Source organism: Sparus aurata, chromosome 24 (genome assembly GCF_900880675.1).
Source record: "Sparus aurata chromosome 24, fSpaAur1.1, whole genome shotgun sequence".
NCBI classification, from domain to species: domain Eukaryota; kingdom Metazoa; phylum Chordata; class Actinopteri; order Spariformes; family Sparidae; genus Sparus; species Sparus aurata.
In genome coordinates, this window is record NC_044210.1 from 13,877,181 (window position 1) to 14,309,183 (window position 432,003).

The 432,003-nt window shown below is 43.5% G+C and overlaps 13 protein-coding genes, 1 long non-coding RNA gene and 1 pseudogene across 22 annotated transcripts; 1 reads left to right on the forward strand and 14 right to left on the reverse strand.

Moving 5' to 3' along the window:
• Positions 1 to 78,196: 78,196 nt before the first annotated feature.
• On the reverse strand, positions 78,197 to 83,344 carry LOC115576992 (transmembrane protein 182-like). The gene is made up of 5 exons (XM_030409729.1): positions 82,922 to 83,344; positions 81,214 to 81,310; positions 80,998 to 81,126; positions 80,789 to 80,926; positions 78,197 to 78,758 (listed from the first exon to the last, which is right to left on the reverse strand). The coding sequence occupies exons 1-5, from the start codon at positions 83,096 to 83,098 to the stop codon at positions 78,490 to 78,492; spliced, it is 810 nt and encodes a 269-aa protein (XP_030265589.1). The 5' UTR covers positions 83,099 to 83,344; the 3' UTR covers positions 78,197 to 78,489.
• An 84-nt stretch (positions 83,345 to 83,428) lies between these two features.
• On the reverse strand, positions 83,429 to 90,656 carry LOC115576991 (actin-related protein 3). Its single transcript, XM_030409728.1, has 12 exons — positions 90,457 to 90,656; positions 89,963 to 90,018; positions 89,032 to 89,156; positions 88,829 to 88,939; positions 88,406 to 88,501; positions 87,979 to 88,086; positions 87,751 to 87,894; positions 86,401 to 86,574; positions 86,212 to 86,304; positions 85,995 to 86,120; positions 85,511 to 85,594; positions 83,429 to 85,223 (listed from the first exon to the last, which is right to left on the reverse strand). The coding sequence occupies exons 1-12, from the start codon at positions 90,498 to 90,500 to the stop codon at positions 85,128 to 85,130; spliced, it is 1,257 nt and encodes a 418-aa protein (XP_030265588.1). The 5' UTR covers positions 90,501 to 90,656; the 3' UTR covers positions 83,429 to 85,127.
• A 5,464-nt stretch (positions 90,657 to 96,120) lies between these two features.
• On the reverse strand, positions 96,121 to 104,968 carry LOC115576993 (ly6/PLAUR domain-containing protein 1-like). Its single transcript, XM_030409731.1, has 4 exons — positions 104,660 to 104,968; positions 101,562 to 101,696; positions 98,529 to 98,799; positions 96,121 to 97,409 (listed from the first exon to the last, which is right to left on the reverse strand). Exons 1-3 carry the CDS (start codon positions 104,706 to 104,708, stop codon positions 98,555 to 98,557), a joined length of 429 nt encoding a protein of 142 aa, XP_030265591.1. The 5' UTR covers positions 104,709 to 104,968; the 3' UTR covers positions 96,121 to 97,409; positions 98,529 to 98,554.
• A 1,060-nt stretch (positions 104,969 to 106,028) lies between these two features.
• LOC115577099 (nck-associated protein 5-like) lies at positions 106,029 to 260,179 on the reverse strand. 5 transcript variants are annotated; one of them, XM_030409905.1, is made up of 20 exons: positions 260,049 to 260,179; positions 249,549 to 249,651; positions 207,054 to 207,127; positions 178,413 to 178,476; positions 165,074 to 165,207; positions 150,303 to 150,393; positions 146,057 to 146,236; positions 141,974 to 142,042; positions 139,291 to 139,329; positions 139,073 to 139,192; positions 131,971 to 132,075; positions 130,887 to 131,075; positions 126,579 to 130,153; positions 125,843 to 125,948; positions 124,676 to 124,763; positions 119,538 to 119,858; positions 117,900 to 117,985; positions 117,657 to 117,786; positions 117,391 to 117,566; positions 106,029 to 108,830 (listed from the first exon to the last, which is right to left on the reverse strand). In XM_030409905.1, exons 1-20 carry the CDS (start codon positions 260,177 to 260,179, stop codon positions 108,528 to 108,530), a joined length of 6,084 nt encoding a protein of 2,027 aa, XP_030265765.1. In that variant the 3' UTR covers positions 106,029 to 108,527. The 5 variants fall into 5 exon arrangements, with proteins under 5 accessions (XP_030265765.1, XP_030265766.1, XP_030265767.1 ...); XM_030409906.1 differs by lacking the exons at positions 249,549 to 249,651; positions 260,049 to 260,179 and adding an exon at positions 232,864 to 233,069; XM_030409907.1 differs by lacking the exons at positions 207,054 to 207,127; positions 249,549 to 249,651; positions 260,049 to 260,179 and adding an exon at positions 193,882 to 194,316.
• A 7,870-nt stretch (positions 260,180 to 268,049) lies between these two features.
• LOC115577296 (glycerol-3-phosphate dehydrogenase 1-like protein) lies at positions 268,050 to 275,641 on the reverse strand. Its single transcript, XM_030410294.1, has 8 exons — positions 275,170 to 275,641; positions 272,539 to 272,716; positions 272,007 to 272,147; positions 270,957 to 271,095; positions 270,662 to 270,774; positions 270,349 to 270,582; positions 270,129 to 270,235; positions 268,050 to 268,618 (listed from the first exon to the last, which is right to left on the reverse strand). The coding sequence occupies exons 1-8, from the start codon at positions 275,427 to 275,429 to the stop codon at positions 268,522 to 268,524; spliced, it is 1,269 nt and encodes a 422-aa protein (XP_030266154.1). The 5' UTR covers positions 275,430 to 275,641; the 3' UTR covers positions 268,050 to 268,521.
• A 1,092-nt stretch (positions 275,642 to 276,733) lies between these two features.
• On the forward strand, positions 276,734 to 288,786 carry LOC115577104 (oxysterol-binding protein-related protein 11). Of its 2 annotated transcripts, XM_030409917.1 has the most exons (14): positions 276,734 to 277,169; positions 277,486 to 277,554; positions 277,745 to 277,920; positions 278,148 to 278,227; positions 278,606 to 278,677; positions 279,269 to 279,457; positions 280,601 to 280,799; positions 281,613 to 281,758; positions 281,905 to 282,045; positions 283,481 to 283,940; positions 284,298 to 284,484; positions 284,565 to 284,747; positions 284,867 to 285,020; positions 285,468 to 288,786. In XM_030409917.1, exons 1-14 carry the CDS (start codon positions 277,054 to 277,056, stop codon positions 285,522 to 285,524), a joined length of 2,229 nt encoding a protein of 742 aa, XP_030265777.1. In that variant the 5' UTR covers positions 276,734 to 277,053; the 3' UTR covers positions 285,525 to 288,786. The 2 variants fall into 2 exon arrangements, with proteins under 2 accessions (XP_030265777.1, XP_030265778.1); XM_030409918.1 differs by lacking the exon at positions 278,606 to 278,677.
• A 3,848-nt stretch (positions 288,787 to 292,634) lies between these two features.
• LOC115577125 (high-affinity choline transporter 1-like) lies at positions 292,635 to 301,134 on the reverse strand. Of its 2 annotated transcripts, XM_030409954.1 has the most exons (8): positions 300,794 to 301,134; positions 300,445 to 300,558; positions 295,127 to 295,282; positions 294,888 to 295,036; positions 294,659 to 294,802; positions 293,879 to 294,032; positions 293,571 to 293,785; positions 292,635 to 293,490 (listed from the first exon to the last, which is right to left on the reverse strand). In XM_030409954.1, the coding sequence occupies exons 1-8, from the start codon at positions 301,080 to 301,082 to the stop codon at positions 292,951 to 292,953; spliced, it is 1,761 nt and encodes a 586-aa protein (XP_030265814.1). In that variant the 5' UTR covers positions 301,083 to 301,134; the 3' UTR covers positions 292,635 to 292,950. The 2 variants fall into 2 exon arrangements, with proteins under 2 accessions (XP_030265814.1, XP_030265815.1); XM_030409955.1 differs by lacking the exon at positions 295,127 to 295,282.
• Positions 301,135 to 301,661: 527 nt separating this feature from the next.
• On the reverse strand, positions 301,662 to 323,693 carry LOC115577124 (high-affinity choline transporter 1-like). Of its 2 annotated transcripts, XM_030409952.1 has the most exons (9): positions 322,973 to 323,693; positions 321,389 to 321,502; positions 305,908 to 306,021; positions 305,231 to 305,386; positions 304,998 to 305,146; positions 304,769 to 304,912; positions 302,804 to 302,957; positions 302,504 to 302,718; positions 301,662 to 302,423 (listed from the first exon to the last, which is right to left on the reverse strand). In XM_030409952.1, exons 1-9 carry the CDS (start codon positions 323,253 to 323,255, stop codon positions 301,911 to 301,913), a joined length of 1,842 nt encoding a protein of 613 aa, XP_030265812.1. In that variant the 5' UTR covers positions 323,256 to 323,693; the 3' UTR covers positions 301,662 to 301,910. The 2 variants fall into 2 exon arrangements, with proteins under 2 accessions (XP_030265812.1, XP_030265813.1); XM_030409953.1 differs by lacking the exons at positions 301,662 to 302,423; positions 302,504 to 302,718; positions 302,804 to 302,957; ... (2 more) ...; positions 305,231 to 305,386; positions 305,908 to 306,021 and adding exons at positions 306,785 to 310,827; positions 310,908 to 311,122; positions 311,253 to 311,406; ... (1 more) ...; positions 317,212 to 317,360; positions 317,451 to 317,606 and having other exon boundaries at positions 322,973 to 323,690.
• A 711-nt stretch (positions 323,694 to 324,404) lies between these two features.
• LOC115577127 (high affinity choline transporter 1-like) lies at positions 324,405 to 328,678 on the reverse strand. Its single transcript, XM_030409956.1, has 8 exons — positions 328,279 to 328,678; positions 327,113 to 327,226; positions 326,595 to 326,750; positions 326,339 to 326,487; positions 326,110 to 326,253; positions 325,552 to 325,705; positions 325,264 to 325,478; positions 324,405 to 325,183 (listed from the first exon to the last, which is right to left on the reverse strand). Exons 1-8 carry the CDS (start codon positions 328,460 to 328,462, stop codon positions 324,671 to 324,673), a joined length of 1,629 nt encoding a protein of 542 aa, XP_030265816.1. The 5' UTR covers positions 328,463 to 328,678; the 3' UTR covers positions 324,405 to 324,670.
• Positions 328,679 to 338,491: 9,813 nt separating this feature from the next.
• Positions 338,492 to 344,838, reverse strand: LOC115576774 (zinc finger protein 525-like). The gene is made up of 2 exons (XM_030409335.1): positions 344,333 to 344,838; positions 338,492 to 340,407 (listed from the first exon to the last, which is right to left on the reverse strand). The coding sequence occupies exons 1-2, from the start codon at positions 344,541 to 344,543 to the stop codon at positions 339,716 to 339,718; spliced, it is 903 nt and encodes a 300-aa protein (XP_030265195.1). The 5' UTR covers positions 344,544 to 344,838; the 3' UTR covers positions 338,492 to 339,715.
• Positions 344,839 to 350,864: 6,026 nt separating this feature from the next.
• On the reverse strand, positions 350,865 to 355,951 carry LOC115576775 (protein NLRC3-like; the record flags this gene model as incomplete). The annotated part of the gene is made up of 2 exons (XM_030409336.1): positions 350,865 to 350,922; positions 354,198 to 355,951. A coding segment is annotated over one exon (1,488 nt), but the record flags the coding sequence as incomplete, so codon positions are not given.
• A 15,051-nt stretch (positions 355,952 to 371,002) lies between these two features.
• LOC115576500 (NLR family CARD domain-containing protein 3-like) lies at positions 371,003 to 372,763 on the reverse strand (the record flags this gene model as incomplete). Its single annotated transcript, XM_030409044.1, has 1 exon — positions 371,003 to 372,763. A coding segment is annotated over one exon (1,761 nt), but the record flags the coding sequence as incomplete, so codon positions are not given.
• Positions 372,764 to 392,010: 19,247 nt separating this feature from the next.
• Positions 392,011 to 394,189, reverse strand: LOC115576766 (protein NLRC3-like; the record flags this gene model as incomplete). The annotated part of the gene is made up of 3 exons (XM_030409329.1): positions 392,011 to 392,095; positions 392,376 to 392,856; positions 392,959 to 394,189. Coding segments are annotated over 3 exons (1,797 nt in total), but the record flags the coding sequence as incomplete, so codon positions are not given.
• Positions 394,190 to 396,454: 2,265 nt separating this feature from the next.
• On the reverse strand, positions 396,455 to 400,715 carry LOC115576767 (uncharacterized). Of its 2 annotated transcripts, none has more exons than XR_003982939.1 (4): positions 400,648 to 400,715; positions 399,758 to 399,857; positions 398,878 to 398,978; positions 396,455 to 396,482 (listed from the first exon to the last, which is right to left on the reverse strand). It is a non-coding gene; the product is annotated as an uncharacterized LOC115576767 (long non-coding RNA). The 2 variants fall into 2 exon arrangements; XR_003982938.1 differs by having other exon boundaries at positions 398,878 to 399,002.
• An 11,193-nt stretch (positions 400,716 to 411,908) lies between these two features.
• Positions 411,909 to 432,003, reverse strand: part of LOC115576502 (NACHT, LRR and PYD domains-containing protein 3-like) — a 28,721-nt pseudogene continuing 8,626 nt past the window's right edge.

Consider the following 432,003-nt stretch of genomic DNA (forward strand, 5'->3'; position numbering starts at 1 on the left):
TAATTAATAGATGATTCAACCTTTTTCTAACTTTATAAATTGTTTACAAAACATCAGTTTCGACTTCATGATAAACATTTGCTTGAAAAAACTATTTATAAAGTATGTAATTGATAGTTGACAGTTAAATAACTATTAACTATAGATTAATTAACTATTAATTAAGCATTTATTAATGATGGTCATTATAAAGCATCTCTTGTTCTTACTTTCCACAGTAATACCTACATTTTCACCCTTGTGTAACCTTCTTTGGCGATACTGTGCTGCTACAACAGAAGGGGAGTGTATGAAAGACAGCGAGACAGAGAGGGAGGAAGGACCCACCTCCTCTCCACCTCCCCTCCACCTCCTGCTTCACCTCAGGTCTTCGGAAAAAAAGGAGCTGAAACCTTACGCCATCGTCCTCTACGAAACAAAAAGCAGCCGAGCGAGGGGCACGAGAGGAGACGTCGGAGGAGAGGGGATGGGACCGGGTGAACGGCGGGGAGAGATTAAGCCGGGGCGGGTTCAGATTGTCGACGCGACCCCTGTGTTTTCTCTCCTTAGCCCCTTCGCCATCAGCTGCCCTCGCCGCGGCGGCGAGCAGATGTGGCGAACGCACTGCGACCCAGCCCCGCCTCCGAGTCTCTTAAAGCGTCTGATCCGCATCTTAGGGAAAATATAATGTATTCCAAAAAAATAATATGACACAAAGGGATGATAAATAGCAGGATGAGGCCTGTAATAAGCTAAAGGGGTGATGTGGATAAGTCGGAGATGTGGAGACCCGGGCCTATATGTCGCTCCTCTGCCCGCCCGGGATCTCTAATCCTGGGCTTTGAGAGAGGGGGATGCAAGGGGAAGGGGCTGAGGTTGAAGTTAGTGTAAGATGCATTAGTGTCTTCTACACATGTGCGCCCTAATCCCTGCTCTCCAGCTTTTTCTGAGCTGCTTTTGTATTTCATTTTTTTTCTCCCTCGCACTAACCCCCTCCCCGCCGTCCTCCATCCTCTTTTCTCTCCTGCGCTCCCTCTTTCCTCTCCCTCTCTTGACCAGTTAAATCCCGGCGGGGCCCGGCCCGAGTGACAGGCCCCATTCAGCGGTGTGCTGGGGGTGACAGCTGGTGAGAGGCCCGTGTGAAAGAGCGTCGCCCCCACGATGCCTCCGACACCCCTCCTCTTACCGTACGCGACGAAGGCTGCAGAGAACGGCCGGGGCAGCAGCTGAGCCGTCGCTGCCTCGTCATCCCCCCTCGTGTCCTTTTCCCCCCGTTAAGTCTCTTTGGACGTTCCCATAACGGCCCCGTCGAGGGGGAAACAGGTAGTTGCCGTTTTTAAGTGTCAATCTGTGATGTGACTTCGGGTCGTGGTGACATCTTTGGCGCCTCGCGTTAGAAATCAACTGTCAGTCAAACCACACGAGCGAGCTCCTGCAGGTTTCTGGTCGGCTGTTGCTGCGATCTCAAACATTAAGCAATGAAATTTACCTCACTTGTTGCAGTGTGATGAGCAGCTTTTGATGGCTAATATTAGAAAAAACCTTGGTCAACCTTTATAGCCAAAACTACTAAGTGACATCGATGATTTGATGACTCTTTTTCTGTTGTTTTTCTATGTGTTAGCATTTACATTTGTCTCCATATGTTTAACAAAATCTACTTTATGATACTTTAACTACAAAGTGGCACACAAAACAGACAATTTTCTTGGAATAGCGCTTTTATATTTCAAAATAAAATCAGTAAATGTGTGTTTTTTTACAATTTGGATCTCATTATCTGGTATAACAACACTGTGCTCTGAGAGTTTAGCATTATAGTCGTCGCCATCTTGTTTTCTTGCCCATTTTTTAATGAAACTATGGCACTCAGGAGGATTGAATCTGACTGTGAGCCCAAAACGACTTATCGATCGTCAATCTTTCTCTAAATGTGACCTTATTTTACAAATTTAACATTGTGTTGAATTGAAGAAGACCTGAAACTAACGATTGAGACCATTAACTCAACAGAAAACTGTTTCCTGAGGTAATAAATCAAGTGAGAAGCAGGGTCATTTTCTCATAAGCTTACATAAAATTGGACTTCTTTTTGAAACCAGTGGTGAAAGAATGCAAGTTTAAGGCACTTCTGCATTGGCTTCACTTTTCAGACTCAGAATCTTTTCTAAACATTTTAAACAGTCAGACGCTTTTTCAGTATTTGCAAACATTTTACCAGATCACATCCGTTAACTTCAACCAATCAGTTTGAATCTTTACTGTTTTGGCTGAAAATGCCAAACTTTTCTTTTGGTGATCGGATTGTTTCATTTAAAAAATACGAAGGGAAACACGATATTATGTTGCTGAGATCACTTCTGTGTCTACAGCAGGCTGGTGGGTGGACCTACGTAACGTTACATTACCGTTAAAATAATTAAAAAGAAGTCAAGTCGACGAGGGACAAACAGCAGTCATCTGTGATAAAATCGTGTTTTCGACCTGTTCAACCACTCCAACATCCTCACTTGATCAACTTCTCGCTTCTTCTACTACATCACATGACTTTGACGGCTGATCAGAACATCATTCTAGAGCTTTGTCACTGGAAATTATGCTATAACGTCATCATAGTGTGAAGCAAGAAACCTTCCCATCATCATTCAGATCTCACTTTCTAAAACTTGAGGATTCTCAAACGTTTCGCTCACAACAAAAAGATCTCTTCACGATGGACTCGAGCCGTTTTCTTGCAGTGAGAAACACATGGAATCTGCGTGAGAATCTGCCTTATCGTCAGCTGGAAATGAAAACAGCTTGTATTTGAACCGAAACTGTGCTCAGAAACAAAAAAGGGAAAAAAAAGCAGCTTTCCGCCGCAGGGTGTGCAGGTGTGCTCACTTTTGGTAACACCGGAGCACCAAAACACATTTATTTGTGTAGAAATGTCAAGGATTGTGACTCTCCCCCGTCATCCCGCGCTAACCTGCGACAATTTGAACTTGCTTGCCGGATTTTTCAACGAGGCTCCACAGTATCCAGCTACTTGATCCGGCTGCCCTCCCTAAAGTACAGTAGTTGGTCCGCTCTCAGCACGCCTCTCTAGTCAGTTCAGTTCATTAACAAGGGGGGAGCTTGTGCTGCTCGGAGGCCTGTGCCGCGGCATTGTGAGTGTGTGTTTGAGTGAGCGCTGACGAGATAGACCTACAGGAGTGTGTGTGTGTGTGTGTGTGTGTGTGTGTGTGTGTGTGTGTGTGTGTGTGTGTGTGTGTGAGGCCCGTCTGGTGCTGCCCTCATGTCGCCCATGACAGCATGTTCTCTCTCTGCCCCCAGCTTGCTCGCGTTGCCTCGTGTCCATCAATCTGTGAGTGCGCCCTCACCTGCACCTGTTTGTGTGTGTGTGTGCATTACTTATTTTATGTGTGTGTGTGTGTGTTTCCTCCCACATTTCGACTTGTGTGTGTGTGTGTGTGTGTGTTTCCCTGCCCGCCTGCCTAACGAGGGTCCCTAGTCCATATGTGACTTCCTCATTAACGGGCCCACATGACAGGGACAGAGGCGCTGGCCGCTGGCCCAGAGTAGGGCTGACACCGCCGGACCCCCAGACGCCAGCGGGACCGAGTGTGTGTGTGTGTGTGTGTGTGTGTGTGTGTGCTCGGCCACAGATGCCCTAACCATGTGGCCCCCTGTTCTCTCTTCCAGTTAGGACCACTAATTACAGGCTGGATCTCTCCCCTCCACCTCCCTCCATCCCTTCCTCTCCCATTCTCTTTTTGTCAGTTTTTTTTGGTTTTTTTTGATGTGATAATGGCGTCATCGGGTCGTAATTGGCCCGGCTCGGATTGATAGTAATTGATAGGAGCGGTGCTGTTTTTTTTTTTTTTTTTGAGCGAGTTTGTTGAAAGTGTCGGGAAAGATGGGGATATTTTGTCGGCGCGACGAGGGCTAATAAACAGAAGCTGGAAGTAAGGAGGAAAAAAAACAAAAGTTCGACAGGAGCAGGTTGTGAGCAAAACGGCAGACAAACTAGTAGCACAACAGTTTGAACAGTCGACGCTGGCAGAGCGGCGCCAGGCAGCCCGCCATCGGAGATGATTGACAGCCTGTCACGGAGACAGAGAGAGAGAGCGACTCGCTTTCCGGGACTTCAAGTCAACTTTCGCAAACAGCGCTCCGCCTGCCATACCTGGCAGAGGCACAATTGGATAACAAGCGGGGCTGTTTGCGCTGCCGGTGCCACATTCAGTGGGAATCACGGGCGAGAACAAATAATGTCAGCGAGAGCGAGGGTTGTTTTTTTTTTGTTGTTTTTTTTTTTTCCTTTTTTCCGTTGGTGCAGTTAGTGGTCACAGGGAGTGTTTTTCCCATCATGCTGAGCTGCAAGAGAAGGAAAACAAACATGTGTTGACACCTCCACCAAGACAACACGGCTTGAAACTAAGATTATTATGATCAGCGAAGGACAGCGGCTCTTTGTTTACACTGTAATGGGCTTTATTTTCTCCAGAGTAAAGCTGTTTTAAGGATATAATAGATTTGCTCCTTGAACAAGACCTCTTTGACGTGGGCCGTGGTGGAAGACTGTATTTACATCCTTTACATAAAGCAGAAGCAGACAAACTCCTAGTTCTTCCTTTTGGTTTGACTGTCGTGAGAACAGCGTTAGCAACATGGCTAAAGCTAACAGCCTGGCTCCCAATTAGACCTAGAAACCCTGATCTCAGAGCTGCGTGCTGGGTACCAGGTTCAATAGAAGGAAAACCTCAATGTAAGTAGATGTTAGAGCCACCTGAATGGACTGGCAGAATAAAGGACCAAAGTTAAGAGCATATGTGCATAAAAGCAGGAGTTTGGCCCTTTTTTTAAGGTGCAAACTGTATGAAGGAACATTTTTATATCTACAAAGAGTATTTCCATTGTTCAATTCATCCATGAAAATTCAAAAAACACTAGAAATTATGCAGGAAACTTACAAAGCTTGGCCGCCGTGGAGAAAAAACTCAAACGTCTACTGAAGCTTTCGCTCCACTGAAGAGAAGACGAGGACATCAGATTCTGATGGAAACCTGGCTGCCGTTGAGGACTGGTACTCTTTCTTCCGCCAATGAAGCTGGCAAACTCAGAAGAGGAGGAGGGACTTTAGAGATGTATGTGATGTGGCAGAAAAGTAAAGGAAATTGAGTCCTAATCCCTTTTCTTCTTATTCTTCTTCTTCTTCTTCTTCGTCGTCGTCTCTTCCCTCAGTCTTCACCGGCGCTCATAAAACTGATCTGCTCTCCACAGAAGTCATCGAAATGGATCGCCATCGCCTGTAAAGTCGTGTTACTTGTACACAGATCGATGAGATGGTTCAAGGTTTACTCTCACATCGAAGAGGCCGAGCCGCTTTAACCACAAGCCATCACAGCCCAGCTGCATGCAGATGTTCCTTCTGCTGATGCATGACAGAAACACCATTTCGAGGATTCCCCACGCTCAAACGAGTACAAGAGAGAAGTTAGCGGCGTGAGCAGCCCTGCGTGACCCGTGGTCAGGAGACCCGTGTCCTGGAAGGATGTCTGACAACCACCAGCTGCTCCTCGACCTCCTGATCTCCAGGTCTACGACTACTGTGGCTGTCTGGTTCACACCTGTAACTCTTCTCACTTACAGATATGATCATTTCAGGGTCACGGCAACATCATCAGGGCGTTGATTTCTGTCAAAAGTTGGTTTTAAAGGTCAAGTCTCGCCGCCAGTTTGTTGTTTTCAATCAGATCTTTGCCTCTTTGCAAAGATAACACGTTCATATTTTATCTCCGTAAAGAAAGGAAGTGTAAAAACATAAAAATAACTCCAATATCTCCATAAATACAATGCGTGATTATTCACATTGTCACAGAGAAAATGCGCAGCAATCATTAAGATACTGTTTATAATTTGCGGCAGTGCTACTGTTCAGGGTTTAGCTGTTAATTACTATGTACATTTAGGACTTGAAACTCTCTGAGAGGAGGCTGATTGTGTCGCGCAGCTATTTAAACGCACGTGTTAATTGCTCAGATTGTTGGTCCGAGATTCTTTCTGTTTACTTCACAATAATTACCTGTCAGGCAAACGTTCGGGCCCCAGGGGCAGTTTAACGTCCTCGGCAGATATCATTTTTCCCCTAAGCGGGTCTTAAACTGCCTCCTGGTGTTAAAATGAATCGCCCCCGGGCCAGACACAGGGGTTGACCCCAGACAGCCGTTTGACCTCTGACCTTCCAATTGTTAGGTTGCCTCTGCAGGGTAAACAGAGACAGAAGGCTGCCTGTCTGTGGAGCTAATGGTCCGTCTGTCTGTTAGCGTATATTCAGATTGTGCTAGCGTCAGTTACAAATGTGATATTTTCAAGTTCAAGACCGTTTACAAAACCATATGTTGTTGTTCTTTTAAGAATTAATTGGAGAAAGATTCATATCAGTGATTTGATTAATTAAATACATTAAGGTAAAGTATAGAAGTGTATAAATATTCGAAATGTATGATTTATATAATGTCAAGTATTTAAATAAAAGTACACATCATATTTTTTACATAGTTGTGTTTCTTACAGCTCCGCTTCAGACTATAACATTTTAACTATATTGATTATTTTGTGTATATTAATTCAGCAAGATACATTATTTTATTATGTCTGAGGGTGTCTTGTTAACATCTAGCCCAAGTTAGCATGTTAAGCTAACTGTGGTTCCTTTAAGTTATGTTGTTCCAGAGACTAATGAGCACCTTCATGGCCAAAGTATCAGAAAGTTGAGTTCATCAAAATCATACTTAAAGGGCATATGTGGAAAAACAACATCCACTGATGTCACTGAGTGGTGAAGTTGCATTGTGGGTAATGTAGGCGACAGGTTTTTGAAAAGGAAGAAAGATGCGTGAAGTCTAAAGGCCAACGTTTCGGGTTCTGCTGCATCAATTTTGATCATTTGTTTCTTTGCTAGATCAGTGAACCACTTTTCATAAACGTGTCGCCTACGTTACCCACAATGCAACTTAGTCACTGAGTCACATCATTGGTAAAAATGTACCAGATTACGTGCAGCTTTCTCTGGAGCCACAAAAGACTTTATACTTTTTTTAATTTTTTTATTTATTTTTTTACATATTGGGCTGAACTCAGAGAGAACTGTGAACAGCTGTAAATGTATAAAATTGGTGGAGTTGCCCTTTAAGTGATATAATTTAAAGAACCACACACAATGATTTTAATGTGAAACTCCTTTCTTGTCACACCATCCAGCAAATATAGCAACACAGCGATTTACAGTCATGTACTCATGTGGACAGACGTGGTAACTTGTGTCTAACAGTTTATCGACCTGCCCATTTGTCTGCCAGTCAAACGTCTGTCTGTCTGTCAGACAACAAGCCTCACAGATAAAGAGAAAACTTGCTCTCAGCTGATCTCGGCACTCTCAGGAGGAGCAGTCCTCTTCTGACACCGCCACAGATAAGAACGAGATTTCTCTTTTTTCAGTGATCGAGTGCCGGAAGCGAGCGGCTAAACGAGGGGCGGCTGCAGACCGGTCACGAGGTGCAGCTTCAGGCCCAACAAACCTTTGTCCTCTCTCAAAGCCATGTCATTTCTTCACCATGATTGCCCTCTCCAGACATCTTGTGGCCCTGATCTGAATGATTCAACCCCCCTCCGCTATCTCAATCCCTAAAAAAAACTCGCCCTGCGGTGTTTAGGTTAAAGAAATCAAGTGAAAGGAGGAAATTAATTTTGGTTTAACTCATTTCACCTTTGAATGTGCCCCCGGGCAGCCGGGAGGCAACGAGGAGTGAGGTTGGATGTGATAACAGCTATCTGCTGGCTGCTTATAGTCTGCAGTGCTTTCTCCCCCACAATGCACTGCCACGAGGACTGTTCAGGGGTCAGTAGAGATACAATTAATGTCTGTGCCCTTGTATTAAAACACTGGGTGGGGTGTCCCAACAAGGCGACCCATTTGTCAATGACAATGAAAGTCTGTTGTATAAACACTTTCTCCACATTTTTATACAGGTTATGACAGACGTGTGTTTATGATTTTGCCGACAACAAACTTCACAAGACCATCATAATGCACATTTCTGCGAAAGATGATCCACCAAATATCTTATTCTGACCTTAACCGAGCAATGCTGGACTACAAATTATATCTGTGATTTAGTCCTGTCCATTATTGGTTGGCTTAAACATGTTTTGGGTCATGAAGCTAGCTTTAATGCTTACATTATCTTAATTCTAAGCCAAGCTAGCGTTGTGGCTCTGAGGACGGTAATCATGGACGGTTAACTGAACAGACCTACTGGGAACTGGGCCAGGGGTCCAATGTGTCAGGTGGCAGGTGTCTCTTTGAAGTGACTCTAAACAAAAAGTCGATCAGACAACTACAGAGAGACACAAAACAACTACAAAGGGACCTCAAAGAGACACAAAATGACCTTGAAGTGACGCGAACGGACCACAAAGAGGCACATAGGGACAACACAGAGACACAAAAGCACCACACAGAGACAGAAAAGAACTTCAAAGACACACAAAACTACAAGGAGACATAACAGGACCTCAAAGAGACACTAAAGGACCTCAAAGAGACACAAAACAACTACAAAGAGACACAAAAGGACCTCAAAGAGACACAAAACAACTACAAAGAGACACAAAAGGACCTCAAAGAGACACAAAACAACTACATTGAAAATGAGGAATCCATGATGGCAGTGTCAGCCAGCGTTTTCATGAGACCAAACTGTTGGATGGATTGACTTGACATTTAGTAAAGACCTTCATGGTCTTCATGGCCATAACGTCCAAAATTATAGATCTCAGGTAAGGTCTTCAAGACCTGGACTCTCTTGATCTCTGACCTTCCAGCTGTTCTTTGATGATGCCTTCCTAGGACGGCGTCTGACTCCTTGGAAAATACTGTGTGTTGTGTCTTAAACATTTGAGAGTTGAGCTCTTTGTGATTGGCTCCTTTGTGCCCATGCATTATAGCACATTTGCATTAAGATGATTCATCTCCCTCGTAGCCTCACTTCGCGTTAAACTTGTTGCCACGTGCCAATGAACGGAGCCACCACTTGGAAATGACTTCCTGTCTCCATTGGATTTATAGTATCCTAGCAGATGTGAACATCTGGCCGCACAGGAGCTCGCCGTGCTGCATCTATGCCGTTTCTCTGGCAGACTATTTATTTCATTGTGTTCGTTGCTGCGTCTACATTAGTGGACATGAGTGAGAGTTGAGTAAATGAAAAGAAAAGGATCGACTGATAGGATCTGGGGAAAAGAAGCTGGAGGTTGTTAAAAGTAATGAATCTATACCTGTGTCTCTGCAGCCATTGTGGCGTATAATTGCCACGGTGTTCTTCGGTGGCTGAGAAATGCCAAAGAGGGCGTCTCAAACAAAACACCTGCCCCTGCTGTTATTTGACTACAATATTTCCTCCCTGACAATCCCACGTCTCAGCCCTTTCACAGGCTTTCCCCCCGCTAAGGGTCCGCCTGAAGAAAAACATTTTTTTTTTTTTTCTTATAGAACGAGGGACCCACTCGGGAGACAAAAGGGTAAAGTGCTGACGTTATTACGTGCCCGTGATGTTAATTAAAGCAAATGAAAAGCGTTCTGAGATGTTTCACAGATACCAAACAATAAGCTTTTGTGTTAAAAGAGAAACGTGTAACGCCGTATTGGGGTTTTGCGTCGGACATCCCTCTTCAATAATAAGCTTTACAATGAAATGTCACTTTTTCCACGAGGATTCGAGGTCCTGTGTTGACGGGTTTATGTGAGGTGAAGCGTTTCGCTGTTTCATTTTATTGCCTTTGCTTGTCATTTAAGCATTTTTTGTTGCCGGGACCGTATATCACACTCCTCTATGCTTTGTTGTCATTTAAGTCTCTGTTATCCAATTTGGCTTTGTCTTTGCCTGTCATCTCTTTTTTTGAAGGAGATGATGCGAAGATGCTTTTTTTTCTCTCTCTCTAAGGCCCCTTTGGGTTTGTTTTTATTTCATGTCAAGAAAATTTATATTTGTGATGCGCTTTATCAGCGAGCATGTAAATACTGTAAGCCAATCCCGGGGTTCGCCTTCATGTGTTTGGGTTTTGTCGGGTGGATGTCAGGCATGCGTTCTGTCAGTTTCCATCTTGTTGTCACCAGCAGGATGAATGCATTTAAAAAGACTAAAACTACGCTCAACAAGAAGCCGTTCACAGAAGTCCTGAACTTCCTTTCACCTTTTTTTTTTGAGACACTGCAGTAAAAAACCAAAAGGTGGAAATCTGTTTCTCTAATGATTAGTAATGTTTCGATGGTGATTCAGGACGGCGTAAAGGCATTCTGACTCGCTCCCGCTGTTGATGAATCCATTTGCTGGCATCAATGGGGACATTATCATCTCAAACAATGGAAACTTCATGAGTGTACCAGTTAAACAGTGTCATATTCATTCGTCATTTTTCCCCGCATGCAGAGGAATCGCCAGATTTGTGTCTCTCACAAGATTGCAGGGCCGTAACTGTGATATATATTGGAGGGGGGAACATGCCCCACCCCCCAACATATAGAAAGAAAAATATTAAGAAAAAATGCTTTTGTTTATTTTACAATATCAGGAAGTGATTTTTTAGATTTGGAAATTGAACCCCATGGCATAATTAGTTCCCTCCAATGTTGACTTATGTGTTTACGTACGGTTAAAACAACATTTATTTGTCTTGTTAGCCATGCTAGCTTGAGCTTTGGAATGGCAAAGTAGGTCTGTTGGTCCAAATATAAGAGAGAAATATCTGAACAACTATTGGACTCCATTAAACATTAAACCTCAATGACTTTCCTGACCTGGCATGTCCTCCAGCGGGCCAATGTGGTCCCTCAGAAAAATATTTTGTTTACACAACTTGAAATTAAATTAATTGGTTACATTAGAATCATTTCACTTCAATACCATTTTTATCCAGATTAGGAAGGACAACTAGTGCCACCAGAGAATTATGTTCTGTTATCAATACTATCACTGTTTTTCATGGACAATGGTTGAGAAGAAAAGTGCTGAGAGAACGTTAGCATGCTGACGTTAGCATCTGGCTCACAAAAATGAAGGCACGGCTTGTTTTTACATTGATGAATCATCCAAATATCTGTGTGAATGCGTAATTTTGTTTTCAAGACAAACTCTACAGTATCTGTGTGTAAAGCTCTCAAATATAATCTCTTCTCTCTCCAGGAATACGTTTCCATCCGTCATTGTTGGTGGTGTTTCATGTCATCACGAGTCTCCAGTTTGTTCTTTATTGATATTATTTTGTCTACCTGATGTATCACAGTACAAAGACTGTATGGATCCAGTCGTGCCTTTGATATGACAGTGATGCAAATAAAATGACGGCCTGAATTTGACAAGAAACTGCACGGAGCTTTTGCTTCCCTGAAAACAGAACTGGGCCAGTTTAGATAGCAAGTAATCATTAGCATTTTTCTTTTAGCCAAACAATATGATTTCCTCTCAATTGTGACAACTTTTCTGTATAGTTAACAAAGAAAGCACACCTTATTCATAAGTTATGATTTGACCAGACTCTCACCCTTTTTTTTCCTTTTCAATCCAGGTCTGCTAACTGCCTCTCTAACAAGCTAAAAGCACAAACTGTATCAGCACGAGGATGATGGACAGTAATGGCAGCTTCCAGCCTCGCAGTTACAGGTTGAAAAAAATACTCATATTCATCTGCTAACAGTGCTCAAACTCCCTTTTGTTCCCCGTGGGTTGAATTTCTGAGGTTTCGAAAATGTGCGTGCGCCTAATTACTACCTTAAAAAATGAGTATTTCACCCACACAATATCCTCTGCGACTCTTTAAAAGAAAGGGGCTGCCGTGAGCACGGAGTGAACAATCACTGAAAATCATTGCCTGGAAATAGACGTATTACAAAACACACAAGTGCCCACCAGGAAAATGATCAATCTCGTCCTGTGAACCAGAGGCGATGTGCACCCACCAGAAATGGAAGATGTGAATAAAAACAGACATTAGCTGACTTAGAAACGCAGGATACGGAGGTGGATGGATCAGCCAAAGCGCCGACCTTGACTCAACTCCGGAGTCGTGCAAAGGAGTTTTTTGAGTTAATTTTACACTTTGACTGAAAATATTTATTATTCAACACAAGATAGCCCTCACCGAATGCTTTAGTTTTGATCTAACCTCAACCGACTTCTGCATTTCTCTATCGCATCAAAACAAAGTTTTCACACCGTGTTCCACCTCCTCAATCTTCTCTCCATGTAGAACCATTATGACCAACAATAAATACAGAAGCGTAGGCCAGCTCTATTCAGCTGAGGTTTTCCTAGCACTCGCACTCGCGCTCGATTCGCTGTCGTCAAATTCAGTTTTAACAGACAGACACACTTTTCTTCCTGATATTTCGATTGTTTTTGAACCTTTCACTTCACCTCCACTTGATATCTCGCCATCACAGTTTAGCTTTAGACTTTAGTTGAGTTTTAGATGACGTGTAACACTAACGTAAATAACAAAACCTCATTTAAATGACATTTTTGTTGAAGTATCTTAATTCGAGGAGAGCTCACACTTTTTAACTTTTGGGGTTTATCTTCACTCCTATTAATTAACCTGACTGCAACAGTGATTAACTGAGTTGACCTCTATTGCTGGTTAATATTGACCGCCTACATGAGCTGGAGGGGAAAATATACTTAACTTCATGAGCATAATGTTTTTAGTGAGAGCTGATCTGAATTCAAACACAAAGTTGGTGCTAACATATCTCGCTAGTTTCGAATTTATGTACAGAAAAGTAATCAGGCGAATAAATACCAAACAGCCGGCGACTTTTTAGAGTACAAGAAACTCAAATTCTGGAGAGTTGAAAAAACTGTTTGTTATTTAAACTTTCAGGATAAAAATGTGCTTCTCAAGCTGCAGTAACGAGCCACAGAGGTGCCAAAATCCACTGTTATGTACCGTAGCTCTCTATGGGTGACGGCCATGGTGGCTCTGTCCAGTATTTTTACAGTCAGTGGGTCAAACTCACACAGTTATGATCACACCATGATCATAGGCACAAAGATAAACAGACGGGGGTGATGTCTTAATGTGTTTTATTAATGTTCCTTCTGCCTTTTCTGCCTCTCTGTTATAGAGACAAGCAACTTAACCTCAGGGCTCAGAATAATGTAAGTGCACAAAATAAAGAGCGAAAGTCAAGTCGTTTGTAGACATTTTAATACAGAAGTCTTACTTATTCTATCTTTTAGTGTGTGCTCATTTTCTCACGAACAAGCAGTTGTGTTTCATGGCGCTGCTCGTTTCTGATTCGGGCTACTTATCCGCGCTAAAACTTGCCCAGGCGAGCTCCCACAAGCGAGTTAAAGAAGAATCATGAAAGCAAGGGAACTCTGACAGGGAACATAAGTGGTCCAGACCTGGATGAAGCTGCAGGAGGTGGTGAACGCTTCATCGAACACACTCCCTAACTCCCTTTGTTTTCTCTAGAGGGAGAGAGGTGGGAATGCATTTTCCTTTCATAGGAAAAACAACATAAAAACTGTTTTCTTTTCCCCCTCTAACTCCGTGCCTTTACCCCTTTAGGACGCTGCAGGTAAACAAAATTTGTGCTGTTTACTTGGTCGCAGTCGCCGGGGTGCTTGTCAGCGGTGGCTCCGGCTTCTTGCAGCAGCATCAGGTACATCTGAGTGGTCTGCAGGATCTGAGGCATCGGGGAGGCGAGGAAGACGAGGGAGGAGGGGGCGAGAGGAGAAATCGATGCAAGGCTCTTTTAGGCTCAGTTCCCCGGCTGTGCAGCTGCTAGCAATTACCTGAGAGGGAGAGGAAAGACTGTGAAGTAACCCAGCGCTGAAGGCCTCTCCTCGGCTCACACCCCGAGGCTCTCTAATTACTCCAGCAAACGCCTGAATATCTGTCAGAACCAATCAGGAGGCGGCCAGGAAACAGGAGCATGGCGAGGCATTCGTTTGTTTGCGTGGCAAACACTCGCCAGGTACTTAGCACCGAATCAATGTTTGATTTATTAATGCGTGTACGCGGGTCAGAGAGCGACGCTTTTATTATGACAATCCTCCCTCTCGCAACTTAAAGCTGCGGAAAATAGAATTATTGGTGCAATTGCTTTCTTTTTTTTTTTCCTTTGCAGAAGTTATGCTTGTTTCTTAAAGGAGCAGTTCACCCAAAAGTGAAACCTTTGTCTTCTACTTACCACCGATGGAAAGACAGTTGGAGTTTCATGGTTTACAAAATGTTTCTGGAGTTGCAGCATTCTCCCAAACAACTGAAGTTGATGGGGACCAAAAAAACACAAGACTCCATACAGCTTGTCTGGTGTCATCCCTGAGATTTGTTAATTACATCCGTGGTCAGGCTTGTGCATCCATTTCAGGTGGGGTGCTCGCTAACTTCTTTAGCAGTGAAGATTTCCACTTCAATACATGTCATTAATAGCGTTTTCTCAAATCATTTGGGATCTACTAGCGTCGTGTGACATCAGACGAGCTGTATCGTGCCTCAAAATACTACTGCTTGAGAGTAACAGGAGTAAAAGCTGATTTTTTCACTAACTACATGCGTATAAAATGGTCCATCAGAAGTGTTAGCTGGAAAAACAGCCGATACAAAGAGCAAAATGCATAAAACAACCTAAACCTGCACAGTTTCCATGTTCAGGCCTTAGAAGACTAATAAGAACAATATATTGCTGGATTGGAAATCTCATTGGCTACATGATGCACCAATCATCTGGAGGCTGGTGTTTAAGTTGCTCAGGAGAGAGAAGAAAGAAAAGTGAATTGGTCACTTTTTTATACATCCCTTACGGGCTGTTGTAGGCTCTTGGGCGGGCATAGAGGCTGTGCGAGTGGTTCTTCGAAATCACGAAAAAGCATCTGAATGCTGCAACACTGTTTTGCTGCGACACTCCAGAAATATTTTGTGGACGCAATAAACTCGGGTACATAACGTGTGAATTGTTCCTTTAGGTTTGAAGTCTCGAGCACAGCAAAAGTGAAAAGTTAGGAAGGAGCTGTTGGCGAAGGGCAAAAAGTGAAGTGTGAAACAAACTTCAAGAGGTGCATCTTCGAGATGATAATCCTCACTCCTGCCTCCTATCCCCCTCTCGACTCTCCTCTCCTCCCCCTTTATCCTCCCTTTCTTCATCTTCTCCGCAGGATTGGCTTTGGAGTGCGGCCATCCCCCCTCCGTGCCATATGCTCGGTGCCGCTCGTCTTTTTTAGAACCACTTTGTCACTCTCCCCAGTTTGAAGGTAGACTTTGAAAGTGATGTCGCGGGATGCAAAACACCGAGGGAAGGTGGGCCAGCACCAGACAATGATTAATACTGCTTTCAGCCATCTCCTTGAAGGGAACCGAGGCATCATTGCATCGCAGTAGTATTACTTTGGCTGAGAAGAGACAGGAGGAGGTGGGGGGGACGAGAAAGCAGCGCCATAATTCTTTGAATCACCATATACGGATGTTTTTTAATTAAAATGTTTAGTGGAAAACACATTATTCACAACCTTGAATTGCACAGGCGAAAGTTATACTTTATGCATCGGAGGGGGGAAAGTGTTGAGAGTTTGTCACATTCACAGAGAGCTTCATCTTGATTTCCGTGCTGTTCCTCCAAGGTTGAGCAGGTTGTTTTTTGCGCCTTCCGTTCAAAGTTTTAAAACGTGATAAATGATACGAGTTTGTGGAAAAAACTTTCGACGTTTGAGAAGTGGGGAACAAACGTCTGGGATTCTGGAGGAGTTTGTTGGGGAATTTTCCAAGTGTGCCTCTGCATAAACGGACTCCGGATGAAGTCGGCAGCGTGGAGGACATGTGGCGGAGTCTCCACCGCAAAAGGCCCTGGTTGCATCGACAGCGAGGCCAGAGATCATGTGTTCTTAGTGGCTCGCTAATTTGTGAGTCAGCCTCCTTTAAAGAGGCCTAATTAAGAGCAATGAGACCTAATGATGCAGGTCTGTTGAGGGCGCCCTGTGATTCACAGCTCCTGTGGGAGATGGGGAAAGTGTTGGTCGGCTTTCCTAAGGGACTGAACTTAAATATATAAGTGTGTTGGGGCACATTTAGTTGGTCAAGTAAGTTCCCACCTCTCAAGTTTTTCCAACTGATTTCGTAGTTTGCTTTCGTTCCACGAGGCAGTGGTGGCATGAACTGTGATCGCAGGTAAAATGTTGAGAAATCTGTAAATCAGGGACTTTATTTTGAAAAGACTAACCACAGGTGATCCTGGTCAGGTGATTGGCGCTGCACCTGGCAAACAATACACCCCCAAACAAGAAATAATATTTATTTATACTGCAGTAACATGGAATAAAATACCCAAGAAAAGAGGAGATAACTTTACTTTTTTGACCAACTTGTATCGACTTGTGGCTGCTCAATTTCTACATATCATATCTTTAAGTAAAGGATCTGAGTACCTCCACCAGCCAAATGGAGAAATTGAAGCTGAATGATCCAGTAAACTCTTTCCTGTCCAGATCTCCTTGCTATAACTGTGGGCCTCTTCCTCTAGATAACAAGCGGTATTCACACTAAAGTGATGTTATAAAGTAGAACGTAACAGGAAGCCGGATAATCAATGTGGTTACCAAAAGGAAAGCAGCTGTAATTGCCCTTTAACCCCTCTTCCAACGAGAAAAGAAGACGCGGTTACCAATTTAGCACCGCGGCTGCCTACTTTAGGGAGAAATATGTGAGATAATGTTAAAACGAGTGCTGAGTAACGCGTAATGACTGCGGTGGAGACACAGAAACAAAGGAAGTGCTCTCACTTAGTCATGACTCATTCTCCCTCTCTCATCCTCCACACACACACACACACACACACACACACATACCTACACACACACACACACACACACACTCAATAAAACTACTGTTCTTTTCATACAGCAATTTATCCGAACAAATTAGAGGCTGCGAGTATCCCACAGATGAAATCTCAGTTAGCAGCTACCATGCAAATTACAGCAACGCAGTCCATACTCCATTACACATATCATTATAAACCCCTGGCCCACTTCAAAACCCCTGCTACCAATAATCAATCTTACCATGTTGGGGAATAAAATGCAAAGCACTGAATTAACAAGCAGGCGTGACAGGCTGATTATTGATTTAATGTCAGCGGCTGGCTGGCACATACATCTCTGAGGCACGGCACACTATTAAAACGTCCTAACTAGGGTAATTGCATTAGACACCTTTTTATACCACTTTGTGCAGCTAATCGGCATGTAATAAGGAGAGAGGAGAGACGGGAGCCGAGCGATTCGCTGAGTCAGTGGACCCGTGATGTCATGTCTGAAGGTGGAGGCAAATAAAAGGAAGCGAGGGAAGATTGTGAAGAAGTTGACAGGAGGAGGAACAGGGACGCTTCCTACTTTGAAGAGGAAAAAAACAGGTGGCATTAACTTGGAGACAGCGACTACCAAAATGACATAAACCCATTTCCAAAACGTCGTGACCAACCAGATGTTTGTCATATGGTCGTAGTTTGTTCAGGTTTAAGCAACAAAACTACTTTTTGAGGTTTAAGGGAATAAAGGGATTTGTTTAGGTTTTAGGAACAAAAAATAATTGGATAGGGAACAAAATTACTCTGCAAGGTTCAGGGAATAAAAGTACTTGATTATGTTTTGGGAACATAACTACTTTGTGCAGTTTAGGGAACAAAACTACTTGGTTATTTTTAGGGAACAGAATTCCTTAGTAAGGTTTAGGGAACAACATTCCGTGGTGAGGTTTTGGGAATATAACTACTTTGTGCAGTTTAGGGAACCAAAGTACCCTGTGAATTTTAGGGAACAAAATTACTTGGTAAGGTTTAGGAAACAAAACTATTTGATGCTGTTTAGGGAACAAAACTACTTGGTTATGGGGAACAAAAGTACCTGGTGAAGTTTAGGGAACAAAATTGCTCTGTGATGTTAAGAAAACAAAGGTACGTGGTTATGTTCAGGGAACAAAACTTCTTGGTTGGGTTTAAGAGAACATATTTGGCCAGGTTTTGGGAACATAACTACTTTGTGCAGTTTAGGGAACACAACTACTTGGTTATTTTTAGGGAACACAATTCCTTAGTAAGGTTTAGGGAACAAAACTACTTGGTTATGTTTTTGGGAACATAACTATTTTGTGCAGTTTAGCGAACAAAACTACCCGATGAGGTTGAGGGAACAAGCTAGCTCTAATAAACAGATGAGAATTGCAGCTTTCAATCATTCAGGCCAGTTCGCTAAAAAAAAAAATCAAGCATCTTTCCCTAAATGTCAAACGTTTGCTTTTATAATTCTACACTTGCAGATTTATTTCTGTATTTTTTTTCCCCTCTTTGATGTTTAATAAATCTTCTCTGGTTATGATTGCATGGACTGAAACAGAAGAGGACTGAACCTCATCCTTATGCATACTGTCCTGCAGCAACAAGTACAGTATTTGCCTCCCGGGGGTTTTGAAATATCCTTCAAACTGGGTTGTTTGACCGCGTTCCAGGGCCTGGACCACTTCCTGTTGTTTCCCTGAATGAAGATGTGAAACTTCATTACGGACCCCCCAACGAGGCCCCGTGAGGGGGAGATGGAGGGAGAAAGGAGAGGAGAGGAGGGGGGGAGGGTGGCCAGGTGCCAGGTGCTCCCTGTGACGGGACACCCCACCAACCACGGAGACACGGGTCAGGGGGCACGGGGGGGGGAGCGGTGCTCGGGGAGGGCACACGCTCCAAGCAGCGGGGCGGCCGGAGCTTTGGCATGAATTACCCGCCCGCTGAGCCGCTGCTTTGGGGATGCTGGAGGAGAGGTCACGTATCCAGTGGCCCTCAAACGCACACACAGGCTCTCTCAGCAACAACAACACGGCTCTGTGTGCGGCCAGCTAGTCACAACAGCTATTCTGCATTTAGCACAAACACGAGAACACACACACACACACACACGAGCACACACTCGGAGAGGATGAATTAGGTCGGCTTCGGTGGTCAAACAGGACGGCTCCGGCCGCAGCAGGGCACTAAACACAAATTATTCTCACCAGAATGCTTTTAATATCAAAGAGGGGGAGAGACAATCAGCGGCTGGACCTCGTCCACTCAGACCGTCCCACAGCTCAGTGTGCAGCCACAGAAGGCACCTTGTCCAACCTGGACACAACCAGCAGACATGCATACAGTACGCTGCTCTGTGCTCAAGGTTAGGCTCCTTCTTGTTAAGTAAGGAACTGTAGTTTTATAAAGAGGCTGTGGTCTGCAGCTAGAGGCCCAGTCCGGAGGTTCCAGCCGTGTGACACAAACCATTTTAAGTGTTATGATGAAAATGTAAGAGCGTCTGTGCAGAGATATGACAAAGTTTATGATCAAATTTGAAATATTTAGTATGTATTTTATGTAATACTAATGGTATATGATCAAAGTATTTGCAGGATTTCTTATGCTTGAGGTAATAATGCAGTAAATTCATAATTTTTTATGATAAAGTTGAGCACTTTTAACATCACATCCCACCAATATAACAATATGTGCATGAAAAACCTTTAAAAAACATTCCTTTTAATGGTGACGTCCCGCCTGTTTGTCCTGTTTCTGAAGCTAGATCCTATAAAAATGCTGATTTCAAACATTCGTCTGACCTCATTAAAACCCGACATGGCTGAAACTTCTGCCAAAAAGTCATCAACAGACAAAGAACTGTAGTTTGTGTTGTCCTACAGAGCGATGATGGCGGCCAGAGAGAGCAAACGTATGTAACCAAACCCAAGACGAAATCCACTGTATGTATCAATGTTGTACACCTCTGTTAGTGTCCTCGTGATAAAATAGTGTTGAGTTTGTATTTTGAGTCTACAGGATCCATACCGGACCTTGATTGGCCGATCCAGCTGCTTTAATCACGATGATGCTGAGCAGCTGATTGCTGTCGAGGTGAAGAGTTAAAAAGCTGCAACAATTTTCTCAATTCTTCATGATTTGAACCCAGTTTTGATGCGTTTACTGGAATTAAACTCGACCTTGGGCGCTCAAGGCTTTAGGTTTCACCCACTCGACTAAAGTAAATCTATAAAGGGAATCTAAAATTCTCCTCCTGAAGTCAAACAGCGAGATAAAAGTTTTGACCTTTGTTGTGATTCTGTGAAAGCACATTAAGCAGCTTTTGCTGAGTAATAACAGAGGATCTCTGAACCTCCTCCTCAGCCCGACGCTGCTGCTGCTGCTAAACCAGAGGTTTGTTTTTGCCAACAGTACGTGACGATCCCACTCTTGTTGGAGGAGGACCGGAGAGAACGACGGCCGACCGGGCCTCGCTGTTTAGCGCTAAACAGAACCGAAGGTCTGCCTCCAGCCGCAGACCCTGGATCAGCGCCTCCATCATCTCACAACCTGTGAGAGCGACTCATTCATTCAGTCCTCTCCTACACACCTCCGGGACCTCAACAACACCTCGCAGCGTAATTAATCAAACACTCCACACCCCCGCGTAAACACACACATGTGTAATGATCGCCGGCGAGGACGAAAAAGTTAGACGAGTTTGCGATTCCTTCCCGAAAAGGTGGAGGGACGTCACATGCACAGCAGTCACATGCGATCCCTTTTTGACATCTAATCACGGCAGACGTCAACGACGCCGGCCTTGTTAGTGCCGTAATGAAAACTGAATCAGTCTCACACGGATTAATTTGTAAAAGAGGGATAATTAAGACAAAAGGTCCTGCGTCAGGCAAGACGAATCACAAAGACAACAACGTGTGATGCGCGACAGTTTCTCCGAGTCCTCCCGCGGTGATGCAGGCCTGTCCTTTGTGTCAGGACTAGTCGCTCTCTGGCATTAATCAGGAGCGTCGTCCTATCTTATTAGGCTGAGCTGGGAGATGATAGGGAGGCTGCAGGTCTTTAATCAAGGTTAGAATAATCTGTGATGGTAGCTGATTATAAACCTGATCATCAGCAACATATTGTCACCTCCTAATCATCCAAATAAACAGAGAGCGACCTGCCCACGGCCCGGAATAAATTACAAGCGCTCACAACGAGTCGCATACGCGAAGACAATTACGTAAATGCAGACTTTTAGAACACACACGTGCGCACTCGGATAGGTGATCTGCCGCACGCAGCACTTTATTCTCTCACATCAAATGCTTTTAATGCAAATACCACTTTTGAAACGTCTTGGCTCTCAGCGACGGAGAAGTGAATACATCGCGGCGAAGGAGCCGCAGCTTGAAAGACATCCATCAAGACAGCAGATAAACAATGAAACGTCCCCTTTCTCAAGTCGATGATAACCTCAACTTCTTTCTAATCTACTTTCATGTGCTTTGTCTCCCTTTTCTTTTCTTTTTTTTTTTATTTACTCCCACTCTTTTATTTCACCTCTCCAGGGGTGAGTCTCTCCCATCTCCGTTCTCTCCTCCCCTCCCTTCCCACCGAAGCTCATTACCTCGGGACCGAGCCGCGGCTGCTTTTCAACACAGCGGAATTATAACACGACCGGCGACGGCACTCGTTAGCAGCCTTGTCAATCATCCGGCGGCGGGCAGGGGGAGAAGCAATCGGCGCCGGGGTCAGCGATGAAGATGTTCATTCTCTATTCATCCATCACATCTTCCGGGAAATCAATTTACAGCGCATCAGCGTCACAGTGCCTTCGACAACAGCGGTGATATGAAAGAGGAGGGAAACAACTTCTGAGGAGAGTGGTAGATTCGTTTAGATACAATCTAATAAACGTCACTCATCTTGGGGTTTTTTTTCTCTTGCGTCACCCCCGGGTTAGCTGAATCCGTCCTCCTCCAATCTGCTAATAACTTTTCTATATATTTTGAAAGAAGTAGCTAAGCTTTAATAGCTACCAAAAGCTAGTAATCAACATGTGAGTTTCTAAAACCTCGTTCCTTCACTTCCCCCCCCCAGGTCCCCCATTTTTACTTATGTATTCTCTTTGGGAGGTGGCAGGTGACGAGGCAGACATTCGGGGATGTCGCCGTCGCTCACGTTAATGTAGTTGTTCCTTTCCCGCAGATGTCAGCTGCATGGTTCATTAATGGCGTTTGGTTTTCGAGAAAAAACCTCGAAGAGAAAGAGGATGAAAGACAGTGGAGATGGAAGGGACGCGGCGGCGGCGACGGGGAAGTAATTGGCACCGCGAATGAACCCTGGTCGGCGTTCGTCGAATGCAGATGAAAAACGCCTTTGAGCGGCGATTCCGTGCTGGACATGGCGGCTTTGAGGAAACTTGAAGTGCTGGGGTTGAGGGGTAGTCAAGTAGAGGGAAGTGACGGAGCAAGAGAAGGAGGGCGGAGTGGCACGGAAAGCATGGATGGGTGTGTGTTTGCCAGGAGTGCATATTTGTGTGTGTGTGTGAGCCTCCATTCCAGGAGATGTCATGCTGTTTGAGCAAACGGTTCTCCGTTAAGGCCATCCACCGCCTGCTGCCGGTGCCGCCGCCCCTCCTGGACGCCAACCTCGCGCCAACGCCGCCAACACCTCGGCCGCCAATGCCAGGAGCCCGCCTGCCCCCTCGTCTCAGCAGAGCAGATGTCACTCAATTGCCCTCCACCTCCCCCTGAAAAACCTCGCCGCCACCACCACCATCGCAACCCACCCCCTCCGCCACCCTAACAGGCAGCCGGTGCCGCCGTGCCAAGCAGGCGACACCCGACGTGTGAAGAGAGAGGGCGTCGTCGGCAGGACGGCATCAGGCAGGAGCGCTCAGCGTGGGAGCGATTTTCTTTTTTTCGCACTCCCCCCCTTCGCCTCCCACTCACCCATCTCTCCCTAACACATGCGCTGTCTCTTCCTTACCCCCGTTTTGTCTCCCCCCGCCCTCTTCCTGCAAAAAAAAAAAAAAAAAAAAGAGACACACTTTCCCCTCTTTCTCCCGAGATGACACCCCCTGCAGGCCTTTGGAATATTCTAATTCTGTTTCCTAACTCTTATTATGTGTGGAGTGTGTGACATGTGAATTGTAATTAGTCGCTCTGGGGTGAGCAGAGAGCGAAACCCCCCCACCTACCAAAAAAAAAAAAAAGACAGAACCAAAAAGGGGAAAAACACCGGAGGGCGAATAATACCCCATCCAATTTTAACCCCCAAGTCACCACCTTGTGCTCCTGTCGCGCCTTTGATTTCCTGACATAGGTGTAGACGCACTCCCTCAGCCCTTCAGCGCTCTTTGTTTCCCCTCCCGGCGCCGATCCAAGTCCGTTCACCTCCCTTAAGATCCACACGGTACAGCAGTGGAAGGACTGCCGCCGAGGATCTTATCTGCGAGGGGAGGCCTGTATCAATAACCCCGCAGCCTCCGCTCCTCCACTACAAAGGGCCCGGGCGACAGGGGCTAGCTGTAGGGATGGGAGATAATGGTACTGAGGTGGTGCTTAAATCTCAGCGAACCACGGCAGCTCAAGTAATTAGTGGATGGGATCCATACTGGGGGCGCTAAGCAGAGCTAATGCTACCCTGGGCTCTGCTGCTGGAGCAAAATTAGCAGTATGGGAATGTGTGGAGCTATCGCGCGGATTACCGTGCCTCGCTAGCTGCTCCGTTTCTGCCCCTCCATCGCCATCGCCATCCCCATCGCCATCTCTCTGATAGACAACCTCCAACATCCCAGCAGAAAGAAGGGGGAAAACAGGGGGGGCGGCGAAGAAAAGGGGATTGTAATTTCACAGCAGTGTCAGAAGAGCCAGCCGAGGCCCTGTCTTTCCATTGAGGCTTCATTAGGGCGAACAATGGACTTCCCTGCCATCTAATTAGACGAGGTTAATGAGGAGAGGAGGGCCGCGGCGGATCCCCACCGTGCACGCTGTGTCGCGGGCGGGGAGGGGGGGGTGGAGGTGGTCAAGAGGGCCCGAGGGCACGAAGGGAGGGTCACCTCGGAGCTACACGTTATTTCATATTCGACGAGGAAACAAGGTGCGGCGTCGAGGCTAAAAACTCTGCTCCTGAACTTCATCGATCCCCGAGGTTGATAACAAACTAAATATTTTTCTATTACCTCGATTCGAGTCAGAACTCCACCGCGACGCTAATACATTTTCTCAGCGTCGGAGGGAAGAATTAGAAAATGGCTGCAATAAAGTGAAGGCAGCAGACGAAAAGCAATTATTTGTAATGCCTCACGATAAGTTTTGAGGTGCGATTCATCACGGCGAGAGTGGCAGAGACCTTTAAGAAGCTGATATTAGTAGGTGAGCCGCAGCGATCGCTTTAAATCTCATTAGATGCTTCTTTGATAAAACACCAGTTTCGAGGCTTTTTGCTTGATTTCACTCTGCAAGACTTTCTTTTTTAATCATTATTTTTGTGCCTGTACCTTTAAGTGAACCCTTTAAGACTTGGCTCGTTGTTGTCAGCCAGTCATTAAAAGGCTGCTCGCTGCATCCTCCATCCCACTGGCTATTGAAATTCATGGGTCAAAAGGAGCAGCTTACTAAAATGTTGTCAAGACACAGAAAACTGGTGGTTATGAAATGGAGCATTTTCGCTAATTTCTTTGTATTTTCTATGGTTAATAAAATCACAATACACACACTGTTTGAGTCCACATGACATATAAGCAGAAAATGCATCATTAATTTGTATGATCATGCTGTTCAGAGTCAAGCTGCCAAGATTTTACTGTACTCGAAGAGCAACTTTTTTGTTTTTTCAACCCTATTTTTCCATGTTTTTGTGTCTTAGTGACCTTTTGAGACAACTATTGTGTGCCGTGCAGCCACAAAATGGGCTGCAATGTATTCCCTTCATCGGAGTATGTCCACTAAATGTGCTCAGAAAGTTAATCTAAAGTGTTAACATTATGGAAAAAGGATTTGTAAAGAAATAGACCTTTTTGGTTAAGGACAAAGACTCAGCAACAGCAAGAAAAAGATGCCAAATCGTTCTCACTCCATTCACAAAAACACACATTTTATCATCTTCAAACACACTTCATTCAAACTCAACTTTTACATCTACTTCTGGAACTTAAAAGTTTATTTTGATAATTTTGCACAAGTAAATGTTTGAATACATGATTTTTATACAATAAAAAAAGTAGTTCTGCACGGCGGTACTGGACCCAAGTACTTTATCTGCCACTGTCAATACACAGCCAAGTGTTTATAGGCTTTCTTTGTCAATGTCTTTGAAAAATCTAGTGGTGGTTATATTGGTACACCGCTGTCTGCAGGTCTCATCACTTGCTTCTGCTTCTTTTCTTTTCCTTTCGTCTCTGTCTTTTAACTTTTCTGCCAGGTGCTTGGGGGTCCCTCCCGTCGGCCCACACCATTGGTCCTTTGCGCCATTCACTGAAGCCCAACTGGTGATTGCCAGTGTCTGTAACATACTAAAGGAGATCTCCAGGTGCAGGTCATCAACCAATCAAATGGGGTGAGGGGGAGTGCAGACAAACCAATTAATAATAAAACCATGCAATCAAAACAACCTCATGCAAATTAAATAAAAATACAGCACGCAACAATATAAAATACAGAAAGCAGGTCACTTCTGCCCCTTGACAGTTACATTGATTCAGTCACGACAGACCTTTTGGCTTAATATTAATTGTCAAAGCAATCCATAAATTGATACATGCAGACTGTAAATGTGGGAAAGAAGGATTTGTGCATTTGAATAAATGATGTACAAATCCAACCTAACTCCTCAACACTGAGAAAAGAAAATCCCCCATTTTTCTACTTTGGATTCCAGATTACAGGTTTTATGTTAATCATCCCTTACTTTCGTTTTTTAATCACTTGTGCACACAAACAGGTGAGAAGAACAAATCCTGAGAGGCTTATAAAGCATCACACCCAAAGACAATAAGAAATTAAGATGATAAACAAACTAGAATCAGCTCGTTAACAACGGAGTTAGAAAAACCTCAACAACAACAACAACAGCGCTGGCTCTCCTCGCCTCGCAACGCGCAGCACGTGATGTCGCTCGCCATTAAGAATGCAGCTAATTAATCAGTTAGGTGTGAGCGAGACGGGAAGAGGTGCCTGCGCGAATTCGCCATTAGAGATGTGACAGACGAGGGAATAGGTTTATGTATAGATGGCGACAGTTAACAAGCTCGTGTTGAGAAACAGCAAAGAGTTGTACTTTGGTAACACGAGGCTCTGTCAAAGAAACAGCTGGCATTTAATGTATGGCAGGAAGACGGTGAGAGGCAAGCTGTAACATCAAGTAAAGGGGATGTTGTTTGGTTTGGGGATCTAAACAGGAAGTCATAATATAGACATTATCTACTTACGCTGACGCTGATTAAAAGTCTTGGAAGTTTTCTCTGCCGCAAAACAGATCAACAAGCTCTCAAATTAATGGAAATGTTGAAAATGTCTTGTCTTGATGATCTGTCCCTTTAAGCGGATCCACACCAAAAGTTAATGGGGTCTATTTTGGACCGAGATCCATCCTCCATCCAATTTTTGTGGAAATCTGTTTAGAAGTTTTTGTGTTATCCTGGTAACAAACCAACAAATGACTTGACAAGGTTGAAAACATAACCTCCTTGGTGTAGGTAACAACCAAAAAAAAAAGTGTAGCGTGTAGCGTTACCTAGTTCTCAGAAACCCAAATGTACCTAATTAGCGTGCACCCAAAGACGTGTTCAATTGAGGAACTAGGAGGCTCTGGAGGACTTGGATTGCACAAGGCGAGCTGAATGGAGCCTTTCAGGTGTTACCTTCACCAAGGAGATGATTTTTTCCCCCCATGGTTGGTTGGTTTGTTACCAGGATCACACAAAATCTACTGAATAGGTTTCCATGAAACTTGGATGGAGGATGGGTTTCAATCCAGAGTAGACCCCACTAGCTTTTGGTGTGGATCCAGATAAAAAGATCCAGGAATGTTGGTTTCCTCTGCAAAGAAGGTGATGTTTTCAAACCATGTCCATTGCATTGGTTGGTTGGTTTTTTACCAGGACTACGCAAAAACTACCAAACAGTTTTCCACGAAACATGGGTGGAAGATGGATCTCGGCCCAAAACAAAACCCAATAAATGTAATTTCGACATTTTTCAGTATATAATGCATGATATGATTTAGTTGATATTTTACGAGACTTGATTGGGCCTTTGTGGAGGTATTTGCTCTACAGAGTGTTATTCTAGATTTCTACCCTTAAAAACAAGTCCCCACCTACTTCAGACGGTTTTGCTGTGACGCTCCAGAAGTTTTTTGTGGAAAACAGAACTACCCAACTTTGAATTGGCATGGGGGGTACGTAGATAACGACTGATTTATCATTTTGGGTGAACTGTACAAGCCTTTTAAAACCATATTTTCATGTATTCATTTTACAATTTTCCGTCCTCTGTCGGATACATTTCTTAACACAGAACAATTTACCGTTTCCCCACCACGAAACAGGCCTATTATGATGATTTGCAAGAGTTCCGAGGTAGCACCTGCTGAAAGCTTAAGCTAGCAGTGTGGCTCTCCACCACATGGATGTGATTTTTGCGAGCTGGGGAGGCAAAAACAATGTTATCTCTGTACATTAGCGATACCAAGAGATTACCCCTGCCGCCGTACAGCCTGTGGTCTAGTTTGGACACACAGGCACTAACAGATTAAGGTAATTTCTAGTAATGTGTGGGTCATGGTGTGAGGTGTAATGACCGTAATCACAGTTGCTGTTAGGCTGATTTCACATAGATTTTATGTGGCCATTGTCACCAGAAAGCCATTTTATTTTACTACAACTAGATAGATAGATAACTCCCCCCCCCCTTGCCTATATTCTCCAGTTTAAACAGCCTCAGTCTTTTCATTTCCCCATAGAAATGACGCCGCCGAAACTGACATGCGCGAGCAAAATGTTAATCAAACAAAACCCATTTCTCCTCAACAGCTAAAGCAAACAAACGGGCCCTCAACTTTCCCATTCAAGTCAAAATGACAGCGTAACACAACACAACGGCGGCGAACGCGGCGCTTCTTTATTCAGGGAACGTCAGCCGCGCGCTATTCTGTTGAAAATATCAACTTCAGATGTTGAGGGGAGGAAAAAAAGACGGGCGTTTTGTCTGCCTTTGTTGGTTTGGGCTTGATATGCCGCGTGAGCCTTTCAAGCCATTTGTTAGACTCAATTTCTTCCTCTGTTACATCTGCAGATTACGTTTCAAGCAAACAACCGGCAACATGAAGGCAGCAGACGCGCTATTATGGTGAGAGGATGACAACTTGCATAGGTATAGAGCACGAGGAGAGAGGAGGAAATACAAGAAAAGGGGTGAAAAAAAGAGAAGAGTTGATGTAAAGAAGGCCAGGGAGATTGGAAAGAGGCGGAGATAGAAGTGATGAGATACTACAGTGATGGGATGTATGCGTGTGTGTGTTGTAAATGCTTGCATGCAGGTTATGCAAATAAAAAGCGCTTTGATTCTCCGGCCTTAAACATAGAACATCTCCCTTCTTGTCGTTCTCTTTTCTTGAAGTCTTCCTCTTGGTTTTCAGCCCCGCTGCTTTAGTTTCGCTCATGAAACATCACAGGTAAGTGTTTCAGCTCAACTTGAAACTTGGTTTTAACGTAAAAAATCATATCTGGTGCTGCGTATGCGTCCATAGAGCTAGCAACATTAGCTGGATTTTTGAAAAGAAGAAGAAAAACGAGAACAAAGCTATGCAAACATGGAAACTTTTACAAAAAACAATACTTTTATTATTAGCTTGTGAAGTACAAACATGCTAAAACGTTAGCTTGCAAATGCAGTTACATTTCCTGTCTCGTTTAAGCTCCTTGTCAATCTAGCAACAACAGGTTTTAAGATTAAAGAAACATGCACCAATGACAGACAAAGTAGACATGTTAACTATGTTCGCTAGTTAGACTAGCTAATCTTCTACGTTCAGAGTAGCCACGTACTTCGTGAGCTATGAAAGTCAAGTTGTTAGCTAGTGTGCTTACTAGATGCAAGATGCAAAAATGGCGCCCATTACGACCAATGAGAATTGCTCGCCTAGTGCACACGCCCAAAACAATTTTCTGGCTTCTGCGTTTCCTTCCTTGTTATGCGGTTCATTAAATATGCAAAGGGGAGTTTCCCCCTGCTGGCCCCGCCCACGAGTTCCTGCTCAGCCCATAGACTTTATATTGTGATAACGTCATGGAATTTTAAATAACTTTTCTCGACTTATACATACATATTTTACAGCGATTGGCCACCATGTTGATCTAAACATGCCTGCTTCAAATGAGCTAAAATGCTAGCTTGCTATCAATTTACCAGTGAGAGTGGAAGATTTCACAAGTGTGACATTTCACTCCAAGTCAAGACATCAAAACTAAATGCAAGCCTAGTTTCAATCAACCTCAGTCTTCCTTATGTGGTTCTTCAACATGTGGCCTGAACAACTGTACATCTTTGCTTTCAGATTAAATATGGTACAACAGCTTGGATTCTCTTTTTGCTCTCGTATGTGTTTTAAGAGAAACTGCCATCTTAAGTCACATATATCAATTTACAATTCAAGCATTTCAATTCAAGACACCAAAACTGAAGAACAGTTTGACCACTTCAGAACGCCAATGATAATGTGAGGAACAACACTTTCATATAACGATAACTGTGGCATTTGTCTGCTTCTTTTGCGTTCTACCTTATTTCGACCATTTTATCAATGCAGTTTTGAATGGGTCGACTGACTTAGCCTCTGTGGTGTCATTCCTGTCTCGTATCTTCAATTGGTGTGTTTCTGCACCATATTTTAATCAAATATTCTGTTTCTTTTTAATCACAAATAAACAAATAAACTAAAGCTCGAATGTGAACTTGTCACCCTGGTCTTTGCTCGAGCCTAATTGGAATAACTGGGGGGTCAAAACACAACCTCACCTAATTAAGAATCAGACAGTCGCGGTGGTGTGATCCCACCTGGGGTGATGCATTTCGTCTGAGCCGTGTTGTTTTGCTACCCTCGCAATCATGTAAGGAAAAACCCTCCATCCCAGCAGAAAGTGAAATCCTGTTCCATATTCCGCAGCTCTACATGCTACGAGTGTGTACACTTCAATAAGGAGGATCACTTGCCACAGAACGGTACACTGCTGACGAGCCCTGTGTTTCCTTCTTCACAAGGCTCCACGGCAGCACACTGCTTTAACCTAGATCGCCATCTAGTGATCGTTTTCAGTACGACTCCTCCGAACGCCAACCTCACACACACATGTTTATGCTGTACCAGATCGAAGAATCTCAGCAGGACGTCCATCAGGGATTTTAGGATTTTTTATTTTTTTTGCTCTAAGTGTGTACTGACGGCAAAATTGCAGAAATGGTCTCTGACATGTTGCACACATGAAATCTGTTTTCCAACAGTGTGTTTATATGATCATCTCATCGTGGAAAGTTAGGGTTAGACTCAATGTTCAGACGGAGGATCAATACGTTCTCGCTGCTTCTTGCTGACAGTTAAATTGCTAATTTCCAGAAGTGGTTTTCTCGGAAATGAACAATGGACACATTAGATGCAAATGTGAGATTTGTCTGCTTCCCGGTGGCTTGTTTTTTTTGGGTAGTGTTTTTGTTTCATGTTATATTCATGGGTTCACCTTATTTTTGGCGTTTTGTTAATACAGTTTTGAATAGAGCCGGATACTGTAGCTTGCATCACACTGTCGATGCAATTTTGTACTGACCACATACTGTAGCTCATTTTTAGCGCTGTGTCATGCTGTCACTGTCTTGTATCGGACGAATGATGAATTTCATTGATACAACCTTATTTTTTTGTTGTTTTGTTAAAGCAGTTTTGAATTGACCAGATACTGTAGCTTCTATCTCATATTTGCAAAATGTTCAAGACTTCAGAAACACAATCTTAATTCTGCTCTGTTGTCAATGCACTTTTGAACAGATCACACACTGTATAACCTAGTTTTTGTCTTTTGTTCAAGGCAGTTTTGAATAACTTTTGTAAACTTTCGTCGTCTCTATCTTGTATCTCTAAAAATGTTGAGTTTTTACGTAGGACAAATTAAGTTTAGGTTTTTATCAGTGGAGTTCTGAACAGACCAGATACTTGTAGCTTTCTGTCAGAGCTCATCCTGCCATCACCGTCTTGTACTTCTGTCTGCAAAAGCCAAAAACAAGGTTGCATTTCTTAACTTCTAATTAAGAAATAAATCCTTGTTTTTGGCTTTTTGTCAGTGCAATTTTGAACTGACCACTTTCTGTAGCTGTTTTTTTGCAGCTGTATCATGTCTTGTGTCTGCAAAACGTTTTTAGATTCCAAGAGAACAACCTTATTTTTGGCTTTTGGTCAATGCAGTCTTGAACTGGCCAGATACGGCTGCTCTTTGTTGTTTTATCACGCCGTCGCTGTCTCGTACTTTGTCTGCAAAAAGCCAAAAACAAGATTGTATTTCTTAAATTCTAATTAGGAAATACAACCTTTGTTTTTGGCTTTTTGTCAATGCAATTTTGAAGGGTCCAGATAACTGTTGTTGCTGTTTCTCTTCACTGTTTTGTGTCTCCCAAAAAAATTAATTCAGGATTCCAGAAACACAACCTTATTTTTGGCTTTTGGTCAATGCAATTTTGAACTGGAGAGATACGACTGCTCTTTGTTGTTTTATCACGCCGTCACTGTCTCGTACTTTGTCTGCAGAAAGCCAAAAACAAGATTGTATTTCTTAAAATCTAATCAAGAAATACAACCTTGTTTGTGGCTTTTTTTGTTGAATGAACCAAATCACTTGCTGTTTGTCTTGTATTTCCAAAAATATTCAACATTTAAGAAATACAACTGAATCTTTGTTTTTGTGGCAATGCAATTTTGAACTGACCTCATGCTGTAGATGGTTTTTGTTGTTGCATCATGTCATCACTGTCTTGTGTTTGCAAAACATTTAAAATTGTAGATATACAACCTAATTTTTGGCTTGTTGTCCATGGACCAGCTAACTTGTGGTTTCCATTCAGAAACACAACTTAGTTTTTGTTGTTTTTTTCAATGCAGTTTGGAACTGACCGCCAACATCAGTCAGTGTTGTTGTTTGATGATAAAGTTCCTGTCTTGTATCTGTAAGTTGTTAAAGATTTTAGAATTAATTAATTTTGTATTTTTTTCAATGCAGTTCTTAATGGACCATCACATTTGTTTTTGGTGTGTTGTCTCTATTTTGTGGCTCCAAAATTACTGATGATTTGAGAAATGCAGACTTTTTTTGGGGGGAGGGGGGCTCTTTGCCAATGCAGTTCTGAACTGACCACACACTGTAGTTTGTGTTAAGTGCTGTATCTTATCATGACTGTCTCGTATCTGCAAACTACGTATAACCTAATTTTTATCCTTTTTTCAGTGCACTTTTGAATGGACAAATAACTGCATCTTGTTTTTGCTGTTGCTTAATTTCATTTTATCCTCATCAAAAATGTTTGAGATGTGCAGAAACACGTTTTTTTATTAACTCAATTGAAAAGCTTTCCTTTAAAATTGAAGTGGAAACATGCCAATCAAGAAAAATCAAGGTCGATGTCAGTGGCTTTTTCCTCGACATGTTTTATGTATATGTGTTTATGCATATAGTAGATGTTCGCCCGAGTGTACGTATATATGCCTCAACTGTATTTATGCGCATACCTCCGCGTGTGTGTGCATGTGAAGCGTGAGTGTGTGCAGAGGCCCGTGCGCCTCACCTCTCTATAATGAAATCATGCGGGTCAGTGAGGCCGGCGAGGCTCGGGCAGGTCACCCAACAGATCGGAACTAAGCTGCTTTGACCCGGCCTGGTACCGCATGCCAAACACACTCACACACACACACAAACACACACACACACACCGTGCACACTGCTTACAGCACAATGGAGCCACTGTACGGGAGGAGAGGGGTGTGTGGCGGTGATTTTCAACAGCGAACACGACTCTTGTTTTTATTTTTTGCTCCTAAACTAATAAAAACATATCAGAGGAGGTGTCTTTAAAAGTAAATTGGGGAAATTAAATCAAGCGATCAAAGCGGCCGTCGTCTGTGAACACCGGAATGCTACCGCTACGATTACAGCGCAGCAAGTTTGCGTTTGAGCGGGGTTATTACGGAGAAAAAAGCTTTAATCATTTTTCTTCTTCTATTAGCGGCGGCTCGTATCGCCCAGGGACTTCCATTAGAATTAAATTAAACAGTGGAAATGTAAATATTGACAACATATGCATAATTATTTATTCCACAAGCAACAAGATCAGGAAAATTATTGCTACAGTGTCGCTGTTAATACGAAAACAGAAACATTTGCATTCGCCGGCAATAAAAATGCAAAACACATTACAGAGCAAATAATATTAATAATAATAATGGCAATAATAACAATAATCATAATAATAGGAGACAATGCAGCCCGGAGACAAATGGCTACATTTAAGGGGGAAATTAAATACAGTAAATCCAGCGAGTGTATAATTAAAGGACGAACACGCCGTCCACCTGCGACCTTTCATCCCCAGGGGTCAAAGGTCAACCCCCTCCGAGGGGAAGCTGCCCCTCCGTCTGGGAGGATAATCAATTACCAGAGGACTGATCTTCGCCGTCTTGTCCCCGCTCGTTCCCTCTCCTTCAGATCAACGAGGTGTCCCGTCCCCCCCACCACACACCCGCCCGCCATAAATTTGAATGTAAAACAAGCTCAACCAGCACAGGGTTAAACACGTAATTAGCCACGACAAGTGAATATGAGGAACAGACTTAGTCAGGAAGGGGAGCTATGGTAATGCGAGCGAGCGAGCCCTGCGAGGCATCGAGACGGGACGTGGGGAAAGGGGAGGGCGCGCGAGGAAGATTTCACATGCAGATATTAGAAATGCAATTGTCTCCTGCATACGGGCGTCGGTCTGGAAATTGACTTTTTCATTATTCAGTTAGTACAATAATTAAATATTCGATGCCCTGGGTTGGTGAAGCTACTGAACCACACGGAGGATATTTAACCGGGCCTGACAGATGTTTTAAATAATGTTTATTTATCGATACTAATAAAAACTGCCCTAAACTGTCGCTCTCCTGTGACCTGCCTCGGATCTCTCCGGGCTCCCGCGTCAGCAGAAAGAAGAAACAAACTTACAGATGTCGGGAAAGTTTTGTCAGATTCTTTTTTTTTTTTTCCTCTTTCTGGAAAAGTCCCCTTAAAACGCGTCAACTCACGCGATTGGCTGATCCGACTTCCGGTGATTCAAACAGGAAAATCAGAGGGAAGCTCCTCGGCGGCCTCGTTTCTGTCCGACGACCCAAATGTATAAATTAATAAATGAATACGTGAACAAACACCAAATAAATATCCACACAAGACGAGTTAATACATAAACACGCGGCCATATTTATTCATAATCTCCATAGCAACACATGCGGCACATCAGAGCACGGGGGGGGGGAGAAAATAACATTATACAATAATTAGACTTCCATCGCCCATTACCAAATATGAAATATTCTATGTATTTACATCTGAAAATGTCAATCCCGTTCAATATCACTGCCGTGATTTGCAAGTCAGAAGACGCATCAAGGGAGAGGATAAAAAGGCAAAACAGGAAAGAGGATCCGCTTCTTTTACAAGTCGGGTCAGGACAAGGCGAGCGCAAAAAAGGTGTAGCAGAGGAGAAAGAACCAACGGGGGAACGCTAGACCATCGCTCGTGGGCGGGTGAGTACTCTCGTCTGTTATGTTACAGAAACACACATCTATATCTGCATGCGCTTTTCACATGATTCCTGGAACTGGGAAAGACTTTGAACTGCCATGTGCGACCGCCGGGGTCAAGCTTTATTCCCGATCTCAACCCCGGAGTGAACGGCGTCCAAACACGGCAGGAACAATGCGCTTTTTTCCCCCCTTCTTGGATCTTTTTTGGAGCCCATTTGCATTGGCAACAGGTAGGGCTCAATGGGGGCCCCCCGGTTTTGGAAATTCATCTGGTCCTTCACATCAGAGATCTCCGAGCGGGGGCTTCAACGAGGGAAGGTGGGGGTAAAGTGTTGGAGTGCTTTTTTTGTTGACGGGCTCCCAACAACTTATAGTGATCCTTCATCGCCCGCGTTTGATGGACATCTGAGCACCACTTGTGAAAGCGTGGGGGATGGTGAGGAGAGGGTGGCATGAGCGGGAGGGGATGGGTGGTGGTGGTGGTGGTGGTTGGGGGGTGGGTGGGTGCACGGGGTGTCAACGCGGGGACTGATGGAGTGTGCGCTAAAGCACTGTATTGAAAAAAATAAACAAATCAGAAACAATTAAGTGTGAACTCTCATGGAATATTCATAGGCGAGCAGCCTTTGCGTGACAAGCCATCACGCCACCTCCAGTCCATTTTTTTTTTTCTTTTTTTTTTTTTTTTCATTCCTCCTCTCCGTGTCCTGCACACATGGAGATGTGCCTGCCACTTAAATCAAATTAGTCATTAGCAAATTGAATCAACAATTAGAGCAAAAAGAGCTACATGGCATTAGCGTCAGTTCAGTCATGTTTGTCAACCTATCAGAGCAACCTCTGGAGTAGTTCTGTCCCGCGGTCCAACTCCTCTCCGGTGCGTTCAAAGTCAAGGCAGTAGCTCAGGGCACGAGGGCCCCTCGGCCCCTTTTCTGCCACGGTCACCTAGCATCACAACTCGAGCACGCTTGTTGTTGTTTTTCCCCTTTTTTTTGTCCGTCCGCCAGCTCTTTGATGGATCCGGTGGCTGCCCTGATCGCCCCTCTTTCCCTGCGTCCTCTGGATTATTCGTATCGACGTTTCTCACTCCTCTCCAGCCGCCGCTTTTAGTTAGAGGCTGTCAAAAACATTGCTGGCGGAAATGGAAGTATCCTCATTATGCAAATGCCGGGGCTCCACTGATGGCATGTTCTGTTTTATAAATTGCATCCCCCCCTTGTCAGGAGTCAAATTGTATTTGAGCAACTTCAGAGAAATTGTCACAAGATTTCAATTTGGCTCGCCCGCGATGCCACCATCAATTTAGTCAGAACAAATATAGACATGTTTCTTTACAAACATGATTGGTGCTGTTTGTGGGAACAGTCGACACAATCATATATTATTATTATTATATAAGTGTGAGGGAAGAGCGAGGAAAAAAGTTTGGCAGTTGAATACATTCATTTGGGATGCAGATTTTTTAATAAAATATGATAAGCAGCGACAGTTAGTGTATATTTTTAAATGGATTTTCTGCTCGCAAACTCTCCCCGAAGAAGAGTTGACAGGGCGTCCCTCGGAGGAGGCATTAATAATCATGTCCCATTAGAGGTAACAAGGAAACACATTTAGAAGTGATCCTCTGAAAACAGACGCATGAATGAATAACTGGATAATTGTAAGTTTGTTATCTGATTTGTAAATTTCTACATTTTTCAATCCCTCGCTCGGATCAGGACCACTTCAGGGCTCATCAATAAAAACGTAATCAGAACTGTAAAGTTTTTGGGAGTAAGCTACTTTTTCCTCAAAGATGTAACTTATTTAAACTACTTTTTATTCATCACATGAAGTGGAAACCTTCCTCTTTTTTTAATCTTTTTAATCTTCAAGAGCAAAAAGCGGGTCTTTAAAAACTTGATCAATGCGGCAACCTTGGTCGTGTATCAGAGCATATTGCTGAGCCGGCAGATTTGGAACTTTATTAAAAAAAAAAACAAATATCAGGTTGAGGGACGTCGCACTGCTGCCTCGGCAAAAACAGTCACGTCAGCACGGGTCAATAGAAATCTATTTTACAGGAAGTGATTTCAAAACAAGTTTCCTCCCCGAGAGCCGTCGAGGGAGTCGACTCCGCCGCGTTACGCCGTTTATCTGTTTTTGCGGCAGTCTTGAGGGTCTCAAACCCGGCTGACTCTCTCTGTCTGCTTCACTTACAGGCCTCTATCAAAGCGAGAGCGCAGCAAAGTGACATCAACAAAACAACGCCGGCCTCCGTCCTCCTCCATCCTCCATCCTCATCCCTCCGTCGTCGTTACAACGAGTGGGAAACGGGAAAACATGACAGCAACAAAAACAAAACAAAAAATGGCTACAACTGTAGACAAGCCAACCGCAAGAAGAAGAAGAAGAAGTAGAAGAAGGAAAGAAAGCGAGAAAAAACGTCAGGGTCGATTTTAATATTCATGAATTTTTCCTACCAGCTCAGTTCAGCAGTTTCGATTAAGCATTAATTAGGAGCCAGAGGGGAAACCAAACAAAAATAAGGAGCTGAATGACTAATGAAGGTGGTGCAGGGATGTGGGTAGACTGCCACGCCACTAATGGTTTGGTGTTATGGGTGCTACATGGGCAGGAGTGCCAGCGGTGTGGGCGGCTAGACGCACCTCTGCCCACACCAGAGATCACACTCTGCAGCGGGGAGAGAAAAAAACACACACACCACTCCGGCCGAGGAAGAATAACATCGCTCGCCTCCAAACACTGAGCCGCTCTCTCTCGAAAAACCTCCCAACTCCAATTTGAGGAGGAGGCGGAGGAGGAGTGGGTTGTAGACACTTCCTCCGGGTGATGGGAAATTCCTCCAACCTCTGGATTCATAAAATGTTTTCCTTCGAAACCGCACAAGCCGGGGTTGAAATTGTTATATCCCCCTTTCCTCCTCTCTCTCTTTATTTGCAGATATGAGGTTTCTGTAGACACATGCGGTGAAAGTGTGAATAGCTGAATGCATATGAGGCCGTCGCTTCAGACTGTGTCGAGTTATTAGTTAAAAAAGTTACGAAAGGGTCAAAAATGTTACATCTAAAGTCATTTTTGGACAAAGCGTCTGCAGAGAGGTTATTTTTAGGTTCATGTTGAACAGTTTATGCAGAAAAAAACATTGTTTCTGTGATATCTACCATGGTTCTGTTCCTGGAAAGCAACAGATCGATATTTTAAACACTTCATATACAGCAGAGTCAACTTTTAATCCATAATTCATGTAAGGAGAGGAAAAGAAGTCAGAAATTCTCTGATTCCAGCTACTTAAATGTGAATAATATCTTGTTTTCTTTCCTCCGATGAGACATTGAACTCAATATCTTTGGGTTGTGGACAAAACAAGACGTTTGCAGAAACACTCATCAACATTTGCCGACATTTTAATGACCATACAACTAAGAGATTAATCGTGGAAGCCCTAAATGAGAGTAAAGTCCTTTTAGCACATTTAAAAACAACCTTTTCACCAACTTCTGCCTTAAATTTTCGTCACTCCTGTTTGGTATTTATTTGTTATTAGAGCCTTACAATATATAGTGATACTTTTAGTCTATATCGTGATACACAATGTTTATCTAGATATTTAAAAAATCTTTCCAAAAGCACTTCATAAACAAATATCACAGTATTTCTGACCAAACACCTCGATAACCAATATTGCAGGGATGAATACTGGTACTTAACACAATGGTATTTTTGATGAATGATCATCAGCAATGCAGATTTAATGGCTAAATCGTTAAAGACACATATTAAAATAAGTGCAACTGTTTGGTCAGTGCAGAAAATGACATGAAAACTTCCAAAAGTCAATTACATAATCTCATATCGTGATAATATTGATATATTGTCCAGTCAAATTCATTATGTTGTCATATTATAATGGAAATTCATTCCATTGTATTTGCTGATGATTATTTTGGACACTGGCACATTGTTGCCTGTAGAATCAAACTTATTTTTATTATTTATACTCTTTATATCAACACATTGTGGAGGGTATGTGTCCCCCTGAATATATTTATTGTAATAATTACAGCCCTGGTTGTACAGGATGACTTATATTGTATGTAAGTATGGTGAGTAAAATAGTGCAGCATCATTCAAAAGACCAAAACACATAGATTAATCCAAATTATGTTAAGTTTGACTGTTTATTAAATTATACTTTATACATTCATTACAGGGTAACAGATGAAGTCCTTTCCATATCATTCACACTGAAAACACCACAGGAAAACACATAATTTGTATATAAATTACAATAATTTTGTTAATAAGAAGCCATTGAAACCCTCCTGGCAGATTATATGATACATGAGTAAATGTTAAACTATCTCACATAGAGTCAAAAAGCTCATAAATTAATATTATTTAGTATTTTTTTAAATTAAAAATGCTTAATAATCTGCATTTCCATCAACTTCTGTTTCATCACATTATATACAGTGATAATAAAAACATGAAATTACATCACAGCTGTATTTGTCATGATTTAAACATAAAGCAAAAAAACTGCCCTTAGCTTTATTTAACACGTCAGCAGCAGCGTGAGGCTTAATTATCAGTGTACTTCATGCATTCACAACAACACAATGTATATGTATGACTGTTGAATCTATTTGTCAAATATGAATAAACAGCATAAATATGAATCTGGCATAACATTTTCATTCATTATTGTCATGGCTTCCCAAAATGTCAACCAGGGCACATATTTACATCCTATAAATATTTCTACCTCAATTATTCAGGCGCTCATTTCCCTAAAAACATCCAGTTAAGAGCAACAAAATATTATTTTCTTATCGGGTTTTATTTTTATTGGCGCTTTTTTTTATGAAAAATGCTGAGGTGAAGAGAGAGAAAAGAAATAAATAATCCCCCTCAGGAACAGAAGAAAAAAAAAAAAGGTTATCTTTTCTTTTATCTGTTTGAGGAAGGGCTTTGCCGTCTCCTCTCCCAGTAAAACAAGGATAAAGGGAACAGGGAAAAAAATAAATGATATTGTTACAGAGGTATTATCCTTAAGCCGGCCCATGATATTTGAATTGTATTGGTGAATTGTAATCAGGTATTTTAGCTTAGCGGCGCTGGTCTCCGTGTTGAACGCCTACCATCTGGTATTGGACGCCGGTGTGACAGACAGAGGGCTGGAGATGGAGAGGGGGGAGGCGGAGGAGGAGGTGGAGGAGGTGGGTGGATGGATGGAGGGGGGAGTCTGAGAGAGAGGAAGCCGTTATCCAACTGAAAAGCCGGCCGACTTTAGTTTCCCAATCTCTAAATCTACACATTGTAATGTAAGTCCACAGACAGGAAGCCCCAGAGCAAACAGTGTTTGTATGACCAGATATAGGCTGGAGATCCCTTCCAATCATGGGGAGAGAAGTTGGCGACAGCAGGGCTTTGTCAGCTCCGGGTAAAGAAAAGGAAAAAGGAGCAGAGATAGTGTTGAAATTATTGGGATTGTTCGCACTTTTTTTTAGCATTTTGTGTTCGGGATGTTCTCGGATATAGTTAGAATAAATAAAAGCGTGATGTTGGGAAAGGAGGAGTGATTAAATAAGGTTAAAAAAAGTATTTCAAACGGCTGGTTTAACGTTTTAAGGGCACTTTAAGAGTGAAAAACTGCTGTTAGGACGTCGACATACAACTTTGAGAATATGCATCATGTGAGTAAATGTACATTTATATTAAAACAGGTATTAAAAGTAGATTTTGAGGCTTTATTGGTGTAGATTTCATGATAAATGCACAATTAATCCAACCAGGAAAAGAGAATTTAGGGACTTTTTCCTTCTTCATATTCCAACTTTTATATTTAACTTTCCGATTTGTGAGACAAGGATAAAGTTTAACCTTTGAGAAAAGAAAAACACAAACTTTTGCAGCTACTTTGACACTTCTCCAAAAATATGTCCATCAAACTAAAACATCTCTTTCAAATGAAAGCGTTCTTATTACGTTTTAAAATGCTTCTGCACTTTATTCTGTGCTTCGTTTATTTATTTATTTGGTTTTAAAGACATGATCGCGTTTCACCAGAACACAAATTAAATGTATTTTTACAGACAACTTTAAAAAATCTTTAAAATCTTAGACAACAGACTTTTACAATTGCACCTGAACTTACCATCTGCAAAATCCGCAAAATCCTGCAACACTGTCACACAACTTTAAACACAACATCTTAATTGAACAACAAGTTACATGAGTGCAGAAGAGGAGTTTTACTGTAAATCCACACACATATACATGAACCCTTCAGAGAGAGAGGGGACAGAGAGGCCCGTCTGTACCGGGGGCCCGGCTGGTTTGACCCTCGTGACCCCGGCCTGTTTCCGTTGACGACGGCGGCTCGCGGGTCTCTGCCAGCTGAATCATCGCCTCATCCTCGGACTTCAGCCAAGCGGCTCGAGTGGCCCTTCAACCGGCTTCACTCGCTGCTTTTCAGAGTGCCGAGGATTTCGTTGTCATAAACTGCAGAATTTCCCTACAAAGGCACAAATTCCTCTGGATTTCCCTCAGCCTGGTGTTGATGCTACATCTGCGCTCGCGTCATATGAGCATCTTTATCTGGTCAGCGGAGGTCAAACACGAAGAATAACACTGATTATCAGCAACAGCTCGGGGTGAGCGCCCCGACAATTAACAAAAGGAAGTGTGCGTGTGTGTGTGTGTGTGTGCGGTCGGGTGGAGGTGGAACGGGAGGGGGGGGTGAAGTTTTTCTTTTCTTTTTCTGCCTCGCCACCTATCACAATTCATTACTACAAATTAGGGTTCAATAAAATTGCTATTCAGAGATAATTAGGAGTTGCGGTGGCGGGGTCGGGGAGGAGGAGGGAGGCAGGGAGGGAGGGGGTGCTGGAGGGTCGGAGGAAGGGTGAGATAGGAGGCATGGGGGGAGGTAGGGAGGGAGGGAGTTGCTTTCCACATGTCATCGTGACCCGAACCAACAAACTGAGGGTCTGCAGCTGGGGCAAGTGAAGTGAGACCCTGATCCGCCACCGAACTCCCCCCTTTTACCTCCCTCCCTGCAGAAGACCAGCACACAAAAAGACTCACCCGCTTTCCTCCCCCCCTCCTTCCCTCTCACCTGCTGAGTTGGGAGCTGCTCCAAATTAAACAAATTATTTCAGGCCCTCTCTCTTTCAAAAAAAAAAAAAGTGGAGCAACGGCTCACCGACAAACACAGTGGTCCCACATAAGGACGGCGGCTAATAAGGTTGTGTGTGTGTGTGTGTGTGTGTGTGTGTGTGTGTGTTAGAGTGTATAAGTGGCTGTCTGAGTGCGAGGCGAGCGCCGGGGTTACGGCTGCATACGTGCACTAAGCTGAAGAAGGTTTGTCTTTCATTAATTAACACTTTCCCCCGATAGCACAAGCTACCCATCTTCGCATTCGAGAAGGAGTGAAATATTTGTCGGGGGTGACAGAATTCGCCTGAGAGCAGTTATATTTAATTAAGACGCAGCGCTCCGCATTTCTTCTGCATCAACATTATTATTCTTATTCACCTTTAATTATTCAAATGTAACATTTCGTTGGTCATTTTTGGCGTTCAGGCAGCGATTTCCTGACAAAAAGAACTATTTTGAATTGTTTTTTCGCTGTAAAGCCGCCAGACAAAAAGTAAAAACACACAAGCGCTTTTTCTATAAATAATTAATGGACCCTCTGATGAAAAATATCTAAGTGCATCATTGAATCAGTGCAAAGCGCTACTTTAGCGTGCCACTTTCTCAATGTTCCTACCCTCTTCTCAAGATCGTCCTCTTCAGTCAACAACTCTTTGTTTGAGCCACCAACAATACGATATGTTCAAGATTCAAGTGAATTATTTGCAATCAAAATTTAAAAAAAAGTCTTGTGCTCTCGAGTGAACAAGAGACAGAGTTTAAAGTTTAGGACAAATTAGCTTAATTTCAGGAGCAGATAAGCATGTTTTTAGTTTACCGACTGATTCATTAAAATATTGATCCAACTTGTAACCACTTTACGGCCTCTTCATATTAGAGTTTTTACACTCGAGAGCTGAAAGGAATTAGTCTAAAATGAGATAATTAGCATGACACCGAGAGCAGATTAGCTAAATTTTAAAGAAGTAGCATTAAAACAGACTTTTCTCATCTAAAGCTGAAAGATGTTGGAAGAGGTGTTTGATATTTTGCACATACAAACTCGTAAATCCCTAAGAACTATGCTAGGCTACATGTTTAGCTACAATAATTAGTAGTATAGTATACAGTATATCAGATTTACATTTACACGTTTAGCATTTTAACTTCTCTATAACATATTAACTTAATTTTTTGCTCTAAAAAACTCACTTTAATCAACAGTAAAGAAGAGAAACAAACGTTAGCTGGAAAGTTTAAAACAATAACAGTGAATCGCCTGTATTGAACAACATTTCACCTTCCTAGATATATATTTTTTTAATAGAAGAAAACAATAAAAGGGCCAAAGGTTTGACATTTTAGCAAAACATAGAGAATGTCTAGCTTAAAAAATTAAGCTAACTTTAGCTTCAAATTACATGCATGTAAAATAGCATGTAACCACTTCAAGGTGAAGTATTGATTAAAAAATAATCAGGTAAAATCAAGCAGATAATTTTAAATATATAGCCTTTTCTCATTTTAGCTTAGCATTGAGAAGAGTTATGCTAGGTTAAATGTTTAGCTGCAACAGTTACAGGTATATTTTATTGATATTCATTAGTTTACAGACACCCACGTAATGAAATTTCAGTAAACTTTAGTATTTAGCTCGACATTAAAAGCTTTATAGCTTTAAAAACACTTTATTCAACAGGACAGCAGAAAAGCATTAGTTTGAATTAAAAAAGGGAATCTCTTATATTAGAAAAATGATAAATTCCTAAAAATTGAAGGTTTGATGTCATGATATTGAGGGTACCATGTTTTTAGCTTTACAACTGAAGCTATATTTGGATTAAAATTGTACATACATGTTGTTTTTACAAATTTGTTTACTCATTTTGAACCTTGCCTGAAAAATAAGTGGCAGAAACATCAGTTTATTTTGAATATATAGGCCAGAAGTGGAGCTGTGCGTTTATCACAATGGGAGGGTACAAAGACCCCGATCAAAAGGACGCACAAACATCATGGATCGTCACTTTCACAACTTTTGCTTGGTTCACTTTGAAGCCGCTTTGGCTGCTGTTTCTGACATTCAGCTGCTCGGCTGAACCTGTCAACTTTAACTCTACTTGTTCTCTCTTATGGCTGTTTGTGCCCTGCGTTCTCCTCCTCCTCCTCCTCCTCCTCCTCTCCTGCTCCCGTCTCCTCCAGCTGTCTGCGTGCGACTCTGGCTGCGGCCCCAGCGCCACTGCAGGGGCCGTGTGAACCGGCCAGTCCGGTCACCTCGCATCAGTGTCGGGCTGGAATGTGCCGTGGCCCTGGCCCTGGCTGGGGACACCACTCTGGGGGCTGGGAGCGAGGGGGGGTTGCGGTGGTGGTGGTGGTGGTTGGTGGCTGAGCAGGTGCTCGGTCGGGGGAACGGGGGGATGATATAATGTTGATGTCACGTCCCCAGCCATCCATTGTGGTTGGGGGGGACATGGACACCAAGGGACACAGAGAGCCTGTGGGTGTGCCTCTCTAGAGGTCACCAAGCCAGATCGGAATCACACTGTGAGCCTTTACTTATTAAGTGGCTTTCTGTGCACCCAATGGTTCGCCAGCGCTACACGACAACCAAGCCTGTTCCCTCGCACATAAAGACCCCGGTAAAGAGACACCGGCGTGCTATTGAGACAGCCACTCCGCCGTTGTGTTCGTCCCTGCTACTACCAGCCGCTCGCGAACAAATATGGCACATGATACCGGAGGTGTAGCGTTCCTTCCCCCTTTCTCTTCTCCACTCCTTGTTGAAAGAAGTCCTTTACACACCAAACAAGAGCATCGCAGACTCTCTGATCAGCAATTATGCACTTTAGAGGTATTAAATACTGCTGAGGGGGGGACAGGGGGCCTCCAGGGACCACCGGCAGTCCGTAAATACACTTCTCGGCGCGGAAATGAAAGGAAGCGACCTGCCATTTGTAGACATTATTCATGCATTAAGTGTAACGTCTGGGTAAAACAATTATGCCGCATATATTTCAGCGTTATTTACTTGCTATGTCTTGTCTCGGCGTGTGTGCGCAGAGGATGACAACCCTCCAAAGTTATTTGCCTTATTTGCTCCGTATCTATATTTATCACCGGCGCAGGTCGGAGGTCGCCGCCGTTTCTAAGTGGTGAACTGGCACAAAAGATTATCATCAATTAATATGCCATAATAACAGAGTTCACTTTCATATCCCGAGTTTGCATTTGTCTTTTTTTCTTTTTTTTTTTCTTTTAAAGTGATCTGGTTTGGCAATCTCGCCCGCCTCTTCTGTAATATATGCTAATGCGAGTGAAAAAACACTCTGGATTGTCTCTGAGGAATAAGAATCCATATTGGGATTCATACCACCAACATATTCCGTTTTTTTGGCGTGGAGGAGAAGTTCTCCAGCAGCCAGGGTGTCTCACCGACTCCACATGTACTCTTTTCACATTGTTTCCCCAAAGTTGTCTCTGTAAACGGAGCCTGGTGTGGAGCCAGAGAGCCCATTATTCAAACCGGGGTCCTGACACCAGTTTGTGTCTGAATTACATTAACTTGTGCGTAACTCGACTTCAGTTGCGAGAAGGAATTGTTAATGTTCGCTCCGAACTCAGCGGGGCCTTTTGCCAGCACTGGCTCCCTCACAGTGTCCTTTGATAATGTTTTTCCATGTAGTTTAATTCATTCGCCAGGCTGCACAAGAAAGATATCAGATGTTAGAACGAGAAAGAGCACGAAGGAGGAGAAACTGCATGTAGAACATGAACCTTTAATTAATACAGTAAGATTTATAGAAGCTACGAATGAACTGAAGCTGCATTTTCACATTATTTAAGATTAAATAAATACACCATGCTAACCGTTAGCCACGTTAGGGCCACCAAAACCATTTCTGTTTCTGCCCTTTTTGCAAGCAGTTGGTTTCAGCTAGCAAACCCATCATCTCAACCAGTTTATCATGAACAAAAAACAATGGGAAAGTACTTATACTGACACGATTTTAAAATGGTAGTTCAGGTATTTCTTTCAGGTCGGTTTCTGGCAAATGTGGCATTTTTTCTACCTTTATCCTGGAGCGATCTTCAGGCCAAACTTAAACTTGAGACCCTTATTTTTTTATTAATTGAAATGTAGAATAATGAAGTGGAAAGCTGCAGTCGCTTCACACATGCCTAAATATTAATGCCTTGTCTTGCCTGACTGATACTGGATTTTTGGGACCGATGGCAACACCGATATTAGGAAGTGAAAGATTTTGAAAGAATTTGTTCATCAATAAATTTTTTTTTTTTACAGCTATTGCTCAATTTTGTGGTTGACAAACACTTGTGACAAAGATTTGTACATAATGGAGGCCGGATTTGTTCCAGTCTAACAATATACTTGTACTGAAACTGTACATTTCACTGGACAATAAATCATAAACTACTCTAAGCATCCTTTTCTGCATTATTTTCTCTAAAAAAAGAAATTATATAATATCTTATCTATATATATGAATATATTGCAGGCATGGAGCAACAGCCAGATGTCACTTTCAAACAGTTCCCACATGTGGAAATTCAATCCACTTGTGAAAAAAGCCAATTACATATGAACGCAAGTAATTGACATGTGAAAATTTAAAAAAATAACGTGATACATTTTAATTCATATGTGAAAAAAATGCCAGTCACATCACATTTGACATTTTCTTTATTTTGACATGTTGGAAGTTTTTGTTTGTTCGGATGAAAATATTAAATTCACATTAGAAAGCATCATTCCACATGTAAAAAATGCAAAAAAGGCTAATTTTAGTGGTATTAAGATCTTTTTTCGTCAGTAAAAGTTGCAAAGCTTCAATCTGGAAACACTCTTTTGCAGGTTAAAGGACTGTCAGCTGGTGTTTAGATCTTTAAGAGGTCCGCTTTGTAAGAAAGTTGATTTTTGAGTTTCATTCCAAACTTGGAATATCGAAGCTTTGGATTTCCAAACTCGTCAAAATACTGAAGTTTGGGGTTTTTCCGAAAGCATCCGTATTTGTCAAGTTTGGAATGAGACTGAAAACATCAAGTTTCTTACAAAATGGACCTTTAAGGTTGACTTGATGTCAGACACTGAAATTGGTAGATGACCTTTTTAGGCAGCCATCTCAGAATCTTTGACGAGTTTGATTCTGTGTAAACAGAAGTAAACACTCATGTTTTGCTTCCTTACAAAGACAAAGTCTCCGCAGACTTTCCTCACTTCTAGTCAGTAACAACTTGACAAAAATAACTACTCTGACGTTAAACAAACTCCTGTCCTAGATCAAGAAACTATAGCTGTTGAGCGGGCGAGGCCTCTCCGAAGTGCACTCGGCAGTTAGTGCACTCCAGCTGCACGGTAGCTGAAGCACCCTGGGCGAGAGGGCTTAAAGGACGGCGTGAGTGACGCAGCGCCTCGGCGCGAGGGGCGCTGAGGAGAGGGGAAGTGACAGGAGACAGTTGCTACACACTGTGTCAGGCTGGCAGTGTCACACCTGGCAGCTGTCAATCACCGCGCTCCCGAACACCTCGCTCCCTGATATCGCCGGAGCCGCTGCCAAACATGCCTTGAGTGGTGTCATCCATCCACACATGAGCACTGGCTCACTCCGACTGCACTCATCCTGTCACTGCAAGTCAGAGACAGAGGGGGGGGAGAGAGGAAGAGGGGAGAGAGGAAGAGGGGAGAGGGAGGGAAGCATCCATCTATTTACATATGGAAAGGTCACAAATAGCCTGCAGGCACTGTGCTAATTAGAGAATGTGGCAAAAAAAAAAAACTCCAAAGATAAATTGAAAGACAAAAATGGAGAGTTATCTAAGTATGGTGGCGTAATGAAAGTGGGGATAAGGTGAATGAAAGGAGAAAGGAGGTGGGTGAAGCTTGCAAAAGAACATTCTGACAAAAAAAAGAAACAGTAGAAACACGGAATAAAAAGAGACGTTTGAATCGGGAACTGCGGCATCATCCTCGAAGCGTCTGCACGCACTTGGTTGCAAACGTCGAGACGAGGAGGACGGTTAGAACGGACCTCCTGTGCTCCCGCCGGTGTAGCTTTAGCTTGGTTAGCACAGGTCTCCACCAGCAGACATTCACCATATGATGGTGTTCAGATGACCGGGCGTGTGTGATCTCCCTTAGCCAGATAAGCGAATCAACCTTTATAATTCATTGTGACAAGCTGACAGGCAAAATGAGTGTAAAATTTTATACTTACATGAATTTTTGTGTCAGATCGCCGTCTGTGCACTTGTTTTTCTGCCTGGCCATAGCCGAGGGCTCCTTTCTCCGCGGGCGCTTCACGGACTTTGTTTCCAGGCCTTCAGACACATCGCCCTTCGCCCTAGTGAATTTGCTGATTAATTTTGGATGCTCCCCTTAATTAACACCCCAAAGGAAAGTGTAGATTTCCGAGCCCGCCTTTGCTGCAGAACAAACAAAAATGAGAGAGTCTGAAGAAGGATGACCTCGGGGAGACAGACGTGCTGATGTCCAAAATGACATTACAGGAGCAATGTGAAGGCCCCGTGACGCCGGGCCTAGACCTGGACATGGGCGATGCCTCAGGAGCTCCCAGGCCTTTTAATCAGCGGCTGGAAACGAGCTCCCTATTAGTCTCATTTCATTTGCTTTAGCGTCGGTAGAGAAGCAGGCCTTGCATGATGCCACCCGACGCTTGAAACATGCTGTTCTTGTGCCAGTGCTGGTGCCGCCTCCGGCCCACGGTCATTAATTGGTGCCACTCTCTTACTTCCAGTGAAATTGGCAGATGACGGACAGGGGGCGAAATAAAAATTTGATTTCGCTCTCTTTTTTTTTCGCCCTCTTCCCAACATCAGAGTGGATTTCACTAATTGGGTTGAATGGCGCCCATCTCGTCTTGTGACAGCCACGCAGGATGCATGAGAAGCTGCGGGCAGCTTGGAGAGCTCTCACCCTGCCATGCCAGCTCAGAAGACATGCCGGCAGGAGGAGGAGGAGGAGGAGGAGGTGGAGGGTGGTGGCGGTGGTGGTGGTGGTGATGGTGCTGGGGCGAAGTTTGCAAAAGACACGCTGAGACAAAAGAGCACAGCCTGAGATCGCACGCTCACTTTTCGGGGACCTTGAACAAACGAACTTGCACTTTGTCTCGCTGAGGGCAAGAGGATACGCACATCATCGCTCAACCAGAAGGTAGCAAATCAGCTCGCGAGAACAGTGGGGGTAAGGTCCTCGGAGACTTCCTCTGCCTCCTTGGCCTCTGCATAGTCAGTACATCACTTTCAATGGGTAATAAAAGGTTGAACCGAACACAAATAGCAATGTGGAGGAATGGGAATGTGCAGGGAATACTAATGATGGCTCAAATCGACCACAGAGTCGTCTTAGTGGGCAAAAACTCTCTTTTGAACGTTGAAATCTGCAGTTATTCCTCGTGTTTTGGACACGTAGAGCTTTGTTTTTCACCGTGACTTCTGAGCTCCCTGACGCCTCGTGGATTTTCATTCGGACCGCACAGAGGGAGGCGGAAATTTACCAACAAACTGAATGAAATGCGAATTAAATACTTACATAACTGCAGACTAATACAGTGTCCAATTAGGGCCATTAAAAGCACATCCAATACGCCTGCCTCCAGTAAAACAGACATGGATGTTTGAGCAGGTCGTCTCAGCTCCGCACCAGACAATTGTCCACTTTGTGTTCACGGGGATTCAGGGAGGGGTGGGGGGGAGAAAAAAAAAAAGCAGAATTCCCATTACAAAAGGACAAGAAGTGCAGGTGTAATTGGGATATTTGGGAGTGTCTGGTTTCAGGGCCCATCGGAGCTGCGGTGAAATGAAGCCTGTAAGACTAGAGCGTCTGACTGGCAGGAGTAGCTGCCCTCTTGCTCGCCTCTGCTCTCTTTCCCCCCCTCGTCTCGCTTTGACTGTACTCTCCTTCCTCTTCCCCAACTTGCTTATACTCTGCTTTCCTCTCCTCACATTCTTTTGCTTTCTTTCGTATCATCATTTCAATTTACAGGACGTGACACTCGGCTCGGCAGCCCCCCCTCCTCCTCCAACCCGGCAATGATAGCAGCTTGATCGGGCAGGTATAGGTAACAAATGAGATCAATTAACGTGTCCAAGAGGGGCACCTACCCCAGAGTCCGGTTGCACTAAACGATCTCCTCATCTTTTGTTTCCCTCCACGGGATTCCATTTGCAGCCTCATCACTTTCCCGGCACCCGAACAACGGAGACGATTGTTCCACCCAACCCTTAATGGAGAGGGCCCAAGAAAGCCTGGCCTCTTACCCTGGCAGCCTATGTATCTTTACTATCAGGACTCCGACTCGGGAGAGGGGCAACCTCGCCGAAATTAATCCTCGCCCCCCACCGCTAACCCACCGACTGCCTCGGCCTCCCCACCTTTCTCTCAACTTCATAGGACATCAACGAGCTCGATTTGTAGCAAATTTGTTTCTCGGGCTCGCTTTAATTGAATGACTTTGGCACTAACAAGGAGCTGATTGAGCTCAATAACGGCGAGGCAGAAATGCCAGAGCCGAGGCCATGGGTCGGTTTTCTCTTTATAGAAACAGTCATTACCTACTCAGACCTATGCTGATAGAAAGTGGAGTGAAGTTTTGTCGTCTACAAAATCTTTCTGGAGCTTCAGAGCAAAAGGGCGTAGATGCAATATGTAAGAATTGTTCTCCTGTCAAATTCAAATACAAACGGGCAAGATGCAATGCAGGGTTTGACCACAGGTACAATACAGAGGGGATTTACAGCTGCTCCAACTGGGCTTCTTACTCCAGTGGCAACGATGACATGATGTGGGGAAGGAAGCAAAGGCACAAACCTCTGAGAACTGAAATATACTAACTACACAAGGCCCGTCCCACAAAGTGTTAGGAGGGGGCTAGGCTAGCTGCTTAGCATGCTAACTTCATTAGATATCTCTATATATTTTAGCTTAAGAAAGGAGTAAATAACCCCAAGATCTAGGATATCAGGGCCTCCAAAGACTTTGATTACACCTGGCTTGCTCTCACATTTTAAAATATTACTGTAGCTGTTAATCTAAACTAGCTTGACCATGGGTGTAAAAAACAATCTGAGATCTCAAGGTGGAACCATTTTATAGTTGTTTTAACTTTTAAAACAAATCCCATTCTACTTCAGTCATTAAGGAGAATGCTTTAACACTGTGTTACTATGAAGCTCAAAACTTGTTGAGGTGAGTAGATAACCACAGAATTTTCATTCGTAGGTAAACTGTTCGTTGAAATATACACTCGAGATTGCACAGATCTCAGTGGGAAGACAGATGTGAGGAGAAGACATGTTTGAAACAGGAAATGAATGTTGTCTTGCAGGTGTATCATATGCATCTGTGACTGCTGGGAAATAAACAGGGAGCAGGAATGAGATGTCAAATCAGTCTTCCGATAGATGCCCTACTTAACTTGCCCATCAGTTATCGTCCGTTTACACCTTTCTGTCTCATCAGGTTTTACCATCATTTTGCGCTTCCCCCCCCCCTCGATGTTCAGCATCCTCTTTTGAAACCTCGCCGTTGACAAATTGACGGCCACTTTTCGCAGAAATTTCATTTCACCTAATATTACAACCTGCTTGATGGAGAGATGGGATAACTGAGTGAAGGTCTGCCGAGAAAAATCACCAGAGCAGACGCAGAAATAGGGGCAATTATCATGAGTTAGAGAGACGGGCGAGCCAGTGATGGCAACCATCGAACCCTCTGAGCGTTCGTTTAAATCTGCTTGATGAATGTGATGTGCTCTCCACATCCACACCCCCCCTCCTCCCTCCTCCCTTCTCCCTTCTCCCTTCAGTCTGTCCACAGCAGGATTGTTTACTATAACCTTGTAATCAACCTGGCTTGGTTGACAGCTCACCATTACCCCCTGATAACAGGTCTGCTGCAATTTGGCCTCGCTAAAGAAAATATATATATTAAAAAGAAGGAAAAAAAAACAACCACACTCTCAGGAAACTGCTCAGGGCCCCTTTCTGATGCCTTATTGATAGAGCGCCGGCCCTGTTATCTTTGTGCGTAATTTGTTTTCAAGAACTGTGATTTACATTTCAGTGGGATTACACCTTTTAATGCTACACGCCAGCGAGAAGTGGGCAGCCGTTGAATACTCCACATCTCCACCGCAGGAGGAGGAGGAGGAGGTGGAGGAGGAGGTGGTGGTGGGGATGGAGATGGAGATGGAGAGGAGGAAGGGGGGGGTTCAAACGATGCATTTCCAAGTCCTCAAGTGGAGAGGATTACAATTACAATTAAAAATCAAAAGGCCTGCGTGTCCATCAAACGGCTGCCCATAACCCTTTGTGTACCTACTGCCAAATAATTGTGGCTAGTGGAGGGTTGGCAGATGCAAAACGCTTTCCAGGCTTAATTGTGGTGTATTACCGGAGCTTGTTCATCGGGATATTATGCAATAAGTGTTATTTCAGGCAAGAATGCAGGTTTTCTAAATGGCATGCTAATGCGGCTCCCTTGGCAGCATGTTAAAGAAAATCCATGCATCACCATTAAAACAACAGCGGGGGCCAGTGGCAAAGTTCAATCATCTTGTTTTGGATATCGCCTTGATGTAGTACAACAAGTTCAGCTCCACTCCAGCTGCCACGGACAACTTACACAGGTAATATCTGAAAAGAAAACAGCTGATGCAGCAATCGAACAAGATTTATTTGGATAACATTAACAGCAGGGGCAGAAACAAGGACCATGAAAGGAAACATGGACTTTTCTTGCTCCTTTCTTAAAAAGAAAAACTCCTACTCTTCACGAACATATTTTTGGGCCAGTAAACTACTTTTTACTGTGTCACATTTGCTAATTTTGGTAGCCAAACACAAAAAGAGGCAGCATTCAGTGACAATACCTGGCCAAAATTTTTAAAACCTTACGTGATAAAGTGTTTGCTTTGTTTACCTCCAGAAAAAACAGAGCTCTCTACTTTCAAAATCCTATTCTCACCTTCACTAGCATCTTGGTAAGCTGCACATACTGTTGGTTAAAATGTAGTTAGCTAGCTAACGTTAGCTATGTTAATTCTACATGTCTAATGCTAATCTTTGGTGTTAGTAAAAGCCATAAAAGTGTCTTTTAGCTAGTGGTCTGTTGGGGTCAATGCTAATGTTACTTTCATGATTTATGAGGAATTTAAGTTTGTTTTTGTCGATTCTAGTGACCCGTTTGGAGGCCATGACACATATTAGCCTTTGTTTCAGTGCTGTGCCGTACCACCAGACGTCGGAGCAGCTTGTATTCATCCTCTGAATGTTATGACTGTCTAAACTGGTGACAGGCATGAAAAATAACTATATTAACAATGTAGAAATATCCAATCTGGCCTTGTTTGCTGATGTATGTCAAATGGAGGAAACTGAGACTGTTTCATAACCAGTTAAAAACTCCCTGTAGTACGTTTAAAATAAAAAAACATATTAAAACAAAAAGTAACCTGTATTTTGACTCATGTATCAACCATGTACTGTTTTACTTTTACTTGAGGAGGTTTCTCAAATGATGATTTTTTTAATGGGAGAAGTCATTTTTACATAAGAAACATCAAAAAGGAAATAACAAAATATACTGCTAGACAGTGAGATAATAGAAATTTGAGACATGGTAAGTAAACAGGTTAAAAACTCAATACATGCTTTATTTACCAGGCCTGCTGATTTTCTGCATTGGACGTGAATCTTCGTCATGCAGATCTTCAGTTTGCAGAGTCAGAAATAGTGCTCGACTTCTGGAAGTTGGTCGAAAATAGTCGCGAAATACGGGTCTTTGAATTTCCGCTGGTGGTTCTGCTGAATGTGCCCTGCTTTTTTTCTCTACTTCCACCAACACTCTGCGCGGCGCCAGCACACACCACCCCCTTACACGCATTCCTAATCATGTGCATTATTTCAGTAATTCAGATCACAACATTTTACATAATTCTTTGTTTATTCATTTTCTCAGACAGTCAGTGAAATTATGTAAAACAAGCTCTCAATGGCACTCGGTGTGTGTAATAGAATGCAGATTTCCATGTTATTCTAACACGTTTGCTTACTTGGAGGCAAAGTGTCCCATTTAAATGAGAATTACACTTAAATGTCACATGGGTTTATCTAAATTTATAAACAGTGCATTTATTATATTAAATTCGGTGAATCCTAAACTTGGATTTTCGTGGAGCTAGACTGAGAGACGTGCTCCGAGGGTTATGACTTACTAATGCCTATTTAAATTGTAAACGCTTCCTTCCTTTTCTGTTTTATTTACCCACTGTTCTCTTCCCCCAAGATGACATGGCACCTGAAGAATTGCCCTTTGAATTTTTTTTTTTTCCCCAGCGAGGCTGCCATCGAGACCGAGAGAGAAACATCATTTGCTTTTGTTAAATTAATTCACTCATTAGCTGGCAGTTTGAAACCTGCAGCTCCTTGAAAAAAGAAAAAGGTGGCTGAGATAATACCATTTCTGCCATTCAGGGTGGCCCCGCTGTCTCCTGATAGCCGGCAATCTATTGCCTAATAATTTTCTGGCCAAATTATAACACAGGAATCCTCATTCAGCGAGGTAAAAAAAAAAGAAAAAAGAAAGAAAGTGTGAATTGTGAATGCAGCGGTGAATGGAGCCCCTCAAACGTTGTCGCTCAGAATGGCAGCAAAACAAGGAGATTATAGGGGAGAGGGAAACTCGTTTACCTCATCAGTGGCCTTTGTACGCCTTGAGTCAGCTTTCTGAGGGGGAAGACGTTTGAACTCAATCATCGCCGGCACAAAGTAGTCCCTCTACATCATCAATCAACACCATTAGAATCCATTTGGATATTAAAAGTGTTGAAAACATCGCAGAATTAAGACGAATTCTAAATGTTTTGGCATTTATTTGACTTAAAATGAGACATTTTACCAGCTACAAAGATAAATGTTCGTATAATTGTCACAAATGCACAAGCGAGTCCCCCCCCGTCCTCCTCCGTGCGCCTCCCCTCCTATTGCATAAACCCACCGAGGAGGATTGTTTCCATATGGGACGGCGATATAATAGCAATAGGGTACATTAGATCCCTTCCATACAGATGTTCACCTCAATTTCTGCAGCAGTTGGGTCCATCTGTGTTTAACTGTGAGCTGCTTAGCGCACGCCTGTGCGGAGGGAGGCATATCAAGCATATGGACATTTTACAAAAGGTTACCCTGCATAAATTATGGCTGAATGGCAATCTGTTGAGGAGAGGTGGCTCAGTGCGAGCACGAGGTGGTTCGGAGTTTAAATGGAGAATAAAGGCATCAGCAGCCGACAGGAAATGACAACTGTTTGTCCCAAAATAAGATAATTTAGTTTGTTTTTCTTTTCATGTTGACCAAAAGCATCTGGGAGTGTTGCAATTACAACAGTTTGTGTACTTATCTTCAATATTTTAGATGCCAAGTGTTAAACAATCCCAACAAATACAGTAATTTGAATATTACGTCCTCACATATTTTGAAGAATTGGTTTTTAAATTAAATTAAGATTGTGCTGTTAAAAACAGCAACATTGAATTAAAAAACAAGCCTAAGAAAAAAATATTTGCCACACACTCGTTTACTTTTATCCTTTTATCACTCGCCAAATATTCAGTGGATCAAAATGTTTTGAATCAGAAGTGTTAAATCTTAAAATCAAATAACTTTTCATTATTATTTTGCACCCACAACTTGCTGATATTTAATCAGAGGATCAATGTGCTCAGGCGACTCCTGCACAGCAGGCCGGGGCTTTAGATTTTTATCACGTCTTAGAGTGACATCTAGTGGCTGTTTATCACATGACACCAGAACAACACATGTAGTCCACAGCACACTGCAGCCATGCTCAGATCAGAGGTGTATTTTTATAGATTTGTTTGTCTTTTTTTTGCTCAATAACTTTAATTTCTGTGGCAAACTCTACCAAATTTTGAGTTCCCTTAAATCTTCTGCTTTTAATGGCATCAAAGACCTGGCAAGAACGTGAAAGTTGCATATATTCCTGATAAAATCATCATCCCTGCAACCATTTCCTACTTTCTTTATGCTTTAATCAAAACAATTCCATGGTAGCATTTCATACTTTCTACTCTTATTGTTTTTCCTGTTTGCACCGTCTCCTTCAAACAGCTGCAGAGTTTCCTTGTTGCACAGCACTCAAGATTTTGAGCAAGGCATATTTGCCACCCATCTGTTTCTTTACCCTTACTTACTGCATCTCGTAATCGATCACAAATACCCTGTAAAATCTCACGATCGCTGCACCTAACGGTCCTGCTGACCGCCCTTGCGCACATCCATGACACTTCTACAGTAATACATTCAGCCTAATCTGCCTATGTTTGCTCTCATCTGCGAGTTACCTTCATCGCTGTGTGGGTGGTCAAGATTGATTAACAATAACAGCAGCTGACGACGCAGGAATAATTCACCAAAAAACAAAAAGCGTCTGTGAATCAAGACGAGATGCAAAGAGAGAGACAGGAGGAGGAGGAACGGACGCTTCCTGTCGGCTGATTGAAGCTTTGTAACGCAGATCGGGGCAGACGAGGTTCAAAGGCGAATGACCGTCCCGGCGACAACAACACACGGTTTTGTTTCGTGACGTCCGGCAGCTTTGATGTGGGCCACTTCTTCTGCTTTGATACAAGAGGTCACTGCGGCCGGTCGAGAGGGCTCACCGGACACAACAGGCCTCGAGGAAGAAGACAAGACCTGGACACTGGAGCGCTGAAGTGGCAGAGATTCATATTCATGCAAACATCAAGCATGTACAGTTGCTGTGGAGATAATGGAGTGCTATCAGGTGTAACATCGTCTTCTGGGCGCCATGTTGGAGGTCTCAAGCCAATGCAGTTTAACCAAGAGGCCTCCAGTTGTGCTAATCAGGAAGTGCCAAGCACTGACAGTTTCTTTACTTGTACAACTGAGAGACGGCATCATCAAGCATTGCTTCTGGTAAGTTTTGTACAAATTTAACATTCACGTCTTGTACACAGATAATATAGAAGTAATGTGGAAGGCTGGAGGCTCTTCGTTGGCTTTAATATAAGTTTAGCTGCTAAATATGCTTGTTGGCAACTTAGCGAGGAAACAAGCACAAAGAATCAACTAAGTAACTTAGGAATAACTTTTCCTGAACCTTTATTTGGCTGCAAACTCTCGTATTTCAGAGTAGAGGCTTATTAAGAAGACAAGATTCAAGAATTGGAACCAAGTTTTATTGGACCCAAGAAACAGTTTTCACAATAGGCATTCTTCATGGGGAAAGGGATGGAAAGGTCAATCTTTCAATACAGTTTTTAATAAAAGTATGTATGAAAATACTCCTATAATACAGTTTTTAGACGCTGGTGAAGGTAGATTAAAGGCAGCAGATGGTACTTGGAGGTAGCTAACTATGTAAAGGGTTTACTAACAGTAGGTGTAAAAGAGATGCTGGAACCAGCTGTTTGAGGAAAACAGGCAGAAACTACAAGATATCGAGATGCTACTACTGTCAATGTACTTTTGCCAAAAGCTTCATTACATATTCTTTTTCATAGTACTAGCCATCTGTAAAATTTCAAGTACTACATCTTGTGTAACAGTTGGTGGTGAAAGATTGGTGGGAAAAATGACTTGTATTGATTCATCTTGGCTTTGTAAGGCGCAGTAGGCGATCCCGGTGAAAGGTAGGGCCAGGTCTTCGTATTTGATGACGTGCAAGAGACTCAACAATAATTTTTTCTCCAGAATCAAGAAACTGCAACTTCAAGCCAACAAGGACAAATACGTAAAACGTCCAATTTGTAGGAATTCACAAATCGAGGCTTTGATGGTGAACGGCCTGACCTACTATCAAAAAGTGTCAGTATATGATGAGGGAATCAGATTAGAAAATCGGCTTTCTTACAAATTGAGTACGTTGATCGTTTTCTCAACTTAAGTCGAACCTCAGATTATGAATGATGTTGCTTTCATTTCTCTGTTGTCTGCCTCGCCCTACAGTAGACATCCAAACTCAAGGTACTATTGTAAGCAGGTAACCCTTTCCTAAAGCATTCACAGGTGATATGTATAGATCCAAGTTGAGTGATGGCAGAGCAACCTATTCAGGTTAAGCGATAAAGACTCAGGAAGATGGATGTTCCTGGTGTTACAGTTCCTTATGTTCAGCCTCATAAATACATCTATGGCAGAACTTTCTGCTTACAACCAGTGACACCCAGTCGAACGCTCACTTTAGTTTTGTTGCAGGGAGGTAACGGCCCTTAACTCACCCTTCCAACATCTTTTCATGGCCCACTCTTTTGTTCTTCAACATAAAAGGAGAAGGCTCTACATGGAGAGGCAGCGAGACACTTTGAATAACATGCTGATCAATAAAGACCATCTAGCACGGAGATAATGTTGGAGAATTTAGAGCACGGCTCGTTGAAGTGTCATCGATAGTGCTCGCAGTGAGAAAGGGTTCGTGCTGTAGGTCATCCTCTACCACGGTTCATTTGACCACGTAAGAGCGAAGGTGCAGGCCAGAGATATAAATGTTTTCTTTGATGGGGTTCAAAGCTTGGTAGGAACTTCAGGATGAGTGAATTGTCTTGTAAGTGGAAGGTTGATGGTTTGGATCTCGAACCAGTGGTAGAGATTTGGTGGGAAAAGTGAACATTAGAGCCTTTAGGAAGGTGCTTGACCCCCAGTTGCTCCTCTGAAGTTGCTCAACAGCAGATGGCTGGAGGTACAGGGCGACCAACCCTCTTGGCAGGTTAAAACAAATATTAGATTGTCTGGATGATAAGGAAGTTGCCAATGTAACTTTAATTTCACACATTTTTGTTGTTTCTCCTCACAAAAAATATTGGTGAGGGGTTTTAGCTATGTAATTTATTGACATAAATCTATCACGCAAAAGTAGGACTGGGAATCTGAAATGTGTCTACGTTTAGTAAGTTTAGTTTCCAATCGGAAAATCCAATCCAAGAGGAAATGCCCAAGACTGGACAAATGCCATGTGACGTCTAAGAAGTACAGCTCAGTAAACAGACCAACAAATTCTTGTAGTTTTACTTTCAATCTAAAAGTCGGATCTGAGTTTGCAGGCCTCACAGAGTGTCTACTGACGACGAGGTCTGCTGAGTATGGAGGATATCAGCATTATCGCTGCTCCTTTCACTCTCCCCATGATGAGCTGTGCTGCCGAGTGTGTTGTTGCCTAATTCCCTCTAACTACAGCCCTGTGTAATCACATACCCCAATTAACCACCTCGGCTCCCCGTTTCCTGCATCGTGCACGCCGCCCCGTCTTCTCGCCACACCGCGTAATTAGCTTTCATCTGAAAATGAAAAGAAAGGAGCACCTCAGCAATTGTGCAGCCACTCTCTCTTTCTCCCCGTCTCTCCCCATCTCTCCAGCACTCTACTCCTCATATCATAATGGCCTGCAATTTCAATCAGATGGATTTTTATCGCTGACACTAAGAAGAATTGGCCCTCATCCTAGTCCCTCCTTCCACCAGCCCCCAAACAAGCAACCCGCCTCATTTGATGGCTTCTGCTTGTGAGACAGCTATCAAGAAGAGTCCTTGTTGTGACTGGGAGGTCTTAGTTTGATATTTACAAAGGCTTTAATTCCCCTTTGTGGAAGTGTGTGGCATAATAGAAGGATCAGGTTCGACATGTTCCAGCAAGGTGGAGCGCTAATTAATTTACATCCACCTGAATGGGAAAAGGACAAAATAAATCCATTGGAGACTTTTGGTTTTAATCATTTTGTTAGTTGTATTTAGATGTGAGATTTTCTGCTTCGGAAATGTCCTTAACACGTCGGTGCTGTGAATCTTTAAATACGTGCTAATCTTTTAGGTTGCATGTGCCATTTACTTGCCAGGGATCTGGCTTAATTTTCTTCCATGAGCCAGCTGGTAGCATTATTTTCTATTACGAAACACTCATTGATATCAATCCCTAGAAGGATATTCAAACATTGAGTGTGACTGAAACTATGCACGTTGAATTTGGTGGTATACTTTAAACCAAAAGTGCACCTTCACCTAAATGGTCAGCGTTCTCTCCAAAGCTAATAAAACCTGCTATCAAAAAGGTTCCCCTCCTGAACTGCAACTCAAGTTTTTCTGAATTTACATGTTGATTTCACCTCCAAAGGTTATATTAGATTTCCACCTCTGCATTCAGATATAATAAGGTAGGTATAGAATAAGGTTAGAGATGGTACCAGGTGACGCATACTACTCATACATACTGATGTACCGAAGTAGTGGAAGAAATTAGAAGTTTTTCATGCGCTTATTCTTGATTTCTCCTTTGCAACCCACCTGAAGACATTGGCATGTCAGGTATCATCTACATTTGTCATCAGATCACATTAGCATCATGGGTGAAACTCATTCATACTTTGTGAAATTCAAGCAAATCCTAATTTTTTTTCAGCCAAGTAGCCTAGTATTATTGTTACATTTCCCCAGAAAGCAAAACCTGAAGGACAGAGGTGGCATGTTGGGAAACTAACAAAACAATGTAAAAGTCACAAAAAGGGTCAAAGCAAACGGGTCCCTTGGTGTCTAAAAGGTGACGGTGGGAATAAAAAAAACACAGCCACCAAAAACCAAAGGTGAAGTGGGAATCACTGGTCAGGGGGAAAGCAATGTGTATGGAAACATCCCTTTCACAGCAGAAAACACAGAAAGCTAACTGATATGTTCACGTAGAGGACAAAAGGACCACTAAAGTTGGGAGCCATTAATACAGGGTCAGTAGCCAGGAGTGCCTTTGCTTCATCAAATTCAATCTAGCACCAGAAAGGGGATCTTGGGGCTGGTCAAAAGACTAAATGTATCACTGTTTTAACAGCAACAGTGCAAAGACGTAGGTCAAAGATGGAACAATTTGTCCATTAAAACACACTGCAAGGAAGTTATTCCTAAATTTGCCATTTGCATGGGCTTCATAAGAAATAAGTGAGAGAAGAAGTGAAGATTTGCAGAGTTGGTGTGTGTGACATCATATTAGGGGTTCAAGTAAGCAGAAAGGCTCAAAAGTAAGATGTGGATAGCACACATTGCTGTTTTCATACCCAATTCCCAGTTTCTCACCAAACTATATTCACTTTCAGGCCTATTTTCAGTTCAGTTTACCTTTGTTGGGCTTTTCACATCATCTAATCGCGTGAAATAGTGTTTTTATATAAAGTTTATCACCCTGTAAGACAGACACTCCGGCTCAGTGTTAGTGAGAAAATTCCCTGCAGATGTAAAGAGAGATGATATCATTAAGAACTTATCAGCAGCGTGAATACTCCTCACAGGTACAGCTGTAATGTGACACGAACACCACACTTCGGTGTCACCAGGAACAGTTCCAGCCGGGTGAATCATTGTTCAGTCATACAAGTGAGCAGCCTGTTAATGATACAGCCCTGACATTTAACATATAATAAAGTGTTTCATCCAGATCTCCTTCCGAGTCGATTTGCAGGTGGAACGAACCCCGAGACCTTTTAGTTCGGAAAACATGGCGAAGGCTGTCTGAATTCCTGGTTCTTGCTGCTCTTCTTCTTCTTGGCTCATTCTCTCTGCCTCCACACACCATCATCCCCCCCTCCTCCTTCGCCTCTCAGCCTGTTTGTTCTCTTATCTCTCCTTGTCCCGAACGAATCGATGAGGCGCTCGTTAGCTCAGGGATGTTCATCGGCGAGTGCTTGCTCGGAGAAGAGATTGGCCTAGAACAGTGTAAGAAATGTGTGGATGGGGCGAACAGAGGCGTACTGTGCACTGGAACACAGTCAGCAGCCCTGGATGGATGAATACCTGCAGAAGAGGAGGATCTTTCCTTTTCCAGGGTCACCTGCTGTCAAATTAGGCTAGGTCTTTAGCTCTATTAGCATGATGTTTTACACTTGGCATACCTACGTAAGTTGCCATCAGTGTCATACGTGAGCTGCATCTCCATTGCTCTCTTATCCCAGAAAATAATTGAAAACATTTTATTTTTGTGTTTTTTTGGTTTTTTTTAACCTTCCCAAACAAAGATTTTTCACAAAAGCAACAAATTGGACCACACCCTTTACTGAACAAAGAGTTGACTCTTTGGTCCGGACTGTGGTCAGGGGTTGGTTTCTCACCTGTAACTTTGGTTTCTCCAAATGTGAAGTCTTAAAGTCAAGACCAGCTAGGTGTAAAAAGGCTGGAAGACTATACAGCTACACTTGCAGCTCAGAGTTTTTAGCTAAATGCTAACGTTATCATGCTAAAATTCTCAACAGTTTAGTTTATTTGTATGGCCTAAGTACCTCAAAGTACAGCTCAGCTCAAAAGCATGAACTTGCAAACTCTGACCTGATGATGGTGCTGGATTAACAATCGGGGTCAACAGAGTTGACTGAATTTCTGAACCAAGGGTCGGGGAAATCTTTTAAGTCCTTTCACTTCAACCCAAGAAGCAATGTAATGACCTAAGTCGTTCTGAGTGATCCTATGAAGACCACGACCGTCTGGACAGCCATCCATGTCATAATGAGACCACGAAGGGTTTTCCTCACATTTCTCTTTAAGTCTTAACTTCCTGTTGAAGAAGAAAATGGTGGCTGTACTTGTACATGATGAAGCAGTTTTGTCACATTTCATTAAAACAATGTTTTTTTCCACTTGCTCGCCATTTCACACGAGTGGATCTGGCTCGCAGGCTTTTCATACTAACTAAATATCGCTTCATCAACGGTGGCGGGGGGGGAGCAAAAGACGCGCGAGGCAGCCGGAGCATGAATATGTATCTGGAGTTGAGGGGGAAGAAGAAGTGTTTATATACTCATTTGTTATTTCAACACAATTTCCACTGAATAATGTTTCCATTTGGGTAGATAATAACATCCACAAACTTTCCTACAAGTACGGAGCTGATCTCTGTGGCCGCAGTGATCAAGAGCAGACATGGACAGATAGACACGAGTATGCCAACACATCCCAACACAGCTCCTGATGTCTGCAACAGAATGAAAAACAATGCGGGGTAAACACATTTATGCAATTGATACGCTCTTTCAGTTTCAATAGATTGTGTTCGCCGAGCAGTGCATTCATTTTTCATTAGTGCTTCTCTCTTGTCACATAATTTATACAGTGGCTTGCACAGAGACAAAAAAAAACACTTTTGGAGAGTGAAAATCTATTTACAAGGTGTGTGTGGGAGGTGTGTGATCTTGTGTCGTTAGCCTTTGATATCATTCAATCACCACTGAGTAAGTGGGATGCACATGGAAAGGAGGGCCTTTTGTTCCCCTTATCTTTTAAGTCCGTCCAAATCTGACATTTTTTGGGCATTCGGAGAGGTGCGGAACAGCTGGTCGCCTCGTACATCTCCGTCAGTGCGCTTCTTATTGATGCGCGGCTCTGTTTGGCGACTCAACCTTTGTACAGCGCAAACAAGATTACATCTGAGGTGGGAGTGATTTAAGATTAGCACTCCTACCTTAATTTGGTGAAAGCTGACCTTGGTGTAAGAAAAAAAAAAAAAACAGGAATTGGTGAGGCGTCCTCTTTTTATTTGTAAGACAAAAGAAACTGACGATCGTATAGATCACACGAGCGAGATCACCACTGCTTGGCAGCTCCGAATGGCAACCATTTCCAAAGTGTGTGGATACCCGAACATGCATTCATTTGCGATTCCCTAACATCTGGTTCCAAGCCCATGGGCATTAACATGCTGCTCTAACTGCCTCCATTCTTTTGCGAAGGCTTTCCATAAAATTTAAGACGGAGGCATTTGCTCCCATTCACTGGTGGACGTCACATGTTTTGAAAAAAAAGCCTGCAAAAAGTGCCCCTTTGGATTCTCCTATAGATAAAAATCAATAATCTTGCTATCTAAAGTGCCCTTCCAGTGGAGAAAACCCAATGAATAGCTATCTAAGGTGCCCTTCCAGTGGAGAAAACCCAATGAATTGCTATCTAAAGTGCCCCTCCAGCGGAGTGGAGAAAACCCAATGAATTGCTATCTAAAGTGCCCTTCCAGTGGAGAAAACCCAATGAATAGCTATCTAAGGTGCCCTTCCAGTGGAGAAAACCCAATGAATTGCTATCTAAAGTGCCCTTCCAGTGGAGAAAACCCAATGAATAGCTATCTAAGGTGCCCTTCCAGTGGAGTGGAGAAAACCCAATGAATTGCTATCTAAGGTGCCCTTCCAGTGGAGAAAACCTGATGAACTGCTACCTAAGGTGCCCTTCCTGTGGAGAAAACCTGATAAAGTGCCCTTTCTGCAAGCTGGTGCCCTGTCCACCACTGCATCCATGTAACCTTTGACTGAAAACAACTGCAACAGACACTTAATCAAAAGAAGAAGCATCCACATGTTGTAGAACAGTGGTTCTCAAACGTATTTACATCGAAGACCCCTAAACTGACACGAATGAGAAGACAGAAGCCCTTTTGATCAGATTTTTGTGGCAGGGTCCTCCATCTAAAAAATGATTTTTTGCTTTTAGGGGTTCCTCAGCCCGTAGCCTTTACGTCCCAATGAGGTCAGACATTTTTTCTTGGCTAAAGCTGAAGCTTTACGACTGTGAAACCTCCATGAATCAAAAAATGAAAACAGAATGACACTAATGGCTGTATTACAGAAACCCGTGACCAAGGTCTGCCCAGAGTTTCCATCAAGTTTGATTTCTTCTTGGAGGCCACACTCCGCTACAGTAAACACCTAGTCTGGGCCTGCAGCCAGCATCATGGCAGGCAGCAGACCCTCGAATCAACACCGTGTTGGCATCAGAGCGACGGCGACCCCTCTTGCCTCCGAGGTTTGCATACAGAGGAAGGGCTTATCCTCTTAATAAATAAACCTGGAACCTAAAATCACAGGAACACAGGAGGGATCATTGCCGCACTGCTCTGCACTCCTCTCCGTCAGAGAGGGATTATCCCTTTCACTTAGTGCGCACGCCGCTAATTTCTCCTGCCAGGTTCAACTCCCAGAATGCACCAGGGAGATTGGCTGTCTCTGCTTCTTTTCTTTCTCTTCTCTCCTCGTTGCCAGTCCTTCGCGCTCTCTCCTCCCCTCCATACCTGGCTCCCTGACTTGTTTTATCTCTCCTCTGCTGGTGGGAACACAAACCCTGGTGTTTCTTTCTCCTCATCCTCTTCTTTGATGATGTTTTTACGAATTCACTTGGCAGGCTACAGAGCGTTTATTCCTGGGACCCGGGGCTGCACGCGTGCGCCTGAAAACAAGATTAAGGTGCATACCGCTGGTAAAACAGGTGTTGTCAGAGTCTTAACAGGTTGAATTTTCTGGGGTTTTTTTCTGATGCAATCCTCATTTTACGCCTCATAAGACAACTGACGCCGATATTTAGCACCAATGAGATTGAGCAGAAGTTTTTGTTCACAGATACATTTAATCATTGGCGTCTTCTCATGATAAGTCAGCCAGGATACGGCAAGGAGAAGGCCGGCTGAACTAATTCCAATTGAAACGTCTGGATAAATACCAACAAACATCAGTTATTTACTGATTTAATGTTTGTGAAATGCATCTGCGGCACCAGTTTTCCTTGTGCATGTGCAGTACACTGCTTAGATTTACAGTAATGTGTTCTGATGTTCGGTATTTTAGTAGGCTTACTGCCATTCCCATTTTTATGTTACTTTTCAGCCATAATGTTAGCTCAAACGATGACGACGCTTACAGCAGCTTTAAGGAAATGGGTTGATACTGCAATATGCTTATTTGCTCCATGCAGTGGAATATTTAGTGACTCTCTTCCGGAGGTTAAAGCGACAGGCGGCGCCCCGCTACCTTGAATAAGTGTGTCAAGACATGGTGTGCGTGCAGAGAAAGTAGTGGGTCTCGGACCAAACTAAATATTCCGCCGCGTGTCCCATCGACCCCAAGGCACTATGGGATATTACAGTGCATTACTGTCCAGGAAGGCGCCATCCAACCATCCGACCGCAACCACACGCAGATCCTTCATCCGGTGTGTCATCACTGCTGACTCGGCCTATAGGCTAAGACAAAACATATATTCACACCAGCGGGTTTACCTCTCAGGTTCAGGTGTATGTTTGTATCCGCCATGTGTTTACTCAGCTCAGTCTCTCACCTCCAGCTAATTCTCACACCCCGCTGATGAATTCCATACAGCGGCACGTCGGGCTGTAAATCGTATAAGCCAGAGAATATACAGGAGGTAACACGGTTTTCATGCCTGCTCAGCAACTTTAGCTCGGAAGCAGATTGTAAAAGGTTGGGTGCAGATGTTTGACAATCCACACGAACACCACGGGAATCTTTCTCTCCGTTTTGTGTAATTACTTGATTTGTAATCAGGGCTAAAGCTAGCATGGAGGACACTGGAAATGTCGAAAAATCCCTTCAAGTAGAAATTATATTGGGCGTGAATTCATCAAATGGCCGACAAACAGGAGTCCAAATGGACGTTAATGTTCCTTTGCATCTTCGGTAGGTTTAAACAGGTACATTTTTGCAAAGAAGTTTACCATACGGTCATAAATGTAGCAACAGGGATCATTTTAATCGAGATTACAGCTTCAAAAAAAGCCATCATTGCAGGTTGAAGTATTTTGGGGTGGCACTGTGACGAAGGCGTTGAAATCAAAATGTAATAATAAGTTCATTAAATTATATCAGATTAAAAGTTTGTGGCAATTAAGACCACACAGATTAAACATTTATAACATTGTATGCAAGAGATTTTACGTGAGCAGCATTTACATTTTTAATTTTGAGAAACACGTGAAAAATCCAAAGACACATTTCAGAGACTTACATTTTAATTGTCCGATCAAAGTATTTTCGGACTCATGACCTCAATATATTTCTAAAACCCAGCCTGTAATTATGGTGGCACTGAGGATCACAACACAATTATTGTGTTTTTGACCCTCAAAGCCACCGTACGTCATCAAAAATCCAGGCTCGTCGCATTTAGACCTGCTTTTTCGCGATACACTTGATTTCTGAAATGACAGGAGTGAATTAAATGATGCCGTTTCTGGCCACTTCCTCTCGGTGTCACCCACGGATGACCTGGCTTTCTTCCCCCCCCCCCTTCACAAGAAGCTTCCTCCCCTATGTGCCCCCCCTTCTCTCCCTTTTTGTAAACCTCGGTACGTGAACGCAGCAGGCATCACAAGCGCCGCCGCCACCGCCCGTTATCCCGTCTCCCTGGCTCACCTCGGCGGCTGCTGCTGCTGCTGCTGCTGAGCTGTTTGTTTAGGAATCTGGGCCCGAAAATTGTATTCCATCGACCATGCTCGCTATCAACACACAATTATCTGGGTTAATCATGTGGAACTGTGGCAAATTCACCTGGGGCTCAGGAACTAATGACATTCGCGTCTGGCCCTGCTTTAGTGAAATGGCCCCAGCACCTGCAGCAGGAACACGGAGATTGCCAAAGAAAATTTGGTCTCATTTCGTCCTCCTCGACGCCTCCCCCTCCTCCCGCAACCCCTCCCCGCCCCTCACCCACTTCCTCCCTCGCCCTTCCCCCTTTCCAATCTCTCTGTCTCTCTTCCCATTTCCATCCCACTTTGCCCTCAAATTTGTAAATCTTTTGATTCCTCCTCTCCTCCTCCATTTTTTTTTTTTCCTTTTTTTATACATTTTTTTGTTTCTCTCGCACCTTCTTCTCCCGGCGCAAGAAGGGACTCCCACAGTCGCACCCAATCACGACGTCAGGGGGCGAAAGTCAATCTTCACGCCTCTTGTATAATCACTATATTTCCAGCTTCGCTACCTGTGTAACACCTGAACAGTAGACGGTGGAAACTGAGGAGGTGACACCGAAAGACGAAGATGATATCTCGCGACGAATTTGTGACTCCGGTTCCGGACAGACAGCGACTTGTGTTCTCGCTGTATAATTAAGAAAGTGATTGAGTGCAGTCAGCGGGGTGTTGATGCTCTTTTCTCGATCACACTTTCTCTCCCTTGCTCTCTTTGTCTTCCTCTCCGTCGCGCACACACTCAATCATACTCGGGCGGCGGAGTCATTTCCACCAACTTAGGGGAAGTAGAGGACCTCAATGCTCATAATTATACATCAATACAAACATATGTTTCCCAATCACAGATACCATCCATGTGTGAAATGGGTGTCACACCGTTGGAGGTCTCATTATTTGTGAAGTGTGCGCGTGTCTCAACACTTTGGCGACCACCCACACCGGTCACAGCGACTATGTAATATACCTCCTCTGCTGAGGGCTTTTGCATGCCAAGCGTACCGCGCATCGGATTGTATTTCCAACGGTTATTCGTTTGGCGCGAGGTGCGAAACAATCCTCCCCTTCTCGTCGGTCATCGTGGGATGGATTTATGATTGCACCGGACAGCAGTAGATGAGCTGTTCTCGTTGGGTTTCACACCTCGCGTGGTCCTCGGTTGTCTTTCGGTGAGAAATAAAATGACAATTGTTGTGGTGCTATCACGCGGCGCTTGCCTCGCTGCCCACTGCAGTCACACTTTGAGGCGTCGACGGCGTAAAGAGCAGTCGGCCTGACTCAAAGGACGCCGACTCCCGAGCTCTCCCACTGGGTGATTACAGCACATTTGCTCTTGCTTCCGGACACAGTCATCGCCATTTCTCATCAGAGTTGCTGGGAGGTCAGCACTGAGCTTGCTGAGGACTCGACCACGCTTCTTTTAAAACTGCGTGGTCAAAAGATTTGCATCCAAAAATACAGACTTTCTGGCGTCAAGAATGGACAATTCTTTGTCCGAGTTTGAAGTAACAGTACAGCCTCGGGGCCCTAAAGCACTCTGCGATGGTGTGTTTTAATTTGGGTGGTGGTAAATGAGAATTTTTCAGGAATCGGCACCATAGGACTGGCCCCGAATGACTGAAAATGTGTTCAGACAGAACACAAGGTGAATTTTAGAGGCAGAACAATTGCAAATAAAAGTTAAATGGAAAGACAGGAGTTGGTGCGAAATTCGCCCGGGGACAGATTGAGCGAAGACGTGACAACATAAAGTTGAAGAATGTTTCAACCTGAGTGAAGAATATGTACTCGTCCAGGGGCTAAATGAATCTACTTCAGAAATGTAAAGAGTGGGGGGAAAAAAGGAGGGAGACTAACAGAAAAAGCTGGAGTTTTTCTGGTCAGTTGAGGTCGGTGAGAGGCCACTGGAACACTCACAGAAGCAAACTTCTCCTGAACACTCACAGTCCAGCTGTCTTACAGCTAATCAAACCAAGAATCTAACGAGTGTGGACCTTGAAGTAGCACTAGGTCGCACTTGGTACCACTTGAGAATCCAGGTCTTGTTGAGGAGTCAGTTTAAATTTGACCTTAGATGGCAGATACCTTCTATTTTTAACCAATCAGATAATAATCTTGAACTGCAGGTGCCTCCTATTGTGTTAAACTAAACTTCCGATTCATGAACCGCTTTTGGTCGGACCAGAAAAACACAAACATGGGAGAAGTCATCCTTTCAGATGTGTTCAACAACCTGAGAGTGTCTTTTTCAGCCCAAAAAAACATGTTTTTCCGAAACTTAATCAAGTATTTTTGTTCCCTAAACTCTATCCAACAGTGTCAGAACAGGATACAAAACCCAGTCTACTGTACGCAACCCACTCAGCCACAAAAGCTCGCTCCAGGGTCGGCTTTCAAACGCTGTTTTGCGAGTTGAAATGATGCTCCAGGACCAGCGCCGATCCCTGTTAGGTTGTTTCCAGAGCTGAGGTTTAAGTAGCCATCTTGCTTCCTTCTCCTCACTTATGAGTTTTGCAAATGCGCAGTAGGCCAAGAAGTCTAATCTGGTATCTTCACCACACAAATAGGCAAGAGGTCTACTTAATATATATCTCTGCCAACCTTGAATGAATGTCTGGCTCATCTACAAATCCAGCCCGAATGATCTGTAGTTGACTTTGACTTGGTGCCCCACCTTTACCATACCACCAGCTCATGTATCTATCCTTAGACTGGAGTTTTGCTTTCTTATTCCCCACTTAAGAGCATCTAAAATAAAAAGCACAGCTGCCTCATTGAGCTTTAAATATCCCCGTCTGCACTGGGTGTTTGCGCCCAGACACATTTTTTTCTGCGCGCCGTGAATTACATTCTGGGCCACGATTGTGAGGCTAATTGAAAAATGTTCACCCAAAATAATCAAATTTAAAGCTTAAGAATGCACTCGAGCCCACATAAGAAGACACACACACACATATAAACACAGGGGGAGCTCGTCTTGTTGCTCCGGAGTCCGTGACATGGTTTAACAGTCTCACAGGATCCATAAAACGCCCCCGAAGGCTTCATATAATCTCTCCTTTTTTTCCCCCTGCTTAATAGGAGATAATACAAGTGCGCACCCTGATGAATCAATATGCAACAGCAGCTTTAGTTTGATAATTAATACCAGTGTCGGAAATAGATTTGTGATTTGGCAGGGCAGGTTCTGATATGACTCTGGTCTCTCTTTCCTCTCTCCTCGTCGGCAGCCAAAGTCCCCGTTCCACTCTGTATCCACATCCCATTGACATAATCTCATTCAGCTTCTTCTTCTTCTTTTTTTTTTTTTTTTTTATTTCAATAGCGCTAATTCTTTGACTAAAGCCTGTTATCTCATTAAAGGCCCCGCGATGGGATTCGATGGCATCCTGACATCTGTATTCATTCCCCTCGAAATTAGTCCTGACACAAATTTAATGAAAAAACACTCAGAACAGTGGAGATTAGACGTCATGCCAAGTGTCACAGACGGGAGGGGAACGAGGAACAGAGGGGGGAGAAAGAAAAAAAATCATCTATTTAGTTTTGGTTACATTTTTGGAAGGGGTGGATTAGCGCTGTTCCTTTAGCGCCACCGCTCAGGTCTGCTGGCCTACCTCTTTCCCGCTTGTTTTGACTCCTTTCCACTCAATCCATAAGTCGGATTGAGATATTGAGGAGTGCGCCGACTTTCCCCGACACTCGAGCGCTAATTCAATATCAAACGCTCTTAAGGTAAAGCAATGGCGAGGCGAGACAAAGAGGAGCAGCCCTGGCCTTTAGTAGATAAACCCATGCGCCCGACGAAGTGAGGAAGTGGATTCCCTCTCCGATCGGCAACCACCTTACTTCCCCTCCTCCTTCTCCTCCTCCTCCCCCTCCCCCCTCCTGCGCCATCACCCTCGTCAAAAGCCTGTGTCGGTTGCGGCGCTGATAATTCCCTCTGTTTGGGGGGAGAAAAAAAAAAAAAAGGAGATGAAAGCGTTCATGGATGAAAGAAACTTGGATTTAATCTTTCTCGCCGTCTTTCGCTCCCTCTTCCAGTACACGGTGTTGATCGTTTTCTACGGGAGGAATGAGGAAGAGGCAGAGAAGGAAATAGATGGGGAAATAGAAAGCCCATTTGGAGGGCCCAGGTTGAGGCAAGGTTGTGGACCGGTTCAATAGAATCAGTTTACCCTTCCCAGTGTACACACGGTGACCTGATGGAATAGTGGCCCCGGAGAGGAGAAGGGGCCGAAGATAAAGAAAAGCCATCGTTTTTCCCTCCTGTGCCTCATTTGGCCCCCGCCACGATAAGGCCTTCAGCTCTCAGGTATCTGTAGTCACAAGGTAAGAGGCCTGTCATAAAGCAGAGATAGAGAGACTACAAAGTGGACTGTGAGGAGGAAGGGGAGGCAGCGTAGACAGGCTGTAAGAGGGGATATTAACTCATCATGTGAAATAAGACAAAGAATTAAGCGCTCAAATTGAATGCAGCTGATGTCACACATTTAGAAAGACATGTCGGGTCTAAGATCCACTCAGAAGCTACTTTTTAATACCTTACATGTATGTTACAGCTGTAACTGGCAGGGATTTAATGTAAAAATGCAGCAATCTTATCCAGTTCAATCAGCAAGTGATGCTAAGGAGTGAAGCTGCTGTCACAATAGTGTGATGATCGTAGAAGCCGGTTGCGTTAGCTTAGTTTGCGGACTTGAGACTTGTATTTCTTAACGTAGATAAAGCATATAAGACTACTTCACAAATTTAAGACAGTAGCAGGCAGCATTTGGTACATCTTGACATAATCTGGCGCTGCTTTTTTACATTTTTGGTGGTCTAGACAGCCCATCCTCGCCAGAACAAATGAGCAAATAGATCGACTGTGCAAGAAGCTTAGGAAGACCCACATTTAAGTTTATTGGGGCTGGGGTCAGCAAAGGTGGAGGTGAAATGATGGAGTGTAAACAGCGACAAAGTCAGCTAAAGGAGGAGGATCGGGTGAATGAAACGGCCGAACAAATAAAGACATCACAGTATCTGAAGTAACTTAAGTTTCATGAGTAACATTTTTATTCTAAACCAAACCACTTTCATTTCCTAAACCCAACCAGGTAGTTTTAGTGCCTACCAAACCACAACTGTAGGATGAATGTCTGGTAAAGCTGCTGCTGGTATGCTTCAACGGTCATGTTGTCTTTGGAGTCTTTGCCAATCGATCGATACGAGAATGGGTTGGATCTAGATGCAGGGTTGATGCTTTACGACAATCATTTATGGCTGCTGCTGTGGTGCAGTTGGGTAAAGATTGTGGTTATAATTAAATAAACAACAGTTATGATTGAACTAAGATAGGCTGATGAAAACATGGGTTATAGATATATGACTGGACGCAAATTCCCGTCTCTTGCCCAAAAATCAAATGTGCCAACAACCATCCACCACTCCAATTTCTCTTATTTGGGCTGGTGGAGGCCAAGAGACTTTCCATGGTATACCTCAGGGCACCAACTTACAATATGATGCTGAACTGACCCCATGTTCAGTTTACTGTCTTGTCTTTTCAGGCTTCAATTCTTCTAATCATAATACAACAATTTTTAAACATAACTGCAGAAAACCTCTACTGTACTCTGAGGGTCAGGGAGCACAGTGCCAGGCCACGGACCTCATTATCCACCACTGACTGGCCTGAATAGATTAAATGGAAGTCTGGGAAAAGGCCAAAGACAGACAGGAGAGGAGGGGAAAAGAAAATGGTATGAGGAGGATCTGTCAGCGCAGACATGGGAAATGGAATCACCTGTGACTGGAAATGATTTTAATGAAGAGGAGAGAATGGGGCAAATTACAGCAAAGATCAAGTAAAGAGTATAAAGAAGCTCTTATTCTTTGCCCTTACACCCCGAGAACAGACTCCGTCATAATAGAATTCATTACACAAGTTTCTTCCTCTCCAAAATTGCTCATTTAGATATTGACCTGCAGTAATTTGAAACTTTCGCATGAAGACTATAGGTTACACATTCGTAGTCTTGTTCCAAAATTAAATTCTGATATCGGCCGAAACGAAATGACACGTCTGAGGGCCGTCTTAGACCGTTTTGTTGAATTGTTGTAAAAAAGCACATCATCGGCCCGAGGGCACCAGCATCCTTCCAGGAGGGGTGCAAGGCAAGGCGGTAGAGGAGGTGTGGGGGTGTTGGATTTTATAGCCCGCAGCTCCCCAGTCCCACTTTGCCAGCCGGGGCAAGGAGAGCCCATATGGCAGCCAAGCGTGGCTCTGGCCAGCTCAGGCTCATATGTATGGAAAACAAGGTCTGGAGAGGGAAGTCACAGGGGGTCATGCTAGTCAGAGAGGCAGCCCGAGGTCCTGGTGCAGGTTAGAAGGTCTTGGTTCGGGAGAAGAGGCTAATTTCTTCTACTTGGCTGAGCAAAGGCCTGAATAATTGCGCCCCCTGGGTTGGCCTCTGGGTAATGTGGAGGTAGTGCAGAGTGTTCCAGCGTGGAGAGCGAACAGGGGGAGGTTCAGGGAAGGCGATGGGATCATAGAAAAGCTTGTGTCCAGCTTTTAATGGCTGCTTGTTATATTTGTTTTTTATATTATGAAAGTAGAATATTCCAAACACAGTATTGTTTCAGCGTTACGCTACATCGTGAGGTTGATTCAGTGACATTATGCATACATTAACCTCGTGCTATTTATAGTGCTGATGCTCAAAGAAAAAAATATGCAACTCAAATTCAGAATATCTGGAAATCTGTGACGCTGACAGATTCAAATTTAGAAACAAAAATGGATTGTAAAGACTTACCTTTTACATTAGCTCCATGAGTTGGCTGTAATTGTTCTGGCTTGTTTGTTTATCGCCTCAACCTGACTTGTTTCATATAAAATCTTGTGAAAGGGGTCTTAAATGTGTATGTACTTAGGATACCATGCTAAAATACTGAGGCTAAAGCTACGTACATGTCCCAGGCAAAATTTAGCCTCACAAACTTAGCTAATTAACCAACAAACGTGGTGGAAATAAAGAAATATTATTATTCTTGTATTGTAGTATTAGTCCTAATTCTAGTATATATTCTGTCACCAGCAACCTCACAAATGAATGCTAACCCACTGTCTTAGAAGTATTTAGCTAGCAGGAGATGCTAATTGCACTCTTTTTGCGGCCGTTTTTGGTTATGTGACGAAAAAGAAAACACCCTGGGAACTGTGTAAATGCTGAGGATCAAAAACCTCCAAACAAAAGTTACATCTAAAGAATTAAATTAAACTTTATGTCCTGAAAGGCGTAAAAGAGATGAGTTTGGGCGTCTCAAGTTGCTTCCTCAGACGTCTTTGTTGCCCCCGTAGTAATTGCAGTGGACATTTCCATCTACGGAGGACAAAGGCCCGGTGTGATGATGTGATGTAAAGGACTATAGTGATGGTGGAGAGCGTGTACATATATATAAGTGCGTGTGAGTCCGAGCGCTGACAGCTACAACAGCACCACATCCTCTCCTGGACCCGAGTAATGAATCTGCCACGATCCCGCTCTCAAAGATTGAAACCAAGGGATATGACCGGATCTCCTCGTATTCATTAGAAAATAAAGATCGCCCCTTTTAAACCCCACCGACTGCGGCGGACGTTGGCGGCAGCGAGCAGCGTGAAGAGGGAGAGGAGGTGACAGATGTTTAAACGCGGTGATGGCCGGGGGAAGCGAATGTGACATGCTCAGGTGTAATTATACTCACCTAGTTCACAGCGGAGATTAAGAAGAGAAGGGATGGAGAGGCACGGGAGCGTCAGACATGAAAGAATATTGAAAGACTCGCTGACGAGCAGTGTCAACTCTCTTTCTCCCTGTCCTCCCCTCCCCTTCTCTTCCTTTTGTCACTATCATCGCAAGGTCTCACTTCTGTTTGCCTTTTCCAATTATCAAGGTGTGACTGTGGGCCTCCACCACCCCCTCCCCCGTCTAATATAATGTTAACTATACTGAACTTGAAGAGAAAAAAAAAATCTTTTTCTTTTGTTTGTAAGGAAAATTTTGCACAAGTTGAATTAATTATCACTTACAAATTTCTCCCCCCTGGTTCCATCCTCTTTAGGCCCCTAATCTGATGCCAACACTGCAACTTTTTTTATGCTTTGCTGTATTGTTGTCCGACATCACTGTAAAGCATCTGGATGAAGTGATTTAATGAGGTTGGAGAGAAACTCCGAGCACCATCCTGAGCCAACACTGCCCTCTGGTGGCTGATCTGTCTTTTACACGCACTCCGAGATGTCCCTGAAGTGGCCGCCCTGTCAGAAAATGGATTATGACAGTCTAATTTATTATTATCTCCGTCCCTCTGACCCAATATCTCAGAGCTTCAACCTGATGTCGTAATGACAGGCAGGCCTGGTCACACTCAATCTACTCAATCCTTCAAAGCGTACGCAGCAGCAGCAGCCAGGCAGGCCTCTCCTCGCCACTTTTGTCACAGTTGATTTATCAATTATAATAAAAGCAGAGCGGGAGCGTTGGAGTATTAATCACAATGGGATCTGTTAAATCGATTAGAAAAATCTTTTATAATGACCAGCTTCAAATTAAGGGACTGCAATCATCCTCGCTGAGGGGAGTAATCAGGAAGATCCACATGTGTGAGTTTGATCTTTGGTTGTTTCTGCACAGTTTGAATGTCTGACTGTCAATCATCCTGTGACCGCGGTTATCTTTTTTTGTCTCTGGCTGTCTTTTTAAATCAGAGTCAGCTCAGCTGATGCCAGATATGTGTACTTACTGACGCTTTAAATAAAAGAAAACCTCCATTTGTTTCAAGTGTATTCTTCCCGGCGCTGATTCTTCCATAAAACTGGTTACAGATGGAATTTATTAGAGCAAAATTTACATTTATATGCAGATGATACAAGGGGAAAACCCAAACGCAGACACACACACGGGAGGCAGGAAAAAGGGGAACAAAAAGCTTTATTAACAAAAGATGAAGTACAAACAAATCCAAATGACCAGGGGAACCGGAACAACCAAAAATGGGTCAAAAAAAGAACAAAAACCAAAGTAGCTAAAAGCTAAACTAAGTGCAAAAATGAATGAAAAACCAGAAACATTACAGGGCAAGACATGAGGAGACACTGGAGCAGCATGCCGGGTGGCAAAAGAGCACAGAACAAAGACCATATAAACAGGGACACTGACGAGGGGATCAGGAACAGGTGAGGTGAGTGAGGAGGGAAGAGGACAGGTGAGGTAATGAAGGGGAAAACACAGAGAGGGGAAAACACACAGTAGAAACTAAAAATCAAGAAGAGACACACAAGGGCAAGGTTACAATATAAAACCAGAAATAAAACAATAACACCCAGGATCATGACATACTACTTTGAGCTAGTGGCCTATGCAGTAATGGTAGTAACCAATTAGCAGAAGTAGTAAGTCCATGTTGTAAAAATACTCCAAGTAACGTAACAAGTATAAGTCCTGGACGGTGGCCAAACTAGTAAAAAGGCCCATTGTGAATTTTCTAAATAAATTAGAATAAGTCTTCTGCATGCTTCTCAAAATTTGCACTATATGTACAGTCACATCCGTGTTTAATCACCAAGTGTCGCTGTCATGCACTGCTCGACCTATAAAATGAGAAACTGTTTTTATTTTTTCACAAAAGTGAAGGGGAAGGGTGTTTAATTTGCCAAGAATTGGTTGCAGTGATGAAAAGAGGAAGAAAAGAAAGAAGAAGAATCATCACTGACAAAAGAACGCGAGCAGAAGGTCAAACGACTGACGGCGAGGATGTTATCTCAAGATGACTTTATGTCCTACGTAGAGGACGTCATGCATTATTCTGAAACCCGAAAGAGAAACACGCTTTGATTGTATGCTGAACAATACAAACACATGTGATGTATGACTTTCATATACAGGGTGCCACTCAAACGCTCCGACAGCCAGGTATTCCGAAACAGGTGGCGAGGGATCCAAATGTTGACGCAGTCCTTCTGATTTTCACATCTCATAGTTCATTTGAAATGCCAGTTGCTTCCTTGTGTACGACAAACAGGCTTCGATTGTATCTTAAATGATAAAAAAAAGACGTCTGATGTTCGACTTTTGTGAGATGATTTGAGGGTATGTGCGAGATGTCATGCCATCGTTGTTGTGGCAAATGATCCAAACCATCCACAAGTTTTTTTTTGCTTTTTTTATTTGAGATACCAGTCGCCGCCCCTCTATATAAAAACAAATATGCTTTGATCACATCTTAAACAATACAAACACTTCGGTAACACTTTCTGTGAAGCCCATTCTTATAACGCATTATGATGCGATCATAATACGGTTATAATGAGGTTATAATGATTTATAATTGATGTTATAATTACTTATACATGTTCATGATGTGTTATAATAACAATTATAAACAGATTATAATGTTTTTTTATACTGTTTTATAAGGGTCCAACCATCATAATGTATCATAAAGTATTCTAACTAATCTCTCATGAACGCATTATAATCACTATTATTATACTTTATAACGTGATTATAATTTATTGTAAGTGTTATGTCAAATAATGGCCGTATGAGAGTGCATAATGCTTAAACAGTGGTTATAAACCATTATAAACGGTCATTGGATGCCACCAGAGTGTCCTCACTTTACCTAAAGCATCCAATGACCGCTTACAATGGTTTATGACCACTGTTTAAGCATTATACACTCTCATACGGCCATTATTTGACATAACACTTACAATAAATTATAATCACGTTATAAAGTATAATAATAGTGATTATAATGCGTTCATGAGAGATTAGTTAGAATACTTTATGAAACATTATGATGGTTGAACCCTTATAAAACATTATTTAAAAAACATTATAATCTGTTTATAATTGTTATTATAACACATCATGAACATGTATAAGTAATTATAACACCAATTATAAATCATTATAACCTCATTATAACCGTATTATGATCGCATCATAATGCGTTATAAGAGTGGGCTTCACTTCGAATGTACGACTTTCATAAGATGATATTAAGGGTATGTACAGGGGGCCGTGCCATTTTTATTCCGAAACCCTGATTGTCTGGAAAATGTCCCTTTGCCTCAAAAAAATTTTTTTCGACAACCCAGCTTCCCAATAACGGAAGGCCATTGCTTGGAAGGGTTTCAGAATAATGGACAGTGTTGTAATGGACTATGTTCATTTTATTTTGGTACATATTTACTTTTGCTACGTGCTTGTACCGCTTCTAAAAAACCAGGAGCTAACTGAAGTCTGAAGACGAGGAAAGAAGGCTCTTGATCCTTAAAAAGAACATTTAAGTAGGACATGAACACATTTTGTCAGCTGTGGTTTTTGTCTCTAATACAATCTCCATCCTTGATTCAGTGGTAACCTTGTAGAAAACAGTCAGATATCAGACGTGGGAAGTTCAGAAATCATGTCTCTTTTTTCCAGCTGTATCCTCTGAGAGCTCCGGCCGACGAGGATGAACAGCAGGCCGGCCAGCAGGCAGAAGAAGACGGCGACCGGAGCCATGAGGAATGAAGGGCCGTGCTGGATGCTCAGGTGGTAGGAGGGGCAACCAGAGACTCTCTGCTGTTGGGCATACTGCTCCAGAGTGTCCAAGACCAGGATCCACATCAGATACATCACCACCACTGCCAGCAAGCACAGACCTGAGAAAGGTAGCGACGTGTCAGGTTTAGTCCTTTTGTGAGATACTGCATTAGGTGGCAAACGATCCAAACCATCCAGAGGCTGGTGGAGTTTATTTGCTTTTTACATCACAGTTGCTGCTTTCTGTATAAAAACAGACTTTGATTGTATCTTAAATGAAAGGTATGTTAACTCTTCTGCATAAATACACTGTATTAAAAGAACAATCAGAGTTTTATGTAAGTATTTGACAGTATGACGTGATTTATTTGGCAGTTTTTCTGTTAAATAATGCGCAAAATGTCATAAATAAACTTTTATCCGCCATTAAAACTGTTATTCAAACCGTCACTCTGTTTTTGGGTGTCTTTTTTTTTTTATCAGCACACAATTTAAAAGACCCGAGTTAGCTAGCAGCTATTTTGCATCTGCTGCCACCGACCGGGCAGGTAGAGCTCAGGTCAGGTACACAGCAGGTGAGCAGGTTTTCTTTGCGGCTTGGATCCAACCAACAATGTAAAATCAATACTAGTATGAAAGATTTACACATGGCGGGATAACAAGATGTTATCCAGGTTCAGACACACACGCAGCTGCAAAATTAGCCTTTGTAAGTAACTGGACGTTAATCTCCGTGTACAGTACAAGTTATTATATTTGCAGAAGATGTTAATAAAGACAGAACTTCACACCTGAGCCTCGAACGTAATTCATCTGGGCTCATTTTGCAATCCTCCTTGTACATAGAGAATAACTGGAGGCACATGTTGGCCCACAGATAACGCTCCCTCTGTGTGGATATTAAGCAAGACGTCTTGATTTATGGCGAGAGGCAGCCATCGCATTCTGATGGTTTGGCAGCGGTGACGCAGCAGATGCTGAGGATCTGCTGAGTCTGAACGTATTGATTAAGGACGACGACGGGCTAGCAGTGTTCTGAGGTCGGATTCCAGACTTGGCGAACGATTACTGTCAACTGTGTTGTCTTTGTTTAACACTGCCGGTCGCTTGTGGAATATAAACTCTGGGGAGGGTTCAGCCAAGAAGAACTTTAGCGACACCGATGGAAATTTTGAACTTGGGGACTTTGTTTTTATATTTAAGAGTCATAGTCTCTAAAAGAAAACCTAGACATCGATATAACATAAATACACGAAGATAAACATATCTAAAACAATATAATATCTCAAAATAAGATTCAGTGTCTTTACATGAATAAAAAATACATTTGCTTCTGAAGGAATATTTATTAATTAGATTTTTGAGGTCATATTAATAACCTCCTTCCAAAACCTACTTTCACAGCAGCTTTGCATTTATAACAGGTATCAGGAATGTAATTCAGGAAAGATGTTATTACAAAGAGAAGAGTAATCCAACTTTATTTGAAGGAAAAACTGTCAAAAGAAACTGCCATTTAGAGACGTTTAGATTCCTTTTTGTTTTGTGTTTTGAACCCTTTAAAACCCGCTGATAACTTTATTCTAAACCATAGTGAAGGCATGTCATGAGACATCTGCAGCCACTCTGGAGCAAATCAAAAACAGATCACAGTGTCCAATATTTGGTTTCATCAGTCTGAACAAACAAGTATTTCGAGTTCAAAAAAGCATGACAGGAATTTGAAACTCCTGGCAGAGAGGACTCGTCGTTTCCATTTCATTCCATCTCACTCTCATCGACAAGCCTCTTCTAAATTCATTTCAAGAGCCAAATAGGCTTTGGTCAGGGGGAGTCCTGGCTACATAAATGACATTATAGCTGAACAAAAGTGTGCAAATCTTCTTTACAAATAACTGATATACACTGTGGATTAAACTTGAGACACTGGGTGAGACTGATAAACAACACCTGCTGCTCATGTGCTCAGCTGTGAGTAGCAACAGCTAAAGAGCCAAACGACCAAACCAAACCTCAGTCAAATTAACGTCGATTTAAGACAAAACAAACAAAATCAACACAAATCAAGCTTTTTATCACTTTTTTTGTTGTTTGCTGATGTATAAATTTGATTTTTAAAAATTCAGCATGAAAACAATTTTGAACTTACCGCCACAAAGCTGAAGGACCCCACCCACTTTAAAGAGCTTGTGATTGGCCAGCGGGCTGGCGCAGGCGACCACGCATCCCCCGACGACGATGGCCACCAAGCCTGCGACGAGGAAGAAGCTCCAGAAGGTTCTATAAACTGAGAAAACGAGCCTTCGTGAAATATCATGGAATTAAATCAAATCGTTTATAGCAGAAAATAATACCAACCAATGGCAGAGCTGTGTTCATACGGTCCTGTTGGTAAACCACGCGGCTCCGCAAATAATCGCACCGGATCATTGACAGGAAACGGGAAGAGGAGGGCGGCCTGGCAGAGCTTCGGCGGCGGCTGTGTTGCTGGAGGGAAAAGAGCCACTTATGATGATGTTTTTTGTCCGTGTGTGCCAAAGTTGGCATATAAATCTGCAAAATGGCGGCTCTTACAGATCCAGAGGTCCCACAGAGAGTATTCAGCCGAGGTGCTCATGAAGGAGCAGCGCCAGTACAGCCCCTCGTGGAAGATCCTCACACTTTCTACGACCTGATCGATCAGAAAACCCCAAAATGTGATCTGAAATGTCCTGTTTTTTGACGTTTTCTTGTGATAAATGTGGAGAATATGTCCCTGTGTTACAGCCTGGAGTCATTAAACACTCGTATAATATGTTGAACATAATAGAAGCCAGACTCGACAGGTGTCTGAGCGTCCACAGCCGGCCGCAGAACTACAACAGCAGACCGACAGAATGTGCAGCCGTCAATTGTCTGTAAACAGATTGACGGCGTTGACGGCGAGCTGCAGCCGGAGAGGGATTCTACGCCGACCGCGTGCACGACTGGAATAAGAGTCGGTCGTCATCGACAGGGGAAGTTACTGCACGTTCTTGCACTGACAGGTCAGTTTAGTCTTTTGTTTCTTTTTTTTATTAAACCTAAAATCCAAAATAATTCAAGTTAAAAGTCCATCTTTAGTCCCAGAAACAATCCCAGTATTACAAGATTTTGCTCCTTCATGGAAAACAAAACAAAGTATGTTTATTTTTATATACTTCATGTGACGTGCACAGACTTTTTGAAGGGCAGGGGCGAAAAGAAGGGCACTTTAGCGCACGTTTTGGCTCCCAAGAGGGCACTTTAGCATGAGATTTGGCTCCCAAGAGGGCAGTTTATCATGTTTTAACCAGCCAAGGGGGCAGTTTAGTGTGTGTGCCAACCAAGAGGGCACGTTGGCACGCTTTTTTGGCTCCCAAGAGGGCACTTTAGCGCACGTTTGTCAACAATTGGGCCACGAGGGGGGGCGACTACATAAGTATTTGCCTTGATATACACTTAAAAGTAGCACAAATGTTACGTCCCGTCTCAGAATAAGAAGTATTATTGGATCAGATGTGTTCCCCGAAGATCAACGATGTTCCATCATCTCGTGATCTCCAGGATAAGAGTCAAGGAGTCTCTGCAGTGGCTCCATGTTGACATTTGACATGGAAAAGAATAATATATGTTCTTTATCACCATCACTGTTTTAGGCCCACATTAGTTGTATCAAGCTAATGATCCTCAGTTAATATCAGCGCGTTTTACGCTCAGGCTCGAGGAGTCGATCGCTGTGTGTGGCTGAGGATAAAAAAAATGTACAATTCATTCACAGCGAAATGGACTAGAATAAAACATAAACTGTCCTGTTTTTATTTTTTAATCTAGCTTCTGCTATGTCTTTTATTTATTATCAAATGAAGCCACATTTTTATTTCGCACATTTTCACATTCACTCAAGTTGGTCTGCATGTGTAGTTCTGCATCCCTCCTCAGGTTCTGTTTACTGTAGGGTTAGTTATTTTATTTCTGCACCAAAACACGACATCACTGAACTGGAAATGCAAAGTTCGACTCCCTGCCGCTGTGAACACAAGCAGCAGAGTTGCCACATGATGTGAAAATAGAAATGATTCCTCATTAAGGCCCATTAATGATCTTGATAGGCCGCTTTTTCTGTCTTTATATCTTTTCTACTTGCCGTTTTTTGTTACGCACCAACAACACACGTTCTAATTCTCACTTTTTTCTCACTCTTATGACCCTTTTTTTTGGTTTAAATCTTTTTGAAAAGATCCACTAACACAAACTCTCCCCCAGCGTTCGGTTTTTAAAGTACCTGCCCGCTGCTGTTCCCTCCTCCTCCTCCTGCGTGGCCTTCCACCGGCCGGCTGCAGGACTCGACGGCCAGCAGCCAGTACTCGGTCCCGCAGGAGAGCAGCGTGAACAGAAATCCCAACGCTCCGAAGAACAGCGCCAGGAAGAGGAGCACCTTCAGCCTGTCAGCGGGAGACATCTCTCAGCCTGATCGAAACCTCTATCGCTGCATTTTAAAATCGACTTCGGACAGGTTTTATTCCTCTCTCTGCTCTCTGCGGCGTTTCATGTTCAAACACATTCCAAATATTCTGATATAGGCATTTCCTCTATTGACCAACAGGAGCTTCTGGAGGGAGCTTCTCTGTGACTTGTGACCTAGTTTAATGAAAATGAACCCTCGACCGTGGATACAGTTACAGGAGGAGAGTCACTCACACAGAAATAGCACGGAGGCAAAACCACAAACTGTAATCACGCCATACCTTTTGAACAGTTGAAGAACAGAAGTCACTGAGAACTGTAGAAATATCTCCTTGGCATTTATTGGAATGCCAGCATTGAAATCCAGATTTGGTACAGTACAAGGCTATCCAGTAAGAACTGAGATCTAGGCAACAGTGATGGTCCAACAACAGTCATTCAAAACTGCATGTTCATATATTAATACGACTTCTTTTTTTCTTTCTTTTTTTTTTCAAAACAGGTTGTTCAAGAGATGATTAATACCGATACAAAAAAAAATAAAGAACAAAGTCAAAGGAAAAAGCACAAAGCCCGGTCGCCAGGGAAACGTCGGAGCTGCACATTTCTGCTCAGTCTGTACCACATCGTGTTCTGATTTCATGTGTATGTACAGCTGGACACAGATGGATCACGTCTTTTTGACAGGCCGTGTGTGTGCCAACAACACCATATTTTTAGAGAGGAGTCAGGAAAATTACTGGTCATCTTTGTGCCAACAACACCGACTATTTTTAGCGAGGCGTCAGGAAAATTACTGGTCATCCTTTGTGCCAACTACACTGACTATTTTTAGCGAGGAGTCAGGAAAATTACTGGCAATCTTCATGCCAACAAAACTACTTATTTGTATCGAGACGCTCGGACGTTTATGGACAGGTACTTTTAATTAGGCGGGAAATTTTCCTGCCGTTTTCGTAGCGACATTACTGGTATTTTTTATAACGAGACGCCGGGACATTTTCTAGCGTCTTTGTGGCAACAAAACAAGGTATTTCTGGTGTGACATTGCAACATTTTCCAGCTGTTTGTGGCGACAAATCCAGATTCTTATAAGGAGGCTTGTGGAAATTTTCCAGCCGTCCTTATGGGAACAAAACTGATCTTTTCCTGACCACAGCCAACTGGTTTTTATGCCTTTACCACAACATAAAACAAAAAAAAGTGAAATTGTATGTGATGTTAACGCACATCGGTGACGCACAACGTCGACATTTACCCTGGCGACCGGGTTCAGTCACAATGCAGAAGAAGAAAAGCCGACTCGTCTCAGTGACGCCTGGGGGGGAAAATTACTCGATGAGCAGATTAATAACAATTGAGGATTTTTTCTTTAATAATCTGAGGTCAAGTATTTCTTCCAGGTACTGAGGGACATTTTAAAAATAAGAGACACAAAAAAAAAAAGGAAACAGAAGAGGATCAGGAATGGTCAGTACGTCTGGTGATTGTTGGTTTTCTGTATGTTTGCACCTGTTTGATGACGCGTGTGGAGAATGATCTGTCGTCCTGCTTCCTGAAACAACCATCGTGTTTTTTCTTTCTTTTTTTTTTTTAGAGTATATATAACATATCGCAAGAACCCAACCCATATACACAGAGAGGTGCATTTATACAGGACTCATGTTGATTAATTACATATTACAACCCTGTGAGGATATTATAAGTACATATACGAGGCACGCAGAAATGAAAGATTTACCACCTATTATTAACCTACTCGCAGTAAACATTTTATGTGAGGATCCTTTGGGCTGAGTCACCTCTTTCCTCTAATTAGTGAGGACGCTGCCGCTCTTTTGGCAGTTTGTTTGGTCCACTGTCGCTTCGATCCGAATCAACAGGTCTGTCGGAGCATCCGTGCAAAGGCTCATGGGACTTCCACAGCATGTGAGGTCTTGCGGTCGCGTCCTCCCGTTTTTTTTTGTTTTGTTTTGTTTTTTTCCCTCCTCGGCCTCCGCTGAACGCGCTCCGCCCCCGACGTCTTAAGACATGACGCCGAATACGGGGTTGTGGCGGCAGATGCTCGGCCCGATCTCCTCGTAGTCTTTCTTGGTGTGGCACACTTGGTAAAACTCAGGCTGGGGGAAAAAAAATAAACAGAAACGAAAGAATGAATCAGCGATAGAAACGTGCGAGTGTTTTACTGCGTTCAGTCAACACAAAATTGGGAAAAGTTTTACAAGTATGGGTCTAAAAAAATTGAAAAACTGGAGATTGTTTGTTTGTTTCTGATCAATTTTCTTTCATTCACAAGTTTCTTTTCTTTTTCTTTTATTTGCTGATGTCAAAAACAGACATAAAAAAAGCTGCAGGAGGGGCGATTACGCGTCATTAGAGGCGCTGAAAACATTGTTTTTATACTCACAGTAGACGCCAGCATTGATCCTCCGAACCAGACGGCGTACCTCTGCATGTGATGAGTGATGACCTGCACGTCGATGGGTTTGGGCTGCAGAAGAAGAAAAAGGATACGTTAGTCGATAAAAACACAAAAACCAAAAACTACTTCCTGTTGAAGTTTTGGGAAGAAAAGAGATCAAGACAATGTTTGTACCGACTGAACATTCAGACTTTGTTCTTTGCTGACAGCTTCATAAAACACTCATCCAAGTACTTTTTTAGGGTGGCATGTAAAGATTACTTTCATTATTGATTAATTGAGTAACTGTTTGGTCTAAAATGTGTCTTCAAATGACTTCTTTTGTTCAACCAGCAGTCCAAAACCCAACAACTCTTCACGAACTGCACAACAACAATTGCTTGATCGACTTATCGCTGCAGCTCTCGTTCCTCTACGTACTTTTATTTGATTTCCCCAACATTTTTAAAAAAAAGTTTTCTTTCCTCACCTTCAACTTGCCGCCGCTCAGCTCTTCGCTCATTTTCAGCCGTGCGTCCACGGTCCTCTTCAGGTCCCTCTGCAGCCGCCTGCCGAAGTCCCTGAACATGGTGGAGCCTCCGGAGAGCACGATGTTCTGAAACACAAAGAGGAGGTACATGTAGACCAGAACAGACTAACGGTCACACTAACTGGAGCAGCAGAAGTTCTGCCGTGTGGTTCTGTACCTTGTACAGCGGACGTCTGACATCGATGGGGCAGTTCTGGATGACTTCGTCCACCACCTCCGAGATGGGCTGGGTGAAGTCTGGGTTGGCGAACTGGACGAGAATAAGACTTATTTTAAGAATTGCTCATTTTAAAAGCCACGTCGTTTCTTCACGAACACTTTATCTCAACGCTTTGTGTGTTTCTACCTCAGGGTGGAAGAAGATCTCCGGCCCCAGGAAGCGCTCGTAGCCGACATCGATGGTGAACTCCTTCTTGGAGATGGAGTTGATGCCCGTGTACTGTTTGATCCACTTGGAGCCGTCTGTGTCGTACTTGTTGAACTCCTTCACGAGGTCGGGGCAGACGTAGCTGAACCGCTCCTAAAAATACAACAACAAGAAATTAAAATCAAACCAAAATGCGAAACTCTGGCTGGAGCTGAACATCTTTCCATTTTCAACTTGAACTGAACACAGTGATGCTGTTTGTTTCTGTAGCTGCGCTGACCTCTAGTGGTCAGGCCAAGTGTTGCACGACACTGACAGAGGAGCACCAACACAACCAGCATCATCGGTTAGTTGTACCACTTCCTTTTGTTCAGATCCTCTTTCCGCACGACTAAAAGCACAAGAACGTAGTCGACCACAACACAGCTGCTGTGATGTCACAGACGAAGCTGCATCAGGTGAGTAGGTAAGTTCACCAACGTCTCGACTGGTACAAGGCAGCACCGAATGTCTTCATCTCATTATTTACATTCGTAGCTCCTATCAATCCAAATAAAATTATTAGTCATCAGCATTTTGAAAATGCTTCCAAACTGCTGATGTCTTCCAGATCTTTCTGCAGCTGCTGATGATTCAGAACGTACTTCTTTATTTTTGTAAGCTTGCTTCCACGAGCAGAAAGAGTGACGTCAGATCGAATGTTCAACTGGGCAGTGCTGATTAAACCTGAACTAGGAGCCTGTTCATTGTCTGCTTCTCCTCTAAATGTTCAGAAACATATTTTAGTGTTTTGTTTACAGCTGTATTCTGTAGTTTCTCTCATTATCTGGCTGTCTTACAGTTTCCGGTTTAAAAATGGACTCCGAACCAAAACCGAGCAGCCCGACTCGCAGGACTTCACCCGTCAGCGGGAGTGTTTATTGGTCAGATGTCCAGAAATATTAGTGTCTTTCTTCACAGTTTCATACAAGGGCCATCTCATAATGTATTCAAGTAATTTAGTGGAACAGCACTGGAGCTGAAATAGATCTTTCTGTTGTTGTGGTTATATAAATGTGATTTATGATGCTGTAACACTGCTGCCAGATTCTTTTTGTGTTCTGTGAGCAGGAGAGAAAACTGTTTATTGAGAGCAGGGAAAATTTAGTTTGAGATATAAATATGGACTGATGGAGAATATATAGTTTTGAATTTTGGAAATAATGACATCTGTTGTTGTTTAGTTAATTTGACTTTTGGACTTTGAAATACTCTGTAGTTATGGGAAACGTTTGGTTCACAAGAGCCTGAAACGAAAAAATGTCAAATAAATACATAAGGAGCACCGACCTTGACCGCTTTAGCCGTCTCCAGCGACTGCTCCGGAGGAATCCCCACCTCTCGTTCCCTCAGCAGCTGTTGGGTGAAGTAGGTGATGTCTCGACCGGCGATGGGGATGTGCTTGATGCAGCTGCCGATGACGTAGCCTTCAGCCTGGAACACAAACACGTTAAGTTTTGTGAGAACAAGGAAGGAGCGGGACAACAATCCCAAAATAAAAAAATTCTGAACACTTACCACGGGGATGACGTGCGTGACTCCATCCCCGCTGTCGATGACGGTTCCCGTCAGCGTCCGCTCTCCGACCTGTCTGGATGTCCAGGAGGCAGCCAGCGCCAGGACAGCCTGAGGGAGGAAGTCAGATTGTTATATAAAGAAAACATGTACAGGCAGCAATTACTCAGAATTGCTCTAGATTTTAAAAATACGAATGACGACACCGTACAGGAATCAAGTCGAGGAGGATATTTTAAAACAGACGTGAAACTTTAAAAAGAAGAAGTGAATCTTCACGTTTCCTCATAAAACCTCTGAATAACATCAACGTCTCAGTCAAACTGTCAAATCTGATCCACAAGTCTCAAATGTGTTTTGTGTCGCTGTTGTGAGTGTTGCAGTTTTATGACTTGTCGACGGACTGAAGCGTTGATTTCAGGCGCTGTACCTGAACAGCGATGTAGAGACCGGGGACGTTGAAGGACTCGAACATGATCTCCGCTGTGTACTCTCGGTTCTCTGGTGTGTTGAGAGGAGGCTCCGTCTGGAGAGAGACACAACACACTGATGTGAACACAGTGACGACTTTGAGCTGAACTCTAAACATTATCAGTCTGGTAATATGTAATATTTAATTTCAGTCCTTGTTTCTATTGATCACATCCTGTTTTGTGAAACAGGAACCGATGAAGCAGAAGACTTCCTTATATGTGCACAATGTTAAATAACAGAGTTTAATACATGCTTCAGTCTCTTAACTGCATTCTTAGTACTTATACAACATCATCTGGCTTAAACAGGACAATTAGATGAAAGAATAAAATAAATGAACAGTCTATAACTCTGATAATGTACCCAGCTCTGGTCTTACCAAAAGAAAGTAATGGTCTTCAGGTTCTGCCCGCAGATACTTGAAGATGATCTGCTCCATAAATCTCTCCATCAGGTCCCAGTCCTCCACTATCCCGTGACGGATTGGCCACTGGAAGACGAAGAGGGAAAACTGAAGTCAGTCTCTCTCCAATGAAGTCTAAAATCAGACAAAGCAACAACAGGCTCGGGCTTCTTGTTTACCTTTGTTGAATACGAAGGTTTGTCGATGGCTTCGTCCCCGATGAAGAAGTCCAGGTCATCGACGCCCCTCATCATCCTGCGCTGGGCCTGGTCTCCAACCTTGGCCGATTCTTTGATTGCGATACCTGGAGATGATCAGAAATGTAAAAATGTTTCAAAAGCCTCAGACTCTCGGTACTTTCTGCTTTCCCAACCCTGTCTGACACTCAAATAGGATTATTCCAATGACATTAACACTGTTAGAAATGCCTCCTATACTGCCTAAAATGCTTGATCAGGTTTTTGGGAGTACATGTGACGATCCACTTCTGACACCAAGGAAATTATGTATTAGAAAACAAAAGAAATACATCTTTTAAATCAGGTGACAAATGTGTTAGTTAAGATTTTGATTTAGGTCATTCATTTCCTTTAACAGCTGGTCACTGTAGTTTAGAGCAAATCTTGGAAAAAACTAGGAATAAACCAATAAAAAAAGATGTTTTTTCTCTTCAGTAAAACTATTAAACCTCATGTACAACAGCTCGTTGTATCTTCAATTACACTTATATATGGCTGTTGTTGATTTTGTGACAGTATCGTCATAACAGGTCACCAGCCTTATTTTTAAACATGTAAACTATCAAGTCAAGTGTGGATCTCACTGGACCGTGTTGTAAAAGGAAATCGACCTGAAACTGTCATCTTGTGGCGGATCGTGGAGGAAGTTTCCTCATTCGATGGCTACTTTGCAACGCAAATGTTGAAATTAAAAACACAGTTATCAACGTTTAATAATAGCATTTTAACATGATTTCAATCATTTTATAACTGTATTACACATTTCTATCGATATTATTGTTATTATTACACATGTATACACACTTATACTCGATTTATAATAAATCATAAGGGACCAAATGCATGTTCTGGACATTTTGTATCTACTTACATGATGGTATGATGAACTGTGGTTCTGTATTTCCTGCATAACCAAGCTTTGTGTACCTAAAACGGGAACAAAATCATGATAAACGTCAAGTTAAAGATGCTTCACTTGCAAAAAAGTGTTTACTGGAAAATACAGAAGCAGGTTAATTGAGCAGCAGACCAAATAATCTGGATTAAAAGATCCCTGCAGTAGGGATCGTCCAGGAAGTAACATTAGCATGTCTAGCTAGCAGCAGCTAACTGCAATGATAAAGCAGAATTGAGCTAAAAAACACACAAATTAAGCCACTCAGGTGCGTTGTTGCGCTAATTTAAAGCATTAATCCTCGTTTTATAGAGAATATGAGGATAAAAGAGCGAGGGAGATGTGGCTAAGTAGCGTTAGCGTCAGGCTAAACAGCCAGACGGGGCGTTAGCTGGAAGTTTGACAGCCGCTTATGTGGTCAATGAAAGCCAGGCTAACGCTAACTAGCATCCTTTTCTTTCGTCACTCACCCCGTGCCACAGTCGACAACACAAGCCGGTAGCCGACCAGCCATGCTTGCTCTCCGTTAGTCTATCTGCAGGGGAAGATATCAGCCGCCCGATACGAAGGGATGTGTCAGTGGGAACTGATTTAAATCGCCGCAGCCTGAATGAAAAGCAGCCACGGCCGATTCAGGAGCGCTTCCGGGTTCGGTGGAATTTCTTCTAGTGCGGAGTCAGCAGCTTCACGCGCGCAATACTGACCCCTGCTGGACGGAGACTGTCACTGCACCCAGAGACAATTCATCACTTTTAAACATTAAAAATAAGATACATAAAACATATTATTGTTTGATAATGAGGGCTGAACTATTCTTAGTAAATTACCCTTTATTTCTATCCTTCATTTTGTTTTTTGCTTTATACCAGTGTGCAATAAATAACGACAGAACAAGGTTAAACATATGAAATATAAAGGATTAAAGGGGCACTATGTAGTTTTGGAGGAGAAATTCAAACCTGGAATATTAGCAAGGTAATAATATATATTTCTTTTTTTGCCTAACTGACTAAACAAGCTGGACTCAGAGGGAAACACAATGTCTCGTTCATATATGTATTCAATCATAATATATATGAAACAGAGTCAAATCCCTTCTATGTGTTTACATATTTTGTCAATAAAGCCAATCCTGATTCCGAAATTCAAATTTTCATCTATGTTATTTTACAAATTCCCCTTTGTCAGAAATAATGACGTGAGCAGATGTTTTCTTCCATTGAGCAAAAGATAGTAACCAACCTCATCTCGCCCTGCAGACTCCACCAGATGACACCCATGATTCAAGTGCCATCGAAGGCCAGACGAAATGCACCCTGCCCTCCATGACTGCACGCAGGACCACTGATAAAGACGATATATGAGCATGAAGGAGCTCCGGGGCTTCATTCTGGCTTCACCATATTAGAACGGATCCCAGGGCCTGAGAACATTGGCCGTTTGTCCTGTGGCGTACTCATCAGTCACACAAGAGGCTTTTCACCACAGCTACTCTCTCAGAAAAGCCCTTGGCTCTGCTGCTCCTGATAGAAACAGTCCTCGAATCCTCGCTGTGGAGCGAGGACGCTTGATGGAGACTCTCCGTCAAGAACTGGAGATGAAACTATTTATTCCAACATTGTCAGAGCTGCAGCAAGGATTCGCCAGGAGAAGGACTTTTCTTGGACCTTGGCGTCTTTTATCCTTTTCTTTTTAGTTGAGCTGGGCAAAAACATCTCATGATTATAAAACACCACAATCGGTCTCAACTCTACAAACTGGTGAGTCACGGTATGAAAAACTTTTATAGAGGCTCTTATCTTTGAGAGTTTACAAAGAGAAATTGGGAGATAAAGCAAGAGAAAGATGTTGAGTGGGTTACTTAAAGTTCAAGAACATGACAATAATATAACAGAGATTACAAAAATTGCATTTCATCTTATCTCGGCCCGTTCCAGACCGCTGAATCCCCACCCACTGCTCAGATCCTTGAAACGATTACAACGGCCTGGTTTTGCACTCATTCAAGTGAGACTGTAACTTTTGCGAGATAAAGTAACACCGCAGTCTTTTCGCAATTCAACAGCTTTGTTCTTAAGCAATAAAACTCAACTGTGTGCCGTTTAATACGCTCAGAGACTTCCCTACTACAGCCTCACTTGATCTGGTATGACCATTAGCTTGTGGTGGCTAATGTTAGCTATGTTTGGCTGTATTGCGGTGTAACTGACAATTCACTACATTTTATTATCATGAACTATCACCTTGTAATTGTCATTTGTGGGTTTGTAACTATGTCACAGAAAAAGGCTTCATAATTTCCTTTAACGTCCGTTTTCTTGGTTGAAAACAGTCAAGCCAATAGCTTTGTAAGCAGGATTAAAAATAGGGACACCTTTTAGCTACAGAGTGAGACATTTTAGCCTCATTTCAATCTTTGGTGAGAGTTGCACATGCACATGACTGAACAGGGCAGGATGTTCATGCCAAGCGAGGTAGTGTGATCTAAAATAACGTCGCTTCGGCAGTAGCAGCTGCATGTCTGCGGACTTATAATAATAGTCCTTGAGTCTGGGACTGTTAAATGGTGACTAGTTTTTAGCTATGTAACATACATTGTTTGACTCTTACTTGCTACTGTCAGGCTGCCACACTGTTTGTCTTAATAACCAATAAAATCTTAAAAACAACATTGACAAGTGTGGTTTTTCTTGCCCATAAGGCTGTTTTAAAATATTTTTAAGGCCCTGAATACCTCAGCTGTCTCTTTCTCTGTCATCACATAATCCCTGAGTGCTATACATCCCTGCGAGTCTCTGTTTTGAATACTAGAGGGCACCAGCGCTCTCGTTTTTTAAAGAAACAACAGTGAGCCTTGCAGGAACCATGGAGAGCCAGTCACTTACTTTAATAACACAGAAAACATGACGATACATAAGATTGGCAACCCCTCTTCCACCGACTCAGTCTTTCTGCCTCCTTCATCCATTAAAACATCCATCCTGGAATGGAAGAAGTGAGTTTTACAAGCTGCTTCTCTTGTATTTCCTTCAAAAATACAATGTATGTTCAGCTTGTTAACGTTCCCACCACTGTAGATTAACCCCCCCCCCTCCCCACCTCCGCACCGCTGTAACTTTATAATTGTGTTTACTCGTCTTTATTGGCACTACTCACCGGAATGAAGATTTGTGTTGGGGCACTAAAGTGGATTGGAGCGAAAGTAAAGTCTGGTGAAGTATCGGGGTTGACTGCTAAGTCATCAGATTTAGGTTACTGTTAAAGCTTTCCAATGTAATATATGTAATTTGATTGAATTTCACTTTACTTCAGCCATTTAATCAATAGCAGAAACAGGCCTATTGATGCCTGGGTTAATACGCTTGATTCATGAGTAATTAATACATGTAATAAACGAGATTTGATGCATTTAGCAATGATTCATTGTATCTTTACATGATGTACAGCAGCTGAACTAAAAGTAATTGACTCTCTGGAGGTTTTTTGATCTCGCTGTCACCCTGTTAGTCGAGCGATCTGGACCTCAAACACTTCCCGCCCACACCAGAACAGATCATTTCCCCCCTCATTTCCAATAGCCTACACAGTAAACAAAGTAGATGAGTTGAGGTCCCTCATCAACTGAAGTATTTCCACCGCCCGAGCCCTAATATGACTCTGTTTGCGCGCACGTCATTAGAGCGAGGCAGAGGTGGGCCTTATTATTTTTAATAATCTCCTCTTTTTGCTGCTTCTTAATCCCGGGAGCTCTGCAGTCGGCACTTCCCCTCTGTGCTCGTCAGTCCTGACTCCTTCCTCCTCCTCCTCCTCCTCCTCCTCCTGTGCTCAGACTTAATGATGCTCTGTCATACCGGCTCGGCCTCACACCACAGGAGTCATTTGGCTGCTAATAGACCCAAAGTTTAAACTGCAATCAACTGAACTGAGCTTTTAAAAAGCACCAAAGTCGACTGGTATCGCTGTGTTGATGAGGTGATTTGTCTCTGCAGTGGTTGAAGCCTGTTTATCATCTCTCTCGGCGAAAATGATTGTTAGTTTTTGACTGTCTCCAGCGGGAGCTGCTCTTTTGTGTCTCTAACAATGCACCGCTGCATTGTTAGGCACATAATTGAAAAACGGTTACTTGGAGACACTCCCAAGTCCATCACCATGGCCACACAACTGGACTGACAGGTTTTGTCTCGCTTTTTAGAATTAATCCAGTTTTATCTGTTGTGTTTTTCACAACACCCGGAAATGAAAATTCAGTCGCTATCTACCCTCCCCCATGACTGTGGAAAGTCGGATGAAGTTATGTAGGCCACTTAACATTTCTGGAGCTTTACAGCAAAACAGCGTCGCAGGAGTCTCCTGAACAGCTAATCTGTGTAATCCAATTCTCTGGAAGCCCTGAGATCCAAAATGTATCTGTAAAGACGTTATTTACATCTGTTTTAAGACCATATCCTCACTGTTCCTAATCAAAAGTTGGCTGGTTTATTGGTTGGTTGGTTTGTTGTCTGATTGGTTGGTTGGTTTTGTTTGTTGGTTGATTTATTGGTTGGTTTGTTGTCTGATTGGTTGGTTGGTTTTGTTTGTTGGTTGATTTATTGGTTGGTTAGTTGTTTGATGGGTTTGTTGGTTGGTTGATTGATTGGTTGGTTGGTTGGTTGGTTGATTGATTAATTGGTTGGTTAGTGAGAACCATTTGATTCACATCGTAGATCTCAGGATCTTAAATGATGGTTAAGAATTTATGGTTGGTTTGAAATGCAGAGTGATAGAGTTCGATTTGACTCTAGTGAATTCAAGGGGAATGTTATGCCTTGGCGGAGGTGTGCACTCTACTGAGTGCCATTCTAGTTTTCTGTTGTTTTGTATGTTTTAAATTCCTCATCTACCTCCTCCAGAAAAGGCTTTGTGGACCACAAACCTACCTCATTTTCCGTGGGTGAGAAGATAATAGCTGTTTTTTTTAAAAGTGCACATTTCTCATATCTCATCTTTTGCTAAATTACCTGACTTTCACTGGAATCCGATGTTTGTCGCTTCAAGACAAAAGCAGCCGTTGTAAGACGAGTGTAATACAGAGTGGATTACGTCGGCTGCTCGTTCTGACAAAACCTTTAATCCTCTGTTTCATATAAAGCTTTTGTCACCTTCAGAACAGCCTGGTGACGACAGTATTTTAGTAATAGATGATAGACGGGAGCCTCAAACAGTAGACCAAAAAAACTCTGCAGTGAATCATGCAGGCACGACGCAGTGTATAAATATGTGCATACACAAAATAATCAATAGATGAGTAATCAAGTGACGGTAGCATGCTGAAATGTAGTTAATTTAATAAAAAACACTGGTTCCACATCATCCTCAGCCTGGCTGCGTGAAGGTTAAAAGCACAGAGAGAGCATTCAGGCTCAGATACCCGCCCAGGGACCACCGGCAGTGGTGGATTTTATCTCCCAGAGAGTCAAATAAAGTCATCCCCTCCCTCCGAAACCCCCCAAAGTTCATGCATTGTGTCTCTGAGGTGAGGTGAATGCTAAGCTTCACGTGGAGGTGAAAATGCTGCAGCTTCTTCCTTTTGCCCAGTATGATAATGTGTCTGGTGATTTGAACACTGTTCCAATTTTTATAATGACGCAAAAGGTTTTTCTTAATCAACAGGGGAACCCCGTTTTTACTCGGTAGATTTTACTGGTCCTAGATTTCCCTTTAATTTCCTAGAAAAGGACTTTTACGTGGGTCGGTTCCTTGAAAGAACCCAATTTGCTACTAATTACTGTACAGGGACTACGGAGCTATGTTCATTGGGATACTTACAATTAATTACTTCTAATTAATTTGCTAGCATAACCTTCTTATGTTTCGAGTTATTCAGAGCACAGCAAGTCAGAAAAGCATGCTGGAAAATGTGATACGAACCTTTATAAAGCCTCCGTCAGTCATTGAGAAGGCGAGGAAAGTTATAGGAAGTGATAGCCAGGCGTCTCTGGTTCACGTTGCGTCAAGACAATTGTTTTCAAGACGTAACATCGTTCTGACGTTGCGTGTTGTTTGTAGCTGAACTACGCAACATCACACAAAACACGACATCGCTACATAATGCTGCTTTAACATTTAAAGCTCTGAAGACTCAGCCACGCGACAGCTCGACTTTTCTGCAACATTTATTTACATCACACATCAGCAGAATACAGCGTCACTCTTCACAGAAGACCAGTCAAAAAGCTGCCGTGAACATTGATCGGATGGACCGTCTCTTCTTCTTTTTTTCCAATCACACGATGCTCTGCAACACGTCTTATACTATTGATCAACATACAACATTGTAGTAATCGCGGAAAACAATGTCGAGTGGAGCCTCGGCGCACTTTCGTGGCATCTTACCTCGTTGGAACGTCTGCATTGTTGGTGTCTACAGCACATTCACTACATGTAAATATAATACTGTACAGACACAGAAAGAAAATCATAAATAAGTCATTTGGAGGGGAATATTGACCGACAGTTTTCACAAATAAGATCCGAACAGTGGGTCCAAATTTCTTTTCATTGGTTACAAAATGCAGTATTTGGTTTAGAGCATTGGATACATGCAACACTAGCTATGATTTGGGCGTTAACGTCCTTTAAAAATGTGAACTTAAAAGGAAAATATGGCTGATATCACCCTGAAGCGTTTCTCAAGTGAGAGTTCATTTGTGCTTTTTCTCTTATTCCTATACACAGATTTCACAAAGGAATACATGAGTTAATTGATGTCTAATTAATATATCTTTCATAACTTTGATATCCGATGATCAAGGATGAAGAAGCAACAACACAAACTGGCTTTTTCAAAAACAATTTTAACATCTTTCCAAGTAGTAAAACGTCAATTTATACCGTGCGGCAGTGGGAAAATATGCTTATGTGCGATTGATGATGTGCTGCAAGAAACGTCACAACCCTTTAACTTCTTGTTTCCTTCCTCACCGTAACACATCGACGATAAAAGAGTATTTTTAGGTTCAAAATCAAGTAAAAATCTGAGCATTCAGAGCAACGACAGCAAGAAAGAGAACTGACTGTGCTGTTTTTTTTTTAAAACCATCGAACAAAAGCCCACAAAATAAAAGCTCAACAGTGACTTCCAGCAGCACCTTTCACAGCGTGTAACAACCAGAAAATAACTTCCTCACAAAAAAAAAAACGCTCCACTTCACACAAAAAAAGCAAAGAAATCATGGTGCGTCCGTCTCTGGAAACGAGAGCGATAAATGATTCAGAAAGCTCCGTCTGCGTCTCCAGTTTTCCAGAGTGGTTCCGAGTGGTTCCGGTGTCGCATCGATAAGAATAACAGTTTGTTTTTTAAGACGCTGAGACGACACAGAGTCAGTGTGGTGTCCAAATCTGCTCCTTCAGTGCATCCCAGTGAGATCCGAGCTCCGAGGTGAACCTGTGAGAAAAAGAGGACAACAGTGTCACTGGAGGTACGATAAAGTGCACTGAGATGTCCAGAAATACACGTTTGTGTCCTTTTCCAGGCTCGCCAAAGTAACGTTGACTCCCCACTGTTACACCCAACTGTTGTTATCGAACATCTCACCCCAAAAGGACACTACTCTGCTTCTTTAACGACCTTTCTCCGACTGAATTTGGATTCTGGCTGCAGGAAATAAAACATTTAATGAGTGGCGAGGACCGGCTCGAGTCGGTCGGCCCTCTGGTTCATCACGAAGGTGTTGGACGGGGTTGAGGTCAAGGGTCTGTGCAGGCCAGTCAAATTCTTCTACAGCAGCATGAAGAAAAAAAACATTTCTTTACCGACCGTTGAACCAGGAAAGAGACAAAGTTGGTATGATTGTTTGCACGTCTGTCCTTGGAGGATCTCGTTACCTTCAGACGTTGGAAGCTAGCTGCTTCCACCTGTTTACAGTCTTTGTGCTAAGCTAAGCCGACTGTGTCCCGATGTTCTCCTTATTTTTAAAGGTCCGATTTATGAGATAGTTGATTATCGAGTCTCATTAACAACTTGTCAAATACTGACGTGTTGGGTCGGTGGCCGGCCAGACCGACCAATCCAAGGCGCCAGTATCTGACCTTTAACGAACGTTAATAGTCGTACCAATCTTAAACTCATCAAACCCCATCAGACCGTGATCGAGTGCGTCTCCCAAAATGTCAAATATCTGTTTTAATTTGAATCAAAGTCGCTCGTCCAAAGGTGTTTTTAAGGACACAGTGTGATGAGGGCAAAGCTTCAGATGTTAAAAAACGAGCTAACCTAAGCTCTTGGCTCTGAACTCTCTGAACATTACTCATCATTACTGCTGGCACGCAGCTACCTCGATTTTGTTTTTGGCACCCAGTTTCCAGCAAACAACTTTTTTGTGTTTAGCTGAAGTTGCGAGGACGACCTGAATCGATTTGACTCCTGTTTCCTGCTGCCAAAAAAATCTTTAAACTTGCAGAATTAGGCCTTTTGACTTCAGGTTACGAGCCTTAATTCAGCTGTGCGGTGTAGCGCGAACTGAAAAAAACACAAAGGCGACCTAAGGGGGGAAATGAAATGTACACTGAGGCGCGATGGGATCCTCCAGTCTACGTCAGTGGGAGGAGCGTCAGCAGCGGCAGGAAGAAGGTCAGGGAGAGGCGACGGCGGCTCATCTGTAGGCTCGACATCGCCGCCGAGGGCACGGGGCGCTTCCTCCTGGGCCCGTTGCAGAGCGGCGTGTTGCAGCAGGAGATGCAGACCGAGTTCAGCCGGCCCGTGCAGAACTGCTGGTAACCGGAGGAGGCAATGAGGCAAGCCCCGGAGGAGGCGCAGGACTTCCGATAATGTATCCCTGCACAAACAGACAAACAGTGTTCTGAATATTTGTCCAGACGGAGCACGATCCGTTATTGGCCGGGCAAAACATAACATCATATCTTCCCCCTGCTGTAATTGGATTGCCTGGATTGAAGATGTAACTTATAAGAGTCTTCCCTTTTTGCGATGCTGCAGCATTTTTTTATTGCACTATGCTGCTACGGAGCTATTGGCTTTCTGTCTGCTCTTATTAAGTCACGTTCGTCAGCGCGGCATGTGTTGCTACGATCTGTACGCTCGTACGACGGAGGAGAACTCGACTCTTTATTGCCCTCCAGAGCTGCCGACTCTTTTATCAAGTGATGTTTCTTCATCTGGTCGAGAAATAGACTGCCGTTTTTATGTAATGTAGGTATTTTATCATTTATACGTCGTTCTGATTGTGTTATTTATCTTGGTTTCTGCTGTTGTCTGCAAATGAAATTTCCCCTCACTGGACAGGAAAGGTTTGATTTAATCAAATTCAGATGAATTCGGCCTGCTGTAGGCAAAACGTTACATTATCTGCCGCTGCTTTTTATTGATGAAGAAGGAGAAGAAATGCACAGCAGACAATTTTTTTTCCCCTCGCTTTCAGAAGTCTACAGAAACCTTCAGCACTCAAAAGCATAAAATTAGCCAAAACTGCGGTGCAGATTCAATTTCTTACTCGAAGGACGTCTCAAAAAAAGCCACCGCTGCAGGTATTAAACCTCCAGTAACAAGTCGAACCATCAGGAGAAACTGTTTTATATCCTCAAGTTGTTTAGTTGCTCCAGAGTTTAAGGTAAGTGGCTGCAAACATCTCTGCCTCACTGGAAGTCTGACGATTTTAAAAAATATCCAATTTTGTGGCAAGAACAAAAACCGACAAAGGCCCGACTTCTCACTTCTAAACAGAAGCCATTGATCTTGCTTTCTGAAATGATTTGATAAGTTGTAGCTAGCCAGCAAGCTAATTCAGCTAATGTAAGTTTAATGACTCGCCAGCAGTTCAAAACACTGTCCTGGGCTGACTTTCTAAAGTTTGACTCATTTAAAACAGAAGTCTTATATGCACCTGATGGCTACACAGCTACATGGTGTCATGCTAACAACCGAGGCAAAAGGGTTGTCCCGTTTCATTTCGGGAGAGTTACACCATTACTTCTTGTAACTTTATTTAGAGGGGCGAGAGGGCACTGGAAAACAAGGGTAAAGGGCATAAACTGGAAATGGGATTGAGCCTTATGGGATTGGTCAACATAGCCTTCCAGTAGAGGATATATCACCACCTGTTGCTTTGGCGTGTGATTGACAGCCTGTGTTTGCTTTTTCATACCGCTGGGGTGGATGGGATTGTTTTTCGCCCGTTTACTAGGTCCAGGTCTAGGACTAGGTCTCGGATTAGGTCTAGGATTGGCTTCCAACGCAGCAGATACTTGTAAATGGGCCTTTTTTTAAATTTAATATGACCTTTAGTTAGCCAAACATGCTAATGATTGCAGCTGATGAACACACAGTTAAATCCAGTCCTGAAACTGTTGCTCTTGGGGTTTTTTTTGGTTTTGAAAATGACAAAAAAAAGAAAAAAAAAACACTCCCCAAACTCTAAACGCTCTCCGGCACCCTAAAGGCTGAACCATTTTATTATCTGTAACGCAGTGCAAAACTAATCTAATGCTGTGTCAGATGCAGCTGAGGGGAGAGTCTATCCTCTTTGACGAATGAGCCGAATAAAGTGGTCCAGCGAGATAATGTTTGCCGGAGCTTTCTGGAGCGACACAACAACAACGCGCCGCCGACATGACTCATATAAAAACGCTAGCATCGAAAAACAGTGCAGGGGTTTTGCATTTGTTTGGTTTTTAAAGCGTAGGTCGTGGAAAAAACTGATGTGTTAACACAGTCTGATGCTCTGTCTGCAAAAAAAAACAACAAAAAAACGATGCTTTCTGTTACGCAGCGGGTCTTTTTTCCACACATCAATCAATGCTTCGCTTTTTGTCTTTGAGGCCGAGGAACGGAACAAAACAACAGATAACAACGTCTATTACTCTGAAAATCACAGGAGACTGTTCTGACCCGTCCAGTCTCTCGCTGGGTCGGTCACGCCGAAGATTAAAAGGCGTCTGGAGGGAACATCCCGTCTGATTTATACGTTGTTTATGACGGCCGCTCTCGGCAAAGAATCATCTCAAAGTGTATTTTTTCCAAACAGACAGCACTGAAGCGTCAGTATTTATGCTAATTTTCTGCTACTGTTGGACTTCAAGTACATTTCTGGTACTTTGTGGATTTAATTTATGCCTACCCTCATCGGAATAGCAATGAAATCAAGCTTATTGCTCGCAGGTCTCGTAGCTTCCAAGCGCCGTCTCCGGTTTCCAGACAGTCACCTTTCTCCCACGGATAAACAGGAGCTCGGATGCTTTTGGCTGACCCTGGCCGGGTATTTACACCCTCGACTATAAATCCTCACCACCTCTCGATCCGATCACGGATTATAAGAAACCTTGAGAGCCTGTACCTCCGCCAAGGATATACCTAAATCTAGATCTGTATCAGCACCAAAATACCTTTGAGATGATTGTCGCCGAATGTGCTCATATATCCAGATTTGTTCCCCAAAAACCAATCATTTGCTTCTTGGCCCATGGCCTCAACCATCCACCAAACTTGATTGAAATCTTTCAGGTTTTTCAGCAGCAGGAACAGTGTTGTTGGGAATAAACAGAAGGGAAAGCGAGGCGGTGAGAGCCACAGTTGTAAACTCACCATCGGGTTTGACCAGCACCTCCTTCTGGCACATGTCCTGTACGTTGACGGTGCAGTTGACAATGAACTCCGGCGTGGAGCAGTCATTTTGCTTCATCTCCTCGCACTGGTAGCACTGGATCTGAAGGGCATCCCCTGCGCCGAGCAGAAGAGAAAAGAGATGAATACCCGAGATAATCAACCAATCCTTCACTGTTTAAGACAAGATTGTGGTTCAAACTGCGATACATCTGTTGTTTGTCAAAATTTCACAGAATTGAAGCATAAATGGTTGTTTTGTGCAAAGATTACAGCTGAAAGGTTTATGTTTGCCAGACACCACGTATACATGCACGTCTTAGAGATGCTGGTCCGAGGAATATGGGTTGTGCTGGGAGCGTTTACTAATATGGAAGACTTGCCAACGTCAAGGAATAATAAGACATTTTAAAAGATCTACTCATTCGCTTTCTTGCTGAGATTTAGATGTAAAGGTCAATACCACTCTCTTCTGTGTGCAATAAATACTGTTTGAGCTACACAACAACGACCAGTTAGCTTAGCTTAGCTTAGCTTAGCACAAAGTCTGCAAGCATGAGAAAAAAGCTGGCCTGGCTCAGAAGATGAAACTAACAGCAGCTCCAAAGCTCACTAAGACGTTTTAACTAGTCGGTTTAATCTGTGCAAAAATGGAAGAAAAAGAGTAAGCTAGCAACGGGTTAGCAAAGCTATCCTAGCTAAGCTAACCTGCTGCTGGCTTACCCTGCACACTTGAGAGTGGCGCCGATCTTCCCGAATGTGAGCAACACGTTAACTCTAATAAATGTTTCATGAGTTTACAAAAGATCGCAGTGTCATTGGTTCAACACACGCTAGCTTTGTATTTCTGTTTCTGAAGAATGACGGGAAAAAGCTGGTTTGAGTTAAAATAGCGTCACTCCAAATGTTCTGATACTAACATACTCATATGCGTAACTTAGGTTACATAATTATGTCATTAATGTAGCTATATTCAAGCAAACTGTGATCTTTTCCTGAACCTAGCCAAGGCGTTTTGGCCGTTGTCGCCAACAGACGTACTTCTAAACTGTTAACAAGTGTGAACTTCTGACTGTCTGTGAGATTACGGTGATGGCTTGGTTAAAAAAGCATGATAATTAAAGATAAAACTGACGAAAAATCAACTTTCTTACAAGATAGACCTTTAAAATGGAGAACCTGAGGATCTGAATCCCTCCAGCTTCTACGTACACACTTGATTTCCTCTGCACTAGAGTTCAATGTCACCTAAACTCCTTTTCTTTCCTTTTCCTTCCGTCTTCCGTCAAGATTTTACCTTTGATGGTGTTGCGGCTCCAAACAAAAACTAATGGCTCTCGAGTGCTCGCCGGGTCTGAATGACTTCACAAAGATCACAAGCAGCTCCTTCGCCTGAAGTCTAATCTCAGAGGCTGTTTCTGCTGTTTTTATCGGCCGTCTCATGCGCGTCAGCGGAGAGGTTATAGATTTTGCACATGGAGGTGAGAGCGCGCTTTGAATTCCCTTTCAACTCCAGTTTTTGTAGGTGATAAAGCTGCGTTTACATCACAAACAGGCGGTCAGAGGGGCTTGAGATTGCCCTCGTGGATTCTCTCCCCATCAGATAATAAAAATGGGATCGTCGGACTGTGACCGCATCAAGTTTCATCTCTTAAAAGCTGCCCGGATGAGCTTTTCTTGTTGCCTGAGGCCTCGTCATTGATGCACCAATGTCCGTTAAACTGGGCATTGGTGCAAAACCGTGCAGGAACCAAGATTTGAGAGCTAAAATGGAGGACGTAGAGTGGAAATTAGTGTCACGGTTGGTTAAACTGACATCTTAGTGCCACTTTTCTTGCTTTGCAGGATGTCTGCGACATATCAGCACCATTTATCAATTTATTGAGAGGCTCACAATCACTTCTTTGTTGATTTTAATTACAGAAGTCAGTGTTAATTGGCACTCTGGATTGTTTTATGCCACCTGCCAGGTTCACCTCTAACAGATATCATCATCATGAGGAGGAGGCACTCAATCAAAAACTTCCCCCCTCAATCGGAAGACGCCTGCCCTTTCTTTCTTTCTTTCTTCCTTTCTTTCCCCAACATCCCACCGAGCCATCCGTCCCTTCTGACATATATTAGTGGGGTAATTATTGAAATGGCACAGAGCATTAATCTCAAACTCCAACAGCGGCATCATCTGATAAAGGTCCGAGTATATAACATCACAAACCTCCCCCTCCGGCATAATTACTTTAAAGCAAGCCAACACCTGAGACGTCCATCCATCACCTGGAAGGAGAGTGATAACAGGGGAAGTTTCTTATTTTTGGGTGGGAGAATATCCGTCAGACTGGAGGGTGAAATCCGGCTTATCAGTGGGAGAAAATTGCCTTAAATCTGTTTTTTTTTTTTTTTTTTTTTTCCACAACAGAGGTGGATGATAAGGAAGCAGCACCAGCGTCCTCACAACCACATTTACTAAAAATAACTGCAGGCACTGAAAACAACAAAGTGAGCGTCCTTATTCCTCAAACCAGGGTCCATAAAATGGGGGCAGCATCTTCAATCGTCCATCCAAAGCAAACACATCTATCAAAGAAGTGGAAGCAAACAGGGAACAGAAGAGCGCAAGTTTACGCGCACGGCACCGCTCGCTCCATCGGCGCGTAAAACCAGCGCCAAACGAGGAAAAACGCGACATTTTCTTGATTTCTTCCCTGAATATTTACATGTTGCTCGTGTTTTTCCAAACGCGTGTAAACTCCAACAGTGGGTTTTTGTCTTGTATTCGGCACGAACCTCACACACGCAGAGGAATTTCGTCCCCTAAATGCAACAGCTATGTTTTGGCATCAAAATAAAGTCGTTAACATTTTTTGGAACAGTATATAAAGAGATAAATGTATTTAAAATATCTGTATCATGGATGGAATACTTAAAAAATCATCCTAAAAATGCGTAATAGTGGCGTTTTCCCTCTGTTGCGCACGGATCTGAATAGAAAGGATGTCAGAAAATTAGAGTAAATCATAATTAATACACTTCTTTTTCGGTGCTGGAAGCGCTTCCCACAGTCTCTCCAACTCTCACCCTACCTGCGTCGAGAAGGACTCCGAATAAAGTCGCAAAAACCAGAAGACGCATTCTCTCCCAAAAGACGCTCGGAGGGGAAACATCCGACCAAAAGGAACTTCAGACGGGGACATGGAGGACGAGCCGCCGCGGAGGAGGAAGCCCGACAGACGCGGATCCGCTGCTCATCCTGTCAGCTCGCAAAGCTCCGCAAAGTGAAGGACCCTCTCTCTCTCTCCTCTCTCTCTCCTCTCTCTCCTCTTCTTCCTCTGGCAGCGCGACTGGAGACGAACCAGGAGCGCAGAAATGATAAAGCGCACCACGTGACGGCGGCTCAGAGGTGATGTTTTTATAATCTCGCTCAGTTTGTCTTCATGCGCCGAACACAGAGAGAGAGTTTACACAGTTTTGGGGGGATGTTCTCGTTTTTTGATGGGCTAGATTTTAATCATATTTCTGTAATGTGACTGGAAAAAGTCGCCGAATTCAAATAAACACCACGTCACTTATATTCATTTCAATATCTTGTTATTTTAGAGCTTTCTTTTGCATTTTCTTATAAAATACTTTAAAAAATGAAAGGAGTTTGGTGCGTCTGCGCGCAACGGGTTGACATTTACAGTGATTCCTGATTAAATTCTGCAAAGAATTGAGTTTCATGGTACTTTTTCACTCACGATGATCCACTTCAACACTTTATAAATCATCTGGACAGATTTGAAAAAAAAATACATTTGCAAATATTGACATTTTGATGGCGTTGTATCAACATTTTTCCTTTTTGAAGAAGATTTGAGCACATTTTGGGGAGTCTTTTGGATTATTTCATTTTCTTAATACTTTTTCGTGTATTTAATGTTTTTTACGGTTAATTATTCACATTTTCCTGCAATAATGCCCCAGTAATCGTGCATTTTATTCACTTTCATGGTCATTTAAGTGCTTATGCGCTCATCTAAACTGTATTATATACTCATTACTGCCTATTTCGGCAATTATTTCCTCTATTTGTCGTCCTCTAACATCGTAAACACAATAAAAACTCGACTTTTAACATAGCCTGCTTGTTTAAACGTGATCAATACTCTAAAAAGCTTATTGCTGTATGTAAAGGCGGGCAGAGAGAGAATCCATCCGAGCGTGCCTGAACTAATTGCGTTTATTTATACGCACATAATTACCCATCAAGGGACTAATGGTTATAAATCCCTCCGGAGAGGAGCGGAGCCTCGGAGCGGACAGTCCCCGGCTCCGAGCTCCTCACTCCGGCTGTGACAGACTGCGAGTGGGAAGCGGTGATTACGCGCGGCGCCCTCCGGGGTTGGAGAAGATTTCGGGTCCAAACACAGGAGGAGAAATAATGAATAAATAAAAACAACACGCAGCTTGAGCTCAGTTTGAAATAGGAAATAGTTTCTCATATTTATTTAGGAAATAGTTACATAAAATATAGCATTAAAGTCTGGTGTAACAGACAAAATTGCACACAGTAATAATAATAATAATAATAACAATAACATTAATAATAATAATAATAATAATAATTACCAAAGTAACACTGCTGGTAACCATTTTTCTCTTTACAAAGGAACCAGAAACATTTAAGGAGAGAGGTGAAGCATGACAGTCACACTACAGTCTGACAGTACAAAATGTGGGTATAAATACTGGACATCTAGAAAAATACACAAGTCCTCTTCAGACTCTCTTCATACAATATTAACAAGTTTCATAGAAAAAAAACTGAAAACACACAGTCGGCTCTGTTGATTAGCACCAGCTGGTCGGACTCCAGATAGAGATTTTGGCATTAACTTCACCTAAAAAGTTCAAATATGTCTTTAAAATAAAGTGATAAAATATTTTAGTATTAGCTCTTATCGATCAAAATAAAGATTTTTTTTTATTATTTTCTATTTTTTCTAAACAAGAACCCATAAAGGAACAAAAAAAGATACATGCCATGTTCAAACAGTAGACTTAAAAACCTTGGTTGAATGATTGACAAACAATCTTTTTTTCTTTTTTCTTTTTTCTCATTTGCATATATCAATCAGCAATGCCCCGTTCTGATATTAACTTATAGCGGTTTCTATTTACAACGTAATGTACAACTATGAAAAGGAACAACTTGAGGTTTTTGGAGAGTTCAGGTACGCTACGCTACATGAGACTAGAAACTGAGACTGTTTGGATTCTGGAGTTGTTTTTTTGCATCAGGAACTCAAAAACAACAAAATATTATTGAGTGTTATTCGTATATGTCAACACGTTTTGTTTTTTTTCCTGATGGCTGCATCTGAAAATCTTACAATCTACATTAGTCCAGTATGTTCCCTGAGCTACCAACAATGACACTGAAAGGAAAATCATCATTATTAGTTAATGTACCACGTGGAAACTTAATATGCTTTGCTTCAGCTGACACCGCAAGCTAATCTGCCGCTAAGGATAGAGTTTTGTTAGCAAATCGTTTGATAATTTCCGCGCCATTCAAAGACGTTTCTTTCACAAATTTTGTGTTTCGTTTGCATAACTGCTCAAAATAACGAGACAAAGACGAGATTGGCAGCAGTTTTTTTTACAAAAAAAACGTAAATCCTGTCGTGATTTGTGATGTTCTTGCGAAAAATATTGCTTCAAAAACAAAAAGGTAGACAAAGATGAACCAGGTGTGTTACATGAGCAACTTCAACGGGCAACATACATAGCAGCAGACATAAAAAAAACAACACCTTAGGTTTTAAATCTAGTTTCCTAGCAAACAGGAATGCAATCAAAGCAACAGTTTCGTTGCAGCTACACACCAACGTTGCCCTCCCAGAAGACGTCCCGCTTATCACTGCTTGAATAATCGTTCACTTTACACTCCTTACAAACTTTGTACAGTATTTCTTACAGTGCAATGATAAGAAGTTCCCCGGCATAGGGGGAAAAAGATAACTAAGAATTGCAATTTCGACAACGTTGAGTATTGCTGTCCAGTCCACCGCATCCAGAGTCAAAGTAAGTAAAGTCCTGGTTTGGTGTTCGGGTTGAGGTTTTTTTAATCCTCGTGTCTCCGGCTCCACTAAGTGCTTCGTGTTGAATGTAGCGAGGGGCAGGGCTCCACGTGTTGAGGCAGGGCTGTAGTCTGGACCACGGTAGTCCAGGCTGATTAGGACAAAGTCAAGCTCAAATCAAGACCAGACCAAAGCAAAAACTAATGCTTACAGGGTTCTTACAGGTGCAAAACTCAATTTGGAGTTGTTGTTGAGTCTCATTCCCAGGTTGGCAATTAGGCTACCACTACTGTCGGTTGGCGCCCAGGTCTGGATCACCAACGGAAAGTGTTATTTGTCAGTATTTGACAAACTACCAATCTAAAGCATTGGTATCTGATGGACTACTGACCCAAAACCTTGGCATTTAATTAACAGTCAGTGGAACAAGAAGCACCAGTACTTGAGGAATGACCCATCCAAAGTGTCCGTATCTGATGAGCCGCCAACCCAAAGCTAAGGTATTTGTTAAACCACCAACCCAACCAACCCAAAGCCTCAAATACCATCAGTATTTGACGAATAATCAATCCAAAACTTCAATATCTGATTAGACACCAACCCAACGCGTTTGTATTTGACAAACCATCAACCAGAAGTGTCCCTATGTTGCAACCTGGGAATGAGACTAAACAATCAACCAGAATCGCTTTGTGCACCTTTAAGGTTCAACAAAATCAACCTGGAAATCCACTCCAACGCCCTGGTGAACCCTTCAACATCCAAACAAAAGAAAAGGAGCATTGAAAAGGGAAAGAAAGACTTGGTAAGGGTCAAGAACTTGACCTGTTGACAGAGTCAGACTTCAGACATCCACGGGACTACAGCCCTGCCTTCTTACTCATTGCCCCTATACGTCATTTGAGCCCTGACTGGTGCAGGAGGAGAAGCTGTCGTACAGCGAGTCACTGAGGGAGCCCACGGGATCCACCCCAGGCTTGCTCGAGAAGCTGGAGGAGGAGGGCTCGTCCACCTTGCAGCAGTCCTCGCCACTCTTCCCCGCGTCTGCGTGGCAGTCACCTCTGCGGCTGTCCGGGTACAGGCTGCCGCTGCTGGAGCTGCTGTGATTCAGCTTGTTCAGGGACTCCAAGGAGAAGTCGAGGGAGCCCGACTGGTTTGCGCTGACGGGCGTCTTCTCCATGGGAATCTCCTTCTGCAGAGAGACAAAAAAAAAATGAGCAAAGATCAATACAGAGCACCATCGTATGTACATTTATTGGAAAGAAGTACGCTGCACTGTAAACGGTTGCATTTTGTTGATCACAAACTCATGTTAGTCCAAACTCATTTCTGCTGCTTTGACAGATACAAAATGCCAAGCACAGAAGGAAGTCTAACACAGCGCAGTGCAACTCATCTGGTTTGCAGTGTAGTGCTGCAAAGCAATAAGACTGACGCCGCCTGAGAGCACGACAGTGATCTATATTGAGATTTTTATCACGCTCAAGGACCAAATGTATGTCTTGGGTGTTGGCAGGCATGCATCTCTGGGCATCTGGGCTCACCCACTCCTCCTGTTTTATTAACTGGGCTGTATGATACTTTCTTTTTTCCCTGTTCGGCCTGTGGTCGCCTGCTTTATGAATTAGCATAGCGGGGAATATGTTTCTCAGTGGAAATGCTGCGTCGAAAGCTGCTATCTGTTAACATCCCTCAATTAGCAGGAGTGGTGTCATCGTGAATGCAGGGTGACTCAGAGTCGTGGCACTTTAGAAGATATTAGAGTTGGAAAATGTTATTATTGTAGGTCTTATCACTCGACTGGATCGAGTTTTCATATCTTAGCCTGTTGGCCTTTAGGCAACTCAGCAGTGATTAGACTCGACAACAAAAGTGCAAATGCTGCCGTTAACCGGCTGGTTCTTTGCTACTTTATGCTTTAATTCATTGCAGCATGACTCTACGGCACATCACTGCTGACGACCTCCGAGTCAAACCCCGTCTACGGGAAAACAAAACAACACATAAAGCTAAAAATAGTTGTTTATGATGTGCCAAGTCCGTCAGTATTCTACGTGAATACGACCGTATGTCTCAAAAGGCATTTTAGGGAGTACAATCAGTATGAAAACCCTCCTTTGAGGCTGTAAACAAGATTCTCTGCATGGCTGCATTTTCCTCCCAGCGACCCAGCCTGAGAGAGCAGTTATCTACAAACGTGTTTTTTTAGAGGAGTAAGTACACAGAGGAATAGCTGGAGGGTCGGCGCAACCCAGAGGGACGCTCCAAACCAGGACCATTTAGTATTTTGCTGCGAGGTGTATCTCCCCTCAGACTCGAACCCAGAACTGCTCCACAAATGAGGCAAAAAACACATAAACTGCATCAGTGAAATTGTCTGGAGTGCTGCGATAGTGGTGAAAATGGCCAGCAGGTATTTTCTCAAGAATTGTCGTTTTGGTCATGCCGAACTGATTGACATGCTAGTGTGCCAGAAGAGGTAATAGTTACACTTCTTTGCTACCAACGTTAAACGGGTTCAGGTCTGGTTCATAAATTTAATGTTGAACCATTCGGAGCATTTCCACCAAAAAGGAATTGGTTCGGACCCTGAAAAGTTGGGTCCCAGTTGGAAAACAAAAAAATCAGATCTTTCCTTGACCTGCAGTGCGATCTATAGTGGTCATGTCACAATCTACAGGTGGGAAAGAGAGGATGGAGAAGGCAAAAGTGAAAAGGTCGTTTGAGGTCTTGAGCTCCACAGCAACTGTTTACAATTCGGTTGTGCAACTTCCTCTATTGACGACACATCTTACATTGCAATGGTTCTGCTCAAAATTGCAGGAAATGAGGGCGGGTTCGTCAGGTGGCACCAAGGTTCAAAGACTCTTGAGCAGAACCATATCAAGGACCAGAGTTAATTGGGTGGGAAGGGGGTTTTAGAAGGAGTCTCTGCAGTTTGGGGTCCATACAACCCTCATACTAACCTACATCGGGACAAATGCCCTCAGTAAGTTTCTTTAGAGATCCCAGTTGTGCCAACTCATTAAAAACTGATGTTCTGAGATGGCTGCTAACCCGACCTATGATCCTAAATCGCAGTATTAAGGAGTTGGGAATGAGACTCAAAAATCTACTGTCTTGCAAATTGGACCTTCGACACGAGATATAATTTAGAAAATACCAGCCATGGTGTGTTGACACCTTTGCAGCTGTATCCCCAACTCTGAATCACAACTCAAACACTGACGGAATGGTTTTTTCCAACAGTTAGACTTTTCTGCATTACAGTGCCTTTATGTAGTGTCAGAAAAATCAGAACTATTAGTCCCTGTGAACAACCCCTTTGAATCGGAAAAACAACTTGGAACATTGGCAAAAAAACTCAGTAGACAACTTGTCGACTTCGACATCAGAAACAGCGGATGACAGTAAATGTTTGGTTAATGTTGAAAATTGTTTTTTCTAACTATATTCTAGCGTTAAGCCTGATAAGAGGTTGGGTAAAGCAATGTTTTAGCGATCCTTAAATATGCAATATTCTCCGTCTAGTTTAACGCATTTCAGAAATCGCGCTGTGATGTAATTTTCCCTAACTTGCTGTAACTTTCCTGCACTTCCTGCTTTCTACGGGTTCTACGAAACCAAGCATCCAGCTGTATGTTGGGTTGTATGTCAGGCTGCATGTGTGGGTGAAGGGGGAGTAAAAACAATAGTGATTGTTCTCGGTGCTGCTCCTCAAAGGGCCTGAAGCCTTGTTGGTTTCCTCCGCTTCCTGCTCGTTAATTGCATTCACCTGCCAGCCCAGGTGTAAACTATTCTGTGATTCAGGCAGCAGCAGGACTCGGAGGCCAGATAGTATGAGAGCTGTAGTTTCTGCACCGTAAGAGCAAGACGTGATGTCTGAAAACAAGTGCACAAAATTCTAGTATATTTTACAGTTTCAAAGGGAATGTGTGAATCTTTGAGGTACCAATCAAGCGGGGAGAGATTCATGTAGATCTGTCCGCAGGTGTGAAAGCAAAGGGCGAGTTTTCATAATTTACATTCTCTTCAAAACTTCAGAGCTGAGACCATAAAGAGAAGTACTAATAATCTCATAACCAGTGCGTCAGATTCAACCTTCCACCCTAAAATCCCACTAAACCCAATTAATGCGCGCTGATGTGACCTCAGTCGGCACAAGCACAATAAATATATCAAGAAGACGGATTCAGAAGAAAAGTTGAAGGAAGAAACGCCGCCGAAGGTGACACCTGTCTCGTGCGAGAACTCAAACTAAGCGCAGGTGTTGAATGCAGATTAGACTTGTTGGGTTTTATTTCAACGCCCACGCTTCACTGTTTTATGTCACATCATTGTCAGCCGTGGAAATTGACGTTTTATGGCCTCGGGAAGGAGGAAGAGCTCATGACGTGATGGGGATCAGTGATTAGCAGAGTGCCGTGACAGTGAAGAAGAGTCTTCAGCTCCTCTAGACTCTCTCAGCCAACTCCCCCCCTCCTCCCCCCCACCTCCCGCCTCTATATCTCATTTTGTTCGGAAACAAGGAGAAAGAAAGGGAGCGGCTGTCTTATCGCTGATTGGATTTGATTTTGGAGGAACACAATTACCAGCGGATCGAACCTTTTTTCCCGGCTCAGGACTCTGTACCACCTGCGGGCGCAGCCAAAATGATGCTCTGCACGAATAACGGAGGCTGCAGGCGGACGTCTCAGTGAGAGCTTCCCACTTGCAAAACACGAGGGGCCAAATCGACAATTGGTTCTGCATCGCATGTCAGTAATGGGGTGTCCAAACTCGAAGTCAGTAGACCTGCTCACTACAATAGCTCACAGAAAAAGTCTTTTGTTGTGACTTGAAGAAGACATTTTCTCCTTTCTCCTTATATCTTGTGTATTTTTCTCTCCATACTGTTTTTTGTGTGTTTTTTATATCATTGTGTACGTACGAGCTAGTTAGCCATCGGTTGTAGTCTTTACGGTGTCAAACCAACCAGGACTTTGACATAGATCGTGCTTATTATCTGTTCATCCTCCGAAACAAAATGATCAGCTCCTGTGGCTTTTGATCAGATTTTGTTCAGGGGATTCAAACCCAAGGAAGAAATTATTACTGGCCAAAGATTAAAGGTAGAGAAGACGATCTGAAGGAATATTTGATAACCGTTGTCCGGAATCGCCTTCCCTACCTTTACACTTAATAGAAACGAGCTTGAACTTGAGGTACAGGCCTCATGAACATCTTGTACTTTGTGTTTAAAGAAGTTTCCATAGATGTCAAAGTGAAGCTCGGGATACTATTGAAAAAGTAACATTGCTGCTGACATAAAGTTATACAATCTGAATCTCAGTTGCCGGACACGTCATTCGCACTGTGGCCTTTATTTTCCCTGATTCTGAATTTACTTTACGATGGGTAGAAACACCTGTCATCGCCGTGTGGATAATTTGATTCTGTTTCTGGCTGTATTCCTTCTGACTCCCGCTCATGCTGGCTGGAAAATCCTATAACTCTGACAGCAACTCACGAGGAGCGCATATTCCCACTGTTGATACCTATTTGTACACCGGTATCGTCCGGCAGCCCCATTTCAAATTACGTGTCAACTGAATTTCCCTCTACCATCGCTACGTAATCATCGCTCAGGGTAACAAGCTGCTCCACGCTCGGGGGGGGGGGGGGGAGATGCCGCGCATGCTGATTTGTTTGCAAACACCCAGGAATCCCTCAAACTTCGCCAACGCTTTCGCCTTGGCATACGTTCTGTGTCACTTTCCCGCAGCAATTTACTTCACCTTCGATGCAGACAAAAGGAAGGAAATGGGGGAAGAAAGAAAAGAGCGAGTGAGCGGGAAAAAGGTTAGAAAAGTTAGCTCGAGAAGGAAAACAAAGAGAAGGACAGGGGGGAAACTGTTTTAGAACAAAAGCAAGAGAAGTCATCTGAGGAGAACAGACGGAGGGAGTTGTAAGGGGGAGACGGGAATAGAGAGAGGCAAAAGTGAAAGGAAGACGAGGAGAGACACGAGGAGGAAAGAGAGACTCGGAGGAAGGAGAGGATAGGAGGAGAAGGGGGCGGGCGCCGCCGTTAGCAGGACTGTCAGGTGCTGTCAGGATGATGAATGGGAGGCCAGCGCGGGCTGTGAGGGCTCTGATGGGAGCCGCTGAGCTTTACATCACTCTCCTGAGTGTTTGTGAAAGGTTATTAAAGGCGCTTAAATCACCGGGCTCTGACACAGGCCCGCTACCAGCCGCCAAACTTCCCCAAACCGCCGCCAATGACAACGGAAAGCTCCCCGACAAAAGCAAGGTGACCACGTAGGTACGGACGTGCGCCGAGCGGGTCGAGGAGGTGATGGCACGCAGATGGATTGTCTTTTTCAAAGGAATAATGTAGGGTAAACGGGTTCAGCAGCAGTCATCCATCATTACGGCTGCTTAACAGCTCAGGAATAAGGTTAGTGTCAACATTTATATCATCTTTGGCTTAGAATGAAGGGATAATACCTGTTTCCAACAGGGAAGACCCTGCAGAAATCTCTTTATCAGGTCTTTTTGGCTTGAATAAAGTCTTCAAAGTCTTATTTTCCTACAAATGGTGAATAAGTCTGCCGATGCAGGAGGAAGTTTCAGGCATTCCTGAAGTTCCATGTGACAGCAGGAAGCTCTCCTATTCTTGTTAGAAGATACAGACGCTGTACATTCAAACAATCGAACACAAATTTTCCTGAAGTAAGCTTATTTCCTTGTTGATTGCTTGCTGGTCATGGCCAAGTCCATGATATTACATCTCGGCAAGGCCCAAAAAAGGACTTTTGCTGTTGATTATACAGGCTGTTTTAATTCTGTCAATACAGCATGAACTGTTGATGAAGTACTTTTCATGTTGCCTCGTGGATGTGTCCATTTCGATGTAGGGTAGACATTAAGGTTGTCACGAAACAAGGTAGTTGAGGTACTTTTAATTAGACTGAATGTGGCTATTGTATCGTTTTATACACATGGACTGGAAATAGCATATAAAAGAGTACAGGATAAGTAAAAGTTATTCCCATTACTGAATTTTTTCAATTTTCCTTGATGTTATACTTCAACTCCACCACATTTTAGAGGCAACTATTGCACTTTTTTTACACTGCATTTATTTGGCTACTTTAGTGACTCGTTACTTTGCGGATGACATGCTGCTGTTCTTTTACTTGTACTTTTGATGTCAGATACTTTAAGACTTTTACTGAAGAACTATATGAATAAGTATTATTTGACATGATATCTATAGTTTTACTCAAGAATGACGTTTGGATACTTTCAAGAACACTGATTGTTTTGTTTCTTTAATGTCGTTGAGCAACAGTATAAAGAATCATAAAAACTAAATGCTGAAGTATAAACACCTCCAAGCGGTTTGAGTTAATGTGCTTCCCATCACTCGTACCCCGGGCTGCTGTTTTGACACGACAGGATGATGCCAGGTTGTTTTGGGACTTCAACTCTTGACCGCTCATCTCTGCTTCAGACCTCCCGGCGAGCGCTGTAAGCCTCCCCGCCGCCCCCCTCAGAAACGTAGCCTACCGCATCCAATTAAATGACAGACAGGTTTGAGGATGAGACAAACACAGCTTTGTTGCTCTCTTGCATGTCAGCTAATGGAGCTGTGCTTGCAGCTCGGTTGCACAGCGGTGCCACACGGAAGCGTCCCGCCTCTCCGCCGGGAGTCGAGAGGAAAAATCTCTTTTTCACTCTCGCTTCCAGTTCAAGTGCGAGCGCTCAACTTTGCATTGCAAAGACGAGACTCTGCCGCATACGATAATGGAATAAATAGCTGAAATACTCTTTCCGCTGGCGGAGGTCAGACGGAAGAGTCAGCCAAAGAAAACTACACATTGGGTTTGGAGGAATTCAGTCTCGCACGAGTGTTGCTCAAGGACACTTTAGCAGTGCTGTTTACGTGATGAGTCACTTTCTGCCGCCAAACATCAAGCTGCATTTGCCATTTTCTTGTCGATAATGAAAGATAATGGTGACTTGCATTTTTACACATGCAGAGTGGCTGGGATGGGGTAAAACTAAATATTAATGCATAATGGTGCTTATAAAAGCCGAGGCAGTAAGCACATTCCACTTTGCAGTTCAAATTCTGCATAATTATTCTAATTTATGGGCGTAAATGCTTTCAAATAGTCTAAATCTGATTCTGATGTCGAGTTCCAGGACGCCAGAGGTCAAGAATATAAAACAACACCGAATAAATTCAGATTTTTCCTCCCGTCTCATACACAAGAGTCTTTTGAGCTCGTGTTGACTCAGATCCTTTTTTTTTTCTTTTTTTCAAAATATGGATTTTGGTGTCAGGGCGGGTGTCGGGGTGTAAGAGAGGAGAGTTCGGCTGTCCCGCAGAGCCGGGGCCGCGCTCGCTGGAGGCCATTTCACGGTCTCTGATCCTCATTTGTCATTCAGCAGTGTTAAATACTAATAGGCAAATACCCGCTGACACGAGAGGGCAAGGCGATCGAAAGCAATTACGCGTCCTTTTCTATGAAAATCTGCAAACAATTCCATCGGTGGAAAATAAAAATCTTGGGAGTTTAGCGAGTCGGTTCGCGCCGCGGGAAGTGTTTCGAAGGTAAAGTTGACATTGCAGCTTGACAGGAAGCCGCCCTGACCATCTGAAAAGTCTCCTTGCCAAAGTCAGTGACATCCAGGAAAAAAATATTCATCTTCCAGCGAGGAAAGAAGAATTATGCAGACCCTGTGACAGCGTGTCTCCCTTCACACCTGGGAGCTGCATCGCTTTGTATTCGTTCGAACTGCCTCCATTTGGCCTCGTGAAACCAGGAGATTGATTTATTCTACAACAGTCAGCACGGAGCCACCTCATTATCTGCTTCAAACGGTATATTGAGGCACATCGAGTGAGTGTAAAATAACAAAAACTTGGAGTATATTGCATAAAAATGTCCTCTTTCTTACAGTTAACAAGAGTCTCTCAACTCTATAAGGGATGTGAGCGACTGGTCAGCTAGTCAATTAAAGGTTTCTAGCCTCAAAAAATTTAATGTATTTTTATAAAGCTTCTATGCCCGCCCATGAGCCTACAACAACCAATGAGCAATCTCCTGAGCCGCTTCCACTCCAGCCCGTGGACGACTGATGCATCATGTTGCCAATTCAACTTCAAATCCAGCAAACTATAACTCATATCATATATTTTAAAGATTATTGCCAGTGTATTTTTTATGCATTTAGGCTGTTCTTCCACCTAAGCGCGTGTTTTTCTACTATTTTTTACGCATCAAATTGGTGTAAATAGGGAAATAAAGATTCATAGAGAGATTCTGTCCCTGTTTCTCTGCAGCATGGGATTCTTGAGATCACAAAATGGCATTTTTTTGCCAGGCGCCCGGATATTTCCTCAGAAAAACATGTGTTTCATGTTTATTTTCGGTGATGTTGTCTTACTGAACTTCCATCCATGTAAGATTATAATGTGGATCTACTGAATTGTCACTTTAACGTGAAGTGTTTCTTAAAATTGTGCTCTTTTTCTGTTCTTCTACTTGATAGTTGGCGCTTCTAATTTTAGACTTCTCTTTTAATGTCAGGGAAATTAGTCATTGGGAACATCCATCTTCTGAGTAAGTGAGTAAGTATCACTGCCTGCGCAGGTTCCTGGATGTCATACGAGGGTGTGATGAGCAATAAAATGCTTTATAGGAATCACCAGCGTGCCTGTAAAGCGTCTTTACAGCTGTTATAGCTCTTTTAGTACTCACACTTAGTCTATCTCCTGCCGTGCTGTCGAGGGATGACTCTTTGTGCAACAAGTTGTACTGGGAGATCCTCCTGCTGTCCTTCTCCAGATGCGTGAACACATCATGTTGGTAGTAGTCCATGATTGACAAGGATTTCTCCACGCTGCTCCTCTTCAGGGTCTCCTCGTTCCGGTCGACTGCGGGACGGAGGATTTTTGTTAGTGAAGGAAATAAGGGGGGAAAAGAAACGAACGGAAAGGAGAGAAAAATGGTGGCTTTCAACGCACCTGAGTCGCGCTTCTTGGCTCGGTGGGTCAGGGTCCTTTGCGGCGAGCCCAAAGTGCTTCCGGTTTCCTCGAGCTCAGTCTCAGTGTCGCTGCTGCTGCCCGAGTACGTGCACACTTGCAGGGCTCTTTCCTGTTCATCGTTAAAAAAGGAAAAACTCTTTAAAATATAAACAAAACACCATTTGGCAACATTTTAAGAGCTGTTAATAAGTCGGTTAATATAATGTAATGTGCATGACTTACACCGGGCATCTCTGTTTTTTTCTCGCTGTCCTTGGAGGTGTTGCTGCGAGGAGCGCCGAGACTCAACCTTTTTGTCCTGATTGCATCTAGAGGTCAAAAAAGAAGGCGAAACTGAAAATGAGTCGAACGGCGAACAACGGGGAACACATCCGTCTTGTATTCACCGTCCGACCACCTAATGTGATGCACATAGACGGCGGAGAGAGGAAAAACATCATTTGAATTCTTCTGAAGTGACAATCTCTCACATCCGTTCGAGCGCAGCCAATCCAACTGCCTACACACACGCTATCATTTTCTGCCTATACGACTGGACTCGCACAATATCCGAGCTATCAAACATTAATGGCGTCCACCGTGCGATTGTTCCCGGCCATGACTCCTGGCAGCTCGGCTATAACAGCCTTCAGTTGGCCCCTGAATGACGAAGCGCCGCTTTATTATCAGTCTGCACGCTGCTGCCTCGGACCGGCGCCAGTTTAATTGTCTTTCAACATTCAGCCGCATTACAATAACGGGCAGCTTTTGGCCGACGCTGAAAAATCTGCGTGGAGATCATAAAAAGTCCTCTCGCCTTCTTCCTCTCGCCTATTAGGAGGCAAACAATGTGACAGATGCTGCTCCATTTTTCTGGCATCTGTAAGCTTCGTGATTCTATGTAGTAACGACGGGCCAAAGAGGAAAAGGCAAACCATATGATAAAGATGCACAGAATTGGCTCAACAGGAGCGGCTCCGTGACTCAAACTGCTGCCTCTGCAGTGCCGACACGGCACCGAGGTGAAATGGATGCACTCTAATGTCCTGTAAGCATAAATCCCCGTGTGTGATCGCTCATCCCCGCGTTTTATTGTAGCTTTAATCAGCCATCTGATTGCGTCCTACCCACCACGTTTCTGCTGTGCATCGCGGCGAACGCGGAGGCAGGCGGCGCTTTATGATCTATGGCTGTGTTGACAGGCTTATCTAATTGCATTTGTTAGTTTTTCCTCGGGGCAATGGCGAGTATGAGTTTCTAAAAAGGACACAGACTCCTTTGTCATCTCAGCTGAGTATCAGATGTCAGCGTTGATGCATTAGCTCCAGAATTAGCTGAACAAACAAGGTTCTTCTTTTAATCAGAGCGTAATAAAGCAAACAACTCGCCCTCCTCGTCTGGAGCCCTCGAGCGCTCTCGAGGAAAAGTGTGTTAACATAAAGTATAGCGACACCCGATATTTCACTAAGCTCTTGAAAGGCTGTCGGAGGCTTTCAAGGCTTGGCGCTCATAATAGATGCTTTCACAGACATTTCAATCTACCTCTCTTTGTTTGGCCCTGATTGAGAAAAGCAATTAGAAAAGCAAAGACGTCCTTCTTCCACATGTCGCGCCATATGGTTGGAGTTCGTAACGTAAAGTAATCGCACAGGGCAGACAGCACAATTCACGTTTCCTGCAGCACCTGGTATAACTCAAACCCTAACCCTAACCCTAACCCTGGGGTTGCAGCAGTATACCAGTTTCAAGGTGGTCAAATTCTGCAGTTCTAATATATGTGAATTAATTAGCTTGTGTTATTACTCTGAACCTAAACCTTAACCTGAACCTTTAAAGAAGAAGCCAGGCAACACATTAAATGTAAAGAAGCTGTCGACTTACCTGAAGTTGCGAATTTGGGCAGCCGGCTCTGAATGTCTTGTGCGTTGTTGCTGCCGGTCACACTTGGGTCGGACAGGGAGTGACCCATGCCTATAGGGGCATGCAGGCGGGTTTTTGGGAGGGAAGGCACTTTCACATCAGGTTGTGAGGGGTCTGGGTGGGAACAGGGAGGCTCCCGATTGAGCTCGGAGGAGCCGGCGGTCACCCCATCGGGGCTGGATTCAGATTTAGGGATGTGGCGACCGCTGGCCCGGGTGACGGAATCGGGGAGGGGGAAGGTGCCGATCCCGCTGTCCAGGGTTCTCATCTGACAGCTGGAGCCTAAAGTGACAAGGGAGAGGAGTGTGACGTCTGGGAGAAGCTGGGAACAACGATCAAGGAAGAGAAAGGAGGGCTTGGATTCACATGCATGGGAAAGGGTTGTGAGTAAAGAGGGCATCTGTGGCAGGTTCAGTAACACATGGCCGGTAGGAAAAGAGAGAAAAGACGGCATTTTATTTGATGTAGTTGTGTCTTAGGGGAAGAAATTATCATTGTTCTAATGTAGAAGTGCCGGCGGCTCCATCCTCAGCCCAGTGTTCCTTGTTTCAGCAATCACAGATGCACAATCAAAACACGATATGACAACCAGAGAGGACCTGCTGCCAGCATTCCTGAACAAAACACACGATTGAGTTACAACCCGAGAGCACGTTTGTCAGATTCATCAGAGTGCACGCTGGGTTGCAATCAGGAGAAATGATGGCAAGTAGCAACAGATGGACGTCGTTTGGAAGCCACAGTTTGCGAGGCCTTGACTCAGGCTGCAACAGATGGACGGCCATTCAGCTCGGCCCAGGTCCTTGTAACTCTGGCCGCTAATCGCCAACAGTTATACACTAATTATGTGCGGTTTGCAACTTTGTGCTGTGATGGAATTTATAATTTTTCATTTTTCACATTGCATCTTCTATTGTTGGCCTTGGAGAGGATGAATCATCAGCCCTCTCCGCTCTCGCTCTCTCTCAAAACACTGGTGAGTGAAGGCTCTGGCATGTTTCGTAGTTTGCCGAGACGGATCAATATTGACAGGCTCTGCTTCTCAACTGTATATCCCCGTCTCGATGGGATGCAGCCATGTACATTTTCTTCTGTGAATAAAAGCTTTCTCTGAATACTGTTGGGCATTTCTTTTGACTGAAGAGGAAGGGTAAGGGGCACACTTTCAGAATCGGCTTAAAGCCTCAGAACATTTCCTCGTGGGTCTGAAGCTAAAACTATTGATCCATTTTCTCTTTGGATTGCCTTTTCTCAGAGTGTCATTAGCAATTCACTCAAGTAACAACAAGCCTTCTGCTATGAATGTCAAAACTATGTCAATAAATTCACAAATGGGGGAATTTAAGGAAGGTTTTTATTTGTGTTTGAGAGTTCGTGTTTACTTAAACTTTCTATCTGACTTGCTTCTGACTTTCAACACCATGAAGTGCGTACAGAACCTGTGAAAATGAGTCCCCGCGTGTTCTGATGTACACATACACCCCGTGCATCGGACAGATGGCCTGTTACTTGTACACATATCTGCTGTGAGTCACATGAGGACAGCTGCTGCGAAGGGATTAAAAGTCGGATCGAGAAATCCTGATCAAAGTTTGAAAACTGCACTATGTGGTCGACATACAAAGAATGAAGAACTTCTGAATTGTAATGTATCTTTTACTAATATCTCCTCCTACTACTGTCATTTTTATGTATTAAGTTGGTTTACAATATTACTATTTGTGTAGAGAACTTATTTTGATAATTTCACCATGACATTCTCAGAAGTACAACTAGGTTGCTGGGAAGGGAAATTGATTAGCTTCAATCATGGTTAATTAATTTGTTGATAACTACGAACTGCTCGTTCCACCATGGCAGCGAAGATACATGAATGAAAGAGCTGATTGTCACTCGGAACTGGGAGCGCTTGCAATTCTCCAAGGGCTGTCCTGGGGGGGGTGGAAATCAGCAACATAAGGAAAACAAACGTACCCAACAACACCGAGAGAAAATATGTCTCCCGTCTCGTAAGGAGTTGGCGAGAACTTAGCAACAGACTGCACAGGACAATTGATTTTATGAAACCCCCCCATTTTGGTCATTTTGATCAGTGGAAGTTTATGTATTTAAGGGATGTAATTGATCCAGGAATGGACACAAATTAACACTTAACAACCACCTCAAAGGTAGGAGGTCGCCATTTTTTTCCTTACCATGGAGCCAAAATGTAATAAATTATTCTTCTGTTCTTGTTAAAGTGTTTGAACTGACTTTGACTGACTTGTGGAGAATTTCAGCAATCCTACCACGTACAACCATGTTGACAAAAGTTTCAACATTTAGATCGCAATGAGCCGTTTTGAACTAGCAACAGGTTCCCAACATACTCGCGAGTCTGACTAAGCTGAGAAACACTTAGTTACATGTTGGTAACGCATTATTATACGTAGTAACTGTAGTCATATTATGTGTTATATTGCCCCCAGCACCCAACCTGAATACTTATTTGTGAGAGTGTGAGAGAGAAAGGCAGAGAGAGCCATAGATTACAAAGCTGTATAATTGAATGCCAAGCCTGGCAGTTCAAAATGCCCTCTATAACCAAACCATAACAAGGTCCACAGTAATTCTACCCAGAGGCAACAACAACTGGACATAATCTAGTTTTCCATGAGCTCCCTATCACTTCTGTATACAACCTCCAGGGTTTGAGGGGAGAAAGTGTTTCTCTTGGCACCTCCATAGTGTGAAATGGGCTCTATGTAGTGAGGAGGTGTCGATCGGAAAAGAAGGAGTCGTCACTAAAGACCATTATCTCATTAAGGATGAGCCATCGGATTAAAAGGGAATGACACTGATTGTATAGTTTGGTAATCGTATGTCATTAGAGAGAAGATCCAACATATCTCAGCCATTTTTCAGAGCCAAGGCTTGAAAGTGAGTTTTGAAACATCAGCACCAGGTGAAGTAATGGCAGAATCACTGGTATTGATCAACACTGCCATCAAACCCTCGCAGATATATTAGGGTCATTCTGTGCTATGGGCCGGTCAATTTATTGTCCCTTTATAAGAAAAAACACCGCCTCGAGGGAAGTTCTTCTAATATCAAACAACTGACCAGTGCAGAGTGAACTTCAAAATCCACGTTCATAACTTGAGGAATGGATTTTGCTCAAGCTGCTCGCATCATAAACTGGCTGGATGTAAACTATTTATATGATTGATGTGTTTGTCTGGCATTAGGCCGGTGAATGCTGCAGTTTGGAGGAACGTGACATTAAAGCAGCGCTGAGCAGCAACAGCAGCTGAAACCTTTATGAAATATTTAATTCACACTGTCTGGGAGTGCTTAGCTGGCAGAATATAAAAAGCCGGCGTGTTAATGAGAATACAGAAACAATTAGGCACTTTATTTTTGGCCATCAGGAGCTCATTTCCACACTCCGTGTAAAGTGACTCAAGCCAAGACTGTTTGAGTGAAGTTGAGAAACCCCTTCCTGGTTCTATAGAGATTATTTCCACCAATGCTTCGCCCTGCCAAAATACATCAACTTTAATTATTTATAAGAACTTGCTGTTGGGAAGTCAGAGTTCATTTAAATTCATTACCATCATCACCATGCATATACTGTGGATAAAAAACTGTGCCAACTATGAGGCTAAACCATACTTTTAGAGCCAGTTAGCGAGAATAAACTATGTCAAGTAGAAATGTCAGATACAATCAGGGAACATCAGCAACACATTCAAGTAGAGGGCTGAAACTAATGATTATTACTGATGGTTATTTTTTCGATAAATCGTCCGAAAATTGTGAAAAATGCCCAAACTGACATCCTCAAATGTCTTTCTATATCCACAATGCAAAGATATTCAATTTACTGTAATGGAGGAGTAAAGAAACCAGAAAAAAATCAAAGAATCTCACGTAGATTGATGATCAAAATGGATGCTCATTCATTTAATTGCTGACAAATAATCTATAAATCACTGCAGTTCTAATTAAAGAAAAAGGATACCTATTAGATTAGAACTATACATATCACCCGAGTAGCTGCTAACTGCTGCTAACTGTAACTGCTGTTAGCTAGTAAGCTGAGTTAAGGGTGCAGTTAGCGGTCGTATTAGCTGACTCTGGTGTTGTTTACTATCGGACTATCATCTCTTGAGGTACAAACCTTGCTACCGGGGGGCTAGGTGGTTAGCATGCTAACTTCAATGTCATTTCTGTCTTATGTCATATTTTTAACACGTTGCACACCAAGTAAAATCTGGAAAAATAGCTTATGGTCAGTAGAAAACCTTGTTCAGTGAACCTTTGTTCAATTTCGGAACAAATGTCATATTTTTAAAGCCAGGACGCTGCTGCAAGCTATAAACAAATGGCACTTTTTTTCCACAGACCTTCCAGCTAATCTCACTTCACACTTTATTCATCTTGTTGTATTGCAGGAGGTGAGTAATAACCACCTTCGAGATGGATCACTGATGCAATTTCTGAAACTGAATGACAGCTGAGTGACAATCACGCTGCACTCCACATCGTGTCGACATCAGTCCCACCCAATTCTTCCCCCAGTGAATTTACATTCTACAATGTAAGTTTGTCGCACTGCGATGATAACAATCATCATCCCGTCGCACAAAGTGTTTGATGCATCCTTTTTTTTCTCCTCTTCCTTAGCCGCTCAGGCATTGTAAAATATCAGCCGGTTGCACATCAATCACCTGACTAGACTGTCAGCGTGTTGTTCGCAGCCGCTGCTATTTCCCCACAGTAATGGCGAGTCTGGCAGTGAGGAGAATTAGTTGGCGAAGGAATTGAGTTGTCAATCACATCAGGAAATCACAACTGTAAAATGTGTTAATGCTCTGCTGCGCTGGCTGATTCGTGATGGTTAGTGACAGCTTTTACACTCGCAAATATGAAACTCAGTGGCTTAAAACAGACAACATGAACTTTTGGCACAGTGAACGTAGCGGAGCAAATCAGGTAAAAAGGAGTATTTCATCTCATTTTCATGGGATTTACCCAGAGAGTCTTGTGATTTTCGAGGGATTTCTCAGTTTTTTGTGAAACGACCCTCAAGGACTGACAGTTAAACATAAGCTTACCTATCAGGTGGTCTTGACAAACTGTGTCTTGGATGCGTCCCTCCTCTTTTTCAGCCCTCATGTTGATCTTCTGAGTCAGTAGAAGGGTCTGGAATATTAACAAACAGTGCATGTTGGTGATACAAACATCAGAAAGCAGCTAAAATACACCACGACACATAAAAACTACCATTATATAGAGTTTCAGAAAATCCAAATGGACCTCTTGCCCTGTGCAAGGTGTTCCATTATGTAAAATGTATCTATTTATAAAGCTCAAGGCAATTTCCAGACTACAAGAGAAAGCAGAAAAGGGACAATTTATTGCTGCCAGATTCATGTGTTTTCTGGCTGTTCAGATGAAAAGCAAGTGTCTAAAAAAGTTTTGTTCAAAAAGAATTGAGGCTATTGTCAGACCTTCCTGTCTTACTTTAATTGGGTTATTTAAAAAAAAAAATGGTTTTGGGGTGGTTCAAGCGCAGGAGCTTGTAGGTCATGAAGTGTCCCTCTTTTGTTGTATTTCTGTGGGGAGCAGATAGAGAGAAAGCTCGGAGGATGGTATTAAATGGCCCCTTTGTCAAATTGAGTGCCTGCGATAAGGGGCTCCTCCATGTTATCAAAATTCCACATCGTCTGGATTAAATTTCCTACATTATGCTGTGAGACTCTCTTTTTGTAACCCTCTCCCTCCATTCTGCCCCGTGCTCTATTTTCATTGCTCTCTCAAGCACTCAGCCCCGCCATCATTTTTTGGGTCTTTTGACTGACAGATAATAAAGAATAAATCCACAAGGTCATAATTTTTTGCCTTTCGCTTACAAAGTGCGCGGGTATGATTTGAAGAACGGCGGTGGCTGAGAGGGAAGCCTAATTCAAGTTACATGCATGGCCTGGTGGCTGCCTCTGTGCTGGGATATGGTTTTAAAAAATCTTCAGCCTTCTGGAAACAACAACAACAACAACATGAGCCCGGGCAGATAATGAAAAAGTAGGCGATGAATAGTAGGCTGAGTCAGAACACAATGCGAATCAATAGCAAAGCCTTAAGGGGATATGATGCTGAAGAGGCGGCGGGCTCTGGGATGTGTTTGTGAGCGTGCACATGTATTGTGTAAGTGTGAAAACCTGTGGGAAAGTGCGCGTATGTGTGCGTGCCAACATAAATCAGTGTTGTAAGTGCGGACTTACAGCAGTATCGGAACAGATCTCCATATCTCCCTTCATTTCGCCGTGTTTCTTGGGTGTGGAGATCCCAGGCGGCGATGCAGCAACACCGTTGCCCTTCACAGCGTTCCTGCGAGAAAATGAGATTTGATCTGTTTTTACGTCTGTGTGCCGATCTCCTCCTTTATCAACTCGCCAGGTAGAAAGTGAGCCTACTGATAAATTGCATTGACCTGCTCTTTTCGCTTCACAGATGCGAATGCACATGCAACGTATATACACATGCGCCCGAAACACACACACACATGAAAATGCCATCAAATGTTTAACGGCCTCGATGAAGCGCTCCCTTTCAAGTGATTGCAGTTACTCTGGATAAAAATCTGTCAGCTGTGATTTGGAGTGGCAAATCACTGAAGTGTGGGGTATGAAATGCGGAGCTCTGCTGTCTTAAAGATACTTTACTGTGAGCGCGCTGACTGTGTGTCTGGATGCTGGTCCAAGAAGTGCTTATGCTCACTGGAGTGGAGTCATAACTCAAACAGACAGCTGCTGTTTGTGCTGTTTATTTATCAGTTTCACTGAGGCTTAAAGCAGTGATGGCTCATGTTTAATTTAATAGAACAGCCAATTTGTTTCAGTGTCGATTCACTTGATAGAAATACAAATCTGAGGAGGTTCAGTGACAGGATGTAATCAGCATAGCATCGGATCAATTAAAGACAATTTATTCTTGATGACAAAGATGTTGTTCACCCACCTGCCGAGAAGCTCTTTCACGAACTGGTCTTTGCCGATAAAGGTGGTTGTACAGTGGATCTGACTGGCAATCTGACCCATCTGATTGTTGCAGTGGTCCATGATGGAGCTCAGCTTGTTGTTCACCTCAGACAGATTCTGCACCTCCGGACTGTCTTTCTGCTGGTTATCAATTTTCTTCTTGTCCTTCTTCTTGTCGGCCTTGATCTGTTTGCCTCCGAGCACCGATCCGATCTTCAGCTCTTTCTTCTCTTCCTTTCCCTTGGGAGACTCTACTTTCTTACCACTCAGGGCTGGGAGTTTGCTCTTACGGAGGCCGAACCAGTTTGCCAGAGAGGGGCCTGTTTTCTGTTTGGTCTCGATGGATGCAACTTTCTCCTGCTCTTGACATTTCTGTAAATTCTCTTCGATTCCCATCATGACTTTCTCCTCAATAGTGCAGCCTGTTGGGCTCATCTTTTTCTCATCCATATCTGGGGCTTTGTTTGGCGAGTCTGTCAGAGTTTTGACCTCTCTGCTAAAGTCTGGCTCATTTGGGGGCACAACTCCTGTCTCCCGTACTTGGTTTTGTGAACTGTAGACATAGGACGGAGGCTGAAACTGTGGATGAGATGCAACCTTTGCTGGCTTACGGATGTTGCTTAAACCAGTCCTATCACTGATGGGTAAGCTTCGCACCTCTTTATGAGAAGGTGAGGTGACTGCCTCCACCTTGGTCATGCCCAGTGACCCCTCAACTTTGGAGCCAGATTTAGAAGTCCTCTCAGGGAGAATGTTGTGACTATTTGACCCAGTCATACCACCATAGAGGCTAAGCCTAGTCCTGGGGGAATGAACAGGGCTTTCAGGCAACCCAACACTAGGTACCTCCAAGGAACTCTGTCTTGACAAAGAGTTCCCCCTTTCACCAGAGTTGGTGATGATCTGAGTTCGGATTTTCCCCGGTCCTTCTACAACATTGATGCTGGGTTTCTCAATGTAGTTGGTACTGAAACTCTGGCTGCGTGCTTTGGCCCCATTCATCCCCAAAGCCGGCTTCAGATGAGGTTTGGTCGTAACGGATATGGATCGAGAGAAAAGTTGACTACTCCTTTTTCCTTTCTCGCAAGCATCCCCCACATCAGCTGGAACTTCCTCTTCAAGTAACCGACACTGGACCTCACCTTTACCCTCTTTAATGGACATATTGGGTGACTCAATGCACACTGGCAGCAAGTTCTCACATTGGATAGAAGCATTAGATGTCACAGTTTCCCTCGAGACTGAGTTGATATGATCTTTCTCTTGCTTGCCTGGAATAGAGGGACTATTTTTATGGCTCGGGGGAGATTTTAAAAATGCTTTAAAACCCATTGGGATGCGAGTCTTTGAGGCTTTTTCTGCTGAATTTGGGGACATGACGGCCGAGCTGGGTGGGCTGACTACAGTTTTACCATTTTGTGGTTCAGTTTTATCTTGAGGGCTGTCCTGAATTGATATAGGTAAACTAATAGAGGCTTTCTGCACTGTGTGATGGACATTTTCTTGTGCTGATCCTCTTTTACTTGCAAAAGAGTTCTGAAGCGAGGACCCTCTGAGGGCACTGTAGGGAGGAGGGACATTCTTTGAGCTTTTAGGTGCATTTTCAGTTTCTGGAGCACACCCTGAGTTTGCAGAAGGGAGGTAGTCTTTTGTGGTCATCCTCTTGGGAGTGCCTTTAGTAGGTGTCTGAGTCGTGGCAGGGGACTTTTGAAGGTGCTGACCGGTTTTGTCAACCAGTTTCTGAGGTGCAAGTGCAGTCCCGTAGCCTGCATCCAAGTCTAAACAGTCTTTGTCCTTGATGGGAAGTGTAGATTGCATATTTGGTAAAAGTGAGGTGTGGTAACTTGGGGGAGGGCCCCTCACAGTGGTTGGTGTGGATGGTTGAGCCACCCATGTTTTATGTGCTTGAGGAGAGCCTTCGTAATTTGGTCTGATCAGTAAGGAGGTGGTGCGGCCAGGGGGAGGGGGAGGGGATGGGGACCTGAGTTTATTTTTGCTGGTTTCACAGTGTTTGTCTCTAGTTGGCTGTTCGCCATTGTCAGCATACTCTAGGTGCCTCCTTGCGAGGTGTGGGGAACCAGAGGAGGAGCCCTTAGTCCATTCAGCCCTGCTGGGGAGCTTGGAATTTACTGCCTTTGGGCTCTGTGTTTTGATGAACTTGGATATTTTGACTGTAGGAGAGGAGGGGGATTTCTCCTGACCAGAGGGCCCTGAGTTCCCACTGTTACTTGGTTCAGTGGTGGTGGCCTTAGACACTCTCAGTGGGGATGCTGAAGGTTTGTTACGACCAGGAATCTTTGAACCATTGGACTTAGGACCAGCAGGATCATTCATGGGAGGGATGGAATGACCTTTACTAGATCGGCTGCTTGGTGGTTTGATTAGTTTCCTCTGTGGAGTCAACTGCATTGACAGCCTCTCAGCACTGCCTTCCCTGCTGTTGCTTGCATTGCTAGTCCTAATCTGACAGTCAGACAGCTTCTCTGGAGATTCAAGAACACTGTAGGTTCTCAGGTTTGCTGATTTTTGCCTCGTGGGCCGGTCTTGGGGCACCAGTTGCGCATAATTGGCAACTACCTTGCTACCTTGAATATCATGTCGAGACACTGCTTCTGCTGCGACCTTCTGAGCACAAAGTTCAATAGGCTCTCCTTCTGCATCAAATATCGTCAAAATGCTCTCCTCGGACTGAGTAGACTTGGCCACCTTTGGCTCTTTAATTAGGCTGAAAGGCCTTGGCCTCCCATCTGCAGATTGAGTCCGTCCCTGGTCCCTTCGCAGCCACTGTTGTGTGAGCAGCTTGGCAGCATCTCTTGACAGTCTCTTAGAGTCCCTCTCTGCTTGCTCTGCTGCCTGGCTAATGGACATTCGGATGTCACTGGACTCAGAGTTGAGTTCCTCTGGATCATCCACGTCGGAGAGGTGATTAGGTACCTCTGGGTCAGGAGGCTTGAAGTGCAGCTTGGATGGTTTACTAAAAGCTGATGTCCGACCTCCCTCAGGTAGAAAACTGTTAATGAAACTTAACAGTTCTTCAGGACGCTCTTTCGAATCAGATGGCTGTTTGATAGCCACAAGACCTGAGCTACCATCACCTCCACCTCCACCTCCACTCTCCTGTATCCCATCCCAGCTACACAAACTGTCCGAGATGCTTTTGGAGAGTCTCCTACAGTAAAACCAGTTGTCCTTGGTGGGGATATTATCTCCATGACCCGATTGTGCCAATTCGTCATCAGCATCATCAGAATCATAGGTAAACCTCCTTCCCCCAACAGTTCTGCCCACATGGGTAGGTTTGGACACCCCTTTACTGGTAGTCTTGATACCCAGGGAGTAGATGCCCTCATTGGAGTTCATGCAGTCTTTGTAGCCTGACTTGGAGACCTTGGAAGAAGCAGAGTGGCTTCTGTGTTTCCTTCTCTGAAGCTTCCTCAGTCCCTCCAGTATGTGGCTTTCCTTGCGCCTCGTGGGCTGCTGCTCCTCCAGGGCGGCACAGATGTTACTCGGGGCTGACGAACCCAAACTCAGCCTCTTCTCCCAGGTCAGAGATGACTACAGGGCAAAAAGAAAGACAATTCTGAATTTGTCATGGATCCTTCATAAAGGCTTCAACCAAGTTTAATGCCCCTCCCAACAATCAGATGAGAAATCTGGTGCAGGATATTGGCAGGTACTGATGTTCTCTATGTTCTGGTACTGATGTTCAAGTTGTCTGACCAAGTGAGGGGTAAACAGATCAAGACTTAACTCTCCGGAACTGCTTGCAGATTTATTGGCACATATTTTTATATTCACAATCTAAAATCTGGACCCAATAACAACTTTGAACAGCTGGCAGTGCTGCCAAGCAACGATCAACACATCTCCTGTTTAGCCCTCTGCTTTTTTTTCAGTGTTAATAATATCCTGTGTTTTGTGATGTGCCATTACATTCAAACCTTGTAATGTGAGCATGAAGACGCATCCTGATGCGTGATGAAACCAGTTTTAACCTTTTAAACTCCTGTAGTCTGAGGCAGGCTTAATTATATACTTCTGATTCTGTTTCATCAGGCGTTTTCATCCAACCATCATCCTTGAATAATAAAACCCTTTTGTTAAATGATCTTAAGGGTCCTCACCTCCATTTGGGAGTCATAATCAGCAGTCTAACAGTAAGATGAGGGTTTAATTAGGGTCTCAAAAGAAATACAAGCAATAATCTAATAGGGATCTTGATGAGCTACTGTAACACTAAGTACTGTTTTTTAAATTACTGTCAATATAAAGTAAGGTTGGGGTTTACCATTTTCCCACAGGAGCGTCCATCATTCCAGGTATACGAGCCGCTGGAGAATTCGCTGCATGCACTTGACAGCGACAACTCACTACTGCTGCAGCTGCTGCGTGGGTATACAGGAGCTGGCACCGTCAGACTCAGCTGGCTCAGACACTTGGCGACAGGGAGACCTGCCTTTCCATTCAACTGAACCTCCTACGGGATAGAAAAGAGACATGACATTATAGTGGAATGCCTTGTAGAGCATTGTTTATACTGTTATATAGCGGTTTCTGAGGTGGGGAACTTGCTTTTAAGAAAACCGTGAGTCTTCTTCTTATTGAATCAAGACTTTCATATGCCTTAGAGAGTATTTGGTGTGTGAGCTGTTGGGTACTGTTGCATACCTAATTGTTATCTCGCTGTTGATTTTGTGATGAAAGATATTGAACAAACACTTGACAGACCGATCAAATATCTTGGGAAAGTTGACTAAAATGCCAACGTGCTGCACTTTTAAAAACATCAATCCAATTTTCATGTGCAGCCGACAAAACACAGCAGATGTTTCTCTGTTTAGCATCTCGCTGCAAATTGGAGACATACAAATCACTTATCGTTTAAAAAGTCATTGTATACCAGATACAAAATGTTTCAGATATATTCATGTCACAGGTTCTATTTTGCTAATCTCATAATTCTCTTATGAAAACCACCTTGGCTTCATTATTTCATTTTCTGCCTCTTCTTCCATTTATCAGGCAGCATTCTCAGGGGGTAAAGGGGTAAAAGAATGGAGCGAACTCATTTTCGGCGCTTAATGCATAATACATAAGATGACTAATGTACCACAGTGTCCTATGGAGTCGCTTTTACTGACGGCGAGTCTCAATCGATGGATTTCTGGTAATATGACAAGGATTTATTCCTATTAGTGCCAAGTGATACTGCCAGCTCTTCCTGCCGAGAGCAGAGGAGGGGTCACGGCTTCAGATAGTAAGGTCTGTATTTTAATATCTTGTAATGATTTCTTGAAGGGGTCGAGGTTATACTACCTGGACGATTCATATGTTTGAGCGAAAAAAAAAATAAAGTTTCCCATTAAGCTTACATTGGATGGCGACTCGGTGTTCCTGGAAAGCAAGAAGGCCTTGCTTCTCTCCGGCTCCAGGAGCAAATCGGCCGCAGATAAATCTATGATCCGAGAGTGGAGTTTCTGAAAGACAAAAGGAAGGACACGCTAGAGTCAATTTTGAGTTTGAAGAAATGAAAATGAGCCTTGGTGTGTGAGATTGAAACAGCAGAATGGTAGGGTGATATTTTTTCCTTTCTCAATTTATGAATGGTTTGTGGGGCACATAATGCAAAAGTCTTCTTTTAGCACCTCATCAATATCATTTTTATTCAAATTTCATGCATGAAATATTTTCTCAACAATAACTGATCCCGTCCAAATTGTCAAAAGTATCAATACCTTTACACCTTTGTGATTCCAAATGTTTAAAACAACACCATATCTACATTAGATAGTACCGAAAGCAGTGAAGATTCAAAAGCCAGATTTTCAACCCAAGACTGCACAGACATTAATATTATTAACACCTCCTAGGCAATTATGTTTTCACCTGTGTCCATTTGTTACCACAGTTACACAAATACTACTGAACAAATTTCCACCACACTTGGGAGGAGGATGGTTCGCCGCCCAGAATAGACCCTATTAACTCGCAGTGTGGATAAAGAGACAGATCCAGGAATGTTTTCTCACTGTCTTTAACATCTTTTTATGACATTTTCCTGAATTTCTCATTGAATAATACATGCATGTTGATGAAAACAAATCAGGCATATTTAGGTGGCTGTTGTCTATGAGGGAGTACTATTAAAAATCTGGATATCTGGATAAATATCAAATGTGTTGGTATGTGATCAGTGACCATTTGTGTACCAGCACAGAATTATATATATTTTTTTCATGTATGGAAAGAGGTCCCAGTATTGTTTATTTAAACTAGAATTGTATCAATGTTCCTGGTAAATCCCTGAAAGTATAGAAAGGAATACAAATACATTGTAAATGAATAATTTAAAATGTGAATTTGTTTTCCAACATTGCAAGAAGCTGTACAGTAAATGTTGAGCCTGAGCGATATTACTGAGTGTCCATCAAATTCCCTCCACCGGCGCCGCTCGGAGCCCCGATTCATCCTCCTCGCTCAAAGTCATTAATGTCATCGGCCGGAAAAAAAACTAATGTGAATAGGAAATAATTGCATCAGGGAGTAAGGGATTCCTTTGATTTTTTCCTTTTTTTCTTATTCATACGCTCGACTGCAGTCTCTTCTGTTATTTAACTCTTGCGCTTAAGAGAGACGGATACAAAACCAAATACATTTCCACGCATTAATCTCGGAACTTAATTACACCAAGGTTCCCTGCGCTCAAATTAACTTAAACTGGAAATATGCTGAAACAAAACACTTGATCTCAGGCAGCATTTCCTGCCAAGGGTAAAACTAATGCTCACTCGGGGAGTATATGTATATACATATGTGTGTGTTTCTGCGCTCTGATATATTTCGGCCTAATGCCATTAAAACGTGCTCTTCTACCTGCAGTGGGAGGAAATCTATCAGGAAAATTGCATGTTATAAAAGTGAAAGTCACCTTCAGCAAATGGAGACCGAGCTTTAAAAACTAAACTTGCCATAAACATTTTAAAATAAAGATTCATCCTCACTTTTATTGCACTCCATAAAACTCTCTTGCCGGCAGTTTCTATTGACTTTTTCTGTGTTGTGAAAGATTTCAAACGGCTCCTAATGATACCAGAACTTAACTGCTTCTTTTGTCTCTCAAGAACAAACAACCTGCATCACGTCGCCTGTGGCCAAAACACAGTCGTCCCACGTTTTCCTTTTTTCTCTTTTTTGTACCTCTTCGACTTTCAGCAAAACAACCACAAGAAAAGCTTCTTTTTGCATTAGTGTGAGCTTGTGAATAAGCTTTCAAAGAGACTGGCTTTTTCACCTTCTCTGACTAGGTGGTAATGGTGCCATGGAAACAGATCCGCGCGCTCTTTCAATGCCGTTTCAGCACAGAAATAAGGAAAAGTATTCTTAACTATTTTTAGGATCCATGCAACATAAAGCACAACATCACTCTGTGCTTTGATTTGACTGTTTAACTGCAGACAGTTTCTTATTTTTGAATGTTTTGAACTCGCATAGAAATGTGAGGCTGGACGACTGCCATGTTCAGCACCAGATGGCTTGTCATCCCACCCTCAAAGTCATGAAATTGAAATTGGTGCAGCTCCGATGCGGCAGCGCCCGAGCAGCCTCCCCGCTGTCCACGAGGGGATGGGAGTGGCTGAGGTGTCACGGGAGGCTCTGATCTTATCGTAGGGTGCTCGATTTCACCTCCTCAGCATCCTCATCAAGGATTCAGTCAATAGTGTCACGGGGTCGTGGGCGAAGATATGCAAAGGAAACTGTAGATGACGACGCCGTGTGTACAGTTCTTGAACTTTCTGAGGTTCAAGGCCAAGATGTTCTTGCGAAATACCAATTAATGCATGCAAATTTGACCTTAGTTAACATCTGGAATGATTACGTTAACCTATTCCAAATCCTAGCCCAAAGTAAATTCAAAGCTGTTGTTGGGTACGGGCATGGTTTCCGGCTCCTTTGAAAGGTTATGAGCTGATTTTTTTTTTCCCCACAATCTCCCAGAAGCTCTGTAAGTGCTTCCGTCATTGATCTATAGGGGTATGAGTACACTGAAATATTAATATATTTCATTTTTCTCGCCTGAATTTTTAATGCAAAAATATGACCTGTCACTGCCCCTATTAGCCTGAAAACACAACGGCTCCACATCGCATAGTCTTACACGGTCCAAGCTCAAATTTAATAACAACATTACTGAAAATGCACATTTAATACTTTGTTTTTCTGGGGAAATATTCAGGCATCTGGCAAAAATAAATCAATAAATCATTTTTATGGCTTTAAAATCTGTAATAAACTGTGTATATCGGGGTATTTTTAAATCTCATTGGTACAAGATCACTTGCTGGCTGTTGTAGGCTCTAGGAAGGGCATATAAGCGCTGATATGCTAAAATGAGCTTCAATTTACTGGCAGCCACCTCAAGGTCTCCTGTGTTGAGGGATAATGGCGTTACTGAGACAGTGGTTTGTTTTGTTGATGTACCTTCATAATGTGTTTTTATCTTAAAATGGTTTACATGAATGGAACCATGATAATCAAAGCTTGTAACGATGCGCGGCACGTCTACGCTTCACTTGAGGCGATTCTCTATTCCCCTAGCCGACTCTTCACCCTGGAAGCCAATGGAAGAAGTTTCATGTGTCACACTGACGGGAAAAAAAAAAAAAAACGGAGCCTTCTTGCTTTTGTGCTTCTTGTTTTTGCCTTGACAGTGGTCATATTTCAAGATAATGAACATCGGCCCAGAATAGCAGCAATAGGCAGCCTCCAAACATATACATCAGTATTGGCACCCGCTGTCAAAAACCCCATCGGGTTGAGCGGTACAGCGACACACAGGCACACAAACAACAGCAGGTAGACAAACCGTCAGGACAGACAGACTCCCGCATGCTCATAAACTTGTGATCTATATGTCGGTCTCATAACAAAGGCTTTTCCCAAAGCTCCAACTATAGCAGGAAATGAAAGCCAGCCGTAATACGACACGAATCGGGTGAGAAATAAGGAGTTCTACTTAAAAAAAAGCAGCCGTTTAGCATCTCAGAAGCTCCACTCTGCAAATGTCACAAGTGAAATTAATTTACCACCGTCCCGGAGAAGTGGCATCATTTGTTTAAATTTGCTGGGGAAACTTTTAGCCGAAGGCAGCAGCCCATTTGACTACACGCGGTACAAAAACTGCACGAGCCGTAATGAGATCACGGCGCTCATGCTGTGTCCTTCCTGAGATCGCTCAGCATTCGTCCCAGATCGCCCTCAATTGCCACTTGCCTGTCATATTTGATAAGCAGCATAAGTGGATGGGACTACACGCCAGTTATCTCCCCTTGGCTTGCCACATGGTTTGAGAAAACAACCATCATTTTCTTTATTTTTTTTGCAGGAACGTAAAATCGAACCAATCTGGCTGAGGGCGCTGAAGGTGTAGTCGCCATCAAAAGCATGATGGTTCTTTATCAGAGAAACTCAAGAGGCCCACTGGGAACAGCAGCACGCTTAATTACTGATAAGCAAAAAGGTCCAAGGGAGCTGGATGTGAAACTGTACACTCATATGGGTGATTAAGTCTCCCGCTGTTTGAGCCTCGAGGAGGTTTACCAGAAATGAACACTCACACTTGTTATTTTCATATTTTCGCAAGAGATTCTGCCGGGATGGTTTAATCAGTGGGATGTGAAATCTTAAACCGTTAGTGTGTTTGGTTTTTTAATGTGTGAGGAGGCATAATTTAGTAAAAGGAGAAAAATAATACACATATCACATTCAGTCTCCATGATAGATACCTGATTACTTTATGATACATAATGCCAATGAACGATTCTTGTTTCTTTTTAGGTAAATATGATCTGTGCATGAAAATACACATTTATTTTTCGCCCTGCAAATATGTCAATTAAAAAATGTTGTTCTGTGAAACGTAAATGTATAGAGATCATTTAATTAAAAAAAATTATAATTGTAAACGTGAATTGTAAAGATTCTTTTTTTTAATTTTCCTTCCTAATCATTACATTGACACCACAAATATAAAATAATCATTTGGAGAAAAGCCAGAGCTAGCAGTCAGTTAGCTTAGCGTAAGCACCATGCCTGAAAACAGAGGGAAACGTCTAGCTCGGCTCAGTTGAAAGGTGACAGAAGTTTATTAAGAGCGACTCTAAAGCTCACTAATGCATATTTTTTAGTCTCAATTGTTTAATCTGATGAGCACCTGAATTGTTTAAAAACTTGCTGGATGTGGTTGGTCCATTTTGTTACTTTTGGACAGAGCGAAGCTCGTTGTTTTCTACTGTTATCAGTGCTAAGCTAATGTAACTAGCTTGTGTTGGTAGCTTCATGTAATTATCACGTACACTGGAGAGCAATATTGACTATCTCTCTCTACTGCTTTAATAAATATGTTGCTTTTCGGTTTTTATATGTTTTTATGTATTCTTTTATTTGTCAGCTACACAGTTAGCTAGTTAGCTAAATTAATAGATGTCTTTATGATGAATGCTTCTGTTTTTCGTATAGATGGATGGATGGATGGATAGATAGATGTCTTACTGATGTATGCTACTGTATTTTGTTAGCTACCTATTTAGCTACTTAGCGAGAAAGATACATTTATGCTGTGTGCTACTGGTTTATTTGTTGGCATGTTAGTTAGATAGTTAGTTAGTTAAGTAGTTAGCTCAATAGCTTGATAGTTTGATAAAGAGACAGATAAAACAACAATCTATCTGAATTGCATGTTGCCAGAAGTTCGAGCCCCCTGTGATGAGGATGAATAAATTTGTTTTTTAGCAGCTCATCCCACAGACGACTACAGCTCATAATGGATGCACAAAACATCCGGAGCAGCAGTTGATCACATTATGACTAATTCTCACACTGAATCACCAGTTTGACGGTGAGAATGACATCATTAAGTGATGAGCAGACAGCCAAGTCTTTTTTTTTCCCAGTAGGGGAAAACCTCCACGTTTAAAAGCATGTTTATTTTATTGTATTTTTTGCAGTTCAAGTACACACACACACACACACACACACACACACACACACACACACACTCACAGCCTGGAGTCAACACCAAATCACCTGATATAATATAATCCGAGCAGTTTGTTTTCAGCTGATTCTTATGAAAGGAAAAACACATTACACTGAGTCTGGCCTTTAATTCGCATCTCGGGCTAGATTGCACCTCTTGGTCCCCACAGTGGTATCATCAATATCCCTCTTCAAGCCTTTTATATTGCAGTCTCACTTCACAATGTTCCTGCCGGTCCAGTAACAGCACTGGAAGTAGCCTGAACCTGACAGAGATCTTTACAACACACCTACAGCCATATTATTTCTCTTCCCTCCACCTCTTTTTTTGTCTTACTGCATTTATCCACCACTTCTGCGTCTTCTTACTCTGCCTTTAGTTTTTCACTTCTACCTCCCCGTCGCTTCACAGCTATCTCATCTTTCTCCATTTTCGTCCTTCCCTTCTTATCTACCCTTGCTTGCCTCCTCTCTTTTCATGCTCCTCTCCTCCCCGTCTGGATGGACTGACAGCTCCCCTTTCCCCTCCTCCTTTCTCTCCTGGCAGCTTGCTATTTTCATATTGACAGCGAGGAGTCCCTGCGGCAATTTGCACAATTATGTGAAACCCTACTTTCCAAAACTGACCTTATTGCCTCGCAATGCTTATATCACTGTTGACAATAGACGTGTAAAGCATACAGCAGGCAGGTCTGTCTGCCTCATGATTACGCCTGCAAAAAAAAAAAAAAAAATCTCGCTGGAATGTGCACACAGACATCTTTCAGTAAATTGGTGTTTTCTAAGGGACGAAAAAATGAACTGAGGCAATTTTCAGCCACTCCACATGAGAGAATGTCGAGTTTGTGGAGAGTGTAAGTACAGTGCTCGTCGTCTGATGGTTACAGAAGAGAGACAAGATGGCTGCTTGTTTAAATCCACAGTTTTTGTTGGATGTGAAGGAGAAAAGTCATCTTTTCACGCAGCAGATTATGGCTCGAGTGCTTCAAACATCTCCCAGATACCCCCTTTTTTGCCAACGTGAACCAAGTGCTAGTATCGCCTGGTTTGGTTTGGGCCAAAAAACCTCCTGGTTAGGTGAGCTTCTGTCACTAAAGACACGGCTGGGAGAATACTTGACGTCTCGTTAAAAATATTAAGCAGTCTCATGCTTACTTATGTGGAAACGTTGTCTTGAACAGTGGTCTCTGGCTTCAAAATACGGTTTGTGTAATCTAAAGGGTTTGGGTTCAGGTTGTTGGAGCGAGTGAGTGTCGTCTTTGCATTAAACTGTGCACGGTAATAAGATGCAAAGTCCCAGCCGATACCACAAATGACCCTCCGAGTTCTTTAGGCTGTATTTTTCGGATACAGTATTTCTGTTACTGCCCGAGTGACTCTCCTCGCTTCGCCGAGGTCGGTCACAGCTTCCAGGTGTGAGCATCTGAGTGGGCGGCGTACCTGTAGAAGCAGGTCCGAGGCGGGCTTGATCCGCTGTTGGAACAAAACGCTCAGCGCCCGATTCTGCTGCTCGAGGTCAAACACTCGAGTCCGCAGCTTCAGACACTCCTCCCTCAGGTCCTGCAGGTGTGGAAGCAACACGGGAGGGCGTCAGGAACATCTTATAAATGCAAGATTTCACAGGTTGGATAAAAAAAAGTCGTCAGAAACAAACAAACCTTCTGGGTGAGAAGCGCCTGCACAACTTGATTGGCAACCTAAATGAGAAAGAGAGACAGAACAAGGTGTCATTGAAGGTAATTTGGCGATTTTAGCAGAGCGATACGGTCTTCTTGATCCCGTATGACCCTCACAGGCCCCTGTAGGCCTCCTTTACGCTGCTAATGCTGCACTTTCTCACCCAATTTACACATACGATGAGATAATATGAGCTCAACTGAGCAAAATAGCTCAATATATTCCTTAAAGTGTCCCTTGTACACTTGTCTAAGTCTCTTTTAATGTTCAACACTCTCTTCCTAATGGTGGTATTGACAGCGCCGGGCTGAAGCAGAGGTTTTGGTCTCACAGCGGCTAACACTCCAGACCACAACGCCGATGGAGAAGCGGCTCCGATTACCGCTCATTGATTGCTCATTAATACCTTGTGAGGCCACATCGACTCCTTTTGAGTGCTCTCGCTCTCGTTTATTGAATGCGGAGAGACTGGGAGTAAATATGGTGAAATGGAACCGCGGCTCCTCAGAAGATCTCTTGTAAGCAACCGAGTGATCAGACAAAACCTGGGCCGGCTCTGACTCAAGTAATTAAACTACAAATGAGCCCGACAACACAGTAAAATCCAGCCAGGCAGCCGGTGCAACATAAAAAAAATATGATCCCTTCTGTTGCTGAGCAAACTTTAGGCTTTTGGCTGTTGTTTTTGTGCCGGCGTCAGAGGGGCACACATCATCAAAACAGGATCATTACCAAACCCTCGCTTCACAAAAAGTCAACCTCGTAGGGGAAACAGTTGACAAGTAAACACAACAAAGCCGAGTTGCGCCATTTTAATGAGGGCAGGGAAGCAGAATGGAGGCGAGGACTGCGAACTCTAACACTCTAACATCTCCGCTTCTCTCCCTCCTTGTCCTCTTTCATCCCCCCGTCTTCTCATGCCCGTCTTTCCTGCCCTCCAGCACATCTGCTCAGCCTGTTGGTTCCAGGACAAATTGGGCAACTTGTCCCTGCTGGACAAACTTCCCCCTGCAGCAGCTCTTCCCCCTCTTCCTCGCCTCCCTCTCCTCCCTCCTGGAGTGATTCAGCAGGCAGGGCACAGCCAAGAGCCGGGCTGGTTTATTCCCCTCATGTGGCTCCCTAAACAGCACTTATCAAGCTCTCACAAATAACCAGAGGGCACACAAGTGCCATTGTTATGTAAACCGTTACTTCAGCAACACCAGTTCACATCAGGCAGAGGATATTTAACAGCCCTGACTGTTTATGACAAAGTGAATGCAGAATGATAAAATGCATTCGAATGTAGGTGAAAAAACAACCTGTCTGCCATCGCTGCTTTTATACGAGCATCGACAAAAGACCTCCTGACATTAAGACTCCGAATCAAAAAAGTTTTAACTTGAATCAGACTTTATTGAGCCGAATGTCAGTTTAGCATAGCACACGCTCTTTATCAAAGTGAGAGATGAGAGAGTCCTAATTAAATGTTTATAGGTGTGAATCGCCTACACATCCCTGAATCAAAGCTGGAACTCGTTGTCCTCTCACCTGTAGCTATATTTATCGTTCTAAATTGCTTTGTTGCATCTAAAGATGCAGATTTCCTTCTGCGTAGCAATACGGGAAGAAAATAGTTCCTACACGAAACTGCTGACGAACCAGGTCATGATTTCTGGAAGAAGACGTTTTTGGATGCCATCTACTTTTATTACATTCATTATATAACACTTTATACTATGATCCTTGTAGTAAGCTTTATATAACCGGTGATAAGGCCCTTAAGTAGCTTATGAGCATGAATAATGCTAATAATAGCACAATAACCATGTTAGGTTATAAGCTGTAGGGGGTTTGAGGGTGGATGAGGGGGGACGCCATCTTCTCCACCGCCCTTATATCACTAATACGGTCTTATCCATATCTGAATTCAGACCTATAACTGATTGTTAAAGGTTAAAAAAAGAAGGTCAAGGTTTGTTTATTGTCATTTTACAACACCAGGGTTGCAAAAGTGTCTCACAGTCTGAGGAAAGAAGCTGCTGTCGTCTGCTGATCTGGCACCTGATACTTCTGTTTTATTGTGAATTATTATATTTTGACGAATCATTTCTATCCCAACCAGCGCAGCTTCTCTTTTCTAGCAAGTTTATTCTTCCATCATTAACACTTATATAGTCTTATTAATGTTAATAAGGACCTTCAGACTTATAAAAGCCTCATTAAAAGGACCTCAATATAAGATATTTCTTGAAACTTGGCAGCTCACACCAAAACCTAAAATCTTAATGAGTAACACCCCTTCAGCTTGAAGGTTAAATACGTGATTTGATTATAGGGTGAACTGTGCCTTTAAATATACACAAATCAACCTGTGGCCAGGCAACAGGTTGGGGGGGGGGGTCACAGCAATCTTGCCCCCGGGTCATTAAAGGCATTAATCCGGCCATGCTCTTAAAATGTAGTTCAGGTAAACCTCTGAAAACACAATGTTCTTTTGCAGGACCTCATTAAAACCTTAATCTTAAACTCAACAACAGTACACATTCTGGCTGCATGAGTCGAAAACAAACTCAACAAACAAACTCTCTGAGTTTTCAAGGTAAGTAAAACACCCGGCGAGTTGAGCGGCGCCCTTGTACGTGCCCCCGGAGTGAGACGAGATAAACAAAGTCCGGAACTCACCTCATCCAGACAGCGCTCGTACTGTTCCCTCTGGCTCTCGTTCTCCAAGGCCAAGGTAGAGTTCCGCTCCTGCGAAGAACACACAGACACACACTCGGCGTTAGTGCTCCACGAACCCTCGCAGTGACTTTGGTTTACATTCGGAGACGGAGGCAGCAATCAAAGCCGAGCCGAAAGCAGAGAGGAGACTCCACAAAGGTCATATGTCAACGCTGAACCAGGAAGGCCGATATAAATTTACAAAGAACCACAAAGAGAAAGGTCAAGAGGACGGGAGTTATGATGCTGAACTTTGGGGCGGCAGCTAGCCATTTGGAGTTCGGACCTAATAAGAATATCTCCTTCACTTGCCAAGCGATGAGGCCGGGCCCTATTGATCTCTGGGAGTTTCCAATTTGTCAGAGGCAGGCAGCATATTAGGAGCTGTCAGTCGGCCTCGCTTCTCTCGCCCTCTGCCCTTTAGTAGAAACTACCAATCCCTTGATGAAAACATGGGAAACATAATTACAACCCAAAACATTCCAATCATGCCATCTACCAAGAAACACGGACTAATTAAAGCCTGGACGAAGACGATCTGGGTTATGGGTGCAAATGTAATGAACGACTAATTAAAGAAAGCTCCCTTATTGTGGAGTTCCTATCATTAGACATGTCAATTACCATTATGTATAATTAAAACTTCCCACGGACCATATTCCTGTCATGAATTGTATGAAAAAAATCAATATGAAGTCTATTTTTCTTGCACGGCAGCGACTGAAAGGCATCGCTTTTTAATATTTGCTGATTCAGTCGGCGCTTCACCTACACAGCAGCTCTTTTCCTCTCAGAGAAGAAGTGATATTAAGTTACCAGACGAAACTTAAGTGGTACTTTGTTACTTCAACCCTAAGATCAGTTTTATTGCTGCTTTATTGTTCAGTGACACAGAAGCCTTTAACGATTTTTATTTCCTTTTCTTTTTTTCCCCATTAAGAGCCTTTTTTCTCCATCGTCCTTTGAGGAGACTCCTTGACATAAATTGCTCTCTTGGCTGACAAATGCTGCAGTTCAGTTCAGAGGCATATTTATTAATTTCAATGGATTTTGTCTTTGGTTTACTATAAAAGATTGAACGGGAAATGTTAAGGAGAAACCTTAAAAATGTCTTTTTTGGTATCAAGACTAGAACATAAAAAACAAATTGTATTATAAACCTTTAAGTTTCTCTCTGATATCTACTGAGACTTGCTGTAAAATAGGTTCGGCCCGTCACTGGCAAAATTGAAGGTGAAGATGATGAACAGCTGATGAAAGCGGACGGTCGAGAAATTGATTTTAAACCCGCCCACTCAAACCATGCTATTGTATTCTGAGACCCCTCAGTGTTTCTGTCTGAGCTGGTGTACGACATCACTGATCGATTGATCCTTTTTTTATTCACTATACCACATTGGGTAATGGCTAACTGAGTTATGTAAGCAGTCCAACAGAATGGCAGGATTGCAAAAAACTAAACCGGCATGATGATTCATTAACATGTGATAATGTTTTGCTTGTAAAGGATGGTATCAAATATGCCCAAAAAGTTCATTTCCTCAAAAATGTGAGGTTGTTAATTCCAACATGGATGTCCAACATGGATAGTATAAGAAGAACTGAAAAACAAAGTTATTACTTTCTTGTTGTTGAGATTTTGCCCAATGATGTGTCGTTGTGTAAAGGACCTACTTAACGTTCAACGTCCAGCAACAAATTGCTGCACTCGTCTACTAAAATGATATCCGGTTTGCCGTCTACCGTCTTCCTGAATCCATGTGAATGCAGCACTCAAGCTACATCACTAATTTTTACAAAGGAAATATAAAAAGATATCAAACATCTATTTGTCTGTTCACCCAAAAACATCTTGTTCTCTATCTGAACAATTTGCTTCACCGGCAAGCTGCTGCTACTTTGTTGTTGGTGCTGCTCAGGAAGCACAATATGGGTTTATCTGAGCTTTGTGTTGGAAAAACATGTCTGGGCAGATTGAGGTGTAGTATGGGGGCTAGTAAACAAAAAATAAAATATGTTGTAAGCTAAGGGAGCCTGGAGAGAAGGGTGTAAACATTTTTAAAAAATATAGACTTATGAGGTATAACTGCAGTAGAAACCTACAATTTTACTATATGTACTTCAAATGATACAAAAGGGTTCACTTCCTGCGACTAGTTTACACAATCCGAGCCTCAGATTTATCACGTTGCCCCTTTGATCCTCAGTGGACTCACAGGTTATATTAGCAACTTATGTTCTCATCACGGAACAAGTAAGATGAGCAGTGGGCATTTCTCCCACAGTCTGGCTGTATTCATTTAAGCCCCAGTTACAGACCACAGTGCGTGCCTGCCAAGTTAATGAACAGTATCACTTGAGCTGGAGAAATAAGAGCTGGGCAGTGCTTACTTAGTGTCAGTGAAGCTTATTCACGACGCGGGGCTGTGATGTATTGCCTCTGCTTTGTTCTGGCTGCTTCGCCCGGCGGTGCATCCATCACCGGCGCGGCAGAACGGAATAAAATGGCAGATAACTTTTGATAAAGCCATTTAAAATGTAATGTTTAGCCGATGTGCTTCATCAGAGGGATCGCCGGGACAGGTTGACCATACTTCCTGCCAGTCTCGGAAGATAACTTACAGCTGAGGAGCAACAGGCAATTACCTGCCACTTTGCTGTAATTAGGGTCTAGTTTCTATCAGGGAGGGTTTAGTGTAACTTTGGCAAAGAAAGACAGAATACTCCTGTTCTTCCTCCTGTTTTCTTTTTTTATGTGTTCTCTGAAAGACTTTAGTCCCTTGCTAGACAGCCTCTTGAATACTGGCATTAAATGCTGTCTGAGAAAAAATACATCGTTCAGCACTGAAATGACTAACAGAAATGAAGTGAATAACATCTACGCTCACCTTCACCCACCCAAGAACCATTGTTGACCGCAAAGACAGCCACCATGGCAACAGCACTCCTTGAAGGCAGTGGCCCCTCCAGCAGGACACTAAGCCCTGACACACTGGAAGAACTGCTCAGGAATGGCCCGAGGAACGTAATAACGAGCCCAACATGTTGACCCAGATCCTAATCCAACTGAGCATCCGTGGGGCATGCCAGGACAAATACCACCCATGGAGGCCCCATCTTGCAAGCCACAGGTATCAAAGGATCTGGTGCCAGACAACCAGGGACACCCTGAGAAGCCCTGTGCCCATGCTTTGATGGATCAGAAACAAGTGGGATCCATTGTGGTACATCCATGAAGATCAGCCTTGTCATGACAAGTCCCACAGATGCTTGATCAGATTGGGATCTGGGAAATTCGCTGGTCGGGTCAATACCTTGAGCCCTTTGTTACGACCCTTGAACCATTCTTGAGCAGTTCTTGCGGTGTGTGGTGGCGCTTTGTCCTGCTGGGGGGGGCCACTATCATCAGGGCCACCGTTGCCATGAGGCAGTGCAAGTCAAGGGGCATCTATGTGAATGCCAGGACCCAAGGTTGTGGCTTATTGTTGTATAAAGGCCTTGAGAGGAGGCAAAGACTGTATGTCCTTCCAACACATCAACATCAAGACCATGGAGTCACTTAGGAATGGGTATGTGAGACATGTGGCCTAATTCAATTAAATCTGAGTGCATTAATTGCTGAAGAGATCTGAGAGGATGTGTCCAGTGGCTTAAGTAAAAAAAAAAAAAAGAAGAAAAAACAATAATTATGGATCACTGTTGCTGCGCTCGGTTGTTGCTTGGGGCTCGTGGCGGAGTGCAGCTCAAATCCCTGAGCGCAGAGGAAAACAAACCGAAGCCGGAGTAAAGCCTGAGGCCCCCGCGGCGGCTCTCATAGGATGACTCTGCTCTCCAAACGAAGAAGGCTGGAGAATTTGATGAGCTGTCATGCTTTCAGACACAAGCGAGCAAGGACTCTGACAACTGGCAGACAGGCCAGCCACAGAGGATAGCCAGGGGTGGCTGGAAGTGTGGATGGAGAGGCAGGAGTGGAGAAGAACAAAGCCGAAAAGAAAGAAAGAGAGAAAACAAAGCGGTATGAAAGAAAAAAAGAAAAGTTGTTACCTCCAAGGCCTTGAGGCGCTCCAGAAGGGGCTTGGTTTTGTCTTTGTCCTCTTCTGCTTGGCTGGCATCAGGATCGGCGTTCGGTGGCGGCCCGGTGTCTGGCTCCGTCTGAGTCGCCGGCGGGGAGCCGTTCTCTTCGGGGCCATCGTGCTGCTTCTGCACTTCCTCAGAGAGTTTATCCTGTCGCACAGACAACGAGACGAGGTTAGAGGGAGATAGAGGAAGAGAAAGGAAGGAGAAAATTTGGCAAGTGAACACCCGAGCAGATGGGAAGAAGGCGCTCAAACGTGAGGTATGACAAATGTTTCGGGGCAGGACGGAACCGTGAAAGACAAGAATCAGAGGGAAGGAGAAAGCGAGAGGGGAGAGACGTAAGGGGAGAGGATCAGATGGGCAGACGGGACGACCGGGAGGTAGCCTCGACAACAGAGCCCCAAAACATCCCCTAATCCCTAATCATGTTTCGCTTGTTTTCCAAAGACTGGCAGTGACCTTGAGGGCTCTTGTCTCGTCTGTATCATCTGGATCCTACTCCATCTCTCTCTCTCTGCCGCCTTTGAAAGTCTCTCTCAGTCTCTCTGCCAGTTATCTTTCCCACCATCTCTGTTCTCTTGTGATTTTTTTTTTTTTTTGTCTTCCTGCCATGTGAGATAATTAACTACTAGTAATAATTAGCTCCTAATTAGGCACTGTCTGGTTAGCACCAAACGGCAAAAAGCAACAACAATGAACTCTCCGTCACACTCATGAGATTATTCATCTTTTTCAAGTAATCTTTGAAGCATCAAAGTATGTACCTACTCACTGAATATCTATTCACCGCACCAACATGTAGTTAATGAATCCTCTGAGCTAGAACAATTGATAATTTATGATGTTTTTTTAAAGCTAAAATGCCAAACATTTACTTGTTCCAGCTTCTCAATGGAGAAGATTTGCTGTTTTTCTGAAGCAATATCAGACAAAAGGGTGTGCTTTACATTCATTATTGGCAAAAATGTAAATGAAAAAAACAAAAATGTCTTGAAATATTGGAATTAAATCGAAGCAATTTTGCTGGTTTTATCTCCTGAAGAAGGAAAACAATCCATTAAAAAACAGGAAAAGACAAAAACAGGAAAGGAAATATCAAATTTTAGTCGCAAAAACCATATTTTCCGTATGTCCTTCCCCGTAAACTATCTTGCAACGCCCTCAACTTTATCTCATGGCCCCTTCAAGGAATCCTGACCATCTCTGGACTGAAGAGATAACTAGTACAACAAACATATTTCTCATCCTCTTAAATGTCAAATGCAGAAAATATAAAAAAAAAAAAAACACTTCTCCCAGCTGGACTGTGTTATTCCACTCTAATAAAACAGGAATTATTGTTCCCTATTTCTGCAAACACAGTCCAACTGAATTTGACCCTGTCATTATAGTGTGATATATATCACCTTGCACACGCATTACATTTGTCACTTCGGACTGAGCTTTGACAGATAATTGACAAACCTGAAGATACCTATGGTTAATGTGCTGGACATAGTTGAGGTAAGCAGCACTAATGGATTGGCTGCATCTTTTTAAATATCCAAATGCAGCAGAGAACGGCTCTTTCTCTCGCCTCAACGAGAATTAAAAACGATGTCCTTCAGAGCAGCTTGATCCAATCTCCTCCAAACATTTATTAGGTTTTCAATCTTGCTTGATTCCATCAGACAATTGTCTAGGATGCAATACTTTAAAGTCACCGTTTCGAAATGTGCTTTTTCTTTGCCTGGCGCTAGCCTGTGCAGTCTGCAGGATGCGCTTCGAGAGGCTGCTCATAAGACGGCGTTAAAGGGCTCGGTAATAATCTCCGAGGAGAGAGTCTGGAGTGGGAGAGGGGAGGGAACCTTGTCCCTCATGCTGCCCTTTAAAGTTATTGAGTTTGTCGGCTGAATACACAGAATACGGCTGCAGCAGGAGCACATCACTGCGTAGGAATGAAGGGTGTTCGGTAATACAGCGACTGGGGATATCATAATAACCCTCCGAGTCGGCTCTATTTGACAATGTTCGTCCACTGCTGAACACAAGGAGGCGAGTATGTCCAGAGTGGTAAATACAAGCTCTACAACTGAGAAGAAATAAACTCCTGAGCACAATCTCACGCAACTGTATGTTGTTATGTAAGGAATCAACACCGTATTTATATGAAGTCCAATGCCTCTTTTCCATCTAGCTCTGTGTGCACACCCGTCAACCCGAAGTTCATTAATTCCTCTGGGAATCTCTGGGAACTTCGAGGGTAAGTTACATGCTAAGCAGAGGTGTTGTTAGTTTAGCATGTTAGCATGCTAATACTTGCCAATTAGCCCCAAAAGAACACTTTATGGAACTTTGGAGTTAAAGTGTGAGGTTTCATCAGCTTACAATCTCAAAAAAGTTAAAATAAAATCCTGTCCTTTATCTCCCAAGACCACCAAACAATCTGTGGTTGCAGCTTCTCAAATGTGAGAATTTGCCGCTTTTCTCTGTTTTGTAACATTTCAATATTTCTGTCAGACAAAACAAGCAATCTGTAGATGCCACCTTTATCTTGTTTTATCCTGTTTGTTCTTGTTTTCTGCCACTGCTGGTCTCTGAGAGTTATCGAACATAACGTCACCTTTCACATTTTTCCCGACGATTGACTAAAAAACTGGAAAAGTTTCAATCATTTTCACTGTGTTGTCGAATTAGTTGGGATTGGACTCAGGTGTAAATATTTACTGTACGCAACCACTTATAATTCCTATTTGTATCGCCCTGTTTCTCTCAACATAATCCATTTTTGTTGTTGAACCCTCGAGAGGGATTACTCTGTGTGCGCTGATAACATTATTTGCATTTTTGACACATTGTATTAGTTTCACGGAGACTTCACGAGTCATATTTTAATTTTTACAGCTTCCGCAACTCCAGACAATTTGCATATCTGTCTATTATCATGTTTCACAGTCTTCTCGTACTCACTGGAAAGTAAGCCGTAAGAAAGTGACATTTAATCTCAGAGTGCTCGTTTTTTTTTTTTTCCTTTCTTTTTTTATATTCTGCACCCTTTTTTATTTTTTCTGCATCTATTTCCGTCTTTTATTCCCTGCGAGGAGCTTGTGCAGTCATTTATACAGACTCTCTTTATTGCACACTTGCTGAATTACTGATGGCCTTTTCGTCTCCCCCTCCCCCCCCCGAGGCACCGTGCTCTTGTTTCAGCCGCCGGGTGCCGAAGACAATGAAACCCTCGCTGATTAACGGACTACCAAAGTTATCATGCGCTTTGAAAAGGAAGTGCACCGCAGATCGTCGGCACATTTTTCAAGCGTTTTCACAAAGTCTACAAAGGAATTCATCGAACATAGTTGGAAGCAAAAGAGCTCTCGGTAAAAAAGAAACATCACACTGATGGTAAACAGACTGAGGCAACAGCATGTCAGCGCTTCAACACCATGTAAACATCTCGAGCGCCAAATTGTGAAGTGCGACCCCGGAGGTGACCCTGCGCTTCGGAAATATGTGGTATTGCTTTTTCTTTTTCTGCCTCTCCGCTCAATCCCAGCGGCCATTTTTTCAGTTATGTAACAGGGACGGCAATGAAGGCTTTCACCTTGGTGCAGTCTGGCTTTATTTCTGCACTGTGGATCTCTGAAGCTGAAAAACAAGCATCGCTGCAAGAAGATTACCAGCGTGTTATCGGGGAATCTACGGACACAGTTGTCATCTGTCATAATTAAATAACTTTTTGACTGATTAATTAACTTTAACTTGCCTTTTCTCACGACATTCCCCAACATTTTCATCACATAAGCTGTGCTTTCACTGATATTTTTAGGCTTGTCTGAGGGGGTTTTCTGCTTCCGCTTGATGGTAGATGAGAACACCTTTTCCACGGGAGAAGAAAAAGCGGAAGGTATTTCCGACGGCGGCGTCTTTCCAGACATTCCCATAACGCGCCAGCAAATCCCTGAAGACCTCCCTTTGTCATTCTCGCTTAGATGATAACTAGATTTGCTTCTTGTTCTTCTCTTTTTCGGTTTACTGGCAGGAGGGAAATAACTGGTTTTGATTCACGTTCGCAACCTCTACTTCGTCTTCTCTGTTTATCACAGCCTTGGTAACCCTAGTTTGATTTCCGATTCTCCCCTGTGAACTTCTCCTCAAATTTTCCTGATAACTTGATGGAAACATGGCTGCTGAATGACTACAGGAAGAGTGAAACCCTCACGGGATGTCAGTCTACCTTGTAGGCCTTCATGATGTCCACCGTGTCCACGGCAGTCTGCTCCAGGACACTCTGATTCTGCAGCAGCGACCGCACCGTCTCTTCCATCCTGCACACAGAAAACATATCACGGTCAGTTCAACATGAAAAATGGAGGTCAAGGGTGAACAAAACCGATACAACACAGGTTGAATCATGCAGGAATCATTGTGGCCCTTTTTCTGCTCACGCTAATTAGAAAATAAGTGGTCTCAACTCTTCTTCTTCTTTTGGCTTGATGTTGCATTTTATGAGCATCCATGGAAAAATCTAAAGTAGCCAGAACTGCCCTCAAGAAGAAATGTACGATGGCGATTGGGGTGCCTTGTCCTCGTTTTAATCATTTTAACCACAGTCATGATCATTCCCCTGAAACGAGTTCTGAAGCTCAACCAAACCAAAACTTAACCCTAACCCTAACCCAAAACCACAGAGTTGGACAAACAGCGTTATTCGTCATTGGGTTAGGAGGGCAAGCCTTCAGATAGTAGAAATAAATCTTTGTATTATCCTCAAGAAACCGGAACGTTGTTTCTTTAAAGACTTTGCTGTTTAGCCTGCAGCAGTTAAAGGCAGCCAGAGCTCCTCGGGCACGTCGCTCCGAGGTGTAGCAACACTCAAGCCAAGGTCCAAACGTGCCTTGGTTTTAATCTCGACTGTCGAGAAGCCGAAATGAACCCGCTCCAGGACCCGCAGGGTGATATCAGGTTAAAATGTCTAAAATGAGGTGATGCCAGAGCCATCAGCCGCTCGTAAGTGACAAGTCGACTCCAAGGTACCACTGTAAACACCTGAAATGAGATCCATTTTCAAGCTGTTTTACACTTTTATGAGATGTTTGTTGTTTGAAATGGATCATTGCATCCCTCAATTGTGATTTTTTTTCACGCTTTTCCATCAGCATGCGCGCACGAAACAAACACAAATTGTCCCCACATTGGAAATGAAAAAGAGAGCCGGCGCCAGAGACACAAGATGGATGAGTGGTATTCTTTTGGGCCGAATCCCAAATTCAGCTCGGGGAAAAAAAACACTTTTTTTTCTTTCGTCAAATGACTAGATTGGGTACAAAATGTGCAAACGCGGTACTTACTGACTTATTGTGTGTGATTTTGTGGGCGTGTGTGTGTGTGCGACCCGCCGCATGTGTTTCAGATGATGGCTTGAATTAAGTGCAATCACAGCAGCAAACAGCCAGCGAGTGACCTTGACCTTCAGGGCCCCCGGTCTGCTCGAAACAATCTTCTGTTTTTGCGGCGCGAACACTGCGAGCTGCATGCAAAACAGGTGCCAAAGAGCGCGGGCGAAAAAATGCCTCCGCCGATTTCCATCCGAGTGAGAGCCACATGCCATCTTTATCCATCGAGCTGCAGGGAGAACTCTGACCCGACGTGTGTTCCCTTTAAGGCTACCGCAGCGCCCAGATAAGCTGCGTAAGACGATCTCGGGCCCCGCGGCCGGGGGATCATGTACAACGGAAATGATGAGATAAAAGTGACATTCGGGAGCGAGCGGCGGATGGAAAGTGACAGCCAGGCAGCGTTAGAGAGGAGCAATCTTGACAAAAGAAGGGCTTTGACAGCGTCAGGTGGGAATCATCTGACAGTCTCCCTTTACTGGTTTCATTCACAGAACAAAAGGCACCCTTACGTAACAAATCATGGTTTAAAATGGTAATTTCAGCGGGATTCACACCGCCTGTCTTACACCGTTTGCATTTTGAATACTATCGCTTGAGGCTACAGGGGGTTGTGCAATAGCTTCGTGGCGTTCTTCTTTGTGTTGTGAACAGCTACAGTATGTACTTTACTTTTTTTAATGTTATTTATTTTCTGTTATTACAACTATGGAGGCAGCTTTGTGTGCAGTTTTGAACGTGCCCACCAGCCGGTTAGCTTAGCTCAGCTTAGCATAAAGACTTGAATTCCATCTCAATCTAACAGGCAGCAGAATCTGCCACCCAGCACCTGTAAAGCTCATTAAATCAACATCTTGTATCTTGTTTGTTTAATCCTTTAAAAAAAAGAAAAAAAAAACAGATGCAAATGCTGAAAGCCAAAGAAGTTTTCAGCCGTTACTTAGTGATTCTGTGTTATTTTCACGGTGCATAAAATATCCGACTTAGAGAAAACACATTTTTCAGTGTGTGAATGAAAGAATTTGACTTTCACACAAACTTTGACGTGCATACGTTTCCTACATGCTTTGTTATATAATAACGTCCTGGTCCGTCTCCGCCGATCCACCCCTGACTGGTGCATGGCAGCGGGTGAGAATGAGCGCAGGCAGGGCAGCAGAGGACGGTGCTAGCCACACCATCTGTCCAGGCTGAGCTACAAAGCCGGCTGTAATCAGGCCAGTAGCTGCTGACTGAACAGTCGTCGAGGAAGGCAGGCAGGCAGGCGGGCTGGCTGGTGGCGGATTGCTCCAGTTCCTGCTTTAAATGCTGGCCTTAATCAGCACAACCTATAGAGCAAAGAGGACGTGACAGAGACAGCTTTGGAGTCCGGAGACGCTGACACCGGGGTCAAGGACTGTCAGACGGGCATGATCAGCATGGCAAGCAGGGCTGCTTGTTGGTCTGAGGGGATTTTGGGAAGGTGACCAGCTGCAGATACAGACACAGTGTGTGTGTGTGTGCTTCTTGTGTGTTAGCATGACACTCACACAGCTGAGCATCTATTTATATGAAAATAAAAGGTGTTGTTTTACAAGTTACAAGTTGTTTTAATGTCAATAGGGCGCAGACACCACCAGAGTAACTGCTAACTGCTGCTAACTGTAGCAGTTAGCTCAGTTAGCTGTGCAGCTAGCAGTCAGGACTGGGAGCTCCTGGAGCAGGGGAATGTTATTGCTAACACGGCTAGCACGGGAGCTTAGGACAAAAATGAGCTAATATTAGTTAGTATATTAGTTATAGCAAATTTTTGAACATTTTCTCTTTAAGTAAGATATAACGTGTTGATCAGCGAGATTTAGAGATTCAACAAGGAAGATTTTGTTAGCTCTGGACAGGAACAGGCTAGCTGTTTCCCCTTGTTTCTAGTCTTTATGCTGGGCTAAACTAACTGCCTGCTGGATGAGACTGGTCATGGAAATGTTGGCCAAGTCATAGAAACACCTGATGAGTTTTATAATTAGCAATACCTGCCTCGTATTCTCTGAGTCAAAACATGTCAGTTTATCTCTGATTCAGCTTCCCACAAACATACCATGGACTTCCACTATATATACATATATATATATATATATATATATATATATATATATATATATATATACATATATATATATATATATATATATATATATACATATATACATATATATATATATATATATATATATATATATATATATATATATATATATATTTATATATATAATCCGTCTAGTCATTTATTATTTTAATTTTTATGCAAATGCTGCAGTTATAAAACTAAACCTGAAATGAGAAAACAGCAGAATTATCATTAGGCGAAGCCAACAGATGGAGCAGAAATGATTCTAACGTGAGATGAATGAAAACGTGCCAAATGAGCCCGGCAACAAATCAATGTAAAATTAAACGAATGGTATCAGCGTTTGCTTCTTTTTTTGTTCTTTGCAGCCGTACACGCATAACTTCCCAGGGAAAGCTTCTCAGCATTCTCGCTACGACTGCGAAGACCTCAGCGACCTTCACATTATGCACTTTGATGCCTCGGCCTGCCAGCTTCCTTAAGATGGGAGCGGGGGGTGGGGGGGGGGGGGATCTGGATGTGGTGCCACAGCTGAGGCCGTTCACCTGAAAGAAACCCTTTGTGTTTGCCTTTCAAAGTTTCCTGTCGGTGACGGCACAGATGTGCGGCATCTCGCTGGACGGACTCTAACCGAAGGACTTTGAAGTTTAGAGGTGGTGCTAAGGGACAAACAAAGTTGGTCCATCTGGAAGTAAGATTTCTTCTATTCTGGACTCCCTGTCTTTATGCTGTGCAGAGTATTTTTAGACCTGGAACCATCAGGAAACCTTCAAGCACAAGACTGAGGAATGCGCCAGTAAAGTCTTAAACACCAGATTGGGCCCAAACTACTAGTTATCGTCTAATTTTCTTTGCCGACTCGTGCAGAGCCGCGACACAAATAAGAAAGCTTTGGACAATTACCCGGCAGTAATCACTATCGATGTTGCGCTGATTGCGAACACCAACAAAAGCGCTTGTGATGCCTCTCAACAGAACTTCTCCTCAATCAGAGCAGCAGCGATTCATCCGAAAAAGCGGAGCTCATTACGAAGAAATGCGACTCCTAAAAAAGTGTATTTAAATAATTAAATGTGTGTTTGCAAAGCAGTAAATCCTCCCCGGGAGGAGTGTCCGGCAGAAACATCCCGTGAAATAAAGAGCGTAATTTGTCATTACTGTAAATTCAGCCTGTTTATACGTGAGAGAGAGTTTGCTAAATGCTGATGATGGATGGAATATAACTCCCATATGACAGGGCATTACTTTACATAAAAAACACAGTCCTGCTCCGTGAGATAGTGCGATTAATCTCAAAGTGCTTGCCAGCGACCTATTGAAAACGTCACTGAGGGAAAGGAAGGACGAATGTGAGTGTGTGTGTGTGTTTTGAAGAGGCGTCTGTGGAGGCGCAAGCAAATTCTGACTCCGCTGACCCTCGAGCCGCGCCAGCTGAATTTCAAACGCGGCGTTCGTCAGCAGTCCAGGAAATACAATTAAGGGTCCAATCAATTTTCAGCCTGAGGTCTGACGATCCTCAGGCCAACACACACACACACACACACCCTCTTCTCCCTCACACATGATCGCGGCGCTGTCAAGGGTTTTGATGAGAAGGCGAGCCGCAGAGGTGAACAAACTGATGCATCATCAGAACACGCCGGGGCAATTAGAGGTGAAATGTGCCGCGTCGCCTCGCGCTGACAAACTTGCGGTTTACACATGAAAAACTTCCCCGCTCTTCCTCTTCTTTCGCTGTCAAAAGGCACAATGACACCCGAGACTTCAAACGAAGGAGCGTTTTATTCAGGAAGTCTTTCTGTTCATTGAAACTCTGGTGGCTTTACACAGCTCTAACCTTCAATGACAAATTCCTTCACACACCTGAAAATGATCAAAGGACTCTGAACCTCTCTGAAAAGCCGACACAAACTTACCCCATCTTGAGTTTCTCTTCACTCTTCACGCCGCCGCTCCTCCGGAAAAAAGCCAGAAACACGGCGCAGACATCCCTGAGCTCCATGTGCAGAGACATCCGAACGCACACCCACCACCTCCCGTCTCTCCCGGCACTATAACGTGACCCAGACACTATCACTGCAATGTGGGTCTCTGAGCTAAAATAGGCCATGCAGTCATCATATAAGCCTGAGTGGTTTTCGTTCAATCGGCGGACAGCACGGTCAGTCCCGCGGCCGGGTTACCGAGTCAGCCTCGCAGCAGATCTCCTGCTCTCATTTTTCCTCCTGCCTTGTCTCCAGTGTGTCATTACCCGACACTGGCCCTGTGCAAAGACAGTGATCTGGCAGGCAAAGACTTTCCCATATGTCCCACGTTAAGCCCTCTCTGAGGGAGAAGAGCCCCCGCTGAGACGCAAGCAGGCCGGTAGCATCGGATCAGAAGGGAATCAGGGATGGACGGGCAGGGATGAGGCACTACTAAAGACAGGGATCCCCCTGTTTTGTCAGCCAGCATGTGTGTGTACGTGTGTGGTGATTAAGAGGCTTTGGCTTCACTAAAATCAACACCTTCCGTGCAAGGAGCGGCTAACGCCGAGGCGGCATGCCAGGGCGAGAGATTTCTCATATCTCGAGCTAGTTGTTCGAACTTCTTCTCCTCAAATGTGCCACTTATCATTAGATGCTCGTGTGTTTATTTTAGTAATCGCTCTCCTGCCAACGGCCGCCCGCGTCGCTGCATGTTTCACAGCTCGGACCGGGCAGGAGTTGTTAATCCCCCCTGCCACGATCGGATATTTGGGCTGCCAGCATTCCTTGGCAGAAGCGACTTAGCTTGCTTTCAAAATGTTGCATTCTTCTTCTGTTTTATCACAGAAACAAATCTTGACACTCAATAACAACATCATAAAACCCATGGAAACTTCGGCGGGCAGCCGCAGAAAACACAGATCACAAGCGGAGCGTTAACATCCAGTAGGGATATTAAGATCAGGGTGAAAGAACTGGACAAAAACAAACTACTTGACACAGTGCGAGAGATCAGCTGAGATGCTTCAGCGTCTCGTTGTCTCGTCTCGGCACACACTCTCACTTTATCAGCACTGTCAGAGCCTCAGGTTGTCCGAGACCCCCCTAATCAGATTTGACCGGTGAGCGATTGGAAAATCCCACGGCTGCTGAAGTGATCGGGAGAACAATCACCTGGTTGTGCGGCTGAATCGAGGCCAGCGGGGCAACTCGTGTAACCGCTGCAATCGACTCCAGCAATCGCCTTACGCGACCTCGCCGAGGCCTCGCAGAACTGTCCGCTTCGGCCCGAGAATATTCCATTCTTCTACTCGGAATCACTTATGTACGCCCACCGGATGATTGCCTAGCTTAACCTAATGCTAAGCCACTCTTATCCTCTTAGGGCTGTTTTGCAGAAAACATGCAAGGAGACCCTTTCTTAGGCGTGACCCAGATGAAGGCGAGGGGAACTGAACTGGACCCCTTTGGTTAAAGGTTTGGTCGGGTTTAGAGCCGTGCGGACAGTTAAAAGTCACGAACATCAGTCATGCGTGTTACAGCGGGGTAGCGTTACAAAGGTTCTCGCCCTTCTGACCGCTCGCTCTCTCTGGCAACCTTTTAACCTTATCAACAAGAGACACATGCCACTGAGGAAGAGATCAAGAGGCCAAAGTGTTTAGTATGCCCTGGAAGTCATATTTCATTCAAATATTTGTCGGCCCACTGCTGTGAGGACGATCATTTTTTTCAGTTGTTTTTCTCTTAACTTCAAATAACCCTAACCCTGAACCCTGAATTCCTAGCTGCAAATATCAGAAATGCATTAAAACGGGAAAACTCTCTTGTTAAATCGGCTTCTGTTTTTTTTTTTTTTTTCCAGGATCACACAAAAGATTTACCAGAAAATCCAACTGGATGCAATCGAGGACTAGTCCGTAAAGAGCGTAAATTAAAAGAGAGACATATGGAGGGAACCAGATTTAGGTTGCTTCCTCTTTCATCCCTCCAGCCGTACATTTGGAAGGATTTAGAGCGCAAATTCACGATGGCTGTCCCACATGTTCAACCCCTGGCTGAAAGGAAGCAGTTTTGCAATGAGGAAGCCATTGGTGCTCAAAAAAAAAGAAAGGATCTCGCTGTGGAGTCTTTCCTTGTGTCTCCCCAGTGGGTAACAAGGCATGTGTGTTCCACATGTGAGGCAGAGATAAAGACCGAGGAAGACGTCCCAGTGGGAAAACCTCAGTCACGATGACAGCTAAGCTTTTCACCTACACCGGGAGACTCGGCGGCTCCGAACGTGGGGTCATTTGGGAACTGGGTAGACGGTGTAGGAAGTTGTTAAGATAGAGAGTTAGTGCCGGTGATACAGAAGCTTAAACTTGATTTTGATACCTAAGTACATCTAATATAAAATACTTTGACATTTTACTCAAGAAGTATTCATATGGCTGACATTCTCGTTCACTGGGGTAATATTTTAACACAATATCTTTACTCAAGTATGACTTTTGGTTACCTTTTACAACTCTGGCTTCAAGTGCCTGGATTTTGAGGCATCCATCTCTGAGATTTTTTGCCTCAACCCCAGTACAAAAGGACCTGTTTTAAAGCGTTTTAAAAGAGTCAACAGCAATATCTATTTTCAGAAAGTGTCTCAGGCTCTTTGAACAATCTGCAGAAGACACTGTGAAAGGTTTTCAAAGTGACTTTTTCTCAAAGATGGTTCCAATTAAAGATATTCCTACTGAGGGTTGAGAGTTTTCCAAAGTGAAAAATGGGACTGAGATGACACTTTCAACACTGCAAAAGGTTCTGTGCTCAGCAAGATTTAGAAATCTTAGATTGTTGATGATTCATGGTATGTTATTGATCATGGGTGTGTATTCTATAGCTCGATTAGTCAGGAAATCTTGTAAATGAGTATGTTTCTGTTAAATGAAGTTATATTAGAGTGGATTTCACGTCTGATCGGCAGTAATTTGATAGAAAAACAGCATTTTCACCCATTGAAATTGATCAAACTTCTTATTTCTAGACTAAACCAACTTATTTCAAGATTTCTTGGACAAGCAGTAAGTCATTTTCTCCTCAATTTCAGCGTTAGTTTCTTTTATTTTATCTTTTCCTTTTTCTGCAGTGAAGAAGTAGATACATTTTCTGTTCAGATGACCTAATAAAACTCTGTCAGCTTATACAACTGTATGCTGTGTATATGTGTCAACCAGAGCAGCTGCCAGACAACCAAATCTATACTGCAACCATGGGGTCAGTTTGAATTACATGCTGTTTGGCTCCGGGCTACAATCTGTGAACACCAGCTCCACAAGCCAGAGAGAACAGGCGAGCTATCATGATGTGAGGATGGATGCCCTACTTCTGCAAAAGCTTGTAATCTGACCTCTTTCGCGGTGCTTATAAACATCATAACCAGCATGTTTAATCCAAGGCGGAAGTTGTCGCATACAAGTGCTCGTGATTGTCTGACATAGTTCGAATGAAGTCATCGGTCGCGGTTTGACACACAAACCCGCCGTGGTTTTAAAAAGTGGGGTGGATTGGTACCAAAGCTCTCTGATGGGCTGGTAATTTAGCACAAGTGATAGAGTAGAACAACCCAAATTAAGTTCAATCAGACGTAATTCCCTAGAAGTTAAAAAGAGCGGCTGAAATGAACCAATAAATCCTCTAAATATGAGGTGCTCCCCAAAATAGTCCAGACACCTATTATCTATTTAACAGCCCTCCTCCCCATTGGGCAGGAGCAAGGAAGTGACTTCAAAAAGACTGACCCCCCCTCCATCCTCTTAATGACCCCAGATGTGTCGTCTTGAACAGGGGCCTGATTCATCCGGCTAAACCCTGCAGCCGCCAAAGGCATGCAGGGGGGCCCATTACGAATGCACCAAATTAAAACGCTCGGCCCGGGCGTGGCTGGGCGCTTGGATGATTAGAAGAGAGGGCATTGATCTGCAAACATAGTGCAATCACTCAGCTCTCCCTCTCTGAGTGTATTAGCCTCTGCAGGTCCAGCTGTGCAGCAGTGCTAATGAGAGTACCACATGAATGCACCCGGGACCGAACTTTTCTCCGCGGACCGTGGAGGGATTTCACCCTGCGCGTGACTGTCTAAACAACGCCATTCTTGCCTGTTTACATCATCCCCCTCTGTGCACACACACACACATGTGTTCTCACACGCCGAGGGAATACGCCGTGAAGCTGTAAATCTGCAGGCACCAGTCATCGTCTGCTGTTGTTGTTAGTCTAGCCGTAAGTCTCCCATATCCTGCCGCGAAGAGGGCCCTTCAAGACGGCAATGATTCAAAGTCAAGTGGAGCGGTCTGGGCTGTAAACGCCTTGCCTTTGCTGATGAGCGCACGTGTGATCTGGGCAACTGGATTTATTTCCAAACTATCTTCAGCGAAACCCCAAAAGCCTTGAAGAAAACAAAACAAAGACAGATAAACCCTAACGGCACCTAGATCGTACCTGAGCTTCTGTGCACGCTGAGATGAGCGTGTGAGGAGACTTATGAGCAGCAGCAAACAAAAGGCCTCTCCTTTTCCCTTTCTGGAAGGGTCTAATCTCCATTTACAGGCAGAGGAACGACTACAATAAAGACTTTAAGAGGATAAGGATGGTGAGCAAAACAAGACGCCGCGGAGTGGAACCAAACAAAATCGCCTCAGAAAGACTGAAAGGATGTCAAGAGTTCTGATCGTTACCTGAAGACCGCATCCTTCATCTTTAGAGCGCCCAGTCGGCCCCATGTTCCTGTCGGCTCACCAGTCATCCTTACACAGGAAGGGGAGGGGATGTGGACAAGGCCTCGGAGCGTCCTCGCTGGGTAGATGTTCGAATTCACTCATTTGTTGAAGGGCGAGCCAACAGAGTCCCCCATCTTTCCCTGTCCAGTCCTGCCTCTTAAATGTCTTGCCCATATGGAGTTGTGGGACGTCCAGGGTGGGCCAAGGAGGCTGTTGGGTTGTGGGCTGGAGTCTCCCCACTAATCCGCTGGGAGTTTAATGACGGCAGGCCATGCTAGTGGTGGTGAAGCCCTGGGGGGTTGACCCAAGTCAGGAGGGGCTGTGCATGTGACCCATACCATGCAGGCTAAGAGGTAGTTGGGGGAAGGGGTGTATGAGCATGTGTGCGTACACCTAAATGGTCACTTGAGGAATGCAGACTTGCTGATGTCAGCCGGCAAAGTGAGCATTTTACTGGGAGAAAGTAGAAAAAGGGAAGGCAGTTTTCGGCGATTCGTGCCTTACATTCATCCCCTGCCAAAGAGCAAAAGCGTTACAAGGGCGTTTAACAAATAAAAGCTGTAAAAAAAGAATCCCCCGGTGTTCGTCTGGCTCCAGGAGTGTCTGATCTTTCCTCTTTGCAGTGGATATGCCTGTTTGTTCATGTGCGTGTGATCCCATAGAAGTGCGACTCTAACAAGCGGCTCATTACTTTTGTCTGGTATCATCACAGAACACCTCTGTCTCCCGGTTCAACACATCAAACAACCATCAATGGTGCTCGGTTAAATCCGACTGGACCCTATTTTTGGCAAATCCATTTAAACACCCTCGTTTAAATTCTGTTTGATATCTCCGCTATCGCATTTTGGACCGGCTTCATCATCCAAATCGGTGCGGCTGTTACTGGCCTGATTTCACCGCCGTCGTCATGATTCAAAGCACAGGCTCAATTAATTAGCTATACGCAAATCAATTGTTGCCTGGGGTCACACAGATCCCAGTCTATTTAAAAGATTGGATGTCCACTTAACATGATTTGCGGGTGTTATCTCCAAAGACACATTGATGAAGTGAGGCTTCTATTCCCCTAATGCGCAACAAATAAGCTTAAATCAATTGGGAGATATGGATGAAGTCTCGCAGCGGAGGCTCGAATGATTGCCGTCCGTTGGTCGACAGGAAGCGCACACATACAGTACGGAGTGCAAAGGTTCATGGGAAGCCTTCCCAGTCACCCAATGACCGAGTTTCTTTTGCTGCTTTTTTTTTTTTTTCACCAGCTTGTAAGTCCCTAATTAAAGTGACCTCGCTGATGTCCCATCTGCCACCGAGTGCTGGCTGCAGTGGAAGCATGCTAATCCACTGTGGGGTCAGGTAAACACACTCCTCACACACACTCTGCTTGGCGCACTCGCTCATTCAGGCACTCAGCGACGTTTTAAACAAAGATTAAGACTTTGACAGTGAGACCGAAATCCTGTTAGCTTGTTTGTGTGGAGGTGGAGGCAGATATCTTTGCAGGCCCGTGTGAGGAAAGCAGCCGAACCTGGCGTTCCCCCGAGGAGGCGCAAAAACCATTGACGAGGCGGCGCGCGGAAATTACAGCAATCCAGCATGATGACAATGAGCGACGCTGCTGGAATGACAACGGCCGAGTCCCCCCGCACCCCTTTTTCGATAAGCACTTTTTGAGCACATAATGGAATCTTTGTCTATATTGCAGCGCCGCAGTCTCGGTTGCGGCCGATGAGAACCATCTATCTGGCGCGACCCCTGCTATGGCGACAAATTCATCCGTCTCCGTGGGGAGCTGTGCAGGACCCAATCATGGATAAGCTTTATATATTTCACACCTAATAGAATCGCAGTACATTCTCTTGCTCTGGCTGCCCCCCCCCCCATCACCGATACTCCCACCCACTCAAAGACTCTTACAGGAGGAGGGGGAGTGCAGTAATTCCCCACAAATATTATCACTTATTCTTGGCAACGTGTGCTGCGAGCCTGTTATGTCTACGAACAGGTCAGACAGGCAGATACTTGTGTCGAACCGCCGAAGGGAAGACGTGGACAGGTGCAACCAGCTGTGCAAGAATTATAAAATTGGCTCAGACAGGTTTACACAAGATTTATTGGTGATTTATATACCTCGGACTGAATAGGAAGTCATGCGATACCTGCTTGAAACTACCCCTGAACCATCACTTCAAAGGTCATATCTGCTACTGACGTATTGAAGAGGGCAAGCAGCTAAAGGAGCCTTCAGCAAGACTCTTAGCACCTGAGGTAAAAGATGAGCTGCTCTCAGCTGTAAAAGCTCTTCTAGGATCGGTCCTGCACAAGTGCGACAAACGGAATTGCTTTTATAAAAGGAATGAAAGTTAAAGGCAATGTCCTGCTTCATAGTTCGATTCAGGGTTATCGACTGAATACAACACCGTGTCCTTATACAACCATGAAACCTACATAAGGTGAAAGGTGGCTGAAGAGAGTTCGCCAGAGAGCTGAAAGTTTCTGATGAGAAAAAAACACACCACCTCTACTAGCTGTCGGCTGTACTGTCTGTTATTTCTGGTAGAAAAACATCCAAAGTTCACAGTATAAAGTGCGTTACGAGAAGTTATCTTGGCAAACTTGCCAACCCACTTTGTATTGAAGTTATTAAAGGTGCAATATGTGAGAATTTGAGTTGAAAACATTTAAAAAATTACCCAAATGATCACAAAAAATGTAAAGAAATAACAGTTTTGACATTATGAGAAATATCTACTGACGTTAGCATGCTAATCAGCTAGCCCCAGCTTGTCCTGGTCAAGAGCTCCTGTGTTAGCCCCTGACAGTGAGCAACAGTTAGCAACAGTTAGCGGTTACTCTGGTGATATCCTACCCACTGTTTGTTCTGGGCCTGAATTCGACATGTGGCCAATAGCGGTTTTCGGTCAGCTGTTTTTTTCATTTTAAATCTTCAATGACGTGCAAAGCTAAAAGCATTAGCATGCACAATGTCTTAAATAGATGCATAATCTCAACCTTGCGAAGAGCTTTATTTCTTTTAAAATCATTGTGGGCTTTAGAGACTTGGATTACGCCTGACGAGCTGTATGGATCTTTCTTTTCAGCTGTTTAGGAGAATGCTGCAACACTGACTTGCTGTGGAGCTCCAGAAATGTTTTGCGGACTACACAGATGTGTCCTTTAACCCCTTGAGGTAAAAAGCTAAGTCACACTATGAAAAAGCCTCTTTTTTTGTTTGTATCTGGATGAGTGCGACAAACAAAATTGCTTTCATAAAATACATGGTTGGGAACATAAGCGAGAATCACCGCTGTGTTAAATTCAGAAGGCATCAGCGGGACATTTTCAAATGTGTGATAAATCTTCAGAATGGCTCTTAAATATTTTATTCTTCCCCCGGCGGCAACTCCGCCCTCGTCTACTCTATAACACTGGGACCGTTAAAACGTACAGGATTTTCTCCACCAACTTAATGAGAAGATAAGCAGTTAATGTGAAATCCTCTGGACTCTCTTCTTCGCCTTTTTTTTTTTTTTTTTTGATAAGTAAAGCACTGAATGCCTATCGCCTAATTAAGGCATCAACTCGTCCCCAGCTCTTCATTTTTTTCTTCCTCTTTTTTTGCCGTCACACCTCAGCGGCTGCGAGGTGGAAGACGAGCTCAGGGAAGAGAGGCTACGAAAGTTATGACAAGAGCGTTTTGTTTGAGCACTTCACGCTTCAGAAGTTCTCAACGGTGACGTATCAACCCATCATTTTTGCTGATGACGTCGTGAAACGGCGAGAGCGGGGGACGCCATATTGATTCCAAAAGGTTATAAAAGACAAAAGACGCTGATTGCAGGAAATTGCCGCCAAAAATCGATTACTGTCATTGAGAAGAGATGAAAGTTCCAGCAACTTTCGAGAAAAAAAGAAAAAAAGCCAGTTTTTCATATGTCTGCTCCACGTTGGACACGAAATGTCAAAGTGTTTATTAGATTGATATATTTCCATGGATTTTCGGGGGCATTTTTTAACCTTTACTCGACGGCTGAGAGTAGAAAGATGACAGGAAATGTGGCGACAGGAAGGTGGAAAATGATGACATGGCTTTTTTTCTAGGTTCTAGCAGATAATGTTCAGCATGGCGGCTCATGCTGTGGCCTGATATGAATATCTGGCTTTTTTCCAGCGATATACAGTCATTAAAACTGACTTAAATATCCTTTTTTGCTGTTCATGATGAGTAACCTCATATACGAAGGCCAGTTTAAAGCAGGATGAATAAAGTCTGAATAAAGCCAGTGAATAATTAACATGAAGACAACTATTTCCTGTGTATAGCTTCTAAAATGATCTCGGCTGTAGTGTAGGGAAACGGCCAGGAAGCATCTGAGGTCATCTTTTTAAAAGCTTTAACGCACTGCCGATACATTCACTCCATTTCTATTCCCACGTATGCAGCAGTGGAAGAAGTCAGGAAACGATTACCTTAGATAACCAAGTAAAGACGTGAGAAGTCTATCTGCTAATTTTGTGCTTTCCTCCATATTTTCAAAGTAAAGTCTCTATTTATTCTTTACATGTTCTTGTTCTAGTTGGCTAAGAGCAGAGTAGGTCTTTTCCCAGCACATACTGGATGACGCCGTCCTCAATATCATATCAGAAGCACAGCAATGAGCCTTCCACCTCTATCGATTTGGCTCAGGAGTTAATCGTATCAAGGTTGACAAACAGGATCTCAGGGTCACTGCGGTCCTTCAATAAAGTCAATGAAGTCGGACTCGCTCTCGACCTTCGGGCCCTTTTCTTACCTGGAGAATTGCTGCTGCAGTGAGACCATCTGCGCCCGTCCCAGCTCGGACTCCTCGGTCACTTCCCGGAGACGCTTCTCGCTCTCCAGTCGCAAACGTCGCTCTTCCTCTAGCTCGTGGATCAGCTTTTCTCGCTGTGGACGAGAAAAATATGTGAAGGTCATCTCTCGGTGGTGTGTTGAGCCTAAGGGGCTCAAAAGATCATCCCGAAAGTCATGTGTCATGTGCCATGTTTATAGTCTTTAAGCACAAGTAGGATTCCATTTTTACTGCTGACCCGACCTCTGACCCTCTTTGGAGAAAGTTAAGTGTTTCACAGGTCACCTGGATTAAAACAAACAACCTCCCTGTCATATTTCTCACACTTTAGGGTTGATGGGCAACAGAATAATAAGGGCATGATGACATTTAAGCCTCCAGATTGTCTCTGGAGTTTGCTGTTTTCTTTGACATGTTCATAACGAACCTCCTCTTCCTTCTGTTGCCATGACAGAAAAGTTCCCCGCTAAATGTCAGACAACACATCCCGGCCTCCATCTCTTCCGCGCGCTCTGCTTTTCATTTTAGGCACATCAAGTGCGCATATTCACGGCATCAAGGTCCTCGAGCCTTCACACTTCACACTACTTTCATCCAGAAACAGAAAAAAAAAACGTTCACAGTTGGAAAGCAGCGATCCATGTTCTCTTCCCCCACAAACAGACTCTGCTCTGTTCTTGCATGTTTGATTTATTTCCACAGGGCTGCGGCTCAGGAACTGTGCGAAAAGGAAAGGTGTTTTGTGAGTGAAAATGCCCCGATAACTTTTGATATATTTTGAGTTCAGAGGAGTTCATATATCTTTAAAACTACTGTAAGGCGCAAAATCAAAGCTCTATAACTTCCAACAGCATCGTAGAGGGAAAGCCTCGTCATCCTCGCCTTTTGTTCCTTTCCAGATGTTGTATATGTGGCGACAAAAGTCAGGACATCTCCAGCTGTGTTTGTGGTGACCAAAACAGGCATCTTAAGCTAAAACAAGATCTCTTCCTAACCCTAACCAAGTGTTTTTGTGCCTAAACCTAACCAGACCATCGCGAGAACCCGGGACAAGTTCCAGTCATGTTTGTGGAGGCAAATACTAAGATTGTCCAGCTGTGATTGCGGCCACAGAGTCAGGTGCTTTTAATGAGACCTCAGGACAATTTCTAGATATGACTGGTGAGACAAAACCTAGATATTTTAGAAAGAAAGTCAGGAAATCTCCAGCAGCGATTATAGAGACAAAACCAGGTGTTTTTATGGAGAACGAAGGACAATATCCAGTCGTATTTGTGGTGACTAAAACTAGATATTCTTGATGGGAAGTCGGGACGAGTCCAGCTGAGTTTATGGTGACCAAAACAGGCATCTTAAGCTAAAACAAGATCTCTTCCTAACCCTAACCAAGTGTTTTTGTGCCTAAACCTAACCAGACCATCGCGAGAACTGGTGAGTTCCGGTCATGTTTGTGGAGACAAAAACTAAGATTGTCCAGCTGTGATATTTTAGAAAGAAAGTCAGGAAATATCCAGCAGCGATTATAGAGACAAAACCAGGTGTTTTTATTGATAACTAAGGACAACATCCAGTCGTATTTGTGGTGACAAAAACTAGATATTCTTGATGGGAAGTCGGGACGAGTCCAGCTGTGTTTGTGGTGACACAAATTGGGTGTTTGCAGTGAGAATTTGGGACAATCTCTAGCGCAAACAGATATTTTAAAACATAACAGGATCTTTTTTTTTTTGACCCCGACATCAACGTAAAGAAATATAAAACTTCAACAGGCTTAGGGTTGCATCACCAACACTTACTTGTCATTGGGTTCTAATAATCAAAACCTGTTTTAAAGCCAAGAATTATGGATTTCTCCTCTGCAGCTCGGTTTAGTGTGAGGTGTAACACGATCCTCCTCATAAGGAACTTTCAAAGCGTGTCTCCTCAGATCACAGCCATTTTTTTTTGCTTCTATCCTTTTTTTCCACCAGAGACAATCCCAAAACCAAAGCTCCTTTTTTTCACTCTTTAATTGGATTCTTTCTCTGTCTGACGGCCTCAGCCATCTGCTCCCAAAAGAGAAGAACCCGCTCTCGCCTCAAACCCGACTTCAAAGGGCCGCGGCCCCTGCGACGGCACGCGCTGCCTCCTTCCTTGAGAGGGGCCGAGTTTGGCACCGCGAGCGAGTTTCAGTAACAAAGTTGCGGAGGAGCTTTGAGCGAGGATTTCAGCTGACGGAGCAAACGATCATTCCCTGAGCCGCTCTGCACGAAGCCCGGCTCTTCTCGCCTCTGACAATTTATGACAAAGCAATTGGCTCCATTTATTATATTTTTGAGCTGAAAGTTTAAGTGATCAACCATCTGTCAGTATCTTGTCAGCTGGAAATACTGTAAAGTAACTGGAAATGGGTTGGCGGCGTGGGAGGCGAACTGGGAGGAGAAATTGGAAGAAAATGCTGAGTAAGAGATTTGAATTTGAAGCGCGCTTCCTGTCGGCTCTCCAAAAGAAGAAAAACGCTGAAGTGTTGAGTCATTAGGGCTCCAACTCTGTCTGCACACAAGTCAGTCTCAGGCTGTGAATTCAGGAGAGGATTATCCTGTCAGTCCTCGGTAAAAGATTAACATCATCTGCCTTGAAGGGTGCGATTTATTAGATTTGTTTATGTACAGAACGTGTCCGTCCGGACCGGAGGAGAAGTCTGAGACGCCAATTGAGAGTTCATGTCGTTTTTCCGACTCTGCGGCTCGTCTTTAAGCCTCCCTGCCCGTGTTGAGCAGCGATCACGGCTCGGTGGAAGATGGTGAGGTGCTTTTTCACAGGCAAGCATTATGAGGACATCTAGTGGCGCGACTGAATAATGGATCGATCAGGACGAAACCTCCTCAGGATGATCAGTAATGATTTAAAGCAACACTACATGATTAAACTGAGTACAAATATCCAAACAACTGCCTAGAAATCGCTGAAGACTTTGCAAAATTGCCAGTTTTACATGTCGTGTCTGTGCCACATTTTAACTGGGTGAGTCTGTCGGGGGGGGGGAGGAGAGAGAGAATATTAAAACCGAGTCACCATTAAAACCAGTTCTGGTCCCCGCTGCGACCATAAATCCACGGCTACTATGCGCCGCGGCTCTTTTACACAACGGGGAGGCTCCTCCTGTCAGGAGTAATGGCGGCTGTAAATCCAGCCCTTACAGGAGCGTAAAGCAGCGCTTCACCCTTTGCCAAGAGCCGGACCTATATATCTGGAGCGAAACCAACGACTCTCTGGCTCTTCTTTGAGGGGGGAAAAAATGGGCCAAGACGCGAAGGAACACGAAAAAGGAGGTCATCCCTGAAAAACCTAAATATTTACTTGGCAAAGTGAAAAGAAAAAAGGATGGAAACATGGCAGCAGAAAGCCCTCATATTTAGCTACATTTCAAACCAGCACAAAGGGCTTTTTCTTCGCCGCGCCGCATGTATTAATGCATACAGTATTGTTGAGCGAGTTTGGCCTGGTTTCCCACAAAAGCACGGTAGCTTTAGTCCTGATTTTTGTTGGCCAAACTCGCGCCCCAGGCATAAACCACGAGCACTATGTGTCTGCTGACAGAGTCCTGCCAACAACCTCAATAACAACGCAGGATTTACAACCGACGTCGCAGTAAAAAAAAAAGCAAAAAAAAAAAAAGCTCTCTATTGCTTTTGTTCGATATATAATTTCAGCAATTTTAACAAGGCCTGAAGCCATTAAATCAAACATTACCATATCTTTATGTGGCCAGAAAGCTGGAGCAATACATTACAGCGTTTCTCAGCTGAAATGTTTATTGTCTGCACCGACTTCACAGCTCTTTTTTTTTTCTCTTTGTGCTAATTGAAAGCATATTCTTTCAAAGAAAAGCTGCAGCTGCAAACGCAACAACGCAACAACACGCCTTGGGCAAACGTCCTGGGAAGATGTCTCAAAGTCAGACGCGATGAAAACACGCTTGGCAACTTTGTGTGAGAACATTTAATCCACCGACTGAGGACGTAATCCTCTCGCTTGACTGTCATTCACTGGCTGGCAGGACCGAGGATGGTGGATGGTGGATGGTGGATGCACTACCCCTGTTTCTCCTGTGGAGGGCAACGTTTTCCTGGAATAAAACTCCCAAACAAAGCCAGCTCTGACAACAATACACACCGTTTGGGGGGGGGGGGGGAAGCAATATCAAATGGAATAGGACGAGTAATCTATAAAATGGCCCAGGCTTGAGTTTTATACCGGTCTTCCGAGCCATATATCTGAAAGGAACCCAGATTGGGTGTTTCGGGATTAAACGTGACCTCTGTCGCAGGAGCGCTTGTTTCATTTCCTGCTTGATAACAGAAAAAACTGGATCCATCTAGATATGACAGAATTTATCACCGACATGTAAAGCTCAGGAATGAATGGACTGGGAGATGTTATTGATTTCAACACAGTAAACGCAGAGAAATAAATAAATAAGTACAGCTGTAATGCGGCTCAGTGCTTCCTCTCTATTTCCTCTCTATCATCTAGGAGTTGCAGTGGAGGCCCTGCCTCTGTAATTGGACAGCATTAGATGGTAATGGTATTCATCCGAGCTGAATTACTCGAAGACTCGAACCCCCCTGATACCCTCCAAGATCCACAGAGGACTCTAAATTAATTAGAGACCTCTGCCTCTCCTTGTTGTGCAGCCCGCAATCCCAGCTCCCATAAAAGAAAAAGCTGCGGCACAGTGTTATCAGGTTAAGTGCATGTGTGTGCTGTCCATCTGCAACTGTATATACACACATATATATATATGTGTGTGTTCATGCAGGGTTTGGGGTACAGTTCGGGGGGCTCAATAATCTCTTCATTACACAGAACCCCCCCCCCCTCGGTGGCAGCTCTTTGCCTAATCAAAGGGCCGGGAGCTGGATCTCTGGCTCGCTGCTAAAGCAAACATCAGGGACACAATACACCGCGCAGGTTCCTCATTCATAAATAAAACATGCCACTTGGCTGTTTGTGTGCGCGGGTGTGTTTGCTCGTCAGCAGGCCTGAATTCAAATGAAAGTGTAACGCGAGGAGGAGGAGGATTTGGCCGCATGGCACATAAAAATGCACCTCGAAGCGCAAGGTCACAAAAAGAAAAACCAAACGCTGCCACCAAGAGAGAGTCGCGTTTGAGCCACGTGTCATTGAGAGTTTTTCAAGGATATCACACTGTTGATGGTCGGCTTTGGCTTTTTGAGTTTGAATCATGTCGGGGTGAGAATAAATGCAGCACACTGCACATGTAGAAGTCCTACAGCTCAATAATAAAGGACTAAAAGACCAAAACTGTTGCCTTAGAAAGATACACAGAGCATCTTTAACATTATTAATGATCACATTTATTGCTGAGAAACTTGTTTTCAGTTCACAGGCTGCTTAATGAAAGACAAACACATATTTATTTATTAAGTAACATACCTATTATGTCATTACTAAACCTGCAGCTGCAAACACTATAATTAATTGTTAATACTTGCATATTAAAGGATTTATGAAGCCAAATAAGGTATTTGTTGTTCTCGCTTAAGATCCGGTAGCTTAAAAGGTAATTCCACCAATCTTCTAGTAAATCTGAGAAATTACCTCCAGTGATGCAATTTTAGTGGCTAAGTTGCATTGTGGGTAATGTAGGCACCAGGTTTTGTGTGTAAAAAATGAGACACTATCTCTTGTTCTGCTGTTTTGTGGACTTTCCTTTCAAAACATGGCGCCTACATTACCCACAATGCAACTGACATGACATCATTGCAGGCAATTTATCTTATTACATGAAGCTATGAAAGGCTTTAAACTACCTATTTTTTCACATTTGCAGTAGAGCTCCCCAAATCCTTTAAACACACTGTAATGTGTAAAATTGGTAGACTTACCCTTTAAGTATTATTAACTGTTTATGCTACATGAAAATAATAATTTTCACTTTATATCCATTAGCTGCAAACAGTTAATTAGCGCATAGTTAATGGTTAGTTAATGCTACTAATCATATGCAACAAAAAAGCTAAGTAAAAGTTTAACAAAGGGTGTAAAAGGTAAGTTCGTTAAATTCAAATGAATGTATCATGTTATTGTAAATATGGCTTAGTCATCTATGAACTGTAACAAGTTTCTTATAAGTGCATATAATGTCTCACAATCCAACAACAAACATCTTCAAGATGCTATTATTATATATATACACATAAATATTGTCCTCTTAATATATAATAGTGTTAAAAAGCATCTTATAAAGATGTATATGGGCTTCATTACCCACTAAAACGTTAACTTGCATGTAAATTAAATGTAATTCAACGTATGTTTTTGGATATAATATTAATGATGGTCTACATTGTTCCACGCCTGACAAAGAGCTCTGCACATAATGGAAACAAAGGGGGATGTATGTGTTTCTTTATGGGGAAAATCTTCCGGGAACATATGTTTTTGCGAGATGACTTGTTATAGAAACATTGTTTTAGTTTAAACAGTGTTTTTATTCACTGAAAAAAAAAAAAAAAAAAGTCTGCGTCCCCCAGGGCTCCATCAATTCAATTATCATGGAGAGCCACTACATTAGAGTGTACCACTTCTCCCTCAGACAGCCGCGGGCACTATAGCAAATAATACACACACCCCAGGAATATGCTAAATCATATGAGTGGCCCATTTATCATTGCCAAGGGAGCTCCCCCCACCACCAACCCACGCACTCCCGAGTCATTCAGTCACACAAATACACTCCGGAGAGTGGGTGAAAGAGACGGTGTGGAGATGCGATTTGGGCCTGGCTGTCAGCGCTTGTCAGACGGTGAATGTGCTGAGCGCTTTGGGGGACCCCATCTCGGCCCTCGCCCCTGTCCGTGGCTGATAAGGCCAATCTGCAGAGACGGCACCTGAGTCCCCCCTCGGTCCCCAAACCTCCACGCTGTCACGCATCCTCCAAACAGCTGTCAGAAACACTCTATGAGGGTCCCTCAGCGGTGGATCTACACAAGGACCGAAACCTTTCTCACAGTCTTTTTAAAAGCTGGGAGCCCCTTAAAACCCGTCTTTATCTGCTGCAGGCACCCTACAAAAGATGTCAGTCCTGAAGGTGCTTCAATTGGTAGTTCAAACAGTAATAAATCACTGTCACATAAACAACGATACCTTGATCTAATTACAGCAAAACTAATTAAACCCTGATTACGCCAAGTGGAGGCTCCAACTCAGAATTAACACCGCCAACAATTTACACTCCCTGTGCGCCTTCGTTTTCTCGTCCAACTTGGGAAAAGCTTTGGCTCAGTTTTCTACAGGAAGAATATTAGTTGTCTTTGTGTTATACGTTGGACATGAATCCAAGAAGATTTCTAATAAAAATCTGACCCAGTTTACCAAAAGATGAAGAGTAAAGGCTGCCAATCGTCTATCAAGCGATGGAGCTCGTTACTTTAAACAGTGTTAATTAGCAGGGCAATTGTATTTAAACCATAAAATACAAACCTTTAAAACTGTATTTATATTGAAATCTTAGAACAGTTGAAGCAACCTGCAGCGAGCCATGCAATATTTAAACAATGTTTCGGTCTGGTTCAGGTATATTTACACAACTTAAACATTTGGTTAAGGTTGGGGCACAATTATAGCTGTGGAAAATAAACTTTAAGGTCGGAGAGCTAAAACAATGACGGTTAGGGTTAAAGATGATGTTTAAACTCATCCGCTGGGTCACCAATTGCTTTTGTAGACGAGTATTTTGGGCTATCGTGTATCACTTTCACATTTGCGGTTCTTTTCAGTCCTAAAAGCTTCTTCTTCTGTTTATGGGTTAGATGGTTTGGTTGGTAAAAAGTTAAACATTCATGCAGGTCTGAGACGGGATGTAAACCTAGTCCGCACCACGGTCGCCAACAACTCTAACTTCTAACCACAAACGTAGAAGGTCAAACTATTTGCTGACGATTGTCATTTGTTCTCAAGCGATATGGAAATAATCCATCAGGACACTGGATTGTATCCTCACTCAACTGTACCTTTATCAAGATGTTCTCAAAGGATGTGAAGCAGGAGAAAAGATGGAGTGATTCACCACCAAATGACTTTATAAAACCTGGCATTCAGTCCTCTCGGGTAGCCAATTTCAAAAGTACATTTTTCTTGATGCAGTGGTACAAACAGTGTCACATATAATCTTGCAGACTGTAGCACATGAGAAATCTGTTTTCATGGACAGAAATAGCTGATTCCTATCTTGGCTCCAGGCCCCTTTTTTTGCCATACTGTGCCACCCGCTCCCCCCATTTTTATATTCACAGCAGCTCTTATCTTAACTTCATTTTCTACATGAAATACTCTGGAGGGATCTGATTTTTTTAAATAACACAATTAAGCCCAAGTTCAAGCAAAAAAAAAGCTTCCCTTTATCTTCCGTGTGTAGACTTCACTCGGGCGGCGAACAAATCAACGGGATCTGCTGTATGTTTCGAGGCTCGGATATCAGAGAGCGTCCGCAAAAACCCAAAGAAAAATAAAGCCAGTTTCTCTCAAAGCCAGATCGTTTATTTTCACATGTTGTTTAGACAGCCGTTTCCAGTGGTCATAATCTTACCCAACAGTTTTAAATGCCTCTTTAATGGAGAGCCCAGCCCCCTCAGCGGTGCGGGCGGCGCTGCCTTTACGAGCCTCCATGCGCCCTTCTGTTTTCTCCCCTCTGACAGGAAACCCAGCATCCTGCCCCTGACGGACTTAGATTGCACTTCAGAGTGGCATCAAACGATAGCTGGAGACAGACAGCGGCCCTGCCCTGCACCACGCCTCTGGGTTCAGGGTGTGAAGAATTCCAGAGAAAACCTACAGCAGCGACGGCCGTGAATGAGCGGTTTGACTCGAGACAGACAGGGCAGGCTTGTTGGAAAGAAACTGAATAAACGGTGACCTGTGCTCTGTTGAACACTTAACGGGGAACTCCAGTGTTGTTCTTGCAGGAGCCTTCAAGATCGCGCTTTGCGGAGCAGGCCAAAAGCACCATGTCCAAACCCTAACGGTGGTCTTGGACGGGTACATCTAGACCGTATCGCTTCAAACCAACAACAAATGCATCTTGTGTGGCCATTTTTGCGGTGAAATACTACGCAAGTGCTGATTCCCCTGCAAATTAATCAAAGGGGATCTATAACAAAAGAGTGTTGTGCTCCTTCACTGCCAGTAGCCGTCGTGTTTCACAACAGGAGACCCAATTAAAACACATGCTCGTCTGTAAACTGCGCTGTTAATGCTGTTTCATTTACACTCAAGTGTGCAAGCGAGACCTGAGGCTTACAATTGCAGCACTGTGTACTCAATCATAAAGATGCCTTTCACATTCTTCGCCCCGGTAGTAATGGTGCAGAGTAACACGTCCCCAGCGCAGAACCGCGATTGGGTGGCACCGCCGCGTCCTCTGATCCCGTTTCACAGAAGACACTAATGGCTGTATAGAAGGAGGCATCAGATTCAGAGGCGGGGCGGAGAGACTTCAAAAGTCCGAGGCTGTTTTAATCTCTCGAGGTTGGTCCCTTGGCAGGAGAAGATGGGGGTTGGGAAAGTGGGCATGGAAGAAGCGGGCGTCGGGGTGAAGGGGATCTGCAGGGCACACAGGCTGGCTGGTGAGCAGTTCCCACTGCACACCGCCAGCACTTTTGACAATTATCTCCTTGATGCAGCAGTCTCTTTCTCATTTCTATTGAAGGACCGTGCCCGAGCTTCGAAGCCTCCCAGGAATGCCGGAGAGAGAGAGTGCAAGGGGACTCCAACGGGGATAATCCCAATTTCAAATGGAGCTTAGTGATATCCCCCCTCCTCCCTTTCTTCCTCCAACCTCCCCTCACCCTCCTCCTGTCTGGCACAGATAACTCATCCTCCTCTCCGTCTCTTAACTCCGCGCATGTGCAGACTGCAGCTCACACACCCCTCTAAAGTAATAATTAGCATGTCATGCACTCGCGTGAGGCCGTTTGGTAGTGTCTCGCGGTGCGGCGTGTTTTTTCTGAAGTCAGAGGATGCGAGGTTAGTGTTACAGGATGAGGCGCTGACACACTGAGGTCTAACCTTGAGGTGCGGACACACGGCGCTGCATTACGTTACTGAAGAGAGTAAGAACGTGACCTCGGCGGTACCACAAATCAAGAGCAATCAAGCAAATCAAGTGTCACAGGATCCTTTCAGGCTGATGTAAACACTGTCAGTGGAGCGGAGGTGCAGACAAACAACTGCAACAACACCGTTTTGTTACGGCACTTCCTCATTCAGCTATTTGACAGCTGCTATCTTGTTTCTAGCTGTCCGGCGTTATTTATGACATACGGAGTCTGGCTGCAGGCTACTTCTTTCTGACCACCAGAGAAGATAAATGAACCCATAAAGCGCAGCACGAGTGCAGCTTGACCTGCTGTCAGTCAGTGGGATAGACATTTAAGTTTCGATTTTTCTTTTCACGCGTCTTGTTTCATTTATAATTCAGTCAGTAGCGTCGGTTTGATGGTCAGTATTACTGTTTTTGACAGTTTCTCGGACAGGAAACAAAGTGATTCGATAAAATGTGTGCCTAAAAGTGTTTCCACTCACTGTAAAGGGTCTAATCTGCAGATATAAATTGGCCGATAAGGCACAGAAACCTATAAAGTGAGAGATTTAAAATGGAATTTGGCAGAAAGGCTCCTCATAGAAAAGAATTGCCTGATTCCCATTCAAAAAAGTATTCATATTTCTTTGATAATCAGTAAATGTAGAGCCCAATTTGGTGAAAAGGTTAAACGTTGCCTGTGATTTTCTTACGCGATACATTCGCAATGTTTCTGTCCCTCCAGGAAAATTCACATCACCTAACGTCACCCCAACACGGTGCAAACATTCAAAGAAAGAGTTTATTTACTCAAACCTGAGAGAGGCGATTGGATTAAGCGATTTCATGGCTTGTTAGAGACAAAGATTTTCCTATTGAACGGATCGTAAAAAGGTTTACACCATCGCCTCTCAACCCCATTCAGTCGGGTTGGATCGGGCCAGAGTCTTCCAACTGAGGTGGTTCCAGCTAGCGGGAACACAAAAATGGGCAAAAACTACAAAGCTTCATTTTCTTTTCCTTCGCTGCGCATCAAGTGAACCAAACTGCAGGTGTGAAAGTGAGTTTAACTGATCAGATTAGATACGTTTATTCCAACAATGCAACGTGCGTCACTGGATACACCTCTGGCTGCTCACATGACGCTCTGATGGTCATGCAGTGATACGTAGGGGTTTGTTGGACGATGCACGCATTCCATTCCATTTGTGGCAATCAATACTGGACCTTTGTGTCCTATACAGACATCCATAACTGGGCCGACGGTATCGGAAGAGTCACAGAGAGTTCACAGAGTCGATTGCGGTAAACTACTTTTGGAAAGTACATGCATTTATCTCTTTTCTACTCTGAGCTATTCAATGTTTACATTCATGAATGGATGCAAATCAAATGCATTAAACTAATTTTCCGCAAGAGGAACCAATCACACGGTAGATTCCCTTCTCCGTAAAGCCCCAGCACGCTGTTTAGTATGTCTCTGGTCCACTGCATGAAGCTAAAATTAGCTTCAGTGACAGTAAGATTCTGCTGTGCTGAAGCGCCCTTGAGCAACAACTGGCAACTGGCTGAACCCTTGCCTTCCGACCCAGTGATCCCACCGTGCGGGGAGAAGCTGGGAGGGAAAACAAGCGCTCCTCCTTCAGGGATCAATAGCGGGAGAATCACAGGAGAGCAGTGTGAAAATCTCGTCTTGTATCAGCCCTTGTGTGCTGTTGCTTTAGGCCGGCTGCCATAAAGGGAATCAGAGGCGTCACTGGGGTGCAGTCGAACAGCTGGGCCTGCGGTTAGAGCCTCTGCTCGGAGGCTGCAATCAGCTGAGCTCCGCTTGGTCACGTGGTTTTTCACTTTCTGACCTCCCCGTAGACACACATGGCCGCTGTGTGCACACGGAGGCAAATATGCAAACAGAAACACAGATATACAGTATGTTTATATATATATATATATATATATATATATATGTATATATGTATGTATGTATGTATGCAGATCTCCACCTCCTCTTGGCTTCTTTCTCTCTGCTTACACAAGTTCTCTTAATAGAAGAAGAGAAAGCTCAGTATCAGCAATTTCCAGGAAAGCTTAGCACAATGCAGTGTTGACGGATTAAGCCACAGCTGCCGCTTTGTAATGTTACACAACCTGACCGGGCACCTGAACACAACGCTGAAGTTTATTCAAACGATAATCTTTGTTTTTCTGAGCTGAAAATGTTTCTTCAAAGAACAGATGATCGAAAATATACAAAGATGACAATGAGCGCTCTGATTCTTTGTCATTGTTCATTTGAGTAAATGCTGATGTCACATGTGATGGCTGCGGAAAAATGACACAACCCGCACGTAGATTGTTTCTTTATAAAACCTCTCACTGCGCTACTCGGTCTGCGGGACTGGATTTTTCCCACAAAACCAAATTGGAAAAAAGGAAGCAAGACCAAAACGGGGGAAGTGGAATGGTCGCTGACCCCAGATAACGGAGAAATAACTGGAATAACTGTGAGAACTCTACACTGCAAAAGAAATGTACAACAGACGGGCTTTCACTCAATGGATAATGCTCCATTGAGTGAAAGGACGGACTTTCACTCAATGGAGAGCGCTCCGTTGTTGTGTCTATGCCTGTTCCCTCGCTGATATGTGCTCCTCCTTCCCGACGTGACTTGATATCAAGGCTTCTTGGTCAAATTGTGACAGTAGCCATGTTGCTAACCTTAACCCCTGTATTGTTTGGTATTGCATCTTATGGCTAAAAAATACCTGCTTAGGAGTGCTTTTCCAGCATTTTTCCTTGTTTCATGGATGACTTAGGGGCATGTATTTAGTGAAGGGTATGTTTTAGGTCTTTCAATTTTAAAAGGAGCTATTTTACATCATTTTAGACAAGAATAACTGCCATATTTATGGACAAAGAGTTGGAAAAGCAGCTTTAATGACAAAACTTGTTAAATACGTCTAATGAACTAGACGTTTTAGATTTGGGAAAAGTAATTTATAGTTCTTTTTCTTAAAATGGTCATGAAAAACAGATTTTCTCCTGAATTGTCTTCTTCAAGATCGACCGATGAGGTGCTGAGACACTAAAGATGGACTTTGGAGGCTTGGCAGCGCTTGACAGTGTGTGTGGGTGTGTGTGTGTGTGTGAAGTGTGCATACTGTGGCTCGTTCGGCTTTGCACAGATTATAGGGGACGGGTAGCTCCACTGTATTTTACCATTGTTCCTTCGCTCTTGCTCCGTGCGACTTCCCTCTGCAGGCGAGCCACGGCCAGCTTTTCCCTAAACAGAGGAAGGAAGAGAGAAAATGAGGGTGAGTCAACGTGTGATCATCGCTAAGTGGGTGACACAGGCGGTCGGGTCAGAATCCAGAAACTAACACCAATATTTTTGCATTCAACCGGCACCGTAATGTTTAGTTTTTCTGTTTTCAAGCCAGCATTTTCCCCCCAAAATGTCCCTGAATCAACCAACGCTTCTTTCTCCCTGCTGACTCTGTCTTTATGGGGAGAAAAAAAACCCACACAAGCCTGCCAGCAAATCAGCAGATGACACACACACACACACACACCAACACGGCGAGGAGATGGGGTCGTCCGCTAACCACGCAAAAAAACAGAGAGCTCGCAGTTCTGTCCGGACAGAAATAGCTCAGAGGAAACAAAAAGCAGGGCATCCTCACTCATAACAGACTCTCCCTCACACACAAACACACACACGTGAAACAGGCTAAACAAAGAAATTGACTGTGCACGTCCAATCCCTTTTCCCACGTGAGGGCATTCCAGACTTTAATGGGATAAATCTTGGCACACTAGCACGGATAATAAAGAAGCTTGTTTTACGGCGTCTCCTGAGGAATCACAACAACTGAAGCACAACTGAAGCCCTGCTGCTCCAGGAGACGAGACGTATGCGCTTGGCTTTTGAAAGCTTGACAGCCTGCAAGTGGTGTTTTTTTCTTTTCTTTTTTTTCATCTGAAAGCGCAACACAAGTGTTGAGGAGGAAAACACCTCCGCTGGCAGAGAAACATGTGCTTGAACCTCCAAAAATCCCTGATATTTAATGTGAAACACTGCTTTTAAAAAGATGTAAATAAAGTGCTCATTTACTGGTTCTCAAGATGAGGGTCGGGGCCCCGAAGAGGGTCGCGAGTTCATGTCCAGGGGTCGCGAAAAGGTTGAGAACCACTGCTCTAAATGTTGTTTTACACCAGTCAACACAGAGGCACTGATGCCCTTACAAACAGTCAGGAATGCTAATGAAGATGCTAATTAAGCTAATTCATGCATTAATTAGCAAGTAGGTTGAGTATGTTTTCGGTCCCAAAGGACATATATCTTGGACCCAGGTGTTTTTCACAAGCTTCTTCAAATAAAACCAAGAATACGAGCTGCACTTATTAAACAATTAGTCGATCGAAAGAAAAAAGCAACATTATGTAGAAATCGTTGTCAGTGTCATGAGTACAAATCCCAGGTTTTTGTAACAAAATGATCACATGTAATATCAGATAAGCCAAGAAGCTGACAACAGCAGCAGTTAGCGGTTACTTTAGCAACAAGTAAAGCTTTCTGTCTATCGGGAAAGTCAAATAGTACAAATATAGGCTGTCGGGTTGCAGAGTAGAATTGACAGCTTTACTGTTACGGTGAAGCATCAAAATCATTCTGAAGTTGTAACTTTAAGGTCAAACAGTCAAATAATGTTGTTTTTCTTTGTCTTTTAGGACAGTAAATGCAGAGTCTATGTACAAATATTGACAAAAAAGTGCAAAAGTCATCAACAACAGTAGAAGAATAAAAGCACATAAGAATAAAATCAGGACATCTGGTGTGTATGACACATGCAACTGAAGTTTTCCCCTCACTGTATTGTTCTTGACTCTCTTTGTTCAACAACAATACACCACACACACACTCAAAACCACCTAATATGGCACCATGGGACCTAATAAAGGAGTGTGGACAGCAGACAGCCACAAGTAATCACAATCACCTGCACATTTCTCACATTTCTTTAGCTGGAGCAGACACCCAAAGCACCCGTCTTCTCGTCGCTTTTGACAAGACATCATTGTTTCTGAGCGGCTTACCTGCCGGGAAAAACCCTTGGTGATTAAGAAGTTCAGCTGGGGATGTATGTTTGACGGATGATTCGAGCGTCTGGACTGAGCTACGAGCTAACGCCGCTGCCGATGGCATCCATTCCAAACCCCCGGGGACCAGGCGAAGCCGAGCCTGGCACGCCGATTGTGAAACTCACAGGGTGACAAATCCAGGAGGCAGTCGAGCAAAGTGCCGAGGCTGTGAGACAAGGAGGTGTGTTTGGGTGTGTGTTTGCATTAGTGCGTTTAGGCTCATGTGGGAAAGTTTGTGTGGTTGTGCGTTCGTAAACGTGGGTGTGGGGACGCGCATTCATTCAGGTGAAGGTGTTTTTATGTGTGCGACTGCTCGTAAATACAAGCAAAAGAGCCTGTGTGAGAGAGTGTTGCAGCACACCTGAGGCCGACTAACACGCTCATGTTCCAGTTACACAATGTGTCTCTTCCTATTACAACATGCCGTGTGCTTCAAACCATTACACCACCTTCAGAAAAAAAAAAAAGAAACCCGTCTCTGGAAGTCCTCAGCGCAGATATTGTTTTGTTAAACAGGACCGACCTGGCATTCCTCTAGTCTGTGTTATGGCTGAGCGTCGGCCCTGTAAGGGGTTAAGTTTCAGGCCACTTATGCACAGGCATGTTCCAGGAGCGACGGAGCATGAGCCAACTGCGCCCGGAGAAAATCAGCGCCAAATATAGAGCAATTTGACATTCTGTGTGTTAAACATAATTATAGTAACTGGCACGAGCGGCAGTCACAACAGTGCTCGAGTGAAAATGTGCAACGTTCGGTGTGGAATTATATCATATTTGATTCAGAACCTTGTGATGAGCGTTACTCAACTGGTAGTAAGTCCTCACAAGACGCTTCTTGACATTAATAAGAGGAGATGAGCATTAAAAATAGCATCATAAACACATATTGTGTGATTTAAAGACATTTTTAAGCAGTAACGAGACACTTTATGGACCTCTAAAGTTTTCTGAGTTGCTCATACTGTAATTACAGTAATAGTTTGTTGTTTTCTGAGCTTTTTGTTGCTTTATTTATCTGGTGATGCGAAGGGGTTTTACAGATCCAGTTTTAAGCCTCCCAGGCTTTTTTTCCCTGATATTTAAGATTTAAAATCTGGATGATTACACCGGTACTTTCCGAGCTGGACCACAAAAACCAATAAGAGATGTATCCCAGAGCAGATGACGGTGCTGCCTGCTAATGCTACTGTTGAGGGAAACTTAAAAATCTCCTTCTACTTTTGTTTTTTCCTCACTGCATCGCGTTCGCCATCTTTATTACATCTGCGTCCCCAATGAGTGATCACATGTGAGCCCAGCTTCAGTCAGCAGAGTCATGGAGACAGAGCACTGAAGCCACGCCCCCACTGCTGCACTGTTTATTAAATATGAATATATATGAATATGAAATATATCACTTGTCCAAATCACACCAAATTTGACACTGCACTTTCTTTGGACCTCATTAACAAGCCTGCCAAGTGTATAGTCTATTAGATGAATGGTTCTCAAGATATGTGCGTCACAAACCAACAGGCGGACAGATTCCTTGTTTTATAGGTAGCCTATGAATTGTTAACAAGCTTCTTAACCATAAATGTGTTTATTATACTATACTTAACACTAAAATAGGCTTTTTAATGTTAATAAGCATCTTGTAAGGACTTATATTGGCCTTATTACTTATTAACCAATCTTACTACAAGGATTACAAGTTTTAGCCTCACATTCTTGCCATAATCTCATGTACAGTTTTGTCCTTGCTTGTCCTTATGACCAGGGTCTTTGTCTGCCTCTTGCTGCATTAACTTGTGATTCACAGCAACACTGAAGTAAATTTTAAATGTGTGTTTAAGAGAACTGTTGCCAGCTGCCTGCTAGATTGGACTCCCCCTCCTCCTGCCGCCTGCCGGTAAGGCCTCGGGTGCTACCAGGTGATTCCAGGTCACTGGGAACCGCTGGAGGTCCACGTCGACACCGCTCACGATCGGCTGCTGGAATTCACACAGCCGAGCTTTATGTTGAGGCTCGGAGAGGAAGAAAAACAGCAGCGGAGGAGGAGGAATGTATACGCGGTCAACTGTCAGCTTGTGCTTTCATCACATGCTCGGATGTACAGGATGAAGGCGAAGACTGTGGCCTGAAATAATTCCTGTTTAGTCACGGTGTAGTGTGAAATATATACAGCCTATAGAGCCCGCAGATACACTCCACAGTGGAGGCATTTCCTCTTCTTTGTCCCTTTAAAGTTTAACTCTGCTTTATATCTCAGCTGGTGTCTTATCTTTGTATCTTCTGCTTGTAATAACATTTCACTTACTTAGTTAATTGCTGAGATCTAAAAATGAAGCAAAAAAGAAATCTGACAGGTTTTCCTTCAGCAATCAGGGGTTATTACAGTCATTACGGTCGTGCTTACGTCTGATTTTACTTCCAAATAAAGTTTATGTAACGCTGAAAAGCTAAACTCTTACTCGCCCGGTAAGACTTTGTTATTTCACTAATTACTCTGGTGAGTGCAGTGTTTTCACAACCATTAGAAACAATGGCCATAACTCCAAAAATACGACTGGATTTGTAACAAATGATGAGGCGTTCAACAACGCTCATGTGGTTCTGACCCTTTTTTGTGGAACTTGTATATTTTAACAAACTTTGTAAGAGCGACGGCTTCAGATAAACGTCTTGACACGACAGCCTTGGGGTTGGCTCAGTCTGACTGCTTTGATAGGCCGGGTTTACACAGCTGGGAAAAGTTTACCACAATCAAATATCTCGATTTGATTGGGATTGAAGTGACGGAACGGAATACGTCACTCTAAACACAGAATATAGAGGTTTACAGATGATGTTCATGTATTCGTCTATTTCATTTCCAAATTTCTATCAAACATGCTGTACTTTCCTGAAGCTACAGGTCTCTCAATCAAAACAACAACCAAAGATGGAGTTTGATGACGTTGTGAAGCAGCGTGGGACCATGGGAGTCTTCATTACTGAGCAACCACTGTTCAAATTAGACAGTCTGAGGTGAGCAAAGGGCATCAGGAGGTGCTGAGAGCTGTTAGCTGTTAGCCATTAACGCTAGCTCAGCGTGTTTTCAGGTTAGGATTCCTCTGGTGTCAAATAGTTTTAACCAAAAGGCAAATCATCCCCAGAGATCTCATTCTCTCCCAAACAAACACACAGTAATTAAAAACCAGTGGAAACACTGAATACAGCAGTTTTGTGTTAAAAACAAGTGTTTCTCCAATGCTAACCAACGCTAATGTTAGCTTGAGCGAATTATCCAAGGGCTAAAATCCTTTATCCGGTAAAAAGATGAGTTAAAACCAACAATAAATCTACAAAGTGACGTAACATGACCTGTAAGAAAGTCAGGGATACAAGATGAGAGCTCCACAGTGAGAAGATTCATCAATCAGTGGACTGAAATGTCTAATTGCTGGTTTCAGGACTTTGTTTTCAGACTGTTGCTGAGACAAAAGTCTTTGTTCTTTTAGTTCAGCGAGTTAAACATGAACATAGCCTGACTTGGTACCCCTGCTTGCACCCAAACAGAAGTCTTCCTCTCGTATTCTCAGCTGACACCGTCTGCTGTCCACCCACACACACTTTGCACACCTCAAACATCACCTGCCTTCCTTTCAGATGCGTCTCCAGCAGCATCAAAAGCTCCACATGCCCACCTCTCAGATAAGACAAGACAGCAGTGATCGTGACACCAGCCTCGTCGCGACGCAAATCAACCCTGTTTCCTACACTCACGCTGTGTAAACCCCCGACTGTTTGCTCCAGAGCGTCGCGGTGGCGGCGGTGGCATGCAAGGACACGATCTGTCAGAGGCCGAGGATCAATCACGCCGGGAGCGCCCGCCAACCTGAGCTGACTCGTCGGACGGCTTTGAACTGCATTGTGGGAGGCAGACGTTTAGCTGTGTTTTCATCACTGTTATCACGGCTCCTCCATACAGGTGCTTTAATCCATTGTACATTGTTTGCTGTTAAGCGCATAATGAAAGAGAAAAAAAAAGTGCTGTCTGTTGCATTTCGGTTTCCTATTCGCCTCGCAGTGCTGCACACCATCTTATTATCAGCTGTGGTTAATCTCTCCTCTGCACAGAACGATGTTAACAGATTAAACGCCACATAATGCCGCAGCGCTTACTCACACTGACACGACTGCAGACATCAGGAAGTATAAAAGATGCATAAATGTAAACCGTATTCCTAATATTGTCATCGTGGCTTACGGCGAGCTAAACATTTCAATCGTCCTGAGCCACAAATGTACACAGACCGGCCGGGAGGGATGCATAAATGTTTGGATGAGCGCAGCGCTGCCATGCATTTATGTATTAGCGTCTGCACTCCTGCTGGGTTAAGAGCCCTGATACGCACGCAATCCCCGTGGCACACATAGGGCATCCTGTTCAGAGAGACTCTGGATACATGCTTTGGCTCCAACTCCGGACCGGTCATTCCCATCCTTAATCCTCCTACGGCTCGTGGTTATGTAACCGCCTGCACCGGTCCAAAATTTCACCCCAGCTCCCCCGGTGTCGGGACAATGAGCTTATCGAGGCGTTTGATAAGTTATAACATCCAACCAGGGCTGACAGGAAAACAGAGTTACAACTGCCAGGAGGTGGAAGTCGAGATGGGAACAAACGGTGTTGCCAACCTGAGGCTTTAAAAATGTCTGTGTTTGTATTTTTAGATCAAAAACAGAGCTTTTTATGGAAGAATAATCATAAACATTCTAAATAAATGTGACATATATTGATTTTCCTTGTTTATATCGTTCCTGTATTTAATTACATTTGTATTGATTTCTTTTTCTTAATCAAATTTGCTCATTTATTACCCCCACCGAGGAAGTTATGTTGTGTTTGTGTGTTTTTGTTGGTTTGTAATCAGGATAAAACCTAAAGTGATGAACAGTCTTCCACGGAACTTGGATGGAGGATGCGTCTCGACCCAGAATAGACCCCTTAAACTTTTGGTGTGAATCAGGATAAAGGGACGGATCCAGGACTTTTTTTTACCCCCACTGTTTTTAACATTGCCAGGTAGAGCATAACGCATTTTGGTGGATAATAGTAATGAATTCATACAAATTGACGCAGATCCCCACCCAAAAAAGATCTGGGTCTAGAGGATTAAGATATGTTCTAATTGATATTAGATTAGGGTTGATCATATTAAAGGGCACTGTTGGGCCTGTCGTAGGTTAGGGGTATGAATTAATGCCTACATTCATTTTTAATATTGTTTTTTTTGTGCATTTAATCACATAATTATTTATTTATTTGATAATTTATTTATACCTAATTTTGACAGTTTTGATCCTCCATATTTTTCACCTGGCAACATTCCAATTTCGCTAATTTCTCGGGGTTCCCACCCGGTTTTATCCTTGATTTCAATCTCTTTTTAAAACACACATTGTGTCCCATCCAGTAATCCACGTATTCATAACACACTCGGCCTCATCAGAGTGATGTTTCCTCGAGGCTTTAATGAGCCTTTCTGCAGTCAAATACCAAGATGGCATCGAAATCAGCTTCAGCCCTCAGTGTAAACACTTTCATCTGCTTCAAGCGTCTGAGGGGCGGGGCTCGCACATCTGTGACCGTTCAATTGGTCCCAATGCATTAGGCAGGTCCAATCAATCACCAAGACACGCCATCGTGGGTGCCGAACGTCGGCCTGACCCGCGTCTGTTCCCACCACCTCTCTCGCAGCTGGTTCCTGACCCTCCCGTCTCCGTCCGCGGACCCCGGAAAAAACAGGAGCCACATGTCAGCACAACCACCCACCCAGCCATCCACCCATCCATCCATCCAGCCAGGCAGGCACACTGAGCCTTACCTCACCACGGCAGACCATCAATTATTGACGAGGTGAAATGTGATGAGGTTCTGCTGCGAGCACACAAAGAACACACGCCTTTTTTCATGCTGCCATGTGGCCTTGAAATTTCTTCACTGCGCCGAGGAGGGACATTTCTGAACAGGATGTTTTCTTTCTTTATGCTTCGAAGAAAATGAGTCCGATTCTGTTCTTAGAAAAAATAACAAAACAAGGATGTTCATGAAGATTTTCCTGTGAACAGTAGAGCAGATTTGCACCAGAATGACTCACACAACAACCATCCAAACACCCTGACATAACTTCACCCTCACTTATAATAACTCCGAGTGTAAGACGTTGTTATCGGACTGTGTTTGGACACGTGCGCGCCGCAATGAATCACACAGTCGAAAGAGTCGAGATGGTCACGATTAGCGAGATTTCTCCAAAGTCAACATGTCGAGCGAGTTTGTTTGTGCGCTTTGTGCGATAGCATCGAGCCCTCCGGGGCATCAGCTCTGGAAATGTTAATTGTGGTGAAACTTAATTGCAACAGGCAACCTTATTGCACTTTTGATTGATGGATCTGATTCGTCCTTGCGTGTAAACAACTTCAGGGAGTTCGTCTCTGCAGAAAATCAGACCCGAGGGCGATGATTTAAACGCCGAAGATGAGATCAAAATGCATCTCCCAAAAACTTCTGAAGCAGCGAAAAATCAAGACGTGAGGAATCCTCCGAGACTCCTCCTGAGCTCTGAGGAATGCTCTCGCCAAGCGTGGATTACCCCTGCCTGACTGTCTGTCTCCCTAAATGTTTTCTTACTCTGCGAGCGGGGCCTGACCTCAATTGTTTCCGAGCCACAGACGCATTCCTGTCCGGACGAAAAAAACGAAACATCGCGGATGAGCAGATGTGCTTTAAAAATGGCCGCGGCACCCGCTCGCCGAGGGGAGGGAGGGGGTTTTTACTCGCCGCAATGAAGACGAGGCTAGACGTGAGAAACACACAAGGGGGCAACTCTCAGACCCACGCCTGAGCACACATGTACAAACACACTGGAGAAGATGTGCAAGGACATGCAAACACACTCACGCTCAAATTTTGAATCTTTTATGCCCAAATCATAAAAGAGAGATGAGTCCAAACTGAAGAGACGCGCTGTTGTTTGACCCCGACAACCGCAGGTGTCTCGGAGAAGGGAGGATGTCTTGATGCGGAGCAAGTTTCCTCCCATAAAAACACCTTCAGACATACCTTTGCTTTGAAACGGAGCTCATCATAAGGCATTCCCAGCCGCACGCTCGCATTCTGACAGGTAATAATCCCGCGCCTGTGTGTGTTTAAGTTTTTTCCAGCGATGGTTGTCTCGCTTGACTCACGCGCGCCGAGACATAATTGAGTTTAAGTAAAGCATCCATCCACGCCGGACTACAATTACCTCGTGATTTAGGACTTTACCTGCGCTTTGTGAGGTGCCATGCAGACAGGCTAAACAAAGGGAAGCCAAGAAGGCCCTACATGCAAACATCTACGCACGGGAGGATGCTAACGCCAGGGTGAGCTCGGAATGAATGATGTGTCATCCAACTGCGTCTAAAGGCAGATGACTTTGCATCTATTGCAGACGTAAAGGCGGCAGGAAAAGGCTGTCCTGCCGAAGAGAAGACAGTAAATGAACTGTTTCTGGGTTTTGGACTGTTGGTTGGACAAATCATGCGTCCGTTTTAGTCTCTGCAAACTTATTTTTGGTGCGTAAGGATTCATATAATCCAGTTGTTAAGTTGCAAAAAGACCCCCCAGATTCCGACATCGGTGAGGTGCTGGAGGAGAAGGTTTCTGATGCTGTTTCGGTAAGAAGACAAGCAGTTCGTATGAAGCGTACTGACACCTTTATGAGCGCCTGTAGATCACGGAGCTTTTGGGTCTGGCGCTGGTACAAGGAAGTATTCCGATATCGTTGTGTCGGCCAGTGTGCACACGTCTTTGGTTACAATCCCTCAAATTCAGCCATCAAACACGCGTGACAAAGATATGTAACGGTAAACTTCACTGATTCGTTTATTAATTGATTCTAAACGCCATCTTTTAAGCATTGCTGTCTCTAAAAGGAGCGTTGACAATGTCCAGTGGTGAAACAGCACACATACTTCAGCTAAGTCACACGTTCCGTCCATTGTTCTGCGCTTCACACCCTGGCGTGCCTCGGCTCAGGTAATTGGAGAGCAGGGACTCGCATTTTACTACTGTACCGAAACACTGGAAGGTTCTGCTGACTCATGCAAAGGCTGAAGGGTGTTTTACGCCGGGCTGTCAACACATCGTTTTCAGACGGGGCAGGCAAACAGTAGCCCTTTAGAGAGGCAGACAAATGGCCCGGTTCGCACACAATAGACACAAAGGTACGGTAAATAGAAGCACTCGAACCGCGGGGCTGACATCTCTACTGCTGCCCATTAAAGGGTGCGTGGGTGTTGGAGAGCACGAGTTGCCGGGCAGCTTTCTTTCACAGACGCCGTTGCATCACTAGATTTAAGATTCCCCTCATAATGTCCAGTCCAAACTACTCTACATGCTGGTGTCTTGGTCCCAGTCACCCTCTGGTCCAAGTTCTTCCAGTTGTCACAAGAACATCGCCATAGCGCTCCAGCTCTGGCGCTCAGGCACGCCGTTAATAAAGTCATTAAAAAGGTTTGTAAAGACCAAATGGCTCGAGGAGCACAACGAGAGAGGTGTTTGGAAAAGACTTTTACGGCACGGAGGTGAAGCTTCTCCAGCAGCATCCCTCTCCGTTTCCTTTCCAGCTGCGCCAACACCTCCAGCCGCTGGCCCGGTGTCCTGCAACGTCTCTCCCGCTATTATCCCGTGATTTACAGCCAAGATAGCGGGGAGCTGAAGGTTGTTGACATTCCCCGCCCCGAACAACCTCAAATACACTGACACTGACCTGCTTTTCCAACCTCGTAAAACGTCCCGCTCCGTTTAAAGCATCACCGTGACGAGGACGGAAATATGAAACAAGAGGAGAAGGCTTCCAAAGAGGGCTCAGGCTGCTTTGATCTAAAAACTTGTGACATGCATGCGACCGTGAAAGTGTGTCAGCAGGGGAGGCGGGTGTAGAGTAAACAAGGACAACACCATATTATCTTGTAAACTGTTGGCGTGCACGGCTATGACCTAAAAAACAAATCCAATTTGAGGATTTTTTTCTTTCCCCCACGAAAAGCTGAAACTCCTGTGAGTTTTCTAAGGGATAGAAACGGGAGATACAAACAAAAGCTTTCATGGCGAGGGGAAACAAAAGTATTTTGTTTGCAAGCCGAGACACTAAAACTGGCGTTAGATAAGGAGAAATAGTGTTTCAAGCCTGAGCTACGGTGGCCTTGAAGTGCAAATCACAAAAAAAGGGAAGAGAAAAACACGACAACAAATCCAATCCAATCAGCGACAACCCTTGTCGATAGAACAAATTAGCCTTATCAAGTTAATGAGAAGTTGACGTGATTCCTGCTTTATGGTTTTGTTTTCTGTTTTGCCGTCAGGGTCACTTGATTCCAAACTTTTCTGTTGTTTTCCGATGTGACTCTTATTTCACAGCCGCTGCCCTGAAGTGCCCTTCACGATGACAAATACGAAAACACAGAAGCAAAAATCAAATTAACAAAACAGTAAGCACAAGAACAAATCGTAAATCTCAACGACAATTTGGACAACGAAACAACAAGTAGCAGTTGCCGTACAGTACGTCCCGTCCGACCAGCAGTGATGCTTGTTGATCGAACATTGAGGTCAGATGTTAATGTCGTTGTGTTTTGTTATTTGCCTTCATACTTAAGTTGTCATAGTTCCAGATTTTTTGTTTTCTCTATTGCTAACTTGATTTCTATCCGTTGTCAGAGGAAAACAACACAAAGAACTGAAAAATCAAATGAACAAGAGAGAAAACACAACAGGAAATAACAACAACACAACAAATTTGAAATCACAGCAACCTGATCAAAGATCAATGCCGACTGGACGGTGTCTGTTTTCTTTGGTTTCGCCGTTGTGTCTTGCACACCATGGCCACCATACGAGCGCCGACTGAAAGCCCAATGACCCACGAGTCCTCGCACCTTGGTGAACTCACATGGAGCGTGTTCATCCGTTTAGAAAACCACAAAAATGCTCCGTCTCTAATGACATCACTTAGCAGTCAGTGAGGGTGTCTGGGCAAAGCTTTGTCTCCGGGCAAAACAGTCAGTGCACGCAGTAAGCCATTGATAGCTACCAAATAAAAAGCCTTTTATTGGTTATAAATCGTATCGGACCATTAAACTTTATGTTTTTCCCTGAGTGACATTACTCTAAGTTAAGCCAACAGGAGACACGGAGAGAAAAAGCCATCTGATAGTCGAGAACTTCTTAACATTCAGACTTGAGCGGGAATGCAGCATGTTTCTCTCTGCAGCCTGGCAAACCGTCAGAAACCTTTACAGAGCAATTTTCGTTTTTTTTTTTTTCTTTTTCAGATGATGTATTTGCAAAAACAGGTTCATACCAGCCCGAAAGAGCTCTGCGGGGCTGTTTTTAGAGTTCCCACGTGCTGTTCGTGGGGGAAGATAAATGTAGAGCAGGCTAAGGGGAGGAATGCATTCAAAGCACCCTTAATTGAGCTGGATGGCCTGCAGTCACAGAGGCAGAGTCTCAACAAGGCTCGGGCTGGCGAGATCCTGAGATGTGCCTCACACGTACACATCATTAAACCGGCTGCTTTGGCTCACGGCTCCACGGTACCAATGCACATTTCAGAGACAGTGGGAATTATATGGGAAAGTTGTCTGGAAGGAGGCCCCCCCACCACCACCAACCCAACCCTCCTTCAAAATGAAAGTCCCCTGGCTGTCAATGAAGGGGAAGTGCTCCCATGCTGAGGCCCACTGGGCCGGCCATTGAACAGGGGAACATTCCTCAGTAATTCAGTTTGACCTGAACCCAATATGCCGGCTGAGGGTCAGCGAATACAGGAGGGGGGGACGGACGGGGAGGGGGGGAAAGTTGGGAAAATCGGATGTGGAGGAGTGAGAGGCAAAGTGACGGGCAACAGTTGGAGGGGTTAAAGGGAGTTTGATCTGCTGGAGGGGTCTTAATTTTGTTGACTGGGCATCCGAAATGTCCCATTACACACTTCCTGTCCAAACTGGTGAACTTCTCGCATCCCATCTCTTCGGAGCTTACGACCACATGTAGGCCATGTGAGACTTTAGCCAACTCCTGCCATAATGTGGCCCCGTCTCGTGACTTTTAAATCAAAACTAGGACACATCATGTAGTAATGCAACGTGTTGGTAGGACAAGAGTGAGGCAGCCCCGAGGGGAGGGCGGGGGGAAAGTAATAATGTGGGAGAAATGGCTGCAACCGCAGCGTGGTCGGGATGGAGAGAATTACAGTTTTAATTCTATAAAATCAAATCCCTCCACTTGGCAATCCTCTTATCCAGTAATCCCCAGGTAGGTTTCAGGGGGCAGCAGGCTCAAACTGCCCAGTGCAGCAACACATCTGCCCTGGTGGCGGGGATGATATCACCGGCTGCTGCTCTGCTCCCAATAAAGGCTTTAAATGGACACCAGAAGCAGAAACGCGACCAAATGGCCAAACTGTAGGCTTTGGTAAGTATCCAGTCCAAAAACACGAAGGATAAAGGCTGTCTACAGTAACAGATTTATTTGTAGTATCTTTATTTATTTATCTATACACAGTAGATGACAGATTCAAAGTCGCAAGGAAGAGGAATTTCCCCTAAAGTCGTGGATTTAATTGACCAAAACACTACGACTCAAAGACTAATAGGTCACATGCTTGTTGTTCATGACACAACATTGGATCCGGTTCTGTTCTAGTTTGTGCAAATGTTGAACATGTTCAACCAGTGCGTACCTCCGCGAAAGGCCAAACATTCCCCTTTAATTCAATCAAGGCTAATCCAATATCAAACTCGATGGCCCTGTATGACTGACCCTTTAATGTTTAAACCACTCATAACTGCTTAACGATAATTTAAGCTCATCGGATCTATGTTAATCAAATTGCCCTCACTCACCAGCCGCCTAAACATGCCTCGCGTACGTATTTAATCTAGATCCACGCATCATTCCGTGAGAAATTAATGACAATGTGGCCAAACAACCGATGTTAAAGAATGCCGGATCCGTCCCTAATCTGGATCCACGCCAAAAGTTACCGGGGGTCTATTCTGGGTCGAGACCCCATCGTTTCTGTGCAATTCTGCTGACAAACCAACAAAACTACAATATTCTTGTTTGTTGTGCCACCGCTGATGACTCGATTACACAGCAACAAGGTTCAAGGAACCCAGAAGGACAATTTGATTTCAAGGCGGTTTTGTTGTGCAAGACCAGACTATCTTGAGGGAGTGTCTCTGTTTTGAGCCAACATCACTGTTCACCTTGCAATATGCATGAGCGTCTCGTAGCTTAGGGCACTTACAACGGCAATAATGGGAGTTCCAGGACTACTGTACTGCTGTTAAACATTTCAGGTTAAAGGAAGGTCAGTCCAGTTATAACTGTTGTCTTTCTCTATGTCTTTCTTGTTAGATTTGTAGATGAGTGCTTGGGAACATTACTTTCTTCCCCTCTTATTCGACTATAGTTGCATTCCAGATCGGCCAACATCCATCGGCGTCTCCAGCCATAAAGCATCCACTACATGGCAGATGCTATTTTTTGCCCTCGTGTGGGGAAGCACCAGTTCCCAGGGCATAAAAAAAAACACAAAACCTCAAAAAAGACAGAGAATGGCATTTCTCCCTGGCACTTTGACAGTACCAGAAAAGAGAGCGATGATACCTCCCGTGCTCTCCCATGCTCCCATTCTCATGTTCCCTTTGCAGTTCTGTTTTTAGAGATAACAAATCCGGCTAAAAATACAAAGCCAGTGTCCAGAATCCCACGTTTGGCATCACTGGCGCGCTCTCTGCCAGCATCCTCGCCTCCTTCTCTGTTCACTGTAATATAGCTGAGTGCGAGGAAAAGACCTCCTGACCTGCTGTGACTTTGACATATGGACACTGGTGCTGCAGCACTTCACGCCCCATTAATAAGAAGCTGCGGAGTTCATAACAGAGAGGCTGCATCCCCGTAATCCATATTCTCCAGCATTCAGCCAGATCCGCACCCAGTTCAAAACCAGTCATTTCAGCGTGGGATTACTGGGCCGGCTAGAAAAATCTTAATCTGCCTGAGAGAGAGAAAGAAAAAGGAGCAGTGGGAGGAAAAAACATTCCTGCACACACAAATCCCCTGCAACGCTCGATTGTTTTACCTCTGCTTGAACGACGGGTATCCGTTTCCTTCTGTTATCAATCAGAATCAAAGTGGTTTATGCAGCGCCCCGGCCCCGTGCGGTTACCACTAGCAACAGGACACGCGAATCCCCCCTTACAACTGGCTAATCGGGCTCAGCGCAAAGCAGGCATCATCCCCCTGCACATGTGTACGGATCTGCTGTCTGAATTATGCCCCCTTCTCTTGGGGTAATTGCAGCTCTTTAAGGAGGAAAAAAACCACAGAGCCCTCTTGAGCAAAAGCTGACAACAGAGAAGTGCATGAACAGATACCCGGACAATGTACATCCACCAGCAAGACAAATGCAAAGGACATAATACAGGGTTTTTTTTGCGGCGTGCATGCCGATGAACGTCCGCTTCTTACCCTGGTGGAGATGCAGCATCCTGGTGCATTCAGAGGACACACATGGTAATCCACCAGCACGCTTCCCTCCTGCTCTGCAGCCGCTACCCACTGATCCCGCAGACGATAAAGTTTACATCCACAATGCAGCACTGCCGACTCCACGCTTCTCCCTGCCTGCCTTCCTCTCTCTCTCTCTCTCTACTTGACTGAGACCGAACTGCCTCTCTTCTCCTCTCTGCGCCCTCAAGCACTCACAACCCTTGCCTCCTTCTCCTTCTCCTCGTTGCTTCTGTCCTCTACCCTCCCTGTCTCTCTCAATCTGGCAACATGCGTTGACTCTCCCGACACTCTCGCTCTCCTCTTCCTTCACGCTACATACGCTCTCCCTCTGCGCTGTGCTTTCTCTAACCAGCACACACGCTCACAGGCTCTTCTGTGTGCCTCCCTCCCGCCCACCCCGCCTCCAGGCTTTATCTCTCCTCAGAATATTTCTCTGCTCACTCTGTCTCTGCTTCTATCTCTTTCGTCTGTCTCTCCAGCTCCCTGACTGCGTCCCTCCTCCTCGGGCTTTGCAGGACGTTTAACATGTGTTCAGGGAGACGGCTGCGCCGCTGCCTCTTGTGGAGGTGGCTCTTTCCTCAGGGGAGGAGAGGCGAGGTTGGGGTGGGGGTTTGCAGGCAGGAGGAGGAGGAGTTTTTGGGGTGACAACAGAGTCGAGGGGGGTTTAACTCCAACAAGGGGACGTGAGCAGGCAAGAGGCAAGAGGCTTGGGATGTTTCTACTAACTGGGCTCTTCTGGCACAAAGACAGAGGCAGAAAAGGTGGCAAAGAAGACACAGAGACAACAGAAGACAAGGTTGAAAGAGAGGCATCTGGCAAAAAGAAAGACAAGGAGTACCGCGACAATAAAGATCTCAGTAAGCTTAAAATGAACAGGGTATGATGCGTCGTCCAGCCGATGAGGGGATGTGAACCAGCAAGAGGCACCCGGCTCAGGATGTTCCACTAACTGGGCTCCTTTGGTGCAAACACAGAGGTAGAAACTAGAGACTAGAAGTGTTCGAAGAGCACAAAGCAAAAAAGACTACGAGTACCTCAACGATAAAAGTCTCAGTAAGCTTTAAACTAACAAGGTAAGATGTGTCGTTTAGCCTCGCTTGAAGGTAAGAGTGTTTGGAAGGGCGACCCTCGAAGTCAGGGCAAAGAGTAACCAAGAGGGGCGAGACGTGAGAGCAGAAGTTAACATACAAAGAAAAGTTTGGATCCTGCACGAACTGGCCAATCAGTGCGTAAAGGGACTGGGCTTGTTGGATTGCCCATTTTGGAAAGTTAACAAAAACGGCCGCATCATCCGAAGACATTTCGAAGGGCGACCCTTAAAGGTCATGAAGGGGAGCAAGGCGTTAAAGCAGAAGTTCAGATCCTGATCCAACCAGGCTTGGAAAGTTAGTAAAAATGGCGTATTCTGCAGAGAGGTGTGGGGATCGGGGCTTTCAGGCGCTGTTAGATAACGTGTCATGCATTTTCTTTGAAGGTAAAGTTTGACAACATTCCGAGACCCAACAAGACAATCTCCAGTTGATGTATCTGAAAGCACCGGCTGCACAATTTTAATCTGAAGAGCTATCGGGAAAACAACGCCAAGAAAGAAAGGGAGAGCACTGACAACAGATAGATCGGGACAACCGAGGAAGAGATCAAGATCAAGGGAGCGAAGGAAAGAATATGAAAGCAAGACGGGAGGGGGGGAGAAAAAAAAAAGGGCTGAGAAAGAAAGAGAGAGAAGTGCTTGGGTCTGCCCGGGCCGAGTGGTGGACCAGGCTCCAGCCCATCTGCCGCAATCACAATCAGTCTCAGCTGAATGGCTGTGACAAACTGCAGCCTGGAGCCCGCAACCTCAACCAGGCAGGACGCCTGCGAGGGCCCAGGGAGATGAGAAGGGGGGATGAAGAGGCAGAAGAGGAGGAGGGGGACACCCTCTATTGTCTGCTCCCCAATAGGACCAGTGCGAGAGGGGGGCGGGCACCGGAGGGGTGAAAGGGGGAATTAAAAGGGTCTCGGTGACAGGAGCTCAGTTAAAGAGGGGAAGAGAAAGGACCGGGCTGACTTAGAGCCGGGGCCATCGCTGCCACTTTGCCCCGCATTCACTGTCACTAATGTCCTAAATGAACAATGACACTAACCATGTGAGAAAATTAGTTTGTGGAGAGTGGAAGGAGGCGGGTGAGGAGGGGGGGGGGGGGGGGGGGGGGGGAGGCTGGAAAACTTCACATTGAGGGAAGATAAACATGTGGCGATGAGTCGTCACATGCAGGGTTCGGAGCTTGATTATTTCATGGTGGAAAATCAGGCATCATCAGCCAGCAGCGATCGTAAAAAAAAAGGAAAAAATTGACACGTCCCGTCACGTCTCTCGTTATCAGATGTCCCCGTGAAGCTGGCTGTCCTCATAAAAACCCGGGAAGATTCATGACGGCAGATTATTGCGTATATGGCCGACGTGTCACGCAGAGGGGGTAATTGTGTTTATCATAAGCGCAGCTGTCTCGCAGGCAAATCTGAACGCAGGGCGAGCGTGATTCGATTCTAAGAGCAGGTGGTCACCAATTAGACACCATTGTCCCATTTGGGTAAAAAAAGACAAATGGAGGGCTGAGTCAGCACAAGCACATACATATGTGACATAATCAAGAAATATTGAAGGCGATGTTGCGTTCTAATTCGATCAAGAGCGCCAGGCGAACCGCTGAGCGATGGCCCTCGTCTGCAGGGCGCTGAATGGTCAACAGAGTCCGGAAGTAGTGGCGTTTAGCGTCCAAGACAAAAACTCTATTTTAAGTCCCTATTTCCTGCTTTTTAATTGTTTGTTTAGCTTCGTTTCTTCCATTTTAGCTGCTTAACGAGAATCTCAGGGTGAATACGTGTATATAGGCTCTAGGACCATAATTACGCCCATTAATTCCATTTTTATGTGCTTATATAGGTGATTCTGTGTCTGTATTTGTAATTTTCATGCACCTATGAGCGTGTGCAAGGGTGTGTGTGTGTGTGCGTGTGTGTGTGTGTGTGTGTGTGTCGGCCCTGTGCGCTGAGTGATCTGCTGAGCTCATTAAGGCGCTGCTTATTGCTCTGCCAGGGGTGTCAGTGACAGATTCCACTGTTTGGAAACACTCGGCCGCCCACACAGCCAGCCTGGCTCCACCACTGTCACACACACACACACACACACACACACACACACACACTTAGGCTAGGTTAGCATTCCACAGGGAGGGGGGGTTGGGGGGAGACAGGACGGTGCTGGGACAGTGGCTCGAAGGGACGGCGGGTCGATATGGATTTGTAATGGGGTGCAGGGTGGTCTGAGGGGAAGGGGATGCTCGTGGTTGTGGTTGCATGCGAGTGAGCGCACGTTCACGTGCACACAAAGGGAACGTGTGAGTGTAAGCACCTTTGAACTGCAGCGCAGGGCGGCCGGGGTTAAAGGGATGCTGGCGGTTGTGGTCGTATGTGTGCAGCGGTTGAAGAAGTATTTCGATCCTTTACTGAAGGGAGGGTAGCAATTCAACAATGTTGAAGTGCTGTTAGAAGTACAGATCCTGTCACTTTATGTACGTTGTAGTGTTGGGATGTGGTCGGTTTGTAGAGAGTATTTTAAAGAGAGATTTCTCTCAGAGCTCTTGGAGTGGAATTTCACTTTTTCACTTTTGCTTTTTTGCATCATGGGGCTACTGATGACGAGGTGTCTGGCAGAAAAGTAAAATGTTACTGACTTCCTCCAATGCCGTGGATTGGCCAATCAAATCCAGGCGAGTGCTCATTTCTGGTACCATGGAATGAGTCTAAAGTTTTCCTTGTAATCAACAAAATAATTGAGAAAATGTCTCCTTGAAATGTTGCACATTTTTACCTCTGACATTCATAAGCATTGGGTTAAGAAAACAGTATCTGCAGTGGACGATCACTGACAATAGCATCTTTTAACCTCTATCTATCCAACCTGACCAGCTGGACCACGCCAGGAGGAGATGACACGAGGCAGGATAAGAGCTGTACTAATCCAGCTCCTGGCTAATGTAATCAAATGCATGAATGAGACTAAGGCTGGCCAAGCGACAGGAAATCAGAGACTGTTTTGCTGTGCAACCACATCTTTACACAGACCTGTCTCCATCACATCTTTACACAGACCTGTCTTCACAGCATTTTTACAGAGACCCAGAGATATATTATCTAATTGGGAGTTCAAAGCTTGAATTTCCTCACAGTGTCTCTTCGGGCTAAAAATATCCAAAAAGTGCTAATTCTGAAAGAAGGCCCCTTTCGGAGTGTTAAATTATTGATGCGCTAACACGCAGGCAGCATCTCATCCAGATGGAGCTGAATTTAAACCGTTTTATGCTGTAATCGGTTGCAATTTATCGTATGTTTTAACTCAAGCCAAGGTTGCTCGAAAGTTTCCTCAAGTATGAGTAAATGTACTTGTTACATTGTGTATGTGAATGTACAAACATCCCGTCAGTGGAAGGTCCAGGGCTCCAGCCATCAGCCACACTTTGACTCCGAGACATTAATCCCCTGCAGCTTGATCACAGATGAGTGACCACAAGCAGTCTGGGGGGGTGGGAGTCCAGGACGCGTCACTTGAGCTCATTACCCGACCCCGGTCCGCCGTCTAGGTGTGTGTTCCAGGACAGACATTAGTCACACAGGGGGAGGAGAATAAAAACTTTGTTTCCTTCCCGTCCCTCCTGCACCGCAAAGACGATTAGCATGTACGCGGTGTTTAAGCTTAGACATGCTTCTGAGAACAGCTATTTAACGTCTGATACAACGGAGGAAAAGGAACGGGTGTCAAACCATTTGGAAGCACATCAGAGGTACTACGGGTGGTTACAATCCATCAAGGAGATGTTTAGCTGTCAACATGGCTAGACTCTGTTTGGGGGGATGGGGGGGGGAGGTGTTTTCTCTATCAGGACGAGCAAAGGAAATGCCGAGCTGTAGACAGGCAGCGTGTTTGTTTACCCAACACAAGCCCACTCAGGATCTACACCGCTCAGAACTGCTAACGCCCAGACAGATGCGAATCACATGACGGGTCACGCTGAACTACAAAGAGCCCCTCCTGAGACTGTGTGTGTGTATGTGTGTGTGACTGTCAATATGTGTGTCGTTCAACTTCTGTGTGGCAAGACGAAGTGTGTAATACAATGAAAGCGATAATGCACCTCCGTCATGTTTCATTAGGCAGTGGGGGGGAGGGGGGGATGGGGGCGGAACGACTGGCGGGATGGTGGTCCAGCGAGACTTCATCAGCCGGGGCGAGATTTTTTATTTTTTTTTCCTCCTCGTGCAACTCAGGAAACGCTTCGAGACTGGAATGAGCAGGATTAATGCTGATGGAGTTAATCTCCAATTAATCTTCCGCAAATCTTAAAGAATGACTTAAACATTCCTCGTGTGATTATGGTAAACAAGCGGGGCCATTATGCCGGGGCTAATTTAGTGGCATCCTTCTCGCTCACACTGGTGGCACTGTTGGTTTTAGCAGTAACACATTTTTACAGCAACAAAAGCCTTTTGTTTCCCGTCACAAGGAGGCCCTTCTTTATGGTGTTCCTCTCATTTAACTGCTACATTGGAAATGGAAAATGTGGTGTATTGACCGATAGATGCTGACATTTGTTTACAATCGTTGAGTTAGCTAAAGTTAGCTACCTATAGTGTTGCAAAATCAATGTGTTATGAGTTCATTCCTTTTTTTGCACCATTAAGCTACCAAATATCCCTTAAATAAGACTTGGTTGCGTACGTACAGTGTTTAGACGAATAGCGACCGAAATTTGTTTAAAATGCTAATCGTGTTGCAAGTTTATTTGTTTGAATGTGTCTTTTTTTAAAAGGGTTAGGGCCATATAGCAATCAAGCAGAATATAACAACCGATACATGCTGACACTTGTTTGAAAGAGTTACCTTAGTTCAAACTCGATGTGGTCGTAGTCCACTGACTTTTGAATACAGAAAAAATAATAAGACCGTTGTAAAACCCTCTTGTGTTTTGCTAAAGAGCAACCAAGCTCATCCACAACCCTGATAAATGGACCGGACCTTCCAATAAACATGCTTACACTGACTGCAGTGTCTCAAAACCAATGTGTTTAGATGTGTTTTTGTTTGACGTGTTTGAAGTAAAAAATCAGATTTGAGAAATCATCGCACCATCAAGAGACTCGTATGACATCGAGGCTGAAATGTTATGAATTTCGCACGTTTTCACCCCTTCCTGTTTGCTCAGAGAGATGAGAGGATGTTTTTTTCGGAGGTGCCCTGAGATGGAGGTAAATAGCGTGGATGCAACCACTGTGACTTCAACCAGCCAAAACCACACAGGATCTGTCAACAATCCAAACCACACAGGATCTATCAACAATGAGAAACCACACAGGTTCTGTCGCTGCTTCTTATCTTAATGTGGGGATGTTTTCCAAAGTGCTGCGCTGCACATATTTTAGTCAAAATAACCGCACGCTTTCATGAGCACAAAAGGAGTGTCCTCGCACATTCTCCCGAGGCTGATCTTGATAGTAAAACCTTTTTCATTGCACAATGGAGAGGAACTCAACTGAAGTTAATAGACCTGAATGTTGTGCAAACCGTCATTTAACGAAACGTAGAAAACCGACAGTGCCAGAGTGACAGAAATCAGATAAAAACTGTAATATTCTGAGACAATGCCCAATTAAAAGTGCTTTTCTCACAGCACAACGCACTCAAATTAGTGTCTGAGAACTCACTTATACAAACAACAGAAGTAATTAGCCATTATGCAAGAGTCAGCTCTTAAACACAGCTAATTGCTTCGAGGAATGCAGATAATTCCCCCTATTCAATCCAAAAGCCAAGAATACGTGTCATAAGTCCAATAAAGCACAACACATCCATGTTGTGAAACCACTACATCCCAACAAAATGTGTTTATTATGGCACTGTATCTGCAGGGAAAGGTGAGGTCCATTATGCTAAGTATAGAATTTTCAGAATAAGTGCAGCAGACAGCTGCTTAGCGTTATACTTAACCTTGAATGCATCAGGAAATAAACCTAAGGCTTATGGTGAATGATATGTGGAGACGGAGGCAGTGCAGGGTGGGGTGGGGGGGGGGGTGCAGGCGTAGCATATCATTCCTTAAGTACTCACCGTGCATGGGAATGCAGCACTGCGAGCAGCTATGAAAACGACCTTGAGGGGGCATCAATAAAAAGCTTCATTAACCCATTCGATTAACCTTTTCCTTCTCATAAGCTCCATAAAAGCGATGCATGTATTTCAGCCAGGCTCCGACTCAAATACATGAATCAGGGACAAGAGCGCCTGGCGTTTTACAGGACTCTGGAGACGACTGTGACCAAAGCCAGACAGACTTAGTCAATCTTTACTGAGACAAACTAGCAACAGGGCACCAGCGGTATCACCTCCTTAACTAATTGCGTCGGGGAGTTCCCAGTAACGCAGCTGGAAAATGTCCTTATATCTGTTTAAAAACGTACAGTGGTTTCATGCTCGCAAATGTTGTTTCGATCAGTGGTCTTTCGCTTGTCAGTTAGTTCCCCTCATCTGGTTAAAAAAAACGTTTATTTTTGGCTACAAATAGTTTTGATGTCTCATCATGAATATCCAGTGGTTTCATGCTTACAAATGTTGAAACGCCATTTTGAACAATGGTCTATCGCTCGCCACACGTCTCACCTCATCTTGTTAAAAGTACCAGGGTTCTGGCTGCAAATTGTCTTGAAGTCTGGTTTAAAATAAACAGTGGTCTCATGCTTTCATGATTCATATCCGTGTGAGTCTCAGTGTCTCGTCTAGAATATCTCCTCTCAGTTTTGCTGCCAGTCTCAAACAGTGGTCTCAGGCTTACCAGACGTCTCACATCATCTTTTTAAAAGTGCTTGGTTTTGCGAATTGTCCTGATGTCTCATCAGCAACGTTCATCGCTATTGCCACAAGCACAGCAGGAAAATGTCCCAGTGTCTTGCTTAAAATATCCAATTGTTTCACGCTTACAAACAGCGGTCTCTCGCTTGCCAGCCTCCTTGCCTCATCTGATTCAAAAATACCTGGTTTTCGGCTGCAAACTGTCCTGACATCTCATCAAAAATACACAGTTCGAACGGTTTCATGCTCGCACGTGTTGTAACGCAATTTTGAACAGCGGTCTCTCACTTGCCAACCAACTCTCCTCGACTCCTTTTCCTTAGCTGTCACGCTATTGCCATTCCCTCCTCCTGGAAATAAACCAGAGTTGAACATATCTGTGTTTTGCAGAAACTTCCTTTGACATAATTAACTTTTATTCCAGCCTTCAGGGTTCCTCCGCCAACAAACCTTCATCATGCATTTGTTATTGTTCAAAAAACCTGAGGAATATCTTGAGGAAACACGCAAACTGATTTTTCAAAAAGTGTGTTTACCAAATTCCTCCAGTGCCTGAAGGGTCCACTGAAGGTTTCATGGATCGACTTATTCCTCCACTGACTGCTCCTTTGAGATATTTCGGATTCTGGACTCCTGGGCCGTAAAGTGACCTCTAATGGATGGATTAGGCTCAGTCATTCACTTCAGAGGGCACACAAATATACTTCGGGAGTGCATTAGATCTCTTTGGAGCTTAGCGTGATCAAATTATTGCATTAGGCCGGTCAACTTATCCAATTAAAGTTGTAAAATGCATGGCTCCCGCCAAAGCGAGACGGCAGATCCTTGGGGCGTTGGACGGTTTGCGGGAGGCTGAACCCTATCCACCTCCTCATCGACAGAACAGGCCTCGCCACATACTTCAGCCGAGGATTACAGCCTTTCATCTCGCGCAGACTGCCGGCAGCACACAGGCGTCTTTGAGGCCAGATATGCCTTGTAGTAACATCAGCAAGGTCCACATTTGAAAAGCTGTTTCCCAGCTTTGTGCGCCTGTGGTCTTTCTTTCTCTCATGTGTAAACTCACACATTTTCTCTGGCGCTTTTAACCTTGACGTCCTCATCGGACTGCAAGGACATTTTCCTTTATTAATGTCTTCTAATTGATTTAAATGAAGGGAACAATCAAAGTGTTTTTGATTGTTAGACTTCAGTGACTTCAAGGGGCTTAAACAATTTGGAATGAGCTAATTAAAATGACAGAAAGGAGACAGAAACAGCAGTTTCAGTCTGTGTTCGATAGCTGCTCTCAAATCCTTAATCCACATTCCCAAATCCAGCAGTGTCCGAGCAGACAAGGGCAAATGGGAATAAATGTTGAGCGGTAACGGGACCAAAATGGTCAATTTTCAATTCCGCCCACAGGCAAATTCACTTACACAAAGAAAGTCCTATTACCTATAATCCCTCCGCTGAACGCACATCTGATCTGACCTCCACTTTCTATGCCGTCTCTCGACCCACCATTGCTCTATGAACATGACAAATAGCTTATTGATCAGCAGATGTCGTCGCTAATGACCTTTCGGCTCGAGCTGCAGCTGCAACCTGTCCTAAGCTCCATGGATCTCCAGCTGAGTCCTCCGCCTCCCCCATCCCCACCTTCCAGTCACTCCATGCGAGGGCGCCCCCCTCTTTGCCCGCCGGCCACCCTCCTCATCCCTCCTCGTTCCTTCCTTGTCCTCCAAGGTGTGGAAGGGGTCACAGACAAACGCCATCTGCTCCAACAGGCAGAAAATGGCAGGTGAGGCCGGCTTCGGGCCATGTGACCTGATGCCGGCCGTGTTCGACCCACTAAAAAAACAAGGTCAGGGGAAGATTCGCAGGGGGGGGAAGCAAACACCAGCTCAGCACAGTGACAATTCATGAGAGGAAGAGAAAAAAAAAAATCTAATCTACATTGTTTTAATCCACAGGGAAGATTACACAGTCACGGTGCCTTGACACAGCAGCTTGTCAGAAAGAGGTCATGCAAACTCACTCCCCGCCCGTCATGCTTTTTAACACGGCGGAGCGTCCATATGTCCCTCCTACACATGTCTGTCACTCAGCAGAAGTCTTTAATAAACTCCATTTTACCCCGACAGCGCCTCGCCACATCTCAAGGCTGCCGCTGACGACACTGGAAACAATTAAGACCACATTTGATCCAATTTAATGAGAGAGCACTGCGAGCAACTGGAAACCCAGGGTCAGCGTCCTACTGTACGTCGCATCGAGATGTTGCCAAATTTGGATCTGCTCCATCTGATGTTGACACTGTGCCGCGGCGCTTTTGTTTCCGTCTGTCAAGGACGTGGTCACATTGAATGGAGGGAGCAGGAAAGCCCGGCTAGCGTCCCACTGGGGTTTTGTGCTCCGTCGAGCAATGATGCTGCGACTGAGCGCAAGAGCCTGAGTGTCGGTGGATACAGCAGATGCTTCTGACACCAAAAACAAGCTGAATCTTTGGATCATCTGTTCATGTTATCATAAATCTACACCTTTCTCACCACCTGTAGGCTCTGAGATGTTACATTTGATAGTGGTTATAGCGTGTTTATGGTCCAAAAATGAAAGAGCGTCATAAAAATCTTCCTGTCATATGATTACCAATGTGTCACGATGGCATTTTCAAGATCTTTTGGGTGTTTTTGGCTCCTGTTTATCATTTAAAGCTTAATGTTCTTCTGAAGGAACACTCTGTCCTGTTGTGTGTTTAGCTCTATTAGCTGTTTCCCTTCTCTTACAGCTAGACTAGCTCTCCTCCCGCTGAATCCAACATGAATTTCTAGTTCACAATGTAGCATTATCAGGGGAAAAACAGTCCAGGGAAGGTTCTGTTCGTCCCAGACACATTTCCTATTGTCTCCAGGACAACAGGATGCCATTAGTATTTAGTCCTGCCGCTCAGTCTGAAGGACTGTGAATATGTATTGCTCAAAAGGAAGGCCTAGATTCCTTTACGTCTCAGAATTTCCTTTTTTAAGGGAACAAAAATCTGCACCACAACAAAAGAGACTGCAAAATTAGTTCATATTCATTTGACACGACGACAGTCCAGTTTAAAAAGAACTCATAATTGTCAGATGTGTGTACTCCGCCAGTGTGAAACTACCCTATAATATGGTACAATGAGGGAAATGAATGCAGCGGGTCAGCGGGTCATGAAGAAGGGATGCAGAGAACTAGAGGAATGTAAAGGCGTCTCTTTCTCCTCTTGACGGATTGATGGGCCCCATATTCTGATGGGTGGAGGCAGACAACTATTGCGTCGTGAGATGCGGCCTAATAAGGGGGTAGGAGGCGTTTTTTTCAACGTGAGGTCTGTGTTTTAGCCGAACAAAAGCCTTTGTGAAGTCATTCATCACTGTCGACTCTCTGAATCAAGACGAAATGGGTACAAATCCGCCCTGGTGGTGTGTTGTTTCTAAAAACTGTGTTGAATATGTGGAGGTTTCTCTCCAATTGGCTCGAGGGGCTGCACCTCAACCGTGCAGAAGTTCTTGTAGTAGCATGTATCCTGAACCACAAACCCTGCAGCATGTGATCGACTCTTATCTGATCCTCGTTTTGTTTTTTTTTTAAAAGGATGCACTTGAAAAGGCAAATCCTGCTTCAAGTTTGAAGTCAGTTTACACAATACAGCCTCTCTGTGGGTGTTCCACTGAAGTTAGTCCAGCTTTCATAATGACAGGGTACTCTCCGGTCCACATGGCTTATTAAAGAGTTGGTTAGAGTCTTGTATATTAGAAAATCAACTCAATGAAAGGTTGAGCGCTGTCCGAAGGTAACGTAACAACACCTCAGATCTACCAGGGCTTAGTTGGTATTACAGAGGCAACCTCTGCCTTTACAAACTTACATGTCTCTCTGCCATTGTCATTTGTTTCTTTAAACCAATCAAAGATCACAAAGTGAACCTTGGTATTAAAATTGCTAAATAAATACAGCAGGAAAGGTGACAGCTGCTAGCTTGTGTAGGCTCGTAACGTTAGCGTCAAGGTTAAGGCGCTATATGTGAGAATTAAAAACAAAATTAAAGGTGCAACATATAAAAACTGACCATCTTTCCAAATCAGAACAAATATTACGCAGCATATCGCTTGAGGAAGCGCTAACTGTTGGTTTCTGTAGCTGCTGTTAGCTCAGTTAGCCGTGTAGCTAGTGGTCCTTAGCTAACCCTGCCTGGACTGGGATTGTTGGCAAATGCTGGCACGCTAACTACAACCTGTAACTCACTGTTGCCTCCTGAAGGACAAAGTGCCATCACGACACAGGACAGGGTGAGGCTAGCTGGTTAGCATGCTAACTTCAGTCGACACCTTTGTCTGCGTCTTTGACATGATGTTGTCAAATTCTGTATATTTTTGAAAATGACATAGCGGTCAGCAATTCACCAAATGTAAAACATCGAGTGGGATCATAGTTAAGATATCATACCAGTCCCTTGGAGTCAGTACAAGTTCATGGCTTTGAAACCACTTCTGGTCCAAACGGGGGTCAGTCCCCACAAAGACATTTGGCTCTTTCTCAGTGGCTGTTAGGTCACTCTGGGTGTCACCAAAGATGACTCCCCAGTCTTATAAAGAGGGGTGGGGATGACATAGACGAGAGGGTCATTCCTTTACACATCACTTCCTTTATTAAGGGGCTGCCCTGGCCTAGTAAAGGGGATGGTCAGTGGTCATCCATCCCCCCCAGCCACCCACCCTGAGACCCCTTTCCCCCCTGTGTCCAACCCCCAGCCCTTCTCTGCTCACTCAGGGGGAAAATTACTTTGAGCCGGGGGAATACAGCTCCATTGAGATGGAGAGAGGGCCGTACAAAAGAGGGTGAAGTTTAAAAAATTGTCTCTCCTTTCTATGGGGGCAGTGCATCGCGGCAAGGGCGAGGACGATAGGAGCACGGAGGGGACAAGGTCATTAGATTGGCATCTCCATAAGCTCTCCATTTCCCATTGTTAGGGCAAATCTGCAGCAACGGACCTCCATGAGAAATGCCCCCAGTCAACCCCACACTGGGACCAGAGTCTTTGTCTGCCGCTTTTTTAGTGTTGCTTCCAACACAAAAAGCATTTCTCAAGAACAGCGTACAAAGCTTGTCTCGCACTCAAAACCAAACAACATTGTTCTGCTGCCTCTGGTTGGGGAATGGATTGCAGGCAGCTGTTGATACCCCGAGGCAATAAAACATCTGCCCAAAAAAAAAAAGCCTTAAGAGCCGCTCTTACCTTCGGACATTACGCCGCTCCTCCTCGAGCTGTTTGAGGAGCTCGTCGATGCATTTGTTGGCGTCCATGTATTCCTGCCAAGGAGAGATGGGAAAAGCCAAAAGTAAACAATGGAGTCAGTGTGCAAACGCTTACACTGAATACAGGTTAATTGGAAACACGGGCAGACTTTAAAGGAACAGTTCGCCCAGAAATAAAAAAGTTTAGTCACTGTCTACTCCCACTAGACAGTCTGGTAGGGTTTTGTGGTATACTAAACATTTCTGGAACTTCACAGCAAAACTGTTGACGCTAAACAACTGTAGTAGTTGCGGATGTAAAATAATAGACTAAATGTCTTCATAAACTTCGTCGAGCATAATCAAAGTCTACAGAAGCCTCAAGATCTTACATTGACTTAAAAAGACTTTATTTACAACCTTGTTGGTCTATGTGCTAATACCTTCTATTACAATCAATTTGGGGCCATTTTCTGGATCTGTTTGGTTGTTTTTCACCCTTTCTAAGCCAAAAACTTCACTTTAGCTAAGCTAAAAACGTTAGCATGTCTAAAATGCATACAACTGGAAAAATCTTGAAAATTACTCAATATGGCTCATCTGGTGTAACCCCTGAGATCTCAAATTGATTTGAAAAGACAATATTTACACTCTCGACACACTGCATGCTAACATTTTTAGCTTGGCAGCTACAGTGAAGATTCTAAATGATGTCTTTTTACATAAGTTTGGGATCTTGGGGCTGCCTGAGACTTGAATTATGCCGGGCTAACGGTCTGGAGCGATTTTGTGTCTTTTCTTTGCTTGTTTTTTAGCCTTTCAAAACAAGTCTCCATCCACTTCAGCTGTTTAGGCGAACGCCGCAACACAGTTTTGCAGTGAAGCTCCAGAAATGTTTTGTGGACTACGGAACTTCATCTGCCCTCAATCGGCATTGGACGTGACTGAAATTTCATTTTTGGATTGACCGTTCCTTTAATAACAAACATCCGTCGATCTAAAGCGGTCACGGGACGCTGTAAAAATCACGACTTGACTTCGTATTTCCTCCATAAACATGTGAAGAACAGCGACGCGGAACAGAAGCACCTCCCAGAAGGTGCGATTAATCAGCTCAGCCTCTCGTTTCTGTCTCTCTCCCCGCTGTGTGTAACTCCAGAAGCACCTCTGGGTAACTTCTAACGGCTGGCCCAGAAGCGAGCCCAGCTGTGTAATGTCAGCTGGGGAATAGCCCCGCGCTCACAAAACGTGCGCTACTGAGTTACAGCACGGTAGAAATGAGCTAAGGTTTAAGAGCAGGATGGAAAAAACAGATGTCAGGATTTCTTGGCGATGCGGCCTAATGATTTGCCTCTTAGTGGTCCGACTACATAAAGAAGAGGAGGAGGGGAGCGCGACTGTAAGAAATAGGCCACATAGGCACCATACTTCAACCATCTGGGTTTTCAGACATCCGCGGTCTACCTACAGAACATAACGGAGCCAGTCGTGACTCGACGCTGTCAGATCGGTGTGGTCGAGGGTTCAAGACTAATTAATTAGATGTAAGCTTGACAGCTCGTGACGCATCTCCTGGGTAAACGCTTATCTCAGTGGGACAGATGCTCTCCATTGATTTCTAGACACTCCAGTCATGTGCTCACACGGTGTAATTAAATAATGGGGATTCCCATGAAGAGGTCAGCAGGCCAGGAATCTCAGTCAGGGGGGAAAACGTATCTGTAAGATGTTTATGAAGTGAGCTCTGTTTAAAGCACAAATACAGTCTTTAGCTTTACCACGACTGCAGCTCATGAATTCTACCAGCAGACCATTTATTTGGTTTTGCTATAATTGTGACCTCATTTTCTCTTTGGAAGTAATTTCTGTGAGTCAGTATTATGAGATAAAAAGGCAAAGTGATAAGGGGAGAAAGTCATTAAAAATCATAGGATGGAAAGCTGACATTTTGGAAGATAAAAATGCATAATAATGACATTAAAAGTCATAAATGAGGTAAAAAGTTCTGCTCTCACAATTCTGAGATAGAATTTGAAATTGCAGACTTAAAAAATTGTAATTTTGAAATACAAAGTCCAAAGTCAGAATTTGGAGATTAAAAATCAAAATTACAAAATTTAAAAAATCAGAATTATGAGATTAAATGTCATATCTATGAAAGAAAAGACAAAAGTTTGGAGATTAAAATCCAAATTATCAGATTTAAAGTCACAATTCTGAGTTAAAAAGTCATAATTTTGAAAAAACAAAGTAGAAATTATGAGATAAAATTCCTGTTCATCACAGAATTATGCGATAAAAGGTCAAATTTCTCATAATTTCATCTTTTTGTCACGTGCCGTTTGATTTCTTTTCTCTTCCAGTGGCAGAGATAAGCTTCCATACAGTTGTTTAATTATTCACTGCATGGCAAAAATAATAATACATTTTTTAAAAAGCCCGGGAGTGAAACACAAACAGATTCTTTTGAAAAAGAACTTTTGGCACCGTGGGGACTCGAACAACAAGCACCGTGCACAAACTTTTTTTCGGAGGGCCCCCTGCTGCTGACGCCATGAAAAAACCGGGGAAAAAGAAAAAATAGCACCAGAGTCTGTGACTTTGTTACAATGAGACATCAAAAGAACGCATATTTCTTGGTAAACAACACTGCGAGTCTGCATCGGGCGGATTAAAAATAACATGTTGCCACATACGCAGCCAAAAACAGCCTCCCAACACAAAAATGATCCAGATTTTGATCCCGTTCTGACCTCTGTTTAACCCTCCTCCAGGGCCTGACCAGACTTTAGCTTCTCCTGCTATCACTGCATGGGCTTTTTTTAACCTGTGGCCTCGACAGTAAACTCACATTAGTCCAGATGTTCAGAAACACATGCTGCAGCTCTAAAATACAGTAAGTGCGGTTGTTTTGTCTCCCCAGCTCCTCCTAGGCGGGGGGGGGGCGCTTCCCCCTCGCCGCTGCCTCTGAAGCAATTATCGCGCTTAATCTCACATCTGAGACGGCCACTCGAAGACACTCATCACCGGCCAGCTTGCCTCGCTGCCAGCAGAACATGGCACGGGCCCAGGCGTCCTGCAGAGTCGCCAGTCAAGGGCACTCTGGGTGACCATTAGGGGGAAATCGGGCCGATGCCAAAGCGCGACAACAGATCGATGCCGCACAGCGTGGCGCCGCATTTTCCAATTTCACCATTTTCCCACAAAAAAGCCGGCGAAGCACCATCAGCCCCTCGTCTTTTCATCATGTCGCTCATCACTGTCCTCATTAATTTTGACTTAACTGGTGTGACAAATCTTTCGTGTTTGGAAAGCAACCAATTACAGTGTTTAAGCAGCAGCAGCAGCAGCAGTGCCGGAGCCATCTGCACGACTGGGAGCGCCGCAGCACGCAGCCGGGACGCCAATCACACCCCGAGCTGAAAGGCCATTAGCGCCGAGCTAAGTTCACAAAGTTGGATTTACTGTTGGCCCAAACAGCAGCTGATCGATAGCAGCAAACCAGACGGATGATCATGATCGCATCGGCTTGTGAACTTGTTCGAACCGAGTGGGCGGGTGAGGTGAAGCTGGGGAATGTGCTTTGTAGGATATCAGAGACGCTGGAACAACAACAAGTGTATTATTAAAGGAACAGTTCAACCACAAATTGAAAATCAGTCGTCATGTTCTCACATTCAAGTCGGCAAAACAGTTACAGAGTGTCGCAGCAAAACAGGCTTGTAGCATTTTCTAAAAAAGGAAAAAAAAACAACCAAAACAAAAAGATTACATGTCTCTGTACAGCTTGTCTGCTGTATTCCACGTCCAGAAGTGACAAGATCCAAAATTGATGTGAAAAAGATGCTATTTACTCTCTCGATCCACGTCAGGCGCTTTTTAGCTAAGACGCTACGGTAACAATTTCAGCTGAAAGAGCATCTTTTAAATTCTTTCAACTCCGGATTTTAAACTTAAAAGAACAACAAAAAAGAAAACAGAAAAATACTCCACAGGCCAACGTCCAAATTTCTGGGAGACCTGAATCCAAAATCTTCCCTGTAGCTGCTACGCTAAAAGCGTTAGCATGTGCTACGTGAACATTTGGGGATTTTCTGGGACTTGGATTACACCAGATGAGTTATATTGAATAATCTTATGTTTTTGTTTTTTTATCAGTTGAACCCACTTCAGACACGCTAACGCTTTTTTAGCTTAGCAGCAATGAAGATGTTGGCTCAGAAAATCCATTCGGGACCATTTGGGAAGTTTGTTGCTGGTAAGGTCCAGGATCAGAAATCAGAAAACACAGGTGTAGCATGAGAGAAACCATCTACTCAAGAAAAATGTGTGACTTCTCTTCCCAAACAGACCGTCTGGGGGTGAAACACCCGTCTCCCAAAGACCATTAGCAACGCGATCCCATAATGACCGCGGCCGCTGCACAAAGGGGAACCTTCTTCGTGAAAGCCCCATGTCAGGGGGAAATATTTACAGGCCACATCAAACGTGAAGTAAAGCTGCCTGAGTCCGTGTTGTCATCGCGCAGACCCCTTTCCTAATGACAGGGCACTGAAATAATCCTTGGCTGCACATGAAGGAATGCGGAGAATGCGGCGTGCTTGTTGTCATGTGAAATGGGGAGGGTATTTAAAGCAGGAGATTTAAAGCATGACTCACGTACGCAACGCCGCGTGTTATATCTCCAGCCAGGCATTATTCCTGACGGTTTTACGGCGTGAGTGAAAGCTGCACCGTTTCCCACGAGGCCCATGCAGGTACTCACGTGTAGACTGAGGGAAAGAAAACAAGGTGGATTTACCGACCGGAGACTTTATCGGAGGCATATTTCTGCAACTGCAGCACAGCCGACGATTCCTCACAGCGGTTAAAAACGTCCTGAGCGCCGTAAGCTCATAAGGAGGGCGTAATCACCTCTCAAGTACACTAAATCATGAAGAGGGTTTGAAAAGTCTCTCCTTGACAGCAAGACGACAGAGTACACTTTGAGTGAGGTGCGCTGCTGACCGACTGCAACGTGTCATTTTCACATTAAAAGCGCAGTTTGTAATTTCTGCAGTCAGAACAATGACAACAGAATACGCAAGAAAGTTTTGTCATCGTTATTTTTATAATCTGTTATTGTGTTGCTCGTGTTCTGTGGCTGTTGAAGGAGCAAGGGACCATGGGAATTGTGTTCTTTAGAGATTTTTTCATCTCTAAAAGCTACTTCTGCTCCTATTGGTTGATGAGACGACCAATATTTGCAATTTTTTTAATCCCTCATGGATACAAAGGCAATAAGGACCAGTAGCTGCACGGCTAACTGAGCTAACAAGCGAACAGCAACTACGGTAAGCAGCAGGCAGTAAACAAAAAGTGAGAAGCGTGGGATCATGGGAGATGTCGTCTTTATTTTTAAACAACTACCATTGCTGATGAGAATCTATCAACGTGAATCGAGCAGAAATGTGTTCAAGTTTCTTTCACGATACATTTTATCACATTCGCAGATTTCCTCCCTCGCTATCCGACCATTTCCAGGAAGTTAAAGCGACAGGCGAGCAATTGAAACGCACCGTAACTTTACGAGTAAAAGGATTTATTTGGGCTTGAACACTGTTGGAAACATTTGTGATTTTATAAGAACAAAAAACAATACATTTTTTACAAATGTCTGGTCGTTATTTAGACATTTTAAAGCAGAAACGTTACATATCATATCTTTAATGACGGATTGTCAGAACATAATTTCATATCTTGCATTAATATCCTAATTTTCACCACTCATATGTTTTTTTTCCCCCCAATAAATGTAATTTCTAGGTTGCGATAATCTCTAAAACTGTAATAAAAGCTAAAATCTCAACACAAACCACATTTTTTGGAAGAGATTCTCTGTATTTTCCGCTTCATCTGACCCGTCCTGCTCTCCACCAGCTCCCCCATAGGAGAAAAATAACCAGTTGTGTGAGATTAAACACACTTTTGGGCCCCTGAAATTGTGATTTCAAGGTGTAAAGGTTCAAAGGGAGGTTACTCATGGTACGTATTTAGCTGCAGATAGAAACTAAATTCAATTTAAATCCACTATCGGAACGCGATATAGATTTCTGCTCTCATGATCTGAGCGGGAGGCTCATCTCGAGTTAACCCTGCAGGTAATGTGTTTGCCGACGTTCCTGCTCTGCGACCGCGGGTTCTCAGCGGTGTTGATCCGGCCGTGTTTACTCATGTGTGTGAGAGCGTTTGATAAGGACGGGCTCTCGGCGGCTGCCGAGGGGAAGCCGCCCTCCCCGCCTCGCGCTCAGCTTGACTCCCCCACATCACCATCCAGGCCGCCTCCAACTGCTCGTACTGCCTTTATGAAATTTTTAAAACACGAGCGCCGTTCACCCCGCTGTTCTGGCACTGAGGAGCAAGACGGCGGGGGGAAAAAAAGGGAAACGGAGAAAAATATCCACACAAACATTGCAAACTGACTGACGGACTGACACAAAACCGAACGCAATCTGTTTAAGATTAACAGTCCAGATTTCTCAGTCGTAAAAGAACATCAGATGCATTATTCATCCATATGAGCCTCGCTCGCACGCTCTGCTCTTTCACACATTCTTGGAGATTAGCAGGGACGGAATCGCATCCTAGACAAGCGTCTGGTTCTGATATAGACGTCGGGGAAAACAAACAAACCTAAAGCCAGATAAAACTCCGACCCGCGCTGCTCTGGAGGTCACGGTGCGTTTTTCTACTTGAAGTCCGCTCCCTCCGCCTACCTCGATGCGTCTACAGATCAGAGGCCGGCGTTCGGGAGATAAGACACCTTTTTTCTCCGGAGCGCTCTGGGAATGAGACCCCGCCAAAGACGAGGTCACAACCTCTACCCTCTTCATCCCCGCATCCCAACCTATCTCCCGCTGATGACATGCCAGCTCGGCCTCTGGGACTCCCCCCCAAAAAAGAAAATGTAAAAATCAACTCTGATCCTCCCGTGCTGCAGGTTTTGACAGAAAGGGGAGCTCCCGCGTGAGCTACGGCGAGTCAAAGGTTACGCCAATAGAATGTAAGATTTCATTCTGGGTGTGTTTTTACGGCCCACACTTGAGAATGAGTTATGACAGCGGCTTGTCAAGGTGTGGGGAGATACGGCACATCCGATACGGCTGTCGGTCTTGGACTCCCGCCAAAGATACTCTCCTGCCGAAGTTTATGTGTCCATCGTTAGCAAAGATGTAAACATAGCAAATTTAATCAACGGAAAGCCCTACTCCTGCGCGCCGGTATAATTCAAGATGACTGTGATGCTATCGGGGCAGGGGTAATGAACTAATCAGTATGACTAATGGTCTCTGGGAGCAGATTTCTAGAAACAGGTCTCCGTATCAGCCGGCTTCGGTTAAATTCATTAGTCTTATCAGCGTGTTTCGAAGGCTCGGAGCTCGTTACTCACATCCCAACGGGCCCACGGTGTCAAAGCTTGGGCCCGGCCACCAGACCGCTGATAGCTCGCCCGATAGCCCTGCCTTTTATCAGCGGACAGGAGGCAGCTACTCAGGCTAATACGAGGGGGAAAAAAAAGAATAAGATACGGAGATCTGTGCCCCGTCAGCGTGATCCGTAGAAAATATGATTTGTTGTCGGGGATTGGATGTGATTATATCACGCTGCGGCTGTGTAATGAAGGACGTCTGCTTCCTCTGACGCGACGATTTGATGAATCCGTAGAGGAAATTGTTGACTGACAGGTTCTAGTGAAGACAGAGCGATGGGAAGAGGCGAGTTCACGACCTCGACTCTCCTCCGCTCCGTTATGTTTCACAGTCTACATGTGTTCTTGTCCTTACAATCTGAATCTTTTGAATTTTGTCCATCTGGTTCGTTCACTACTGCCATGTCCTCCTTTCTTGGAAACCGACCTCTTCTCTTCTTCGCTTATTTCATGCAGAAATCTCATATATCATGTCTTTAAACCGAGTGTTTTAGTTGCCTTTCCCGTTGTTTATCCGCCACAACCGCGATCTCTCTGCAGATATCGACTATTATCTCTCAAATCTATCTTGAAGATCGAGCTCTCACTGCCTCACAGCTACTGTAATGAGCCGACACTTAGTAAATGATGCTGAGCTGAGCACTATACTGCTTAATTGTTCCTCAAACCTCGCTGACCGTGAGGTTTTTTGGAGGCTCGCACAGAAGCCTCATTGAGTCGAGGACATCGGTGTAACAAATGCCTCCAGTGAGCAGGATATTCTTCATCTGCCTACCTGCCCCCCGAACGCAGGAGTGTCGGGGAATATGGATTACTCGAGATACAAAAGGGAGCCTGTTCATCATCAGGGTGAGTTTCAGCAGTGTTGGGTTATCTGATGTTCTTCCTCCAGCAGCACCTACGGGCACGACCCAGCCCAAACATCAACACCTCGCCAACCGTCAGGAATCCAAATCCCCGCAGATTATCTTTTCCAAACATTAAGATACGTCCAACGCTCGAATAACCACCATCCCTTCCTCCGTCCGCTCAGGCTCCTCCTCCGCTCTCCGTGGGGTTGGACAGAGCGGGCCATTCATGCCTGTTGGGAACAGTAGCAAAGCTGTTCGCGGCGCAAATCTCACAGGGGAGAGTTGAAAAAGTAGCTGACGAATGAAATACATGGGATGTGACACGGCCGTTCGTCCACTTCCACAGAGCGAACCTGTGTGGAGGAGTGGGTGCCGGCCGATGGGAGCGCACGTATGGGCAGTTTCTTGGGGGGGGTTTGTGTGTTTTTACTGAATCTTTAAATAAAGACAAGTCACGTTCGTTTTTAGCCAACCAGGCGAGGCAGGAGGTTCAGTTTTCAAAATAAAAGCCCCGACAAATGTACAATGAACAGAAGAGAATATGCAGTGTGCCTTGTAGTTCTTTACCTGCTTCATTTTGACATTTTTTTTGATAAATCCGTGTTTATAAGTCCATCCTGGTCCCGGCCGACCCGACGTTTAATCACAAATCATCTGTATTTGACAGGCTGGGAATGAGATGGTAGATCTTTAAGCCCTCAGATCAGCTTCATGACCGTTGCAATCTTGGTTTCTTTGAGTCAGGAGAGACTATATCTGGACGAGAGGGTGGAGAATATCCTGAGTGGATCTGACTTAGTAACTTGCTATCATAAGGTAGCCACGCCCTAAAGAATACCCAGCTTTATCGTCTATTTTGCTCTGGATGGGACCTTAATTCACAAACTGAGTGTCATGTTGTGTTAAAGAAGACTTAAAACAAGAGATTGAGACCATAAAGTCATCTGTACAATGTTTACTGAGATACCAAATCGAGTGAGAAGTAGGGTCGTTTTCTCATAAGCTTGCATACAATCAGACTTCATTTTGCAACCAGTGATGAAAACCACTGAAATTCACAGTTAGAGCAAGAGGTCGGCATACATTAACTTTAGTATTTCTCTTGAACACAAATACCACTAACAGTTTTTCCATTTTTGATATCTGTCCCCGTCTCTGTTCCCTTTGTCTCCACAGTCTCTCCGCCCTCCTCTTTTGCTTTTTTAGCCTCATTTTCAGAATCTGCAAAAACACACATCAGGGAGGAGCGCTCGAGGAATGCTGCTTTTAGGAATAAAAACAAACAGGCAGTGTGTCAGCGCTGGTACCGATGTTTCCAGACAGGATGGGAATCTAGGAAACAGAGGACGTACAGGGGGTAGTCTGCCGCCCAAAATTTAACAAGCCTGGGGGCTGCTGGGTTTTTATTATCATCTGGGGGCCAATATTCAGCCAGGTGTACTTGGAGTGGGAGGGAGAGTGGCGATGACAGGAATGAAAAAAGGAAACCTGGACCTGGCAACCCACAGGAGCACAGGGGGAAAATAGAGAGGGGCTGCTGTCGGAGAGCGAGAGAGAGAGAAAGCCAGAGAGGATCAGAGAGGTTAGAGAGACGAAAGCAACAAAGAGAGGGGAAGACATCCAGAATTGGAAAGAGGATAAATCCTCAGCTGGTGCTGACAGACAAAAAAACAGGGAGGATGAAAGGGAAAGACGGGTGATTCTGACTCCACGGCGTACAATATAATCGCCCAAAACAAAGTAGAGGATTTATTCCAACACTTGTTACGACAATTACACCAAAAACACACAGATGCTGTTGTTGACTTCTTGTGGATTTTCCGTGATGCTGAATTGATTTGTGTCGGAGCTCCAGACTGGTGCGATCCAACTGCACGACTCACCAGCGAGAGTGGTGAACACAATCTGTTTAACCTGCAGCTGAGATGGAAAATGACCCTGTTTGGTTGATGAATTCTGGCTCCCGAAACAAAGAGTTGACCAGCGGAAGTGAAAAGCTCTTGACAACTGACCCATCCACTCCAACAATGACAACTATAACACATAACCAAGTCCTTTTATCTCATCAGAAACTGACGTTTTGGGCTTCCGAACTCGTCAAATACTGGCGCTTTTGGGTTTCCTTGTATTTGACGAAGTTTCAAATGAAACTCAAAAATCAACTTTCTTACGAAGTGGACCTTTAACTTAACCTACCTTGACTAGTGGTTACAGACTTTCTACCCAGTGAACTCAAGAACAAAACAAAGCTTTGGCTGATCACTACCATTTAGGAAAACAGTAAGTCTACATTTACCCAATCATCATATCCAGTTTCATGTTGAAATTCTAGCATTTAAATGACTGTCAGTCCTTCCTGGCCCTGAATCTTGGTTTTCCTCTGAGCCCAAAGACAAACCCTCCAGAACCCATCCCCCCCTCCTTTAACATATCAACAATGTAGCCCCAAAAGCAGGACTGGATTCATTCCCGTCGGTAGAATTCACGACAGCCGCTATAATCACTTACACTGTAGACGTCAACAATATCTGGAACACATTGTCGATGATGTCAACGGCTCGAGCCAAACATCGCCGAAGGAAAGAGCTCAGACACAAAGAGCATGAGAGCCTGAGAGAAACTCTTCGGAAAGTGACAGGGGAAGGGGCAGATCAGAGCGGCGGGCTGATGCTAAACAGATGTTGGTTGGTTTCACAGGGGGAAGCCGGGCTTCTGTTTATGCAGGCTTTGACAGACAGGCGCCGCACCTAACCGAGCCACAGCGCAGCGCCGAAGCGAGAGTGGAGCGAGGGGCCGATCAAGTAGCACCGACTGTGTTCCTTCACGGGAAATTAGGCACATTATGGATCGAGCAAAAAGCCCTCAAGAGGATCCATTCAGCATTATCTGCACCATCCAGCGCTTCTCGCCTCTTCTCATTACAGTTTGATGGTGTGCTTTGTGTCGTCATGTCGGCCAGCGCTTACAGTACGCTTGAGTTCTTTGGTTTCGTCAATGGTGCTTTCTTCAAACCCAGAATTATACTCACATAGGAGATCATCATCGTCAGACCTGGTGTCACCATCCGTCGTGAGTGAGCTGATCACAAGTGGACAGCTCTAAGTACAGATGTGTCTTTCCTGCCAGATGACTTTCATTTCAACAGATCTAACTTTCAAACTAGTAAACGCAACATCACCAGACTCCCTTTACAAATCGTTCAATTTTGAAAGTCGGTGTGAGGAGAAACTCTGCGAACTGGTTACAGCATATTCTAAATCATTTGTGCCTTCTTGTAAATTCGGCAATACATTAAGTTGTTTATTTCCTTGTTAAAGGTGTCTGAAATTCATCTAGCCTGCACCATATAGCAGCTGTCTACACTTGCTGTTTCAACCTTCTTCACCAACACTCCATTTATGAAAGAAAACACCATTTTATTGATGGAAAACATGTCAGATTTTATAAACACAGTAAACTGTGACCAATACAGGCGCCTTGTTTGTCACATGTGGAGAAACTCCCCAGACTCCCTTAAAAAAACAATTAATTTTATGAGTTGTTGAGTTAGGACAAACTTTATAAATGTTGTTAAACACATTCTCCGACAAATTCTTAATTGTTTTAGCCTTCTTGTGAATTCGGCATTAAAGGCAAGACATTACATTTTTTCTTTGTCGCAGCACTGCCGTACCAGCCTGTCTGCCTCCGTGTCTAAAGTGCGTCTTACATGCCAACATTTCCACTAAATGTATGAAAGAAGACAACATGTCATTGATGGTAAACGTGTCAGCTTTACAAATACAGGAAACTAACCAATATAAGCTAATTATGTGTCGCATGTGGAGAAAGTCCCCAGACTCCCTTTAAAAAATGCTTAATTTTGTGATTTGTTGCATTAGGCGAAGCTTTACAAACATTATGAAACGCTGTCTTTGACAAATCCTTACTTATTTGGGTCTTCTTGTAAATTCAGCATTGAATGCAATACAAAAAATGTAACTGTGAACTTGCAGACTCAGATCATTCAGGACAGATGTTGTTAACAGGTCTGAACAGGGCCATATTCTAGAAACGAATGCCAAAAAAAGCTAGAAAATACCTGAAACGACCCCCAGAGCGATCTTGTTTCATGACCCTGACTGATGAATCCAAGTGAAATCAAAAGAAATATAAGAAAAAGAAGAAAGAAAACATTACCAAATCTGCTAAAGTTCAGCTGTGAGGACAAGCAAGGTAACATCCCAGGTAATTCATCAGAATCCACAAACACAATAAACTCTATTCCAGTCTCCTGACCTCCAAGCGTGTGTTTTCACAGAGATATTTCTTTCCCGGGACGCTCTGTCAGAATCCCTGACATTTCACGTGCAATAGCTTCAGGCCTCAGCTTTATCACCGCTTCTCCTCTGTTTAATCCAGAGGCTGATTTATTGACGAAGCCTGTCGGTTGAGCCAGGTGCCGGGCAGATGTTTGAGGCAAAGCGTGGAGGCATTCCTGCTCGAGAAAAAAAGCATTAACGTCAGTTTCTGATTTTCTGTACTCTCCGTCTTCTTGCCTCGGGGATGGGGAATGGAGATTTCCACCCTCAGGCGTGCGTGGAACCATAACCGGAGGGGGGAAATGGTAATGTGACAAGAGGACTGGATGTTTGTTTGCGCTGCTGTCATCTCCACACCCACCTGTGCCACTCATCCTTATCAGATCCGCATTTCCTATCCAGCCTGACAGTGACGGAGAGCGGATCGAGGCTCAGTGAGGTGATTTCTCTTTTTAAACGAGGGCGGGGGGAAGATGTGGTGGGGGAATAATAATGCAAAAAGAGATGGGTTGTGGTGACTTTTGACCTCTACTGCAGGACTCAGTGCCACGATTATTCCCGTGGTCATGAATTATTTCTTGGGAGGTGGAAGGGGATATCGCGGCGCATCTTTTCCAGACTGTGGGGGTGGCTCAGCTGTAGCTTCAGGGTTAGCAAAACAGACTTGTGGCCAAAAGGTTGCCTGTTTGAATCTGAAGGCTAACTACACAATATTTGCGTGGGGGTGTGAATGAGTAATGCACACGCTTCCCTGAAAAGACATGTGCCCCTGACCAGCGTGGTCAACCCGCGGAGCTGCCCATTAGCCTACGTTACACGGCTGCTGCAGCCGAGCCGTGGGTGGTGTAAATCTAGGTAACTCCAACCCCCCAGGCATCGCTGTAAATAAGAATGTCCTCGGTGAACTCGCCTTGTTAAATAATACATGTCGAACAATGCCTTGCTTGGTGCCTGTTCACTGAAGCATCAATCTTTCACTGTCAGGGTTTGACAGAAGCGATGCGGTGAACATCAGACGATCACAAGTTCAGAGGTTTGGAATTCCAATAGAAGTCCATCATTTTCCACAAGTTATTACGCCAACGTGAACTTCTCATCAACAACGGCGCTTCTTTAGCAATCAAGACAACAACTCCCATGATCCCATGCTACTTTGCAGCGCCATCAGACTACAACCTGTCGGGGTCAGTGTAACCAAATTACAAAAACTCGTATCATAAACCTTAGCCCTGTAGTTTACTTTAATCAAGCTAGGCAGTATAATCCGATATACAGTTATCTGGGTATTTAGCAGCTAGATGCTCCACTGTGTTCACTAGCACATGGCTACTGGTAATACAGACCTCTCTGCTTTGTCTATATTTCCTAAAAACCATCACACTTGTCTTGGGTGGCTCAAAGCCAAGGATTTGAGGAGGTGCCTCTCTAAATACTGTGAGGGGAACTTGTTTTGGTGGAACATTTGCACTTGGGGGTTCAAGCCTTGGTACGAAAATGGCTCAATACCAGTAAGAGAAAAGGAAACAACTGCTAGCTTCTTTTCGTTTGTACCATTAGCAACCAACTTGTGGGTGTGGGTTGCTTGCTTGGAGGATATTGTTATTTCCTGTAGAAACAGGGTTTTTTTTTAAAAAAAGCTACTAGACGGATAGCAAAATGCTATTACTAGTAAATGCTCTTAAAATGCTGATTTAATTAGTGGGCCGGTGGCGGCCTTTTATCTGCAGCCTACTTCTGGTTGCTCAGACTAGCTAAAAAACAGCTGCCAGCTGCCAGTGGAAATACCAAAACAAAGAGCTAAAAGAAGCTAAAAGTCACGCAAGAGCTTCGTAGAGTCACAAAGCATCAAGTTTGTCCTATAAAACAGTTTTTTACATGTGCGGGTTTTCAGAAAAGTGGAAACTTGAGCTCAATTTCTTGCTCTCTTTTGCAGCCAACACCATGTCTCCATCTTTTTGAAAACCAATTACTGACAGTAGAAGCCTCAAAGCATTCCCTACATGAAATACTGTACTTTCTTCTTTAAGCCAAAAAAAGCACTGTACTGTACTTTCTCCCGTGCATTAGCATATTAGCGGACAATCATTTGGTAAAAACGTGACGCTGCCACCATTTACAGAGGGACCGCAAAGCTCTCAGGAAGTTTTTTTGTTCTTGTATTTCAGCTCCAACATCAGGGGCAGTGATTTTGGCTTGAAGAGATCATCCACACCCTACTTTAGCTGCATCCATTTCATGGATTAATGCGAACAAAGACCTCTCAGTGCAGTCGGCTCACCGCACTCCGTCAAGTGATCTGAGAGAGGAGTGAGAGTCCAGTAATTCAGCCGCATAAAATATTTAAATCGACCGTCATCGACTTTTGAAAGGCATTATTGGAGCATATTTCAGCCGGGGCTTTTTACAGTCATCCAGGTTGGGGAGGAATTTCAATATGAGGTCTGGGGCCAACCGCACACTGTATTTACACAGTTAATGGCACTAAATCCTTCTTATCATCGCGAGTGGAGGCTTTATTTTTAGCAACCATATTTGTTTTATTTCTTCCAGATGGGAAGCTGGCGAGGAATTTGACATCAGCGCTGCTGCTTCTCCTTAAACCTCTCAGACGGGGTGACATCAGCGCACTCGGGTACTTGGATACTTATGAATTAATTAAATTTCCACTGACATTCCTCACAGGATCCTGAATCAGATTTAATTTGTTTGTGGATTTAATATCCTGAGACAGTTTCTGATATTTTAGGATCAGAATGTGATAGTTCCGCTACTGTGGGAAAATGTCGCAGTGCAAGGACCTGAATTTCCTTTGCTTAGGCCAGCTATTTGCTCTTACAATAACAACACTGTTCTATCATTATTATTTGTTTACTCAGCTAACCCTCTTTATCTGGGGCAGCCCCCCTTTTAGACCTCACATTCCCTGAACCCTCTGGAAGCCGTCTCTCCGCCGGCTGATTGAAAGCGAGGTAGCGGGGCTTCATTCTGAAGGGTTACAATAGCTCGCCCATCAGATTGCCCTCCGCGCCTGAAAGCATGAGCCGCGGTATTATACATATCCTGCGTATAATACAGCGGCATTATAGAGGACACGCTAGAGCGTTCTGCATTGTTGCCCTTGTAGGTCAAAAGTTGGACTGACCACGTTGGATGGATCATGCATGCAGGCGGCAGAGAAGACATGCAGCTCGGAAATAAGACTGTTATATATGTTGTAGGAATACAAGCTATGTGGAGGATGCCAGTAAACATATATAGGTTAGTTTGTATTATAAGAAGGAGTGATTTGTAATGTGACACATGTAGTGCTGGACAGAAAATTCACAGTTTAGACTGACAATAGTTCCCCTTTTTGCTTCAGCTAAGAATTATGGAGTAAATATTGGCAGCCTGGCACCATTTCTGAACGAATAAACATCAACGATGATACCACTTGGGGTGTCTGTTTCCACTTTAAAGGGGGGATACACAAGAATATACATTGAAGACATAAAAAATGAACTAGGATTATTGAAAGAATGTGAAGAAGTAGCAGTTTTGCAGTCATACTGAAGTTAGCATGCTAACCGGCTAGTCCCAGCCCGTCCCCATCCAAAGCTCCCAGGCTCGCGGTCTAAACACTGACACTTTCCAGCCCCCCCGCGCTCCTATTCTGAACTGCTAGCTGCACGGCTAAGCGAGCTAACTAGCGAACAGCAGCGACAGTTAGCAGCAGTAAGCGGTGCCTCCTGTTTGTTTGGAGAACAGATTCGACAGTTGGCTTATTTTTACATACTGAAGCTTTGAAGCCTTAAAGCGAAGGTTTGATATCAAGATTTGTTCCAACAGTGTAGGAGATGACGGAGAGAAACATAAGGATATGACCAGCAGGTTGTTAGCTTAGCTTAGCTTAGTCCCCAACACATCTAAAGCTCACTGATCAACAGGAAATCTCTTGTTTCTTCATTATGTTGGTACATCCGATATACGAGGAAGTTGCTTGTTCCTGCAGATAACCCTCCTGAAAAATGGTCACTGATCAATTTTACACTTCAGTTTAAACAAATAAGATATAATGTGTAATAGCTAGCTTAACATGTGCTCGCAGTTTATAAAGTGAACAGGCATGTTTCCCAAATTGTCAAATTATCACATTTAAAAAACATTTATCTAGGAAGAGTTTGCAGCATCTTGAATGAGTCAGTTTTCCCAAAGTTGGACCGCTGGAGGCAATTTGAAGATGTAACCTAACGCTCTGGGAACCTGCGACGTTTTAGAGACCAAATAAGACGACTTAATGAAAAGATTATCAACCGACCGAGTCATTATAACCGTAACAGTTCGTTACAGCTCTCTGTAAATCAGCGTCTCTCATCGCGGTTTTATGAGGGAACAAATTGCTGTTTTCTGTATTGTTGTGTTGCAATGTCAGAAGTCGATACCTGATCACACTGTCAGCGCAATTAGACCTGAAAGGGACTCACTGAGTCCGTCTGAATGGAGGCCCGATGAGAAAATGAAGAGCTTTCACCGTCGCCTCATTTCAGCATCCTCTCTGAGTACTTGCTGCGCATAAGAGGTCCATTTAGAGTGAAACGTATCCATGTTTCCCCCCCTCTCGCGCTGGAGTCAAGCCACGGAGGCAGTAGGGGAAGTGGGTCAGGGGGAGAAAGGCTTGATAATGCACTAATTCAGCTGGTTCCACTGGAGTCTCGTAACCCCCCTTTCCCTCGGCGCTTGGGGGAGGGCGGGGAAGACAGCGAGGAAATGCCTCCGAAATAAAGCTGAGATGAATCGGTGGGCAGGGCCGCGGTGCAATATTTAACAAAGAGTAAACACAGGCTGCTTTGTCGGGCTGTAAACACATCGGACCAATTTCCTGCGAAATGATGATCCCGAAAGAAATGAGTGTAATAAAATAATCATAGGAATCTTGTTTGCGCTGCATAATTTCCTGCGTGGAAATCTCCTCCTCCAGCTGTTGTGCCAGATGGATGCAGGGTTCGATGGCCCCACTGGCTGCCACGGGGTCCCCCCACCCCCCCACAAAAGCCCCTCCGTGACCACGGTGACCACACACAAAGGCCGATCGTTGACCACTGACACCGCAGACAATCAGCCCTGAGGGGGTCAAACGGCCCGGCAATGCTGAGCATCCCTCATTCAGCCTCGGCTCACCTGAGGCTCAGTACGCCTCATAAAACCTCAATCACCGCTCTCCTGTCTGTCCGGGGGAAGAGAAGAGGATCCCGGAAAATCATTGAGCGCCACAAGCACATCACCATAAAGTTGAGTTATGGACCCATGAATGGCATGCAGATCATATTATCTCTTTAGAAAGTGACGGAGACTCAATAATGTGAATGGCTCCAGCTCGCCGGATGACTCAGGCAGACAAAATGTTGCTACACGCAGATGATATTGATCCTTGGCATGGATCTTTTTGTATGGATAGCCCGCCTTTTAATGACAAAGAGCCTGGCCCCCAAATCACTTCATCTCCAGAATCAATGGCTGATGTTATAAAGGCACTGGAGGACAGACACATCAAGTCACATAAACCCTGAATGGAGGCTTGAATCTTAGATCACTCGAAGTTTTCCTTTAACATCCTCAAGTTTCTCACAATCAAATTTGTTTTCACATGTGGAAATGTTTAATCGACGAAGGGCCTCGCATCCGAATCACTTTCAAGAATCAACAGCCATGTGCAGAAGAACGTAGATTTACATCCTGTCGGACGGATGAGGATGAAACCAGAGGACGTTCCTGCTGCGCACTGATACGACCAATCTTCCAGCCACTGCCTCTTGTTAATGGAGCACCATCAAGCAGCTCCTGCATGAATTTCCTTCTAATCACAGTAATGGCTCCGCTCTGCGCCTCCACACTGATACTTGACATTTGAGATAATGTGGCGTAGTGGTTGCTCTAAAAGCCCTGAGATAACACACTCGAACGCCACGTGGAGATTGCTTTAAAAATGAGGCGGCGTGATTGTGAAGCTGCGCTGAACCAGCAGGCGGGGAGAAGATCACCGCAGTCCACCTACCAAACCCTGACAGCACCCGACTCCCTCGAATGGTGGGAGTGGCGTGAAGGTCACTGCCTCCCGACTGCGAGGCTGCGGTGTAAGCGTAGCCGGCGGGCGGATGTGGCGAGCTGGGCCGCGTTCAGCTCAGTCTGCCCAACTTTTCTTCCTTTTTTTCGCAGGGGCCGAGGCAAGGCTAGCATCAGGCGCAAACGCTTCTGACAGAGCGCATTAGCCACGTCAGACGAAATCAGGTTCCCTGCAGACAACACCTTATTATAACGCAACGCACTGCGGCGGTTTGAGCCGAGGCAGATCTCTCGGATTTCGACGCATCCGCTCTGTTTGCTGTGTTTGCACATGAGCCGGTTCCAGTGCAGGATATTGTGGAGAAACATTTCAGGGGGAACGGGCTCGCGCTTATGAAAATAACCACCGGCCGTTTTTTTTCTCTAAAACATGTCAGACGCAATTAAAACCACTTTCTCACGACGAGCAAAGTCTTCCCAAACGAAAAACACATGCTGAACAAAAGAGTGTTAAGTTCAAACACTTGCGAGGAAAGGTTAATCTGCCACAGCTCGCATCATCAAGTGGGTAGAACTGCCGGTAGTGTATTCAGGGAGATAATAGCAGGCCAATCATGACACAGTAAACTCCCACATGAGGCTGCAGGCTTTCTCCCTCAGGGCTCTTCACCCACCCTGTGACACATCACACAGCCGGGCAGGTGATCTTTTGTTCGGGGCAGAGGCGGTGATGAGACGAGCACACAGGACAGAAACAACAACACACACAAAAAAAAAAAAAAGCAGCGAGGACGGCAAACAGCGAGACAAAAAAAAGAATGAAATGAAAGACAAATGTGCTGCGGGCTGCTCCCCAGCGTACAGCTGATATACAGGAGCGCTATTATTGTGTCTGGCTGCGCTGCTGGGAGCTGACAGGCACTTTAAAGTCTGCACTCGGAGGCTGTCGTCTATAGAAAAAGCACGGGGGGGACCAGAGGACGGTCGGCCGGTCGGGGCCGGGACTCTGCAGGGGCACGACCAGCTGGAGCACCTGGTGTTCACAGCCAGCACACACACACACACACACAGGCTTTTACACACATGTGAGATGACCACATGGAAGCACACGCTCACTCCCAGCCTGTTATATGTATTTGCTCACACATGAACAAGCACTGATAGCATGTTTGAGTCCACATGGATGCACATGTGCAACATATAAGCACACTCATGTCATTTATACACTGGGGTCACACATTACTGCAAGTAAAATAATAAAAAAAAAAATAGAAAATGCACTTGCAAAAATTAAACTCATTAGCCCTGGATGAGTCTAAATTCAAACTAGTGATAACTGCTTAATCATCAATTAGGCTCACCAGATCTGGGATCAGCATCACTGTACTCACTCATAGATACCACACTCCTAAATACGTCTTACTATAACAACATCCATGCAGAAGTGAATGAAAATGAAAAAAAAAAAAAATTAACAAATTCTGTTCCTGTCATTATTATTGTTATTGTTGTTGTTGCTGTTGTTGTTGTTGTTATTGTTGTTATGGTTGCTGTTGTTGTTGTTGTTGTTGTTGTTGTTGTTGTTGTTGTTGTTGTTATGGTTGCTGTTGTAGTTGTTCTTGTTCTGGTTGTTGTAACAATGTTGTTGTTCTCCCTATTACGTATTGTTGTTGTTATCGATGTCATTGTTATGGTTGTTGTTGTTATTGTTGTTCTTAGTATTACGTATTATTGTTTTTAATATTGCTGTTAACGTTGCTGTTACTATTTGTGTTATTGTTGTCATTGTTTTTATTGTTGCTGTCACCTTTATTGTTATTTGTGTCGCTGTTATTGTTTTATTCTAGTTTTTTTCATTTTTGTTACTGTATTGATATAACTGTTGGTATCATTGTTATTATCATTGTTGTTAATGTTGTTATTGTTGCTGTTGTTGTTCTCGATAGGATGAGTAAGGTCACATGAGGCTGCAGTGAACCACACCGACACAAACATGTAGAGACGGACCGATATTCAATCCTTGATAGAAATAGTTAAAAAATAACCTGATATCAAACACTTACAAGCTTACATGTAATCCAAAGCAGTTTAGTTGGACTGTAGGTTAACTAAGAGTCATGTGCAGACGGGTGTACGAGAGCAAATTGCTATTGCATTTAATGTTGAACAGATCAGGTGTATACTAACACAGTAGGTAGACTAAGCAGTTGATAAGAGTGAATTATGTCAGTGAACTCAAACACTAAACACGTTGCCAAAACCTCATTTATTCCTTCTGTATTTCTTTTAAAGCATTGGTTTCTAATCCGTGACTTCGTTATAGTATTGTTGTTTCAGCTGCTGCAGGATGAGTCGGTCTCGACACCACCCAAACTGCTGCTGGAGGAATTGGGCAACAGTGTTTTATGAGCAGCCTGTCACATAAACGTGCATGTGTGCGTGATTTATTTGTGCTTTTTGGAAAGTGATGAATATTGAGCAACATTTGAAAAAGGGAAAAACCTGGGGCAGATCATTCACCTGTGCGTCATTAAATCCAACTCGATGATCTTAATTACAACCGTTCTGGGGTCATTATCCCCCGTTAGTGTCTGTCAGCAGTATTTGTAGCCAGCTTCCTGTAAGAGCGGCTTCGTTCTCGTTAGTGGAGAACCAACATTCACCAAAAGTGACACACTCGCACTCTGCTGAGCGACGCAACCTGCCCAGAAACCAATGTTGCGCATTCACCATAGCATGAGTAACAACATGACCTCAATATTTCAGAAAGTGTGTTTGTGTGTCTGTTTTGGGCGGCGGCGGCAGTGATGGTGTTGGGTGGTGGTGGTGGTGGTGGGAGGATAATCCATGCAAAGCTCTGAAACTGAATTTTCGGCTGTTGAAAGCCAATAAGGCGGTATCAAAATGAGGGCAGAGTTAATTAATCATCTCGGCTTCCTTTTCATGGCCCTCCCATGACTGTCCCGGGGGCTTGTGTGTGTGTGTGTGTGTGTGTGTGTGTGTGTGTGTGAGGCAGGAGGGTGGTGCAGGTTGCAGCTGGGGGACATTAGCATAAAGTAATGTGAGCCAGCAGACTGCTGAGCTCCTGTAAGGCCGCTGTAAACCTCAGAGGAACAAACAGGAAACTACTGACACCTGCTTTATTCACTGGCCGCGGAAGAAACACGAAAGGAGACATTTAACGGACAGTCGAAAGTGTATTCGTTGCTGATGTGGCGCTGAATAAACAAAAACTATCCTTTCCTCGTGATACAATAGTAAATTAGCATATCAGAGAGTGTGACTCATTAAAAATCGCATGTAGTTACATTAATGCTGAGGCAGTGTGTTGAAGGAAGCATCTACATGAGACTGCATACAGTATGTGCTGTGTTTAAACTGTCATACCGTTGTCCGCAAATGTGAACAAAGTCAACAATACGTAAATGCATGTAACAATTCGTATATATAATGTGAAAACTTACATTTCTCCTGCGGATATGTTCATTCGCATGTGCCAAAAAGCCAAATCGCACGAGAAAATGCGAGTAGTTTCCATGTTTGGTAATTCTGATCTACGTGTGGGATAAAGTGGACCGATTGAAAATGTGCACCTCACATGTCGCATTTTCTTTTTCACATGTTAAAATTTTAGTTCACACCGGAAAATAGCTGATGGCTAATGTGAAAATGTGCGAAAGAAATTGACATTTTTACATGTATCTCATCATTTCACGTGCCATGTTTTGTCTCCATGTCAGGAAAATTGAATTCATATGTGAAATATTATATACACGTGTAAAACTGTGATTCAATTCAATTTCATCGGGGTGAGACTACAAGTAGTGACTGTACATATTTGTATTGCACAAACATGAAACGACCCTCTGAATGTGCAGACAGTCGTCAATCACACTGACATTTGGTGCCACTGTTCATTAAACTTCACAAAGAGAAAAAGGAAAATGTTTTTCTAAAATATTCAAAACTTTTTTTGTTTGTTTTCCAACATCAATCTCGCCACCGTCCATAAATACTCGTAATGTCTTGCAGCTGCGAGCGGCTCGTCTCTTCTGTTGTCGTGCGATGCAGTGTGGCACAACGGCACAAACAAAAAAACAAGTCCGCTCGCTGACTCACGGCATCGTTCCCTTTCTCTGAAGCTCAGTCGTTCCCTCTACGGTGAGGTGACACTTCAGACACTCGTGAATCATGATCGCTCTGCGTCATCTCTGCCAGGTGTGCTCAGGCATCTATGGAACGTGACTCACTGCGCTGAAGGCTGTGAGCGTAAAATGTGAATAGATTTCACACCTAGAATCCAAACACTCAAATCAAAGAGTGGAGGTCAAATGTAGTGCGAGTCTCTTTTTGGCAAATACATTACCCTCGCTGTCATTACCAGTGAAAAGCCAAGTGGATGAACTCGTAAACGAAAGACGCACAAGGCTGAAACATCATAATTGGATTGTTCAGACAATATATCAACGTTTAATGGAGACACCTCTTGTAGACATCCCGCTGATAAGCTTCAGCCAATGTATGAGATTCCTCTTTCTAGTCCGAAACCAGGACTGTGGACTTCCACCACTTAAAATCAATTTAAACGTCCAGTGTGTTGTCGATGATTGCAACCAACTGAATAGCCCTCGCTTAACCCTACCAGCCGCTTACAATGCTAAAATAAAAACAAGGTAATGGTAAGAAGATCACAACAATTCTTAGTTTAGGTGGAAACAGATCCACCTAAATCCTGGACTGGACTAAGATCTCTTCAGATCCAGCACACTCACACATACTGTTTCCAAGACTGGCTTGAAAAACGTAAATCCTTCACTTAATTTGATCATTTTTTCCAGTTATGAACACATTACATACGGCCCAAACCACAACCTGCTCGTTATTAGCATGATGGAGCTGAAATACAGCTCGTGTTCTGCTGCTTACAGCTCCATTAACACAATGAGATAACTACTTTGGCAAACAGTGGGCCGAATGCAGACGATTACAAGTCCAGAGCAAGTTTCTACAAGCTCATATTAAAATAAATGGAAACCAATGGCTGCTCTGAAGGAACTTAATCAGCCTAAAATCTTATGGCCTGCATTAGATTATGTACTTATTAGCTAATGGGTTGGAGTATGCAAAAACAGCCTGTTTCTCCTCATACAAAACAGATTGGCTTCACGATAACTGAGTCATGAGGAGGCAAAATGGCTTTTTGCATTCTCTTCACTTTTTTGCCACAGGCAGGTTGATAGCGCTTCTATTTTGGCAGCTCGGACGTCTGAGGACGATAAAGAAAAAAGCACTCCTGGACTTTTTAAGGTGGCTCGCACGCCAAAAAACTCACAAAACACTTTCATTCAATTCGCGGTAAAAGCAATTCTGTTTTTATTCGAGAAGAGTCTCTTGTGGCTCCCGACAAAGCTCGATCTTGTTCGAGCCTTTGAGTACAACGCACAAGTATGATGGACAGTGCAGAACATGAGCCATAATGCCAACATTCAATGCCCGAAAAAGAAAAGACTACACAGAAGTCTTTCAGGCTGGAAAAAGGCTCAGTGGGTCAGAGTATGTGTGTCAGTGTGTGTGTAGGTTTTGGGTTTGTTGGCGGGGGGATTTTCTAAAACGGAGCGAGGGGAGCGATCCGGGCACGCGGAGGAGCGAGGGAGTGAAATAAGATGGAAAAATGCAATCATGCATCCCGGGCCTCTCCAGCTCCTCGACGTCGTCGCTCGCCCCTCCTTCTCCTCCACGAGCCATTAGTCACTATCCAGCTCCTGTTAATGTAATTAGATAAAGGATATATGGAGCCTCGGAGCTCCAGCAGAGACATTTGTCTGCATAATCGCGTCCATGCGGTGGCAGAGGGTAAGAACCCCTGGATTTGCACTAAACACCTCTGGCTGGATAAGTCAGGAGAAGGACGGAAAAGTAAAGATAGAGAGGAGAAAAGATCCTTTTCTTTATCCTGATGAACACTTCCTCGCCAGATCACCCAGGGTTAGGGTTGGGGTGAAGGTTGGGGTTATAGTTTGGGTCAATGTTAGGGGTTGGGTGTTAGGGTTATGACATGTTTTCTGCTAAACCAGCTTCAAAACAAAAATAAACCAATCCTCATTACGGCTTGGGTAAGGGTTGGGCTTTGGGGTTAGGGTCATGTTCAGGTTTTAGGGCTAGGGTTAGGGTTAGGGGTACCACATCCTCAAATCTTGGTGATATTTTTAGATCTGGCTGTTGCATCATAAACAAATGCTGCTATCTAACCCCCACAATAACATGCTTCTCATTAGTGTTAGGGTTGCCATGTTTTTCCTGCTTTACCTGCTCTAAACTATAAACAATCAAAATTCAAACCCAAGCAAACATTCTTTTAGATCACACTGTTGCATCACATCCAAATGCCACTTCCTCCTTCACACTGCTCATTTGGAAACCAGGTAGTAAACTGTCAAATGTCACCATCCGTCTCAGCCATTCGGGGTGAAATGTGTGCAGATGGCAGGCCGGTCCCCAGATTCAGACCTTCTGGAGATGTATCGAAAACAGGCTCGATCCTAGCACGTAATTAGCGTCGGTCGCAGCTTGTCGGCTAGTGACCTACATATGAAACATGGGAAGATCGCTGCACTCTAGATAGCGCCTACATTCCCATACACTTGAGAGGCACTGACACAGTTAAGACATAAAACGCCAGAGCTGAATTTATCTTTAGATCTTAGACTTTAACACCAAACTACAGTCAAAAAACACAAGATTTTCAATTTACAGATAAGGAAAAGCAGCAAAGTCTCACATTTTAGAAGGTGCAACCAGCAATAAATTCACAAAACTGTCAACTACAGATCTAAATACTGCATGCACATCGCAGAAACAGACTTGCGCCTCTCTTGCTTCCTGATCAATTACAACTTTCACCAACCCTCCCCCGCACCTCTAACCCTGGGCAGTTCCTGTCTCCAGTCTGGGGCACAAGCGATGTAGGTGGTTGTGGATTTGGGCGGACTGGAGGGCAGGATGTTAGCCTGATTATCACCCAGTCAGACCTACTTCCAGCTCCAGACAGCCTGCCTCCTGCCCCAGATACCTCCTCGGCGGACGGAGAGCTCGAAGGGATGTAGGAACCGGAGGAGGGGTGTGAGGGGGGACAACGTATGGACCGGGACTCACCGCCAGCAGCTCCAGAAGGGGAGCGTTTCGGATCCTCCCGACGCCGCCACTGTGGTCCACGAACTGGCTCATCCCGTCGTCCTCTTCCCTCGTCTGCTCGCCTTCCTCCTCTTCCGCTTGGTTCCCCACTTCTGCCCTCGCTGAGTCTCAGCTGCTGCCTGCCACTGTGTGTGCGTTTGCATTCGGCGATGTGTGTGTGTGTGTGCGTTGGACTGATGATGCAGCAGGCAGTCGTGCAGCCTTGGCAGCGAAAAAGCCTCGTCTGAATTCTCCTCAGTAAGGCCACATCAGCTCTTGTCAATATTTAACCAGCAAGTCAGGACGGATTAAATCACCTGGGCAAGACCGACTGTGGTCTGCTGCCCAGGAGAGCGTGCGAGTGTGTGTTTTTATGTGTTTATGTGTGAAGCAGCGACCGGCTGGTATTTGTGCACGAGTGTTAAGACATAAAACATTAACACATGTCAGGAGAGGGGTCTAATTCAGGCTCCGTGTCGGCCGTTCCCCCTCATTCTCCGACTCGAGCTTCGGCCCAAAACTCACACTCGACGGTCACAATGTGGCTTCTGAACACTGGCCGCTTCACTAATACGGCCGCTGCAGCCACTCGGGGAGATCTGAGGCGATGTAAAGAGGGACTTGGCAGCAGAGAGTGAGAGAAAAAGTGTGTGTGTTCGTGCAGCTGACTGGCAGAGCGACAGGAGTATCAAACAGCCAATGAAAGGGCTCCTTGACATTTGCCTCAGGAGTATTTTTCCCCCTGCCTCACTGCGAGCGCAGCGCCTCAGTTTGACATCAAATATGCTGTATGACTCGTGAGCTCTGGCAGGAAAAGAGAGTCTTGATCCAAGTACTTTGTACCGGTCAATACACTTTTCACAGGGAAGACACGTGGGTCTATTCGAGGGAGGCAGCTCTTTGACTTTGACAAGCTTTTGGAGAATTTGATCCAGCAGATACAATATTTAGTGCCTATCCTTAATATTGGATGTTAAAGAAACGTGTCAGAAAGCATCTTTCACAACATTTACAAGTAGCAGTTCCACAAAATGAGCTGTCACATGTCATCTGTCATGTTTAGTGATTAAAAGAGGATCTAGTGTCCATGAGAACAGCTTAAAATCCATCATCCAATGAAGGTCATGATCCGGTCAAACGCTCTGGAATGGCAACTAAGTGTACCTTGTCGTTTGGACTGTGGGAATGATTTCTTAAATGCCTTCAAAATGACATAAAACATCATAAAACCAACATAGACATCAAGTCTTTAAAGTGCAGAACTTTAACAATTTCCAACTACTGAAGAAGATCATGTGTAGTGATCAAAAAGCTCCAGAACTAAATGGATCTTGCAGTTTGGACTTAAAGAATGTTTTCTACACTGTGTCATCAATGAACTTCAGGCTAAGGACCATGTCAAACCATCAAAAGCTCCAGTGCAGCTTCTAAAAGGAGCTTTTGATTATGCTTCTTATCTCAACTGCTGTTTTCAAGAAGATCAAGAATCAGTGCTCAACACCTCTGCTGACAAGTACAAGTCTATTCAAAACTGCTTAAACTCCTTCTGCTGATGAAGATAGTGTGATATGATTTAAAGCTCCGGAACTAATAGAACTTATGTGGACTTGTGGACATGGGGTTTAAATTAACTTTAAACCCCATGAAAGCCAATATGGACGTTGAATCTCTGACATAGATCATGTGAAATGGTCAAAAGCTCAGTGTTTGGACATAAAACATTTTCTAAACCACCGTCAACAATCAACTTTAAACCTCACTGAAGCAAACATGGACGTCAAGTCTTCCATACAACCAAAAACTCAATAACAGCTCCTAAATGGACCTTTTTTTTTTTTGGTAATTTTAGTTTTCTCGACTTCTGTTTCAGAGATCAAGAATCAGTGCCTGCCACCTCCGCTAACCGGTTTCTGGAGGGAAACCCTGAGAATGAGCTCTGGACCACAGATTGCAGGTTTCATCTCATTCACAGCGGTCTGGCCAAGTCGGCTGCACATAGAAAATAACAGCTCTCGGATTCAGATTGGACAACATGGAAGCAAAGGAGAGCTTCCTTCAACTCTGCTCTAAATCTGATGTGATCAGCTTCTGCAGACTGTAGAGTTGCTAAATTTTCCTTCATGTCTTTTAAAGCTGCTCGAGGGGATTCTAGAGAAAGATAGCTGATTGTTGAGTTTCTCTCCCAGGCTGTCAAAGTACTGACGCTTTGGGTGAAACCAGAAGTGACTCAACAATCAACCATCTTTCTCCAGAATCACTTACGATTGCAGCTGTGACTCACATGATTATCTCAAGACATTCCATATTGGTCCAATTCCGCTTTGACTGAACAATATTCCTCTGTTTGGAAAGTGAAGCTCTCCTAATACAGTTTTTCCAAACTGTAGCAACAGTTTTAAGTGATGAGCAAGGGCACTTTCATTGATGCTAGATAAGTAGTTAAACAGGATCTATGATCTATTAAGCCAAGGATTATGAAAAATATAGTATATGAAAGGTTTTGTTTTGATTACTGATGTCATAATACTCTTGTTCTACCGTATAATGACTCACAAAGGGCGAAGATTGGACCATGTGGTTGATCAACATCCATGTCCACGCAATTTTTCCCTTTCAGGCCACAAGTTATGTCCCACTGGGCCTCAAGATAGGAAACATTGGAAATATCCAACCTGGCCGCCATATATTAGAGAATATTTGGAATATTTTCATAATTCTCCCCAAATATCCATCAAAATCACTTTCTAAAGCTTTCAATGGACAAAAATGCCACTACATTGCCAAATCAGGCCTTCATACCTAGTTTTAGTGGGTGTTGATGTAGTTTGGTTCCCATCAGACTAGGCGAAAATGATTCATGAGTGGGTGGTTTCCAAAAAACTGATCTTACAGGATTGGTTTTGGCTGAGCAAGGTTTCACAATATCACCAAATAGCGCACATATTTCTGACAAGATGGCCTCAAAAGTCATATGAGCTTAAGCCCTACTCAGATTACAACACACCGCCTGAATTTAAGCATCTAAATATTCATTGTTGGAGCCTCTTCAAGTACCATCTCCAAAATTACGGTTACATTTTGATGAATCACCCAATAACACATCTACTCTAACATTTGCATGGGAGCCAACCTTGAATATGATCACTCTGCTCCCACTGACCTACATAAGCTGCGTTTTCTCCCTCAGAGAATTGAGCCGGTGACCTGTGGCTATCACTGTGATTGATGGGAGCTGAGTGGCAGGTGGTGCTCCTGCTCAGACGGAGATTACAAACTCATCAGTCAGCGGGCGCCCGGGCGAGCCTCGCTGAGGAATTTATGACATCACACACGGCAGCTTCACACACCGGTCAGGTGGTGTGAAACGAGCTGAGGTGATGCAGGTGTTAAAAAATCAGCGCCCCGCCCCGAAAGCATTCCCGTCAGTCACTAAGTGTTTTCCTTCGAGGCCGCTTCCACAGAAGTCATTAGACCTTTATTAAATGAGTGCTTTTGTGATTTGAGTGACGCTACTGCTACCAGTTATATAACGGCATAATGAGTTCTCTATCACTGAAATGTGAAACCATGTCTACATAATAAAGACTGAGATTTTAAAAACGCATCCGATTAAGGGACGCTTCATTTGTCAGTGAGGAGGCATCGTGACACTAATACCCTTATAATGATTTTGGTCTGGGATGGCAAGAAAATTGAATCTAGGCTGGAATGAGTGACTTTTTTGGTAATGCATCTTTAGCAAATGAGACGGCCCATTAATCAAAGCCTCAATGAGACTAATGGTAAAACAATATAAATATAATAGAGCAAATTATAGGCAATTATTGAGGTTTTGGAATGGCCGTAAAACTACACAGAGGTAGACATGACGGAATAATTCACGTCATTTGTCAAGCTCCGAACTATTCGCAAATTACAAGGCGCTGAAATTCCAAAGCGTCGACGTATGTAAGAATGTGCTGTGCCAAAATAAAGCCACCTTCCAACCCCCTAACCCTTTCAGGTTTAACCTCTAACCCTTTAAAAAACAAAGAGGTCACCAGGTGCAAGGAAGCACCACTCCTCAATGTGCACACCTGGTAGGGAACTCGCCATACGGGCCCGACCAGTATCTCCTCAGGAAGGCATCGAATGTGCCCCCTAAAACTGCCTCTCACACTGTCGTCAGGCTTAAACACGTGCTGGAATCCACCCTGCATTAAAACCCACGTTCAGACGCTACTCTCAAATGCAGAAATGCTCACGCACGTCATATTTTTCGAGCACATGTTGGCACACGAACAGACGCCATCAATCAAGCTTGTATCAAAACAAACACGCCGAGGCCTCGAGCACTTATGTGGAGCCGTATATCAAATGTTAGTTTTAAAGTGGTTTCTGTATGTATTTACTCTGTGGTTGGACCTAATGCGGAAACATGTAAATATTTCCCCCGGACTGGGCGGGAAGTGATTCTAGGATCGTTGTGGCACTTCCCAGACCACCGACACAACACAGAGCCCTCCACAGAGGCTGACGCTGGGATCAGAAGGTAATATTATCGAGCCAAGAAGAATTGGGACACCACACTAAAAGACCACTGCCCAATACATTGGGTTGGTTTTTTTTTGTCTTGGGAGTAACAGAAGAGCACATGTTGACTTTACGTTAAAACATTTTGCAAGAACTCGAATTCTCACGTGTTCCTCGGCCAAAACAGAAACAGTAACCAATCAAACATAGTTGGCTTGATCATTCTTGTGGGGAATTTTATCAGAAAAGACAAATAAATAAGGGAAAACACGATATTTTGGTTGAGATCGCGGCTGGAAAGTTGTAGGCAACAAAGCCCCAAAAACTCTGCCTTTAAAGTTTCGGAAAATTGTTAATCTATTTTTCCTCCTGGTAGGCTATGTGACGTCAGTGGACCCGACTGTCGCTGTGAGAAAGGATGTTAGCCACGTTAGCAGCTAGTTTCTCACACTTGCAGATGTAGTGAATTGTAGATCCTTCAACCGTCGCTACATTTTTGTTTTTAATACGTCAAATTTTCCTACTTTTTTGACAGAAATTCATCAGCATTAGAAAAGGAAGCATACATTTTGGATTCAGAGCAGTGGGCCTTGAGACAATCTTTGCCCACGCAGGAAAATGAAATCGACCAAATTAGATATCTTTACAGACTTGGCTGCACCACAACATCCCAGATTCAGCTGACTGTAAGGTGGACGTTGTTCCAGACTCTATGTTTACTTAATTGATGCTTGGTGCACAGTTAATGGACAGTATTATTCCAAGATGTCAAATCAACCCAATGCAAATTCAGAAAGTTCACAGTCTATGTCTGGTCTGTGTTTTTGTTTATGTAGCACGAAAGAACTACAAACTTTCATTTGTTTATTCGGTTGCACGATGACACATAAACCACCTGGTTACCAAAGAAAATAGTCTTGGATTGTGGTTATGCTCCAGAGACGGATGACTGAAAATGTGGCTGAAACAGCTGTTGTGTAGACCAGACTTAAATGATAGGACATTGACACGTTATCATCTCATAAAGCTGAAATTGTCAGGTATTTAAATGTGTTTATTTGTTTTTTCATTGAAAACAGCTGCCTGCTACAGAGAACGAGAGCGGTGAGCAAAACAATGTGACAAAAGCTTGAAACTGGACGTAGGACTGAGGGGAGCTGTAGTATCTGGAGATAATTCTCCTTGGGTTTGTTGCTACAAGCGACCCCTTTCATGTGATCCATTGTTTTGCTCGAAAGCCCAACAATCAGAGTGTGAATACCCGTTTTTACAAAAGCCTCAAAGACCGACATCGAGATCCGTAAACCCAACAACAACAAGCCTGGTTCCCCCTCCGCATTCTGAGCTGTAGTCTGAGAAAACCCAGCATGAAAGAGCTCCCCTCAGCTCCCAGCTGAAGGTTTGGCTCAGGGCCTGATGAGGAGGATGTGATCACAGGGCGGCCTCTGTGCAGAAGAATAGACAGGACGTGCTTACCACCCCACCAACCTTCTGCCTCTCACACCCACACCCGGTCTGCCAGGAGCCCAGAGAGCGAGCCTGTCCCGCCTCAGCTGCAAGGTGAGGGAGGTGGGCTTCCTGGTGCTGACAGATGCAGCCCCTCCTCAGCCTCTGCCTCTCCCTGTGCACTGGGGTCTTAATCTGCACGTCCAATCCTGTTAGCCGCCCTCTGCCAGCTTTGCCCAAACCTGCGGTGCCAAAGATGGTGCCTCGTCTGCATATGATAAACAAACATCCCCTCGAGACGGGGAGCTTCCACGCCAGGTGGACGGGGTTAACACCCTGGGATAAGCTCTACTGTGTTTGGATCGTGTTTCAAGTTTCTCTGCTGAGGCCGGCCCTCTGTTTCAACACAGTGATCCCCAAAAATAATACTGTGTCTTGCACATCTGTTCACTGGAAGACGAGCATTTGTTTTCCTTGCACATCTGCCAGCTCACCTTTGTCGGTTAACTAAAATCCACACACATCAATCACACTCTGTTTTCTTAAATACGCATGTAAATTTGTTCGTGCATCCCTCAATTACCCCTGTAGATACCATGCTAATAAAAAATAATATACGCTGTCCATAAATGTAATATGTAGGATTAGTTGTTCATGAGAAATGAGGCTTAGACCTCTTAAACAGTTCTTGGGCAGCATGTTCATGAGCCAAGAAGTAGCAAACATGAGCTCAACCATTTTCACTACGTGGTTTTGTAAAAGTCAAACTTCTAAAAGTCGGTGCCACAGCAGGCTGACGTGGGTTGACAATGTGCCAATGGTGCCACAAGATTTGCTCATTTCCATTTTTTGTTGTGCAGTCTTAATCACTTATGACCACATTATAAAACAACAAGGTGACGTTAACTTCAATTATGATTTACGTTGCCGCCTGATGGTTTTTGTAGCGTGTGGTGGTCACAAATGACGACCGTCTTGATGTAAAGATTTGTCATCATACACTATAACTCAAACGTCAGATAATGAGCTGACCAGAAGAGCTGAAATCAGACTGCAGGGAAAACTAGAATAGGACCAGTGCTCACTCATCGACACCAGTGACCTAAATACAAAAAAAACACCCTATTTCAAATGTGCAAGAAATGAGAAAAAAAAATTCCTGGATCCACACCAAAAGCTAATGGGGTCTATTCTAGGTCGAGACCCATCCTCCATGTAAGTTTCGTGGAAATCCGTTCTGTAGGTTTTGTGTAATCCTGATAACAAACCAACAAGCAGACACGGGTGAAAACATACCCTCCTTGGCAGAGGTATCTAAAGCCCTCTGGCTTTTTGGAAAGATTTTGGTTGCTTAGGGGAAACGGATATTCACCATTGTCTGGTTGTCTTATCAGTGTGTTACTGTCGCCTCCAAAGCTGATTTCTTTGAAGGGGTTCCAAATTTAAAACCTAAATATCTGATCTACTCTTAAAGTAAATGGCTGTGATGATGATGTAGATTTCTTAGTTTCTGTTAAGCAAATTCCTCATTTATAATTTATGTGTTACAACTGGTTAATTGGATTTTCTACATCTTTTCTTCCGTTTTTTATGCGCATTTTCAATTTGTGCATTTACAAAAAAATGGAAATTAACATTTATTTACATTTTTGTCACCAATTTTATGGAAATCCTGTCACAGTTTTTTTTATTTTAGATGGGATGCAGTGTTCTGGTTACCTGTTTGTCTTCACCTGTGTGAGGAAACACAAACTCTATATTTTGTCACTCAAAAAGACGGCAACTAATACCAACATCTAAGGCCACAGATCCACAACGTCAACCCCGAAGTTGGCCAACGCCCGACCTACAGCCCGAAGAAGACTTGACCTGAAAAAACATTTATTTCTAGAAAACGTGTTTCATACCAAGAAATAAATGTTTACTCCTTTTGGGGAAAACTGGCACAATTGAAGCCTTATGTCTAGGTATATAAAGACACCATTAATCTCAAAGCTCACCCACAATGACAAATTGACTCTATAACAGCGTGACTCTCTTATCGAGATAACCCTTCACTTGAGCAAATCTGAGGACGCAGAGTGTTTTCAAGTGTTTGATGCTATCAGGAGATAACACTGTCAGATAAAGAGGACTGTCTTCTCTTTGTCCCTGCAGACTTCAGGCTTTTCAAAAGGCCTCTGTGTCTGCTGCTGGGCTCTTATGAGAGAAAACCACAGGCTGAGCAGAGATCGGAGCTAAAGCGCAAATGTTTGGGGAACAAACGCATGTGACTCTGACCGCACGCGGCCTCGGTTTCAACTTTGATCTCCGTTATGATTGGAGGAAAGGGAGTCCAAAATTGGCCCCTCGACTCAAAGGGGCACAAAGGACGGTCTCATTGGACGAGGGGGGAAATGGACGTCCAATTATGCAAGCTGGCACAAGTCTCTGGGCAAAGTAAAAAGCCTCCTCTATCAGTTTGGAGCAGATCCAAAAGCTTCCCTCTGTTATTTGCCGACTGATTATTAACGTGTCTTTGATTGAGCGGTAGGCGATAAACCCTGAGTCACTGCAGATAACGGGACGTGAACCTGTTCACATGTAAAACATGATCAGCAGGCGAATGTGATGCTTAAACCGAGGACCATTGCTGAGGCGTGCAGCGTACACGCAACTTGTGACATGGGTCAGGGATTTTCAGCACACATTAGCGCACATCAGTATGTCATTGGCAGGCAGAAGGGCATGGTTCACATGCTCAGCTGAGAATAAGCAGGTCAGTTGGAAAAAGCTTGGTTCATTATCACCCAGAGCAAAAAATGTGGTGGTCTTTCTGATTTACTCACCTGAAATAAAACTCAAAACTCAGCTCAGATCGCTGCTTAGGGTTCGGGTTGGGGTCAGGGTGAGTAAGGGTTAGGGGTTAGTTAGGGTTGGAGGTTAAGGTCAAGGTTAGTGTAAAGGTTTTAGTTGGGGTTTGGGTTGGGGTAGTTTGGATTAGGGATAGTAAGGGTAAGGGGTTAGTTAGGGTCTGAGGTTAAGGTCAGGGTTTGTGTTAAGGTTGTAGTTTGGGTTTGGGTTGGTCTGGGTCAGGGTTAGAGTTCGGGTTAAATGCCATTAAACTACCTTATTCCACCATCTCTCCGCCAAACAGGCATTAAACTTCACTACACGTGATGCCGGGCTCCATAAAATATGATATAATTGCCCCAATAAAAACACAGGCAAGGTATTAACAGGAGACTGCCAAATCTCATTACGTGGAGGTTGGAAAAACAGACGAGTGGCTCGTATCAAAACAGCCTGAACAATTATTAAACCAGTTTTTACAAGCGGATGGAGGCCGCTTAGTCTTATCCACAGCGTGTGGTTGGATGCGGGGGAAGCCGTTGGGTTTCAGACTGGAGTCTAGGGAAAAGCCAAGGTTGTAATCGTGCTCATGAGAGAGCTTCCCATGAGACAAGAAGGGGGGGAGAAAAAGAAAACGCCACCTCCTCTGCCTCTCAAAGTGTCCCAGAGTTTGCCGGGTTCCCACAGCCCGCGGACCCGTGGCTACCCACGCGGTGAGCCCAGGTATGCCTGGTATGTCACCTGCGCTCCGAGGGAGCCGTCAGAGACCCGTCCGGAGGCTGGTACACCCCCGCCGTGAAACTTGATTTAAACGCTCAAAATGAAGTGAGAGGAGACCGAGTGCTCAGAGAGGAGGAGTAAATCTTTTTGTGCGACTGGCTCCCACCCAAATTGTCCAATCAGCCTCGGCCTCAGAACCGCACTTTACACCAGTTACTCAAGAATCAAGCTGACACACTGAGACAGCGCCGAGTGAGCGCTCGTCCCCCGAGCTTGGCGTCCTGTAATGTGCATGGCGTGAGAACGGGGCCCACACTGAGGACGGCATTGTCGGCGGATTTCTACTGTATAATTACACTCAATTAGTTTGAGCTGCTCAGTAATAATATCAAACCTCTCCGTTTGTCTGCCTGACGATGTGGGAGCCAATCAGATTAGACGGAGCATTTTCTTCCCATCCAGCTCCAGAACTCCGCTCCCCTGCTTGGTTTAATGTCTCCATTCTGCATTGTGTCAACCAGCTGTAATGAGCTGTGAGGGAAGAAGAAGAAGAAGAAGAAGAAGAAGAAGAAGAAGAAGAAGAAGAAAATCAAGTCCTGCCAAGCAGACTCCATGCTGGCTTGCCATCAAATTCATTTGCACTTAAATTTAGCATAAACCAAACTAATTTGTCTGTTTTGGAGCTTGTTCCCCGGGACAATTTTATTGTCTTGTTGGGCCAGTGAAACAAGTTGCAGCCTGATATAACAGCATGGCAGCAGATCAGCACGTAAAAAAAAAAGAAAAAAAAAAAAGACTTTATACGAGGAGGAGGCTTGACAAAAGCCAGGGGGATTTAGCTAAACCCAAATACTTTGGAGATAAACAGGAAAGCACTGCCACATGCTGTTTATTCAGTACAACTCACAACTATGCAGCAAGCGTTTAATCAGCGATGTGGAGCACTTGATTATTAACCCTCCCCTGCAGAGTAGTTTCAATTTGGCCTTTTGTTATCAATTATCTCTGAGCATGATTGCACTGCTGCACACTTTATACTTGTTGGCAGGGGAAAGGGTGTGGAAGACAAAACAAGGGCATCCTCGGGTTGGTGAGTATTACTTCACGGGTTGAGGAGACGCATGAGAAGCTCTATTGTTCGACTGGAAACGAGACAAAGACGAAAGCTAAGAAGACAAAATGTAAAGAGTTGTTGGCAATGATGAGCATCCAGTGACAGGACACTCATCATGTCCACTCCAACCAGCAATCACCAAGTCTGAATGTTGATGCAAACGCCAAAGTGTCTTTAGATGATTACATACTACCACAGACGTACTGTTTAGCAAATTTCAGAAGGGTTTTAATCTCAGGTTGGAGAAGGGACGTCTGTGTTGGACCAAACTTTGTGAACTTTCCCAAAAACACAATCTGACACCGAGGCGGGGTGCACATAGGTGCTGCTGAACCACGGCAATCATGACTGCGAGGGAGGCGGGATGCATTCACCTAAAGTTATAATCGAAACAGCTTTGAGAGAGACTCACCGGCGGATAAACCTCGGAGCCAAATTCCAAATTAAAAACACACAGCAGGAGATGCTGCTTACCTGTAGAGTTTGTATACATTATGTGTATTTCTTATTAGTGTGTTCGCTGATGGCTGGTGATTCAATTATCAGCGAACCTACATGGTTTTAAAAAGAACTTCAGTCAGTAGCTCAGGCGCCTCGGGTTTTGGGAGTGTTTCTCTGAACTCTCAACTCCCAACTCCAAAAAAACCCATGAGCAACCTGTGAAGAAGTTGTAGTTGACACCTCACTTGTATTTTCAACTTTTCTATCAAGTAACCAGATATTTTGCACGCAGCTTTTCATCGTTTGGACCGATGCATCAACCATCAGCGTGCTCCATCTGTAAGTCATTCAGCATTGTTGTGGAGGAAATAAACGGGACTTTTTTTTACTTCCAAAAACCAGAGATGCTCCAGAAAAAGCTCAAGACACGTTGGATCACTGACGGGGTTGGCGGTTGGTTCCACCACATTCCCCGAAATTGGACTGTCCTGACCCTAATAGCTGACACAAACCCAAGCTACAGATTTCAAACAAGCATTATTTTTTCGAGCATCGGCAGTTGAATGAAAGAAATATTCTGGTTCTCCGGCACCACAGATGATGCCTCGGCCGGTTTCCTCACTTATAAACCATCGGTGTTTACCTCCGTACAAACTGTGAATCAAACCCCTGTGATAGCCTCTTACTGTATAGGATAGACCCCTGACAGAGCTTCTGCCATGACCTAGTTAAAGCCGGCTGGCAGCGGCTAGCAGCAGCTCGCAGACCGTCCGCGGCCATCGGGCTCACCGTGCGCGTCCCTGCATGACGAAGAGAGCCTCATCCGCAGGCGGGCATCAAATGATAAAAATAAATAGAGGCACAGAATCAACCCAGCAACACGGGCGGTTATGTAATGCAAATGGTGCCCCAGTTACTCGCTGTTACTGCCGCTACTCTGGGCCGTCCCTGAGCTGCATAACCTGATCTAGATTAGATGCTCCGACCCCAACAAGGTCCCGATAACGCTGAGTAAATGTGCGCTTCGTTTTACGACGTGCACAAAGTCAACAACTCGTCTGAAGGGAAGTCTGCAGCTTTGAGCAACGTTTGGAGCAAACGCAGACCGGGGAAAAATTCCCTCAAACCTCGCCTGCATGCATTGAGGAAACATATGCCGGCTCGATGCATTATGCATGTGTGAGGCGGCGGTCCTCCTGACTGACATTCAAGCCCCATGTTCACCAAATTACCCATAGACGATTGATAGGAGCTTTGTATGAAGCCAGGCCATGTAATCCATCCAAAGAGGAGCAGACATAAATATTTTACCTGCCCCTCGCCTGACATATGGTATTTTGTCTCCGCGTCTGAGCGCCAGTGCGAGCTGAAAGTCTGTCAGGGGCGTCCCCGGTGGAAAATCTCTCTCCGGCTCATCATCCGAACAGCCCATGAGACACATGGAATGCCTGAAATGTGTGAAAGCAACAAAACAAGGCCAACTGTTCTCTGGATGACAACCTTGTGACAGAGCTGACTGAGCAGCAAACAAAAAAAAAAACGCAGCGTCACACAGCGGGGGTCATCCGTCCAGGTCGCACGCCGGCCGCGTTACGTGCAGCGAGCGGACGAAGCCGGACACTCGCAGGTGACGCGGAGGGAGCTCGTGCCTGTCGTCTGACGGAATGTCGGACAAACCCGCCTCTTGTGTTTTCTCAGATGCCTGAAAAAATAAATGTATCGGAGGCTCATATCCTCCCAGGAAAAGGAGTGTTTACAGGACTTAGTAGGTTTATCTGTGCCAGGGCCGGCAGGGCCACGAGGGCCTGAGACATGATGTCCCTCATCAGCGCTGGAAGGACAAAGACCCGAGTTTGAGTTTAAACTCAGTGGCCTCGAATGAAGTCATTGTAATGCCTATTAAATTAATTGCCCACTATTTCAGGGTTAAAATCGACCACTTGGAGTCATTTCTTTAAAATATAATTCTCTGATTCCGGCTTCTCAAATGTGATTATTTTCTGGTTTCTTTCGTCCTCCGTGACAGTCGACTGAATATCTTTGGGGTTTTGGCAAAAACAAGATGTTTTTTAGGGACCTCATCTCAGGCTTTTGGGAAACACTGATCGACATTTTTCAGCATTTTCTGACGTCGTATGGACCAAACAACGGTCGACAGTTTAATCGACAATGAAAATAATCATTGGTTGCCGTCAAATTGTGAATAATGGGGTAATATCACATCCACGATGGCACAGATGATGATGTCTTGGTCCCTTACTCAGCACAAATAACAGCTTTTTGCGTATGAACGTATTTTAAATCGAGCATTATCGACAGGAAATAAGTGTTTTATGCTGAAAGTGATATTTCCGTCCACACACACGTGCACAGGAGCTGCATCCATTGGACTCTGGGAAACAAACTTGCCGCTGCTGCACCAACCAAAAAAGCAGCTTGCACTTGCCACGGACTCAAATCTGCACAGTGCCACCAGATCTATGCTGGACCTTTTCCCAAAATGCTCGGGGCTTCCTCATGTCCCACTATTAAAGCGGCCCAGCACCCTTATGCTCCCGCTGCCCCCAAGTGAGAATAAATCATTAAGGGAGGAAAGAGTGGGGGGACGGAGAGAGGAAAAAAAGAGATAAAGTAAAACATAGCGGAAGACGGGAGGAGAGTGAGAGGGAAGATAAGAGGAAGAAAGTCAAATGAGTGCACAAGAGAGGAGAAAATACATGCATGGATAGTCGAGTGGACAAATGTGAGCATGCTGAATCATAAAGCCATATCGCAAATATGACCCACTTCCAGTCGCGCAGTAAATCAGGCCGCCGTGTATCCAATTAGAGCAATTAAAGCGGCAGTAAATCTCCCCAGCTACCAATAACTATTAATGGTAGTGATATAATGTTCGGGAGGCCTTCTATGAATCAGCCTTTACGGTCGTCGGATAAGAAAACTGCACGAAGCGCACAAGTAATCGCTGGGAGTTACACATTCACAAAGCTGTGAGGCTGAGGGGATGAATTATACATTAAAGGCTTGTCTCAACAACAGGATCCTTCTGGATTCACTCTCATGTTGCAGTTTAAAAAAGATGATTGACAGACTTTGGGGTTCGAGTCCGAATTCAAAGTGAAAATCCACATCAAGACATGAACATTTTTCATAGACGGGTTGATGAATTTTGAATGTCCTGTGGATTGAAGATGTTACTGTCTGTATCTGTTACGTGTCAGACGGCATACTCTGGCTGTTTTAACTGACTTGTCTCCAGTTTGTGGTGGTGACGCACTACATTTGGTTGCAATCCGCCAATAACTTCAGCCCAATCAGTAGGTAGCCAAGGAAACCTAATGTCCAACCAAGGTAGGCACTAATCCAGTGGGTCGCTTGGTTAGACACACAAGTACCAGGTGACTGAGATCTGCTGGCTTCTCAGTAATATTAGTTTTGTCCCTTATCCTGCACCGTACAGCGACAGCTCCGCCATTTATTTAACACAACTATGAAACGTCAAAGCGGTCATCCCTGGAAATGTTTTATGACCAAACTCCAAACCAAAATCTGCCAGTATATTACCAGAATAACCACTTCCTGCTGTTTACTTTAGCTAGTTAGCTATGGTAGCTGTGCAGCTAGCCCTAGCTGACCTTAACCTCCTGAGAGCTTTTAGTGTTGATGTTGTTTACTATCAGACTTTCACCTTTCGAGCTACAAAGCAACTAGTGAATCTGTCTTTTGGACTGTTTATTGGACAAAAGAAGCAATCCGAAGACATCACTTCCATCTTTTCACCCGTAATTGCTGTCATTTTATAGACTAAACGATAATTTCACAATGAAAATAACAGCGAACAGGAATTATGAAAGAAGCCGCTCAGTTCAGCAGGGCAGCACGAGGCTTTCCCTTTAAGCGATCTTTCCTACATGTCAGCAGTGGGTTAAGACGGGTCAGCCGCAAGTCATAAAGTCAGCCAGGTCGAGTCAATAAAGTGTGTCGGCTTCATTAAAGCCTTGCAGTCATCAAGAAACCATCGTAAATAACAAAATTACCCCAGAAAGGCAGCTTTTAACTGTATATCACTTAATGCTTTTAGAGTGTTTAAGGGTATTTCTCCCCTTTGAAGAAACACCCCCTCTAATTAGAGACATTTCCTACATTAAAGTGCTATTTTGAGCCTCCTGATTCATTATTTCCCGTGCAGTGAGTGCGCCGTACGCGCTGAGGGGGAAGTAAGAGGCTTCTTTGCTCTCCACGCGGACCCGACACACAGCCGCTATATGACTGCACTTGACATTCCAGAGAGGCACTCGCGAGCTGGTTCACCTTCAGTTAACCCTCGGCCCAAAAAACAAGTTTCCACTCCTGTGATTCGCAAGAGCGGCCCGGGCGCAGAGATAACGCCTGTCAGTCAAGCGGCGGCTTTGACAAGCAGTCATGGGAGGCTGTTTATTCTCCCTGCTGCTTGACACGTGGATGTGTGTGGGTGTTTAATTTCAGTGTTAAAGGAGCAGCACATCTAAAAAGATAAAGCACACGCCCTCATGTTGATGGTAAAATCATTTGAAGTGTGTCACAGTCAAGGTCGCAAGGCTGCAGCGCTCTCCGGAACAACTGAAGTTTTAAAGCGTCGACAAATAACTAAAAAACAAAATGAGACAAATGTCCTGCATACTCCAAGTCTCCAGAAGCCCCGAGATCCCAAATTTGATTGGAAAAGATGTTGTTTACATGTAAATATATCAAATCTTGTCAAATAAATCTCGATTGTATAGGTTGGAATGAAAGCAGCTTATTACGATCAATACTTACGGTTGATGTTAGGCAGCGACCTGTAGCGATTGTCTTAATAATGACAGTTGCACAGGTAAGAGTGAAAGGTCTGTGGAGGGACGAGGTCGGGGATGGATGGTCGGCTTAAAACAAGAACAGGACTTTCATCCAGGAGAGCTGTTTGTAGTCCAGTCCACAACAAGAACCAGTTATAAGTGCTTTCTTTCATGTACGTAATGCACCGGAAGTTATTTAGGAGACGTATATGTTTATTGTTTTATCTATTCAGTCGTTGGACTTGGATCACACCAACAAGGTGTATGGAGTCTCTGTTTCTATCTTCATGAGGCTTACCACATAATGGTAATCACTTTTGAGCGGACTGCTCCTTTAACGCTTGAAATCTCTGTTGCATTCTCCTGAACCGGTGGCTGGTTCTGAGTTGTCTCCACGCTCGAGTGGATCTTTCCTTTGTGAACACACACAGGAAGTGTATTCCAGCAGATGGAATATAAACAAAACACCAGAGAGGACAGTTAGCATTGGCAGCGTTAGCCAGCTTTGAATAAAAGAGACAAAAGACCCCAAACTGAGTCGCCAACAAACGCTCCGTGGGAAGCCTCGCGGGTCCCAAAGACAACCTCATTAGCAAAAACAAACACAAATCCGGCAAATGAACGACTTCCTCTGGAGGTGTGGTTGTGTCAGTGTCAACAAACCTAAAGACTTGAATCCCAAACACTTCCTTTTTTGAGATGAAGTGCAGCAAGACGAGACATTCCACAGCTTGTTTCCTGACAAAGCGACCGACCTAGCAGACGGTGTGCGTTGGGGATTGACTTACCGGTAGTCGGCTGTCGAGAGACAATCTCTTTAAGCGCTCCCTCCTCTCCAGGTGTCTGCTCATGCTCCCACTGCCCGGCGGCGATTCACACACCTGGGAAGCCCTGGAGGGAGGGAAAGGGGGAGGAGTGGAAGGGGGAGAGGGGGGAGAAAGTCAACAAGGAACACCTCATGTCCGGTCGGTCAGGTTTCCGCTGTCGGAAGGGCTTTCACCTTTTTTATGGGAGATCAGAGTCCAAAGTCAAGAGACGCAGAGGCAGCACCCGTCTCCCTCTCTCGTCACTCTATACCCGCTCTACTTTTTCTTTCTCTCCCATCTTCTTCTGTTGCTGCTCGCTCTCCTCTTGAAATCCGAGCCAGAACAAAAGCGGAAGTGTGGACCTCTCCTCGGGCCTGTCATGACTCTCTGGGCTTCACAGAGATCTTTCTTGCTTCGCTCTCACCGAAAGCATCCCACCCTCCGACCCCACCCCGAACCCCGAAGCTTGAGCCCCCTTTTTTGTTTTTCTACGCCTCTCCAAACAGAGCTGGGAACCAGTCCGACCTGGCCCGACTGAGGCCACAGCAGAAGATAAACACTTCACTTCACGCATACTACTCCTTTACAAAGAGCCCCCGGGCTTTAGAATCACTGCTCTGAGGCGACCGAGTAAGCACAGCACTTCCTCATTGGTGAGGGCAGGGGTCAAAGGTCGGCTGATGGACGCCTCGGGGTCAGGGATGCTGGCTGTGCAATACGAGGTGGATAAACCCGTGGATGTGTCTTATGTAACCAAGAGAGAGGACTCCTGGGAAAGCACACCGCGTAAATCAAGCAACCATCATCGCCAAGGAGGCTTCACCTGTTGTCTGTTTTATCGGTTGGTTTGTCAGCGCGGACCCCAACAGACCCGGATAACGGCACGGATCTTGGAATTCTTTCTCATTTCCCCAGTTAATTTCTCAGGGGATAACTCCTTGATTGAATTAAAAGGGGGACTCTTTGTCATGTTCCTGGGTTTTACTGTTTCATTTCCGCTTTTATTTTCAAACTATGCCCTTGTGTGTGGTGTGTCTCTCCTTACACCTCAGCTTCTCCTGTGTGTTTTTCCCTCTCTGTGTTTTTCCCTCGTTACCTCACCTGCTCCTCGTCCTGCCGTTACTGTGTCTGTATATAGTCTTTGTCCTCCCTCTTGTCTTTGTCAGTTTGTTTCGTGATGTCCTCCGTGTTCCTTTGTTTGAGCTCTTCGTTGCTACTTTTTGTCCTTGCGACTCATTTTGGTTTTTTGTACTTTTTCAGCTTGTTAAAATAAAGCTCACTTTTTGTTTCCCCCATTTGGGTCCTAAAGCAAAACCTCACCATCATACTCTTGTTGGAGGACTATTTTCTTATATTTTGGATCAAAGTAATGATTATTACATTAGAAATTTTAAAGTTAAACTGAATTGTTCCTGTTGACGTAACTATTCCAACATATATAGCCAAATAAACAGCCAACAAATAAATAGGTAGAAATAACAACAAACTAATTAACAAACAAAATGAACATTTCAATATGAGAGTAACTAAATAGTTCAAATAACACAAAGGTACATAAATGCAGAGGCCAATTAAAGCCGATATTGATTTAATTTGTTTAGTTTATTAGCTTTATTTAAACAGTGATGACCTGATAACAATAAAAACAATACATATAATATGATGTATGGAGGACTGAAACTCCCAAAATCAATTTAAATATCAGTTTCTTTAATATCCTATAAATGTATCAATGCCCAATATATTTAAGTTTATATATTGAGCACTTCATTTTTCTTAATTTATTTATTAATTTTAGATTTTGTCAGTTTGGTTCCTCCATACAATGCTGGTTATTGACTATATTCTGAATAAAAAACACTATTGTGTATCGTTTTTTTGGCCACAATGGTGAACCTTTACATGAAACCCTTATTTTGAGATTATCTACTGACATTTACACACTATACAGTATGGTAATGCTATGATAATGAAAATCATCTTGTGACACCTTCAGAATAAGATCTGCTAAGTGCCACTATTAGCTGATTTCAAAATAAGGCTGAATTGTCTTTATCCCACTTTTTTTTTCCAGGTCACTTGTGTTCACTTGCCTCACAAACCTACTTATGCAACCGCGTTGCCCATCGTGCATCTGCTGCAGGCTGCGTCCGTTACACCCTGTCTGAAGCTTCAGCGGCGTGACTGCGCTCGTCAAACATCCCCACACATCAGCGCGACGCGTTCCATCCACTGCCAATATGCTACGTCCAAACATATTGACGTGAGGCCGCGGAACGTCACACCGCCACTACGTTTTAACCCAGGGCCGATGTTACATTTCCCCAACGTGACACCGTCTCCTTCTGCCCCCATTTCTGAACACCCTCGGGTTATCTAGGCGCATGAGGAAGTTGCCTAATCAGTGCGCAGGATGTGAAACGCTACTGTCTTCATCAGAGTCCTGCCTGTCTCTTCATTCTGCCGTTTGTAATGACTAATTGTGCAAGTGTCTGATGAAATACTCTGGTCTGTGTTTAGATTACATTTCAGCTTTGGTCCCTTTCCGCTGGAGATTAGGAGAGGAAGCGAGGCCCACGGCTTCCCTTTGGATACAAAGATAGGGGGGAGTTATAGGAAATTGAGAGTAAATGATTAAAATGGATTATAGCATTGCGTCTGATTGCCCGGACCAGACGTAGAAAAAAAAACACTGCCACCATTTTTCCTCAGGGTATAGAAAGTGCGAGGGATGAGGTAGTGGATGGATCGGAAGTGATAAAGATTAAGCAAACACATTAGGAGGCAGATATCGGGGGCATTGGAGATAAAGGAAGTCGGTAAACACAAGAAAAGTCCAACCTATCCTATCAGGGCGGTCGAACAAACCGAATGATGCTCCGTGTTCTGGCTGAAAGCTCCAAAAAAAAGATGATTTGAGTTAATTCAAAAATTAGGATGCTGATTTCAATCCCCCGTTAATTACACCACATTAATTTGTTTCCAAATCTAATCTACGCCATGCTGTTAACACCCAGGCAGCCAGTCAGGGACGAACTCTCTCTTATCAGTCAATGAGTTGAAGAGACTTAAAGGAGCATCACAGAAATGGCTAAAATCTGTTAAATTACATTGTTTGATAGTCTGAGCTAATTTCCAAGCTGTTAAACTTTTAAATTAGGTTGAAAAACGACCAATTAATGTCAATTAATTGATTATGTTAAATGTCGCTGCGCTAACTATTGTCTACTTACTGTGTTGTTAAATCTCCCGTGACATTTTGTTCACCACTTTGTTCAATATAGATTTGCCGAAGAGGGAAAATTAAGCTCTCCTAGCTAAAAATCTCGCTACCAGACAGCTTGTAAAATGTGTTAGCTGCTCAGCAAGTAATACGACTTCTGTCTTGTTCTTGTCTGCAGGCCGTTGCTCTCTTCTTGAGAAGTTTATACTCTGGCCGAAGGAGGAAGTAAATCACGTAGGGCTGCAGCAAACGATTAATCAGAGTATCTATTAATCTATCGATCATTTTCCTGATTAATTAAGTAGTTGTTGCGTCCGTAAAATGTCAGAAAATGTGGATAATTTTTTACAAAAATGTCATAAAAGACTAAATCAAACAGAAAACATCATCAAACAATGACTCAAAATGATCAATCAATAGTTCATTTAATAGTTGACAACTAATCACTACAGCTTATAGGCTAAAAATCCCTTCTGTAGTTTGGACCATCTGTCTCTCCGTCCCCTCAATGGGCAGCACTGTCAGAAAAGCGGCAGTGCAAAATCTCAGGTCAAAGGTCACCAGAGTTGAATTTGGCGAGCCTCTGCTAGTAAATCAGCCATTCGTCACCATTCCACTGTTATGAACTGCATTTGCTCCAAGTTGTGGCAGCGTGAAGGCTTCTAAGGTCGCTCCTTTCTGACTGAATGATCAAATCGAGAGGCCGTTATGTGGTCTCCTCAGACACGCATCAAGACCGCGCTGTCATTGCTTTGGTTTGTCTGGACTCCATACGCAGTTTGTCTTTTTCATTTTTCACTGTATTTTTCTCTCCGAGTCTTAATTTGAGGTTCTGCTGGAACTCGAGACATTTTTTTTATTCCGAGCCCACGCGATGTGTTTCACAGAACCGGCCATCCGCTGGGCAGAACCCGGCGCTCACAGAAGTGTGGAAGTCTTGAGTGGCTGTCGAAACGCTGTAAAAAAATTGATAAATTAAAAAAAGGCGGCGCCATGGCCAATTTTCCCCTCAGCGGACAAACTTGTTGACTGTCCACACGTCGTTCATGTCTCTCGGCTGCTTGGTTTTAAAAGGAAATGAAACACTCAGTGACTGCTGGCCGTGACAAGCGCTATGTTGCGACAGCATTTTTAAAAGATCCGACAAATTTAAAACGCTGCTTTGTCTCAGTTTACAACCGTCCAGCCGCCATCCTGCAACCGCAGCCCATCCAGGACTGTCCTCCCTCCCTCTGGATTCCCAGTGATTTACACCAAAAGCAATTACTGATATGTTAAACCGCTTCGCTGTTGACCTACGCGAGGCAGAGTGACACGCGTCGACGCCTATGGTCCACACGGCCCCCAGCCGGCCATCCAGCCAGTCGGCGAGCCAGCCAGTGGGGTGGAAAGGATATAATCAAAGGAGGCCAGGAGGACGCTGACATCTGGGAGTCTTTGTGCTGTAGGCCTAATTAGATGCCAGGGTGAAGGGAGGAGGCGCGGTGGGATAGTGTGTGTGTGTGTGTGTGTGTGTGTGTGTGTGAGGTTGGTGTGGGTGCTGGAGAGGAGGGGAGGGTGGACTCTCTTTTTTAACATCTGCTCCAGGAACAAGGGAAGGACCCAGCTGAGGTCGCGGAGAACCCAGACAGCTCCCAAAACTACAACGGGGATAATGTGCGGGGGGATAACAGCTTAATGATAACACTTAAAACCCATTGAGAGATCGCTGCGCTGAAAACAGACTGCGAGCCTTTTCGTGGATAAACGGTGATAATAAGCCCAGATTGTCCATGAATATGGATCGTCATGGCTCGGATTTGATACTGTTCCTTTGTGAGCCGAGGGAGAATTAGGCAGCTGTGCGCTTATTACAATCACCGACCCCCATTACAGGCACGTTTATCTTAAAGGGCTCCGATAATAATCCCATACATACAGTAAAGGTCTGCTGGAGGAAAACACTGTTGCTCCACCCTCTGGCTTTTTGACTTTGGAAGTGTTGCGGGAGACCACACACTCGCAGCGAAGCGACAATGCCGCCCATTGTACCCGACACAGTCGAGCCACACACACACCCGCGGCCTCGTTTCACACTGTGCAAACTGAGTCGCCACAAGTAAGAAAAATCTTTGTCGTGATAAGTTCAAACGCAGATATTAAGTGGGTGAAGTGGCGTGACCCTCTCGTGAAACAAGACCTTTCACTGGAGAATAATCGCTGGGGAATGTGCAATAAAGAGGTTTCCTACGTTAGCTTTTTCTCTCATTGTGAGCTGATTCAGTCACAGGTTATACATTAACAGCCCGTTGTCACTCCCAACATGCCAAATACGTCAGCCTGGTCAGTTTGACGCTGCAGGTACGCCTCCAGGGCTCCAAAGAGTACCTATTAGATGATGTCATTCAATGGACGTTAGCTACGGAGAGCGGCGTTTGCATCCTGTTTGTGACCACGAGTCGAGAGAAATTAGTTTTTAAGTGATATTACCAGAAGTTAACATATGTAGCGTACTTAGCCTACGTTACAAAACTGAATGTTGTTTTTGTTTTGATTAAAAAAAGGATTTTTTCCTAAACCTGACCAAGTGTTTTTTCTTCCTTAACCTAACCAAATAGTGTTGGGGCCTAAACCAAACACAACCGCGATAGTTTGACGACGTTAATAGAAGTCCAAAAGTCATTTGTTATCAGATGTTACAAGTCTGAATGTCATTATATTAACCTAAGTTATGATCTTTTCCAAAACCTAACCAAGTAGCTTGGGAGACTAAACCTAAACACGGAGTTTGTTTGACAACTTTAATCACTCCGAAAGTCAGATTTATATTTGTTATGAGACTGAATGTAGTTATTTTAGCATTATTTTCCTAATCCTAGTAGTTTAACATGTGACCAAGTAGTTTTGGAGCCTAAACCTAACAACCTAACAGTCCAAAAGTCATAATATATGAACTGTTTGTCAGCTAGCTTCATTTTGAAATGGCTGAAATGTTACATGTTCTTGCAAACGTGATCACAGAGCCTTTACTTTGAAAGTCTACTCAGACGTTGCTTATTACTTTTTATTGCGGAGCCCTTCACATTCAACACCGACGCTAGAGGGGTATGTATAGCATCATAGCTTGAAGCTAAAGGTCGCTAACCAAGCTGCCATACTTGACGAGTTTGGGAGTTAAGAGCCTGTTGAAATGAAACCATACAATAGATGACAGAGGGAAAAAAAAATGGAAGCAAATATTTAAATGGCCATCTGGAGGGGAAGAATGAAGGAGGCTTGAGAGCTTCCAGGGATTCCAGGCGTGCATTTTGCATGAGTTTCCAATTAGCGCTCACATCTATTACAAACCTTTTGAAAAAAACAGAGGTCTCCGAAAAGAAAAGCCTCTTGGCCAAATAGTGACTCGGACCTCTATGATCAATACCCCCGCTGCCGCCCCAGAAAAAAAGAGCAGTGCCAGGAAGTGCCAGGGCCTGAAAATGGATGGTGGATGGAGGGGAGGGGGTGGATTGGACATTGATTGGTGCACCCCCTCTGCCCTAGGAACCAATTCATTTTGTCTCCATGCCCTGCGCCTGCCTTGAATGAAGGGGGGAAGCCTGAAACGGGGTCAGCGCAGAGGCATCCCCCCGCGGTACGCAGCCCAGTTCTCTCTTTATTTTATCCCCTGAATGATGTCCGGGGAGAAGAATGAGCGACCGGGAAAAGATTATACGTTCGAGTCGCGCTTTTAATTCGCCTGGGGGAAGTGGGAGGGGACATTTTCTTTTTCGAGGGGGGGGGGGGTGTGTGCTATTACTTTCCATTCATTGAGGAGAAAATTGAAGCATGCAAGTGTCTGATGTGGGGTTTAATGTGCACAGAGAAAGAGAGAGAGGTCCATCTGTATTCGAGCAGCACAGATGGTCCATGCCGATCGGATGTTTTGAGTCCCTCTGCTGGCCGGCCCGTCTGGTCCTGCCTCTGCATGTGTCCCCGGTACAGTTGGCACCAACCAACTGTAGCCTGGCACAGCCCGAACGTGGAATTACCGCGTCTGAAACAACGAGCCATATTTTACACGCTGGTGCCGTTGTTGTTTTTGTGCTGCCGGCACACCGATCATTAAGCTTTTAAAGAAGTGTAATTTACTGGATGTTTGCAGCGTGTGCTCATGGGTGCAGCCGTATCAGTGTTTCCACCGTGCTGGTAATCAGAACAAGTGTAACTTTTTAAGTGTTTATCACACGGGTGTGAAAAGGAGAGGCGTAGCGTCGAGGCTAATAGGTCAATTTGGCAGGCCCTTTAGAACTGACGCTGCCAGTAAGGGAGGATCCATATCAACACTGTGATCTATACAATACTTGCTTAGGCTTTGGGTGTCTTTTAGGTATTTAAAGCACATTATTGGGAGGGTTTCCAGTGTCAACATGTTTATACAAACCACGGGACAGCGAACACATTGCTGAATAAACAGCTTCAATACGAGTGCAGCTGTTGCAAAGGGCGGTTTCTAAATGCGTCAAGACAAACAGGTATCGCATGGACGCTTCTACATTTGTAAAGGACACGTTTTTAAGGAGGACTTCTGGGGAATTTCCAGCCGGGTTTGTGGTGACGAACACTGAAGAGTAGTTACAGGAAGTCGGGACATCTCCGATCATCTTTGTGGTGACAGAACCGACGTCTTCGACCATTGTTGTGGTGATAAACCCAGCTGTTTTAAACAAGACGCTGGGATAACTTCAGCGGCTCTTGTGGTGACGAAACCGGCTGTTTTTAAGAGGAAACAAGGTCTTTTCCAGACCCAAACCAACTGTTTTTTGTGCCCAAACCTAACCCAACCATAAGTCCAACCATTGTGACAAGATAACATTAAAAGGTTGGATCGGCTCTCATTTATATCCTGTCCAGAAAACGATGATCACAATTCCCCCGCTTCCAAATTAACGTCTTGAAATTGCTCCCTTTGTCAGAAATGTGGTCGGAAACTCAAAGGAAAACAGAGAACATCATAAAATAAAAGAATGAAACTGGCAAACGTTGAAAAATTGCGCTGAATAAACGACTTTAATCTCCTGGAAGTTGACTTACTGTCGCAATAAGACCAACATGTTTCTGCCAAAGAGTCTGACGTTTGCTCTTGTTTATTTAATTTGTTCTGAACAAAAGGAGCTTCTCATTATGATTTCACACTGTGAGGACTGTGAGGCATTTTGTAAATCATTCTGCGCATGTGACACCTCGCTCTGCATTTTTAATCGCCTGCTCTTAGATCCACTCACCATCAGCAGATGCTCCAGTTCTGTCTTCCTAAACGCTCTCCACGCTGAGATTCACCTTCTCTTCTTTCACAGCGATACATTTGACACAACGTGCACTGGGCCCTCTCAGTCATGCTTGCCTCTTTGAAGAGTACATTATCAATATTTGACTTAGCCTACTTGTTCAACAAAGCCTGTCAAAACGTGACTGATGTGCCGTCCAATCAGCGCTCAAGGATGGGCCCCGGCTGAGACGACTGAAAAAGACCGGTTCTCAGACGTGATGCTACGCAAACACCTAAATTACTTCCGAAGCAAAATCGTGTCAGACGAGACAAAAGGGGGGGAAACAATCTGCTAAGAGGAAGATGTGTTTCTCAGACACTTTTAATGATAAAGAGTCTGCCAGAACATGCCTGAGCAGCTTTAAATCTTGTTTAGTCAGCAGTGCTTAGCAGGCGATTTAATGTTGGGGGGAGTTGAAGGGGGGGTTGGAGGTCTAGTGGAAAAAAAAAAAAAAAAAAAAAACAATGAATACAATGTCGTCATCCTGTTCATGAGGGGAGTCCCTGCAATTCCCTTCAGCTTATCCCACCAGATGCGTCGGATACTTTAATATACATCCTGGAAAAAAAAAAAAAGGCCGGGCTTCCTGTCGAGGGACCTTCTCCAACTACTGCTGAAGCTTCGGCCGACAGCGCGACTTCCTGCTGAACTCTCTCGTGATAGTGCTTCAGGTAGAAAAAGAAAGCCAGAAAAATACACCCCCAAGGCCCAAAGGGTGATGCAGCAAAGCCAAGAGACGGCAGAGGGATTTTTTCCCAACCGTTATCAAAATACACAACAGTTGCGCTCCCCCCCCTTTCACCTCGGTATGTGAGCGTCATGTGGTGGGCAGCGTTTCATCAGCAGGCCGCTGACAGCTCGAGAAACAACAGTGTGTTTATCACTCTGGATGTTTTCCCCCCCGTGTGCAGAAAAAGTCCTGCACATATCAGCTTCCAGTTAATCGTTAACAGCGCTTTAAAAAAAACCCCAACATGAAGTCTTTGCCGTGTGTCTGTTTTTTTCCCATGAAAGGTCAGCAAATAAAGGAGCTTCAGTCATGCATTACAGCAGCTTGTCAAGCTATTCAGTTAGCATTAAAGGGCTACGTACATCACACAACATGTTAGCTTCTTTTTAAATGGTGTTTTTAGCATCTTTTTCTAGTTGTTACTTGTGATTTACAGAAGCTAGCTAGAAAGCTAATATGTGAGGAGACAGCTCGGAAAGTAAGCATTCATTTTAACCATTTTTGTTTTTCTAATTCCTGTTGTTGTAATAGATCAAATTACCAAATTACACATGTTGTAGGGTTGGGTTGTGCAACAATTAGCTAGCTAACGATTCAGCTACATCTTTAATTTGTCTTTCCAGTATCATACTGTTATTTTGAAGCTGCTAGCTAATATGCTAAGCTGCTACACCTTTTTGTGAGTGAAGAATGATCTAAGATAGCTTGCTAACATAAGTTCAGATGAATTTCAAAGTCTTTTCTCTGTGCATGTTCATTATCTTGAAATAAATTAAACTAGCTAATCATAAGTGCTGCACCTTTTGGAGTGACAACAGACAATCAGGAACTAGCTTTAGTTTAGCTCTGCTGCTACTAGCTAACAAGCTAAGCGGCAACATTATTTTAGCTCATTTTCAAAGTCATTTCTGAGAAGCCTTTATTTTTCTTTGAAACTAGAAATAAAGTGGCTACATCTTTTACGAGAGTTAGCTATTAATTAGGCTAGCTATTCTTTTCACTATGTTAGCATTTAAGCATTTGTAAGTTTTGAAATTGAGCTTTTCTGCTACTAGCAAACTAGTTATGCGACGCCTCCAAGACATGCTATATTTGCACAATTTTGCACTGTTTGCCTCCTCTCTCGTCACGCCGTGCACCAACTCCTGCAAATTTTTCCCAGACTACGACTGGAGGTGAAACTGGTTCAGCCTCCCATAAAATGTCAGCAGACAAACAAAAGCAGGAATCCTAAAACTTACTCTGCGCCGGCAGGATCCTCTCCACTCAACAGGTCTGTATCCAGCTCTGCAGTTCCCAGACTCTCGGGGGTGTTTTGGTTGGGAAGACAACCTGATGATGTGGAATTTCCTTTGATGGCAGCTGAAAACATGCTGTCGTAAATTCCCCTGGAAGTGTTGCAGGGCTGGTGGTGGTGGTGGTGGGGGGGGGAAGCCACTCACAAACACACACTCTTTAGAAAACACACTATCTTTGCTGGCAGTGCTGGAAGTCTGCAGCAACACCCAGTGAGGCTTGTAAATAGACGGGTGGTGGTGGTGGTGGGAGTCAGGGAGGCGGGGTGGGGCGGGAGGATAAGGAGAGTGAGGAGAAGTTCCACATTACATCACCAGCAGCTGTTGACAGGCCTGTGTTTATTAACTAACTGCCAGGGCTGGAGGAGTCGCAGCACATGCCTTCGCCGCCTCCACTGTGCAAACGTTTGACAAGACGAGACAACGATCACGTGCGTCCCAAACGCTCCGACCGCGAGATATGCAGCTTCGTGCGAGTGCAAACAATCTGCGGGCGCGTGGAGGGAACACAGAAGTACTGAAACGGTTGGATTCTCCCAGCAGAAACTTTAAATTTTTGCTCTTTCTCTCTGTTTGGTACCTGTCATCTGTTTACACTGGCTACTAGACCTGCTGACTGGACTATCTGGGCTGTTTTTCCTGACTCAGATAGCACTGACTGTAATGGTATTACTGGGAGAGCTGCCGCCGCCGCCGCTGCTGGTGCATTCCTCAAGTGTCTCGGCTTGGCAGCGTCCCCGACCCTCTTAGCTCAGCCTTGTATTCCTCTCCCTCCCCTTCTCACACTGTGTCTCTTTTCCCTTTTCTTGCCTTCTCATTTAAATGGAGGCACATGACTCTCGGCTCCGCTGCCAAGTCGACTTCTTTATGCCGGCCCGGGAGCCACCAGCGCTCTGCTTTTCATCGGCCTCTCTGCGGGGCACTCGCTGCGAGCATTCCTCGCCGCCATCCATCCTCGGAGGCCGCGAGGACGAGCCCGACCCCGAGATGTCATACTTAGATCATTTTTCGCGTCTAACAATAAACTGCATTCACTTAAAATAAACTTTCATGATTCCACCGTCGAAAACCCTCCAGCTACAGCATCGGCCGCCCACTGTTTGTCATCCCTAACCACTCCGAAACAAACGCTCCGCTTCTTTGGGCCCCGTCGCCGGAGCATCCTTTCGTTGTGGTTTCTCGCAATGCAATCATTTCTCCGCCGTGATTCCATTCTGTTGTCGCATTCTTCCACGTCTAAACTCACTGCATTGCAACATTGTTCGCTCGCGGAGGCGAGAACGGGCTGACGACGGACAGAAGATGGAATAATTAAGGGGCCGTAAAATCATTTCAGGACAAGACGGAAGAAAAGGAGCGTGGTCCCGAGTCATCCTCTCATCATGGGCATTCAATTAAATCTAAATGTCAGGAGTTAATCGGATGAGGAGCGGCATTTTATTATGCTGATCGGCAGCAAATGTTATGAAGGAGAAGAGGTAACAATACAATGCATAATTGAAATCCGAAGCTTGTGATTCACTCTTTTAATCTAATAGAAAAGAGCCTCTAACTTCAAGTTATCACGCAGAAATGTTTAATTTCCACAGTAAATCTGTAAAAAAGAAAAAACTCAACATTAAAGACAGTCACAGCTTTTATTTTTGGTCTTAATTTGACACGTTTACAGGCCCCTCCTAAACCAGGATGTCAGACAGGTGCCGTCCGCCACCTGAAACATCGTGAGAAACCTCGAGTGCGCGCCGTTTTATTTTGAAAAACAACAGTTGAAACCCTCCTGCCCTTCCTAAATCACAAGCTGTCTTCGGTATCTTCCTCCTCCACTCGCTCCGATAAGCTCTTATCTCGGTGTGAGGAAAGGAAAACACTCCTCGGCTCTTATTCTTTAGTTTTATTGTCTCAACTCGTCATTCTGGCATCAAAAGAAAGCTCTCAGGGTGTAAAGTCTGCACCAGGACCAGCTTGAGAATCCAAACCTTGGTGTGCAGAACGTGTTCGTGCAGCAGGGAGGTAAAAGGCTAATGAGCCTCGAAAACATACATCTCGACCTGCGGCGCATCCAGATCCATCCAAGGAAAGAGGAAAGGAAGCTGTGTATGTTCTGAGATGATGCAAAAAGGCGAGTGACGGCGTTTAACACGCACGGAGCGCCGTGACGCCGCGACCAGGCCCACACTCGCTCAAAGAAACTGTCAAACCAGCCTCTACATGCGTGACAGTAGACACATAATCGGCCTCGTGCGCCGTTGAAGAAAAATCAGACGAAAGCTGTCCAACGGCGACATTCCGATGCGCTCACCATTAGCAAGGCGTGCAGCGCTGAGAATGTGTTCAACCGCTTCTTCTTTCACTTTCAACCAGCGGTGAACTCGGGATGTTTGAGGGGCATAAAAAAAAGGAACTTGAAAAAGAGCCCCATGTTTTGTCGAACACGGAGGCCAACAGCGCTTTGAGCATCGGCTTGATGACACGTACGATTCTGGCGGACTGGACGAATCGGGACTGATTCTCAATGGCTCCGGTTCAATTCAGTCACGCTTCAGCTTTGTAACAACCCAGAATTTCAGAATTGAACATGTCCTTTATGGCAGGACTTGATGAAAACACCAACGGACGCATGAACAGATAAACACCCAGTTCTCGGCGCGACCCCCGTCTTCATCCAGACGTGTTCGGCTGCTTTCTCGTTCAACCGCGGTGCCTCCCTTTGGGGGCTGCTCGCTGCGATCGCGGTCATAAAGCAGTCAACTCTGCGGATTGCTGCAATACTTACAGCTCCTTTGGTGTACCTGTTTTATGGAAATCCATCCAGCATGTATTGACTCCTATCAGTCGGACGCTTTGAACGAGGCTGCCGCAAACGCCTGTAATGGAAACGCCAGACGATCCCGAAAGGGTTTGGACGCACATAGAAGGAAATTTATGACATGCAACTATTCAAAAGTCGCCCGATGTATCATGCACGGTGCGGCCTAAAGGGCTCATTTACATACCGAAATGCTGGGAGACAAATTGAATCTGATCGGACTTGTGAAATCATCGTTTTCTTGCCGGTTCGAGCCTCCCTCATGAATACTTCCAAGGAGGAGGAAGTGGTTTCTCTGCACGCTACACTGACATTTTGGAACGCCACATCAGTGTTATTTGCAGCTGCACTGGGAGCTGGCCGATGTCCCCCTTTTCTCAGACGGCATCTTTATGTGCATGCGAGCATGGACTCGAGAGAGACGAGCGCCGTGCATACGGTAAAGATCTCATCTTCCACAAATCAGGGGGAATCGTTTGGAGGTTGCGCTGATGTCGGCTGCTTTGAGTCCACAGGAGATCAGGCTGAGGAGATTTACATGAACCAAGATGGCAGACGTGATCCGGCTTTGACTTTGTCAGCTCTTTGTCTGGACAGAAATATCTTGTGGTTTGCTCTCCTGATGCTGTTTCGTGTATCCACCTAATGCCTGATAGTATTTTTATATTCAATCAGCAAACAAGCCCGGGCATCCTTCCAAGTCTTTACTGTACAAATTGACTTAATCTCATTGAGTTATGGTCAATGATTCCCCCTCGACGTCCACCGCCATCCATTTGTCTCGTCCCCGTCCATTCCGCCGGCTGTTTCGCGGAATCGATGGGTGTCCCGAGGAAGCGAGGAGCGGACCGTATCTCACGCCTGTCTCATGCAATTTTTTCCGCTCCCCCCCCCCTCCCCCCTCCCCGAGGTAAAAGGATGGGAGAGTCAAACAAATGGGCCTTGTGTTTCCCCCCCATGTGTTTGTATGCAGCGCCACGGCCAGGCATCCTGCCAAGTTCTCCTCCTCTTCCCCCGTCGACTGAAAAAGAAGAAGACAAACCCCAAGCTACCATCGCCACCGCTGCCTTCCTTCACCTCCACCCCCCGCTCCCCCTTGCACCCTCTTTTTCTCTCATTAGAGCACAAAGGGAAGGCAGAGTTGCTAAATCTGAACGTGCCCAGATTAGGCCGAGCCGATGATGAAGACGACCGGGCAGAGGTGAGGGACGAAGGGGCGGATTTGAGGAGGAGTGGTTGTTATTTCACGGGACAGGACTCCGTGCCCTCTGCTGCGGAGGCGACGCCAGCTGGGACGAGGAGTGGCATCCTTCGCTTTCACTCCTTTGGTTCCCTCTCCGTCTCTTACGCTTTCAATGGGGGCATTGTGTGAGCCGGAGGAAGGATATGAGGTCCCATTTGGCTGTCATTGACATGTAAAAAGAGTGTGTCGGTGACAGCTGACGAGATCAGTGGCCTGTAATTAGCCCAGGATGCAGGATAAGACTCTCACTCTCTCAAAAAAAAGCAAGAATAGATGGATAAAACGATTAAAATGTGTACAGTACGAGCGCCAAACTGCCAAAACTTGCCTGCCTGTAGGTGATGTCAATTATCCTCTGTGTGAGGTTTCACGCTGACGCAAAGCTCTTCTAGGCGCTATAAATCTAAAGGCGTGAACCATGTGGTCTGACCCGGGGTGGCCCACATACAGTTGTTAAAAAAAAAAAGATACTAATGGATTGCTCAGGGGAGAAGTTTGGATGCACAACTGAGACATTTGTCCACGGGGAGACACAGGTGTGATAAGCTGACTGTGAATAATAGCTCCGTCTCATCACACCTCATGAATCACAGCCGTAAGCGAATGTTTGAATGTGCTGAAGAGTGTCTTAATATGTTTTTTTTTTTTTTTTTTTTTTTTTTGGGGGGGGGGGGGGAGATATCATCCAGAAATAACACAATAAAGATTAAATTCATGCAGTTAAGAGACGTTCTCATCACAGACCGCGTTTACAGACAGTTCTCAGTGCTTTTACGGCACCTTTGAATGACGGAGACAAAATAACTTCATACGCAACGGCACACAGCAGGAATTATCTGCATCATTAAGCACTTAAAGGGGCAATGTGTAAGAATTTGGGTTGAAAACATTCAGAAATTAACTAGTCGTGCTCCAGAGATATATACTGAAGCTAGCATGCTAACCAGCTAGGTCCAAAGCTCCTGTGTTAGCATTGTAAATACTCACATTTCACTGGTCCCCGAGCTCCCAGTACAAGCTGCTAGCTGCATGGCAAACTGAACTGATTAGCTGTCAGTAGCTGCAGTTAGCAATGGATACTTAAAATATTGTCGGCAAACAGTCTATTTATGCATCCAGGAAATGCTTAGCAACATTAGCATTCAATATTTGTTACGATTCTGTCCATTTAGTGAATCTAAGTTTGATATTCACTCTCCATTTAGCTTCATTTTGGTCTCCACCGATAAATATTTGGCTTTTTAGCTGCTAGCTGCTCCACTTTATTCACTAGCTAGTTGCTAATTTTACCTTTTGGTTGCTGCCGTCGGTTTATCTGAATGCAGATAAAGAGAAACTGCTAAGAGTGGACCACAATGGCAAAATTGAGTGCAACAAAAACCAAAACAATTAGCTAAAAGAAGCTTAAAAAAAACTCCATAAATGTGACTGTAAAAGTTGAGTTTCTCTGTGATTTTGTCAACACAAGTGGTCCCTTTCACTTACACATAATCATCTCAGTCACTGTTGATATAAAATTATGGATTAGAGCTGCTTTAAGATATCTGCCGCCACATCATTATGGTGCTGAGTGGAACTTTGTTTGTGGTGCTGGCAAAATTGAAAAATTACATTAGAAAAATGCTCCTCTTTCCAGAGACGGCATTCCACTTAGTCTGGAAGAGTTTACTGTCAACAGCTTCTCTCCGACTGTTTCTTCTGTAGAAAAAGGAGTCACTTTGCAATTTAACTTCAAAACACAACTCTCGCTTAAACCACAAATTGTTGTTTTGACTTTTCTCTTTCCATACACAATAAACAAAAGAGATACAAAGTGTTCATCTCAGCCGTCTGTTGAAGCGCTGAAAGGCGATTTTTCTTTCACTCTGGATTGAGCGCGACTAGATTGATATTGATCTTCTCATCTCACTCTTGGAATCAAAACAACTAAATTATCCCTTTATGAAGCTTGGATGGACCTGTGCCATGCTGTTTTGCTATTATCCTCCTCTGTCCAAAGGGCCTCTCACTGGAGGACAGTGGATGTATGTGTGCGTTGGGTCAGGGGCTACCAATAGACAAGTTACCTTGGTGATTAAGCTCCTCTTTCAAAACTCGGGTCTCATCTGAAGGTGGGCCCTTCTCTTTGAAACTGAGGATCTGGGCTTGTGTCAGGCCACCACAAGGGTCTCAGCACTCGCTCAAAAACCCACTGATGACAGTAACTGTAGAGGATGGGAGGAGGACGTCGACCTGCGAGGCCCAACTCTCCCATGGGAACCTGTGGAAGCTCCTCGTGGCCCCTTGTTGCCCCCCATAACTGGTGCCTCTCTCCAGCTCTTTGATGTCCTGGGATCTGGGCCGCCGTGGACACAGAGGCCTGTCATTGGAAGATAGCTTGGAAAGTTAGCCACCAATGGATAAGTGGATAACGACTTGAAGAGAGGATAAAGGTGTCACAGAAGATATAAGACACACAAGATATAACTGGATATGGTTCATGGTAACCCAAAGGAAGGAGTTTTACCTGGATTAGGGCACCAATTTTAGTCAAAACTGACAAAGATGCTAAAGGTCCTGCTGCCTCCAACAACGGGAACTGTGTCTAAACTCCATGCTGAACTGGACATTTCATAATGGTCCTAAAATATGTGACCATGCAAGGCTGCTGGACAGGAAACAGCGGTGGTAGCGCTGTGATAAACAACAATACAAAAATTATTTGTCAAATAACATGTCAAATATTTTCAGAAAGAGCTGTTTCCAAAAAGTCTCTGGCAGCACCTCTCCATCAGATTACAAAGAAAAAATGCTTCTGTTATTTCTCAAGATTAAAAAAATTCTGCCACGCTAGTGAGAACTGTTAGTAACAACGTCTGTCGGCCCACAATCTTTGTTCCAGATCTCAACAACCACTCGATGGATCCCCATGAAATTTGGTGGAACCATTTATGTTCCCAAGAGGATGAATCCTACCAACTTTGGTGGTCTCCCGATTTTACCTCTAGCGCCCCCATGAGGTTGAAATTTGTTGTTTTAAGTAGAATGCCAAACAACAAATATTGGATGGATTCCTCTCCAGGTGTAATAGGACTACTTTTAGTGAGATGATCAAAGGTAAATGTCGAAAAAGACAGCGTTAGCAACATAGCTGCTGGCTACATGGCTAAGAATGAGACATAGAAGCTAAAAAGTTGTCTATTGTTGAAAAAGAGCAGTATAAAAACACATCTGTCTAAGACATTGTCTGCAGACTTGTTTCCATCGCAGTCCATCCTCTTCATGACAAGAGGGAGACAGTTGCGTACAACCACAATCTGCCATTTACAGACACATGGTAATTTTGCAAAGTGGGCATAAACCACCATTGTGTCCTGCTGTGGCCTCAGAGAACTGCCAGCATTCGTCTTGTGTTGTGTCTAGTTTCAGTGTCTGAGCATCAAACAGCATGAATCAATGAGGCCTGTTTCTGGTTTGAGCTTTAATATTCTCTTCATAGTCAAGAGCGACCTAAATTAGGCTCATGTCTAATAATTCAGTTTGAAGATCTCAACATATTGAGTTGTTTTGTCTCTGTTTCTATATCTACATATAATTTGAGTTGAAGGGTTACAGCAGAAGATCCAGACACAAAGAAGGACACAGAAGTGAACATACTACATGGAAACAGCGATGGTAGACAGATAGAGACCGACGGTGAGAGACTATCCACCAGTCTGACCTGTAACATGGTTGATACAGAGCTACAAGGACGCTGTTTGTTCTTTAATCCATTTGCTCATGCTGAGTTACTGCGGCCCTCATGGGAATCACTGTGGGGATCTGAGCGAATGTCAGCCACGAAGGAACAAGTCCTAATGTCAGATAACGGAGCGAGATGGATGCACAATATTTTTAAAACAGACAAAATGACACAATGTTGAATGAAAAGACAGATTCTCGTGTATTAATTTTATTGACAAAAAGACTCCACAGGAAGATTAAAAAAAGGCTATCATTAGTTTTAGTAAACAAATTGTAGTGAAAAGTAAATCAACCCATACAAAACCATTGAGTGTGTCTCAGCAGGTTTATATTTTAACACTTGCCACAGTTGAAAGAAATGTCAAAGCTTATTTAAGTATAATTTAATTGATATTTTAAGCTGCACAGGATCCAAACGAATATTACAGAGATCGTCACAAAATAAAAGTAAAATCAATTAAAAAAATTGCTTTTGAAGCTACGACAAAAATAAATATCCTTGATGAAATGTCAAGAGTATGAATAATCTCAAGTCAAAGTGCTCTCTGTTGCGGTTTGTGCGTTTCCGTCTGATGAATCTCTGTCACCCTCTAGTGGTTGTAAAATGCCACTGTAGCAGCAGCGGCAGTGGACATGGCTGCACACCTTCACATGTGTTCTGGGTGGTTCTGCAGACAGGTGATGAACTCTTTGACCTCTTTGCCCTCGAAGCAGATCTGGTAGACTGCAGAAAACAATGGAAACCTGCAGGAGAAAACAGATACTCAGAACGGAGATGTTTTTCACACAGGTGTTCAGACTCTGCTTACGGTGACGTCACCCTGACATACGTCAGATTTTAATAAACTTTATTGCCTTCTCGTCTCTTGTTTTCTTTGCTGTGGGTCAGCCTTAATTATAAAAAAGCCATATAAAACACAGATGGTAAAACGAGGTAATTAAAAGGCTGTCAATTAAGCACAGTCGCCCCGTTCAGCTGGGAGAGAAGAGTGGAAGCACCTGTGGGAGACGACCTCGGCCGTGAAACTAATTTAACACATCTGATTTCAATACTTTCATTGACACTCGACAAAAATACAAGTGCAACACTGTTGTGTTTCCTCCCGTTAAATATTTAAGGCTTCTTTTTATGTGCGCAGAAGAATCAATGCGTTGTTATAACAATCCACCTGACGGGTGTGGTCTATCAGGACGCTGATTAATCACCCCGTTTGGTACAAAGGTGTGGTCACAATAAAAGGCGACTCTATGTGCAGTTTAATCGTGAGAAAAAAGGAGGAAAGAAATCTATTAGGTCCCGATATAGACTGTACATGACTGAGGTTACAAATGTGTATTTGTTGGTAGAAATTTACGGATTTTAACAAATTGGAGCTGAAAACTAAGTACGGTAATAATTCTTTTGTGTGCATCAAAAAAGTCTTAAATCTTTTACTTAAACTTGTGAAAAACAATGTTGCAGTTGTTAAAGTGATAATCATAATTACTGTATTGTTGTTAATTAAACTGATTGTAGTCACTTTATTAGGCACGCTTATATAATTTAAGGCAATCCAATAAAACTGTCAACTTTTATGGTGCCTTCAATGTCCAGTTTTTTGTTGACACCGTCATAAAAGGAGTTAATTAAGTCACATGTTTTTCACATTGAGGTCGTAGTTATTGGTGTACTGGTCAGCTTTCAATGCAGAGGTGTTTCTCATATTCTGCTAAAGCTGCACGACAAAAAAATAATCAAAAATAAATCACAACATGGAATATGAGGACGTGACAAACAGCATTATAATGAAGTACTGTAGTGCCTGATTTTGTTCTCCAGATGTGAGAAAAATGATAATTTCCCACTAACTGTGAATCATATCGTAATAAAAATTATCAAAACATCGTGCAGCCCAATATTCTGCCCCTATGATGTAAGTAAATAACTAATAATTACCTCAATAATAAACATATAATTGAGTTGACACATCACAACTGAACATTAAACACGCCTGTGAATGTAATTAATTCCTTTAGTCTGCGATGGAGGCGTGACAGCAGACAGAAATGCTCCGGGATGCCAGCCTGTCATTATCCTGCAGCTATCACATTGAGCATCTTCATAACAGTTACGTAATGAAAACAAGTACATGTGTCTGAGCTGCTGATTCACGGGCTTTCAATTAACAAGAGTGGTGTTTATATAACAGGCTGTGATCGCCAAACAGAGACGCCGACAGGAACAAACAGTTATTTTAGTAATCGGTGCACTCACTTGTTGACCATGTCCCTCTTTTGAAGGAGCTTGTACACCTCAGCGGAGGTCTGTGGACCCTGAAGCTTCTGGCCGTTGAGCATTTCTTCCTCCAGCTCAGTGATAGACTGCAGACAAACGTGAGTACAAACACAAACAATTGAGGTTTCCGTTTACTGAAATCATGGCCACGATATTTAAAAACTTGAGGCCAGTGATACAGCCGTTTAGTCCCGTTCACCTTGGACGTTTTGGCGAAGGCCTCGGCGACCTTGCGGTTCCGTCCTCCGTAGCAGGTGGTGATGAGGTCGGCGACGCCGCAGCTCTCCAGGAAGGTGGTGGAGCTCACCTCGCCTTTGCAGAACAGCTTGGCGAACGCAACCATCTCCATCAGCCCCAGCCTGATCACCGCCGCCTTGGTGTTGTCTCCGAAACCGAGGCCGTCGCAGAATCCGGCACCTACTGCCACGATGTTCTGACATACATGTTGCTTTTGATTAATACTTTCAATGAGGAATAACTACTTGATATTCACAATATGTGTCTGTCTTTACCTTTAGAGCGCCACACAGCTCCACCGTATCACTCTCCTGCACCACGGTGATACGGAAGTTTGGAGTTTGAAGCAGCTCTTTGAAGATGACGCCGTTCGCCTCATTTTTTGCACCTGTGTTGAAAACAGATCATTGAAAGGGAACAGAGGCTGAATGTTGTGTTTTTGTCAGACCACCACACCACATCCTCTTTCAGTTATTAGTCATCCTCTGCAGGACGGCAATGTCAGTAATATTTTATGCCGCCGAAAGCTAAAAAAAAAGTTGATGACGATAATAAAAAACGGGATCTGACCGATGGTGGTTTCACAGAACTTCTCATCCGCCACTTCGTTGGCGATGTTGGCGCCCATCAGGACGCTGACCTCGATCTCCAGCTTCTCTCTGATGATGTCTGAGATGAGCTTCAGACCCTCTGGTCCCTCATCGATACCCTAGAAGACAATAATAAGGGGCAATGTGGATTACGTTCATACCTGTTATTAACACCCGACGTAGAAACAGTTAATCACTGGTACAAACGCACACAATGGTTTTTTACAGAAAGAACTGTGAAGAAATGTATAACCTTTGCCGAATATACGAGCAGGCCAAAATACTTAAGAATTTGTCATCGACAGCGTTTCACAATGTTCACAAAGTTCCTTTTAACTAAACAACTCATAAAATTGCACAATTCTTTAAGGGAGTCTGGGGAGTCTCTCGACAGGCGACAGAGAAGGAGCCTATATGGGTTAATGTGTCATGTTTACCATCAATACAATCTTACTGTCTTCATAAATTTAGTGTTAATGTCAAATCAGTTGAAACAGTGATTTCAAACAACTGCTACTGTCGACACAGCTATCTAGTGACAAACTAACACATTATACAAGATAAAATAAAGAATGTTTAATGTGTTGCAATTAATGCCGAATTTACAAGAAGGATCGAATGAATTCAAATTTGCTTTTGCTGTTTCTGAAAGTTTTTCTTACCCATCTCCAAACTTAAAAACTCTCAAAATTGTGCGTTTTGTTAAGGGAGTCCGGTGATATTGCAGTTGAAACGGACAGGGTGTTTACAAACTTCTGCTGCTAACATGCTGGGTCTGAACAGCGTCCAAGTTTCTGTTCTACACTCGGTGCCATGACCTCTGGCCTGGACAGGGTGGCGGCCTTGATTGAACAGTCATGGATACTTCAAGTTTCATTGTGGTGACTGTCCCTGTGTTGTACCACTACAGTGTCCCATGGTACTGAGGCCACAGAACAATATGAAGCAAGGTCAGGTGACTGAACGCGGCCCCGTTTCCCCTTTTTCGCTGAGAGGAAATCTGACATGAGCAACAATGACGGGATCTCACTTTGATGAGCGATATCCCGATGGTTCCCTCTGTGATGTGGGGTTTTATCTGATCGCACAGTTTGGCGATGAACTGGTGCGGGATCACGAAGACGAGGATCTTTGCTCCTTTGACGGCCTCTGTGATTTCTGGAACGGCAACCTGGAGAACATCGGCAACAAACATTAGTCTTTGAACACAATCAGATCATAGAGAACCAATGAGTGGATGCAAGGAAAATGTTATAATGCCAGACTCCATTTAAAAAAAGCCAAATTTAACAAAAGAGTACAAATGAGTATTTCCTGCCATTGCACTGTTTTGTAGTTGAAATGAGCAGACTCTTGCATGACCTAAGAAACAGTTATTGCACACCCGATTACGAAGCAATGCAAGATAAAGCCGATAACACGCAAGACATATGGGTCAAAGTTCTTATCTTATCGGTGTAATGTCTCAATCGAAGTACATTCAAAGATTGCAGTAGACTGCGTCACCCTTTGACACAAGATGACTGAAACTTTGAAACGTTCCCCTGAGCCGAAACACTCACCACGTTCCTGGGCAGCTTGTGCCCGGGCAGATATTTGACGTTCTCGTGCTCCGTATTAATGATCTCCGTCAGCTTCTTCCCGTCGATCATCTCCTCATATACCCACATGTTCACGTACGGGTCAAACCGGTTGGATGCTTTGACATTGTGGCCGATTATTTTGGCAATGGAAGATCCCCTGGAGGGAGGAGACAGGATATGAGCAGACAACCAGCATCTCAATCCTAGATCCAACCTTTACAGAAGAAAACCATGGATTTCCCCCTTTTGATTACAATCATTGCCATAATCTGTTGAGAAATTAGGTCTAATTGTATTATTGGGTGAAACTAAATGATGTGCCAATGCAACTAATGTAAAAATGAGGCGCACCAGTGTGAAAAGCTAGTTCCGTGCACTGTTATGTTCATTGTCGCTGAACAAATTACTTATTTTCTTGATTAATCAGTTAGTATTTTGGTGTATTACTGTCAAAAAATTGTTTTTTTTGTTTTTTTAAATGGGGTTAATGTTTTTGCGAAGCCCAAGAAGACGTCATCCAAAGTCTTGATTTATCAACAACCAAAGCTGATTAATCGGGGCTAAAATGTACTTACAGTAGCGCCAAGATCCAAAAGTGGCTGAAGGTATGTCAATTGCTGCTCAGCGGCATATACCGATCCCCAGACTGGTATAAAGATTCACGGAGTGGTACGCTGCTATTATGCCACTGTTATTCCACCGACACATGACGGTATGTGCCGCTTGAGATTGTTATGGCGCTGAGAGACTGTTGGATGGGTACAGCTCTCTTCTGAATATGCAAATATAATGCCACTGGGCTGGTTTGACGACAAATACTGCCGTAAATGTATATTTACATTTTTTTTGTGTCTTTATTGACAATGCTCGGTAACTTAACACATTACCGAAAGTAAAGGAACGTATGTATGTTATGTTGTTAGGATGTAAGCATATAGACAGTAATTACACGTGGAACTCTTGCGATATGATAGTAAAGTAATATGTCTACATTTCTGCCTATAAACTAAAAAGAGCTAGCCTTAGCTAATATGGCTAATGTTAGCCCAGCCACTGTAGCCAGTCTGACTAATTGATAGCAGAAAATTTTGAGCCAACCAACAAAACAATACTTGGGGACAGGTTTTCATTATTAGGAGAACACAATAATACATTACTTCATATAAAATCTACTTCGCAGGACATTAACCATTGTGGCATGTTATGCCATAATTGGTTGGCTCAAAGTTTCTGCTATCGATTAGTCAGACTGGCTACGGTGGCTGGGCTAACATTAGCCATGTTAGCTAAGGCTAGCTCTTTCATTGGCTTAAAGTAGTTTATGGGCAGAAATTTAGACATGATGTGTTAAGTTAGCATTGTGAATAAAGACAAAAAAATGTATACATTTACGGCAGTACTTGTCGTCAAACCAGCCTAGTGGCATTATATTTGCATATTCATCAGGGGGTGGTACAACAGTCTCTCAGTGCCATAACAATCTCAAGCGGCACATACCGTCATGTGTCGGTGGAATAACAACGGCATAATAGCAGCATACCACTCCGAAAATCTTTATACCAATCTGGGAATCGGTATATGCCGCTGAGCAGCAATCGACATACCTTCCGCCACTTTTGGATCTCGGCGTCACTCTGTACTTTTGGGTGCACCTAAATGTATAAATTGGACGCACCAGTGCAAACCAGTGTCCCAAATTAGTCAACTGCCCAGTTATTTTCATTGTAGGTTGATCCAAATTGATTAATAGAGCAATCTATAATGAGTAGTTTGGTCTATAAAGTGTCAGAAAGTGGTGGTTTAAGTGTTTCTGAAAGCCCAAGATGACGTCCTCAAGCGTTTCGTTTAGCCCACAACCAAAATACATTCAAAAATACTCACATTTAAGAAGCTGGACTCACAGAATTTTTATCTTTGACTATTTTGGTCGCACGTGCACCCAAAAAAAATCTACTGAAAGATTGTCACGCGTGATTTCAATAAAGAAAAACGATATTTGGCACGACCGGGTTCACCAAAAGCATGTGCTGCATTTTCGGCGTCGATTAACATATCGGTTATTTCATCTCGATTAACCGATGAGTTGCTGGACGCGTTAAAAAACGTCGACACCTCTCGTTCAGTCCACAACCAAACCACATTCAGAAATAACCACGTTTAAGAGGCTGAAACAGAGAAGTTTGACCTTTATTCTGATTAATCGAGTATCAAAACATCTGGCGATTAATCGTATATCGATTATCTTTTGCATGTCTGAATCAGAAAGCAGTCTATGACCTCTCTATGGAGACTGTTTGGATTATATAATACACATCCATCAAGCCCCAGAAGTCATTATCAGTCTCATCATGTTGTAGCATGTTGGCAGCCTATGAAACGGGGTGGTGTCTAGATAAAGAGGGGCTGGATTAACACCATGTTTTTTAGATTTTAATTATATTTCAGATTAATAATAATCCAAATAAAACACAAGAGCTTCTACATGTTGCGTGCATGTGTGTTGATCTAAAAAAAAAAACGTGTGCAGTTAGCGTTGATTTCCATTGTTAGACTGTATAAATAGGCATTTTTTCTGCAAGACTCATCGAGGATATGAGTGAAAAAGCTCACCAGTTTCCAGATCCGACGATGCAGATTTTCTTCGGAGGCATTTTTCTGTGAGTTCTGGTTCCTCCGGTTCGTCCGAACTGAACACCGTGTTGTTCCTGTGTTTTTCCCTCGCCTGTGAGAACTTCCTCCTCCGCCCTGCGAGCCTCCAGCCTCGGCTCGGCCCTCCCCTCGCTCGCCACGGCTACACCTCTCGCCTTGGCTCCCTCACGATAACACACCACAAGACGTCTGAGCACATGAGACACGCTGGCTTTTAACATGTTCACACGTCGCCTCTCGTCATGACTACTTTTCTCTCTCTAGAAGTAGCTTTATAAAGCTCATAGCTGCCACAGAGGACTTATAAACAATACAAGAAGTCATAACGTAGAGGTTATTACGTTTTACCCCCTTATTTATTATTTAATATCGTCTGGAAGCTCATTCATGCGTCTGCTTTGTCGTGACCGATAACACTTCCGGATTGGGTGCTTTTCAAAATAAGGTTCACTTCCGCTCCAACGCCTAGCCGAAACAAACAAACAATTAATTAATTAATGATTAAAACACATAATTACATAGATAGAAATTTGCAGACGGTTTACCTTAAGTTAAAAATATGTGACAGTGTACCAAAAAGAGCAAACAAACATATATATCATATAACTTTGTATTTCTTTTAATTAGCTATAAAACTGCAATAAAAACATTTTTTCAAAAAATGAAATTCCTGTTTGCTTTCTTTTTTTTCTTAATTTTCAATTATTTTTTAAAATGTATTTATTTATATTTTGTGAAAATTGTGCTAATTTTCGAATCAACCACTGTGATTTACTCCCATTTATTACACATGAAAACATGGATATTGGCTCCATAAATTAATAAAACACATAATTACATAAATGTAACTTAGCAGACAACTTGCCATGACTCAGCACTGTGCGAAAATGTATGTAAAAGTATAAACAAACATATATTTAAACTTTGTTTTTCTTATTATTAGCTGAATTACTACAGTAAAAACATATTTTTAAAAATAAAATAGCTTTTTGCTTGTTTAAAGAAACAAGATTCAACTTTTTTTCTAAAATAGATGTAGCAAAAAGAGCTCAAACATAAAAAATAAATAAATAATAAAAGACAATAACTTTACCTTGTAACCTTGTAAAAGTGTATTATTATTATTATTATTATTATTATTATTATTATTATTATTATTATTATTTTGCTCTTGTTAAACATTTTAAATAAATTATAAGGCACAAATGAAACATATTCAACTTCCGGTTTAAACTTTCCAGTTCTATCTCTACATTTTTCCTTAAAAATATAAGAATATTAGGCAGATTTATCTGGATTTTTAGTTGTTTATTTTATTTATTTATTTAATTTCTATTATACGTCGAAGGAAGTCAACTTCCGGTTTAACTCAATTTCAAAAAATGTTTTCCTCTGCAAATTTATGAATATATATTTATTTTATTGCCAGAATAGAGGGACGAAGTTTTGGGGAAGATTTTTCAGGCTATTAATTTATTTTTTATTTCTAATTTAATTTACGGAAGCCTGCGCTCGTGAGCTGGTCACATGACTGCTTTCCTGCCAAAGCAGTAAATATCAGGCGAGCTAGCGAGCAGCAGTTCCAGGCTACCAGGCTACTCCCTGTATCAGCAGCACAGACAATGTTTTATCACTCGTTATTTAACTTGACCGGTTAACAACCCCGCGTCCGTTGGGTGTGTGGTGCGTCTCGATAAGCGATGACCCGACTTCTTCTTCTTGTGTCATAACGGAGGCTCGTCCGCTTCATCAAATCTGTGACTTAGCCAGCTAGCTAGCTTGACAGGTTAGCTTAGCGCTAGCAAGCTGAGTTAGCGTCTAAAGAGGGCTTCGTTGCTAGTGACTATGCAAGGGGAGACCACGGCTATACGAATCACGGAAAGCGAAGGGAAGCTGGATGTATTTCCCCAGAACAGGACCCCCAGCTCGGGGAGGGCAAGTGCCAAAAGCTGGCAGTACAGGTTGGTGGCTAACCATCATGCTAACGCTCATTTATTTACGCTAGTTCACTGATTTAAGGCGTAGTTTGTTGACACAGACAGTGAGCCTCCAGCAGCACACCAGTTTTATATCCCTTCTGTTATGTTTTTATATTGACTGCCCGACTTATGATCACATTTAATTCCTTATTAGACAATGAATCGTGTCACCTTATAAGCCACTCTATGATTAAGCAATACTCTATGATTGACGTGTGTGTATATGGGTGTGTAGTCAGTCCAAGCACATTGACAAGTGTTTCTTTATCTCCTGTTGCTCAATAACCTCTCCTGCCAGCGATCACATGGAGAATATTGATGGCTACCTAATGAAATACACCAACCTTGTGACAGGCTGGCAGTACAGGTGAGTTTTACCTGAACATCTGTGTTTAATCTAAAATATTTGATGTCCCAGTCAAGCCCTCTCTTGTCAGAATCCACCAGTCTCTCTCAGCCAAGTTCAATGATTGTAATCCAGTCTAATCCAATTCAAGTAATGCCATGTTGGTTTGTAGTAGTGACACTGTCATGGTGGCTGCTGTTGTTCCCTGCAGGTTCTTCGTCTTAAACAATGAGGCCGGCTTTCTGGAGTACTTTGTCAATGAGCAGTCGCGGCCCCAGAAGCCCCGCGGGATGCTCCCCCTGGCGGGGGCCGTCATCTCCCCCAGCGACGAGGACTCGCACACCTTCACCGTCAACGCCATCAGCGGGGAGCAGTACAAGCTCAGGGGTAGGTGGCCGAGCACACTCGCCGGTTTCTCTACACCTTCGCGTTGCTTCTCAGCTCGAGGCCGGCCGCCACCACCATCCATCAGGTTCATACAGTATTGATCCGGATGTTTTCCATTATCTGCTGCCGGTGATGCAGAGGCATACGGGAATCGATGCTGAGTAAGATCATCCCGGAGTGAACGTAAAAGGGTTTCGCTCACTTGTTTTTTTTTTCTTTTTCCGCAGCCACCGATGCCAAAGAGAGGCAGCACTGGGTGAGCAGGCTGCAGATCTGCACGCAGCACCACACAGAGGCCATGGGGAAGGTAAGGTGGTGACGGCTGGCGTCAATATGAGTTCTTATCAATAGAGTAACATGTTTGGCTATGATTGCTTTTGCTTTTTCTTGGATGTGTAACGTTTCTGGTTTCTTTCCTCCTCTGTGACAGTGAACAAATATCTTTGAGTTGTGGACAAAAAAATGACATTTTAAGATGTCACTTTTCACCATTATCTTACATTCCATAGACCAAACACCTCACTGATTAAATGAGAAAATAATAGGTAGTTGTAGCCCCTTAACATCTTGTGCACTCAACATCTTCAAGTCTGTAAAACCTCTGAAAAATCTGCTGCACTGTGTGTGTGTGTCTGTGTGCGTGTGATGAGCTCAAATCCAAGATAAAAATGTGTCTTCGCCACAGAACGGATGTGAGCCGGACAGTCTGCAGCTTCCTGTTTTCCTTCTTCCCAATGCCAAAGGAGCAGTCGAACAGGTCCTGAGCCAGATCTGTGAAATATTAATGTTTATGTGAAAAATATATCAAGTTTGACCCTGTGTGTAAGCGCCGTAATCATGAGTATTGATCTGGAGATTGATCTGCAGGGTACAATGCTGCCCACGTTCTGCTTTAATGCTCTTTGAGATATATGAGAAGTAAAAACACAGAACTGTCCGAGGATCTTATTTCAGCTGAGGGTGGGAAAACATCAGGAAATGATTATTTGTTGACCCTTCGTGGTTTCAACAATAAGGTTTCATACAGAGTTTGGTTTCTTGAATCTGTTCCATATAAACCATCTTCCCAAACAAGCCGATAAAGGATCTCTGTAAAAAGACAGTAAACGATTTATTTTATAGTCGTCGATATTGGTTGATCTCTCTGCTTGATGATCCCATTTTGCAACAAAAAAATCTTTATTTTGACCGATTAAACAGACAGTTTTCCTCTGGGGACTTAAGTTGCAGTTGAAAGAAGTTATAATTTGCAATAAATGTTATCGATACACCCAGTTTATCTAAAGTATCGTGATAACATCGTATCGTATCGTATCGTGACGGCAGCTGACTTTTTATTGTTCCACAGAGTAATCCCCCACCCAAGTCTCGGAGCTACTCGATGGCGTCTCAAGGCAGCGGCAGCTCCCCCATGTCCATGCGCCGGCCCAGCCAAAACCCCAACAACTTATTCAACTGGTCGCAGGTCAACAAGGGCTCGTCGCTCTACTCCAGCAAGAGGTCGCTGCTGCCGGACCACCTGATGGACGCCAGAGAGGTACGGCAACAACCAGAGTTAGGCTGACTCGCAGATGTTTTGTGTGTCTTTATGAAGTTTTATGAAGTTTGCCACAGAAAGGATGGACACAAGCAGGAAGTAAACTAAGGATCAGATGCAGATTCGCTTGATTAACCCACATTCCTTCCACACTGCAGACTGAAAAGCAGAAATGTGAGTCGGATCAAGAAAATCTGGGTCTGATCCGATCACAGTGCTGCAAAAGGAAAACGCGTTACTAAAAAGTTCCATAAAAGAGTGAGAAATATTCAGTGAAGTAATCGTAACATGCAGAGAAAAAGTTAGACGAGCAGGAAAAACATCAAGCTGACACTCAACCAACTACACCGTGTTTCATTAATGTTTAAACTGAGGACGGTGTCGATCTCTTAAAAGGCTTCCAAGAAGAACAAGCCGTGTTGTGTTCCTACAAGACGTACAGTCGTAAGTCTGAAATATTTAAATCTTGGTCTTAATAGTTCAGCTTTTGCTGATTTTAGAGGCGTTTCATCGGGAACTGTCATCTTCACTTTCTTGTGACGCAGATTGTCCACAAGAGGGAGCCATTTCCTTCACATCAGAGACGACAGCAGCGTTTGTTCTCTGTGGATTTGTTCATCAAAATAGGGCAGTTTTTTGAGCTGATATGAATAAAGATCTTAGTTTTCAATGGCTACATTCACATGCACACTAGCTTTTATATATTATTCAGAGTATGACAGCAAAACATTATGAAAGGTTTGGATATCAGGTTGGTTTTTTTTTACTTCATATGTAGAAATATCCCAGATCCAGCCTTTAAGAAGACAGTTGGATGAATGAAAGAGGGAGACTGTGTTCATTAGGGAATAGGCGCAGCTGATTGGTGGATTTTCATTTTATTAGTAGGAAAGTAAACAGCTCAGTAGGACTGCTGTCTTCTTTGGAATAAGGAGAAAAACTTGATAACGTTAGCAAAATTAGTCCTCAGCTTTGTATTTGCTAAAGGTTATCAGTTGGCAGGAATGTTGTTCATGTCGTCTGAAAGTACAGCTGCTCTGCATATTAAAAAAGGGATCCAGGTTAAAAGATCTCAATCAGTTTAAACAAAAATCCCCAACAAAGATCTGTTTTCACCCTTAATAACCAAACCTCCTCCTCCAGATGATGAGCCAGGCCCAGGGCCAGCACAGAGACCTGATCCAGAGCATCGAGGGCCTGCCCGCCGCCCCCGGCCTGTCCCCTCTCGACCAGGACCTGCTGATGCTCAAGGCCACCTCCATGGCCACCATGAACTGCCTGAACGAGTGCCTGCACATCCTGCACCTGCAGCAGGTGGCCAGGCAGCGCGGCTCGCTGGGAGGTCAGTGGCTTATCATGTGTCTGAATATTTAGATTGTTTCTTTGCTTTTCATGCTTGTTTGTACGTGTTTGTCTGCCTGGAACAAATCGTCGGCCTGCAGCCGGTGTAACAGTTTGCGTTGGACGGACAGTGGAATTATTTTGCATTATTGATAAGCAACCGTACCTATTCTTACCTCCTGTCTCGAAGGTAACGAGATCTCACATGGTTAAAATATCCATCTGCAGCACTTTGAGGACATGTTGCAGCCTTAAATCAGCCTCTTACTGAAAAAACAAGACATGTGGGTTGAACAGAGAGGAGTCCCACCTGCTGATATCTCCTAACCTTTTTCATGTCGGGATGATTCGAAATGGGAAAAGCGACTGTCCCACTTTTTCACAGCAGATCTCATTACTCGATGTATATTTCATTAGGCCGGACTCATTGCGGCAGCCAATCAGATTAAGTCGCCCGACGACGCACGAGGTGAATTTAAATGAGCTCTGCCCACCTTTTAAACATACATAAAAAAAAAAAAGCCCGCGCCATACCGAGAGAGTCAAGCCAATCGGAGGACGGGGATGTTTCCTGTCGTATCCTGATACTCGGCTGCTCGGAGGAGTCGGGTTACACTCTTTTGGTGTACAGCAGCTGGCTGAGGAGTAGCCGTCTGTCCAGCCAGCAGCCAGGTGGTGGAGAGGTGTAGTTCTGGCGGATGGAAGTTTAGAGTTGGCGTGTGTCTGTGAAGCTGTGAGAGTCGGGGGGGATCAGGGAGGGAGGGGGGGGGGATTGTGTACCGAGAGCACCTCTGAACCTCCCCGTCCATGGCAGGACCCACCATCGAGTGGCTGGAGCCCAAGCTGCCCGACATCCTGAAGAACGGCAGCAGCTCCCTGGGCAGCTTCACGACCGGGGAGGGCCCGCTGGAGGGGAGCCGGCTGGAGCTCAGCAGCCCCGAGTCCTGCAGCTTCTCTGGGGTAAGACACCCGCTCTCCTCCAGGAACTTAACGCATTCTAATCCAGATACAAACCATTGAATTTCAGTGTGTTTTTGTGATTTTAAATGTTTGGTTATGACATAAACAGTCACTTACTTCTAACCCCATACTCCCTCCTCCATCAGGAGCAGGAAGACATCAGCGCAGACGATGAGGCGGAGGACGGCTTCTCGGACAAGGAGGAGGACCTGGGCGCTGTGGAGGAGGAGCGCAGCGTCATCCTACACCTGCTGTCCCAGCTGAAGCTGGGCATGGACCTCACACGGGTAGGTCGAGTTCCACGACGGCCATCTTTCCACACGTTGATTCTTTCTTTCCTTCTTCCTCACCAGAAGATTCTAAGAGGATAATGTTGGTCATATCACATTAATAGTCCTACAGTGACGGGTGCTGGTGCATAGGTCACAGATATTATACTCTTTTCTGTTGTATATAATATCTGTGACATATTAGATCCTTTCATCCAAGAAATCACAATGTTTGTTTACAATAACTTCCTGGTAGAAAACCCCAGCGTACACACACGTTGAGGGTCTTCTTTCTTATGTTATTTTAAAGTGTATACATCTTATTCATCCAAAATGCATGTTAGATGATGGAAATCTCAGGAAGAGTTAATGTTTGGGAGCTGCGTGATTGTCACATACAATGTTTTCCATTGTTCTTTGCAACATTTTCTTTATTTTATATTTAATTCATCCACTTTTAAAGTGTTTTACAATCAGTCTTATCACTCTTACATGTATATTTAAAGTAACTCTGTATTGGATCAAGTGAATCATGTTAAGGGACGCCCACCAAAACTTAAAGTCTGCAGAGATGTTTAAGATTAATGACACTTCTCTCTTACCTGTAGATTTATCTTTACATCCAGGTTTCTTTGGTGAAAACAGCCGTAGAGATCTAAAGATCGCTCTCCTCCTGAATATGACAGAACCTGATGAACTAAAAATAACTATGAAAAACTCAACATCAGCGTCTCTTTCCACAAATCATGACCCAGTCGCTCAAAATAATCCTCAGACCTGAGTGTGTGTCTCTGCTCATTGACAAGAGGCTCGTGCCCATGACAACAAGGGATGGAAACATTAACGGCGTCCATCTTGGCTGAGCTGTAACGTTAGCTGTCTTAGCAAGCCAGCCTCTCGTCATGAGCTGAGCCACATTTCTTCTTTGCCTTGTCACAAAAACAAAATAGCAGCGAGGTCTGTGGATTATCTTGAGTAACGGGGTCACGATCTCAGGAGAGAGACACTGATGTCGAGTCTCACTATATTGAAACTCGGCTGAAGTTTGTGTGGAAACGGTTTTGAGAAAAGCACAAAACTTCATAGAGTCGCTGAACAAGTCTGAGATCAGGAGGTCTGTTTTCAGTCCTACAGGCTGATGTAAGCACTTCTTGCTTTCTAATTACTTCTCCTCGACACAACTCCACATACACGCACACACACACACTCACGCAGACACTTAAACACCACGAGTCGAGCTCTGAACAGACATTCTATCTTCCAGTGTCAGTTTGTTCTAGTATTTGGATCTCCTCCTCTTGGGTTTCTGATTTAATCGCAGTTATCTGGCTGATCCACTTTCTGACCTCATATGCAGATTTAGTAGACCCTGTGACCTCGAGGTCACGTCAGGTCTGCGTCACTTCGCTCCATTTCGATAACGTGTTAATCCACCTGCGACCTCTTCCTCCAGGTGGTCCTGCCCACCTTCATCCTGGAGAAGCGCTCTCTGCTGGAGATGTACGCCGACTTCATGTCCCACCCGGACCTCTTCGTGGCCATCACGGACGGCAGCAGCCCGGAGGACCGCATGGTCCGCTTCGTGGAGTACTACCTCACTTCCTTCCACGAGGGCCGCAAGGGCGCCATCGCCAAGAAGCCCTACAACCCCATCATCGGCGAGTCCTTCCACTGCTCCTGGAAGGTTCCCAGGAGACCAGAGGCGTCCAAGGAGCCGTCACAGGGAAGCCCCGACCCGGCCGCCTCCCAGGAGCCCTACCAAGTGCGCTTTACGGCGGAGCAGGTGTCCCACCATCCACCCGTGTCCGGCTTCTACGCTGAATGCCAGGAGAGGCGGATGTGTGTCAACACGCACGTGTGGACCAAGAGCAAGTTCATGGGGATGTCCATCGGAGTGTCGATGATCGGGGAAGGTGAGCAGAAGGTTGTTTAGCAGAAATCTTAAAAAATGCAGGATTTGTTTTTTTTTACATTTTCAAGTCATCTGGAGGAAACACATCAAGTCATGTGACATTCAAGGCAAAAAAGAAACAAAAAACACCCCTGATGTTAACTGTCTAGGTGAAATCTTTTATTGGTTAGGTGAGTTTTGACGAAATGTTATAATCAGAAGATGGGAATTAGAGCTTTATCTCACAGATGAACGTTACTTCTTCCATAAAGGATTCTGATAAACTGATAAACCAACTGATTAGGGTAGCAAGTAAAGAAGAATTTAAGAACACTTGCATTCCCTCACTCTCTCTCTCTTACTCTGTTCATCCGTCCAGGTTGTCTTTATCTGCTGGAGCATGATGAAGAATACACTTTCACGCTGCCCTGTGCGTACGCTCGCTCCATCCTCACCGTCCCGTGGGTGGAACTGGGCGGCAAAGTCAACATCAACTGCGCCAAGTCGGGCTACTCGGCAGTCATCACTTTCCAGACGAAACCGTTTTACGGAGGCAAATTACACAAGTGAGTCCCGGCCACTAAGAATGTAAACACAGCTTCTTAGAATAGCAGGTAAAGTGTATTAATCGTGTCTTGTAATGTAGGGTGACAGCGGAGGTGAAGCAAAACAGCACCAACGCGGTGGTGTGTCGCGTGCAGGGCGAGTGGAACGGCGCTCTGGAGTTCAGCTACACCAGCGGAGAGATGAGGGTGGTCGACGTCACCAAGCTGCCTGTGACGAGGAAGAGCGTCCGGCCGGTCGAGAAGCAGGGGCCGACCGAGTCCAGGTCAGAGCGGCAGCAGGGGTCGTTTAGTGGAGCACAAATCCAAATCAAAGCTCTGAAGTTTGTGCTCGCCAACGTCAGTCTTTTGTGAGAAGTTTCTCAGTTGTGTCTCTGCGTTTCAGACGCCTCTGGCAGCACGTGACGGAGTCCTTACGGGAGAAGGATATCGAAAAAGCCACTGAGCACAAGAGGCTCCTGGAGGAGCGGCAGAGGACGGAGGAGAGGCACCGCGCCGAGACCGAAACCGCTTGGAGGACCAGATACTTTGACAGAGAGGTGAGCACGTCGACCATGGTGGAAACACGACATCACTGATGTTCGATTGGCACAGCAGACATCTTTTATTTAGACTTCATAGTCGCAGAAGAGACGAACGAGGAAGCACATTCAGGACAAACAGAGACTAAATACATTTTAAATCACCCTGAGAATTAATTCAGTCTCCACCTGGACCTTCTCCATTTCACCGCGCTCTCACCTTTCACTGAGCGATTTAAAATCTTTCCAAGAATCTGGGTCGTTTAAGGGGAGACACTACAGGAGATGTCTTCTGTCAGACAGGTGGAGAGGAAATGTCCAAAATAGACATCATTTTCAATTTGAGGCAAATCTTCTGGTGTTATTTGTGTAAAAAAAAAAGCACATTTTATTATTTCCAGCCTGATGCGACGGCTGACGCTGACATAATAATATTCTGACACTGGTCTCTTTTGTGTCCCGCAGGGTGAAGGCTGGGTCTATCACAAACCACTTTGGAAAAACTCTGCATTCAAATCCTAGTTTCTTCAGCTCGTTTCTTGGATGTTGATACTGTAGATTCAGGGGTGTGTGTGCGTGTGAGTGTGTGTGCGTGCGTGGTTGACGGTTTTGAAGCGAGAGCACGACCTGCACTGACGTACAGACGAATGCAAGCGGGGAGACGGACAGAGAGACGGCGCGACCGAAGGCGTTCTCGAATCTCTCTCATGACGTTCACAAAGCCTCCAAGTACAAGCTTTTTGTACTGCTGATCAGTCTTTTTTTTTATAATCCAATGTCAATGAAACATATTCTTGTACAGGTAATGGTACTCTATTTACACAGCCTTAAGATAGTCTGATGAATGATGCTCTCAGTTTGGGTTCTGCTGATCAACCTGGATTTGGTTCTTCTTCTTCTTCTTCTTCCTTTTTAAAGCTGTGGTATCACACTAACGTCAAGCGACTCTTGAGGAGTTTCTTTCTCTAAAATAAGATATCCAACATGACGGAAATCAATTGGAATACTGCCTGATAGATGTGATGCTGTGAAACTGTTGTAAATTGGATTTAGTGTACTGGAATGTAAAGATGCTGTACATGATCTCTATATATGTTAAAGCACCTGAGAACTTTGCTTCAAATCGACGTTTTCCTCGATAAGATTTAACATTTTACGACTGAATGAGCAACAATGAAACTCTAAAACGTTTTCGGTACAAAAACTCAAAGTAATCTGCTTCATCGGGACTGTAGGTGTGTGAACTGTAACCATACAACCCATCAACTGCCGGCAGATTCTGGTTCAGATGTTCCTTAATCCTGATCGGTGCACTAAAGTCAAGCTTCATACATCAACCTTTGAGGAAAACATACAGATTTGTCATGTTTTCAGGGCTTTTTTAAACCTCCACAAACAGTTGACCCTACTAACAAAGAAGCCAGAAGTAAATATACATGCACACAATATTCTGATCTCCAGGTAATCATCTGAGGGCAATACTTTCTATACTATACTATAGTTTATACACATGGATGGTTTGATTTTTAAGAATTTGTCCTGAGGGAACAACCAAACGTTTGAGCAGCAGTGGAAACAATAAATTGTAGTGCAAATAAAAGAAAGACCAAAAGCTTAGCTTAGCACAAAGACTGGAAACAGGGGGAAACTGCTAGCCTGTCTGTCAAAAAGTAAAAAAGGGAGATTTGAAGCTCACTAATTTAAAACTCTATGTCTCAGTTCTTTATCCGAACGAAACCCAAATTGTAAAAGAGAAAAGTTGTGGTTTTACGAGAGACTAGTTCTTGGCGGGGAGCAGTGACTTCCTCAGGTCTTCTTATGTTGAGATTTCTGCTCTTGACCATCAATTAGTCCAGCACTTTACCCCAGTTTCAGTCTTGATGTTGAATTGCCTGGCTTAAAGGCACATAGGGTCAGAAAATTGATTGATGTTTTTAAAAAAGAAAATTGTCAAAACTGATATAGCAGACATTCCTAGTTTAAGATGAGCTCCATAAATCTAAGATTCGGTCATGATTTTCTTGGAGAGACCAAGTCCCTCATCCATGGGACCTTATTTCAGAAAGAATTTGTATTCTGGTTAATGGCGAAAGTCAAATAATTTAAACTTTAAAAGATCATTTTGGAAGTCAGAAAAGGTTGCAGTTTGTTGTAATGTTTGCGAAACCACTCCGCAAGCTACATCTCGTCAACTTGGCCCAGAAAACGTTTTAAAGGACTAAAACGCCATTACAAGTCTAGTGATGTTGACAGCTACGGCTATGCGAAAGCAGAGAAAGTCAGTTCTTCAGGTTAGCTAGCATGCAGGATCGACTCAACAAGGTTTTGGTTATCAGTTTTTGTGAGCATTGCTGTAGTAGCCACTAACTGTAGTTGTCATGAGCTAGCTAGCTCGGTTAGCCGGCCAGTTAGCAGTCTGGAATGGGAGCTCCAGGAGAGTGTCGTTGCTTACACCACTAGAACAGGGGCTTAGAACTGAGGTAGCTGGTTAGCATGCTAACTTCTGTAGATACGCATAATGCATTGCACCTTTTTAAATTGCTAAATGTTTGTTTTAAGAAACAGAATCAACTTGATTTGATTTCTAGATTATTTGTCTTAGCCATGAACCATTGTGCATGTTTTTCCTGGAAAAAACCCCCTGATTTTATGTATTTCCATGTGTGAAATTGGTGGACTGACCCTTTAACCAGGTAAGGCTGACCTTGATTATGACTTCAGGTGTTCAGACGATAGTTTCAGTAGTGATCGTATCGCCTTAACTTGCTTTATCAGGTAAGTTGTGTGCATCTAGATCTACTTCATCCATCTCTAAATTCTCATGTATTTAATTGTTGTTTGATGCTTTATCGATATTGATGTATTGACTTAGTCACACTGCTTGAGTGGCATGTCGTAGACTAGCTGACGAATAACCAAATTTTTTTAATTATCCAAAAGACTTCGATCGAACGAGTCACATGTGAATGCATCTAAAGAATCGCTCCCCCACCGTTCACGCCCTTCCCCTCGTTTCTTTTTTAGTCCCGTGGGTTTTGCAGTGGATGGTGAAAAATACCTGCTTGCATGATAGCAAAGTCTCTCTCTTCACACTGATTGCAGCAAGTATACTACTCCTGTGTCTGCATTACTTAAATTTATAAGTGTCTGTCATAAAGAGCTTTTAACCAAATTTGCTTGTTTTGTAATGCAAATAAATATTATTTTCTTTGAATGCGTCTTTATCCCCCATCTCGCGCTTGAATTGCTCTGATTTTTAGAGCCAGTTTTGTACAGACGTCAAGTGTTCGATCAGTGTTTTCTCTTTCCTTTCCTTTGCATCTACTATACTGTGATGTACATACGATGTAATATTCCCCCCCTCCACTAAATCTCCGCCTCACATTCTCAAAGCGTCCCCCAGTAAGAAAGAGGAAATCCACCCCGCCATCGATAAGCTACTCCCCTCCACGTCTCGGTGCCTTATGCAAACTCTTTCTGTATGTGTCTTCCAGCGAAGGAGCACAGCGTTTTCATCAGTTACTTACCTGACAGATGCAACGGCGTATGTATTGTTTGTTTTGTGTGGTTGCGTGTGCTTTCTTTTGAGACTCTGCTTCATGTTGAGAGCTAAGCACTTTCATTCTAGGTTTTGACATTTTCTTGGGGTTTTTTTTTTTTTTTTTTGGGGTTCTACTGGTTGTCTTGCTGACCTATGAAATGCACTGACATTGAAGGAAACCTGATGTTGTAGAAAAAATGGACGTGTGACGATATTAATCAAATAAATTACGTATCAGTTGTATGCTGTGTTACAAGTTTTGTTTTCCACCAAGGAAACCATCTTACTTACTGGTTCCTCTTGGATGTCTTTAAGAAATATTTAGTGCACAAAGGAGGATGTTGATCCGTGGACACCAACAGAATAATGCGCACTTCTTGCTATCTTCTTGCTAGTGCTATCGCGCTAGCAACATCTGTACGTACGTTTATTCCACTTTCGTGAACGTAACTTTTTTGGCAATAACCTCGACTTGGAATCAAGTAAGAACTTGTAAGATTTTGGTGATCAAGGGTTAACAACATGTTTTTTTGCCACAGTTAATGAATTAATCTGCTAACCAGAACATCCACCAAGGTCCAACAGTCAAGCCTATGTTTAAAGCAACACTATGTAACTTTTAAAGTCATTCTGAAGAAGATGGTTGATTGTTGTGTCCCATTCCCTGATTGCCAAATAACAACCCTTTGAGTTGGTGGTTCGGTCCAAAGCCAAAGACCCAACTTGGTATTTATTATTACAAGGTAGGCACCCCGAAAGAAATGACCGTAATGTCCTGGATCCCTCTCTTCATGCAGATCTGTACCAAAAGTTAATGGGGTCTAGTCTGGGCCAAGACCCATCCTCCATCCAAGTTTCGTGGAAATCTGTTATGTAGTTTTTGCAAAATCCTACGAACGAACACGGGTGAAAACATAATCTCCATGTGGATGTCTAGGATAAAATGACCGCAGTTGTCGAAAGTCAATTTCATTGTATAATTTGATGCAGATCCAAGTAAAAATCCAGATCTAGCAGATTGAAATGTTTTATTTGATATTGGTGGAGGTGTGAACTCGTCTCGGTGCCATTCTAGTTTGTAACGCCCCCAAAGATGGGCCTTTAACGTACGTAAATCAACAACAGAATACACACAAAATGGCAGAAAACACAATTTGCAATGATACAATTACAATGAATCTCTTCGACAAGCACCTAATAGTTCATGACTGTAGGTCTGGTAATTACTGTAGTCATGTTGTGACAAACATCTCGTTCAAGAGAGTCCAGAACGCAGAAAATCAACCGGTGAAACAAGAATATTTGCCAGCGTCTTCTCTCTCTTGTTCTCTGTGTGACATTCATTTCTGAAATTGCAACTTGGTTGTGCAAGTGTTATGCCGAGGTTATAAAACATGTGGCTGGCATGACTCATGCAAATTGGACCTTTAGAGCAGTGGTCCCCAACCTTTTTTGCACCACGGACCAGTTTAATGTACGACAAATTTTGACAGACGGGGGGGAGGTGTGATTCCGCGGTAATAAAATTATAGCTATTGTCCACTCACCGTCCCCACAGCTGCAGTTCAGCCACTTTAACAGCCAACTTCAATACAGTTGTCCATCTCCCTTTTCTTCCGTCTCATCTTTGGGCCTTTTTCTTTTTTCTTTGCGAAGTAGCTCTCCGAAGACGTTTGTTTTCCACTAATCTCAGCTAGCTTGATTTTTTTAGGGTATACCAGTCCGTGACTGAAACAGGTACGTGTCAAGCACGCCAAGAGGAAGAGACGGATGTTGTTAAAAGAGAATCTGTTTTTCAAAATAAAACAACTTTCCGAGTATGGTCGTCAATATAACGGAAATAAAATAACGTATTTATTCTTTCTCTGCGGCCCGGTACCAAACGACCCACGGACCGGTATCGGTCCACGGCCCGGTGGTTGGGGACCACTGCTTTAGAGGACATTCCAAGTCTACAGTACTTGTGTTTTATCACAATGCCATGTCTCAAATGTCTAGACTATAATCAACAATCAATTCCCAAATATTACGTGATGCAGTACGCATCAAGATCAAACTAAATGCGCTGATCAACCACAGCACTGAAAGGATGAACTGGTGAAGTGAACCGAATGTCCCATTGCAAAGGCACTCCCAGCAGACTGATGGCAGTGGCAAAAACAAAAACTGATCCAGAATGTCTCAAGGAACATGGCTAAGATTTGAAATGCAGTCTATCAATTCCTAACATCTCAATCAGATTAAACAGATCTTGGAACATGCCTGGCAAGTTTAGTCAATGGGGACCCCACCTTGCAGCCTGTTTCGAACAAGGTGGTTCAGGTGCTGGTTGGCAGGGCGCAAAGTACTGGTTCTCGGAGAGGAAAACTTTGCCAGTCAAGAACAAAGAACAGCTTATGTCAGGCCTAGGGGGAGGAGTTGTTATCGTCTAGCGCCAACTACTACTACTTAATGTGCCCAGTTTTGACAAGAACCGGTCATGTTTGGATGCAAATATAGGCAAGTGAAGCCTATATTAGCAACACTTGTTAAGAGGCGATGTAGTCCGCCATAGTTGTTCCTTGCAATGCTGGGAAATTGGAGACTGAATGATTCGACTCTCAATGGCTCTCATTCCTGTGGAAAAGCAAAGTAGTTCACAGGTGGAACAAACTCTGAACAAGCAGTACCAGCAGCACTTGGTTCCCTTTTGTTTCAAAGCATTTTCATTTTGCACAAACCAAGGGATCTGACAAATTACAATTTCACCACTTCCCAATTTATCAGCAACTGAAAAGATCATGGATTATAAAAGTCTGGACCATAATGTCAAGGTAAAACATCATGTATGACCCACTAGCTACATGTAGCATTCAGCTTCTTCCTAGCTAACATTACTGTTTGATTAAAGCCAACACTTTTCCCTTCTAGTTTTGAATACATGTGTACAAGACATGTTGATATTTTAGAATTCACTTACACCTTTCCTGTCAATAAAATCCAGTAATGTGCTGCAGGGAGCGGTTGAATCCTAACGTTAAGCTAGCTGATGTCCAATATAAGCTAATGGGTTATCGAATATGTTGGTTTACCATATAAGTATAGTTTAAGCTATATGTGCTCCAGATTTTGAATATTCACTGTGTTTTCAGTTGCTGATCGGTCAGTCAGTCATCAATCTGATTCACTTGCTTGTACAGTAACTTTCACATGTTAAAGTGAAACTCCCGCCAAAATGCAACCTAGCCTTATTTTTGTGAATATACCCAAGTCAAACCTTCATGTAAAAGCATTATTTTGACAAAAATGCCAATTTTTTCTTACCGTATTTTCGGGTCAAAATCATTTTCAATGGGAGTGCTAGGGACACTTTTACGATAGCATCAAGGTCGCTATTTTTAAAACACTAAGAAGGCACAACATGAGACTTTGCTCGTAGTATCACCAGGGTCTCTACACATGAACTCGAACATTGTTTGTGTACACAGAGTTTACTAAAAAAAAAGTTTTTGAACAACTCACGTTACCAATTTTAGTTTTTTTTCTGGTCGCCGCCGTTGTTTTTCGCTAACAACAAAACAACAAATTATCTGTGCATTTATATGAAACTAAGCTTTAGGAGAATTCCACCTTATCTGTCCTCCATGTTACATCGCATTCGGAGATTGATCCACTGGCAGGACGGCAGTGAGCGGAACAAGTAACTGCTAACGTGAGTTGTTCAAAAACTCTCTTTTTTAGTAAACTCTGTGTACACAAACAATGTTCTCAATGCTCGTGTTCATGTGTAGAGACCCTGGTGATACTATGAGCAAAGTTTCATGTTGTGAAGAACCTTCCTAGTGTTTTAAAAATAGAGATTTAGGTCTTATCGTAAAAGTGCCCATAGCACTCCCATTGAAAATGACCCGAAAATGAAAATACGGTAAATCTTAAAAGTGCCCCTTTCGTCGTTATTATGCTTTTACACTGAAGTTTGACTCATATACATTCACAAAAAAAGCTCTGTTGCATTTTGGCGAGAGTTTCACTTTAACTGAAATACCTTACATACATTTTATAATTACTTTCTAAATGAATGTCAGGAATAACAATAAGTACACAAAATGATGATTGGTCATCACAGAATATCCTTTATTTGTGTCATACTGAACAGACCTTTTTCCCAGAAGACATTTTGATAAATGGAAGCAGGAAAATCACAGGTGGAATTTAGAACATGAACGATGGCTGCATCCCATTTAGGTGAGGTAGTTAAAGGGCTACAACAAATATAGACATACATTCTAAATAGAATCATACAGGGTTCTTTGCTTTTTTCCCCATTGCAAACCCTATTTAAGAGGTGTGTTATACAATTGGATAAAAGAACAATCATTATGCACTGTAACACCACAACCCAGAAGTTATGTCAACAAAGAAAAGAACTTAGCATTTTGTATCCAGCATTGGTTCAGATTGGACTTGGTCGTCATCCGTATCATCAGTATCGCACTCTTTGGTGTGACCTGCTGGTGACGGTGCCGACTGTGATTTCACCTTCAACACGTCCCACCTCTCAGGAAGGATCCCCTTGTTAAACAGGACCGACGACACATACGAAAATGTCACAATGGAGACTAGAGCGGCCAGCATGCAGATGGTTTTGACAGGAGAGCGCTGGATGTAAACACCGTCCTCCAAGGTGCATCCTGGGAATTGTAGGAGGACGGGGAGGCCGAACAACGGCTCTCCACACAACAGTCTCATCACCACCGCGACAACGTAGCCTGCGATCACTCCGTAACCGTTAGAGATCTGGATGAAGAGGACGCAGATCAGTTGTGGGAATAAAATGGTGTAGGACAAGTCTGAACCCAGGATCCAGAACACCAAGATGCCGCTGTCCAGGGAGGTGAGAGAAGTCCCCACAACTCCTGCGACTACTATCGAGACACGAATCACCCACTGCAGCTCCTTATCTGAAGCCTGAATGACAGAGAATTATATTTTAGATGCATGAAATGTTTGTTTAAATTCCCCTCTTCCATCCCCCATGTTCCTTATACCTGACTCCTGATGGTCTGGTAGATGTTGGTGGTGAAGATGGTGGTGGCCGACAAGAGGTAAGAGTCAGCGGAGGACATCACTGCTGCAGCGATGGCTCCGATGCCAAACGCGAAAATGAAGGTTGGGGTTAAATGCTGCAGGATGATGGGCAACACCATGGCTGCCTCGCCTCGCTCGTATGGAGGAGGGGAACCATATGAGGTGGAGTTCCAATCTGAAATATTGGAGCAAAGGAAAATAAATGCTGGGTGTACTGACCAACATCATGGACACCCCGACTTCCCAACAGGGGAACGGTCAAAATCACCTGTGGAAGCTGCGACAGCTCCGATCAACACAGACGGGATTCCAGCGACGATGACGACTCCCGACGCTACAAAACAGATGATTCTGGCGGTGGACGTGGAGCTGGAGGAGAGAGTCCTCTGATGGAAATCCTGAATTGCCAAATTGCCCACGCTCTGAAAAACTATAAAGGTGAGAAAACGAAGCCACACTCTGCTCTCATGTCATCAATTTACATGCAATACTGCACAACTGCATCGAAAGGAACCTCGTTAAAAACTTTCATCATTGTACATAATTGAAAAATACAATGTACTGTGTTTAGATGGTACCCAAAACACATTGCTTGTTAGCATGTAAGCCAGTTGGTAGTGTGTTAGCATGTTAGCCTTTTAGCCTCTCTGCATGACCACTTGTAATTATGTTATGCCTGTTGTTACCCTGTTGTTGCATGCTAGCCTGTTAGCATGTAAGCCAGTTGGCCCACTTGTAGGTCTGTTAGCCTATTTTAAGCCAGTTGTTAGCATGTTAACCTTATTAGGGAACTTGCAGGCCTGTTAGCTTGTTGTTAAAATGTCAGCCTGTTTGAACGTGAACCATGTTGGACCATTTCAAGGCCAGTTACCAAGTTGTTAGCCTCTTGTTAGCATGCTAGCCTGTTAGCATGTGTACCTTGTCGGACCACTTCTAGCCCTGCTAGCCTGTTTTAAGCGTGAAAGCATATCTACAATCATGTGCTGTCAGAATATAGTGTTTAAACTTTGTGGTTTGAATCAATACAGTCTACTGTCGCTCATCTTACCATGACCAGAAAATTATCGATCCACCTCCCGACTTCATCAGACTCCAGCGTGCCGAGCCAGGGGGCCTGATGTGTGTGGTTGAAGGCCGTCTTGGTGATGTCGGTGTAAACACCACTTGTTAGAACAAAAGGGACACACAACCACTGGGAAGAGAGGAAATCACGCAGCAGAATCAAAATAAAGAAGAATGCTTTTCAACTCCGAGTTTCATTGTGCAAAAAAACTCACCAAGCTAAGAAGCACCAGTGATATCTGGATGACATCGGTGTACGCGACTGAATAGAGACCTCCTAGACAGGTGTAGATGATCGCCACCGCAGCGGAGATCCAGACGCAGACGCTGAAGGGCAGATCCAAAACCACGCTCATGGTCACTCCTGGATCACAGTCAAATGTAAAGTATGACAGCGAAAGTTGACGACGGGGTCAGAAATGTGTGGATTTGAGTGTACTTGCACATTGTGTACCCAGGGAAATCAGCAATCCAGGAATCCAGATCACTTCAGTTAAGACCGGGATAATGGCGAGAACCGCCGTCAGCTTCTTCCCGTATTTTTTCTGAAATGGATCCATCATGCTGATGTAATTGTTCTCCCGCATGGGCTTCGCAAAGAACAGTCCACCTTTGAAGTGAATGTGTCAGAAGTCAGTGTGTTACTTGTAATTTCAAAGGTTCAGCTTTTCACTTTGTAGTTTCTGGGCTCTCTTCCTCAAAGGTGTCAGCATGTAGTTTGGTGATAAAAGAATTCTGCGGAGGCAAGGCCATAGGGATATAGGGGTATAACTCTGTTTTAGTCCGCTATAGTGGCCCAGACCTGCCAACTTGTACGCATTTTGGTCCATTTCGCAGTTCGCCCGTTTCAGTTTCTATGCAAGTTCAGATCTATGAAGTTGATTCTGCTTCTGCGCCACTACAATCTGCGTGTAACTGGAGTGAAAAGCTTTTGGCCAATCAGAGGGCTGCATTTTAACACCCTCGCCCACCTGCCCCTCCCACCAAATTCGCCGCGCGTTCAGTTCATTTCAGTGCCTCAAGCAAGCCAGACTGGCCGGATAACTGATCCCTCTGCGGCCGTTTGCTGTCACTGTCGATGCAAACAGCATTGAAAAGGTAAAATTAAGACATTGAGTTTACCCGATGGTGTTGTTAACCACTCGTCAAAGTTACCGTTCATCGATGTTGTGTGTGCATGTGTTTGCAAATAGCAGGCTAACCGTCACGTTTCCCCGAATCCATTACTGCTGCACACAAAACTGTAGGCTTGCGTGCCATGGCGGCAGAACCGCCTTCAAAAAAAGGTTCGGAAACCTCAAAGATTTCTTGACAGCTATCAGGGAGATGGCATTTCCTCCACATGTCCAGGCTAACGTTACCTCATCACACGTTCTGCACCATGTGCAAGACAGACATTAAAGGGATATTCTGGTGTAAGTTTAATCCATGGTCTAACACACTGTGAAACTGTGTTAGACTCCCTCTCGAGAGATCAAGTTAGCAAACCGCTAATTTACGGAGTTTTATCAACCTCAGAAACGACCGCACGACAACAATACACTGCAGTAAATGGATCCAAATATAAACCGCCACCAAAAAGCCACAAATAATGCTCAGAACAGCACCAAACTTCAGCAACAGTACAAATAGGGTCTCAGCACATAGTCCGGGGCATCTAACCTCCGCTAGCTTAGCTGGATTTCTATTGGGAAGCTAAAAACAGATTTCAACTCTCCTCCATCAGCTTCCGGGTCGGGGAAGTCCCGACGCGACGATTACCGAGTGCGGTTAGAAATGCTCAATTCCGTTCTTTTCCCTGTCCGCTCTCGATAATAACTGTTATAAACTGGCAGGTAAGACACATATGAACTTTGATTGCTTTTCCATGGAGTCATAATCATACATTTTCATCCATGAGCCGCGGAACTCTACTGCACTCAGTAATCGAGTCGTCGGGACTTCCCGTCAACAGGAAGCTGCTGCAGAAGAGTGGTACATTTTGTCAGCTTTTCAGTAGAAATCCAGCTAAGCTAGCGGAGGTTAGATGCCCCGGACTATGTGCTGAGACCCTATTTGTACTGTTGCTGAAGTTAGAAAAGTGGTGAAGTGTCTAGAGATCTAGAAGGTTTTAGACAGGCTAGGTGCTGATTAACAAGATAAATAAATAGAGTAATTACAAAACAGGATTTAGGTTACAGTTGGGCTAATTTTTTTTTTAATCCTAATTGAATTTATGAACATTACAAATGACCATGACATCATAACAGGGAGTCCAGCTGTGACCAGCTATTGTAGCTCTAGTTAATGATGCATAGCATAGGCCTATTGTCTAGGCCAGTATGATGGCAACTGACACAATAGGCATTTAATGCAATAACACCCATTTCAAAGCCTATCTGAAATTATCTGACCCATGTTATTTATTAGCCTATAATTGTGTCTCTGCCAGGCTTAAATCTTGTGCTTTTGTAGTAGTTGCTTTAGGCCTATTTAAAGTTGGTGCTTTGAGAGTAAATTATTATTTAGGCTACTTCATTTCCCTTCAACAATCAGAAGAATTGTTAACCTGGTCTGACTCACATCTTTAACACAGAAGTACTTGGGCCTATTTATGAACTCACTCCCCTTCCTATTAGTTAGACTAACCAAAATATATGGGCACAAAATATTGAACAGGATATAAGATAACGTGTGTAGTTTCACTACATATACAGCCATTCATCCAATCCCCCTACATATTAATAAGTTATTCTAATCTAGGAGGTTGTGATGAGCCAAACAATGTAGCTGAATATGAATTATATGCATCTAGTTTTCCTTTAATGAAGTGTGTGCGTGTGCGTGTGCGTGCACGTGCGTGTGTGTGTGAAGCAACAGGTAGACAGTTAAAAAAATTAAATGTAAAGTCTTTTCTTTATGACCAAAACACTTCAGGGTTGGCAGGTCTGGTGGCCTCGTCTTCTTGCTAACTTTTGACACACACACAGCTGAATGCTGACTCCAAGGTCCCTTGGAGCTGTGAGCTCTGTTCAGTCTACATTCCTTAACTCACACGAGGAAGAGGGTCAAATTTAAACTGAGTTGAACTAAAGACCAGAATGTGGTGCAGTACAGGTAACTCAACTTTCAGGCTGAGGACGACAAAAGTAGCATTACTAACACAAATGCAAAACAGAAGTATTTTCTGACTAGTGGTTTCAGACCTTTTGACCCTGATGGGCCTCGGGGGGGCTCTCGTCAGCAGCCGTCACTGGAACCAAGGCCGGATTATCCATAGACTGGACTGGGCAAGTGCCCAGGGGCACCAACCATTTACAGCCAGTGGGGGGGCACCTCACCACAAGCTTTAAAAATGTTCTACGTTACGTTTTATGTTTATATTATTCACTGGAAATTGTTGAAAGACCATACATTACTCGTTTATGAATATCAATTTCATAAAAATAACAACAATAATGATAAATCATGATTACATGACCCCATCGTGTCTCTCCCCCCCCCCCACAATCGGTCAGAGTTGGGTTGGTCCACAAAGCAGGAAGAAGAACTGCGGTCACTAGCAGGTGCAGTGCTGACGAAACCGAAGCTAACTGTGGAGACTATACCAGATGCACAGTTACCACACACGGGCTTGTGGCGTGTCATGTGTCCGACATTTGGTTCCGTTTGCAGCTTTTTCGGACCGGCACTGCCTCCGTCTCCGTGTCTGCTGCTGCTGCGGTGGTTGCCGCTGCTGCACTTTGAGCCGACTGCCGCGGCCGCTTTCCCCTTCATGTATTCTGCCCTCAGCTCCTCTGCCAGCTGCTGCAGGACTTTCCTCCGGGCTCTCCTGCTGCTGGTGCTCCTTGAATAAGATGCAGAAATTGATCCCAGCCAAGTCGAGGATGTTATACAAGACCGCCACTGGCCATCTTCCTCTGACGGAGTACGCCCTCGCCATCTGGTCCGGGACGTCCACGCCGTACTTGGTGTTGTTGTAGTACATTACAGACTCTGGTTTTGTCTTCGCCCCACTAAAGCTGCCCACACCTGTGTGCAGGTGCTCAGGATGCAGACATTCTTCCTCGGATTTCCCTGCTACACAGTCAGCGTCGCATCACCACACTTTAGTGTTGAACAGCTCGTCGTGCTGTTTCACGGAGGGGTTTTTGTCTGCCCATGGTGCCAACCAGGCTATAATACAACTATATAGTGACTCACTTACAAGTAAACAAGAAGAGAGACAATGAAAATAGCAAACCCTGCGAAATGATGTGTGGTCAATATGACCGCTTATGGCCGAAATAGGTAATAGGTATATAAAAACTGTTCTAAATTAAAATACAGACACTTTCAGGAAAAGTCATGTAACAGCAGTATTGCATTTTTTTCATTCAACAAAATTATTGCACATAAATTTGAATCTTGGCTGTTTTAGTGCTGGCTACTCTTCGAGGTTCTTGGTGCTTTAGCAATATTGTTGTTGTGGCATTCATGCCAATGAAGCGGATTTGAATAAAATTGAATTAATAAACCTTTAGATTCTTGCCTATAGACTGGTAAGTGTTGTGTTTACAAATGAGAAATACATCCAGATTTCTTCAAATCTGTATTTGTAGCTTTGTATCAAGCTAGTTATCTCCCTCTGTCAACCACAATCTGTCTCCTCTGTCAATAAACTCTATTCAGCTCTGTTAAATAACGGGTATTAAAACCCTTAGGTAACGTTGGGTTGGAGAAAACCCCTCCGACCTAACGTTACTAAACTAATTCCTAAACTACAGCTTATCATTTGAATGTTGGCTAGGGTCTATATATTAAACTTGAGATTAATTCTGAAACACATATACAACCAAAACAGCCCAAAATTCATTTTCTTCATGTAAGACCACTTCTAGGATCGGGCTGCTGCTTCCGACTCATTTGGATGTAACATATTCACGCAGGTAGTGATGCGCAGCATGCAGACAGCCGTGAGAGAGAGAGATGATCCTCATTAACAAAAAGCATTTGCTTATGCAAAGAAATAAATCTGTTTAAGCTAGATATTTATATGCCACAAAACAATATTGAGTGAGAAAGAGAGATATGATCCATTACGTGATAGTGGAACAGAGAGTCAGCAGGATTTTGCACCCACAGTCAGTAGTATTAGTAGGTGTATAGGCAAACAAACAAGCAACAACCACTAAGATCATTATTCATTATACTATTACATTTGTGGAAAGTTATTACAATACAGACGTACCCGTCCCCACAAACGTAATAGTTATTACGTAATAGTGATAGTTATTACGTTTGTGGGAAATTGTGTGTTACATTTGCAGTAAGCGGCTAATACGCTTATGGAAAATGTATTACATTTGTGGGTTTATTACATTAAATGCTGCTGATTTTTATTACGTTTGCAGTCATTATTACTTTGGCGGGCGTTGGGGGGGTGGGGGGGTGGGGGCACTTGAGGTATAGTGCCCAGGGGCACCAATTGGGGTTAATACGGGCCTGACTGGAACAGTGAGAGCCTTTTGTAGTTTAGTGGAAAGGTGCAATGGAAAGTTACTGATACACTTAGCCGGTCTTGTTGTCTCTTGTGAGACTTTCTCATGGTGAGCTGGATGTTGCTTCATGGCAAAGACAACTGGGTGTCAGAATTAATCATGACGAATGTTTGTTTGTATATTTAGTTGGCACGCAGCTCTTACGACTTGTTTTAAAGACTCCTTTATCAAGTCCTGACTTGAATACATCTGTTTTTGTGAATTTCAAAGAGGGCGTATTGAGAGCCAGCATGTAACAGTGAGAGATACTTACCGATGATAAAAGAAATCGACATCTGCAGAGGAATAAGAGCCCAGGTCACACCCTTGGTGGGGTTGTAAACCGACTCTGCAATACCAATGATGAAGACGCCTCCAACCCAAGTAGCTAAAAAAGTAAATAAATACATGCATACATTGATTGATTATGATGGGCTGGGTTAACACATTCTGCACACAGAATAATAAGTCTAGCCTGAGATGTGCTGCTTAGTGGGAGACATATATGTCCAAGGACTGATATACGGGTGTTTACTTAAGTCTTATCACAGGCTGGCAAGCTTGTTGCACAGGCCTAAATAAAGACAACTATGAATCAAACAGAAAGGCTGCATGCAACTCACCCGTCATTGTGAAGACTCCCACCACCATGCTGACGCTCCGGTTGGCCAAAAAAGATACCTCCATCTGTCCATTCTGTGCGCTTTTCTCCAGTTTCTTTGATTTCACGGACGCCCAGATGCCGATTCCCAACACAAGCAGGTAGAAGATGACCATCATCACCAGACCTGGTATATTGAGAGCCATCGTGGATGATGACTGCAAGGTGACTGACACTTTGCTTCTCCCGCTGGCTGTTGAAGAGTCTTCCCTTGGCCCATGTCCAAGTTTCTGTTTAGGCACCACCCACATCTACTGTAACCATGTATTGTTTCTTTAAACTCAGAAACTGTGATGCTAGAGTGTGAATTCTGAATCTTTTTTTTTTCTTCTTCTTTAAACACTTAATTCCGACTTTTAAACTCTGAATCGGTTCTGATCTCTGAATTATAGAATTTTGGTTTTAAAGTCAAAGTTCCTGTACTTGTTGCATCTCGAGCTGTTGCAACAAGTGAATTTCTGCACTGTGGGATTAATAGTCTGTCTCATCTCATATAATATCCTATAAGACTTATTGAAATTATTGTTTGCAGGTATTTAAAATAATAATTCCTCTTTACAGGGACAGTTGGTTATAATGAGGACATGAGCAGCAAAACTGCATACCTGACCCTGAGAATGTGCCTCAGGCATGACACATGCACTCTGTTGAGGATGAAAGACCCCTGAAAAAATGAGTTTCAGGTGTCTACATGTTGATACATGGCCTGGTTTGATGAGCTGCAGGGTTTTTTTTGGTCTGTTTTATTTTTTTGCACAATATAGGCAAAGACAACTGGGCGTCAGAGGTCTTTTTATGCTGTTCACTGACAAAAAATTAAAAACAATAAATCCAATTTAGAAACCTCACTGTTTTTATTGCAAGAACCAGAAATGGGCAAAAGAAACAAAAGAGCCAAACCGACCCCAGACACGTCACCACACTTCCTATCAGAACTTATGACTGTAACACTGAAATCTAACTCAATTTAACTCAAAAATTATGAATTGAAAAATGTAACTGTGGCTTAGAACTCAGAACTCAGACTTTTTTCTGTATCTGTTATGACCAAAAACAACTAAAAAATGGCATAAGTGAATTCAGCAGGTTGTATCAAGCATTGGTGAGGAAACAAATCTGTCTTCTTTGGCGCCACCTGCTGACAGTTCCTCCTGTGAGTTCACCTTCAACACGTCCCACCTCTCAGGAAGGATCCCCTTGTTAAACAGGACCGACGACACATATGAAAACGTCACAATGGAGACCAGAGCAGCCAGCATGCAGATGGTTTTGACAGGAGAGCGCTGGATGTAAACACCGTCCTCCAAGGTGCATCCTGGGAATTGTAGGAGGACGGGGAGGCCGAACAACGGCTCTCCACACAACAGTCTCATCACCACCGCGACAACGTATCCTGCGATCGCTCCGTAACCGTTAGAAATCTGGATGAAGAGGACGCAGATCAGTTGTGGGAAAATAATGGTGTAGGTCAAGTCTGAACCCAGGATCCAGAACACCAAGATGCCGCTGTCCAGGGAGGTGAGAGAAGTCCCCACAACTCCTGCGACTACTATCGAGACACGAATCACCCACTGCAGCTCCTTATCTGAAGCCTGAATGACAGAGAATTATATTTTAGATGCATGAAATGTTTGTATAAATTCCCCTCTTCCATCCCCCATGTTCCTGATACCTGACTCCTGATGGTCTGGTAGATGTTGGTGGTGAAGATGGTGGTGGCGGACAAGAGGAAAGAGTCAGCGGAGGACATCACGGCGGCAGCGACAGCTCCGACGCCGAAAGCAGCGATGTAGGTTGGGGTAAAATGCTGCAGGATGATGGGCAACACCATGGCCGCCTCGCCTCGCTCGTATGGAGAGGGGGAACCATACGAGGTGGAGTTCCAGTCTGAAGCACAGAAGAAAAAGAAGAAGTCTGCATTTACTCTCAATATGTTGGAAGATACCAAGAAGCTCGAAACTCATAAGTGTACCAGTGGAAGCTGCGACAGCTGCGATCAACACCGACGGGAGTCCGGCGACGATGACTCCACCCGCTGCTATGAAACAGATGATTCTGGCGGTGGAGGTGGAGCTGGAGGAGAGAGTCCTCTGATGGAAATCCTGAACCGCCATATTGCCCACAGTCTGGAAAATGTGGAGCAAACCAAAACATTTGGGATCGGAACAGAAAAGAAGAGCCTGAATAAGTCTTTAAACAATATCTCATCGAGGAGCTTTTGTGCCTGAGTCACGTCAGGCAGTCAGGTCAACTCGGACTGAACTCAGCACCCACCAGAGCGTCAGATCCTTTCTCTTCTCTCTGTAACATTAATTTCACCTCCAGCTCCAGTCGGCCGTCGACACTCACTTCAATTGTTATGAAGCGTTTTGAGAAGATGATCATGACCCACATTAAAAAGACCATCCCGGACACGCTGGACCCCCTACAGTTTGCGTATCGTCAGAACCGCTCCACTGATGATGCAGTAAACACCGCCATCCATACAGCTCTCACACATCTGAAAAACAAGGACACCTATGTTCGAATGCTGTTTATCCACTACAGCTCAGCATTCAACACGGTCCTCCCAATCAAACTGGCTGAGAAGCTCCTCATCCCTGGACTGACACATTCCCTGTGCAGCTGGGTCCTGAACTTCCTTACAGACAGACCCCAGACAGTCAGAGTTGGTACCCGGACATCAGGCACAAGGATGGTGAGCACAGGGACCCCGCAGGGCTATGTGCTGAGTCCTCTTCTGTACGCCCTCTTCACCTACGACTGTGCCCCCACCCAGCGCAACACCACCATCATCAAGTTTGCGGATGACACAACAGTCGTCGGACTGATCGCTGGTGGGGCAGAGACAGACTATAGAGAGGAGGTAGCTCAGCTGGTGTCCTGGTGCCACACAAATAATCTCTCCTTAAATGCAGAGAAGATGATTATCGACCCGAGGAGGAGAGACCAGCACAGCCCACTTCACATCAGTGAGGCACAGGTAGAGAGGGTGAAAACCTTTAAATTCCTCTGCACCCACATCAGCAAGGACCTCTCCTGGTCACACAACACTCAGGACATTGCCAGGAAGTCTCAGCAGCGGCTGAACTTCTTAAGAAAGCTGAGGAAATTTGGTCCGTCCACCCAAACTCCTTTAGCAATTTCTACAGATGTACAGTGGAGAGCATCCTGACCAACTCCATCACAGTGTGGTTTGGAAACTGCACAGTACAGGGAAAGAAGGCTCTCCAACGTGTGATTAAAACTTCACAATACATCTGTGGAGCAGCCTTCCAATAGCTTCAGGACATTTACAAAACCAGAGGACACCAAGTCACCAAGGACACTACACAGCCCCAGCACACACTGTTCACACTGCAACCATCTGGCAGACGCTATAGGAGAGTGAAAGCCAAAACAACCAGACTTAAAAACAGTTTTTATCCTCAGGCCATCAGGCTGCTGAATGAATCTGTCTCATGACAACTCTGTATACTCGCACTGTACTCAATACTGTGAACAATATTTGCACTGTGTACATATTCAATATCCAATTCTATATATCTATATGTCTTTCAGTGCCTCTGCTGAATGCGAACTTTGCACATGCAAATATGCCTGGTACTTATACATTTTTCTTATAAGTATATTTTATATTTCTGTGTTTTAATATTTTGTGTCGGGAAACTCGCAAATTAAGAAATTCATTGCCTGGTGTAAACTATGTGTATATGACAATAAAACATCTTGAATCTTGAATTTCTTGACATTACAGAACAGAAACACCCAATAAACGCAGGTCTCCTCTGAGGATCGCTGCTGCAGTCAGGGTGGTTAACAGGAGTGAAGATCCCCAAAAGTGTAAAAGTAATCTCTGAGCTCTCCTCTTTCTGTCAGAATATAGTGTGAAAACTTGGTGTTTTTAATCAATGTGTTCTACTGTTGTTCATCTTACCATCACTAGAAAATTATCGATCCACCTCCCACCTTCATCAGACTCCAGCGTGCCGAGCCAGGGGGCCTGATGTGTGTGGTTGAAGGCCGTCTTGGTGATGTCGGTGTAAACGTCACTCGCAAAAACAAAAGGGACACACAGCCACTGTGAGGGGAGGAGGGTGATCTCGTTAGTGCGCTGATTGTGCCGAGAAATCTGATTTCCTTGAGTGTCGCAGCGTGAAACTCACCAGGCTGAGAAGGGTCAGTGACAGCTGGATGACGTCAGTGTAGGTGACCGAGTACAAACCTCCGAGGACAGTGTAGACGATCGCGACCGCCGCGGAGATCCAGACGCAGACGCTGAATGGCAGATCCAAGATGACATGCATGGTCGCCCCTGTAATGAACACGTGGCACAAAAAAATGAAGAGTGAACTTAACGAGTGAGACGGCGAAGAAGTGCATTTGAGTGTATTTGTACCCAAAGCAATCAGTAATCCAGGAATCCAGATGATTTCAGCCATGACTGGGACAACGGCAAGAGCCGCAGTCAGCTTCTTCCCATATTTTCTCTGAAATGGATCCATCATGCTGATGTAATTGTTCTCCCTCATTGGTTTTGCAAAGAACAGCCCACCTTTATTAAAAACAAAAAAAAAGATAAGTGAGGATAGAGAACATTTTCTGAGTGAAGACAAAGCCAGAACAGACTATTCCCCCGGCCTTGTACTGCGTTTGAATTTGAAATTAGATACATTTCTACTTCCTGCATACAAGAAGAAGCTTAATTAGTTTGAAGAGGCAAAGCAGGTTCCTAGAATGTGGGGGGGTTGCATTCAAATGACAGCCAGGAAGAGGAGAGGATTATTGCTTTACATTTGCAATATTTTTCCATATTAAACTTCTCATTTAGATATCAAGTGTTCTTATTAAAGCTTCCTGGGGTGCTGTTAAGCTCAGTGGGTAGGCATCCCATGAGGCTTTGTCCTTGCTGCAGTGGCGTCCTAGCCTGGGGTCCTTTGCTGCGTGTCACTCTCCCTCTCACTCCACCTGTTTTCTGTCAAATCTTAAGGGGTTCTGTCAATACAAAAAAAAGCCAAAGGCCAAAAGTAAAAAGAAAAAACCTCCTGGGATGATTCACATACAGCGAAGACTTACCGATAATGAAGGAAATAGAAACCTGCAGAGGAACGAGAGCCCAGACCAGAACTTTGGTGGGATCGTACACCGACTCTGCAACACTGATGATAAAGGTGCCTCCAACCCAAGTAGCTGCAACCAGAAATAAACAGACAGAGATGGAAAAATTACTGTTTGAAAGGTCTTACAAAGGAAACCTACGGAAACCCTAAAACTGAGTGGAAAGAAATATTCTAGAAAAAGATTTGTTTGTGTGATACTGAGTGAAAAAAAAATCATTTTCAGGAGAAAAAAATATTTATTTACTTGCCTTTTTGTATGAAGTATGAAACTAAATGTTTCGGGAGAAAAACTTGTGAGTGAAATTTATCTATTTTTTTCAGGAAAAAATAAATGTTCTTTTCTTGTGTGAAACAAAATGAAAGGAAAATTCAGGAGAGAAATACAAAAATATCGATTGAAAAAAAATCTGTGTTAAAGAAAGTGGGGGAAAAAAGTGGATTAACATTTTTGTCATGTGTGAAAAAAAAAATCTTGAGAATTTCTTTTTTATTCCAAGCATTTTCTCACAAAAACTTTCTTGTGAACATTTTATTCCAAAAAAATTTTTTTCACGTGTGGGAACGGAGGAACAAAAACATTTGTGAAAAAAGTTGAAAAACTTTTTTGAGTTTTTTTTTTCCATTTTCATGATTAAAAATTAAAAAACTTTACTGAGTTTTATGAGAATCAAACCCCGAACTCAATCAAGACTCCAACCCACGACCTCAGAACTGCTGACCAGACTTCTATCAGCCTGAGCTACTGGATAACTGAAATCTTCAGGGATACAAAAGACATCTTTTTAATTCATCTGCAAAAAAATTTGCGTAATAAAAGTTGTGTGGTTTTTTTAATTCATTTTTTAAAGTGAGTTTGAAGGTGCACTGTTTACAATGGTGGGGGAAGTTTTATTGACAATAAAAGCATCAGACCTTCAAAATAAAACAGGGAATCAACAAAACAAAACATCCAGTGAAACAGTTTGAAATGGGACCAAAAACATTCGCAGCTTTAATATAATGGTGTTTATTTGTGTTGAATAACTGCAGTTATATTGTTAGACATAAACCGTCCTTGTGACTTGTCTTGATAAACTTCTCACCCTCAGTTCAGTATATTTAGAGTTTGAGAGCATTTTCTTTTGCAAGTTATCTTTTTAGTTTAATTATTTTTCTTTTACAGCAGCTTTAGTTTTGTCTAAATATTTAGCATTTAGCTCTGGGAAACACTGTGGGCACCCTGGGTTATACAGGTAGAAAGGTAGCTGCAGGACCATGATGCACCTGGGTGGGCCTGTAGTTTCTTACCAGAGCAGGAGAGGCTGCAGGATTTGTAACAGGAAAGGGATCTTTGTTTGGAAACTGAACTTGTGTTGCCTGCGTATGAGCCCACGCTGCAGCAGCGGCTCTTTGAGTTGCATTGTTAAGTTTTGATTTAGATTTTTTTGACAAATGGCCACAACTGACATGTCTCAACTTCTGTGGTCACGACTGTATTATGTTTTTCATTTGTGTTTATCTGATGGGCGCGGTGGTCCAGTTTTCGTAGCGATGGCGAGATGAAGCTTCATGATTCATCGGAGCTTTCCATCCAGTCGGTTCACTCATTTGCTGAAGCTTCATGGTGCTTCATTTGCTCTACTGTGCCATCAAGTGGACATTAAATATAAAACAGGCAGAGTGATTACAATGACACCATGGCTTTGGTGCGTGAAGCTTTGAACTAAATTATCCTTAATTGATAATGCCAATAACCAAACTATATACTCATAAATATAGTGTCTGTTTTTCTGATGGCATGGGACGGAGGCGAAAGTTGAAACACATTTTATTCAGTTTAATTAAAAAAAATTGACTTCTTTTTCAAGTCAAGTTTTCATGTAAGTGGAGTTATGTGACAAGAGTGCATTCATATTCTTGCATTAATGCCATGTAGGTGTTCATTTACGTAATTTAAAGCTATTTGTTGGAGCTTAAAACCTTCTTTTCAATGAAGAAAATCTCCTACATCAACTCATCCCTGTTACTGATCTCATTTGTCACACATACAGCTCCTCCAGGTAATGTCCACAGGGCTCCAGACTAACTTTTTTTACGAGGAGCACAGTGGCCCCTAACTTAGGAGCACAATCACAAAATTTAGGGGGGCACACCGTAAAGCAATTATATTGATTGTGTGTGTGTGTGTACATATATATTTATATATATATACATATACATATATATATATATATAATCTGCAATTCATGAAATTCATCTCTCTGAGACCTTCACCAGTCAAATTTGTGCACCCATTCTTCACGAAAACAGTATTTTCTGCCCTTTTTCGCCACACTCCTGTCTTCAGACTTGGACTCATCCTCTGAGTTAGGATTTGACTCTGGCACACTTCTAGGCTTATCGTGGAGAAAATAACCCAGAGATTCCACCAGATCGGTGTACGGTGCCTTACTGCTCCGATCTGGTTTTACAGTGCCGCAGTTATAGGTCTGTGTTATAAAAACAACAACATGAAGTGTTCCTGACCGAAGGATTAGCAGAAGAGCTTGTGTTTGTCTCTTTTTGAGATTTGTGTGCTGGTGTCAACGCAGAGTGTTTTATTTTGAAAAGTAACCGGATGTTATATTGTTGTTTGTGCTCGGTGCTAAATTCAGCTGATTTGCTGCGTCCTGCTCCGCCGAAATAGAAGTCCTGCGTATCTGCTCCGGACTGCCGTTGCAGATACGCAGCGCAGCGGAGCTGGTGGAAGTTAAGACATTATCTTAAGTGAAAAACCAGCTCAGCTCCGTCACGCAGCGGACACGTATCTGGTAGAATCGCGGAGTTCGTCTCGCCATTGTTCGCTGAAAGTGAAACCTTCTCCCTCTGAGCTCGGAACAACTTTCGGACCCTCCCCCTCCACACATCAGTCAATTACAGTGCCAGTCCCTGCCCATCTAACACACATTGGCCTGCCACCTGTCAGTCCAGATTCCAGATTCTTTGATTCGCTTTGGTTCCCTTCCACTACCGGTGTTAAAAAAAAAAAAAAAAAAAAAAAAACACCGGCAAATTCACTGGTCGCACATGTGCGACTAAATATGATATTTGGTCGCACTGTCTCAAATTTTGGTCGCAAAATGCACCGATTTGGTCGCAGTCTGGAGCCCTGGTCCAGATGAGTTCAGAATAGCAGTGCATGGGGCTACACTGCTGTACATTGTACACTGTTATTTATGCGCTAAAGCAAATAAACTAGTAACACAAGCAGAAAAATCAATGTATCAACTTAAAATGATCATCAAGTTCAGCCATTGTTCTTCTGGTAAAATAATGGTATCTGGTCACAATGTAGGCAGCACAGAGACACAGGGAGAGGCAGGTGGAGCCAGTGGCCAGGCAGGGACATGCTCTGGAGTTACTGATGATCAGGTGAGAAATTTGAATGAGAACTTAAACAGCTTGATAAAATTAGTTTTAACCTAGGCCTACATGTCAGCAGTAAATAAAACTAGTAACATTGGGCCTGCTACTGGCATGTAAGTGAGATATAGAGCAAAACCTTTGAGGTAAAAACATTGATTTTCACTTAATAGGAATATAAAGAAAAGCTTTATCATGTTTCTGTAGGAATACATGTAATTTCACACAATATTCCTTTACATGTGAATTGTAGGAACTGTACTTAAAAAAAAAAATTCAGGGGAAGGGCTCTCATTTGGACCCCCCCCCATATACTATGGTTACGCCCTTGGTAGAGACCCTGGTGATACTACGAGCAAAGCCTTCATAGTGTTTTAAAAATAGAGATTTTGGTGCTATCGTAAAAGTGCCCCATGCACTCCCATTGAAAATGAGTTTGACCCGAAAACGAAAATACGGTCAATCTTAAAAGTGCCCCTTTCGTCGTAATTATGCTTTTACACTAAAGTTTGACTCGGTTACATTCACAAAAAAAAAGCCTCGGCTGCATTTTGGCGAGAATTTCACTTTAACTTAAATACCTTACGTACATTTTATTTACTTTCTAAATGAATGTCAGGAATGACAATGAGTGCACAAAATGATGATTGGTCATCCCAAACTATCCTTCATTTTTGTCAAGTGTCATTCTGAACAGAACTTTTTCCCAGAAGACATTTTGAGACATCACAGGCGGAATTTATAACATTAACGATGGCTGCATCCCATTTAGGTGGGGTAGTTAAAGGGCTACAACAAATATAGACATACATTCTAAATAGAATCATACAGGGTTCTTTGTTTTCTTCCCCATTGCAAACCCTATTTAAGAGGTGTGTTATACAATTGGATAAAAGAACAATCATTATGCACTGTAACACCACAACCCAGAAGTTATGTCAACAAATAAAAAAACTTAGCATTTTGTATCCAGCATTGGTTCAGATTGGACTTGGTCGTCATCAGTATCATCAGTATCACACTCTTTGGTGTGACCTGCTGGTGACGGTGCCGGCTGTGATTTCACCTTCAACACGTCCCACCTCTCAGGAAGGATCCCCTTGTTAAACAGGACCGACGACACATACGAAAATGTCACAATGGAGACCAGAGCGGCCAGCATGCAGATGGTTTTGACAGGAGAGCGCTGGATGTAAACACCGTCCTCCAAGGTGCATCCTGGGAATTGTAGGAGGACGGGGAGGCCGAACAACGGCTCTCCACACAACAGTCTCATCACCACCGCGACAACGTAGCCTGCGATCGCCCCGTAACCGTTAGAGATCTGGATGAAGAGGACGCAGATCAGTTGTGGGAATAAAATGGTGTAGGTCAAGTCTGAACCCAGGATCCAGAACACCAAGATGCTGTTGTCCAGGGAGGTGAGAGAAGTCCCCACAACTCCTGCGACTACTATCGAGACACGAATCACCCACTGCAGCTCCTTATCTGAAGCCTGAATGACAGAGAATTATATTTTAGATGCATGAAATGTTTGTATAAATTCCCCTCTTCCATCCCCCATGTTCCTGATACCTGACTCCTGATGGTCTGGTAGATGTTGGTGGTGAAGATGGTGGTGGCCGACAAGAGGAAAGAGTCAGCGGAGGACATCACGGCGGCAGCGACGGCTCCGATGCCAAATGCAAAAATGTAGGTTGGGGTTAAATGTTGCAGGATGATGGGCAACACCATGGCCGCCTCGCCTCGCTCGTATGGAGAGGGGGAACCATATGAGGTGGAGTTCCAGTCTGAAATATTGAAGCAAAGGAAGATAAATGCTGGGTGTACCGACCAACAACATGGCCACCCCGACTACTCTGACAACCTTTGACTTCCCGCACCATGACAGATTCTTAACAGGCGAACAGTCAGAATCACCTGTGGAAGCTGCGACAGCTCCGATCAACATGGACGGGATTCCAGCGACGATGACGACTCCCGACGCTACAAAACAGATGATTCTGGCGGTGGACGTGGAGCTGGAGGAGAGAGTCCTCTGATGGAAATCCTGAATTGCCAAATTGCCCACGCTCTGAAAAATGAAAAAGGTGAGACAAACCGAGCCACACTCACGTCATCGATTTACATGTAATACAAAAAGAACCACATTAAAAAAAACAGTGAGGTTGAACTTTCCCATGGTCAGTTGTGTCTTGTGCAGACGTCAAAGTCTGGATATAGATAGTGACGATTACTCTATAAGCATTTTCTCATGGTCTCTGCAACCTAGAAACTCGTCGTAATTATGCTTTTACATGAAGGTTTGACTCGGGTACATTGACAAAAAAGCCTAGGTTGCATTTTGGCGAGAGTTTCACTTTAAAATGTCAAAGTTACCATACAAGCAAGTAAATCAGATTGATGATTGACTGATTGATCAGCAACTGAAAACACAATTAGTTTTTTACTCAGATGACACTAAAACCTGAAAAAAGGTGCATTATCTTTAAATAGATACTTGTTCAACCCAAGAAACCACCATCTTGGCTTTTGACACGGCGTGTTTATTTTAATGCATTAAAGCAGGGGTGTCAATCTTGCGGTTCTGGCCCGCGGCAGGGTTTAATCCGGCCCACGAGATGATTTTGCAAAGTGTAAAAACAACAGACAAGTCTGCAATTTTTCCATAAAAGTAACTGCTATTTCATATGTGTCCACTGGGCGTCGCTGTTCATGCTGGAGCTGGGATTTCTTGAGAGGCCCATCTTTATTCAAACATGCTCGTTTGGTGTCAACTTTACCCTCTGTGGCACCCTCATTACCCAAAATGGCTTTGTCGAAAAAGAGAGAAGTGGACACAGAGTGCAGAGTTTTCCACAAAAAATTGACCTTTTCCTATTTATTCGCGGAGGTGAATGGGAAACCTGTGTGTTCGGTGTGTTCACAGCAAGTTTCAGTGCTGAAAGAATGTAATATTTGATAGGGGTGTGCATTGGCACTGCCCTCACAATTCGATTCGATTACGATTCACCAGGTAACGATTCGATTCTACGATGCATTGCGATGAATCAAAATTCTACTGCACACAACAAGGCAAACTTTTCATCAGTCATGAGGCAATACAAGCAGTCAGATATTGATTAACAGATTTTATTGGCTGCTATGTGTGTATTATCACTCTCCTGTTTTCCCAGGTGTTCCCCTCTGTTAATCTAAACCCGCGGACAGTTTATAATCATATAGATGCAGTTATAATGTGTAGTGATTGAGATCCTGACCCACCAAACATCCTGGAAAGTGACGAAGTTAAGTTTTTCGCGTTAAATTACATAATTATACATAATCACCATCAGTAAACAGGACGCTGTCTGACTCTGTCACTTGTGGGGACGGAGGCTGTTTTCTGGGGGAAAGTTCCCTGAAGTCTCGGTAAGGAGGGCTGGCGGTCGCGGTGATTTATTTCCGTCGCAAACATTCGGTGAGTTAAAGTTTTTTGCCGGTGACAGACACTTTTTTTTTAGCAAAAATGTGAGGAAGAGTCGGGAGGACAGGCGGAGGACAGACGCTTCTTCATGTACTGCTGTGGTATTTGTTTTCCTCATATAAGTTGCCAACGACAGTTACAGTTACTACGTTACTGTTGTTCGGTCCTGTAACGTTGCTTTGTGGGACATTTCTCTGTATTTAGTTGAGTGAAGGACCTGTGCAGTTATCAGACTGTCAGACCGACACGCCCCCGCTCAGTGCCTCCGGATTATCCGTTCACACTGGGACGGCTCACCAATAATGCGGCTAGCTAGTGCTGCTGCTTAGCATGTAGCTACAGTCTGCGCAACGTTGCTCCGGAAATGCCGCCGGAAGTAATTGAAACTTCACAACTTTATTGTCCACTCAAGGCCAGAAAATAAACAGTGACATAATCGATTATGGCACGTTGCCGCATCGATGCTGAATCGTGCATTGCGATGCATCGCCGAATCGATTATTGTTGACACCACTAATATTTGACGCCGCTATGAGGCTCATCATGGCAAAAAATATACCAGCTTGCAAGGACAACTGAGAAGAGAGAAGATAAATGAATTGTTAGCGGGTCTGAAGAAACAGCAGCCGGTTTTTACCTGTAGCCGCGATATCAGTGATGCAGCAGTGAAGGCTAGCTACCATATTGCTAGCGAAATAGCAACATCGTCAAAGCCATACTGTGAGGGTGAGTTTGTGAAAACATGCATGCTGAAGGCGGCAGAGGTCGTGTGCCCTGAGAAGCGGCAGGCTTTTTCTAACATTAGTCTGACGAGAAACACTGTGGCAGATAGGATTCCTGATCTTTCAGCGGATTTGGACATCCAGCTGAAGCACAAAGTCAAGTCGTTTGTTGCATTTTCGGTTGCAACTGATGAGAGCGCTGACATTACGGATGTTGCCCAACTGGCCATATTCATTCGCTGTATTTTGCACAAGGAGGCATTGTGTTGCAAGTCGTTAAAAATGGATCACGTTATGGAAGTGGTTGTCCGAACTGTTAATTTCACTGAGCCAATGGTCTGAATCATCGTCAGTTTGACAGCCTTCTCAGAGGTAAAGACGTTAACCATGGACTGCAATACCACACCGAGATAAGATGGTTAAGCCGAGGAGCCGTGCTGAAGCGTTTCTTTGAACTATGAGAGGAAATTGGACAGTTCATGGATGAAAAGGGCAAACCAGTGGTGGAATTTCAGTCCCCAGATTGGATGCAGGATCTAGCATTTATGGTGGATATTACAGAGCACTCGAATAATCTTAACAAAACACTGCAAGGCCGCAAAAAAGATGTCACATAGTATTATGGCAGCATACGCGCGTTCAAGTTAAAGCTGAATTTGTGGGAGATATTGATGCACATGTGAAGGCTAAAAGATGCCGAGTTTCAGGTGCAAATTAAACAGTGAGTAACCCTACTTCATGTCAAATGCTGATTCAGAAACTTTTGCAGCCTGAAGAGTTCTGTGAAAATGAATGCTTACTGTGGAAATATACTCTCAACATTGTGCAATATTATTTCATCCATCCATCCATCCATTTTCATCCGCTTATCCGGGGCCGGGTCGCGGGGGCAGCTGCCTGAGCAGGGACACCCAGACTTCCCTCTCCCCGGATACTGCCTCCAGCTCTTCCGGGAGGACCCCAAGGCGTTCCCAGGCCAGCTGGGCGACATAGTCACACCAACGTGTCCTGGGTCTTCCTCGGGGTCTCCTCCCGGAGGGACATGCCAGGAACACCTCCCGAGGGAGGCGTCCCGGGGGCATCCGAAACAGATGCCCGAGCCACCTCAGCTGGCTCCTCTCGATGTGGAGGAGCAGCGGCTCTACTCTGAGCTCCTCCCGGGTGACAGAGCTCTTCACCCTATCTCTAAGGGAGCGCCCTGCCACCCTGCGGAGGAAACTCATTTCGGCCGCTTGTATCCGGGATCTTATTCTTTCGGTCATGACCCAAAGTTCATGGCCATAGGTGAGGGTCGGAACGTAGATTGACTGGTAAATCGAGAGCTTCGCCTTTCGGCTCAGCTCTCTCTTCACCACGACGGACCGATACAAAGACCGCATTACTGCGGCCGCTGCACCGATCCGTCTGTCAATCTCACGCTCCATCCTTCCCTCACTCGTGAACAAGACCCCAAGATACTTAAACTTCTCCACTTGAGGCAGGAACTCTCCTCCCACCTGGAGGGAGCAGGCCACCTTTTTCCGGTCGAGAACCATGGCCTCGGATTTGGAGGTGCTGATTCTCATCCCAGCCGCTTCGCACTCGGCTGCAAACCGCCCCAGGACATGCTGGAGGTCCCGGCTCGAAGGAGCCAACAAGACCACATCATCCGCGAAAAGCAGAGATGAGATCCATTGGCTCCCGAACCAGATCCCCTCCGGCCCGTGGCTGCGCCTAGAAATTCTGTCCATAAAAGTAATGAACAGAACCGGTGACAAAGGGCAGCCCTGCCGGAGTCCAACATGTACTGGGAACAGGTCTGACTTACTGCCGGCAATGCGAACCAAGCTCCTGCTCCGGCAGTACAGGGACCGTACGGCCCTTAACAGAGGGCCCCCGACCCCGTACTCCCGGAGCACCCCCCACAGTATGCCACGAGGGACACGGTCGAATGCCTTCTCCAAGTCCACAAAACACATGTGGATTGGTTGGGCAAACTCCCATGAACCCTCGAGCACCCTGCGGAGGGTATAGAGCTGGTCCAGTGTTCCACGGCCAGGACGAAAACCGCATTGTTCCTCCTGGATCCGAGGTTCGACTATCGGCCGAATTCTCCTCTCCAGTACCCTGGAATAGACTTTCCCGGGGAGGCTATTATTTCAGTTAGCAGCAAAGAGTTTGGTTCAGTGGAACCATGTTGCTCATGCATTGCCACAACTGATACAGTATGTTTTTTCTTAAAGATGTTTTAGTTCCCACCCACTTTTGTACGTTTGTATGGTGTGGTGTGTCAGTTCAGATTGTCAGGATTACTACACAGATGTGGAAATGAGAGTAAACTTAAAATAATTTCTAGATCTCGACAGGTTGTTTGATCATAAAGTAAAATACTATATTGGTCAATTCCAGATACCTGTGACTCAATGTAAACAATACATTGCAGTAAATGGGTCCAAATATAAAACCGCCATCAAAAAGCCACAAATAATGCTCAGAACAGCACCAAACTTCAGCAACATTACAAACAGGGTCCCTGCACATATTTCGAGGCATCAAACATTTGATATAGTTGCCGTATTTGTCGGAATAGATAAACAAATCTCACCACCCGAGAAGCCTTCCTTGTTGTGGGGAAGCCCTGTGAGTCGATTACCGAGTGCAGTAGAGTTCCGCAGCTCAATGATGATCATTACTGCGGGACTCTACTGTACTCGGTAATCGACTCAGTGTGTTAGAATATCCCTTTAAACATATCCCAATAAAGAGCAATCTTTATTGAAACTATGCGGGGGTTTTTAGAGTTCCTTTCCCAGTACACACCCACTGCTTCTAATTGGTCACTTTGGTAAATTATCCACTAGATTAAAAGAGGAGTTGACCTGTCTCCTTGCTTCTCTCCCATAGCTCATCTAACTTGGCTGCGGGCAACTTTATTTCTTGTCCCCAAAATGACCCAAATGGGTTCCCTGTCCTTCCACAGGAGCATAAAGGTTTAGGCATCTCTCACCATTTGGCGTGCAGGTCAAACTCAGGTTTAGTGTTTTATGATGGCTTGGGTGTCTGCTAACTTTTGACACCCCCACAGTTGGAAACCAACAAGGAAAACCAGTTAGTCATCTCCAAATCTAAACTGTGTAAACTCAAAGATCAGAATGTGTTGCCATCCAGATACCTCAGTGTATCTACACTGTGACGTGTAAGTTCTAAATCACATGAGTAAATGATAAATGGAGGCATTATATTGTTGAAATTGCACAAATTCTTCTTAAAAAAACTTCACTGGAAACGCAGATTTAAATGTAACCTTTTTAAAAAAACTTTTTTTATGGTCTGCTTTAATTAAAATTCAGAGCAGCTTACTGTAATATTGCAAAGAATTACCCATCATGCATTGTGAAAGCATATCTTCAGTCATGTGCTGTCAGAATACGGTGTTTAAACTTGGTGGTTTGAATCAATGTGTTCTACTGTCGCTCATCTTACCATCACTAGAAAATTATCGATCCACCTCCCGACTTCATCAGACTCCAGCGTGCCGAGCCAGGGGGCCTGATGTGTGTGGTTGAAGGCCGTCTTGGTGATGTCGGTGTAAACACCACTCGTCAGAACAAAAGGGACACACAGCCACTGGGAAGAGAGGAAATCACGCAGCAGAATCAAAATAAAGGAGAATGCTTTTCAACTCCGAGTTTCATTGTGCAAAAAAACTCACCAAGCTAAGAAGCACCAGTGATATCTGGATGACATCGGTGTACGCGACAGAATAGAGACCTCCGAGACAGGTGTAGATGATCGCCACTGCAGCGGAGATCCAGACGCAGACGCTGAAGGGCAGATCCAAAACCACGGTCATGGTCGCTCCTGGATCACAGTCAAATGTAAAGTATGACAGCGAAAGTGGACGACGGGGTCAGAAATGTGTGGATTTGAGTGTACTTGCACATTGTGTACCCAAGGAAATCAGCAATGCAGGAATCCAGATCACTTCAGTTAAGACAGGAATAATGGCGAGAGCCGCCGTCAGCTTCTTCCCGTATTTTTTCTTAAATGGATCCATCATGCTGATGTAATTGTTCTCCCGCATGGGCTTCGCAAAGAACAGTCCACCTTTGAAGTGAATGTGTCAGAAGTCAACGTGTTACTTGGTATTTCAAAGGTTCAGCTTTTCACTTTGTAGTTTCTGGGCTCTCTTCCTCTTCCTCCTCCTCAAGGTGTCAGCATGTAGTTTGATGATGAAAGAATTCTGCGGAGGCAAGGCTGGGTGGAATGACAGAGCAATCTTTATTGAAACACATCTCAAGCCAGCGTCCAGAGAGCGGCCGCATTCTGGTACTTCTCGTATCGATGGCAAAGCCAGGCCAAAATGCTTCGCCCTCTGCCCTATCCGAAATCCTATCGAGCCTTGGATCTTAGGATATCTACCAAGCACACCCCTTTTCTATTCATGTGAGCCCTCTCACAGTCTCTTGGCTGTACCTGCCTACTTCTAATGGGTCCCTGTGGTGAGTTGAGGGTCCATCTGTCCATCGACTAGAAAAAGGAGTTGGTCTATCTCCCTGCTCATCTCCCATAGATGACTAACTCTGTTACTGTCACTCCTTAGGTCTATGTACTCCAAAATTACCTAAATGATCCCTCTATCCTTTTCTGGAGATATAGACATTTAGACATCTCCCTCCATCTGACATAAGGGTCGAACTCTGTTTTAGTGGCTTTGTCTTCTTGCTAACCTTTGACACACACACAGCTGAATGCTGACTCCAAGGTCCCTTGGAGCTGTGAGCTCCGTTCAGTCTACATTCCTTAACTCACACAAAGAGGAAGAACAGTTTAAATTTAAACTGAGTTGAACTAAAGACCAGAATGTGTTGCATTCCAGGTAACTCAACTTTCAGGCTGATGACGACAAAAGTAGCATTATAGCTGCTGCGCAGCGATGGGTCGAGTCCGGGCTATTTTTGGCAAATTTAGGCATTTCTGAAGCAACAAACAGGAGAATAGGAAGACAAGACAGTTGACAACAATGTTCATTTTGGACCACTTGAGGCTTGAACTCAAAACTTCTGGAACCAAAGACTGTCATCTATCACTCTGAGCTAATTGGCAAGTGGCAAGGGCAGATGTTGGTATTTGTTTTTAAAAATGATTGATTTGCTCCATAAGTGAATGACTGATGTTTAAAAATGCTGCTTGCATTGACTGCTATTATTCACATGAGAGCAGAATTCAAAATGTTCTCAAAAATTCATATTTTTAGGTCAAATTCTGATATTTGTCAAACATCATCTACCATGACTCTAAAAAATGTTCAATTTTCTCATGAACATTGAAGATTCATTTATCAATTTGCAGGTATATGTTTACAGTAGTGTTCACAGTCAAACATTTTCATGCACTGTAGGCAAAAATTGTGGGAGGAGATTGGTTTTTATAAGTGTTACAGTTTAAAAAAAAACAGAGTGATGGACTTCATAATGTTTAATAGGTTTAAATGTACAAAAGTTTCTTTAGTATTGGGGCCACAGTTTGATGAAAGTGTTCTAGCGGGTTGATTTGTTAGGAATTTTCAATGTTTTAAACTGTAGATGCTTGCTGTAGCACCACCATCAGGACTATTGGCTTGAGTTTACAGCTGAGGTAATCTGGTATGAGACTGGACCTTTATTTATGGACCAAAATTTGGTTAGTTTTCACCCATGGTCTGGTCCAAGCTATTTGTTTTTTTTTAATTTAGAGGCTGGCTGTGATGCCACCATCAGGACAACTGTCTTGTGTTTCATATTGAGGACATCTGACATTTTGATCTGTCATCATCATCATCATCATCCTTGCTGGGTCTCGATCCCACAACCCTTTACACCAAGAACCAGCTCCTAACTCACTGAGCTAATTGGCTGGAAGTGAGACCTGCTGTGTAGCTTCATTTCTCGACTCAGGGAGTCACAACCAACCCTTCCCGGGGGGGCAGCCTGACATTCCGACACCCCTCCATTCCGAAACACCCCCACTCCGAAACACAGCTGTTCCGACCCTCCCCTCAAAACACAGCTGTTCCGAAATTAAACACCGCTGTTCCGAAATTGATTTTCCAGTTTACATTACTTCCTACATCAAACACTGCCGTCCGTTCACCGGCCGCACTCACACAACTCATTGTTTTTTATTGCTAATAGGCCTATGTCACTATCTTCATTTATTATGTAGTATATTTCCGCTTGCAGCAAACACATTTAAACGTTTGTCTAATCTTTTTACACGCACTATCCGTGGTGCTGGAATCCCCACTTTCAGCCGCACTTGCACAATTCTGAAATAAACTGTGGCCCATGGGTGCGATCTGCCGGGGAGTGACCCCTCTGCTCGTTCGTTTTAACATAACTTGTATTTGTGGAAGGTTAACTATGTATGAGTGGGGGAGAAAACAGACATTCCTTTGCTCAGAACCCATATCAGGCTGTGTCTGAATATGCACGAAGATCGGTATAACGCATTGGAGCAATTTTCGTACAATTTTGGATATGTAGCATGATAAAGTCATTTCAATTCAACATAGCCATTTGTCCAGCTGAAGCATAATGAGCGTTATGTCATTAATATGAAGTAGGCTTGTTTTGCGGTTAATCAGCCACATGATCCATTTGAACCCACAAAGGAAAAAAGGATAAATGCGCAGCCTCCGTTTCCTTTCTGATTGTGTCCGTTCAGAGTGGGAGGGGTTTCGGAGTGGGGGGTTTCCCCAATAGCCTTTTCGGAATGGTGGGGTCTTTGAAAAAAAGGGAAACCCCGCCATTACGATGAACTGAAGTCTATGTTCGGAACAGCGGGGTTTTGGAAAGGCGGAGTGTAACCACTGTCCAGGCAGCTGTTGTCAAGGCAGATTTCCAAAATGGTCAAAATGTCAGAAATTATGTTACCTGAACAAAAATCTGATAATACGTAAATTGCATCTTGACAGCATGGAAATGTTGGTGCTTTGTTTTTAACTCTAAGTGTTTTGCTTCATAAGAGAAAATCTGATGTTTAAAAATGCCACTCTAACATTGACTCCAGTTGTTCCCATGAGAGCAGAATTCAAAATGTTCTCAAAAATTCAATTTTTGAGATAAAATTCTGATATTTGCCAAACTTCATCAACCATGACTCCAAAATATTCTCAATTTTTTTTCAGGAAGATTGAAAATTTATTTAGCAAGAATTTGATAGTATATGTTTACAGTCAAACATTTTGATGCACTGTAGGCTTAATTTTTGATAAATCAAAAATCCGAGAAACAAGTTTCGTGGAGGACGGTCTGAAGATGCTCTCTAGCAAGTTTGGTGACAATTGAGCAAAACTTGTGGGAGGAGGTTTTATAAGTTTTACAGGTTTCGAAAAAAACTGAGAGATGGACTTCATAATTTGTAATGAGTTTAAGTGGACTAAAGTTTCAGCAGTATTGGGGCTACAGTTTGGTGAAAGTTTCAAACACTTTGCACAAATTCTCTTGCAAACCACACGTGTGCCCAGCTTGTCGCAAAGCCACAGCTTTATCATATTGCGTGTTTGCAAACTGAGCAGGGAGGCGGACTGCTGTGTGGGGCGCCTCCTCTCCTGAGAGCCTTTTGTAGTTTTGTAGAAAGGTGCAATGGAAAGTTACTGATACACTTAGCCGGTCTTGTTGTCTCTTGTGAGACTTTCTCACAGTGAGCTGGATGTTGCTTCATGGCAAAGACAACTGGGCGTTAGAGTTAATCCTGATGAATGTATGTTTGTATATTTAGTTGGCACGCAGCTCTTGCGACATGTTTTGAACACTCCTTTATCAAGTCCTGACTCAAATGCATCTGTTTTTTGTGAATTTCAAAGAGGGCGTATTGAGAGCCAGCATGTAACAGTGAGACATACTTACCGATGATAAAAGAAATCGACATCTGCAGAGGAATAAGAGCCCAGGTCAGACCCTTGGTGGGGTTGTAAACCGACTCTGCAATACCAATGATGAAGGCGCCTCCAACCCAAGTAGCTAAAAAAGTAAATAAATACATGCATACATTGACTGATTATGATGGGCTGGGTTAACACATTCAGCACACAGAATAATAAGTCTAGCCTGAGATGTGCTGCTTAGTGGGAGACATATATGTCCAAGGACTGATATACGGGTGTTTACTTTGAGTCTTATCACAGGTAGTGTTGCTTTCGTCAACGAAAAATTATGACTAAATATCGTCGTCAACAAACCTTTACCACGTGACGGAAACGAGACGCAACGTAAATGGTGGTCATGTGACAAAAACTATAATCAAATATATAATGCAATATTGTTGACGAATAAAAACGGGACTAAATGTGGCTTACAAAATAAAAACTCTGCTAAAGTATCTCTTCATTTTCGTTGACCAAAACGAGACGAGACGAAATGTAATAACGGTATTTCGTCTCGCTATTATTAATATTTTGCAATATTTCTGTTTCCTGAGTCTCAGTTCAGGCGCTGCATCAGGCGACGTCTCTTCTTCAATCCCCATCCGCGCAGCATTATTAAGAGGATGCAGCTGCGGTGGGTTAACGTTAATTAACTCAAGACAGAGTTAAGTCTGGCACAAAGAAAGTGACCAATGGCCGGCCAGCCGGGGTTCGGTGTTCCCTCTTATAAACCCGCGGACAGTTTATAATCATATGGATGTTGTTATAATGTGTAGTGATTGATACTGACCTACCAAACATCCTGGAAAGTGACAAAGTTACGTTTTTCGCTCTAAATTACATAATTACATGATCGTCGTCAGTAAACTGGATGCTGTCTGACTCACTCGCGGGGACGGAGGTTGATTTCTTGGGGAAAGTTCACCGAAGTCTCGTTCTGGAGGGCTGATTTCTTTTCATCACAAACACTCGGTGAGTTACCGTTTTTTTGCCGGTGACAGACGCTGTTTTTAGGGCAGAAATGTGAGGAAGAGTCGGTAGGACGGTCGGGAGGACAGACGCTTCTACATGAACCTAAGAGTCGGCCAGCCCTGTGTGTGTGTGTGTGTGTGTGTATGAAAACAAAACAAGGAATATATAAAAAATACAAACAAAAAAGAATAATGAATAACAGCACGAGGTTTTTTTGTTTGTGTGTGTGTGCGTGCGCTGCTGTTACCAAATGACATTGGCCTATGAGGGGACGACATAGCACATGTAAGACAAGTACACACATAGAAACTGCATTACTAAAAAGAGACTCGAGTACAATTTTCATTGACTAAAACTAGACTAAAATAAGACTATAAAATGCTCAGACTTTAAGTCGACTGAAACTTGACTAGAAAAAGAGTATAAACGTGACTAAAACTAATAAACTAAAATGACAGTTTTACACAAAGACTAGATTAAAACTAGACTTAAAACAGGCCGCCAAAAACAACACTAATAACAGGCTGGCAAGCTTGTTGCACAGGCCTAAATAAAGACAACTATGAATCAAACAGAAAGGCTGCATGCAACTCACCCGTCATTGTGAAGACTCCCACCACCATGCTGACGCTCCGGTTGGCCAAAAAAGATACTTCCATCTGTCCATTCTGTGCGCTTTTCTCCAGTTTCTTTGATTTCACGGACGCCCAGATGCCGATTCCCAACACAAGCAGGTAGAAAAAGACCATCATCACCAGACCTGGTATATTGAGAGCCATCGTTGATGATGACTGACACTGTGCTTCTCCCGCTGGCTGTTTGAAGAGTCTTCCCTTGGCCTGTGTTCGAGTTTCTAACTGTTTAGGCACCACCCACATCTACTGTAACCATGTATTGTTTCTTTAAACTCAGAAACTGTGATGTTAGAGTGTGAATTCTAACTCTTTTTTTTTTCTTCTTTAAACACTTAATTCCGACATTTAACCCTCAGAATCCCAAATGCCGCCGACGGGATCGAAATACCACTTATTTTTAAATGACTGGCATTTACAAACCATTTGTCCTATCCAAAAACCGAACAAAGCTGGCGTAATCGTCAGATTCTCACGTTTCCGAGGGTATCTGAATGTATCACACGCGACAAGCGCAACATGTGTAAACAGGCCGGAGAAGACGGGATAATTTCATTAAATTTCATCAACCTCGCTTTGATTGCCATGTCTTCTTTGAAAATGTGCAGAAAATAAACCGTTTACTCAATCTAAATTCTGTAAAAAAAAAAAAAAACAAATAATTCTACACGTCTTACTGCTTCCGGGAAGCCCTGAATAACGGACATACGCCGAGTATTTTACGTCCCATGGTATTGTCTTGCAGGCGTAACATATCTGCTCAGAGCCGCTCAGCACCAACGAGCAGGCTCTATATGCCTGCTCTCAGTGCCTTACAAAACTTGTTTCAGGTCAAATTTAACAACCCATTTCCCGGACAAAACGCCTTTTCACGAAGGGTGTCGGAGAGAGAGGAATGAGAGAAATACAGAAAGAAGTTCAGTGTTTATCTTGCGAAAATGGCTCAGAAACGTTATTCGAAACGTGATTTATAGCTATTAAATAATGGTACACTGCATGAAGACATAATTGGGTTACATCAGCCTATAGCCATGGTTGTCCTGAATCTATAGAGCTGCAGCACTTAACTTTGCAGAGAAAAATGAGACCACAGTGAGTAAAAATGTGACGGAAGCAAAAACGGTCTGGAATTCAAACATCAAATAAGGCTGCAGAATTTGTAGATTCTTTGAATGTAGGTCCACCACCATTATTTGTCCTATGTTCCTTAGGCCTGGGGGTACCTGAAAATGTGGTGCATACACTAATTCCTTATTTTTTCATTTTTTAAGAAAGATAAAATCACAGAAATTCAATTTCCGTTTTTCTTTTTTCTAATGATTTATAGCTTTAAAATTTTGGTACACTGCATGAAGACAAAATTGGGTTACATCAGCCTATAGCCATGGTTGTCCTGAATCTATAGAGCTGCAGCACTTTTTAGAAATTTAGAAACCTCACTGTTTTTATTGCAAGAACCAGAAATGAGCAAAAAGAAACAAAAGAGCCAAACCGACCCCAGACACGTGACCACACTTTCTATCAGAACTTATGACTGTAACACTGAAATCTTACTCAGTTTAACTCAAAAATTATGAATTAAAAAATGTAACTGTGGCTTAGAACTCAGAACTCAGACTTTTTTCCTTATCTGTAACAACTAAAAAATGGCATAAATGAATTCAGCAGGTTGTATCAAGCATTGGTGAGGAAACAAATCTGTCTTCTTTGGCGCCACCTGCTGACAGTTCCTCCTGTGATTTCACCTTCAACACGTCCCACCTCTCAGGAAGGATCCCCTTGTTAAACAGGACCGACGACACATACGAAAACGTCACAATGGAGACCAGAGCAGCCAGCATGCAGATGGTTTTGACAGGAGAGCGCTGGATGTAAACACCATCCTCCAAGGTGCATCCTGGGAATTGTAGGAGGACTGGGAGGCCGAACAACGGCTCTCCACACAACAGTCTCATCACCACCGCGACAACGTAGCCTGCGATCACTCCGTAACCGTTAGAAATCTGGATGAAGAGGACACAGATCAGTTGTGGGAATATAATGGTGTAGGTCAAGTCTGAACCCAGGATCCAGAACACCAAGATGCCGCTGTCCAGGGAGGTGAGAGAAGTCCCCACAACTCCTGCGACTACTATCGAGACACGAATCACCCACTGCAGCTCCTTATCTGAAGCCTGAATGACAGAGAATTATATTTTAGATGCATGAAATGTTTGTATAAATTCCCCTCTTCCATCCCCCATGTTCCTGATACCTGACTCCTGATGGTCTGGTAGATGTTGGTGGTGAAGATGGTGGTGGCGGACAAGAGGAAAGAGTCAGCGGAGGACATCACTGCGGCAGCGACGGCTCCCACGCCAAAAGCGGCGATGTAGGTTGGGGTTAAATGTTGCAGGATGATGGGCAACACCATGGCCGCCTCGCCTCGCTCGTATGGAGAGGGGGAACCATACGAGGTGGAGTTCCAGTCTGAAGCACAGAAGTCTGCATTTACTCTCGATATGTTGGAAGATACCAAGAAACACGAAACTCACGAGTGTACCTGTGGAAGCTGCGACAGCTGCGATCAACACCGACGGGAGTCCGGCGACGATGACTCCACCTGCTGCTATGAAACAGATGATTCTGGCGGTGGAGGTGGAGCTGGAGGAGAGAGTCCTCTGATGGAAATCCTGAACCGCCATATTGCCCACAGTCTGGAAAATTTGGAACAAACCAAAATATTTGTGATCAGAACAGAAAATAAGAGCCTGAATAAGTAATTAAACATTATCTTGTCGAGGAGCTTTTGTGCTTGAGTCGCGTCAGGTAGTCAGGTCAACTCGGACTGAACTCAGCACCCACCAGAGCGTCAGATCCTTTCTCTCCTCTCTGTTGCATTAATTTCACCTTCAGCTCCAGTCGGCCGTCGACATTACAGAACAGAAACACCCGACAAACGCAGGTCTCCTCTGAGGATCGCTGCTGCAGTCAGGGTGGTTAACAGGAGTGAAGATCCCCAAAAGTGTAAAAGTAATCTCTGAGCTCTCCTCTTTCTGTCAGAATATAGTGTGAAAACGTGGTGTTTTTAATCAATGTGTTCTACTGTTGTTCATCTTACCATCACTAGAAAATTATCGATCCACCTCCCGACTTCATCAGACTCCAGCGTGCCGAGCCAGGGGGCCTGATGTGTGTGGTTGAAGGCCGTCTTGGTGATGTCGGTGTAAACGTCACTCGCAAAAACAAAAGGGACACACAGCCACTGTGAGGGGAGGAGGGTGATCTCGTTAGTGCGCTGATTGTGCCGAGAAATCTGATTTCCTTGAGTGTCGCAGCGTGAAACTCACCAGGCTGAGAAGGGTCAGTGACAGCTGGACGACGTCAGTGTAGGTGACCGAGTACAAACCTCCGAGGACAGTGTAGACGATCGCCACTGCCGCGGAGATCCAGATGCAGACGCTGAAGGGCAGATCCAAGATGACATGCATGGTCGCCCCTGTAATGAGCACGTGGCACAAAAAATGAAGAGTGAACTTAACAAGTGAGAAGGTGAAGGCCTGCATTTTATATGTGTGGATCTGAGTGTACTTGAACATTGTGTACCCAAAGCAATCAGTAATCCAGGAATCCAGATGATTTCAGCCATGACTGGGACAACGGCAAGAGCCGCGGTCAGCTTCTTCCCGTACTTTCTCTGAAATGGATCCATCATGCTGATGTAGTTGTTCTCCCTCATTGGTTTTGCAAAGAACAGCCCACCTTTATTAAAAACAAAAAAAGATAAGTGAGGATAGAAAACATTTGAGTGAAGACAAAGCCAGAACAGACTATTCCCCCGGCCTTGCACTGCGTTTGAATTTGAAATTACATTTCTACTCCAGAGAAAAGTATATTTTCTGTTCTCTGAGGGTTTATTTGCATGCAAGACGAAGCTTAATTAGTTTGAAGCAGCAAAGCAGGCTGCAAATCCTAGAATATGGGGAGTTGCATTCAAATGACGGCCAGGAAGAGGAGAGGATTATTGCTTTCCGTTAGCAATATTTTTCCATATTAAACGTCCCATTTAAAAATCAAGTGTTCTTATTAAAGCCTTGTTGGATTCATATCCAGCGAAGTCTTACCGATAATGAAGGAAATGGAGACCTGCAGAGGAACGAGAGCCCAGACCAGACCTTTGGTGGGATCGTACACCGACTCTGCAACACCGATGATAAAGGTGCCTCCGACCCAAGTAGCTGCAACCAGAAATAAACAGACAGAGATGGAAAAATTACTGTTTGAAATGTCTTACAAAGGAAATCTACAGAAACCCTAAAACTGAGTGGAAAGAAATATTCTGGAAAAAGTTTTGTTTGTGTAATACTGGGTGAAAAAATCATTTTCAGGAGAAAAAATATTTATTTACTTGCCTTTTTGTATGAAGTATGAAACAAAATGTTTCAGGAGAAAAATACATTTTCTTTTCTTGTGTGAAACAAAATGAAAAGAACATTCAGGAGAGAAATGCAAAAATATCGATTGAAAAAAGTTTTTTGTGAAACAAAATGAAAAATAAACTTTTTCAGGAGAAAAAAAGGTTTGTCATGTGTGAAACCGATTGAACAAATACCTTTTCAGAATAATTTATTTATGTATGAAACAAAATGAAAAAAGAACATTTTTCGAGAGAAGAACATTTATTTTTTGAGGATGCTGATTCAGTTTTGCATGATTTAACCGAGTGAAAAAATCTTGAGTTTTTTTTTAAAATATTATTCCAAGCATTTTCTTCCGAAAACGTTCTCACGGAAATTTTATTCCAAAAACTTTTTTCATGTGTGAGAACAGAGGAAAAAAACTGTGAAAAAAAGTTTAAAAACGTTTTGTTTGTTTTTTTCTATTTTTTTGGGAGGTTTTTTTCCGTTTTCATGATTAAAACCGAGAGAAAAAACATTTTCAGGGGAAATTCTTTTCTTTTTCCTGTGTGAGACAAAATGAGAAAAAACATTTTTTTCATGTGTGAAACCAAAGGAAAGAAAGAAAAATGGGAGATAAAGGAAAAATATTGGGAGAAAATTTCTTTTTAGTGAAAACACCTCTCAAGTCAAAAACACAGGATAGAAACTAATTTCACTTCACTTGACCCCTCAGGGCCTCCGTAGAAAACACAGAGCCAAGTTATTAAAAGTTTTGTGTGCTGTTATAAACAATGTTCACCAAAAACACCACATTTAGTGTGTGAGAGTGGGCAAATTAAGTAAAAAAACTCCCTCACAGCAATCGCATTACTTTTCCAATGTGAACTCACCTGTCATTGTGAACGCACCCAGTACCAAGCTGACGCTCCGGTTAGCCAGTAAAGAAGCTTCTATGCGACTACTGCGCACATTTCTCTCCAGCTTCTTGGATTTCACGGACGCCCAGATGCCGATTCCAAACACCAGCAGGTAGAAGGCGACCATCATTATCAGACCTGGTATACTGAGAGCCATCGTGGATCAGACCGTCTCTGTGCTTTCCAAACTTTAACTAACTCAACAGGCTGAGTGAGCTCCTGCCTTTTAGCTTCTAGTGTACATGGCTGCCGGACAAATTAATGTAAATCAGTAACAAATTCCACAAAGTTCCTCTTCACCCAAACTGTTACGCAAAGTGACTTGTGCTTGCTGTGAGGAAGGGTAGAAATATCTGAGAAACACCCAAGAACCTCAGCTGGATAAGTAGCAGAGTGTGTTATAATACAACTCTTGAGTTTTTAAGGGTCCAAGTTCAATCCCAGCTTTACGAATCTTTAACTTTTGAGGAGGGTTGCTCAAAAGAAATTGTGGAGAGCTTGAGGAAATAGAGTGTAGGAACCTCAGCACGAACACAGCGTTTTCAGATGATCGATCAAAAGTTCTGAGGATGTCAACTCAATTAACTATGAAGGCCGGATCACCAAAGTTACTAAATACTTCTGAGAAACTTTCTTTAGCACCTGTTCAAATAGCTCAGGTTGTAAGAAGACTGCTTGTATCCTCAGAGATTGTTGGTTTGAGTCCCATCTCTGTTAATCTCTCTTTAGACCTGGAGTTGAACCCTCAACATGCGTGTCCTGTGTGTTTCAGACATACATTTAATCCTAATGAGCCATACAAAGAGCTCGATCATGTTGGGTTCTTTGTGGCATTTATCATTCACATGCTGTGGACAAACCTTAAGGAATTAAAACTCACAGGACAGATAAGGTTGGACTTGAACCTTGAAGTTCTGGCCTCTCCAAGCAGGAACGTATCACACTGATTTTATTGTGACCTTTTCCACCTTTTAGAAACAGGTGAGCATCATCAATGATTGTATAGCCTGAGGGTTTTCTTCTTGGTGAAAGAAAAGCATAAGATTGTAAATGTTTGTTACACTGCTGCCTTCAGACTGTGAGGTTTTGTGTTCAATCCTCTGATAATCTTTATATTGTAAAAACCAAACTATTGCACTCCTGCATATTTATTCATGTTATAGGTTCTGCGAATTGAATTGCTGCTGTTCTTGATACCCGAGGTTCAGGGATCAAATCCAGGCTGATCTGAGGGGATGTCTTTGGGGACTTTTTGAGAGGACAGCTCAGCAAAACCCTTGGTTCTTCTGATGATTGAACTCACAACCTCAAAACTTCTTTTCAGTCTTCTTACTTATTGAGCTATTTTCCCTGAGTGACATTATCTTCATTGGGGCTTTTCACTTTTTCTTTTTGATAACAGACTCCAAAGTCAAAAGTTTGAGCGAGGATCGCACCCACATCATAAAAAACTGCAAGGAATTCCCAAATATCCTGAGCTACTTGATCAGTGAGTGTCAAAATGTGGAGCCTCAAATATAACAGTACATTCTGTTTCTCAAAGAACAAAAGGGTTTCCACCTTTTAGAAACATGTGAGCATCATCAAAGAGTGTATAGTCTTAGGGTTGTCTCTCTGAAAAGAGAACCCTAAGACTGCACAATCTTTGAAATGTGGAAACCTTTTAGAAACAGGTGAGCATCAGATCGGAAGTGCTGAGGATGTGAGATTTATAATTAATAAGAAACAGATCAGAAGGCTCACTGATCAAGTAGCTCAGGATATTTGGGAATTCACTGTAATTTTTGTGGGTTTGATCCTCGCTCAAACCTTTGACTTTGGAGTCTGTTATCAAAAAGAAGAAGTGAAAAGTCCTAATGAAGGTGAATTATCTCAGAGCAAATAGCTCAACAATTAAGAAGACTGAGCAGAAGTTCTGAGGTTGTGACTTTGAAGTTTGATCAAGCAGATGGTTTTGCTGAGCTGTCCTCTCAAAAAGGCCCCAAAAAACTCAAAACATTGTTAGGATTTATACATATTCATTATGCCCCTTTATGCCCCACCGACCATTTAGTATGTCCCCCTATGACCCCGGCCTACTAAATACTGCCCATGACTGCCCGTGACTCCCCTTAACAAACACACTGCTCATGAACCCACACGCACATCATTCATTGCTCATTACATTATGACGTCTGCCACACTCAGATGCTATAATATTGCACAACACATATAGATTGTCTTTTTCCATCTTTTCCTATTATCTCACATTATTAAAAGAGTTGCACACATCCTGTTGACAAATGAGATGGTCAGAAGCGTTAGTCTCTTTTATGAGGGGCTAATACATGGAGAACAAAGCCAGGGTATGAGAGAGAGCACATTCACCTTTCACTTATAACTTTCACACATGAAGAGGCCTCGAAGGCCAGCAATATCACCTCCCAAATCCCTTGTGTGTATGTGACAGTGAAGGAGCCATAAACAAAGGCAGATATGAAGGACAGGCAGTCGAGGCAAGGGACATTCTGTTTTCTTCAACAGGGTGACGTCTCCAGGAATCATGGTTCATGTGCCGAGAAACTGGGACCAGTTTGTGCACCACCGATGGGAGGGCTAAAGTCTAAACCACGGTTTCTCCCCACCTTTTTTACTTGATGGTCCAATAATAGCATTCATCCTATCTATATGATTGACCAATGACCATTCAACACATACATTGTGACAGCAATATATAATGTATTACATGCTGAAATTATGCATGTTTTTCTGGGCGACTGGTTGCTTGGCTTTTGCTGCCTGCGATTTTTCAAACAGAGAAAGACCTTGATTGAGCTTTTTGCTTTTGCTTAATGATCCAATTCTTCTTATTAAATAGTTAACAGTACGTCGTAGTCTGTCTTCTCTATTGGTCTGTTTACTTTCACCTCTCAAACAATCGAACACCGCCTGACAGACCTTTTCCACCTTTTAGAAACAGGTGAGCATCATCAATGATCGTATAGTCTGAGGGTTTTCTATTCAGTGAAAGAAAACTCTGAGATTGTAAATGCTTGTTACACTGCTGCCTTCAGACTGTGAGGTTTTGGGTCCAATCCTCTGATAATCTTTATATTGTAAAAACCAAATTATTGCTCTCCTGCACATTTATTTGTGTCATATAGGCTATACTGTGAGTTGACCTAACTGTGTAGAGAAATAGCTCAGTAAGATAAGATGCTACTGTTCTTGATACCTGAGGTTCAGGGATCAAATCCAGGCTGATCTGTGGGGATATTTTTAGTTTTAAAGCATTTTTAAGGCCTTTTTGAGGGGACAGCTCAGCAAAACACTAGGTTTCTCTGAGGATTGAACTCACAATCTCAGAATTCTGCTCCATTTTCTTACTTGTTGAGCTCTGAGTTATTCCACCTTCGTTAGGACTTTTCACTTTTTCTTTTTGATAACAGACTCCAAAGTCAAAGGTTTGAGCGAGGATCAAACCCACATCATGAAAAACTGCAATGAATTCCCAAATATCCTGAGCTACTCGATCAGTGAGCATCCTGATCTGTTTCTTGGAGGTTCTGATTCTTTTTCTCAGTGTTCAACTTCAAAATTATGAATCTCACATCCTCAGCACTTCCAATCTGATGCTCACCTGTTTCTAAAAAGGTTTCAACCTTTTTTTTTTTTTTAAACATGTATTTATTGATTTTTTAATACAATATCAACTTCAACATATGGCAGTAATTAAAACAGTAGTAAGATACAATATATTCCCAACAACACATTAAATATTTCAATATCTCATTCTCTCATTTCTTCACTCCCTCCTAGAAATTACCAGTCTTCAACAGGTCCAGAAATATCCCCCAAACATTATAAAATTCAGAAGCCCTTCCCTTAACAACATAGGTCAGTTTCTCAAGAGCCAAACTCATTGTCAAGTTATTTAACCAATGGTCAAAAGAGGGACAACCAACAGACTTCCAACATAAAGCAATACATCGTTTTGCCTGTAGTAAACAAAGGTCAACCATTTTTCTTTCCTTACAGGATAATGAACAGTCACTTGGATAAATGCCCAAAATACATATCTTAGGACATAAAGGTACAGGGAAAGTTGTGGTCTGAGAGATATATTTTAACACTGAGATCCAAAATTTTTGAATCTCTTCACAGTTCCATAAACAGTGGTATAGTGTACCCTGGTACTTGTTACATTTATAACAAAGATCGGGTATATTAGGATCAAATTTATTTAGTAGTACAGGTGAGATATATGTTCTCATTATCCAATTAAACTGTATCATTTTTAATCAGGTGTTGATGGTTTGAGTGTGTGTCTTTAAACATATTGTACTCCATTCAGTGAGTGAAATATCTTCTTGTAAGTCACGCATCCACTCCTGCCTCTTATTATCAGAGTTTTCTTTATGATTTTCAACCAACATGTTATAGAACTGGGAGATCAGTCTTTTACCAAAGCAATTTTTTGTAACCTGTGTTTCTAAGATGGAGAGTGGGGGTTGATGCACTGAATTGTTCAAGTGTGCCAGAATAAAGCTTCTAAGTTGTAGATACTTAAAGAAGTGTTTCTGCGGCAAATCAAACTTTGCTTTCAACTCACTGAATGACATTAGATTGTAATTCTCATATATATCCTGCAATTTCACTATGCCCTTGTTCATCCATGCTTTAAAACCCATGTCATTCTTTGCCGGGGCGAAATGATCGTTACCCCAAATTGGGGAAAAACAGGACAACCCTAGTGAGTCACCCAACCTTCTTTGTACTGCAAACCAAACAACAATAGTGTTTTTTACAAAAGGATTAGTATTATTTCTCATCAATTTTTTAAAGGATGCTGAGTTTAAGTAGCTACTCAGTGCCAAACCTTTTGAAGACAATTTTTCAATTTCTAGCCATGGAAAGAAACCATCTGAAGAAAACCAAAACGTTGCGGTTCTCAACTGGGCAGCCCAATAGTACCATTCTAGATTTGGCAACTGTAGCCCACCCCTCTCATAAGGCAAATATAAAAGTGAGAGTCTGAGTCTTGGCTTCCTGTTATTCCAGATAAAATTGGAAAGAAGCTTTCTGGTCTTAGGGAAAAACAAAGGAGGAGGAGCCAACGGGATCGACTGAAACAAATATAAAAATTTAGGTAGTATAGTCATCTTTACTACGTTTATTCTTCCCAGAGTAGAAAGAGGCAGTGATGTCCATCTAGTGATCTCTTCTGATACCTCTTCCATCATGGGTTCATAGTTAGCTGAACTAAGATTACTTATATTTGGGGATATTCTGACGCCCAAATAAATAAATCCTTCTGTGGCATTTACAAATGGGTGGGATACCACTGGCTTCCTCCTCTCACCTCCATTCAGAAACATAATAGATGACTTTTCTTTGTTCACCCTAAACCCGGAGATACTACCAAATTGATTAGACAACTGTAGGAAAGACGGTATTGATTCTGCAAGATGTGATAAAAACACTATAGTATCGTCAGCATACATTGCTGTATTGTGTATGAAGTCTCCAATCTTAATACCATGAATTGAGGAACGTGATCTAATTGCCATTGCCAAGGGCTCCATGGCTAGTACAAAAAGTAGAGGTGAAATTGGTGAACCCTGCCTAGTGCCTCGAAATAAATCAAAAGGCTGAGAGATGAGGTTATTTGTGGATACCATTGCAGAAGAGCCCACCAGCAAAATTCTGACCCATCTACAAAAATAATCACCAAATCCGAAGCGTTTAAGGACCTCGAGCAGATAGGGCCATTCAACTCGGTCGAACGCTTTTTCCGCGTCGAGTGAAAGTATTGCAGTATCAGGGGACTCGTCACATTCATGGATTATATTAAGAACTCTCCTCACATTGTGGAACCCCTGGCGATTTTGCACAAACCCATTCTGATCTTCATGTATAATGGCTGGTAGAACCTTCTCTAGTCTCATAGCTAAAGCCTTAGCTATGATCTTTGCATCAGAATTTAAGAGTGATATGGGTCTGTAGGAACCACGTTCATTTGGTGTTTTGCCTGGTTTAAGAATAAGAGTGATCAGAGCACTTCGTAGTGTGACAGGAAGGCTACCTACTTCAAAGGATTCCAGATACACATCTAATAATGGGGCTATTAATTTTGCTTTAAATAATTTATAAATATCTATTGGAAGCCCGTCTGGACCCGAAGCTTTTCCTCCTTTCATGCTTGTAATGGCATTAGAAATGTCATTCAAATTTAACTCCTTTTCTAATTCACTTTTCATACATCCAGAAATACAGGGAAAGATCAATCCATCTAGGAAACTGTTTTGGTACGCCGGTTCTGCTAGGCAGTCGGAGTTATAAAGGGTTTTATAATATGAGACAAAGGTATTATTAATTTCTGTGGGATCTGTAGTTAATTCTCCTTGATCGTTTCTGATTATATTGATGGCTCTATCAGATTCCAGTTTCTTTAGCTGCCAAGCTAGCAATTAACCAGGCTTTTCGCCCTGGTCGTAAAAAGTTTGTTTTAGTCTTATTAGACCGTCTTCAGCCTTAAGCATGGATAGCTCCTCGTATTTTGCTTTAAGGGTCAGTAATTCCTGTTTTTTCTGTGTCGAATCATCCAAGATAACCTCTCTCTCTAATTCTCTAATTTTAGAATCCAAATCATTCATTGTCTGTTTGAATTTGTTAAATTTAGAGCTGGTGAAGCTTATCATCTGTCCCCTAATATATGCTTTAAAAGCTTCCCACCTAATGGCTGCAGATGTTTGGTTCGTATTTATTGAGAAATAGAGATCAATATGTTCTCCTACAAATTTTATAAAGTCAGCGTCTTGTAGCCATTTAGGATGTAAGCGCCACTTAGCCGAGCGTCTATTCAATTGTTCAACATTGTATAAAAGTGAGGTTGGAGCATGATCTGACAGAACAATACTATCGTACATACAATTATTTATATTTGGTAACATAGATGAAGAAATCAAAAAATAATCTATTCGGGAGTGGGTTCTAAATGTTGCTGAATAGCATGAGAATTCCCTTTTGCTGGGATTTTGGGTTCTCCAAGGGTCACAAATATTCAGGTCTCTCATATATTGTTGTATTTTCTTTCTTGTTTGAGAATGTGATGTATCTATCCCTGACGAGCGATCCAGCTTCGGGTCTAAAGTACAATTTAAGTCACCTGCCAATACTATCTTACCCGTTAGGGTAGCCAACAACAGAAATAAGTTTTCAAAAAATGATGGGTTATCATCATTGGGGCCATACACATTAACCAAATTAATATTTTCTCCCAAGAAAATTCCTTGGACCACCAAAAATCTACCCGCTTTGTCATAGATAGTGTTGTTTACTTGGAAAGGCACCGATTTATGAATCAACACCATAACTCCTCTCGAGTGAGAGGGGAAACAGGACGCTAGCACCTTGCCTGGCCACCTCCTTCTTACTTTCACCAAGTCCTCAGTGAGTAAATGTGTCTCCTGGATAAACACTATTGATGACTTAAGTTGCTTAAGCCTGGTAATAACCTGTTTTAGTTTAGTCAACTTAACCATCCCCCTAACATTCCAAGAAGTGAATTTAAAATCCTTATTTGAAGTCATCTAGTCTTAATAAAGCACCAAATTGTGCAGCATAGTATCATCTTTTGGTTGTTGGTAAACCTGTTGAGCATCTCTATGTGTTGTATTGGGAGTGCACCAGCAAAATGCAACATGTTGTGGGAAGTACAGGAAAACAAACATGAAACTTAAAATCTGCCATGAACAAATCCCCTTGGCTGTCAACCTGAACAGGACAGCTCTTTGCCCTTCCCCACCCTCCCCCTGACTTTGGGGTGCAGTTAAATGCACGCACTGATCCAGTGAAAACAAGGGAGCAGCTAAACCAAACCAAGCAGTCATTAATCAGAACAAACAAAACTAAAAGGACACTTGTGTCCCCTGGCAAAAAAATATATACCCACACAAACAATTATGTGTGAAGTGTTCATCATAGTCCTCCTGCAACTTAAATATCATAAAGGAAAGCCGACAATATCTTCTCTTCCAAAGGAAAAAAGGGCCAGTTAAAAAGAAAGGGAATTGGCAGACTCTTTATAGAGAATAAATGAAAATCCCGTTACATCTGAGTAGACTGACAGAGTGATGAATGAAATAAACAAAACAAAGAAGTCGCTCCTAAAAAGTAAAAGCATAACTATTTCACATGAGTGTTACTGGTCCATAGAGCTCACCATAACAAATTATAGATGTTATAGGAGGATAGGGATTCAGCAGTTCACTTTAGTTAATCTGTAAATCCTTTGCGTTCTGCAAACCTTGAACAAATTTTTCAGCTTCTGCTGGGGTTTCAAACTCACGTGTTCGTCCATCACAGGACACTCGTAGCTTAGCTGGGTACATTATTCCGTACCGAATGTTCATCGATCTCAGGTGTTGTTTCACCCGGTCGAAACCCCTCCTTCGCCGGTGTAGCTCCGCTGAAAGATCCGGGAAGAACATGATCTCCTGACCGCCATAGATGACTTTGCCTTTGGCCCTGGCCGCTCGCATTACTCGGATTTTATCCTGGAAGTTTAAAAACTTTACGATGAGGACTCTCGGGATGGGAGGTCGATTTGGTTGCGTCCGGCCAGGCAACCTGTGTGCTCTTTCGATGAGAGGTGGTCTTGTAAATGTCGCTGGTCCCAGCACTTCGGGGAGCCACTTCTCTAAGAAAGCCACCGCATCGTTACCCTCCACCTTCTCTGGCATGTTAACTAGTCGCAGGTTGGAACGGCGAGAGCGGTTCTCAAGCTCGTCGAGTTTATTCGTGAGGAGAGTCACTTGTTTAGCTAGCAAATCAGTCTTGCCTTTCTCTGAGTTGACGGTGTCCTCAACGCTGCTAATGCGCACTTCTGCTTCATCCATGCGAGCCGAGAAGTCCTGCACATCCCTCTTAACGTCTTGAATCGCTTTCAGGACCACATCAATCTTTGTGGAAAAATCATTTCTGATCCCGTCGAGTATCTGAATGACATCCATGTTTTGGACTGCTCCGGTAGCCATGTCCACGTGAAGCACGGGGCTAGCATCACCTGTGGAGTTAGCTAGGCTGTTAGCATCTGAGACATCGTCTTCCTCACTCGGAGAGAAGTTTGCTTTAGGTTTGTTTTGTGCTTTCTTCGCCGGCATATTAATCGCAGGTTATGCAGTTTTAAGTTGTCACAAACGAAAGTTGACGCTATTCGTGTAGTTAAAGGAGGATTTACAGGATTTTACCGAAATACTGCCAGGAGCTCACAAAAAGACGTGTGCTTAGTTCAGCGCCATAACCACGCCCCCACCAGGTTTCAACCTTTTAGAAACAGGTGAGCACGATCGAATCCCAGCGCACTACAAAGTCCCCTTTGCATTGGGATCTCTTCTCTGGGCCCTTTTGTGTTTCAGCTTCTCAATCCGACTATTATAGGAATTGAACCATGAACCTCAAAAACTGCTGAGCAGGCCTCTATCAGCCTGAGCCAACAGATCTGACTGACAGGTTCCTTTTCCTTTATATTTCACTTTTTTGATCATCAACCCTTTTAATCAAGACTCAAAGCAATGACCTCATAACTTCCAACCCTTGTTTTATCCTGCTGAGCTATTGTGATTAACAGAATGAAGAGTCTCTCGAGAGTGTTTCACTCGTTTTTTCAAGCGGCAACTTTACAAAGAGTCAGGAGCTTTTCACTCTTTTATTTGAAGAGCGGTGTTCAAAACTAAGACCGACCCAAGAACAAAGCCCTCATTCTTAGAACTACATTGAGTGAGGCCTTACTACATCTTTAAAACTGATGAGTACAACTGATGATTTGGAAGATGAGGATGACATCATCAAATGTATGTTTATGCAATTGAATAATTGAAAAATGTGTAATGCGATGACTTACCTGGGGGCTGTGGGAGGGGCAGCAGTCACACCTGTGCAAGCAGCGAGCGAAGCAGGACAACAACCCACCACACTACCAATCCCCCAGGCACAGGAAGTTCTTCTGTGGGGGCTTTTCAGTCCTTTCATTAAACTTTACTGAGTTTTATAAGAATCAAACCCCGAACTCAATCAAGACTCCAACCCACAACCTCAGAACTGCTGACCAGACTTCTATCAGCCTGAGTGACTGGATAACTGAAATCTTCAGGGATACAAAAGACAAATTTTTAATTCATCTGAAAAAAAATGCGCTTAATTTAAGTTGTGTGTTTTGTTTTGTTTTTATTCATTTTTTTAAAGTGAGTTTGAAGGTGCACTGTATACAATGGTGGGGGAAGTTTTATTGACAATAAAGCATCAGACCTTCAAAATAAAACAGGGAATCAACAAAACAAAACATCCAGTGAAACAGTTTGAAATGGGACCAAAAACATTCACAGCTTTAAAATAATGGTGTTTATTTGTGTTGAATAACTGCAGTTATATTGTTAGACATGAACCGTCCTTGTCACATGTCTTGATAAACTTCTCACCCTCAGTTCAGTATATTTAGAGTTTGAAAGCATTTTCTTTTGCTGGTTATCTTTTTAGTTTAATTATTTTTCTTTTACAGCAGCTTTAGTTTTGTCTATGTCATATTTAGTATTTAGCTCTGGGAAACACTGTGGGCACCCTGGGTTATACAGGCAGAAGTGTAGCTGCAGGACCATGATGCACCTGGGTGGGCCTGTAGTTTCTCACCACAGCAGGAGAGGCTGCAGGATTTGTAACAGGATCTTTGTTTGGAAATTGAACTTGTGTTGCCCGCGTACGAGCCCACGGTGCAGCAGCGGCTCTTTGAGTTGCATTTTTAAATTTTGATTTAGATTTTTTTGACATGTCTCAACTTCTGTGGTCACATGACTGTATTATGTTTTTCATTTGTGTTTATCTGATGGGCGCGGTGGTTCAGTTTTCTTTAGCGATGGCGAGATGAAGCTTCATGAAGCATCGAAGCTTTCCATCCAGTCAGTTCACTCATTTGCTGAAGCTTCATGGTGCTTTATTTGCTCTACTGTACCATCAAGTGGACATTAAATGTAAAACAGGCGGAGTGATTACAATGACACCATGGCTTTGGTGCGTGTAGCTTTGAACTTAATTATCCTGAAGTGATAATGCCAATAACCAAACTATATACTCATAAATATAGTGTCTGCAGGGACGGAGGCGAAAGTTGAAGCACATTTTATTCAGTTTAATTCAAAAATATAAATCTTTCCACAATGCAACAAACGTGCAATAAAGTCCGAAATCCACTAAGTGTGAGATGACACGGGAGGTAAACTGCATTTTGTTGCCCCTAATATTTCACTGCTAACAGAAAAGACAGCAGCTCACTGCCAGTTGCAGCTTTTATCTTGCCAGAGACTGTAGTGAGGCGTTTGTGCAAAGCTGCGGGAAAACTGTGGGTGGTTGCACCCTCTCGCCGGGAATAGTGCGGGCGTTAAAACATCCACATCCCCCATGGGTGCGACGCCCCCGAGTGTTTGGTCAGACTGTCCTTCGATGGAAACGTTTCGCCGCAGTCTGAGCAGCTAAATAGTTCCTTCTTGGTGTGGATTCTCATGTGTCTGGACAAATCGCCTTTGAAAGCGAATCTCCCATCGCAAACTGTGCAGATGAAAGGTTTTTCTCCCGTGTGAACTCTCAGGTGTCTGGTCAAATTTGAATTGAAAGAGAAGCTTCTGCCGCAGACTGTGCAGCTGAAGGGTTTCTCTCCCGTGTGGATTCTCATGTGAACTGTTAAATATCTCCTCCGGGGGTATTTTTTACCACATTCTGAGCAGCTAAAAGATTTCAGTCCTGTTTGGATTCCGTTGCGTCCCTCGCGGCCAAAGTTTTTAGCACCACCAGGATTAAAGTTCTTGTCGGGTTCTGATCCACTAGAGTCCTCTCCATCATCCTCAGTGTCACTCTGATGAAGCTGTGAGGACTGAGGTTCCTCTTCATCATCTTCTTCTTCTTCACTCTTCACAGTGACGTTGATGCCACCAGCCTCGTCCTGATTGGTCTGGGGTTCCTCCTGTTCCTCTTTAATGTGTGCCGGCTCTGGTGGATCCTCCTGGTCCGGCCCGGAGCTCCAGCCCTGCTGCTCAGGAGGATCCTCTTCTTTACCCACCGACAGCAGCTGGACGTCTGCGGAGAACAAAGAAATACAACAATTATCTTATGAAATTCTGTCAATGTTCTTGATGAGACAACTGTATGATTATTATCATAACTCCTGTTTTTGTTGTTTTTTTTAAAAAATATATATTTGACAAAGTTTTAATGAAAGATCTGTAACTTCTAAAACTAAGAGGTTTTTAAATTTTTCCCCAAAAAGAATATTGGAAAATAATCATTATGGAGCTTTGTGAGCATGTTCAGCCTCGTTTTCAGCCATTTTTCTGTACTAACATGTACATTTAGTCAATAATAGTTGCATACTTAACCCTCTGGACTCTATGCTGGCCATTAGTGTCCACCTCACTTCCTTTTTGTTGATCATTTTAGCTGTGTTAATGCATATGGAATGATATTTCCCAAGGGTCTGGATTTTTGGCTGATCTTTCAATTTTCAAAACCTGCTCTTTAAATATGTCAATATTATACTGTGTATCTACAATTGTACCTTATGGCTCTATCGTGGACACTTTTGGCCAATTGAAACCCATTAAAACCACATTTTTTAATTCCTTGTGATTTACAGTATAAAATCATATAATTTAAGTAAAATGGCTTTCATTCTAAACTCAACACTTGAAAATTGTAGTTTTTAATGTTTTTCACCAGATTGTGTCATTTGTCCATTTTTGGGCAAGGGAGCAATTTCAGTTAATATTCTTAGTTTCCACTAGGGGCGTATGATGGCTTCCTGCACTCCAATGGAGCAAATGAATGACACAATTTTGACATAGGTGTGATCCTAAGGATGTCAGGTAATGATGTGTGTTTGTGCATGAAAATTTTTTTTTAGTATTAGCAAGATAAAGTGACATAAATTACAGTGTATCATACCATACAAGTTTTGGTGAATTTCTCTTGGTACAGGTTATTGAGCTTTGAGTTTCCAAGGCAAACCTGGCTGTGATGCACAGGTTGAAAACACCTGTAACTTTGATCTTTTCATAAAAAAATGCCACACACAACTACACAATAGCCTTTACATACTCAAATAGCTGCTCTCCAAAAAAAAGGATCACAGGTCATCTTGACCTCTGGCTTCTGGGGAAACAAAAACAAAGTCTGACACTGTTTATAAATCTGTCCTGGAGTTTTTGCAGGTGCAGTCAGTACTAATGCTATAAGTGAGCCTATCAGCTCCCAGATCCTTCTTTATCTGTAGGATGGCGAGAAGGTCATATGCCCTGACTGAAGCACTTGAGTATGTGATTGGCTCAGAGAGTAAAGATGGAGAGAAATCCTCTGCGGTTGAGGAGGAGAAATCTTCTACCCAAGATGAGGACACGTCCTCTCCTGAAGATGATGGGACACCTTCCTCAGAGGATGACAGCAACACCACTGATGACGACTTCCAGCCAGTGCCTGGTTCCTCTTCCTCAGGGGAAGAGGACGGTACAGACACAGCGATGGAGGCCGATCAGCTGATGGCAGAGACAGAGGGGCTGGCGGGTGAGTGGATGTCTCGTCATGGGAAAATTATGTGGTTTCCCACTGCTGAAGAGACCCTGCACCACAATCCAGTATCCACTGGTTTCACCCCAGGGCCCACCCTGTATGCAGTTGCCCATATCAGCAACCTGAGGTCTGCCTTTGACCATTTTATTACAGAGGAGATCATTCAGCTGCTGTGCACCAACACAAACCTGCATGGGAGGCGAAGGTGTGAGGATTGGAAGAATGTGGATGAAGTGAAGATGAGAGTCTACATTGGGATTCTGATTCTGGCTGGCGTCTACCGCTCAAGACATGAAGCAACACGTGGCATGTGGGATGCCAAGACAGGACGGGCCACGTTTTGTGCCACGATGCCCCTCTACAGCTTCACTCAGATCAGCGCTAACATCTGCTTTGATGACAGGCTCTCCCACCCAGGACGCTTCAGGAATGATAAACTCGCTGCATTTCGCATCCTGTGGGAAAAGTGGGTTGCTTGCCTCCCCCTCTTATTATATCCAGGGGTTGATGTGTGTGTGTGTTGACGAGCAGCATGTTGCATTCCTAGGTCATTGTGGACTTCGACCAGTTGCGTGCACAGACCTTTTGAAAGGCAGGGGCGAAAGGCAAAAAAAGGGCACATACAGCAAGTTCTTGCGACTGAAGAGGGCACAGTAGCGCGCGTTTTGGCTCCGAGGAGGGCACTTTAGTGCCTGATTTTGTCACCCAAGAGGGCAGTTTATCATGTTTTAACCAGCCAAGGGGGCAGTTTGTTGTGTTTTGCCAATCAAGAGGGCACTTTAACACACTTTTTGGCTCCCAAGAGGGCGCTTCAGCGCGTGTTTTGGCTCCCAGGATGGTGCTTCAGCACGCATTTTGGCTCCCAAGAGGGCACTTTAGCAAGCATTTTGGCACCCAAGAGGGCACTTTAGTGTGCATCTTCCAACAATTAGGCCACTGCCCACCCCCCCATGCACACCACTGACATCTACAATATATTCCCAACAAGCCTGCACAGTATGGCATTAAAATCTGGTTCACCTGTGATGTGGCAACCTCCTATGCCTGGAGCATGGAGATTTACATGGGAAAACCACCCAGTTAATTCTGGAATTGATTAAAATTTTGGATTTCATGATCAGGACTGATGTCAAATTTGAAAAAACGAGCAAATATTTTCAGTATATAGTGTTTGTATATAGCATTTTAGAAATGTAAACAGGAGATGGACACTTTTGGCCACGAACAAGCTGAGAGGGAGTTTTTATGTTTTTCTGTCACTGCACAAAAAACTAAATGAGCCTAAAAATCATTGATACTGCTTATTATTGACACACATTAAGCTGCAATGATAGTTAAAGAATAATACAGGTAGCATGTATTATTTTGTAAAAACATGCTGATTTAATGCAAATCACCCTTACAAATCATTAGCATTATGTTATCTAATAGGCATTTAAAGGGTTAAAATTCTGAATTTGAATGAAATTTTAGTTTTCATGACCAGGACTGATGCAAATTTAAAAAACTGAAAAAAAAGTGGAATTTTTTTTATATATGTATTAGTTTTATAGCATTTTAGAAATGTAAACATGAGGTGGACACTTTTGGCCACGAACAAGCTGAGAGGGAGTTTTTATGTTTTTCTGTCACTGCACAAAAAACTAATGAAGCATAAAAATCATTGATACTGCTTATTATTGACACACATTAAGCTGCAATGATGGTTAAAGAATAATACAGGTAGCATGTATTATTTTGTAAAAACATGCTGATTTAATGCAAATCACCCTTACAAATCATTAGCATTATGTTATCTAATAGGCATTTAAAGGGTTAAAATTCTGAATTTGAATGAAATTTTTGTTTTCATGACCAGGACTGATGCAAGTTTAAAAAACTGGTAAAAAAAAAAAAAATGGAATTTTTTCAATATATATATTAGTTTTATAGCATTTTGAAAATGTAAACAAGAGGTGGACACTTTTGGCCACGAACAAGCTGAGAGGGAGTTTTTTCTACTTTGCCTTCCATGCACAAAAATAACAATGCATAATAATCAATGTTGGTGTTAATCAGTTACATATCTCAGACTGTGTTACTGATAATACAAGATAAACCGGTAGCACTGAGAAGATAGGCTGTGATCATTTTTGTGGTAGTTTTCCAACAAGCGCATTGTGCAAACAAATTGGCATTTGAGGGGTTAAAAAAGCAAAAATGAATTAATTTTTTGTACTTATGACAAGAACTGATATCAATTAAACATTTTATGCAGTAAAAGCAGCAAAAAACATAACATATCCCCAAAATTACAGACTCAATCTGTTGGTGGCCATTTTTGGCCACGAACAAGCTGAGAGGGTAGTAAAAACGAACAAGGCCAGAGGGTTAAGTTTGGTTCCAGGACTTGTACTTGTGGTGGAGTATTAATACTTTCACTGAAGTAAACAGAACCAACCTGCTCTGTGTAACTGGACCTGAGGATTGTAAACAGCGTCCAGCAGTTTCCGCTGTCGACACTGTTCCTCTTCGTACTCTGCTATCGTTCTTTCAAACAGCTCGAATATCTCCTCAGCAGCCGCAGTCAGTCGCTGCTGAATAAAAACTCTCATCGTTTGGACTTTGGACATTTTCACCGACTCACAGCAGAATTTCTCCTCCACACACATCACGTTCGGCTCCGTCTACTTCCTGCGGCGACCTAAGTTTGCTTCATTAGCTTCGCGGGACATCAGAAGATCATTCAGACGTTAAACACTTCCGGCTCCGTCTATTTCCTGCTAAGTATTCTTGCTTCCTTTCACATTCGTGCCCGAGATAATAAAATCCAGAATATGTACATAAAGTTAATATACGCGCTTTTATCCAAACATGCAGACTCCGCTGCTCAGATTCAATCTTATTCGGATGTGAAACCTAACAAAAAAGTTAAGAGTATTAACTACCGGAAGTGTACCTACTTCCGCTGCCACTCCTCTGAGTATTTTCAAAGTAAAAGTGAACGGTAAAGGATACCTCACGATTCGATTTCGATTGTGGGAGCTTCGATTATTCAATTCTTCGATTATAATGATTGTCGATTCTATTCGATTATTTGTGCCACGATTCTTCAGTTATTGCAATTTTTAATGCTTTTTTTCCATACAGGATTGATTTTATTTTCAACAAATACCCTATCAATTAGCTCAGTTCCTCTGAAACTACACTCATTAAGTTAATAACAAGGTTTTTTGAACATTTGACTTGTATTTTGTATATAAAATATTTTATTTTATGACTATGTAAACTTTTGCACTTTGACCTACTTAACTTTGACCAGGGAAAGCTCCACTTGCACGAGAGCCCCCTCTATTGGCGGAAAACACTGAAAACAGCAAATCGCGTAGGTCTTGTCAGTCATCTTGTTTGCTCTCTCATAAAACCCAAAGTGCTTCCACACGGTTGCAGTGAACCCTGGCGGCGAGAGAATCGGCCGCTCTTTGGGGGCTGCTAAAGCTGTTGTCATTTTGCAAAGAAACTAACGTTACTGCTCTGTTTGTTGTGGTCCCACTCACTAAAATGTCCAGGCGGCGCGCGCGCTAAGGTTCCGATTACGTGTTTTTATGTTCCGGTCTTGCGACAAAGCATCGACAATAATTAATCAATGCCAAATCGTCACGTGACAAATCGCGATGCATCGCCACATCGATGAATTTCACCCACCTCTTCTAGAAACACTTAAAACAACAGATAACACCATGTCAGCAAAATAATGTTAAATAATAAATAAGTAATAAATGAAAAAAAAAGAGCGTTTATTTAACAATTTTTAAAGCAGCTATTTCTGTACTCTTCACTGGCTGTAACATTAAATGCGGTGGTTTTACTTCATCCGTTTGTTGTCTTGAACGTTTTTTATCTTTGTATGAGTTTGTTTTTCATTTAGTTCAGGAAATTAGCGGGTTAAAACTTGTCATGACTTGGCTTGTTGCATATAAGCAATGTCATCCTGTTCCCTGTGTCTGGATAAATAGTATTACATCACAATTTCAAACTTTTAACAATTAATTTCTGACTGGCTCAATAGGTATCAAACAAAGATAGAAAAGCTTGAAGTCAACACAGTACAATTTTCGACCTATGAAATTAAAATACTAAATATAATATGACGGCTACTGAAAGGTAAAGGTTAAATGTGTTATTGAGTAACATAAGACATTTAAATTTTCGATAGATACGGGTGGCTCCATACCGACTGACCCAGGACCTGCCAGTTCATGTCAGAGATTCTTTGTCAAATTCATGAGAACTTGTAAAATCCAAATACTTCTTTTGTCTTATTTTTCACCGTATTGTGTAGAAACTTGTCCTGAACTTCATTAAAATTTCAACATGAATTTTTTTTGGAGAACATTACCGACATGAACCGGGAAAAGTTCTGGATTTTGAGTGCAGCTCGGTGCTAACGTGTTCTTTGGATTGTGTAGTTAGCTGGTCAGCTCTGCGTCGCAGCTCTGCCGCTGACTGATCTGGAATACTAGCAGGATCTTGCATCGCTGCTGTGAGGAGAAGTTCTCTGAGTTTTGATGACCTGGTCAGTCACAGTTTTGAAATCCACAAATCCCCCCTTAGGTCTCAGGATGTTGCTTCACATGTGATCCTGAGAGCACAAATCTACTTGTATAATCCAGAGTTTTAAGGAGTTCATCTGTCAGTTCATTAATGTTGGTAACATCTGGGCAGTTCAATAACCAGCTGGGCATCGGCTTAGTCTCTATCTTGGCTAAGCAAGAATCATGAACAGAACATCAAGATCAGAAATTACAAAAAGAAAAGGAAAACCCAGATAAACACTATACTTATGACACTGAATTCAATACCTGTTTTTCAGTTAATCTCTGGGTTAGTGAGAACAGAAAAGGTTTAAAATCAGCTGAACTACCCAGGCACTGAACCCACAACCTCCAGACTTCACAGCATCACTTCACCATCCTGAGCTGATGAATCAGTCTTAAATGAATCACTTTCTTTGAGCATTTCACTTCTTTTGACCAAAAAAATAATTGTGTGAAAACCTTGAGGATTTGGACTCACAACTTTAACAGTGGAAGCGACGTCATCAGATACTCGTCCTTACTTTCTTACTGGTTCTGGCTCCAGGCTTGAACCCACGACCTCAGAACTTCACAGAACTTCTTCAGCTCACTGAGCCGTCGAGTCGGCAGCTTGTTGGTTCTGTGTGGACTATTTGGTCTCCGGCTCTTCGGTCCGTCGCCTGCTGTTGGACTTTAAAACTGGTCTGTAACAAGTGGAGCCACCGGGTCAGACAGAGAAAGAATTTTCTCACAGCTGTTTAGTTTCACGGACGAGGTTCAAATCCAACAAACGTCCTGAAAATACAGCTGGACTTCAACAGCCACAAAACACTGAGAGAAACACAATGATTGTCATTAAAATGTGTTTTCTTCTCATATAATAATCACACAGAAATGAACAGATGTTGTGCAGTTTATCACGTCACTACAGACATAATTACATGTGTTAACCAACACCATCAAACTTTTGGTTTCATCATTAGAAACACATGAAACAAGTCAGAGTGTTTCAGGTGGAGTGTCGAGTACATTTGATCATATTTACTGATTCTTTACAATTAAAGCTACAGACGAGTCAATGTTTTCTGTTTCTTACATTTCACTAATAGTTCTGTATTTTTTTGGAACAAGAGCCTGAATTCAAAACAACACATGACAGAAAGTACAAGTCAACGCAATTTACACAATTTAATGGAAGAAGTTTAAAATGTAAATGAAGAATCTTTTCAATCAGTTTGAATCATTTTGTACAAAGTTGACTGATGAATTTATTACAAGAAGCTGAAAGATTGATGTGACTGTGATCCTGTACAGACTAAACTGTTCAGCACTGACAATGTTTCTGTGACAGGAGGAGACTCCGCACACTAAACACCACACAGACTCACTGAGGAACCAGAACCGGACCACAAGAGCCCAAATCCAGGATAAAGAGGTTCAGTGAATGTGGTGTTGAAGGTGTGGAGGTGGATCAGTGAGTCAGAGGAGACTCTGTAGAAGGACAGAGTGCCAGCAGGACAGTCCACATACACTGCTACTCTACCAGAGGAGGAGGAGGAGGAGGAGGAGGAGATGTCTGTTTGTCTGTTATTGTGCCAGACAGAGTAACGACCACCATAAGAGCACCACAGACTCCAGGACTGATCATTATGTCCAAACACACAGTCTTTACTGTCTCCTTTACTTTTGATTCTTTTGTAACTCACTGATATATAAACATCTCCTCTCCACTCGACCTCCCAGTAACAGCGACCAGTCAGACCAGTTCTACACAGCAGCTGAGGCCACAACCAGGACTCAAACCTCTCTGGATGATCAGGATATGACTGAACCTCCTCCACATGTGTCATCCTCCTGTTGTTGTCAGACAGTTTGATCTTTCTGCTGACTGTGTTTGTGTCGACTGTGAGCTCACAGGAATCTGATGGAGAGAAAAAGACACAACACAGCTGCAGTTATTAATGTGTCATCAGTCTGATGATGACATCACAGAGGTGAATGAATGATGTCACAGTGTTTTCATGAATGAAAGTAAAAAGACACTCACACTTCCTCAGACCTGGTGTCAACCATCGGACTCCAGCAGGCTCCATCCTGAAAGGAGGAGGGGGGTCAGAGCAGCACATCCTCTTTCAGCATGCAAACATGGACATGACATGACTCTCATACACAGAAACACAATCTGTCCATCAGGCTGCTTCTCCCTGTTCTCCCTGAACCTCTTCACCTCTGCCACTCTCCTCACACACTGAGAGTGAGCCACAGGATGTTGGTGTGTGTGAAAGAGGACGACAACATCTGAGAACACACACAAACCTCCTGTTGGATTTATGACATCATATTTATATCATTGGATGCTGTTGCTGTTTGCTGTGGGCGACCTTATGCTTGCTGTTTGATCCAATGTCAACTTGTGTTTATGTTTGTATATTATAGGACTTTTGTGTTTGGAAGTCAGAACTTTTGAGGTCCGATTCCTGTTTGAAGCTTGGAGGGCTTTTCTGAATCTCACCTGCACAGTCTGCTTTTTGTTCTTGCTGTGTTTCTGCTGCTTTGTTTTACTGTGCAAAGATGATCTAGGCCTGTCAATATTGCTCAAAAAAGATGTTTGAATATTCGCTTGAAAAAAAAACACAAAGGTTCAAACCATTCAAATATCTATATTTGCGCATTATGTCAATAACAGGAGGACAAACTAACAGAACAAGACACAACTACTTGTATAGGTATTTTCAGGATACGATACCTTGGTTCCAATTCTTGACAAAACCCTCTGAAGCCTGTGCCGTCAATGATACTATATCGGTTTCACATCCTAGCATTTGAACGAAGCAAGTTTCTTTGTGCTCGCCTCTTGTGGTGCTGCAGACAAAAAGCTTGTGGCGGGCAGTGAAAAATATGAATCGAGACATGGCTGTTTTAGTTGGAGTTCCAGACATGTTCAGTTCATGGCATGCTCATTTGGGTGCAAATTCTCGAGTTGTTCCCTCATGTTGCTATTGGTGGAATGGGTAAGCTAACTGTAGCTTACACAGCTTGCATACTTTATCTCAAGGCTCCGCATTTTTGCCGTCTACTGACAAAATCTGAAGTATTTCCAAACGGGGCTTTTTAGGTTGCTTGGAGTCCAAGCCACTCTCTCTGCTGCCGAGTTGGGCTCTGAACTTTCTGTCATTTTGTTTTTCTCTCTGCCATCTGCATCTGCCACGGTTTTTGTCGCATCTGACTTTCAGCAGTGAGTGACGCTGTGCAGGTGCGACTCCTGTGACCTGTGATCCAGAACATCTGAGAGTGAAACTGAGTCAGCAGCTACGAGCCAGGCTGAAGTAAATTACAACAACATTAAACCAGAGGTCCACCAACTACTGTAGAGAGCTGCAGCTCTGCCCATCAATGGAGCAGATGACTGATCACTGAATATTTTCTTTCCTTTTGTCATTTGATTTTGCTGACGGTGCAAAACATTGACACTTTCCTGCCCCTGCAGGCTGTTATAATGATAACTACCCAAAACAGCTCAAACTCAGCTGGAGCAGCAGTTTCCTCATGACAGGAACCAAGACGGCATCACTGAGCCCACCTTATATTATGTATGCACTGCTGCTGTTAGGGTAATGTGGAAGGGAGGTTCCACCTTGTGTCATCTAACGTTGTTATTGGACTGTTTTTTATCTTCTGTTCACTTTAAACTGATGCCACGGACAGTTTGTGTCAGAACTATTTTAATTTCAAAGTCAAGCACCCTGGCAAAAACAATGATTCTTCAGTTTCTATGACATTCAGTGATTACATTCATTTATGTGTCACAGAAATCTTTTGAATTTGAGGTTCAGTAGTTTCTGATAAGACTTCTGACACAGAGGGTCTATTGTTATTATCAATATCATAACACAGCAGTGACGTGGTGGAAATTAGATTTAATGTTAATGTTTTGATAATCCTCTGCAGTCAGTGTGGACTGTGAAGTAGTTTGGATGAGCGGTTCATCAAGCAGCAAAACCCGAGGCCAAGAAATCAAACAGGCACATTTTGAACGAGCACTCAACTAGTTGGAAGAAAGAGGTGTAATTTTAGTGTTTGTGGCAAGACTGTCCTGGTCGCTGATCTTGACCAGTTCTTCTCATCTTCCTCTCCTCACTTGTAACTCTTGGCTGATTGCTATGCTGCCTTTTCTCCTGAACTGAACTGAACAACTGGAGGTGGAGTAAATGAAGCAGACCTCCTGACACTGAACCATCTACAATCCAGATACAGAGTCTCACACACTGACTGTGTGTGGCTGCAGCAGGACTCTTCATACCTGAGAGTGTCCAGTCTCCAGCCTGGATCCTCCAGTCGAGAAAACAGCTGCTTCACTCCTGAGTCTCCTGGATGATTGTAGCTCAGGTCCAGCTCTCTCAGATGGGAGGGGTTGGATCCCAGAGCTGAGGCCAGAGAAGTACAGCCTTCCTCTGTGATCAGACAGCCTGACAGCCTGCGGACACCCAAAACGAAACATAAAACATCACAGATCAGCTGAGGGTCCTGATGATTCTGTGCATATCGGTGATCCAGGGTTTAACTTTTATTATATTCATCATCTTAGTTTTCATTCAATTACTAATCAGTGGTAAACAGAGTATAACTGAAGCTGATGGAAATGCCATTAATTTTGCAAATATTTAATCATGAACCAACATATTGTACAGATTAAAATGATGACCTGATGATGGCATCAGATGAAAAGTCAGAGGATCACCAAAGTTATTACAGTTCATCCTGAGGGGAGCATAAATGTCAAAACCCACATGACATACAATATCAATACTGATGTCATAGGTTGGTCTGGTTATAATGCTCTCACACAGCCATCATGAACACCCTTGCATGGGCTTGGAATGAAGATTCATCTACTATTGTACAGTAATACTATTTTTATTATTTGTTTCAAGAGAGGAGTTATCCAGGTCAGATACCCGATGGGTGACCCGCACAATTTGGATGAAATGGGTGAATAATAATGTACTGTGTCGGACATGGATTGGGATCGGGTCGGACGCCTGGAGAGTGCGGGCCAGGTTTTGCGAGGGGTTTTCACGGCGTCACATGCAAAAAAAAAAAGCATTATTAGCGACCCATCTACAAAAATATGCCTGCATTTCAAAAGCATTGATAAGCATTTATATTTCATATGAGCTGATTCTTGCATGCTTGCGCCCCCCCAAAACTTGCATTCCCCACGCTGGCTTACTTTCATAAATAAAAATTGCGGGTGCGGGTCGGGTGTCGGTTTCAACTTATAGCGGGTCGGCTCGGGTGCGGAATGTAATTTGTGCTACTGTCGGAAAACGGTTGGATTCGGTTTTAAGTATACCGGGTACGGGCAGGTGCGGGTTTGCAAAATAAGACCCGTGCAGGACTCTGATCTAAGTGACCATTTTAATCCTCTAGCTAATTATAAAGCTAAATATCCAACATGCTAGTTAACGTCAAGGACTGTGGCGGAGGACAAAAGTAAAATATTTCCTTTCTCTAACACTGGATTTATTTATACCAACGGTTTTACATGAAATCGAATTTTTGTCTCGTCAATGTATGGAAAGTTATGTGTGTGTGTATATATATATATATATGTATATATATATATATTATATATAATATATATATATAATATATATATATATATAGATATATATATAATAGATAGATATAGTATATAGAATATATAGTATATATATAATATGATAGATATATATATATGATATAGAGATAATATAGATATATCTATATATATATATATATATATAGATATCTATATATATATATATATATATATATATATATATATATATATATATATATAGATAGATAGATAGATAGATAGATAGATAGATACATATATATACACACACACACACAAATATACACATCCATACATATATATACATACATATATATGCATGCACATACATATATATATATATATATATATATATATATATATATATATATATATATATATATATATATATATATATACTATTAGATTACATATATATAATACATACCTATATATCGACATACATATATCAATATATATAATATATATATATTATATATATATATATATATATATATATATATATATATATATATACACATATAGATATAGACATATATATATATATAGATAGATATAGATATAGATAAATAGATTAGTGGTGTCATTGGTTTTGTATTGTTACTTTGATGAGTGAAGGACCTGAAAAGTTGTCAGACTGAGGGGCCGTCCACACGTACGAAAACTATCTTTTTTTTTCCGTCTTCCTCTGCATTGTTTCAAGAATATTTGCATCCATACGGATCCACTGAAAACGACCAAAAACGCTGTAGTTCATACTCCGGGCCTACAGGTGGCGATTGAATTTCACCTAAAACGGAGAAGAAGAGACGGAGCATGCGCATTAAGCTTGTGCGCTGTAAACAAACAGACAGTAGATGGAGAGACCGAACACAACAAGAAGAAGATGAAAATGGCTCGTGCAAGGAAACCAGAATCGTTTGTGTGGATCGATAATGAGGTTGAACTGCTGCTGCAACTCACACTCAACTACAAAGCGAGTAAGTTGTAAGACAGGCTCAATATCTTCTTTGGCACGAACACAAGCATGTAGTCCGCAATTGTTGTTGTTGTTGCTATGAGACGTCGCGGGGTTCAGAGGTCGAGGGGTAGGGTGATGGCGTCATCGTTTTGGAAAGTATGTGGATTTCGCTGTCCACATGAAAACAGGAGGGCTGCATTTTCGGATTTCTCCACCCTGAGACCCGGTTTCAAAAAAGTGCGTTTTCAGGCGCTGCGTTTTCAGGATCCGTATGGACAGTCAGCCAAAACAATGCAATACATGTGCGTTTTCGCAAAAGAGCATTTTCGTCTGGATGGCCCCTGAGAACACTCCTGTCCACACAGATGTTGTCTCACCTCTGTTGTGGCTCTGTTACAACCTCTGTTGGAGGATCACAGTCGGAATGAAACCGTCCCCCCATTCCACCTTTGTAATTTTCACACCTACAGTGAGGTGGAATATTGACACAAGATTCCTGCCTTGAAGAGGCAGGGTGAATGGGGCTTCTGTCTCTCTCTCTTTCAACCCAACCAGTTGTGAAAGATGGCAGTCCACTACATAGTCCGGTTCTGCTGGAGATTTCTGCCTGGCAGTTTTGCTCTCGCCACTGTGTCAAGTGCTTGCTCATCAGGGAACTGTTGGGTCTCTTAAATAAATTGAATTATATTAGGAGTACGATTAAGACCTGCTCCAATTGAAAAGTTACATATATATAATAATAATATGATGAAAAATAATGAATCTGAGTTTCAAGGACACAGTGTGGACTCTTCAGTTAAGCAAAAAGTAGCTTCACTCCTGAATCCTGCAGGTTACTCCAGCTCTCTCAGACTAGAGGACTTGGAGCTGAGAACCGAGGACAGAGGTTCACAGCTTCTGAGAGGTTACAGACACCAATTCTGGAGCATGAAAAGGACATTATGTGAAACAGTATTGTAGCACATGTGAACTTGCTTTCTGTTTTACTCTAAGATGTTGGAGATGTGAAAAATGAACAAGATTAAATCTGGATGAAACAGACATGAAACAATAATAAGTAGCATGGTTCAAAACATAAATGTTCTGACATGAGAGAGAGAGAGAGAACTGAATTCAAACGTTAAAGAAATTACAAAAATAATGTGAGACAAACTATGAACTACCTGACCTGATAATTTCAAGTCTACATTGTGGACTCTCCAGTCCAACAGACAGATGCTTCACTCCTGAATCCTGCAGGTTGTTGTTACTCAGGTCCAGCTCTCTCACACTAGAGGACTGGGAGCTGAGGACTGATGACAGAGCTTCACAGCTTCTCTCAGAGAGGTTACAGTCACTCAGTCTGGATAAAGAATAATGAGCAGAACAAGAAAATTATTTCTATTTGGGTCAATAACAGCACATTTACAGCATTCTGAAAAAACTTCTCCACATTTACACAACTTTGTTGGAGGCTTTGAGCACTGGCAGCAGCCTCAGAAGAGCCTCCTCTGAAGCAGAGTATTTCCTCAACTCAAACATGTCCATATCTTTTTCTGATGACAGTAAGATGAAGAACAGATCTGACCACTGAGCAGGAGAGAGTTTAACTGTGGAGAGACATCCTGATCTCAGGTACTGTTGGATCTCCTCCACTAGAGAACGATCGTTCAGTTCATTCAGGCAGTGGAACAGATTGATGCTTCTCTCAGGAGACAGAGTCTCTTTGGTCTTCTTCTTGATGTAACCGACTGTTTCCTGATTTGTCTGTGAGATACTCCCTATCTGTGTCTGCAGACCTCGCAGGAGATTCTGATTTGTCTGCAGTGAAAGACCCAGGAGGAAGCGGAGAAACAAGTCCAGGTGTCCATTTGCACTCTGTATGGCCTTGTCTACAGCACTCTGGTAAAGATGTGTCTCTGCAGATTGATGGTCTGCTGTTTTTTCTTCTGCCAGGAGATTGACTCCAGAGTTGATGAACATCAGATGGACATGAAGAGCAGCCAGAAACTCCTGAACACTCAGATGGACGAAGCAGAAAACCTTGTCCTGGTACAGTCCTATCTCCTCTTTAAAGAGCTGTGTGAACACTCCTGAGTACACTGAGGCTGCTCTGATATCGATGTCACACTCTGTCAGGTCTGATTCATAGAAGATCAGGTTTCCTTTCTGCAACTGCTCAAATGCCAGTTTGCTCAGAGACTCAATCATCTTCCTGCTCTCTGGAGTCCAGTGTGGATCTGTCTCAGCTCCTCCATCAAACTTGACATTATTCACTTTGGACTGAACCACCAGGAAGTGGATGTACATCTCAGTCAGGGTCTTGGGCAGCTCTCCTCTCTTTCTGGTCTTCAACACATCCTCCAGAACTGTAGCAGTGATCCAGCAGAAGACTGGGATGTGGCATAAGTTGTGGAGGCTTGTTGATGTCATGATGTGGGAGATGATTCTGCTGGCTCGCTTCTTGTCTCTGAAACTCTCCCTGAAGTACTCCTCCTTCTGTGGGTCAGTGAACCCTCTGACCTCTGTCACCATGTCAACACACCAAGGAGGGATCTGACTGGCTGCTGCAAATCGTGTGGTTATCCAGACGCGAGCAGAGGGAAGCAGGTTTCCCCTGATGAGGTTTGTCAGCAGCACATCAACTGAGGTGGATTTTGTGGCATCAGTCAGGATTTTAGTGCTGTGGAAGTCCAGAGGAAGTCGACACTCATCCAGACCGTCAAAGATGAACACAACCTGGAACTCTTCAAAGCTGCAGATTCCTGCTTGTTTGGTTTCAGTGAAGAAGTGATGAACAAGTTCCACCAAGCTGAACTTTTTCTCTTTCAGCACATTCAGCTCTCTGAAAGTGAATGGAAATGTGAACTTTATGTCCTGGTTGGCTTTGTCTTCAGCCCAGTCCAGAGTGAACTTCTGTGTTAAGACTGTTTTCCCGATGCCAGCCACTCCCTTTGTCATCACTGTTCTGATTGGTTCATCTCTTTTAGGTGAGGCTTTAAAGATGTCTTCTTGTCTGACTGTTGTTTCTGGTCTGTGTGGTTTCCTGGATGCTGTTTCAATCTGTCTGACCTCATGTTCATCACTGACCTCTGCAGTCCCTCCCTCTGTGATGTAGAGCTCTGTGTAGATCTGATTCAGAGGGGTTGGGTTTCCTGCTTTAGCGATCCCCTCAAACACACACTGGAACTTCTTCTGAAGGTTAGATTTAAGTTTACACTGACAAACTGCAGCAAGATGTTCTAAATGAAGACACAACAAAAAACATCATTAAGTTATTCATAAATAAAATAAGACAATTTCCTTCCCTTAAAGGTATATTCCGGTGCAGGGGTTGACAATATAAATGGCCTGGTGGCACGGATGTACTTTTAAAACTGTCAGGGCCACCAGAAGGCTCCAAGCACTGGCCCGGTGGGGCCAGTGAAAAATAATGCCTTGAAAAAAGATAACAAGTATGTTTCACATTAATTCCCTGTGGTTTGAAATGATTTCTGTGAAATCGTCTCGGTAGCTAATTACTGCTAATAGTGTTACGAGATCCCGACCCGATCAAAGACAGAGACATCTACTTTCTGTGCGCAGCGAGCACTGTGCCCTGGAACGTCAGCACACCACCTGCAAGCACCTGCAGTGTGCACAGCTCGCTTGCTCCTGCGGAACGCGTGCTGCTCGCTCACTGCTGCTGATTGAAGGTTGTCACTAGAACCGATAAGAACCTTTTTTTCAGTACCGTGAAACTTTGCCCTCAGCGCACGTCGTGTCGAGTCCTGTTGGGATCAATGCGGACGTTGCGCGCGGGCCAGAGCACACGCTGGGTCTCGGTGCGGCTACACTCGAGCCGCTCCAGCCCTGACAGTTTTAAAAGTACTAAATAGATGTATTTAGTCCATAATACATCTATGGTTTAGAGCAGAGAAAAAACAAACGTGTGTAAACACAAAATAGAGCTGAAAAATTAAACAATGAGTTAGTTTTGCATCAGTCTGTGGAAGCAGCCTAAAAGTGAATGAATGAGAACAACAGTTCTATCTGTAGAACTACTGGAAGATAAAAGCATGCATATTTACCATTTCAACTCCGTTTTTACTTCATTGTTAAAGCACAGTGAAGCTTAAATACAAATTTGATGTGAAACAGTTATTTATTTATTTATTCTTAAAAAAATGTTTTTTTTTCCTTAAATCGTGGTATCGAGAATCATGGAAATTTACTAGTATTGGTATCCTAGAAAGTTCCAGCCTTGATGCTAGACTGCAGGAATTGGCTGGGATACGTTCTTTTTCGTTTTTATGGGGATCGATACCTGACATTGTCCTGGGCCAGTGGTTAGAATGGTGGGGCCAGTGGCAAATTTCCCTTATTGTCTACCCCTGCGGTGTAAGCTAGCGGTCTGTAAACTTTATCTCTCAAGGGGGGGTCCTACTTGGTGTAACGGTGTGTTAGACCATGGATTAAATTTACATCGGAATATCCCTTTAAAGTATGTCTCATTGATCCAGGAGAAATCCTCTTACTGGTCTGCAGACGGTCCGCCAGCTCCTCCTGCTTCATTCTCCTCAGGAAGTGAAGTGTGATCTTCAGAAATGCTTCTCTGCTGCTCCTCCTCTGCTCTTCATCCTCACCGTCCAACACCTCCTCATCCTCCCTCTGACTCTCGAAGCATTCTGAGTAATCTGAACTCAGAACCTTCTGGACCTTCTTCAGCTCGTTCTTCACAAACGTGACAATGTTCTCCTCCAGCAGCTGAAACAGAATATTATGCGAATGACAACATTTAACATCAGATCCACGTTGGACAGATTCACCACTGGTCTGTAAAGTGCAGCATGGAGATTATTGTGAACAGACTGGATGTAAAAGTAGTTGTTGTTCATGTACAGACCATAAATATGGAGTCCAGGTGTGTCTGATGCTGCTGGACAGATGGACCTCTGGGAACCTCTGAGCTCTCCTGGTCGACTCTGTGGAGGAATCATGAAGAATCAGTCACATTGTGTCTGTCCACTCAGAGACAAACCCAAGCTGAAGGTCCTTTGAGTTAAAGTGTTGATGACATCATTGAATCAGATGGTTTCCTCTGACATCAAAGTGTTGGTCGTACTGCTGATCCCACTGTGAAACAACAGTCAGTCAGTTTACTGGGTTGGTTCAGCAGCTTGTCTGGTTTAGTCCCTCCAGCTCTTGACCCGTTTAATACTGTGGACAGCAACACACAGCTAACACAAGCTAGCTGGATGCTAACTGTCCAGTGCAAATTGGTGAAGAGTCTCAATAAATATGTATTCAATTTGAGATTCAAACATTGTAGAATGAAAAAATGATTCATTATGTCCATTTGTTTGTAAAATGTCTGCAATAAATTTGAATCTGACACCAAAAAATGAAATTACTGGTTTGTTTTTGGTACAAACTTGATTTTTATATTTAATTTGTCTGATTTGTGTGACCTGAAAGTCATTCATTGACTTTTTTAACAACACAATGGCCTGAATTTAAAGATAATAATGAATTAATTGTTCGTAAGATATATCCATGTGGACACAACTTGCAGTAAGAAAAAATACATAACGTCTGAATTTCAAAGTGCTCTACGTGATTTTGGACGTATTTGTAAAACTTTATTATTTTTGCATATTCAATAAATATTGTAAAACAGTAAAATGTTCTGCCTTAAGTTAATATCTTTGTCTCAAGTGTTTGAACTATATTTAAGATATCAGAAAATAAGTAATTTGTTTTTATATATTTCATATCTAATCAGCCGATATATCAGTTATCAGAGTTTTTTACACCTTCATATGGGTTTCGGTACCGGCCCCATGAAGTCCTGATCAATCAGGTCCTTGTAACGTCAGATATAACACACAGCCCTTCCTCTCCTCAGCAGCAGGGTCAGATTTCAGCAGGAGGTGAGTCACTGCTGTTTGTCCACAGGAGGAACACTGTCCTGTCAGAGTTGTTTAGGGACAGACATGAAGAAATGTGAACCTGTCCTTTAATACTAATCCTGTTCTGACCTCCATCATCACTCTGAGAACATGAAGACCATCAGGACAACTGGTCAGACTGGATTTAATGAGGACAAACATCAACAGAGAGCAACATGACAACAACTTACTGTCTGTCTGAGGAATGTTCTTGTTTAAATTCAACATAAAAATCCTTTGACCAATTACTCTTGAAGGAAACAGAGCTGGGCTCATGTCCAGGTCCAGGTCCTGGTTCAGGTTCAGGTCCAGGTCCAGGTCCAGTGGTTTTAGAGGGAGGGCCTCCCTCCTCTCTGTCCTCACACTGATTCATGCTGCTCATCTCACACACACTTTCATCTGGAGAGGAAACACAAATCATTCATCTGCACATCACCTGAAATCAGCCTTTCCGTCATGTCTCCTGTCAGAACATCAGCTGCTCCTCCTCTGATTGGCTGCTTCATATCAGTGTCACATGAATGCTGAATTTCTCCTGTCAGTCCACTAGATGGTGTCATGGAGCATGAGACTGGAAGTGAGTCGTCTGCTCTGAACACCAGTTTAACCAGCGAGACACGACTGGAATCACTGTTCTAGAAACACCAGTAACAGTGGAGGAAAGTACATTTACTCGAGTACTATACGGAACTACAATTCTGAGGTGCTTCAGTCACGTATTTCCACTTCATGCAGTTGGTGCTGAGGGCTCAGTCTATATGATGACGTCACAGTAAATGGTGGGCCACATTCATGTGTTTGGACTCAGTTGAACTTCCAGGATAACATGTATCTGATGATTATGAACAAGAACCAGAACACCAACATATTATAAGTCACATCAGCTTGAGTCAACAGCAGCAGGGAGAGGAGGAACGACAGGAAGTCCCCAGACTCCCCTGAGAAATCGCTCCATTTTGTGAGTTGTTCAGTTAAGAGAACCTTTATAAACTGTGTGAAACGCTGTCGGTGACAAATTTCGAGTGATTCGGGCCTTCTTGTAAATTCGGCATATGTTACAGCCTCGTTTTAGGAGGTGCTGCAGCCCGCTCAGCACCTCCAGCTCCCGCATCCAGACGAACAGCTGCTGTCCAGCCGCGTTTAGCGCGTCAGACAGCGGGAGAGCGGCGGCTCGTCTCGGCCTCCTCCACAGGCTGGTTCAGGCAGGAAAAGCTGCCTTCAGTCATCAGTAAGTGGAGCTACACAGTGACAACCACTCTGTGTTCAAACACGGACCGTCTACCTCCACTTCTACTCTCATTTCACCGAGTCATTAAAGTATAAAACATTTCAAATGTCCGTTAAATTACCTTTGAACGGAGAGAAGAAGCTGCTGCATCAGGAGGATCAGTGAGAGTGAAAGTTAACTGTAAACCGGAAACAGCTGTTGGGGCATGACGTGTGTTTGATGACGCAAAGACTTAAATATTGTTATTAAAAGTGTATTGATGACTGTTGTTCAGCACATTGATACCAACAGTGATGAGTTCAATACAAACTTCATGCTTCATATTAATGTGGAGGGAAGTTCTGTGTTAAAGTGACTCACACAAACACAAAGTCACAAACTGCAGCAAACAGAGCAGTTTATGATCCACAAACAACTACTGTGTGACTCAACACACACACAATCAGTCACACAGATTCAAAGTCCACATCAAGTTCAGCCCGTGGCCCGGTTCTGTAACTCCCTCTTTGTGATGTGAGCGTCCAATCAGAAGGAAGAAAAACAGACTTCTTTGTGTTTTTCTGCAGGTTGATCATTGAGTCTGAGGCCCAGTTTAGGAAACACTGAGGGTCTTTAGAATATTCTGGACCAGCAGACAACACAAACGCTTTCACGGCCACGAGAACATGATGCACGTGCTGCAGCTAACTGGTGCACGTGGAGCTACAGGGACACAAACAACAAAGTGGATTTTCTTCTGAGCATTCTTCACTTTTCTCTTCACATCCTTCGCTGTGTTCAGACGTCCTGATGGGAGTCGACACCTTCAGAGCTGTAGGAGGCATTCAGGGACCTGGTTCTGGTCCACCAGTCCACACTGGGACCTGGAATCTGCACACACTTACAGGAATAATAGTCACACACCAGCAATCTGACATCATCTCACAGCTGACTTTACCGGCCTCTGATTGGTCAAAGAAAGCACTTGTGTCATTGTTCCTGTCTCGCTCTCACTCTTATTTTGGACGTCGTCGTGACTTTCTCCCGTCATCTTGTCGTCACCGTGTCGTCACATTTCTGTCGCAAACTCAACTTCCTGTTTGTGTTTCTACTCGTCTGGTTCTTGGACTCCATATCATGGAAAATGAGCCCGGAAGGTTCTGGCCCGGTCTGGGATCGGCTCCTCCACCAGCCGAAGAAGTGTGAGGACGTGGTGGCCCAGTTAGAGACGTCACGCTTCTGTGTTCCCTCTGCAGAGGAAACATTGAAGGGGACTGAAGTGGATCCAGAGGGACAGTTTGTCTGTCTGACAGCTGGGCCCGGTTCCTATCAGGTGTCCAGTTCACCTGGAAGGATTCAGACGACACTCACCTTCACCGTTATGGACCGCATCCTGGTCTGCACCTGAAACACATCATCACAACACTTTGACACACAGGCGACAGAGACGACTGTCGACTGATGTCATTTTATCAAACCTGAATCTAGTTTGAATCTCTGACTGACATTTAAATGCTCCATGTGCCCAGGGTTCTGTCTGTCAGGCTCCGCTGGTACCGCTCACAATCTGATGCTTTCATTCTGTTTCCATCACAACCCTTTGTTCTTTATTCTGACATGTTATTAACACTTTAGTTTAAATCAACCTTCACAGGCATCATTGTGCATTTGATCTTTCATCATTTGAACCGTTCATTTTATTGCAGTTGGTGTCCATCAGTCTCCAAACCTGTCTGTGTTTCCTCCATCAGCTGTGAAGCTCTTTGAATCATGTTAATGTGTCTGAATGGATCAATAAAGTCCGACTGGTTGATTCTTCACACGTAGACGACGATGCAACAAAAGACGCGCGACGTAAGTATCGAGCCGCGTTAGAAACAAAACGTCACAGATTTAGAGAACGAAGTCAAAATGTTTGGTTGAAAGAAAAGTCAGAATATCAGTCCTTTTTCTTCTCGTCCTGTGATTTTGCCTGTTTAATTTATTCTTTTACTGACTGTTTGTGTTCGGACATGTTCTGTTCTGCCTTCTTGTTTTCACCTCAGACAAACTTCCTCGTGTTCGTCTCCACTCTTCACTCTTTATTCAGCTTTAAGTATTTCTCAGTACTTTCTGAGTTTTCTCTGGCTCTTTATTCAGCATTATTCTGCTGGAGTTGGAGGACGTTGCCGCCCTCTGCTGGTGAAAAGAAACCACAGCTGTTGTGTATCCAGTGAGCTCATATCACACTGTTCAGTCTGTATATATCTCAGTCTGTTACATCTCACTGCACAGATTTCACTGTTTGTCATCCTGGAATCAAATGAGGGAAATGTTCAGTGGTGTTCTGAGGCGGCACAATCACTGACATCTTTTAAATCAGCAGGAAGTCTTTTATTAAAGGAGAAATTCGGTCGATTTCAACATGCAGCTTTATCGCTCAAGCTACCCTTGATTAGCCAGTACCGAAGACGCGAACACTTCTGGTCCAACCATTACAGAGCTCCTTGAACGGAGAGTTAGCATTGACAGCTAACAGCATGGGGTCAGAACTTTAAACTGTGTTTTAAGCATCTTAACATGCTCCAAATCTCACCCCAAAAGTTATGCAGCATGAGCAGACACCTAAGAAGACAGCACTGTAGCGTTTATGACTCACATTGAATAAAAACAGTGTGTTTGTGCAAGCAGCTATATACCGTTTGTTGACATCCATGTCGTAGAACAAACTATTCGATCTGTCGAGCGTGCGCTTACTCCCTCACTGGCAGCGATGGAAACTTGAATTTTGCAGACAGAAACTTATTCCAGCATTTTGTTTTTTTTGTTCATAACATACATGTTCATGTTGCTGCCTGTCATGAGCCATTAGCCTTACAATAGCCTGTTATGAGTCTATTCGCTCTGCACGGAGAGCTAGTTTGTTTGCTCATGCTAATGGTTCTTACAGAGAGCAGAGCAGAGAGTCCGTGATGATCAAAGCAGCGCTAGTTACTGAAAATGGTACGAGTTTGTGCAATGCCCAATTGTGGAAATAGAATGAAGAAATATAAGAATATAAGCTTCCACCGCTTGCCTCTCTACGACCCCAAAACATCATCGTTGTGGCTGGTCGTCCGTCAAATAGACGTGCAAACTCCGTTTGAACTCTGTGCGGATGACACACTGTGCGCTACCCTGGGACACAGTAGGCTGTATGATGTCCCACTCCTTACAGCATAGGCTCTCCTCTTCTGTATCCATTTGGACACAACATCCACAAGAGCACCACCAGGTCGCCGATGTCCTTGGCCATGAAGCCGTCTCTGCCTGTTCCTCTCTCTGCGCCTCTCTCTCTCCGCTCTCTCGTTCTCTAGTGCTAGTAACTCCTCATCTGTATACTCCGGTACGAACAAATATGGACTACTGTCGAATTCAAAAGGTTTGTCGTCGATTTCTTCCACTTCGACATCAGACAAGCTCTCCATCGTGACTATTTCGGAAACAGCTTCAATCATCACGGACTCTCTGCTCTGCTCTCTGCAAGAACCATTAGCATGAGCAAACAAACTAGCTCTCCGCGCAGAGCGAATAGACTCATAACAGGCTATTGTAAGGCTAATGGCTCCTGGCAGGCTGCAACATGAACATGTACGTTATGAACAGAAAAGCGAAAATGCTGGAATATGTTTCTGTCTGCAAAATTCAAGTTTCCATCGCTGCCAGTGAGGGAGTAAGCGCACGCTCGACAGATCGAATAGTTTGTTCTACGACATGGATGTCAACAAACGGTATGTAGCTGCTTGCACAAACACACTGTTTTAACCACTTACTTATTCAGTGTGAGTCATAAACGCTACAGTGCTGTGTTGTAAGGTGTCTGCTGATGTTGCATACCTTCTGGGGTGAGATTTGGAGCATGTTAAGACGCTTAAAACACAGTGTAAAGTTCTGACCCCATGCTGTTAGCTGTCAATGCTAACTCTCCGTTCGACCAGAAGTGTTCGCGTCTTCGGTACTGGCTAGTCAAGGGTAGCTTGAGCGATAAAGCTGCATGTTGAAATCGACCGAAGTTCTCCTTTAATGCTGCCACCACGCTGGTTTATTTCACCTGCAGTTATTTTCTGCAGCAAAGGATTGTGGGTATTTCTACCACTCTTTATTCTTAACAAACAGATGTAGACATGAATAAGTTTGTCCCTTTTTTATTCTTGAGGACATCAGGTTTAAAATCAGCTGAACTACCCAGGGATTGAACCCACAACCTCCAGACTTCACAGCATCACTTCACCATCCTGAGCTGATGAATCAGTCTGAAATGATTCACTTTCTTTGAGCATTTCACTTCTTTTGATGACAAAATAATTGTGTGAAAACCTTGAGGATTTGGAGTCAGAACTTTAGCAGTGGAAGCGACTTCATCAGATACTCGTCCTTCCTTTCTTACTGGTTCTGACTCCAGGCTTGAACCCACGACCTCAGAACTTCACAGAACTTCTTCAGCTCACTGAGCCGTCGAGTCGGCAGCTTGTTGGTTCTGTGTGGACTATTTGGTCTCCGGCTCTTCGGTCCGTCGCCTGCTGTTGGACTTTAAAACTGGTCTGTAACAAGTCGAGCCACCAGGTCAGACAGAGAAAGACTTTTCTCACAGCTGTTTAGTTTCACGGACGAGATTCAAATCCAACAAAAATACAGCCGGACTTCAACAGCCACAAAGTTCTTTGTGTTTGTGTAGTTCTGGATTTTATTGGAACAAGAGCCGGAATTCAAACAACACGACCGAAAATACAAGTCAACGTAATTTCCACAATTTAATGGAAGTTTAAAATGTAAATTAAGAATCTTTTTAATCAGTTTGAATCATTTTGTACAAAGTTGACTGATGAATTTATCACAAGAAGCTGAAAGATTGATGTGACTTTGATCCTGTACAGACTCAACTGTTCAGCACTGACAATGTTTCTGTGACAGGAGGAGACTCTGCACACTAAACACCACACAGACACACTGAGGATCCAGGACTGGACCTGAAGAACCCAAATCCAGGATAAAGAGGTTCAGTGAATGTGGTGTTGAAGGTGTGGAGGTGGATCAGTGAGTCAGAGGAGACTCTGTAGAAGGACAGAGTGCCAGCAGGACAGTCCACATACACTGCTACTCTACCAGAGGAGGAGGAGGAGGAGGAGGAGGAGGAGGAGATGACTATTCTTCTCTTATTGTGACAGACAGAGTAATAACCATCATCAAAGCACCTCAGACTCCAGGACTGATCATTGAATCCAAACACACAGTCATCACTGCCTTCTCTCCTTCTGATTCTTCTGTAACTTACCGATATATAAACGTCTCCTCTCCACTCGACCTCCCAGTAACAGCGACCAGTCAGACCAGTTCTACACAGCAGCTGAGGATACAACCACTCAAACCTCTCTGGATGATCAGGATATGACTGATACTCCTCCACACATGTCATCTTCCTGTTGTTGCCAGACAGTTTGATGTTTCTGCTGACTGTGTTTGTGTCGACTGTGAGCTCACAGGAATCTGATGGAGAGAAAAAGACACAACACAGCTGCAGTTATTAATGTGTCATCAGTGTGATGATGACATCACAGATGTGAATGAGTGTTGTCACAGTGTTTTCATGAATCAAAGTAAAAAGACACTCACACTTCCTCAGACCTGGTGTCAACCATCGCACTCCGGCAGGCTCCACCCTGAAAGGAGGAGGGGGGTCAGAGCAGCACATCCTCTTTCAGCATGCAACATGGACATGACATGACTCTCATACACAGAAACACAATCTGTCCATCAGGCTGCTTCTCCCTGTTCTCCCTGAACCTCTTCACCTCTGCCACTCTCCTCACACACTGAGAGTGAGCCACAGGATGTTGGTGTGTGTGAAAGAGGACCACAACATCTGAGAACACACACAAACCTCCTGTTGGATTTATCACTTCATCTTTATTTTATTGGATGTTGTTGCTGTTTCCTGTGGGCGACCTTACGCTTGCTGTTTGATCCAATGTCAACTTGTGCTTAATGATCCCTGTGTGAAGCTTGGGGGGCTTTTCTGAATCTCAGCTGCACAGTCTGCTTTTTGTTCTTGCTGTGTTTCTGCTGCTTTGTTTTACTGTGCAAAGAAACAAATACAATTTATACGTAATGAATCAATCAGAAAACATTGGACGTTGGTTCCCGACCTCTGCCACAAAACCAAGTGACAGAGACTCCCAGACTGTTTCCCTCCAGAACCTCACAAGTGTCACTGAACCTGTTTGTGATAGAAACAGTTTCATGGTTTCATGTGTTGACATGTTCATGTTACTATAGTTTGGTGCTGGATTGATATCTGATGTATATTACAGCAGTAATAGTTACCGTGAGGAGAATTTCATGTCATGTTTGATGCCATTAAAAGCAGAAACAATGACAGAAAATGTCTTTTAGTTTGAAAAATGCTGTGGTGAACATGATGTGTCCAGATGTGACCAGAGGAACATCTGACTATGAAGCTAGGAACCTGTCTTTCTTTCTGTCTGTGGTTCACATGTCTCCAGAACTGTTCATCCAATATACTTTATACCTGGCAGGTTTGTTGCTGAGGACTCAAATAAGTGCAGTGTTCCATTTGAATTCAATAGTAGAACGTTTTAGGGCCGTGACAACTAAGCGATTAAATCGTTTATAAAAATAGTTGCTGACAAGTTTCATCTTGGATTGGTTGGTTAACGTTGCAATGCAGGCGCTGTGGCACGGAGCGAGCTGCTTCACTTCATATTCAAAAAGACGTGGCGGAGGCTGCATTCACAATGTACATTTATCTTAGCTAGAAAAGAAGAAGAACATTGTAGTGTAAAGACTAGTTCAGTAGATCAAAACACAACATAGCCTACTGGCTCAACAAACCCTTTGCAATCTATTACATGTTTAACATGTGTTTCTCTAATATGTTTATATTTTTTTGTGACAAAATGCTGCTCTGTTGTTGTTGTGTTTTATTGGCCTGATCTGTATTTGCCCTTTTCATCAGTAGATATTAACTAAAACAAGGTGTGTACTGAGTTCACAGAGCTTCATGTGAATTGTGCTACTATGCAAATTGATATTATATAATATTCTGTCTGTCACTTCACAAAGAAACAAGTCAACATGGGTGACTACGTTGTGAGGAAGGACGCCCCATGACATCACAGCCAGCAGCTGTTCTGACTGACTTATCCTCAGTATGCTGCTAAAACACACGAGGCCACTATCAATGGTGGAGGATGAAGGAGCACTATGTGCACTCTAGAAAACAAACTATATTTTACCTTTGCATTCTTCATGTAACAAACATTTTAGAGATGTGAATCTTCACCGGCCTCACGATTCCATTACAATTCATCTGTCGATGAGTCTCGATGCATCTCAGTGTTCGTCTTCCATACTGATCTATATCACTGCACACGGCTACTATTCATCATGTAAATTCCCCTGTTACTCAGCAGTCTACAAAAATAAAAGCTGCATCTTTACAATCATCAAACAAAACCTGTATCCATCTGCACTGTCTTTCATGTTTGATTATGCTCTGTCTCTGCATCGTGATGCATGTTATACTGGAAACATTTCATCACCTCTAATACATTTATGTTGCTTTCACAATTTGGAAAGTGGTTTGAAAGTGAACTGAACAAGACTAAAGAGGAAAACGTAATAGTTGATAGCTGCAGCCCTATAGCTTGTGACAACAAACACTATTCTGTGTTGTGTTGGTAGGGAGTCAGTCTCTCCGGTGTGTGACAGAGCTCCAAACACATTGCTGCAGTCACAGTAAAGTGCTGCTGTTATTACTGTAGTCGTCATAAAGTGTGTGGATAGACTCAGTTAGTGACTGAAACCATGTGTTGTTTGCTGCCACAGAAGATAAATTAAAAGTCCATTCACGCCATCTTCCTGCATTTAATACTTCCGAACATTATGTAGTTATTTGAAAGCTTTTATTTTGAAGCAGCAAAATCAGGAAACATTGGATTTCCACTAGCAGAACCTTAACAGATTCCAGAAGGGCTGAGAGTGAAACTGAGTCAACAGTTTTGAGCCAGGCTGAAGTAAATCACAACAGCATTAAACCAGAGGTCCACCAACTACTGTAGAGAGCTGCAGCTCTGCACAGGTCAAATATCATATTAATCCATGGAGCAGATAATTGATCACTGAATCTTTTCTTGTCTTTTGTTCTTTGATTTCGCTGATGGTGCAAAACACTGACACTTTCCTGCCCCTTCAGGCTGTCAGCTAGAGTAGCAGTTTCCTCATGACTGGAGCCAAGACGGCACCACTGAGTCCATATTAAATTAATATATTCACTGCTGCTGTTACAGTCATGTGACAGGAAGGTTCCACCTACTGTCATCTGACGTCGTTATTGGACTGTTTTATATCTTCTGTTCACTTTAAACTGATGCCACAGACAGTTGTTACAGTCTGTTAATCGTTTCATACTATGGCACAAATAAACTGTCAGTGATGATCTAGAATGTAATTACTCCAGTCTTGATAAAGATCCATGCCAGAACCATTTTAAGTTCAAAGTCAAGTACTTTGGCAAAAACACTGATTCTCCAGTTTCTATGACATTCAGTGATTAAATTCATTTATGTGTCAAAGAAATCTTTTGAATTTGAGGTTCAGTATTTTCTGATTAGACATCTGACACAGAAGGTTCGTTGTTATTATTAATATCATAACACAACAGTGACGTATGGAAATTAGATTTAATGTTAATGTTTTGATAATCCTCTGAAGTCAGTGTGGAGTGTGAAGTAGTTTGGATGAGCGATTCATCAAGCAGCAAAACCAGAGGCCAAGAAATCAGACAGACACATTTTGAATGAGCACTCAATTAGTCTGAAGAAAGAGGTGTAACTCTAGTGTTTGTGCCAAGACTCCCCTGGTCACTGATCTTCACCTGTTCTTCTCATCTTCCTCTCCTCGCTTGTAACTCTTGGCTTAGTGCTATGCTACCTTTTCTCCTCAAATGAACTGAACAACTGGAGGTGAAGCAAGCACTGAACCTTCTACAATCAAGATATAGAGTCTCACACTGACTGTCTGTGGCTGCAGCAGGACCCTACATACCTGAGTGTGTCCAGTCTCCAGCCTGGATCCTCCAGTCGCGAAGACAGCTGCTTCACTCCTAAGTCTCCTGGATGATTGTAGCTAAGGTCCAGCTCTCTCAGATGGGAGGGGTTGGATCTCAGAGCTGAGGCCAGCGAAGTACAGCCTTCCTCTGTGATCAGACAGCCTGACAGCCTGCAGACACACAAAACAAAACACATCACAGATCAGCTGAGGGTTCTGATGATTCAGTGCACATATGTGATCCAGGATTATTCTGCCCCACTCCTTGTAAGTAAACTGCTCCAGCTGTCTCAGATTTGAAGGATGCCTTCTCCAGACTGCATATTTCAGCTCCATCCACAGATGTTCAATAGGATTTAGATCAGGGGTCATAAAAGGCTACTTCAGAATAGTCCAGTGTTTTGTTCTTGGCCAGTCTTAGGTGTTGCAAGCTGTGTGTGTTGGGTCATTATCCTGTTGGAGAACCCTTGACCTGTGACTGAGACCAAGCTTTCTGACGCTAGGCATAGTTATTTACCCTGCACAGATTCAAGACATCCTGTGCCAGATGCAGCAAAGCAGCCAAGAAGATAACTGAGTGTCCTCCATGTTTCAAAGTAGGTACAGTGTTCTTTTCTTTGAATGCTTCATTTTTGCATCTGTGAACATAGAGCTGATGTGATTTGCCAAAAATCTCTAGTTTTGTCTCGTCTGTCCAAATGACATTCTCCCAGAAGCTTTGTGGTTTGTCAATATGCATTTTGACAAATTGCAGTCTTGCTTCTTGTGATTTGCTTTCAACAGTGGAGTCTTCCTCTGTCGTCTTCCATGAAGTCCACTTTGGTTCAAACAGCAACAAATGGCGCGATCTGATACTGATGTACCTTGACTTCTGAGTTCACTTCTAGTCTCTTTGGAAGTTGTTCTGGGCTCTTTAGTTACATTTCGTATTATCTGTCTCTTCAATTTGCGATCAATTTACCTCTTGTGGCCACGTCCAGGGAGGTTAGCTATAGTCCTGTGGACCTTAAACTTCTGAATAATATGTACTACTGTGGTCACAGGAACATCTAGCTGCTTGGAGCTGCTTGGCTATGATTTTCTTTCTAATCTCCTGAGACAACGGTCTGCTTAGCTTTCTGTGGTCCATGTTCAGTGTGGTACACACCATGATACCAAACAGCACAGAGACTACTTTTCACCTTTTAAATAGGTAGACTGACTGATTTCGAGTTTGAAGACACCTGTGATGCTAATTACAGGACATAACTTAGTTGAACATGTGAACATGGTCAAATTATTTTTAATCTTTTCTAGGGGTACCATCATTTTTGTCGAGGCCAGTTTCATCAGTTTGTTTTTTAAAATTATTCTGTTGAACCATCATTCAAAAGCACTGTCTGATTTTCATTAGTTACTTTACACTTTTGTTTTGGTTATTATCATTATGTGTTGTCTATCTATCTAGACCTGCACCAATTGTGAAGTAACATGAAAAAATGAAATGAAGTAATGAATCCTTACCTGAGAGTTTCAAGGATACAGCGTGGACTCTTCAGCTCAGCAGAAAGTAGCTTCACTCCTGAATCCTGCAGGTTGTTGTTACTCAGGTCCAGCTCTCTCAGACGAGAGGACTGGGAGCTGAGAACTGAGGAAAGAGCTTCACAGCTTCTCTCTGAGAGGTTACAGCCACTTAGTCTGGGTGAAGAATAATGACCGGAAGAAGAAGATAATAATACCACTTGCGATTGTAACAGCACAGTTACTGTATTCTGAAAAAAATCTGCTCGAAACTTACAGAGCTTTGTTGGAGGCTTTGAGCACTGGCAGCAGCCTCGGAAGAGCCTCCGCTGAAGCAGAGTATTTCTTCAGATCAAACACATCCAGATCTTTATCTGATGACAGTAAGATGAAGACCAGAGCTGACCACTGAGCAGGAGAGAGTACATCTGTGGAGAGACGTCCTGAACTCAGGTACTGTTGGATCTCCTCCACAAGAGAATGATCGTTCAGCTCATTCAGACAGTGGAACAGATTGATGCTTCTCTCTGGAGACAGATTCTCACTGATTTTCTTCTTCATGTACTCGACTATTCCCTGACTGGTTTTTGAGCTTCTACCTGTCTGTGTCTGCATACCTCGGAGGAGATTCTGATTGGTCTGTAGTGAAAGACCAAGGAGGAAGCGAAGGAACAAGTCCAGATGTCCATTTGGACTCTGTAAGGCCTTGTCCACAGCACTCTGGTAGAAACGTGTTGATTTGCCCCGAAAAACATCAGACCACCAGGATGTTGACTGCTCTTCATCTGACAGTAGATTGACTTTAGAGTGGGTAAATGTCAGATGGACATGAAGAGCAGCCAGAAACTCCTGAACACTCAGATGGATGAAGCAGAACACCTTGTCATGGTACAGTCCTCTCTCCTCTTTAAAGATCTGTGTGAACACTCCTGAGTACACTGAGGCTGCTGTGATATCGACAATATAATTTTTCAGGTCTGATTGATAGAAGATCAGGTTTCCTTTTTGCAATTGATCAAAAGCCAGTTTTCCCAGAGACTCAATCATCTTCCTGCTCTCTGGAGTCCAGTGTGGATCTGTCTCAGCTCCTCCATCAAACTTGACATTCTTCACTTTGGCCTGAGCTACCAGGAAGTGGATGTACATCTCAGTCAGGGTCTTGGGCAGCTCTGCTCCCTCTCTGGTCTTCAACACATCCTCCAGAACTGTAGCAGTGATCCAGCAGAAGACTGGGATGTGGCACATGATGTGGAGGCTTCGTGATGTTTTGATGTGGGAGATGATTCTGCTGGCCTGCTCCTCATCTCTGAATCTCTTCCTGAAGTACTCCTCCTTCTGTGGGTCAGTGAACCCTCTGACCTCTGTCACCATGTCAACACACCCAGGAGGGATCTGATTGGCTGCTGCAGGTCGTGTGGTTATCCAGAGAAGAGCAGAGGGAAGCAGTTTCCCCCTGATGAGGTTTGTCAGCAGCACATTCACTGAGGTGGACTCTCTAACATCAGTCAGGATCTCAGTGTTGTGAAAGTCCAGAGGAAGTCGACACTCATCCAAACCATCAAAGATGAACAGAACCTGGAACTCTTCAAAACTGCAGATTTCTTTGGTTTCAGTGAAGAAGTGATGAACAAGTTCCACCAAGCTGAACTTTTTCTCTTTCAGCACATTCAGCTCTCTGAAAGTGAATGGAAATGTGAACTGTATGTCCTGGTTGGCTTTGTCTTCAGCCCAGTCCAGAGTGAACTTCTGTGTTAAGACTGTTTTCCCGATGCCAGCCACTCCCTTTGTCATCACTGTTCTGATTGGTTCGTCTCTTCCAGGTGAGGCTTTAAAGATGTCTTCTTGTCTGACTGTTGTTTCTGGTCTGTGTGGTTTCCTGGATGCTGTTTCAATCAGTCTGACCTCATGTTCATCATTGACCTCTGCAGTCCCTCCCTCTGTGATGTAGAGCTCTGTGTAGATCTGATTCAGAAGGGTTGGGTTTCCTGCTTTAGCGATCCCCTCAAACACACACTGGAACTTCTTCCGAAGGTTAGATTTGAGTTTACGTTGACAAACTGCAGAATGACTTTCTAAATAAACACACAACAAAAAAGATGATCAAGTTATTTCTGAAGACAATAATTCAATTCTCCATGGCAACCCGGATGCGAGAGGATGCTGGCGTGAATATATCGCCGCTTCTCGATCCTTGACAAAACAGCTTTTTACTGCTAAAAGAAGAAAGCCAAGTTGTCTTGACAAGTTCTGAGGCTGTGCTACTACCTTCGAAGCCTGCACACCTGAAGAACTGGCTCCATGGACTCACTGTTTCCGCTGATCAGCAGTTAGCCTCACCGCTCTGCTGTTAGCCTCATCGATCAGCTGTTAGCATAATAACACTAACTTTTAAGCAGACATACTCCATGTTCTGCGGCTGTCCATCGCTGCTCCGCTGTTCGTCCCTGCACCACAACCTTGGGGTTATTCACGACCTGGCTCCGTTGTTGCTCTCCTCTGCTGCTGTGGTCTCTCCCGGCTCGCTGCGATGTTGGATGGTTGCTGCTCCGCCGTTACTGGTGGGGTCTGTGGGTGTTCAGAGCCGGAGCTCCTGGACTGCTGCTGTCGCTTCGCCCCGGTCTCCGGAGCTGGGACTGGATTTCTGGGTCTCCAGTGTCGCCCCCTGCTGTGTGCACGGAGCCTCCAGATGCAAGTTTCCATCTAGAAGAAGGATGCTGTTCCCTGCGCTGCTGGCGGCGTTATCGACGGCTGTGCAGCTGTTCCCTCAGTACTGACTTACAGGCACACCATTTATTCTTTGTTTTGTTTGTTTTTATATATGTTTTGCTCCACTTTGTTAAGTGTCCTTGGGTACCCTGAAAGGCGCTATATAAATTAAATCTAGCATTATCATCATTATCATTATTATTAATAACACAATTTCCTTCCCCCAAAGATTGTATATATAAACAGATTCATCATCATCAGACTTCAGTAAACTTCTCATTGATCCATCATGTTAAATCTTTAGAAAAATCCTCTTACTTCTCTGCAGATGGTCAGCCAGCTCCTCCTGCTTTATTCTCCTTAGGAAGTGAAGTGTGATCTTCAGAAATGCCTCTCTGCTGCTCCTCCTCTGCTCTTCAACCTCACCGTCCAACACCTCCTGATCATCACTTGGACTCTCTGAGCATTCTGGGTAATCTGAACTCAGAATCGTCTGGATCTTCTTCAGCTCGTTCCTCACAAAAGTCACAATGTTCTCCTCTAGCAGCTGAAACAGAATATTATGTGAATGACAACATTTAACATCAGATCCATGTTAGACAGATTCACCACTGGTCTGTAAAGTGCAGCATGGAAATTATTGTGAACAGACTGGATGTAAAACTAGGTGTTGTTCATGTACAGACCATAAATATGGAATCCAGGTGTGTCTGATGCTGCTGGACAGACAGACCTCTGGGAACCTCTGAGCTCTCCTGATCGACTCTGTGGAGGAATCATGAAGAATCAGTCACATTGTGTCTGTCCACTCAGAGACAAAAACAAGCTGAAGGTCCTTTGAGTCAAAGTGTTGATGACGTCATTGAATCAGATGGTGTCCTCTGACATCAAAGTGTTGGTCGTACTGCTGATCCCACTGTGAATCAACACTCAGCCAGTTTACTTGGTTGGTTCAGGAGCTTGTCTGGTTTAGTCCCTCCAGCTCTTGACCCGCTTAATACTGCGGACAGCAACACACAGCTAACACAAGCTAGCTGGATGCTAACTGTCCAGTGCAAATCAGTGAAGAGTCTCAATAAACTTGTATTCAATTGAGATTCCAACATTGGATAATGAAAAAAATATTCATTATGTCTTTTCATTTTGGTTTATATCATTTCTGCAATAAATTTGAATCTGACACCAAAAAATGAAATAACTGGTTTGTTTTTGGTACAAACTTGAATTTGGTATCTAATTTGTCTGATTTGTGTGACCCGAAAGTCATTTATTGACCTTTTTGTGTGTTGCTTTTGGTTGATTAACAACACAACGGCCTGAATTTAAAGATAATAATTAATTCATTTTTTGTAAATATAACCTATATTCACGCAGACACGACTTGCAGTAAGAAAAAATACTTAACATCGGAGTTTCAAAGTGCTCCATGTGACTTTAGACATATTTGTAAAATTTTATCATTTTTTGCATATTTAAAAAATATTGTAAAACAGTAAAATGTTCTGCCTTCAGTTCATATCTTTGTCTCAAGTGTTGGAACTAAGATATCAAAAAATAAGTAATATGTTTTTAAATATTTTGTACATAATCAGCTGATATATAAGTTATCAGAGTTTTTTACTCTTCATATGGGTTTCGGTACCGGCTCCATGAAGTCCGGTTGGGCCCTTGTAACGTCAGCTATAACACACAGCCCTTCCTCTTCTCAGCAGCAGGGCTCAGATTTCAGCAGGAGGTGAGTCACTGTTGCTTGTCCACAGGAGGAACACTGCCCTGAGTTGTTTAGTGACGGACATGAAGAAATGTGAACTTGTCCTTTAATACTAATCCTGCTCTGACCTCCATCATCACTCTGAGAACATGAAGACCATCAGGACAACTGGTCAGACTGGATTTAATGAGGACAAACATCAACAGAGTGCAACATGACAACAACTTACTGTCTGTCTGAGGGCTGTTCTTGTTTGAAATGGATATTAAAATCCTTTGACCGGTAACTCTGGAAGGCAACACAGCTGGGCTCAGGTCCAGGTCCAGTAAAAGCTGGTCTCCTGTTGGAAGTTGCATGTTAATTCACTTTCTAGTCTTCAGACACAGAAGCTTCTGTCCATAAAACTGAGGAAAACATCAGGAATAAACCCTCAGAGAATATCTGACCAACTAATTCAATAAGGTAAAATGAAGAGTTGAAGACTTGTTCTATTGGGCAGCTTTCTAAAATGAGAATATAAATTTGAGTGCAGAAGAACGAAGCTGAAAAAGAACATCAGGTTTCAAAAAATGTCTTTCTCCACAGTTGAAACATGAATCAGTCACATATTAATGTTATTGACAGCTCACCTCTTTACAGCAGGAGGTGGTTGTCCTTTGAAATTAATGGGACAATCTTCTGACTGGTCACTCTTGAAGGAAACACAGCTGGGCTCAGGTTCAGGTCCAGGTTCAGGTCCAGGTCCAGGTCCAGGTCCAGGTCCAGTGGTTTTAGAGGGAGGGCCTCCCTCCTCTCTGTCCTCACACTGATTCATGTTGCTCAACTCACACACACTTTCATCTAGAGAGGAAACACAAATCATTCATCTGCACATCAACTGAAATCAGCCTTTCCATCATGTCTCCTGTCAGAACTTAAGATGCTCCTCCTCTGATTGGCTGCTTCATATCAGTGTCACATGAATGCTGCACTGCTAAATATTCATTTCAGCTCGTCGGTTCAACAAAAACATTATTTCACGTCCAGATTGTTGCGGTTTCTAGTGTCGCTAAGCTAATGACAGCTTGTGTTAACTAGTCAAACATTTTAAATGTGTTACGTAACCTTCAGCTGGAGTTCATACGGACACGACTGTTGGCACCACAACCATCACAGTGAATGAGACTTTGGCCTGGCACCACCCAAAGAGGCTGTTCACATTAATCACATCGTATGAATCATATCAGTGAAATCTGATGACTTGTGTGTTTAACGAGAGTGTAAAGGTCAAATACATGTTCAGTTGTTGTTACTTTGGTTCAACAAAGCAGTGTCAGTGTTTGTGACTGTGATCTTTGACAGGACGTCAACACTGTTGTTCTTCTCTCTGCTCAGAATGTTAGCTGGTTAGCTGAATGTTATTGTAAAGTTAAATCATATCTTACCTTTAAAGGACTGAAAGCAGCAGGTGAGAGTAAGCACAGTCCGTCCTCAGCTGCTGACGGTCTCTCAGGTGTGCTTCATCACAGGAGGAGGAGCCCAGGTGAGCTCTCACACTCTGTGTACACGCCCTGATGCCTGCTGGGTCCTAGTGCTCAACCCAGTGCTGCCTCCCCCTCCACATCAATAACAGTCCTGACTGTTGTCAAACACATCAGACCTCAGATCAGACTGAACTCACCTTCTTATCACAGTGTCATCATTCAAAGCACCAGGACAAACCACAGCTTCTCTCTGCCTGCTCACACAGGCAGCCATCTTGGCTCAAAGACCAGGCAGTTTCCCAGCTGATGTTTGTGTGTGAAAGCAGTACAGGCCTTTAAGCAACTTCATGTTGTCATATATATAATATTTATCATTTATTGTTCATTTGTGCTGAAACTGAAGAGAAACAGTGAAGATAAAGCAGCAGCCTGATGAAAAACAGCAGGTGGAGGAAACTGGCCGTCCTTTCCTTTGCAGGGATAGCAGCTCGGTGCTAACTTGTTCTTTGGATTGTGTAGTTAGCTGGTCAGCACAAATGTGTCAGGGGCAGGACAGCTGTAATCACTGTCATGGAGGTGCAGAGAGGAGGCGGGGCACTCCTGGACTGATCTGGTCTCCCTTTCAGAGGGATGGGCACTGATGAAGGTGTCATGCATCAGAGACTGGGAACAGTGGCTAGAATATCTTCTTGGGAAAAATCTACCTGTGACCTCACTGTGTGTTTCAGAAAGATGGAAGTCATGTAACTTATCTCTGTGCCTGGATGGAGGTTGAGGAGCTGACTTCATTCCCAAGGACTAAGGAGGTCAGTCAGGAAGTGTTCACATGGTCTGAGTGGAGAGGAAGTTAACCTTCCATCAAGGGAGGAGTGTGAACCAGAGGAACCAGAATCACATCGGCTCAACGACTGTGGTGGGGAAAGACGTTCTGACCCAAAGCCTTAACAACTCCTTAATGTGTGTATTAGAGTCCATTTTGAAATCCACAATGAACGACTTCATCTGCTGGTCCCAACACTGCTCTGAATCTTTTAATCTGCTCTTCATTTCTGTGATGTGATGTCGTCGTCTTATCGTCCTTTATTGATCTCATTCTTTTATTTTATCTCTTTATTTGCATCACCTTTTTCTGTTCAGTGTTTATTCTGTAATGTTCTTGATTCTGTTTGATTGTCAGAGCACTTTGTAAACTCTGTGTTTAAAGCTGCTGTATAAATAAAGTTTATTGTATTAAAAATCATATATTTGTGTGAAGCCTCAGCTTTAAATATTTCTTTTAAATATTCTGGAGAACTTCGGCACCTTTTCAGCTTATAAATTTCATTTTGGGAAAAGTGAGTGTTTTCCCATTAATACTGCAGCACGTCATCTTCAACAGTCAGATTCACCTTTTCAATTTAGTTCATCAGGGTTTAAATACTGAGGTATTAACGTGACTCGTTCTTTATTGAGCCTTGCATCTGCTAATTTCACTCCCCTTATCTCAAAGATTACATCTGATATTCAAAGATGGGGTAACCTCCCCCTTTCATTAATTGGCAAGATCAATGTTGTTAAAATGAATATTTTACCAACATTTCTATTTTTTTTCCAGTCAGTTCCTCTTTTTCTGCCAAAATATTTCTCTGACTCACTGGATAAGATAATTTGTTCTTTTATTTGTGGTGGGAAATCACCGAGGGTTCATTAAACTTTACTGCAGAGATGCAGACTTAGTGGAGGACTTGCATTACCTCATTTTCTAACTTACTATTGGGCTGCTCACATCCATAAACTTTGCTACCGGTTCAAATCTCCTGAATCCTCTTGGTGTAAATTGGAACTATCATCCTGTAGGGGATCTTCTATACCAGCTCTACTTTATTCCTCTTTACCTACAAAACCCTCTATATACTGATAATCAAGTGGTTCTTAACACACTTAAGATCTGGTATCAATTTAAACGGCATTTTAAATGTGTAGCTGCATCTTCGTTGGGTTCTTTAAATAACAACCATTTATTTCCTCCATCACTTTCAGACTCGACATTTTCAGTGTGGTATGACACAATTCAAACATTTGCATGTAGATGGTGTCTTTGGTAGTTTTTCCAATTTTTCATCTCACTACAGCCTCCCTGTTACTCATCTATTTCGCTATTTTCAGACTCGCAATTTTGTCACCAAATGTTTCTCTGATTTCCCCTCTTTACCTCCAGAGCAGCGATGGGAAACCACGCTATCATTTGCTCCTCATCACAGAGGAATCATCTCAAAGTTGTATGATATTATCTTGGCTTTTAGCAATCAGTCAAATGCTAAACTTACGTATACATGGGAAGAGGAACTAGGAATGCAAATACAGGAAGAGTCCTGGGAACAGAACATAGAGAGGATATTATCTACCACCTCTTGTGCTCGTCTTGGACTTATCCAATTTAAGGTCTTGTACAGGGAGCATTTCTCTAAGTCTAGACTGTCTAAACTGTATCTAGAAGTGGAAGATGGCTCTCCTTGTCACCTTAGCCACATGTTTTTTCTTTGTCCTGGTCTGAAAGGTTTCTGGGCGGGTTATTTTACTATCATGTCTACTGTTCTTGGGGTAACTCTCCAGCCTTGTCCTCTGATTGCTATATTTGGGATTCCTGACGCCTCACTTGCACTTAACTCTACACAAAAGGACATTATAGCTTTCACATCCTTACTAGCAAGACGTTCCTTATTGTTGCATTGGAAGTCTGATAAATATCCTTCTATCTCCCGGTGGCTCAAAGACATCGTGGTTTTATTAAAACATGAGAAAATTAAATACACGTTGAGAGGATGAACAGTCAAATGTTTCCACAAATGGCAACCTGTTATTTCCTGTTTCATTAATTTAGAGGTACTACCTGATTGAATGTGTGTCTGTTACTGTTGTACCTTTTGTTTTGCAGAAATAACCAGTAATATGAGTTTTCTCTGGTTCTTTATTCAGCATTATTCTGCTGGAGTTGGAGGACGTTGCCGCCCTCTGCTGGTGAAAAGAAACCACAGCTGTTGTGTATCCAGTGAGCTCATATCACACTGTTCAGTCTGTATATATCTCAGTCTGTTACATTTCACTGCACACATTTCACTGTTTGTCATCCTGGAATCAAATGAGGGAAATTAAAATGTGTTTTCTTCTCATATAATAATCACACAGAAATGAACAGATGTTGTGCAGTTTATCACGTCACTACGGACATAATTACATGTGTTAACCAACACCATCAAACTTTTGGTTTCATCATTAGAAACACATGAAACAAGTCAGAGTGTTTCAGGTGGAGTGTCGAGTACATTTGATCATATTTTACTGTCCATTCACAACTTTGTTCACAATGATTCTTTACAATTAAAGCTACAGACGAGTCAATGTTTTCTGTTTCTTACATTTCACTAATAGTTCTGGATTTTATTGGAACAAGAGCCGGAATTCCAAACAACACATGACAGAAAGTACAAGTCAACGGAATTTACACAATTTAATGGAAGAAGTTTAAAATGTAAATGAAGAATCTTTTCAATCAGTTTGAATCATTTTGTACAAAGTTGACTGATGAATTTATTACAAGAAGCTGAAAGATTGATGTGACTGTGATCCTGTACAGACTCAACTGTTCAGCACTGACAATGTTTCTGTGACAGGAGGAGACTCTGCACACTAAACACCACACAGACTCACTGAACCTAGACTGGACCCGAAGAACCCAAATCCAGGATAAAGAGGTTCAGTGAATGTAGTGTTGAAGGTGTGGAGGTGGATCAGTGAGTCAGAGGAGACTCTGTAGAAGGACAGAGTGCCAGCAGGACAGTCCACATACACTGCTACTCTACCAGAGAGGGAGGGGGAGGAGGAGGAGGAGGAGGAGGAGGAGATGTCTGTTCTTCTATTATTGTGCCAGACATAGTAACGACCATCATCATAGCACCTCAGACTCCAGGACTGATCATTCAGCCCAAACACACAGTCTTCACTGCCTCCTTTCCTTCTGATTCTTCTGTAACTCACTGATATAGAAACTATTCCTCTCCACTCGACCTCCCAGTAACAGTGACCAGTCAGACCAGTTCTACACAGCAGCTGAGGAAACAAGGACTCAAACCTCTCTGGATGATCAGGATATGACTGATCCTCCTCCACACATGTCATCTTCCTGTTGTTGTCAGACAGTTTGATCTTTCTGTCAACTGTGTTTGTGTCGACTGTGAGCTCACAGGAATCTGATGGAGAGAAAAAGACACAACACAGCTGCAGTTATTAATGTGTCATCAGTGTGATGATGACATCACAGATGTTACAGCCGCCGCTGGCTGCCGTTTAACTTGTAACCATTGTGTGTGTTCTATGAGAGATTCTTCCATTATGCAAATCCGGTTGTGTGATTCCCTGTCGCGGATTGGTCCTTCTGGAGCTGAGGCCTGCTACTTCCTACTTCCTGTTTCCAGTTCACGGGCGTCTGGGATTGGTGTGGCTGTGACTTGACCAAACCTGCCAATCAAGAGCCTTCAATCTACCGCAGCTGCAGTATAAATGGCATGTGTGTCTTAAGTTTCGCGCGGCTGTGACCCTGTGATCAGCTTGCCTCCCTATGCGTTGCATATCTTCGTGTGTCTTGAATGTTTTAATACTGAGTACCAGAGTTGGTCTCTCTCCCGGTTTGAGCTGCTGTATAGCTGTTTGTTTGTTTGTTTTTGGTGTGCTGTTTTTTGTAAACTTATGGGTGCTGACCTCCTTTTGTTCTTTAGTGTTTTTTTTTTAGAAAGAGCTAAATAGCTGTTATTTATCCAATTTCCTTTTGTGCCTTAGTCATTTGTCAGCACCTGTACAGTCTCTTTTTGTTATATTTTCGTGTACTAGTACACTCTCCTTATTTATTTAATTAAACTCTGACCTTAACCTGAGCCGGTCCAGTGTTGTATTCCACCTCATTTCTTGTCCCAATTGTGTTACTGCTCTCTAAATCAAGCCGGGTCGTAACATAAATGGGGGCTCGTCCGGGATATGAAATGAAAATTGTACATTGGTACTTGTAAATTGACAATGGAATCGGGTCTGTCAGGTGTTTAGTTAAGTGGTGAGTGTTTGCTGAGCTCCTTGATTACTAGGTAAGCTAAGTGAGCTCATTAGGGATTCAGCTGTCTGCTTGAGTGAGTGCTGCTGGCTACTGACACCATGGCAGAAAAATTTAAATTGGATACATTTGTAGCACATCCTACTGCTGAACAGGTACAACGTTGTAGGAAAGATGATTTGTTAGAGATAGCTACGCACTTCAATATTCCCTGTATTAGGGCCATGCTTAAAAAAGAAATTAGAGAAAGAGTGATTGGTGGATTGGTGGAACAGGGTGCGATTACTCTGACTGAGCAGATGGAGTCTGTGCCTCTTCCCAGTTCCTCTGCAGAAGCAGAGAGTGGTCCAAGTACTGAGACACCCTCAGCCGATGGGAAGGTTTCCCAGGCAGGTGAACGAGGGAAGACCCCGTTTACTCTGCCTAGGTATGATCCTTCCCCACAGAGCAGTACTGGCCATACCGAGGCACGGCTTAAAGTCCGTCTGGCTCGGCTGCAACTGGAAGCTCGTGAACGGGAGACGCAATCTCAGCTCCAGCTCCAGTTGGAAATAAGAAAAGCTGAACTTCAGGCTGAGACGGAGAGAGCTGTGAGACTGAGACAACTCGAGCTTGAGGCTTCTAACATGGGGCAGAGTGCTCCTAGAGACTCAGGTATAACACCACCTTTCACCACCTCCACCAGCCCACCGAAAAAAGTGTTTGACATTAGTAAGCATGTGGCATTAATACCTGTATTTCGGGATAATGAAGTTGACTCCTATTTCAATGTGTTTGAGAGGATAGCGGTTGCTTTACAATGGCCGCCTGAAGTATGGACGCTTCTGCTCCAGTGTAAAATGCATGGTAAAGCTCAGGATGCTATGGCCGCACTCCCTGTCGAAGATAGCTTAGATTATGAAACTGTCAAGAAAGCTATTTTACGAGCATATGAACTTGTGCCTGAAGCGTACAGACAGAAGTTTCGAGGTCACAAGAAAACTTCTGCTCAAACCTATGTGGAGTTTGCCCGTGAGAAGGGAACTCTATTTGATAAATGGTGTGCAACGTGTAAAGTTAGTGATTTCAATGCATTAAGAGAGCTGATCCTGTTAGAGGACTTTAAGAAGTGTTTGTCGGAGCGTATTGTTGTGTACCTGAATGAACAGAGAGTGAGCACTCTTTCTGCTGCCGCTGTGCTGGCTGATGAGTACGTGCTAACTCACAAATCTGCTTTTTCTCCAGTCTCTGCTGTCTCCCGTCCCTCCTCTCCTCCCAGATCCTCTAATCCACGTGGGCCGAAAGAGGAAAGGGAATGTTATTACTGCCACCAGGTCGGCCATGTCATTGCAAATTGCTTGACACTAAAACGCAAAGAGCAGTCCTCACGCCCTTCTCCAGCCAAAGGGGTAGGACTGATTAAAGCAGATTGTGGTGTGAACATTGACTCATCTGATCAGAAAATCGATGACTGTTTTAAGCCATTTGTGTTTGATGCCTTAGTGTCTTTGACTGGTGAGTCAGCTGATAAACACCCCATACGGGCTTTGAGAGATACTGCATGCTCTCAATCTGTTATTCTAGCATCAGCTCTGCCTTTTTCTGATAACTCTGCTTGTCATTACAGTTTAGTTCTTAGAGGAGTTGAAATGGGTTACATGCCACGGCCAGTGCACCGCGTTTATATTCAGTCCACCCTTGTTACTGGATCCTTCCCAGTAGCGGTCTGTACTGAACTGCCAATCCCTGGTATTGTTCTCCTGATGGGAAATGATATCGCAGGAGGTAAGGTAACCCCCACACTAGAAGTCCTGGATCAACCCCAGTGTGATGGGATCCAGACATCATGTCAGACACCCCCAAATGTGTTTCCGGCCTGCGCTGTAACTCGCGCTCGTTCCCGTGAAATTAACCCAGATGACCATGAAGTTTCATTGTCTGATAGTTTATTCGTGTCAGTTTTTTCAGATGACAAAGAGAAAAAGAAAGAGGCTGAGAGCTCCTTATTGCCTGTCCAGGATGCATCTGCAAAGCATACGCGCCCGACTGGCCCGGAACTGCCGTTAGCTGGAGATGCGGCATTTCCAGTCAGCCGAGCGTGCTTGAGCCAGATGCAGAAAGCTGACCCGACACTGCGAGAGTGCTTTACCAAGGTGGTGAGTAACGACAAAGCAAGGGATGAACAAGTGGCATATATTATGGATGGTGAGATGCTGACACGTAAATGGTCTCCCCTTGTAACTGGTGATTCCGATTGTGATTCTGTTTACCAGATAGTTGTTCCTGCAGGATGTCGCCAGCATATCATGTCAGTGGCTCACGAGAGTAAGTGGGCAGGACATTTGGGCATAAACAAAACGTATCAAGCCATCCTCCGACATTTCTATTGGCCAGGTCTAAAGTCTGACATTTCTAAACATTGCCGTGCTTGCCATGTGTGTCAGGTTGTTGGGAAACCTAACCAGAGTGTTCCTCCTGCACCCTTACACCCCATTCCTGTTATAGCAGAGCCATTTGAGCGAGTGATTATTGACTGTGTTGGCCCTCTACCTCGAACTAAAAGTGGAAATCAGTACTTGCTAACTATTATGTGCGCTGCCACTCGTTACCCCGAGGCTATTCCCCTTCGTTCGATAACTGCTAGTGCCGTAGTGAAGGCTTTGCTGAAGTTTTTTTCTACTTTTGGATTGCCGCGGGTGGTTCAGACAGACCAGGGCTCTAATTTTAAGTCTGGTCTCTTCAGACAGGTACTCAAGAGTTTGAGTGTGCATCATATCGTGTCCTCCGCATACCACCCCCAATCGCAAGGAGCTTTAGAGCGTTGGCATCAGACGCTAAAGTCGATGCTTAGAAAGTACTGTGTAGAGACTGAGAAACAGTGGGATGAGGGAGTTCCCTTTGTCTTGTTTGCTGCTCGGGATGCCGTGCAAGAATCGATTGGCTTTAGCTCTGCACAGCTTGTTTTCGGCCACATCCCCCGTGGGCCGCTTAAGTCATTGCACGACCAATTATTGTCATGTGAGTCTGTGCCCAAAAAGCACGTGCTAGACTATGTCACCCAGTTCCGTGAGCGTCTTCAACGAGTTAACGCCCTCGCTAAAGCCACCCTTAGTGACTCCCAATCGGTAATGAAGCGCTATTACGATCGTTCTGCGGTATCTCGTTGTTTTGAGGTAGGTGATAAAGTTCTGGTGTTGCTGCCCATCACCAGCTCCGTTTTCGCCGCTAAATTCTCCGGTCCATTTGTTATTAAAGAGCGTCTTAGTGACACTAATTATGTTCTCTGTACCCCTGACAGAAGGCGTAAGACTAGAGTCTGTCACATAAACCTGTTGAAATGCTACCAGTCCTGTGAGGAAAATGTTAGCTCTGCTGTCCCCTCGCTCTTAGTAGCTGAGCAGTCAGATGTTAAAGCTGCTGCTCCCATTGTGATAGAGTCTACAGGTGTTCCCCAGAGAGATAATTCAGAGGTGCGCATCCCTACACATCAGCCGGTCCGCCTCCCAAATTCGGAGATGCTTGCAAATCTGTCATGCTGTTTGCAGCATTTAACCACTGCACAACAACATGATCTGGAGGTGCTGATCGGCCAGTACAATTGTCTGTTCAGCGATGTTCCAACCCGCACTTCTGTATTGAAACATGATATAGAGGTAAAAGATGCGCGCCCCATAAAACAACATGCTTATCGTGCCAATCAGACTAAACGTCAGTTGATGAAACAGGAGGTAGAGTATCTCCTACAAAATGATTTGGCTTCTGCTAGTTCCAGTCCGTGGAGTTCGCCGTGTTTGCTAGAAGCTAAATCCGATGGCACTCCCAGGTTTATCACAGATTTCCGCAAAGTAAATGCAGTTACTGTTGGAGATTCGTATCCTCTCCCTCGCATGGAGGATTGTGTCGATAATCTGGGCACTGCAAATTTCGTTAGCAAGTTAGACTTGCTAAAAGGGTACTGGCAGGTACCTTTAACGGACCGTGCCAGAGAGATTTCTGCATTCGTCACCCCCGATCATTTCTGCCAGTACAATGTAATGGCTTTTGGTATTCGAAACGCTCCTGCTACATTCCAGAGACTAGTTAACACCGTGTTATCTGGTTTGCCAAATTGCAACGCTTATCTCGATGATTTAATCATTTATGCAGATACATGGGAAAATCACATGCATGTATTGGAGCAGGTTTTTGACCGTTTGGCCCGTGCTACATTGACTCTAAATTTGGCCAAATGCGAGTTTGGAAAAGCCACCTTAACTTATCTTGGTCAACAGGTTGGACAGGGACATGTGCGCCCTGTTGAGGCAAAGATTGTTGCCATCAGGGATTTCCCCATCCCAACCACACGTAAAGCACTGCGTCGGTTCCTAGGAATGGCTGGCTACTATAGGAGTTACTGCCGCAACTTCTCCAGTATCGCCTTTCCGCTAACCAGCCTACTCAGCACCAAGGTAGACTACGTGTGGACCACAGAGTGCCAGGTAGCGTTCGATAGTGTAAAGACTTTATTAAGTCATGCTCCCGTGCTCGCGGCCCCTGATTTTTCCACGCCCTTTAAACTCGAGGTAGATGCCAGCGCAGTGGGAGCTGGCGCAGTCCTGTTACAGAGAGGGGAGGATGGTATTGATCATCCTGTTGCTTACTTTTCCCGCAAGTTCAACAGACACCAGGCAAATTATTCCACCGTTGAGAAGGAAACCCTTGCTCTGTTGTTAGCACTACAGCACTTTGAGGTCTATGTTGGGTCTACTTCTCTACCTGTTGTTGTGTTCACTGATCATAATCCCCTTGTTTTTCTGTCCCGCATGTTTAATCACAATCAGCGACTCATGCGGTGGGCACTGTTGGTACAAGATTTCAACCTCGACATCCGACATAAAAAGGGATCTGAAAATGTGTTAGCTGATGCTTTGTCTAGACCGTAGAGCTTAGCTGGGTGGTATGTATGTGGTCTTAATGTCAAGCCGTAAGGGCTTGTAATTTAAGGGGGGGGGTGTTACAGCCGCCGCTGGCTGCCGTTTAACTTGTAACCATTGTGTGTGTTCTATGAGAGATTCTTCCATTATGCAAATCCGGTTGTGTGATTCCCTGTCGCGGATTGGTCCTTCTGGAGCTGAGGCCTGCTACTTCCTACTTCCTGTTTCCAGTTCACGGGCGTCTGGGATTGGTGTGGCTGTGACTTGACCAAACCTGCCAATCAAGAGCCTTCAATCTACCGCAGCTGCAGTATAAATGGCATGTGTGTCTTAAGTTTCGCGCGGCTGTGACCCTGTGATCAGCTTGCCTCCCTATGCGTTGCATATCTTCGTGTGTCTTGAATGTTTTAATACTGAGTACCAGAGTTGGTCTCTCTCCCGGTTTGAGCTGCTGTATAGCTGTTTGTTTGTTTGTTTTTGGTGTGCTGTTTTTTGTAAACTTATGGGTGCTGACCTCCTTTTGTTCTTTAGTGTTTTTTTTTTAGAAAGAGCTAAATAGCTGTTATTTATCCAATTTCCTTTTGTGCCTTAGTCATTTGTCAGCACCTGTACAGTCTCTTTTTGTTATATTTTCGTGTACTAGTACACTCTCCTTATTTATTTAATTAAACTCTGACCTTAACCTGAGCCGGTCCAGTGTTGTATTCCACCTCATTTCTTGTCCCAATTGTGTTACTGCTCTCTAAATCAAGCCGGGTCGTAACACAGATGTGAATGAGTGATGTCACAGTGTTTTCATGAATGAAAGTAAAAAGACACTCACACTTCCTCAGACCTGGTGTCAACCATCGGACTCCAGCAGGCTCCACCCTGAAAGGAGGAGGGGGGTCAGAGCAGCACATCCTCTTTCAGCATGCAAACATGGACATGACATGACTCTCATACACAGAAACACAATCTGTCCATCAGGCTGCTTCTCCCTGTTCTCCCTGAACCTCTTCACCTCTGCCACTCTCCTCACACACTGAGAGTGAGCCACAGGATGTTGGTGTGTGTGAAAGAGGACCACAACATCTGAGAACACACAAACCTCCTGTTGGATTTATCACTTCATCTTTATTTTATTGGATGTTGTTGCTGTTTCCTGTGGGCGACCTTACGCTTGCTGTTTGATCCAATGTCAACTTGTGCTTATGTTTCTATATTACAGGACTTTTGTATTTGGACGTCAGAACTTTTGAGGTCCGATTCCTGTTTGAAGCTTGGAGGGCTTTTCTGAATCTCAGCTGCACAGTCTGCTTTTTGTTCTTGCTGTGTTTCTGCTGCTTTGTTTTACTGTGCAAAGAAACAAATACAATTTATACGTAATAAATCAATCAGAAAATCAGACTGTTTCCCTCCAGAACCTCACAAGTGTCACTGAACCTGTTTGTGATAGAAACAGTTTCATGGTTTCATGTGTTCAAATTGAATTTTGGTACCCATTTGCTGGGTCATCTTTTGAAAATTATATCTTAAATGTCCTTTTCCTTATCATTTGAATTAATTTACATAATAAGCAGTCTTGAAGAAGAAAATGAAAATGCAATTTGGATGATTTATTACTAATTTGATTTATGAGTCAAAAAATGCAGCTCTGACTTTGAAATGAAAAAGCATTTCTGCTAATGCATTTTAATTTTCAAATTTGACATTTCAAATTGAATTTTGGTACCTATTTGCTGGGCCATCTTTTGAATATTAAATCTTAAATGTCCTTTTCTTTATCATTTGAATTAAGTTACAAAATGAGCAGTCTTGAAGAAGAAAATGAAAATGCAATTTGGATGATTTATTACTAATTTTATTTATGAGTCAAAAAATGCAGCTACATTCTTAAAATGAAAAAGCATTTCTGTAAATGCATTTTAATTTGAATTATGGTACAAATTCGCTTCCATAATATATATATATATATATATATATATATAGTTACATTAATAACTGCAGCTGTGTTGTGTCAGCAGCTCCTGGTGTGTAAACTGTGCAGTATTGACGGCTGTTTGTCACCTATGTGCATTACTGCTGTCAATTTTTATGTGCAGCACCAAGGGTTACATTACTCTCTCAATATCAGTTATGCATTGTGTTATATAAAGTATACTCAGTGTATGTATAAATAAAGAGATGTTTAGTATTTTTTATGTAGGTAGATCATTTCAACCTGGTCATTTTGAAAGTAGCTCACAAGCTAAAACAGTGTGTGCACCCTGCTCTACAACGTCCCTGTTGGCAACACTCATGTTTAGAACGCCACAAACCCTATAATATATTTTGATGTTCCTCTGTTCTGTTGTGAAAATAAAACAAACAAGTTTATTTTTAAACTGCATTATCATGTTATTTCAGTGAGGACTCATAAGAAACTACAAATAACTAATGTTACAGGAATCTGTTTATGTTTTGTGACACGTTTCTGAATACATTTTTAAAAATATAAATATACATATATATTGGCCGATATATTGGAATATCTGATTTTTAAATCACCAAATATTTGTATCGGTATCGGCCTTAAAAATCCTTTATCGGTCGGGCCTTAATCCTCAATGATCTTTTATTCTGAAAGTCCTTCCAATAATCAGACTACAGCAGTCTACAAAATAAAAGCTGCATCTCTTCAATCAAACCTGTATCCATCTGCAGCGTCTTTCACGTTTGTCTGCAATAATCTAGTTTTCACATGGCAGCTTTAAGATACAACACTGGGGCCGAACAATCAACAATCAACATGAGCTGCAGACTCTTGATGATGCTCTGTCTCTGCAGCGTGATGCATCTTATAATGGAGACATTTCATCACCTCTAATACATTTATGTTGCTTTTACAATTTGTAAGTTGTTTGAAAGTGAACTGAACAAGACTAAAGAGGAAAATGTAAGAGCAATGTTTTATTCTTTTAATAAAATGCTGGACATGTAAAAAAAACAAAAAACATCTGCTTTTGTGATTTTATGCGATTAATGGGTTATGAAAATAGTTGTTAGTTGCAGCTCTATAACTTGTGACAACAAACACTACTCTGTGTTGTGTTGGTAGGGAGTGAGTCTCTCCGGTATGTGACAGAGCTACGAGCACGTTGCTGCAGTCACAGTAAAGTGCTGCTGTTATTACTGTAGTCGGACATAAAGTGTGTGGATAGACTCAGTTAGTGACTGAAACCATGTGCTGTTTGCTGCTGCAGAAGAGAAATTAAAAGTCCATTCATGCAACGTTGTCACGCCATCTTCCTGCATTCAACACTTCCTATAAATCTTTCAAAATGAAGGTCCTGCATTATGTAGTTATTTGAAAGCTTTTATTTTGAAGCAGCAAAATCAGGAAACATTGGATTTCCACCAGCTGCACTTTAACAGACTCCAGAACAGCTGAGAGTGAAACTGAGTCAGCAGCTACGAGCCAGGCTGAAGTAAATTATAACAGCATTAAACCAGAAGTCCACCAACTACTGTAGAGAGCTGCAGCTCTGCACAGGTCACATATCATGTTAATCAATGGAGCAGATGATTGATCACTGAATGTCTTCTTCTGTCATTTGATTTAGCTGGTGGTGCAAAACACTGAAACTTTCCTGCCCCTGCAGGCTGTTATAATGATAACTACCCAAACACAGCAGCGGTTCGCCAATTCTCTGCTGTTGGTCGCTCACACAGAGTGAAGCAGCTCCGCCTTGATTACAAACTGACGTGTAATTCACACAGAAAGCCGACACTGCGGCTCCTATAGAGGCGTGACCTACACATCATGATGATGACGTCTGTGTGTTTTCAAGGTGTTTCCCCGTTTTCATTCTGTCAATCTAAACCCACGAATAGTTTATAATCATATGGATGCTGTTATGATGTGTAGTGATATAGAGTGAAAAACGTAACTTTGTCACTTTCAAGGATGTTTGGTGGGTCAGGATCTCAATTACATAAGTAAATAATTTCCATCAGTAAACTCGATGCTGTCTGACTCACTAACGGGGACGGAGGCTGTTTTCTGGGGGAAAATTCACTGAAGTCACGTGGATCTGCTGTATTTCTTTGCTCAGCTTTTGTTTGGTCCTGTAACTTTGGTTTGTGGGACATTTCTCTTTACTTAGTTGAGTGAAGGACCTGTGTTGTTATCAGACTGTCAGACCGACACGCCCTCGATATGCACAGCTGGCTTATTCATTCACACTGATTCAGTTCGTCAATAAATGCGCCCCTGATACTACCTCCATAGGCGGATCAGCGCCGGAGCGAAATTTCACCTCTCGCCACCTCCGAGAAATTCTCACAGAGGCGGAGAATTGGCAGTGTGCAGTGTGAATGGAGCTACTGATTGTCTGTTGCTGCAGCAGGACTCTACATACCTGAGAGTGTCCAGTCTGCAGCCTGGATCCTCCAGTCGAGCAGAAAGCCGCTTCACTCCTGAGTCTCCTGGATGATTGTAGCTCAGGTCCAGCTCTCTCAGATGGGAGGGGTTGGAGTCCAGAGCTGAGGCCAGAGAATTACAGCCTTTCTCTGTGATCAGACAGCCTGACAGCCTGCAGACACATAAAACAACACACATCGCAGATCAGCTGACGGTCCTGAGAATTCAGTGCACATCTGTGTTTAAGGGTTTAACATTAATTATATTAATTATTTTAGTTTTTAATAATCAGCACTAAACATTGAGTATAACTGAAGCCGATGGAAATGCCATTAGTTTTGCTAATATTTGGCCATAAATCAACATATTGTACAGATTAAAATGATGACCTGATGATGGCAAGAAAAGTAATTTACACTTCATCCTGATGAAAGCATATATTTTAATATATATATCATAGATTAGGAGTGTCATTGTTTTTTTTTTGTTGTTACTTTGATAAGTGAACGATCTGTTAAGTTATCAGACTGTGAACACTATCAGAATATCACACTCCTGTCAACACAGATGTCGTCTCACCTCTGTTGTGGCTCTGTTACTACCTCAGTAGGAGGATCAGAGGTGGAATGAAACTGTTCCTCCATTCCACCTTAGTAACTTTCACACCTACAGTGAGGTTGAATATCGATGCAAGATTCGTGCCTTGAAGAGGCAGTGGGAATGATCTCTCTCTTTCAACCCAACCAGTTGAGACAGATGGCGTCTCACTACTTAGTCCGGTTGTGCTTGAGATTTATGCCTGTTAAAAGTCAGTTTTTTCATGCCACTGTAACAACTGCTTGCTTGTGAGGAAAATGTTGGGTCTCTTAAATTGAATTGAATTATATTAGGAGTATGATCAAGACCTGCTCCAATTGTAAAGTTACATGAACTAATGACATAAAATAATGAATCCTGACCTGAGAGTTTCAAGGACACAGTGTGGGCTCTTCAGTTCAGCAGAAAGTAGCTTCACTCCAGAATCCTGCAGGTTGTTGTTACTCAGGTCCAGCTCTCTCAGACTAGAGGACTGGGAGCTGAGAACTGAGGACAGAGCTTCACAGCTTCTCTTTGAGAGGTTACAGCCACTCAGCCTGGAGCGTGAACAGTAAACAAGACATTAGGTGATACAGTTTCCATAATATCATTGTAGCACATGTAAACTTGCTTTCTGTTTTACTCTAATATGTCAGAGATATGAAGAATCAACAAAACTAAATCTGGATTAAACAGACACGAAACAATAAGTAGCATGGTTTCTTTCTGAGAGGTTAGAGACACTCTGTCTTGACAAAGAATAATGAAGAAAATTATTTCTATTTGGGTCAATAACAGCACATTTACTGCATTATGAAAAAACTTCCCCACACTTACAGAGCTTTGTTGGAGGCTTTGACCACTGGCAGCAGCCTCAGAAGAGCCTCCTCTGAAGCAGAGTATTTCTTCAGGTCAAACACGTCCAGATCTTCTTCTGATGACAGTAAGATGAAGACCAGAGCTGACCACTGAGCAGGAGACAGTTTATCTGTGGAGAGACGTCCTGATCTCAGGGACTGTTGGATCTCCTCCACTAGAGAACGATCGTTCAGTTCATTCAGACAGTGGAACAGATTGATGCTTCTCTCTGGAGACAGATTCTCACTGATCTTGTTCTTTATATACTCCACTATGTTCTGGTTGGTCTGTGAGATACTTCCTGTCTGTGTTTGCAGACCTCGGAGGAGATTCTGATTGGTCTTCAGTGAAAGACCGAGGAGGAAGCGAAGGAACAAGTCCAGATGTCCATTTGGACTCTGTAAGGCCTCGTCCACAGCACTCTGGAGGTACTGTGTCAATGCAACTAAGTTTTTTCTTGCTACAGACTTCTGGGAGTTGATGGGATGTGTTGGTTTGTCTTTGAATAGTTTAGACCACCAGGATGTTGACTGCTTTTCTTCTGTCAGCAGACTGACTCCACTGTTGATGAACGTCAGATGGACATGAAGAGCAGCCAGAAACTCCTGAACACTCAGATGGATGAAGCAGAACACCTTGTCCTGGTACAGTCCTCTCTCCTCTTTAAAGATCTGTGTGAACACTCCTGAGTACACTGAGGCTGCTCTGATATCAATGCTACAATCTTTCAGGTCTGATTCATAGAAGATCAGGTTTCCTTTCTGCAGCTGATCAAAAGCCAGTTTTCCCAGAGACTCAATCATCTTCCTGCTCTCTGGAGTCCAGTGTGGATCTGTCTCAGCTCCTCCATCAAACTTGACGTTCTTCACTTTGGCCTGAACCACCAGGAAGTGGATGTACATCTCAGTCAGGGTCTTGGGCAGCTCTGCTCCCTCTCTGGTCTTCAACACATCCTCCAGAACTGTAGCAGTAATCCAGCAGAAGACTGGGATGTGGCACATGATATGGAGGCTTCTTGATGTCTTGATGTGGGAGATGATTCTGCTGGCCTGCTCCTCATCTCTGAATCTCTTCCTGAAGTACTCCTCCTTCTGTGGGTCAGTGAACCCTCTGACCTCTGTCACCATGTCAACACACCCAGGAGGGATCTGATTGGCTGCTGCAGGTCGTGTGGTTATCCAGAGGCGAGCAGAGGGAAGCAGTTTCCCCCTGATGAGGTTTGTCAGCAGCACATCCACTGAGGTTGACTCTCTAACATCAGTCAGGATCTCAGTGTTGTGGAAGTCCAGAGGAAGTCGACACTCATCCAGACCGTCAAAGATGAACACAACCTGGAACTCTTCAAAGCTGCAGATTTCTTTGGTTTCAGTGAAGAAGTGATGAACAAGTTCCACCAAGCTGAACTTTTTCTCTTTCAGCACATTCAGCTCTCTGAAAGTGAATGGAAATGTGAACTGTATGTCCTGGTTGGCTTTGTCTTCAGCCCAGTCCAGAGTGAACTTCTGTGTTAAGACTGTTTTCCCGATGCCAGCCACTCCCTTTGTCATCACTGTTCTGATTGGTTCATCTCCTCCAGGTGAGGCTTTAAAGATGTCTTCTTGTCTGATTGTTGTTTCTGGTCTGTCTGGTTTCCTGGATGCTGTTTCAATCTGTCTGACCTCATGTTCATCATTGACCTCTGCAGTCCCTCCCTCTGTGATGTAGAGCTCTGTGTAGATCTGATTCAGAAGGGTTGGGTTTCCTGCTTTAGAGATCCCCTCAAACACACACTGGAACTTCTTCTGAAGCTTAGATTTAAGTTTACGCTGACAAACTGCAAGATGTTCTAAATGAAGACATAACAAAAAAAGATCAAGTTATTTATAAAGAAAATATGACAATTTCCTTCCCCTAAAGTAGCACATATAGACATGCTTTCCATGTTTTTTCCTCCATTTGTTGAGACATTATAAACTGTCTCATATATCCATCATGTTAAATCTTTAGAGAAATCCTCTTACTGCTCTGCAGACAGTCAGCCAGCTCCTCCTGCTTCATTCTCCTCAGGAAGTGAAGTGTGATCTTCAGAAATGCCTCTCTGCTGCTCCTCCTCTGCTCTTCATCCTCACTGTCCAACACCTCCTCACCCTTACTTTGACTCTCTAAGCATTCTGGGTAATCTGAACTCAGAACCTTCTGGACCTTCTTCAGCTCGTTCTTCACAAAAGTCACAATGTTCTCCTCCAGCAGCTGAAACAGAACATTATGTGAATGACAACATTTAACATCAGATCCATGTTGGACAGATTCACCACTGGTCTGTAAAGTGCAGCATGGAGATTATTGTGGAAAGACTGGATGTAAAAGTAGTTGTTGTTCATGTACAGACCATAAATATGGAGTCCAGGTGTGTCTGATGCTGCTGGACAGACGGACCTCTGGGAACCTCTGAGCTCTCCTGGTCGACTCTGTGGAGGAATCATGAAGAATCAGTAACATTGTGTCTGTCCACTCAGAGACAAACACAAGCTGAAGGTCATGTGGAAGAAGCCTCAAATCCCTGTTGTAATAAATGAGGAGGGGGTGGAGATGCTTGACACCTCCATGTTTCGTTGGGGTGCAACTGAGTAACAAGCTGAACTGGTCAGACAACACTGAAACCTTCAACAGGAAAGGACAGAGCAGGCTGTTCTTTCTGAGGAGGCTCAGGTCCTTCAATGTTTGCACTAGGCTGCTACGGATGTTCTACCAGTCTGTGGATTAGAGTCATCTGTGTTGTGGTGGGTGGGGAGGTGTCATCAGCAGCTGTGGTACAAACAAACTGAATAAGCTGGACAGGAAGGCCAGCTCTGTGGTGGGGATGGAACTGGACAGTCTGGAGGCTGGAGCAAAACTAACACACCAGAGAACAGTGAGGGGAAAACACTGGCTTCATGGTGTGTTCCTCTGCAAGCCGAAGGTCAGTATTCATGTCTTCAAATCTAAAAACATCCCAGTGGATCTGATCAGAGAAACATGGACACTCGCTGCAAACAGGTGTTTGAATGGAAAGTCTGTGAACTTCAGATCAACAACAGCAGCTGATTTAACAGTTGAGGAAACTTTAAGAAAAGACAGGAGGAGTCGGCTGCTAACACATACTGTCAAAGACTGAGACTGAGCTCAGATCAGCTGAATCAAAGTGAGAATAACAACTACAAACTGTTTTACTGCACGTTTCACAAACAAACACTATATGAAGTCAAACATGATGAAGAGGTTAAATCATCAGACAAATGTTAAACTGGACTGAAGAGATGAAGACTGGTTCTACTGGGCAGCTTTCACATGTGAGAATATAAAAGTACTAAAGAAGAACGATGCTGAAAAAAACAAGTTTAAACACATTTCTCTGAATAAATAACAGCTCACCTCTTTACAGCAGGAGGTTGTTGTCCTTTAAAATTAATGCGATGATCCTTTGACCGGTCACTCTTGAAGGACACACAGCTGGGCTCAGGTCCAGGTTCAGGTTCAGGTCCAGGTCCAGTAGAGGCTGGTCTCCTGTTGGAAAGAGAAGAAGACCACCAGAGATGTTAATTCACTTTCTAGTCTTCAGACACAGAAGCTTCTGTCCATAAAATAGGTGAAAACATCAGGAATAAACCTTCAGAGAATATTGGACCAAACTAATTCAATAAAGTGAAATGAAGAGTGGAAGACTGGTTCTATTGAGCAGCTTTCTAAAGTGAGAATATAAATTCAAGTGAAGAAGAACGAAGCTGAAAATAAACATCAGGTTTCAACAAACATCTTTCTCCACAATTAAAACATGAATCAGTCACATATTAATGTTATCAACAGCTCACCTCTTTACAGCAGGAGGTGGTTGTCCTTTAAAATCAACAAAACGATCATTTGACTGGTCACTCTTGAAGGACACACAGCTGGGCTCAGGTCCAGGTCCAGGTCCAGGTTCAGGTCCAGGTCCAGGTCCAGGTCCTGGTCCAGGTCCAGATCCAGGTTCAGGTCCAGGTCCAGGTCCAGGTCCAGTGGTTTTAGAGGGAGGGCCTCCCTCCTCTCTGTCCTCACACTGATTCATGCTGCTCATCTCACACACACTTTCATCTGGAGAGGAAACACAAATCATTCATCTGCACATCAACTGAAATCAGCCTTTGGGTCAGAAACACTCTTGAATGACAAAATGTCTGAAAGTCGACTTCCTCTTCTAACATTTAAACTCAGAGCACATTATTCCAGAACTCACCGACTCTATTAATACATATTTCACTAAATGGCTGCTACAGGACATCAAACCAAAACTAAATCATGTCATTAAATCAGTTTGCATTCTGTTTTTTACTGTTCTCTACTAATAAAGTCGCTCACAGCAGTGACGTGAAATCTGGAGACAAATGTGAAAATGTCTTCTGACAGAAAAGAGACAGTGGACTGATCCAGGACCTGTCTTCACAGATCTGCAGGAAGGAGAGTGATGTCATCGGTGTGACTTTTATTTCAAAATAAAAGACTTTTGTCACATTGTAAGTGAATTTTGTCCATGTAATTTCTACGTAAACATTATCACATTTTAAAGTGTATAAAAACAGTCACTTTCCTTCTGTACGTGACTGTAGAGACTTTCTGTGGAGCTTGGAGTGTTAAATAACTGATTAAAAACAAATACTGACAAGTTGATTTAACCAAGAGGCAGGAATTGTTCTAATAACCTGTTGTGTTATTATAAAATATGAAAGTCTCAGGTGTGTTCAGGTGGGTTTTGTCTGTAGAGGCTATGACGTCTCTCTCTGACGTCATGTCTCCTGTCAGAACATCAGCTGCTGGACTTGGATCAGTCCACTAGATGACGTCATGACGCTGTGGTGGAGTCAACACACGTTTCTCTGATATCTTTTAATCTAAAAGAGTCAATCTGGTCATCTGTTGTTTATTTAAAACATTTATCTGCAAAGTAAAAATTAGATTTATTAGATAAATTAATTCCTCTGAGAAGTAATCAGGAGCAGAAATACTCAAGTAACGTACGGGCCTACTTTAAGTACAAACACTGAGAGCAGATGTGTTCCTGCTGACTGTTGCTCAGTGATGAAGTTATATTTGTATTAATTAAATAAACCTTCAGACTCCTGGATGTCCTCTTACTGCCTCCTCATCAGTCCTGGACTGTAAATACAACCACAGATTATTCACCGACACCAACAGCTGCTCTCCAGCCGCGTTTAGTGCGTCACACAGCGGGAGAGCGGTGGCTCGTCTCGGCCTCCTCCACAGGCTGATTCAGGCAGGAAAAGCTGCCTTCAGTCATCAGTAAGTGAAGCTACACAGTGACAACCACTCTGTGTTCATACACTGACCAGCCCACAACTTTTCTCTCATCAGTCTATCCTGCTAAGCCGGACGCTCCTGATCCGTCTGTTCTGTCACAGGATACGGTTCACATATCAGCCCCATTCTGGGGTCAGTGATACAATAATCTACCCACGCAGGAAGCCTACTCCTTCCTAGATAGACCCAACACCTCCGTCCATGTCATGTTCTCTCTCCTCGTCAGATGAGTCTATGACTATCTGACACCGCAATATGTGAGATTAAAGAACTGTGTCTGACCGTCTGATCAGCAACATCTGTGCCCCCAGAGAACTGTGCTGAGAGAACCTTCTTCTTCACCACCTACACTGCAGACTTTAAATGCTACACTGAGTCGGGTCATCTGTAAATTTGTGGCAAAGACAAATGAGATGGTGGTGTACTTCAGGAGGAACAAGCCTCTGTCCTCTCCAGTCTGCACTGGTGGGACAGACGTTGACAACCACTCTGTGTTCAAACACTGACCAACTAACTCCACTTCTACTCTCATTTCACCGGCTACACTCCCACAGTGATCCAATAACAACGCTGCATTCTGACTATTCAAGTTGCAGAAGCACCGTGACAGTGAGCAGTAAACATTAGTTCATGTTCCAGCCTGCAGTTTCTCTCTCGTCAGTCTATCCTGCTAAGCTGGACACTGCAGCTCCTGATCCGTCTGTTCTGCACTGCAACTTTATTCTTCCACATTTTGGAGGCAAATATTTTACTTTTTACTCAACTACATCTGTCTGATAACTTTAGTTACATTACAGTTTACATGCTGCCTCAGAGCAGAGATTGAAAACTGTTTTTCCTGCGTTTCACAACTGACGACAAGTTAACAAACCTTCATCTGAACAAACAGGTCGGTTGGTTTGTTGGCACCAGTTCAGTTTTAACTTTGGTTGTTTCACAGTGACAGTCGAGTCAAAACACACACAAAAAAAAACAGATTAAATCACAGTAAACATGAAGAGACTCAGTCTGACCAAACAGTCACAGATCATAGAAGAGTTAGTGAATTAATTAATTAAATACAGATGTACAAACAGGAAGAATCAGTGTGGAAAGATTGAATCACTGCTGCCATCAAGTAGGAAATGTAGCTCCATGACAGCAGAGTTTCTTCATCAAAGGTGTGTCCTGTTACCTGTCAGGGTTCTGACCCGTTCAAGTCCAGATGAGCTCAAACAGGATGTGTCACTTCTTCCTCTAGACACCGACAGACGCTGCTGGTTTCTGTTGATCAGACTGACAGCCGTCACATCCTTAGATCTTTAGGTCCAAATGGAGACGCGTCAGAATCACATGACAGCAGACAGGCAGAGTGAGCTGGAGTCTAACTGGACAAACTAATGTGCATCAATCCTGCTCTGGTCCAATGATTGTGTCAGTGCAGTGATCATCTCTGATCTATTCAATGCACTTTACTGCGTTTTGCACTTTGGTTAGACTGAATTTCATTGCAATGACTATAAAGTTGAATGAATCTCATCATATTTTCATTATTAGTCTATATTAGTCTCATGTATAGCACACATCAAGCATCTGTTTCTTTATCAAAATGTAGCATGCAGTGCTCACATATACTTCTCTTCTCTCTTCAGATGCACTTTTAAAATATTTCACCACCAGCCCAGTGACACAGCATCAGGAGCTCCCTCAACACAGCATGTTTTTATTTTGGTATGTTAATAGAATATTCTTTAGCATGTTTGTTCAATACCTCATTTATATTGTATTTTTAATTCATCACCTGTTTCGTTCTTCAGTTTTTATTTGGTGTGATATTTTTGACTTAAAAGAAATAAAATCTTGAGCACAAACTTGCAGTTTCTGTGTGAGTGCATGAAAATTGATTGTGAAATTGACTGCGATGCAAAAGGGTGCAGCTAAAATCTTGCCCACGGCACCAAACTGGTCTGGGACAGCACTCCAACGACTTGTTTTACATTTAAAGAGCACCTGAATGAGTCAACAGTCAGCAGAATGAATCAAATCAAGAGACAATACAAGACTAAACTTGTTACCTTGGTTTGTTGGCACGACTTCACTTCTGACTTCAGTTGTTTTCACAGTGACGGTCGAGGGAACAGACATTCAAAATGGTGTCAGTGCTGCTCAGCTCCTCTGAAGAGAAAATGAAACAGGTCGGACAGTTAATGTTTGATTTGTAGAAAACATGTAAAAAGGTTCATAAATCCTGTTGAATTTCACAATTTGACTGGCTGCTGTCTGTAAAATTAAACTTTAATTAATTAGTCCACCATCTGTGTGTCACAGTGCAGATTTACCTTCACTTGACCCTTTAAACCACATTAACAACATGTCCAAACAGCTCATCTGTCATTTTGCATCCAGTCTTATAAAGTCTCAGTGCTTTATATGTAAACAGTGTTCATCAGCTAACAACACATGAAGCTGTGCTGCTGATCCACACGAGCTCCTCGTCAAACACACAGTAAAGTTACATGTTAGTGTTTGTGACTGTGATTCGGTTCAGGTCCAGTTTGAATGAAGTGAGTTTGACGACGAGTTAACAAGCAGATTAAACTGATCTCAGTTCAGTCAGACAGAGAAACTTGAGTTCAGACAGTTGGATTTTTCTGTTTAAGAAAATAGGAGTGAAAATATTTCCTTTCTTGACATTTAGTGAGTTTATGTTGTTGGCTTATTAGACTCAGTAGTGAACTGGCTGCTTTTACATCTCCAGCTGAAGCTACAGGCTGTCAGACTGTCACCTCTGAGCTACAGAGTGCTGTTAGGAGACAGGACGGACACACAGAGACGTCTTTGACAGGACGTCAACACTGTTGTTCTTCACTCTGCTCAGAATGTTAGCTGGTTAGCTGAATGTTAGCTGGTTAGCTGAATGTTAGCGTGTTAGCTGAATGTTATTGTAAATTAAATCATATCTTACCTTTAAAGGACTGAAAGCAGCAGGTGAGTGCAAACACAGTCCGTCCTTAGCTGCTGATGGTCTCTCAGGTGTGCTTCATCACAGGAGGAGGAGCCCAGGTGAGCTCTCACACTCTGTGTACACGCCCTGATGCCTGCTGGGTGCTCAACCAGTGTTGCCAGATTGGGCGGTTTTCCACCCAATTGGGCTATTTTTGTTGACGCCAGGCGGGAAAAAAATACATTGGGCAGGTGAATAGAATTTGGGCTGCTTTTGTCCACATTTGGCGGGTTTTTTAATATTGTGAAAACAGCACTCTGAACTGTGGGAGCCCATCAGGAGCGCCGGAGGAGCAAGTTCAATAGAACAGAAAAGCACCAATCCCCAGCTAACGGCGAGGAGCATCTCTCTCTCTCTCTCTCTCTCTCTACCCCCCCCCCCCCCCCCCCACAAGGGTGTCTGGCAACTTCGTGATTTGGGCTGGTTTTTAGTGGATTGGGCAGGTTCTAAGATCTGATTGGGCTGGAAACTGTCAATCCGATCTGGCAACACTGTGCTCAACCCTGTGATGCCTTCCCCTCCACATCAATAACAGTCCTGACTGTTGTGAAACACAGCAGACCTCAGATCAGACTGAACTCACCTTCTTATCACAGTGTCATCATTCAAAGCGCCAGGACAAACCACAGCTTCTCTCTGCCTGCTCACACAGGCAGCCATCTTGGCTCAAAGACCAGGCAGTTTCCCAGCTGATGTTGGTGTGTGAAAGCAGTACAGGCCTTAAAGCAACTTCATGTTGTCATATATATGATATTTTTCATTTATTGATCATTTGTGCTGAAACTGAAGTGAAACAGTGAAGATAAAGCAGCAGTATGATGAAAAACAGCAGGTGGAGGAAACTGGCCGTCCTTTCCTTTGCAGGGATAGCAGCTCGGTGCTAACTTGTTCTTTGGATTGTGTAGTTAGCTTGTCAGCTCTGCGTCGCAGCTCTGCCGCTGACTGATCTGGAATACTAGCAGGATCTTGCATCGCTGCTGTGAGGAGAAGTTCTCTGAGGTTTGACGACCTGGTCAGTCACATTTTTGAAATCCACAAATCCCCCCTTAGGTCTCAGGATGTTGCTTCACATGTGATGAGAGCACAAATCTACTTGTATAATCCAGAGTTTTAAGGAGTTCATCTGTCAGTTCATTAATATTGGTAACATCTGGGCAGTTCAGTAACCAGCTGGGCATCGGCTTAGTCTCCATCTTGGCTCAGCAAGAATCATGAACAGAACATCAAGATCAGAAGTTACACAAAGAAAAGGAAAACCCAGATAAACACTATAGTTATGACACTGAATTCACTAAATACCTGTTTCTCAGTTAATCTCTAGGTTCGTGAGAACAGGAAAGTTTGTGATGTCAGTTTGTTAGGGTGAGATGCAGAGAGTGGCACCTACAATGATAGAGTCATTTCTGGAGTGTCCAACAGTGTTTGTGTTCACTCCTTGGATTACAATGCTCATTAAGTGGTAGTCAGACTTATTTTGGCAGATTTAAAATTTGGTCCTTCAGGCAGGTTTTGCTGCTGAAGGGCGTCACAAATGTGTCAGGGGCAGGACAGCTGTCATCACTGTCATGGAGGTGCAGAGAGGAGGCGGGGCACTCCTGGACTGATCAGGTCTACCTTTCAGAGGGATGGGCACTGATGAAGGTGTCATGCATCAGAGACTGGGAACAGTGGCTAGAATATCTTCTGGGGAAAAACTACCTGTGACCTCACTGTGTGTTTCAGAAAGATGGAAGTCTTGTAACTTATCTCTGTGTCTGGATGGAGGTTGAGGAGCTGACTTCATTCCCAAGGACTAAGGAGGTCAGTCAGGAAGTGTTCACATGGTCTGAGTGGAGAGGGAGTTAACCTTCCATCAAGGGAGGAGTGTGAACCAGAGGAACCAGAATCACATCGCCTCAACGACTGTGGTGGGGAAAGACGTTCTGACCCAAAGCCTTAACAACTCCTTTATGTGTGTATTAGAGTCCATTTTGAAATCCACAATGAACGACTTCATCTGCTGGTCCCAACACTGCTCTGAATCTTTTAATCTGCTCTTCATTTCTGTGATGTGATGTCGTCGTCTTATCGTCCTTTATTGATCTCATTCTTTTATTCATCTCTTTATTTGCATTACCTTTTTCTGTTCAGTGTTTATTCTGTAATGTTCTTGATTCTGCTTGATTGTCAGAGCACTTTGTAAACTCTGTGTTTAAAGCTGCTGTATAAATAAAGTTTATTGTAGTAAAAATCACATATTTGTGTGAAGCCTCAGCTTTAAGTATTACTTTTAAGTATTCTGGATAACTTTCGGCACTTTTTCCTTTTATAAATTAAATTGGGGAAAAGTGAGTGTTTTCCCATTAATACTGCAGCACGTCATCTTCAACAGTCAGATTCATCTTTTCAATTTAGTCCATCAGGGTTTAAATACTGAGGTATTAATGTGACTCGTTCTTTATCGAGCCTTGCATCTGCTAATTTCACTCCCCTTATCTCAAAGATTACATCTGATATTCAAAGATGGGGTAACCTCCCCCTTTCATTAATTGGCAAGATCAGTGTTGTTAAAATGAATATTTTACCAACATTTCTATTTCTATTCCAGTCAGTTCCTCTTTTTCTGCCAAAATATTTCTTTGACTCACTGGATAAGATCATTTGTTCTTTTATTTGTGGTGGGAAATCACAGAGGGTTCGTTAAACTTTACTGCAGAGATGCAGACTTAGTGGAGGACTTGCATTACCTCATTTTCTAACTTACTATTGGGCTGCTCACATCCATAAACTTTGCTACTGCTTCAAATCTCCTGAATCCTCTTGGTGTAAATTGGAACTATCATCCTGTAGGGGATCTTCTATACCTGCTCTACTTTATTCCTCTTTACCTACAAAACCCTCTATATACTGATAATCAAGTGGTTCTTAACACACTCAAGATCTGGTATCAATTTAGACTGCAGTTTAAATTTGTAGCTGCATCTTCCTTGAGTATCACACTACTCAGCCTGCCCGGGAAAGTCTACTCCAAGGTGCTGAAAACGAGGGTCCGGCCGATTGTCGAACCTCAGATTGAAGAGGAACAATGCGGATTCCGTCCTGGTTGTGGAACAACGGACCAGCTCTTTACTCTGGCAGGGGTCTTGGAGGGGGCCTGGGAGTACAATCTCCCAGTCCACATCTGTTTTGTGGATCTGGAGAAGGCGTACGACCGGGTCCCCCGAGATGTTCTGTGGGAGGTGCTGCGGGAGTATGGGGTGAGGGGGTCCCTTCTCAGGGCCATCCAATCCCTATATTCTCAAAGCGAGAGCTGTGTGCGTATACTCGGAAGTAAGTCGGACTTGTTCCAAGTGGGTGTTGGCCTCCGCCAGGGCTGTGCCTTGTCCCCAATCCTGTTTGTGATATACATGGACAGGATTTCGAGGCGCAATGGAGGGGTTACAGGTCGGTGACCTTAAGATCGCATCACTGCTTTTTGCGGATGATGTGGTCTTGATGGCATCATCGGCTGTAGATCTACAGCGCTCATTGGATCAGTTCGCAGCTGAGTGTGAAGCGGCAGGGATGAGGATCAGCACCTCTAAATCTGAGGCCATGGTTCTCAGTAGGAAACCGGTGGATTGCCTACGCCAGGTGGGGAATGTGTCCTTGCCCCAAGTGAAGGAGTTCAAGTACCTCGGGGTTTTGTTCACGAGTGAGGGGATGATGGGGCGTGAGATTGACAGGAGAGTCGGAGCAGCGGGTGCGGTGTTGCATGCGCTTCACCGCACGGTTGTGACGAAAAGGGAGCTGAGCCGAAAGGCAAAGCTCTCGATCTACCGGTCAATCTTCGTCCCTACCCTCACCTATGGTCATGAGCGATAGGTCATGACCGAAAGAATGAGATCGCGGGTACAAGTGGCCGAAATGGGTTTTCTTCGCAGGGTGGCTGGGGTCTCCCTTAGAGATAGGGTGAGAAGCTCAGCCATCCGGGAGGGACTCGGAGTAGAGCCGCTGCTCCTCTGCGTGGAAAGGAGCCAGTTGAGGTGGTTTGGGCATCTAATGAGGATGCCACCAGGGCGCCTTCCTAGGGAGGTGTTCCTGGCACGTCCAACTGGGAGGAGACCTAGGGGTAGACCCAGGACCAGTCGGAGGGATTATATCTCTTCTCTGGCCTGGGAGCGCCTGGGGATTCCCCAGTCAGAGTTAGCCAATGTGGCCGGGGAAAGGGATGTCTGGGACTCACTACTGAAGCTGCTGCCCCCGCGACCCGATTCTGGATAAGCGGTTGACAATGGATGGATGGATGGATCTTCCTTGGGTCCTTTAAATAACAACCATTTATTTCCTCCATCACTTTCTGACTCGACATTTTCAGTGTGGTATGACACAATTCAAACATTTGTATGTAGACGGTGTCTTTGATAGTTTTGCCAATTTGTCATCTCACTTCAGCCTCCCTGTTACTCATCTGTTTCGTTATTTTCAGACTCGCAATCTTATTACTAAGTGTTTCTCTAATTTCCCCTCTTTACCTCCAGGACAGCGATGGGAAACCACGTATTCATTTGCTCCTCATCACAGAGGAAATCATCTCAAAGTTGTATGATATTATCTTGGCTTTTAGCAATCACTCAAATGCTAAACTTAAGTGTACATGGGAAGAGGAACTAGGAATGCAAATACAGGAAGAGTCCTGGGAACAGGCCATAGAGAGGATACGATCTACCACCTCTTGTGCTCGTCTTGGACTTATCATATTTAAGGTCTTGTACAGGGAGCATTTCTCTAAGTCTAGACTGTCTGAACTGTATCTGGAAGTGGAAGATGGCTCTCCTTGTCACCTTAGCCACATGTTTTTTCTTTGTCCTGGTCTGAAAGGTTTCTGGGCGGGTTATTTTACTATCATGTCTACTGTTCTTGGGCTAAATCTCCATCCTTGTCCTCTGATTGCTATATTTGGATTTCTGACCCCTCACTTGCACTTAACTCTACACAAAAGGACATTATAGCTTTCACATCCTTACTAGCAAGACGTTCCTTATTGTTGCATTGGAAGTCTGCTAAATATCCTTCTATCTCCCAGTGGCTCAAAGACATCATGTGTTTTTCAAAACTTGAGAAAATTAAATACATGTTGAGAGGATGTACAGTCAAATTTTTCCACAAATGGCAACCCTTTATTTCCTATTTCACTAATTTAGAGTTACTACCTGATTGAATGTGTGTCTGTTACTGTTGTACCTTTTGTTTTGCATAAATAACCAGTAATATGTGTTTTCTCTGGCTCTTTATTCAGCATTATTCTGCTGGAGTTGGAGGACGTTGCCGCCCTCTGCTGGTGAAAAGAAACCACAGCTGTTGTGTATCCAGTGAGCTCATATCACACTGTTCAGTCTGTATATATCTCAGTCTGTTACATTTCACTGCACAGATTTCACTGTTTGTCGTCCTGGAATCAAATGAGGGAAATGTTCAGTGGTGTTCTGAGGCGGCACAATCACTGACATCTTTTAAATCAGCAGGAAGTCTTTTATTAATGCTGCCACCATGCTGTTTTATTTCACTTGCAGTTATTTACTGCAGCAAAGGATTGTGGGTATTTCTACCACTCTTTATTCTTAAACAAACAGATGTGGGCCTGAATAAGTTTGTCCCTTTTTTATTCTTGTGCACATCAGGTTTAAAATCAGCTGAACTACCCAGGGATTGAACCCACAACCTCCAGACTTCACAGCATCACTTCACCATCAGGTGACCGTCCACACAGACTCAGCGACGACAGAGCGGTTGACGGCAGCGGTTGACGGCAGCAGACATCAGACATTGTGGTCGCTCCTAGCTAGCTAACGTTGCTCCTCCTCACTGACTGGAAGTAAATTGTTGTGCATGGATCCAGTTGTTGTCTGTGTTGTCGGAGCACAGCAGGACAACATTGGTGGTTTTTAAAGTTTTTTATTTATTAATTTTTTAGTCATCGGATTTTTAGATTTTAAGTTTTTAAAGAAAAGCCCGGTGAGCCACCATGTCAACACTGGACGTTGCCGACTCACCTGGAGAGATGGAACAAACGCTGAACAAGGCATTCAAAAAGATTGCTGACCTTCTCGTGGACATTGAACGGATGTCGAACGAGCTGCAGAAGAAGGATTCCCTGCTGACCACCCTCAGGTCCCGTTTCCCGGCGTTGACCAGCTGGCTGGAGACTTCACAGGCCGGTGAGTTAGCACCACTGAACACCACCTCTGCACTCGGGCACACAGTTCTCTGGGAGCCGTCCTCCTCCGGTCGGCGGCCCGCTTGCTCCACTCCAAATAGGGGGACCCCCTGGACCGAAGTGGTCGTCCGCGGGCGGACGAGGGCTCCGAGCGGGATTCATGGCGGGGCTACTTCTACCCCGAGCCTACAGCTCTCCAACAAGTACACGGCTCTGTCCGTGAGTGAGAAGCCGGCGGCTCGGGATCCGCACCAGGAAACACCACCTGTTCCTGTGGCCACAGACACCATGCCCCCGTTAATGGACACCACAGCTTTTCCTCCACTCACGGCTAGCTGTCCTCCAGCAGGTGGATGTCCATCACGGGGCGGTCCGCCTCCGCCGTCCCTCTCCCGCTCCTTATCCCAGCGCAAGCGGCTCGTCAGGGACGCGGTGCGCTGGCACTCCTCCCGTTCTCCCCACCAGGCGAGGGATCACACCCGGGGCCCTGGTGTGGGTGGCGGGGTGGTTGAGCCGGCTTACTCCCCTGAAGCCCGAGAGGACGCTCCCACAACCCTGGTCATCGGGGACTCAATTGTGAGGCACGTCCGCATGAAGGGGGCGTTCACCATGTCGTTTCCCGGAGCCACCGTTTCGGACATAACGGGGAAAATACCCGACATCCTGAGCTCGCATCCGCAGACAAAAAGGATTATCATCCACGCAGGTGCAAATGACATCGCCAAGCAACAGTCTGAACTTTTAAAGCGAGACTTCTCCCACCTTTTTAACATCGTCTCACAGTCCCAGGTGGCTGTTTTTATCTCCGGCCCCACCCCCACCTGCGGCAGAGGGATAGGCAGCTTCAGCAGGCTGCTCAGCCTCAACACCTGGCTCTCCTCTGCCTGCAACTCACACCACGTTGGCTTCGTTAATAACTTTGATGTCTTCTGGGAGAGGCGACATCTTTTTGGGCCAGACGGGCTTCACCTGAACAGGGCAGGTACCCGCATGCTGTCAGCCAACCTGACACACGGTGTACAGCATGCTAACGTTCCCAAACTCACACCAGCTGCTCTGCACAACACTGATTGATGTCCCCCAGGTCCTTGCTCCTATCCATTCAGTTCCACCTCTGATCACCGTATCCACAACACCGGACTTGGACCTCATAGTCTCACCAACATTTCACCCATCCCCGTAATCATTACACTCCATCAGCACATCAGACACCGACATACCCATTCTGTGAACGTTAATAACCTCAGACCACTCCCAGAACAATCCCCAGTCAACAAGCCACCTGTCACCATCAACATGGCACTTTTTAATGTTCGCTCTCTTTTAAATAGAACTTTTTTAATGAATGATGTGATTTTAGATAATAAGTTAGACTGTCTTCTTTTAACTGAGACATGGCTTGGCACTGACGCACCCGGTGTTCTCACTGAGGCTTCCCCGCCAAATTTTATTTTTTTATTTTCAACTAGAGAGGGTAGACGAGGGGGTGGGACGGCATCCATTACCCACGACTCCCTAACCTCAAATGGAGTGTTTTTTAACAGTTACATGTCATTTGAGCACCATGCCTTTACTTTTAGCAGCCCTCCGATTCTCTGCATCAACGTATATAGACCACCCCATCACTCTACTTCTTTTATCAGTGAATTTTCTGACCTGTTATCAATTATCCATACCTCTTATAGCAGGATTTTAATAACTGGTGATTTTAATATACACATTGATGTTACCTCGGACCCGTTATCCAGAGAGTTTTTAAATCTTTTGAATTGTCTTGATTTTAAGCAGCACGTCATGCAGCCGACTCACAACAGAGGACACACCCTGGACCTGGTCATAACCCATGGCCTGTCCATCGGTGTGTCCTCTGTTGCCGACCTGGCTGTGTCTGACCACTACTGTGTATTTTTTAACATCACCAGTTTTAACCAAGGGGAGGCCCCGGTGAGAACAGTGAGGAGGCGCTATATAACTTCTGAAGTGGCTGCAAATTTCATGGGGATTTTACTGAGCACTCCTGCTGAAATTTTACCTGCACCTTGTAATTTTATTGTTGATAATTTTAACAGTAGACTGAAGTCAACTCTTGACTCAGTAGCTCCACTTTTAACAAAAACAATAAAAAGAAAACCTACACCCCCGTGGAGAAAAAACAATGAAATCAATGAACTGAAAAGAAAATGCAGGAGTGCAGAGAGAAGATGGAGGAAAAATAAACTGACAGTTCATTACGAGATTTTACGTCAACAACTCAAAAGCTACAATAATGCAGTCAGAAAGGCACGAATTTCCCATTTCTCACAACTCATCACCAACCATAAAAATAACCCCCGACTCCTCTTCTCCACTTTTAATATTTTAACGGCTTCTAACGCTAATAAAGTTTTTAAGACACCCACAGACGATCTTTGCGAGAACTTTGCAGACCACTTCAGAACCAAAATCAAGGACATCAGATCCTGCCTCTTATCCCATCAAGTTTTATCTGTTAACGCATCTGAACTGTTGTCCTTGCCTGAGGAAACACTGGAGAGTTTTGCCCTGGTTGATGCAAGGACACTTGGTCGAGTATTCTCCCAAGTAAACCCAACAACCTGCCCTTTAGACCCAATTCCCACATCACTCTTAAAATCATTTTATGGATTCTTTGAGGAACAGTTTTTAAACATCATGAACTGCTCTCTTCAGATGGGTGTCTTTCCCACCGCCTTCAAAATGGCAGTGGTGAAACCCCTTCTTAAGAAGAGCAACTTAGACCCCAACGTTTTTGACAACTACCGACCTGTATCCAACCTACCGTTTTTAAGTAAAATTTTAGAAAAACTGTTTTTTAACCAAGTTAATGACTTTTTAAACAGAAATAACATCTTAGAGAAACATCAGTCTGGTTTTAGGAGAAACCACAGTACCGAGACAGCACTTTTAAAGATTTTAAATGACATCAGATGGAATTTAGATAACAAAAAGCTCACAGTGTTGGTTCTACTGGATCTAAGCGCTGCTTTTGATACAGTAGACCATCACATTTTATTAAACAGACTCAGCCATCTGGTCGGCCTCTCTGGTACTGTCCTCAACTGGTTTTGTTCCTATCTCACAGATCGATGCTTTTATGTAAGTATGGATACATGCTCCTCAGGAACCCATGAAATTGGATGTGGGGTTCCCCAAGGGTCAATTTTAGGTCCACTTCTTTTTAATCTTTACATGCTTCCTCTTGGGGATGTCATCAGGAGACACGGCATCAGCTTCCATAGCTACGCTGATGATACACAACTGTACATTGCCGTGTCTTCTGATGAAACAGATCAAATTGATGCCCTTCTTAACTGCATTGTAGACATCAAGTCATGGATGGCAGTGAATTTCCTACAGCTCAACCAGGACAAAACTGAGGTTTTAGTTATAGGTCCTGAAGGCCAGAGAGAGAAACTTTTTCCAAAACTACAACATTTTAAACCAACACAATCAGTAAAAAATCTGGGCGTGATTTTTGATTCTGAGCTGAATTTTATTCCACATATCAGAAATATGACAAAAATAGGTTTTTATCATCTTAAGAACATAGCCAGAGTCCGCCCGTTTCTCTCCCAGGCCAGTACGGAGGTGCTAATGCATGCTTTTATTTCCTGTCGCTTAGATTATTGTAATGCCCTGCTCTCTGGTCTTCCCAAAAAGAGTACTCTAAATCTCCAATTATTACAGAACTCAGCCGCACGAGTGCTGACGAGGACCAGAGGGCGGGAGCACATTACACCAGTTTTAGAGTCACTGCATTGGCTCCCCGTACGCTTCAGGATCGATTTTAAGGTTCTTTTACTGGTTTTTAAATGTCTTAACGGCATTGCGCCCTCCTACTTATCTGACCTGCTTTTACCATATCAACCCTTGCGGACCCTGAGGTCCTCCGGCTCTGGCCTTTTATCCCTACCAAAACCAAGAACTAAAACCCACGGTGAGGCGGCGTTTAGCCACTATGGCCCCCGCTTGTGGAACAGCCTGCCGGAGAACCTCAGGTCTGCAGAGACTGTTGATATTTTTAAGGGAAGGTTAAAGACACACCTTTTTAATCAGGCTTTTAACTAATATTTTAAATTCTTATTCCATTCTTATGTGGTTCTATCGTATTTTATGTTGTTGTTCCTATCTTGTTTTGTTTTTGTTTGTTTTTTTGTTTTTTTTAAACAATTTTCATCTTAAATAATTTTTTTTTAATTATTTATCTTCGATACTATTTTATTTTATTTATTATTATCTTATGCATTTTATCCTTTTAACTGTTCACTTCTTTAAATTATCTTTTGTCAGGGTTTTTATCCTATCTTATGTTTTTAGTTTTTAAGGGTTAACTCCAGAGTTTCCTCAGGGGGGTCCTCCACACTGGGAGCTGTGTCTGGGATGCTGCTGGGGGTGCTGTCCCTGGGTCCCTTTGGCCCAGCCATTCGTTGTCTGTCAGGGTCGGGGGGCCTGGGCACTGGTGCCCCCCGTGGCACAGCCTGTGACTCCTCCCAGTGTGGACGGCCCCAAAGGTGGCGTTTCCTCAATCCTCAGTGCCTTGCCATGTCTCCTTATTTCCTGTAGTAAGTGTGTGTGTGTGTGTGTGTGTGTGTGTGTGTGTATGTGTGTGTGCGTATGTGTGCATGTATATAGTACAGAGGGTGGGAGGGAGGGGCTTTCTTTATTATTGTTTTATGTTTCCTGTGTAAAGCACTTTGTGCTACATACTCATGTATGAAAAGTGCTTTATAAATAAAGTTGATTGATTGATTGATTGATCCTGAGCTGATGAATCAGTCTTAAATGAATCACTTTCTTTGAGCATTTCACTTCTTTTGACCACAAAATAATTGTGTGAAAACCTCGAGGATTTGGACTCAGAACTTTAACAGTGGAAGCGACGTCATCAGATACTCGTCCTTCCTTTCTTACTGGTTCTGACTCCAGGCTTGAACCCACGACCTCAGAACTTCACAGAACTTCTTCAGCTCACTGAGCCGTCGAGTCGGCAGCTTATTGGTTCTGTGTGGACTATTTGGTCTCCGGCTCTTCAGTCCGTTGCCTGCTGTTGGACTTTAAAACTGCTCTGTAACAAGTGGAGCCACCGGGTCAGACAGAGAAAGACTTTTCTCACAGCTGTTTAGTTTCACGGACAAGATTCAAATCCAACAAACGTCCTGAAAATACAGCCGGACTTCAACAGCCACAAAGAGCCGGAATTCAAAACAACACGTGACAGAAAGTACAAGTCAATGCAATTTACACAATTTAATGGACGAAGTTTAAAATGCAAATGAAGAATCTTTTCAATCAGTTTGAATAATTTTGTACAAAGTTCACTGATGAATTTATGACAAGAAGCTGAAAGATTGATGTGACTGTGATCCTGTACAGACTCAACTGTTCAGCACTGACAATGTTTCTGTGACAGGAGGAGACTCTGCACACTAAACACCACACAGACACACTGAGGAACCAGGACTGGACCAGAAAAACCCAAATCCAGGATAAAGAGGTTCAGTGAATGTGGTGTTGAAGGTGTGGAGGTGGATCAGTGAGTCAGAGGAGACTCTGTAGAAGGACAGAGTGCCAGCAGGACAGTCCACATACACTGCTACTCTACCAGAGGAGGAGGAGGAGGAGGAGATGAGTGTTTCTCTGTTATTGTGACAGACATAGTAACGACCATCATCAAAGCATCTCAGACTCCAGGACTGATCATTCCGTCCAAACACACAGTCTTCACTGTCTCCTTTCCTTCTGATTTTTCTGTAACTCACTGATATAGAAACATCTCCTCTCCATTCGACCTCCCAGTAACAGCGACCAGTTAGACCAGTTCTACACAGCAGCTGAGGCCACGACCAGGACTCAAACCTCTCTGGATGATCAGGATATGACTGATCCTCCTCCACACGTGTCATCTTCCTGTTGTTGTCAGACAGTTTGATCTTTCTGCCGACTGTGTTTGTGTCGACTGTGAGCTCACAGGAATCTGATGGAGAGAAAAAGACACAACACAGCTGCAGTTATTAATGCGTCATCAGTGTGATGATGACATCACAGATGTGAATGAGTGATGTCACAGTGTTTTCATGAATGAAAGTAAAAAGACACTCACACTTCCTCAGACCTGGTGTCAACCATCGGACTCCAGCAGGCTCCACCCTGAAAGGAGGAGGGGGGTCAGAGCAGCACATCCTCTTTCAGCATGCAAACATGGACATGACATGACTCTCATACACAGAAACACAATCTGTCCATCAGGCTGCTTCTCCCTGTTCTCCCTGAACCTCTTCACCTCTGCCACTCTCCTTACACACTGAGAGTGAGCCACAGGATGTTGGTGTGTGTGAAAGAGGACGACAACATCTGAGAACACACACAAACCTCCTGTTGGATTTATCACTTCATCTTTATTTTATTGGATGTTGTTGCTGTTTCCTGTGGGCGACCTTACGCTTGCTGTTTGATCCAATGTCAACTTGTGCTTATGTTTCTATATTATAGGACTTTTGTATTTGGACATCAGAACTTTTGAGGTCCGATTCCTGTTTGCAGCTTTGAGGGCTTTTCTGAATCTCACCTGCACAGTCTGCTTTTTGTTCTTGCTGTGTTTCTGCTGCTTTGTTTTACGGAGCAAAGAAACAAATACAATTTATCCGTAATAAATCAATCAGAAAACATTGGACGTTGGTTCCCGACCTCTGCCACAAAACCAAGTGACAGAGACTCCCAGACTGTTTCCCTCCAGAACCTCACAAGTGTCACTGAACCTGTTTGTGATAGAAACAGTTTCATGGTTTCATGTGTTGACATGTTCATGTTACTATAGTTTGGTGCTGGATTGATATCTGATGTATATTACAGCAGTAATAGTTACTGTGAGGAGAACTTCATGTCATGTTTGATGCCATTAAAAGCAGAAACAATGACAGAAAATGTCTCTTAGTCTGAAATCTGCTGTGGTGAACATGATGTGTCCAGATGTGACCAGATAGATAGCCATTGGACGCTGTAACGGAACCGGGCCGCAACCGCAATACGATAGAGCAGGATCTGGCCCGGCTCCGCCTCACGGACTCGTTCCTGAGTCCAAACGCACATCGGGCCGAAGCCGTTTCGGATCTGTTTTTCGGGGTTGTTGCGGATATGTGCCAGGGCCGTTCCAGCGCCGCCTGATCATTGTGTTACAGATGCGGAACAGGTCCGTAAAACGACTCCGCTTACCGGACCAGTGCCAGATGTGATACGATTCTGCTTAAATCACCACCGAAATTAACTTTTGCCTTATTTTCGGCATTTTTGTCAGTTAGTGTAGGTGTAACCCTCTTGTTCAGTTCGGGTCAGTAGAGACAACACACAGGCTATAGTCAGGTTCACGGAATTTATTCTGACAACAGAGAAACAGCTGATGGTTACTGACGGAGACACCAAGCAGCTCCTTCCCCTATACATTACACAAAATACAATAAATACAATAAATAAACCTTAATAAACTGAAACTATATAGGAATGAACGGTGAACAGCTAAAACAAACGAAATTAAAGATGACAACACTTAATAACCGTTACAAAACATGACAAAATCAAACACGAAACGTTAGCTATATGCTCAAGTGTTATCTTAAATCTAAGTTTAAAAAGGATAATTAATAAAAAAACACACGGAGCTGTTGACAGTATGTACCACACACACACACACACAGCGGACAAACATAGAAGGGGATGAGCTGTAGCTTTACCGTTGCTAAGCAACCACCAGCTGTCAAAATAAATAACATACCAGTAAAAAGCCTCGCATTAAAATAAAATAAAAGCCAGCAGCACAATAACTTGCTGACTAAACAAAACAAAAAAAGATTTAAAGAATAAATTAATTAATTTGACGAACTTCATATTTACAACCCTGTTGCATGTAAGATAGGCTAATAGGCTACATTTTGCACAGTCTGTGGAATGTCCAAAAAAAACAAAAACAAAACATTTTCACTACAAGGCCTATAACTAAATAAAAAGCTTGACATGACTTGTTAAGGTTTCAGTTGGAGCAATGAAATCTCAAACGTATAGGCTGATTGGCCTCAAATCTAGGACAAGACACTATCTGGCCCATGTTTGCATATCAAATGACTATAACTATATCAAAACGACGTGAACAAAGTCAACAAACAGAACGTATTAATGACCACTGGTGGATGGCGTCAACCAAGAGAAGCCTCAGGTGAGGTTTTCATATTGTTGCTGTTGCTGCTGGCCTGCCAGCCTCTCCTGGCGCCCGCCGCTCCTATCTGTTGACGGGGCAAACCAGCGTATCACATGCGCCCAGATCTCTGCTTCCGTCGCCTTTGCCTTCAGTGAGCATTTGCGCACTGCACCTGAAGATTGAAGATGAATGAAGATTAGCCCATCATTCTAATTACTATAAGGCTTACTATAAGGCTCCTCAAAGGCATGCGTGTTGTTGCAATTCCCAAGTTCACGTCTGTATTCTTTCCCATTCTGTGCAGAGAGGAGGTTGAATATAGCCTACAGTAGTTCGCATTCACAGACCACCTCAACTTTGTTTAAAGCATAGCATGTAGCTTGGAATGAATACAGGGCCGACTATCATGATCATGAGCAGAGCAATTCACATAGCTTAGGCTGTTTGCGTAGCCTACAGACAGATTGAAGCCATGAGGATTCTCTCTCTCTCTCTCTCTCTCTCAATTCAATTCAATTCAATTCAAATGGCTTTATTGGCATGACGTAACATCGTACATATTGCCAAAGCAAGCTCTCTCTCTCTCTCTTCAATTCAATTCAAAGAGCTTTATTGGCATGAGGTAACACCGCACATATTGCCAAAGCAAGCATTTAGAATTCAAAATAATAATAACAATAAAGGAGAACAATATTTACAATAAATGAGTTATACTGTATGTATAATATGTATAACTTATGATTTGACTCAGTCATAGTCACATCAGGACTGTAATAACAAAAATAAGAAAACAACAAACAAACAAGCAAATAAACAAAAAAAAATAAAAATAAAAAAATGATTGTCACTTCCTGTCTCTCAGTCTATGGCAGGCACAAAGACTGTGGAAGTCTGTGTGTGTGTCTGTGTGTGCGTGTGTGTGTGTGTGGGTGAGTGTAAGTGTGTGTGTGGGTGAGTGTAAGTGTGTGTGTGTGTGTGTGTGTGTGTGCGTGTGCGTGTGCGTGTGTGTGTGTGTGTGTGTGTGTGTTGGTGAGTGTAAGTGTGTGTGTGTGTGTGTGTGTGCGTGTGTGTGCATTTATGTTGATACGAAAAATAAGTAAATAAATAAATGAATAAGTAAGAGTGAAACAATTAAAAACAAATACAAAGAAGTAAATTCTGAGTAGTTTCTCAGGTTCCACTGGCTGTCCTCAGGTCGTGACATGAGATGATGAATTTGGCTGCAATGTTCTCACATTTGGGTATTTCCCCAAGTAAATATGGGAGTTTCTCCATGTTTGTTGTGTGTTCAAATTCAGGGTGTATTTGTATTATTTTGGGAAAGTGTTGATTTCTCAGAGCCTGGTATTTGGGGCACGAGGTGAGGAAGTGCAGTTCTGACTCGACCTCTTGTCGGTCACAGTGGGAGCAGAGTCTCTCCTCCTCTGGCAGCCAGCTCTGTCTGTGCCGACCCTTCTCTACAGCCAGGCTGTGTTCGCTGAGTCTGTACATAGTCAAGGCTTTTCTTAATTTAGGATCTGTTACTGTGCTCAGATAATTTGCTAACGCAAAGTTTCTTTTTAGGGTCAGATAACATTTTAATTTACTCTGTCTTTTAGTTGTTTCCTTCCAGTATGCGATGTAGATTTCTTTTTGTTGGTTGATAATTTGGTTTGGTCTGATTGGCTTGGTGTTGAGGTCCCGAGGCTGTCCGGGCCGTGTTGGGTTGTCTGGACAGAACCTCAGGACCAGCTGGCTGAGGGGACTCTTCTCTGGCTTCAGCTCTTGGCAGGTTAAGGCTTTGTGGTGGTATGTGTGGGGGTCACTAGATTTTAGGTGATTGTAAAATTTAATTGCTCTTTTTTGTATTTTCAATATGAGGGGGAATTGGCCGAGTTCTGCTCTACATGCATTGTTTGGTGTTTTTCTCTGGACGTGCATGATGTTCTTACAGAACTCTGTGTGGAAAGATTCTATTATTGTTTTGTCCCATTTGTCAAATTCATGGTTTAGTTTTGGTCCCCAAATTTCACTGCCATAGAGAATTATTGGTTCTAATACAAATTGGAAAATTTTAAGCCAGATTTTAATTGGAATGTCCAGTTTGATATTTCTTCTAATTGCATAGAAAGCCCTCCTTGCTTTGTCTCTCAGATCTTTCACAGCCAAGTTGAAGCTTCCTGTGGAGCTTATGTTGAGGCCAAGGTATGTGTAGTTTTTTGTATGCTGTAATTTAGTGGTGTCCAAATAGAAATTGTGTGTGTTGTCCTGACTTCTGGACTGCTTCTGGAAGATCATAATTTTGGTTTTCTTTGGGTTGACTGTCAGAGCCCAGGACTGACAGAATGTATGCAGGAGGTTGAGGTGCTGCTGTAGACCTTCTTTGGTTGGTGACAGCAACACCAGGTCATCTGCGTACAGGAGACCCTTAACTTCTGTACCATTCAGATTGAGACCAGGTGACGTGGATTGATCTAATTGACATGCAAATTCATTGATGTATAAATTGAACAGGATTGGACTGAGGTTGCATCCCTGCCTCACCCCACGACCTTGGGGAAAGAAGGCTGTTTGTTTGTCTCCTATTTTAACTGCACATTTACTGTTTGTGTACATAGATTTGATTACATCATATGTTTTTCCTCCAATGCCACTGTTGAGCAGTCTGTAGAAAAGACCCTCATGCCAGATGGAATCAAAGGCCTTTGTGAAGTCAACAAAACATGCGTAGGCCTTTCCTTTCTTCTTGTCTAATTCTTGCTCAATCAGGGTGTGGAGGGTATAGATGTGATCTGTTGTCCGAAAATTTGGTAAGAATCCAATCTGGCATTTATTCAAAACATTTTGGTCATTGATAAAACTGATAAGTCTTTTATTAATAATGTTGCAAAAGGTTTTTCCCAGGTTACTATTTACACAGATTCCACGGTAATTATTAGGGTCATATTTATCTCCATTTTTATAAAGTGGTGTTATTAAACCTTTATTCCATATGTCAGGAAAAGTGCCAACTGCTAGAATTATATTAAAAAGTTTGAGTATAGCCAATTTTAATTTATGATCAGAATATTTGATCATTTCGTTTAGGATGCTGTCGACTCCGCAGGCCTTTTTAGCTTTCAGGGATTGGATGCTTTCCGTCAGTTCCTGCTCTGTTATTGAAGCATCTAGAGGGTTCTGGTTGTCTTTAATTGCTAATTCTAAAGTTTTCCACTTGGCGTGTGTTTTGTTTTGGTCACTGTTCTTTGCAAAATTGCTGTATAATTCAGTAAAATAATTCATCCAAATGCTGCCATTTTGTATTGCCAATTGATCTTGTTGTGTTTTGTTTAGAGTGTTCCACTTCTGCCAGAACTGATTTGACTCTAAAGATTCTTCTATTTCAGAGAGCTGGGTTCTGGTCTGTAGTTCTTTCTTAGCTCTCAGTGTGTGTTTGTATTGTTTTAAGGTGTCGTGGTAACGAAGGCGTATATTTTGGTTATTTGGGTCTCTATGTTTTTCGTTTGATAACTTTCTTAAAGTTTTCCTTATATTTTTGCAGTCGCTGTCAAACCATTTGTTATTGTGTGTCTGTTTTGGTTTATGATTAGATGTTTTCAAGTTTGATAACTTTGCCAATTTATCAAAAATTGCGTTAATTTTGCCCACAGCAGTGTTTACACCATCATTATTATGGGGAAATATTTCAGAAAGAAATAAATCGATTGAATATTGGATTTTGGAATTTTCAAATGCCTTTTGGTAGCTCTCCATGCTGTCTGATTTCCATGTGTATGAATGTGTGGTGTTGTACAGTTCACTGGGTTTAGAGGCCTCATAGTTATTGTGTTCCCTCTTCAGGTAGACTGTGATCTTGCTGTGGTCCGAGAGGGGTGTGAGTGGGTTGACTGTGAAAGCTCTGAGAGACATTGGGTCCAGATCTGTTATTGCATAGTCTACCGTACTACTGCCAAGAGCTGAACTAAATGTGTAACGGCCCAGAGAGTCTCCTCGTAACCTACCATTGACTATATACAGACCCAGCGTGCGGCAGAGCTGTAAAAGCTGGGTACCGCTTGTGTTGGTAATTTTATCAAAATTGTGTCTTGGGGGGAGTTCGGGGAGAGGAAAGCAGGTTTTTCTCCAGGTAGGCCTGAGTGCTGATCTCCCTGGATGTTTATAGTGTCAGCTTTCTCTCCAGTTCTAGCATTCAGGTCCCCACAGATTAGCACATTTCCTAAAGTTTTAAATTGGTTTATTTCCCCCTCTAGAGTGGAAAAAATATCTTCGTTGTAGTATGGAGATTCTGAGGGGGGTATGTAAATAGCACATAGGTAGACATGTTGGTCTGCACATATTATTTCTTTGCTAATTTTCAGCCAAATATGGGATTCTACTTTTTTGATTATTTCAATTGAGTGGGTTAGTTCTGATCTATACCAAATGATCATGCCTCCTGAGTCCCTACCCTGGGTTACTGTTTGGAGTTTAATTGATGGAATAATAATCTCGACGAAACCGTAAGGACAACCAGTGGAACTGTCTCCTCTGTACCATGTCTCTTGTAAGACGGTGATATCAGAGTCTTTTACTTCTCTAATAAAATCTGGATTTTGGCTTTTTAAACCAAAAGCAGATGATCTAAGGCCTTGAATGTTCCAACATGTTATTTGAAAGGATTTCATATTTGAATGTGTTCTGTTTTAAAAATAAGATAAACACTAAAACAAATAATAAATTACCAAAAACAAGAAATAAACAATTAAATGTGATTAAATAAGAGATGTTGGGGGATAGTTTAGAGTGTGTGATGTATGATGTATGTATGTATGTATGTATATGAGTTTATCTCAAACATTTCACGATTCTGTCTCTGCTCATCTATTACTTAGCTATGAGGTTAGAGCAGAGCAGGTGTAGCATGTACTGTATCTCCCTGAGGTCACCAGTGGGGGGTGGGGGTGCCGCTCCTCTCACAACCTCAGCATAGTTCTGTCCAGTAGGCTGGGGTGCCTGTAGAGCTGGCTGTACTGCTGGAAGTAGGCGGGGGGGAGGGGGTCTAGGTTGTGGGGGCCTGTGTTGACTTGGTTGCAGGGTGTGTTGGTGATGGTGGTGATCTTGCGAGGGCCGGAGTGTTCTCGGTGTCCTTGCTGCTAGTCTGGGCTGGTGGTGTCTAGGAGCTATGGGAGGTCTTGGAGGTCTAGAAGGTCTGGGTGGGGTCTGTGCTGGCCGATTGCTACTCTGAGCGGTGGTGAGGTTCCTGCTGAAGGCGATGTCCTTCAGGGTCTTGGCCAGGATGGGGACTGCTTCTCTGTATAGGTGTACGTGGTCATACAGGCAGTCTGGACCTAGTGTTGGGTGGTGAGCCAGGAACACGTTGGGTTTTAGGGCACAGTCCCTGGAGACGCTGGCGTTCACCCTGTGTATAGTGTGGGGGTGGAAGTCTCTTCTTGGCAGGAGGGTGGAGATGATGATTTTGCTGGTTGGGAAGGTGGTGGAGGCTTTTTCAATAATTCTCCTGAGTGAGTCTGCCACTCTCTCCTGTTGGGACCTTAGGTCGTTGGTGCCTGTGTGGATGATTATGTGGCTGGGGGATCCCAGCTCAGCCACGGTCAAGAGCTCCAGGGCTCTCTGGGTGTTAGGGCACCAGATCTTCTCGACTCTGTGTCTTGGGAAAAGAGTCTGTTCATCTAGAAACTTCCCGTTGGAGTCCATGAGCAGGATGATTTCAGCCCTTCTGCCTCTGTGTGCCTGTGCAGTCTCAGTGGAGTGTGGAGTTGAATCCACTGGTGCTGGGGTGTGAGCATGGCTGTGGCTGGAGGCTGAAGCTTGTTGAGGTAGGTGGGGTGAGCTCCCAGGGGTAGGGCTGTGCGGAGGCTGAGCAGGTGCAGGGCTGGTTTGGGTGGGGATGGTCTGGCTCTGAGGGGTGGCTGTGGGTAGACAGCATTGTGTTCTCAGGCTCTCCTGTAGACTGAGCAGAGTTCTGTCCCTCTCCAGCAGCTCTTCTCTTAGTGCTGCTATCTCTGCCCTACAGCTGTCTCTGTCGCTTCTCAGTTGCTTCACCTCCTCACTGAGGTAGTCCAGCTGTCTGTTATGACTGGCTCTGTCCTGATGAAACTCTCTCAACCGAGCGTTGAGTATGTCCTCCTGTTCTCTCCTGAAGATGGTCAGGGTATCCTGGAAGGAGGGAGAGTTAGGCTGCTGTTGGTCCAGCTGCTCCCTGAGCTGTACCAGCTCTATCTCCATCTGGGAGAACTGTTCCCTCATGATGTTCAGAGCCTCTGGGTGCTCCAGTAGGGGAGGGTCAGTGTCGGCGTCTGCAGGCTCTCTGTCAGACGTGGGGAAAGAGATGGAGGTTTTGCTTCCATGGGTTGGTGGGGTATTTGTAAGACGTTCCTTCTCCTTTTGAGCCCTGAGTTTCATAGCAGGGGAAGACATCTTCAAACTTTGCCAGGTGTCCTTGTACCATGGCAGTTCCATTTTTAAACAGGTTGACTGTTATGACTGTGTTGTCTGGGTCATTTTCCTCAAACACACTTATCTTCCATCCATTGCAGATCCCTGTTCTTTTTACTGAGGAGTAGTGGGAGCTGATGACATCTAGCCAGGCATAAGCTTCATCAGTGTAGAAGATTAGATTACATGCCCTCCCATCTTTATACAGGTCAAGAAAGAGTGTTTCTGGTCTTTCCCGGAGAACTTGTTGTTTATATTTGCTCCTTGCCGTCTTGCTTTTTACAGCTGGTGGATATTCTATTGTCTCAGAGCAGGTAGACATCATGATACAGCAGTTAACACTCTGAGGTCTGTGAGTTTTTGAACAGGAAAGTTCTGTTGCTACTGCTGCAGGGAGATGCCACTGATGCCGTTGCTAGGCAACTGTCCAACTGTTATTTAGCTAGTGGAAGCTAGTTAGCTGTTAGCTTTAATATTTCAGATGGGATTCTATTTGTAATTAATTTATAATTTAAAGTGTTTAAACTTACTGCCAGTGTCCAGTAGTTTTCACTTAGTCTTCTTGTTTGTTTAGTTGAGTCCTCCTCTGTCCTCCTCTGTCTTCTTCTTTTCTTTTCTTCTAGTTGTTTTGATTGCTTAGGTTAGCAACATTGTATTCAACCAGCTAAAAGTCTTGATCTTTGTCTTGATCTTTGTCTCCAGGGTTATGTTCCAGCTGTTTTTCCTCTCTTTCTCCTCTTTCTCCTCTCTGGCTTGTTCTGTCGACTTCTGTATTCAAGTTCTTTACTATTTTTCAGTGTTTATCTCATTTCTGAACAAAAAACGAAAATATTGTTCAGGAGCTACTCTTAAGCATGTCTGCTCAGTTCGTTACCGTGGTAACTCGGTAACGAAAGAGATTCTCTCTCTCTCTCTCTCTCTCTCTCTCTCTCTCTCTCTCTCTCTCTCTCTCTCTATTGGCATGAATGTAACATAGACAGTGTTGCCAAAGCATAATAATAATGAGATTACATTAAAATAAATAAATACATTTAAAAAATAAATAAATAAAAAGGTACAATAAAAAATTACTTGAAAGTGCGGGGGATGGATGTGTTGGTGGTGGTGTTTTTTAAAACAATTTGGGGTCGGGGTTGATGATAAATGACACTTAAATATTAAATCTGTGTCTATAATAACCACACCCTGACATGTAGATGTGACATCTGTCTTGATTCGTTTAAATATAATATAACATTTATGATAGAAGTCTACTGCAACTGTACTTTTTTTTACCATTAAATGTTATTTTATACATTATCATATTTTATAATGTTCTGTCATGGACTATGTCACTTCACTGCTAACAGAAAAGAGAGTTGCTCACTGCCAGGTGCAGCTTCTTATCTTGATCTGCAGTCTCTGTTAATTTTTTGTCATGATTGTTATTATTAGTACTTAGATTATCAAAAATCACAGTTACATGTCAGGATGTGGTTATTATAGACAGATTAAATATTTAACTGTCATATGTCATCACAGTAACAGCGTTACATACATTAGCAGCTGTAAACACATAAAAACATTATAAAACACATCATGTGGTTTTGTGTCGACCTGTATACTGAACGTATCAGGAATAATCATCAGAGAACGTTACAGACATTGTTTTTGGTTGCTCTCCGTTTCCAGAGAATTCACAGAGAAGCTGGAGAAGTTTGTGACATTTTCATCCCGGATTTTTGTGAGGAGGGAATTAAACGCCTGTCCCAAATAAACGCCTGGTCTGTTAAGTGGTTGAGACAAATACACGCCCGGCTATTATTTGGTATTTTACGGTAGATCCCGCCTCAACAGCACGAGCTGAACAATAAATCTAACAGCAAGAGAGGCGGGACTTAAGGCAGAACAGCCAATCATCAGCCGGTCAGCAAAGCCGGTGTCATGTTTGAAGCAGCAACAGGAGAGGGAGGAGAGGAGGCAGCTGCAGTGAGAGCAGACACAGAGCGGCCAGAGAAAGTGACTCCGGCCGCAGTAAGGCGTTTGTGCAAAACTGCAGAAAAACTGCAGACAAAGTGTGGGTGTTGAACCCACTCACCGGGACAAGTGTGGCTGTTAAAACACACACATCCCCCACGGGTGCGACGCCCCTGTGCAGAATGACGATATAAGCCATACACGCGTCGTTTTGATTGTAATTGTAGGCTACCAGCTAAACATCATCTGACAGTGTCACTGATGCCACAATCTGCAGCTAGCACTAAGTTCTCTGACCGCCTCACAGCAGAGGGCTGTGAGGATCCAGCAAGGTATTTCTTCTGCAAGTTCAAGGAGGCGGTTAGAGATCTACATAAGCTGCAGGTTGTAGCATCAGTGACAGTGAACTGATGGCAAGCTGGCAGCATAACGTTACAATTGCAGTTAAAACGAGTGTTTAAATGGTTGGTCAAAGTGTAAAATTAAGCTCACAATGATGCAATGAAATCGTAAGTTAGGCTACATGTCGTTTTCGTGAATGTGCGCCTGCAATTCTCAGCGCTATAACAGGAAAAAGCAAAGACCACCTTTTAAAAATCAGCACATTCGCGCAAATCTGTGCCATGATATTAAAAATTCATTCGGTTAGCCTAAAACTAGGTCTATTCTGTGCAACACTTTTCACAAGCAGATGCGGCTTTAACGTCAAACGGCTAGCTAACACCGACTCCATTGTGGTGAACAAATGGTTAACAGCCCTTTAACTTGCTATCTACAAAGCCAACAGCATTTCAGTTGCACAATGCATTTAAGGTATAGACAGTAAATTAGAATAAACACATAGAAACTTACGTGTGGTAGCCATGGTCAGTTCGAAATGTCCGATCAGAAGAACAGATAGATCCGGTGTGAGCATAGGTCCGATGATTTCTTTTCGCGCTTCTGGCTGAGGTCCGTATTACGGAGGTGGGCCGTATCTGTATGACGACAGTCCAGCGAGACCAACGGTCACTTGGCACTTTTTCCGCTGTCGTAAGACGGACCTGAAACGGACCTGTGCCAATGTCAGCATCTCTCTCTCTTCTCTCCTGGGGTCACACAGAGGCGGGCCGTACTATTAGGCAAACCAGGCATTTGCCTGGAGCCCCATACAAAATGCCCTTCTCTATTTTGTCCCCATATTTATTGTTTTTATAAACATCTCTTCACAATAGTAGCATCGGGATGTCTAATTTGATCAATTACTCATGTTTTGACGGTCTTTCTGCCAACCGTGCCCCCCAGTCTGCACTACATGGACTATTCCAAAAAAGTTTGGCTTTAACATTATTTTTTACTTTACTTAACTAGTAAGAACAAATACTAGATAACTGCAAGGATGAATGTTTTTCTGTATGAATGTAGGCTGTGAGATAGGCCTATACTAAAATAACCGGTCTGTCCAACTATTTCTATAGCTGGGACATTTTAAATGGGCCAAATACATTGTTAAATGCAGTTGGCTCAAATCTGTATCACAGATTCGGGCCACACCAGTGAAGCCTATGTCAAATAGTGTCGGCTAAAATCCATATTGCAGATATGGGCCAGAGCAGTTTTTAGCCTTTGTTGAATGCAGTCGGCTCAGACCTGTATCACGGATTCGGGCCACATCAGTGTAGCCTATGTGAAAACAGTGTCGGCTCGGATATGGATTGCAGATTTGGACCAATTCAGTGTCAGAGACAGCTAATGTCTTCCGGTAACCTGCTGGAAAAGTGACATGGGCCAGATCTGTAAAGCGATAGAAATACGACACTGATGGCAGTTGGAATGTTTAAGCTGAAACCTCTATCTGGCACGGATCTGGTCCACTATCAGAAAACGTATCTGAGCTAGAAACGGAGACAAGGGGCTTAAAACGGATCCGGGCCAAATGTAAAGGTTATCTGGGCGAGGAACATCTGACTATGAAGCCAGGAATCTGTCTTTCTTTCTGTCTGACTGTGGTTCACATGTCTCCGGACATGTTAGCTAACGTTAGCTATCTAGCTAAAAGTTCAAATGAGGCAGGACTCACATGACTAACGACTGTTAGCTAACATTGGCGGCCTTTAGCCAGCTAGCTAACGGCCGCAAACGCTAGCTAACAGTCGCTAGTCATGTGAGTCCTGCCTCATTTGAACTTTTAGCTAGCTAGCTAACGTTAGCGTTAGCTAATGAAGCAGGACTCAAGTGACTAACGGCCGTTAGCTAGCTAGCTACTTCAGAACCCCTCACACATTTTGTTACACTTTGAGACACCAAAAATGAGCGCGCGTGTATTTTGTTTATTTTTGTTTACATGTTATGTGTTTACAACTTGTTTGGAGTCCTGTTGTGGTAAATTCGGTGGGCCATATTTTCCAGAAATTCCATCACTCTTTGCAGCTGTGAAGACCCTCATTTCAGATAAGGTCACAGAGAGCTCAGGCTATGAAGGTGAAAGTGAATATGAGGCCAGTGTTGCTCTACAATCACCACCTCCTTAACCCACGTCTCCCAAACCAACATCAGTAAGTACATTTTTGTAATGATCAATTAAAAACATAAAACATTCTGTCAATGGTGATTTTCTTTGTTTTTATTCCTGTGTTTCTTTCCTTCTTACAATTAATTAGGTGCAACTAGGGAATGAGACTCCACCGGAGTGTCTGACATTGTTGGGAGACTACAACAGCACAACCCACAGTGAAAGGAAAGGCCCGCACCCTTCTGCTGGGCCTGTTCAGCACTGAAGTCCAACCTGATGGCTATATATCTATATCTCATATATATATACATATATACACATATATATATATATATATATATATATATATATATATATATATATATATATATATATATATATATATATATATATATATATATATATAGGCATTAATCCGCAATGATCTTTTATTCTGAAAGTCCTTCCAATAATCAGACTACAGCAGTCTACAAAATAAAAAAAAGCTTCATCTTTTCAATCAAACCTGTATCCATCTGCAGCGTCTTTCACGTTTGTCTGCAATAATCTAGTTTTCACATGGCAGCTTTAAGATACAACACTGGGGCCGAACAATCAACAATCAACATGAGCTGCAGACTCTTGATGATGCTCTGTCTCTGCATCGTGATGCATCTTATAATGGAGACATTTCATCACCTCTAATACATTCATGTTGCTTTTACAATTTATACGTTGTTTGAAAGTGAACTGAACAAGACTAAAGAGGAAAATGTAAGAGCAATGTTTTATTCTTTTAATAAAATGCTGGACATGTAAAAAAAAAAACATCTGCTTTTGTGATTTTATGTGATTAATGGGTTATGAAAATAGTTGTTAGTTGCAGCTCTATAACTTGTGACAACAAACACTACTCTGTGTTGTGTTGGTAGGGAGTGAGTCTCTCTGGTATGTGACAGAGCTACGAGCACGTTGCTGCAGTCACAGTAAAGTGCTGCTGTTATTACTGTAGTCGGACATAAAGTGTGTGGACAGACTCAGTTAGTGACTGAAACCATGTGTTGTTTGCTGCCACAGAAAAGAAATTAAAAGTCCATTCATGCAACGTTTTCACGCCATCTTCCTGCATTCAACACTTCCTATAAATCTTTCAAGATGAAGGTCCTGCCTTATGTAGTTATTTGAAAGCTTTTATTTTGAAGCAGCAAAATCAGGAAACATTGGATTTCCACCAGCTGCACTTTAACAGACTCCAGAACAGCTGAGAGTGAAACTGAGTCAGCAGCTACGAGCCAGGCTGAAGTAAATTACAACAGCATTAAACCAGAAGTCCACCAACGACTGTAGAGATCTGCAGCTCTGCACAGGTCACATATCATGTTAATCAATGGAGCAGATGATTGATCACTGAATGTCTTCTTCTGTCATTTGATTTAGCTGGTGGTGCAAAACACTGAAACTTTCCTGCCCCTGCAGGCTGTTATAATGATAACTACCCAAACGCAGCAGCGGTTCACCAATTCTCTGCCGTTGGTCGCTCACACAGAGTGAAGCAGCTCTGCCTTGATTACAAACTGACGTGTAATTCACACAGAAAGCCGACGCTGCGGCTCCTATAGAGGCGTGACCTACACATCATGATGATGATGTCTGTGTGTTTTTAAGGTGATACCCCATTTTCATTGTCAATCTTAACCCACGAATAGTTTATAATCATTTATACCATGGTCTGGAGGAATACTCGATTCTGATTGGCTGCAGGGTGTCCATTAACCCCTGATATATGGACACCTACTAAGTAGTTCCAGTCAATTTGACTGTTCACCACTGTAAATTAATGCGCTAGCTGGCGTACCAAATCTGAATATTTTATTCTCAGTCCTTCAGTGTCTTATCCTCTGAACACCACAGGGTGGCGACTGTAACACACAAGCTGCAGAAAGTCATTTCCCCTTTAAACTTACTGATACGCGAATAATCCCATATCCCATTCACTGTTCAGCTCTCTGCTTCAGGCTGCGGCCACAGTAATGTTACACACGGCTGGTCATTTGTTCCTGAAAATCTTGCTATTGATTTGGGGACAATGACATGACTGGTTAGTTAGCTAATCGTGTAAGCTAGCATACTGTCAAATTATATTTACTGTTTGTCAACCGTATGCAATGTTATTGACTTTGAATCTTGCTAGCATAGCATTAGCTTTCTGGCTCATCGCTGAGCGGACTAGAATATCTCCCGTTGCCAAGTCGTATTTATGATCTGTCCTATTTACTGGAGGAGTGAACAACGTCTCCGTTGCATAAAAACCTTACGGGAGAGTAATGACTGTTCCAGGTATTAGTCAAACCCTCAGGCGTTACCAGGGAAACTAAGTTATGGCTTGTGAAAAGCTTCATATTTTGACTGTAAAACGCATGAAAATGTAAATTAATGGTCCGAATTTCTTTTCTTTGGCAAGTGACCATGGTATAAGTGGGATAATGCTCTTTGAGGTGTCCATAAACAGGAGTTAATGGGCCTCTGCGTCATCCATTAACTCCTGTTTTGACGCCTCGTTGGGCATTATCCCTTACATGGATGCTGTTATAATGTGTAGGAACATGTCCCTTTTTTAACATCTTTTATATCACAGGAGACGCGATCTTCAGGTCCACACAGACCCCCTCTGATCCACTTTCTCTGACACCCTAATGGCCTGACTCTCTTCCTCCCCCTCCCTCCATTCACACTCTGATGGTGGGTTAAACAACATGTGCTGGGCAATAAACATTTCTTGTGATAAGGGACTGCTGGCTGAGTTCACAAAGGGGGGTTGCCAGACCCCAAAGGATTACCGCTGAGAGTGGGAAGACGACCATTTGTCACCTTAAGTTCCCTCTTACCTGACTTAAATAGGGTCTATGCTAACAGGACACTGGACATTCGAGACTCAGAAAGGTCTCCTTTTACATCTGGATTTTGTTCACTTTGACGGGCTGTTGATAATTCAGGGCGCAGTGGTCACTGAGAAAAACAAGGTCCCAATTTGTTATACCAGACTTGTCATCAACAGATACCCTCCACATCTGGTACGAGCCATCAAAGTGCCACACGTGTGAATTATGACACTCAACCCAGCCCGAGTCTTTCTGCATTCCAAACAGGAGAAAGGAAGAGCCTTGATTTCTGTCTTAATGCTAAAAGGGTATTTAATGTAATCTCATCTTTTACAGGACAAAATATCCTTACTCAGCTGGATGATAACCCAAACATACTTTTTCCCCCTGTTTTCTAAGTTCAAGGAAACTACAGTTAGTAAATTCAGGTTTAATCTCTGAAAGTGTGATGGAGCCACAGCTCCACCTAGTGGTAAGTCCGGATATAGTTAAGAGGAGAGTTTCTGACACAAATGGACTTTATATTTGTACTTATAAATATGATTACCTACCTCCAACATATATTCTTGTACCGAAAGTTAAGCTAACCTTTTCGAAATGTTTTTAAGCCATCAGTGCTGCTAAAATCGTATGCAATTGTGTGTGGGTCTTGTTATAACCAATGACTCCCCTTTTTACTTTATTAGGCAATTCCTGTCATGTTCTTTTCATGTTTATGTAACAAAGGTTGATGTAAAGACCATGGTGGATTTAGGTGAATAAGTCGATCGTGATCTTGAGACGTTACAGCGTTATTATATTTCCTTAAGTAATAAGTTCGCAATATCAGCTGTAATATGAGCCGTGACGTCACCGGAGGAAGTGACGTGACAGTCCGCCCTCAATTCTGCCTTCAGCGTAAGTGTTAAAAGAGCAGACTTCACGTCACTCTTTCTTCTTCTTCTTCTTTTTCGTAACCCTACCTATTTAATCTTTTCTACAACGCGTTTACACTTATAATTTCAAACTTAATCTCCGTACTTTGCTTTGTTCGCGCCTCCGGACTTTTTCTCCGGAGATTTGAGTTGCTCCCAGAACTCTTACCAAGAAACGCGCAGTTATTTTGAAAATAACTTCTTTCCCAAAATCAAAGCGAGAACGAGATTAATCCTTTTTGTATTCTTTTATATCGCCAAGTATTGCAACTCAGTAAGCCAGAAAAGCTATTTTTGTTTTTGTATTAAGTAACTAAGACGGACTCGCCAGGCCAGCGTTTCTTTCCCCGTTATTTTTGTACAAAGACCTAATCGATATATGTTCGGAGCTCCGCAATATCAGCTCAAGAAAGAGACTCTGACCAGAACTCGTGATTATTACAAGTCGGCGCAGTTAACTGCTCAAGAAGCCGTGAAGAAATCCACAGCCTAGAGGAGAAAGAGCCTACAATCGTCTCCGACCGCCTCCAGCGCACACAAGCAAGAACACTGCTGGGCCAGGAGCTGTCCTCAGGTGAACCGAGACGGCATCGCTCTCCAGCGGCTCTGAAACCGCCGCCGCCTCCCTGCACAGAGACGAAGCTACTCCCGGCCGTCCAGAGTCCGGGATCCCGCTCTACGAATAAAAGTAGGCTAAACATTTACACGACAAGAGTCACACTCGAATGAGATCAGAGTTGGTGTTTGTGGAAGCTTCGAATATATATAGATATATCTCACAAATTCAAAGACCTCGCCATATTGCCTCAATAGAATAAACATTAATTCGTAGTGATAAATTACCGGTTACTTACACTAAAACCCACCATCGTTTAGAATTCATCTTGTCCTCATTTTATTTCACAATTTCTGTTAATATTGTCACATATTTGAATTTTTATTTCACATCCTTTATTCTGCATTTATTTAGTAAATAAACATATTTAACCGCATGTCGTTGTCTGTGCTCTTTTAATTTGAGGTGGGAAACCGACGGTATAGTGGAAAGAATTCATGACTTCAGAATAGGAGCAAATTGAAATTCAACAGATCAATTCGAGACTGATCTTTTGTGTTCAAGCCAAACTTGGACAGTTAATATTCTGGCTAGTTCCCTCCGAGCTAGTCGCACAGAGAATCATCGGAGGTGGTGCCCCGTCTAAAGTACAATTGATTACCAGCAATTAATTAACCCTTTTTATCAAAGTAGTGTCTCCTACATATTTATATGGTGCCGTCCGTGTGAGGCCACCTAAAACCACGTTTTCCCACATTAAATGAATGTGCACAGATAAAACATTGGTTGTAATAATCAGAACCCAGGCTGTTTAATGCCACTTGACGGTGTACTGAGTGATTTAATGCGATACTTGACCATATATTCTTAACTGCATATGTAACCTGAATTGTGTGTGAGCATAAAACTCCGCGGAGCCGTGATTGTGCTGTTCGAAACGAAATTAATGTGCACGGATGCTGAGTCATTCGTGAGTGATTAAGAGCTCTCCAACATCGCTGCATGTTGGAATTAACCAGAATCTGCTTGTAAACAGATCAGTGAATTGAAAGGCTGACCAAAGCAGCCGCGCGCTATTGTTTGTCTGGATGCTGGTAACCAGATCCATGACCTTTTTGCATGCATAAGTGTCGCTGTACACTTGAATTGAACCGGTTGGGCGAGATCCAGTGGCTGCGCGACGACAGCATTGGACGATCGTTCCTGAAGTTTTATTAATATCCGCTGCGCGCCGACAGGGACATTAATGGACTCAGACCCTCGCGTTCCCTAAAAACTTGGAGTTGCTAACCAAGTGGGGAACAGCTGTAATATCAGTGAGAGGTTGTGCGTAAAGGTATCACTCTGTGTAGTGTAATACCAAAATTGTTGGCTGTGGCAACAATCCTGTCAGGAAGACAGTGTGTTTTGGCTGATAAAAGAGAGGCGCAGAGACCCTCTACCAGCCAAACTGTGAAATCCAAAGTAAGTGGATAAACTGCTTGTTGCTAGGTAAAAGTTACCAAAGTTGTTTGAAAAACTACTTGTGAAATGCAAGTGCTTGTGGCCGCCGCGCCCAAAGGCTGCCATTGTGTGGAAGAGTGAAATTCTGCCGCTACTGCTGTTGCTGCTGTTACTACAATTTGTGCATGCAAGTGTTCTCCTCAGAGACCAGAACACAGTGAATCAGACTCCTCTGCCCTGAGGGGAGTATATCAGTGGGAGGAGCTAAAGAGCCCGCCTCCTAACTTCTTTTATTGTTGCGCGACTC

What these genes read in the sequence shown, in the direction of transcription:
- LOC115577104 (XM_030409917.1), top strand. Translation starts at nt 277,054, where the DNA reads ATGCAAGGGGAGACCACGGCTATACGAATCACGGAAAGCGAAGGGAAG. An exon ending in TGGGCATGGACCTCACACGG is followed by an intron (nt 282,046 to 283,480) that starts GTAGGTCGAGTT and finishes CTCTTCCTCCAG; the next exon opens with GTGGTCCTGCCCACCTTCAT. An exon ending in CCAGATACTTTGACAGAGAG is followed by an intron (nt 285,021 to 285,467) that starts GTGAGCACGTCG and finishes TGTGTCCCGCAG; the next exon opens with GGTGAAGGCTGGGTCTATCA.
- LOC115577124 (XM_030409952.1), bottom strand. Translation starts at nt 323,255, where the DNA reads ATGTGGGTGGTGCCTAAACAGTTAGAAACTCGAACACAGGCCAAGGGA. An exon ending in GGGAGTCTTCACAATGACGG is followed by an intron (nt 321,503 to 322,972) that starts GTGAGTTGCATG and finishes TTACTTTTTTAG; the next exon opens with CTACTTGGGTTGGAGGCGCC. An exon ending in AGCTGTCGCAGCTTCCACTG is followed by an intron (nt 302,719 to 302,803) that starts GTACACTTATGA and finishes TCTGTGCTTCAG; the next exon opens with ACTGGAACTCCACCTCGTAT.
- LOC115576991 (XM_030409728.1), bottom strand. Translation starts at nt 90,500, where the DNA reads ATGGCTGGTCGGCTACCGGCTTGTGTTGTCGACTGTGGCACGGG. An exon ending in TCACGCACGTCATCCCCGTG is followed by an intron (nt 87,895 to 87,978) that starts GTAAGTGTTCAG and finishes TTTGTGTTCCAG; the next exon opens with GCTGAAGGCTACGTCATCGG. An exon ending in AGACGGCTAAAGCGGTCAAG is followed by an intron (nt 86,575 to 87,750) that starts GTCGGTGCTCCT and finishes TTGTATTTTTAG; the next exon opens with GAGCGGTTCAGCTACGTCTG.
- LOC115576993 (XM_030409731.1), bottom strand. Translation starts at nt 104,708, where the DNA reads ATGCGTCTTCTGGTTTTTGCGACTTTATTCGGAGTCCTTCTCGACGCA. An exon ending in CGGAGTCCTTCTCGACGCAG is followed by an intron (nt 101,697 to 104,659) that starts GTAGGGTGAGAG and finishes TGCTCGGCGCAG; the next exon opens with GGGATGCCCTTCAGATCCAG. An exon ending in GGTGCTGGTCAAACCCGATG is followed by an intron (nt 98,800 to 101,561) that starts GTGAGTTTACAA and finishes CTGTTTGTGCAG; the next exon opens with GGATACATTATCGGAAGTCC.
- LOC115576774 (XM_030409335.1), bottom strand. Translation starts at nt 344,543, where the DNA reads ATGTGTGTGGAGGAGAAATTCTGCTGTGAGTCGGTGAAAATGTCCAAA. An exon ending in GGTCCAGTTACACAGAGCAG is followed by an intron (nt 340,408 to 344,332) that starts GTTGGTTCTGTT and finishes TGTTCTCCGCAG; the next exon opens with ACGTCCAGCTGCTGTCGGTG.
- LOC115577296 (XM_030410294.1), bottom strand. Translation starts at nt 275,429, where the DNA reads ATGTTAAAAGCCAGCGTGTCTCATGTGCTCAGACGTCTTGTGGTGTGT. An exon ending in TCGGGATATCGCTCATCAAA is followed by an intron (nt 271,096 to 272,006) that starts GTGAGATCCCGT and finishes ATTGTCTTCTAG; the next exon opens with GGTATCGATGAGGGACCAGA. An exon ending in GTTCTGTGAAACCACCATCG is followed by an intron (nt 270,775 to 270,956) that starts GTCAGATCCCGT and finishes TTTTCAACACAG; the next exon opens with GTGCAAAAAATGAGGCGAAC.
- LOC115577099 (XM_030409905.1), bottom strand. Translation starts at nt 260,179, where the DNA reads ATGTTTTCAGCTGCCATCAAAGGAAATTCCACATCATCAGGTTGTCTT. An exon ending in AGCGCCTCAAGGCCTTGGAG is followed by an intron (nt 142,043 to 146,056) that starts GTAACAACTTTT and finishes TGTTCTTCGCAG; the next exon opens with GAGCGGAACTCTACCTTGGC. An exon ending in AGCCAAGAAGCGCGACTCAG is followed by an intron (nt 117,567 to 117,656) that starts GTGCGTTGAAAG and finishes TCCGTCCCGCAG; the next exon opens with TCGACCGGAACGAGGAGACC.
- LOC115576992 (XM_030409729.1), bottom strand. Translation starts at nt 83,098, where the DNA reads ATGTCTCCCGCTGACAGGCTGAAGGTGCTCCTCTTCCTGGCGCTGTTC. An exon ending in GAGGGAACAGCAGCGGGCAG is followed by an intron (nt 81,311 to 82,921) that starts GTACTTTAAAAA and finishes CTGATCGATCAG; the next exon opens with GTCGTAGAAAGTGTGAGGAT. An exon ending in TGAACACAGCTCTGCCATTG is followed by an intron (nt 80,927 to 80,997) that starts GTTGGTATTATT and finishes TCGTTTTCTCAG; the next exon opens with TTTATAGAACCTTCTGGAGC.
- LOC115577125 (XM_030409954.1), bottom strand. Translation starts at nt 301,082, where the DNA reads ATGTGGGTGGTGCCTAAACAGAAACTTGGACATGGGCCAAGGGAAGAC. An exon ending in TCGATAATTTTCTGGTCATG is followed by an intron (nt 294,033 to 294,658) that starts GTAAGATGAGCG and finishes ATAGTTTTTCAG; the next exon opens with AGCGTGGGCAATTTGGCAAT. An exon ending in AGCTGTCGCAGCTTCCACAG is followed by an intron (nt 293,786 to 293,878) that starts GTGATTTTGACC and finishes CCAATATTTCAG; the next exon opens with ATTGGAACTCCACCTCATAT.
- LOC115577127 (XM_030409956.1), bottom strand. Translation starts at nt 328,462, where the DNA reads ATGGCTCTCAGTATACCAGGTCTGATAATGATGGTCGCCTTCTACCTG. An exon ending in GGGTGCGTTCACAATGACAG is followed by an intron (nt 327,227 to 328,278) that starts GTGAGTTCACAT and finishes TTCTGGTTGCAG; the next exon opens with CTACTTGGGTCGGAGGCACC. An exon ending in TCGATAATTTTCTAGTGATG is followed by an intron (nt 325,706 to 326,109) that starts GTAAGATGAACA and finishes CAAATTTTCCAG; the next exon opens with ACTGTGGGCAATATGGCGGT.